Source organism: Pseudophryne corroboree, chromosome 3, assembly GCF_028390025.1.
Source record: "Pseudophryne corroboree isolate aPseCor3 chromosome 3, aPseCor3.hap2, whole genome shotgun sequence".
In the NCBI taxonomy this organism is placed as follows: domain Eukaryota; kingdom Metazoa; phylum Chordata; class Amphibia; order Anura; family Myobatrachidae; genus Pseudophryne; species Pseudophryne corroboree.
In genome coordinates, this window is record NC_086446.1 from 672,286,468 (window position 1) to 672,863,183 (window position 576,716).

General features: G+C 45.7%; 1 protein-coding gene and 1 pseudogene across 5 annotated transcripts; both read right to left on the reverse strand.

Moving 5' to 3' along the window:
* Positions 1-48,140: 48,140 nt before the first annotated feature.
* Positions 48,141-459,017, reverse strand: BTRC (beta-transducin repeat containing E3 ubiquitin protein ligase). Of its 5 annotated transcripts, none has more exons than XM_063961897.1 (15): positions 458,921-458,992; positions 439,310-439,368; positions 316,914-316,991; positions 226,139-226,228; positions 137,545-137,776; positions 125,792-125,978; positions 101,284-101,380; positions 100,689-100,826; positions 96,041-96,159; positions 85,349-85,598; positions 84,297-84,415; positions 66,895-67,005; positions 55,270-55,348; positions 49,543-49,736; positions 48,141-48,853 (listed from the first exon to the last, which is right to left on the reverse strand). In XM_063961897.1, exons 4-14 carry the CDS (start codon positions 226,163-226,165, stop codon positions 49,575-49,577), a joined length of 1,521 nt encoding a protein of 506 aa, XP_063817967.1. In that variant the 5' UTR covers positions 226,166-226,228; positions 316,914-316,991; positions 439,310-439,368; positions 458,921-458,992; the 3' UTR covers positions 48,141-48,853; positions 49,543-49,574. The 5 variants fall into 5 exon arrangements, with proteins under 5 accessions (XP_063817967.1, XP_063817968.1, XP_063817966.1 ...); XM_063961898.1 differs by lacking the exon at positions 458,921-458,992 and adding an exon at positions 458,785-458,850; XM_063961896.1 differs by lacking the exon at positions 439,310-439,368 and having other exon boundaries at positions 458,921-459,017.
* On the reverse strand, positions 207,460-208,008 carry LOC135056152 (uncharacterized membrane protein C3orf80 homolog; annotated as a pseudogene).
* Positions 459,018-576,716: the final 117,699 nt, after the last annotated feature.

The following is a 576,716-nucleotide window of genomic DNA, read 5'->3' on the forward strand; positions in this document are numbered from 1 at the left end:
TCTGCAGCACCGAATGAGAGAACTCCAGGTCCTCCTCAGCCAGGGTATCAAATTCGTAGAATTTTGCAAACGTGTTTGCCCCTGACCAAGTAGCTGCTCGGCAAAGTTGTAAAGCCGAGACCCCTCGGGCAGCCGCCCAAGATGAGCCCACCGTCCTTGTGGAATGGGCTTTTATTGATTTAGGCTGCGGTAATCCTACCGCAGAATGCGCCAGCTGAATAGTGCTACAAATCCAGCGCGCAATAGACTGCTTAGAAGCAGGAGCACCCAGCTTGTTGGGTGCCATCAGGATAAACAGCGAGTCAGTTTTCCTGACTCCAGCCGTCCTGGAAAAATAACATTTTCAGGGCCCTGACTACGTCCAGCAACTTGGAATCCTCCAAGTCCCCAGTAGCCGCAGGCACCACAATAGGTTGGTTCAAGTGAAAACCTGAGACCACCTTCGGGAGAAACTGAGGACGAGTCCTCAACTCTGCCCTATCCATATAGAAAATCAGATAAGGCCTTTTACATGACAAAGCCGCCAATTCTGACACACGCCTGGCCAAGGCCAACAGCATGACCACTTTCCACGCGAGATACTTTAGCTCCATGGTTTTAAGTGGCTCAACCAATGCGACTTTAGGAAATCCAACACCACGTTGAGATCCAAAAAGTGCCACAGGAGGCACAAAAGGAGGCTGAATATGTAGTACTCCTTTAACCAAAGTCTGAACTTCAGGCAGTGAAGCCAGTTCTTTCTGGAAGAAAATCGACAGAGCCGAAATCTGGACCTTGATGGACCCCAATTTGAGGCCCAAACGTCACCCCTGCTTGCAGGAAGTGCAGGAATCGACATAGTTGAAATTCCTCCGTCGGGGCCTTCATGGCCTCCCACCAAGCAACAAATTTTCGCCAAACGCGGCGATAATGTCTTGCGGTGACATCCTTCCTGGCTATGATCAGGGTAGGGATGACTTCCTTCGGAATACCCTTTTCCTTTAGGATCCGGTGTTCTACCGCCATACCGTCAAACGCAGCCGCGGTAAGTCTTGGAACAGACAGGGTCCCTGCTGCAGCAGGTCTTGTCTGAGCGGCAGAGGCCAAGGGTCCTCTGCCAGCATCTCTTGAAGTTCCGGGTACCAAGCTCTTCATGGCCAATCCGGAACCCCGAGTATGATTTTCACTCCTCGCCTTCTTATTATTCTCAGTACCTTGGGTATGAGAGGTAGAGGAGGAGACACATAAACCGACTGGTACACCCACGGTGTCACTAGAGCGTCCCCAGCGATCGCCTGAGGGTCCCTTGACCTGGCGCAATATCTTTTCAACTTCTTGTTGAGGCGGGACGCCATCATGTCCACCCGTGGTCATTCCCAACGGTTTACCCGCATTAGGAAAACTTCTGGATGAAGTCCCCATTCTCCTGGGTGTAGGTCGCCCATCGGAGATTCCTTGTGGCTTCTGTCATCGCCATCCTGCTTCTTGTGCCGCCCTGTCTGTTTACATGGGCGACCGCCGTGATGTCGTCTGATTGGATCAGTACCGGCTGGTTCTGAAGCAGGGGCCTTGCTTGGCTTAGGGCATTGTAAATGGCCCTTAGCTGCAGAATATTTATGTGAAGCGAAATCTCCTTGGAAATTTCTTCCCTGTGTGACTGCACCCCAGCCCCGAAGGCTGGCATCCGTGGTCACCAGGACCCAGTCCTGTATTCCGAATCTGCGGCCCTCTAGTAGATGAGCCCTCTGCAGCCACCACAGCAGCGACACCCTGTTTCTTGCTGACAGGGTTATCCGCTGTTGTATCTGTAGATGGGACCCGGACCATTAGTCCCACAGGTCCCACTGGAACGTCCTTGCGTGGAGTTTTCCGAATGGAATTATGCTTCGTACGAAGCTACCATTTTTCCCAGGACTCGTGTGCATTGATGTACCGACACCTGTCCTGGTTTTAGGATGTCTCTGACTAGAGATGACAACTCCTCGGCTTTTTCCACTGGAAGAAACACTCTTTTCTGGTCTGCGTTCAGAAACATTCCCAGGAACAGAAGACGTGTCGTCGGGACCAGCTGTGACTTTGGAATATTGAGAATCCAGTCGTGCTGTTGTAGCACTTCCCGAGAGAGTGCTACCCCCACTACCAACTGTTCTTTGTACCTCGCCTTTATCAGGAGATCGTCCAAGTACGGGATAATAAAAACTTCCTTCTTGCGAATGAGTATCATCACTTCGGCCATTACCTAGGTAAAGACCTTCGGTGCCGTGGACAACTCCAACGGCCGCGTCTGGAACTGATAGTGACAGTCCTGTACCACATATCTGAGGTACTCCTGGTGAGGGGGGTAAATGGGGACATGCAGGTACGCATCCTTGATGTCCAGGGAGACCCTGTAATCCCCCTCGTCCAGGCTCGTAATAACCGCCCTGAGCGATTCCATCTTGAACTTGAATCTTCTGATATAAAAGTTCAAGTATTTTAATTTCAAGATGGGTCTCACCGAACCGTTGCGGTACCACAACCACTGTGGAATAGTAACCCCTTCCTTGCTGAAGGAGGGGCACCTTGACAATCACTTGTTGTGATTATAGTGTTGAATATCCACCAACACCGTCTCCCTGGCAGAGGTAGGTGCCGGTAAGGCAGATTTTAGGAAACGGCGGGGGGAAGAACGTCTCGAACTCCAGCCTGTACCCCTGAGATACTACTTGAAGGACCCAGGGATCCATGTGAGAGAGCCCACTGTCCGCTGAAATATCTGAGACGGGCCCCCACCGTACCCGGGTCCGCCTGAGCAGCCCCAGCACCATGCTGTGGACCTACCGGACGCAGGGAGGACTTCTGCTCTTGGGAACTAGCTGTGTGTTGCAGCTTTTTCCTCTACCTTTGCCTCTCGGCAGAAAGGATGAGCCTCTAGCCCTCTTGCTTTTCTGGGGCCGAAAGGACTGTACTTGATGATACGGTGCTTTCTTTTGTTGTGGGGTAGCCTGTGGCAAAAAATTCAATTTCCCAGCAGTAGCTGTGGAAACGAGGTCTGAAAAACTATCCCCAAACAGTTTTACCCCCTTATAGGGCAACTTCCATGTGCCGATTCGAGTCGGCATCGCCTGACCAATGCCAAGTCCATAACCCCCGTCTGGCGGCAATGGACCTAGCGCTTATTTTTGATGCCAGCCGGCAAATATCCCTCTGTGCAGCACGCATGTATAAGACCACGTCTTTTATATGCTCTATTTTCAGCAAAATATTGTCCCTATCCATAGTTATTTTCCGACAGGGAATCTGACCACGCAGCGGGAGCACTGCACATCCATGCCGAAGCAACGGCTGGTCGCAATATAATGCCCTAGTGTGTGACCATATCTTATAGGGTAACCTCCTGCTTTCTATCAGCAGGTTCCTTCAGGGCGGCCGTACCCGGAGACGGTAGTGCCACCTTTTCTGATAAGCGTGTAAGCGCTGTATCTACCCTATGGGGTGTTTCCCCGCGTGACCTATCCTCTGGCGGGAAAGGGTACGCTGCCAATAACCGTTGTAGAAATTATCAATTTCTTACCGGGGGAAGACCACTCTTCCTCACACACCTCATTTAATTTCTCAGATGCAGGAAAAACTACTAATAGTTTTCTCTCACCAAACACAATACCCTTTTTATGTGGTACCTGGGGTATAATCATAAATGTGTAATACAGGATTGAGGCAATGAAAAATGTAACGGGTGGACCTATTTGGAGGGTACACCAGTCTCATCGATGTCGACACTGGAGTCAGTATCCGTGTCGACATCTGTGTCTGTTATCTGAGGTAGCGGGCGATTTTAGAGCCCCCATGACATTTGAGAAGCTGGAACAGGCACAAGCTGAGTAGCCGGCTGTTCCGTGTCGTCGACCTTTTATGTAAGGAGTTGACACTTTCACGTAATCCTTCATAAGTTCAACCACACCGGTGTCGACCCCGCAGGGGGTGACAACATATTTACAGGCATTCGCTCCGCCTCCACCTCATTATCCTCCACATACCTGTCGACACAGCCGTACCGACACACAGCACACACACAGGGAATGCTCTGATAGAGGACAGGACCCCACAAAGCCCTTTGGGGAGACAGAGGGAGAGTATGCCAGCACACACCAGGGCGCTATATATATCACAGGGATAGCACCTATAAAAAAGTGTTTTCCCTTATAGCTGCATATATATTGTATACTGCGCCTAAATTGTGCCCCCCCTCTCTTTTTAACCCTTTCTGTAGTGTATTAACTGCAGGGGAGAGCCAGGGAGCTTCCCTCCAACGGAGCTGTGAGGGAAAAATGGCGCCAGTGTGCTGAAGGAGATAGCCCCGCCCCTTTTTCGCGGACTTTTCTCCCGCATTTTTATGGATTCTCGCAGGGGTTAATGTACATCCATATAGCCCTGGGGGTTATATGTGATGTATTTTTGCCAGCCAAGGTGTTAATATTGCTGCTCAGGGTGCCCCCCCCCCCCCCCCCCCAGCGCCCTGCACCCATCAGTGACCGCAGTGTGAGGTGTGCATGAGGAGCAATGGCGCACAGCTGCAGTGCTGTGCGCTACCTTGATGAAGACTGATGTCTTCTGCCGCCGATTTTCCGGACCTCTTCTTGCTTCTGGCTCTGTAAGGGGGCCGGCGGCGCGGCTCTGGGACCGGACTCCGAGGCTGGGCCTGTGTTCGATCCCTCTGGAGCTAATGGTGTCCAGTAGCCTAAGAAGCCCAAGCTGGCTGCAAGCAGGCAGGTTCGCTTCTTCTCCCCTTAGTCCCTCGATGCAGTGAGCCTGTTGCCAGCAGGTCTCACTGAAAATAAAAAACCTAAAACTAACTTTTATCTAAGAAGCTCAGGAGAGCCCCCTAGATTGCACCCTGCTCGGTCGGGCACAAAAATCTAACTGAGGCTTGGAGGAGGGTCATAGGGGGAGGAGCCAGTGCACGCCAGATAGTCCTAAAGCTTTCTTTAGATGTCCCCAGTCTCCTGCGGAGCCGCTATTCCCCATGGTCCTTACGGAGTTCCCAGCATCCACTAGGACGTCAGAGAAATAACCGTTATTGTTGGAGCTGATTGGATAGTAGTTCATATCTCTCTAAAGGGCAGTACACACGGGCAGAGATGTGTGCTGAGCGATCTAACACAGACCGCTCAGCACACATCTCTCACTGCACTCAGCGCGATGTGTGCTAAGCGAGGGGGGGGGGCGCTCATTTCCAGCAGGTGAAATGAGCGACGTGCTAGCGGCGATAGCATTGTGCGGTGCCGCGCATCGCTGTCGCTGTGGGGCATTCACACGAGAGATCCGTGCTTAATTTCTAAGCAACCTAGTCAGGTTGCTTAGATTTTAAGAACGGATCTCTCCGTGTGTACCCCCTATAAGGCTTAGAACATATCCCCCTAGGCGTTTATTTTGTTAAAAGTTACCGATTTCCTGCCACACTATACTGAATTTGCATATGTATGTATGCCCACAAGAAGAATGACTTGACGGAAAAATGTGGGAAATATGGTCAAATTATCCACTAGAGATGAGCGGGTTCGGTTTCTCTGAAACCGAACCCGCACGAACTTCATGTTTTTTTCACGGGTCCGAGCAGACTCGGATCCTCCCGCCTTGCTCGGTTAACCCGAGCGCGCCCGAACGTCATCATGACGCTGTCGGATTCTCGCGAGACTCGGATTCTATATAAGGAGCCGCGCGTCGCCGCCATTTTCACACGTGCATTGAGATTGATAGGGAGAGGACGTGGCTGGCGTCCTCTCCATTAGAAATTAGATTAGAAGAGAGAGAGAGATTGTGCAGAGTCAGACAGAGTTTACCACAGTGACCAGTGCAGTTGTTGTTAGTTAACTTTTATTTATTTTAATATAATATATCCGTTCTCTGCTATATCCGTTCTCTGCCTGAAAAAAAACGATACACAGCAGCAGCCAGTCACACAGTGTGACTCAGTCTGTGTGCACTCAGCTCAGCCCAGTGTGCTGCACATCAATGTATAAAAGGCAAAGCTTATAATAATTGTGGGGGAGACTGGGGAGCACTGCAGGTTGTTATAGCAGGAGCCCCCAGGAGTACATAATATTATATTAATTTAAAATTAAACAGTGCACACTTTTGCTGCAGGAGTGCCACTGCCAGTGTGACTAGTGGTGACCAGTGCCTGACCACCAGTATAGTAGTATATTGTTGTATGTATTGTATACTATCTCTTTATCAACCAGTCTATATTAGCAGCAGACACAGTACAGTGCGGTAGTTCACGGCTGTGGCTACCTCTGTGTCGGCAGTCGTAACTCGGCAGGCAGTCCGTCCATCCATAATTGTATTACAATATATACCACCTAACCGTGGTATTTTTTTTTCTTTCTTTATACCGTCGTCATAGTGTCATACTAGTTGTTACGAGTATACTACTATCTCTTTATCAACCAGTGTACAGTGCGGTAGTTCACGCCTGTGGCTACCTCTGTGTCGGCAGTCGGCAGGCAGTCCGTCCATCCATAATTGTATTATTATTATAATATATACCACCTAACCGTGGTTTTTTTTTCATTCTTTATACCGTCATAGTGTCATACTAGTTGTTACGAGTATACTACTATCTCTTTATCAACCAGTGTACAGTGCGGTAGTTCACGGCTGTGGCTACCTCTGTGTCGGCAGTCGGCAGGCAGTCCGTCCATCCATAATTGTATTATTATTATAATATATACCACCTAACCGTGGTTTTTTTTTCATTCTTTATACCGTCGTCATAGTGTCATACTAGTTGTTACGAGTATACTACTATCTCTTTATCAACCAGTGTACAGTGCGGTAGTTCACGGCTGTGGCTACCTCTGTGTCGGCAGTCGGCAGGCAGTCCGTCCATCCATAATTGTATTATTATTATAATATATACCACCTAACCGTGGTTTTTTTTTCATTCTTTATACCGTCGTCATAGTGTCATACTAGTTGTTACGAGTATACTACTATCTCTTTATCAACCAGTGTACAGTGCGGTAGTTCACGGCTGTGGCTACCTCTGTGTCGGCAGTCGGCAGGCAGTCCGTCCATCCATAATTGTATTATTATTATAATATATACCACCTAACCGTGGTTTTTTTTTCATTCTTTATACCGTCGTCATAGTGTCATACTAGTTGTTACGAGAATACTACTATCTCTTTATCAACCAGTGTACAGTGCGGTAGTTCACGGCTGTGGCTACCTCTGTGTCGGCAGTCGGCAGGCAGTCCGTCCATCCATAATTGTATTATTATTATAATATATACCACCTAACCGTGGTATTTTTTTTTCTTTCTTTATACCGTCGTCATAGTGTCATACTAGTTGTTACGAGTATACTACTATCTCTTTATCAACCAGTGTACAGTGCGGTAGTTCACGGCTGTGGCTACCTCTGTGTCGGCAGTCGGCAGGCAGTCCGTCCATCCATAATTGTATTATTATTATAATATATACCACCTAACCGTGGTTTTTTTTTCATTCTTTATACCGTCGTCATAGTGTCATACTAGTTGTTACGAGTATACTACTATCTCTTTATCAACCAGTGTACAGTGCGGTAGTTCACGGCTGTGGCTACCTCTGTGTCGGCAGTCGGCAGGCAGTCCGTCCATCCATAATTGTATTATTATTATAATATATACCACCTAACTGTGGTATTTTTTTTTCTTTCTTTATACCGTCGTCATAGTGTCATACTAGTTGTTACGAGTATACTACTATCTCTTTATCAACCAGTGTACAGTGCGGTAGTTCACGGCTGTGGCTACCTCTGTGTCGGCAGTCGGCAGGCAGTCCGTCCATCCATAATTGTATTATTATTATAATATATACCACCTAACCGTGGTTTTTTTATACCACCTAACCGTGGCAGTCCGTCCATAATTGTATACTAGTATCCAATCCATCCATCTCCATTGTTTACCTGAGGTGCCTTTTAGTTCTGCCTATAAAATATGGAGAACAAAAAAGTTGAGGTTCCAAAATTAGGGAAAGATCAAGATCCACTTCCACCTCGTGCTGAAGCTGCTGCCACTAGTCATGGCCGAGACGATGAAATGCCAGCAACGTCGTCTGCCAAGGCCGATGCCCAATGTCATAGTACAGAGCATGTCAAATCCAAAACACCAAATATCAGAAAAAAAAGGACTCCAAAACCTAAAATAAAATTGTCGGAGGAGAAGCGTAAACTTGCCAATATGCCATTTACCACACGGAGTGGCAAGGAACGGCTGAGGCCCTGGCCTATGTTCATGGCTAGTGGTTCAGCTTCACATGAGGATGGAAGCACTCAGCCTCTCGCTAGAAAACTGAAAAGACTCAAGCTGGCAAAAGCACCGCAAAGAACTGTGCGTTCTTTGAAATCCCAAATCCACAAGGAGAGTCCAATTGTGTCGTTTGCGATGCCTGACCTTCCCAACACTGGACGTGAAGAGCATGCGCCTTCCACTATTTGCATGCCCCCTGCAAGTGCTGGAAGGAGCACCCGCAGTCCAGTTCCTGATAGTCAGATTGAAGATGTCAGTGTTGAAGTACACCAGGATGAGGAGGATATGGGTGTTGCTGGCGCTGGGGAGGAAATTGACCAGGAGGATTCTGATGGTGAGGTGGTTTGTTTAAGTCAGGCACCCGGGGAGACACCTGTTGTCCGTGGGAGGAATATGGCCGTTGACATGCCAGGTGAAAATACCAAAAAAATCAGCTCTTCGGTGTGGAGGTATTTCACCAGAAATGCGGACAACAGGTGTCAAGCCGTGTGTTCCCTTTGTCAAGCTGTAATAAGTAGGGGTAAGGACGTTAACCACCTCGGAACATCCTCCCTTATACGTCACCTGCAGCGCATTCATAATAAGTCAGTGACAAGTTCAAAAACTTTGGGTGACAGCGGAAGCAGTCCACTGACCAGTAAATCCCTTCCTCTTGTAACCAAGCTCACGCAAACCACCCCACCAACTCCCTCAGTGTCAATTTCCTCCTTCCCCAGGAATGCCAATAGTCCTGCAGGCCATGTCACTGGCAAGTCTGACGAGTCCTCTCCTGCCTGGGATTCCTCCGATGCATCCTTGCGTGTAACGCCTACTGCTGCTGGCGCTGCTGTTGTTGCCGCTGGGAGTCGATGGTCATCCCAGAGGGGAAGTCTTAAGCCCACTTGTACTACTTCCAGTAAGCAATTGACTGTTCAACAGTCCTTTGCGAGGAAGATGAAATATCACAGCAGTCATCCTACTGCAAAGCGGATAACTGAGTCCTTGACAACTATGTTGGTGTTAGACGTGCGTCCGGTATCCGCCGTTAGTTCACAGGGAACTAGACAATTTATTGAGGCAGTGTGCCCCCGTTACCAAATACCATCTAGGTTCCACTTCTCTAGGCAGGCGATACCGAGAATGTACACGGACGTCAGAAAAAGACTCACCAGTGTCCTAAAAAATGCAGTTGTACCCAATGTCCACTTAACCACGGACATGTGGACAAGTGGAGCAGGGCAGGGTCAGGACTATATGACTGTGACAGCCCACTGGGTAGATGTATGGACTCCCGCCGCAAGAACAGCAGCGGCGGCACCAGTAGCAGCATCTCGCAAACGCCAACTCTTTCCTAGGCAGGCTACGCTTTGTATCACCGCTTTCCAGAATACGCACACAGCTGAAAACCTCTTACGGCAACTGAGGAAGATCATCGCGGAATGGCTTACCCCAATTGGACTCTCCTGTGGATTTGTGGCATCGGACAACGCCAGCAATATTGTGTGTGCATTAAATATGGGCAAATTCCAGCACGTCCCATGTTTTGCACATACCTTGAATTTGGTGGTGCAGAATTTTTTAAAAAACGACAGGGGCGTGCAAGAGATGCTGTCGGTGGCCAGAAAAATTGCGGGACACTTTCGGCGTACAGGCACCACGTACAGAAGACTGGAGCACCACCAAAAACTACTGAACCTGCCCTGCCATCATCTGAAGCAAGAAGTGGTAACGAGGTGGAATTCAACCCTCTATATGCTTCAGAGGTTGGAGGAGCAGCAAAAGGCCATTCAAGCCTATACAATTGAGCACGATATAGGAGATGGAATGCACCTGTCTCAAGTGCAGTGGAGAATGATTTCAACGTTGTGCAAGGTTCTGATGCCCTTTGAACTTGCCACACGTGAAGTCAGTTCAGACACTGCCAGCCTGAGTCAGGTCATTCCCCTCATCAGGCTTTTGCAGAAGAAGCTGGAGGCATTGAAGAAGGAGCTAACACGGAGCGATTCCGCTAGGCATGTGGGACTTGTGGATGCAGCCCTTAATTCGCTTAACAAGGATTCACGGGTGGTCAATCTGTTGAAATCAGAGCACTACATTTTGGCCACCGTGCTCGATCCTAGATTTAAAGCCTACCTTGGATCTCTCTTTCCGGCAGACACAGGTCTGCTGGGGTTGAAAGACCTGCTGGTGACAAAATTGTCAAGTCAAGCGGAACGCGACCTGTCAACATCTCCTCCTTCACATTCTCCCGCAACTGGGGGTGCGAGGAAAAGGCTCAGAATTCCGAGCCCACCCGCTGGCGGTGATGCAGGGCAGTCTGGAGCGACTGCTGATGCTGACATCTGGTCCGGACTGAAGGACCTGACAACGATTACGGACATGTCGTCTACTGTCACTGCATATGATTCTCTCAACATTGATAGAATGGTGGAGGATTATATGAGTGACCGCATCCAAGTAGGCACGTCACACAGTCCGTACTTATACTGGCAGGAAAAAGAGGCAATTTGGAGGCCCTTGCACAAACTGGCTTTATTCTACCTAAGTTGCCCTCCCACAAGTGTGTACTCCGAAAGAGTGTTTAGTGCCGCCGCTCACCTTGTCAGCAATCGGCGTACGAGGTTACATCCAGAAAATGTGGAGAAGATGATGTTCATTAAAATGAATTATAATCAATTCCTCCGCGGAGACATTGACCAGCAGCAATTGCCTCCACAAAGTACACAGGGAGCTGAGATGGTGGATTCCAGTGGGGACGAATTGATAATCTGTGAGGAGGGGGATGTACACGGTGATATATCGGAGGGTGAAGATGAGGTGGACATCTTGCCTCTGTAGAGCCAGTTTGTGCAAGGAGAGATTAATTGCTTCTTTTTTGGGGGGGGTCCAAACCAACCCGTCATATCAGTCACAGTCGTGTGGCAGACCCTGTCACTGAAATGATGGGTTGGTTAAAGTGTGCATGTCCTGTTTTGTTTATACAACATAAGGGTGGGTGGGAGGGCCCAAGGATAATTCCATCTTGCACCTCTTTTTTCTTTTCTTTTTCTTTGCATCATGTGCTGATTGGGGAGGGTTTTTTGGAAGGGACATCCTGCGTGACACTGCAGTGCCACTCCTAGATGTGCCCGGTGTTTGTGTCGGCCACTAGGGTCGCTAATCTTACTCACACAGTCAGCTACCTCATTGCGCCTCTTTTTTTCTTTGCGTCATGTGCTGTTTGGGGAGGGTTTTTTGGAAGGGCCATCCTGCGTGACACTGCAGTGCCACTCCTAGATGGGCCCGGTGTTTGTGTCGGCCACTAGGGTCGCTAATCTTACTCACACAGCTACCTCATTGCGCCTCTTTTTTTCTTTGCGTCATGTGCTGTTTGGGGAGGGTTTTTTGGAAGGGACATCCTGCGTGACACTGCAGTGCCACTCCTAGATGGGCCCGGTGTTTGTGTCGGCCACTAGGGTCGCTTATCTTTCTCACACAGCTACCTCATTGCGCCTCTTTTTTTCTTTGCGTCATGTGCTGTTTGGGGAGGGTTTTTTGGAAGGGACATCCTGCGTGACACTGCAGTGCCACTCCTAGATGGGCCCGGTGTTTGTGTCGGCCACTAGGGTCGCTTATCTTTCTCACACAGTCAGCTACCTCATTGCGCCTCTTTTTTTCTTTGCGTCATGTGCTGTTTGGGGAGGGTTTTTTGGAAGGGACATCCTGCGTGACACTGCAGTGCCACTCCTAGATGGGCCCGGTGTTTGTGTCGGCCACTAGGGTCGCTTATCTTACTCACACAGCGACCTCGGTGCAAATTTTAGGACTAAAAATAATATTGTGAGGTGTGATGTGTTCAGAATAGGCTGAAAATGAGTGTAAATTATGTTTTTTGAGGTTAATAATACTTTGGGATCAAAATTACCCCCAAATTCTATGATTTAAGCTGTTTTTTAGGGTTTTTTGAAAAAAACACCCGAATCCAAAACACACCCGAATCCGACAAAAATAATTCGGTGAGGTTTTGCCAAAACGCGTTCGAACCCAAAACACGGCCGCGGAACCGAACCCAAAACCAAAACACAAAACCCGAAAAATTTCAGGCGCTCATCTCTATTATCCACACACTGCACAATATCAGGAGACTGAAGCCAAACTCCTGTCATGTCAGACAAGTCAGATAATCCAAGGAGCGTGTTTGTGGCCATGATTTCTCCAATTTATCAGCGAAACACCAAAACCATCATTCATAAAACTACACAATAAAACAGGCCAAGCACCCGATTATTGGCAAATTGCTCCGATAATTGTATAGTGTTTATCTAGTTTACAGCTCTATAGGAAATAATGATGGCTATATATAGATGATAACTGACCTTCCGTTCTATAGGTTTATAATTCAAAAGATACAGTACTATTAGATATGATATTATAATTTTTATTTATTATGACCATGTGTACCAGTTATCTAATATTTATCTGTATGGAATACACCTGATCAGTATGATATCCCCGCTGTCAAGATCCTGACGGTCAGGGGACCGATGCCGGGATCCCGACAGCTGGAATACTGGCGGCGAGCATGTGTCCCCTCGTGGGCTTGCTGCGCTCGACACGCTTCGGGCACGGTTATATTCCCCCTCGTTGGTGGTGTGGCCAGAGCCGGCCCTAACCAATATGATGCCCTAGGCAAGATTTTGGCTGGTGCCCCCTAGCACCACCGCTGGTTCTGCCTCTGACCTTGCACATCTTTCCCAGCACCATTACCCCTCACCCATAGCAGTCCTTGTACCCCCTATATTTTAAATAGGAACAGTTCGCACATTTGACGCACAGCCCAAAAAGGGGCATCTTCTTGCTGGGAAGGGACATGGCCACACAATAGTAACCCCAATTCCAATTACGCCACACAGTACTGCAACTTTATTCACATTTTATCTTGCGATAGTGTCCATAATTCATATTACATCCCACAGTAGTATCACTTTACCTTATAAACGTTACTCCTCACAGTAGAGCCCCTTATTCACATTACATCACACTGAATTGCTCCTTATTCACATTACACCACACCTTATTGCTCTTTATTCACATTAGACGACACAGTAGTGCCCTTTCTATTTGCAACGCCACATAGTAGAGCACCTTATACACATAATGCCACACATTAGTAATGCATTTATACACAATTCCACACAGTAATGCCCCTTACACATATGAGACACATTAATGTCCTTATAAACATAATGCACCTTACACATTATGACAACCTTTATTAATGCCCTTTTACACATAATGTCCCTTACACAAATGCTGCACATTATTAATGCCCTTATACACATAATGACACACATAGTGCCCCCTACACATTTGCTGCACATTATTAGTGCCCCTATACACATAATGACACACATACATTAGTACCCTGTTACACATAAGCCGCACATTATTAATGCCCTTATACACTTAATGACACACACAGTGGCCCTTTACACACATGTTGCACATTATTAATGCATTTTTACATGACACACATAATGCTCCTTACACATATTCTGAACACTACTGCACAGCCAACCCTCTCACATGCACACAGCACTCACACTTCCACTAACACTGTGACCTCTGCCTCTGCTTGGATACAGATGTGTCCTCACAAATCTTGCATCAATGCTAACGTCGGGCACTTTTTTTTTTGAAAATGCAGCTTATTTGCATTACTATGTGGCTAGGATGCACAAGCAGCTTCTGCTGATTAAACTGATATGCAGCATGCCAATATACTGTGTGAGACTGTGGCTGTATCTGCATATGAAATGCTACATACAGAATATAGGCATGTCGCATATCATTTTAATCAGCAGAAGCTGATGATGCCCCTAGGCATATCAAATGCCCTAGGCAATTGCCTAGTTTACCTATGCCTATGGCCGGCTCTGGGTGTGGCCCACCACCCGAGTGGGGATTTCGCCCGGTGGTTTCATTGCTCTAACCACAAGACTTAAAACGCCAATTTTTTTTGAAAGGCAAGACTAAGTGTGTTGGTAAAAATTTTTTATTTCTCTCTAAAGATTGCAGCTAAATTGCAAAATTCTTGCCACTTTCTGTAAGCCGAAAGAGAGGAAAGTATTCCTATATTAGGATACTCACAGACTATCTTTTATATTAAGGACAATAAGGCGGTATTCAATTAACTCCAACAATTTCAAAGCTATCTAATTCACCCCCCTGCGTATTCAATTGCAGGCCATTTTCACCCGTTTTTAAGGCATTTTCACCAATGCCTTTTCAATCTCTCCATTTTTTTGTTTTTTTTTAGTGAAAAGACATTGGCGAAAAATGTTAATGTTTTCTCTGGCACAGGTGCGAAAACACATGTATTAGCCGATCCACGTGTTTTTTGCTCCTGACAGATTTTTTCACCTAGGCGAAAAAACGGCCCTGTTATTAAATAGTGCTAATCCCCATTCACACTGAAATATAGTGAAAAGTGCAAACATGTACGGTAGTGACTTCTGTAAACCCCAAATTACCGTCCCCCTTTTTATCCAGTGCTGAGACTTTACCCTGTTTCTGGAGGTTATTGCCGACTGTATCCGGCCGGATGTGTCGGCATCTGATACACCCGCCGAACGTCCAACATTAAAGAAACCAGTCCAACTCTCCCTGGACTTGTCTACAAAACTGTTGTTTATGGATTCTGGATACAAGTCCACAACTGCTACGCAACCTAAGTCTTGCCCAAGACAATGTGGGAAGCAACCAAAACTTGTTGCTGTAGTTTATGGTTTAGTGAAAGCTGCCAGGCCGGCAGAAGGTGAACTATTTTTTTTGTTCGAGAAATTTATTGTATAGAGCAGGGATTGTTCAAGGGCAAAATACTGATCAACTATTGATACCACGGGTTCATGTTCCTTTAGTTCTATAAGCTGCACACACACCTTTTGTAGGGGTCAGTTTGGAGAGAAAAAGACCCTTGCAAGGCTGTTACTAAGATTTTATTGGCCAGGAATACGTATGACCATGGCCGGATTAACAATGGAGCAGCTCCAAGCCCCCATTGAAAATAGGCCCACAGAGTTCCCTGCTGTGCAGGCAGCCAGTGCTGACAGGAAAAAAATATATTTCCTTTCATCACACACAGCAGCTCACTCACCTCCAGCTGTCCATTATCCCAGGACTAAACCTACCTTTCCTTTCCTGTATCGATCTGAGGCTCCGCCCCCGGTGCCGTCCGAAGCTCCGCCCCATACAACCAGTGGCTCCGACCTCATGCCAATCGAAAATACATGCTTATGCCTACCATCGTCGCTGCAGCTTCCCAACAAGAAAATGCCTCATGAAAGAGGGGAAGGGTCTGAGAAGGGGCTGCTGTCTTTTAGGAGAGCTGTCTTTTCTGTGAGTCGCAGCCCACACCAGGCCCTGAGGTCTCCTGCTCTGTAAGTGGTGTCTGTGTTTGTTGTGTGTGTGTGCGAGTGTCATTAAGTAGTGTCTGCCAGTGGTGTCTGTGTCAGTGAGTAGTGTCTGCCAGTGGTGTCTGTGTCAGTGAGTAGTGTCTGCCAGTGGTGTCTGTGTCAGTGAGTAATGTCTGCCAGTGGTGTCTGTTTTCAGTGAGTAATGTCTGTAAGTTGTGTCTCTGTGTCGGTAAGTATTTTATCTGTGTGTGTCAGTAAGTATTGTCTGTGTCAGTAAGTTTATCTGTGTTGTGCGTGTGTGTCAGTAAGTAATGTCTATCAGTAAGTGGTGACTGTGTCAGTAAGTTTGTGTTGTGTGTGTCAGTTAGTAGTGTCTGTCAGGAAGTGGTGTTTGAGGCAGTTTATCTGTGTCATGTGTGTCAGTAAGGGGTATCTGTATCAGTAAGTTGTGTCTGTGACCGTAAAGGATGTGTGTTAGTAAGTATGTATGTGCCAATAAGTGGTATCTGTCAGTAAGTAGTGTCTGTGTCAGTAAGGGGTGTCTCAGTAAGTGCATCTGTGTCAGTAAGTGGTGTCTCAGTAAGTGGTATATGTCAGTAAGTTATGTCTGTCATTAAGTTTGTGTTCCAATAAGTGGCATCTGTGTCAGTAAGGGTTGTCTGTGTTAGTAAGTGGTATCTGTCAGTAAATGTGTTTGTATCAGTAGAGAGTGTCTGTATATGTAAGTGTGTGTATCAGTAAAGGTGTGTCAGTAAGTGTATATCAGTGTGTCTGTCAGTAAGGGGTATCTATGTCTGTAAGTGTGTCAGTAAGAGGCGTCTGTGTCCATAAGGGCTATAATCTGTGTAGGCAAGTGGTGTCTGTGTCAGTAAGGGGTGTCCAGGGCCGCAATCAGGGGTGGAGGGGACTGACAGACAGGAGTACCTGGCCATGATAGAAAGGGGACTACCTTAGGCTCCTACAGTAGGGGATGACACTGCACTTAAGATCTGGCCTGGCAGTGCAGAGCTCATCTTCCAGCTCAGATGTGGCCCGGTAACCACTCTCTTTTGTGCTCCCAGCCAGCCTGGCAGCATACCATTTGTAAACTGTGATATCTGTCAGTAAGCAGTATCCGTGTCAGTAAGAGGTGTCTGTGTAGGTGTCCGTAAGTGGTAAGTATGAGTAAGTCTTGTCAGTAGGTGGTGTGTGTTTCTATAAGTGTGTCAGTAAGGTGTCTGCAAGTGTGCCTGTGCCAATAAGAGATGTCTGTGTAGGTAAGTGGTGTCTGTGTCAATAAGTATCTGTATCAGTAACTGTATCCCATGAGCCCTCATTTCCATGTTTGCTTTGTTTAGCCCAGGGATGGGGAACCTTTGGCCCGCCAGCTGTTGTTGAACTACACATACCAGCATGCCTTGCTACAGTTTTGCTATTTGGCCATGCTAAAACTGTTGCAGGGCATGCTGGGATGTGTAGTTCAACAACAGCTGGAGGGCCGAAGGTTCCCCATCCCTGGTTTAGCCCCTCTATCTGCTCCCCTTTCCCTATCTCATCTGTATTGCCCCATCTTTTCTAATCTTTCCACACCTGCACTGTTTTGCCCCATCGTTTCTCCCCTTTCCACCTTCTTTGCATGTTGATACCACTCTCTGGCGTCTATTTACTAAGCTTTGGATGGAGATAAAGTGGACGGAGATAAAGTACCAGCCAATCAGCTCCTAAATGCCATGTCACAGGCTGGGTTTGAAAAATGACAATTAGGAGCTGATTGGCTGGTATCTCCGTCCACTTTATCTCCATCCAGGGCTTAGTAAATAGACATCTCTGTATCATATGGTGGTCACTGTGATGCTCTCTGTATTAAATGCTGGTCACTGAGATGCTCTCGGTATCATATGGTGGCCACTGATGCTTTGTATTATATGGTGGTTACTGCAATGCTCCCTATATTAAATGCTGGTCACTGAGATGCTCTCAGTATTATATGGTGGTCACTGATTCTCTGTATTATATGGTGGTCTCTAACTTTTTCTTGTTATAGTGCCACTATTAAGTGGTTGAAGGTAGGCACTAGCTTTGACCTCCATCGAGATAGCCACACCTGTAGCACAAGCCACCCCCCTATTTAGGCCACACCCACACCACACTGATCACACGCCTACATCACTAATCACACCACCGCAGAACTTGTCACACCTCCTGCCGAGGCACACAATAGGCCCTTCCTAAATTTTTAGCTCCAGGCCCTTGTGGACCTTAATCTGGCACTGCGTATGGCAGTGAAAAAATACTGTTTTGTCTCTGTCTCTTGTGAGAGAGATTAATGCCTTCTCTGGGAGACTGCAGTCTTATGGTGACGACAGGGTTGTCTCCACATAGCTCTACACACACAGGTGCATCATATGGTGAGTAATTACAGGGCAGTGCTTGGGGAGGAGATTAAATAGATCTGTTTGGGTTAGGGTGAATGAAGTTGGACCAGCTGCCCGGTGACTATCTAGGCAACCAGTATATAGAAAAAGTGCAATAAATAAAGCCAAATGGCTTATCTTTAGGTTTCTTAATCTTCAGACCATGTAGAGGCCCATACTGGTTGAATAAGGCAAGGATGAAAAAGAGAAACTCAATCATAACATGGTACGTATTTCTCAGAAACCTGTATTTTGCTTCAAATCACATAATATACTGGTATCAATAAGGGAACCAATAAAATTAATAAAAATAATAAATTGGCATAATGACTCTTCCTGTGATTTCAATGGCATATAAAAAAAGAATAAGCAACTCTATATTTAAAAAAAAAAAAAAGCTAATATACAGTGGTATATCAATATTAAATACCGTCTACAAAACCTAGTCCAGTGGTTCCCAAACTGTGTATATATCGTACTTGCCAACATTTTCAGTTTCCTCTCCGAGAGAAGAAACTGATGTTCCAATTGTAAAGCGCAACGGAATTTGCTACACTATATAAGAAACTCTTAATAAATAAATAATGTACTGCTTGAATGCTGGACCTGGATTGTATCCTTCCTTCCAGGTGTCACATGTTCAGCTGCGGTAATTTTTTACGTAAAAAACACTGGATTTTTTTTTTTAAAGATTTTTGCCTGATGGTCATTATTGGGCAATCCAATTATGGCTCATTATCTCCACGAGAAGCCTTACCCTTTTTCACATGAAAATGCTTAAGATCCTCAAATAGTTGCAGATTTATGTGTTTTCGTGGCCGTGATGGCTGAAACAAATGCACCCAAATCTGGGATTTAGATTTGCCTGCCTGAGGAAGGTGAAACCCCCCACCTCCCTCCAATAAGTGCCAGCATTTGGGGTTTATAGGACAGCCATGGGCGAGTCAATTAGATGCCACAAATTACCACTGCTAATTGGATATCACCCTTTGTTCTGATTAACCTCATGTTGCCACACCTTGGCAACATAAAATATAGCTAGTAGACTTATAAATGTGTGCTCTATGTTATAACAAGACCGCAGAGTGGACACATTGTCGATGCAAGTCATACTCATGGTATAGTTTATAAACATTATACATTATATCTCCCCGCCCCCCTAAAATGATAATGGTTGGAATGCCTGTCTTATGTATGTTCCTGATGATAATGGGAGCCGGGAATGAGCACCTTATAGTGATAAAGCCAGCAGATAGGGGAGGGGAAGGGAAGAGGAAGCGTGGTCATTTTGAATTTAGATAATTATAATGTAAAGATTTTGATACAATTGTTGGAATGTTATACATACACAAAACTTAGAAGGGATCCCAAATATTGTTAAATTTGACTTGTTATTGAATTTGTAATTTAATTTCTCAAGAAATACTTACTGGTACAGAATGTACATATATTACAATTGGGAAACCACCTTACCTGTGCTGTATGTGATGTCAAAAATACATAGAAACATTGATAAACCTCCAGCGCACCCTATGGTGGCAGGAATTAATTCTATCACCTCTAACCTGTCGCACTTTCTAGATTACCAACGTCATGACAAAGGAAATCTGTCTCCGAAATGTGTTGATGCTGAGGCCGGTTTGATTCTGATAGAAGCCGACTCCCCCAGGGAGACGTTAACATCCGAGTCCGCAGATCGTGGGTTCCTGGGACAAACACAGTAATTGTACTGATATCCACACACCCATTTAAACTCTGGTACAATGTACCTTTGCTTGTGATTTTATTTGTATGTTGTATACATTTTATGTGTTATTATCCAGTTGTCAGGTCATGTTTTAGCACCTTATTTATTTATTTGTTTATTTATTAATTAACAGTTTCTTATATAGTGCTTTACTTTTTCTTTTTAGAAATTATTGCTATACAAACGGTGATATAAGAGTTGTAATCAGGTTTGAGAGAACTGCAAAAGTCGGCTGATAGGGGATTGTCATTCTCATTTTAAACATTTAAAGAATGTTTTTTTTTTTGTTTTTTTAACATATCGCCTGAGAGATTGAAGGTATATTGGGCCTAATTCTGAGTTGATCGTAGCAGGAACTTTGGGGGGTCATTCCAAGTTGTTCGCTCGTTATTTTTTTCTCGCAACGGAGCGATTAGTCGCTAATGCGCATGCCCAATGTCCGCAGTGCGACTGCGCCAAGTAAATTTGCTATGCAGTTAGGTTTTTTACTCACGGCATTACGAGGTTTTTTCTTCGTTCTGGTGATCGTAATGTGATTGACAGGAAGTGGGTGTTTCTGGGCGGAAACTGGCCGTTTTATGGGTGTGTGCGAAAAAACGCTACCGTTTCTGGGAAAAACACGGGAGTGGCTGGAGAAACGGAGGAGTGTCTGGGCGAACGCTGGGTGTGTTTGTGACGTCAAACCAGGAACGACAAGCACTGAACTGATCGCAGATGCCGAGTAAGTTTGGAGCTACTCAGAAACTGCTAAGAAGTGTCTATTCGCAATTCTGCTAATCTTTCGTTCGCAATTTTGATAAGCTAAGATTCACTCCCAGTAGGCGGCGGCTTAGCGTGTGCAAAGCTGCTAAAAGCAGCTTGCGAGCGAACAACTCGGAATGACCCCCTTTGTTAGCAGTTGGTCAAAACCATGTGCACTGCAGGGAGGCAGGTATAATATGTGCAGGGAGAGTTAGATTTGGGTGGGGTGTATTCAATCTGCAATCTAAATTGCAGTGTAAAAATAAAGCAGCCAGTATTTACCCTGCACAGAAACAAAATAACCCACCCAAGTCTAACTCTCTCTGCAAATGTTATATCTGCCCCCCCCTGCAGTGCACATGGTTTTGGCCAATTGCTAACAAATTTGCTGCTGCGATCAACTCAGAATTACCCCCATTGACTCACACCCCCATCAGGAGACATGGGGCTGGATGTCGCCTGAGTTTGGTGGGCGTGCGCGATCGATGCCGGCCAAACTCAGACTTTTTTAAAAAGGCAATCACTTACAAGGCAAAACCATGCCTTGTAAGTGATTGCCCCTCTAAAAAAAAAATTGTCCGAACTCGGTGCGCCATTACATCCTGCCCTTGGAGAGACATTGAAGTGAGAAAACTGTATTGAGCTCAGAGCTCCCAAGTTCACATTTCTTTTTGTTTAAATATTGGTTGTGAGGAGTGGTGCTCCTTTTTTTCGTGGATGCAGCAGCATGTAAGGGATGTAGTTATGTGATCGGCGGTCGGGAGACGTCCCCCTACATCCCAAACCCTTGGCATGCCGACTAACAGGGACTATTCCCACTCGTGGGTGTCCACGACACCCATAGAGTGGGAATAGAACCGGTGCCAAATTTAGGGGTCCGACCGCTCCTAGGCACATTATTGGCCACCGCCCCCCCCCCCCCCCTCCTTCATTTTGGGTGCCAGTCCAGATGCCCTTAAGACCACCAAAGCAGCTCCAACCTCACCCTACTACCAACTTCTGGACCCCAATTTGCTGCCCCCATCATTTTCCAAATGAAATATATAAATATATTTATATATAAAAGTTGTAATGACAAAAAAAAAAAAAAGAATCATCTAACCCTTATTAGCCAGGTGTGCCGCCCCCAGGCACATACCTCGCTGGAAATCCGCTACTGAATAGAACCCGTGCGCAGGTTGCCACCGAGCCAGCCCGCAAAGGGCTTGTTGCACATACCCCCCCCTCCCCCCACTAGCATTCCGCTGCCTGGATGTCAGTGTCGGTATGCTGACCAGCGGTTTCGCAATACACATCCCCATGTTTTACTCCAAAGCACAGCGTTCTGATTATTTTGTATATATCTCCAACAAACTACTTTGCTTTTAACCACTTAACTGATGATTCCCCCCCCCCCCCAAAAAAAAAATGCTTCAAAATAGTTTTTTTCCCTTTTTGTTAATGAGTGAATTAGATGAACAACATGAATTTAACCTTATCCAAAATGATTTTAGTAAAAAAAATTTTTTTCTCAGACATTGGACATCGGTTGGGAAGATCAGGCCATGGGGACCTTCCGGTCCTCTGACTGCAGCAGCAGAGGGAAGTTTCTTTTCACTGCTGCTGCCAACACTGTCTGACTGGTCGCATCCTGTGCGTCCAGGTCAGATAAAACACTTGCTGGTGTGGTCACATCTGATGCGACCATGCCAGGCAAAAACAAACTCTGCTGTGTGTAATCCAAAATTATTTAATCCAAATTAAAAATTAAACATTTATTTGAAATACAGTCTACTGACACACTTCAAAGGTCAGTAGCGCACGCAGTGGGTGGGTTGGTTGGATGGGTTGTGAGTACCCAAAACCCCACCACCACCACCCTGACGGACCAAATTCTTTATTTTTCAGAGATGGAAACAGTCATGTCTCCGTCTCTGCAACAGCCACGAGCCCCCAGCTGTGATCAGAGCTGCCCAGCATTCCACTGCCGGATCAGCTGTCAGCGCTTCTGCGTCAGATGGCTTTCATATACCTGATGCGGAGCGCTGACAGCTGAACTGACAGTGGGAGGGTGGGCAGCGCGCCGCAATCACAGACAAGAACATGGGAGGATCTGTGCTGTCTAGCTGCCGGGAGGGTTACGAAAGACACACATCTTTTCTACAGGGGCTTCAGACCTAAGTATGCTGTGGCCCCTGCGTTTGTAAGTGTAATAACTATACTATGTGTGTATGTATGTACTGTATGTTCTGTGAATGTATGCCATGTGTGTGTGTATGCCCTGTGGATGTTTGTAAGTATGCTGTGTATGTGCCATGTATGTGTCTGTCTGTGTGTGTGTATGTATGTTATGTGCATTAATGCAAGTATGCAGTGTGTACTATATGTATTTGTTTAAAAAAATAAAATAAAAATATTCTATGTCGCTTGGCACTCCCATCCATTCAATGATATCTATTGCCGGGTGCCCTCCATAATAAAATTGATGCACACGTTCCAAACTGGCCGCACTCACAGACCACAAAAGAATCACAGATAGGTGCTTTGCTTCTATGTTTCGGTTTATTCAACAGTCATCAGGAATACAGATATAATACATTGTTTAATACAAAGTAACTAATAGCACAGATATAAAACATTTGTAGAAGCAAAGCAGCTATCTGTGTTTGTTTTGTGGTCCGTGAGAGCCGCCACTTCGGAATGGGATACGGTTATGTGACCAGCGGTCAGGAGACTGACGGTCACAATGCCAACATATACCGACCGATGTATAGAATTTCCCCCCCGAAAATCCTGCGTTTGACCCTGAAGGTAACAAATATAACGCAACTTTTTTCATTTTAAACAAAAGCGTTGTCTGAATACAAACAGTTTTGGAATTTGCTGCGTCAGAATTGTACACAAGGGACTAGAATCTGAAACCATACAAATAATTAAAAATAACAAAGACTAAAAATAATTAGTGAGAGATGCGTGTGTAATATATGAGTCTGACTGGTGCATACTGTATATCCATCAGCCATCGGCATACTCTTTGCTAAAGTAAAGGGTAATTGTAATAGGGTGCGAGAAGGCGCAGGAGTTTGTGGGAGAATGGCCATATTTTTAAAGAGGCAAAACCAACCTGGATTTGCCTTGTAAATGATTGCCGCTTTAAAAATAAGGACATTCTCGCACAAACTCCCGCACCTCTGGCTTCTTGCACCCTATTACATTTATCCCTAAATATCAGTATTAGTGGGATATTAATCAAGGCTTGGAGAGGGATAAAAATACTAACAAATCAGCTTCTAACTGTAGCTTTACAGGCTGTTTGGTTAGTACTTTAGCTTTCTCCACTGTAATTGTTGCAAAGCTTTAATAAATACCCTCCCTTAGTATTTCTGATATATATATATATATATATATATGTCATTCTGCTACTTCCTCACACATGCTGCTGAATTCACCAGGATTTACTTGTGGAATTTATTGAGGAAGCTCCAGTACATTCACCTATCTGATTGTCAAACCAGCCTGACAAAATGTTGTGATTTATATTTTATTTGTGCCAGTACCTGATCTAGAACAACTGGTTGCAGTAATATTTTATTCAGATAGTTTGTCAAAATGTAGGCATCTGATTGCCAACATCCCTAATGAGAAACTATACCTACAGCTCTTATAAGGAGCCACATAAGAGATGAATTTATTCTCTCTCTAAGGTTATGATCCTCTGTATACAAAGCTTCCAGTATCAAATAAGCTTGGTTTTTATATTGTTACCCCTGATGAAGTCTTTCTAGACGAAACACTTTGGGTCTGTCAGTCAAAAACTATCTACCCAGTTTGTGAAGATACTCCCCTCCTGAGCTCACACCTTGTAAAAGGTCCCCTGATATAAGTATTTTCCAGGTTACAATCCACAACCACGTGGTTATTGTTGGAAGAATCATCGTAAATCACGTTCCACTCAGCGCGATTGGGAATTGTGTTTTTATTATACACACACACACACACACACACACACACACACACACACACACACACACACAGTTGTGCTCATAAGTTTACATACCCTAGCAGAATTTGTGATTTTTCTGGCCATTTGTCAGAGAATATGAATGATAACTCACAAACTTTTCTTTTACTCATGGTTAGTGGTTGGGTGAAGCCATTTATTGTCAAACAACTGTGCTTACTCTTTTTAAATCATAATGACAACAGAAACTACCCAAATGACCCTGATCAAAAGTTTACATACCCAGGAGATTTTGGCCTAATAACATGCACACAAGTTGACACAAACGGGTTTGAATGGCTACTAAAGGTAACCATCCTCACCTGTGATCTGTTTGCTTGTAATCAGTGTGTGTGTATAAAAGGTCAGTGAGTTTCTGCACTCCTGAAAGACCCTTGCATCTTTCATCCAGTGCTGCACTAACGTGTCTGGATTCTGAGTCATGGGGAAAGCAAAAGAATTGTCAAAAGATCTGCGGGAAAAGGTAATTGAACTGTATAAAACCGGAAAAGGGTATAAAAAGATATCCAAGCAATTGAGAATGCCAATCAGCAGTGTTCAAACTCTAATTAAGAAGTGGAAAATGAGGGATTCTGTGGAAACCAAATCACGGTCAGGTAGACCAACAAAAATTTCAGCCACAACTGCTAGGAAAATTTGTACGGGATGCAAATAAAAATCCACAAATAACTTCAGCTGAAGTACAGGACTCTCTGAAAAAAAGTGGTGTGGTTGTTTCAAGATGCACAATAAGGAGGCATCCTGCTTACAATACTCCAAACAGCACAGAGACGAGGCTCAAAACTTCTGGAACAAAGTCATTTGGAGTGATGAGACCAAAATTTAACTTTTTGGCCACAACCATAAACGTTACATTTTGAGAGGAGTCAACAAGGCCTACGATGAAAGGTACACCATTCCTACTGTGAAACACGGAGGTGGATCGATGATGTTTTGGGGATGTGTGAGCTACAAAGGCACTGGAAACTTGGTCAAAATTGATGGCAAGATGAATGCAGCATGTTATCAGAAAATACTGGAGGAAAATTTGCACTCATCAGCCCGGAAGCTGTGCATGGGACAAACTTGGACGTTCCAACATAACAATGATCCAAAACACAAGACCAAGTCGACCTGTCATTGGCTACAGCAGAATAAAGTGAAGGTTCTGGATTGGCCATCTCAGTCTCCTGACCTCAATATCATTGAGCCACTCTGGGGAGATCTCAAACGTGCAGTTCATGCAAGACAGCCCAAGAATTTACAGGAACTGGAGGCTTTTTGCCAAGAAGAATGGGCAGCTTTACTATCTGGGAAAATAAAGAGCCTCATCCACAACTACCACAAAAGACTTCAAGCTGTCATTGATGTTAAAGGGGGCAATACACGGTATTAAGAACTGGGGTATGTAAACTTTTGATCAGGATCATTTGGGTCGCTTCTGTTGCCATGATTTAAAAAAAAAAAATTACAGTTTGACAATAAATTGCTTCACCCAACCACTAACCATGAGTGAAAGAAGAGTTTGTGAGCTATCATTCATATTCTCTGACAAATGGCCAGAAAATCACAAATTCTGCTAGGGTATGTAAACTTATGAGCACAACTGTGTGTGTGTATATGTATGTATATATATATATAATATAGTGAGCAGTTATGTACTGGGAAGGCAGCAGTGCAGTGGGTTGAGTACAAGCGCCTGGATTTTATCTGGAATTAATCAAGTAGTAGTCTGCATTCTATATGCATAGTATACTGTGAAAGAGGCTGTATAGCAAAGGTTACCACATGATAAAGTGGAGAAAAATGGTATACTGCTGTGAGTTTTGTGAATAGCTAGAATAGTCGTAGCTACCATAGGTGCAGGGAGTGCAGCTGCTATGGGGCCCAGAGCTGAGAGGGGCCCATCTTCCATGTCACAGTTACATGCCTTTTCAAACTCTTCCGGCCTACAATATTTCTAGTTATCTCCCTGGACCTGCTCATTGTAATATGGTATAAAATGAACTGGGGGTGGTGATGGGGGCATTACAATATTATATAATATGAACTAGGGCACTGTATTGCGAAACAATATAAACTGGGGGTATTATAATGAAGCATAACATGAACTGGGGACACTGTAATGCGAAACAATATGAGTATTATAATGTAGCATAACATGAACTGGGGACACTGTAGGTGATAATATAAATTGGGGAGTAGTGTGTGGCATAATGTGCACCGGCAGCCTTACAAATTACAATGTGACATAATGTGAACTAAGGCACTACTAGGGTTGATAAAATAAACTAGGGCACTACTATGGCCCATAACTAGAGTTACCATATTATCCCTTTTACCTGGGACGCTCATGAATTACACAGGTTCTGTGGCTGATTAAAACCAACTGAAATGTAAGCTTCAAGTCAGCCAGCCACAGAACCTGTGTAATTCATGAGCGTCCCAGGTAAAAAGAATAATATGGTCACTTTACCATAACATTAACTAAGGCATGACTATGGTTCAGAAAATTAACTAAATCACTATCATGGGGCGTACAATTAACAAAAGCTGCAGAGAGGAGTCTCTCTAGAAAAGGCATTTCCAGCCTCTGTCCTCAAGGCACACTAATGCTTGGCATACACTATACCAGGGGTGGCCAACCAGTCAGAGACAAAGAGTCTTGTTAGGTACGTCAAAGAGCCGACATCAAGCCGGAGGCGCGTGTGCAAAAATGGGGTGTGACCTTGTGCCTGCTAGGCCACACCCCAGGTATAAAAGACAATGAAAATGCCAGATCTACATAAAATACATTTTAAAGGCAGAATCAACATAAAATACATTGAAAAAGACACTTCCACATAAAATAATTAAAAAATCCAGATCCACATCAAATATATTGAAAAAGCCATATTCACATAATACACTTCAGCTCCTCCAGGTGTCACTCCAGCCAGCACCCTCCTGTGTCACTCCAGGCAGCTCCCCCATGTGTCAATGTGTCACTCCAGTCAGCTCCCCATTGTGTCTCTCCTGCCAGCTCCCCATTGTGTCACTTCAGCTCACCCTCATATGTCACCACAGCCCAGTATCTGGCTCCCTCAGTTTTCAGTCAGCGTAGTGCTGCTGTGTGTCTGGTTGGAGTGCACCAGTTTCCAGGATCTGTTGTGGTCAGGTGACTGAGTGTCCGGAGCCACATTTGAATAAATAAAGAGCCGCATGTGGCTCAAGAGCCACAGGTTGGCCACGGATGCACTTTACAATTATCTGGCAGATAATCTGCCAGATCTGGCTGGTTGGAATTAAAATCTGGTAATGGATGAGTGCAATTGACAATTCATTATTTGCTCCCAAACACTGGAAAATGAACAAAACCTGTAATTCAGACAAATTGGTTAAATCACAGATTTAACCAATTTGTATGAACTACAGGTTATTTCCATTTTCCAGTGTTTGGAAGAAAATCGTTGATTGTCGTTTGCTCTCATCCATTTCCAGATTTTCATTCCAACCAGCCAGATCTGGGAGATTATCTGCCAGATAATAGTATAGTGTATACCCAGCATAACAGTCCAGGTTTTAGTGCTATCCATGCTTGCGCACAGTTGCCTTAATTAGTACCCCAGTTATTTTGGCTTAACCATCTGCGTAGAAGCCTGGATTTGACTAAAATCTGCACTGTGAGTATGCCTTGAGGACCGAGATTGGGAATGCCTGCTCTCAGGGGTGTATCTTCCTATTGGCCAAAATGGCACTCGCCAGGGGCGCCAGCTGAGAAGGGGCGCCGTCCAGAGGTGCCATCCACGGACAGAAGGTAGATTCACTTTTAGAGGCAGCAGCTATCCCCCCACCCCCGTGTAGTTCCTCACCGCAGGAATGCCCAGTAACGATCACAGTATGCAGCAGCGGCTGCTGGGGCGTGTAGTTTATGTAGAATTTCTTGTCTGTATTGTGGTGCGGTGCTGGACCCCGGCGCCAATTGCAGTGGCTGCTGCAGCTGCATTCTTTGATCATTAATGGGCATCCCTGCTGTTGAGGAACTACACAGGGGTGGGGGGATAGCTGTCACTTCTTAAAGTGAACCTACCTAAAAGTGCTGCCTTTAATAGTAAAATAATCATGGGGACATATGTGTGTCTGGCACAGTGGGGGCATACGTGTATCTGGAACGGTGGGGGCATATGTGTATCTGACACTGTGGGGGCATACATGTATCTGGCACTGTGGGGGCATTTCAGTGTCCGGCACTGTGAGAGCATTTCAGTGTCCGGCACTATAGGGTCCTACGAGTGTCTGGCACTGTAGGGGTATACGAGTGTCTGGCTCGGTGGGGGCATATGTGTATCTGGCACTGTGGGGGCATATGTGTATCTGGCACTATACTCTGAGGCATTATGTGTATCTGGCACTGCACTACTGGGGTCATTATGTATAACTGGCACTATGATGGGGGACATTATGTGCATCTCACACTATACTGGGGACATTATGTGTAAGGAGAACTACTGTGGGTATTGTGTGTAAGGCTGCTAATTGTGTGTGTGCACATGTGTAGGGGGTGTGATTATATGCTTATAGTTTGATATCATAATATATAATTGAGGCCACGCCCACTTTCCCAGGAGCGTGCACACCTTCCTATATATATATATATATATATATATATATATAGGCACTGCTGTGTGGCATAATGTGTATAAGGGGTACTACTGTGTAGCATAGCGTGAATAATGTACATTAATGTGCTGTGTAATTTGAGTAAGGCACACTAATGTGGTGTAATTTGAATTGGGGTACTATTCAGTGGCCACGCCCCTTTTTTGGCACACGTGCCTTCTCTATTTCAAATATGGGGGGGGGGCACCAGTCTTTTACTTTGCCAGGGGCGCTCGGACCCCTAAATACACCCCTGCCTGCTCTAGAAGCATTTGGACACGGGCCCCTTCAAAATGTTGCTATGGGCCCCACAAAGTTCTGCTACGCCCTGACGGGAGGCATGGTATAATACATGTTATCATATGCTCTTACATTTACAGTACACTAACTTAAGCCTGCCTTTGCTAAAGGGCCCTACACACATGCCGATATCACTGCACGATATGAACAATCTCGTTCATTAATGAACGAGATAACGTTCATATCGTGCAGTGTGGAGGCTCCAGCGATGAACGATGCGCGGCCCCGAGCTCGTTCATCGCTGGGGCCATGTCGGCTGTGCATGCAGGCCAATATGGACGAGATCGTCCATATTGGCCTGCAAATCTACGGAGCCGGGTGACGGGAGGAGTGAAGAAACTTCACTCCCATCACTGCCCCCCCGCCGCCGGGTCGCCCGTATCGGCGGTCGGGCAGCTCGGCGGCACATCGCCGAGTGTGTAGGGCCTATAAGATTCACTGCTTTAAACAAGACCTACTGTTACCGTCATATGTCACAAACACCTATAAATACTGTACTAAAGCAATTGCAAGACTACTCAAGATCACAAAGAATGTTATCATCAGAGTGACGAGAGTTACACTTCATGACAACCTACCTGTATTTATAGAGTAAAAGACTAGTGAGAGACATCTGTGCAGAGTCAGGAAGTCATATGGTTCTTACAGTAAATGAAGAATAAAGGGAAAAGCTGTATTTGGGATGCATATAGCAGACTTGAAGAGTTGGATGGGGAGCAGTATCAGGTAATTACACAACATACAAGCATGTCATGGCTCTGCTGCAATTACTGGATATGCTGCTTAAAGGCAGTTCATCAGGGATTCATTGAGGATTCAGAGTTAAGTACATGTAGTTCATTTGTTTTTATTTCCAGCACTGGAAAACAATGTGCACACATCTTTTTATTGGTTTATATTGCCATATAAAGAGCAAGTTAGCTAAATAGGATGCCACAGCGACATTCCAGCCTGCTAAACGTAACCCGTCATAACAGCATACCCTTCTAGTATAGAATAAATAACATACAGTATATGCATAGATGTAGTCATAATGTGGACACCAGTGATAACAGTTATGATAGATACTTGCCTACTCTATAAGACTCGGACGGGAGTAGCCCAGAGAGGAGATACTGTTGGCCACCTCAGGTGCTGGGCTCTCAGGTCATTAGGCCCCGCCCACCCCTGTTGCCTTAAAATGCAGTGATTCATGGATAGTGAGGAAGGGGCAGTGATAAATTATGCAATTTTGCATATTTTATCCCCACTCCCTACTTATGGCACCACGATTCCCAGTATTACTTCCCCATGCTGCCTGCGTCACTATGAAGGGGGCGGGATGTGGGAGATCTACTCGCTCTTCTGGGGGATGCTGGGGAAAATTGGGAGTCTCCACAACTTATTGGAGAGTAGGTAAGTATGTGTTGATATAGTCATAATGTTGGCATCCATAGAATGTCAACATGTGAATGTTGACATTCTTCATGGACCAGTAGCATAGGGTTAGGCAACAGGACGTGAGGTTAGGCACTACAGCAGAGGTTCTCAAACGCGATCCTCAAGGTACCCCAACGGTCCTGGTTTTAAATGTATCCATGCTTGGCCACAGGTGACTTAGTTAGCACCTTAGTCAATTTGATTTAACCATCCGTGCTGAGCCATGGATATACCTAAAACCTGGACTGTTGGGGTGCCTTGAAGACTGCATTTGGGAACCTCTGACTACAGGGAGAGTTAGGGGGTTAGTCATGCTCACTGGCAGAAGCAGCACAGGATCTGCAAGTGGTGATGTTAGGATTCATCCTGATGTCACTGTCAGACCCAGAATACACAGCTGGAGCAGGTAAGTCACTACTAGACCAGCAGGGACATTGTCGACATTCTAATTATGTCAACATGGTCTACATGTACGTGCAGCATGTTGACATTACGGCCATGTCAATATTATCATGTAATCAAAACGTACTACGCCCTACATGGAGGACAATGAATTAACCATTCAATAGCTGTAAGTGGCCCTGTAATGTGCATAAGGGGGAACATTTATATACCTACAGTATGATGTACCTGGGGAGGGGGGAGTAAAACAATACTGATATAGACTAATAGACCCTGACATATCCTAATATCAGCAGTTACCTCTCTGCATGTGCCAGATACTACATTTGGATTTGAAGTTCTGCTATGAAATCTTCCCTGAATGAAAATGTTCCTGCAGATGTGTTGTACAGATCACTGTACCTGGAAATGAACCTGGTAAAATGCTTTATCATTTTAGAGCCAATTACAGAATTTTTTTTGTATTGATATTATCAAATTAAAAGCAGTTATTAACCGATTATGAGCTACATAAAGAATGCACCATGACCCAAGTATGCTTACTCTATCCGCTTTATTTCAAGATTTCCCCTATAATGAAGGTGAATGGTGTAGCTTACAGTGGCTTCAAGGCTTCTATTCATCCTTGTATTATGGGGGATGGGGCGGATGACATCCACAAGTCTCGGCCTCAGATTCAGATCGTCCCCAGTCTCTTGTAGCACTAACCCCATTCTACTGGTTGGCAACACTAAACTGGCAGGCTGCAGCACCCCCATCTGTGATGGATGGATGGATTAGGGCACCATGCAGTATGATGTGGAGAAGGGAGGAACTAGTCGCACATAGGATCAAATGTTACTGCAACCTGGTTGAGCTGGATAATGTTAGAAGACTGATGCTTTTTCATCTCTACACTGACGTTCTGATGCACATTGGCTATATCGGAGGAATTCTGTAATGAGGCTTAGGAGATATTTCTCATAGCTGTAAAAAATCATTAATTTAGCAGTTTATTTTATTACTTTCTTCAACAGGGGCTCCTGTCCCCTTAGGTCAGTCTGCCTTCAGTTGTTATTATTATTATTATAGTAATATATAACTACCTGTATTTACTGGGTGTGGATCATTAGATCGACACTGTCTAGGTCGACAATACTTAGGTCGACCACTATAGGTCGACAGGGTTGGAAGGTCGACAGGTCAAAAGGTCGACATAATTTTTGTGTGTGTTGTTTTCTTCGTAGAGTGACCAGGAACCCCAATTAGTGCACCGCTTCGCTCGCCATGCTTCGGGCAAGGTGCCTAGCTCTGCTACCGCTTCGCTCGGCACAGATTACCGTTCCTAATCGTAGTCCACATGGATCGTTAAGTATGAAAAAGTAAAAAAAAATTAAAATATAAAACTCATGTCGACCTAGACAGTGTCGATCTTCAGACCGAATCCCGTATTTACTATGCTAAAATGGACAATCAGATTTCTTGTCTCAGTCAGTGGTGAATTTCCCATTAGGCTTGTGAGGCAGGTGCCTAGGGGCGGCATTTGGATGCTGGTGTTGGTACTGTCAGCACAGAAAGTACCAGTAACTGCAAAATATTTCCACTGTACTGTACTATATGCCATTTTGAATGGAGTTTAAATGGGTAGGACAAAAACATACTGCCCCTGTAAGCTCTCCTACTTAGTAAATATGTATACATAATAAAAAAAATTCATAGTGGCTATTTCTTTCTTATTCTATTAAATTGGATATAATCAAATGAGGACTTATAACCAATCTATAATAATAATAAAATTAGGCAGGCGGGGGGGGCAACCATTACTGTTGTACCTAGGTGTGCCCTCACCCCTAAATTCGCCCCTGGTCTCAGTGGGTATTTTAATGCTTTATTAAAATATATATATATACATATACATACACACACATATATATATATATATATATATTAGATATATTTATTTATTTGGGACCTGATACCACTGATTTTTGCCAAATTGATGGCCAGATAATCGGTCCGAATGGTCAGAAATTGTCATCTCTAGTGCACTGTAGGTGGTGTTTCGCTGCATCTGCGATGTACATAAGATGTAAAATTTAAAAATAAAAATTGGAAGAAAGTGATGGTAAGCTGCACCTCTCGGAGTGGCTCATTCATGCAGGGTGCCTTGTACATCAATATATATAAATGCGAAAGCCATCACTCACTGACTGTGTGGATACCCTGTGGACCCTGCAGGAGAAAACTTCATTACCGATGCGTGGCTTGTGTTGCATGAACGATAATGCCCAAATGGACAATCGGATCAAAATTTGGACTGCATGTCCAGTGTGTAGAATTTAATAAACTACAAAAATAGTCCTGTCACTTTTTACCATGTCTGCTACGGGTGCTCCTCAGGTAATGCCAAGAACAATGGATTAATATTTACTTACAGTAAGTCTCAAAATTACATCTCCTATAGATTTACCAAGTTTTTAACACTCATATTTACAACCATGAAAATCAAACTCCAGTGCGAAGAACGGGTAGAACAGCTAGTATAAAAAATAATTGCATGAGCACAAAACAAAACTTAATGGAAAGCTCTCAACAGGTATTCGTACAGGTATTACAATTTGCCAATACCATACGTAAACGTAATGTACTAAACTGCAAGCAACCACTGATTAAAATGAACATTTATTCACAAAAAAACAACTATTACAAATACATTCATTAGTTTTAGTCCACGTATGTGAAAGGAAAGATCATGACTATTTTATTTGTCCATATTTGTCTTGGATGGCATCATATTATAAATGTAGGAAGCATGTGAGTGGTTTTCATCCTCAGACGACACCTTAAGTAGAAATATGAAAAACACTTGAATAATGAAAACACCATTAAATTAGTTCAATTTATTATCATATTTAAATTTCCAGATGAACAGTGGATAACACACCATGACCTGATCACAAGTGAACAGCGCTTACAACACGTCACACGAACAATCACAGTTTTCAATCATTTGTTTCCAAATATTCAGGGAATGGAGAGAGTATAATCTGCCTATGACCTTTTCTTCTGCTTTATTTTTTTTGTAAAATGTTAAAGACGACCAGAAAGGCTTTTATGAATAAGGCAACGACTGTTAACAGTGCTGTGGGCTAACAAAATCCTTTAGAAAAACAGACATTGTATTGTACTGAATGCGGATATATTATAGTCAGCAGTGTTTAAAGAGGTTTGTTTAATTATCAATTTCTTTTTAAATCACACTAGCAGTAAAGAGTTCACTTCCCTTACTTTTACATTAGCAAGGTTATAATACAAAATGTCCTCTGCCGTCTAATTCTAGTGTGGCTGGTTTTCAAAATGTGTATAGTCATCTGCACACATCAAACAGTGAAGCATAAATGAAGGCGAAAGTAACATGCATTTGAAAAGATGAATAATGGGGAGTTTTATCAAGCCTTCTAAAGAGGAGACTTTGAGATGTTAGCAACTATAAGAATTCTAGCTATCACTTCTCAGAGCTGGCCAAACCAGTCCTCAAGATCGACCAACAGTTCACATTTTCCAGATCACCTAGCTATTGCACAGGTGTAGTCATTACTAATTAAGATGTGCTGCATTCATTCCTGACAATTCTACAGATCTCCAGGAGGCCTGGAAAACATGAACTGTTGGTAGATCTCGAGGACCAGTTTGGCCAGCACTGATTTATCTGGTACATTCTCTAAAATGATACTAGGATTCTAATTGGTTGCTTTAGGCTACGCCTCCAAGTGTCCTTTTTAGAAGGCTTGATACTGTAGATCTCCCTCCAAAAGCATAAAAATAGACCTTTTATTCCTTATAACAGAGGAAAACCATTTAACACTTTTACTGCTTAAGGTATAATTATTATAACTGTAATATACAAAATAAACCATGAGTATCAGATTTAAAGGGAAAAAGTAAACCTTGACAGAGGACATGTAACATGTGTATGTGGTACCCTTCACAACTAGCTTACATTAACTTTGTATAAGCCCTCAGTCACTAGTCTACAAGAAATATATACAGTTACTAATAAATGGTATTTAAAAAAACCAGTGCTGAGCCCTTGGAGAAAAAATTGGTATAGAAACACATGACAAAGTCATCACATCCAATATTCAACACACACATTTGCGAATACAACTCTTCGGCATTATAGTGCAGATTTTAGCATGACAAATCCTATTCAATGTGCTTGCACACATACAGGTTTATCCTATCAACACCACATTCAGTAGGGTTATTCAGGCTACCCATGCATTGGAACAAGGCATACTTCACAGAAACATACATAGTTATTATTTTTGTTGTCTGCCATTGGACAAATATTTTATTTTATAGATTTCTCTTTACGAAGCACTTATATTTTAGGAAACATTGTATGGACCAAATCGAAATGCAAAACTTTTTAAAGGTTAAAAAAAAATAAAAAATAATAAAAAAATAATAGACTTTTCTGTATTTAAGCAATTTCACTGATGTAGCTTCGCTTAAAGCATAATTATAACTTGTTGCATCTAGTTGTACAAAAAAATAATTTGGTATCTTTTATTTCCCCACCACCCCATAAAAGAAAATAAAAAAAAATTTAACTGATTTAATGATTTCACTAATACTACAGAACATGCCGTAATAGAAGAACAAAGTGCATTGTTTCACATTGTCACAGCAGAATCACATAGTCCCCATGGTAAATCATTCATTCACACCAAACACTTTCAACTAAATGCGTTTTGTAGGTCATGACAATAGCCCAGAGAACATGCATCCGCCGGTGTGAAACCAATATGATTCAGCAAAGTTATTACTAAACAGCTTGTTTAAGGAAGACAATTATACTATTCTGTGTCATTCCCTCCTCTTTCTATGCTTCTAAATGTGATACTTAATGCGCATTACTTTGGCAGTAAAAATGATCAGGTGATAATCAAATCTCCTTTTGGTTAAAACTTTAGGCAACACCCTGTATCATAATCTAAGCAAATGCAACCCCACATATTTATAGAGATGTTATAAGGCAATAATGCAGTCACATGATATACTGTAACATTTTTTTTCTCTACCGCAGGATATGTGAAAGCAGATCAAATTCTGTTCTAAAATGACTAATTTTTATTTTCCAAATGTATTTTTTTGTGCATTTTTAAAGACTGACAGAATGAAAACACAATTAGACTAAAAAGAATGAAAATAAACAAAAAGAAAAATGTATGGCTAATTAAACTCTATTAGGAGAGAGAAAATAAAGGATATATGATGTTAACACAAAACCATAGAATCGTGGATGCTCATCTTTCATTTTTATTACTAGGATAAGAGGTGAGATTGAAGATTATAAAGGCTATCACCGCTTTTACCCAACACTGGTGATGTATGCTTCCACTGAATTCGCTATAATTAAAGCATGCCTGGGGTCAAATAACATTCTTACAAATGAAACTCTACGTTTCACTGTTTAGTAGTAGAAAATGTTTGGAGAAACTAGGGAATAGAAAAAAGATCAAGAACAGTATAAAAACACTGAAGGAAATAATTTCCAACTTTCCCAATTCATCTTCCTTCTCGTCAGTATGCTGCCTCCTCGAGATGGGTCGAAGTATAATTTGAGAGCTCGATTTTTCCTACTTCAGCCCTGCAGTTGTCAGAAAATAATAGCCAAAACTGATAAACTTCTTCAAGATTAGTTAGAACCACAAAAGTAATGCGATGTACCGTGTATGCTATTCCTGTTAAGTTTATTTCAGATGCCAATAAAAATCTTAGAATTCATATTTCTGAACAAAGAATTGGTTTTAATTGTCTGTAGTTTTAAAATGTAATACCTCATTTATATGGTCCCACGAGGCACTGTCTAAAATGTTCAAAAGTAAATTTAAAGTCCTCAATATCATATGTATATTTATTATCTATATGCTGGCATGTGCACTTTGTCTTAGGAGAGATAGATAGAGAGTAGAAAGTAGAGAGGGGGGGTGATATAGAAGGGAATGAGAAAGAAAGAGGAAGAAGAAGGAAATAGTGAGTAGAAAGTAGAGCGGGGAGAGAGTGAGTGGGGGAAAGATAAAGGGGGAGATATAAAGGGGAATGAGAAAAAGAGGAAATAGAAAAAGCAGAGAGCGAGAAAGAAATGAGACAAAGATGAAAGAAAGAGAAAAATAGTGGCAAAGAGGAAAGAAGGATATAGGAGGGATAGAGAGGGAAATGGAGGAAACAGAAAATGTAGAGAGAAAGAGAAAAGAAAGAAAGGAGAGAAAGAAAGAAAGAAAGAAGAGACAGTACTATGAAGTAAAATCATATATGATAAACAGACTTTTGCCTTTCACTGATATTTCATGAGTCTCTGGCTTAATGAAATGACAAAAAAAAAAACCACACACATTTTTATATATCATGGAATCATATCATGGAACCATTACACAAGTCACGTATGATGAATGCATATACACTGCTCAAAAAAATAAAGGGAACACTAAAATAACACATCCTAGATCTGAATGAATGAAATATTCTTATTAAATACTTTGTTCTTTACATAGTTGAATGTGCTGACAACAAAATCACACAAAAATTATCAATGGAAATCAAATTTATCAACCCATGGAGGTCTGGATTTGGAGTCACACTCAAAATTAAAGTGGAAAAACACACTAAAACATGTCAAAATGAGGCTCAGTAGTGTGAGTGGCCTCCACGTGCCTGTATGACCTCCCTACAACCCACACAAGTGGCTCAGGTAGTGCAGCTCATCCAGGATGGCTCATCAATGCGAGCTGTGGCAAGAAGGTTTGCCGTGTCTGTCAGCGTAGTGTCCAGAGCATGGAGGCGCTACCAGGAGACAGGCCAGTACATCAGGAGATGTGGAGGAGGCCGTAGGAGGGCAACAACCCAGCAGCAGGACCGCTAACTCCGCCTTTGTGCAAGGAGGAACAGGAGGAGCACTGCCAGAGTCCTGCAAAATGACCTCCAGCAAGCCACAAATGTGCATGTGTCTACTCAAATGATCAGAAACAGACTCCATGAGGGTGGTATGAGGGCCCGACGTCCACAGGTTGGGGTTGTGCTTACAGCCCAACACCATGCAGGACGTTTGGCATTTGCCAGAGAACACCAAGATTGGCAAATTCGCCACTGGCGCCCTGCAACATCCTCCAGCATGACCGGTTTGGCAGTGGGTCAGTAATGGTGTGGGGTGGCATTTCTTTGGGGGGCCGCACAGCCCTCCATGTGCTTGCCAGAGGTAGCCTGACTGCCATTAGGTACTGAGATGAGATCCTCAGACTCCTTGTGAGACCATATGCTGGTGCGGATAGCCCTGGGTTCCTCCTAATACAAGACAATGCTAGACCTCATGTGGCTGTAGTGTGTCAACAGTTCCTGCAAGACGAAGGCATTGATGCTATGGACTGGCCCGCCCGTTCCCCAGACCTGAATCAAATTGAGCACATCTGGGACATCATGTCTCGCTCCATCCACCAACGCCACGTTGCACCACAGACTGTCCAGGAGTTGGCGGATGCTTTAGTCCAGGTCTGGGAGGAGATCCCTCAGGAGACCATCCGCCACCTCATCAGGAGCATGCCCAGGCGTTGTAGGGAGGTCATACAGGCACGTGGAGGCCACACTCACTACTGAGCCTCATTTTGACTTGTTTTAAGGACATTACATCAAAGTTGGATCAGCCTGTAATGTGTTTTTCCACTTTAATTTTGAGTGTGACTCCAAATCCAGACCTCCATGGGTTAATAAATTTGATTTCCATTGATAATTTTTGTGTGATTTTATTGTCAGCACATTCAACTATGTAAAGAACAAAGTATTTAATAAGAATATTTCATTCATTCTGATCTAGGATGTGTTATTTTAGTGTTCCCTTTATTGTTTTGAGCAGTGTATATATATTTTTTGTTACTTTAAGATTGTGCAAGTGCTATTTTTGTGTGGCAATTATTTAGTTGCATTGTGTCTTCTTCATTCAACATTTTTGAAATATGTAAGGCTTGAAATAGCTAAGTAAGCATTGTATTATTAAAATTTTGGTAATGCATACTCTTATCCAGATTTCCAAATGCTTGATTGTAGAATACTTTATTTAAAAAAAATATTTTGCCTCTGTTACTTTATGTGACAGAAATGACTGTCGACTATACCAAGCCAGACACCCCACGTAACGGCTGCAAGGCTAAGGACAGGAAAAAAAGAACTCGTATCTGTAGCAGCAGGTAGTGAATGATGTTCTCATACAACATGGGCCCTCATTCCGAGTTGTTCGCTCGGTATTTTTCATCGCATCGCAATGAAAATCCGCTTAGTACGCATGCGCAATGTTCGCACTGCGACTGCGCCAAGTAACTTTGCTATGAAGAAAGTATTTTTACTCACGGCTTTTTCATCGCTCCGGCGAACGTAATGTGATTGACAGGAAATGGGTGTTACTGGGCGGAAACACAGCGTTTCAGGGGCGTGTGGCTGAAAACGCTACCGTTTCCGGAAAAAACGCAGGAGTGGCTGGAGAAACGGTGGGAGTGCCTGGGCGAACGCTGGGTGTGTTTGTGACGTCAACCAGGAACGACAAGCACTGAAATGATCGCACAGGCAGAGTAAGTCTGAAGCTACTCTGAAACTGCTAAGTAGTTAGTAATCGCAATATTGCGAATACATCGGTCGCAATTTTAAGAAGCTAAGATTCACTCCCAGTAGGCGGCGGCTTAGCGTGTGTAACTCTGCTAAATTCGCCTTGCGACCGATCAACTCGGAATGAGGGCCATGGTTTTTTAATATTAAAGTATACCTTTCAAAGCATAATTTCTAATTGTTAAATTAAAATTAAACAGAATTACATTTTGCCTTTTTGTTCTAAACAAAGCATTGATTATTCTTATCCTTTTTCTAGAATGCTCCTAGTTAGAACACAACACAAAACGGAAGGTTAATATATTTATGAGCTGCCGGAAAAAAAGCATAGCTGTATAAACAGTGGTTTCTGACAAACCCGTATGTTCATGATCACCAGGAATACGTGTGTATTATAAGGAATAATTCATACATATATACTGCAAATGTTTGGCCAAATCTCTTCATGGGCAGCTAGTGACACTGGCATTTGTGAGGTAAAATACCGTATACAGTAAGGGGTAGGAGGACTATTAAAATAGAAAACGCAAATCTGTATTATTCCTGACAAAACAATTACTTTAATATTACACATCATGCTGTATTAACTTATCCTGAGAGTCTTTCTGAGATCGTGGCTTAGCTTTCAATCTTCCATCATGTAAAATAGTATGTTAATTTTTACTACCAAATGATTACATTTAAAAGCTTATATAGTAATAGAACACTTAAATTGTGGAGATAAATTACAAATAGGTCGAACCGCGCAATTAATTGGATAAAAGATGTACACCCTTTGTTTCGTACAGATGTGTCCTTAATACACCTAGCCTCAATACGCCGGTTGGTGCAATATGCCTAGTGCGAGCTAGGCACCAGGTCCTGTGCAACCGTTCTAGCGTTGGGTGACATTTTTGCAGAAAACTCATCTTATCCACAATACGATGCGCCAGGAGAATCCTTTGATTAATTTGTTATAAGACACTTGTATATCTGAACCTGTATACAAAGCTGCGCCCTCCAAACACAATTAATCAGCGCAGTCTCCTGGTGAGTCTTATTCACATCGCATTGAGTATAAGGTATGTTTTCAGCAATAAAGACTGATGCTACCAGTCAGCTAGGACCTGATGCGCTGAGGTTTTTTTGTCGTGACTGCAGCAATGATGTGTGAGGACACACCTGTGTGCACATGTACATTAAGACATTTTAATACCCCTTTACCACAGACTTCAAAATCCCAGGTTTTTGCACGTGAATGCGCAAAATCTGGGATTTTTGTCAGTGTAAACACAAACCCCCGATCCTGCTCCCAACCATGGTCATGGAACCTGGGAATTTGCCTGGTTGATAAGCCCAGCAATTTCCCGGGTCGTAGTGGAAAAGGGGTGCTAGTTGTACAGTACTGTGTAAATTGCAACTGAACAATTATTTTTATGCATTTGTCAAGAAGCATCGTACGTAAATTTAGTCAGTTGCATGTTCCACTGTTGCCAATAAAGAAATGTAAATTTGTAGATTTCATCAGTTTAACTGAATTGACCAAAACTGTACTGTGTGTGAGCGTAAATGCAATGGCTATGAACAATCAAAGTTATGTAGTTGGTTGCATATATTGGAGAAACAAGACGAATGAGGTCTATTGGAAATGTTTGGTAGCTCTGTTTGTGGTCTGAATCATGGGGCAGATGTGTTAAGCCTGGAAAAGAAATGAAGCAGTGATGACTGGCTGTTGCGTTATCACCTTACACTTATCACTGCTTTATCACTTCTCCAGGCTTAATACATCTGCCCCAATGCGATCAAAGGAATTCTTCCATCTAAACACATGGCCAAACTACACACTTGACTGGGTGTTTACCTGCTCTGTGAAACAGCTGGACTGCAAAATGCGCGGCTGTTGCAAGACTGTGCTTAAAAATAGGATTTTAATTACCTACTGGTAAATCCTTTTCTCGTAGTTCATAGAGGATGCTGGGGTCCACATTAGTACCATGGGGTATAGACAGGTCCCTTGGGAGCCATGGGCACTTTAAGAGTTTAATAGTGTGGGCTGGCTCCTCCCTCTATGCCCTTCCTACCAGACTCAGTCTAGAAACTGTGCCAGAGGAGTCGCACATACTTCGAGAGAAGGAAATACACAGATAGTGGTGAGATTCACACCAGCTCACACATCACAACAGAAAACCAAGCTAACCAGCTTGAATTAAGTCAGCAACGGCTGAACAACATTACTTAACGAAGTAACAATGCAGTACATAACCAAGTAACAAGGCAGTACTGAACCAAGTAACAACTGCAGGAAAACGAAGCGGTGGGCAGGTGCCCAGAAAAGGACTACGAGAAAAGGATTTACCGGTAGGTAATTAAAATCCTATTTTCTCTTACGTCCTAGAGGATGCTGGGGTCCACATTAGTACCATGGGGATGTACCAAAGCTCCCAGGACGGGAGGGAGAGCGCGGAGGCTTCTGCAGAATTGACCAAACTTAAGGTCCTCAGAGGCCATAATATCGAACCTGTAGAACTTAGCCGCTCGGCAAAGCTGTAAAGCCGAGACACCCCGGGCAGCCGCCCAGGAAGAACCCACCTTACGAGTAGAGTGGGCCTTAACAGATTTTGGACACGGCAATCCTGCCGTAGAAAAAGCATGCTGGATAGTGAACCTGATCCAGCGAGAAATCGTCTGCTTAGAAGCAGGATACCCAATTTTGTTGGGATCATAAAGGACAAACAGAGAGTACGACTTTATGTGACGAGAAGTTATCTTCACATAAATCTTCAAAGCCCTCACAACAGCCAAGGACTTTGAGGTTATTGAGGAGTCAGTAGCCACTGGCACCACAATAGGTTGGTTGATATGAAAAGCCAACACAACCTTCGGATGAAACTGCTGACGCGTCCTGTGCTCAGCTCTATCTTCACGAAAAATTAAGTAGGGGCTCTTGCAGGACAATGCCCCCAGTGCTAACACACGTCTAGCAGATGCTAATGCCAACAGTGTGACCGCCTTCCAAGTAAGAAACTTGACCTCAACCTCCTGTAAAGGCTCAAACCAATTTGATTGCTGGAACTGCAACACCACATTAAGATCCCAAGGTGCCGTAGGAGGCACAAAGGGAGGTTGGATGTGCAGAACACCTTTCAAGAAAGTCTGAACCTCAGGGAGGGAAGCCAATTGTTTCTAGAAAAAAAATGGACAAGGCCGAAATCTGGACTTTAATGGAACCCAAACGCAGGCCCACATCCACACCCGCTTGCAGGAAGAGGAGAAACTGCCCACGTTGAATCTCCACCGTAGGAAATCTGGCGTTAAACCTCCATGCTGTCAAACGTAGCCGTGGTAAGTCTTGATAAGCGAACGGTCCCTGTTGCAGAAGGTCCTCTCGAAGAGGAAGAGGCCTCGGATCTTCCAGCAGTAACTCCAGAAGATCCGCATACCAAGCCCTTCTTGGCCAGTCTGGAGCAATGAGGATCGCCTGAACTCTTGATCTTTTTATAAGTTTGAGAATCCTTGGGATGAGTGGAAGTGGAGGGAACACATACACTGACTTGAACAACCACGGAGTCACCAGTGCATCCACCGCCACTGCCTGTGGGTCTCTCGACCTGGAACAGTACCTCCGAAGCTTCTTGTTGAGGCAGGATGCCATCATGTCTATGTGAGGTACACCTCAAAGACTTGTTACCTCTGTGAACACCTCTGGATAGAGGCCTCACTCCCCTGGATGGAGATCGTGTCTGCTGGGGAAGTCTGCTTCCCAGTCGTCCACTCCCGGAAAGAAGATTGCTGACAGCGCCGTTGTGTGCTTTGCTGCCCAGAGTAGGATCTTTGTCACCTCTGCCATTACAGATCTGCTCTTCGTTCCACCTTGTCGGTTTATGTATGCCGTCATTACATTGTCTGACTGCACCTGAATGACCTGATCTTGCAGAAGATGGGCCGCTTGTAGAAGACCGTTGTACACGGCTCTTAGTTCCAGAATGTTTATCGGAAGGATGGATTCCAGACTTGACCACCGTCCTTGGAAGTTTTTCCCTTGGGTGACCCAACCTCTGAGACTTGCATCCGTGGTTAGAAGGATCCAGATCTGAATCCCGAACCTGCGGCCCTCGAGAAGGTGAGGCATTGTTGCCACCACAGGAGGGAAATCCTGGCTTTCGGCGACAGACGTATCCTCTGGTGCATGTGCAGGTGAGATCCCGACCACTTGTCCAGGAGATCCAGTTGGAAGGACCTGCATGAAATCTTCCGTACTGTAGAGCCTCGTAGGAGGCAACCATCTTCCCCAGCAGACGAATGCACTGATGAACCGATACCCGGGCAGGCTTCAAGACATCCCGGACCATTGATTGTAGAGATGAACGGGTTCGGTGTTACTCGGATTTACCCGAATCTCCTTATTGGCTATCGGACGTCACGTGTTTTAGTTAGCCACTAAGAAAAATCCAGAAAATAAGAAATGGCGATAATTCTGGCGTAAAGAACCCAGTAAAACCGAACCCGCTCATCTCTAATTGATTGTATCACCAAAGCCTTTTCCAACGGTAGAAACACCCTCTGCACTTCCGTGTCGAGGATCATCCCCAGGAAAGACAATCTCCTTGTCGGCTCCAAATGTGACTTTGGAAGAGTCAGGATCCATCCATGATCCCTAAGTAGTCGAGTTGTGAGAGCAATGTTCTGCAACAACTTTTCCCTGGAAGATGCTTTTATCAGCAGATTGTCCAGATATGGAATTATGTTCACTCCCTGCTTGCGGAGGAGTAGCATCATCTCTGCCATTACCTTAGTGAACACCCTCAGTGCCGTGGATAGACCAAATGGCAGTGCCTGGAACTGATAGTGACAGTCCAACAGCGCAAATCTGAGATAAGCCTGGTGAGGCAGCCAAGTTGGAATGTGGAGGTATGCATCTTTGATATCCAGGGATACCAGAAATTCCCCCTCCTCCAGACCTGAGACCACCGCTCTCAGAGACTCCATCTTGAACTTGAATTCCCTCAAATAGGGGTTTAAAGATTTCAGGTTCAATATCGGTCTGACCAAACCATCTGGTTTCGGTACCACAAAGAGGTTTGAGTAGTAACCCTTGGTTTCCATATGAGGTGGAACTGGAACAATGACATTTGCATTTTCCAATATTTGAATGGCTTCCTGTAGGATAGCCCTTTCTGTCAGCAAAGCTGGTAAGCCTGATTTGAAAAATCTGTGAGATGGGAGTTCTTGAAACTCCAGTCTGTACCCCTGGGACACAATATCTTGTACCCAGGGGTCCAGGCTTGATGATGCCCACTGAAATTTTTTGTACCCAGGGGTCCAGGCTTGATGATGCTGACTGAAATTTCTTAGACGTGCTCCCACCTGCCCGATCTCCAGGCTGGGAGGTCCTCCATTATGCTGAGGATTCTGAGGAAACAGAATCAGCCTTCTGTTCCTGGGAACATGTTGGTGCAGGTTTTCTGGATTTTCCCCAACCACCTCTGAAGAAAGTGGAAGGGGGCTTGGACTTTTTAACCTTTGCAGTCCGAAAGGACTGCATTGTAGACGTAGGAAAGATTTTCTCGTTGGCGGAGTGGCTGAAGGAAGAAAGGTTGACTTACCCGCGGTTGCCGTGGAAATCCACGCATCCAATGCTTCCCCCAAACAGAGCCTGACCTGTGAAGGGTAGGTTCTCCACACTCTTCTTGGATTCCGCATCCGCAGACCATTGGCACAGCCAGAATCCCATGCGTACGAGACAGCCATGGAAGACGTCCGTGCATTTAGATGACCAAGGTCCTTCATGGCCTCCACCATGAAATCTGTAGAATCCTGTATGTGACGTAAAAACATTTCAATGTCACATCTATCCATAGAGTCTAAATCCTCTAGTAATGTGCCTGACCACTTTACTATGGCTTTAGAAATCCATGTACAAGCAATGGTGGGCCTTAGTGCCATGCCTGAAGCAGTGTATATCGACTTGAGCGTACTCTCAATCTTGCGGTCTGCCGGCTCTTTCAAAGCGGTAGACCCAGGGACAGGTAAAACCACCTTTTTAGACAATCTAGATACAGAAGCGTCTACTATAGGGGGGTTTTCCAACTTTTTCCTATCCTCTTCAGGGAAAGGAAAAGCAACGAGAACCCTCTTTGGGATCTGGAATTTTTTCTCTGGGTTTTCCCAGGATTTTTCAAACAATGCGTTTAATTCCTTAGATGCAGGGAATGTAAGAGAAGCTTTCTTATGGTCTGCAAAGTAAGCCTCCTCGACCTGTTCAGGTACCTTGTCTGTAATGTGTAAAACGTCTCTAATGGCCTCAATCATGAGTTGCACCCCCTTAGCAAGGGATGCCTCCCCCCCCAGTATATCCCTATCACCCGTATCAGAGTCGGTATTCGTGTCGACCTGCATAATCTGGGCAAGGGCACGCTTTTTTGGGCATATACCAGTGGATTTTGATGAGGTAGTGGGAGCAGAAAACGACAAAACCTCTACAGATTTTTTTAAAACCTGTGTTTCCATCTCATTATGAGCTATCCTAGATGAAATCTGGGATATCATTCAATAGAAGCCACCTATTGGGGTTCGGATTCAGAAGGCTGAGACAGTATATTGCATTCCTGAGTACAAGGAATAGACTCTTCTGAAGAAGATACACACTCTGCAGCACAAGATACAAAGTCCCTAGACATGGTAATGTGAGATATATTACATACACACACACAGGAAAATGTCAGACAGTTTCCCCCAAGTACCTTCAGAGAGACACAGAGTTAAGGAGCCAGCACACACAGAGCGCCAGTAGGCAGTTATATAATAAAAGCCTGGCGCTGACTGAGTAACCTTAATAGACTACACAGTACTATAATGTGAATAAACACACTCCCCCCCCTTCTATAACCCCCTGGTACCGCACAGGATAGCTGGAGTTATGTGGAGGGTCAGCGCTCTCTGTCAGCGTCTCTGATCTGTGATCTGCAGGGAGAAAATGGCGCTGGTGAGTGCTGGATCCGCTCTGAGGAGGAGCTCCGCCCCCTGTAGTGGCGCGTCTTCCCGCACTTCTGGAGATTATACTGGCCTGAGGTAATGGTGGCTAGTAGCAGTACAGAGTCCCTGATAGCAATAGTGACCAGTGTTTAGGGTACTGCGCTGGCCCAGGGCTCCCCTCACAGCGCCGTACACTGTACCTCTGAGCCCGTCGGAGTGCAGCCTTATAGCGCTGCGCTCCCACCCTTGTGCCGCCATTCTCGCCGGTGACCCGCTTATCGGGGACACCGGCGTCCTTCTCACCACCTCGATCTTCTGACTCTGTTAGGCGGTAGCGGCATGCTGCGGGAGTGAGCGGTCGCCTTGGGGGCTAACTCAGTGGCCTGTCAGCGGAGATAGGGGCCATTAACCTCTAGGGTTGGATCCTACTCCCCCCCTAAGTCCCACGAAGCAGGGAGGCTGTTGCCAGTAGTCTCCCTGTACCTACAGTAACTCTTTAAAAAAATAAAACTAAAACTAAAAGAACTCCTAGGAGCTCCCCTAGCTATGACCGGCTCCACCGGGCACATTTTCTAAACTGAGTCTGGTAGGAGGGGTATAGAGGGAGGAGCCAGCCAACACTATTCAACTCTTAAAGTGCCCATGGCTCCCAAGGGACCCGTCTATACAACATGGTACTAATGTGGTCCCCAGCATCCTCTAGGACGTAAGAGAAAACTCTTTACACATGGAGTAACAAAACATCAGAACACAATAAATGTGATGCAATAATTGCATGTGTGTGTATTTCCATATTGTACTCTATTCATTTACATCTCCGCTGAAAAAGTCTTTTGAGGGGCTAAAAATGTAGGAAATTCAAGAACTGAATCTTCCCATGGATTAATTATTCCTTGCATACTTACTTACTCTCCCGAAACCTGCAGGAGACTCACGATTGTTTGGCCAGTCCCTCACACCCCCAGAGGAGTGGGCATCCCTCCCGCATCCTTACCAATTCCTAGTGAAGTGGGCAGAATGGGGAGAGTAATACCAGGGCTTCTCTAGAGAGGAAACTGCCGAAGTAAGCAAGTATGTATGTCAGAAGTATGAGATGTGATTCCTGTTTTGTGGTGGTCTACAAAAAAAATTAAATAAAAGAACAGCCTACATACTACATAATACAAATCGGGAAATAAAATCTTAAATAATCCTTTTCTAACATCGCAAATGAAAATTATGAGGAGTTTTACAAGTGTTTGTCTTCTTATGAGATAATGAGATTTCTAATCCATTTCTTTTTACTCTAAAAACTTTTAATGGTCCATATAGATCTATAGAAGATGCTACAGCACTTGAAAGCAACAAAAAAAAATATACAAGCAAACAATGAAGAATGAAAAAGAAAAAAAAAAAATAGAAAAACAATAATTTAAAAAAAGAAAATCTCCCATGCTTACTAGGGTAAAAAAAGGTTATTATATTTCACTATGCGCGTCTTAATTATTCTTAATAAAGAAAATAACCCTATATCCGCTCAGCACTTCACGAATACTTGCAAAAGTTCAGCGAGTTTCCAAACTTAACCACATCTGAAGGCAGTGTGAGTACGGGACATCAAAGGAATTGTTCTTCTGCTTACAGCAAAGCAACAGACACTCTGGCAAGACATTTAAATATACTGTATTTAAAGGATCTGTGATTGGTTAAGTCTTTGCTTCTTACATTGCAGCAGTTTGTTAAACGTTATCTCAGTCACTGACACAGGAGTGTGCAAGCTTCCAGCTACGTAATAAGCAGCATCCCCTGTAGCAACGAAGGAGTTCAAGAAAATAAATAAAGTAAAAGAAAATGATCTTCAGATTTCAGCACTCCAGTCATCCGCTGTGCAGATAGGGCCGGGCTGCTTCCAGTTGTCTGACCACGTTATTCCAGGGTGTGCCAGCAGCTCTTTCTTCTTCCTCAAATACTGGTCAAGTTAATAGTTTATTTTCCCGACATTCACAGATGATTCAGTTACTAGATTTTCCATATAAATCCTGCATTAGAGCAAAGAAGAACATTATCAGACTACATAATCCAGCAATCAAGTCAAACAAAGTATATAAAAACAAATTTGAAATTCATTATTTTTAACCCACACTTTGGCTCTGCCTATTTAAATCCCAGATTACTGCATACCTCCCCCAACTGTCCGGATTTGATGGGACAGTCCTGTTTTTCAGACACTGTCCTGCCGTCCCACCTGTGGGCTGCGGTAACCCGCGGTGGGGAAGGGGTTTGGGAGGAACCTGTCACTTGCTGCTCTGCTTAGCATAAATGAATAGATGCTTTGTGCATGTAATCATTTCACAGGAGAGAGACTGGGGGCTCGTTCAGCAGGAGTTGGTGTCAATATACTAGCGCCCGTCATCCCGGTGGTCAGAATTCTGACCGAGGGATGCCGGCAGCGGGGCGAGCGCAAAAGAGCCCCTTGCGGGCATGCTGCGCTAGCCACACTGCGGGAATGGTGGGCTATTGATTCTCCTTCCAGGGGTGTCATGGACACCCCAAGATGGGGCATTGGTGTCGGTATCCCGGCGCTGGTATGCTGAGCGCCGAGATCCTGACAGCCGGGATATTGAATGCATCCCGTCCAGCAGCTCCCAGAGTACAAGGCATAACCCCACAGCGACAGAAAATGGTGGTGTGGCTCATGGATGGCATACAGCAAGCAAGCCAGTCTTACCTTTGTAATTGTGAGGTACTATAAAGTGTGGTTTATCTTGAGATGTATGTGTATGTTCTAGAAGGAGAACGATTGGACTCCGCAAGTGCTTCTGGGTCATTTAGAAAGTCCCAGATGAGGATAGTGTCATCATGAGAGCTGCTGACTATCTGGAACTCATCAAACTGTAGGCGAAAAACTCTTCCTGAATGTTCCTGATAAAAAGACAGACAAGGTTATAAAATCATATACAGATAAAATAGTACAACATATCACTTGTAACAGGGTGGGTGTTTTGAATAAAATAAAAAATGTAGCTAAAATATTAAAAATGTTTTCCCTTTCTTTTGGCCTTTTTTTTTCTTTCCGTATTGATATCCTGTTAGGTGGCTCTTTCTCTTTCTGCTAAGATGTCTCATTGTTCTGTTATATTGCTGACAATGTGGTTTTTTTTTCGCAATCAGATTTTATTGAAACACGACAGCAAAACATACAAACAGTTTAGATAAAGCAACTGTGATATAACATCAGAAATCATAAATATCGAGGAGATAGGACATAAGTATATCCCAAAATACAATATGATAATACATATTTAAAATATCACAGAGGCAAGCCATTCCATTGTGCCGCCCATATACAACATCAAAATAAGTCACTATCAATATAAAAGTAGAAGAGAAAGGCAAGAAGAATAGGAAAGACAAGAAAGTCAAAAGAAAATAAGAAAGAATAGAAACCTGTGTCATCTAAGAGGTCATAACAGGATGGGGAGGGATGACAGCAGTATAAAAAGTGTAATCAGGGGTCTCTGTAAAGCGTAACCATGGGTACCAGGTGGTAGTAAAAGCAGAGGAGGACAACTTTGATTAGGATGTAAGGTCTTTCATTAGCATGTATCGGTCTAATCTCCAGAAACACGGCACGGTTGCCCTTGCAGCATTCATCAAGTGTCTGAGTAATGAATTTTTGAACTGTGACATGGGCATCTCCATGAGATTGAGTAACCAAAACTCTGGAGTATCTGGCAATGAGAGACCAGGGATTATCATTGATAACCTTCTGATTGTCTGCCAGTAGTCTGTCAGTTCCGAGCATGACCACCAGATATGGAGTGGAGAACCCCGCTCCTGGTTACATCGCCATCAGAGATCCGATAATGTCAGAAACATCCGATGAATATGCACTGGGCACCGATACCATCTGGATAGGATCTTATATTGGGGCTCCAGAACCTGGATGGAGGCTGACAATGTATTTGTTAGATGTTACTTTGATGTCTTTATAGGCCATAACCTGTTTTTGTTTCCCCTCCTAATTTTCTTTTTTGTATCGCCTACGCTTTTATTGTTGTTGGAAATTCCAGAAAAATTTATATAAAAAATAAAACAATATCCCTTTTATAACTTGCTATTTATTCTATAGAACAGTGGTTCTCGAAATTGGTCCTCAGAACCCCAAGCAGTTTACAGATCACCTGTGGATCTTTAAATAGTGACAGTTGGTAGCACACCTGTGCTCAGCTACAGATGTAGCCACGCTCATCGTTCCCGCGATGTAGCAAAGACGCAGCAAGAGTGCCCGCTTGCGTGTGCGTATGCACGTGTTCACATAAAAGTCTATGGAGCGAATGCTGGTTGCGACCAGTCGCAGCCAGGCCTCTTTGCACTATGCCGCGATGTGCATGCCCATGCGTACGCATTGTGGCATAGATGAGAGTGGCTACATCTGTATATACAGTATTAACTATGTGTCTCTCTTCCCCAGTCCTCAGGATCCCCAACTGTTTCCAAAGCACCTGGCTGGCCACAGGTGTGTTATCAACTGTCACAATTTAAACATCCCCAGGTGACCGTTAAACTGTTTGGTGTCCTGAGGGCAGAGTTTGAGAACCATTGCTATAGGGTGACATGAGGGCTTAGCAGTTAAGATTGCAGAACCTTGGAGGATTTAAATCTAATTAGGGTGCTGCTCGGTCCTAGTGCACGTTTGTGTGGCTGTGGTAGATAGTAAACTCCCCTGGAAATACACAATCCCTTTGTACTGCACTGAGTGATATGTTGGCGCTACATAAAGAAGAAGAATGTAAAAAGATGCGTTAAAGCCCTCACACTTGTTACATGAGCTCAGTACAAACAGTTGAATAACAGAAGTGTAAAATAAGAAGATTCATTAGTAACTTTTATCATGGTAAGACCAGACCACGTTGTATCCAAAGAGTCCTTATCTTATACGCCTCTAACTGCTGCTGTCTTTAAAAGCTAAAAGCTCATTGATCACAAGATTTTATGAGCAGTTTTTTTTATAGCTGATAAATATTAGGGCATTTAGCTCGTATACGGTATAATACCCCTCAATGCCCCCCCCCCCAAAAAAAAACAGTTTCTAAAAAAGAAATGTTTCCATTATAATGAAGCAATTTTTGACCTGTGTTTCTGTATTAGCAAAATGTGTGTCATGAACCACATTACAATTGCTACATGTTTTAAAATCGCTAACTACAGTAACATCAAGTAATTATTTTGTAACAAGGACGTTGGTTCTCTAAATAAATAAATGTGAAAACATATTTCAAACTTAAAAATTGCTGCTTGTGCGTCTATTCACATTACTTTGTGTCTAAGATGCATTTCCACTGGAAAAAACACAAAAAAAGGATGCTTGGTGCTACTGGGTCACACGGCACTCACATGTTATGTGTAACGCAACCTGTAGTGCACGGAGCAAAGACATAAGAGGACACATCTGTATGTCATCGTTACCCAGTCCCTTGTTATACTGCTTCCTACGTGGGCATGGCATAAGAAGAAATCTGTAGCACAGTACAGAGAATATAACAGACTGTTCTATTGATTTTTTCACATTTCTTTTTGGGAGAATTTTTTTTGTTAATAAATTGTAATAAAAAATAACTGTGTTGGTCCAATTTTATTAGTATTTAAAATAAAATAGTAGTGGCAGACCTGCTCTATGATATTGCGACCCAAAATCCTCTTTATACCTTTCACGTCACTATAATCTGCAGTCTTGTACATTATATGCTGTGAAACAAAGTCCTAGCATTATCGCATTGATTCAGGCAGACATCGTAATGTCTTACAGACTTCAAAGCCAAGATAAATGAGTCTGCAATCAACAGCCTTGAACTATGAACCTTCTCCTACTGCTTGCAATTTGAAGAGAAGCTATAGGAGGCTATTGCATTTCTGGTACTAAGCCAAGATTAATTTTGGACGGCCATAATGGTAGCTCTCTAAATTCTGATCTCCCGTGGTCACAACCATACACAAACCACAGCTCCGAACCTTTTAAGTGTGCTTCTATTTAACAGGCCGCAGTGAAATTTTGCCAAGAGGGAAAATAATGGTGTCTGGATGAGGCAGCAATTACACAGATCTTGTTTCACATCAACTTCAGAAACAAATTAAGAGGACTATGCTTCATGCCAGTTACTAAACATGCAGAAATGAAGCTTTGTAGCGGCCCCTTCCTTGCGCTAAGTATCATAGTCTCTTTTGCAGTACAAGCTAAACGGCAAATCAAAAATATATACATGGCTGTAGGAAATCCTTTTAGGACAGGATACTGACATTATGCTTTTCAGTACTTTTTATAGGACATTTTATTACATACAGCAAGAAGGTACTGATTATAATGGAAAACTAGATTAATCTTTGTGTATAACTGCATAATACACAGGTGAGGCCTAAATATAACCTATTTTTATTCATAACATACATCCCAAATTTTTTGGGGTGTCCTCTGGCTCCTAGGAGAGTGGCTGGTCCTTCCCACATCCCACGCACTGCCTAGTGAAGTGGGAAGGATTGGGGGAATAATACAGTAAATTGCAGAACTGTGGTGATGGGAAGGGGTGGAGGGCAATATAAAATGCGATTCTGTGATGTCAGTTTGGCCACACCCCCCGTTCATACAGTTTCAATTAGCTGCATTATACCACAAGGGGACGGGGTCTAATGACAGAAATTATGCTATTAGCTGCCACCTGTCTCTTCTATGGGCTTCTCACAAAGAACAGATTATTGCAGTTGGCAAACATGAATTATAATCCATAGAAAAAGATAATGCCCACAGACTTTCTTGTAATATTTGTAGAAGTTATTATACAGATGTGTCCACTTACATCTAGCCTCACAGCATGTTAAACAGCCCTTTTAGTCAGGTCATGACATGACTTGGTAGCGCTGAGTGTCTTTTTCTTTATGTGACTTTTTCCATAAAAATGCATCTTATTCACAAAATGAAGCGAATATGACGCACAAGCAGCTTTTGTTGATTAAAATGATATGCTGCATGCCTATATTCTGTGTGCGGCTGTATCTGCATACGAAATGCTACGCTACAGTGTTTTCCTAGAAAAAGATATAACATGAGAGATTCGATTTGGGAGGGGTGCGTTCAAACTGAAATCTAAATAGCAGTGTAAAAATAAAGCCGCCAGTATTTACCCTGCACAGAAATAATATAACCCACCCAAATCTAACTCTGTCTGCACAAGTTATATCTGCACATGTTACATCTGCCCCAACTGCAGTGCAACATGGCTTTTCCCAGTTGTGTGCTCTTTTGGTTTGCTAATAAACCTGCATCAGGCCACAAGAACCTAATTTATTGTATGAATTTATAAAAATCTATATTACCGTGGTGTTTAAAAGATATTTAAGTATGGTCTCAATCAGTGGTTCCCAAACTATTTTGAGCCACGGCGCCCTTAAGTATCACATTTTTTTTCATGGCACTCCTTATTAAGAAATTCAGTCAATTTCTGTCACTCTGTTAAACTAAATACAGGGGGCACATTATTGTATAATACATTTTTTTAAATGCATAATAGAATTTATAATCTGTACGTTATATAATTGTTGTACTATTCCCACTGCATTGTATTACTATTTTCCCCAGTAGTGAATTTAGCTAAAAGCAGTGATACTGTACAATTACTGGAGATGTACTTATGGCAAAATTAGAACAGAAAACTTTGTTTTGTAAAGCGTTCATAAAGTAGACCAAGAGGAAGAGAGAACTAAATATTGTTCTGTAATTATTTTACCTGCACAATTCCTTCAACCTTTCTGGGTCTCAGTGAAGACGTTAGTGAATTGGCCGGCTGAAGGGTCACTAATATTGACAGACTATGGAGGAGATTTATCACAGCTTGGAGAGAGATAAAGTACCAATCAGCTCCTAAGTGTAATTTTTTTCAAATACAGCCTGTAAAATGAAAGAAACCGATTTGCCGGTACTTTATCTCTTGCCACGCTTAAGATAAATCTAGTCCAATATTATAAATACTGGCTCATTACTTATACAATAGGATTGCCTCTGCAAACTGAAAACACATTTTCAGCTTGCAGTCTATGAATAATAACTATTACCAATAACTGTTTCAAATCAGAACAGTTTAAAAATCAAATTACTATTATTCTATTACACAGTGAAGTAACTGTAGGATTCAATACAAGCTCCATTAAAACAATATGAAATCATACTATTAATGTAAATATTATGGAAATGTGTTAAACATCTACACAAGTGTGTACAGTACATTTGTTTTCTTTAACTGTTGTTGTAATCCGCATGCAACTACTGTGCAGAACGTGTTGCCTGCTAAACAATCAAACTACTCCTGTGTTATTAAATAAGCAAACTATTTCTCTGCGATTCCAGCATGTTGTAATGCCTAAATGTTTTTGAGGAACAAAACACAACAAATCTCTGTATAGTTACCACAAGTGTCCGCAGACAAAGTGTCCCAGCGGGAGCGCGAGGATCTAAAGCAGCCACAAGGTCCCACACTTTAATTTTCCTGCAAGCCAAAGAGTAAGTTATAGATTGCTAGCAATAGTAAGAGACAGTACAATAAAAAGAGCACAGTTCTCAACAAATTAAATGTTGAAATACAGAATATCACTCTGTAAGTATATAGAACAATACATGAAGGCTAATGGGCATTTTTTTTATAATGCCTTTCATATCACTGAATTAAGAGCTGTTGCAGTGATTACCTGCAGGCCAGATTCAGAAATGTACACCAATGCTGACGCAGCTGCAATTTAGTACACAGCGGCTGTGCAAAAATATGTAATTGGCGCAGCTGCCAGGATTTGTACTGAGACAATTACTGGAGGCATCTCACATCCTCTGCTCGAGTGTGAAGACATTGAGGAGTATTCAATTCTTTGAAAAGTCAGTTGGGTGTCTGTTTTTTCCTATCTAATAGACAGGAAAATACGGACACCCAACCGACTTTTCAAACCATTGAATTCCACCCATTGAATGCACACCGGTCACTTACTCTGCAAAAACTTACCTCTCTGAAACCGCACCAATGTGCAAAACTACGACATTAAGTCCATCTCTGAATCAGGCTCTGTATCATCTTTTACTTATGGGGTCTATTTATTCAATTAATCCAACAAGTCGGAAAAACAGCAATTTTCCAACTTTTTTAGGTTGAATCTGGATTCAACCTATTCAAGCCTGTTGCCATTTTTCTGACTTGTTGGAAATTCAGTCTTGTTGGTAAACACGAGGATCGACGAATTAGCCGCAGATTCATGTATTTTATCGAATTTGCGGGCGTTTCTGACAGGTTTTTAGCCCCATTAACTTAAAAAAAAGTTGGATTGGCATTGTCGAAAAAGGGCTAAAACCTGTCGGAAATGCCTGCAAAATGAATACTGAAGTGTCGGATCCTCTCCGTCAGAGAGGATCCAACACTAATTAAATACTGCCGATATCAAATTACAGATGAAGAATCAACTGGATAAAAGTGCAAATCAGAGAGCTTTTACAATTATCATTATTTATAGTTTTTGGGACCTAAACTAGCAGATGTTAAATGTTCCAAGGCTCAAGCTAACACCTTTCCCTATAAAATTATATTTTTGTGACCTTTACAGGGGTCTTCTAACTTTATACAAAAGGTACTAGTAAATAAAGAATTTAAGCCATAACCCCCACCTATACTGGTTTGAGAAAGTATGTCCCGCTCAGGGCAGAGCAGTGGTGCAAGAGCCACGATGGATGAAACAATCACATGATTGCTTATGGGAGGAATACAGGATGGGGACCGGCTAGGATGCTGGAAGTGCTGAGCAATCCCCCGTGACTTAACTGAAAATACGGGAGGTATAATGAATCTATAAAATGCATTAAGACTGAAAAAGCGATTTTTTTTTTGCATAATGTATGTTTTACTTCACAATCAAAATGTTGATAGCTGAATATTATGTTAGTATTTGCCACTATTATCCGATCATGGATTAATATTAAATAACATGGAAGCTGTAACAAATCCATTTAATTTATATTGCTTTAAGTGTTAGAAATGAAGTTATTCTATAAAACAAATTCTTCTCTCTCTGTATTGTGGACTGTGGTAGGATTGATACTATAGGCCAAATATATTTAGCCAATAGATGCTTAACACGGGTTAAATATGGGGGTTAACTTTAGGTGCAATGAAACTGACCTTTTTTAGTGGACATCAATGAGTGACAATCACCTTTTTACCGCAAGGATATTTTCCACTTGTTCATTTTGTTTATGGCAGATCCACACAGAAAAAAAGAAAATACAGGTGCACACTCTATAGTCCTAAGCAATACTAATCGGAATAATTATAATAAACGCTGCAATCTAACATAGAGAAAATGTGAGTTGCTTAGCACAGTTTTTGGCCAAAAATAAGTGGACCCACCAACCGTGACCAGGTGACCTCATCTGGTGTGTTCCTAACACTAAGGTTCAAGTCCATTGCACGGGAACCCCCTCCCCCAAGACATCACAGGACAACTGCCCCAAGCATCACACTAGTGAGAGGTTAAAGTGTTAGTAAGTGTTACATAAATAAGAAGCAAGATGAAATGGCTTCCACACAGGTATGCCTCATACGTTAATTAAGCCAATAACATCCTGGCATGGTCAGAGTCATGTATAAGAAGCTGGGATGTCCTGAGTGGGCAGCACAGCTGTAAGGTAAGGGATTATTTGGCAGGAGCATCAGTGATGAGAATGACTGAATATACTGAAGTCAACAAAGGGCAACAGTGGGCACATAAGCCATACCTCACACATACTGCGCATACTTCATCAATTGTGATCTCCATTTAGTATGTATTATTATGTGCAAGGTAAAAGGACCAAGCAAGTGCAGGTCAATTGATTACTACTATAGTTCTAGTCTGTGGGGCAAGCATTTGCAGCATTTCTTCCCTAAGGGGAAGGGTGCTAATGAAAGTGACAATGCCCAAATCTGCACAGCACATGTGGGAACTCAGTGGCTACATGACCATGACCCTGTATGTCCTTCTCCAACATCAGTTATAAACCAACCCATACAGTTACGAGATATTCTGGAACGATGCCTGTAACATAATTTTCCACCACCATATATCAGGTGTCAGAGGAGCGGCATCTTTGTGGCTCTGCACCATCTCAGCATTAGTTTACTAAAGATCACACAGGCATGTGGTTGCCAACACCTTATTAGGACATCTTATAGCAGTGTTCACATTTTTTTTTATCCACTAACTTTTAGATACCATGCTTTCACTTTATAACATGATAGGACCTCGCTGTCACTATACAACGGGAATCCCGGCGTCGGAAAACCGACCACCAACATCCCTAAGTAAGTATTGGGTCACAGTTAGTGGTGTTAGGATTAGGCATTCTGGGGGTGGGGGGGTTATCTGTAGCCACCACCTCCCGGAGTCTTAGCCCTAGCTTCACCCCTGGTGCCTTAGCCCTAGCAGACACCCCAGGCGAGTTAGGGGATAGGTCAAATAATTACCCCATCCCCTGTCGGCATTCTCAATTTAGGATGCCGGTGTCTGTCATGTGACCGCCAGCATCCCATACTTAACCCGAATAAAACACAGGAAGGCCTATCTATATGCCTCTGTACGTATACCAGTGATGCCACAAAGCCTAGTAGCCACTGCCATCCTTCCCTAACTGCAGCTAGGTCCTGAACAATGCCTTATTCCTGAGCCTGCCACAAGGAGAGGTGTGATACAGGAGATAGACAGTCATTAGGTCGACAGTAAAAGGTTGACAGTGTCAAAAGGTCGACAAACAAAGAAAATGTGGGGTGTTGCTTTGCGTCTTAGTACATTTTTCCCCCCAATTTGTTAAAATGCGTCCCCTGGCAGGCTCACTTCGCTCGCCACGCTTCGGGCAAAGTTACTGAAGGTAATAGTTTGTGACATGGATAGTAAATGCAGCAAAAGTTGTAAAAATGTAGAAAACTGTAAAAAAATAATAATAGGATTTTAATACCTACAGGTAAATCCTTTTCTCTTAGTCCGTAGAGGATGCTGGGGATGCTTCAAGAACCATGGGGTATAGACGGGATTCGCAGGAGACATGGGCACTTTAAGACTTTAAATGGGTGTGAACTGGCTCCTCCCTCTATGCCCCTCCTCCAGACTCCAGTTATAGGAACTGTGCCCAGGGAGACGGACATTTAGAGGAAAAGGATTTATTTAACGTTTTTAAACTAAGGTGAGATACATATCAGCTCACACCTCAAAACACGCCGTACAACATGGCATTCAACAACAACGCATGCAACGGCATGAATAACATCAGCCACAGACTGACTGAACTTAACTCAACATGAGCGTAACTACAACCAAACTGCAGATACAGCCCGCACTGGGACGGGCGCCCAGCATCCTCTACGGACTACGAGAAAAGGATTTACCGGTAGGTATTAAAATCCTATTTTCTCATACGTCCTAGAGGATGCTGGGGATGCTTCAAGAACCATGGGGTTTATACCAAAGCTCTAGAACGCGCGAGAGAATGCGGATGACTCTGCAGCACCGATTGACCAAACAAGAGGTCCTCCTCAGCCAGGGTATCAAACTTGTAAAACTTCGCAAAGGTGTTTGATCCCGACCAAGTAGCCGCTCGGCAAAGTTGTAATGCCGAGACCCCTCGGGCAGCCGCCCAGGATGAGCCCATCTTTCTGGTAGAATGGGCCTTCACAGATTTTGGTAACGGCAATCCTGCCGTAGAGTGAGCTTGCTGAATCGTAGTACAGATCCAACGTGCAATAGTCTGCTTGGAAGCAGAAGCCCCAATCTTGTTGGGAGCCCACAGGACAAACAGAGCCTCTGTTTTCCTAATTTGAGCAGTTCTGGCGACATATATTTTCAAAGCTCTGACCACATCGAGAGACTTCGATTCCGCCAAAGCGTCTGTAGCCACAGGCACCACAATAGGCTGGTTTACGTGAAACGATGAAACCACCTTTGGCAAAAATTGCTGACGAGTTCTCAACTCCGCCCTATCAGCATGGAAGATTAAATAGGGGCTTTTGTGAGACAAAGCCGCCAATTCAGATACCCAGCTTGCAGAAGTCAAGGCCAACAACATGACTACTTTCCAAGTAAGGAACTTTAACTCAACCTTACGCAAAGGTTCAAACCAATGAGATTGCAGGAACTGCAACAACACATTCAGATCCCAATGCACCACTGGGGGCACAAAGGGAGGTTGGATGTGTAGTACGCCTTTCACGAAGGTCTGAACTTCTGGAAGGGAGGCCAATTCTTTCTGAAAGAAAATCGAAAAGGCCGAAATTTGCACTTTAATTGAGCCCAACTTTAGGCCCACATCCACGCCAGCTTGCAAAAAATGGAGCAAACGCCCCAGCTGAAATTCCTCCGTAGGGGCCTTCTTGGATTCACACCAAGACACATATTTCCTCCAAATACGGTGGTAATGCTTTGCCGTTACTTCTTTTTTTTTAGCCTGAAGAAGTGTGGGAATGACTTCATTGGGAATACCCTTCCGGGCTAGGATTTGGCGCTCAACCGCCATGCCGTCAAACGCAGCCGCGGTAAGTCTTGATACACGCACAGTCCTTGTTGCAACAGGTCCTCTCGTAGAGGAAGAGGCCAGGGATCTTCTATGAGTAATTTCTGAAGATCGGGATACCAAGCCCTCTTGGCCAGTTTGGAACAATGAGTATCGCCTGAACCCTTGTTCTTCTTATCATCTTTATCACCTTTGGAATGAGTGGAAGTGGAGGTAACACATATACCGACGGAAACACCCACGGTGTCACTAGGGCGTCCACCGTCATCGCTTGAGGGTCCCTTGAACTGGAACAATATCTCTGAAGTTTCTTGTTGAGGCGGGACGCCATCATGTCTATTTGAGGAATTCCCCAACGACTTGTCACTTCTGCAAAGACCTCTTGATGAAGACCCCACTCTCCTGGATGGAGATCGTGTCTGCTGAGAAAGTCTGCTTCCCAGTTGTCCACTCCTGGAATGAAGACCGCTGACAGAGCGCTTGCATGTTTCTCTACGCCCAGCGAAGAATTCTCGTGGCCTCGTCCATTGCCGCTCTGCTTCTTGTTCCGCCCTGGCGGTTTATGTACGCCACTGCTGTTATGTTGTCTGACTGAATCAAAACGGGCAGACCGCGAAGAAGATGATCCGCTTGCAGAATGCCGTTGTAAATGGCCATTAATTCCAGAATGTTCATGTGCAGACAAGCTTCCTGGCTTGACCATTTTCCCTGAAAATATCTCCTCTGTGTGACTGATCCCCAGCCTCAGAGACTTGCATCTGTGGTCACCAGGATCCAATCCTGAATCCCGAACCTGCGGCCCTCCAGAAGGTGAGAACTGTGCAGCCACCACAGAAGGGAGATCCTGGTCCTGGAAGATAGGAATATTTTCCAGTTCATGTCCAGGTGAGACCCAGACCACTTGTCCAGCAGGTCCCACTGAAACACCCTGGCATGGAACCTGCCATACTGATTGGCCTCGTAGGCCGCCACCATCTTCCCCAGCAACCGAGTGCATTGAAGAATCGACACTCTTGCCGGTTTCAGAATCTTTTTTACCATGTTCTGTATTTCCAGAGCCTTTTCCACTGGAAGAAAAAAACTCTGTAATTCTGTATCCAGAATCATACCCAGGAACGACAACCGTGTCGTCGGAACCAACTGTGATTTTGGCAAGTTTAGGAGCCAACCATGTTGTTGCAGAATCGTCAGAGAGAGTGCAATGTTTTTCAGAAATTGCTCCTTGGATCTCGCCTTTATCAGGAGATCGTCCAAGTACGGGATAATTGTGACTCCCTGCTTGCGCAGGAGAACCATCATTTCCGCCATAACCTTGGTGAAAATCCTCGGAGCCGTGGACAGACCAAACGGCAACGTCTGGAATTGGTAATGACAATCCTGAACAGCAAACCTCAGGTATGCCTGATGTGGAAGATATATGGGAACGTGTAAGTAGGCATCCTTTATGTCGACCGACACCATAAAATCGCCCTCCTCCAGACTGGAGATCACTGCTCGGAGAGATTCCATCTTGAATTTGAATTTTTTTTAGAAAGAAGTTGAGAGATTTTAGGTTCAGAATCGGTCTGACCGAGCCATCTGGCTTTGGTACCACGAACAGACTCAAATAAAAACCCTCCCCCTGTTGTGATGGGGGTACCGTGACAATGACTTGATTTTGACACAGCTTTAGTATCGCAGCGCATACAACCTCTCTTTCTGGAAGAGAAACTGGCAAGGCCGATTTTAAAAATCGGTGAGGGGGCACGTCCTGAAACTCTAATTTGTACCCTTGGTCTACTATTTCTAATATCCAAGGATCCAGGTCCGAGTGCACCCAGACCTGACTGAAGAGCCTCAGACGTGCCCCCACTGGTGCGAACTCCCGCAGAGGAGCCCCAGCATCATGCGGTGGATTTGGTAGAAGCCGGAGAGGACTTCTGCTCTTGGGAACGTGCCACAGCCGGTGACCTTTTTCCCCTTCCTCTCGCAGGAAGGAAGGAGGACCCTCGTCCTTTCTTGTATTTATTGGGCCGAAAGGACTGCATCTGATAGTGGGGCATTTTCTTCTGTTGTGCAGGAACATAAGGTAAAAATGACGACTTACCCGCGGTAGCCGTAGATACCAGGTCAGTGAGGCCGTCACCAAACAAGACTCTACTGTTAAATGGTAACGACTCCATCGCCTTCTTAGAGTCAGCATCAGCATTCCATTGATGAATCCAGAATGCTCTCCTTGCTGAGACTGCCATGGCATTGGCCCTTGATCCCAAAAGGCCAATATCCCTTACAGCTTCTTTTAAATATGCTGCAGCATCCCTGATATGACCCAGAGTCAAAAGCACATTATCCCTGTCTAGGGTATCTACCTCAGATGACAAGTTATCTGCCCACTTTTCAATAACGCTACTCACCCATGCCGAAGCAACGACAGGCCTGAGTAGCGAACCCGTAGTGACATAAATGGATTTTAGTGTATTTTCCTGCTTACGATCCACAGGATCCTTTAGGGCTACCGTGTCAGGAGACGGAAGCGCCACCTTTTTGGATAGACGCGATAAAGCTTTGTCTACCGTGGGGGTTGACTCCCACTTTTCCCTGTCCCCAAAAGGAAACGGATATGCCACTGGAATTCTTTAGGGAAACTGTATCTTCTTGTCAGGATTTTCCCAAGCCTTTTCAAAAAGAGCGTATAGTTCATGAGGGAGGAAACGTTACCTCAGATTTCTTTCCTTTATACATACAGACCCTAGTATCAGGAACAGCAGGGTCCTCTGTTATATGCAACACTTCTTTTATTGCCACAATCATATACTGAATGCTCTTAGCCAGGTTTGGATTCATTCTGGCATCACTATAGTCGACACTGGAATCAGTCTGTATCTGCTATCTGGGTAAAAGCACGTTTCTGTGACCTCGAAGGGGTCTGAGCTTGTGACAATGCATCCTCCATGGATTTTCTCCATGTCCGGTTCTTAGACTCAGATTTATCAAACCTCTTAGACAACCGAGTCACATTTGCATCATGTACTGAATGCTCTTACCCAGTTTAGGATTCAATCTGGCATCACTATAGTCGACCCTGGAATCAGAGTCAGTGTCGGTATCTGTATCTGCTATCTGGGTAAATGCACGTTTCTGTGACCCCGAAGGGGTCTGAGCTTGCGACAATGCATCCTCCATGGATTTCCTCCATGTCCGGTTCTTAGACTCAGATTTATGTAATTTCTTAGTCAACCGAGTCACATTTGCATTCAAAACACTCAACATATTTAACCAATCATCCGTTGGCGGTGCCGACACGGGCACTTTCACAGTCTTTTCTGTCCCCACTCCAGCCTCCTCCTGGGAAGAGCACTCAGCCTCAGACATGTCGACACACACGTACCGACACCCACAACCACACTGGGGCTATAGGAGACAGACCCACAGCAAAGCCTGTTAGAGAGACACAGAGGGAGTTCTGCCAGCTCACAACCCAGCGCCTATCCCGGTACTGAAGCGAGTAAAAAGACTGCCCCAGACCGGTTAGCGATATATATATATATATATATATATATATCAATTAGCACAAAATCACTTGTGCCCCCCCCCCCCCCCCCCCCGTTTTGCACCCTGTTACTTGCACAGCAGTGTGGATGTCAGAGCCAGCGTTTCTGCAGCTTCTGTGAAGAGAAAATGGCGCTGGTCAGAGCTGTGTGTGCTAAGCCCCGCCCACTACATGGCACACTTCAGTCCTGCTTAAATTTATATTTATACTTGCGGGGGTCCCTTAACTAGTGCCTAGGCACTGTTTTATCTTATGCCAGTGCTGTTTGAGGTTTTCATGCTGCCCAGGGCACCCCTCCTGCGCCCTGCAGTGCCGTGTTATGTGTGGGAGCATGGCGCGCAGCGCGGTACCTCAAACGCGTCTTCTGCCGTCACTGAAGTCTTCTGATCTACTCATACTCACCCGGCTTCTGGCTCTGTGAGGGGGGTGACGGCGCGGCTCCGGGAACAAGCAGCTAGGCGGACCAAGTGATCGAACCCTCTGGAGCTAATGGTGTCCAGTAGCCTAAGAAGCAGAGCCTTTGAACTCAGAGAAGTAGGTCTGCTTCTCTCCCCTCAGTCCCACGATGCAGGGAGCCTGTAGCCAGCAGGTCTCCCTGAAAATAAACCTAACAACAGTCTTTTTCCGAGAAACTCAGGAGAGCTCCTCAGTGTGTGACCAGTCTCTCTGGGCACAGAATCTAACTGGAGTCTGGAGGAGGGGCATAGAGGGAGGAGCCAGTTCACACCCATTTAAAGTCTTAAAGTGCCCATGTCTCCTGCGGATCCCGTCTATACCCCATGGTTCTTAAAGCATCCCCAGCATCCTCTAGGACGTATGAGAAAAAACGCGTCGACCATACATCGATCTTATGACCCTGTCAACCTACTGCATGTCTACCACTGACTGTAGACCTTTTTAGTGTAGCTCTATAGACCGGATACCCACAAGGAGCACCCTTCTACACTAATCTGCAAAAGAGTGTACAGTAAAAGGTACATATTCTAAAATAGATTTTTGTGTGCAAGTACACACTCAGTCTTCACTGGACTACACCTCCCTACGTGGCTCATATATTAGGTAAGCAAATAACATCCCACCATGGGCAAGTATAAAATAATAAGCTGCCCTGGAAGACTATGGCAGAATAACTGTAAAGGTGCATACACACAGTGAAATTTTCTGTCTTCGATTTTAAATATGCAATATGTTCTATGCGATATTGACTGTGTGTGTGATTTTGACTAAGTGCCAATTTTGACTATACTTTAGTACTAGATAGCCAAAACTGACTTGCCTGCACAGTCTATCTAGCCTTGCGATACCGACCCCGCGGGAGCGCGCATCTAGATTGCATCGGTAACGCACGGTGGCTAACACCATGCGATTTGCACCATCTTTCCTTGTGATTTTACATAGTCAAAATCGCAAGGATAAATCTCACCGTGTGAATGCACCTTTAGAGAAATTACTTTGAAAGATCAATGATTGTTAGGGAATGTTTGGCAGACACTTCAGTTACCTAACAATTCACCCGATATAATCAGCCCTGGATCCTGCCATATATACTTATATAACACTTTCCTAGCAAAATGAGTGGAAATAAAGTTTAATCCTCCAGTTACACTGCTGGGAGCAGACGCCGCACATAATGAAGACTAGAAATGTCATGCTGATGACCTGTAAATAAATAGCTCACTTCCTGGGCTTTATCTTGCTCTATCTTCTAGCCTGTCCTCAGTGTACGTACCATAGCAGAACTGTGTAACACTTATAAGTGTGTTGTAAGCGGTGTTTAGTGAGAGTCATGTGATGAAACATGAGTGAGGGCTGCGGTCAGATAACTGATGCTAATTAGAGCAAGGCCTTTAATAATGAGGCCCCGCGGTGAGCAGATCAGGAATAGATTTTGATAAATGCTCCGACTAATGAAAGATACTGCAGCTTCGTTACAACCGAACGAAAAATAAGAATATTTTTACCACGCTTTTCTAAAATTAACCAAGACAAATGGCATGAGTACAGGTGATGGTAATTAATGGAGCATTTAATGGCATCTGATACAGAAGCAACACATCCTTTGTATTCTAATTCCTAGGAAACAAAACCTGAAACCATCAGTGTTTCTTAGCATAACAAAAGCTAATTTAATTTTTACTCAAAACATATCACAAGATAAATAATTTAACCGGGCCAGCAGTCTTAAGCCTAAAGCTACATTTGTAGTTATGTTGGGTACACAACTATACCGTCAGGCTGATCAACCAGACAATTGTATTGGTGTGTACCCAGGATATACAGATTAAACTGCCCCAGCGCCTGTCAGATCTCATAGAAGAATGTACACACTGAGCTATTTCTAGATCAGTGTGTATGGGTGTCACAGGGGGTGAAGCTGGGTACACACTACACGGCTGATCGGGAGCATTTAATATGATCAGCCAAGTGATTGGTATTATGTGTGGTATTTAGAGTTCGCAGGGGGGCACCGAACACCCTAGCACCGGCCCTGACTATGTGTAACCAGTTTTAGGCACATAAGGAACAAGGAACATGCCTATATGTACTGTACCTGCTACATAAGGGCCCCACAGCCATGTTTATACCCTTCTACCCATTAGACTTACTTGAAGAATTGAAAACATATAGTTCACCAATGAGCACAATACTATACTGGAGCAATACAGCCACAATGCTCTGTACACTGGGACACCCTGGATAATCTTTTTGAACCCTGACAAGCTTATATGAATACTCTATAAAGAAGTCCAAATAGTTCTGCTTCAACTTTATCTTCACATGACTAGCACTTTGGCTGGCTGGCTAGCCCGCTACGTCACACAAGTCCTGCGCCATTCAGGAAAATATATTCTGAAAGAGTGGATCTGACTTAATGGACTGCTGCAGCCTTCCCATAAGTCCAACTTTTAAACCAATACCTAATGGACTGAATAGGGCCCTGGCAAAATTCCATATTTCGAACTTTAGAGAAATCCACAGTAGAAATTTACCCATCATACGCTCCACTGACGATCCTCTTGTTGTCGAAGCGAATGCATCGTACCAATTCTTCATGTCCTTCTAGAACCCGCAAACAAGCCCCACATTCAATGTCCCACAACCTGAAAAGAAGACACTTGATTAACATAAACATGATGACGACATCTGAATTTCAGCACTTTATTTAAATCAGATTTAAAGCTGCACCAACGGCCTATGCAATTACTTTAGATGCTTAAAAGGCGGAGGCAAATGTATTGTGTTTCTGAATTTTTAGCTATTCCACTGTGATATGATTTTTATTTTTGAACCAAAAGACTTGCACATTGAAGTTTTCAATTACAGTACTCCAAACTCAATCTTGATTGTAGTGCCAATACGGTAATAAACTGTAATTAAAATTCCAGTAGTCATATGCTTGAATTTAAAGTACAGTATCTCTCAAAGAGGAAAAATATACGTTATGGTAAGAACTTACCGTTGACAACGATATTTTGGATTTCCCAAAGCAATTTAGTGGTGGGGACGCTCCTGATTAGACAGGAGAATCCTTCGCCCAAATTCAGCGTCATGAGAGGCAACAAGGCATAATGTCTAATGAATGTGTTAATGGAAGACCATGTGGCTGCCTTACATATCTGCTCTGCTGAAGCACCACGTTGTGCTGCCCATGATGGACCTACCTTACAAGTAGAGTGAGCAGAGACATTAGCCGGAACAGGGAGATCAGCTTGAGAACATGCTTCGGAAATCGTCATCCGAAGCCATCTTGCCAGTGTCTGCTTATCAGCAGGCCATCCTCTCTTGTGAAATCCGTAGAGAATGAAGAGAGAATCTGTCTTTCTGATGGCACTGGTATGAGCCACGTAGATCCTTAATGCACGGACCACGTCCAGCAATGCATCTCCCGCATAAAGGCCCGGTACCTGGAAAGCCGGGACTACAATTTCTTCTTTAAGGTGGAATTTAGACACCACCTTTTGGAAGATACCCAGATCTAGTTCTTAGAAATGCTTTATCTGGATAAAAAAAAAATCAGAAATGGGGAACGATAAAACCCCTAATTCTGATACCCTTCTAGCTGACGCCATAGTCAGTAGAAAGAGAACTTTAGCTGTCAACCATTTAAGATCTACTTTATTAAGTGGTTCAAATGGGGCAACTTGAAGGGCTTTCAGGAGTGGACTTAAGTCCCAAGGAGCTATAGGAGGAACAAAAGCATTCCCTGGAAAAAAGTACACACATCCTGTAAGTTGGCAATTTTCTTTTGGAACCATACAGTCAATGGCGACACTTGTACTCTCACGGAAGCCACCTTCAAACCTTTATCCATTCCTGCCTGAAGGAATGCTAAGACCCTGGAAAGTCTGAAAGATTTAGGGTCCATTTTCCGTTCACTGCACCAATGAACATAGGTTTGCCATATTCGGTGATAAATGTGAGCTGAGGAAGGTTTCCTTGCTCTAAGCATTGTTTGAATTACCTGTTGTGAGAATCCTCGACATCAGGATAGAGGTTTCAAGAGCCACACCGTCAAAGACAGTTGATCCAGATGTCTGTGATAACAAGGACCCTGCATCAGTAGATCTGGACGTTGAGGGAGCAGAAGTGGAGCATCCATCGACATTCTCTGCAGATCTGTGTACCAATGCCTTCTGGGCCAGGCCGAAGCTATTAGTATCACGGCACCTTTCCCTTGCTTTATCTTCCTCACCACCCTTGGTAATAGGGTGATTGGAGGAAACGCATAAGCCAGATGAAAGTTCCATCTCACCTACAGGGCATCCACAAAGATCGCTCTGGGATCCTTTGTTCTTGACCCATATGCGAGCACTTTGTTGTTCAGACAGGATGCCATGAGATCCATCTCTGGCAACCCCCACTTGTCTACTAGAGTCTGAAAGACCTCTGGGTGTAGAGCCTATTCGCTTGCCTGAATGGCATGTCGACTGAGAAAGTCCGCTTCCCAGTTTAGGATTCCCGGAACGAATACTGTGGATATGGCTGGTAGATGAAGTTCTGCCCACTTTACTATGTGACTTGCCTCCTTCATCGCATTTCGGCTGCGAGTTCCTCCCTGATGGTTGATGTACACTATTGCCGTCGCATTGCCCGAGCGGATCTGGACTGGTTTTCCCAGAAGAATGTACTTTGCCTGAATCAGTGCCATGTATATGGCCCGAAGTTCCAATATATTTATTGGCAGGCAACCTTCTTCCTTGGTCCATTGCCCCTGGAAACACAACCTTCCTGACACTGCTCCCCAGCCCAATTTATGAACCAGCCGTGTTTCTGCAGACACATTATTGTCTGTTGCAGATGACATAGGAGCAATTCCTGTGACTGTGCCAGGATTAAAAGATCATCGAGGTATAAAAAAAATTCTTATCCCCTGCTGTAGGAGATAAGCTGCCATTACCACCATAATCTTGGTAAATACTCTGGGGTGTGTGGCTAACCCAAAAGGTAGGGCCTGGAATTGAAAATGCTGTTGGAGGATAGCGAACCTGAGATAGCACTGATGGGACAGTGCTATAGGAACATGTAGGTAAGCATTATTATTATTATCCTTTATTTATATGGCGCCACAAGGGTTCCGTATCGCCCAATTACAGAGTACATGAATAATCAAACAGGAAAACAGCAACTTACAGTTGATGACAGTATAGGACAAGTACAGGGTAAATAAACATAGTTACATCAGCAGATGACACTGGAATAAGTATCAGGTGGTAGAAGACTGCTGGAGTTGATGCAGTTGAAGATTATTAAAGTAAGAAAGGATAAGCACATGAGGGAAGAGGGCCCTGCTCGTGAGAGCTTACATTCTAAAGGGGAGGGGTAGACAGACAGGGGTGACACAGATGGGGTACATGGAGAGTGTAGAACAGAGGGTTAGGATGAGATTTGTCTGGGTTTGGTGAAGAAGTGGGTCTTGAGAGCCCGTTTGAAGTTTTGTAGAAAGGTGGAGAGTCTGGTGGGGAGAGGTAGGGAATTCCAGAGAAGTGGTGCAGCACGTGAAAAATCTTGGAGGTAGGAGTGGGAGGAGGTGATCCATAGGCAGGAAAGTCGTCGTGCATTAGCAGAGCGAAGAGGACGTGTGGGAATGTAAAGGGAGATAAGATCAGAGATGTAGATGGGAGAGGAGTGGGTGAGGGCTTTGTAAGCGAGTGTGAGAAGCTTGAAATGGATTCTGAAAGGGAAGGGGAGCCAGTGAAGGTCTAGTAAGAGAGGAGAGGTAGACGTAGTGCGTTTGGTGAGGAAAATGAGCCGGGCAGCAGCATTGAGGATAGATTGGAGTGGAGAGAGGTGTTTGTCAGGAATGCCAGTCAGGAGGAGATTACAGTAGTCCAGTCTGGAGATGACCAGTGAGTGGATAAGAGTCTTAGTAGCATCCTGGGTCAGAAAGGGTCTGATCCTGGAAATATTTTTTAGATGAAAACGGCAGGTTTGTGAGAGGTGCTGAATGTGTGGTTTGAAGGAGAGGGAGGAGTCAAGGATTACTCCAAGACAGCGCACTTGGTGGCTAGAGGAGATAGTAGTGCCATCAATAGATAATGAGATTGTAGGAGGTGAGGTTATGCGGGAGGGAGGAAAGATGATCAGTTCGGTCTTAGACATGTTAAGTTTAAGAAAGCGCTGGGACATCCAGGAAGAGGTAGCAGAGAGACAGTTGGAGATACGAGTGAGGAGAGCAGGGGAGAGGTCTGGAGAGGAAAGATAGATTTGGGTGTCATCAGCATAGAGATGATATTGGAAACCAAAAGAACTAATGAGCTTACCTAGTGAGGACGTATAGAGAGAGAAGAGGAGAGGACCAAGGACAGAACCTTGGGGTACACCTACAGTTAGTGGAAGTGAGGGGGAGGTGGAGTCATGAGAAGAGACAGAGAATGAACGGTCAGAGAGGTAGGAAGACAGCCAAGAGAGGGCAGTGTCGCGCAGACCAATGGAGTGAAGGATTTGCAGTAGGAGAGGATGGTCCACAGTGTCAAAAGCAGCAGAGAGATCAAGTAGAATAAGTAGAGAGTAGTGTCCCTTAGATTTAGCAGCATGGAGGTCATTGCATACTTTTGTAAGGGCAGTTTCAGTGGAGTGGAGAGGACGGAAGCCAGACTGGAATGGGTCAAGTAGTGAGTGTGAGGAAAGAAAGGCAGTAAGGCGGTTGTAGACAATACGCTCAAGGAGTTTGGAGGCAAAAGGGAGGAGAGAGATGGGTCAGTAGTTGGAGAGTGTGTTTGGATCAAGGGTAGGTTTTTTAAGAATAGGAGAGATGAGTGCATGCTTGAAGGCAGAGGGGACAGTGCCTGATGAAAGGGAGAGATTGAGAAGGTGGGAAAGGTGGGAACAAGCAGAAGGAGAGAGGTAGCGGAGGAGGCGGGAGGGGATAGGGTCAAGTGGGGAGGTGGTGAGGGGACAGGAACGAATGAGGGCCATGACTTCCTCTCCAGTTGCATGGGAGAAAGAGGTCAGAGTAGGTGGGAGGGTTGGGGAGGGGTGGTAAGGGATGGGGGAAAGCTGGCTACTGATGGTCTGGTGTGATGTGATGTCCTTACGTATGGAGTCAATTTTGGATGTGAAGTAAGTGGCAAAGTCAAGAGCAGAGAGTGAGGAAGGGAGACAAGGTGGAGGTGGGCAGAGGAGTGAGTTGAGAGTGGCAAAGAGGCGCCGGGGGTTGGAAGACTGGGAGGAGATGAGGTTCTTGAAGTATGACTGTTTAGCAAGAGAAAGGGCAGCACTGAAGGATGAGAGCATAAGTTTGAAATGGAGGAAGTCTGCCTTAGAGCGTGATTTCCTCCAGTGTCGCTCAGCAGTACGTGAGCATTTTTGCAGATATCTGGTGCATTTGGTGTGCCAGGGTTGAGGTGTTAATTTGCGAGGGTGAATAGTGGTTGGTGGAGCAACAGAGTCAAGAGCAGAAGTAAGGGATGCATTGTATATGGAAGTGGCTTGTTCAGGGCATGAGAGAGAGAGAATAGGAGAGAGAAGTGAGTCAAACAGGGAGGAAAGGAATGTGGTGTCAAGCTTAGTGATGGTAGCCTTGGGAGGTAGAGATGGGGAAGTCGAGAGAGATAGGTTAAAGGAGAGCAGGTGGTGGTCAGAGAGGGGAAATGGGGAATTGGAAAAATCAGAAATATCACAGCGGTGAGTGAAGACCAGATCCAGTGAGCTCCCATTCACATGGGAGGGTGAGAAGGTCCACTGGGAGAGACCAAGTGAAGAGGTGAGGTTAAGGAGTTCAGAGGCAGGGGATTGTGTGGGGATGTCAATAGGGATGTTGAAATCGCCTAGGATAATGGAAGGAATGTCAGAAGAGAGGAAGCATCCGATATATCCAGGGATACCATATAATCCCCTGGCTCCATGGCCAAAATGATGGAATGTAAGGTCTCCATGTGAAACCAAGGTACCCAAATGTGTTTGTCCAGCAGTTTGAGAATGGGCCAAAATGACCCATATGGCTTCTGAACTAAAAACAGGTTGGAGTAAAAACCATGTCCTCGTTGTGCAGGAGGAACTGGAATGACTACTCCTGACTGAAGCAATTTCTGAACTGCCTCTTACAAAGCCCTGGCCTTCGTCTCTACTCGAGATGGGCTGGTACAAAAAAAAAAACCTTTGAGGAGGGCACTTCTTGAAGGCAAAAGCATAACCTAGAGATACCGTTTCCTGCACCCAGGCATCTGTTGTAGACTGCTGCCATATCTGTGCAAACTGAAGAAGTTGGTCTCCCGGGTGGAGGCCAGCACCATCAGGCTGATGGCTTATTATCTGTTTTACCAACCGGCCCTCTGGTAGCCCAATGCTTTTTAGTCTTACCAGACTTGTTGTATTGGGACTCCCTGCTATCACTTTTGCCTTTAGCTTTTCCTTGAGACCGAAAGGACGGAACTTTAGGTTTGAAATTGTATGTGGAAGGAAACCTGACCTTCTTGGAGTCTGCCTCTGATTCCAAAATATCTGTCAATTCTTTACCAAAAAGAATATCTCCAGAAAAGGGCAAAGATTCCAAAACCTTCTTAGATTCTGAATCAGCATTCCATGTACGTAGCCAAACTGCTCTGCAAGCAGCTATTGTTGAAGCTGATGCCCTGGAGGCAATAGTACCCATATCCAATGCTGCTTCTTCCAAAAACATTGCAGCCTGTTTTATATGTGCTATATGGGATTTTTGCTCTCTAGAAGCTATTGAAAAATCCCCCTCCAATGCATCAGCCCAGGCAGCAACTGCCTTTGCCATCCAAGCTGAAGCCATGGCTGGCCTTATATGACTGCCCCAGACAGGGAAAAAATGGTTTTTAGAAAACCATCCACTCTCCTATCCGTGACATCATTTAATGATGTTGAAGGCAAAGGTAATGTAGATTTTTGCACTAGTCGAATCACATGCGTATCTACTTTAGAAGCCAACTACCTTTTTAAACAATCCCCAGCTGGAAGAGGATAATTGGAATTCCATTTCTTAGGAATTCTAAACTTCTCATTAGGCGAAGCCCAAGCCTATTCCATGCTATTCAGCTGATCTGACCCTGGAAACTCAGTCTTAACTGTTTTGGGATGTTTAAACACAGGTGCCTTAATTTTTAATACACTCTGCTGAATCCTCTAAGGATAGAATGGCTTTCATTGCTTTAATTAACTCAGCTATATCCACTGAGCTGAGACCTTCCTCCTCCTCTTCGTATGCTGAAGTAGAATTAATTGAGCTTTCATCCTCCGATGAATCCTCCTCTGAACCATGTGTAGCCTGCGAGGATGAAGATTTACTTACCACCGGCTTATCAGCCCGTTTCTTTTGAGAGGCTGCTGCTGGAAGTGATACACCACAAGTGGGAAGCTGCATGTAAGGGTTAATCGTGTAACCTATCCACGGTACAGGAGTTGGAGGAATTATCCATTCAGCTATACTGGATAAAGTCTGTGCAAACATAGCCCAAGGTGGATGAACCTGCACCTGAAACTGCCTTGTATTTTTCATGAACCCCTGGTGAAAGCTAAAACAATTTGCACACAAAACATCCTGAACCAGATCCTGAGACGATAACACAGCTTTGCAAGACAAAAATGATATGAGTGTTGGTGTGAGTGTAATTTCTTCACCTTTGCCGCTCTTAGACATGATAAATAATCAACACTTCCACAGTGTACTAAAAAATTTGTGACTGTAATCACTTTAAGTTTTTTTAAAGTGACATACAATCTGACCCTACCCATGCGCCAGCATTGAGGATCGGAATAAAACAAAAGTGACAGAATATAGTAAAGTCAGCAATCACACTAGCAGTCAGGCACGTTATACATTAGTATAATAAGCAATATGAGCACATCATCAACTACAACTACATTTCAAGTATGTAGGAGAACATATTACTGAATCATGTTTAAACAGATCTACCGTATTCAGACGCATTGCGAAAGAAACAACAGTATATGTATGCAATAGGCATTTATCTAACTATTCATACTCAAAAGGTAGATAGAGACTTAGTGCTGTATTACCCGTACTCAGTAGAGTGGGATACAGGGAGACTCACCTCGCTTCCAGGACCGATCAATACGTTAGCAAACTCTGAGTGGATCCAGGTGCTACTAGTGTACATTGTCGCTCTATGAACCTATAGTGAACACAGATGCTCGGTGAACACAGATGCACCAATCACACAGCCGCCTATGCTGCGACTGGGTCCCCTCGTGTACAGCGTCTGAGACGGAAGCGGGAAACAGTTAATGGTGGGAGACTCAGAGGAAACTGGTCATGAACCGGGGGGAGGGGCGACCAGGAGAGCATCAGACTCCCCACTGCTGACATCAACCCTAGGGATCTCGGCCTCATACTATTCCTGGAGCCTATGATCCGTAAGGCCTAGCGCTGGTGCACCCGAGGTGCCAGCCGCGTCAGCAACTGTTCGGTAGTCTCCTCCCAAAACAGTGCGGCTGTGTCCATATTCTCCTTCTAAGCGGAACCGATGTCTTACCTTCTCCCTGTGCTCCGGCCACAGACTGGTAACGTCTGCTGGACCTGCTAGTATATCTGACACATACACCCGCCGAAACAGCACTGTACTCGTGGGTTAGCGTTGTCATGACCCGACTCTAAAGGTATGTATAAGACGCTGTTTAGAAAGATTGCTCAGAAAAAATAGTAAGACTATAAAAATAAAATAAGAAAGCTTAGGGCTGCTAAAACCAGCAGCCCTCTGACCATGGTCCGGCTCCTGCCGCACCAAACAAAAAACTGTTTTGCCTGAGCCAGGAGGCGGGGATATATGGACGGGCCTGTTGCATGCTGGGAGGCCAGAAAGCTTTGACCGATTGGTGCAAATCCGCTGTCGCTTCATCATATCCCATTGTTATCCTGTGGATAACCTGTAGACCCTGCCGGTGAAATGGAATATTCCAGCACAGGACAGGTCATGTAGGTATAACTACTATATTGACAATGGAGGTACATCCCAGAGAAGCACAGAAGATAATTTAGCTTTTAACAGCGTAGCTTTTTTTTTGTCCTGTCTGGTTCGTTGGTGCTAATCAATCACCGAGCTGTAGGGGTGTACTTAATATATTTTATGGGAAATCCCACCGTACACAGTCGATTTCAGAAAATAACTGCAAAAATGAAGTTCCCCCAAACGTTACCTGCTGAGGTCCCCCATTTCATTTCTAAGGGGGCTCCTAAAATATGAATTGCCCCAAGCTTTAGGAAGCATTGCTTTCCAAAGCGTGGATAAAATATTGTAGGTAATGCCATTGTAGCCTATGGGCTAAATTTCATAACAGCACAACCAAACCTGCACCACTTTCGCAATCAACAGCATTGGAACCAGTGTTCCAGCAACTATTCCCCAATTCAATCCCATGAAAAAGAATCATATTGCTGCTGTAAGGAATCTTAATTTTCAGGGGGCGTTTGGTCAGGTTAAAGCCCAACCATTATTTTAGGAGACATTTGCCCAAGGTAAAAAAAATAAAAATATACACCTGGCGCCATCACTTAATTAAGTCAGAGCAGCTAATCCCGGGGAATTGATCCCAATGACCCCAAGTTCACAGAATACACAAAAAATGCCATAGTGCTCACAGACACCCACAAACCACTGAGGAAGCTGCCGACATCCATTAGTAGGCGGATAAACGCGTTTGGGAGAGGAAGAGATCACTACTGCAGACACTGCAGCAATTATCTGCACATGTTAAAGAACGTTGGAGCCGTCCGGCTAAAGTTATCTCCAATGGACCCCTTTGCATAGGGGAAGGAGCCAGTGAGTATACCACTGAGCAGACCAGCCCAGGAGAAAGAAGCAGTTTGCTATTGGGAGAGGTATCTTCTAGGATTGTACTGCATTGTGCTCTCTACAGTCTCTGCTGGCATCTGTCCGTTTCTGCTGGTTACTTATATGCATGTGCTATTGCATGAACTTTGAAGCTTAATACTAATCAGTGTGAGAGCACTAACACATCTGCAACAGTGTTGTTGTTACATCTAAAAATTCAATGTATGGTGCTATATTTGCTGGCAATTGTTCATTTTCATTGAAACTGATGCATGTGATCGCTGCATGAAATGTGAGTGTATAAAAACCGCTTACCAATACACTGGAGAAAGTTGTGTGGGCACAGTACAAGTGTGCATAAAGCTTTAAAGGGGACTACAGCTCTATATTATATTACGGTTAAGCCTCCATTAGGACTGAGGATTATTCAATATTATAAGGAAGACAGTTCGGTCCTTAATATGGATTTGTAGATTTATGTTTTTATTGTTGTAGCAAGTGCTTTATATTATATATTTTTTAGCAGGTACTGGCCGGTATCTATGTATTGTATTTTGTGATAAAATATAATTATAATTAAGTCAGTGGCGCAGTTTCATTCTTTTTTGTGTATTTGCCCAAGGTAATCGCCAAATGGAACTGCATTACTGACACGTGTTGAGAGTGTGGCTGGAGGGATCTGCCCATTCAGTTAAGAAAAGCCAAGTGTGACCACACCCAAGGGCTGCAGTGGAGTGTCAGTGTGAAAGATGCTGCAGAGAGGAGAGTCAGTGTGGTAGCCAGTCTGAGCTCAGTATGCGGGGAAGCTTCTAAAGGTCAGGAGGCCTGTGTCTAACCCTGGAGTAGACATGGAAGGTCATCAAGCTCTGGGACAGAGTCACCTGCAAGGAAGCAGGCCAGATTGTGATGCTGTATATGTGAGCAGCTGTAATGTACCATTTTGTATGCAGTTATAGCTACACAGAGAATATAGGCATGCCACATATTATTTTAATCAGCCGAGACTGCTTGTGCGTCCCATATGCATAGAAATGCAAATAATACGCATTGTCTGCAAAAAAACAGCAACGCCAGATGCGATCAAAGTTGTACGGGACCTGTCAGCACACTCACACCAGGCATGTCACGCTACGTGGCGTATTGAGGCAAGATGTATGAGCACACATCTGTAACTCAGACACCGAGCTTGATGGTCTCCCATGTCTCCTCCAAGGTCGGACACAGGCCTCCTAACCTTCAGCAGCTCCCCCGCATACTGAGCTCTGACTGGCTTCCACACTGACACTCCACTGCAGCCCTTAGGTGTGGTCACACCTGGCTTTTCTTCACTGAATGGGTGGATCCTTCCAGCCACACTCTCAACACGTGTCAGTAATGCAGCTTACCCTCACACTGCCATACATACATACAGGTTGGGATTGCGTGATACACACATACATATATCCAAATACCTCTTATAATTCATCCTAGGTCATTTGGATTCTGACAGCATAGATTAAGTAGTGTATATACAGTATGTGTGTATGCTAGATACCTTAGACCAGGCATGTCCAAACTGCGGCCCTCCAGCTGTTGTGAAACTACATATCCCAGCATGCCCTGACACAGTTTTGCTGTCAGAGAATGCTAAAGCTGTGTCAGGGCATGCTGGGATAATAGGATTTTGGTACTTACCAGGTAAATCCTTTTCTTTGAATCCATAGGGGGCACTGGAGTACTCTTGGGATATGGACGGCTTCCACCGGAAGAAGGCACTGAATAAATTAATTTTTGAGACTACTCCTCCCCTCCATATCCTCGAGCACTTCAGTGTTTTTTACTGAGCCGAACAGGATCGATAGAGAGATTGACCAAAGGAGAATTACATATAATCTCACGGACAACAATAAAGTTGACACAAAACGTAACAGACAACTAAACAGTTGACACCATAACTGATTAACCCTTGTTAAATTTAAACCAGTCGTGAAAGTGTGTTACCATAAGAACCACTGAACTTCCTAAAACAGGTAAACTGCTCTGGGTGGGCGTCCAGTGCCCCCTATGGATTCAAAGAAAAGGATTTACCTGGTAAGTACCAAAATCCTATTTTCTTTATCATCCACTAGGGGTCACTGGAGTACTCTTGGGATGTACCAAAGTTTCCTCCGTGGTGGGAGAGCTGTTTGGCACTTGTAACACTAAACGGCCAAAGCTAGATGCTGATGCCGCGAAAGTATCAAACTTGTAAAAGCGCACAAACGTGTGCACTGAAGACCAACTAGCCGCACGGCAAAGCTGTGTCGTAGAAGCCCCACGACTCGCTGCCCATGACGTTCCCACAGAACGTGTGGAATGAGCTGTTACTGAAGTAGGTGGCTGTAACCTAGCATAAAGGTAAGCCTGACGTATGGTCAGTATGATCCATCTGGATAAGGTTTGCTTATAGGCTGGCCAACCCCTCTTAGCCGCATCATAGAGAACAAACAACGTATCCGTTTTACGCACAGTAGACGTTCGGGATACATAGATGCGCAATGCGCGAACCTCATCCAACGTTCCAGAATCTCCTGTTAACACAGGAACTACTATTGGTTGATTGATGTGAAAAGACGACACTACCTTTGGTAGAAAAGCGGGATTCGTCCGAAGTTCCGCTCTGTCATCATGAAAAACTAAATACGGTGACTTGCACGACAAGGCACCCAGATCTGAAACACGCCTAGCCGAAGCTAAGGCTAAAAGAAAAATCGTTTTCCAAGTGAGAAATTTAATATCCACTTGTCGTAAAGGTTCAAAGTAATCGGACTGTAAGAAATCTAAAACCAGATTCAAGTCCCATGGTGCTGTAGGTGGAATGAAAGGAGGCTGTATCCTCTTTACACCCTGTAAAAACGTATGTATTGACGGCAACGAGGCCAATTTCCTTTGAAAGAAAATTGACAACGCAGATACCTGCACCTTTAGTGTGGAAAGACGTAGTCCTCCATCTAACCCCATCTGTAAAAATAACAAAAGACGGGATAAATTAAAAGATGATGTCGGAAATTTCACGAGAGGCGGCCAGCTCTGATTGTAAACCAACTAATACATCTGCAAGTAAAGCCCATGGAGGGTCCAGAGATGGTGGTTTTACTTCTGAAATCGTATTTATGGCTGTATTAACAACACATGCTGTACATGTGGTGGATCCATCAGGCAACACACTCTTACAGACATGACATGAAAAATGTTTCTTAGATTTTGCTGGTGTCTTACTCATTATAAAAGACAGACAATACAAACTACACACAGACAGACTGCACGACTCAGTAATAACACCAAAGTTCCTGGTATATATCAGGCAAGTGCAGTGCCTGCCAGCAATAAGAAAACTGACCCCAAAATTCCCCTAGTACCACTCTTAGCCGAGATGTAATAAAGGAAACCTGGAACAGACAGGAGAACATTAACATATTAAGCATGCCAAATACTGCCAATGTCTCCCCCCCCCCACTCCCACGACCTCCGTGTACAGCACCGGGTCGGGGCCTGTGGAAGTCTGCATAGGGCCGTGTGAGCGGCCTGTACCTGTAGGCCCAGGCAGCGGGAACTCCTCGGCTGCTGCGGGCGGATAGCGGAAGCAGCGAGCGTGCTGCATAGAGCCCTGGAGCGGCCTATGCACACGCGCTCCCGCCCGCCACACACATTTTGCGGAGTGTCTGTGTAGCCAGGCAGCGCTGCTGCGGCGCCGGGGAGCAGCGGTCTGGTATTTAAGATGCTGGGAGCGGAGAGTGAGAGCGCGCCGCATGGAGCCGTGACGCGGCCCATGCACACGCGCTCCGGGCAGCGGTGAGTACCCAATACAATCCCCAACAGTGGAGCGGCAGCAAGAGCTGACCGCCCCTAACATACCTGGACCGTGACCAAAGTCTATGACGGGGCTTCTCATCCAAGCTCCGTCCAGCTTTTTGCAGGCAGCCTGCAGGTGGAGTGAGGGAGCTCTTTACAGAGAGGTCCGACACTCACGGCTGTTCTCAGCCGCTTCCACTGTCCCTGACCCACGCCTGTTAGAAGGGGGGAAAGGACGTGGAAATCCTTGAAAAGAAGAAAAACTTAGGAACTAAAAAAAAAATTCCAATACTTCGTGGACGAGCTCCACTATGCCTTCTAACTGTGTCGAGCACAGAAAAAACACTGGAGTGCTCGAGGATATGGAGGGGAGGAGTAGTCTCAAAAATTAATTTATTCAGTGCCTTCTTCCGGTGGAAGCCGTCCATATCCCAAGAGTACTCCAGTGACCCCTAGTGGATGATAAAGAAATGTAGTTTCTCAACAGTTGGAGGGCCGCAGTTTGGACATGCCTGCCTTAGACTGTAAGCGCCAATGGGTCAGCAATAAAAATGAATGACATTCTCAGTACAGCGCTGCGTACATTAGTCGCACCTTATAAATAAACAATGATAATATTCTCACACGGCTAGGTCTGGTGGCTGTGTTTATACTGTGAGAATGTATATTCTGCATGCAGTGTACCAGTATCCAAGCATCCACTTATTTATCCTTACTCCGCTCTTCCTACAGCTAATCACTTCCCTGTACTCATCAGTATATGCTTAAGAACACAGCTGCCATCCTGCCTGTGTACGGACATTCTCCTTACCATCACTCTGCAGCAGAATCTGATCATCGTATGCTCCTCCTAGGAACGCCGAGAGTAAACCAGTGGTGCTCCAAGCAGAAATACATGCTTACATAAAACTCACTGTTTATTTGAAGCTATTACAAAGTTGTTTATTCCTATACTGTTATTTAGCAGCGGATATCCATGCAGAATATCACATTCATTATCCAGCACAGTCAACTGCCTGTTCATTATTGACTGTGTAGTTTCTCTTCGCTTAGATATTGAGTATGAAATAACAGCTCCCTCAAGAAACGCATTGGCTGCTTCCCAGTAAACAGTCTAACTTTTCTCCTGCTGTGTTATTAATAATTGGATATAACTCCCACGGTTGACAAAAGTAGGATATAAAATCTTTATTCTTCAGCAACATGGGACTAAATAACCCCAGAAAGAATCAGTGTGCTGGAGAGAGTACTAGGAGAGCATATGCAAAATATTCTAAGGGGTACATTTACTAATGTGTGGGTAAATAAAAGTGGAGGAGTTGTCCATAGCAACCAAACTCTAGCCATCATTTTCTAGCTTGTACCAGATAAAGCAGTGACCAGCAACCAGATTCTCCTTTGGAGCCGCCCCGGGCAGCCTCAAACTTTCAAAATTGCAGCACATTGCTCTTTATCTCAATGGCAATTGAAATTAAAACATTTGATCAATGAAAGAGACACAAATCTACAACAAGGTATCAACAGTCCTTTTCTAGAAGTATTACAAGCTATGATAAACAAATATGACAATAAGCTGGGGATGCAAGCGAGGGCTCGGATGGCCGCATGCAGCCCTTCACTGAGATAAATGATAGCCAGAATCTGATTGGTTGGTACAGGCAACACCTCCAGTTTTGTAAATCCACACTTTAGTAAGTTTACCTCTAACTACTGCTGCCTCACAGAGCAGGGAGCGTTCTACAATGAGAATGTACTACCTGTGCTCATGAGGGTTCCTCCAAGTGCCCATTTCTAATCACAGGCCAAACACTGACAACGGTTATTGTGTTTTCTTAATTTAATCTAAAGTTAATTTGTATTTCACTTGTATAAAATGATGGCATATGATCAAATGAAGGAGGAACGGATGTCAATGAGCATACACTGATCGTACAGTGTTGCATAATATATTCATATTACAGAAGCATGAGCATGTGAAGTGAATAAAGATGTATGTGTACAGAATAAAGGACTGGGATGATGGGTAGGTGCACAGAATAAAGGACTAGGACGATGGGTAGGTGCACAGAACAAAGGACTGGGACGATGGATAGGTGCACAGAACAAAGGACTGGGATGATGGATAGGTGCACAGAACAAAGGACTGGGACGATGGATAGGTGCACAGAACAAAGGACTGGGACGATGGATAGGTGCACAGAACAAAGGACTGGGACGATGGGTAGGTGCACAGAACAAAGGACTGGGATGATGGGTAGGTGCACAGAATAAAGGACTGGGACAACGGGTACATGAACAGATTACAGGGCTGGGAGGATTATCTAGGTGAACGGAATAAAGGACTGGGACGATGGGTAGGTGCACAGAATAAAGGACTAGGACGATGGGTAGGTGCACAGAACAAAGGACTGGGACGATGGATAGGTGCACAGAACAAAGGACTGGGATGATGGATAGGTGCACAGAACAAAGGACTGGGACGATGGATAGGTGCACAGAACAAAGGACTGGGATGATGGATAGGTGCACAGAACAAAGGACTGGGACGATGGGTAGGTACACAGAATAAAGGACTGGGACGATGGGTAGGTGCACAGAATAAAGGACTGGGGTAATGGGTACATGAACAGATTACAGGACTGGGGCGATTATCTAAGTGAACAGAATAAAGGACTTGGATGATGGGTAGGTGCACAGAATAAAGGACTTGGACAATGGGTAGGTGCACAAAATAAAGGACTTGGACAATGGGTAGGTGAACAGACTAAAGAACTGGGGCGAAGGGTACATGTGAAAAATAAAAGACTTGGCTGACAGGTACATGAAAAGAATAAAGGAGTGGGATAATGGATAGTTGAACAAAATAAAGGACTTGAGCAATGGGTACATGAAAAGAATAAAGGAGTGGGCACTGGATAGTTGATCAGAATAAAGGACTGGGATGATGGGTAGGTGGACAGAATAAAGGACTGGGGCAATGGATAGTTGAGCAGAATAAAGGACTGGGGCAACCAGCATTTGAAGTGTATATTGGACTTGGGGTTAGACAGGTATGTGGACTGAATAAAGGATGAGGAACCAAGAATTCAGTACATGCCTGGGGACACCAATATGAAAACACACCTCAGAGAGGAGGAACATGGTTGGGGGATGCAGGTAAATAATTGAACATAAAGATTTAAAAAAACCATGGGGACTATGTGTAAAACAGGTTTGAAACTGCAATCCGTGAAAGAAAATTAAAATAATTAACCAAATGACGGAAGGATGGGGGGAAACGGGTAACTGAATCCTTTAAGGACATTGATACAGTATATGAACTAAAACAGTTACTAGGTGTACACTGAATAAGGACTGGGCAAAAGAAATGTATCAAATGAAAGATTAATCTTACAGGTAAATGTAAGCAAGGGCGTAGACAGAACTTTGTTGACTCCATAGCAACACTTTGAGCAGGCACTAGATATACTGCAGGCCCATACTGTATGTAAAGGTTTGTAAGGGTCCCTCTGTAACACCCAAGGGTGAAAATGTATACATGTAACTGTGACAAGGAAGGTGGACCCCTCTCAGCTGCACTCCCTGCACCTATGGAAGCTGCGCCCCTGCATGCAAGGGGTGAGTAAATTAATAACTGACTAGATACACAAGCAGGCAAATAGGAGAGAGGAAAACAAGAATATGAAAGAAAGAGGAGTGACAAAGAAATATACATATTAATGATAAGGAACAGGGTGAAAAAGATAAGCTGATCCAATGAAGAAACTGTGGACATTAACCAAACATGGCCTAGAAAGTAGGATTCTCAGACTGGAGATAAGTTGAATAATGGGGTACATAAACATGGCCACTCCCAGACCCGTAGGACACAGCTTTCCTAATCTTGGTATTAAAAAGATAGTTATGATAGACTTTGTGGTTCTGGATAGTGTAAACCATTGAAGGTTGTACTACAAAAATGTAGCATCTTGAGAGGTTACATGAGTGCACAATTCTGCTCCTTCTGATGAAAAAGATCTGTGCAGACCGAAGCTATTCTGGCAGAATGTCTGTGAAAAAAGTTACAGATCACAGAGTTAAATATGTTAGATCGTCCAAGGGATGAAATGGACCATCCAGTGATAAGCATAGGGCATACATACGATAGAGTCACTGAGTAAATCATATAAGTACAGGAAACATTACTCTGGCAAGGGTGGGGCAACATTCGCACCTTGGGGAAACACTTCTCCATAGGTGGTGGCCTTCCCTACATTAACTAAGAGATGGTGGTCCCTGGAAAGGAAGTCTCTTACATGTAAGCCAGTATTCAAGAAATTTGAAAAGATTACCTGATAGTATTATCAGAAGAGCCGCTCACCACCAGCCTATCCCGGTACTGCAGGCAAGCAATCCCACGTTTGTGACCGTTTAATGTACGGACAAATTCACATGTACTTGTGTTCCACACCTGGAGAAATACAAAAAACATGTGAGTAAATGAATCAACTGCAGTGGTTAGCATTCTTGCCTAACATCCCTGAGGTCTTGAGGTCAAGGAACATATTGGTAAATTAATTGACTTCTGACAAAAAAATGAACCCCATTGTGTACATTTGATAAGGAATAACAGCCTCACTGGGGACTGATGACCGAATTATTCTCCAGACAGCGCTGCATAAAATGTATGCACTATATAAATAAACACCCATAAAATTGCAACAACCCCAACATATTTTTAATTTTTGCCACATTGGCATACTGGGAAAATCTATGTTGTCTGAATGTGCCAAGGCTAGGGGTAAAGACATGTTTTCACAGTTGCCTTTCTGTTAACAGTGGCTGTCACTAAACATGCATTTACCTTTTAAAACTTTTGTGCTTATTAAACCACGGAAGAGTCTGCAAAGTATCCAAAAGCTGTTAAGAGAGGGACCCACTTTTCTAACAGCACAATACAATCTAGCTGAGTGCCAGATTTTACTGCGCATGTGCAAGTCTCCAGGACCATGGCGTCCATACCACGTTCCCAGTGACTTCTCTATTGTGCATGCGCAGATCACTGGGAAAATGGCCATCGTGCCATATTCCCAGTGATTTTCTGCTGCTCTGAGGCGATGGCCAACGTGGAACTCCAGAGAGGTAAGTATAATTATGTGTGCAGGGAGTGCGGTGTGGCTGGCCTGTGTGCACCACATACCCTGTACTCATTACAGATATGCTAATGAAAGTATCCCCAAACTACAAAATGGAACCATAAACCAGAGTGTTAGTGAAGCAGTTGTACAGTCAGGTCTTCGGCACCATCTCTCAGCTGTGTAACCTTCCCCTCAGTTTGTGTGCAATACTTTTTTGGTATACAAAGTATTTTTGAAGATAAAAATAACAAGCGATAGGCCCCTACTTTTATAGTCCTGTCCCCAGAGGCGGAGACGATGTACTTGTCATCGAAGTCCACCACATTCACTGCTGCCCTATGGCCAACCAGGACCCTCCGTAGTGTGATGTCGGTAGCAGAAGCCATGTCCCACACGGCAATGGAGCGATCTTTGGAGCAGGTGACCATCATGCCATTGTTGAAGCGTAAATGTAGCACAGCCTCACAGTGGTGGATCAGTGTATTTAGCATCTCTCCCGAGTTCACCTCCCAGACCCTGCGATCACAAGAGACGGAAGATGATACAGAGAGCACGCCAAATGTCTCGGTGTGACTGCAGCTTTCAGACCTCTTACATATTTCATCTTCTGAAGTACAGTAGGAGACAGCACCGATGGAAGGTTTATCAAGTGAGGGCTGAACTAATCCACAGTGTAACTCTGGTACATAGAGCTGTATGAATGTTTGCTGTGCCACATCATAAAATGCGCCAGATAGAATTTATTATGGGAAAAGTATTTGAATCTGTGACACTTCTTAAAAGAAGAAGTCACGTGCATTTTTCATTTTATTGCTTTTGTGTCACTTATTTTAAATCTACTAAAAATGCACAATATTCCATCCAAGAACAAAGCAGATGATTTCTATGTGACCTAATGCGTACTACGATAACTAGTCATTTTTCATAACTCAGAATGTATTTCATCAAAACAAATGCTGATATATTATATAACGGATTTCCCATGATAAACCAGAGTAGAAAAAATACTATTTCTCCTTGTGCATTAAAGTGCAGGAGGCATAATGGTAACACTTGGTTGGTACAAGAAGAAACACCACTGTACTGTCTGCACACGGACCACTGTCTGCAGTTCAGCTGAAAGATAAATACCACAATCCGCGAAAAGGTCTTGTAGAAAAGTTACTACAAAGCAAATTATTATCGGTTCCAAAGATCTCTCAGAGGATCGAACTCTATCATAAAGTTCTATACGTGTGACTAAAATAGGATTTTAATACCTACCGGTAAATCCTTTTCTCTTAGTCCGTAGAGGATGCTGGGGATGCTTCAAGAACCATGGGGTATAGACGGGATCTGCAGGAGACATGGGCACTTTAAGACTTTAAAAGGGATGTGAATTGGCTCCTCCCTCTATGCCCCTCCTCCAGACTCCAGTTATAGGAACTGTGCCCAGGGAGACTGATATTTAGAGGAAAAGGATTTATTTAATTTTTAAACTAAGGTGAGATACATACCAGCTCACACCTCAAACACGCCGTACAACATGGCATTCAACAACAACGCATGCAACGGCATGAATAACATCAGCCACAGACTGACTGAACTCAACACAACATGTGTGTAACCATAACCCATAACTGCAGATACAGCCCGCACTGGGACGGGCGCCCAGTATCCTCTACGGACTAAGAGAAAAGGATTTACCGGTAGGTATTAAAATCCTATTTTCTCATACGTCCTAGAGGATGCTGGGGATGCTTCAAGAAACATGGGGTTTATACCAAAGCTCTAGAACAGGCGGGAGAGTGCGGATGACTCTGCAGCACCGATTGACCAAACAAGTGGTCCTCCTCAGCCAGGGTATCAAACTTGTAAAACTTCGCAAAGGTGTTTGATCCCGACCAAGTAGCAGCCCGGCAAGCTGTAATGCCGAGACCCCTCAGGCAGCCGCCCAGGATGAGCCCACCTTTCTGGTAGAATGGGCTTTTACTGATTTCGGTAACGGCAATCCTGCCGTAGAATGAGCCTGCTGAATCGTATTACAGATCCAGCGCACAATAGTCTGCTTGGAAGCAGGAGCCCCAATCTTGTTGGAAGCCCACAGGACAAACAGAGCCTCTGTTTTCCTAATCTGCGCCTTTCTGGCGACATAGATTTTCAAAGCTCTGACCACATCGAGAGACTTCGATTCCGCCAAGGCAACAGTAGCCACTGGCACCACAATAGGCTGGTTTACGTGACATGATGAAACCACTTTTGGTAGAAATTGCTGACGAGTTCTCACCTCCGCTCTATCAGCATGGAAGATTAAATAGGGGCTTTTGTGAGACAAAGCCGCCAACTCAGATACCCGCCTTGCGGATGGCAAGGCCAACAACATGACTACTTTCCAAGTAAGGACTTTTAACTCAACCTTTCGTAAAGGTTCAAACCAATGAGATTGCAGGAACTGCAATACCACATTAAGATCCCACGGTGCCACAGGGGGCACAAATGGAGGGTGGATGTGTAGCACGCCTTTCACGAAGGTCTGAACTTCTGGAAGGGAGGCCAATTCTTTCTGAAAGAAGATTGATAAGGCCGAAATTTGTACTTTAACAGAGCCTAACTTTAGGACCGCATCCACACCTGCTTGCAAAAAAAATGGAGCAAACGCCCCAGCTGAAATTCTTCCGTAGGAGCCTTCTTGGATTCACACCAAGACATAGATTTCCTCCAAATACGGTGGTAATGCTTTGCAGTTACTTCTTTTCTAGCCTGAAGAAGTGTGGTAATGACTTCACTAGGAATACCCTCCCAGGCTAGGATTTGGCATTCAACCGCCATGCCGTCAAACGCAGCCGCGGTAAGTCTTGATACACGCACGGTCCTTGTTGTAACAGGTCCTCCCGTAGAGGAAGAGGCCAGGGATCTTCTATGAGCAACTCCTGAAGATCTGGATACCAGGCCCTCTTTGGCCAATCTGGAACAATGAGTATCGCCTGAACCCTTGTTCTTCTTATAATCTTTATCACCTTTGGAATGAGTGGAAGTGGAGGGAACACATAGACCGACGGAAACACCCACGGTGTCACTAGGGCATCCTCCGCTATTGCTTGAGGGTCCCTCGACCTGGAACAATATCTCTGAAGTTTCTTGTTGAGGCCATCATGTCTATTTGAGGAATTCCCCAACGACTTGTCACTTCTGCAAAGACCTCTTGATGAAGACCCTACTCTCCTGGATGGAGATCGTGTCTGCTGAGGAAGTCTGCATCCCAGTTGTCTACTCCAGGAATGAAGACTGCTGACAGAGCGCTTGCATGTCTCTCCGCCCAGCGAAGAACTTTCGTGGCTTCGGCCATTGCCGCTCTGCTCTTTGTTCCGCCCTGGCGGTTTAAGTACGCCACTGCTGTTGACTGAATCAAGACGGGCAAACCGCGAAGATGTTCCGCTTGCAGAATGCAGTTGTAAATGGCCATTAATTCCAGAATGTTTACGTGCAGACAAGCTTCCTGGCTTGACCATTTTCCTTGAAAATTTCTCCCCTGTGTGACTGCTCCCCAGCCTCGGAGACTTGCATCTGTGGTCACCAGGATCCAATCCTGAATCCTGAACCTGCGTCCCTCCAGAAGGTGAGAACTGTGCAGCCACCACAGGAGGGAGATCCTGGTCCTGGAAGATAAGATTATTTTCCGGTGCATGGTCAGGTGAGACCCTGACCACTTGTCCAACAGGTCCCACTGAAAACCCTGGCATGGAACCTGCCATACTGAATGGCCTCCTAGGCCACCACCATCTTCCCCAGTAACCGAGTGCATTGAAGAATCGACACTCTTGCCGGTTTCAGAATCTGTTTTACCATGTTCTGTATTTCCAGAGCCTTTTCCACTGGAAGAAAAACTCTCTGTAATTCTGTATCCAGAATCATACCCAGGAACGACAGCCGTGTCGTCGGAACCAACTGTGATTTTGGCAAGTTTAGGAGCCAACCATGATGTTGCAGAATAGTCAGTGAGAACGCAACGTTTTTCAGCAATTGCTCATTGGATCTCGCCTTTATGAGAAGATCGTCCAAGTACGGGATATTTGTGATTCCCTGCTTGCGCAGGAGAACCATCATTTCCGCCATAACCTTGGTGAAAATCCTCAGAGCCGTGGACAGACCAAACGGCAACGTCTGAAATTGGTAATGACAATCCTGAACAGCAAACCTCAGGTAAGCCTGATGTGGAGGATATATGGGGACGTGTAAGTATGCATCCTTATGTCGACGGACACCATAAAATCCCCCTACTCCAGACTGGAGATCACTGCTTGGAGAGATTCCATCTTGAATTTTTTTAGAAAGAAATTGAGGGATTTGAGGTTCAGGATCGGTCTGACTGAGCCGTCTGGCTTCGGGACCACGAACAGACTCGAATAAAAGCCCTCCCCCTGTTGTGACGGGGGGTACAGTGACAACGACTTGATTTTGACACAGCTTTAGTATTGCAGCGCATACTACCTCCCTTTCTGGAAGAGAAGCTGTCAAGGCTCCCAATAGCAACCCTAAATGGCTGTCTAGCTGAACTACAGGAGTGGATGAGCGCCAGTTGGCTGCGACTGAACCCGGATAAAACAGAGGTCCTTATGATACGACCGCAACATCAAAGGACAAGACTGCAGCATAGCCAACCAACTGGACTTGCACTCGGGGATTCAGAATTACAGACCAGTGATCATGTGCAGAATCTTGGCGTTGTCCTGGATGGTGGCTTGACACTTAAACATCAGATATCAGCCACAATCAAATCCTCATTCTTTCACCTGAGGAACATAGCCAGAATCAAGCACTTAATTCCCTCAGGTGATATGCCAAAAGTCATACATGCATTTGTATCATCTCGTTTAGACTACTGTAATGCCCTCTACCTTGGTCTACCAGCAAAAGAATTGCAACGCTTACAGCTGGTGCAAAACACAGCTGCCAGGCTATTAACCAACCAGCCCCGTTCTAGCCACATAACACCCATCCTCTACTCCCTTCACTGGCTGCCTGTAAGATGGCGAATCATCTTCAAGATTGGCTTACTGAGTTTCAAAGCATTACATGACCAAGGCCCAAGGTACCTGAAACAGCTTCTGACCCAATACTGCCCCACTCGATTACTGCGATCTGTAGATGAAGGACTTTTAGCAGTACCTAGAACCTACCGTAATTCATCTGGGGGTCGAGCTTTTAGTCATGCGGCTCCGACTCTATGGAACTCACTTCCCCGCACAGTGCGAGGCCCCAACTATAGAATCCTTCAAAAGTAGACTCAAGACTTTTCTGTTTACTCAAGCATTTCCATAATGTCCCTTTTAGTATCTTCATGCTTCTGTATTTTATGAAATTGTACTTTATTATTTTCTGTACTATTTTATGCTATGTATCTGTTAAGCGCCTTGAGTCCTATTGGAGAAAGAGCGCTATATAAATAAAATTATTATTATTATTATTATTATAAGGCCGATTTCAAAAATCGGTGAGGGGGCACGTCTTGAAACTCTAATTTGTACCCTTAGGTTACTATTTCTAATATCCAAGGATCCAGGGCCGAGTGAACCCAAACCTGACTGAAGAGTTTGAGACGTGCCCCCACCGGTGCGGACTCCCGCAGAGGAGCCCCAGCGTCATGCGGTGGATTTGGTAGAAGCTGGAGAGGACTTCTGTTCTTGGGAACTTGCCACAGCCTGTGACCTTTTTCCCTTTCCTCTTCCTCTCGCAGCAAGGAAGGAGGACCCTCGTCCTTGTTTGAATTTATTGGGCCGAAAGGACTGCATCTGATAGTGGGGCGTTTTCTTTTGTTGTGCAGGAACATAAGGTAACAATGACGACTTACCCGCGGTAGCCGTAGATACCAGGTCAGTCAGGCAGTCACCAAACAAAACACTACCGTTAAACGGTAGAGACTCCATAGTCTTCTTAGAGTCAGCATCAGCATTCCATTGATGAATCCACAATGCCCTCCTAGCAGAGACCGCCATGGCATTGGCCCTTGATCTCAAAAGGCCAATATCCCTTGCAGCTTCTTTTAAATATGCTGCAGCGTCCCTGATATGACCCAGAGTCAAAAGCACGCTATCCCTGTCCAGGGTATCTATCTCAGATGACATAAATGGATTTTAGTGTATTTTCCTGCTTACGATCCGCAGGATCCTTTAGGGCTGCCGTGTCAGGAGGGGGATGACTCCCACTTTTCCCTGTCCCCAGAGGGGAATGGATATGGCACTGGAATTCTTTTGGGAACCTGTACCTTCTTGTCAGGATTTTCCCAAGCCTTTTCAAAAAGAGCGTTCAGTTCATGAGAGGGAGGAAACGTTACCTCAGGTTTCTTTCGTTTAAACATACAGACCCTTGTATCAGGAACAGCAGGGTCCTCGTGATATGTAATACGTCTTTTATCGCCACAATCATGTACTGAATGCTCTTAGCCAGTTTAGGATCACTATAGTCGACACTGGAATCAGAGTCCGTGTCGGTATCTGTATCTGCTATCTGGGTAAATGCACGTTTCTGTGACCCCGAAGGGGTCTGAGCTTGCGACAATGCATCCTCCATGGATTTCCTCCATGTCCGGTTCTTAGACTCAGATTTATCTAATTTCTTAGTCAACTGAGCCACATTTGCATTCAAAACACTCAACATATTTACCCAATCAGCCGTCGGCGGTGCCGACGCGGTCAATTCCACAGCCTTTTCTGTCCCCACTCCAGCCTCCTCCTGGGAAGAGCACTTAGCCTCAGACATGTCGACACATGCGTACCGACACCCACAACCACACTGGGGCTATAGGAGACAGACCCACAGCAAAGCCTGTTAGAGAAACACAGAGGGAGTTCTGCCAGCTCACAACCCAGTGCCTATCCCGGTTCTGAAGCGAGTAATATACTGCACAGACCTGTTAGTGCTTTTAAATTCCATAAAATAGCACCAAATCACTTGTGTCCCCCCCCCCGTTTTGCACCCTGTTACTTGTACAGTAGTGTGGGAGGCCAGGCTCAGCGTCTCTGCAGCTGTGAAGAGAAAATGGCGCTGGGCAGAACTGTGAGGGCTAAGCCACGGCCCCTTAATGGCGCACTTCAGTCCCGCTTACTTTTACATATTTATACTAGCGGGGGTCTGTATTTAGTGCCCAGGCACTGTATACACTTGTGCCAGTCGCTATTTGAGGTTTTATGCTGCCCAGGGCACCCCCCCCCCCTGCGCCCTGCAGTGCCGTTTTGTATGTGGGAGCTTGGCGCGCAGCGCGGTACCTCAAAAGCCGTCACTGAAATCTTCTACCGTCACTGAAGTCTTCTGATCTTCTTCTACTCACCCGGCTTCTGACTTCTGGCTCTGCAAGGGGGTTGACGGCGCGGCTCCGGGAACGAGCTTCTAGGCGTACCTAGCGATCAGACCCTCTGGAGCTAATGGTGTCCAGTAGCCTAAGACGCAGAGCCTTGAAACTCACAGAAGTAGGTCTGCTTCTCTCCCCTCAGTCCCACGATGCAGGGAGCCTGGTGCCAACAGGCCTCCCTGAAAATAATAAACCTAACAAAAAGTATTTTTTCTGAGAAACTCTGGAGAGCTGCTCAGTGTGCATCCAGTCTCACTGGGCACAGAAACTAACTGGAGCCTGCGGATCCCGTCTATACCCCATGGTTCTTGAAGCATCCCCAGCATCCTCTAGGACGTATGAGAAATAGAAATTATATAATCTTCGGACTTGTTCACGGAGCTCACTGGAAGACACTCCAGTGATCTCAACGTGTTCAGTTTGCAGTAAACGCAAAATAATTGAGCAGGCAACATCCGAAACTTGATGTCACTCTACTAACAGAACGCTGTCAACCGCAGGTACTGGACAAAAGGTGAATGGTCGTAGCGACATTGGAAACACTGACTTTGAATGTCAGTACAATTTACAAGTGTGCCTTTTTATTACTGTAGTGCCAAATTGTGGTACAATGTGAGTGGCTGTTCCCTGCATTTGCGATGCAACTAAGACTCGGACCGGCAAAGTCAGGCCTCACGCCACATGATGAACAGACAACCAATAAGTGAGGACACATCTGTACATGTATTACACCGTACTTTGAAACCTGTGAATACAAAGCCTAACCTGTACTCCATTTACTAGGGGACTGTAGATGAGTGTTTGAAAGAATACCCAAAGTGCACCAAACAAAAGTTTTAGGAGATAAATAAAATTCCAGTGCACAATGTTCTAGTATTCACCTGTAACTTATATATGGTAACATTTGAAGGTAGAATAAATGTCAACCACAAATAAATAAAAACAATTTATCTTTTCCTCGTGGCCTTTCGTGAACTGCAAAATGAGACGGACAATTCCAAAACATCTAGCCTTTTGCGCCTTAAGAAACATTACAATGAAACAAATAAGCAGTGGCACAAACCGGACGCTTCAAATAAATCAATTGAAACGAGGACCAGTCAACCTTGAAAGAGTTTTTTCCTTTATGTAGTAAAAGATATCATGGCAAAAGGTTCATTAGAAAAACTGTATTGTTCAATAAGACCTGAATGATAACACTGCATACGATTTAAAAGCATGCTTGCAGACAGGACGGAGAGATGCTTAGGCAAATGGCGAGACTACAAAACAGCATATTTTCTGTTCAGAGCTGTCTAATATGTATGTGCTACATAAGTAACTGAGGGGAGAGAAGAAACGGTTTTGGTCTGTGTTTTATGCTATGGTTATACAGAGGGAGCACTAGAAATTGACTATTTTTTAAAGCATTTAACATACAGTATGATAGATAAGGATGTCTGTTGTGTACTGCATAACTCACGACAGAATATGAGAATACTCCAGGCTCTGTGACAGAAATATATATTTGATAAATAAATAAAATGATATAAGATCTAATTTTCTTTACATTTTAAATTCAAAGTGCTTGGGTAGGAGAATCGCTGTTTCAGCGCTACTCCTGACGTTAGATGTATGTACTTTACATGGGATGGTCAGGGGCTTGCAGTTTGAAGGCTGCACACTACCTACAACAGTGGTTCTCAACTCCAATCTTCAAGTACCTCCAGGAGGTCATATTTTAGGGTTCTTTAATCATGCACAGATGAGTTGATGTATTTTGCTGGGTCAGTAATTATCACATATTCACAAATCGAAATCCTGAAAACATGACCTGTTGGAGGAACTTGGGGACTGGAGTTGAGAGCTAAACCATGCACCCTTAACAAAGCCAAGAGGAGGAGCATTGACAGCTAACATTAACCCATTTTCCATAAGACAGGCATGGTGTCCGTAGGAATAAATGAGCAGTCATTAAATATTGGAATCCAGAAGGCCTAGAACAGTTTTCAGTAACATTATAAACAAAACACAGGACAAACAGTAAAAATACATAATGGTTGAATTGGAAAATGTTAATATTTGGGTGCAGGAACCCTTTGGAGGGGATGGGAATTCAATTAGCTGCGGTAATTTACCGCAGGCTCGAAAAGAATGCGCATTAAATACCCTTTTTTCGGGTGCCATGGCCATGTTAACCCATAGGTCCAGGAACTTCTCCCAGTTTCTACAGGCCAGTGCCTGTAAACATGGTAATTTACCGGGAAGAAAAAGGAGCTCTAAAAGAGCCCTGGGTCTAAAAAAATCCCAAAACTACCCCAGCTAACTGAACTCCCCCCTTTCAGTGCAAATTAATATGACCCTCTAATTTTTCAAGATTACTTTCCCTTTAAAATATCTGTAAGACAACTACAGAAAAAAGACTTGCCTTTATACGTTTATTGTAGCCATTAACATTAAAAGTCTCACGCTGCATCTTCAGCAAACCAACAGCTACAAACTACAGGGAGACTACAGAGCCTCTTCCACATTACTGCTTTTTATTACAAGGGCTCTCATCTCCTTAAACTGATTGTAAAAGGCTAAGGAGAGAAACGTAAAAGACTAATTACTGAAAAGGCCCCACGCTGCCCAAGCGAAGGACAGACATCACTGCAAACACAAATCAATGATTCCAAGCCGAATGTTCAGATTCCATAAGAGAATCCTCCGGAACAAACGGACTTCAAATTAACCGTTCGTTGGTGACCAAACAAAAAACAATCCCGTGGCTTAGCATCAGCTCTGCCTATGTAAGGGCAGCTTGAGAAAGAACATATAATGCGGAACTATCCTTTCACTCAGGGATAATTACTTAGCTTGTTTCTTCCAGTCATAAGGATTATTCATTTACGGTCAATTATTAATCACTTCATTTCTTGAGACTTAATCTAATACCAACGTCAATTCCTCTATTCTATTCTGCACCTTTAATTCAAATAAGCTAAATGTGGATTTGCGGCACTCCGTAGGGCTCTGTTTTTTATCTAAACAGAAACGGAGGCACCCCAAGGGCACGAAGACCAATCAACTTCCCCGCCATACTAACACCAGATGCACAATAAAACCAAACATGCTGCAATGAGATGCATCTTCAGACTTCAGAATACCTATTAAACTCTACTTTTTACTTATCAACAGTTTTTTACTTTTTAACAATCCTGCAGTGGAATGCCAGCCCAGGGTAGCGCGCAACAATCTATTTATATGTCAAGACTCCACTAAGAACATTCGAATCTGGTGATCTTTCGAATGTTAGCAGATAAATTACAGAGACTTGATAAAGCTACAAAAGCAGACTAAGGAGTAAATGTAATAGATGTGAGAAGCCAGAGGTGCAGGCGTTTGTGCAAGAATGTCTATTTTTAAAGCGGCAATAATTAACAAGGCAAATCCAGGTTGGTTTTACTTTGCAAATTATTGCTGCTTTAAAGATACAGGCAGACTCGCACAAACTCCAGCACCCGATTACATTTACGCCTATAGCTGCAATGCTTACATATGGGTTACTGCATCGCAAGCACATTATTTATAGCACAACCTGGATAGGGAGAGAATGGTTGTTGTTTCTTGTATTCGCTTATGCAGCGATGAACACTCAGTAATAGCTAGATACCTGACTGTGGAGTCCGAGGAGCCAGTAATGATTACTCGCTCATCATACTGTAGGCATAGAACGGACCCAGTGTGACCTGTCAGTACTCGTTTACACTCCAATGTATTTTTATCCCAGATCTAAAATGGGAGAAAAGGGTAAATATTGAGAGAATACAACACCACAATAACACAACTAGATGCAATGTAAACAATTTTCCGAGCTGCTCCTAAACCCCCACTTTTATATCACTAGCCTTTCATTTACGAGCATTGTAATCATTTCGTTTTGGGGAAATTTTTGGAAGTATTTGTTGACAGACTGACTTTATACTCACCGTAAAAAAACAAAACAAAAAACAGAAAAAGTACTGTATAGACAATAAAACTATCAAGGTATTCTTAAAGGGTCTTCTATAATAATAACAAAAATCAGTGTCCCAGTCCAATACAATTCCCTTAGTATAGTAACAATAGGTTCTAGAATAGGATCATGGCTATGAATTTCTGTAATTTGTTCTAGAGCAGTTGCTCACATATGGTGCCTGATTCAGAGGTGGATGCAATCTTTGATATTTTCACAGATGTGCCACAATGGTCTTGTGACAGCGGAGGTAAGAGGGGAGTGGCTAATAAAACACAGGTGAGTCACGACCGTTTTGGGGGCATGTTGCATCCTGCAGCTGCAAATTTGGACTAAGTATCACTGGCCCAGACGTCTTAATTGCGATGGAAATGGAAAGGTCCGATGGTGAGACTAATTTTCGTTCATGCTGTATCTTTGTATGTAAGTGGCGGATCTGAGAATCCATCAGTGGGATGTCTGTAAAATGGACAGCGCCTGTAATATTTGTATATCTTCTCAGATCCGTTGCCTATGAAGACTCAGCAGCATCGTGATTAACCTACACCTGTGAATCAGGTCCACTTTGAGCTGGGCTTCCAGAATGAAGCCTGGCTTCTTCAGATGGAAGAGAGTCCAACAGGAAAAAGCACAGAAAACAAGATGTTAAAAACAAAGATATATGAAACTAGATGCATATACATTGTTTATATATCTACAGTATTTTACATAAGGACCTAATTTGCTTTTAAAGGACGTTCACGGATTAAACATACAGCTAGATCCTAAGTAGAACTTCACACGAACGCAACTTTGGCAGCCTGTTGCTAACCGAAAGCAAACAGTACGCTAATGTACCTAAACATCCGTATTCAGAGTGGTAGGCATCTTTGGAAACGCACTGCTCCGGTCACAAGAGCAGCCATCATCACCGGCACTTACACTTTTCCCATACTACGTGCCCTTTATGGTAGATTTATAGACTATTTGTTTTTCATTTGGGATGGGGATTTATTGTCAGCACAGGAATTTGTAGGCAGTTTGAATAATAATCAATTTGGATTGTGTTTTACTTCCAATATTCAAAACACGTGTATTAATATCCTGGATATTGCGCGGTGCGTCAAACAAGGCCAATTAACCACACAAACATTTATAAAACCGGTTGATCAAAACCGTTATTTGAATTTTATCAGTTCACACAAAGATTCTTGGAAAATAAACATCCCAAAGGGACAATTCACAAGAATAAAGAGAAATTGTGGTACAGATAGTAGCTTTAAAGAACAGGTGGAGAAAATCTACCAGCCCTTTTTAGAACAAGGTTATCCAGAAATTATCTTGCAAAAAGCTCTGGAAGAGGTCAATCAATTAGATAGAGAGAGGTTATTACAGACAACCAAAACATCTAGGAACAAACGTAATACAGACAAGTCTGCTTTTTTTACTACATAGTATAATAACTGTGCTCATAAAATTAGGTCCATCATTAAGAAGAACTCATCCTTGCTCAAACTAGATGGTGTACTGCGTGAAAATGTGGACTTGGGAGGTACAGTTATCTTTAGGAAATCTACTAACCTACAATCGCTATTAGTAAAGAGCCATTACCAACAAGAAAAGGTTCCCAACAAAACTTGGATTCCAGAGAGACCAAAAGGCTTTCATGCATGTGGTAAACCTACATGTGCCACATGTATACATGCCTTAAGAAAAGCCACAGATTTCACTTCTAACACTAGTGGGAAAGTGTTTCCAATTAAAGATTTTATGAATTGCAGGTCCACATATATAATTTATGTAATTCAATGCGGCCATGGGAAACAGTATGTTGGGAGGACAACACGCACGTTACACATTAGTTTTATGGAACACTGGCGTAATATAAATAAAGGCATTAAGACACATCCCCGCTCAAGCCATGTATCCCAATGTATAAAATCGGATTCTTTATGTAGAATTAATGTTAGAGCGATTGAGTCAATTAAATTTACGAAAAGGGGGGGGGGGTGATAGATTCAATATGCTTTGTAGAAGGGAGGCATATTGGATCTACAGACTTGAATCCCTAGTTCCTTATGGGCTTAATGACACTATCAAGTTGAAAAACATTTAATGCTTATAAATGTCTATCTGGGCCTGTGAAAGGAAAAAGGGAGGGGATATTTTATTTTTGTGTGTTTATATTTTATGATATATATACCTATGTATATGTTCTCTATGCGTTTGTGCATATGTGCCATATTCTATTCTTCTCTGTACCAATTAGGATAGTTCTTTTTGTGTATATATCTTATGATATAAATACCTATGTATATGATCTTTATGTTTTCGTGCATATAGGCCATAGTCCATTATTTTCTATACTTACCTTGTAGATTGGATTTAAATTGTAAAAGGAATCCACAATACGCTGAAACTTAATAGAAGGAAAAAATGACCTCTATATAATAATGGTTTATTTAATAATTTATAATTGTATATAATTGTTTATTTATTTATTTTTTTGTCTATTTGGTGCTGTGGAATGGATAGGTGACCATTTCTTCTCTGCCAACTGTAGAAAATTGATATTATATACACGTAAATGCTAACATTGTGTTAATATAGTAAAACTATGCTTTGTGCTATATATGTTGCACTAAGCAATTTTTATTTGCAACATTGTAACTTTAAGGAAATGCCTCTTCACATGGATTGGAGGCTTGTAATATACATCAAGTACACCTGTGCACGGGCGCACAATGCGTTTAAACACACTCCTGTGTGCAGATCAGCTCTATCACGTTCTGAGGAAGCTGTCGACTTGACCGTAAGGCGGGGAAACGCGTTAACCACTTGTATAATACCAGCCGGCTTTTATTGATTCCCCCACACTAAGGAGCAGAACGGGACAATTGCACCTTGTACCTGTTACGGTACTTGTAGTGGGAGCGGTGCTTCCGGCACAGACGGCCAGCGTGCAGCCCGACACTAAGAGCAGGAGAGTGCTCACCGTCCTACTTGTTCTACACCTGAGACGGTGTCTCAAGGCGGGAGCAACGCTCCTTAACACAGACCGCCAGTGAGTAGCCCGGGACTGTGGAGAGGAGAGTGTTCTTTACTCTGTATGCCTGCTGTGATGCGCTGAACAGTAGCGGAACGCTAATGAAAATCATCGGTGATTCACTGCAACTTTAATACAAATTATAGCAAGGCACTCCTTACTGTTCCTCTGGATATGTCCGCATCTAAAGGATTAACTACCAGCGGCCTGGAGCACTTTTTATATTTCTAAAACTGTGCTCGGGCATTAAGGATTCCATCTAGGGTGACACCAACCTTCTGCTTTTGGACATTCTAAGTTCCAAAAGTAACACTTATATTTTAGATTCATTGTGAATTCCCTGATGTGCTTTTTAAATGGGGTTAATTCTATTTACCGGCCGGTAATCTATTTTATCATAAAAATATTGATTGTTTCTATATTCATGTACTATGCTTTGTAATCATTAAATCCAATAGTATTGTGGAGAATTTTTGTTTCTTGTTCTACGTTAAGTGGGAAGAGTATACCCACTAAAGAAGCAGCAGGTATTTAAATTATCAGCTGGCGCTGGGTAATTTATATATATATATTTATTCCAGAATGAAGCCTGGCTTCTTCAGAAGGAAGAGAGTCCAACAGGAAAAAGCACAGAAAACAAGATGTTAAAAACAAAGATATATGAAACTAGATGCATATACATCGTTTATATATGTACAGTATTTTACATAGGGACCTAATTTGCTTTTAAGGACGTTCACGGATGAAACATACAGCTAGATCCTAAGTAGAACTTCACGCGAATGCAACTTTGGTAGCCTGTTGCTAACCGAAAGCATACAGTACGCTAATGTACCTAAACATCCGTATTCAGAGTGGTAGGCATCTTTGCAAACGCACTGCTCCGGTCACAAGAGCAGCCATCATCACCGGCACTTACACTTTTCCCATACTACGTGCAGGAGATCCGTCTGAGCATGGCGTCCACTGAAAATATGTATGGCTCAGAATATGAAGAGTCTCCGGCAGCACACCCACAGATGAGATCACCTGCATGCGTTCGCACTGTTGCTGCCCCATTAACACCCAGAAGCGCCCATTCAGCATGTGCAGGGAAATTACTGAATTGCATATCGCTTATGCGACTGTTTGCAAAGATGCGTATGCAGCCAAGAACACATGTGCAATATGCACAAATGACTGCCCCTTTAAACCATCAGGCAAACTCATCGGTAACATGCTTGCATTGCTCCAGCTAGTACATTTACCCCCAAACCTCTGAACATTTCCAGCAAAATTCACCTTGATGGTATTATCTCTGAGGCCGCTCACTATCTTCTGGTCGTCATACTGTAAACAGTAGACTCCTTTGCTTGTTTCGCTCCGACAATGAATCTTTTGTAAGCTGTGCCGCCCACAGCGCCAGTTGGACTCTATCGTCTGGGATAGGCGGAAGAAGACAGATAGCAAAATTAAAAAAAGATTATCAAAATAACCAAAGAGAACATATTGTGAGAACATCCTAAGGGAACATTTAAACAAAGTAGCTAAAACGTAACAAAATCTTCGACATCTACTTATATTTTCAATGGAAACTTGCACATCTACTTGTTAATTATTTGGTAATTATTGATTAATAACTTTGTTAATTAGATTTATATTGTTTTGGAAGGTTAGTCTTGCACGTTAACAAACAATGTAATTGTTATGGCATTCCTGTTACCTTATAAGTTTCAATCAACTCATTTCCTTGTATGAGCAATCCTGATATTCCATGGCATCAGTTAATAACTTTGCTTTTTGGGGGGCGAGAAATCAACTAAGAGCTGGGATGAATGAAGGTCTTCTGAGTAACTGTTCTTTAACTGCAACATAGCATTGTGTTAGCCGTGCTTACCTCGATGTCTTGGATAATTTTGGGATAAAGTGTTCTGTAGAAGGAATTGGGTGGTGTCTTTCCATCCGGTGGCTTGTTTTTAAACAGATACTGACCCCTAAAATGGCAAAAGAAATCAGGAATCACATTCATGCTGTGTGTACATGTAATGGGAACGTTGAATGTAAATTAACGTTTCTCCCCCCCCCCCCCCACCCCCCATCAGCACCTCCTTGCCACTTAGGAGGATGTTTTGCAGAGGATGCTGAGCTTCCACTGCAAACAAGGTGACTCAGCCGACATACTTAGCAGGTGCCAAACTCTACTGAGCTCCCAATGTAAAGAAAAGCGTCTCCGTTTGGCGATGCAGAAAACAACAAAACCCGGCTTTAATCCATCATGTTAATGAACAACTAAGTCTGCCCAGGGGGCCCTTTTCCTTTACAGACCTTGGCACTTTCTGAATATCCATCTTACCAGTAAAATGACTGCAGGAGAGATATACTGTAGCTGCTGCAAAATATAACTGCAATTGTCAGAACAAAGTTTCTGTAAGAAGTTTGAGTGGATTTCCCCAAACATGAGATCAGAAATCAGGGCTCACAAAGGTCACAGGTGCAAACCCCTCTTATAGGACTATCCAAATCTTCCAATAAATAATGAGGAGATATAACAAATTTAGACTCTGTTATCCATTAAAAGACTGGAAGATGATGTATTGCGAGACTATGCAACTGTTTTACTCCTTTACTGTGGGCCTGATTCAGAGATGTATGATAATGCCGCCGCAGCTGGGAACGTGTATGCAGCAAGTGTGTGAGGATATGCAAACGCCCCAGGCACCTGGATTTGTACCGAGACGCCCAATGGCAGCCCTGCCAGTTCCAGCAACTCAGTACACAGACACAGCATCAGTTGTAGATCAGTAACTTTCTGAGCACACAAACCTATAGCTTGGGTCACAAGTAGGAGTGGAGGTGCGGCCCGGTCCAGAGATTATCAAAACTATGAGGCAAATGTATCAACTGGCGACAACCCCTTTTTTCACCCTTAAAAAAAGTTATTACTGCTTCTCCAGAATGTACTAAAGGCAGTCTGTAGAAAATCAGATTTCTCCATATGCATCTTTGGTTTCCGTTTAATAATGATGCTGCCATAAGTGATGAGAAGCTGAGCTTTTCATTGCTTGTCTTATGACACACAGCACCACCTGAGGATGGAGCTATGGTCCCACCACTGCCTCTGGACGTCCTTGCGATTGTATGGTTCATTCTAAATGTTCTCGTTTTTATCCAACAATCTTGTGCAAGAACAATATGGCCGCCCAGGAGCACTAGTCTGATGTGATAGAGACGGGACAGATATCGCCAGAGGGGTGAGTTATCATAACACCTCTCCAATGACTCTCTTTTTAATACATTTCAGAGCTAAGACATACTGCATCGCTGCAGTATGTCCCTTAGCACAGAGATAACTGAGCTGTTAATACATCTCACTGCCTATGACAGGAAACAGGCAACGTGGTAGCAGTACATGCATCTATTTCTCAAATGCAGAAAAGCCAAATCACTGACCAAGATGGCTGTTTGCTAGACATAGAGTTTTTTTCTTAAATCCTATTTGTCAAGTGATCAATACCAGAAATAGAACTGCTATCGCCAGAGGTAACACGCGCCAGCGATAAGATTTCCCAGGACTTCCGGCTTCAGCTTCCTTATGAAAAGCACATGGAAGCCTATTTTAAAAGGACTGTGGTGATATAGGTTTTCTGTTACACCACTGCCTTCAGAAAATATTATTGATAAATTAAGGAAAAGGTGGTTTCATATCTTTGCAATACACAATGATGGAAAACCTGCCCTACTGTCATGTCTTCGTAAATCGACACCTTCTAAATGTGTTCATAGCCTTCACAGAGTAAGAACATCAAGTGTTTCGCTTACACATGGTCCGAGACAAAGCACAACAAAACTGGGACATTTTTTGAGGTTTAATTTCTGAAACTTTTTGTGAATACATTGCTTTTTCCCCCTAGCTTTAACTTTCCAGAAACTTTTTGTATGCCCAGCCTGTTACTTCCCTGCAATCCTTCCAGGCTTGTGTTGCAACACTTTGTTTTATGTGACAGCGGATGACAAGCACCAGAAGACTTACAACACCATACACACAGGAATATGCATTCTCTCGAGGAGTTAAGAAAAAAAATATGCATACCCTCCCGCCCCAAAAAACAAAAAAATGTGTTTGTAAAACAGAACTGTGATTTGTTCCCAAACGCAAACTAATTACAAATGCCATCGCAACCGATACTCCGCTCCAGTTTTTAATTTACTTCAGCAAAAGTATTAGAAACGCAACTTTGTAACCTGAGATATTGGATGGAATATACATTTAAGAAATGCCTCTGTTGATATAGTAAACTCATTTTACATAATCTCTTTACTAGTATTAAAACAACTAAATCTGTGCCTTGCCAGCTGAACCTTGCGAGACCCAAAGCCCTGATGATTAATTGTGTGTATATGTATTAACTTCGTCCATATCTTTGCAAGTATAAAATAAAAATACAATATTCATTAGAAAGTGTGAGCGTTTACATGTATTACTATGCGTTATTTACTGCTAGTAAACCTGTATCCAGAGTCTAAATTCAAGAATGTCGTCTAGGGCAAAGCAACTTTCCAGCTGTGAAAATTAAAATATCTTGCTGCAAGAGAGCGCAACTGTCTGTGCCTCATGTGAGGGGCACAGGACATGTGAGGGGCACAGGACACACGTTCCAACCATAGAACAGTAAAGTGTGAAAGTGAGACTAAGCAGATCATTACGTGCATCTAGCAGCAGGAGTGGCTGAAATCTAAGCGGATATAAAAGCACATACATGATACTAGTAAAATGAACAGTGGTATCCCTACAAACAGTCAGTGCCAGCGTTTGCCAGAACTGTTCGCTCACGTGGTAAACTTTGATTAGGTGTAACACAGCTTTGTACTGCTTTATTTAAACTGTGTTTTAAATTGCTAGACTAATTATATTTAAATGTGAATATATGCACAAAACAATTGACGTGGCATAGCTTAATGTAATCTTGGATTCTAATTTATATAATGTATATTAATATAGTGTACTTAGTAAAACTTATCACCTCTGGGCTGTAAGTTAAAGCAGTGGTTCCCAAACTTGGTACTCAAGGAACACATAATAGTCCAGGTTTTAAAGATATGCATGGCTCAACACAGATGGTGAAATCATTTTGACTGAGGTACTAATTCAATCACCTGTGGCCAAGCATGGATATACTTAAAAACTAGACCGTAAAAAGCTAGATACACACTATACAATTATCTGTCAGAGAATCTGCCAGATTTGGCTGGTTGGAATGAAAATCTGGTAATGGATGAGAGCAAATGACAATCGACCATTTGCTCCCAAAACACTGGAAAACAGACACAAACCGTCATTCATACAAATTGGTTAAATCACACACAGGTTTTGACCATTTTGAAGTGTTTGGGAGCAAATGGTCGATTGTCATTTGCTCTCATCCATTACCAGATTTTCATTCCAACCAACCAGATCTGGCAGATTATCTGGCAAATAATTGTATAGTATATGCCCAGCTTACTGCTCCTTGAGGACGGAGTTTGGGAACCACTGTGTTAAAGTACATGCAGCAAGGTCAGCCATTGAGACGTCATAGGTGAATGGGATGAGGTGCTTCCAGTCAGGACTGTAAATGGACTATACAGCCATCAGGCATTTAAAACCAAAACAGGGCAGCTCCTGTTGCCATTGTTCCAGTTGTCATTGCAACAAAAATGTGACGGTGAAGGGAGTGAAACCAATTAAACTTTTGAAACTTTACGAAAGTGCAGTACCATAGCAAGGAGACAAAAGACCCATGGCCCAGCACATGCCCCCCAAATAATGTCATGACATCACAGAAGCCAGGAACTTGGGAAGGAGATGGGTTTTGAGCATGTACTAAGGATGCACCCTGCAGCTTTCTACATAGCACCCCAAAAGGTGGTAAAGATCACCGTCCGTGCAGAGGCTGTGCTGCACCATTGTCCTTGCTCTCTGTGCAGGGGAACCAGTTACACACCTCTTCTTTGCAGCTGTGGGAAGGGCACGCAGTTAAATTCCTGGCAGCCGGGATCCCGGCGGTCGAAATACTGACGCCGAAGTCCCGACACCCATTGAAATGTCGGCATTCAGAATCCCGACCGCTGTCCAGAAACCCCACTTGGATGGTGGTCCATGCCACCACCAGAGAGGGAATAAATTAGTGTAAAGGTCGCCACCGGGCCTGAAGCGTGGCAAACGTAGTGAGCCCGCAAGGGGACACGGTGCGCTTGAGGTCGGGATTTCGGCGTCTGTATTTTGACTGCCGGAACCCCGACACTCAGGATTTCATACTGAACTCGTGGGAAAGTTACAGCACAGTCATATTTTAAGGGATTCAGAAGAATTCACAAATGTCACAAAAAATGTCTATTTCCTTTTTAAGGAGACGTCACTCCATCACTCCGTCACATTGCAAGACTGGATATAAAAGTAGCTGCATTACAGTGGAGTATGTCTGACATTTCACGTTCCTGAAGTGGCTCTTGCTTGAAAAATAGGAAAGATTATTGTGTTAGAGCTCTACAAAGAGATGGCTCGATGCAAATGTTCTCATTCATATTTACAGAGGCTATTCTAAAAAGCTGACTGCTTTGTAGTTCCAGGAGACAGGTAATAGGGCTCGATGGGCTCATAAGACAGAGAAGAAACAGTTTAACACTGGCAGATTCAAGAACACTTATCCTCCATTCTAAAATAACATGTTAATACTCCTGAAGGACATTAAGATTCTTGCACCAGGCAATGCATTTATTAAGCTGACATATAGCATACCGTAACTGGCAACACAAACAAGACCAAAAGGACACACAGAATACATTATAACATCATATATCGATGCCTAGCATGTAGATAACTTCATATTCAAGCCACACTTGTTACATCTGATTTACCACCAGTAGTTTGTTTTACAGACTGCTCCACTCAAAACCGGAAACTCAGGTATAAGAAGAAAACCTGGAAAAAATAAGAATTTACTTACCGATAATTCTATTTCTCATAGTCCGTAGTGGATGCTGGGGACTCCGTAAGTACCATGGGGAATAGCGGCTCCGCAGGAGACTGGGCACATCTAAAGAAAGCTTTAGGACTAACTGGTGTGCACTGGCTCCTCCCCCTATGACCCTCCTCCAAGCCTCAGTTAGGATACTGTGCCCGGACGAGCGTACACAATAAGGAAGGATTTTGAATCCCGGGTAAGACTCATACCAGCCACACCAATCACACCGTATAACTTGTGATCTGAACCCAGTTAACAGTATGATAACAGAGGAGCCTCTGAAAAGATGGCTCCCAACAATAATAACCCGATTTTTGTAACAATAACTATGTACAAGTATTGCAGACAATCCGCACTTGGGATGGGCGCCCAGCATCCACTACGGACTATGAGAAATAGAATTATCGGTAAGTAAATTCTTATTTTCTCTAACGTCCTAAGTGGATGCTGGGGACTCCGTAAGGACCATGGGGATTATACCAAAGCTCCCAAACGGGCGGGAGAGTGCGGATGACTCTGCAGCACCGAATGAGAGAACTCCAGGTCCTCCTCAGCCAGGGTATCAAATTTGTAGAATTTAGCAAACGTGTTTGCCCCTGACCAAGTAGCTGCTCGGCAAAGTTGTAAAGCCGAGACCCCTCGGGCAGCCGCCCAAGATGAGCCCACTTTCCTTGTGGAACGGGCTTTTACAGATTTTAGCTGTGGCAGGCCTGCCACAGAATGTGCAAGCTGAATTGTACTACAAATCCAACGAGCAATAGTCTGCTTAGAAGCAGGAGCACCCAGCTTGTTGGGTGCATACAGGATAAACAGCGAGTCAGATTTCCTGACTCCAGCCGTCCTGGAAATATTTTCAGGGCCCTGACAACATCCAGCAACTTGGATTCCTCCAAGTCCCTAGTAGCCGCAGGCACCACAATAGGTTGGTTCAGGTGAAAACGCTGGAACCACCTTAGGGAGAAACTGAGGACGAGTCCTCAATTCCGCCCTGTCCGAATGGAAAATCAGATAAGGGCTTTTACAGGATAAAGCCGCCAATTCTGACACGCGCCTGGCCCAGGCCAGGGCCAACAGCATGACCACTTTCCATGTGAGATATTTTAACTCCACAGATTTAAGTGGTTCAAACCAATGTGACTTTTGGAACCCAAACTACATTGAGATCCCAAATTGCCACTGGAGGCACAAAAGGAGGCTGTATATGCAGTACCCCTTTTACAAACGTCTAAACTTCAGGGACTGAAGCTAGTTCTTTTTTGGAAGAAAATTGACAGGGCCGAAATCTGAACCTTAATGGACCCCAATTTCAGGCCCATAGACACTCCTGTTTGCAGGAAATGTAGGAATCGACCCAGTTGAATTTCCTCCGTCGGGCCTTACTGGCCTCGCACTACGCAACATATTTTCGCCAATTGCGGTGATAATGTTTTTGCGGTTACATCCTTCCTGGCTTTAGATCAGGATATGGATGACTTCATCCGGAATGCCTTTTTTCCTTCAGGATCCGGTGTTCAACCGGCATGCCGTCAAACGCAGTCGCGGTAAGTCTTGGAACAGACAGGGTCCTTGCTGGAGCAGGTCCCTTCTTAGAGGTAGAGGCCACGGATCCTCCGTGAGCATCTCTTGAAGTTCCGGTTACCAAGTCCTTCTTGGCCAATCCGGAGCCACGAATATAGTGCTTTCTCCTCTCCATCTTATCAATCTCAGTACCTTGGGTATGAGAGGCAGAGGAGGGAACACATACACTGACTGGTACACCCACGGTGTTACCAGAGCGTCTACAAATATTGCCTGAGGGTCTCTTGACCTGGCGCAATACCTGTCGAGTTTTTTAATCATGTGGACGACTTCTGGGTGAAGTCCCCACTCTCCCGGGTGGAGGTCGTGCTGAGGAAGTCTGCTTCCCAGTTGTCCACTCCCGGAATGAATACTGTTGACAGTGCTATCACATGATTTTCCGCCCAGCGAAGAATCCCTGCAGCTTCTGCCATTGCCCTCCTGCTTCTTGTGCCACCCTGTCTGTTTACGTGGGTGACTGCCATGATGTTGTCCGACTGGATCAACACCGGCTGACCTTGAAGCAGAGGTCTTGCTAAGCTTAGAGCATTGTAAATGGCCCTTAGCTTCAGGATATTTATGTGAAGTGATGTATCCAGGCTTGACCCTAAGCCCTGGATATTCCTTCCCTGTGTGACTGCTCCCCAGCCTCGCAGGCTGGCATCCGTGGTCACCAGGACCCAGTCCTGAATGCCGAATCTGCGGCCCTCTAGAAGATGAGCACTCTGCAACCACCACAGGATGGATACCCTTGTCCTTGGTGACAGGGTTATCCGCTGATGCATCTGAAAATGCGACCCGGACCATTTGTGCAGTAGGTTCCACTGGAAAGTTCTTGCGTGGAATCTAACGAATGGGATTGCTTCGTAGGAAGCCACCATTTTTACCCAGAACCCTTGTGCATTGATGCACTGAGACTTGGTTCGGTTTTAGGAGGTTCCTGACTAGCTCGGATAACTCCCTGGCTTTCTCTTCCGGGAGAAACACCTTTTTTCTGGACTGTGTCCAGGAACATCCCTAGGAAACAGAAGACAAGTCGTCGGAACCAGCTGCGATTTTGGAATATTGAGAATCCAATCGTGCTGCCGCAACACTACCTGAGATAGTGCTACACCGACTTCCAACTGTTCCCTGGATCTTACCCTTATCAGGGAATCGTCCAAGTAAGGGATAACTAAAATTCCCTTCCTTCGAAGGGATATCATTTCGGCCATTACCTTGGTAAAGACCCGGGGTGCTGTGGACCATCCCTACGGCAGCGTCTGAACTGATCGTGACAGTTCTGTACCATAACCTGAGGTACCCTTGGTGAGAAGGGTAAATTTTGACATGAAGGTAAGCATCCTTGATGTCCCGAGACATCATGTAGTCCCCTTCTTCCAGGTTCGCAATCACTGCTCTGAGTGACTCAATCTTGAATTTGAACCTCTGTATGTAAGTGTTCAAAGATTTTAGATTTAGAATCGGTCTCACCGAGCCGTCTGGCTTCGGTACCACAATAGTGTGGAATAATACCCCGTTCCCTGTTGCAGGAGGGGTACCTTGATTATCACCTGCTGGGAATACAGCTTGTGAATGGCTTCCAAAACTGCCTCCCTGTCAGAGGGAGACGTCGGTAAAGCCGACTTTTGGAAACGGCGAGGGGGAGACGTCTCGAATTCCAATATGTACCCTTGAGATATTACCTGAAGGATCCAGGGGTCTACTTGCGAGTGAGCCCACTGCGCACTGAAATTCATTGAGAACGGGCCCCCACCGTGCCTGAGCTTGTAAGGCCCTAGCGTCATACTGAGGGCTTGGCAGAGGCGGGAAAGGGTTTCTGTTCCTGGGAACTGGCTAATCTCTTCAGCCTTTTTCCTCTCCCTCTGTCACGAGCAGAAAAGAGGAACCTTTTGTCCGCTTGCCAACAAAAGACTGCGCCTGATAATACGGCGTCTTATTTTGAGAGGCGACCTGGGGTACAAACGTGGACTTCCCAGTTGTTGCCGTGGCCACCAGGTCTAAAAGACCGACCCCAAATGTCCCTTTTCAAAGGCAATACTTCCAAATGCCGTTTGGAATCCGCATCACCTGACCATTTTACTGGTAGAATTGGACAACGCACTTATACTTGATGCCAGTCGGCAAATATTCCGCTGTGCATCATGCATATATAGAAATGCATCTTTTAAATGCTCTATAGGCAATAATATACTATCCTTATCTAGGATATCAATATTTCCAGTCAGGGAATCCGACCATGCCAACCCAGCACTGCACCTCCAGGCTGAGGCGATTGCTGGTCGCAGTATAACACCAGTATGTGTGTGAATACATTTTTGGATACCCTCCTGCTTTCTATCAGCAGGATCCTTAAGGGCGGCCATCTCATGAGAGGGTAGAGCCCTTGTTCTTACAAGCGTGTGAGCGCCTTATCCCCCCTAGGGGGTGTTTCCCAACGCACCCTAACCTCTGGCGGGAAAGGGTATACACCAATACTTTTTAAGAAATTATCAATTGTTATCGGGGGGAAACCCACGCATCATCACACACCTCATTTTATTTCTCAGATTCAGGAAAACTATAGGTAGTTTTTCCCTCACCGAACATAATACCCCTTTTTGGTGGTACTCGTATTATCAGAAATGTATAAAACATTTTCCATTGTCTCGATCATGTAACGTGTGGCCCTACTGGAAATCACGGTTGTCTCTTCACCGTCGACACAGGAGTCAGTATCCGTGTCGGCGTCTGTATCTGCCATCTGAGGTAACGGGCGCTTTAGAGCCCCTGACGGCCTATGAGACGTCTGGACAGGCACAAGCTGAGTAGCCGGCTGTCTCATGTCAACCACTGTTTTTTTTATACAGAGCTGACACTGTCACGTAATTTTCAACAGTACATCCACTCAGGTGTCGACCCCCTAGGTGGTGACATCACTGTTACAGACACTCTGCTCCGTCTCCACATCATTTTTCTCCTCATACATGTCGACACAAACGTACCGACACACAGCACACACACAGGGAATGCTCTGATAGAGGACAGGACCCCACTAGCCCTTTGGGGAGACAGAGGGAGAGTATGCCAGCACACAGCAGAGCGCTATAAATATATACAGGGATAACCTTATATAAGTGTTTTTCCCCTTATAGCTGCTGTATGTTTTAATACTGCGCCTAATTAGTGCCCCCCTCTCTTTTTTTAACCCTTTCTGTAGTGTAGTGACTGCAGGGAAGAGCCAGGGAGCTTCCCTCCAACTGAGCTGTGAGGGAAAATGGCGCCAGTGTGCGGAGGAGATAGGCTCCGCCCCCTTTTCGGCGGCCTTATCTCCCGTTTTTCTGTATATTCTGGCAGGGGTTAAATGCATCCATATAGCCCAGGAGCTATATGTGATGTATTTTTTGCCATGTAAGGTATTTTTATCATGTTTTATTGCGTCTCAGGGCGCCCCCCCCAGCGCCCTGCACCCTCAGTGACCGGAGTATGAAGTGTGCTGAGAGCAATGGCGCACAGCTGCAGTGCTGTGCACTACCTTATTGAAGACAGGAACATCTTCTGCCGCCGATTTTTCCGGACCTCTTCGCTCTTCTGGCTCTGTAAGGGGGCCGGCGGCGCGGCTCCGGGACCCATCCAGGCTGGGCCTGTGATCGTCCCTCTGGAGCTAATGTCCAGTAGCCAAGAAGCCCAATCCACTCTGCACGCAGGTGAGTTCGCTTCTTCTCCCCTTAGTCCCTCGATGCAGTGAGCCTGTTGCCAGCAGGTCTCACTGAAAATAACAAACCTAAACTAAAACTTTCACTAAGAAGCTCAGGAGAGCCCCTACTGTGCACCCTTCTCGTCGGGCACAGAAATCTAACTGAGGCTTGGAGGAGGGTCATAGGGGGAGGAGCCAGTGCACACCAGTTAGTCCAAAAGCTTTCTTTAGATGTGCCCAGTCTCCTGCGGAGCCGCTATTCCCCATGGTCCTTACGGAGTCCCCAGCATCCACTTAGGACGTTAGAGAAAAGATATATTAAATTGTACTCCCCCAGGACTGGGGTAAGTAACGGGGTAAGTAATGGGTGCCCAAATGCATCTAGCAGCTGGAGTACGAAGTAGGAATACAATACACAGGGGAAAGGGGCCGACACCAGAGAAAACCTGAGGATATTCAGCTTGGAATATTGGACACATCAGCCTACCCACTGACTCCCGGAAACCACTGAGCATGGATAGGCAACATTTTATATTTTATTTAGTTTTCCGGATTCTATTCAAAAATACATTTTTAGTTTTATGTGGAATTATCCTTTCAATTGAAGAGGGGAGTGGCTGAAGGTATTATGTAACAATTTTCTGAAAAATTATTATTTTTAATGGAAGAAGGTGGCATGACCTAGGGATCATTGTAACATATTTCCAAATGTAGCCAGTGTAGTGTAAAGGGTCCCATACACTACAACGATATGTCTGAGGCTGAAGTCGGAGGTGATTTCCCTTGAACTCTCCTGGGAGCTTCCCGGGAGTGGTTCCATACGATTTGGTACGTGTGTGGCTTTATTTACATGCGATATGTCACGCGCGACATAGCGCCTGCGATTTATCGCAATGCATTCACATGTTGGTTAAAATGGGGGTTAAAATAACTTTGGGGCCAGATAAAATAAGATTTTTAAACCTACCGGTAAATCTATTTCTCCTAGTCCGTAGAGGATGCTGGGGACTCCGTATAGACGGGCTCCGCAGGAGATAGGGCACCTAAAAAGAACTTTGACTATGGGTGTACACTGGCTCCTCCCTCTATGCCCCTCCTCCAGACCTCAGTTAGAGAACTGTGCCTAGAGGAGATGGACAATACAAGGCAGGATTTAGAAATCCAAGGGCAAGATTCATACCAGCCCACACCAATCATACCATGTAACCTGGATCATACATAACCAGTTAACCGTATGAACAACAACAGTAACGGTCCAAGACCGATTTCAACTGTAACATAACCCTTATGTAAGCAACAACTATATACAAGTTTCCGCACTGGGACGGGCGCCCAGCATCCTCTACGGACTAGGAGAAATAGATTTACAGGTAGGTTTAAAATCTTATTTTCTCTTACGTCCTAGAGGATGCTGGGGACTCCGTAAGGACCATGGGGTTTATACCAAAGCATCCAATCGGGCGGGAGAGTGCGTATGACTCTGCAGCACCGACTAAGCAAACGCTAGGTCCTCATCAGCCAGGGTATCAAACTTGTAGAATTTAGCAAAAGTGTTTGACCCCGACCAAGTCGCCGCTCGGCAAAGTTGTAATACCGAGACGCCTCGGGCAGCCGCCCAAGAAGAGCCCACCTTCCTAGTGGAATGGGCCTTAACCGAATTTGGTACCGGCAATCCAGCCGTAGAGTGAGCCTGCTGAATCGTATTACAGATCCAGCGAGCAATAGTCTGCTTCGAAGCAGGTGCGCCAATCTTATTGGCCGCATACAGGACAAACAGAGCCTCTGTTTTCCTAATTCTAGCCGTCCTGGCTACATAAATCTTTAAGGCCCTGACTACGTCCAGGGATCTGGAATCCTCCAGGTCACTTGTAGCCACATGCACCACAATAGGTTGATTCACATGGAATGAAGAAACCACCTTAGGCAAAAACTGCGGACGTGTCCTCAATTCAGCTCGATCCACATGAAAAATCAAGTAGGGGCTTTTGTGTGACAAAGCCGCCAATTCTGATACTCGCCTTGCTGATGCCAAGGCCAACAACATGACCACCATCCAAGTAAGAAATTTCAACTCAACCTTGTTAAGCGGTTCAAACCAGTGTGATTTTAGGAACTGCAACACCACGTTGAGGTGCCACTGGAGGCACAAAAGGAGGCTGGATGTGTAGCACTCCCTTTACAAACGTCTGTACTTCTGGAAGAGAAGCCAATTCCTTCTGAAAGAAAATCGAGAGGGCCGAAATCTGAACCTTAACAGAGCCTAATTTCATATCCACTCCTGTCTGTAGGAAGTGGAGAAAACGACCCAGATGAAAATCTTCCGTAGGTGCATTCTTGGTCTCACACCAAGACACATACTTTCGCCAGATACGGTGATAATGCTTAACCGTCACCTCCTTCCTAGCCTTTATTAAAGTAGGGATGACCTCTTCCGGAATCCCCTTTTTCGCTAGGATTCGGCGTTCAACCGCCATGCCGTCAAACGTAACCGCGGTAAGTCCTGAAATACTCAGGGCCCCTGTTGCAACAGTTCTTCCCTCAGAGGAAGAGGCCAGGGATCTACTGTGAGCATCTCTTGTAGATCTGAGTACCAGGCCCTTCGAGGCCAGTCTGGGACAACGAGTATCGTCTGTACTCTTCTTTGCCTTATGATCCTCAACACTTTTGTGATGAGAGGAAGAGGAGGAAACACGTAGACCGATTTGAACACCCACGGTGTTATCAGAGTGTCTACTGCCACTGCCTGAGGGTCCCGAGACCTGGCACAATACCTCCGAAGCTTTTTGTTGAGGCGTGACGCCATCATGTCTATTTGAGGAGTTCCCCAAAGACGTGTTATGTCTGTAAAGACTTCTTGATGAAGTCCCCACTCTCCTGGATGGAGATCGTGTCTGCTGAGGAAGTCTGCTTCCCAGTTGTCCACTCCCGGAATGAAGACAGCCGACAGAGCGCTTACATGATTTTCCGCCCAGCGAAGAATCCTGGTGGCTTCCGCCATCGTGACTCTGCTTCTTGTCCCGCCTTGGCGGTTCACATGAGCCACTGCTGTGACATTGTCTGATTGAATCAGAACCGGTAGGTTTCGAAGAAGACTCTTCGTTTGTCGAAGGCCGTTGTAAATGACCCTGAGTTCCAACACATTGATGTGTAGACAGGACTCCTGGTCTGACCAAAGTCCCTGAAAATTTTTTCCCTGTGTGACCGCTCCCCATCCTCGGAGGCTCGCGTCCGTGGTAACCAGGATCCAGTCCTGAATTCCGAACCGGCGACCCTCCAGCAGGTGAGCACTTTGCAACCACCACAGGAGAGAGACTCTGGCCCCTGGGGACAGAGTTATTTTCCGATGTAAGTGCAGATGGGACCCGGACCACTTGTCCAGAAGGTCCCATTGAAAAGTCCTTGCATGGAACCTTCCGAAGGGAATGGCCTCGTAGGCCGCCACCATTTTTCCCAGAACTCGAGTGCATTGGTGAACTGACACCCTTTTCGGTTTTAGCAGGTCTCTGACCATGTTCTGGATGTCCTGGGCTTTCTTTATTGGGAGGAAGACCTTCATTTGTTCCGTATCCAGTATCATACCTAGGAACGGCAGTCGAGTTGTCGGAATCAACTGTGACTTCGGTAGATTTAAAATCCAACCGTGTTGCTGGAGCACTCTCAGAGAGAGCGCCACACTGCTCAGCAATTTCTCCCTTGGTCTGGCTTTTATCAGGAGATCGTCCAAGTATGGGATAATTGTGACTCCATGCTTGCGCAGGACCACCATCATTTCCACCATTATCTTGGTGAAAATCCTCGGGCCGTGGAAAGTCCAAACGGCAACGTCTGAAATTGGTAATGACAATCCTGTACAGCGAATCTCAGCTATTCCTGATGGGGGGCATATATGGGGACATGGGGCAGCTGGGGAGGACTTCTGGTCCTGGGCACCTGCCGAAGCAGGTGCTCTTTTGCCTCTGCCCTTACCTCTGGCGAGGAAAGAGGATACCCGACCTCTTCTGGACTTGTGCGACCGAAAGGACTGCATCTGATAGGGTGTTACTTTCTTTTGCTGTTGGGGAATATATGGTAAAATTTTTTATTTACCTGCTGTAGCTGTGGAAACCAGGTCCGTCAGCCCATCCCCAAACAATACCTCACCCTTATAGGGTAGTACTTCCATATGTTTTTTAGAATCCGCATCACCCGTCCATTGGCGAGTCCATAAGGATCTTCTCGCCGAGATAGACATGGCATTGGCCCTAGAAGCTAGCAATCCAATGTCCCTTTGAGCATCCCTCATAAATAAGACTGCGTCTTTAATATGGGCTAGAGTTAAGAATATATTATCCTTATCCATATTATCAAATTGATCTGTCAGCTCATCTGTTCAAACTGCAATTGCGCTACACACCCATGCCGACGCAATTGTCGGTCTTAGCACAGCACCCGTATGAGAATAAATACACTTTAAGGTAGTTTCTTGCCTGCGATCTGCAGGGTCCTTAAGGGCCGCTGTGTCAGGAGACGGTAGCGCCACTTTCTTGGACAAGCGCGTCAGGGCCTTGTCCACAGTGGGGGGTGATTCCCAAATCTCCCTGTCCTGCATAGGGAAGGGGTATGCCATATAAATTCTTTTGGGGATCTGCGGTCTCTTTTCCGGAGTCTCCCAAGCTTTTCCAAAGAAATCATTTAATTAACGAGATGTGGGAATATTAATAATCTGTTTCTTTTCCTTAAACATGTGTACCCTTGTGTCGGGGACAGGGGGTTCATCCTCAATATGCAACACATCCCTTATTGCCACAATCATACACTGAATGGTTTTAGTCACCCTAGGGTGCAATTTTACTTCATCATAGTCGACACTGGAATCAGAATCCGTGTCGGTAGTAGTGTCTTGTGTTAAGGGACGCTTTTGAGACCCCGACGGGCCCTGTGAGTCGGTCCAATCCGAGGATTGACCCCCTGATGTCCCCCCTAATTCAGCCTTATCAAGCCTTTTATGTAAAGATGCCACACTTGCATTCAACATATGCCACATGTCCATCCATTCCGGAGTCGGCACAACCGACGGGGACACACCACTCATTTGCTCCACCTCCTCCTTGGAGAAGCCTTCCGCTTCAGACATGTCGACACCACGTACCGACACCCCACACACACAGGGATTAACCTACAAGGGGACAAAACCCCAACCAGGCCCTTAGGAGAGACAGAGAAAGAGTATGCCAACACACACCCAGCGCTTAATAACACTGTGGAAAAATATGACCAGATAGCGCTTTTTTATATAATAATATTCCAATTCCCACTCACTGCGTCGCCAATGTGCCCCCCTCCTCTTTTTTCCAGCCTGTGAAGTTCAGCAGGGGAGAGACCAGGGAGCCAGCGTTCAGCATGCAGCCTCTGTGGAGAAAATGGCACTGGTTAGTGCTGAGGATCAAGCCCCGCATACCCGACGGCGGGCTTCGGTCCCAGTGCTTTTTTTATTAAAATGGCGGGGGATTCTTGGATTAACTGCCTCCGCAGCCTAATCCATGTTAACATGCCCAGAAGTGAGGAATATTGCTGCCCAGGGCGCCCCCCCCCCAGCGCCCTGCACCCTTCAGTGCTGCTCTGTGTGTGTATAGTGGGAGCAATGGCGCGCAGCTTACCGCTGCGCGCCTTACCTCATGAAGATCTGATGTCTTCTGCCGCCTGATGTCTTCTGCCTTCTCATCTATCTTCGGCATCTGTGAGGAGGACGGCGGCGCGGCTCCGGGACGAACCCCAGGTGAGACCTGTGTTCCGACACCCTCTGGAGCTAATGGTGTCCAGTAGCCTAGAAACAGAGCCCAACCGTAAAGCCAGCCCTGCTTCGCTCTCCTCAGTCCTACGATGCAGGGAGCCTGTTGCCAACAGGACTCCCTGAAAATAAAAAACCTAACAAAATTCTTTTAAAACAGAAAACTCTGGAGAGCTCTCTGCAGTGTACCCTTTCTCCTCTGGGCACAGAATCTAACTGAGTTCTGGAGGAGGGGCAAAGAGGGAGGAGCCAGTGCACACCCATAGTCAAAGTTCTTTTTAGGTGCCCTATCTCCTGCGGAGCCCGTCTATACCCCATGGTCCTTACGGAGTCCCCAGCATCCTCTAGGATGTAAGAGAAACACAAGGTTCAGTATTGGGGTACAGTGGCTGTGAAAACACATGATAATTTTGGGGTTAAAATGACTTTGGGGCCAGAGAAACACAAGGTGCAGCATTGGGGTACAGTGGCGGTGAAAACACATGCCATTTAGGGGTTAAAATGACTTTGGGGCCAGAGAAACACAAGGTGCAGCATTGGGGTACAGTGGCAGTGAAAACACACGGCCATTAGGGGGATTTAAAATGGCTTTGGGCCCACAAAAAATAAGATTTTAAACCTATCGGTAAATCTTTTTCTCCTAGTCCGTAGAGGATGCTGGGGACTCCGTAAGGACCATGGGGTATAGACGGGCTCCGCAGGAGATATGGGCACTATAAATAACTTTTAGTATGGGTGTGCACTGGCTCCTCCCTCTATGCCCCTCCTCCAGACCTCAGTTAGAGAAACTGTGCCCAGAGGAGATGGACAATATGAGGAAAGGATTTTGTTAATCTAAGGGCAAGATTCATACCAGCCCACACCAACCACACCGTATAACCTGGACTATACGCAACCAGTTAACAGTATGAACAAAAAAAAACAGTATCAGCCAAAAACCGATCTCAACTGTAACATAACCCTTATGTAAGCAACAACTATATACAAGTCTTGCAGATTTCAGTCCGCACTGGGACGGGCGCCCAGCATCCTCTACGGACTAGGAGAAAAAGATTTACCGGTAGGTTTAAAATCTTATTTTCTCTGACGTCCTAGAGGATACTGGAGACTCCGTAAGGACCATGGGGTTTATACCAAAGCTCCAAACCGGGCGGGAGAGTGCGGATGACTCTGCAGCACCGATTGAGCAAACGCGAGGTCCTCATCAGCCAGGGTATCAAACTTGTAGAATTTTGCAAAAGTGTTTGAACCCGACCAAGTAGCCGCTCGGCAAAGCTGTAATGCCGATAACGCCTCGGGCAGCCGCCCAAGAAGAGCCCACCTTCCTAGCGGAATGAGCCTTTACCGAATTTGGTAACGGCAATCCAGCCGTAGAATGAGCCTGCTGAATCGTGTTACAGATCCAGCGAGCAATAGCCTGCTTAGAAGCAGGAGCGCCAACCTTGTTGGCTGCATACAGGACAAACAGAGCCTCTGTTTTCCTAACCCTAGCCGTTCTGGCTACATAAATTTTTAAGGCCCTGACTACATCCAGGGACTTGGAGTCCTCCAAGTCACCCGTAGCCACAGGCACCACAATAGGTTGGTTCATATGAAATGAAGAAACCACCTTAGGCAAAAATTGAGGCCGCGTCCTCAACTCTGCTCTATCTTCATGGAAAATCAAATAGGGGCTCTTGTGAGACAAGGCCGCCAATTCGGACACCCGCCTTGCAGATGCCAAGGCCAATAACATGACCACCTTCCAAGTGAGAAATTTCAATTCAACCGTTTGAAGAGGTTCAAACCAATGAGATTTCAGGAAACTTAATACCACATTAAGGTCCGATGGTGCCACTGGGGGCACAAAAGGAGGCTGGATGTGCAGCACTCCCTTCACAAAAGTCTGGACTTCTGGGAGAGAAGCCAATTCCTTCTGAAATAATATAGATAGGCTCCATTAAGGTACAGATTTTGGCCCTAACTTCAGGCCCATATCCACTCCTGTCTGTAGAAAGTGGAGAAAACGGCCCAGATGGAAATCTTCCGTAGGAGCATTCTTGGCTTCACACCAAGATACATACTTCCTCCAGATACGGTGATAATGTTTCGCCGTCACCTCCTTCCTAGCCTTTATCAGAGTGGGGATGACTTTTTCCGGAATACCTTTTCCAGCTAGGATTCGGTGTTCAACCGTCATGCCGTCAAACGTAACCGCGGTAATTATTGGAACACGCAGGGCCCCTGCTGCAACAGGTCCTCCCTGAGAGGGAGAGGCCACGGATCTTCTGTGAGCATTTCCTGAAGATCTGAATACCAGGCCCTTCGAGGCCAATCTGGAACAATGAGTATTGTCTGCACTCTTTTTCTTCTTATGATTCTCAAAATTTTTGAGATGAGAGGAAGAGGAGGGAACACGTAGACAGACTGAAACAACCACGGTGTCACCAGGGCATCTACTGCTACTGCCTGAGGGTCCCTTGACCTGGCACAATACCTCCGAAGTTTCTTGTTGAGGCGTGACGCCATCATGTCTATTTGAGGAAGTCCCCAATGACTTGTTATCTCTGCAAAAACTTCTTGATGAAGTCCCCACTCTCCTGGATGGAGATCTGCTGAGGAAGTCTGCTTCCCAGTTGTCCACTCCCGGGATGAAGACCGCTGACAACGCTTCCGTGATTTTCTGCCCAGCGCAGAATCCTGGTGGCTTCCGCCATTGCCGCTCTGCTCCTTGTCCCGCCTTGGCGGTTTACATGAGCTACGGCTGTGACGTTGTCTGATTGAATCAGCACCGGTAGGTCGCGAAGAAGATTCTCCGCTTGTCGTAGGCCGTTGTATATGGCCCTCAATTCCAGTACGTTGATGTGTAGACAAGCCTCCTGGCTTGACCAGTCCCTGAAAATTTCTTCCTTGTGTGACTGCTCCCCATCCTCCGAGGCTCGCGTCTGTGGTCACCAGAATCCAGTCTTGAATGCCGAACCTGCGACCATCTAGAAGGTGAGCACTTTGCAGCAACCACAGGAGAGACACCCTGGCCCTGGGGGACAGGCTTATCTTTTGATGTATTTGCAGATGGGACCCTGACCACTTGTCCAGAAGGTCCCACTGAAAAGTCCTCACATGGAACCTACCGAAGGGGATAGCCACGTAAGCTGCCACCATTTCCCCCAGAACCCGAGTGCATTGATGAACCGACACTCTTTTTGGTTTTAGCAGGTCTCTGACCATGTTCTGGAGGTCCTAGGCTTTTTCCATTGGGAGAAAAACCCTCTTCTGTTCCGTGTCCAGAATCATGCCTAGGAATGATAGTCGAGTCGTTGGAATCAATTGTGACTTTGGCAGATTGAGAATCCAACCGTGCTGTTGTAGCACTCTCAGGGAGAGCGACACGCTCTGCAGCAAATGCTCTCTCGATCTCGCCTTTATCAGGAGATCGTCCAAGTATGGGATAATTGTGACTCCCTGCCTGCGCAGGAGCACCATCATCTCCGCCATCACCTTGGTGAAAATCCTCGTAGCCGTGGAAAGCCCAAACGGCAACGTCTGAAACTGGTAATGACAGTCCTGTACAGCGAATCTCAGATACTCCTGATGAGGAGGATATATGGGGACATGAAGGTATGCATCCTTTACGTCCAGTGTCACCATAAAATCCCCCCCTTCCAGACTGGATATTACTGCCTGGAGTGATTCCATCTTGAATTTGAACTTTTTCAAGTACAGGTTTAGGGATTTTAGATTTAAAATGGGTCTGACCGAACCATCCAGCTTCGGGACCACGAACAGGGTTGAATAGTACCCTTTTCCCTGTTGGGCCAGGGGAACCCTGATAATCACTTGCTGTTGACACAGCTTTTTGAATTGCAGCTAACACTACTTCCCTCTCCGGGGGAGAAGCTGGCAAGGCCGACTTGAAAAATCGGCAAGGGGGCACCTCTTCGAATTCCAGTTTGTAGCCTTGGGAAACAATTTCCATCGCCCAAGGATCCATGTCTGACAGAACCCAGACCTGGCTGAAGAGTCGAAGACGTGCCCCCACCGGTGTGGACTCCCTCAGTGGAGCCCCAGCATCATGCAGTGGATTTAGTAGAATCCGGGGAGGACTTCTGCTCCTGGGAACTAGCGTAGCAGGCGTTCTTTTTCCTATACTCCTAACCTCTGGCAAGGAAGGAAGAGCCCCGACCTCTTCTGTACTTATGCGATCGAAAAGACTGCATCTGATATTGTGGAGTTTTCTTTTGCTGTGGGGGAACATAATGCAAAAAAGTAGATTTACCCGCAGTAGCAGTGGAAACTAGGTCCTCGAGACCTTCCGCAAATAAAACCTCACCCTTGTAAGGTAAAACTTCCATATGCTTCTTTGAGTCGGCATCACCCGTCCATTGGCGGGTCCACAGAGCCCGCCTAGCTAAGATCGCCATGGCGTTGGCCCTTGAACCTAGTAGTCAGACGTCTCTGAGCGTCTCTCATATATAAGACTGCGTCCTTGATGTGACCCAAGGTCAACAAAATGGTATCCCTATCTAGGGTATCAAGATCAGCTGACAAGGTATCTGTCCAAGCTGCTACCGCGCTACAGACCCAAGCCGATGCTATAGCCGGTCTGAGTAAAGCACCAGTATGTGTATAAATAGATTTCAAAGTTGTTTCCTGTCTACGATCAGCAGGATCTTTGAGAGCTGCCGTGTCAGGGGACGGTAGCGCCACCTTCTTGGATAAGCGCATCAACGCCTTGTCTACCCTGGGCGAGGATTCCCACCGTACTCTGTCCTGCGCAGGGAAAGGATACGCCATTAGAATTCTCTTGGGAATCTGCAGTTTTTTGTCTGGAGTTTCCCAAGCTTTTTCATATACAGCGTTCAGCTCATAAGATGGTGGAAATGTTACCTCAGGTTTCTTTTCCTTAAACATGTGTACCCTCGTGTCAGGGACAGAGGGGTCATCAGTGATATGCAAAACATCTTTTATTGCAATAATCATATAATGAATACTTTTGGCCACCCTTGGGTGTAACCTAGCCTCATCATAATCGACACTGGAGTCAGAATCCGTGTCGGTATCAGTGTTAACTATTTGGGATAGGGGACGCTTTTGAGACCCTGAAGGGCCCTGTCCTCTGGACTCTGCATTGTCCAATCTCTGATGTAACAAGGTCACATTCGCATTTAAAACATTCCACATGTCCAACCAATCCGGTGTCGGCGTTGCCGACTGAGACCCCCCAATCATCTGCTCCACCTCCTCTCTAGAAGAGCATTCCATTTCAGACATGCCGACACGCGTACCGACACCCCCACACACACAGGGATTGTATATATTGATATGGAGACAATTCCCCCAATAAAGTCCTTTGGAGAGGCAGAGAGAGAGAGTATGCCAGCACACACCCAGCGCCAATAACCCTGGAAACCAAATTCCCAGACAAGTAGCGCTTTTATATATTTATATAGATAAATCTATACACTCATTGCGCCTTACAAGAGCCCCCCCTCCCCCCCAAAAAGGGTCTTTTTGGCCCTCTGTCACCGTGTTCAGCAGGGGAGAGTCCGGGGAGCCAGTTCTGCAGTGTGCTGTGGAGAAAATGGCGCTGGTTAGTGCTGGGAGCTCAAGCCCCGCCCCCTCAGCGTCGGGCTTCAGTCCCGCTCAAATTTTATTTATACTGGCTGGGGTTAAAATATATACTGCCACTGTAGCCTATATTCGTAATTGCGCCAATCCTAGAGGTTTATTGCTGCCAAGGGCGCCCCCCCCTGCGCCCTACACCCATCAGTGCTTCAGTGTGTGTGTAGTGTGGGAGCAATGGCGCACAGCGTTACCTCATAGAAGATCTGAAGTCTTCTGCCGCCTTTGAAGTCTTCTTTCTTCTTATACTCACCCGGCTTCTATCTTCCGGCTCTGTGAGGAGGACGGCGGCGCGGCTCCGGGACGAGCGGCGGGGGTGAGACCTGCGTTCCGACTCCCTCTGGAGCTAATGGTGTCCAGTAGCCTAAGAAGCAGAGCTCATCATTTAAGTAGGTCTGCTTCTCTCTCATCAGTCCCACGATGCAGGGAGCCTGTTGCCAGCAGTGCTCCCTGAAAATAAAAAAAACTAACAAAATTCTTTATTCAGAGAAACTCAGTAGAGCTCCCCTGTAGTGCACCCAGTCTCCTCTGGGCACAGAATCTAACTGAGGACTGGAGGAGGGGCATAGAGGGAGGAGCCAGTGCACACCCATACTAAAAGTTCTTTATAGTGCCCATGTCTCCTGCGGAGCCCATCTATACCCCATGGTCCTTACGGAGTCCCCAGCATCCTCTAGGACGTAAGAGAAATGAATAAAATGTGAACAAATAGAAAACATAGGTGGTCAGTGTGATTACATTGGTGGACAGTGATTGGTGGTCAGTGTGGATTAAATACATACTTGGGGCAATGCGAAATCCAATCAAATCGGATATATCTGTAGCTCTCCTTCTGCTGCGTCGCTGCTGCTGATGGGAGTGTCCTGAGAATGCCAGTCAAACTTCCTACGATATATTGCAGGCACAAAAAAAACACACCTTTTTCCATACGATTCCATGCGATTACGATATATCACGAGTTGCAGCACTAACTACCTAGGGGATCCGACCTGACACTTACAGGAATGTGCATCGTATCGGATCAGATGGAAAACACATACGATGTGACACTTTTCATAAAATATATATCGGTCCGCAAGGTCGAAATCGCAGGAAATCACCCATTATCGTTCTAGTGTATGGGGCCCTTAAGATTCATGTAAATATAAAAAGTGAAAATTAGTGTAAGGAATCATTTATCTTTAACTGTAAATATCTCAGGGGCAGATGTATTAACCTGGAGAAGGCATAAGGAAGTGATAAACCAGTGATATGTGCAAGGTGATAAAGGCACCAGCCAATCAGTTCCAATATGTAAATTAACAGTTAGGATCTGATTGGCTGCTGCCTTTATCACCTTGCAGATATCACTGGTTTATCACTTCCTTATGCCTTCTCCAGATTAATACATCTGCCCCCCAGTTTCTTCTTAACATAACACCTTCACCCACTGGGTGAAGGTGTTTAATGCCTCCTTCCTCCTGTTCTCATTACCTACTTCTCTCACACACCATCTACACTCTGCACCGCCCCCTTGGGCTCTCTGCTCCTGGACTCCATCCCTTCATAGTTTTTATTTCTTCAGATGACCTAGACCCATCATCTGCACAAACACCGATAGGCCCGGTTTCAGCTTACTCTGAATATTTCCATTACACCCTTTGCATCAGTGGTTGTGTTGAGAGTTGTAGTGCTATTTGTTACTTGTCTATGTAATGTACTGTTCTCTGTACTGTCTTATTCTTTTGTGGCAACCTATAAATAAATATTAATAGTAAAGTATACAGCAGAACAACAGTGGCTTCACTATAGATGCGCAGACCGCCATCATTGGAGGGGTTGACACCCAAATGCAGACAGTAACAGGAGCCGGGTGTTGCAGTGTGACATTATCATGCAGCGCCTGGCTGATGTCACAGAGGAAGAGACGTCAGTGCTGGCAGACAAGTATCCGGCAGCAGCCCAGCATCTCCAGGAATGCTGGGCATGCACCCGGAGTGACGCAAACGAGGGCTCCCTGCAAAGTCATGCCCCCTTCCACCGAGGTCAAGCCCCCAGATGATGGAACCTGCATTTCCTGTGAGGTCATGCCCCATTTATGCTAGGCTACTCCCCCTTCTCGGGCGCACGGTGGGCTGTATTATCTGCACTGCGTGTCACCAGATCCAGTGACGCCACTGCAGAGGAAGCAGCATTTACTGCAGTGTATGGCATGGAATGTACAGATTTTACCTTATATCCCAAGCTATGCACAGTTCACCTAAATCAGACTTCTGTCACAAGACGCCACTTATTCTCAACGCAACCCTTAGCCATGGTGCACCATTACCTGTGATAAACTCTGCTCACACTGTACAATAAAAATACCACAAGGTTTAAATAAAATACAGATTAAGGAAGGATCAAACGCTGCATCCAACCTATTCCAACAATATTAACTCAAAAGTGAAAAATGACAGACATTTAAAGGATTAGACCAGTGGTTCCCAAACTTTTTTGAATCACAGCTCCCTGGAGTATCAGAATACTTTTCACAGCACCCCAACACCAAAGGTTTTTATTGAGAAATTCAGAAAAAATAATTAAGTTAAGTAAACTGTGTTTATAAGTCATCCTTAGGCTCAGTTATGTGGTGAGGGACAGGATTCACTTCGGTTTGTCCACATATTTTATTATTGGAAGCCACCCTTAATACTTTGAATTGGTCCTGGACCACCAACCCAAGGCACCCCTGCAAATGCCCAAAGGCACCCCAGGGTGCTGGGGCACAGTTTGGGAACCACTGGATTAAGTTGTGAGATGCAGTGACAGAGACTACGCTTACCATCCTCTCCTTTCTGCCAGTCCTCTCCACAAAGAGTCTGTTCTCACCATTCTCTCTATAAGTTTCTTCCACAGCATTCCATCAGATGTCACTCGGTACCACTCCTTGCACACCAGCTCCGCAGAGCACAGCGATCTGGAATCCAGGTAGGACAGGATATTTTCTGCTATGTGATCCAATCCACGGGCTAAGAGAGAAGCAAACAGAGTCATAAATGAATGAACATGCGGCACAAGTAAGGACAATAGTGTTGGCTCCCGATACCCCAACCTGCAGTAATAGATGCGACTGCACAAAGTCGTATGAACTATGACACAGCTCATTTTAGTTCAAAAACGTTGTTGCTGTTTTAGAGAGGATTTAGGAGTTTTATGATGCCTTTATGAAGGCATTTGTTGGAAGCAAGTCAAACGTAACTATGTAACACTTCTCTGGCGTAAACCAGGCGCATAAATTACTACTGCCCACTGCAGCTTCTTGGCATATAGTAGTAATGTTATAATAGGAAACACTACAGGATTATCATGCGCTTTCTAAAGATTTACAGAATCCTCTCAGACATTCTCAGAAGAAAAATATTAAGTCTTACTTGCCAACATTTAAAAACTCCTCTCTGGGGGAGAATCCCGGAGAGGAGAAGCAGCTGGGCACTTCCGGGGTCAGGACCAATTTCCACGGCATTAGGCCCATCACGGTATATCCCATGAAACTAGGGTTCTCAAGAGAGGGGCGGGGCTACAATGATGGCGATTTGCGTAATTCTAGCCCCGCTCCCTATGTATTGACCTGGGATTCCTGCATGCTCTCCCTACCCTGCCCGCTTCCTTAGGAAGCAGGCGTGATGCGGGAGGAGTGCCCACTCTTCCGGGGGTGCGGGGGAATACCCATAAAATCGAGAGTCTTCCACAACTTCTGGGAGAGTAGGTAAATGTGACTTAAGTATGTAACACTAGTAATGAAATGGATCAGCAGCAATACAGTATGTGACATTATTAAACAGCAACTAAATCACCCCATGATATGGAAATATTTATTTTGAAGGATGTACCCTACTGGATCCGAGAAGTGGTAAAAATGTTAAGTGCAGGGTTCAGGGAGGATGGCATAATGCCAAACTTGGGTCATTTCATCCACCTCTACAGCAGATAGCTATGCTATAGGGAGGGTAATTGTCAGTAAACAGGCAGACTGGTGGCTCTACAAAACGTTAGCTACTCTATCAACTTAGTAATACTTCCCAGGTGCATGAAAGGGAGGGGTTATTCTAAACAAGAAAATGAGATGAGATCTTGTTTGCATATATTTGCAAAGATAGGAATAAGCAGCCAGGCCCCGTCATGACGTTTCTAAGACTGGTGGTCCCTAAGGCTACATGATAATAGCACCCACTCTGGGTCATATAATTGCTTGCTGATGGCTTTGTGGACTTGCTATTCAGATATGCATTGTGTGGATTTAGTGGCTTCATAGACAAGGGCATGATCTTCAATATCACATACTTGCCTAACATGCGAGCCACTCTCCTGGAGTTGAGTCATCATGACCACACTGTGTGATGGTGCATATCATGGCATTCGGCAGTGGAAGGCAGGGTCTTAATAATGCAACTTGCATTGTTAGGCCCCTTCTGCCCCGCACTTGCCCTCTTGTCCAAGGTAGCCTAGTGGATATCCCAGTAACTCAGACGATTGTATTTAGCAGTTCTTTCACTCATATGAGATCTCATTATGACACTATTCTACAGCTGTAGTAATGGAGTTGGGAGATAATTTATCAAAATGGCATTACAATGTTAATGTAATGCTAAAAAATGTATTTTAAGCTCATGGTTCATACCTGAAAATGTATATTTTTAGGCCTCAGTGGTTCTTTAAGGAGGGAAGAGAGAATATGTTTTTCCTAAACGAAAATATGTCCAGGAGATAATACCTTATCAAAAGCTAAAGTATTATAGGCTAGTAAGATTCTTGCAAATCCTTTTGCCTAGACCAGAGGTTCCCAAACTGTGTGCTGTGGCACCCTGGGGTGCCTCGGGACACTTGCAGGGGTGCCCTGGGTTGGTGGTTCAGGACCAATTCAAATTATTCATGGTCAATATAATAGGCAAAACCAGAGCTGGTGGCTGCCAGTCATAAAATATGTGGACAAACAGAAGCAAATCTTGTCCCTCACCACACAACTGACCCTATGGATGACATATAAACGCGATAATATTTATTTCTAAATTTCTCAATAAGAAATTTTTGGCCTAGGGGTGCTGAGAAAAAAATTCTGATATTCTAGGGCGCCGTGATTCAAAAAAGTTTGGAAACCACTGGCCTAGACCCTTATGAGCATCCAGGGGAGATCTGGATAGGAGGTTCAAGATGGCAGCAGTGACCCCGAGCAGTGATTTCAGTCAGAATGCAGCAGGGGGAATGAAAGATAGGAGTCAGGGGAAGGGACACCTCCGTTTGCGGTGAGGGCTGAAAACCACAAAGCTGGGAAAACAACAGTGTCTAATATTTATTTATTATCAGTTATTTATATAGCGCACACATATTCCGCAGCGCTTTACAAAGAATATTTGGCCATTCACATCAGTCCCTGCCCCAGTGGAGCTTACAATCTATATTCCCTACCACATGTACACTAGGGCTAACTTTCTGTCGGGAGCCAATTAACCTACCAGTATATTTTTGGAGTGTGAGAGGAAACCAGTGTACACGGAGGAAACCCACGCAAGCACGGGGAGAATGTACAAACTCCACACAGTAAGGTGGTGGGAATTGAACCCAAGACCTCAGTGCTGTGAGGCAGTAATGCTAACAATTACACCATTCATGCTGCCCAAGGGGTAGAAGGGGTAGGGTTATAGGGAAATATTCCTGGCAGTAATATCCTCTTTAATTGAGAAGACAAATGTCTTATTATTAAGTAATTTGCTGCTGGTACAACCAGGTCTGTTTTGTGAAACAATATAAAGCATTTCTAATTTAAACTTTGCAACAAATGGGATCTTTCATTCTCCCGTTCATAAAGTATTTCCTGAAGCTGCCACTTTATCAGAGAGACTTTAATAGAGGAAAGTGACACATACTCTGATGAAGATGAGCCAAGTATCATCTCCTTGTGACCTTGGAGCCTCATTGTCTCCCTGTCTGGTAGACTCAAATTTCGGGGAGCTCACCCAGACAAGTTGACCGGCCTCCTGGATCCTACCTACATCAGCAGTGTTCTAGGGTTTTATGATGTGTTTGGAGTAAGTCATGTCATTATGCCCCCTCACTTCACCTCACCCCCCAACCTTCACAACAGCCCTCCTGGGATCGCTCAGTGGGGAACTTAAAAAATATATATATATCAGCACGATTAATGCACTGCAAAACATATTGTAAGCCTAGATGGGTAGGGTAGAGTACTGCGCAGAGGACAGATCAAGACAACCGTATGCACTTATTAGGAGAAACAAAACAATTAAACCTATACAATTTTTATTGATATATCATCCATTTGTTTCAGATAAACTGAACGGCATTGTAGTTTAGTTTAAAGATGCATTCTTACACATTTTTGTTCACCGCTTTAAAAGGGTTGCAAATGGGGGAGAGTGGGGTAATCAATAACAAACTGCAGAGTCTGTGATGGCAGCTTCTCATTGGTCCTTACGTTCACATACCAGCTAAAAAAACATTACACAGTCCATGGGCTGTGAGGCTAGTAGGTTATGGTTTAATAGGGTTTAATAGATCAACAGTAAAAAGGTCGAGTGTCTATTTTCGACACCAAATGACATGGTCAAAAGGTCGACATGGAAATGGTCAGCACATGAAAACTTGGATGTGAAATTTTCTCATGTTGTTTTTGTGTCAAATAATACCTTGCAGCACATGGAACGCCAATTAGTGTACCACTTTGCTTCTGGCAAGGTGCCTCACTGCACTACCGCTGCTCTCAGCACAGGTTATCGTTCCCAACTGTAGTCCACGTGGATGGTAAAGTATGGGAAAAAAAAAATGGACCCCCCCCCCCAAAACCCCCCCCCCCCCCACCAAACTCATGTGTTGACTATTGTCATGTCGACCATTTCAACCTGTCAATCTTTTGACCATGTCAACAATTTGGTGTCGACATATAATCCAGATACCAGGCTAGCCAGAGAGTGCAAAGGGAAAGCAACCGCACAGAGAAACCCACCCGGCTGGAATGTTTACAAATAACAAAGCCAGATTTACATTGCCAATAGGGAATTTTCTAATCCAAAAGGCACTAGGACTCTGTGACCCTGTAGTAAATGCATCAGCACTAATCCCTGCCCTGCATTCACGTGAAAATAAATGTATTTTAATTCTATTAACAGACAAAAAATGTACTGAAAAGCAGACTGAGCAGCCTAAGAGCCAGATTAATGGCATGCTGTTCCTATTAGCAGATTCACATTTGCATACAGTAAGGGGGGTTTACACAACGTTTAGAAAAGATGGGCATGGCTGTTAAAATCCTGAACCACCCACTCAAGCCTAATCTGCACCCAAGTCTCACTGGAATGAGGGCCTATAAAACAATACAGTTGTATTCACAACCTCAGCAGGCATCAGCTCAGTGGCGAGGGAGTAAATAAAGGAAATAAATAAAACAGTCAGGAGGTTATTTCTGTACATGTCACACTTCAGCAGTATGATCAGTATATTACCAGTTTCCTCAGAAGGGAGGAAGAAGCAGATACTATAAAACTTTCTTTCTTCCGATTACAAGTGTTTTTGTTTTTTGTTTTGTTTTTTTAACTATTGCGGTACACCACATGTTAGCACTAAGTCACATGCAACGACGGGCAGACGTTATCAGCTGATTCTCATTGAGGTCTGTGACATCCCACCCAAGATTTTGACATAAATCAATTTAAGTCATGAAATTGGTAACTCACGCATAGAAATTATTTCCTTACAGACGAAGACTTCATAAAGTTCCTATTCACTATATAGGTTAGTAAGCAACTCACATGACTTTCAGGCCGATAGCGAGGGAGTACAGTGGACGCGCTTATACAACGCCATGCAGGTTTGTGCGATTCGGACACTTCCGTCTACTGCATAGGAGTGACAGACATGTTGCATAGTTAACAGTAGTTTGCGTAAATGTTAAACATGCCACAGAGACGCATGCCCATATTGTTTGTGGGTGGCCAGTGCATATACCGGAAGATGAATTATGCCAGCACTAGCCCCACTGGCTGGTGATTTCCTTGTCACTTTGACATGCATTATGCTTTTGTGGCCGTGTTCAAGAAAAACTTGAAAGCACGTATCTTCTTATATTTACTGCTTTATGTATGGTAGCAGCTATAACATTGTTTTTCGTCAGTCTGAAATTTGGTGCCCAACTGCGCCAACTAGGCCATTTACCTCTTAGGCCATACATGTATGGATGTTCCTTTAAGTATCTTAGAAACTATTTAACTGAATGTAGTTATGTGACCGGCGGTCACATAACCTCCCCCTACATTCCGCACCCACACAATCCCGACGGTTGGCATGTCGACCGACAGGGACTATTACCACTCATGGGTGTCCACAACACCCATAGAGTGGGGAATAGAACACGTGGCGACCACAGAACGCCACCGAGCCTGCAAGGGGCTTGTTACGCTCGCCCACCCTGCCGACATTCCGCTCCAGCATCCTAGCGGAGGTATGCTGACCGGTCATGCATACCAAATCCTATATAACATGCTTTAACAATACTAAATATAATACACACTTCCCCTCAACCATTTTCATTGCTTCACATCAATTTCACGATTATACGTTGTTCAATATGGTAGCCTCTAGCTTTTACACCTGGGGTAATTCAATTATAGCCATTATTTCTCAACCCGCAAATTATGCTATCAGGCGCTAACACAGAATCCGGGTTACGTTCCTGAATCTATTTGTTAACATGGTTCAAGGGATTACATACGTCTTACCGACGGATGGGATGCCGGGTGTCAATATGTCAACATCCTGACAGCGGCATTCCGGACGGAAAAGTACTGGCAGAGGGGTGAGTGCTAATAGTCCTCTATTCCCACACTATGGGTGTCGTTGACACCCACAGTGCGCCGAATTTCCAGCTGTCAGTATTGTAGACTGTCAGGATTTCGACTTTGGTATCCTGACAGCCGGCATTTTATCTGCAACCTGGTTCTGGCACTGGACAACAGGGTATTTATCAGGGATCTCTTTTCAGGTCTGCTAATACCCAAAACGACATCCCTGCAGCCTGCATTCAGGGCTAACTGAATAGTTCTGGGGGAAGTAGCCTGCGGTTAATTGCATTCCCCCCATAATCTCAAATACGAGAAGAAAGTAAAAATGGGGGGAGAAAACCACTCTATTGGCTAGATAAATAAACTGAAGAATAATAATTTCTACATATTTAAGAGTAAAAAAAATAAAAATGGCGCTACAGTACTAGCACACAGATCACCATATTATATCATATTATATAGGACTATTCCTCCTGCGCTGTCTTCCTATAATCAGACACAAGGCAGGAGCGTACAAGGGGCCTAATTCTGAGTTGATCGCAGCAGGAACTTTGTTAGCAGTTGGGCAAAACCATGTGCACTGCAGGGGGAGCAGATGTAACATGTGCAGAGAGAGTTAGATTTGGGTGGGGTGTGTTCAAACTGAAATCTAAATTGCAGTGTAAAAATAAATCAGCCAGTATTTACCCTGCACAGAAACAAAATAACCCACCCAAATCTAACTCTCTCTGCAAACGTTATATCTGCCCCCCCCTGCAGTGCACATGGTTTTGCCCAACTGCTAAAAAACTTAGTGCTGCGATCAACTCAGAATTACCCCCAATGTACACTTTGCTATTAGTAGACATTGGTAAAAGTAACACTGACAAATATTTACATTTAGGCGCAATTTATACACAATAACAGCAGCAAATCATAAAAATGTAACTTGATTTGCACCTACTGTAAATAACAGCAAGGAAATAACAGCCATGACAAATGCAGCTGCTTTTAGTTTCAAACTGGAATAATGAACCACTTGAGGAGAAAACAAAATGAAACAATGGGGCGTCCCATTACATGTATAAAGCAATCCTTATCATGGGGTACTTCCAATACAGGGCATAGGACTCTATAATGGCTTCCAAAATCCTTTTATTATATGTGGCTCCCTATAAAATATGTATGACTGAAGTATAATATAATATAGAGTGATGTTTATAATATGATGAGAATGTTTATAACAATAAAATAATTTTATGGTGTCCACCAGCTAGAATAGTAGCCCCAGGTCGGCGTTGGTTGTCTAACATTTGCTCTCAAGTAACTCATGGCTATAGTCATCTGGGGCATTTCAGGGGAGAATCTCCACAGTTCCACGAGGATGAATTAAGAGCACATTGAGTCTCCAATGGATGAACCCAGTACCACGGCCATCTTTTCTGTGTTCTCAAATGCCATCTTCTATCCATATCCAAATTCAGAGCAGCCAATTAAAAAAATAATGCAATCCTGCCTCACCAATCTCTGCACAGCTCATCAACCAACTACTTACTGGTACTCACTGTGCCACACGCTGGGTTTTGGTGGACATATTATTTTTATCAGGATGTACGAGCCTTTCTTTGTATACCTACAATGTTGCAGCAAAGACTTGAGACACCTTATTGAATGTGAATTAAATTAATTGTAAATGCTTATTAAATGCTCTCCAACAAGGAGATTTCAGTACGCTTTAAATCCATTTCTTTGCCTTATAACCCTTTAATTCATGAGTCATGTTAGACATACTGTGGCTGCTAGGGCAGATTATTATGACATGTATGTCTGTATAACAATAATTAGCATGATACAACCGTATGAGCCACAAAAGCAAAAAAAATGAACCCCCAGAGTCAGACCGTGTATAAAGTAAACATTATTAGCTGTAGTAGAGCCTCTCCAATAACAAAGCTTGCTCATCTATGTAATCAACTGCACCATAAAGCATAGGATTGACATGTCTGTATCCCAAGAGGTTCTGAGCAGCTGAAAGCTTTATTGCATCTGCTTTTGTGGTGGACAAGTGGCCTTCCCCGGGGGACTTTAATCATTAAAATATCACAAGCCCAGAGGGACAACTGGCCCCTAGCCACCCAACCCAGCTGACATCTAACTGGGCATGTACACTCCATTAAAACTTAATATCTTACGTCTGTCGGTGGCGGATTGCTTTGGTTTAACCATCTGCTGCCCAGTATTCAAAGCAACTGATTTCAACACTTGGTTTAAAAAACAAAACAAAAAAAAACAACACATACATCTCCCCCCCACACTAATATAATTGATCAGTGTTCAGAACATGTTTGAGGTGATCTTCAATTTTTAGGGTGACAGAGTATATTTGGTACTGGAAAAATTCTCTACAGTTTACTATTAAAAGGATGATATAGGATTCAGAATAACATGGACTAATGTAAGAAAGAGTGCAGTTTTCTGAAAGCGCACCTACAGTATAGGCTTTACACAAAGGAGTCGCCATGTTGTGTGCTGAAGCATTCTGTGCTTTATTAATGATGATTGTTGCCGTGACCAATTTCTAGCGAATTAACAGGCTGCATCTATGGCAAAGTGGCTGTTTCACTAGGAGTAGCAAATGAAAATACCTAAATTTGCGTCAGCTTGACGTAACTGAAAGTGTCATTATACAGTAAGTACTAAGGAACCATGTTAATGCTTATCCCATGTGACAACACATCTTGTGCTCTCATGACATGTCTGGTTTAATTCAATACTTTACTTTGTAGTGGGTGATACCGCTATGAATATGCTAAGGCCTAGTTTTATCAAGCCTTGGAGAATGCTGAATTGCACAGTGATAAAGTACCAACCAATCAGCTCCAAACTGTCATTTTTTCAAGCACAGCCTGTAACATGGCAGTTAGGAGCCTTGGTGAGTGCAATTTATCACTCACCAAGGCTTGATAAATCTGGGCCTATGTGTCATGTAATTAAATTGTTTTGTGGAGGCCTCCCTTTGGCATCCAGTCATATATCAAATGTACACATATTATAAAAAAGAGAAGATATTTCAATATTGAGCCAGAACTCAGGCACAGCCAGGATAGAGAATAAGTGGTCTGTTTAACAAATGCATGGAAATCCTCTATCCCTGCAGTTTACCATTAAACCTAACGTTGCTGGCGTAGCAGCAGTATGGCTAAACTTACTGTCTCATAAGACCAGTGCTGAGGCAAACATGACTCAGCTTGCCGGCTGGTTCACGCACAGATTGGATTGGAAGCCTGGATTTGCTAATAATAAAAAGGTAATTTTGCTTATAATACAAAAAGGACAAATAATAATCTATTAGTAATTATATTCAGAAAGAATGGACAAATTAAATTAAATAAAGCCTTTTCCCACTGCCTGCCCATGCTGGTGACGGCATCCAGATGACAGGTCGACCCTAATTAGGTCAACACGTTGACCCCGTATGGTCAACACGGTTAAACAGTCGACAGGTACAAATAGTCAACAGTTCTGATTTTCCCAACCTTTTATACTCTACCATCTACGTGGACTGATTCGCAATTACAACCTATGCCAAGCGCAGCAGTTGTGGAGTGAGACACCTTACCGAAGTATAGTGAGGGAACGTGGTATACCAACTGGGTTTAAATGTGGCTTTTCAATGGTAAACAGCACATAAAAGAAAAAAAAAAGGTGTCTACCTTTATGGTATCGACCTTTTGCTTGTGTCAACCTTTTCACCTACCTTTTCCATGTTGACCCATGCCATGTCGACCACTTGGGGTCGACTTAATTAGCGTCAATCTAATAATCTATACCCTCTGGTGACAGAGTTAAAATGATTGTGGCTGTAATCCCACGGTATATACTCTTAAACAGGCTCCCCCCCGCAAGGCATAGCTATAGCCGGGCTGTTTCTTAAACAGAGAAAAGCCATATGCTTAAATTTTTCTCCCTATAAATAAATAGGACCCGATGGACTATCTATTACTGTATAATTTGCTTGCCAACAATGGTAATTAACGTACTGTACTGATACAGTTGTATTACAACTTCAGTTTATCAAAGATCACCTACCTTCCTATGTTCATCAAAAAAGCCTCCTCAACTCTAATTTTATATAGCCTTTACCAGTAGTGTATTGCTCCAGTCAATGGCTCCAATGTATGGTGAATTCAGTATTGTGTAGATGGAGAATCCATACAGGCCTAGCAAACTCCTCTACTCAAGGCTGCACATGCAGATAAGGCCAGGCATGCACATAACATGGGTAACCTTTCCTGTACTGCGTATGCGAGAGATGTGTGCACGAAGGGTCTGGATGTCTTCCGTGCACGTAAATATCCTGAGCCGGAGTTATGTTTTCTCCTCAAACTGAAAAAAAATGCAGTACTTCTCAGTCCCCATAGGCAGATATGGGGACTGCGGCAGAATCCGCTATAAAAAGGGACTGCAGGTGAAATATCCGATCTCTCCACAGTACACCTCTTATTGAATAGGACGAAGAATGGATGCTGGAAAAGAGTGATCACTGATCGATAAATAGGCCTGAAGAGATTTGGAGACATACCAGGGAAGAGCTCAGTGGGTAAACGCTGGAATGCCAAAAGGCTACTGGCAATAATAGGAGTATTCAATGAAAGAATGGGGAGTTGTAAGATTCTATGGAGTGCAACGGACTCCCAAAATGTTATAATAAGAAAAGGGCTAATGTAACAGATATGGTAACACTGGCACTTTGCTACATATATTCTGTGCGTGACCGGTGTTGATTAAAACTATGGAATGATGTGTTTAGATTTGTCTCCAAAGTTCTTAATCTTCCATTAAACACCCCATCCACTGTTGGCTCTATTTCACCTAAACCCAACAACATATTTACATAGTTACATTATGTGTCATATCATGATGGCAGCTACATCATCCATAGCTCGTCACTGGCGTACAACTGTCATCCCCACCGTTGACATGACTGAAATTCAAGTTCAGTCCCATTATGAGTTTGAGGTAGCTGGCTGCTTATACTCGGCAGTGTCGTCCAACCCCCATATCCGCTGTTTTGGCTGGTGCGACTATTGGACGTCTAAAACCCATAAAACTGATAACTGAACCCTCTTATCTGTCGCTCCCACCTAGGAGACCCTGTGTTGACTGAATATTGGTCCCCCCTACCTCCCCTTGGCGAGACTGCTCCCATTAGGCCTCATTCAAGCTTGGGATGCCACCACCTACTGCATCTCACTCTTTGTCGAGCCTCCTATTCCCTGTGGTATGTTATTATGGTTCTCCTTTGACATTGTTTGTATATTTTGGCATACACTGTTTTGTTGCACTTTTCATTTGTATACCCTTCTATTCCCCATGCCCTCCCCTTTTCTTTTTTTTCTCTGTTTCTCCACCCTAAATATATCGAAAATTCTTTAATAAAGATTTAATATTGAAAAAAAAAATAATAATAATAAGTTCACCCATTATTTTGGGTACTTCATGAAGCAGTGAAAAGAGTGTAGAAATGAGCCAATGGAGAAGTTACCCATCAGCAATACTTTAATTTTATAGAATGCACTTGATAAATGTTACATCAATGCTGATTGGTTGCCATGGGCAACTTCTCCACTAGCTCACTTTTCCACACTTTTTACCATTTCATGAATATACTCCTTAGTCAAAAGTGTGTGATATTAAAGTTTGTTTTGAGTTTTTTTTAGCACCAGTCAGAACAGAAAACTTTATTTCAGCAGACACAACACATTACCTGGAAGTGCAGTGATAAAATCCCTCTGTAACATTGGCTTTAGGTACGTGTTTATATGTCCATGTTGGTAGTGGCACATTCGAGAGATTAGATGCTCGACAAACTCCACTTGATCACACTCTGACCACTGCTCAAAGTACTTGACGCAGAGATCTTTTTCCTTCTCGTAGTTTGCGGACAGCTTCCTCTGCTTGGGCACAATCATGCTAGAAATGCCATTGGCAAGTTTAGTCTGTGGGAAGAGGAAAAAAAAAAACAAACACAAAAATAAATAAAAGGAAAAGCAATAGTACATGACACACAGCTCGAGCACACATAAATTTAGGAAATACATCTGTTACACAACAGGGGAAAAAAAGATTCAGACATATAAATTGGCTGACAGGGAGTATCCATTTGCTACTGTCAGCCAGCAAACAGCCCCATATCCTTGCAAGGAACTCAGAGAGGACATTACCACCCAGGCTGGAAGTGCACATAAAATACCAGAGACTGTTAAATGGGAAATCAGAGTGACACTTTAAAGTACTGAAATGAATTTCATGTTCTTCCACAGCGAGGCTTGCAAACGATTTAGTACAGGGCTATGAATACGATTCGGTGGGAGGGCTGGTACGTGCAAACACAAAAAGGTCAGGGCCGAGGAAAAATCAGGAAACTTGGTTGCTAAACCAGCGCTAATTTCATAGCAATACCTGCAAAAGCTAGCCCATGAGCTCGGTTCCAAACCACAGCCTTGCAATACGCAAACCACAAAGTAACACTAACCCAGGGAGTCATATGAGCAGTTTTTGGATATCATGCGTTAGCATGCCCTCTCGGTATGGATGTGCTGGCTATTTTGCTTTGAAATGGCTATTAAACCTAAAGTTCATGGTATGATAAAGAAACTTGTAAACTAATGTACACCTAGATTTTTCAGCCAATTAAGTTGTTTTAGAGCTCACTGAAGATAAACTGCAGCATGTCTGGATCCACAAGAAGGGATGTTGATTTAAAAATAAATAAAACTATATATATATATATATATATATATATCTCTCCTATATACAGTATTTGCCTTGGTCTGTGACTCTGTGCCCGTAATGCTGGGCGGAGTCACAGGCACAGATCTGGCCGGCAGGACAGTCCCCTCCCTCTGGGACCGCTGCCCGTCTCCCCCCCAGCCGCCCCCGCACTATGCCCGCCCCGCTCCTCCTGCTCCGCTCCGTGCTGCTCCGGCCTCTGGGCAGTAGAGCGGCCGCGTCCGGCAGCTCAGGAAGGGGGCTCGCTGGGCCGGGTCCCGCCTCTCCATCCTGCTTCAGCGGCTTTGGGACTGGCTGACATCCGAGGAGTTCCGGCAATCTGTGCTGAGCTGCGTGCTGTGCGTGATGCGCCTGGCCCGAAAGGTGGGTGCTCTGATCCGGGACACTGCTGGGGATTTGGGAGACAGGAATCCACCCCACCCAACCACGGCACACGGCCTGCGGCATCCCGCACCCTCCCACCTGCGGCATCCACCCAACCCGCGGCACTCCCGCCCCCTCCCCCACCCGCGACACGCACCCCTCCCCCACCCGCGACACGCACCCCTCCCCCACCCGCGGCACGCACCCCTCCCCCACCCAACCACGGCCCGCGGCATCCCGCACCCTCCCACCCGCGGCACTCCCGCCCCCTCCCCCACCCGCGGCACGCACCCCTCCCCCACCCGCGGCACACACCCCTCCCCAACCCGCTACACGCACCCCTCCCCCACCCGCGGCACGCACCCCTCCCCCACCCGCGGCAGCACCCCTCCCCCACCCCCCTCCCCCATCCGCGCCATTCCCGCCCCCTCCCCCACCCGAGGCACTCCGACCCCCTCCCCCAACCCGCGGCACTCCCACTCCCGCCCCCTCCCCCACCCGTGACACCCACACCCCGCAAAAACCCCATGCCCCTCCCCCACCCCCACCCCTATACCAACCTCTCCCCCCGCTACACCCTCCCCCCCACCCACCCCTCCCCCACCCGCAGCACCCCCCCACCTCCCCCCCCCCGCACCCTCCACCCCACCCACAGCATCCACCACATCCGCACCCCCGCCCCTCCCCCACCCACAGCACCCACCTCATTCGCCCCCCACCCGCGGCACACACCCCTCCCCCACCCACGGCACTCCCGCCGCCTCCCGTAACACCCACAACCAGCAAAAGCCACCGGCCCAACCCCAAAAACCCAGCACCACCCCCATACCCACCTCTCCCCCCTGCAACCCACCACCCTCCCCGTGGCATCCACCACATACGCCCCCCACCCGTGCCACACGCCCCTCCCTCACCTAAACACCCACAGCATCCTTCACATCCGCCCCCCTCCCGCGGCACACGTCCCTCCCCCACCCCCGGCACTCCTGCCCCTTCCCCCACCCATAGCACCCACACCCTCACCTCCACCACCCGCAGCACTCCCTTCCCCAACCGCAACACCCCTTCCCCACCCGTGGTACCCACAGCACCCACCGGTATTTTGTTTTGTAACACCTTGCCTCTCTTTATCCTCTCCCTACCACCCTGCCTCTCCCTATCCTTTACCCATCGCACAGCGTTTCTGTACATTCCCTCCCCCTCCTAAAGGGTTTATTAATTAAGCACTGGGCTTCTGAGCGTGTTTATACCAGGTATTTAGAAGGGCAAAACTTTTACTAGCAAGATACAGCTAACAAAAGCATTGCCTTTTTAAATATCAGGCATAAACACGCTTAGAAGCATAGAATTTCTTAGTAAATAGAACCCTAATCTCCAATCATAATGTGTGCCTGAACTGTACATTGATAGAATTGTACAAAAATTACTGTGCCGACACAATATTTAAGTATTGCTAAACTATACATGTGTAGTAAGCTGTATAGACAAGAAGTCTGGTCTCACATTACCACTATGGGGTATATTCAATTGAAGTCGAAAACTGACGTCTGTCGAAAAGACGGCAGTTTTCGACTTCTTTAGGTCGAATCCTGATTTGACCTATTCAATATATCCCTAAATTTTTCGACAAGTCGATGAATTTGACTTGTCGAAAAGCACGTGGATCGGCAGAATAGCTGCCGATCCACGTGCTTACCATCTCAGTCCGACATCAAACATGTCAGACTGAGATGCGGACCCAGAGGAGGAGGGGGGGAGAGCTGCAGGGAGACGGGGGGACAGCCGGCGGGCATACAGGGGAGATCAGCGCTACAGTAGCACTGCAGCAGGATGTCACTCAGCCGCCCGACCTCACGGCAGCTTCCACACGGCTCCAGCACGCTTGCTGGAGCCGGGTACACACTGCTGTGAGGTCGGGCGGCTGGGTGGCATCCTGCTGCAGTGCTACTGTAGCGCTGATCTCCCCTGTATGCCCGCCAGCTGTCCCCCGCTAGTCTCCCCGCGGCTCGCCCCCCTTCTCCTCCTCTGCGTCCCATCTCAATTCGACTTGAAAAAGTCGAATTAAGATGAGATTGAATAAGAGTTGTCGGATCCATTCCGACAAATACATGTCGGAATGGATCAGACTTTAATTGAATATACCCCTATGAATTCATAGGCTGCGCTATTAGTATTATGATCATAAAAGTGTCTGAAACAATTTACATAGCATATGTAAAATAGGATTTTACTTACCGGTAAATCTATTTCTCGTAGTCCGTAGAGGATGCTGGGGACTCCGTAAGGACCATGGGGAATAGACGGGCTCCGCAGGAGATAGGGCACTTTAAGAAAGCTTTGGATTCTGGGTATGCACTGGCTCCTCCCTCTATGTCCCTCCTCCAGACCTCAGTTAGAGAAACTGTGCCCAGAGGATATGAACAGTACGAGGAAAGGATTTATGTAACCTAAGGGCGAGATTCATACCAGCCAAACCAATCACACCGTATAACCTGTGATAAACTACCCAGTTAACAGTATGAACAAGTAACATAGCCTCGGTTCAAGACCGACCAACTATAACATAACCCTTATGTAAGCAATAACTATATACAAGTCTTGCAGAAGAAGTCCGCACTTGGGACGGGCGCCCAGCATCCTCTACGGACTACGAGAAATAGATTTACCGGTAAGTAAAATCCTATTTTCTCTAACGTCCTAGAGGATGCTGGGTACTCCGTAAGGACCATGGGGATTATGCCAAAGCTCCCAAACGGGCGGGAGAGTGCAGATGACTCTGCAGCACCGATTGAGCAAACAGGAGGTCCTCCTCAGCCAGGGTATCAAACTTATAGAACTTTGCAAAGGTGTTTGACCCCGACCAAGTAGCAGCTCGGCACAGTTGTAGTGCCGAGACACCTCGGGCAGCCGCCCAAGAAGAGCCCACCTTCCTAGTGGAATGGGCCTTAACCGATTTAGGCAATGGCAATCCTGCCATAGAATGCGCCTGCTGAATCGTGTTACAGATCCAGTGAGCAATTGTCTGCTTTGAAACAGGAGCGCCAACCTTGTTGGCCGCATACAGAACAAACAGAGCTTCAGTCTTCCTGATCCTAGCTATTCTGGTCACGTAAATCTTCAAAGCCCTGACCACATCCAGGGACTCGGAGTCCTCCAAGTCCTGTGTAGCCACAGGCACGACAATAGGTTGGTTCATATGAAAAGATGAGACCACCTTGGGCAGAAATAGAGGACGAGTCCTCAACTCTGCCCTATCCACATGAAAAATCAGGTATGGGCTTTTATATGATAAAGCCGCTAATTCCGAAACACGCCTTGCAGAAGCTAAGGCCAACAACATGACCACTTTCCAAGTGAGGTATTTCAACTCCACTGTTTTGAGTGGTTCAAACCAAGGTGACTTGAGGAAACTTAATACCACGTTAAGATCCCAAGGCGCCACTGGAGGTACAAAGGGAGGCTGAATATGCAGCACTCCCTTCACAAAAGTCTGTACTTCAGGAAGAGCAGCCAATTCTCTTTGAAAGAAAATGGATAAGGCCGAAATTTGGACCTTTATGGACCCTAATTTTAGGCCCAAATTCACTCCCGTTTGAAGGAAGTGAAGCAGATGGCCCAAATGGAACTCCTCCGTAGGAGCAGCTCTGGCCTCACACCAAGAAACATATTTCCGCCATATACGGTGATAATGTTTCGATGTCACATCCTTCCTACCCTTGATCAGGGTAGGAATGATCTCCTCCAGAATCCCTTTTTCAGCTAGGATCCGGCGTTCAACCGCCATGCCGTCAAACGCATGGCGGTAAGTCTTGGTACAGACAGGGCCCCTGCTGCAGCAGGTCCTGCCTTAGAGGAAGAGGCCACGGATCTTCTGTGAGCAACTCTTGCAGATCCGGATACCAAGTCCTCCTTGGCCAATCTGGAACAATGAGAATTGTTCTGACCCTTCTTAGTCTTATTAATCTCAACACCTTGGGTATGAGAGGCAGAGGAGGAAACACATAGACCGATCTGAACACCCATGGTGTCACCAGAGCGTCTACCGCTACCGCCTGAGGGTCTCTTGACCTGGCGCAATACCTCTTTAGCTTTTTGTTGAGACGGGACGCCATCATGTCTATTTGAGGCAGTCCCCACCGATCCACGATCCGTGTGAAGACTTCTTGATGAAGTCCCCACTCTCCCAGGTGCAGGTCGTGCCTGCTGAGGAAGTCCGCCTCCCAGTTGTCCACCCCCGGGATGAACACTGCTGATAGTGCGCTTACATGGCCTTCCGCCCAGCGCAGAATCCTGGTTGCTTCTGCCATGGCCACTCTGCTCCTTGTGCCGCCTTGGCGGTTTACATGAGCCACTGCCGTGATATTGTCCGACTGTATCAGAACCGGTTTGTTCTGAAGCCACTCCTCCGCCTGGCGTAGGGCGTTGTAAATGGGCGTTGTTATGGCGTTGTTAACTCCAGGACATTGATGTGGAGACAAGTCTCTAGGCTTGACCAGAGACCTTGGAAATTTCTTCCCAGTGCGACAGCCCCCCAACCTCGGAGGCTCGCGTTCGTGGTCACCAGGATCCAGTCCTGAATGCCGAACCTGCGACCCTCTAGAAGGTGAGCACTGTGCAGCCACCACAGGAGAGATACCCTGGCCCTGGGAGACAGGGTGATCCGTTTCTGCATATGTAGATGGGACCCGGACCATTTGTCCAATAGGTCCCATTGGAAAGTCCTCGCATGGAACCTGCCGAAGAGGATGGCCTCATATGAAGCCACCATCTTCCCCAGAACCTTTGTGCAATGATGCACCGAAACCTTTTTTGGCTTTAAAAGGTTCCTGACCAGGGCTATGAGCTCCTGAGCCTTCTCCACCGGAAGAAAAAGTATTTTTTGGTCTGTGTCTAGAATCAGGCCCAAAAAGGTCAGACGCGTTGCAGGTACTAGCTGGGATTTCGGTAAATTGAGAATCCAGCCGTGCATCTGCAACGTCTTCACAGACAGAGACACGCTGTCCAGCAACTTCTCCCGAGATCTCGCCTTTATAAGGAGATCGTCCAAGTACGGGATAATTGTGACTCCCTGCTTGCACAGGAGCACCATTATTTCCGCCATTAACTTGGTGAAAATTCTCGGGGCCGTGGAAAGCCCAAACGGCAACGTCTGAAATTGGTAGTGACAATCCTGTACTGCAAATCTCAGAAACGCCTGGTGAGGGGGGAAAATCGGAACATGAAGGTACGCATCCTTTATGTCCAGGGACACCATCCAATCCCCTCCCTCCAGGCTGGCGATGACCATTCTGAGCGATTCCATTTTGAACTTGAACCTCTTCAAGTACAGGTTAAGGGATTTTAGATTTAGAATGGGTCTGACCGAACCGTCCGGTTTCGGTACCACAAACAGGGATGAATAATAACCCTCTCCTTGCTGGAGATGAGGAACCTTGATTATCACCTGTTGAATGTACAATTTGTGAATTGCCGCTAACACTAGCTCCCTCTCTGACAGGGAAGCTGGCAGAGCCGATTTGAAAAACCGGCGAGGGGGCATGTCTTCGAATTCCAGTTTGTATCCCTGGGAAACAATCTCTATTGCCCAGGGATCCACCTGTGATTGAACCCAGACGTGGCTGAAAAGACGAAGACGTGCCCCCACTTGATCTGATCCCCCCCGGAAAGCCCCAGCGTCATGCTGTGGACTTTGCGGAAGTAGGGGAGGACTTCTGCTCCTGGGAACTAGCTGAGTGCAGCTTTTTTCCCTTGCCTTTACCTCTGGCAACGAAGGACGATCCTCGTACCTTCTTGTTTTTATTGGAACGAAAGGACTGCATTTGATAATGTGGTACCTTCTTAGAATGCTGCGGGGGAACATAAGGTAAAAAATTCGATTTACCAGCCGTAGCAGTAGAGACTAGGTCCGAGAGGCCTTCTCCAAACAACTCCTCCCCCTTGTAAGGCAATGACTCCATATGCCGCTTTGAGTCGGCGTCTCCCGTCCACTGTCGGGTCCACAAGAGCCTCCTAGCAGAAATAGACATAGCGTTTATTCTAGAGCTTAGTAAACAAATGTCTCTCTGAGCATCCCTCATATACAAGGCAGCATCTCTGATATGCTCCATGGTCATTAGAATGGTATCCCTATCTAAGGTGTCCATCTCCGTAGATAAGGAGTCTGCCCATGCCACGACAGCACTACAAACCCAGGCCGACGCCATGGCCGGCCTAACTACAGTTCCTGAATGTGTGTAAATGTGCTTCATGGTAATTTCCTGCTTGCGATCAGCAGGATCCTTGAGGGAAGCAGTATCCGGAGAAGGCAGTGCCACCTTCTTGGATAAGCGTGTCAGCACCTTGTCTACTTTAGGCGCAGATTCCCATCGTATCCGATCCTTCTGTGGAAAAGGATACGCCATGAGAATCCTTTTGGGAACATGGAGTCTCCTATCCGGAGATTCCCAAGCCTTTTCGCATAATTTGCTTAGCTCAAATGAGGACGGAAACGTGACCTCAGGCTTTTTCCCTTTATACATGTGAACCTTCGTGTCAGGGACAGGGGGTTCCTCCGTGATATGCAAAACCTCTTTTATGGCAATAATCATGTAATAATACCTTTTGCCACCTTCGGCTGTAATTTTGCATCCTCATAGTCGACACTAGAGTCAGTATCTGTGTCAGTATCTGTGTCAGCGACCTGGGATATGGGGCGCTTTTGAGACCCTGAAGGTCCTGGCACCACAGGGACAGGCACGGACTGGCTACCTGACTGATCCCTAGCTTCAGCCTTGTCTAATCTTTTATGCAGGAGATTTACATTTGCATTCAAGACATTCAGCATATCCACCCAGTCCGGTGTCGGCGTTGCCGACGGCGACCTGACATTCAAGCACTCACTCCCCCTCCACATTAAGCGAGCCTTCCTCATCAAACATGTCGACACACACGTACCGACACACTGCACACACCCAGGGAAACTTTTTCTGAAGACAGTATCCCCTGAAAGGCCCTTTGGAGAGACAGAGAGAGAGTATGCCAGCACACACCCCAGCGCAACAATCTGGAGACCAACACAGAATGCTTTTCCCCAGCAGCGCTGTATTATACTTTATCCGCCAATTATGTGCCCCCCTCTCTTTTTAAACTCCCTTCACCGTGTGTAAGCAGGGGAGAGTCCGGGGAGCTTCCTCTCAGCGTTCTGTGGAGAGAGAAATGGCGCTGGTGAGTGCTGAGGTAGAAGCCCCGCCCCCTCGGCAGCGGACTTCTGTCCCGCTCAAAATCGTGTAAAATGGCGGGGGCTCAATTATATACATGTACAGTGCTCGGCTGTACATGTATATACCTATTTGCCATCTAAGAGGTGTTATTATTGCTGCCCAGGGCGCCCCCCCCTGCGCCCTGCACCCATACAGTGACCGGAGTGTGTGAGGTGATGTGGAGCAATGACGCACAGCTGCAGTGCTGTGCGTTACCTCTGTGAAGCTGAAGGCTTCTGCCGCCTGAGACGTCTTCTTGCTTCTGTTCTTCTGGCTCTGTGAGGAGAACGGCGGCGTGGCTCCGGGGGTGGACGCCCAGGACGAACCTGTGTTCACCCCCTCTGAAGCTAATGGTGTCCAGTAGCCGAGGAAGCAGATCCTATCAGTTAAGTAGGTCTGCCCCTCTCTCCTCAGTCCCTCGATGCAGGGAGCCTGTTGCCAGCAGTGCTCCCTGTGAAAGAGTAAAAATCCAAACAAAAATGCTTTCTGTAGCAAAGAACTCGAGAGCTCCCTGCAGTGCGCCCTTCATCCTCTGGGCAGTGTAAAACTGAGGTCTGGAGGAGGGACATAGAGGGAGGAGCTAGTGCATACCCAGAATCCAAAGCTTCCTTAAAGTGCCCTATCTCCTGTGGAGCCCGGCTATTCCCCATGGTCCTTACGGAGTCCCCAGCATCCTCTAGGACTTTAGAGAAAATAACATAGCATATGTAAAATACACCACAGCATCCTCTAGGACTTTAGAGAAAATAACATAGCATATGTAAAATACACCACAGTAATTACATACCAAAGTGCAGACAATAAAATACAGACAGAACAAACTGAGCAACAGGAGCAGGGCTTAGGCATCTCGCTGCAGCCTGAAATGGCAAGAAGAGGTGAGCCACAGGAAGCGGAACAGCAATTCCACACTCAGTGAGTCAGTACCCAAAGTATAGAGAGAGAGAGAGAGAGAGAGACCACAGTATCAGAGACAGATTACTGGCGGCATGGATCATGCTAGTGGCAGAGGACACTGCATGCGAGAGCCTACATAATGAGATTATCAATATTGGTTCAGCCCACAAAACGGCAAGGGTCGGCACATTTTTAATGATAGAAACACAAAACTATAAATGTACAGACAGTGGTAGTTCCACAGTGCTGGTGGTAGCTGACGAGACAATTTACCTTTACCGACCAAGCTTACAGGTAAACTGATCGCTTTAGGCTAATTGGTATTGGGTTTATTTTTTATCTGTAACTCGATAAATAACTTCATTATAAAATATTGTTGCCTAAATTTAATTTGGAACTTACTAGCTGGTAAACCCTCCGAATCGTCTGTGGGCCACTGACTGTCCTTCTGCCCTGGGGATCACCAGCTCTAGTATAATATCATGAAGGCAGGAGGCCTATTTAAGAGGAGTTTTTAAGTATTAAAGGGAATTCTCTACTATGTACGGTGCTACAGATCTCCTGTGGAACCATATAAATAAAATATATTAACAGAGCATAAACCCCCCACTTACAAAATAAAATTAATAAAAATAGGATTTTGGTACCTACCGGTAAATCCTTTTCTCGTAGACCGTAGAGGATGCTGGGGTCCCCATTAGTACCATGGGGTATAGACGGGTCCACCAGGAGCCACTGGCACTTTAAGAGTTTGAGAGTGTGGGCTAGCTCCTCCCTCTATGCCCCTCCTACCAGCGTCAGTCTAGAAACTGTGCCAGAGGAGACGACCTACTTCGAGAGAAGGATTATACACAGATAGTGGTGAGATTCACAGCAGCTCACACATACAAGGCACGTCAAGCCAACTAGCTTGAACTACTCAGCAACAGCTGAAACATTGCTAACCAAGTAACAATGCAGTACTCAACTAAAACGAAGTTGTACGGACCCAAATAACATTTGCAGGAAAAAGAAGCGCTGGGCGGGCGCCCAACATCCTCTGCGGACTACGAGAAAAGGATTTACCGGTAGGTACCAAAATCCTATTTTCTCTTACGTCCTAGAGGATGCTGGGGTCCACATTAGTACCATGGAGATGTACCAAGGCTTCCAGAACGAGAGAGAGAGCGCGGAGGCTCCTGCAGAACTGTCTGACTGAACTTCAGATCATCAGAGGCCAAAGTATCGAACTTGTAAAACTCTGCAAACGTGTTCGACCCAGACCAAGTTGCAGCTCGGCAAAGCTGCACTGCCGAGGCACCCTGGGCACCCGCCCAGGAAGACCTCACTTTACAAGTAGAGTGGGCCTTAACAGACTTAGGACACGGCAGTCCTGCCGTAAAATAAGCATGCTGGATAGTGAACCTAATCCAGCGAGAAATGGGTCTGCTTAGAAGCAGGACAGCCAATTTTCTTGGGATCATAGAGGACAAACTGAGAGCCCGACTTTCTGTGACGAGAAGTTCTATTCACATATATCCTTAGAGTCCTTACAACATCCAAGGACTTTTATGTAAATGAGGAGTCAGTAGCCACTGGCACCACAATAGGTTGGTTGATATGAAATGCAGACACAATCTTCGGAAGAAACTGCTGACGTGTCAATAGCTCAGCTTGATCTTCGTGGAAGATCAAGTAAGGGCTTTTACAGTATAAAGCCCCCAGCTCGGACACACGTTTAGCAGACGCTAAGGCCAACAAAGTGACCGCCTTCCATGTAAGAAATTTGACCTCTACCTCCCGTAGAAGTTCAAACCAATCCGACTGGAGAAACTGCAACACCACGTTAAGGTCCCAAGGCGCCGTAGGCGGTACAAAGGGAGGTTGGATAGGCGGTACAAAGGGAGGTTGGATATGCACAACTCCCTCCAAAAAGGTCTGAACCTCAGGGAGGGCAGCAAATTGTTTCTGAAAGAAAATGGATAGGGCCGAAATCTGGACCTTCACAGATCCTACATATATAGTTTGGCAGATGCTCAATTAGCTTAGTGATATCATTCAGGTGCTTGAAAGGGAGGGCTATTTCTAAGCAAGAAAAAAAGGCATTTTGTTTCCCCCAGCACACTGAATGATAACAGTAACTAGATGTAAATCCCACATAATAATAGAATTCAGAGATCTTCATTACATATATTTGCGCAAATGTATGGTTAAGCCCCAAAGCCGCATCAAGGCGTCTCTGTATATTTGGGGTCCCTAGCGCTATATCTAGGTGCTGGGTGTGGCACCCCAAAACACCAGCATAATCCAGAAAGCCCATAGTAGCATACCAGTGAAAAAACTATAGTGTTAATAAATTAATGTTAGGAAGCCGAAGCTATGAAGAAGGTGATACAAAAATGAGATGTAATTAAAATGGAGAAAAAGTGTTAAAGAAATTAGTGTGTGAAAAGTGTTAATAGAATGTAAAAGGTATGCCACACTTAAGCCATCCAGCTCAGCCAGTCCAGAGGCACCACACCTCACACCTCCACAGATCCTAACCTCATGCCCATATCCACTCCTGCTTGCAGGAAGAGGAGGAAACGTCCCAGTTGAAACTCCACCATAGGAAACTTCTTAAACTCACACCAAGAGACATATTTCTTCCAAATACTATGGTAATGTTTAGACGTTACCCCTTTCCTAGCCTGTATGAGGGTAGGTATAACCTTCTTCAGAATGCCCTTCTGAGCAAGTATTAGGCGCTCAACTTCCATGCCGTCAAACGTAGCCACGGTAAGTCTTGATAGGCGAACGGCCCCTACTGCAGCAGGTCCTCCCGAAGAGGAAAAGGCCTCGGTTCTTCTTGCAGTAGGTCCGCGTACCAAGCCCTTCTTGGCCAGCCTGGGGCAATGAGTATCGCTTGAACCCTTGTTCTCCTTATGAGCTTTAGGATTCTTGGGATGAGTGGGAGTGATGGAAACACGTACACTGACTGGAACACCCACAGAGACACCAGGGCGTCCACTGCCACTGCCTGTGGGTCCCTCAACCTGGAACAATAACGCCAAAGCTTCTTGTTGAGACCAGAGGCCATCATGTCTATTTGGGGTAAGCCCCAAAGATCTGTTATTTCCATGAGCACCTCTGGATGGAGTCCCACTCTCCTGGATGGAGATCGTGTCTGCTGAGGAAGTCTGCTTCCCAGCTGTCTACTCCAGGAATGAAGATGGCTGACAGTGCTAACATGTGTTTTTCTGTCCAGAGGAGTATTCTTGTCACCTCTGACATTGTCGTTCTGCTCTTCGTTCTGCCTTGTCGGTTTATGTAAGCCACTGTTGTTACATTGTCCGACTGCACTTGAATGGCCAGATTTCTCAATAGAGGGGCCGCCTGAAGACAACTGTTGTAGACGGCTCTTAGTTCCAGGATGTTGATGGGCAGGCCGGCTTCCAGGCTTGACCACCGTTCTTGGAAGGTTACTCCTTGAGTGACTGCTCCCCAGCCCCGGAGGCTCGCATCCGTTGTTAGAAGGACCCAGTCCTGAATCCCGAACCTGCGGCCTTTCAGGAGGTGAGGAAACTGGAGCCACCAGAGGAGTGAAATCTTCACCTTTGGCGACAGACGAATTCTCTGGTGCATGTGGAGGTGAGATCCCGACTACTTTTCCAGGTGATCTAGTTGGAAGGTCCGAGCGTGGAACCTCCCGTACTGGAGAGCCTCGTAAGAGGCCACCATCTTTCCCAATAGGCGAATGTATTGATGAACCGACAACCGGGGTGGCTTCAGGACATCCCGGACCATAGCTTGCATTACCAAAGCCTTCTCCTGCGGAAGAAATATCCGCTGCACTTCCGTATCCAGGATCATTCCCAGAAATGACAACCTCTGGGTTGGTTCCAAATGTGACTTTGGAAGGTTCAGAATCCAACCGTGACTCTGGAGCAGTCGTGTTGTGAGAACAATGGACTGCAGTAGCTTCTCCTTGGATGATGCTTTTATCAGCAGATCGTCTAAATACGGAATGATGTTCACACCCTGCTTGCGGAGTAGAATCATCATTTCCGCCATCACCTTGGTAAACACCCTCGGCGCTGTGGAGAGGCCGAATGGCAGGGCCTGGAACTGGTAATGACAGTCCAGCAATGCGAAGTGGAGATAAGCCTGATGGGGCAGCCAGAGCGGAATGTGGAGGTATGCATCCTTGATATCCAGTGATACCAGGAATTCCCCTTCTTCCAGATCTGATATCACCGCCCTGAGAGACTCCATCTTGAACTTGAACTCCTTTAGAAAGGGGTTCAAAGATTTTAGGTTCAGAATGGGCCTGACCGAACCATCAGGTTTTGGTACCACGAAAAGGTTTGAATAGTAACTTTTGGTCAGCATGTGAGGTGGTACCGGCACAATGACCTGTGCCTCCACCAGCTTTTGGACAGCGTCTTGTAGTACAGTGCTGTCCTCCAACAGAGCTGGTAAGCCCGACTTGAAAAAGCGATGAGGAGGGAGACTTTGAAATTCCAGCCTGTATCCCTGAGACACAATGTCTATCAACCAGGGATCCAGGCCGGACGATACCCAGACATGACTGAAGTGTCTGAGTCTCGCTCCCACTTGCCCCACCACCAGGGCGTGCAGTCTACCGTCATGCGGAGGACTTTGGCGTACCCCAAAGCAGGTTTTTGCTCCTGGGAACCTGCAGCGGCAGGTTTCTTGGACTTAACCCGACCTCCCCTAAAGAAGGTATTGGATGTTCTGGACTTTCTAGGCTTGTTAGGCCGAAAGGACTGCGTTGCAGCTGAAGAGAAAGATTTCTTCGGAGCAGGTGCTGCTGAGGGAAGAAACGGAGACTTACCCACTACAGCGGTGGATATCCACGCATCTAGAGCTTCCCCAAAGAGAGCCTGGCCTGTATAGGGTAGGGACTCCACACTTCTTTTGGATTCCGCGTCGGCCAAACACTGGCGCAGCCACAGTCCCCGACGAGCTGAAAGACATGGAAGATATTCCCGCACCCATGGAACCCAGGTCTTTCATGGATTCTACCATAAAACCTGCAGAATCATGTATGTTGCGTAAATACAATGCAACGTATCCAAATCCTCAAGTAAGGTAGCTGACCACTTCACTATTGCCTTTGCAATCCATGCACTAGCAATAGTGGGACGTAATATGGCCCCAGAAGCAGTGTACATTGATTTAAGCGTGTTATCAATTTTCCTATCTGCCGGCTCCTTTAAGGCAGTAGATCCTGGAACAGGCAAAACCACCTTCTTTGAGAGTCTGGACACAGATGCGTCAACAATCGGAGGGTTTTCCCATTTTTTTCTATCCTCCTCAGGGAAAGGAAAAGACACCTGGACCCTTTTAGGGATCTGGAATTTTTTCTCGGTGTTTTCCCATGCTTTTTCAAATATAGCATTCAATTCCTTTGACGCAGGGAAGGTTAGCGAGGCTTTCTTATTTTCAGTGAAAAAAGCCTCCTCAACCTGCTCAGGTGTGGTATCATTAACATTTAACACATCCCTGATAGCCTCTATCAACAACTGCACCCCCTTTGCAAGAGATGCGGACCCCCGCGACACATCCCCATCACTGTATGTGGTGTCAGAATTGGTGTCCATGTCATCTTGTGTGACATGCACAAGCGCACGTTTGTGGGGGTATATAGCGGGGCGTCCTGAGGTACCAGAATCCGGCCATACTGCCATAGAACTCTGTAATACCTAGGTTGCAGATTCATTACTTGCAACCCTGTCAGAAATCTGAGAAATCCAAGATTTGATAGAGGAAAACCACTCTGGTTCCCTTGCTGGTATCTGTGCTAAACCAGTGCTATCCTGATTACATGGAATGGGATCATCATGGGAGGATAAATCCTCTGCAGCATATGACACAGTGTCCCTGGATATAGCTAAAGGAGACCACCACACCACACCACACACACACACACACACACACACACGTGGGGGCAGACAGAGTTTCTCCCCCAAGAATGGCAAGAGAGACACAGAGATGGAGCCAACCCATAGTACAGCGCTTTCAGTAAAGGGAGATCCCTTACCAGCGCAGACTGTGTCCCTTAATAGGAGACACAGTCGTTTTACAGCCTCCCCTCCCTTCTACAACACCCTGGTACTGTGTACTGACAGTTGGAGCTACTGTGGAGGGACCTGTTCTTCCATCCAGCGTTGTGCAGTCAGGAAAATGGCTCTGGAACGCTGCTGGGTCCGCTCTGAGAAGCTCCGCCCCCTTAATGGCGCCGTCTTCCCGCTCTTCATAGATTATACTGGCCTGAGGAGAAACTTGCTGGCTGAGATCCGAGGACCCAGACAGACTTGCTGACCAGTGTGGGGGTAAGCGCTGGCCCAGGGCGCCCCTCACAGCGCCGCACTATGTGCCTCTGAACCTTCACAGGAGCGCAGTTAGTATTGCGCTCCCTCCACGTTGCCGCCATCTTCACACCGGCCTCTCGCTTGCTAGGGGGGTCGGTGTCTCACTCACCACTCTTCAGTTTCTGTAAGGGGTTGGCGGCATGCTGCTGGGGCGAGCGGTCCCCTGAGGCAGAGAACGATCCGACCCCTCTGGAGCTCAGTGTCCAGCCAGCGGAGTCAGTGGCTCAGACCCCACAGGGCAGACAATGCTCTCCCCCCCCCCCCCCCCCCTTAGTCCCACGCTGCAGGCAGGATGTTGCCAACAGCCTCCTGTAAAAAAATAAATTCTAAAGACAAAACTTTACTAGAAAAGCTCAGGAGAGCTCCCCTAGCTGTGACCTGCTCCTCCGGGCACATTTTCTAAACCGAGTCTGGTAGGAGGGGCATAGAGGGAGAAGCCAGCCCACACTCTCAAACTCTTAAAGTGCCAATGGCTCCTGGTGGACCCATCTATACCCCATGGTACTAATGTGAACCCCAGCATCCTCTAGGACGCAAGAGAAAAACTGCATAGATCATTACATTAAGTAGGAAAACGGAAAAGAGTGAACTCTGGCGCAATGGGATTGGTCAGCCCAATCACATCCCTATACCTGCCCACAACACAGGTAAAAATACAAATGAGAGAAAAAGGGGTGAGGGAATGTGATCAAAGGCGCCCAAAATTTAGGAGGAAAGTTTGGTAAAGATGTAAGTCATAAACAATAAACAATAAATGTTACATAAAATGGAAATGGTGGATGCAACAATACTTGTGAATTCTTCTAGATGTTCTCAATCAGCTGTCCGTCTATGATTTAAATCCTCAGACAATCCTCAGTTGATATGTGAAAACAAAAATATAGAACAAAAACCAATGTGTAGTATAATTGTTGAAATGTCTTAATAAAGGTGTCCAGAAAATGAAACTCTGGTGAATGAGGGGCTTGATAGTAGAAAGGATAGATTCTCGCCACCACCAATATTCTCAGGGTTCAAGACGTACCGAAACTCACATAATGTATAGTAGGAATAAACATATAACGGTATCTTTGTATGATTTTAGGTACAGCGTACCTCACTCACATGTCCAGCAGGTGTTCTCCACATATAAAGGTATCTTTAGCGGTCTTTAATAATGGTCCAAAGCGGTGAATTTTTGTAAAAGAAAAAGTTTTTATTTGACATAAGTCAAAAAGAGTAAAAAAGTACAGGTAATTACAATTTGACCTTATTCGTCGGGCAGAAGAATGGGGGTATCGGGAGATAAGATTGAAAGAAATCTCCAAATACTAGAAGGTGGTCCGGAATCCCCTCTGTATGCAAAGACCCCCAAAAAAATACCTTAAGATGGTCAAAAAACCTGTTTAAAAATGTGAATCCACGCTCAGCATGCACCAACGACGTTTCAACCGTGTCGGTCTTGAAAAAGACCGACACGGTTGAAACGTCGTTGGTGCATGCTGAGCGTGGATTCACATTTTTAAACAGGTTTTTTGACCATCTTAAGGTATTTTTTTGGGGGTCTTTGCATACAGAGGGGATTCCGGACCACCTTCTAGTATTTGGAGATTTCTTTCAATCTTATCTCCCGATACCCCCATTCTTCTGCCCGACGAATAAGGTCAAATTGTAATTACCTGTACTTTTTTACTCTTTTTGACTTATGTCAAATAAAAACTTTTTCTTTTACAAAAATTCACCGCTTTGGACCATTATTAAAGACCGCTAAAGATACCTTTATATGTGGAGAACACCTGCTGGACATGTGAGTGAGGTACGCTGTACCTAAAATCATACAAAGATACCGTTATATGTTTATTCCTACTATACATTATGTGAGTTTCGGTACGTCTTGAACCCTGAGAATATTGGTGGTGGCGAGAATCTATCCTTTCTACTATCAAGCCCCTCATTCACCAGAGTTTCATTTTCTGGACACCTTTATTAAGACATTTCAACAATTATACTACACATTGGTTTTTGTTCTATATTTTTGTTTTCACATATCAACTGAGGATTGTCTGAGGATTTAAATCATAGACGGACAGCTGATTGAGAACATCTAGAAGAATTCACAAGTATTGTTGCATCCACCATTTCCATTTTATGTAACATTTATTGTTTATGACTTACATCTTTACCAAACTTTCCTCCTAAATTTTGGGCGCCTTTGATCACATTCCCTCACCCCTTTTTCTCTCATTACATTAAGTAGTTTATCAATACAGTTATTTTCTGTGCCAGCAGTGTACTTATATGACAGGTGGAACGTAGCTGCAATGTATCAATGTTTCAGTGAAAGGAGTAGGCACCATTTAGCTGGTAAAGCAGGTCAGTGAGTTCTATGGCTGTGGGAAATGCTTCAGAGAGTTTTAGTGATGATACCAATCTAGGATGTTAATGACAGTAGTGTTAGAGAATAGATTTTACGATCTAACTTTCAATTACAGATACAGTAGCTGGTGCAGCAAATTAAAGCTTACAGTAGACACACACTCACTGTGTAGACACTAATCACAATATGAGTAATAGGGTTTCGGTGATTGCTGGAAGAACACCTTGGAATGATTTTGTTTTATCCTCTCGGATCTTTGATACGTTTCATATAACAAAGCTACCTAAGAAGCGGTGTGTCCAAAGGACACAATAAGTCCTCATATGTAAATCAGGCATCCAACCTGAAGACTAAAGCCTATTATGTGAGCTTTACCTATGAGAGTTCAATATTTAACACCCTGGATGGACCTGCTGCACATTTTATGACAAGCGTTAGCTTTGTGCCCATTTCAGTGTTACCTGCAGCCTTCATGAGCGTTAAGGCGTATTACCGTATAATGGAGTCCTAAAGCAATACTTATTAAGTATATAGCCAGTGTACTATGCCGCAAGGAAGCTTTGAACCCAATGAACACAACGATAAACTAAAAGGTTTTGTCTAATTTTTCAACAACTGTTTATACAAGCTGCAAAAATACATCATCCACCTTATTTAGGGAACTGTGACGCATGATCATAAGGCTAAGGGAGCTTATTTATCATATATTGCTGCAGACAGTGATACATGATCTTTGACATCTTTCATTTATATGGCGCCACCAAGTGTCCAAAGCACAAAACATGGAGCATTACAACAGAATAAACAAACAATATAATATGAAAAAAAGGGCTCAAACAGACAGTACAGTTGCAAAAAATTAAACAGTAAGAATTATACAATAGGCTGAGACATTTATTAACAACCGCATTTGTAGACCTTATGTACAGTGAAAGGCAGAAAGAAGGGATAAGAAACGTTGACTGATAGGAAGCACACTTGAGGCAAGGAGAGTGCAGGGTGCGAACCTAGATTTGGGAGGGCCCTGCTCATGTGAGCTTATAGTCTAAAAGATTCAGGAGTAAAACTGGGAAGTGAACCGTGAAATGTGAGAACAGCACTAGTTAAGAGCATGATGAAGGCTGGTAGGCTTTAATGAACACGTGTGTTTTCAGGGCCATTTAAAAACATCATAAAACACCACTGCAATTTACTATACTGGTGAGCTTCACCGAGACCCCTGTTTGAAAACACCATTGTTTAACAGCTTTATCTAGACCGAGAAAGGAAGTACTAATATTCATGTGCGGCTGATGTTTTAGCATCATTATTTAACCAGGCAGTTATACAGTGTACCCTCTCTGGCCTCACTGCTTACCATCGCTGGGTATAAGGAATGCCATCTCAGGATGGTGTTACTGACATTCTTGCCTCTAGTTAAACTAAGTATGGCTACACACCAGGATGATTTGGCCTCCATTCCCCCGATTTCGACGCAACGTACGATCGATTTTATGGGAAAAGTGCAGAATCGTACCTGTTCGGACGATTCCAGTCCGATGCGCGCCCCCGCCGCTTGTATGTCAGATTGGAGATTTTACCTCCTGCAGTAAAGATTCGTCAATCTGATCTTTGATTTGGTGCAGATCGTGTGTGTGTTTGCATCTCCAATCATTGTGTGACTCGCACTTTGAGTGGCATTTCCTGGACACTCCCACCCGCCACCATCTTCTCCAGTATCGTGCAGGCTTCAAGTGACCTTCTTTTTGGATCCGGTCCCAATACAATTGCATCCTGTTATGTGTACTCCTGCTCTCCTATGCTCTTGCTGCCCACTGATGCCACTGAAAAAGTGATATATGGCCGCACTGGCCACCAATGTTATGTGGCCACTGTTTGCTATTTTTATGGGGACCCAGGTCCCTGATTGCATTATATATGGCCGCACTGGCCACCAATGTTATGTGACAGACATTTCTGTGAGTTTGCTTTAATAAAAAATTAACAACTACAATGTGGATAAAAAACATTAAACGTATTAAATGTATGTAATAAGATTTGATTAAAACCTTAAAATTTTAGAATATACCAACACACTATAACTACATGAACAGAACTAACTAAACTAAAATTTACTGACCAAACTATATAAAACTCAACATTAAAATCTTGTTTTTTGGAAATTCACAAATATTAAATGATTGTTTTCCTTTTTCTCTGACGTCCTAGTGGATGCTGGGTACTCCGTAAGGACCATGGGGAATAGACGGGCTCCGCAGGAGACTGGGCACTCTTAAAAGAAAGATTAGGTACTACATCTGGTGTGCACTGACTCCTCCCTCTATGCCCCTCCTCCAGACCTCAGTTAGAATCTGTGCCCGGCCAGAGCTGGATGCACCTAGTGGGCTCTCCTGAGTTCACTAGAAAAGAAAGTATTTGTTAGGTTTTTTATTTTCAGTGAAATCTGCTGGCAACAGACTCACTGCTACGAGGGACTGAGGGGAGAGAAGCAAACCTACCTGCTTGCAGCTAGCTTGTGCTTCTAAGGCTACTGGACACCATTAGCTCCAGAGGGATCGAACACAGGGCCCGACCTCGATCGTCCGTTCCCGGAGCCGCGCCGCCGTCCCCATTGCAGAGCCAGAAGACGGAAGATAAAGATGAAAAACAGCGGCAGAAGACTCCTGTCTTCATTAAGGTAGCGCACAGCACTGCAGCTGTGCGCCATTGCTCCCATAGCACACCACACACTCCGGTCACTGTTGGGTGCAGGGCGCTGGGGGGGGGGGGGGGCGCCCTGGGCAGCAATTAGTTTACCTTTTGGCATAAATTAGCACATAATACAGTGTATAACACTGTATATGTGCAAAAACCCCCGCCATTAACATTGTAAAAAGCGGGAGAAGCCCGCCGCTGAGGGGGCGGGGCTATTTTCCTCAGCACAGCCAGCGCCATTTTCTCTTCACAGCTCCGCTGGAAGGAAGCTCCCCAGGCTCTCCCCTCCAGTATCCAGTACGACAAGGGTAAAAAAGAGAGGGGGGGCACATAAATTTAGGCGCAATTTGTGTATTAGCAGCTATTGGGAAAAATCACTCAGTATAGTGGAAATCCCTGTGTTATATAGCGCTGTGGTGTGTGCTGGCATACTCTCTCTCTGTCTCCCCAAAGTACTTTGTGGGGTCCTGTCCTCAGTCAGAGCATTCCCTGTGTGTGTGCGGTGTGTCAGTACGGCTGTGTCGACATGTTTGATGAGGAGGGCTACGTGGAGGCGGAGCAGGAGCCGATAAGTGTGATGTCGCCCCCTACGGGGCCGACACCAGAGTGGATGGATATGTGGAAGGTATTAACCGACCGTGTCAACTCTTTACATAAAAGGTTCGATGACGTAACAGCCTTGGGACAGCCGGCATCTCAGCCCGCGCCTGCCCAGGCGTCTCAGAGGCCATCAGTGGCTCAAAAACGCCCGCTAGCTCAGATGGCAGACACAGATGTCGACACGGAGTCCGACTCCAGTGTAGACGAGGATGAGACAAATGTACAGTCCACAAGGGCCATCCGATGCATGATTACGGCAATGAAAAATGTGTTGCACATTTCTGACATTAACCCAGTTACCACTAAAAAGGGTATTATGTTTGGGGAGAAAAAGCAGCCAGTGACTTTTCCCCCATCTGATGAATTAAATGAATTGTGTGAGGAAGCGTGGTGTTCCCCTGATTAGAAACTAGTGGTTTCTAAGAGGTTACTGATGGCGTATCCTTTCCCGCCAACGGATAGGTTACGCTGGGAGACATCCCCTAGGGTGGACAAGGCGCTCACACGATTATCTAAAAGGGTGGCACTGCCGTCTCAGGATACGGCCGCCCTAAAGGAGCCTGCAGATAGGAAGCAGGAGGCTATCCTGAAGTCTGTTTATACACACTCAGGTACTATACGGAGACCTGCTATTGCTTCAGCATGGATGTGTAGTGCTGCAGCAGCATGGTCTGATACCCTGTCAGACAACATTGATACCCTCGACAGGGATGCTATTTTGCTAACCATAGAGCATATAAAGGACGTCGTCTTGTATATGAGGGATGCACAGAGGGACATTTGCCGGCTGGCATCTAGAATTAATGCAATGTCCATTTCTGCCAGGAGAGAATTATGAACTCGGCAGTGGACAGGTGATGCTGATTCTAAAAGGCACATGGAGGTTTTGCCTTATAAGGGTGAGGAATTGTTTGGGGACGGTCTCTCGGACCTCGTATCCACAGCAACAGCTGGGAAGTCGACTTTTTTTACCTCAGGTTCCCTCACAGCCTAAGAAAGTACCGTATTATCAAGTACAGTCCTTTCGACCTCAGAAAGGCAAGCGAGTCAGAGGCGCATCCTTTCTGCCCAGAGGCAGGGGTAGAGGAAAAAAGCTGCACCAGACAGCCAGTTCCCAGGAACAAAAATCCTCCCCTGCTTCCACTAAGTCCACCGCATGACGCTGGGGCTCCACAGGTGGAGCCGGGTGCGGTGGGGGCGCATCTCCGGAACTTCAGCGACCAGTGGGTTCGCTCACAGGTGGATCTCTGGGTTCTACAAGTGGTATCTCAGGGATACAAGCTGGAGTTCGAGGCGACTCCACCTCGCAGTTACCTCAAATCAGCATTGCCAGCGGCTCCCAGGGAAAGGGAGGTAATGCTGGCGGCTATTCACAAGCTGTACCTTCAGCAGGTGATTATCAAGGTTCCCCTCCTTCAACAGGGATGGGGTTACTATTCCACAATGTTTGTGGTACCGAAACCAAAAGGTTCGGTGAGACCCATTCTAAATTTAAAATCCTTGAACACTTATGTAAGGAAGTTCAAGTTCAAAATGGAATCGCTCAGGGCGGTTATTGCAAGCCTGGAAGAGGGGGATTTTATGGTGTCGCTGGACATCAAGGACGCTTATCTGCATGTCCCCATTTACCCACCTCACCAGGAGTACCTCAGGTTTGTGGTACAGGACTGTCATTACCAATTCCAGACGTTGCCGTTTGGTCTGTCCACGGCACCGAGGGTATTTACCAAGGTAATGGCCGAAATGATGATACTCCTTCGGAAGAAGGGAGTTATAATTATCCCGTACTTGGACGATCTTCTTATAAAGGCGAGGTCCAGAGAGCAGTTGTTAGTCAGCGTAGCACTTTCTCGGGAAGTGTTGCAACAGCACGGCTGGATTCTGAATATCCCAAAGTCGCAGCTGATTCCTGCGACGCGTCTGCTCTTCCTGGGCATGATTCTGGACACAGAACAGAAGAAGGTGTTTCTCCCGGTGGAGAAGGCCCAGGAATTGTCATCGCTGGTCAGGGACCTCCTGAAACCAAAACAGGTGTCGGTGCATCACTGCACGCGAGTCCTGGGAAAGATGGTGGCTTCTTACGAAGCAATTCTCTTCGGCAGGTTCCATGCAAGGATCTTTCAGTGGGATCTGTTAGACAAATGGTCCGGATCGCATCTTCAGATGCATCGGTTGATCACCCTGTCCCCAAGGGCCAGGGTGTCTCTGCTGTGGTGGCTGCAGAGTGCTCATCTTCTCGAGGGCCGCAGATTCGGCATACAGGACTGGATCCTGGTGACCACGGACGCAAGCCTCCGTGGATGGGGGGCAGTCACTCAGGGAAGGAACTTCCAGGGACAGTGGTCAAGTCAGGAGACTTCACTACACATAAATATACTGGAACTAAGGGCCATTTACAACGCCCTGAGTCAAGCAGAGCCCCTGCTTCAAAACCAACCAGTGCTGATTCAATCAGACAACATCACGGCGGTCGTCCATGTAAATCGCCAGGGCGGCACAAGAAGCAGGATGGCGATGGCAGAAGCCACAAGGATTCTCCGATGGGCGGAAAATTACGTGCTAGCACTGTCAGCAGTGTTCATTCCGGGAGTGGACAACTGGGAAGCAGACTTCCTCAGCAGGCACGACCTCCACCCGGGAGAGTGGGGACTTCATCCAGAAGTCTTCACGCAGATTGTAAACCGTTGGGAACGGCCACAGGTGGACATGATGGCGTCCCGCCTCAATAAAAAGCTAAAAAAATAAATAAAAAAATATTGCGCCAGGTCAAGAGACCCTCAGGCGATAGCTGTGGATGCACTAGTGACACCGTGGGTGTACCAGTCGGTTTATGTGTTCCCTCCTCTTCCTCTCATACCCAAGGTACTGAGGATAGTAAGAAAGAGAGGAGTAAGAACTATACTCATCGTTCCGGATTGGCCAAGAAGAACTTGGTACCCAGAACTACAAGAAATGATCTCAGAGGAACCATGGCCTCTGCCTCTCAGACAGGACCTGTTACAGCAGGGGCCCCGTCTGTTCCAAGACTTACCGCGGCTGCGTTTGACGGCATGGCGGTTGAACGACGGATCCTAACAGGAAAGGGCATTCCAGATGAAGTGATTCCTACGCTGATAAAGGCTAGGAAAGATGTGACAGCACAACATTATCACCGTATATGGCGAAAATATGTTGCTTGGTGTGAGGCCATGAAGGCCCCTACAGAGGAATTCCAGCTGGGTCGATTCCTGCACTTCCTACAGTCAGGAGTGACTATGGGCCTAAAATTAGGATCCATAAAGGTCCAGATTTCGGCCCTATCTATTTTCTTTCAAAAAGAACTGGCTTCACTGCCTGAGGTTCAGATGTTTGTTAAGGGAGTGCTGCATATTCAGCCCCCTTTTGTGCCACCAGTGGCACCTTGGGATCTTAACGTTGTGTTGGATTTCCTGAAATCCCACTGGTTTGAGCCACTTAAGACCATGGAACTAAAATATCTCACGTGGAAAGTGGTCATGCTATTGGCCTTAGCTTCGGCTAGACGTGTGTCAGAATTGGCAGCTTTGTCGTATAAAAGCCCTTATCTGATCTTCCATATGGACAGGGTAGAATTGAGGACTCGTCCCCAATTTCTCCCTAAGGTGGTATCAGCGTTTCATTTGAACCAACCTATTGTGGTGCCTGCGGCTACTCGGGACTTGGAGGATTCCAAGTTACTAGATGTAGTCAGGGCTTTGAAAATCTATGTAGCCAGGACGGCTGGAGTCAGGAAGACTGACTCGCTGTTAAGCCTGCATGCGCCCAACAAGCTGGGTGCTCCTGCTTCAAAGCAAACTATTGCGCGCTGGATCTGTAACACGATTCAGCAAGCTCATTCTGCGGCAGGATTGCCGCATCCTAAATCAGTAAAAGCCCATTCCACGAGGAAGGTGGGCTCTTCTTGGGCGGCTGCCCGAGGGGTCTCGGCTTTACAACTTGCCGAGCTGCTACTTGGTCGGGTTCAAACACATTTGCTAAATTCTACAAGTTTGATACCCTGGCTGAGGAGGACCTTGCCTTTGCTCATTCGGTGCTGCAGAGTCGTCCGCACTCTCCCGCCCGTTTGGGAGCTTTGGTATAATCCCCATGGTCCTTACGGAGTACCCAGCATCCACTAGGACGTCAGAGAAAATAAGAATTTACTCACCGGTAATTCTATTTCTCGTAGTCCGTAGTGGATGCTGGGAGCCCGTCACAAAGTGCGGACTCTCTGCAATACATGTATATAGTTATTGCTTACCTAAAGGGTTATTGTTTTGAGCCATCTGTTGACTGAGGCTCAGTTGTTGTTCATACTGTTAACTGGGTATGGTTATCACAAGTTGTACAGTGTGATTGGTGTGGCTGGTATGAGTCTTACCCTGGATTCCAAATCCTTTCCTAGTAATGTCAGCTCTTCCGGGCACAGTTTCCTTAACTGAGGTCTGGAGGAGGGGCATAGAGGGAGGAGCCAGTGCACACCAGATGTAGTACCTAATCTTTCTTTTAAGAGTGCCCAGTCTTCCACTGTTTCTGGGACTGTGGGAAAATAAAACGTTTCTGGAATAAGGTTACTGTATATATAAACTATTTATTCTCCACTCATGTTCTTCCTGACCCTCTAGCCTACCTATGTGCGAACTTTAAAAATTGGCTCCCCAACAAAGAACTCTCTCCTCATATCCCATTGCTGGTTACCATTGTGACACTTGCAAGGAAAGTAATCCTTATCCATTGGATTTCCTCCTCCTCTCCTTCCTTACAAGAATTGAAATTGAAGCTCTTACAGCTCCTTTATTTTGATAGGAATAATACTTTTCCAGACTTGGATAGGCACGTTGATCGGTTTTATGCCAAATGGTCCCCGTTCATTGTTTCTCTAGACTCATCTACTCAAGATAGAATTATGAAAGTATTTGAAAATACAGACTGGCACCACCTCCGGGTCATCGCTAACTCCTAATCTCACTCAACACTAGCTTTCTAATTAATCCTGACTAGATTTTTGTAGAAAGATTGGACCATTGTCTTTTATTTTATTTTTTAATAACAGTGATCAGTTCCCCCTCCCCCCCTCTATTATCTTTTACGATTCTCTATGTTTTTCTTTTCTCTTACCTTTCCTCTTATCCTCTTCTTTTATTCTCCTTTTTACTACCTCTCTATTTTCATCATAGTTTCAAGTAGATAAATTCTACAGAATCCTCAATTTGAATTCCAAATTGCAATATTTTAGCTGAGGTTATTGTTCATATTAACAAGCTGCTTTTTGGATTAGTTACTCACATCATATTTTCTGTATCAACAGTCTACTGTATTTTAAGTATTTGATGATCTACTTTTTCTGCACTTTCATGTATGCCTTTAAATAATAAAAATTGTATTTAAAAAAAAAAAAAAAAAGAGTGCCCAGTCTCCTGCGGAGCCCGTCTATTCCCCATGGTCCTTACGGAGTACCCAGCATCCACTACGGACTACGAGAAATAGAATTACCGGTGAGTAAATTCTTATTTTTCTCAATAGAAATGTCTCTGGCACTGGCAAAGGAGCACAAGTTTGTCGAAGGATTTATCAATAAATATTGTGAGTTGAATGTGTCTGGCGCACAAAATGGCAAAGATTACAGTAGTAAAGTGAAAAGGGCCAAAGCCATTAAAGATTTGGCAGAACATAGCCGGGCATTTCATCTGGATGCCAACCTGGATTGGCTTCGTAAATAAATTCAAAATTTACGCACAGTCCTCCTAAAGGAACATAAGACGACTGAGGGGTATATGCAATTAGCGGCGAATCGCGGCAATTTTTCGGCCGTTTTTTAATTCGACACAATTCGACCATCTAATTTCGGCAAGTGGGTGCCGAAATTGACCATATTCAATAAAAAACGGATTCGACAGTCCCGCTGACGAAAAACGGCCGATTTGACGGATTTTGTTCCGATTTTTAAAAAACGGGAAAAAAACCCGTAAAAAAATTGCGCGAGGTCCCCCCTCCAAAGCATAACCAGCCTCGGGCTCTTCGAGCTGGTCCTGGTTCTAAAAATCCGGGGAAAAAATGGACAGGGGATCCCCCGTATTCTTAAAACCAGCACCGGCTCTGCGCTCCACTAACTGGACAGATAATGCCACAGCCGGGGGTCACTTTTATACAGCGCCCTGCGGCCGTGGCATTAAATATCCAACTAGTCACCCCTGGCCGGGGTACCCTGGGGGAGTGGGGACCCCTTCAATCAAGGGGTCCCACCCAGCCACCCAAGGGCCAGGGGTGAAGCCCGAGGCTGTCCCCCCCCATCCAAGGGCTGCGGATGGGGGGCTGATAGCCTTGAGAAAATGACAAGAATATTGGTTTTTCCTGTAGTACTACAAGTCCCAGCAAGCCTCCCCCGCAAGCTGGTACTTGGAGAACCACAAGTACCAGCATGCGGGAGAAAAACGGGCCCGCTGGTACCTGTAGTACTACTGGAAAAAAATACCAAAATAAAAACAGGAGACACACACCGAGAGTAAAACTTTATTTCACACCTGCCGACACACACATACTTACCTATGTTGACCCGCCGACTGCCACGTCTCCTGATCCGACGATCCGGGGTACCTGTGAATAAAATTATACTCACCTCAATCCAGTGTCCAGATATAAATCCTCGTACTTGGCAAAAAAAATAAACGAACACCAGACCAAGCCGGACTGAAAGGGGTCCCATGTTTACACATGGGACCCCTTTCCCCGAATGCCGGGACCCCATGTGACTCCTGTCACAGAGGTCCCTTCAGCCAATCAGGAAGCGCTACTTCGTTGCACTCACCTGATTGGCTGTATGCGCGTGTGACCTCAGACAGCGCATCGCACAGCTCCCTCCATTACTTTCAATGGTGGGAACTTTGCCGTCAGCGGTGGGGTTACCCGCGCGCGGGTGACCTCACCGCTAACCGCAAAAGTTCCCACCATTGAGTATAATGGAGAGGCTTTGCGATGCGCTGTCTGACAGCTCAGACCTGCAGCCAATCAGCAGAGTGCCAGGACGTTGCGCTCGCTGATTGGCTTAAGAGACCTTTCTGTGACAGCAGTCACGGGGGGGGGGGGTCTCTGCATTCGGGGAAAGGGGTCCCATGTGTAAACATGGGACCCCTTTCAGTCCGGCTTGGTCGGGTGTTCGTTTATTTTTTTAAAGACCCCCCCCGACCGATGATGCATTTGCAACCTATTTGGCAGATAATTTACGCCAGATGGCTCCAAACCAGCAAATGGTATTTGAGCAACTAAGCAGCGAGCTCTTGTTTCAAGGGATTTAGGGTGCCTTAAAATTGACAGCCAAATAGGTGGCCTTGGTCCTTTACCTGAAACAGCAGAGCCTACTCCTCCACCCTCCTGTCTGAGTGCCTCCTCCACATTCCAAGCGTGTTAAACAACAATTAAAAAAAAAATTAAGAGTTTAAGTATTAATAAAACAGTTTTTGTATTTACAACAAGTGTGTGGTGTATTTTTCCTTACCTTGCAATACTGGTACTGCAGCACCTTCACGATGGCTTTGCAGGGCTCCGGGATGATGAGGCCCAAAGCTTGCGGGGAGATGAAGGAATCAAACTTTAAGTCAGCCAGAAACTTCAGGGTCACCTCCAGCCGGGCCACAGCAGGGATAACCATCCGATACTTGGTATCTTGCTTCTCTATGTAGGGGGTCACCAGACGCAGCAATTCCTGGAAGGTGGCGTCATCCATTCGCAGGAAGTTGCGGTAGTAGTTAGGATTGTTCTCCCTTACCTCCATGAGCAGTGGCATGTGAGAATGAGCTCTCCTACGCTGGGCCCTCTCACGCCTCAGCACAGCATAGTACAGCAGATAATGTTGCTAGTAACGATTCACTACAGAATGCATAATGGACACAGGAAAAGCACCCAGGCAAAAAAAAAGCAGAGCAAAATAGCTATGTACAGCGTTCAGCAGGTATACACCAAGCCACACTAGTCACAAAGCACAAATGCACTGATCTAAAATCGCTGCTGCTATTTATATCCCTTCAGCTAGTCCTGCCCATTATTTAAATTTCAAAGGCCAATCTGCAAGACGGTTGCATGGTGTACTGTGCAACACATGATGCACCTGATCCGACCGTCTAACAACCATCGGAATCGGAACGCGATCGTTTGACACAAATGCACCGTTTTTAGCAAATCATGAGCCTGGGACTGCCAGGGAGCTCCTGGGAAGTTCAAGGGAAATCGTTTCACGATCATCGCATGATCATAGTCGATCTGGTGTGTAGCCACCCTAAGTTAAGTTGCCTCCATAGAGGTCTATGAGGATGGATGTAAGCAGCAGTGAGCCTTAGGACTATAATATTAGAAATGATGAAAAATGATGTATGGCCCTAGCTATTTCAGTAGAGGGGGAGGGGCTCCCGTGAGCAGCACCCATGCAGGCTCCCCCATTCGCATGTGCTAACAAGACTGACATTTTCCCAGTGATTTCTCTACTGCGCACATACTGTATCTGGGGTAATGGCGCCATTTTCCTGGTGATTTCTGCACGGCACACTATTCACCCATAATAATACAATAAACCAGCGTGTATAGCTAATATTTATCTAGTGTGGCTACAAAGTCACAAAATAGACATAAAATGATACACAACTAAATTGCATACATTTGGATTCTCTTCAAGAGTTCCTGGATTGCTCGTCTCCTTTCAAGGCAGCAAACAGCACAAACTGGCCAGATTAAACTCCCTAAGTGGTTAGGGCGCTGGTCCTTAACCCTTTATACTAAATTGTTATGTTAAAATAAGTGGAGTAAATGGAGGGTTTTTTTTTAGAATTCAGCGAAGCAAAATAATTAGTATCTTGCAATGTATCTACTATCTATTGTTACAGAGTGAAACCATTCTATAGTCTATCAAATCTCCAAATTATGGTTCACCCAGATTTCTTCAGTTCTCTCAAATTCTGTTTCACAATTATATAAAAGAACCTTTCATTTCAAGGTTAGAGTGTCCCTAAAATTCCCTCAAGCTAAGAGCCCCTGTTGTTTTGCGAGTGATTATACTATATGATCAATAAATGGTGAAGTAACTGCCACCTAACCGTGCAATGAAACAAAGCAACTCAACATACGGAAACCTGGGATCAATGTTCAATATTTACACAGGAGTTCCCAAGGTAAGAAACTGTCCTCCAAAAGGTTATTGACTCTAGGGCTCTGCTTGTTTATTTATACGGATAATGTATTACACCATGAAATAACCATTAGCAGCGGGGGATAACTGCATTGCTTTCAAAGCCTCTGAATGCCAGGGAGACTTCTATACAGCAGTTAATTCACAGTTTTCTGTAGAAATATACCCAGTGGTAAGTGAAGGTGGTATACAGATGAAGCACTGCTGTATCACATACTGTGGTCATATACAGCATATTGGGTAGTGCATATTGCATTAGGCACATTGGTGTGGGTACCACACATTTCCTTTGGGTATGGAACCTAGAGAGGAACACTAAGAACAGAGGGATGCATCTAGCACCACCAAGGGGAGTGTCTAGAAGTATTTTTATGTAATCACTCCCCTCTTATTAGGTCTCCCCATAATCTTCCTCCCAATCCCCAGGGCCAGATTCAGGCTTCCTCTGGTGTATCCGGGAAGTAGAGTTGTTTCAGCAGAGGGGACGGGGTCTGGGATAGTCTAGTATTTCAGAAGTGATAGACATGGTCCCAAATATGACGCAGCAATGAATACCGTGAGGAAATGAGGTCTGTGAGAGGTAATATAGCTATGCCTCATTTTCCATGTCAAAGATGTACTTTTTATACCAATATTCGTATACATTCAATAAGTCTGTTTGTTCATTCTCCATAACATGTCCATTGTTGCTCACCCAATATTGTGTTTAATATTGTTAATAGATGCATTTGTGTTATGTTATCTGTTAACCTTTAGAGAATGTAATCAGGTTAGACCTAGTTTTCTATTGTTTACTAACAGCACAGTGGACACTCAAAGGGTGAGTCATATAAGGTACCATTGTCCCTTTTTGTTTACTCCCTATTGTCCAACAGTGAGCTGACCAGACATCACATTGATTAGAATATGCATTGTATTCCAATTCTGTAAGATCCTTGGGCAAAGAAGTCACACACACCCCTGCAATATGAAGCTTCTGGGGGTATAAGTAGAGCTAACCAGAGAGCTGAGAGATTCTATGCTACTTGATAAGAAGTAATGTTCTGTCAGGAGTTTGTGGTGGGAATTGTCATATGGAATTGGATTACAGAGGTGTGCTGAGCTGTTTATAACCCATTCTGTTCAATACACCACTGTTGGTTTTTCATCTGCCACTGTGCCTGAGTGATTTGGAACCTGGAATCTTCACACATACCCCTTGCAGGGTCACCATTTTTTAAATGTAGGGATCTGAACTGCAGGTGAATTGCTGTATGGTGCTGTGCCCTTTAATTCAGGTCTTCAAAAATAAAGCTCATTCTAGCATTGCAATGCTGGAGTGCACTTGGCAAGCTCTGTATGTGTCTTTTAGTCATCATATAGCAAGGACTGGCATATCACATAGCGGACTATTGTAAGTGTCATCATGCAGCACATTTGATAAATTACTGAGAGGATGGAAGCTGTCAGATAAAAGAACAGACAGACTGATTAGACATGTAAAAGTGGCCATTGCCATTACTGGTAAAAGAAAACTACAACTGGAACCCGCCATTTATTCATCTCCCATACAATGGTTACACTTTTTAAGAGTTTATATATGGTACAAGGTATCAGGTTACTGAGACATAATTTATGAACAAGCATACAATTTAGGTATCTTCCCCTGGCCAGCAACGGAATCCGGTCTCTAGGTCAACAGTAACTAGGTCGACAGGTCAAAAGGTTGACATAAGTCTTTCACGTTTTTTCTTTTTTTGAACCTTTTCATACACGTGGACTATGACTGGAACGGTAATCTAACCTTGCCCGAAGCATGGCGAGCGAAGCGAGCTATGCGAGTGGACACGGTGCACTAATTGGGATTCCCGGTCACTCCACGAAGAAAACGACACCCAAAATACATTAAAACAAACAACCAATTAATCTGCATAGGAGGAACCCCTTTGCAAATAAAAAGGGGCGCTGACTGCACCAATCAATGGAGACCACACAATTATATCAATCATAAAATTACATAAAATTTATTTTTAAAAAACTTGATTTTCACATACATGTGCTGCAGCACACAAAAATATATATACAATCAAACAACCATGATTAATTATGCATCAAACCAATTTATAGCTCATAAAATTCTCAGGTCAAAACACCATAGCTGCTAAAACAGCAGCAATCAATCAATTGACATTCAATTAGTAGATGTTTCAATTAATGTCCACTGAATCGTGAAATGTGAGGTATGGGCTGATCTTCAAACACTATGTGTTCAAGTGTCCCCAAAAGAAGCATAAAATTGTGTGTACACACTAGTTGATATATTGAATTATAGCTATAATTGTTATATCACCTCCAACTGGTTTCAAACTGTATGTTGATCCATGATTCTACTCCCTCTGCTGGTACTCATTCCGTTCAATTGCAGACTGACTGGAGTAAATCTTTTTGCAGACAGCTACAGTGCTCCGGCTCCCTCTGCTGGTGGTTAGCCGTAATAGCGGGTACACTGGTAGTTGTGCCGTGGATCTTAAACTGGATTCCAAATAGTGAACTGAGGAAGCCGCTGAGGAGCTAGAAGGCGGAGAAACGCGTTTTCGAGTGGACTGTGTCAGGTTGTATCACCTCCATTCACTATTTGGAATCCAGCTTAAGATCCACGGCACAACTACCAGTGTACCCGCTATTACGGCTAACCACCAGCAGAGGGAGCCGGAGCACTGTAGCTGTCTGCAAAAAGATTTACTCCAGTCAGTCTGCAATTGAACGGAATGAGTACCAGCAGAGGGAGTAGAATCATGGATCAACATACAGTTTGAAACCAGTTGGAGGTGATATAACAATTATAGCTATAATTCAATATATCAACTAGTGTGTACACACAATTTTATGCTTCTTTTGGGGACACTTGAACACATAGTGTTTGAAGATCAGCCCATACCTCACATTTCACGATTCAGTGGACATTAATTGAAACATCTACTAATTGAATGTCAATTGATTGATTGCTGCTGTTTTAGCAGCTATGGTGTTTTGACCTGAGAATTATATGAGCTATAAATTGGTTTGATGCATAATTAATCATGGTTGTTTGATTGTATATATATTTTTGTGTGCTGCAGCACATGTATGTGAAAATCAAGTTTTTTAAAAATAAATTTTATGTAATTTCATGATTGATATAATTGTGTGGTCTCCATTGATTGGTGCAGTCAGCGCCCCTTTTTATTTGCAAAGGGGTTCCTCCTATGCAGATAAATTGGTTGTCTGTTTAATATAAGGAATACAATTATCCTTATAATTGGGGCAGCAGCCTGCACCATCATTAAACTTCCATTTCTTGATCAATATCAGCGCTGGGGAGTGTGCACACTTGTTCACGCATTAGGTGTGGACATTGGTGCACACATTTGGTGTTTTATTTGTGTACATTAAAACAAACTCATGTCGACTTTTTGACCTGTCGACCTAGACCGCATCGACCAAAAGTGGTCGACCTAGTTACTTTCTACCTTCCATTCCAGGAACATGAAAATTAAAGGGGGTAACCCTACATTAAAGACAACCCATTCTATCTGGTAAAAAAAAAAAAAACCTTCTTAAATATATATATTTTTCCACTGCAGCAACCTAGTTGTACTTAAATGGTTAACAGTCTACCCATCATTTAAATCTGCATAAATAACTGAAGTAGAAAGGTATGGGATGTTCAGGAGCAAAACATTTGGTCTTGGGTGTAAGGGGTCATGTCGGAGGGTCTTCAGGCATATATTCATTATATGGAAAAGGTTAGGTATTTCATATAACTAATTTTATGTGCACGCTATACTGTATGTCAAAGTCCATTACTCTGACCCATAATAAGCTATGCCATGATCAAACAGAGCCATGACCAATCCACTAAAACCACACTTTATTTTATGCATGATTCCTAACACCAGCGTAATTTCCAGACAACTTCACAAGCAATTTCTGTCATCTTGGTCCACCCATTGTACCTTCCCCTCTGGTTTCTCCCAGAGGGGGTGTTTAAAGACAGTTGGCAAATTTCATTTAAAGAGATCCCACAACAAATTTGTAAGCCCCACTAAACATCATGAAACTTCTGCAAAAATCAGAATGTTTGGCTAGGACAAGTGTCCAAGGACACTTCAAAGAGTTTTTCACAGACAAGAATGGATGTTTTCCACCTCATTTTCCCTAATCAAGATAAGCAGAGACAATATCTCACCTGATAAGCCTGTGTGCTGAGCAGGGCAATACCTACATGCCCTGGTATAGATTACTGACACCACCGTTGGCTTCTGGGCATGTCCGGTGAGAGGGAGGGGCAAGTTGACTATATGTTATACATCTTGGATTGCTTGTTACAGCACTTTTTTTTTTTTTTATTACAACTTGTGTGGATACACTCGTATATAATGTACAATATGCAATAGAATTTGCTGTGTTGCATGGATGATCACCACATAATACTTAAATCTTCATGTTTTACAGTGTACCATTTGCCTCTGTTGCTCATACTAAGTAATTAGCAAAGATTTCCATTTTTGTCCATTTGTACAAGCAAGATCATTTGAATGCTAAATAGGAAATGTGCATGAAACTAATGTCAGCAAATAGTATTAAGCTGTATTCTAGTTTTGTGTTGATGGAGCACAAATTATTATTAGTACAGATGTACTGAATGCTTTAACAGATATGCCAGATTCAATTAGACTTGTGCTCATGAAAAAGTAAGAAAAGAAAAAAGAAAAGAAATGCGCTGATTTATATATACATTTTATGAAGGATAACCTCAAATCTTCTATATTTATTTTTGAAGAACAAAACAGTTCTCTACAGTCTGCCCTACTGGCGTAACAATGTTTGGTAATATCTGGGGAAACAAACAGAAATCTATTTATGCAAGTTGCATTTTACATCTTTGGACAGTTTAATTAGCATTGATTGCAAATCAAAGTGCAAATTAAACTATAAATAAGATAAATTTACGGTTTTAAAAAAGGGATTTCAGAGACATCGGTTTGCCAAGAAAATTACACTTCTACTGACTATAGGGAATTGGGTTTGTTGGCATGATTAAAAAACCATATAGGATCCAGCTGGCTTTTTTTGGTACCTCCGAGAATTGTTTTTTTTTTTTTTTTTAATGCGGCCCTTCTCATCCGACGCTAGTACAACAGTCATAAGCTGACTGGTGATGAATAAAGCAGCCATTGGTAGGTCTCTCAACACAGTATCAGAATAGGAGAACACGGGAGTGTACCTGCTTTTTGCAGGAGTCTCACAAACCACTCCATGATGCCTAGCTCTTAAGTCTAAGCCATCATGAGAACTTCATTTGAGAGTGCCGACAGCAGTAAAAAGTATTATATGGGATTGTAATTTTTTTTGTTTAGCTTTCTACTTGTATATGCATGGGTGTGGTGTAGAAGATCAGAATAAAGATGCCGGGATCTCAACATGTATGGCAATGCCGGCGCCGGGATCCCGATTGAAGGTCTGCCGGGACTTCTGAGTGGTAAACTGCAGGGTTAGATTTAGGCTGCGAAAAGAGGATTAGGGTTAGACTGCAGGAAGGGAGGGTTAGACTGCGGGAAGGGAGGGTTAGGCTGCAGGGGGAGGGAGAGAGATTTTTAACTACCAGGGAGGGTTAGGTTTAGGTTGGGGGGAGGGGGTTAGGGTCAGGCTGCGGAGAAGGAGGGTTATGGCTTGGGAGATTAGGTGTAGCATACTCAACTAGTATGTGTCGGCATCCTGAGCGTTGGGATGCCACTGTCCGTATTTTGACTGCCAACATCCCAAGGGCCGGGATCCTGATACCATCCCATTCATGGGGTCACTAGCCAGTGCGCCCACCATATTTCCTAGAGACCTCCTGTATCTGTTCAGCCTTATGCCACCCGTTTCTCTTTAATGTTTGCTCTCCCTCCATCTCTCTGACATCCGTCGCCCTCCCCACATCTTCCTCTCCCTCTAATCTCTGTGGGTGGGGCCAAGGGGATGCTGCAGTTGGGTGAGGGCAGTATCATGTGTAGGGATCTGTGTCTGTATGTGGGGGTGTGGTTCTAAGCTCTCTCTTTCATATGTTCCCCTCCTCCCCATTGCAGATGCAAGTGTGTGTGTGCGTGTGTGTGTGTGTGAACGGGGGGGGGGGGGGGATTACAGTGGTTCTGCGAATATATGAATGTCCTCTTCAGGCACTGACTGGGGGAGAGGAGAGGCTGTGACTGTTTCTAGCAGACAGCCAGTGAGAGCTGTGAGGGGAAGGGGTGTATGGGGTCTCTCTGCAGCTCAGCTGGTAGACACACCTTACAGCATAATAGATTGACATATTACAATCTCCTTGGTAACAACAACAACAAAAAAGAAACAACATTTCTATGCATTCAAAAACCTATATTCCATTGCTGCATCCCTGCAACGATAAAGGTTGTGATTGACACCATACTATGAAAAAAGTTAATCATCAGAGTGTTTAATTCTAGGAAATGTACGATGAGTGGCACAGTCATCAGCCGGGTACCCCTGCACTGCAGTGTGCTCTAAACTTGTTACCGTTAATGGTTTAAAATTTCACTGTGCTAATCATTTCAGGACATAAGCCTTTCTTGATAACCTAATGAATTATTCTAACATCCTTCAGCATAAAAAAAACGCCTCCATGACAGCACTAATTACAAGACGTTTTCCCAGTGGTTATGTAAAATATGACAGAGCAGCAGTACCGGGAATTGCAGAAAACGGTTTCTAATTTCCACAGAGAAACTGACAAACACCTCTCTTTCATCTCTCCGAGCTCTCAAGTAAGATTTAACTTTCTCATTTAGTTAATTACCGTATGAGGCTCATCATTCCCAGGATCAGAGCGGCACGGAGCCTTTATCGTGTTAACTTGTGAACTTGATAGATGGCTGCTGCTAAAACTTAATAACTTCACCCCCTGGCAAATTGTAAGATAAATATAATAGAAGAAACTGACAGTAAAAACCTGCCAGAAATCAGCACTGTGTTTATGTTTCTTTGTAGGCAGCAAAAAACAACGGAGAGCTGATTACTGGCCGTGTGTCACCTAGATTTAAAAGACTCTAGGCACTTGGCTTCCAGCAGGCTCCCAAAACTTTCTTTCTTGGCTTAAGTTTCTAAGTAGTAACAAAAGCGCTTAAAGTGGATATGTCATATACACATTGGTGCCTTTAAATCATAAGGGAAGGATTTATCTATATTTGTTAAAAACACTGAACAAACTTGTAATTAGCACCAATACAATAGGTGCTGCAGTTGCTATGTGGCTACAGCACCTAGCAGATTGCTCCAGTCAAAAAACCCTTAAAAATGTAATCGACAGGGTCCAGGTTTCTATTTTAACCATTATGGGGGGAATTAAATTACCAGTAAAGGGCGCGAATTGCGGATGCTGCAGCGCTTAAATGTTGGCAATGGCAGCCTTTCTCGCACCTTTCACCCAGAAAATTTGTACACAGATTAGCTCCAAAGTGTTCACTACCCTGTGTGGTAGCGAACACTTTTGAGTGAGCTCTTGCTGCCGTAAAGTGCGGTGGGTGAGGCACAGATTCATCCTGGTGATGGGTTCACCTGGCAACTGAATTCCCCCCTATGTCTCACTTAAGTGCCATCAATGCTCTTGCCACCAACATTCAAAGATGGAATGGCTAAAATTATAAAGTGCGCAAGGATTATCTTGGTGCCCCTCAGAACTGGGGTTTGGGGCTTGATTACTGACCAAGGCACAATGTGTGTGGAGTTTATATGTTCTCATGCTAGCATGGGTTTTCTCCAGGTACTCACGTTTCCTCCCTTACTACAGAAATGAGTTGGGTACGAAATGTCGACACTCATCATGTAATCATAAGAAAGTAGACATTGACCATGTTGACATTCTTCATTGAGACAGTGTTGAAATATCAACATATTAGAATGTTAGGTCATCCAGGAGCCCAGTGATAACTTACCTTTTCTAGGAAAAGCCAGCAGCATCCTCCGGGTCCAGGCGGTCACATGCTAGGCACTTCCTGAGGTCCCCCAGCGCTCTGGTAAGTACTGTATATTTCCGCCATACCTAACCCTAAGCCCTATCGCTCACTTTAATGTCTAACCCTAACTCCCCCTTGGAGTCATAATCATAACTTTTGACATTGTGGTAGAAAAAAAACATACTAGAAAGCTAATTGGCTTCTGTGGCAGGGAATATAGATTCCCATTGTATATAGATTATAGAGTTTTCCAATTGTAAAGCACAATGGAATATGCTGCCCTATATAAGAAACTGTTAATAATAATAATAATAATATAGATTGTAAGCTCCGTTGGGGCAGGGACTGACTAAATGTTCTCTGTAGAACCCTGTACACATATGACTGCTGGGATCCAAATACATCCCTCTCTTAGATATTAAACATTATATACATTATTTTAGTCGCTTTACTTACTCTTTAATAAAGTGCACTATACAACATGTGACTCAAAACAGACCCTTAATGAATTTATTGGTTTGCCACAAGGCACCACACCAGCTTACAGGTAACAATGAAATATTTTCAATAGACTATATAACAATCTTAAAATAAAATCAAAAACAGCGAGCTCCCTCTGTTAGCGTCAGTTATAATCCTCAAAAGTCCTCAAACCAGGGACAACCATTTCTTTTCCAGGGAATCATACACGTGTGTGTAGGGGGAAAGGGATGTTGGAACAGCAATAGCTACTATTATATGAGACCGAATGTGTGCCAAGAATAAATATTCCAATAAACATTACACCACCAACACCCATTGACACATGGCAAGATATGTTTTTGTATTTAAGTAATTAAGCCAAATCCTGACCATGCCATCTGCAGGTCACAGCAGAAATTTAGGTTTTGTGAGAGTAGTAGTTTTTCTAAGCTTCAGTTGTCACGTTTTGGTTTCCTGTTCTTCGTTGTCAGAACTGTAACTGTGGTCTTCCCTGCTGTAACCCACCCATTTTAAGGTTACACCACTAGCTTGAAACATCAGCAACGGCTGAACAAGATTACTTACCAAGTAACAAAACAGTACTGAACCCAGAACTAAGCAGTACTGAACTAAATAACCACTGCAGAATAACGATGCGCTGGGCGGGCACCCAGCATCCTCTACGGACTACGAGAAAAGGATTTACCGGTAGGTATCTAAAATCCTATTTTCTCTTACGTCCTAGAGGATGCTGGGGTCCACATTAGTACCATGGGGATGTACCAAAGCTCCCAGAACGGGAGGGAGAGCGCAGAGGCTCCTACAGAACCAATTGACTAAACTTAAGGTCCTCAGAGGCCAAAGTATCGAACTTGTAGAACTTTGCGAACGTGTTCGACCCCAACCAAGTAGCAGCTCGGCAGAGTTGTAAGGCCGAGACACCCCAGGCAGCCGCCCAGGAAGAACCCACCTTACGAGTAGAGTGGGCCTTAACAGACGTAGGACACGGCAAGCCTGCCGTAGAATACGCATGCTGGATAGTGAACCTGATCCAGCGAGAGATCGTCTGCTTAGAAGAAGGACACCCAATTTTCTTGGGATCATACAGGACAAACAGAGTCCGATTTTCTGTGACGAGCAATCCTCCTCACATAGATTTTTAGAGCCCTTACAACATCTAAGGACTTAGATGAAACTGAGGAGTCAGTAGCCACTGGCACCACAATAGGTTGGTTGATATGAAATGCCGACACAACCTTCGGAAGAAACTGCTGACGTGTCCGAAGCTCAGCTCTGTCTTCACGGAAGATCAAGTATGGGCTTTTACATGACAAAGCCCCAACTCCGACTCACATCTAGCAGAAGCTAAGGCCAACAAAGTGTCAGCCTTCCACGTGAGAAACTTGACCTCAAACTCCTGTAGAGGTTCAAACCAGCCCAACTGGAGGAACTGCAACACCATGTTAAGATCCTTAGGCGCCGTAGGCGGTACAAAGGGAGGCTGGATGTACAGAACTCCCTTCAAAAAAGTCTGAACCTCAGGGAGGGCAGCCAACTGTTTCTGGAAGAAAATGGATAGGGCCGAGATCTAGACCTTTATGGATCCTAACCTCAGGCCCATATCCACACCTGCTTGCAGGAAGAGGAGAAAACATCCCAGTTGAAACTCCACCACAGGAAACTTCTTGGACTCGCACCAAGAGACATATTTTTTCCAAATACGATGGTAATGTTTTGACATTACTCCTTTCCTAGCCTGTATCAGGGTAGGAATAACCTTGTTCGGAATGCCCTTCCGAGCTAGTATCTGGCGTCCAACCTCCATGCCGTCAAACGTAGTTGCGGTAAGTCTTGATAGGCGAATGGCCCCTGCTGCAGCAAGTCCTCCCGAAGAGGCAGAGGCCTCGGCACTTCTAGCAGTAGATCCAGAAGATCCGCGTACCAAGCCCTTCTCGGCTAGTCCGGAGCGATGAGGATTGCCTGAACTCTTGTTCTCCTTATAAGTTTGAGAACTCTTGGAATGAGTGGGAGTGGAGGAAACACGTACACCAACTGCCCTCCAGAAGGTGAGGTAATTAAAGCCACCAGAGGAGTGAAATCCTGGCCTTCGGCGACAGACATTCTCTAGTGCATGTGTAGATGGGATCCCGACCACTTGTCCAGCAGATTCAGTTGGAAGGACCGAGCATGAAACCTCCCATACTGCAGAGCCTCGTAAGAGGCCACCATCTTTCCCAGAAGGCGAATGCACTGATGAACCGACACCCGGGCTGGCTTCAGGACATTCCGGACCATTGTTTGTATCACCAACGCTTTTTCCTCTGGAATAAACACCCTCTGCACTTCCGTGTCGAGGATCATTCCCAGAAAGGACAACCTCCTGATTGGTTCCAAATGTGATTTTGGGAGATTCAGGATCCAACCATGTTCCCTGAAAACCTAGGTTGTGAGAGATATGGACCGTAACAGCTTCTCCTTGGACGATACCTTTATCAGCAGATCATCCAGATACGGAATTATATTCACCCCCTGCCTGTGGAGAACCATAATTTCCACCATCACCTTGGTGAATACCCTTGGTGCTGTTGATAGGCCGAATGGCAGGGCCTGGAACTGAAAATGACAGTCCAACAGTGCGAATCGGAGATAAGCTTGATGCGGCAGCCAAATCGGAATGTGGAGGTACGCATCCTTGATATCCAGTGATACCAGAAATTCCCCCTCTTCCAGACCTGATATCACTGCCCTTAGAGACTCTATTTTGAACTTGAACTCCCTCAGGAATGGGTTTAGAGATTTTAAGTTCAATATGGGCCTGACTGAAACATCCGGTTTCGGTACCACGAAAAGGTTCGAATAGTAACCTGTGTTTTGCATCTGGGGAGGAACTGGTACAATAACCTGCGTCTCCACCAACTTCTGGATGGCCCCCTGTAGGGTAGCCCTGTCTGCCGTCAAGCCCGATTTGAAGAACCGGTGAGGAGGGAGATTTTTAAATTTCAGTCGGTACCCCTGGGACACAATATCTTATACCCAGGGATCCAGGCCAGACGACATCCAGACGTGACTGAAATGTCTGAGTCTCGCCCCCACCAGCCATACCTCCAGGCCGCGCGATCCACTGTCATGCTGAAGACTTTGACGTAACGGGAGCAGGTTTCTATTCCTGGGAAACCGCAGCAGCAGGTTTCTTGGGTTTTGGTCGGCCACCGCTAAAGAAGGTGTTGGACGGTTTGGCCTTTCTTGGTTTAGTAACCCGAAAGGACTGTGATGTAGGTAAAGAAAAAGGTTTCTTCATAGCCGGAGCTGCTGAGGTAAAGGAAAGGTGACTTACCCGCTGCAGCCGTGGAGATCCACGCATCCAACGCTTCCCCAAAGAGAGCCTGACCTGTGTAGGGTAGGGTCTCCACACCTCTCCTGGATTCCGCGTCGGCAGATCACTGGTGCAGCCACAGTCCTCGACGAGCTGAGACAGACATGGAAGAAATTCCTGCAGCCATTGAACCCAGGTCTTTCATGGATTCCACCATAAAACCTGCAGAATCCTGAATGTTATGTAAAAACAATTCAACGTCACTCTTATCTAACGTATCCAAATCCTCAAGTAAGGTGCCTGACCACCTTACTATAGCTTTGGAAATCCATGCACAGGCAATAGTAGGACATAGTATTGTCCCTGAAGCCGTGTATATTGATTTGAGCGTAGTATCAATTTTGCGATCAGCCGGCTACTTTAAGGCGGTAGATCCTGGAACAGGCAAAACCACCTTTTTCGAGAGTCTGGATACAGACGCATCCACTATGGGTGGGTTTTCCCATTTCTTTCTATCCTCCTCAGGGAAGGGGAAAGCAACCAGAACCTTCCTAGGGACCTGGAATTTTTTCTCTGGGTTTTCCCATGCATTTTCTAAACAGCATTTAATTATTTGGACGCAGGAAAGGTTAGCGAGGCTAACTTATTGTCAGTGAAGTAAGCTTCCTCAACCTGTTCAGGTGTTGTATCAGTAATATTCAACACATCTCTAATAGCCTCTATCATCAACTTCACCCCTTTAGCAAGAGATGCGGCCCCCCTGAGCACGTACCCATCACAGTCTGCTGTGTCAGAGTCGGTATCCGTGTCGTCTTGCATGATCTGGGCAAGAGCACGTTTGTGGGAACCTACAGAGGGGGGTCCTGAGGTAAAAGAACCGGACCAAACTGCCATAGAATTCTGTAAAACCTGAGTTGCAGATTCATTCTGAGCAACCCTAGCAGAAATCTGAGAACTCAGTTTTGATAGAGGATAACCAATCAGGCTCCCTTGCTGGTATCTGCGCTACAACAGTGCAATCCTGATTACATGGAATGAGATCATCCTGAGAGGACATATCCTCAGCCGCATATGACACAGAGTCCCTGGTCATAGCTAACTGGAGACCCCAAACACTCCACACACACACAGGGTAGGCTAGACAGTTTCCCCCCTGAGCATGGCAAGAGACACACAGAGTCTGGAGCCAACCCACACACAGCGCTTGTTTTAGATAAAGGACACCCCTTACAAGCGCCCACTGTGTACTGTGATAGTTACACAGAACTAATTCACTGCCCCCCCCCCCCCCCCCCTTCTACAACTCCCTGGTACCGCACAGGATAGCTGGTGTTGCTTGGAGGGACAGCTCTGTCAGCGTCTGTGTACGGGAACTGCAGTCAGGAAAATGGCGCTGAACGCTGCCGAGTCCGCTCTCAGGAGAAGCTCCGCCCCTTGAAGATGGTGCGTCTTCCCACACAAATTCTTTATACTGGCCTGAGGACTCCATCGCTAGGTGGGGGATTCTGTCCCCTGTGAGCGTCTGAGTACGGAGGATTCTGACGCTAGCCTGGGGATTCAGTCTCCGGTTAGAGTCTGTGACCAGTGTAGGGTATTAAGACGCTGGCTCAGGACACCCCTCATAGCGCCAACACTGTGTGCCGCTGAGCCTTCCCGGAACACAGCCGCTCAGAGCTGCACTCCTACCCTTGTGCCGCCATATCTCGCCTCTTCTGTACTTCTGGCTCTGTAAGGGGGTGGCGGCATGCTGCCGGGGTGAGCGATCCACTTTGGCAGGGAGCGTTCGATCCCCTCAGGAGCTCAGTGTCCTGTCAGCGGAGAGAGTGGCTTAGACCCCGCAGGGTGGACACTACCCCCACCCCCCTCCCGTAGTCCCTCGCATCAGGGAGGCTATTGCCAGCAGCCTCCCTGTAAATTAAACTCTAAAATAAACTTTTACTAAAGTAGCTCTGTAGAGCTCCCCTAGCTGTGACCGGCTCCTCCGGGCACATTTTCTAAACTGGGTCTGGTGGGAGGGGCATAGAGGGAGTAGCCAGCCCACACTCTTAAACTCTTAAAGTACCAATGGCTCCTAGTGGACCCGTCTATACCCCATGGTACCAATGTGGACCCCAGCAGCCTCTAGTACGCAAGAGAAAATCACAGGAGATCGGCAGTTTCTGGCACCATCAATCATCCACAGTCACTTACAGATTTGTCCATATACCACTGCCGTATTTATAATGGGTGCAGTGCATGTTGAGTCCGGGGGGGCCCACAATGACATGTTGCAAGAGCACAAATCATCACTGGGAAAATTGCATGGCGGCCATTTTCCTGGTGTTTTCTGCATGCACACTACAAAAATTGCATGGTAGTGCTCTTGCAGCAAAAACGCCTGGAAAATGGCCGCTTAGAGAGGAGGGGGTCCAGACAGAGAAAGCTGCTCACGGGTGCCCTCCTCTCTTAAAGCGCCCCTGCCATACACCTAATGTATCCTCAAATGGCACAACATAGCCGCGTTTGACAAGCCACAGACTTTGCAACTTAGCCGCACCAAACAACAAAAAATATGCATCTTATTTGTGATGACAGTACAATGCACAGGTACCCTGAATGCTGATACCACATATCTTCTGTGTGTAACTCATTTGCTAATCTGGGTAAAAAGGCAACAAACAGCTCCAATTCAGAAAGAAGCAGAGGGGGTCAGAACAGGAGAGGGGGCGAGAACAGGAGAGGGGGCGGACAGAGTGGAGGGTGAGCAGAGCAACTTTCTTGCTCATAATGAGCATCTGATTTGCAAAAATGAAGCAAGTGGAAGTGAGTAAACTACTTTGTTAGATTACAATGATCAATTTCATCCGTGTGCAATTTATTCAGATTCTACATACTAAGTGCTGCGATGCAGCGGCTGCAGCTTTTTCTTACACCAGGTTCCTATGAGCATCATCATATGACCGTGCACATATTTAAAACAAATTCCTGTGCAGTTAAAGCAACAGCCCAACATCTCTAGTGCACTGTAATCAGTTTCCACTGCATCTGCAAGTAAGATGCAAAATATATGCAGGACACATCTGTACAAAGATATGATATTGTATTTATTTCATAAGGCATAACAGCGCTTAATAAAGACATATGGCTAAATGCAATAGCCTCTGTGTCTCGGAGGTACAGAAATTTTGTGCGAGTTTGCCAGTTTTTATTTTAAAGCAGCAATCATTTACAAAGCAAAACCAAGTTGTTTTTTGTCATATAAATTATTGCTGCTTTAAAAAAACAACAACGGGCAAACTCGCGCAAAATTCCCACACCTCCGGAATCATGAGCCTATTACATTACTATGCTAGTATTTTCACCTTGAATGGTGTTTCATAACATTAACATATAAAGTAGATATATGAGATCCATGTGTTGGAGAGAATATACTTGTAAACTTAAAGATATTGAAGCTGGATTACTAGTAATGAGTTCTATATAAAATACTGTTTAGTCAACTAATCCCCATCAGAAAAATCCACAAAATCTTTAGATATATAACCATACGTAAAACACATGCACACAATCCCAGAGAAGATAGAGAAAAATGAAGTAGATGCCTAGAAGAAGCCGGGCTGTCAAATCAGTATTGATTCCAGAGGTAGCAGTGCACTATGCCACATGTGTCATGCAAAGCACTGTGGGTAATTACTTTATGAAGCATTGGGTGATTGGCAGCTTTGTCTCTAATATGGGTCTTTGGCAGCTGTTTTCTGGTCTGTGCTAGCCCCTGGAGGGCCCTGCATGACGGCCTGTTCTCAGGCGTATTCAGCAGGCTGAAAGCTACATACAAAAGTGAGCAGGCTTGATCCGAGTCACGCCAAGCACAGCCATTTAGGAGTAAAAATCTCAGGAAAAAAAAAATTGTCCTTATAAAATCTCCAAAAATTAGACGATAATAAAACACAGCACCAGAGCAGAAAATGCTGCCAAAGAAAAAAAAAAATGTTGTTTTATATTTCTAAAAACATCATATTCTAATTGGGAAAGTATAAGGCAAATACACTAGAAATTATTATTTATTATTATTATTATTTTTTGGTGAAACCGAATCGTTACATTAGTTTTACGCTCACGGTAGGAAAGTTGGGACAGTCTCAGTAACTAATTTGATTTGCAACCTGGATGTTGAAATGTATCCATGAACATGAATCAGATGGCAAGGTACTGTACTTACCAAATGAAATCAATGTAATCTTTGCCATGGAGGTCTGTAACTTTCCCTGAGTTACCATAGGCCTCTTATAACTTGTGCGGGTGATTCATTTAATCTGATGAAGACCTGTTCTAGACGACCCCAAATTTGTGCCATATGCTTCATGACAGTGCTCTGAGGCATATTACTTCTTCCCGTGACTGATACTTTTCATAAACCGGTACTTATGGTGCCCACACATGTGCAATTCTCGCATGCGATTTGATCTTTTTAGTTCAAATAGCATCAGGTCTAGTTCAAATAGCACCGTGTGTATTGTCCCTTGCGAAGCGCGCTCCAATCTAGTCCATATCTCATGGCAATCTATGTGCAGGCAGCCATTTTTGTACTACTGCACAAATAGTACATTGTAGTGTATTCAAAATCGGATTTAGTTCAAATAGCATGCAGTTAGTCCAAATCACATAGCACACACTGTATAGGCTCAAATCGCACCTAGCGCAAATAGCACCGTGTGTGAGCACCATTAGATTTGCTTTGAAGGTTCTTTGATGAAGTTATGGCTTCAGTACGTGCATTTATTTTTATATGCATTTAATCGGGAATATTACACAGGATGACTTTAGTCAGTAAATAGGACTTCTGAATACAACCTATTACTTCATGGTTTATTGAGGGTTTAGGTATGTAGGATCAACATTCACAATACAGACAATGACAAGGTGGGCAACATTATGTGGAACCCGGCATGCTGACATGGTAGTTATATGCTGTACTGTAAAGCATTGGGATGGTATCGGCTTTAGAACTTTAAACATGATGGTAAAGTATCATGCGTTAAAGTTCTAGATCACTGTCATACTGCTCTACCCCACATTACTTCCACGTCGACACGCTGGGTTTGATTAATCGCTGTCCGCCAGGTCACTGTGGACATTGTGAATGTCAGTAACTTAACTACAACCCATTATTACAGTGCACCTTAGCAAATACCTATATAATCTACTATGGACCTTTTTTTTTTTTTGAGGTTTTATTTAATTTGACATTACATAGCATTTTGCATTGACCATGGATAAGGCTACACATAATAAATCAATTTTGATACAATACGAAAATAAAATGTCACATATGCGAAAAAAGAGTATTTTAATTACCTACCGGTAAATCCTTTTCTCATAGTCTGTAGAAGATACTGGAGTCCATTTAATACCATGGGGTATCGACGGGTTCACTATGAGCCATGGGCACTTTAAGAATTTTATAATGTGGGCTGGCTCCTCCCTCTATGCCCCTCCTACCAGACTAAGTCTAGGAAACGGTGCCCGTAGAGACGGACATACTTCGAGAGAAGGATAGATAAGATTAGTGGTGAGATTCCGAACCAGCACACACAACAAGAGGGAAGCCAAGCTAACCAAACTTGAAATCGCAACAGCTGAACAAACATTACTTAACCAAGTAACAGTGCAGGAAGAACGAAGCACTGGGCGAGCGCCCAGTATCCTCTACGGACTACAAGAAAAGGATTTACCGGTAGGTAATTAAAATCCTATTTTCTCTTACGTCCTAGAGGATACTGGGGTCCATTTAGTACCATGGGGATGTACCATGCCCAGAGGAAAATTCTTGACACCTCTGACATTGCTGCTCTGCTTTTCGTTCCGCCCTGTCAGTTTATGTACGTTACTGCCGTCACATTGTTCGACTGGACCTGAATTGCCCAATCTTGAAGAAGATGTGAGGCCAGCAGAAGGGCGTTTTATAAGGCCCTGAGTTCCAGAATGTTGATTGGAAGGATGACTTCCTGACTTGACCATCTTCCCTGCAACTGCACCCCCTGAGTGACTGCTCCCCAATCTCTGAGGTTTGCGTCCGTGGTTAACAGAATCCAGTTCTGAATTCCGTACTTCCGTCCCGCGACGAGGTGGGAAGACTGTAGCCACCACAGAAGGTAGATCCTGGCCTTTGGCGATAGACGGATCCTCTGGTACTTGTGAAGATGCGTTCCGGACCATTTGTCCAACAGATCGAGCTGGAAGGGTCTTGCGTGAAACCTTCCGTATTGAAGTGCCTCGTAAGAGGCCACCATTTTCCCCAGAAGGCGAATGCACAGATGCACTGAACCACAGGTTGGCTTCAGGACATCCCGAACCATCGACTGGATTACCAATGCCTTTTCCAATGGAAGGAATACCTTTTGTGACTCCGTGTCCAGTATCATTACCAGGAATGGAAGCCTCCGTGTTGGCTCTAGGTGAGATTTCTTGGAGGAGTTTGGTTGAGAGAGCAATGCTGTCCAGCAACCTTTCCCTGGACGGCGCTTTTATCAGGAGATCGTCCAGGTATGGAATTATGTTCACTCCCTGTTTGCGGAGTAGAAACATCATCTATGCCATCACCTTGGTGAACACCCTCGGTGCAGTGGAGAGACCAAATGGCAGGGCCTGGAACTGGTACTGACAGTCCTGTAGTGCAAATCGGAGATAAGCCTGATGAGGCAGCCAGATCGGAATATGAAGGTACGTATACTTGATATCCAGAAACACTAGGAATTCCCCCTCCTCCAGACATGAGATCACTGCTCTCTGAGATTCCATCTTGAATTTGAACACCCGTAAGTATGGGTTCAAAGATTTGAGGTTCAAAATAGTACCGAAGCCGGACGGTTCGGTAAGACCTATCAACAAGTTGGAAGAGTATACCTTGTTTAATAGTCTTGTGAAACTGGCAAGCCTGATTTGAAGAATCTATGAGGTTGGAGCTATTGGAACTCCAGTCTGTAACCCTGGGAAATAATATTTATGACCCAGGGATCCTGGCACCAATTTGACCAGATCTGAATGAAGAATTGTAGTAGGGCTCCCACCTGGCAGCCTTCCAGGCATTGCGGTTCACCGTCATGCTAAAATCTTTGAGGAAGCAGAGTCTGAGCTCTGTTCATGAGCACCTGCTGTTGCTGGTTTGCGTGGTTTACCTATTGCGCCACTGGAGGACGTAAAAGCACCTCCAGATTTGCCCTTGAACTTGGCTGTCCGAAAGGACTGTAACTTAGAAGCTGAATAAGTCTTCTTGGTTGGGGGGACTGCGGAAGGAAGATACGTCGACTTAACCGCAGTAGCTTTGGAGATCCATTTGTCTAATTTATCTCCAAACAAGGCCTCTCCAGTGAATGGTAGGCCTTCCATGCCTTTCCTGGAGTCCGCGTCAGCAGTCCACTGGCGTAGCCACAAGCCCCTGCGTGTCGACACAGCCATAGCAGTGGTGCGTGCGTTAAGCACTCCTATTTCTTTTATGGCTTCCACCATAAAGTTCACAAGAGTCCTGTATATGCTGCAGCAGTAAGACAGCATCCTCCCTAGATAAGGAATCTAACCCAATTAGGTTACCTGACCATTTAGCAATGGCTTAAGTGATCCACGCGCATGCAATAGTGGGTCTTTGGGCCACCCCAGCAGCTGTGTACAATGATTTGAGTGTAGTCTCAATTTTACGATCAGCCGTGTCTTTCAGGGAGGCTGCACCAGGAACAGACAATACAATTTTACGTGATAGCCTAGAGACTGATGTGTCCACTATCGGTGGATTTTCCCATTTTTTCCTATCCTCCAGAGGAAAAAGGAAAAGATGAAAGCAACCTTTTAGGGATCTGAAACTTCTTATCAGGATTAACCCATGGTTCTTCAATTCCTTTGACACAGGAAAAGTAACGGAGGACTTCTTATTTACATTAAAATAAGATTCCTCACACTCCTCTGACAGACTCTATAAGAGTCTCTATTCCTTGTGACAGAGCTGTATCCACCCCTTTGAGTCCACCTCCCCCTCCTCCATGTCTGACCTGTCAACGTCAGTCAGACTGCAGGATATAGGCCAGAGATCACTTTTGCGGACAAATGGGAGGGGATTGAGACACTGTTTTGGGGACTATGGGCTGTATTCAATAACTGTCGGAAGCTGCCGTCTTGTTGGAAAGACGGCAGCTTCCGACAGAAATAGGTCGGAAGGGGTTCCGACCTATTTAATAGGGGCTGATTTTTTGCGACAAGTCGGGAATTCCCGACTTGTCGGAAAACACGTGGATCGGCGTAATAGCTGCCGATCCACGTGCTTCTGTCGGAAACGGAGCCAAATCCAACAGGTTTTGGCCCTTTTTCCTACAAACTCAATCCGACTTGAAAACAAGTCGGATTGAGGTGAGAAGACAAGTGGGTGCTGCGGGCAGCGGGGAGAGCACAGATCGGCAGCCGCGGGAGGAGCTGGCTGCGGGGGGACATGTCTGTGGCGCCGGGGGGGAGGCGCTACAGGAAGAGAGGTGACTGGTCGTCTACCGACCAGGCACCTCTCTCCCTGCAGTGCCTCCCCCCTGCCGCCGCAGACATGTCCCACCGCAGCCAGCTCCTCCCGCTGGCTGCCGATCTGTGCTCTCCCAGCCGCCCGCAGGAACCTCTGTCCCTGCTGCCAGCACCTCCTGCCGTCGCCGATCTCTGCTCCCCTCAGTCGCCCAGCTTACCCTCGCCGCCATCCTGCTCTCACCCGCCGCCATCTGTGCACCTGGCCGCTGCTGTCAGCGCATCTGCAGCCGCTGACAGCAGCGGCAGGACTGGTCCTTGTGTACGGCCACATCCGAAAGTCGGATTTGGCCGTGCATTGAATAGGGGTTGCCGGATCCATTCCGACAGCTGAATGTCGGAATGGATCCGACTCTTATTGAATATACCGCTGAGTCTCTGTTCATAAACTCATCCACAGTCTGTTTTAAGTAATGCGTCTCTTTCTCATTGCAGGACAATTTTGTAGAAAGAGTTGAGATCATTCCCTTAAGAGAATTAACCCATTCCGGTTCAGCCCGCTAGTCTGTGAACCCTGAGTACCCAGTAGTGAGCCCCCAGGTGAAGAGGAACACTCTGCGGTACAAGAGACACACTCTTTGCCTGACACAATGTAAATGTGACAGCACACACACAGGAAAGGTTAAGCACAATTATGCCACAAAGAGCCCTTCAGGGAGACACAGAGTTGTTTGGAGCCAGCCCCCACCGCACCCTTATCGCTAATGCCAAGCTTAGCCGGGTCGCAGTCTAAGTACCCTGATAGGGGACTTAGTACACTAATAATCGCTCCCCCCCTGCTACGACTCCCTGGTACTGCTGAGGTAATCTGGAGTCACAGTGGAGGAGCTGCGCGTCCCTGTCTTGTCAGTGTCTGTCCACTGCAGAGGGAAAATGGCGCTGGTGAGCTGCTGGATCCTCTCATAGTGAAGCTCCGCCCCTTCAATGGCGCGCGGTCTTCCTGCTTTTTTTTATACTGGCTGAGGAATCTAGTGCTTAAAATGGAGAGAACCGTTATAAGACTGTTGTGCCAGTTTGGGTACTGTGTACAGTGTACTGGGACGCAGTTGTGTAGAAGCCGTGCGTCTCCGTACCCTCATGCCGCCATAATGGCAGGTGTCCCGCTAGCCGGGACGCCGGCTCAGTACTCACCACTTTTCATTCTTCTGGCTCTGTTAGGGGTGGCGGCGTTCTGCTGGAATGTACGCTAGCCGTGGTGGGGCTTGCGAGAAGTTCTCTCCGGAGCTCAGTGTCCTGTCAGTGGGGAACGGGACCATTAACCCTTCAAGAGGTTGGGCCGTTCCGCCGTTCCTCCCTCCCCCCCCCCCCCTAAGTCCCACGAAGCAGGCAGGCTGGTGCCTTTAAAAACACAGAGGGAGAAAATAATGCAGAAAACTCTTCAGGAGCTTCCTTCGGTGTGACCGGCTCCTCCGGGCACATTTTCTAAACGGAGTCTGGTAGGAGGGGCATACAGGGAGGAGCCAGCCCACATTATCAAATTCTTAAAGTGCCCATGGCTCCTTGTGGACCCGTCTATACCCCATGGTTCTAAATGGACCCCAGTATCCTCTAGGACGTAAGAGAAAGGGCAATAACTTTTATAGCCACACTCTATGATGGCTTCCTAATGCCGATGCTCAAGTAGTTGAGTAATTATTTGCATCTGTGCCTGTGTGAAAATTACGGTGCATCCTGTACAGGGACAGTGACTAGTAATGCACGGAAAAATTGTTCTGCTCAGTGGGCTTGTTAAGGGAGTGAAGTGGGTGTGTCATTGCAAGCAGCTGCGTTCACAGATGTACAGCCGAAGGCATAGGAGGCCAAGTCATTTGCATAACTTTGAAGACAGGAGATGGCCAATAGACGCAGCTGCGTGCACTATTGTGCGTGACTCGAAGTCCGGCTTGCACGGGGGGAGGGGCTTGATGACGGAGGAGAGAAGAAACAAAGTCGACAAGCACAGTTTTAATACATGGTGAACAAGCCATGAGGAACAAAAACAATTAAGTATCATATTGAAAAAAACTTTACATCCAGTACTCCACATAAGATCTGCTCTTTTTAGAAAGGAAAAAAGTTACCTAAAGACACAAAAAGAAACTCTAGTCCCTACGGTTTTACTCTGTTGTAAAAATTTATATGTATGAAAATTCAGAAGTGACATTAATTAGCCAGTGCTTTTATTGCTAATTATTGCGGCCTTACAAGAAAACATTAACAAACAGGTCTTCTAAGGAAGTTGCTGACTCATGCCATTAACAAGTAACATTTTGTTAAGTAATCATTAAATGCATTTTCCGAAATGTGATGTCCTTGAAAACAGATGTACTGTAAAGAAAATAAGCTGTTTCTGTACAATTGCTAGAGTACTGCTTGTAAGAAATTAAATAGGTTTGTCAAATGATTCCAATAGGAGCCATCTTTCACGCACTGAATGAAATAACCCAGAATATGAAACCATGCTGGGAGCACCCCCAGAGGAACGGGGATCACAGAACGGCTCAACATGGTTCTGTCAAGAATAAGGCTCAACCAAGATTTGATATAGGCACAGAATTGTTTCACAGTTTAGATGAATGATTGGTTTAATTAAATCATCAATTATGATGCTTTGCTTTTTTTTAATATTTGATCAAATCTAACCGGTTAAAATATAAAGATAAAAATAGCATTAACAACTGAGCGTTTAACGGATCAAAACGCAACAGGTTTATCAGAAATTAGAATACACATTTCAAAGAAGCTAATCAAAATCGTTATCAATTGTTTCTAATCATGTTTAACTCTATGATCACCCACACCATTAATTTTCAACTATTCGATTCAAAATGTCCGCATCTGAAGATTGCCATTTACCATGATTGCTGAGTGATTACTTAAAATGAAAATATCAGTGAGCATACTGGTGAGGCATTCTTAAAGAGCAGGCAATGGCTGCAGCCATTTTGTTTCCTCTGAAAAAGACAGGCTGAACATTGGTTCGGTCCACAATATTACTTCTTGCGCTGTGCTAGTGACCAGTGCTTTTCAAGAACGCATGGCATGTAGCCTGATTAGTTACTATGCATGGTACAAAAGTGTCATGGAACCCATTATGTGGTTAGCGTTCTGTCCCCAGTAGGGGTATTTTGGTTTATTCGTAGACATTTCTTTTTTCCCTTGCTGTCTTATCTATGAAGTTTCTTTTTCATTTCATTACATATAAATCAGATGAGGAAGAGACATTTTATAAATCATACTACAGATGCGTCCTCATACACCTAGCCTTAATACGCCATGCAGCGCGAGATGCCTGGTGTGAGTGACGCGCCAGGTCCTGTGCAACTCTGCTAAAGTCAGACGTCTTTTTGTTGTATACAGTGTGTGACTGAAGCTGTATACAGGAGCAAAACAGAACTTGTATTGGGAAAATGCTGCGGCTACTACATTGTAACACATCGGGTACAGATTCAGAGGCTCAGCTGCACACAATATACAAGTGTCATATCAAATGAATCAGCACATTTTTGGCAAAAAAGACGCCCAACGTGATATGGCGTGCCAAGAGGGACTGATTGGCGTGACTGCCGCAAAGATAAATTAGAACGAATCTGTACATAGACAAACTGAGCCGCAAAATAGGTTCCACCACTGGGTGTAGGTGTTTTCACCTGTTCCACTCATCTCAATATGTTGGAAGACATGTAATTCCATAGGTAGTCCTGAAGCTGAATGTCTGCATGGTGTCCTACAGTGGTGCATGTGGCTTCTTTCTCAGTTCTTCTCCCCTCACCATGACTATGCCCCTGTCTCAAGAACACTAATGTAATGCCTGAAACTCTGCTGTAAACGTTCAAGAGTATATATATACATACACACACACACACACACACACACACACACACACACATATATACATACAGTTTTATTCAGGGCTCGGCAGAGAATATTCAGACAGAACTGTCCTGTCCAATTGAGTGTACATGAGGCTACAACATAGGTGTGTGTATCAGAGACGAGTCAAGAGGGGTGCAGGCCCGTGCAGAGTCCGTTCGGGCCCCCTCCTCTCTAGCTGGCAGCACTATAGACTCTGGTAGGGATGGCCACCGACCAACGATAGATGCCAAACATCGATGGCTGACGGTTTTGCCATTGATGATAGAGAGCCAATGGTTCTCTGTCATCGATGGATGAGTGGAACCAAATAATACCACCCCACCCACATGGAGCTTAGCCCCACCTCTGGCTACTCGCTAAATACCCGCTAAGTGCAGCAGTGGTGTGTGTGTGATATAATGGGTGCAGGGTGTGCCCTTGGGTCAATGAAGAACCACACTGCCCATCCTGCCGGTGGGTGTGGTATGTTATGTCGCCAGTTCTCATGTCAATAGGCATAAGGTTGAAACTGTTGAAATATCGACTAGCAGCAAGTAGACATTCGGAGTATGTTGACAGTACCCATGTCGACATTCATGTCTACATGGATGACATAACATGGTAGAATGTTGACATAACATCCACTGTTCACTTACCCTGTTCTGCAGTCAGTGGAGTCTCAAATCTTCTTCTGGGTCGTGATGTTCATGTGAGCAACAGTGGGGTGAGTCAGCAGTATTCAGTTATTAAAGTCCCCTATCCCTAATACCTACCCCTAACCATGTCATTACAGATGTATCATTATACAAATAGCCTCAATATGCCATGTGATGCAAGGCACCTGGTGCCAGTGAGGCACCAAGTCCTGTGTGACTCTTCTAGTGCCAGATGACTTTATTACGTCTTTTTTCCCAAAACTGCATTTTGGTCGCAATACGAGTAGGACGTACCCGGAGACTGTGCTGATTAATTTGATATGCAACACTATATCTGTGAGCGACCAAGGTTCTATTTACTAAGCCTTAGAGAGATAAAGTACCAGCCAACCAGCTCCTGTTATTTTTCAAACACAGCCTGTAACATGGCAGTTAGAAGCTTATTGGGTGGCCCTTTATCTCCATTTACTTTATCTCTCTCCAAGGCTTAGTTAATAGACCCTTAAGTCTGTATACAGAGCACAACAGAACTTGGGGGAGGGGGGGGGAAGCTGTGGCCGCTGCATCGTAGCACGTCGTGTACAGATTCTCAGTCAGTCGCACACAAATATAAAAGTGTCGCATATCAAACGAATCCGCACAATCTCCTGGACCATCCTAGTCGCATCACACTGCAATGAGGATGCATTTTGGGGGTAAAAAGACACATAAAAGATGCTCAGAAATAGCACAAGACCTGGTGTCCCAGGAGGGGTCTGCAGCAATAATGTGTGAGAAAAAACTGTGCTCCACATGCTCCACAGCCATTGTTTTTGAGGGGGAAGGGGACCCACAAACATGTGCACAAGCGACTCCTCCAATCCTAAAATGCCCCTAAACTACAGTATGAACTATTTTCTGATGGTTACAGAGAGGCAAACTAACTTACTGCATGAATAGGTACAATGCAGCTGAGTTCTAGCTACTGCTCTAGGTACTACTGCTAGAGAGAATACATAGATTCGCATCATATGTACATATGCCTATAGATTGTAAGCTTGCGAGCAGGGCCTTCCTACCTCTATGACTGTTATCACCCAGTTTGTAATTGTTATTTCAAATTGTAAAGCGCAACGGAATTTGCTGCGCTATATAAGAAACTGTTAATAAATAAATAAATAAATAAATCAGCCCATCAACAAAGAGCCTCTGACACCTGCACACACGTACTCCCTTAAGGAGTCCATTTATGAAGCGGAGATCAGACCTTTCCCTGGCATTTTTGTAAATAACTTTTTCCCAGTACGGTATCCCGTCACCGCTCGGCCTCTATGGGATTGCGCTAGCTTTTCGGCAATAGGGAACAACAAAGCTGGAGAGACTATACTGGATCCTTATCAGTCCAATTAATCATGCACATGCAAGGATGCTAGTCGCACTTTAACCTTTTGCTGGTAGCATTAGGATGCCAGTGAACCAAGAAAACCATGCCCAGGATTTTCATCAGGCTCCCAGAGGAGACCTGGCATTTTATAGTATGGTGGTATTTCATTACGTATCGCTGAGATATGCAGAGATACATACAGTAATGACAGTTACAGTCATGTCTTGTACAATGGACCCAACTGTCTGGCATTTATTCCCTTTATCTTCTGCTACCATATAACAAGACAAGTTTTGTTTCAAAATATAATCATTTTACAATAAATTGAGCTTTCAGGTGTTTTTTTGCTCTACTTAGGGGTATATTCAATAAGTGTCAGAAGCTGCCATCTTGTCGGAAAGACTGCAGCTTCTGACAGACTTAGGTCGGAAGGGGTTCCGACCTATTCATTAGAGGCTGGAATTCCCGACTTGTCGGAAAACACGTGGATCGGCGGAATAGCCGCAGATCCACGTGCTTTTGTCGGAAACAAGGTCAAAGCCGACAGGATTTGGCCCCGTTTCCGACAACCTCAATCCAACTTTTCAAAAAGGCGGATTGAGGTGAGGACACGGGGGAGCGGCCGAGGTAGGGAGAGAGAGAGAGTGCTTACTGGTGGGGGCAGCTTGAGCCGTGGACGCTGGACATCACGGCTCCTCTCTGACGTCCCCCCGGCCAGGCATCTCTCTCCCGGCAGCGCTCCCCACCCGGTACTGAATGCGGCTGTGTGGCTGTCTCCAGCAGCTACCTGTGATCACACACACGGGGAGCTGCTGACAGCAGCAGCAAAGACGGGAGGGAACGGCCAAATCCGACAGTCGGATTTGGCCACCCTATTGAATAGGGCTTGTCAAATCCCATTCCGACAAATGCATGTCGGAATGGATCAGACTTTTATTGAATATACCCCTTAATGTAGAACAGCTTGTGAGAGTGTCATGCTTATGGCCACCACAGTACTCTGTTGGATGTTATGTCAGCCACACAGTGTACGCTTTCCAACTCATGTGACTTCACCATGTGATGATGGAGTTACACCGCACAGTGGCAGATTCCACTTTTATAGAATATACCCGGCACTTAGTCGTCACTTCAATTACAATGAGGGGAGGGGGGGGGGGGGGGGGCGCACAAATTTACAGTACATTGTAACACAGTGGAAATGCTGCCAGTGGTATCTGGATGATAGACCAACAATATATAGGTCGACACCATATGGTCAGCATGTAGAAAAGTTCAACAGATGAAAGTTCGACAGCAACAAAAGGTCGACATCAAAATTGTTGACACGTGTTTTTACACCGGCTTTATTTACTATCCATGTGAACATCTATTGGGAATAGTAACCTGGGGCCTGAAACATGGCAAGCGTAGGGAGACCACGAGGATAGAAGTTTCTCCTGATGCTGGTCAGATAACAGGAAAAATCCTAGACTTGCACCAAAATTCACCCCCACCCCCCCAAAAAAAACCAACAACTATTGCGTCGTCCATTGGTGTGTTGACCATGTTCATATTGACCGTTTCAATCTGTCAACCTTAAGCACTGTCGATCTTTCATGTGTCGACCTATTGTACTTGTTGGCCATATAGTGTCGACCTATTGACGGTCAACAAATGCACTGTAGATCTACTAATCTACACCCCTGCCAGTGTCCCCCCACAACTCACCCCACTTGTGACCCAGTCCTCGCTGCAAACTTGTGGATTTTTGTATGCAACCCTATGGGGCTTGAACAAAAATCAGCAAGTCCAGCGTTACTGTAGCTGCGGTATCTAGCTGCACTTATGGATGTGACTAAGTTGCATCTAACTAAACTGGCCCTTTAGGGCTTCATCATAACAGACATTGCAAAGTAGACTATATCCTTTTTCGTCATAGTCTGTGTGCCAAGCATTAATTTTATTGCCCACTTTGTTTTTTCACAATATCATGCATGCACTATATCAGGGGTGGCCAAACAGTCAATCGCGGACATGCGACCAGTCGATCGCGATCCGCCGCCCATCCACACGAGGCGAGGAGAGAGCAGCGCGCGCCTCTCCTGCTTGCCGTCCTGCCCCTCAGTCTGGTCTCCGGCAGTGACGGCGGAGTGTATAGCTCAAATCAGGTGCCGGTTCATTAGCCAATCAGAGCTCGCGGACCGGCGCCTGATTTGAGATATACACACTGCCGTCACCGCCGGAGACCAGACTGAGGGGCAGGGCGGCAGGCAGGAGAGGCACGCGCTGCGCTCTCCACACAGCAGCAAAATGGTGAGCAGCACTATGGGGGCATATCTGGCACTGTGGGGGCATATCTGTATCTGGCACTGTGGGGTCATATGTGGCACTGTGGGGGCATATCTAGCACTGTGGGCACATGGCACTGTGGGGTCACATCTGTATCTGGCACTGTGGGGGCATATCTAGCACTGTGGAGTCATATCTGTATCTGGCACTGTGGGGGCATATCTAGAACTGTGGTCACATGGCACTGTGGGGTCATATCTGTATCTGGCACTGTGGGGTCATATGTGGCACTGTGGGGGCATATCTAGCACTGTGGTCACATGGCACTGTGGGGTCATATCTGTATCTGGCACTGTGGGGTCATATGTGGCACTGTGGGGGCATATCTAGCACTGTGGTCACATGGCACTGTGGGGTCATATGTGGCACTGTGGGGGCATATCTAGAACTGTGGTCACATGGCACTGTGGGGTCATATCTGTATCTGGCACTGTGGGGTCATATGTGGCACTGTGGGGGCATATCTAGCACTGGGGTCACATGGCACTGTGGGGTCATATCTGTATCTGGCACTGTGGGGTCATATGTGGCACTGTGGGGGCATATCTAGCACTGTGGTCACATGGCACTGTGGGGTCATATCTGTATCTGGCACTGTTGGGTCATATGTGTATCTGGCACTGTGGGGGCATATGTGTTTGAGGTTTTTACCTGTGGGGGCCAATGTGTTATTTCGTGCGGTACAGTCATTACACCCTGTGCAGCAAGGCTACGTCCCTTTTTTTGTTATACCACGCCCACTTTTTGTTATGCCACGCCCCTTGTTTTGGGCACGCGCTGTTGTCCCTCCTAGGTAGATCACTAAAGCTTTTCAGCTTTCAAAGTAGATCACCGACTCCAAAAGTCTGCCCACCCCTGCACTATATATTCTGAATGCATGTGTTTTTGCTGATGAAATATTTCAGTGGGGCCCAGTTGGTGCCGTAAACTGTGGGTCACACATGCTTCAAGATCATCAAGATCATACTCCTCTGACTTTACGATAGTTCCAGTTGACACTGGACTGATCTCAAATCAGATATTGATCAGACCTTCTAATATTTATAGATCCACAGATTTTGCGATTTAAAGTGTCAATTTTCTGTTTAAACGATGCAATTTTACCAAACTTCAATTTGAATTTGATACTTCTACAAAGCATAAAAAAACACACAAATAAATAAAACAAAGACTAATATTATTGCATGGTAGGAACCTGAATAAGTTACATAACGTGCTATACTGTTATTAAGGGAGGGAAAAAAACAAACTGTACTACCACTATAAAAAACAATAACTCTGTGCTACATTTGCAGCACTTTCACAGTGTTCTGTCTGAAGCAACCTTTTTAATAAGCCAATTTTTATTCATCTATTAAAATGCTAATGCACTAAAACACTCTGCCAGCATTTTTAAAGTGAAGGGAGCATTTTTGCACAAAGGCGACCAGCTGGGTGAAAGCTGTTTATTTGGGAGGGATCTCTCTTTGATCATTTGCTTCATAAATACTAGAAAAACAAATAAATATATCGCCCCTCTGCCGTATCAGAATGGGTGCTGTATTAACGTCTTGGGGATAAAGATATCAGCCAGTGACGGGGAGATGCGAGGCGAGCCGACTCATTAGCATGAGCAATGCTTTGCTATTCAGTAGACATATGTAGTGTTTGCTATATCAGAAAACAGATTTAGGCAATGCTAGTAGACAAAGCATGTAATTTCCAAGCAATGGATCTTTATTTTTCCTGCTCTTCCTTTAGAGAAACATGAATGACAGTCGGCAGCTGTGGGTTGAGATTATTCCCTCCATCTCCTGTCTTGCTAATTAAAAGGTTGATCACAGAACAATACTGCCATCATTAATTTCAGCCTTCTGATTGGACAGGATCCTGCTGCCCCGCCTGATCCTTTCACACTGCCGAAGTTAATGTGACAGGAGTCGCAAGATGGATTGCGTGTTGCCATATTGCTCCTAGTCTCAAATCAAGAGCTATCTGTGTAAACGGATTGTTCTAATTTGCTCTCATTATTATTACAATATCAGGAGAAAATAATGTGCACAGCTCACTGTCAAAACCAGGAGAAACAGCCATTACTTACAGGGAGACAAAGGCAGCTTTAATGGGGGCGCGACTGCTTTCTAATGTGTTCACAGTAAACGACAGAAATATTCTCTCCACTGGTTTTTTTTTTCCTGCATGTGCGTACATTAAAATAGAATTTATTACAATTGTAATCGCAGTGACAGGGTCTCTCTGCAACAGTATTTAACATCAAAGGAATAGTATGCAATGCAGAAAAAAAATAACACACAAGCTGAAGGCTGTGGATTTACAGCCCTATACAGTTTACTATATAATAACAGAGGTTGCTGACAAACATCAGAGTGTAATTAACAGCCCCCCTTCCAGCAAACAAGAATACGTAAATGGCTGTCGGCTTAAGATAAACTGATAATCAGAGGTATATTTACTAAAGGTCGCTTTTCATTGTCTGTTTTTTTAACTTATTATAAATCGATGGAGATCTAAATCGATATTGCGTTTCAGAGCTATAACACATATGTACAAACAGAGATAGATATATATATATATATATATATATATATATTCATTTTTAAACATTAATATTTTTATGTGTTTTAGCGCCAGGAATGCAACATCGATTTTAGAGAGATAAAAATGGATCTTTAGTAAATATATCCCTTATACTTTAAAGATAACATGCCAATGCTATAGATTGTGTGTCCCCACGTGTACATTTTAATTCAATAACCTTGCCGTACAGGGTTCTAGTGCAGACCTAAGAAATAAACAAAACTGTATTTTACCCTGAGTAATAAGCACATCGATATATCTGGGTGTAGAATACCAAGGGTTTTCCAGTGAACACAAACAAAAAGTAATGTGTAAAGTGAGGTCAATTCACAAGCCCTGACGGAGGTCACTAGCTGTCTAAAATGTTAGTACACACAGCTTCACACTCTTTTCATTGAAGACCTGCAATTGTGCTACATTTTTCGCACACACGTGAAATAGCAACCAAGAATCCCAAAAAGCATCCATCACTATCAATTAGTAAGATCTGAAAGTAGCCAGTTAAACAGTCTGTAACACTTTTCACAATACTTTATACATCAAGCTTTGAGATGACGACCTTTACATGAAAACCTCTATCCTATTCCCAAAAGCACAGTTATATTGCATGCAAGTGCACTTTCATAAAATTGTCATAAAAAAATATTAACAAGGTTTGGCAATGCGCTAGTACACATGTAGCGATCCAACACAGGCAGAATATTTCTCAGAAGAGACGCCAGGAACTATAAAACTTTTTACAAGCCGAATTTCAGGTGATAAAACTAAAGACAGATAGAACAGACATTATGAATGTAAACTATAACCCTAAAACCTCCGGTGTGACCGGCGTTTGCCAAAATAGATATGGTCTGTCCTGTAAGACCGCGTTAGTGACCAGGGACAAGAGTGTACCGCCCCAGTGTATCCCTGGCAAGGAAAGAGTTTACAGGGTACTCTTTGACAAGCGGTTTAAAATCCCTGCACTAAAAGACTGCACCACACTGCACTACAAAATGTGCTGATGATGCCAATTACAAGCCCCCAGCCGAATACTCCAGCCCCCACCATTCGGGCAGATTTATGTGGGCTCTTGCCGACGTTATTACAAGTCAGAGTTTATTGGGAAATTGTTACATTATGCGGAGTGTCTAACAAATTGCTTATGCTGCTATAATTGGATTACAACAGCCGCTTGCTCCCACCGGTAAGATTAGGCAAGTAGGGCTCCTGCCGATCTCTGAGCGTTAGCAGTAATTTTATTTGCCTTGCCTCTCTCTTTCCTAACAACATGCCTCTCTCCCTGCCAGCTGTCTGCTGAAAAGGCAAAGGCTTGTTCCTTGGCCTTAACAATGCAATTACAGCCCCGCAGATCGCACTGTTTGTGCATTAAGTACAGTGCCAAAACGAGGCAAATTGATCGTTTGACTTTTGAGGAAGCCATGTGATCTTCTCTGTGCGGGTGATCCGACATGCACCAGCGGTCACCCCTGCTGTTCATTCAGCTTGGAGAACTCTATCCCAAATCATTTTTCTAATGAACACACTGGGTGAATAAAACATATCATAATAAAACATATATACACCTACAATTGAAGTATGTTCATTAATGGGACTTCGCAGACGTCTCACAATGAAATGATATGCTCTTAAGGGGATTGTATCAGAGTTTTGAAAAATATAGGTCTTTCCGTGGATTAAGCCGACATTCCGAGTGTGACGCACCGTATAAAGGTCTCAAAATATTTTAATATTGTTAGTTATTTTATTCACTATGGACAGCAAAAGCAAGTGTGACACCTGGAGGCGAAAAAAAAGCCCTGCATTCCATTAGGGGAAAAAGGCCACACACACACACTAAGGACAAAAATAAAATAAACTAATCACAATTCTGCAAATATATATACATTGATATACATACATTATACATCTATAGCACACCTACACTTACTTTCAGAAAACTATAAGGCAAATAGCTCTATGTGTAAGGTGTCTGACTGCAATGTGAGAGAACCTGAGTTTGAGTCCCGGGCATGACATTATTGAGAAATGTGTGTGTGTTAACTATAGTAGGATGTAACTGAAGGTGGACATGTGCTCCTGTACTTACAGAAGCCTTCCTGCCTGCCAGCCCTGCATCCCACACAGCACAAAACTGCCTCCTTCACAGGTGAGATCCCCCCAGAGACAAGACAATTGTGTTGAATGAAATCTAATATACATAACATTTAAAAATCACGTTTTGATTACATCATAGCTTTTAAAATATTAAATATTAGGTCATGGACAGGCGAGTAATTGCACGTAACACAGGGTGGTTACAGTATTAAAGGTCCCTAACCAAGAAGTTCAATATGCTTAGACGTATTTAAAAGATATTTAACTGCATCTGTCGTCTACAAACCATGAAGGCAGTAATTTAGAGTTAATATTCATGAGAATGTAAGCCCAACAATTCTCTAGGAACCAGGAAAATATCCGAGGCACCCTAGTAAGATCTTAAGTTCAGAAGGAATTTAGAAGTTGCATGGTATGTAGGGACAGAGAGTCAATTCAACCTCATTAGTTCAGCCTACAATATGGCTGCCACAATCAAGGGTAGCTGACCGAAGTCATGATCTTGTGAAGACACCGGAGAACAAAGGGCTATAGCCACACTTCAGAGAGTCCACATTCATATAATGTAGCGTGCCAAGCAAGCATAGTTGAGTTCCGGAATAATGAGAGTCCTCCTGGATCCAAGCAAAGGTAGTGACTGTATAGTAGAGCGGCCAAGAGATGATGAGCAAGTGTGACTTACCTGGCAGCCATACCTACTGCGCTAAGGTGCCTTTGGTACTATGGGTGAAATGTATCAAACCTCTTAAAGAGTGGAGAAGTTGTCCTATATAGTAGGACCTCTGTCATCTGCCTTTTTAACTAAATTTCATGCTTTTTCCTGAATTCTGCATCCTATTTTTCTAATAGTGCACTAACTACTTAGGATTAGCGTAGCACATTAACACACATATTATAAGAAAAAAGTCACATGGCACAGCTAAATCGTACCAAACTGGGTTACTTGGCCCAATTTGAGTATATGTGTATGTGGACATATCTGTATGTATGTATGTATGTATGTATGTATGTATGTATGTATGTATGTATGTATGTAAGTTACCCATAAATAATAGTCTAAGCGAATATGAATGAATGTATTTGGCATGTGTATGTGATTCATGTGTACATACCTTGGATATATGAACGTGGGTATCTGGGATATAGGTCGACATATAAAAGGTCGACAGGATCAAATGGTCCACACACATATGGTTGACACAGCTTTTATTTTTTTCATTTTTCTACCTTCTTGCATGCAAGGGTATGCGCTGCACTAACTGGGGTTCACTGTCCTCATACGGAGAAAAAATACTGTGTTGGCCTTGTGTGTTGACCTTTTCAAGTGCCGACCTTTTACATGTCGAACTTTTATCCATGTTGACCATTAGTGGTCGACCTAACTAGGGTCAACTCAGTGATCCATACCCATGCATGTGTATATTGGCTAGAATGTGCATGTGTAAGGTAGATATTGGTCAGTTGCATGTATGAGACACTGTGAATATTTTTCCACAGTCATTCCAGGGCGAGATCACCTGTTAGGTGACCTAAACCACCAGTTCCCAAAGACTCTGAGTGGAGGTGGTCATGGAATCGTGCATCTCACAGACATCAGACGCGTATCACAGCCCTATGAGCTTACTAACTGTTGTAAAAAGGCATCTTTAGCCACAAAACAAATTTGGCATTGCTGGTTCCACCTGCCAGAAGTAGACATGCCCCTTGTGAGGAGAAGCACACTAGTAGAAGCACGAATTAGGTGCAACTTGCAAAACAAAAATATTTTTCAAAAGTAGGTAAGCAAGCAAGTGCTCCTCAGTGGCTCAGAATCTGGTCACTTGTCCGATTTCTGTGTTGCTGTTACAGCGTTACTTTGCTTTATTTTACCAAAGCACCAATGTCAGATACACTAAATAATAAAATAACCCCCCAAAAAATTCAATATTCAGAATCACCCGTGTCCAGTTGACAAACATGTAGAACATTAAAAACAAACTTAAAAAAAATAATAGAAATTGTGTTTGGGTGCTGTGGTTTTAAAATTTCAGTTATGTTTTCATTTTTCTTTTCTTTTTCAACTGCACTGTTGGGGGCCCTTGCCAGTCTAACCATGAGCTAGGGAGCGCAGGAAAGCTGGAACACAGGAACTCTGTTCCACTTGCAGCCGGCACAGTCCATAGCGATAGCTGTCATCTTAAGAGATGAACAAGTTTTGTGTTGACTTCCGCAGGGAACCGCCGCCTGCTGTGCTGTGCTGTGGTGAGACAGGGGTAGGATAGAATGTTACGCCAAACATGGCGAAATATGCCAAATTTTGCGTCCAAATGGTAACAAGTCAAATATTTTGCTCATTATTACTGTCAGCATTTAATCATGTATGGCTAATTTTTTTATAATCAAATATGCTATTCTAGAGATGATGGTCTCATTAGCAAAATGAAACACTTAAGTGAGGAACTTCTATATGGTTTATGCCTTACCATTCAGAACATGCAGGTTACCCTGTAGCAGCCTCATACAGTGAGCAAATTGAAGAATGATGTGTACAAGGCCTCCCCACTCAGACACTTAAAATTCTGTTTGTCGGATCTACTCAATGATCCATGTATTCCATTGTGTTTTCCAATCCCCTCAATACAAGGAAAAAGTCTGTGTTCTGTCTCACAGAACATCTGCATAGACTCTGCAGAATTAAACACCAGCATACATCTGAAAAGCACACATGCCTAAAAGTATGGCTCGCAATACAACTGTCTACAATAGGTTTTTTTTGGTTTGTTTGTGCCTTAATTGCCAGTAATAGCTGGTAATGCAAAGTGGTACAAAAGTGAATTGGTTACACGGTTCATACTTGGTTGTAATTCTTGAGGAAAATGTTTCCTATCACTTATGAGAAAAGGACTCTGCGCTCATTAAACAGCATGGCTCTCTTCGTGCCACAATCACACTGTTTCAGCATAATCGAAACTGAAATATTTTCTCTCCTGTAGACATAATTCTCTAAACTAAACAACTGAGCTATTAAAATTCATTAAATAAATAGTGGAAGCTGAAACCGGGAAATGAATTTCGAAGTGCGGACTCTGTTTATATACGCACTGGCTTTCCATTTAGCAGGCTTTGTTTATTTACCACAAACAAACAAACAAACAAACAAACAAACAAGCCTTCAAGTCAAATAGAACATCCTGTTTAAGGCAAAAAAGAACTAGATCGGCTGCAGTTAAAGGATCACTGAACCTAAAAATTGAATTGTTCAGATATGAATGATGGAAGTAAAATATACTGTTCCGTATCATACACTGCAGCTCTGATAAAAAGTAAAGCATTACTTCCCCACTACACTGCAGAATGTGGACTCTGTTTCCCTATCTGTAGGACATTGTCCGAATGGGACATAATTCTGGGTAAAAAGAATGGATTCCATCGGTCTTTGAGTTACTATGACATTACTATTATTTTTTTATTTTTAAAGGTTCATACAAGAGAGTGATTGCTATGACCCTACTGTATGCCTATGGCTCTTCCCTGCTCTTTGGTGGGTTTATTGATCCCTATAGTAGATAGGTAGCCCATATGCAATTATTTATTACTCGTTATTTATATATCGCACACATATTCTGCAGCAAACATTTGCACAGTCACATCAGTCTCTGCTCCAGTGGAGCATACAATTCATATTCCTACCAGATGTACACACACACACGGATTGTTGGGAGCCAATTAAACTTAGCATCATATTTTTGATGTGTCGGAGGAAACCAGAGTACCCGGAGAAAATCTGCGCAAGAACGGGGAGAGCATACAAACTCAATTCAGTGAATCCTATTTCAGTACCATAGTGCACACACTGGGGTCAATTCAATTCGATGACTAGTTGCCAATTCCGCTAGTTTATTTAAGTTTTGTCGACAATTGGAATTCCCACTAATTCAATTCTCGCCAATGTGACTGTTTAGTCGGCGATGTATATACAATTCCCGACAATTTGTTCTCCCTATAGGTTATAATGGTCAGACCAATAAAATGAACTCGCGGGTGGGGAGAGAGTTCGAATTCCCGACAATTGTAGACTTAAACTCTCCATTTTTTTCTGTCATCCCCCAAGGGGTGAGAGTTTACAAATTTTTGTTTTGAATTTAATACTAAGCTATTAGAAATGCTGTAAATAGGTCTAATTTTTCAATTCAACATATTTATATTCCCACTGGCTAGTTTAGCAAGTGGTTTGTCCCTCTCCCTTCTTAGTTGTTTCAGCTTAACATATCTTGCTGCAATAGAGGATTTCATCTGAAGAAGGAGGACAGCATGCACCTGACTGGAGTTTGAAGAGGACGCCGACCAAACTTATCGTATAGTATATGATTACAAAACTAGGACAGCGATGTGTTTTGTGCCGCAGCGCAAACAACATTGCAGCGGGGCAGTTATGTCAGAGAATGCTGGTTCTCCCTACAAAACAGCAGGTTTAAGTTGCGAGAAGCGGCATTCTCTGCTTTACGGAGCACTAAATTGATTAGCTGCGAGAGCCCCCTACTGGCACTATACGATCTGTGGCTGAATTGAATTTACCCCTTAGAAAAACATTTTACTTAATATTATTTTCAGAATTTTTAAATAAAAAACTTTTGGACTTGCGGTGCCGTGGAAAAAATTCTGATACTCAGGTGGTGATACAAAAAAGTTTGGAAAACCACTGCACTACACAATAAAATTAAAAACACTTTACTAGTGCTGCTACTCTACACTGCTCACCCTGCACACACTACAGTACTGCTGCTAATCTCTACTCCCGTCCCCACCTACAGTACACTACAGCCCCATACACACACAGGGAGATTTCCCCAGAGATGTGTGCTGAGTGAGGAGGGGGTCGCTCATGTCACCCAGCGGTGAACTTAGTGATGTGCTAGATTGAGCCTGCATGCAGGCTCAGTCTAGCACCGGCGATAGTGAAGCGCGGGGCCGCGCATCGCTATCGCTGTGGGGGTACACATGGAGAGATCCGTGCTTAACTTCTAAGCAATCTATTCAGATTGCTTAGAATTTAAGCACTGATCTCTCCGTGTGTACCCCCCTTACCTCTCACCCAATACACTACTTCACTCCCTTCCCTGCATAATTCCGTCACTACCGTGCACTGCACCCCCCTCCCCGCACACACTATCTTGCACCCCCATCCCCACAAACACTATACTACAGTCACTACCCTGCACCCCACTCCCCACACCCAGTACACTAGGCCGGACAATCGGTTGATCGTTAGTTCATGCTACCATATTAGTAACCTACTCTTAGTGCACAGAGACTCCTGGGTATTTACTATATGAGAGCATAAGACATTTGCACAGGGGCAATTCCCATAGTGAAAAGGGCAAACACATATGCATGGACAAATGTACTACAGGTCAGTATTTTTGTAACTTTGGAAGTCATTTGGAGTTGGGCACATACCCATTTGCATAGTGAAATATCCACGTTTGACCTTTGCATGCCTACCTCTCAACCAACACTCGGGTGTGGAATGACTGTTAGAAGATGATTGGTTTCTATGGGCAACTGTATTTCTCTCGGTTTGATACAGTTTGCCCAAATAATGAAAAAACGGTGGAGTTACTAAACATCGAGACCTGCAGGCAGGCACCTTACATGCAACTCTGACCTGCCCATCAGCATTCCTGGCAAGCACCATCCTGATGAACCAGCAGCTATGACACTAGACACATTCAGATATGAGGGTGAAGTGCACAACGTTTAAGAAGTGCTTTTATCTCCCTAAGGTAACCTGTGGTTCTCATGTTAATACAACCCCAAAATTCCCCTTCCAGAAAGAGGCTGGCAGAGCAGGTTAAGAATTGTAATTATAAAGGAGCTAGAGAGAGACCCAAAGTATGCACCGTCCTGATACAGAGGTTACTATTATTTCAATTATTAGATAAGGGGACATTGACGGATAATGAGCAATGAGGCTCCAGAACAAGAAAAGGCAACAAAATACACATAAGATGGAGCAATGGGACTTAAAACTTTACAGTTGCTATATGAGTGATGGCAACAAGGGATCTGGATTGTTGTATGCAAGGTCATCGATGGTTCCAGTTTAATGTGTATAGGGAGTCAAGGTTGCTGTCCCTGCATTTCCTGCCTGGGCTGGGATCTGAGACACAGGCAGTATGACGTGCATTGACTCATTACAGGTGGGCAAGCACATGACCTCCTTGCTGGGCTGCTGAAGGAAAACCTGGGAGGAGATGAAGTGCTGCTCATGCTATGGGAAGGTGTTTCACAATGTATACTAAGGAGTCCTGGTAGCTGGTCGCATTTAGAATCCCAGTTCCGTTCTGCCCCTGCTGCTACTAGCGGGTGTACCTCCGAGGGCTGGGGGCAATCATGCACTGCAGAAAGTAGCCAGCGACAAAATAAACCAACAGTATGTGCAACGTGGAGAGCTTCCTAACACACCAGCTTACTGTAAGTGTGGAAAAGCAGCTGGACGGTATCAGACCTATGTGTGACTGACACTCCTGAAAACAGAGTACCCCACCCTTTCCTCACACACGAGGCTGCCGCAGCTACAGCCAGTCTGGGACTGCCGCAGCAGCTTAGCCACACCAGTGTGATTGCAGGCACCATGGAAGCAGTGCACCATTCTCAACACTGAGGAACTCTGTAGCTGGCTTGAACTTGTGAAGGTAACAAAGGGAAGGTGGAGACAGCTGGAGGACATCAAAGCAGGACTGAATCTGGGAAAAAACAGTCAGAACAAACTACCGGTACCCTTCTCGGTGATTCCATGGGGAGACACAGCAAGATTCTATTAGCTGCAACACGTCCTGTGGGACCCGCTCATTTTGTGCCTATCCACTTATAGCCCACAAGTGCGAACCCTGTAGATGGCTTGATTCTGAGTTACACGCAATTCTGAATGTAGCCGTATCTCATGACTTTCGGCAAACTACATGAGTCGCGGCCTACATATACAAATTACAGCATATATGCCCAATATATGCGGATGTCCACATAAACGTATCCAGTATAAATACAGCCATACTGAGTACACCATCCCCAGAAATGGCTGGCAAAGGATGTTGTACTCAGAACGACTACCTACTTTATTTTTTTTATATATATATATATATATATATATATATATATATATAAGCGAGAGAGAGAGAGATTTATGGTAAGAACTTACCTTTGTTAAATCTCTTTCTGCGAGTTACACTGGATTCCACTGGGAATTACATTAGGGTGTAGAGTTGGATCTTGATCCGATGCACCAACAGGCTAAAAGCTTTGACTGTTCCCAGGATGCATAGCGCCGCCTCCTCTATATCCCCGTCTCCAGGCACTGGAGCTCAGTTTTGTTAACCAGTCCAATGCAGTAGCAGGTAAGAGAGACGACAACAGTTAGTAGCCACATACAACTACATTCTCACGACAGGAGAAGGGACCAGCGGCTAAAGCCATACAAACCCAAAGAAGCTAACTGCGTCAAGGTGGGCGCCCTATGGACTCCAGTGTACCTCGCAGAAAGATTTAACAAAGGTAAGTTTTTACCACAAATCTCCTTTTCTGCAGCAGGGTACACTGGTATTCCACAGGGAATTACATCGGGATGTCCTAAAGCAGTTCTTCATGGGAGGGGACGCACTGTAGCGGGCACAAGAACCTGGCGTCCAAAGGAGGCATCCTGGGAGGCGGAAGTATCGAAGGCATAGAACATTATGAACATGTTTACCGAGGACCACGTAGCCGCCTTGCACAATTGTACAAGGGTCGCACCGCGGCGGGCAGCCCAAGAAGGTCCAACAGACCGAGTAGAATGGGCCTTGATGGTAGCTGGAAGTCTAGTCTGTACATAAGCATGTACAATCACCATTCTAATCCATCTGGCCAAGGTCTGCTCATTAGAAGGCCAGCCACGTTTGTGAAAACAAAAAAGAACAAAGAGAATCAGATCTCCTAAGCGAAGCTGTTCTCTTCACATAAATACGGAAAGCCCGTACCACATTCAAAGACCGCTCTTTGGAGGACAAACCAGGAGAGGTAAAGGCCGGAACCGCAATCACTTGGTTAAGGTGGAAAGATGACATCACCTTAGGCAGATAACCAGGGCGAGTTCTAAGAATCGCCCGGTCACGGTGAAAAATCAGAAAGGGTGACCGACAGGACAAGGCACCCAAGTCTGAAACCCATCTAGCAGAGGCAATAGTCAACAAAAACAAGACCTTAAGAGTAAGCCACTTAAGGTCCACAGACTCAAGAGGTTCAAGCAGAGACTCTTGTAGGGCATCCAGAACAACCGACAAATCCAAGGAGCCACAGGAGGAGCATAGGGAGGCTGAATCCATAAAACACCCTGAGTGAAAGTATGAACGTCGCAATTATTCTCTGAAACCACACCGACAAGGCCGAAATATGAACTTTGAGGGAGGCTAGACGAAGGCCTAAGTCCAGGCCCTGTTACAGAAAAGCCAAAAGTTTGGCAGTACTGAACTTGTACGCATCATAATTCTGAGCTGCACACCAGGTGAAGTAAGAATTCCAGACCTTATAATAAATCTGAGCCAAAGCCGGCTTATGGCTTTCAACATAGTTTGAATGACCGCCTCAGAAAATCCCTTGGCCTTTAGAACTGAAGCTTCAAGAGCCATGCAGTCGGGCCAGATCCTGGTAGACACAAGAGCCCTGAACAAGAAGGTCTGGGCGTTGCGGAAGTAGAAGAGAAGAGGACGCTCTATTGAGAGACCCTGCAGGTCTGAGAACCAATGCCGTCTGGGCCACGCTGGAGTGATTAGAAGTAGTAATCCTCCTTTCTGCTTGAACTTCCTTATAACCCTGGGCAGGAGTGACACTGGAGGGAACACGTATGGCAGCCGAAAGCTCCATGGAATTGCCAGGACGTCCACGAACGCTGCTTGAGGATCCCCTGTCCTTGCTCCGAAGACCGGAACCTTGTAATTGTGTCGAGACGCCATCAGGTCTGGTAGGCCCCACTTGTCCACTAGGAGTTGAAATACTTCTGGATGAAGGCTCCACTCTCCGACGTGTACATCCTGACGACTGAAGAAGTCCGCTTCCCAGTTGAAGACACCCGGAATGAACACTGCCGATATGGCTGGCAGATGGCGTTCCGCCCATAGAAGAATCTTTGACACTTCCATCATTGCCATGCGGCTTCGAGTGCCGCCTTGATGATTTATGTACGCCACCGTGGTGGCGTTGTCCGACTGTACTTGAGCAGGCCTGTTCTGTACTAGAGGCAGGGCCAGTATCAAAGCATTGAAAACTGCCCGCAACTCGAGAATGTTTATCGGGAGGAGAGATTCCTCCCTGGTCCATCGAACCCTAAGATTGTTGCTCGAACACCGCACCGCGACCCCGCAGACTGGCACCTGTCGTTAGAAGGACCCAGTTGGAGATCCAGAAGGGTCAGCCCCTGCTCAATTGCTGGTCCTGTAACCACCAGGTCAGTGACAGGCGAACCTCCGGAGTCAAGGAGATCATGCGAGTCCTGATCCGTTTGGAAAGGATTAACCTCTGCAGAGGGCGGGAATGAAATTGAGAGTGCTCCACCATGTCGAAAGCAGACACCTTGAGGCCTAGTTCTTACACTCGGCAATGCATCGGCACACATGGGCGAGATAGGAAGCATCTTATCTTGTCCTGAAGTTTCAGGACTTTCTCTGGAGACGAGAACAACCGTTGGTTGTGGGTGTCCAATAATGCCCCCAGGTGAACCATGCTCTGAGCAGGGACCAGTGAGGATTTCTTCCAGTTGATGAGCCACCCGTGGGCTTGCAGGAATTGGACCGTCAGTTCCAGATGACGGAGGAGAACCTCTGGAGAGTTCGCCAGGATCAATAAGTCGTCCAGATATGGCATGATCCTGATACCCTGACGGCGTAGCATAGCCGTCATGACCTTGGTGAAGATTCTCGGAGCCGTGGTCAGACCAAAAGGTAAGGCCTGGAACTGAAAATGTAGGTTGCTAATAGCAAACCGCAGGTATTGCTGATGCGACATGGCAATAGGTATATGCAGGTAAGCATCCTGTATGTCCAGGGATACCATATAGTCCATGGGCTCCAAGGCCAGAACAATAGAGCAAAGAGTTTCCATACGGAATTTGGAAACTTTCACAAATGTATTCAAAAATTTGAGGTTGAGAATGGGCCGGGAAGACCCATTCGGTTTCAGAACTAGGAACGTTGAATAGCACCCCCTGCCTCTCTGAGCCAGAGGCACCAGCACTATCACCCCTGTGTTCAGGAGGGATTGTACCACCAGATGGAGAGTTGTTGCTTTTACCGGATCCGAAGGGATGTTTGTTGAGCAAAACTGGCAAGGGGGACGTTTCCTGAAAGAGATGGCGTATCCGTGAGTGACGACTTCCTTTACCCAGGCGTCTGAAGTGGTCTGTAACCATACCTGAGCAAACCGCAGAAGTCGGCCTCCCACCCTGGGGTCCCCCAGGTGGAGGCCCGCCCAGTCATGCAGCAGGCTTGTCTGTTTTGGAAGCAGGCTGACGGGCAGCCCAGTAACGTTTAGGTTTGGGCTTAGTGGATTTGGAAGTGCGAGCATGTTTCGGGTACGCCTGACCCTTTGCTTTACTTGGAGGCTGAAAGGAGCGAAAGGAAATACTTTTAGCCTTCGGAGCCGAAGGATTAGTACTTGGCAGACAGGCAGCCTTAGCGGATGCTAAGTCAGCAACAATCTTGTTGAGATCTTCCCCAAAAAGGACATTTCCCTTAAAGGGGATAACCTCCAAGGTCTTTTTAGAGTCCAGATCTACAGACCAGGACAGCAACCAGAGAATCCGACAAGCCAGAATGGACGTAGTAGACGCTTTGGCTGCCAGGACACCAGCATCAGATGCCGCCTCCTGCCCCCTTCAGGGTACAGAATATAGGGATAGCAATATGTGTGAGATACACGGAATAGAGACCACAGAGCAGCTATTGGCACACACAGTCACATGTACAATGTAGAAATTATTACAAACAACAATAAAACTGCACTGGACTAGCAATACTAAGTAACTGGACTACTAAGTAAAGCTATGTGTATATACAGATATAACAATGCACAGTAAATACTGGATGTATATCACAGGGTATATAATGAGAGGCTGTAATAATATATGAGAAAGACACTGTCTAGCATTATCAGGAAAATCAGACGGTAAGCTCCCCTTCAACTTCCTGAACCCAGGCTTCAATAGCTTTTGCAGCCCAAGAAGCCACAATAGTGGGCCTATGCACAGCTCCTGCAAGAGTGTAAATAGACTTCAAGCAACCCTCCACACGCTTATCCGTTGGTTCCTTCAGAGAGGTGACGGTAGTCACAGGCAGAGCAGATGACACCACCAGACGCGCGACCTGCGAGTCCACCGGCGGCTGTGTATCCCAGTTTTTACTTAACTCTGCAGCGAGGGGATAATGAGCTAGCACAGTGATGGCTAACCTTGACACTCCAGCTGTTGTTGAACTACACATCCCAGCATGCCCTGCTACAGTTTTGCTATTTGGCTATGCTAAAACTGATGCAGGGCATGCTGGGATGTGTAGTTCAACAACAGCTGGAGTGTCAAGGTTAGCCATCACTGAGCTAGCATATTCTTAGATAGGGAGAAGTTTTTTCCTGGATACTCCCAGGATTCCTGACGTATGTCAACCAAATAGTCAGAATGGGGTAAAACTAAATTTAGTAACCTTCTGATGCTTGAATTTATCAGGTTTCTTAGAGGTATCCGGAGGTTCTGCATCATCCTCAATTTGAGAAGCTGAGAAACCATCCTCTTCCCGTGCATCAGCCCAGGCAGCCACTGCCTTTGCCATCCAGGCTGAAGCCATGGCTGGCCTAATGACTGCCCCAGACAGAGAAAATATGGTTTTCAGAAAACCATCCACTCTCCTATCCGTGACATCATTTAATGATGTTGACGGTAAAGGCAACATAGATTTTCGCACTAATCGAATTACATGCGTATCTACTTTAGGAGCCACCTCCCTTTTTAAACAGTCCCCTGCTGGAAAAGGATAATTGGAATCCCATTCTATATTCTATATTTTTTTATTGGCTCTAATTAATTCAGCTATATCCACTGAGCTGAGTCCCTCTTCCTCCTCTTCGTGTGCCTAAGTAGAGTAAATTGAATTTTCATCTTCCGATGAATCGTCTTGTGTAGCCTGTGAAGGTTCACATACGATCGGTTTATCAGCTTGTTTCACATGAGAAGCTGCTGGGGGAAATTATATACCGTAGGTAGGGAGCTGCATGTATGGGTTAATAGTGTACCCCATTCCTGGTAAAGAAGCTGTAGGAATTACCCGTTAAGCTATACTGGACAAGGTCTGTACAAACATAGCCCAAGGTGGATTAATATGTACCTGACGTTGCACAGGGATCTGCCTTGTATTTTGCTGAAAAGCAAAACAATTTGCACATAAACCATCCTGAGAGGATAATATAGTTTTGCAAGACAAACATGATATGAGTGTTGGTGTTACTGTAAGTGTACCTTTGTCACTTTTGCCGCTCTTAGACATGATAAATAATCAGCACTTTCACAGTGTACTACATAATTTGTGACTGTAATCACTTTAACCTTCTAAAGTGATATCAATCTGACCCTACCCACGCGCCGGCATTGAGGATCAGAAGAAACAACTGACACACACATTTTAAGATCAGCAATCACACTAGCAGTCAGTCACATGTTATATATTAGTCATATGAGCACATTATCAACTACAAACACATTTTAAAGTACCGTATATACTCGAGTATAAGTCGACCCGAATATAAGCCGAGGCACCTAATTCTACCACAAAAACCTGGGAAAACTTATTGACTCGAGTATAAGCCTAGGGTGGGAAATGCAGCTCTAGCCGTACACAGCCCTCAGTGCCAGATATGCCCTCATAGTGCCAGATATGCCCCCACAGTGCTGCCAGATATGCCCCCACAGTGCTGCCAGATATGCCCCCACAGTGCTGCCAGATATGCCCCCACAGTGCTGCCAGATATGCCCCCACAGTGCTGCCAGATATGCCCCCACAGTGCTGCCAGATATGCCCCCACAGTGCTGCCAGTTATGCCCCCACAGTGCTGCCAGATATGCCCCCACAGTGCTGCCAGATATGCCCCCACAGTGCTGCCAGATATGCCCCCACAGTGCTGCCAGATATGCCCCCACAGTGCTGCCAGATATGCCCCCACAGTGCTGCCAGTTATGCCCCCACAGTGCTGCCAGTTATGCCCCCACAGTGCTGCCAGATATGCCCCCACAGTGCTGCCAGATATGCCCCCACAGTGCTGCCAGATATGCCCCCACAGTGCTGCCAGATATGCCCCCACAGTGCTGCCAGATATGCCCCCACAGTGCTGCCAGTTATGCCCCCACAGTGCTGCCAGATATGCCCCCACAGTGCTGCCAGATATGCCCCCACAGTGCTGCCAGTTATGCCCCCACAGTGCTGCCAGATATGCCCCCACAGTGCTGCCAGATATGCCCCCACAGTGCTGCCAGTTATGCCCCCACAGTGCTGCCAGATATGCCCCCACAGTGCTGCCAGATATGCCCCCACAGTGCTGCCAGATACGTTCCCTCCCCAAGTGCCAGGTATGCCCCACAGTGCTGTTACTTACCCCTCCGTCGATCCCGCGCTGTCTTCTGGAGGGACACGAAGCACACAGCGTGCGCGGCTCTCCTGTGTCCCTCCTGCATCTTCGGCGGCCGCGGCGGGTCTATTATAGGAAGTGCCGGTTCGTGATCAGAGGTCACGAACGGGTATTTCCTGTAATAGAACCGCCGCTGCTGCCGCCGGAGATGCAGGAGGGACACAGGAGCGCCGCGCGCTGTGCGCTCCATGTCCCTCCTTCACACTGCTCTGCCTCTGCCTGCACTGACTCGAGTATAAGCCGAGGTGGCTTTTTCAGCACAAAAAAAAGTGCTGAAAAAGTCGGCTTATACTCGAGTATATACGGTATGTAGGAATACATATTACTGAATCCTGTTTTACACAGATCTAACATATTCAGACGCATTGCGAAGAAAACCACAGTAAATGTACACAGACTCATATGCAATAGGTACTTAACTATTCATACTGAACAAGTAGATAGAAATGTAGTGCTGTATAGCCCGTACTCAGTAGAGTGGGATACAGGGAGACTCACCTCGCTTCCAGGATCGATCAATACGTTAGCGAACGCTGAGTGGATCCAGACGCTACTAGTGTACACTGTCGCTCCGGGAACCTATAGTGAACACAGACGCTCAGTGAACACAGACGCACCGGTCACACAGCCCAATGCTGCAAACGGGTCTCCTCGCGGTAGCGCTTAGTGAACACAGACGCAGCGGCCTATGCTGCGACCGAGTCCCCTCGTGGTAGCGTCTGAGACGGAAGCGAGGAAACAGTTCATGGCGGGAGACTCGGCGGAAACTGGTCATGAACCGGGGAGGAGGGGCGACTAGGAGGGCGTCTAACTCCCCCTGCTGACATCAACCCTAGGGATCGCGGCCTCGTACTATTCCTGGTACCTAAGATCCCTAAGGCCTAGCGCTGGTGCACCCGCGGTGGCAGCCGCGTCAGCTACTGTTTGGTAGTCTCCTCCCAATACAGTGCGGCTGTGTCCGTATTCCATCTACTAAGCGGAATCGATGCCTTACCTTCTCTCCGTGCTCCGGCCAAAGCCTGGTAACGTCTGCTGGACCTGCTAGTATATCCGACACAGACGCCCGCCTTAACAGCACTGTACTCGTGGGTAAGCGTTGTTGCGGCCCGGTGGAGAGTTGTTGGAGCGACTCTTTCTAAGCGTATAAGACGAAAAGATCACTCAAAAAATTAGTAAGACTAAAAAATAACATAAGAAAGCTTAGGGCTGCTAAAAGGAACAGCAGCCCTCTGACCATGGTCCGGCTCATGCCGCACCAAACAAAAAACTGATTTGCCTGAGCCAGTGGGCGGGGATATATGGACGGGCCCGTTGCATCCTGGGAGGCCTGAAAGCTTTTGATCGTTTGGTGTCAATCAGCTGTCGCTCCAGCATATCCCATTGTTATCCTGTGGATAACCTGTGGACCCTGCCGCAGAAATGCACAGCGCTGATGAAGCAGGCGGCTTTACAGAGTAGACATTGCCCAGCAGTCCCAGGATCAGCTCAGCTTGTGTGTAATGGCGCCCAAACGCTGCCAGGGAGTGAGAGAGAGAGAGAGATGCAGCTTCAGGGCGGGAACATTTGCAGTAAATGGCGCCTGGGGCTGGGGGAGGGGCTACAGGTCAGAGCCTTATCTCCTTGCTGGACTTCACCACCGGGTACTGCGGTGCCTATTTGAAACGGATTTTAAGAAATCCGACCTGTGCCCCTTGCCCTGGTGGTCTAGTGGGGTCCCTGTACAGCCACAGTGTCCACGCCAGCGCGCGCGGTCTATCCTCGGAGACCGCGCCGGACCGCAATTTCAGCCTGGGGGACCCTCTGACCTCCTCCCGAAGATACAGCCACGCGATCCAGGAGAGCAGCGGCGGGTGTGTGCCTGAAGTGATCGGAGCCCTCCGCTGTAAGTATCCGGCAACCAGGGCATGGGAGTATACAGAGCGGCAGCACGATATGTCAGACTGATATATAGCACTTCTAAGTGCCTGTACTGCGGCCCTTGAAGTCTTCTTTCTTCAGAAAAGCTCTTTTCAGGGCTGCCTAGCGCAGCCCTCCCTGTTAGCTGCCTATATTATATATATATATATATATATATATATATATATATATATATATATATATATATATATACACACATATACACACACATACATACATACATACATATAATAAGAATTTACGCACCGGTAATTCTATTTCTCGTAGTCCGTAGTGGATGCTGGGGACTCCGTAAGGACCATGGGGAATAGCGGCACTGCAGGAGACTGGGCACAACTAAGAAAGATTTAGGACTACCTGGTGTGCACTGGCTCCTCCCTCTATGCCCCTCCTCCAGACCTCAGTTAGGAAACTGTGCCCGGAAGAGCTGACACAATAAGGAAAGGATTTGGAATCCCGGGTAAGACTCATACCAGCCACACCAATCACACCGTACAACTCGTGATACTATACCCAGTGAACAGTATGAATAACAACTGAGCCTCTCAAACAGATGGCTCCAAACAATAACCCTTTAGTTAGGCAATAACTATATACAAGTATTGCAGACAATCCGCACTTGGGATGGGCGCCCAGCATCCACTACGCACTACGGTGCAATATTTTAGGCAGCAAGCGAACACTCAGTTCTTGAAGTTGACGTGTTAGAAGCAGGAAAAAAGGTCCAGCACAAGGACGAGCGACTTTAACAAGGTCCAAATTGTGATGGCTAGACGACTGGTTCAGATCATCTCCAAAATGGCAGATCTTGTGTGGTGTCCCTGGTATGCAAAGGTTCGTACCTACCAAACATTGGGGCAGATGTATTAATCTGTAGAAGGCATAAGGAAGTGATAAACCAGCGATATGTGCAAGGTGATAAAGGCAGCAGCCAATCAGATCCTAACTGTTAATTTACATATTGGAGCAGATTGGCTGGTGCCTTTATCACCTTGCACATATCACTGGTTTATCACTTCCTTATGCATTCTCCAGGTTAATACATCTGCCCCACTGTCTGGTTAAGAACAGCTGATGAACCAGTGACAGATTCCTGGAATCCAAGGCTAGCCCACATGGTTCAATACCATAGAAGAGCTACTATAGCACATATTGCTAAAAAAAGTTAATGCTGGCTTTGGGCCTAATTCAGAGTTGATCGCAGCAGCAAATTTGTTAGCAGTTGGGCAAAACCATGTGCACCTCAGGGTCATCTCACAACATGTACAGAGAGAGTTAGATTTGATTGAGGTGGATCCTTTCGTTCGCACTTCTGCTAAGCTAAAATACACTCCCAGTGGGAGGCGGCATAGTGTTTGCACGGCTGCTAAAAACTGCTACCGAACAAACAACTCGGAATGACCACCCATGTGCACTGCAGGGGGGGGGGGGGGGCAGATATAACATGTGCAGAGAGAGCTAGATTTGGGTGTGGTGTGTTCAAACTGAAATCTAAATTCCAGTGTAAAAATAAGGCAGACAGTATTTACCCTGCACAGAAACAAAATAACCCACCCAAATCTAACTCTCTCTGCACATGTTATATCTGCCACACCTGCAGTGCACATGGTTTTGCCCAACTGCTAACAAATTTGCTGCTGCGATCAACTCTGAATTACCCCCTTTGATAGAAAGGTGTCAGAACATGCACTGCATAACTGCTTGAGGCGTATATGTGGCCGTGCAGCCGCAGACCAGTCACAGTAACCATGCTCACCCTTGTCAACTGCCGAAAGCGCAAACAAAAAGGCATCCAATTGTGGGATATGCTGGAAAAACAAGTCCAAGCCATGGAGGCCCTAGCTCATAACTTACAAGACTAAAGGATCTGCTGCTAACTTCTTGGTGTCAGATACCACAGGACACCCTCAGGTGTCTTGTGGAGTCCATGCCTTGATGGGCCAGAGCTGTTTTGGCAACACTAGAGAAGGGCTCGACAAACTCCAGGGGCCAGGTAGCCATGGCCCCTATATTTTGCTGCCTGGCTACCAGATTATGCAGGGAGGGAAGAAGCAGATCCTCTTCACCCCCCGCTGAGATTCATGGGCGTGCCTGTATTGCAGCAGCCATTTCATGCAGAGGACTGTATGTACCGAGTGTCCGTCCCAGCCTGTGCTGTCTGCTGTGCCTGTCTGTCCCGGCCTGCTGCGCTGTGCGCGGTCTTCAAACTCAAGCTGCATAGAGCTCTCCGATAAGAGGGTCTATGTGTGGCCAGGGATTGTGGCTACAGAGGGGGTTGTGATTTGGCCACAGGGTGGGGGGAAATTGTTTACCCGGTGGATTGCTGCGGAGGGATGGTTTGCCAGGGGGGCCTCCTTGGCTGTGTGGCCGGTTTGCCTGGGGGATGGGGGGAAACTGCTCAGCAATGTTACTGTGGGGAGGTTGGTTCACTTTTGTTTTTTTGTGGGGGTGGGCAGATGACAACAGTGGTCTGGCTCCTACACTTTTATCTTGGTTCCTAGATTTTAGAAAAATTGTCAAGCCCTGCACTAGAGGGCCTACCCAATATTAGGCAGGTGATTTTAATGTAATGGCCGATGGGTATAAATCGGACATATTGTTTCAGATACCACCTACCATATCGCTCAATGTTCTCCCCAGGATCATTTTAACATGACACATGGTACTATCCTGCCACAGGGGTCTGACAACCAAATATCAGAGTAATGTTACTGTGACAGTACAGTAACGGAGAACTCTCCCGTTTTTAAAAGGCAGGGTGCTGTTTGGATGGTGGGAACATTGTAGAATGTGCATCGCTGGCCAACATTAGTTCTGTGTTTAGCCAGCAAGTGAGCAATATCTGCAAGAGTCTTTAAAGTGTGTTTAATTTAAAACAGGACTCAACAAATCCCAGGGGATGGGTAGCTATGGCCCCTAGATTTTGCTGCCTGGCAACCAGATTATGCAGGGAGGGAAGAAGCAGATCCTCTATAGCAACAGCTGAGATTCATAGGCGTGCCTGTATTATGGCAGCCATTTCATGCACAGGAGTGCATGTGCTGAGTGTCCGTCCCAGCCTGTGCTGTCTGCTGCGCTGTCTTCAAACTCCGTCTGCATAGAACACTCAGATAAGAGGGTCTATGCGTGGCCATAGATTGCGGCTTCGGAGGGGGTTGTGATGTGGCCACAAGGTGGGGGGTAGATTGTTTGCCTGGGGGATTGCTGCGGAAGGCTGGTTTAGCTAGGAGCCCTTTATTTGTGTGGCCGTGGGGTTGGTTTGCCTGGGTGGGGTGGGAAGCTGCTCATGTGGCTGTGGGTGGATGACAACAGTGGTCTGGCTCCTACACTTTCATCCTTGCTTCTAAATTTTAGAAAATAAGAATTTACTCACCGGTAATTCTATTTCTCGTAGTCCGTAGTGGATGCTGGGGACTCCGTAAGGACCATGGGGAATAGCGGCTCCGCAGGAGACTGGGCACAACTAAGAAAGATTTAGGGCTACCTGGTGTGCACTGGCTCCTCCCTCTATGCCCCTCCTCCAGACCTCAGTTAGGAAACTGTGCCCGGAAGAGCTGACACAATAAGGAAAGGATTTGGAATCCCGGGTAAGACTCATACCAGCCACACCAATCACACCGTACAACTCGTGATACTATACCCAGTGAACAGTATGAACAACAACTGAGCCTCTCGAATAGATGGCTCCAAACAATAACGCTTTAGTTAGGCAATAACTATATAAAAGTATTGCAGACAATCCGCACTTGGGATGGGCGCCCAGCATCCACTACGGACTACGAGAAATAGAATTACCGGTGAGTAAATTCTTATTTTCTCTGACGTCCTAGTGGATGCTGGGGACTCCGTAAGGACCATGGGGATTATACCAAAGCTCCCAAACGGGCGGGAGAGTGCGGATGACTCTGCAGCACCGAATGAGCAAACTCAAGGTCCTCCTCAGCCAGGGTATCAAACTTGTAGAATTTAGCAAATGTGTTTGAACCCGACCAAGTAGCAGCTCGGCAAAGTTGTAAAGCCGAGACCCCTCGGGCAGCCGCCCAAGAAGAGCCCACTTTCCTCGTGGAATGGGCTTTTACAGATTTAGGATGCGGTAGTCCAGCCGCAGAATGTGCAAGTTGAATCGTACTACAGATCCAGCGAGCAATAGACTGCTTTGAAGCAGGAGCACCCAGCTTGTTGGGCGCATACAGGATAAATAGCGAGTCAGTTTTCCTGACTCCAGCCGTCCTGGAAACATAGATTTTCAGGGCACCGACTACGTCCAGCAACTTGGAATCCTCCAAGTCCTTAGTAGCCGCAGGCACCACAATAGGTTGGTTCAAATGAAAAGCTGATACCACCTTAGGAAGAAATTGGGGACGAGTCCTCAATTCCGCCCTATCCATATGGAGAATCAGATAAGGGCTTTTACATGACAAAGCCGCCAATTCTGACACACGCCTGGCCGAAGCCAAGGCCAACAGCATGACCACTTTCCACGTGAGATATTTTAGTTCCACGGTTTTAAGTGGCTCAAACCAATGTGACTTAAGGAAATCCAACACCACGTTGAGATCCCAAGGTGCCACTGGAGGCACAAAAGGGGGCTGAATATGCAGCACTCCTTTAACAAACGTCTGAACTTCAGGCAGTGAAGCCAGTTCTTTTTGGAAGAAAATCGACAGAGCCGAAATCTGGACCTTAATGGAACCTAATTTGAGGCCCATAGTCACCCCTGACTGTAGGAAGTGCAGAAATCGATCCAGCTGAAATTCCTCCATTGGGGCCCTTCTGGCCTCACACCACGCAACATATTTTCGCCATATGCGGTGATAATGGTTTGCGGTCACCTCCTTCCTAGCTTTAATCAGCGTAGGGATGACTTCCTCCGGAATGCTCTTTTCCTTCAGGATCCGGCGTTCAACCGCCATGCCGTCAAACGCAGTCGCGGTAAGTCTTGGAACAGACAGGGTCCCTGCTGCAGCAGGTCCTGTCTGAGCGGCAGAGGCCATGGTTCCTCTGATATCATTTCTTGAAGTTCTGGGTACCAAGCTCTTCTTGGTCAATCCGGAACAATGATTATAGTTCTTACTCTTCTCCTTCTTATTATCCTCAGTACCTTGGGTATGAGAGGAAGAGGAGGGAACACATAAACCGACTGGTACACCCACGGTGTCACTAAAGCGTCATCAGCTATCGCCTGAGGGTCCCTTGACCTGGCGCAATATCTTTTTAGCTTTTTGTTGAGGCGGGACGCCATCATGTCCACCTGTGGCCTTTCCCACAGGTGTACCACCATTTGGAAGACTTCTGGATGAAGTCCCCACTCTCCCGGGTGGAGGTCGTGTCTGCTGAGAAAGTCTGCTTCCCAGTTGTCCACTCCGGGAATGAACACTGCTGACAGTGCTAACACATGATTTTCCACCCATCGGAGAATCCTTGTGGCTTCTGCCATCCCCATCCTGCTTCTTGTGCCGCCCTGTCGGTTTACATGGGCGACCGCCGTGATGTTGTCTGACTGGATCAGCACCGGCTGGTGTTGAAGCAGGGGTCTTGCCTGACTTAGGGCATTGTAAATGGCCCTTAGTTCCAGAATATTTATGTGTAGGGAAGTCTCCTGACTCGACCATTGTCCCTGGAAGTTTCTTCCCTGTGTGACTGCCCCCCAACCTCGAAGGCTGGCATCCGTGGTCACCAGGATCCAGTCCTGTATGCCGAATCTGCGGCCCTCTAGAAGATGAGCACTCTGCAGCCACCACAGCAGCGACACCCTGGCCCTTGGAGACAGGGTTATCAGCCGATGCATCTGAAGATGCGATCCGGACCACTTGTCCAACAGATCCCACTGAAAGATCCTTGCATGGAACCTTCCGAATGGAATTGCTTCGTAAGAAGCCACCATCTTTCCCAGGACTCGCGTGCAGTGGTGCACCGACACCCGTTTTGGTTTTAGGAGGTCTCTGACTAGAGATGACAACTCCTTGGCCTTCTCCTCCGGGAGAAACACTTTTTTCTGTTCTGTGTCCAGAACCATCCCCAGGAACAGTAGACGCGTTGTAGGAACCAGCTGCGACTTTGTAGCACTTCCCGAGCTAGTGCTACTCCGATCAACAACTGTTCCCTGGACCTCGCCTTTATAAGGAGATCGTCCAAGTACGGGATAATTAAAACTCCCTTTTTCCGAAGGAGTATCATCATTTCGGCCATTACCTTGGTAAATACCCTCGGTGCCTTGGACAGACCAAACGGCAACGTCTGGAATTGGTAATGACAGTCCTGTACCACAAATCTGAGGTACTCCTGGTGAGGAGGGTAAATGGGGACATGCAGGTAAGCATCCTTGATGTCCAGTGATACCATGTAATCCCCCTCGTCCAGGCTTGCAATCACCGCCCTGAGCAATTCCATCTTGAACTTGAACCTTCTTATATAAGTGTTCAAGGATTTTAAATTTAAAATGGGTCTCACCGAACCGTCCGGTTTCGGTACCACAAACATTGTGGAATAGTAACCCCGTCCTTGTTGAAGGAGGGGTACCTTGATTATCACCTGCTGAGAATACAGCTTGTGAATCGCCTCCAGCACTGCCTCCCTGTCCGGGGGAGCTGTCGGCAAGGCAGATTTGAGGAAACGGCGAGGGGGAGACGTCTCGAATTCCAGCTTGTACCCCTGAGATACTACTTGTAGAATCCAGGGATCCACCCGTGAGCGAGCCCACTGGTCGCTGAAGTTCTTGAGACGGGCCCCCACCGTACCTGGCTCCGCCTGTGGAGCCCCAGCGTCATGCGGTGGACTTAGAGGAAGCGGGGGAGGACTTTTGTTCCTGGGAACTGGCTGTATGTTGCAGCTTTTTCCCTCTACCTCTGCCTCTGGGCAGAAAGGACGCGCCTCTAACCCGCTTGCCTTTCTGGGGCCGAAAGGACTGTACCTGATAATACGGTGCTTTCTTTGGCTGTGAGGGAACATGGGGTAAAAATGCTGACTTCCCAGCTGTCGCTGTGGAAACGAGGTCCGAGAGACCATCCCCAAACAACTCCTCACCCTTGTAAGGCAAAACTTCCATGTGCCTTTTAGAATCTGTATCTCCTGTCCACTGCCGAGTCCACAATCCTCTCCTGGCAGAAATGGACATTGCGTTTATTTTAGATGCCAGCCGGCAAATATCCCTCTGTGCATCTCTCATGTATAAGACAGCGTCTTTAATATGCTCTACGGTTAGCAATATAGTGTCCCTGTCTAGGGTATCAATGTTTTCCGACAGGGAATCTGACCACGCAGCTGCAGCACTGCACATCCATGCTGAAGCAATAGCCGGTCTCAGTATAATTCCTCTGTGTATATATATACAGACTTCAGGATAGCCTCCTGCTTTCTATCCGCAGTCTCCTTTAGGGCGGCCGTGTCCGGAGACGATAGTGCCACCTTTTTTGACAGACGTGTGAGCGCTTTATCCACCCTAGGGGATGTCTCCCAACGTGACCTGTCCTCTGGCGGGAAAGGGTACGCCATTAGTAACTTTTTAGAAATTACCAGTTTCTTATCGGGGGAAGCCCACGCTTCTTCACACACTTCATTTAATTCATCAGATGGGGGAAAAACCACTGGCAACTTTTTCTCCCCAAACATAATACCCTTTTATGTGGTACCTGGGGTAATATCAGAAATGTGCAACACATTTTTCATTGCCGTAATCATATAACGAGTGGCTCTATTGGAATGTACACTAGTCTCATCGTCGTCGACACTGGAGTCAGTATCCGTGTCGACATATGTGTCTGCCATCTGAGGTAGTGGGCGTTTTAGAGCCCCTGATGGCTTTTGAGACGCCTGGGCAGGCACGGGCTGAGAAGCCGGCTGTCCCACATCTGCTATGTCGTCAAACCTTTTATGTAAGGAGTTGACACTGTCGCGTAATTCCTTCCACATGTCCATCCATTCAGGTGTCGACCCCGCAGGGGGTGACATCACATTTATCGGCACCTGCTCCGCCTCCACATAAGCCTCCTCATCAAACATGTCGACACAGCCGTACCGACACACCGCACACACACAGGGAATGCTCTGACTGAGGACAGGACCCCACAAAGTCCTTTGGGGAGACAGAGAGAGAGTATGCCAGCACACACCAGAGCGCTATATAATGCAGGGATACACACTACACACAGTGATTTTTCCCCTATAGCTGCTATAATACACAGTTTGCGCCTAAATTTAGTGCCCCCCCTCTCTTTTTTACCCTATTGAGCCTGGAAACTGCAGGGGAGAGCCTTGGGAGCGTCCTTCCAGCGGAGCTGTGAGAGGAAATGGCGCCAGTGTGCTGAGGGAGATAGCCCCGCCCCCTTCTCGGCGGACTTCTCCCGCTTTTTTCAGGATATTTTTGGCAGGGGATTTTACACATATATAGTCTTACTGACTATATTATGTGTTTTTTTGCCAAGCTAAGGTACTCTTATTGCAGCCCAGGGCGCCCCCTCCCCAGCGCCCTGCACCCATCAGTGACCGGAGTGTGTGGTGTGCATGGGGAGCAATGGCACACAGCTGCAGTGCTGTGCGCTACCTTAATGAAGACCGGAGTCTTCAGCCGCCAATTTCCTGGACGTTCTTCTTGCTTCTGGCTCTGCAAGGGGGACGGCGGCACGGCTCCGGGACCAGACGACCGAGGCTGGGCCTGTGTTCGATCCCTCTGGAGCTAATGGTGTCCAGTAGCCTAAGAAGCCCAAGCTAGCTGCAAGCAGGTAGGTTCGCTTCTTCTCCCCTCAGTCCCTCGTAGCAGTGTGTCTGTTGCCAGCAGATCTCACTGAAAATAAAAAAACCTAAATATACTTTCTTTTCTTAGAGCTCAGGAGAGCCCATTGTGTGCAACCAGCTCGGCCGGGCACAAAATTCTAACTGAGGTCTGGAGGAGGGGCATAGAGGGAGGAGCCAGTGCACACCAGGTAGTCCTAAATCTTTCTTAGTTGTGCCCAGTCTCCTGCGGAGCCGCTATTCCCCATGGTCCTTACGGAGTCCCCAGCATCCACTAGGACGTCAGAGAAATATATATATATATATATATATATATATATATATATATATATATATATACACACGCACACATATATACATATACACACACACATATATATGTATATATACACACACACATATTATATATATACACATACAAGTATAAGTAAAATATGTTTACTTACTTTAACCACACAACTTTCCGTCTTCATGGCAGACCCAGATAAGCACACAGTTTCTTGGTTTAAACACAATCTGGCACAGCTGTTGTATGTCTGAAACGAAAAATGAATGCTGGGTCAGGTATTGTAATACAAGTACACAGGGTACAGCAACCAGCTGGACTGGCAGCCATAGAAGAAACTTCTCTACAATTACTGACCTACAGCTTTCCAACACCAGGGAAGTGATGTGGCAGTTACAACTTAATCACTTTGCTCTAATGGTAACTAACATCTTTGAATTGAGTAAATGAAAACAAAGTATTAATTTAACTGTAAACAGATGGAGCAAAACCTCACTGATTGCTAAACACACACTTACATGACATCTACTGTATAAGGCATGCATCTGTACAGCAGCGGGCGGACTAAGGGGGTGATTCAGAGATGGACACAGTGCACATTGTGGCCTCAAACTCCCTTCCACTACAGTGAACTGAAATGGATGAGGGTATTAGACATGTAGAAGTATCCTTTACATCTGGGAGGTAGTATATGTGGCAGTATGTCAAGGACCTAAAAGTGTTAATGCATTTGGTGCCATCTACCAGAGACAAGGGTGTGGTGGAGTTTAGCTCACCAGTGGTCTCCTCGCCAGAGAACCCCACAAGGAAGTTTGTACTTCACTGCACCTGGCATGTAGGTCGTGGTCCCCTGCTCTGGTTACTAGATAGATGTGGCAATCACTAAGTCAGGGTCTAGTAGACTTGAGGTCTCAAATGAGCCACAGAGATAAGTCAAAGACAATCAAAGAAGGAGGAGGAGTCTGTACATTGGACAGTCCCACATAAAATCACAGGGATTAGGCAAAGAGGAGTCATAAAAAAAAGCAAAGATAAGGTTGCAAAAAAAATACATACAGGTCACTGAGGTTATGGAGAGTGAACTCATGAACAAGTCTAGTCATAAGCAGGTTCAAACACATAGGAAGTATTATGCAGGCACTAGGTAGTGAGGCTAAAACTCTGGCAATCATCTGCAGCCAGAGCAGTGTTTAAATCGGTACAGCCCATCTCCAGTCATGGCTGACATCATGTAACTATAGTGATAAAGTCTAGGAAGCACGCACCTGTGCCTACAGTAGAAGGAAATGGTGACTGGCCTTAGCGTGAAGCATGTTGAAGCTGCATAAAGTGCTATCACATACTGATAGGCTCAAGTATTACGCCGAGAACAGTGTTTCATGACATCACCCATACTGTATAAGCTTGTTGAAGATCTCATTCTAAAAACATGGCCATTAATATTGAGATGGCACCCTCTTTGCTGGTATAATTGCCTCCATTCTTCTGGAAAGGCTTTTCATCTGATTTTTTTTTTTAACAAGATTTTTGTTGGATTCGCATCCCTTCAGCCACAAGAGCATTAAGGAGGTAGGGCCCTGATGTTGGGCAACTGCCCAGGTCACAGTCGGCATTCTTACTCACCCTCAAAGTGTTCAACGGAGCTAAGGTCAGTCAGCACTTTATTTACATCAGAAATGAAATGCCATATATTATCAATGGGGGCAGGGTCATGCTGAAACAGTAGGTACAACGTTGAAAGTACACAATTCCCTACAAGCCTAAGCCAAATCATGAAAAAACAACCCCAGACTATTCCCCTTTAATCAAACTTTACATTTGGAAGTAAGCATTTTAGAAGCAAGTGTTCTCCTGGCATCCACAGAACAATTCATCCATCAGACAGCCAGGTGGCAAAGAGCGAGTCAAATCTACAGATAATGAGTTTCCATTGCTCCAAAGTCCCATAACACTGTGTGTTACACCACTCTAGCTGACATGAGTTTTGGGTGCAGCCACTCGGAAACCAAGTCCCTGAAGCTCACGACAAAAACTTCACGTTTTCTTCCAGAAGCAGTTGCAAATGAGGACATATGATTTTTTACACTCTATGGGTTTCAACACATAGCAGAGCCATTCCGGGAGCTTTGTGGCTGAGCTGTTGTTTCTAGAAGGTCCCACCAGCAAGATACAAGCGGTGTGCAATACGTTTCCGGATATGCAGTGAACGTATAGGTAGAGTAGACACAATCTGACTGTCTGGTTGTGAACTGTAAGTCAGCATGTCCACTTATTTCATTAACTCATTATAGAGATCAACAGAAGCCACTGGCTAGTCATGCTCCCCTGTGCCTAGAAGAGTGGTTGGCAAAAGCACAGTCCCGAACCACTGTGTTTAAGTGGTTTGCAGAATTATGGCATGAAACACAGTCCCTGGAAGACCAGGAGCGCTGCGGACAACGTGTGTCCACCATCACCAAGAACAACATTGCTGCCATAGTTGAGGAGAATGCAAATGACGTGGCCTAGTTAGAGAAGAAGGAGATAAGCATCTCATCGGGATCCATCCACTTGATACTCTATGAAAAGCCTGGCCTGAGTAAGGATTCAGCATGCTGCGTGCCCCATTAGCTGACTCAAGAGTAGGAGGAGGCTTGGGTGACTTAATGCCAAAACATGCTGGCCAGGTTTGATAGCCGTCGCTCAAACTGTAGGGTAGATATACTACAGCGGCAAATATTGTTCTGATACAGCTCTTCCTGCTTCGCCTCTTTACCAAGGGAAAGCAGGCAGGTACATCGAAGAGATGTATTAACAGCAGGAGAGTGAAAACGTCCCCCTCCGACAATCCCCGCCAGAGCATACAGCACATCAGTTTAGTGCTGATGTGTGGTCTCTCTCTCTGCCGCCCCCCCCCCCCCAAACCCAGCACGTAGAAGACATACCTGCTTTGGACTGGTCCAGCTGCCTCACCAAGAGGTTTGAGCGCATGCAACTTTGCATAGACTCCTCTGGCGAATAAAATTTAATGTTCTCTTTGTTTGTATATACTTTTTGTGCATCCGGAAACTTATTGCACACCCCTCGTTTCTCATTACAGTATGCAAATGTAAAAAAAATTGAGAAATTTGATATCCAAAATACTACTGGTCCCAAGCATTTTGGATATGGGAGAATAAACCTGTACAAGGCATGTCCACATATCCATAACATCTCTCAATTAAAATACAGTACATTACCTACTGTATAACAAGGCGCAATAAATAGAAGCATTAAAAGAGTATACCAGTACAATCTACTGTACACAATATTGGTATCTTGCCAAGCAAAGCTCTAAACATAAAAACCTTTGGATGGGCCGACTACCTAGCCCTTTCAGTGTACCAAGGTTCATTATCTCAGGGGCCACTCAACAGACTATGGGCCTAATTTAGAGTTGTACGTAAACCCGATGTTTGGCGCATGAGCAGTGTGTGTCCAGCACACGTGGCGTTCTCACAGTGCCCCAAAGCCACAGCATGCCGTTGTTGGAGTGCTGAGACCAGGGTCTGTCTCTTTTGAACCTTGAAAAACCTGGCCATCCCGGTGTTAACTGAAGGTTACTCGGGTGGCCGATGTTCACACAAGTGATCCAATGGCTGCCTCTTCTGTCTCAGCTGTGCATCACAGAAGCTGTCCAAGAGGCGTCTATTAACGTAGTTTGCATCGCCGCTGCATCCAGAGACGCAGCCGCAATGCAAACTGCGTCCATCTTTGAATCATATAATCAGTGTGTGTGTGTGTTTGCACATTTCTACAATATCCATTAGTATGACTAGAAATGCATATTTAATAACACATTTGTGAGAAACCAAAGACATAACCAATAAAACAAGTAAATTAGAACATAAAAATGGTAATGCATGGGCAGCAACAACATTTTGTAGACAATGCAGTTATAGGGAATACCAGCCGCTTTCAGTAAACAAAGGCAAAAAAAAACACTTGAATATATGTGAATTAGTAAAAGTTAGGAATAATTATTTTAAGTTATAAACCCATTATAGTAGTCATGTCAGATTTAACTTATATCGGTGCCCAGAGCAAATAATACACCAACGCCCACTCTATACAAGATACCAGAATTTAGAAATAATCAATGATTTTTTTATATTTTTCCCCACAGATAATGGAACAAGGTGCAGCCTGCGATGCCACCACCCAAGTCTCTGGCTTACAGTATGTGGTTTGTCAACAAATCTGGCCCTTTGGAGGGGAGAGGGTAAAGCCACTAGTGCGATTGGCGGACTGCATTGCCTGTGACTACTGAGGCCCTGTGCCCATACCAACCGAGCGGCACATAAGTAAAAGCAATGTCTAACTTCCAAACACATGCAACGCACCACACAGTACAATTCATTTAATATTTCTTGCTGCGCTTGTATGTGTGTGTGATGGCAAAATGATAGTTTTTACAATCACAATTACATGGGCACAATTGCGAATTACTTCTGGGTGCAGGGTGTGTGGCTCAGGGCCCCCTCCCTTTGACCTAGGGGACCCATGTGCACTGCCCACCTTGTATCCATTACAGATAAACCATTGCATGTACTGTAAATCTACACATCAATGCCCAATTCAAAGTTGGACGCAAACCAGAAATTTTATGCAGTTGAGCGATTATCGGCCACTGGGCATGCCTCTAAGCTGCACTGCGCATGTTTAGCAATGGTCTTGCAACAAGGACTCAGATAGGGTTTATTTGCTAAGCGACTTAGTGACTGACAGTCAGGGAACATGAGGGAGTATGGAAGCAAAAACGCAGGTGTCATGACCAGTGGTGGCTGCAGAGGTGGGGCTGCAGTGCAATCCTAAATTCAAATAGGGGAGCCACACCTACTGCCAGTAACTCCCAGCTGGGGATTATTGGCAGTGTTTAGGGTGGCAGCTGCTGTGGCTCCCCTATTTGTACTTTGGACTGTGCTGCAGCCGCACCTTTGGAGCTGCCACTGGTCATTACCATTTTAAGGGTGTGTCTCAGCCTGCAACAGTGAACCCATACCCAGCTGTAACATCTCAGCGTCTTACTTCCTGCAGCCATGCTGCACACTGTAGGGCTACTTCGATCACTGACTGTCCTGTGACTGAGGCTTTGTCTATGTACGCAGCCTCTGGGACTTGCAAAGCTGCCGATTAGAGTTTCACCATAAATCCAGATGGCTGCAGCATCTGCATATTTTCACACAGTCACTGCGCAGACATTCGCAGTTGCATTAGAATATATTTCTGAATCAGGCCCATAAGTCTATATTTCCAGATTTTTCAGACATACTTCAGGCTGCATTTAAAGTTTTTTTTTTTTTATATGTGAAACCCAGTTTGTTGAACCTCTGAAATACAATACACCTTTCCAAGTACTTTTATCTAGCCAAACTTAGAAGAAAGTAGGTAAGGGTAGTTGGTAAGCCAGATTCATTAATTCAGGATAAGGATCAATAAAATCTTAATTATCTCAAGCAATTTTGTTTGGAAGATTAATTGCATTGGAAGCATACATTTGATATTATCATCACGTGGTTGTTGTTGGTCCTGACTCCTAACCAATAAGAGAGGCCTTTTATTTGCTCTGACAAACCAGAGTGAAGCCTCTAATTGTAAACAATGCCAACTTCAGAAGATCCGATTTGCACTGCGGCTTAAATGTTTACTTTTTTGTTTTTTTCTCACCAAGCAAGAACATGGACGCTTCTTGGGAAGAAGACATGCCTCCACTGGATCTGGGTAATAAATGTAAAAGAGAGGGAACGTGTCAGGAAGTACTTCAGTAAAATGCTTTTTTTTTTCCTCTTTTCTTTTTTTAAACACATTTAAATCTATTCTTACTACAGATGTGTTCTCATACATCTTACCTCAATATGCCATGCAGCAGGAGATGCCTGGCGTGAGTCAGCCGGCAGCTCGTATTTGCATTGCTCTTATTTGCATCGCTATGTGACTAGGATGCACATGCAGCTTATGCTGATTAAACTGATATGTGTCATGCCTGTATTCTGTGCGCGACTGCGGCTGTATCTGCATACAAAATGTTACTTAATAGTGATTTCCAGGAAAAAGTTGCACAAAAAGAACATAAAAGAATGGATTTGCCTCACTGAGTTGGCACATTCATTTTAGCTGTGAATTCAGCAAGCGTTTTTATTACTGCAAGCGTTTTTATTGATTTTTTTTGAGGGATAAATTCGATAATATATCGGTCATCCATTCTTTTATGTTCTTCCGACCTTGTTGATAATGAGCCCCTGATGAAGTCCAGTTGGACGAAACGCGTTGGTTTTGGTTCGGATACGAGAGCATCGGATATGTGTTAATTAAGAGAGCATCTTCGGATTAACAAACTGTCCGCATTATATTGTTTTATATCTGATGTCTGTATTTTAAATATGTCAGCCATTTGTTATTCAATGTGATTCACTGTTTAACACTTTTATACAAATAAATTTGAGTTTTTTAAGTGAACTGTGGTCAAATCCTGGAAGATAATACCTTGATTAAGCTCCCTTAAGACACCCCCTTTTCTTTTATCTGCACTTTTGTACTCCATATAACAGGGAGTACGCCTTGAGGTTGAGCTCCATACTTAGCGCTTTCATTAGGTCTACCCCAGTTTTTATATATATATATATATATATATATATATATATATATATATATATATGTATGTATCTACGTATGTCCTGCACTCTCATCAAACATAATCAATCAGGGGGGTGCTCCCAACAGATATCCACTAGACAAGTGGATCCACATGTATATTAACCAGTTCCATCTAAGGAGGGGCACTCTCCAAGCAACAATCCTTCACGAATAGTTCAATATTTTTTTATAAATAATAATGGTGGCTTCACAGATGTCAACGTTTCGATTCACACATAGCATCTTTTTCAAGACGAGCCTACTTCCATCAGCGAAGACAATGGTACTATATAAAAAAAAGAAAAAGAAAAAAAAAAGAAAAGAAAAAACACACAAGGACTGAGTCTCACGGGACTACAAGTAAACCATTGGTACACCGAAAGAGTGTATCCCACGGCCACAAAAAGAGCACTGTATTTGGTCATCTACACAACAGATATACACCACGTGCCATGATAGCCACAATCCACTCTATCATTAAGTGCCAAAATCCAATAGGTACTAAAGGGTTAAAAACCAAGGGTGAAAAAAATAGGATTTTAAATTACCTGCTGGTAAATCGTTTTCTCGTAGTCCGTAGAGGATGCTGGGGTCCACATTAGTACCATGGGGTATAGACGGGTTCCTTGGAAACCATGGGCACTTTAAGAGTTTAATAGTGTGGGCTGGCTCCTCCCTCTATGCCCCTCCTACCAGACGCAGTCTAGAAACTGTGCCCGAGGAGACGGACATACTTCAAGAAAAGGAAATACACAGATAGTGGTGAGATTCACACCAGGTCACACATAACAAGGCAAACCAAGCCAACTAGCTTGAACGAGTCAGCAACAGCTGAACAACAGTACTTAACCAAGTAACAATGCAGTACTTAACCAAGTAACAAGGTAGTACCGAACCAAGTAACAACTACAGGAGAACAAAGCGCTGGGCGGGCGCCCAGCATCCTCTACGGACTACGAGAAAAGGATTTACCGGTAGGTAATTAAAATCCTATTTTCTCTTATGTCCTAGAGCATGGGTCTTCAACCTGCGGCCCTCCAGCTGCTGTGGAACTACACATCCCAGCATGCCCTGCCTCAGTTTTACCATACCTTAATAGCAAAACTGTGGCAGGACATGCTGGGATGTGTAGTTTCACAGCAGCTGGAGGGCCACAGGTTGAAGACCCATGTCCTAGAGGATGCTGGGGTCCACATTAGTACCATGGGGATGTACCAAAGCTCCCAGTACCAGAGGGAGAGCGCAGAGGCTCCTGCAGAACAGATTGACCAAACTGAGGGTCCTCAAAGGCCAAGGTATCGAACTTGTAGAACTTAGCAAACGTGTTCGAACCTGACCAAGTAGATGCTCGGCAAAGCTGTAAAGCAGAGACACCCCGAGCAGCCCAGGAAGAACCCACTTTACGAGTATAGTGGACCTTAACAGATTTTGGACACGGCAAGCCTGCCGTAGAATAAGCATGCTGGATAGTAAACCTGATCCAGCGAGAAATTGTCTGCTTAGAAGACCTTGTTGGGATCATAAAAGGACAAACAGAGCATCCCACTTTCTGTGACGAGAAGTTCTCTTCACATAAATCTTCAAAGCCCTTACAACATCCAAGGATTTTAAAGTAATTGAGGAGTCAGTAGCCACTGTCACCACAATAGGTTGGTTGATATGAAAAGCCGACACAACCTTTGGAAGAAATTGCTGATGCGTCCTGAGTCCAGCTCTATCTTCATGGAAAATTAAGTAGGGGCTTTTGCAGGACAAAGCCCCCAATTCAGACCCACATCTAGCAGATGCTAATGCCAACAGTGTGACCGCCTTCCAAGTGAGAAACTTGACCTCAACCGCCTGTAAAGGCTCAAACGATTCCGATTGCAGGAACTGCAACACCACGTTAAGATCCCAAGGTGCCGTAGGAGGCACAAAGGGAGGCTGGATGTACAGGACCCCTTTCAAAAAAAGTCTGAACCTCAGGGAGGGAAGCCAATTGTTTCTGGAAGAAAATGGAAAAGGCCAAAATCTGGACCTTTATGGAGCCCAAACGTAGGCCCACATCCACACCTGCTTGCAGGAAGAGGAGAAACCGCCCAAGTTGAAACTCCACCGTAGGAAACTTCATGGATTCATACCAAGACACATACTTTTTCCAAATGCGATGGTAATGTTTAGACATTACTCCTTTCCTTGCCTGGATCAGGGTAGGAATAACCAACCTTGTTCGGAATGCCCTTGTTCAACCTCCATGCCGTCAAACGTAGCCGCGGTAAGTCTTGATAAGCAAACGGCCCCTGTTGCAGAAGTTCCTCTCGAAGAGGAAGAGGCCTCGGGTATTTCAGCAGTAATTCCAGAAGATCCGCGTACCAAGCTCTTCTTGGCCAGTCCCGAGCAATGAGGATCGCCTGAACTCTTGTTCTTTTTACAAGTTTGAGAATCCTTGGGATGAGTGGAAGTGGAGGAACACATACACCAATTAGAAGAACTACAGAGTCACCAGTGCGTCCACAGCCACTGCCTGTGGGTCTCTCGACCTGGAACAGTACCTGCGAAGCTTCTTGTTGAGGCAGGAGGCCATCATGACGATTTGCGGTACGCCCCAAAGACTTGTCACCTCTGCGAACACCTCGGGGTGGAGGACCCACTCTCCCAGATGTAGATCGTGTCTGCTGAGGAAGACTGCTTCCCAGTTGTCCACACCCGGACTGAAGATTGCCGACAGTGCCAGCGCGTGCCTTTCTGCCCAGAGGAGGATTTTTGTCACCTCTGACATTGCGCTCTTCGTTCCGCCTTGTCGGTTTATGTAGGCCACCGTCATTACATTGTCCTACTGCACCTGAATGGCCTGATCTTGTAGAAGATGTGCCGCCTGTCGAAGTCCGTTGTACACAGCTCTTAGTTCCAGAATGTTTGTCGGAAGGATGGATGGATTCCAGACCTGACCACTTTCCTTGGAAGTTTTCACCTTGGGTGACCGCGCCAAAACCTCCGAGACTTGCATCCATGGTTAGAAGGATCCAGTTCTGAATCCTGAACCTGCGACCTTCGAGAAGGTGAGGCATTTGTAGCCACCAAAGGAGTGAAATCCTGACTTTCGGCGGCAGACGTATCCTCTGGTGCATGTGTAGGTGAGATCCCGACCACTTGTCTAGGAGATCAAGTTGGAAGGAAATCATCCATACTGTAGAGCCTCGTAGGAGGCAACCATCTTTCCCAGAAGGCGAATGCACTGATGAACCGATATCCGGGCTGGCTTCAAGACATCCCGGACCATTGTTTGTATCACCAACGCTTTTTCCTCTGGAAGAAACACCCTCTGCACTTCCGTGTCGAGGACCATCCTTAGGAAAGAAAACCTCCTTGTCGGCTCCAAATGCAACTTTGGAAGATACAGGGTCCAGCCATGATCCCGGAGTAGTAGAATTGTGAGAGCAATGTTCTGCAACAACTTCTCCCTGGAAGATGCTTTTATCAGCAGATCGTCCAGATATGGAATTATGTTCACTCCCTGCTTGCGCAGTATTAGCATCATCGCTGCCATTTCCTTGGTGAACACCCTCGGTGACGTGGATAGGCCAAATGGCAGTGCCTGAAACTGATAGTGACAGTCCAACAGTGCAAATCTGAGATAAGCCTGGTGAGGCGGCCAAATCGGAATGTGGAGGTACGCATACTTGATATCCATAGATACCAGAAATTTCCCCTCCTCCAGACCTGATATCACCGCTCTCAGAGACTCCATCTTAAACTTGAAATCTCTCAAATAGGGGTTTAAAGATTTCAGGTTCAATATTGGTCTGACCGAAACGTCCAGATTGGGTACCACAAAGAGGTTTGAGTAGTAACCCTGGTTTTCCAGATGAGGTGGAACTGGAACAATCACATTTGCCTTTTCCAATTTTTGAATGGCTTCCTGTAGGATAGCCCTTTCTGTCAGTAAAGCTGGTAGCCTGATTTGAAAATCTGTGAGGTGGGAGTTCTTGAAACTCCAGTCTGTACCCATGGGACACAATATCTTGCACCCAGGGGGGTCCAGGCCTCATGACGCCCAGACCTGACTGAAATTTTTTAAACATGCTCCCACCTGCCCGATCTCCAGGCTGGGAGGTCCACCATCATGCTGAGGAATTTGAGGAAACAGAACCAGGCGTCTGTTCCTGCTAAACTGTTGGTGCAGGTTTCCTGGATTCTCCCCGACCACCTCTGAAGAAAGTGGAAGGGGGCTTGGACTTTTTAACCTTTGCGGTCCGAAAGGACTGCATTGTAGAAGTAGGATAAGATTTCCTCGTTGTCGGAGTGGCTGAGGAAAGAAAGGTCGACTTACCCGCGGTTGCCGTGAAAATCCACGCATCCAAAGCTTCCCCAAATAGAGCCTGACCTGTTAAGGGTAGGTTCTCCACACTCTTCTTGGGTTCCGCATCCGCAGACCATTGGCGCAGCCAGAGTCCCCTGCGTGCCGAGACAGCCATGGAAGATGTTCGTGCATTCAGATGACCAAGGTCCTTCATGAACTCCCCCATGAAACCTGCAGAATCCTGTATGTGACGTAAAAACATTTCAATGACACTTCTATCCATAGTATCTAAATCCTCTAGTAATGTGCCTGACCACTTTACTATGGCTTTAGAAATCTATGCACAAGCAATAGTGGACCGTAGCGCCATGCCTGAAGCAGTGTATATGGATTTGAGCGTAGTCTCAATATTGCGGTCTGCCGACTCTTAACGCGGTAGACCCAGGTACAGGTAAAACCACCTTTTTAGACAATCTAGATACAGAAGCGTCTACTATAGGGGGTTTTCCTACTTTTTCCTATCCTCTTCAGGGAAAGGAAAAGCAACAAGAACCCTTTGGGATCTGGAATTTTTTCTCCAGGATTTTTCAAATAATGCGTTTAATTCCTTAGACGCAGGGAAGGTAAGGGAGGCTTTCTTATTGTCTGTAAAGTAAGCCTCCTCAACCTGTTCAGGTACCTTGTCAGCAATGTGTAAAACATCCCGAATGGCCTCAATCATGAGTTGCACCCCTTAGCAAGGGATGCCTCCCCCCCAGTATATCCCCATCGCCGTCTCCCGTATCAGAGTCGGTATACATGTCGACTTGCATTATCTGAGCACGCTTATTGGGCATATTCCAGGGGATTTTTTTAGGAAGTAGTGGGAGCAGAATACGACAAAACCTCTACAGATTTTTTCAAAACCTGTGCTTCAGTCTCATAATGAGCAATCCTAGATGAAATCTGGGATATCATTCCCTTAATAGAAGCCACCCACTGGGGTTCGGATTCAGAAGGCTGAGACAGTATATTGCATTCCTGTGTACATGGAATAGACTCTTCTGGAGAAGATACATACTCTGCAGCACAAGATACAGAGTCCCTAGACATAGTAATAGGAGATATATAACATACACACACAGGAAAATGTCAGACACAGTTTTACCCAAGTACTTTCAGAGAGACACAGAGTTAAGGAGCCAGCACACACAGCGCCCAAGTAGGCAGTTATAGAATAAAATCCTGGCGCTGACCGAGTAGCCTTAATAGACTACACAGTACACTAATGTGATTAAACACTCTCCCCCCCCCCCCCCCCCTTCTATAACCTACTGGTACAGCACAGGATAGCTGAAGTTATGTGGAGGGTCAGCGCTCCCTGTCAGCGTCTCTGTGGTCTGAACTGCAGGGAGAAAATGGCGCTGGTGAGTGCTGGATCCGATCTGAGGAGAAGCTCCGCCCCCTAAAATGGCTCATCTTCCCGCAGTTCAAGAGATTATACTGGCCTGAGGTAATGGTTGCTAGCAGCAGTACAGTGTTCCTGATAGCTTCTGTAACCAGTTTAAGGGTATTTGAGCTGGCCCAGGGCGCCCCTCACAGCGCCGCACAATAGTACCTCTGAGCCCTCCGGAGTGCAGCATCAGCGCTGTGCTCCCACCCTGATGCCGCCATTCTTTCACCGGCTCCCCGCTTGTCGGGGCGCCGGCGTCCTACTCACCACCGACGTCTTCTGGCTCTGTTAGGGGGTGGCGGCAGTGCTGCGGGAGCAAGCGGTCGCCTTGGGGGCTTGCGATCATCACCCTCAGGAGCTCAGTGTCCTGTCAGTGGAGATAGGGACCATTAAGCTCAGAGGGTTGGATCCTACTCCCCCCCTAAGTACCACGAAGCAGGGAGACTGTTGCCAACAGCCTTCCTGTACCTAACTCTTTAATAAAATAATAAAACTGAAAGAACTCCTAGGAGCTCCCCTAGCTGTGACCGGGTCCACCGGGCACATTTTTAAAACTGAGCCTGGTAGGAGGGGCATAGAGGGAGGAGCCAGCCCACACTATTAAACTCTTAAAGTGCCCATGGCTCCCAAGGGACCCGTCTATATCCCATGGTACTAATGTGGACCCCAGCATCCTCTAGGACGCAAGAGAAATATCCACAAAAAGTATAATCAGCATCACAATATACACTTACTGAGTTAAAATGGGTGGTCAGGTGTGAGTTCACAACGTTATTGATCTGAAGTGCTCATATGTAAATGTTACATCTAAAGATAGAAGACCAATGTCAAAACAATCTAGTTCATGAAGTCCTAGATGGGTCAGTGTACCCGAGTATATATACTCACACTATTCACGGATTACACAAGAGCAACTGTAACACAAACCATACTGTCTACATCAATCAAGTGAACATATACAATGAATATATATATATATATATATGTATATATATATATATATATATATATATATATATATATATATATGTATATATATATATATATATATATACATATACATATACACATATACATATATACACACACATACACATATATATACAATGAGCCGGACAGGGATCACCTCTGTTCAAATGGTATTAGAAACGCGTCTAGGACTCCCCATCTAATACCATTTGAACAGAGGTGATCCCTGTCCGGCTCATTCAAAGCATCTACAGCTTCCTAAATTGCTGGCCGTGCAGGCAAAGTTGCTATTGTGCCAGTGCCGTGGTGGAGAGGTATTCCGGCTGGTCGGAGCGGCACACTCACTGCTTGGCTTTGTGGACGGGAGCCGCCTGGTAGACAATCCAGTTATTGAAGTCACCTGCCGCTTAGACAGAAGCTTCACATTACCTGGCCGCACAGATGGTAGCTGTCAGCCGCACTTAGGATACCGCTCCGGCCCGCAGGTAACAAGTAACATCTACCTAAGCGGTGTGTACCCAGGGACGCACGGGTTACATAGAAACTTCTCATACTTGCCAACAGGTCCCTCAATTGAGCACACATGAGACAGAGTGAGTTCAGCCATTCGTGGCCGGCCGACATTGATATATGCGGCTATTAGGATATTATACCAGTGACTTTTATAACTTTTAGCCGGGCAACATCAGGTTCACGGGAAACTCAGCTTTCTTACAGAATTTCTGGATCAACCTCTGTCAATTGGGACGATTCTTATTAAGTACATGTAACTACATACAGGAAAGTGAGCTACTGAAACATATTGAAAATAGATTCATTGTTTCACTTTTAATTCATTAACTTTGTTTCCATATCAATTGGTTATATATCAGAGGGTGTTGTTATTACACCTGGTTTTTCTTATTACATGCTAAATGATATGTTTATATGTCTATGTTTTTATCAATAAATATTTTTAATTGAGACCGGTGTAGATTTCATCTAATTGGTTCTATAGCGCAACCCCTCACAAATTTATTGTAATCTGTAACTAATGTGGGACACGTATGAAGAGGCGTAACTAATGTGGGACACGTATGCAGAGGCGTACCTAATGTGGGACACGTATGCAGAGGCGTACCTAATGTGGGACACTTATGCAGAGGCGTACCTAATGTGGGACACGTATGAAGAGGTGTAACTAATGTGGGACACGTATGCAGAGGTGTAACTAATGTGGGACACGTATGCAGAGGTGTAACTAATGTGGGACACGTATGCAGAGGTGTAACTAATGTGGGACACGTATGCAGAGGTGTAACTAATGTGGGACACGTATGCAGAGGTGTAACTAATGTGGGACACGTATGCAGAGGTCTTCTGATGGGAGATGGGGGCAGCCCTGTTACATATGCAGCTGTGTTCCACTGGTGATAGTGAGTTATGATAAGGTCATGAAGAAGCCCGTGTAATGTATATGCGGAAATATCCATAGTGACCAAGGTACCTGCAGCATGGCTGAGATAAGTTTGGAAAAGCAAAACTGCTTAATGCAGTCATTGCTTGGTTCTGCTATATAGGAGCATGCCGAGAAACCCTCAATCCTCACAGGTTGCACCAGAATTCCCCATGCAGACCACCCTGGCGTTCTCCTTTGCCACAGGTTCACGTGAACATGGCCTGAGCGAGCACAAGCATTGTCCATAGGACACCTGAGCAGCAGAGGACGCCAGAAACTCCTCGTCTGTGTGTGAATGAAAGGAGATGTAGCTAAATCTCTCTGGGCCTTCAACAGCTGCCCTGTATACACAGATGGGATACCGTCAATTTACATACAATCAAAATCCCGACAAGGTCAAAATCCCGACATTTAAAATACAGACAAGGTCAAAATACAGACGGTCAAAATCCTGACATTTAAATTACAGACAAGGTCAAAATACAGACAATTAAAATGTCGACAGGTCAAATAAGTTTTTCATTGAAACCAACTTGTTCATACTTTACTATCCCAGTGGACCTGGAGAGGAAATAGAATAGTGTGCCAAGAGCAGCGAGGCACCGTGCTCGAAGCATGGCGAGCGCAGTGAGCCATGCGAGGGGATGCAGTACACTTATACGGTGTCCGTGTTGACCTATGTCAACATACACATCAAAACAACCAATGAAAAACGTGTGTCGACTTTTTGACCTGTCGACATTTTAAATGTCGGTATTTTGACCTTGTCAGGATTTTAACCTGTCAATTGTTGTTGGGATTTTGACCGTCGGGATATTGATTGTAGGTATTTCATACTAAACCCTATACTTGTGTCAATTAGCAGTCTTTGTCCACGTAACCTATTCTCTGTGCCTTCTGATGTCTGATCTGTATAACAAGCTGGCAATGTGGCATTAGGATAATTTCCCTGTGATATCATACTAGTCACACTGAAAATATATGTAATACTTGCATCTATGGTGGTCATTCCGAGTTGATCGCTCGCTAGCAGTTTTTAGCAGCCGTGCAAACGCTATGCCACATCCCACTGGGAGTGTATTTTAGCTTAGCAGAAGTGCGAACGAAAGGATCGCAGAGCGGCTACAAAATAATTTTGTGCAGTTTTAGAGTAGCTTCAGACCTACTCAGCGCTTGTGATGACTTCAGACTATTCAGTTCCTGTTTTGACGTCACGAACACGCCCTGCGTTCGCCCAGCCACGCCTGCGTTTTTCCTGGCACGCCTGCGTTTTTCCAAACACTCCCTGAAAATGGTCAGTTGACACCCAGAAACGCCCACTTCATGTCAATCACTCTGTGGCCAGCAGTGCGACTGAAAAGTTTTGCTAGACCTTGTGTGAAACTACATCGTTCGTTGTAATAGTACAACGCACGTGCGCATTGCGCCGCATGCGCAGAAGTGTCGATTTTTTGCCTGATCGCTGCGCAGCGAACGAAAACAGCTAGCGATCAACTCGGAATAACCCCCTATATAGAGATATACAATAGGAAAACCTGGCTGCAGCTAAAAGTCATTACAGTGACCAAAGATACTCTCCACAAATGGAATTGCATTATCTGTGCCTCCATTTCATTAGCTATGTGCGCATAGGCATGTTCTCGTCTGATCCCTGCATTCTGAGGAAGGATACGGGTCACGTACAGTAGACACATGGTCATCCGAGAAGGAATTCTACTGCTTTCTGGCTGTAACTAACTATTGCTGTTATACCTGAATCATCAACCCTTGTGCTTCTTCCTATGTATCTCCAGTAAGGGACCTGCTGCTGGCAGGTAAATCATTGTCTATGGACATTACCATCCCCATGTTTAAGATGGAACTTGTGTCCAGGCCCAGTACTTCCCGTACAAGACCATGACTTGGATTTCCTCTGTGATAGACTGCAATGAAGGGAAGAAGTTTTCGGTTTCCCTAACACCAGTCTGATTATCTAATGTCATATCATACATGCCTATGTAACGTAGCTAGATATAAATTGTCATGATATATACAATAAAATTCTCGAATTATTGTTATCAGTAATGTCTATCATTTAAAGAACTGTTTTACCTTCATGGTTATGTAATAGGATAATACACGGAGGCGGGCATAGAAACGTAGAAATTGACGGTAGATAAGAACCACTTGGCCCATCTAATCTGCCCCTTTTCACCATATTTTTACCTCAAACCTTATTTTAACCTTATTTCTTTGTAAGGATATCCTTATGTCTATCCCATGCATGTTTAAATTGCTCTACTGTCTTAGCCTCTACCACCACTGATGGGATACTATTCCACTTGTCCACTACCCTTTCTGTGAAGTAATTTTTCCTCAAATTTCCCCTGAACTTAAGTACCTCCAGTCTCAGTGCATGTCCTCGTGTCCTATTACTTCTCTTGATTTCAAGAATGTTTCCCTCCTGGACTTTGTTAAAACCCTTGATATATTTGAAAGTTTCTATCATGTCCCCTCTTTCCCTTCTCTGCTCCAAACTATAAATATGGAGATTTATGGTAGACTTACCATAGTTAAAACTCTTTCTGCGAGGTACACTGGGTTCCACAGGGAATACATTGGGGTGTAGAGTTGGCTCTTGATCCAGAGGCACCAACAGGCTAAAGCTTTGACTGTTCCCAGGATGCATTGCATGGCCTCCTTTATAACCCCTCCTACTGACACTGGAGCTCAGTTTCGTTAACCAGTCCAATGCAGTAGCAGGTAAAAGAGAAGGCAGATGTTAGTCACATAGAACCACATTCTCACGACAGGAGAAGGGACCAGCGGCTAATGCCATACAAACCCAAAGAAGCTAAGGTGAGTCAGGGTGGGCGCCCTGTGGAAGCCTGTGAACCTCGCAGAAAGAGATTTAACTGTGGTGAATCTACCATAAATCTCCATATCTGCAGCGGGGTACACTGTGTTCCACAGGGAATACATCGGGGATGTCCTAAAGCAGTTCCTCATGGGAGGGGACGCACCGTAGCAGGCCCAAGAACCCAGCATGCAAAAGGAAGCATCCTGGGACGCGGAAGTATCAAAGGCATAGACCCTAATGTACGTGTTCACCGAGGACCACGTAGCCGCCTTGCACAATTGTTCAGCGGAGGTGCCTCGGCGGGCCCCCAAGAAGGTGCTACAGACAGGGTAGAATGGGATTTGATACCAGCAGGAGCTGGAAGGCCAGCTTGTGCATATGCTTGTGCAATCACCATTCTAATCAATCTGGCCAAGGTCTGCTTATTTGCAGGCCAGCCACGTTTGTGAAAACCAAAAAGTACAAAAAACGTCAGGAATAGACGTAATTTTTCTCTGAAACCACATCGAAAGGGCAGAAATATGAACCTTGAGAAAGGTCAAACGAAGGACTAAGTCCAGGCCTTGTTGCAGAAAAGCCAAAAGTCTGAAAGTTCTGAAATTGTATGCGTCATAATTCTTTGCAGTACGCCAGGTGAAGTAAGAATTACAGACCCTGTAATAAATACATGCAGAAGCCAGTTTGCGGGCCTTCAGCATAGTTTGGATAACCGCCTCGGAGAATCCTTTGGCTCTCAGGAGTGAAGCTTCAAGAGCCACGCCGTCAAAGACAGTCTGGCCAGGTCCGGATAGACACAAGGGCCCTGAACGAGGAGGTCTTGGTGTTGAGGAAGTAGAAGAGGACGCTCGATCGATAGACCCTGCAGGTCTGAGAACAAATGCCGTCTGGGCAACGCTGGAGCGACTAGAAGTAGTATTCCTCCTTCTTGCTTGAACGTCCGTAGTACCCTGGGCAGCAGTGACACTGGAGGAAACACATATGGCAGCTGAAAGTTCCATGGAATTGCCAGTGCATCCACGAACGCTGCTTGAGGATCCCTTGTCCTTCATCCGAAGACCGGAACCTTGTGATTGTGTCGAGACGCCATCAGGTCTACATCTGGTAGGCCCCACTTGTCCACTAGGAGTTGAAAGACTTCCATATGAAGACTCCACTCTCCTGACAACTGAGGAAATACGCTTCCCAGTTGAGGACTCCGGGAATGAACACTGTCGATATTGCTGGCAGATGGTGTTCCGCCCAACAAAAGATTTTTGACACTTCCATCATTGCCATGCGGCTTCTAGCGCCGCATTGATGATTTATGTATGCCGCCGTGGTTGCGTTGTCTGATTGTACTTGAACAGGCCTGTTCTGTACCAGAGGCAGGGCAAGATTGAAAGCATTGAACACTGCCCACAATTCCAGAATGTTTATCGAGAGGACAGATTCCTCCTTGGTCCACCGACCCCCAACCCAGTTGGGGATCCAGAAGGGTCGGCCCCTGCTCAACCGTTGGTCCTGTAGCCACCAGCTCAGTGACAGACGAACCTCCAGAGTCAAGGAGATCATTTGAGACCTCTTCCGATGAGGCAGGCCATCCCATTTGGAAAGGATTAACCTCTGCAGAGGGCGGGAATGAAATTGAGCGTACTCTACCATGTCGAAAGCTGACACCATGAGGCCTAGTGCTTGCATTGCCAAATGTATCGACACTCTTGGGCGAGAAAGGAAGCATCTGATCCTGTCCTGAAGTTTCAGGACTTTCTCCGGAGACAGAAACAGTCTTTGACTGTGTGCCTAGCAGTGCACCATGCTCCGAGCAGGGACAAGCAAGGACTTTTTCCAGCTGATAAGCCAGATGACTGGGGCTTGTAGGAATTGGATCGTCAGTTCCAGATGACTGAGGAGAACATCTTGGGAGTTCGCCAGGATCAACAAGTCGTCCAGATATGGCAGGATCCGGATTCCCGGACGGTGGAGAAGGGCCGTCATCATGGCCATGACTTTGGTTTAGATCCGAGGGGCCGTGGCCAGTCCAAATAGCAGAGCCTTGAATTGATAATGTAGATTGCCAATAGCAAACCGCAGATTTTGCTAATGCGATATGTCAATAAGTATATGCAGGTGAGCATCCTGTATGTCCAGGGATAACATATAGCCTTTGGGTTCCATGGCCAGTACAACAAAGTGCATAGTTTCCTATACGAAATTTGGACACTCTCACAAATTTGTTCAATTATTTGAGGTTGGCCGGAAAGACCCATTGGGTTTCGGAACTAGAAACAGGGTCGAATAGTATCCCCTGCCTCTCTGGGACAGAGGTACCGTCACTACCACTCCTGTGTCCAGGAGGGATCGCACAACCAATTGTAGAGCTTGCGCTTTCAACGGATCCGAGGGGATAACCGTCGAGCAGATTGGCCGGTGGGACGTCTCTTGAAAGAGATTGTGTACCTGTGAGAGACAGGCCCGCCCCGTAATGCAGCAGGCTCGTCTTGATGGAAGCAGGCTGACGTGCGGCCCAGGATTGTTTAGGTTTGGGCTTCGTGGTTTTGGAAGTACAAGCCTATCTTGGGTACGCCTGAACCTTTGCTTTCCCTGGAGGTCGAAAGGAACAAAAGGTGGTACTCTTTGCCTTCGGTGTAGAAAGATTAGTACTTGGGAGAAACGCAGTCTTAGCAGTTGGCAAGTCAGTCACAATCTTATTCAGATCCTCCCCAAATAGTATGTCTCCCTTAAAAGGGAGCACCTCCAAGTCTTTTTGGAGTCTAGGTCCACCTTCCAGGACCTCAACCACAGAATTCGGCGAGCAAGTATAAACGAAGTAGACGCCTTGGCCGCCATTACATCTGTCTCAGAGGACGCCTCCTGAATATAGTGGGAGGTGGTGGTAATGTGAGACAGATATTGTCTGGCAGTGTCAGAAATATCCTGAGGCAGCTCATACTTTAATGCCTGAACCCATGCTTCAATTCCTTTTGCAGCCCGGGAGGCTGCTATAGTGGGTCTATGTACAGCACCGGTTAGGGAGTAAATAGACTTCAGGCATCCCTCCACACGCTTATCCGTCAGTTCCTTCAGTGAGGTGACAATGGTGACAGGCAGAGTAGACGACACCACAAGACGCTCGACATGAGAGTCTACCGACGGTGGAGTTTCCCCACTTGTTACTCAACTCCGCAGGGATAGGATAACGAGCTAGCATCTTTTTAGACAGGGAAAATGTACTTCCTGGAGACGACCAGGATTCCTGACGTATGTCAATTAAATGGTCAGAATGTGGCAAGACTACTTTAGTAACCTTCTGACGTTTGAACTGATCAGGTTTCTTGGACGCAGTAGTGGGATCTACCTCATCATCAATTTGTAGAATCAGCTTAATAGCCTCCACTAGGCAGGAACATCAACCTGAGTTGTAGGTTCCTCGTCAGAAGCGACTGTATCAGTGTCTGACGGATCATTCCCCATCCTCATCAGAAGATTTTCCTGAAATATTAGTGGATTGTGAGGAGGAATCGGCCCGCTTAGATGACCCCTGGACCCCGGAGGGGCATGAGGTAGACTTTTGTGTAACCAAAGATTGATTTAATTGTTGAATCTGGGTAAACAGAGTGTCCGCCCAGGGCAGATTAACCACAGTGACAATATGTGGCTGCAATGGCACAGGAGGGCCCACAGGGGGCGTAAGACGTGTCACAAGCGTATTTAGCACACTTGAGAATGCTGCCCAAGGTGGCTCCTGGCTGGCCACAGGTGCTGCGGGCTGACTGGAGATGTATGGCACCCAGTACCTGAACCATCAGATAAAACTTCCCCTTCAGGTAAATCCCGCCCTGTGTGGCAGACATTATAGGGAATAATAAGAATTTACTTACCGATAATTCTATTTCTCTTAGTCCGTAGTGGATGCTGGGAACTCCGTAAGGACCATGGGGAATAGCGGCTCCGCAGGAGACTGGGCACAAAAGTAAAGCTTTAGGACTACCTGGTGTGCACTGGCTCCTCCCCCTATGACCCTCCTCCAAGCCTCAGTTAAGATACTGTGCCCGGACGAGCGTACACAATAAGGAAGGATTTTGAATCCCGGGTAAGACTCATACCAGCCACACCAATCACACCGTACAACCTGTGATCTGAACCCAGTTAACAGCATGATAACAGAGGAGCCTCTGAAAAGATGGCTCACAACAATAATAACCCGATTTTTGTAACAATAACTATGTACAAGTATTGCAGACAATCCGCACTTGGGATGGGCGCCCAGCATCCACTACGGACTACGAGAAATAGAATTATCGGTAAGTAAATTCTTATTTTCTCTGACGTCCTAGTGGATGCTGGGAACTCCGTAAGGACCATGGGGATTATACCAAAGCTCCCAAACGGGCGGGAGAGTGCGGATGACTCTGCAGCACGGAATGAGAGAACTCCAGGTCCTCCTCAGCCAGGGTATCAAATTTGTAGAATTTAGCAAACGTGTTTGCCCCTGACCAAGTAGCTGCTCGGCAAAGTTGGAAAGCCGAGACCCCTCGGGCAGCCGCCCAAGATGAGCCCACCTTCCTTGTGGAATGGGCTTTTACAGATTTTGGCTGTGGCAGGCCTGCCACAGAATGTGCAAGCTGAATTGTACTACAAATCCAACGAGCAATAGTCTGCTTAGAAGCAGGAGCACCCAGCTTGTTGGGTGCATACAGGATAAACAGCGAGTCAGATTTTCTGACTCCAGCCGTCCTGGAAACATATATTTTCAGGGCCCTGACTACGTCCAGCAACTGGAGTCCTCCAAGTCCCTAGTAGCCGCAGGTACCACAATAGGCTGGTTCAAGTGAAACGCTGAAACCACCTTAGGGAGAAATTGAGGACGAGTCCTCAATTCTGCCCTGTCCGTATGAAAAATTAGGTAAGGGCTTTTATAGGATAAAGCCGCCAATTCTGAGACACGCCTGGCTGAAGCCAGGGCCAACAGCATTACCACTTTCCATGTGAGATATTTTAAGTCCACAGTGGTGAGTGGTTCAAACCAATGTGATTTTAGGAACCCCAAAACTACATTGAGATCCCAAGGTGCCACTGGAGGCACAAAAGGAGGCTGTATATGCAGTACCCCCTTGACAAACGTCTGAACTTCCGGAACTGAAGCCAGTTCTTTCTGGAAGAAAATCGACAGGGCCGAAATTTTAACCTTAATGGACCCTAATTTTAGGCCCATAGACAGTCCTGTTTGCAGGAAATGCAGGAAACGACCCAGTTGAAATTCCTCTGTAGGGGCCTTCCTGGCCTCGCACCACGCAACATATTTACGCCAAATACGGTGATAATGCTGTACGGTTACATCCTTCCTGGCTTTGATCAGGGTAGGGATGACTTCATCCGGAATGCCTTTTTCCTTCAGGATCCGGCGTTCAACCGCCATGCCGTCAAACGCAGCCGCGGTAAGTCTTGGAACAGACAGGGTCCCTGCTGGAGCAGGTCCCTTCTTAGAGGTAGAGGCCACGGGTCCTCTGTGAGCATCTCTTGAAGTTCCGGGTACCAAGTCCTTCTTGGCCAATCCGGAGCCACGAGTATAGTCCTTACTCCTCTCCTTCTTATGATTCTCAGTACCTTGGGTATGAGAGGCAGAGGAGGGAACACATACACTGACTGGTACAGCCACGTTGTTACCAGAGCGTCCACAGCTATTGCCTGAGGGTCCCTTGACCTGGCGCAATACCTGTCTTGTTTTTTGTTGAGGCGGGACGCCATCATGTCCACCTTTGGTTTTTCCCAACGGTTCACAATCATGTGGAAGACTTCTGGGTGAAGTCCCCACTCTCCCGGGTGGAGGTCGTGTCTGCTGAGGAAGTCTGCTTCCCAGTTGTCCAATCCCGGAATGAACACTGCTGACAGTGCTATCACATGATTTTCCGCCCAGCGAAGAATCCTTGCAACTTCTGCCATTGCCCTCCTGCTTCTTGTGCCGCCCTGTCTGTTTACGTGGGCGACTGCCGTGATGTTGTCTGACTGGATCAGCACCGGCTGACCTTGAAGCAGAGGTCTTGCTAGGCTTAGAGCATTGTAGAAGGCCCTTAGCTCCAGGATATTTATGTGAAGTGATGTCTCCAGGCTTGACCACAAGCCCTGGAAATTTCTTCCCTGTGTGACTGCTCCCCAGCCTCTCAGGCTGGCATCCGTGGTCACCAGGACCCAGTCCTGAATGCCGAATCTGCGGCCCTCTAGAAGATGAGCACTCTGCAAACACCACAGGAGAGACACCCTTGTCCTTGGTGACAAGATTATCCGCTGATGCATCTGAAGATGCGACCCGGACCATTTCTTGCGTGGAATCTGCCGAATGGGATTGCTTCGTAAGAAGCCACCATCTTTCCCAGGACCCTTGTGCATTGATGCACTGAGACTTGGCCTGGTTTTAGGAGATTTCTGACTAGCTCGGATAACTCCCTGGCTTTCTCCTCCGGGAGAAACACCTTTTTCTGGACTGTGTCCAGGATCATCCCTAGGAATAGAAGTCGTGTCGTCGGGATCAGCTGCGATTTTGGAATATTGAGAATCCAACCGTGCTGGCGCAGCACTATCTGAGATAGTGCTACTCCGACTTCCAACTGTTCCCTGGATCTTGCCCTTATCAGGAGATCGTCCAAGTAAGGGATAACTAAAACTCCCTTCCTTCGAAGGAGTATCATCATTTCGGCCATTACCTTGGTAAAGACCCGGGGTGCCGTGGACAATCCAAACGGCAGCGTCTGAAACTGATAGTGACAGTTCTGTATCACAAACCTGAGGTACCCTTGGTGAGAAGGGTAAATTGGGACATGTAGGTAAGCATCTTTGATGTCCAGAGACACCATATAGTCCCCTTCTTCCAGGTTTGCAATCACTGCTCTGAGTGACTCCATCTTGAATTTGAACCTTTGTATGTAAGTGTTCAAGGATTTTAGGTTTAAAATTTGGTCTCACCGAGCCGTCCGGCTTCGGTACCACAAATAGTGTGGAATAGTACCCCTTTCCCTGTTGTAGGAGGGGTACCTTGATTATCACCTGCTGGGAATATAGCTTGTGAATGGCTTCCAATACTGCCTCCCTGTCTGAGGGAGACGTCGGTAAAGCAGACTTTAGAAAACGGCGAGGGGGAGACGTCTCGAATTCCAATTTGTACCCGAGATACCACCTGAAGGATCCAGGGGTCCACTTGCGAGTGGGCCCACTGCGCACTGAACTTCTTGAGACGGGCCCCCACCGTGCCTGAGTCCGCTTGTAAAGCCCCAGCGTCATGCTGAGGACTTTGCGGAGGCGGGAGAGGGCTTTTGTTCCTGGGAACTGGCTGTTTGTTGCAGCCTTTTTCCTCTCCCTCTGCCACGGGGCAGAAATGAGGCGCCTTTTGCCCGCTTGCCCTTATGGGGCCGAAAGGACTGCGCCTGATAATACGGCGTCTTCTTAGGTTGAGAAGCTACCTGGGGTAAAAAGGTGGATTTTCCAGCAGTTGCCGTGGCTACCAGGTCTGATAGACCTACCCCAAATAACTCCTCCCCCTTATAAGGCAATACTTCCATGTGCCTTTTAGAATCCGCATCACCTGACCACTGCCGCGTCCATAAACCTCTTCTTGCAGAAATGGACAGCGCGCTAACTCTTGATGCCAGTCGGCAAATACCCCTCTGTGCATCACGCATATATAGAAATGCATTCTTCAAATGCTCTATAGTCAGTAATATACTGTCCCTATCTAGGGTATCAATATTTTCAGTCAGGGAATCCGACCACGCCAGGCCCGCACTGCACATCCAGGCTGAGGCGATTGCTGGTCGCAGTATAACACCCGTGTGAGTGTATATACATTTTAGGATATTCTCCAGCTTTCTATCGGCAGGTTCCTTTAGGGCGGCCGTATCAGGAGAGGGTAGTGCTACCTGTTTAGACAAGCGTGTGAGCGCTTTATCCACCCTAGGGGGTGTTTCCCAATGTGCCCTATCCTCTGGCGGGAAAGGGTACGATGCCAATAACCTTTTAGGAATTATCAGTTTTTTATCGGGGGAAACCCACGCCTCATCACACACTTCATTTAATTCCTCGGATACAGGAAAAACTACAGGCAGTTTTTTCTCACCAAACATAATACCCTTTTTAGTGGTACTTGTATTATCAGAGATATGCAATACATTTTTCATTGCTTCAATCATGTAACGTGTGGCCCTAGTGGAAGTCACGTTTGTCTCCTCATCATCGACACTGGAGTCAGTATCCGTGTCTGTGTCTGCCATTTGAGGTAACTGGCGTTTTAAAGCCCCTGATGGCGTTTGAGATCCCTGGACAGGCACAAGCTGAGTAGTCGGCTGTCTCATGTCGTCAACTGTCTGTCGTAAAGAGCTGACACTGTCACGCAATTCCTTCCATAAGCTCAGCCACTCAGGTGTCGACTCCCTAGGGGGTGACAACTCTATAATAGGCAATTGCTCCGCCTCCATCTCATTTTCCTCCTCAAACATGTCGACACAATCGTACCGACACACCACACACACACACAGGGAATGCTCTGATAGAGGACAGGACCCCACTAGCCCTTTGGGGAGACAGAGGGAGAGTATGCCAGCACACACCAGAGCGCTATATATAGACAGGAATACCACTATAAAATGTGCTTTTCCCTTTATAGCTGCTGTTAGTATTAAAACTGCGCCAAATTAGTGCCCCCCTCTCTTTTTTACCCTTTTCTGTAGTGCAGGACTGCAGGGGAGAGTCAGGGAGACGTCCTTCCAGCGGAGCTGTGATGGAAAATGGCGCCCGTGTGCTGAGGAGATAGGCTCCGCCCCCTTCTCGGCGGCCTTTTCTCCCGCTTTTTGGTGAGTTCTGGCAGGGGTTAAAATACATCCATATAGCCCTGGGGGTTATATGTGGTGTATTTATGCCAGCCAAGGTGTGTACATTGCTGCTCAGGGCGCCCCCCCCTAGCGCCCTGCACCCTCAGTGACCGAAGTGTGAAGTGTGCCTGAGTAACAATGGCGCACAGCTGCAGTGCTGTGCGCTACCTTGTTGAAGACTGATGTCTTCTGCCGCCAATTTTTCCGGACCTCTTCTTGCTTCTGGCTCTGTAAGGGGGCCGGCGGCGCGGCTCTGGGACCGAGCTCCGAGGCTGGGCCTGTGTTCGGTCCCTCTGGAGCTAATGGTGTCCAGTAGCCTAAGAAGCCCAAGCTGGCTGCAAGCAGGCAGGTTCGCTTCTTCTCCCCTTAGTCCCTCGATGCAGTGAGCCTGTTGCCAGCAGGTCTCACTGAAAATAAAAAACCTAAAACTAAACTTTCACTAAGAAGCTCAGGAGAGCCCCTAGTGTGCACCCTTCTCGGCCGGGCACAAAAATCTAACTGAGGCTTGGAGGAGGGTCATAGGGGGAGGAGCCAGTGCACACCAGGTAGTCCTAAAGCTTTACTTTTGTGCCCAGTCTCCTGCGGAGCCGCTATTCCCCATGGTCCTTACGGAGTTCCCAGCATCCACTAGGACGTCAGAGAAATAGCCTTAGAGTGTAACAGTACAATACAGCCAGACAAAACCAATACCTGCAAATAACCCCCTGACTTATGTGACAGTAAATACAGGACACAAACAGAGAATTCAAGCAGTATGAGGTGACTGAAATACACAGTAAAAAACACAGAACAGTATATACTGTGTAGCACTAATATATATATATATATATCAGCGACGTGCGGTGAGCTAAATGGCTCAGGAGGCACTGGCTAACCCCAGAGCCAGATTTACATGCAATATATGAGCCAAAGGGTAAATCTGGGCATTATACACAGGTGCAGCAGTATAAACTACTGGAAATCTGGTGAGTTTTGATTAGAGATGTGTGGAAAGGATACACAGGTGAGGCACTGCCTCACCTGCCATAGACTTTTTACTCCAGAGTTTGGGCTATAAAAATTATTAGAATAATGCAAAGAAGATATTTCAAACAAATTATCAGTATTTTTCATATATTTTATTCAGTCAAAACTCTGGTTTAAACGTAAGTATGACAGGAATGGCTATGCCTCACCCCACCGCATGTCACTGATTTTATATATATAAATAACCAGAAAATGGAGCTCTCGCCAGAATTCGTTCACATAAAATGGTATAGAATTTTTTTTTTCCAAATAGCATATACTCAGCTTAAGTTCAGTTTAGAAGAATCCATCAGCTCAACCGTTTTTGGTCAAAAGCTGTCATCAGGAGACATCTATAAACAGCAGCTATCTCATCCCATTCCACCAGGTCAAGCAGTGTAACAGGCCAATGCCTCCCAGGCTCCTTATATATCCCAAATGATCAAACGTTGGCGCCAAAACAGAATGCCAGGCGCATCATGATGATGTCACCGCATTAACATAAATACACAAATAAATAGATCATCCACAGAGTCAGTAAAAACAAAACTACTCACAAACATGAACCAACTGTAGTCAGCATGCTCACCCACCTCATGTAATGCACACCGATTGAGCATGCTGCCGAACGGCCAGCAACTATACCATGCCCGCATCAGCAGCAGCCGATCAGTCCATGACTTCCGCGTTCGATGAACTGAAAATGTCACCTCCGCGCAACCTGGAACGCATCCCACGTGGCCGGAAGTGACGCTACGCACAACAACATCAGATCCACTAAGTACTAATCAAATACGGAGCAGGCAATAAATGACATCCTCTATATTATAAAACCAATGGCAGCTAAACTAAACTGTAGTCTCATAAATAGGAGTCAGGTACCAGGAGCCAGAGAGGCATTGGAAAATGACAGGATAAATACAGAGTTACATCCTACAAAACAAACCTACATAAACTTAAATCTAAATATAAATAATTAGTGAGTACATTGGTCCAAAAAAAAAAAAACAAAGCAAAAAAATACTCAACAAATTTGATTAATTGAGTCCATTAAGGGGCCAATGTGCCCAAGCGAAAAATCCATCTGGCTTCTAATTTCCTCAGGATCAGGGCCCGATCACCGTCCCTTAACGGGGCCGCCACCCAATCATTCAACACCTAAGAGTGGAGACTTGATGGCCCATCGTCAGAAAGCGTAGGGCAACCGGTTTGTCAGTGTCCTCCGTCATCAGTGCTTGATGTATCGAGCTTCTGTGGTTGGCCATTCTTTCTCGGAAGGTACAAGTCGTCATTCCGACGTAGGCCAACTCACAGAGACATAAAAGCATATACATTACGAAAGTCTACAATGCAGTTTGTAGCGAATTTGGATTTGTTTCCCAGTATGGGGATGTGGAAAAGCTGCCTGTTGTGAGTGCCCGACACGTAACACATCCGACACACTTAAAGTAGCCTGGTTTCTGAGAGTTTAACCAGGTTTTGTCACAAGCACCTGTCTGTCGAGTGGGATGCATCAGAATCTGTTTCAGGTTGCGTCCACGCCGATATGCCATTATAGGCGGATTCTCCACTATACCACAGAACCTCGATTCAGAACGTATTAGAGGCAAATGTCTCCTGATTGATTTCGATATTGTAGGTGCCATGTTATCATATTGGGTCACAAAGTTCATTCTGTCCTGCTTTTTGGTACGTTTAGAAACTAGTCTAGCTCGTGCCTTTTCCAAACAGTTCTCAATGACACACCTTCTATATCCTCTCTCAAGGAAACGTTACTTCATCTCAACAATCTGAGTCTCAGCTGTTATTGGATTAGTGTTGTTCCGAAGAACCCGCATGAATTGAGAAAGGGGGAGACTAGCTTTGAGAGTGGGTGGATGGTTACAGGACGCGTGTAAAAATGTGTTTCGATCAGTTTCCTTTCTATATAGGGTAGTCCCCAGTCTGGACCCATCACGGAAAACAGTAACTGTCACGATCCGGGTATCTGGACGCCATTTCTTACCCATCAGATGCCTCCTAAGGCTGGCTCAGCGCTCCAGGACCGGATCCCATCTGTTATCCTGATGTGTACATTCCTGTATCCTCTCCTGTCACTCTGGGACGCTGTCACAGTAAACGCCATATTACACCTGGCATGGCGTCTCCCGCGGCCTCCGCCGCCGTCCCTGAACTTCTGCATGCAGAGTGTCTGAGTGGCGATTACGTCAGCCGCGGCCTCCGCTGTGTCCGCGTGGTTGGATGTGCATCTGTCAGCCTGGCGCCTCCTGTCTCCGGTGGCCGGCGCTGCCATTACTGTTTTCATTACCACATGGATTACAAACCAAACTTCCCTCCAAGTGTCTGCATGGGCGCAGCCATCTTGGATTCTGTCAGCTGATCATTTCCACCAATCTGTTCTCAGTATTGATAATCTGCATAATTGCCTAGCCTATCCCTTCCTTGCTGCAGGTATAAATACACTGTGCCTGAGCAAGGAAGGCGTCAGTGCTTTGGTTGTCAAACCTAGTTCCTGTTTGTCTCTCTCCTGTGATTGTCTTCCAGGTTCCAGCTCCTGTCTCAAGACTTCCACCATAGAGACCCGCACCAGCATTCCACCTGCGGTGTAGCCTGACTCTCCAATCCATTGTGGATTCATCTGTTTCCAGCTACAACATTACCTGCTTCCAGCTCAGCTTCCAGCAGAGTACAGCTTCCCTTAAAGGGCCGGTGTCCTTTCTACACTTTACCACTCTCCACCGGTATTATTATTTCTCCGCTCTCAAGTTCTACATTTCAGTTCATATTTCATCGCTCCCAAGTTCATTTATTATTTAACTGGTTCCAGCCAGTATCCACTCCGTGCTAACAACAGTCTGGTTCCAGCCAGTATCCACAGCAGCTGTTTTATCTTCAGCAACCCAGCTTTTCCTGGAACACCAGCTGGCACAATCCTGGGTTATCTCCATTGCTACAGTCGGGCCTGGTAAGGACTTTCCATCTAGAAGATCATAAGAACTATCTCACACTACCAGTGCCCTGTGGCTCCTGCCATCCTGTAGTACCCAGGAACTGTATTTATTCTTTGCTGACTTTTACGTTTTCTTTTACTGCTGCTGTGTTGCGGAGTTGTCATAATAAACATCATTGACTTTTATCCAAGTTGTCGTGGTCACGCCTTCGGGCAGTTATTATTCATGTTACTTACATGTCCAGGGGTCTGATCCAACCTCCCAGGTTCCGGTACATCTCAGCCCCTACAACTGAGGCTGCCTCCCGTCAGCTCAGGCCCTCAGTTGTGACAGTAAGCACTGACCTAATGAATCCAGCCGGAGACCAGGATCAAGCGGCCAGGCCGATGCAAGAACTGGCAGCCCGACTAGAACATCAGGAGGCTGCACAGGGCCACATCATCCGCTGTCTCCAGGATCTCTCTACTCGGCTGGATGGGATTCAGACAACTCTCCGTGGATCAGGCGCGTCTGGTGCGTCAACCACAGTGACTCCAGCTATAACCCCACCCACCTTACCCATTTCTGCTCCACGTCTTCATCTTCCAACGCCAGCAAAATTTGACGGATCTCCAAGATTCTACAGGGGATTTCTCAACCAGTGTGAGATTCAGTTTGAGCTACAACCTGGCAATTTTCCCAGTGACCGTACAAAAATTGCCTACATTATTTCTCTTCTCAGTGGCTCAGCCCTTGATTGGGCATCACCGTTATGGGAGAGGTCCGACACCCTGCTATCTTCCTACACTGCCTTCGTGTCAACATTCAGGCGCATCTTCGACGAGCCAGGCCAGGTAACCTCAGCTTCATCCGAGATTCTCCGTTTACGCCAGGGGTCACGTACTGTAGGACAATATCTGATACAGTTCCAGATCCTGGCATCCGAACTGGCATGGAACGACGAGGCCCTGTATGCTGCATTCTGGCATGGCTTATCTGAGCGTATTAAAGATGAGTTAGCTACCAGAGACTTACCTTCTAAGTTAGATGAGCTAATCTCACTCTGCACGAAAGTTGATTTACGTTTCAGAGAGAGAGCAACTGAGCGTGGAAGATCATCTGCTCCAAAATCTTCTGCTTCTCCTCCTCGTCAACTGTCACCATCTAAAGATGAGCCCATGCAACTTGGCCGTTCCCGTTTAACTCCTGCTGAGCGCCGAAGACGTCTCTCCGAGTTTCTCTGTCTCTATTGTGCAGCTCCGTCTCACACCATTAATGCCTGTCCCAAACGTCCGGGAAACTCCAAATCCTAGCTCGCCAAGGAGAGGGCCGGCTAGGAGTAATGATCTCCTCTCCATCTCCTCAAGATTGTAATCTCCCAGTCTCGCTTCAAGTTGCTCAACATTATCGGAACGTCATTGCCCTCCTTGATTCCGGAGCAGCTGGGAACTTTATTACCGAAGCCTATGTTAAACGGTGGTCCCTACCCACCGAGAGACTTCCTTCGTCCATTTCTTTAACTGCCGTGGATGGTAGCAAAATTTTTGATGCAGTTATTTCTTTAAGGACTCTACCAGTTCGTCTGAGAGTGGGAGTTCTTCATTCCGAACTTATTTCTTTTTTAGTGATTCCAAGAGCCACACATCCTGTGGTCCTGGGCCTTCCATGGCTCCGTCTTCACAACCCTACAATTGATTGGACGACTACGCAAATCCTGGCATGGGGTTCCTCCTGTGCTGAGACATGTTTGTTTAAAGTATTGCCTGTCTGTTCTTCCTCCCCCAGGTCGTCTGATGTTCCACCTCCTCCATATCAAGATTTCACGGATGTGTTCAGTAAAGCTTCTGCTGATATCCTTCCTCCTTATAGAGAATGGGACTGTCCGATTGATCTCGTTCCAGGGAAGGTTCCACCTCGAGGCCGAACTTATCCGTTGTCTCTGCCTGAGACGCATTCTATGGAGGAATATATTAAAGAGAACATAGCAAAGGGGTTCATTCGACCTTCTTCTTCTCCAGCCGGCGCAGGCTTCTTTTTTGTAAAAAAGAAAGATGGTGGTCTGCGGCCGTGCATCGACTACAGAGGTTTGAACGACATTACCATCAAGAACCGTTATCCTTTACCCCTGATTACTGAGCTCTTTGACAGAGTTAGTGGAGCTACCATCTTTACAAAGCTGGACTTGTGAGGTGCATACAATCTCATCCGGATCCGTGAGGGTGACGAGTGGAAGACCGCCTTTAACACCCGTGACGGACATTATGAGTACCTCGTCATGCCCTTCGGATTGAGCAATGCTCCAGCTGTCTTCCAGCATTTTGTCAATGAGATCTTCAGAGACATTCTATACCGTCATGTCGTGGTCTATCTAGACGATATCCTCATTTTTGCCAACGATTTAGAGGAACATCGTTTTTGGGTTAAAGAGGTTCTGTCCCGTCTCCGTGTCAATCATCTCTATTGCAAATTAGAAAAATGCGTCTTTGAAGTCAAGTCCATTCCGTTTCTAGGGTACATTGTGTCCGGTTCCGGACTAGAGATGGATCCTGAGAAACTACAAGCAATCCAAAATTGGCCGGTACCCTTAACCCTCAAAGGGGTCCAGAGGTTCTTAGGGTTCGCCAACTATTACCGAAAGTTTATACGAGACTTTTCCACCATTGTGGCGCCTATTACTGCTTTCACTAAGAAGGGTGCTAACCCGTCCAAGTGGTCTGAAGAAGCCATGCAAGCATTTCATCTTTTAAAACAAAGGTTCATCTCTGCGCCTGTTCTGAAACAGCCCGACATCGACTCTCCTTTCATCTTAGAGGTGGATGCCTCCTCTGTTGGAGTAGGAGCGGTGTTATCTCAGAGGGCTAAAGATGGCCATTTACACCCTTGCAGTTTCTTCTCACGGAAGTTCTCCCCAGCTGAGCGCAACTATGCCATTGGCGACCAGGAGTTGCTAGCCATCAAGCTCGCTCTAGAAGAGTGGAGGTATCTGTTGGAGGGAGCTTCTCATTTAATCACCATACTTACAGACCACAAGAACCTTTTATACCTGAAGGGCGCACAATGTCTCAACCCTCGTCAGGCCAGATGGGCACTTTTCTTTTCCAGGTTCGACTTTAAACTCCAGTTCTGTCCGGGCTCTCAGAATCGCAAGGCCGATGCCCTTTCCCGCTCATGGGAGCAAGAAAATGAGTCAGAGTCTTCAGACAAGCATCCTATTATAAATCCGTTGGCATTCTCCACGGTAGGGATGGACTCTACGCCCCCATCAGGGAAAAGTTTTGTGAAGCCGATGCTAAGGAAGAAGCTCATGCATTGGGCCCATGCTTCCCGTTTTGCCGGACATACAGGTATCCAAAAAACCCTGGAGTTTATCTCTAGGTCCTATTGGTGGCCAACTCTGAAAAAGGACGTCTTGGAGTTTATTGCATCTTGCCCAAAGTGTGCCCAACATAAAGTATCCCGCCAGTCGCCTGCGGGGCAACTGGTTCCACTATCCGTTCCCCGTCGACCATGGACCCACTTGTCGATGGATTTCATTACAGACTTACCCATGTGCAACAAGTTCAATACCATCTGGGTGGTAGTTGACCGGTTCACCAAGATGGCACACTTCATTCCTCTCACCGGTCTTCCGTCAGCTTCCAAGTTGGCTCAAGTATTCATACAAGAGATCTTCCGACTCCACGGTCTTCCTGAAGAAATTATCTCAGATCGAGGAGTTCAATTCACAGCCAAATTCTGGCGAAGTTTATGTCAAGTCCTCCAAGTCAAGCTAAAGTTTTCCACGGCTTACCATCCTCAGACCAATGGTCAAACCGAGAGGGTGAATCAGGACTTGGAGGCCTTCCTCCGCATCTATGTGTCCTCCTCTCAAGATGACTGGGTTCAATTACTTCCCTGGGCCGAGTTCTGTCATAACAACCAGTATCATTCTTCATCTGCTTCAACACCATTCTTCACTAACTTTGGATTCCACCCTAAAGTCCCTGAGTTCCAACCGCTTCCAGCAACTTCTGTCCCCGCAGTGGATATCACCTTGCATCAGTTTGCCAATATCTGGAAGAGCGTACAATCAGCTCTGCTCAAGGCATCGTTCAGGTACAAGAAGTTTGCGGATAAGAAGCGTCGAGCAGTTCCTGCTCTCAAGGTGGGTGATCGGGTATGGTTATCCACGAAGAATTTGAGGTTAAGAGTTCCCAGTATGAAGTTTGCACCTCGCTATATCGGTCCTTTCAAGATTGAACAAGTCATCAATCCTGTTGCTTACAGACTCCAGTTGCCTCCCTTCTTAAAAATACCCAGGACATTCCATGTTTCCCTGTTGAAACCGCTGATCTTGAATCGGTTTCATTCCTCACTTCCTCCAACTCCGAAAGTCCAAACTCAACGAGGCGTTGAGTATGAAGTGGCCAAGATCCTGGACTCACGTCACCGTTACGGTCAACTACAATATCTTATTGACTGGAAGGGTTATGGTCCTGAGGAACGTTCATGGACCAATGCTTCTGATGTCCATGCTCCTGCCTTGGTCCGGAGATTCCATTCCAAGTTTCCTCAAAAGCCAAAGAAGTGTCCTGGGGCCACTCCTAAAGGGGGGGGTGCTGTCACGATCCGGGTATCTGGACGTCATTTCTTACCCATCAGATGCCTCCTAAGGCTGGCTCAGCGCTCCAGGACCGGATCCCATCTGTTATCCTGATGTGTACATTCCTGTATCCTCTCCTGTCACTCTGGGACGCTGTCACAGTAAACGCCATATTACACCTGGCATGGCGTCTCCCGCGGCCTCCGCCGCCGTCCCTGAACTTCTGCATGCAGAGTGTCTGAGTGGCGATTACGTCAGCCGCGGCCTCCGCTGTGTCCGCGTGGTTGGATGTGCATCTGTCAGCCTGGCGCCTCCTGTCTCCGGTGGCCGGCGCTGCCATTACTGTTTTCATTACCACATGGATTACAAACCAAACTTCCCTCCAAGTGTCTGCATGGGCGCAGCCATCTTGGATTCTGTCAGCTGATCATTTCCACCAATCTGTTCTCAGTATTGATAATCTGCATAATTGCCTAGCCAATCCCTTCCTTGCTGCAGGTATAAATACACTGTGCCTGAGCAAGGAAGGCGTCAGTGCTTTGGTTGTCAAACCTAGTTCCTGTTTGTCTCTCTCCTGTGATTGTCTTCCAGGTTCCAGCTCCTGTCTCAAGACTTCCACCATAGAGACCCGCACCAGCATTCCACCTGCGGTGTAGCCTGACTCTCCAATCCATTGTGGATTCATCTGTTTCCAGCTACAACATTACCTGCTTCCAGCTCAGCTTCCAGCAGAGTACAGCTTCCCTTAAAGGGCCGGTGTCCTTTCTACACTTTACCACTCTCCACCGGTATTATTATTTCTCCGCTCTCAAGTTCTACATTTCAGTTCATATTTCATCGCTCCCAAGTTCATTTATTATTTAACTGGTTCCAGCCAGTATCCACTCCGTGCTAACAACAGTCTGGTTCCAGCCAGTATCCACAGCAGCTGTTTTATCTTCAGCAACCCAGCTTTTCCTGGAACACCAGCTGGCACAATCCTGGGTTATCTCCATTGCTACAGTCGGGCCTGGTAAGGACTTTCCATCTAGAAGATCATAAGAACTATCTCACACTTCCAGTGCCCTGTGGCTCCTGCCATCCTGTAGTACCCAGGAACTGTATTTATTCTTTGCTGACTTTTACGTTTTCTTTTACTGCTGCTGTGTTGCGGAGTTGTCATAATAAACATCATTGACTTTTATCCAAGTTGTCGTGGTCACGCCTTCGGGCAGTTATTATTCATGTTACTTACATGTCCAGGGGTCTGATACAACCTCCCAGGTTCCGGTACATCTCAGCCCCTACAACTGAGGCTGCCTCCCGTCAGCTCAGGCCCTCAGTTGTGACAGTAACGTCCAGGAAATTAATGAACTCCTTACTGGAGTGCCCAGTAAACCGCACCATTGATTCAAATAAATTCAACTCAACAAGTATTAAACAAAATTCCCCCTCAGTGCCATTCCACAACATAAACATTTAATCAATATACCTCTTATAATAGGTGATCTTTGCACCATATCTCGGAATAATATTCTCCGACTCATAATCATGCATGAAAATTCCTGCAGACGCCGGGGCCACATTAGAGCCCATAGCGGTCCCCAAACACTGAATGTAATAATCACTTTGGTACATAAAGTGATTATTCACCAGGATCAATTCAAGCAGCTCAAGGATACATTCACTTGGGGGATATTGTCTACCTGACTGTCCCCATAACTTCTTGACTGCATTAATACCACTTGTGTGAGGTATAATTGTGTACAATGAGGAGACATCTAATATCGTAAAAAGATAATCTCCAGAAATCCTTCCCAAATCCATGATTTCAGTAAAGAAATCACTCGTATCCTTTAGATAGCTAGGAATCAGTGGAATCAAATCCTGCAAAAAACTATCTACAAAAAGAGCCAAAGGTTGCAATAGAGAACCCCTGGCAGAAATAATAGGTCTACTAGGGGGATCCACCAGGGTCTTATGGACCTTAGGCAAGGTATAGATCAATGGGCAGACTGGATTATCAACCTTTAAAAACAGTGCTACTTGTTCAGTTAACCAACCGCTTCCAACAGCTAAATCAATCACATAATCTACTTTTTTCTTAATCTTCAACATAGGGTTCACTGAGCATTTATTGTAAGTAGTTAAATCCGCCAATTGGCGTCGAATTTCCTTATCATAATCACTTACATTTTGTAAGACAATCGCCCCGCCTTTATCCGCAGGGCGAATTACTATCTTATCGTTTTCACGTAAAGATTTTAAAGCCTGTCTCTGGTCTGATGTCAGATTACCATAAGAGTTTTACACCCCGATGTATTTCCTGTAGAACAGTGTACCCCGCTGCAAAAAATAAGAATTTACTCACCGGTAATTCTATTTCTCGTAGTCCGTAGTGGATGCTGGGAACTCCGTAAGGACCATGGGGAATAGACGGGCTCCGCAGGAGACTGGGCACTCTAAAAGAAAGATTAGGTACTATCTGGTGTGCACTGGCTCCTCCCTCTATGCCCCTCCTCCAGACCTCAGTTAGGGAAACTGTGCCCGGAAGAGCTGACACAACAAGGAAAGGATTTGGAATCCAGGGTAAGACTCATACCAGCCACACCAATCACACTGTACAACTTGTGATAACCATACCCAGTTAACAGTATGAACAACAACTGAGCCTCCGTTTACGGATGGCTCATAACAATAACCCTTTAGTGAAGCAATAACTATATACATGTATTGCAGAGAGTCCGCACTTGGGACAGGCGCCCAGCATCCACTACGGACTACGAGAAATAGAATTACCGGTGAGTAAATTCTTATTTTCTCTGACGTCCTAGTGGATGCTGGGAACTCCGTAAGGACCATGGGGATTATACCAAAGCTCCCAAACGGGCGGGAGAGTGCGGATGACTCTGCAGCACCGAATGAGCAAACTCAAGGTCCTCCTCAGCCAGGGTATCAAACTTGTAGAATTTTGCAAATGTGTTTGAACCCGACAAAGTAGCAGCTCGGCAAAGCTGTAATGCCGAGACCCCTCGGGCAGCCGCCCAAGAAGAGCCCACCTTCCTTGTGGAATGGGCCTTCACAGATTTTGGATGCGGCAATCCAGCCGCAGAATGAGCCTGCTGAATCGTGCTACAGATCCAGCGAGCATTAGTTTGTTTTGAAGCAGGAGCACCCAGCTTGTTGGGTGCATGCAGGATAAATAGCGAGTCAGTTTTCCTGACTCCAGCCGTCCTGGAAACATAAATTTTCAAGGCCCGGACTACGTCCAACAACTTGGAATCCTCCAAGTCCCGAGTAGCCGCAGGCACCACAATAGGTTGGTTCAAATGAAACTCTGATACCACCTTTGGGAGAAATTGGGGACGAGTCCTCAATTCTGCCCTGTCCATATGGAAGATCAGATATGGGCTTTTACATGACAAAGCCGCCAATTCTGACACACGCCTAGCCGAAGCTAAGGCCAACAACATGACCACCTTCCACGTGAGATACTTTAGCTCCACGGTCTTAAGTGGCTCAAACCAGTGTGATTTTAGGAAATCCAACACAACGTTAAGATCCCAAGGTGCCACTGGAGGCACAAAAGGGGGCTGAATATGCAGCACTCCCTTAACAAACGTCTGAACTTCAGGCAGTGAAGCCAGTTCTTTTTGAAAGAAAATAGAAAGGGCCGAAATCTGGACCTTTATGGATCCTAATTTTAGGCCCATAGACACTCCTGACTGTAGGAAGTGCAGGAATCGACCCAGCTGGAATTCCTCTGTAGGGGCCTTCATGGCCTCACACCAAGCAACATATTTTCGCCATATTCGGTGATAATGTTTTGCGGTCACGTCTTTCCTAGCCTTTATCAGCGTAGGAATAACTTCATCTGGAATGCCCTTTTCCGCTAGGATCCGGCGTTCAACCGCCACGCCGTCAAACGCAGCCGCGGTAAGTCTTGGAACAGAAAGGGCCCCTGCTGTAACAGGTCCTGTCTGAGAGGCAGAGGCCATGGGTCCTCTGAGATCATTTCTTGTAGTTCTGGGTACCAAGTTCTTCTTGGCCAATCCGGAACGATGAGTATAGTTCTTACTCCTCTCTTTCTTACTATCCTCAGTACCTTGGGTATGAGAGGAAGAGGAGGGAACACAGAAACCGACTGGTACACCCACGGTGTCACTAGTGCGTCCACAGCTATCGCCTGAGGGTCCCTTGACCTGGCGCAATATTTTTTTAGCTTTTTGTTGAGGCGGGACGCCATCATGTCCACCTGTGGCAGTTCCCAGCAATTTACAATCTGTGTGAAGACTTCTTGATGAAGTCCCCACTCTCCCGGGTGGAGGTCGTGCCTGCTTCCCAGTTGTCCACTCCCGGGATGAACACTGCTGACAGTGTAGCACGTGATTCTCCGCCCATCAAAGAATCCTTGTGGCTTCTGCCATTGCCATCCTGCTTCTCGTGCCGCCCTGGCGGTTTACATGGGCGACCGCCGTGATGTTGTCTGACTGAATCAGTACAGGTTGGTTTTGAAGCAGGGGCTCTGCTTGACTCAGAGCGTTGTAAATGGCCCTTAGTTCCAGTATATTTATGTGTAGTGAAGTCTCCAGACTTGACCACAGTCCTTGGAAGTTTCTTCCCTAAATGATTGCCCCCCCATCCTCGGAGGCTTGCATCCGTGGTCACCAGGACCCAGTCCTGTATGCCGAACCTGCGTCCCTCGAGAAGATGAGCACTCTGCAGCCACCACAGCAGAGACACCCTGGCCCTTGAGGACAGGGTGATCAACCGATGCATATGAAGATGCGATCCGGACCATTTGTCTAACAGATCCCACTGAAAGATCCTTGCATGGAACCTGCCAAAGGGAATTGCTTCGTAAGCAGCCACCATCTTTCCCAGGACTCGCGTGCAGTGATGCACCGATACCTGTTTTGGTTTCAGGAGGACCCTGACCAGAGATGACAATTCCTGGGCCTTCTCCACCGGGAGAAACACCTTCTTCTGTTCTGTGTCCAGAATCATGCCCAGGAAAAGCAGACGCGTCGCAGGAATCAGCTGCGACTTTGGGATATTCAGAATCCAGCCGTGCTGTTGCAACACTTCCTGAGAGAGTGCTACGCTGACCAACAACTGCTCTCTGGACCTCGCCTTTATGAGGAGATCGTCCAAGTACGGGATAATTATAACTCCCTTCTTCCGAAGGAGTATCATCATTTCGGCCATTACCTTGGTAAATATTCTCGGTGCCGTGGAGAGACCAAATGGCAACGTCTGGAATTGGTAATGACAGTCTTGTACCACAAACCTGAGGTATTCCTGGTGGGGTGGGTAAATGGGGACATGCAAGTAAGCATCCTTGATGTCCAGCGACACCATAAAATCCCCCTCTTCCAGGCTTGCAATAACCGCCCTGAGCGATTCTATTTTGAACTTGAACTTCTTTATATAAGTGTTCAAGGATTTTAAATTCAGGATGGGTCTCACCGAACCGTCCGGTTTCGGTACCACAAACATTGTGGAATAGTAACCCCTGCCCTGTTGAAGGAGGGGGACCTTGATTATCACCTGCTGGAGGTACAGCTTGTGAATTGCCGCCAGTACTACCTCCCTTTCCCTGGGAGCAGCTGGCAAGGCTGATTTGAGGTAACGGCGAGGGGGAGTCGCCTCGAACTCCAGCTTGTATCCCTGAGATACAATTTGTACAGCCCATAGATCCACTTGTGAGCGAACCCACTGGTTGCTGAAGTTTCGGAGACGCGCCCCCACCGCACCTGGCTCCGCCTGTGGAGCCCCAACGTCATGCGGTGGACTTAGTGGAAGCAGGGGAGGATTTTTGTTCCTGGGAACTGGCTGCCTGGTGCAGTTTCTTTCCTCTACCCTTTCTTCTGGCCAGAAAGGATGCTCCTCTGACCCGCTTGCCTTTCTGAGGCCGAAAGGACTGCATTTGATAATACGGTGCTTTCTTAGGCTGTGAGGGAACCTGAGGTAAAAAAGTTGACTTCCCAACAGTTGCTGTGGATTCGAGGTCCGAGAGACCGTCCCCAAACAATTCCTCACCCTTATAAGGCAAAACCTCCATGTGTTTTTTAGAATCAGCATCACCTGTCCACTGCCGAGTCCATAATACTCTCCTGGCAGAAATGGACATTGCATTAATTCTAGATGCCAGCAGGCAAATGTCCCTCTGTGCATCCCGCATATATAAGACGACGTCTTTTATATGTTCTATGGTTAGCAAAATAGTATCCCTGTCGAGGGAATCAATGTTGTCTGACAGGGTATCAGTCCATGCTGCTGCAGCAATAGCAGGTCTCAGTAGAGTGCCAGAGTGTGTATACACAGACTTCAGGATAGCTTCCTGCTTTCTATCCGCAGAATCCTTTAGGGCGGCCGTATCCTGAGACGGCAGTGCCACCCTTTTAGATAAGCGTGTTAGCGCCTTGTCCACCCTAGGGGATGTTTCCCAACGTAACCTATCCGTTGGCGGGAAAGGGTACGCCATCAGTAACCTCTTAGAAATTACTAGTTTCTTATCAGGGGAACTCCACGCTTCTTCACACAACTCATTTAATTCATCAGATGGGGGAAAAGTCACTGGCTGCTTTTTCTCCCCAAACATAATACCCCTCTTGGTGGTAACCGGGTTAATATCAGAAATGTGCAATACATCTTTCATTGCAGTAATTCATGCATCGGATGGCTTTTGTAGACTGTACATTTGTCTCATCGTCATCTACACTGGAGTCAGACTCCATGTCAACATCTGTGTCTACCATCAGAGCTAGCGGGCGTTTATAAGCCCCTGACGGCTTCTGAGTCGCCTGGGCAGGCGCGGGCTGAGACCCCGGCTGTCCCAAGGCTGCTGCGTCATCGAACCTTTTATGTAAGGAGTTGACACTGTCGGTTAAGACCTTCCACATATCCATCCAATCAGGTGACGGCCCCGTCGGGGGCGACACCACACTTATCTGCCTCTGCCCCGCCTCCACGTAACCCTCCTCATCAAACATGTCGACACAGCCGTACCGACACACCGCACACACACAGGGAATGCTCAGACTGAGGACAGGACCCCACAAAGTCCTTTGGGGAGACAGAGAGAGAGTATGCCAGCACACACCACAGCGCTATATAACACAGGGATTTACACTGCTAATAAGTGATTTTCCCAATAGCTGCTTGTCTGTATCGATTTGCGCCTAAATTTATGTGCCCCCCCTCTCTTTTTAACCCATCTTGTACCTGGATATTGCAGGGGAGAGCCTGGGGAGCGTGCTTCCAGCGAAGCTGTGAAGGGAAAATGGCGCTGGTGTGCGGAGGAAGAAGGCCCCGCCCCCTCAGCGGCGGGCTTCTGTCCCGCGTTTTCTGTAAAGTAATGGCGGGGGTTTTTACACATATATAGTTATCTGACTGTATTATGTGTATTCTTTTGCCAAAAGGTATTAAAATTGCTGCCCAGGGCGCCCCTTCCCCCCCCCCCAGCGCCCTGCACCCTACAGTGACCGGAGTGTGTGGTGTGCTGTGGGAGCAATGGCGCACAGCTGCAGTGCTGTGCGCTACCTTAATGAAGACAGGAGTCTTCTGCCGCCGATTTCATCGTTTCTTCTGTCTTCTGGCTCTCCAAGGGGGACGGCGGCGCGGCTCCGGGAACGGACGATTGAGGTCAGGCCCTGTGTTCGAACCCTCTGGAGCTAATGGTGTCCAGTAGCCTTAGAAGCACAAGCTAGCTGCACGCAGGTAGGTTTGCTTCTCTCCCCTCAGTACCACGTAGCAGTGAGTCTGTTGCCAGCAGATCTCACTGAAAATAAAAAACCTAACAAATACTTTCTTTACTAGCAAGCTCAGGAGAGCCCACTAGGAGCACCCAGCTCTGGCCGGGCACAGATTCTAACTGAGGTCTGGAGGAGGGGCATAGAGGGAGGAGCCAGTGCACACCAGATAGTACCTAATCTTTCTTTTAGAGTGCCCAGTCTCCTGCGGAGCCCGTCTATTCCCCATGGTCCTTACGGAGTTCCCAGCATCCACTAGGACGTCAGAGAAATTGAGATTTTTTTTAGTCTTTCTGGGTATGTTTTGTGATGTAGGCCATGCACCATTTTAAGTTGCCCTTCTTTGTACAGTCTCTATTGTATTAATATCCTTCTGAAGATATGGCCTCCAGAACTGAACACAGTATTCTAGATGAGGCCGTACCCATGACCTGACCTATACAGTGGCATTATTACTTCTTTCTTTCTGCTGCTGATTCTTCTCCCTATGCAACCAAGCATCTGACTAGCCTTCCAGGCTAGCTATGTATTCTGTCCAGGCTGAGCCCATTCAACATCAATAGTTGCAGCTTAGACCCCAAAACCCTAGTCCTAACCCATACCCTGATACTCACCTTAGGGATGTCGGCTGTTGGGATTCCAGTGCCAGTCTCCTGAGTGGTGTCAGGATTCCGAGGTCGGTCACAACAGCCAGCATTCCAACTGCCAGGATATTGAACGCATACCCCCGGCAGCACCCTGCTCTCTGCATGGAGAGAACTTTATGCTGTGCCTATTTATTAGCGATACTCTCCACGTAGGTGACAGAGTGATAAATGTAACTAGATGAACTGGTGACAGATCCAATGGCCACCATGCCCGCCTGTCTGCTCTTTGCCTCAGAAAATGCCCTTATCCCTACTAGGACAGCACCTGCCCGGCTTACAGAGAGCCACAATTAGCAAGTTACAAAAGTAAACAAATTTAAAATCCAGCTCCCTGTTTGCAGCTGAATTACATCACTTTGCACAGACAGAGGAGGCTGTGAAGATATGCGGAGGGCTCGTGTAACAAAACATTTCTCAATGATGACAAACTCTCCTTGAAACTCCACCCTCCAAGACACCAATGGATCAGCTGATCAATAACAGGGGCAGTATAGTACACAAATGTGGAAAAATAACTCAGCCTCAGCAAACCCAACCTGCTTCTGTGGCAGAACTAGACGTAAAAGAGACAATTCAGCATGCAATTCCATCACCTGAGCTGCCACAATTCTTCCAGAGTCGGTAATGGCCTGAAGGAGTCTGTCCAAGTGAGCACAGAAAGTACAGTCACAGCAGGAAAATATCAACAACCAAATAAAAGTCCAGAGGGCAGCACTGTAGAGGAGACCAGAAAAAAAGGGAGCAGAGACAACAGCTGAGACAGGATCTTGTGTGGAAAGCAAAGCATTAGCAGGTGAAACGCAGCAGTAAAATTCCAGAGTAGCAATGAACATGAAGCAAAAGCTTAGAGGGTAGCACTGAACAGGAAAGTTGGTCTTCAGAAACAGAAAGGAGGGTAAGCAAGGCACCTTTTATCTCCCAATAGGTCCTGGAGGTTCCAACAGGGCCAGAAGCATGTAGATAAGGTAGAAGAAAGAGCAGTCCAAGTATCAGCAGCAGGAACTGTACAGGAGCAGAGACCAGCTCTCAGGATGGTCAGGGTGATTGGGATGTCCGTTCAGCAAGGCAACAACGCCCGAGACCAGGAGAAAAGCAGCCAGATACCCCAGGAGTCTCTACAGCAGGAAAGAGCCACTGATCACTGGGAGGAATCACAGTGCCAAATAGAGAAGCAGGAAATGAGCAGCAAGATGGTGACCTGGCACCCCAGGCAGCACAACTAGGTGGAGAGCCCAGCAAAAACAGCCCCAAACAGAAGAGAATACGATTTTAGTAGGAGCCAACAGAAATCCCCCAGTGGGGATATAGATATACAGGCTAGAGCTCCTCCATGCCTGTTCAGGCGGCCACGCCCCCTTACTTTTTCATTCTATTGAAATTTGTGATTGACTTCATTGTGTCCCAGGACCCCACCCATCTGTTAATTACACTATTACCATCATTATCTATAACCTGTGGGCTTATACAACAGAGACAGGGAAGTACCCTGTTTTTTTGCAAAAGCGCATGCGACTAAGCCTGTATATGCAACTTTGAGCATCTACAGGCGATTAGTCTCCAACTGAGACTAAATGGGTGCAACTTGATGGCAATAGGGCACTCGCGCATAGGATAAGTGTTGCAGAGGTCCCAGAGGCGAGTGTGGTCAGAGATATAACCGATTTGTGATTGATGTTTTGCAGCAAGGCTGGTCCAAACGTGCGCTGTTAGATGAAGGCTACAAATGTGGTTTTATAAGAGAGATGTGGCGACATGAATGAGGCAGACTCCGAATACAGGTCAGTCAACTGCATTTATTTCTGACCATGAAATGTGGCCGCCATGTGCAGCTCCGTATTTGGCCCCAGAGCTGGGAACTCAAATAGCTTTTTTTATCTGCAGTAGGAGTGGAAGTCAACCAGAGATAATGGAGGAGGAACCCCGGCAAACAAGGGACTTGGCAAGTAGCTTACAGACCCCAATTAACTGGCAAGGTGACTGCTATTGGACATTTAGGGGGGGAATTCAATTGGGAACGAGGTTTAGCGAGGTCAAAATCCTTGCGCCCACTTTTGGATTACCACGGGTATACGCGCTCCTGATACCCGCGGTTTTAAATGTACAAAAAATGGTTGCTGGCTTTTCAGCACTGAAAACCTGAGGCGCATGATTTTTTATTTAAAGATAAAAACAAAAAGATATGTATACATATAATCACATACACACACATTATATATATATATATATATATATATATATATATATATATATATATACACATACATACATACATACATACACACACATATATATATATATACACATACATACACACATATATATACATACATACATACATACATACATACACACACACTCACCGGTGCTCTCCACGGCTCCCAGTGGTCTCCCCTCCATCTTCTGACTGGGGAGGGGCCTGCTGCAAGGCTCCAAGGATGCTGGGAAATGTAATTCTCCCAGCGGCCGGCTCCGGGGGTTTACTCACAGACACTCATGCACACACACTCACAAAACGCTGCTGCAGTACATTTACTGGCAACCATGCTCATGGCTATCTGCTAACCAATTCTACAGCATTTGTGACAAATCATGTATAACAAAGCGGAAGCTCAGGATAACCAGGTCCCCAGTTACCCAGTACGTCTTCTGAGGGTACATAAAAATAGGCTGCAGTGAGGCCACTGGTATAAAGGTTAGCCTTTAGCTGGTTCATCAACAGGCAGCCTTGTACTAGCTGTAGATGTAAAACACATCTTTTTTGTTGCTGCAAGACGCATTTTGTATTACTTAAAGCAAGTTTCTATGCTCCTTTATTTCAGCAGTTCGACTGAGATGTAAATATGTCTCCATCGGTGGCCGGAAGTGGAACTAGAATGGGGGGAGGGGGGCAGTGGGTGTGCAAAGAACAAAAAGGATTTGTTGGGGGGGGGATAGGTAATGATGGAATACATCTAAACCAAAATGGTCACCGAAAGATTACACATAATCTCCTGGGGGGGGGTCTGAGTTATGAGTGTTCTGACCATGGTGTAACAGGCATGGTTATTGAAGGGGTCACCATTGATGCTTTGCGTCAATGGTATAAAACAATCAATGAGAAACCATACTGCTGTGGTCAAGAGGACAATTAGAGAAGAGGGGCCATTGATGGAAAACCACTTGCTCTTAAGAAAATTGCTGTTTTAAAACCAGACAGGAAAATCACCCCCAAAAAAGTGAGGCATGATAAATAATGCCCAGGGTTCAGCTTATCAAGGGGCTGTCAACACGCCATGAAACATATGGAATGCTCCAGGACCCCTGTGCTAGTCAGCTCCAGGCAGCCCAAGAGAGCTTAAGGAAGATTACTTGGCACAACAAAAAAGTATAATTCCATTGAAAGCAGGACACCGTGAGCCAGCACCAAGCTGACTCTAGGGAGAAACCTGTGATACTTTTAGCTAGCATACTAGCGCAAATTCGGGGAGGGGAGGGTAGGGGGGACTCCAGTTGGTGGGATAACTTGGTGGCCAAAGGTCATAGTAAGTATTTTGGGGCACAGGTTAGGGAATCTAGTGGTGTATAGGGAACTCACCTGGCAACATTTAAGAACAGTACAATAAGCTTTATGTTACCTATAGAAATGGTAATCTGCACTTGTCACATTCTACATTACAGGCAGAGAGAGAACAGACACAAATAGCAGCACTTACTCTAGTAGGAAGCACAACATGTGGGTTCACTCGGCATCGACGACTGTCAGTGGGTTGGAACTTGACCCCAAATCACACCTTTTAAACACAGGTTGTGAATGATCCCACACACCCATTAAAGATGGACTCACTTCATAGCTACAACTTCACAAGGAAGCTAGAATTAAGAAGCAATGCATTTAGACAAGGGGGTAAATTTACTAAGGTCCCGATTTTGACCGAGATGCCGTTTTTTCATCAAAGTGTCATCTCGGTAATTTACTAAGCAATAATCACGGCAGTGATGAGGGCATTCGTAATTTTTTGGAAGTCCAACAAAAAAAATACAAATGAATACACCATCGGTCAAAACGCGGCTGTTTAAGTATGAATCTCGGTAATTTACTAAGAAGTGCAAAGTATAAAACAAACAAACACTGCCGTGAAAAATTACAACTCGTAAAAAAGTGCTAAAAAAAAACAGACCTGCTTTTTTTTTCCGTGATTGGATAGGCATGCACGGATCCATGAGATCCGTGCATGTATATCAGTGGGAAGTGGTGGGAAAGTGATTATTTTCTCAATAAAAATTGCGTGGGGTCCCCCCTCCTAAGCATAACCAGCCTCGGGCTCTTTGAGCCGATCCTGGTTGCAGAAATATGGGGGAAAAAATGACAGGGGTTCCCCCATATTTAAGCAACCAGCATCGGGCTCTGCGCCTGGTCCAGGTTCCAAAAATACGGGGGACAAAGAGAGTAGGGGTCCCCCGTATTTTTAAAACCAGCACCGGGCTCCACTAGCTGGACAGATAATGCCACAGCCGGGGGTCACTTTTATATAGTGCCCTGCGGCCGTGGCATCAAATATCCAACTAGTCACCCCTGGCCGGGGTACCCTGGGGGAGTGGGGACCCCTTCAATCAAGGGGTCCCCCCCCCCCAGCCACCCAAGGGCCAGGGGTGAAGCCCGAGGCTGTCCCCCCCCCCATCCAATGGGCTGCGGATGGGGGGGCTGATAGCCTTTTGTGATAATGAAAAGATATTGTTTTTAGTAGCAGTACTACAAGGCCCAGCAAGCCTCCCCCGCATGCTGGTACTTGGAGAACCACAAGTACCAGCATGCGGCGGAAAAACGGGCCCGCTGGTACCTGTAGTACTATTACTAAAAAAATACCCAAAAAAACACAAGACACACACACCGTGAAAGTAAAGATTTATTACATACATGCACACAAACATACATACATACTTACCTTATGTTCACACGAGGGTCTGTCCTCTTCTCCAGTAGAATCCAAGGGGTACCTGTTGAATAAATTCTACTCACCAGATCCCGGGTCCCAGGGTCCTCGGGGCAACCATTTGTAATCCAGGTACTTGCATAAAATAAGAAAACGGAAAGCCGAGCCACGAACTGAAAGGGGCCCCATGTTTTCACATGGGACTCCTTTCCCCGAATGCCAGAAACCCACTCTGACTTCTGTCTAAGTGGGTTTCTTCAGCCAATCAGGGAGCGCTACATTGTAGCACCCTCCTGATCGGCTGTGTGCTCCTGTACTGTCTGACAGGCGGCACACGGCAGTGTTACAATGTAGCGCCTATGCGCTCCATTGTAACCAATGGTGGGAACTTTCTGCTCAGCGGTGACGTCACTTTAGGTCAACCGCAGGGCAGAAAGTTCCCACCATTGGTTACAATGGAGCGCATAGGCGCTACATTGTAACACTGCCGTGTGCCGCCTGTCAGACAGTACAGGAGCACACAGCCGTTCAGGAGGGTGCTACAACGTAGCGCTCCCTGATTGGCTGAAGAAACCCACTTAGACAGAAGTCAGAGTGGGTTTCTGGCATTCGGGGAAAGGAGTCCCATGTGAAAACATGGGGCCCCTTTCAGTTCGTGGCTCGGCTTTCCGTTTTCTTATTTTATGCAAGTACCTGGATTACAAATGGTTGCCCCGAGGACCCTGGGATCTGGTGAGTAGAATTTATTCAACAGGTACCCCTTGGATTCTACTGGAGAAGAGGACAGACCCTCGTGTGAACATAAGGTAAGTATGTATGTATGTTTGTGTGCATGTATGTAATAAATCTTTACTTTCACAGTGTGTGTGTCTTGTGTTTTTTTGGGTATTTTTTTTAGTAATAGTACTACAGGTACCAGCGGGCCCGTTTTTCCGCCGCATGCTGGTACTTGTGGTTCTCCAAGTACCAGCATGCGGGGGAGGCTTGCTGGGCCTTGTAGTACTGCTACTAAAAACAATATCTTTTCATTATCACAAAAGGCTATCAGCCCCCCCATCCGCAGCCCATTGGATGGGGGGGGGACAGCCTCGGGCTTCACCCCTGGCCCTTGGGTGGCTGGGGGGGGGGGGGACCCCTTGATTGAAGGGGTCCCCACTCCCCCAGGGTACCCCGGCCAGGGGTGACTAGTTGGATATTTGATGCCACGGCCGCAGGGCACTATATAAAAGTGACCCCCGGCTGTGGCATTATCTGTCCAGCTAGTGGAGCCCGGTGCTGGTTTTAAAAATACGGGGGACCCCTACTCTTTTTGTCCCCCGTATTTTTGGAACCAGGACCAGGCGCAGAGCCCGATGCTGGTTGCTTAAATATGGGGGAACCCCTGTAATTTTTTTCCCCATATTTCTGCAACCAGGATCGGCTCAAAGAGCCCGAGGCTGGTTATGCTAGGGAGAGGGGACCCCACGCAATTTTTTGGGGGGATTTTACAGTGTTTAATTTAAAAAAAAAAAAAAAAAAAATGAACCCCAGCACGGATCACACAGATCCGGCCGAGATTCATTGTAAAAAAGTCGGCAGTGTTTTGCTAATTACTGCCGTAAAAAAAAAAAAAAAAACACGAATGACATCGACATCGGAACAAAAGTAAAACCCGAATACGACAGCTTAGTAAATCCATCGTAACAAATTCAAAAAGTTGCAGTTTTACACTTTCGATGTCATTCGTGATTAAACTTTGACCTGAAACGGGAAAACACGAATCTTAGTAAATTTACCCTAAGGTGTCTAAAAGTCACTCAATTAAAAAAAAAAGTTACGTGAAGTGAAAACCCATACTTCCCTAATTTTGAAACTAATTTAAGAGAGATTACAGAATGCTCTGTGCACCATTGAGGTATGTGTTATACTCCACTCAAAGGGTGTGTCTAGCTCCACATAAGGGCGTGTTTATGCTTAAATGCTTGTTGCAAGATATTTTTATATAACTTTAGCAACAATATATTTTGGGATATTTTGCAAGTATTGATAATAACAGTGTTGCCTGCAATACTGGATTTCTTGTTTTAAACTATTCGTTAGGGTATGTCTTTTCTCACACAGCACAATATTCATGATAAATGTGATGCCTTTGCAATAAATTCCAAATGCAATCTGACCTTGTGTGAATTCATCCCTAAGCATTTAAGTATGTTTTTTGATGTATTAGTTGTTATTTTATTGTCAATATTGGACTGTCTGGTTCTTGTCTGTCGTCAAACTCTATGTTACTTATAGGACATACTTATATTTTTGGACGTGCCATTTTTTCGATACCATTGTAGCATCCTCCAAATCATTATGGACACCAGGCAGATACTAATTAAACAAATGTGTTTAACTAAAGATGACTAATAAAATAAGAATTCACTCACCGGTAATTCTATTTCTCGTAGTCCGTAGTGGATGCTGGGACTCCGTAAGGACCATGGGGATTAGCGGCTCCGCAGGAGACTGGGCACAACTATAAAGAAAGCTTTTAGACTACTGGTGTGCACTGGCTCCACCCACCAAGACCCTCCTCCAGACTTCAGTTAGGATACTGTGCCCGGAAGAGCTGACACAATAAGGAAGGATTTTGAATCCCGGGTAAGACTCATACCAGCCACACCAACCACACCGTATAACTCGTGATACAATACCCAGTTAACAGTATGACAACAACTGAGCCTCTCAACAGATGGCTCAACAATAACCCTTTAGTTAAGCAATAACTATATACAAGTATTGCAGACAATCCGCACTTGGGATGGGCGCCCAGCATCCACTACGGACTACAAGAAATAGAATTACCGGTGAGTAAATTCTTATTTTCTCTAACGTCCTAAGTGGATGCTGGGACTTCATAAGGACCATGGGGATTATACCAAAGCTCCCAAACGGGCGGGAGAGTGCGGATGACTCTGCAGCACCGAATGGGCAAATACTAGGTCCTCCTCAGCCAGGGTGTCAAACTTATAGAATTTAGCAAACGTGTTTGACCCCGACCAAGTAGCTGCTCGGCAAAGTTGAAGAGCCGAGACCCCTCGGGCAGCCGCCCAAGAAGAGCCCACCTTCCTCGTGGAATGGGCTTTTACTGATTTAGGATGCGGCAGTCCAGCCGCAGAATGTGCAAGCTGAATCGTACTACAGATCCAGCGAGCAATAGTCTGCTTTGAAGCAGGTGCACCCAACTTGTTGGGCGCATACAGGATAAAGAGCGAGTCAGTCTTTCTGACTCCAGCTGTCCTGGAAACATAGATTTTTAGGGCCCTGACTACATCCAACAACTTGGAATCCTCCAAGTCATTTGTAGTCGCAGGCACCACGATAGGTTGGTTCAGATGAAAAGCTGATACCACTTTGGGGAGAAACTGGGGACGAGTCCTCAATTCTGCCCTATCCATATGGAAAATCAGATAAGGGCTTTTACATGACAAAGCCTCCAATTCTGATACACGTCTGGCCGAAGCCAAGGCCAACAACATGACCACTTTCCACGTGAGATATTTCAAATCCACGGTTTTCAGTGGCTCAAACCAATGTGACTTTAGGAAATCCAACACCACGTTGAGATCCCAAGGTGTCACTGGAGGCACAAAAGGGGGCTGAATATGCAGCACTCCCTTAACAAAAGTCTGAACTTCAGGTAGTGAAGCCAGTTCTCTCTGGAAGAAAATCGATAGAGCAGAAATCTGGACCTTAATGGAACCCAATTTAAGGCCCATAGTCACCCCTGACTGTAGGAAGTGCAGGAAACGGCCCAGCTGAAATTCCTCCGTTGGGGCCTTCCTGGCCTCACACCACGCAACATATTTTCGCCATATGCGGTAATAATGGTTTGCGGTTATTTCTTTACTAGCTTTAATCAGCGTAGGAATGACTTCCTCCGGAATGCCCTTTTCCTTCAGGATCCGGTGTTCAACCGCCATGCCGTCAAACGCAGCCGCGGTAAGTCTTGGAACAGACAGGGCCCCTGCTGCAGCAGGTCTGGTCTGAGCGGTAGAGGCCATGGGTCCTCTGAGATCATTTCTTGAAGTTCCGGGTACCAAGCTCTTCTTGGCCAATCCGGAACAATGAGTATAGTTATTACTCCTCTGCTCCTTATTATCCTCAGTACCTTTGGTATGAGAGGAAGAGGAGGGAACACATAAACCGATCGGTACACCCACGGTGTTACTAGAGCGTCCACAGCTATCGCCTGCGGGTCTCTCGACCTGGCGCAATATTTTTCTAGCTTTTTGTTTAGGCGGAACGCCATCATGTCCACCTGTGGCTTTTTCCAACGGTTTACAATCATTTGAAAGACTTCTGGATGAAGTCCCCACTCTCCCGGGTGGAGGTCGTGCCTGCTGAGGAAGTCTGCTTCCCAGTTGTCCACTCCCGGAATGAACACTGCTGACAGTGCTAACACGTGATTTTCCGCCCATCGGAGAATCCTTGTGGCTTCTGCCATTGCCGTCCTGCTTCTCGTGCCGCCCTGTCGATTTACATGGGCGACCGCCGTGATGTTGTCTGACTGGATCAGTACCGGCTGGTTTTGAAGCAGGGGTTTTGCCTGACTTAGGGCATTGTAAATAGCCCTCAGTTCCAGAATATTTATGTGCAGGGAAGTCTCCTGACTTGACCATAGTCCTTGGAAGTTTCTTCCCTGTGTGACTGCTCCCCAGCCTCGAAGGCTGGCATCCGTGGTCACCAGGACCCAGTCCTGTATGCCGAATCTGCGGCCCTCTTGAAGATGAGCACTCTGCAGCCACCACAACAGAGACACCCTTGTCCTCGGAGACAGGGTTATCAGACGATGCATCTGAAGATGCGATCCGGACCACTTGTCCAACAGGTCCCACTGAAATGTTCTTGCATGAAACCTGCCGAATGGAATCGCTTCGTAGGAAGCTACCATTTTTCCCAGGATCTGCGTGCAGTGATGCACCGACACCTGTTTTGGTTTTAGGAGGCCTCTGACTAGAGATGACAGCTCCTTGGCCTTCTCCTCCGGGAGAAACACTTTTCTCTGTTCTGTGTCCAGAAGCATCCCTCGGAACAGCAGACGTGTCGTAGGGACCAGCTGTGACTTTGGAATGTTTAGAATCCAGCCGTGCTGTTGTAGCACTTCCCGAGATAGTGCTACCCCGACCAACAACTGCTCTCTGGACCTCGCCTTTATCAGGAGATCGTCCAAGTACGGGATAATTAAAACTCCCTTCTTTCGAAGGAGTATCATCATTTCGGCCATTACCTTGGTAAAGACCCTCGGAGCCGTGGATAGACCGAACGGCAACGTCTGGAATTGGTAATGACAATCCTGTACCACAAATCTGAGGTACTCCTGGTGAGGATGGTAAATGGGGACATGCAGGTAAGCATCCTTGATGTCCAGTGATACCATGTAATCCCCCTCGTCCAGGCTTGCAATAACCGCCCTGAGCGATTCCATCTTGAACTTGAATTTTTTTATATATGTGTTCAAGTATTTCAAATTTAAAATGGGTCTCACCGAACCGTCCGGTTTCGGTACCACAAACATTGTGGAATAGTAACCCCTTCCTTGTTGAAGTAGGGGCACCTTTACTATCACTTGTTGTGAATACAGCTTGTGAATTGCCTGTAACACTGCCTCCCTGCCTGAGGGAGTGGTTGGCAAGGCAGATTTGAGGAAACGGCGGGGGGTAGACGTCTCGAATTCCAGCTTGTACCCCTGAGATACTACTTGAAGGATCCAGGGATCCACCCATGAGCGAGCCCACTGATTGCTGAAATATTTGAGACGGGCCCCCACCGTACCTGGCTCCGCCTGTGAAGCCCCAGCGTCATGCTGTGGACTTAGAGGAAGCGGGGGAGGACTTTTGCTCCTGGGAACTGGCTGTATGCTGCAGCTTCTTTCCCCTACCTCTGCCTCTGGGCAGAAAGGACGCGCCTTTAACCCGCTTGCCCCTATTGGGCCGAAAGGACTGTACCTGATAATACGGTGCTTTCTTTGGTTGTGAGCGAACATGGGGTAAAAATGTAGACTTCCCAGCTGTTGCTGTGGAAACGAGGTCCGAGAGACCATCCCCGAACAACTCCTCACCCTTACAAGGCAGAACTTCCATGTGTCGTTTGGAATCTGCATCTCCTGTCCACTGCCGAGTCCATAACCCTGGCAGAAATGAACATTGCACTAATTTTGGATGCCAGCCGGCAAATATCCCTCTGTGCATCCCTCATGTATAAAAGTGCGTCTTTTATATGCTCTACGTTTAGCAATATAGTGTCCCTGTCTAGGGTATCTATATTTTCTGACAGGGAATCTGACCACGCAGCAGCAGCACTGCACATCCAGGCTGAAGCAATAGCCGGTCTTAGTATAACACCTGTGTGTGTATATATAGATTTCAGGATAGCCTCCTGCTTTCTATCAGCAGATTCCTTCAGGGCGGCCGTATCCGGAGACGGTAGTGCCACCTTCTTTGACAAGCGTGTGAGCGCTTTATCCACCCTAGGGGATGTTTCCCAGCGTGCCCTATCCTCTGGCGGGAAAGCCATTAGTAACCTCTTAGAAATTACCAGCTTTTTATCAGGGGAAGCCCACGCTTCTTCACACACTTCATTTAACTCTTCAGATGGAGGAAAAGCTACTGGTAGTTTTTTCTCTCCAAACATAATACCTTTTTTTGTGGTACCGGGGGTAACATCAGAAATGTGCAACACATTTTTCATTGCCTCAATCATGTAACATGTGGCCCTACTGGAAGTTACATTAGTCTCATCGTCGTCGACACTGGAGTCAGTATCCGTGTCGACATCTGTGTCTGCCATCTGAGGTAGCGGGCGTTTTAGAGCCCCTGATGGCTTTTGAGACGCCTGGGCAGGCACAGGCTGAGAAGCCGGCTGTCCCACAATAGGTATGTCGTCAAACCTTTTATGCAAGGAGTCGACACTGTCGCGTAAGTCCTTCCACAGCACCATCCACTCAGGTGTCGACCCCGCAGGGGGTGACATCACGTTTACAGGCATTTGCTCCGCCTCCACATAAGCCTCCTCATCAAACATGTCGACACAGCCGTACCAACACACCGCAAACACACAGGGAATGCTCTGACAGAGGACAGGACCCCACAAAGCCCTTTGGGGAGACAGAGAGAGAGTATGCCAGCACACACCAGAGCGCTATATAACACAGGGATCCCACTATAAATGAGTGTTTTCCCTTATAGCTGCTTTTTTTATATATATCATATATATATTATCTATACTGCGCCTAAATTTAGTGCCCCCCCACCTCTCTTTTTTCCCCTTCTGTAGTGTTCAGACTGCAGGGGAGAGCCAGGGAGCTTCCTTCCAGCGGAACTGTGAGGGAAAAATGGTGCCAGTGTGCTGAGGGAGAAGCCCCGCCCCTTTTTCGGCGGACTTTCTCCCGCTTTTTCTGGAATACTGGCAGGGGTAATTTTACATCTATATAGCCTCTAGGACTATATATGATGTAGATTTGCCAGCCAAGGTGTCATATATTGCCCTCAGGGCGCCCCCCCCCAGCGCCCTGCACCCATCAGTGACCGGAGTGTGAGGTGTGCATGAGGAGCAATGGCGCACAGCTGCAGTGCTGTGCGCTACCTTGGTGAAGACCGAAGTCTTCTGCCGCCGATTTTCAGGACCTCTTCGTTGCTTCTGGCTCTGTAAGGGGGACGGCGGCGCGGCTCCGGGAACGAACACCAAGGTCGGGTCCTGCGGTCGATCCCTCTGGAGCTAATGGTGTCCAGTAGCTAAGAAGCCCAAACTACCACCTGTTAGGTAGGTTCGCTTCTTCTCCCCTTAGTCCCTCGCTGCAGTGAGTCTGTTGCCAGCAGATCTCACTGTAAAATAAAAAAATAAGATTTTACTTACCGATAAATCTATTTCTCGTAGTCCGTAGTGGATGCTGGGGACTCCGTCAGGACCATGGGGATTAGCGGCTCCGCAGGAGACAGGGCACAAAAATAAAGCTTTAGGATCAGGTGGTGTGCACTGGCTCCTCCCCCTATGACCCTCCTCCAAGCCTCAGTTAGGATACTGTGCCCGGACGAGCGTACACAATAAGGAAGGATTTTGAATCCCGGGTAAGACTCATACCAGCCACACCAATCACACCGTAAAACTTGTGATCTGAACCCAGTTAACAGTATGACAAGGTAGGAGCCTCTGAACAGACGGCTCACAACAAGAACAACCCGATTTTTTTGTAACAATAACTATGTACAAGTATTGCAGACAATCCGCACTTGGGATGGGCGCCCAGCATCCACTACGGACTACGAGAAATAGATTTATCGGTAAGTAAAATCTTATTTTCTCTAACGTCCTAGTGGATGCTGGGGACTCCGTCAGGACCATGGGGATTATACCAAAGCTCCCAAACGGGCGGGAGAGTGCGGATGACTCTGCAGCACCGAATGAGAGAACTCCAGGTCCTCTTTAGCCAGGGTATCAAATTTGTAGAATTTTACAAACGTGTTCTCCCCCGACCACGTAGCTGCTCGGCAGAGTTGTAATGCCGAGACCCCTCGGGCAGCCGCCCAGGATGAGCCCACCTTCCTTGTGGAATGGGCCTTGACAGATTTAGGCTGTGGCAGGCCTGCCACAGAATGTGCAAGTTGAATTGTGCTACAAATCCAACGAGCAATCGTCTGCTTAGAAGCAGGAGCACCCAGCTTGTTGGGTGCATACAGTATAAACAGCGAGTCAGATTTTCTGACTCCAGCCGTCCTTGAAATATATATTTTCAATGCCCTGACAACGTCCAGCAACTTGGAATCCTCCAAATCGCTAGTAGCCGCAGGCACCACAATAGGCTGGTTCAGGTGAAACGCTGACACCACCTTAGGCAGAAAATGAGGACGCGTCCGCAGTTCTGCCCTGTCCGAATGGAAAATCAGATATGGGCTTTTATACGATAAAGCCGCCAATTCTGACACTCTCCTGGCTGAAGCCAGGGCCAGTAGCATGGTTACTTTCCATGTAAGATATTTCAAATCCGCCGATTTGAGTGGCTCAAACCAATGGGATTTGAGAAAATCCAAAACTACATTAAGGTCCCACGGAGCCACTGGGGGCACAACCGGGGGCTGTATATGTAGTACTCCTTTTACAAAAGTCTGGACTTCAGGAACTGAAGCCAATTCTTTCTGGAAGAAAATCGACAGGGCCGAAATTTGAACCTTAATGGACCCCAACTTGAGGCCCATAGACAATCCTGTTTGCAGGAAATGTAGGAATCGACCCAATTGAAATTCCTCCGTGGGGGCCTTCCTGGCCTCGCACCACGCAACATATTTTCTCCAAATGCGGTGATAATGTTGTGCAGTCACCTCCTTCCTGGCTTTAACCAGTGTAGGAATGACCTCTTCCGGAATGCCTTTTTCCCTTAGAATTCGGCGTTCAACCGCAACGCCGTCAAACGCAGCCGCGGTAAGTCTTGGAATAGACACGGTCCCTGCTGAATCAGGTTCCGTCTTAGAGGTAGAGGCCACGGATTTTCCGTGAGCATCTCCTGAAGTTCCGGGTACCAAGTTCTTCTTGGCCAATCCGGAGCCACGAGTATCGTTCTTACTCCCCTTTGCCGTATAATTCTCAGTACTTTGGGTATGAGAGGCAGAGGAGGAAACACATACACTGACTGGAACACCCACGGTGTTACCAGAGCGTCCACAGCTATTGCCTGAGGGTCTCTTGACCTGGCGCAATACCTGTCCAGTTTTTTGTTGAGGCGAGACGCCATCATATCCACCTTTGGTTTTTCCCAACGGTTCACAATCATGTGGAAGACTTCTGGATGAAGTCCCCACTCTCCCGGGTGTAGATCGTGTCTGCTGAGAAAGTCTGCTTCCCAGTTGTCCACTCCCGGAATGAACACTGCTGACAGTGCTATCACATGATCTTCCGCCCAGCGAAGAATCCTTGCAGCTTCTGCCATTGCTCTCCTGCTTCTTGTGCCGCCCTGTCTGTTTACGTGGGCGACTGCCGTGATGTTGTCCGACTGGATCAACAACGGCTGACCCTGAAGCAGGGGTTTTGCCAGGCTTAGAGCATTGTAAATCGCTCTTAGCTCCAGTATATTTATGTGAAGAGACATCTCCAGGCTTGACCATACTCCCTGGAAGTTTCTTCCCTGTGTGACCGCTCCCCAGCCTCTCAGACTGGCATCCGTGGTCACCAGGACCCAGTCCTGTATGCCGAATCTGCGGCCTTCTAACAGATGAGCACTCCGCAACCACCACAGAAGAGACACCCTTGTCCGTGGCGATAAGGTTATCCGCTGATGCATCTGCAGATGCGATCCGGACCATTTGTCCAGCAGATCCCACTGAAAAGTTTGTGCGTGGAATCTGCCGAATGGGATTGCTTCGTAAGAAGCCACCATCTTTCCCAGGACTCTTGTGCATTGATGCACAGACACTTTTCCTGGTTTTAGGAGGTTCCTGACAAGTTCGGATAACTCCTTGGCTTTCTCCTCCGGAAGAAACACCTTTTTCTGAACCGTGTCCAGAATCATTCCCAGGAACAGCAGACGTGTTGTCGGGGTCAACTGAGATTTTGGGAAATTCAGAATCCACCCGTGTTGTTGCAGCACTACTTGGGTTAGTGCTACTCCGTCCTCCAGCTGTTCTCTGGACCTTGCCCTTATCAGGAGATTGTCCAAGTAAGGGATAATTAATACGCCTCTTCTTCGCAGAAGAATCATCATTTCGGCCATTACCTTGGTAAAGACCCGAGGTGCCGTGGACAATCCAAACGGCAGCGTCTGAAACTGATAATGACAGTTTTGCACCACGAACCTGAGGTACCCTTGATGTGAAGGGCAAATTGGGACATGCAGGTAAGCATCTTTTATGTCCAGGGACACCATAAAGTCCCCTTCTTCCAGATTCGCTATCACTGCTCTGAGTGATTCCATCTTGAACTTGAATTTTTGTATGTACAGGTTCAAAGATTTTAGATTTAGAATAGGTCTTACCGAGCCGTCCGGCTTCGGTACCACAAATAGCGTGGAGTAATACCCCTTTCCCTGTTGTAGGAGAGGTACCTTGACTATCACCTGCTGAGAAAACAGCTTGTGAATGGCTTCCAATACCGTCGCCCTGTCTGAGGGAGACATTGGCAAAGCAGACTTTAGGAACCGGCGAGGGGGAGACTTCTCGAATTCCAACCTGTAACCCTGAGATACTACCTGCAGGATCCAGGGGTCCACCTGTGAGCAAGCCCACTGCGCGCTGAAATTCTTGAGTCGACCCCCCACCGCTCCTGAGTCCGCTTGTAAAGCCCCAGCGTCATGCTGAGGGCTTTGCAGAACCCGCGGAGGGCTTCTGTTCCTGGGAAGGGGCTGCTTGCTGCCCTCTCTTACCCTTTCCTCTGCCTCGGGGCAGATATGACTGTCCTTTTGCCCGCTTGTTCTTATAGGACCGAAAGGACTGCGGCTGAAAAGACGGTGTCTTTTTCTGTTGGGAGGGGGTCTGAGGTAAAAAGGTGGATTTTCCGGCAGTTGCCGTGGCCACCAAATCCGATAGACCGACGCCAAATAATTCCTCCCCTTTATACGGCAATACTTCCATATGCCGTTTGGAATCCGCATCACCTGACCACTGTCGTGTCCATAAACTTCTTCTGGCAGATATGGACATCGCACTTACTCTCGATGCCAGAGTGCAAATATCCCTCTGAGCATCTCGCATATAAAGAAAAGCATCCTTTAATTGCTCTAAAGTCTGTAAAATACTGTCCCTATCCAGGGTATCAATATTTTCAGTCAGGGAATCCGACCAGACCACTCCAGCACTGCACATCCAGGCTGAGGCGATGGCTGGTCGCAGTATAACACCAGTATGTGTGTATATACTTTTTAGAGTAGTTTCCAGCCTCCTATCAGCTGGATCCTTGAGGGCGGCCGTATCAGGAGACGGTAACGCCACTTGTTTTGATAAGCGTGTGAGCGCCTTATCCACCTTAGGGGGTGTTTCCCAGCGCGCCCTAACCTCTGGCGGGAAAGGGTATAATGCCAATAACTTTTTAGAAATTAGCCCTTTTCTATCTGGGTTAACCCACGCTTCATCACATACATCATTCAATTCCTCTGATTCAGGAAAAACTACAGGTAGTTTTTTCACCCCCCACATAATACCCCTTTTTGTGGTACTTGTAGTATCAGAGATATGCAAAGTCTCCTTCATTGCCGTGATCATATAACGTGTGGCCCTACTGGAAAATACGTTTGTTTCTTCACCGTCGACACTAGATTCAGTGTCCGTGTCTGGGTCTGTATCGACCGACTGAGGTAAAGGGCGTTTTACAGCCCCTGACGGTGTCTGAGACGCCTGGGCAGGTACCAACTGGTTTGACGGCCGTCTCATGTCGTCAACTGATTTTTGTAATGTGCTGACATTATCACGTAATTCCATAAACAAAGCCATCCATTCCGGTGTCGACTCCCTAGGGGGTGACATCACCATTACCGGCAATTGCTCTGCCTCCACACCAACATCGTCCTCATACATGTCGACACACACGTACCGACACACAGCAGACACACAGGGAATGCTCTATTGAAGACAGGACCCCACTAGCCCTTTGGGGAGACAGAGGGAGAGTTTGCCAGCACACACCCAAGCGCTATAATATATATGGGAACAACCCTATATAAGTGTTGTATCCTTATAGCAGCTTAAATATATTAATATCGCCAAAAAAAAGTGCCCCCCCTCTCTGTTTTACCCTGTTTCTGTAGTGCAGTGCAGGGGAGAGTCCTGGGAGCCTTCCTCACAGCGGAGCTGAGCAGGAAAATGGCGCTGTGTGCTGAGGAGAATAAGCCCCGCCCCCTATTTCGGCGGGCTCTTCTCCGGAATCTGTGAGATCTGGCAGGGGTTAAATACATCCATATAGCCTCAAAGGGCTATATGTGATGTATTTTTAGCCATAAAAAGGTATTATACATTGCTGCCCAGGGCGCCCCCCCAACGCCCTGCACCCTCCGTGACCGCTGTGTGAAGTGTGCTGACAACAATGGCGCACAGCTGCAGTGCTGTGCGCTACCTCAGGAAGACTGAAAAGTCTTCTGCCGCCTGCTTCTGGACCTCTTCCATCTTCGGCATCTGCAAGGGGGGTCGGCGGCGCGGCTCCGGGACGAACCCCAGGGTGAGACCTGTGTTCCGACTCCCTCTGGAGCTAATGGTGTCCAGTAGCCTAAGAAGCCAATCCATCCTGCACGCAGGTGAGTTCACTTCTCTCCCCTAAGTCCCTCGATGCAGTGAGCCTGTTGCCAGCAGGACTCACTGAAAATAAAAAACCTAAAAACTTTTTCTAAGCAGCTCTTTAGGAGAGCCACCTAGATTGCACCCTGCTCGGACGGGCACAAAAACCTAACTGAGGCTTGGAGGAGGGTCATAGGGGGAGGAGCCAGTGCACACCACCTGATCCTAAAGCTTTATTTTTGTGCCCTGTCTCCTGCGGAGCCACTAATCCCCATGGTCCTGACGGAGTCCCCAGCATCCACTAGGACGTTAGAGAAACCTAAATATACTTTCTTTCTAGGTGCTCAGCAGAGCCCCTAGTGTGCATCCAGCTCAGCCGGGCACAAGAATCTAACTGAAGTCTGGAGGAGGGTCTTGGTGGGAGGAGCCAGTGCACACCAGTAGTCTAAAAGCTTTCTTTATAGTTGTGCCCAGTCTCCTGCGGAGCCGCTAATCCCCATGGTCCTTACGGAGTCCCAGCATCCACTTAGGACGTTAGAGAAAAATTCTTACCCTCAGTCACAGCTCAATAGCACGGAGAAAAAAGGAACAAACCATGGGAGAGCATTCCACATAGTGGTTGCAGCCCGAAAAAAAAAAAAAAGTTCAGTAACTGTGAATGGAAGAAACACTTCTAGCACTGATTAGGGACAGGGAGTAGTTCTTTTTTTTTTTTTTAACTGAAAAAATGTGTGCTGTGTAGTCCGGGATGCAGAGAACCATTCAGAACACAGCAAGAAGATGAACAACCTGAGCAACTATGGCAAACATTGGGGAGTCTGAGGAGAGCTGGGAAACTGCCATGTAAAACTGAAACAAAAATCAACACATGGGGCCGGATGTAATGACGCCCAAGTTTGGCGGCCGTGCGCGATGCTGGCCGAACTCAGACTTTTAAAAGGAGCCATCACTTACAATGCATGGTTTTGCCTTGTAAGTGATTACTTCTTTAAAAAAACATTAAAGTTCGGCCGGCATCCCGCACAGCCGCCGACCTCTGGCGTCATTACATACGGTCCATAACCATCTATGGTAGGAAGATATTAAGTTTCCATCGATAGGAAAATATATATATATTTTTTTAAAGCAACCTCCATTAAACATCAAACTCAGACCATCAGTAGTTGAAAACAGTCCACGTTCAATATACATATTTAACAAGGAGTCCACCTTAATCATGCCTTTTAAGACGGATTCCAAACACTGGTAGCTCAAGAATAAATGATCGATATACAAGAATCATGGGTTATTTTGATGCTCGCTGGTATCACAGCTATAAAACATTCTTACAAGACAAGAGGTAACAGGAAAATGAAAAATGGTCTGGTCTGCATCTGTGAGTTATTCTGAGCATTGAGTTAGGGTGTCATGGAATGCTGGCCAGCGGCCCATTTGGATTATAGTCCTCACTTGCCAGCATGAGATGTCTTGTTATAATTATACAGAGCAGATTCAGGGCACCATGGGTCTGATATACGGATTAAGCTGTGATGCCTGATAAGTAAACAGAAAGTCACGTATTACTTCATAGCTACTGTGGAGGCACCAACGTTATTTACTAACAGATTTTATTCCCTTATCTCCTCCCAGATTGTTTTTGCTAATGTTCATGCAGAAAGTGTCGGACATACAAAGGGGTATTTTTGGTATTCCTATAACCGGGATAAGGGGCCAACAAACTGGGGAGTAATTAAAAGGGTCTGCACGGTTTCTGAGGAAGTAATCTGAAAGAGAAAAGTATATTTTGATGTGTCCTCGAAACAGTGAACCACTAGGGAGTTTACTGGGCTATATTCAAAATTGCCATAAGAACACTCAACATTTTAATAAATTTGTTCCAACACATTACAGGTTGAGTATCCCATATCCAAATATTCCAAAATACAGCATTTTTTGAGTGAGACTGAGATAGTGAAACGTTTGTTTTCTGATGGCTCAATGTACACAAACTTTGTTTAATACACAAAGTTATTAAAAATATTATATTAAATGACCTTCCGTCTGTGTGTATAAGGTTTATATGAAACATAAAAGAATTGTTTTTTTTGTACACAAAAACTTTGTTTAATGCACAAAGTTATTAAAAATATTGGCTAAAATGACCTTCAGGCTGTGTGTATAAGGTGTATATGAAACATAAATGCATTCTGTGCTTAGATTTGGGTCTCATCGCCATGATCTCTCATTATGGTCTGCAATTATTCCAAATTACGGAAAAATCAGATATCCAACATACTTCTGGCCCCAAGCACTTTAGATATGGGATACTCAACCTGTATAAGATCTCCTTCATATCCATGTAGACCTACGTACGTGTGCGTGTGTGTACATATATATTTATACACACATTATATATATATATATATGTAGTATGGTTTGCCGCCGGTCGGGGTCCCGGCGACCAGCATACCGGCGCCGGAATCCTGACCGCCAGCTGGCCGAGCTCAAATGAGCCCCTTGCGGGCTCGCTGTGCTCGCCACGCTGCAGGCATGGCTATCTAATCTCCCTCCAGGGGGGTCGTAGACCCCCAAGAGGGAGAAAAGATGACGGTATGCCGGCAGTCGGGATTCTGGCGCCGGTATGGTGGTCGCCGGCAACCTGAAGACCACTATATATATATATATATATATATATATATATACATACACACACACACACACACACATACATACATACACACACACACAATCTCTTCAGTATAGCAAGCTTTGTTTTTGTACACAATTCAGCACAGAAATACAGAAAACTTGACGCATAAAGCCCATGTACCACATAAACTAAGTTAAAGGAAGGGAACATTTTGTCCTCTATAAGTCAATAGCTTTTCCTCATTGGACACGGTTACATGGTTTCCCAATCAAGAAGACTGAGTAGTTTTATAAACAGGAACTAAACAATCTTATAGCTGTAACTGGTCAGTTATCAATCACTTAACACAAAAACAAAACACAGAATTCAGTAGCCAACTGCACTACTTTACCCTAGAAGAAAGGTGGTTATTGAGATTTAAACACTAGTTACCCTAGAGCACAGGTTCTCAAACTCGGTCCTCAGGACTCCACACGGTTCATGTTTTGCAGGTCACCTCTAGAGTTTTAAAATGTGAGTTGGTGATACACAGTGCAGCTGCTGGGTGACATGGAAAACGTGAACCGTGTGGGGTCCTGAGGACCGAGTTTGAGAACCACTGCCCTAGAGCTTAAAAGATTTTAATAATAATAATAATACATCTGTACATCTGAAACTTCGGCTTGTTTGAATTCCACCAACAACTCATCAATTTGGATGGGATCAATATGAGATCCCGGCGAATGGTATCCCGGCATTCGAAACACCGACGCAGGGATACAGAAGTTGAAAGTACTGAAGGGGTTAGTAAAAGGGTGTTCTACCCTCCCCCTACCCCCAGCTTGCCAGCTTAACCCTAACCCCCCCCCCCCCCCCCCCCCGAGGTTCCTAAACCTAAGCCTCTATCCCCGCTGCCTAAACCTAACCCTTCCGCCCCGTAGCCTGACCCTAACCCCCCTCCCCGCAGCCTAACCCTAACCTCCTGGGACGCAGCCTAAGCCTAACCTCCCCCCCCCCCCACCCACCCCCCGGGACGAGGCCTAAACCAAACCTCCCCTCTCGGCTTAGCTCTGCAGCTCCGCTGTGTTTTCTCATTGGGGATCCCAGATGTTGGGATTCTGGCGCAGGGATGTTGCTCCCTTTCTGGAAGCCGGTGTCGGCATGCAGACTAGTGTCAGGATCTTGGTGTCGGTATTCTGACTGTCGGGTTCCCAACAGCCGGGATCCTGACTGCTTTCCATTGGGATAGTGGGCTGCTATAAGCAGCACTATGGTGATCGTAATGGGCCCTACACATTGGCCGATCCGCCGCCGAGCTGCCCGACGGCGAATACGGCCGACGGGCGACCTGGCGGCGGAGGGTCAGTGACGGGGGGAGTGAAGTTTCTTCACTCCCCCCGTCACCCGGCTGCATTGAGGTGCAGGCAAATATGGACGAGATCGTCCATATTGGCCTGCATGTACAGCCGACGGGGGACCAGCGATGAACGAGCGCGGGGCCACGCATAGTTCATCGCTGGAGCCTCCACACTCAAATATATGAACGGTATCTCGTTCATTTATGAACAAGATCGTTCATATCTTTGACTGATGTCGGCCAGTGTGTAGGGCCTATAAGTGTAATCTGTTTATTTGGTCCAACCAATGCCATGAACTAAAAGAGATGGCACAGGACTCCTCCTTTGGCAATTAAACATGTGTGGGAGATATGCGATTATATATTATTATATATTATTAATGACCACTTGTCTTTGAGAGGATGCCATGCAATTATATTTATATCTTATTACAATTATAATTAAATAAATAAAGCTGGCAAAATTCTTCACAGGAATACAGTATTCCCGTCCACCATAACTTAGCATACTGTGTACAGAGCCCATCTTTTGCAAACAAATACAGATTTCTTGTAATGACTTGGGCATAGCTGCCTATAATTCTGAATGTGTTTTCAATTTGTGCAGTGCTGCTGGGGTAAAAACATTACTAACCTTTATTTATTTATTTTTCCCTTTTACAATTCGTTCAATGACACAAGATTATCAAACACAGTAATGGCTAATCAATAGAGGGTTTACTTGTCAAGAGAAACATATAACACACTAAAAGCAATTGATCACGTAAGTCTCCCTCATTTACTTGTGGCGAGAGGAAAAAAAAAATAAAGATACAAAAAAGATACTATAGCAAACAACACTTGCCACACATCCTGATCAATCACATTCTACCTGTTACACGATCACTTGGCCAGTTTGCTATACATACAGAGATCACAGAAATAAATACCGTATATGACACAAGTGTGCTGCCGTCAGTTCATGTCGCACATAGCAAGTACATAATAAAACAAATACAAATTGTTTTTAAAAGCACTCCCGTAAACGCTAAACTTCTGCCTTTGTTAACAGACTGAACTTAAATGACATCTAGGGGGGTATTCAATTGATTTTAGGCACCTACGCGGGCGATAGTCAATTGCAATAACAACTGAAAATCACCGTCGGGCACCTCACGAAGTGTCCAAAAACAATTGAATGTCGTCGCCCCCCTAAAATCTGCGCCATATATGCCCATATTGGTTATGCTGCCCATACTCCTTGAGATAAAACTCATCATCAGAAAGACCAGTTATATGCAATTACCATGTACTGTCCGATAAGTGGTCATATGGTAATTGTATCCGCTGTAGGATCAGAGCAGCAATTAAAGCATCTGTCAGGAATGCCGAAATATTTTTCTTGACAGACCTAGGTTTTGGCCCCACCGGGGAGGGTAAGGGTTAGGCTTAGGCTGCGGGAACAGAGGGCTAGGGTTAGGGAAGCATTGGAGAAAGGCAAATATACTTACTTTGTCCCTGTCAGGATTCTCACCATCGGGACGCTGCGGTAGGTATATATATATATATATATATATATATATATATATATATGTTTACAAGGTAAACAAAATTGCACTATCACAGTTGATACAGTGCAGCTTGTACATATAGTATCAGTATGCAACATAGCCATGTAATATCTTAAAGACAACACTACACAAGATCATTGAGACAGAAAGGCAACATGCAGTACTGCGGCTTCACAAATAAAGCATGTAGTGGTGCGATTATCGGTGGATGAGGAATGTAAATGTATGCTGTTTTGAAGGGTGGTCACACCAAATATTGATTTGACTTATTTCTCTTCTGTTCATTCACTTTGCATTTTGTTAATTGATAAAAATAAACTATAAACAATTCTATTTTTGAAAGTATTCTTGCTGTGCCGCATTTTTTCCACACCTGACTAAAATATCCAAAATGCTTGGGATTTTGGAATAATTGCATACCATAATGAGATATCCTAGCGATGGGACCCAAGTCTAAGCACAGGATGCATTTATGCTTCATTTACACCTTATACACACAGCCTACAGGTCATTTAATACATTGGGGCAGATGTATTAACCTGAAGGCGGCATAAGGAAGTGATAAACCAGTGATATCAGCAACGTGATAAACGCACCAGCCAATCAGCTCCAATATGTAAATGATCAGTTAGGAGCTGATTGGCTGGTGCATTTATCACCTTGCACTTATCACTGGTGTATCACTTCTTTATGCCTTCTCCAGGTTAATACATCTTCCCGAATATTTTTAATAACTTTGGGGCTAATTCAGGTTGGATAGCAAATCGCAATCCAACCGAATGGGGGGCGGAGGTGGACAAACGGGGCATGATAATGGCAACTGCGTTACATCACACACAGCCGCTGTGATCGAGAAGATGATGGCGGGCCTCCTGCGAGCACAGCTAAGCTGTGCCTGCAGGAGGCTTCGCTTATTTCTACAATGAAGCAGAAATTGCAAGGTGCTCGCAATTTCTGCTTCATCAAGGGGGAGGAGGCGGCGGTCAGCATGCTGGGCGGCCTTGCCCTGCGACGGGCGGCCCCCAGCATGCTAGAAAAAGGATAGCAAATTCTGCTAATTACCAGAATTTGCTATCCTTACTGAATTAGGCCCTTTGTGTATTAAACAAAGTTTGTGTACATACACACAATTCATTTATGTTTCATATACACCTTATACACACAGCCTACAGGTCATTTGATACAATATTTTTAATAACTGTGTATTAAACAAAGTTTATGTACATCACAAAACAAAGGTTTCACTATCTCAGTCTCACTCAAACAATTCCGTATTTTGGAATATTTGGATATGGGATACTGAACCTGTACAAGAAAATTGGAGTTTGATATTCCATGTAGAACAAAGCGACACTAAGAGCAAACCTCAAATATCAAAATATGGAATATAGAAAAATAGAAAAATATGGAATATCAAAAAATGTAAAGAAAATGTAATATAAAACTTGATTTTTTTTTAGTTACCCCATATAAGGGGAAATTCAATTGTTTGAATAATCGGTTGGGTGCCTCTTTTTCCTGTCTATTAGATAGGGGGGGGGGAAACAGACACCCAACTGACTTTTTCAAATATTTGAATATCCCCCATAGAGTACTGTATATGCTGTGACATTTTTATCAGGTCCTCCACCAGAGATATAGGGGGTCATTCCGACCCGTTTGAACGCAGCGGTACTTCACTGCGGCGCGAACGGGTCAGAAATGTGCACGCGTGGCGGACGCATTGCACACGCGCGACGTTGCCTGGCGACACCGCCAGCGAGAAAAGCGATCGCAAGAAGACGGACAGGCGGGAGGCGTTCCGGGGCGGATACTCACGGGTTTCCAGGCGTGGTGAGTCCAACGCAGGCGGATCCAGGTGTTTGGAGGGCGGATGTCTGACGTCACAGCCGGGGACCTTCATCGCTGGATCCGTCGCACTGGGTAAGTAGCTGCAGGGATAGTCTTGTTTTACTTGAAACTTTTTTAGCATAGCAGGGCTGCACAAGCGATCGTAGCCCTGCTATGCTAAAATACACTCCCCCATAGGCGGCGTCAGGTTGATCGCACGAGCAGCAAAAAGTTGCTACGTGCGATCAACTTGGAATGACCCCCCTTAGCGGTTAATTTAGGTGAAAAATGGAAAAACTAGCAATTTCAAAGTGCTCTAATAAAAAAAAGTAGACCAGATAGATAACTTAAAATTTGTTTGGAAAATCGTGGAGTATATAACTATTCCCCCATTCCAACTATTCTTGGAGTATAGAACTATTCCCCTATTCCAGCTTTGAAATTATATTCCTGCCCATTGAAAATCCAAACAGACTTCTTTTAAAATCGAGAATTAACTTTGGCCTTAAATTTCTGTCATAAGGAAGTGAGGTAGGGAAACAGTTATGTAACAAAAAATGTAGCTTGAAATGTGCTGAAAGTAATAGGGTTTTTTTTTATCCCAGCTATTTATGACTTTTCTGAGTAGAGATATTGCATTTACCCAAAATATCCACGACAGTGAAAAAAAGGTCACAGGCCATAATACAAAAATAGGTGCCATCTTCATATGAAGGTAAAAAAAAAAAAATCAAGTAATGGTGGTTTTCTGACTACTAACTGACTAGCTACAATTAACCAATTTAAGCAGCCAATTGATATTTAATCCTGGACCATTTGATTATATACAATATATATATATATATATATATATATATATATATATATATATATATATATATATATATAAAATATACATATACAGTGGTCGAAGTGGGGCGGTATACCGCGGTATGGTATACCGCCACTTCTTCCAATGACCCGGAAGTTTTTTATTTTATTAAATGAAAAAGTGTGCAGCAGGAGGCAAGAGAAGTGGCAAACCTGCTGCACATGGTGCTCCCGTCCCTGCTCGGCGGCTGCCCACCCGCTCACAGCGCCCGCAACAAATGGCGATCAGAGGGACCTCTCCGCACCAAAAGCCTCCTTATCACCGCCGCTGCCCATGGGTGCCTCCGCCCACCACAGTCAGGTAATGTTCCCCTGCTGTCACCCTCTCTCCCTGTCCTTACTGTCCCTCTCCCTGCTGTCACTCTCTCTCTCTCCCTGTCCCTGCTGTCACTCTCTCTCTCCCTGTCCCTGCTGTCACTCTGGCTGTGGATCATACCATGTGCTATAATGTGAATTTCGGCTCATTCAGTGTGCTATAATGTGAATTTCGGCTCATTCAGTGTGCTATAATGTGAATTTCGGCTCATTCAGTGTGCTATAATGTGAATTTCGGCTCGTACCGTGTGCTATAATGTGAATTTCGTCTCGTACCGTGTGCTATAATGTGAATTTCGGCTCGTACCGTGTGCTATAATGTGAATTTCGTCTCGTACCGTGTGCTATAATGTGAATTTTGGCTCGTACCATGTGCTATAAGGGAAAGGGGCACCAGTACTAGATAGTATAAGGGGTTCTACTACACTGGACACGCCCCCTTCTGGGTGACCACTCCCCACTTTCTGAAGCATAATTGCATCCTTGACTTTTCCATACCCCTACTTCAAAATTTCCACTTCGACCACTATATATATATATATATATATATATATATATCCATCCATGGAGAAAATCCGGTACTCCAAACGTGAATAGTCGTGGTGGCTCAGGTGCCTTCCTTAAGGGGTCAGGGCCCCTGCACATGCAGCAAATGACAGGAAGCGGCACTCAGAGACTTAGTAAATCGTGCAAAATAAAGCAGCAAAGCTTTAATAATATCAGCACATCAACGTTTCGGGGTTTTCCCTATATATATATATATATATATATATATATATATAGATAGATAGATAGATAGATAGATAGATAGATAGATAGATAGAGAGAGAGAGAGAGAGAGTTGACTTGCTCAGGTGCCTTCCCCTCAGAGTTGTCTCTGCTACATACAATCCATAAAGTGGGCGGCACTCAGAGACTCAAAAAAATCAAGTAGGTGAACAAGCCCCGCAGGGCAAACTTTAATGTGACGTTTCAGGGTACTCTCTGTGGCCTCACAGTGGTCTCCAAAAAAATGGTTGTTTTAAATGTTTGAATTGCACCACTTGCCGCTATTTAATTGGAGGCGACTCTTTTCTATCATCCATATAGTGGCAAAAAGTTTAGTATTCGACACAGGATGACTTGTACGATGAGATTCATTGTTTAATTACATGCCCGTGTGTTGAGCTATGTCGGTAAGACCGACAGGACTCTTAGAGAGCGTATGACAGCACATAGGTCTTCGATTAGAGCAGCGATTGAGACGGGACATAGTAACCAGCCGGTGGCAAGGCATTTTGCCACCGCTGGCCACAGTCTCGCCTCACTCAGATATGGTATCATTGACCACATCCCCCCTAATCCAAGAGGAGGGGATCGGTCGCTGAAATTGAAATGCGAGTCTAGATGAATATATAAATTGGAGACACTCACACCAAAGGGGTTAAATGTTTCTCTTGGCTTGCACTGCTTTATATAGATACTATCTTGCAGTATGATATTATTGGAGAGGTTACTGTGGAGTGCAACAAATGTATCCTTGTATTGTTAAAATGTAACGCTTCTTACTGTAATATGCTGCTGTTTAATGGTTTAATTGACTAATTTTCATCTGATTGTCTATGATAATATATGGTACTCAAGATATTTATTTAAGTTGGTTATTGATGTCAGAGTATGTACTGCCGCTTATCTATGTCATTTTTCATGTATGTTGTGTTTACTCTGTATTGTTGTAACCATGGAACGGGTGTGTTTAGGTCACTGATGTGCATCACTTACCTGCGTCCTGGGCGAGTCTTCTTGTGTTTGCATATGTTCTGATCATGTTCTAGCCCTTTTTGCGCCCCGGGCGGGAAATATGGGCGTGGCTTCATACAGGGGGCGTGGTCAGTTACGCCTCTTTTACAGTAGAGTAGCGCCACTGAAATGCTGTGCGGTGCGCAATGACGTCATCGCGCACCGCACAGTAAAGGTCCTCTCCACGAAGGGAAACTAATCACTACGCGTCTAGTTCCCTTCACAGCGGGCAGTGGGGGGTACAGCAGTAGCGGATCGTGCCATAGTGCGGCGCCCTCCGGATGGCGCCGGCCCCCCAGGGCAAAAGTCCTGCTTGCCCGTGGCAAGATCCGCTACTGGTTCTGATGACGGTGGAATAAAATACCACCGAAACGTTGATATACCTGATGACTGTGAGCTTTTTTGTTACCTGAGTGCCGCCGACAAAGATTTGCATATATATATATATATATATATATATATATACATACATACATACATACATACACACACACATACACACATATATACATTATGTATGGGCTTCCGCATTTTCTGCCTCCCCCCTGGTTGCTGGGCTACGGGACGCCGGGTCGCACTGATCACACAGAGGCGGGGTGAGGATCACATGGCGCCTAGTGTTCCGGGTCCGTAACCAGGTCTAGGAGGAGTGGCGGAGAACCCTCATTGGTGGTTGGGTGCACGGACGCTTACCCGCCTTCCTGTGTTGCCGGGTAACGAGAAGCCGGGCTGACGTGATGACGTGCGTGTGGACGCCGGCGGCGGCGAACGTCACCGGAAGACGCTGGGCATCCGGAGCCCGGCGGCATGGCGAGAAGGCGTGGATATCACTTTGGGTGAGTTATAAAACTGTTGATTTTGCTGTTGTATTTATCTGATCCTGATGACTATTTTGCAATAAAATCGAAACGTTGATCTACCTGATCTGTTCATTCCATTCATTAAGAAGACCCGTGAGTGCCACCTGCTTTGAGAGTGATTATATATATATATATATATATATATATATACATACATACATACATACACACACACAAATATACACACATATATATATATATATATATATAAAAAGTAAGATTTTAAACCTACCGGTAAATCTTTTTCTCGTAGTCCGTAGAGGATGCTACTATATATAGTGGTCGAAGTGGAAATTTTGAAGTGGGGGTATGGAAAAGTCAAGGATGCAATTATGCTTCAGAAAGTGGGGAGTGGTCACCCAAAAGGGGGCGTGTCCAGTGTAGTAGAACCCCTTATACTATCTACATCAAGTAACTCGGAATCCTCCAAGTCACGCGTAGCCACAGGCACCACAATAGGTTGGTTCATATGAAAAGATGAGACCACTTTTGGCAGGAATTGAGGACGGATCTGCAATTCCGCTCTATCCATATGGAAAACCAGATAGGGGCTTTTAAGTGACAAAGCCGCTAATTCCGACACTCGCCTAGCCGAAGCCAAGGCTAATAACATGACCACCTTCCACGTGAGATATTTCAACTCCACCGTTTTAAGTGGTTCAAACCAGTGTGACTTTAGGAAACTTAACACCACGTTAAGGTCCCAAGGTGCCACCGGAGGCACAAAAGGAGGCTGAATATGCAGCACTCCCTTTACAAAAGTCTGAACTTCTGGGAGAGAAGCCAATTCTTTTTGAAAGAAAATGGATAGGGCCGAAATCTGGACCTTAATGGAGCCTAATTTTAGGCCCAAATTCACTCCAGTTTGTAGGAAGTGAAGGAAACGGCCCAGATGGAATTCTTCCGTAGGAGCATTCCTGGCCTCACACCAAGAAACATACTTTCGCCATATACGGTGATAATGTTTTGACGTTACGTCCTTCCTAGCCTTTATCAGCGTAGGGATGACCTCAACCGGAATGCCTTTCTCTGCTAGGATCCGGCGTTCAACCGCCATGCCGTCAAATGCAGCCGCGGTAAGTCTTGGAACAGACAGGGCCCCTGCTGCAACAGGTCCTGTCTTAGAGGAAGAGGCCATGGGTCCTCTGTGAGCATTTCTTGCAGTTCCGGGTACCAAGACCTTCTTGGCCAATCCTGAACAATGAGTATTGTTCTCACTCCTCTTCTTCTTACGATTCTCAGCACCTTGGGAATGAGAGGAAGAGGAGGAAACACATAGACCGACTGGAACACCCACGGTGTTACCAGGGCGTCCACAGCTATCGCCTGACCTGGCGCAATACCGTTGTAGCTTTTTGTTGAGACGGGACGCCATCATGTCTACCTGTGGCAGTTCCCATCGATTTGTAATCTGAATGAAGACTTCGTGATGAAGTCCCCACTCTCCCGGGTGAAGGTCGTGCCTGCTGAGGAAGTCTGCTTCCCAGTTGTCCACCCCCGGAATGAACACTGCTGACAGTGCTTGCACGTGATTCTCCGCCCACCGAAGAATCCTGGTGGCTTCCGCCAATCTGGAACAATGAGGATTGTTCTCACTCCTCTTTTTCTTATTATCCTCAACACCTTGTGTATGAGAGGAAGAGGAGGAAATACATAAACCGACTGGAACACCCACGGTGTCACTAGGGCGTCTACAGCTACTGCATGAGGGTCTCTTGACCTTGTGCAATACCTCTGTAGCTTTTTGTTGAGGCGGGACGCCATCATGTCTATCTGTGGCAGTTCCCACCGACATGTAATCTGTGCGAAGACTTCCTGATGAAGTCCCCACTCTCCCGGATGTAGGTCATGTCTGCTGAGGAAGTCTGCTTCCCAGTTGTCCACTCCCGGAATGAACACTGCTGACAGTGCGCTTACGTGATTCTCCGCCCAGCGAAGAATTCTGGTGGCTTCTGCCATCGCCACACTGCTCCTTGTGCCGCCTTGTCGGTTTACATGAGCCACTGCAGTGACGTTGTCTGACTGGATCAGAACCGGTTGGTCGCGAAGAAAGGTCTCCGCTTGACGTAGGGCGTTGTATATGGCCCTTAGTTCCAGGACGTTGATGTGAAGACAAGACTCTTGACTTGACCAAAGACCTTGGAAATTTCTTCCCTGTGTGACTGCTCCCCAACCTCGGAGGCTTGCGTCTGTGGTCACCAGGATCCAGTCCTGAATGCCGAATCAGCGGCCCTCGAGAAGGTGAGCACTCTGCAGCCACCACAGGAGTGATACCCTGGCCCTGGGGGACAGGGTGATCAATCGATGAATCTGTAAATGTGATCCGGACCACTTGTCCAGTAGGTCCCATTGGAAAGTCCTCGCATGGAACCTGCCGAAGGGAATGGCCTCGTATGATGCCACCATCTTTCCCAGGACTCGAGTGCAGTGATGCACTGACACCTGTTTTGGTTTCAATAGGTTCCTGACAAGAGTCATGAGTTCCTGGGCCTTTTCTATCGGAAGATAAACCCTCTTCTGGTCCGTGTCCAGAATCATGCCCAAGAAAGACAGACGAGTCGTAGGAACCAACTGCGACTTCGGGATATTGAGAATCCAGCCGTGTTGCTGTAACACTTTCAGTGAAAGTGATACGCTGTTCAGCAACTGCTCTCTTGCTCTCGCTTTTATGAGGAGATCGTCCAAGTACGGGATAATTGTGGCACCTTGCTTGCGCAGGAGCACCATCATTTCCACCATTACCTTGGTGAAAATTCTCGGGGCCGTGGAGAGACCAAACGGCAACGTCTGAAATTGGTAATGACAATCCTGTACCGCAAATCTGAAGTACGCCTGATGAGGTGGATAAATGGGGACATGAAGGTATGCATCCTTTATGTCCAGAGACACCATAAAATCCCCCCCTTCCAGGATTGCGATGACCGCTCTTAGCGATTCCATCTTGAACTTGAACCTTTTCAAGTATAGGTTCAGAGATTTTAAATTTAAAATGGGTCCGACCGAACCGTCCGGTTTCGGGACTACAACCATTGTCGAGTAATATCCCCTTCCCTGTTGAAGGAGGGGATCCTTGACCACCACCTGTTGAAGATACAATCTTTGTATTGCATTTAACACTATTTCCCTTTCTTGGGGAGAAGCTGGTAGGGCCGATTTGAAAAATCGGCGACGAGGCACCTCTTCGAATTCCAGCTTGTGACCCTGAGAAACAATTTCTATTGCCCAGGGATCCACCTGGGAGTGAACCCAGATGTGGCTGAAAATCCGAAGACGTGCCCCCCCCTGGGCCGGACTCCGCCAGTGGAGCCCCAGCGTCATGCGGTGGATTTTGTAGAGGCCGGGGAGGACTTCTGTTCCTGGGAACTAGATGTGTTGTGCAGCTTCTTTCCTCTGCCCCTACCTCTGGCAAGAAAGGACGCACCTCGCACTTTCTTGTTTCTTTGTGATCGAAAGGACTGCATTTGATAATGCGGCGCTCTCTTAGGCTGTGAGGGAATATAAGGCAAAAAATTTGATTTTCCAGCTGTAGCTGTGGAGACTAAGTCCGAGAGACCTTCCCCAAACAATCCCTCACCCCTGTAAGGTAAAAACTCCATATGCCGTTTTGAGTCGGCATCACCTGTCCATTGCCGTGTCCATAGGACTTTTCTGGCAGAAATCGACATAGCGTTTATTCTAGAATCCAGTAGACTAATGTCTCTTTGAGCATCTCTCATATATAGGACAGCATCTTTTATATGCCCCAGGGTCAATAAAATAGTACCCTTATCTAGGGTATCAATCTCTTCAGATAAGGTATCCGTTCATGCTGCTACAGCACTACACACCCAGGCCGACGCAATTGCCGGTCTGAGTAGTGTAGCAGAATGTGTGTAAATGGACTTCATAGTACTTTTACTGCATGCTATCTGCAGGATCCCTGAGGATAGCTGTTAAGTCAGCTCTACCTTTTGGGTAAACGTGTCAATCCACCCTAGGGGAAGATTCCCATTGTATCCTGGCCCTCTTTGTGGGAATCTGCAGTTTCTTGTCTGGAGATTCCCGCTCTTTTTCTTCATGAGAGGAGGGAAATTTACCTCAGCTTTCTTCCCCTTAAACAGGTGTACCCTCGTGTCAGGGACAGATGAGTCATCAGTGAAATGCAAAACATCTTTTATTACAATAATCATATATTGAATACTTTGCTGCCAGTTTTGGCTGTACTTTGCATTATCGTAGTCGACACTGGAGTCAGACTCCGTGTCGATATCAGTGTCTATTATTTTGGATAGTGAGCGTTGTGAGACTCTGAAGGTCTCTGCGACATAGGGACAGACATGGGTAGATTCCCTGTCTGTTCTCTAATCTTTTGTGCAATAAATTTACTTTAGCACTTAATTTCACATATCCATTCAGGTGTCGGCGTTGTCGACGGAGACACCACACACACACACACATTTGCTCCATCTCCTCCTTAGGAGAGCCTTTTACCTCAGACATGTCGACACACACGTACCGACACACCACACTCAGGGAATGCTCTTTCTGAAGACAGTCCTCCCACAAGGCCCTTTGGAGAGACAGAGAGAGAGTATGCCAGCACACACCCCAGCGCTATATGACCCAGGAAAAAACACAGCAATTTAATGTTTACCCCTTAGCGCTGTTATTACTATCTGCGCCAAATTATGTGCCCGCCCTCTTCTTTAAAACCCTTTCATCTACCGTGGTATAAGCAGGGGAGAGTCCGGGGAGCTTCCTCTCAGCGGTGCTGTGGAGAAAAACATGGCGCTGGTGAGTGCTGAGGGAGAAGCCCCGCCCCTTCGGCGGCGGGCTTCAGTCCCGCTAAAAGTGTAAAATTGGCGGGGGCTCATGCATATATACAGTGTACAGCTGTATATATGCTCCCTTTTGCCAAATAAGAGGTTTATATTGCTGCCCAGGGCGCCCCCCCCCTGCGCCCTGCACCCTTACAGTGACCGGAGTATGTGAGGTGTATGGGAGCAATGGCGCACAGCTGCAGTGCTGTGCGTTACCTCAGTGAAGATCATGAAGTCTTCTGCCGCCTCTGAAGTCTTCTTTTCCTCTCATACTCACCCGGCTTCTATCTTCCGGCTCTGCGAGGGGGACGGCGGCGCGGCTCGGGGACGGACGGCTAGGGTGAGATCCTGCGTACCAATCCCTCTGGAGCTAATGGTGTCCAGTAGCCTAAGAAGCAGGACCTTGCACTCAGAGAGTAGGGCTGCTTCTCTCCCCTCAGTCCCTCGATGCAGGGAGTCTGTTGCCAGCAGTGCTCCCTGAACATAAAAAACCTAACAAAATACTTTGTCAGAAAGCTCAGGAGAGCTCCTGAAAAGCACCCAGTCTCCACTGGGCACAGTATCAAACTGAGGTCTGGAGGAGGGGCATAGAGGGAGGAGCCAGTGCACACCCAGAACTAAAGTCTTTCTTAAAGTGCCCATTTCTCCTGCGGAGCCAGTCTATCCCCATGGTCCTTACGGAGTCCTCAGCATCCTCTAGGACGTTAGAGAAATATATAAATATATATATATATATATATATATACACACATAATATATATATATATATATATATATATATATATATACACACACATACATACATATACAAACACACACACATACATACATACATATATATATATATATATATATATATATATATGTAAGTATCTATATGTACACACACACACACACACATACACATACACAAGTATACAGTAATCTGGATCTTTGAATTTCAAAAATGTACTGTCGTAGAGGTAAAAAGATATTTTCCAGCTATGCAGTTTCAAGTGAAGAATGATGAAATTATAATTTCCCTGCGGCAAAAACATAAGTTCTAATTCCACATATTCAACAGTTGCAGCTATATAAAGTTAAAGTGCTGTGGTGAACACAAATCACCACTAGAGGGGGTGCTGTCAACACAATACCGTTACCAGTAAACAGACTTATTGAAAATACAATTTCTAACAGTAAAAGTGGAACTCTAAGAACATAATTAGACAACCTAATAAAAAAAGAGAGAGAGAGATGGAGCACATTAACTGCATACTAAATTAGTCTAGGTTTTAAGTACAAATGTATAATTAAATAAAATAATAGGTTCTATGAATTATGGGAAGCCAGCCCTGGGTTATATTGGATATTGGGGTAGATCAAGGAAACAGAGCTAAAAGGTTCACACACAACTCTGTGAAAAAGGGGACAAAAACACACACACAGCTTTAGTGCCAAAGTCAAAAGGTCAGCAGTAAAAGGTATAAGGAAGATAATCTAGCAAAGTCATTCTCTATTTAATAACCCATGACATTACTCCAGCCGTTCACAAGGTGCTGAAAACATGGCAGCTGTTAGCTACCAGGGGCACATTCGGCTTTTGACACATCTGACAGTTGAAGTCAATGGGCCAGCACCAAAGTATCAATGTAGAGTTGAGTTACGGCTTGCAACACAAACCAGAGCACCCCACTTCTCCAGCTTCACCGCAGGTGAAAGTCCCTACAATGGAAATACAAAGCAGTGGATAATGGCTTCCCCCCACCAGATGGTTTTCATTAGGATTACTGAATAAAGAGTAAGTCTAACAAGAAGATAGACACCATTACTTGCCCTCAGCTTCTCTCGTGCCTTCAGATCCCACCCCGGGGGTTCCAGCCAGGCAGGAATGACAGCAGAAGAACCTAAGTACTTCAAGAAATATAACTAGGGGGTTGGGGGCCACATTGCCTTCACAGCCTCCTCAATGCTTTTATTACAGAAGCCTGCATTGTTAGGATGGCAAGTGGACACACACATAAAAGCAGTAGCAGCAGACACAAAGCTGGCCATTTATACTGTTACAAATGAGGCCCATCTAAAAAGCTGACAGACCCTATTAGTAAAGAACTCTGTAATAGCATAAAAACCTTTCCTCCGCAAAATAAATTCACATTACTTTATTGCTTTTTTTTTTTTTTTTAGCTTTCTAGAAAAAAAGGTTTCCATCCTTAACGTACACTTGCCGATCAGTCATTATTATTATTATTGGAAGAATGAAAGGGAACTCTAACAAGTTGAAATAAGGTTACTTGCTACAAATGTTTAATCCGCCTTAAAAATCGGACACCTAAAACATAAAATGGATCCAGCGTTAATATACAGATTTACAAAAAAACAACAACACATCCACAGAATTTTAAAGATTACATATCTGTTCCACGGTGCGTAATCTTTAGAATGGCTATATCACTCGAGTGTAAGCTTTTGGGAATAGGGCCGTCTCAGTCCCTGTGGCACATAACACTCCCATTTCTCTTAATGGATGTTCTAATTTATTTAGCCACTTGAACAGTGCTGCAAAATAAGTGGTTTCCTTATTAATAAAAGATACTATTTATAAAAATAACTGATCTAACAAGTTGTTGTTGTTGTTTTTTTTTACATAAGTGCAGCACAAACATTTCTGTAGTCAGTCAGAGGCTGGCTGGAATAAAAAGTTTTTGGGTGCTATCACATTTGCATCGTGCCCTTCGGTTTACTATATATAACTTTATCTGCAAGAGCACTGCTTAAAAAAATATTTTTCACAGTCCAAGTGACGTGTTGCAACTGCAATGCCGTCTTATGCGGTTAGGACTATAAGCTGCTTGCACACCTAAATAAAAATAAAAAAAAAGATAAAATATTTAACAAGAAAAAAAAATTAGAGATTTTTTTTTAACCTATATAAAAAAACAACACAAAACACACTGGGCAATAAAAAAGCTATATAAATCTCCCTAGCTATTAAAAAAAGGGGGTAAAAAGCTACACTGGAAGGAAAAGAAAAAAAAGAAAAAAACAGGCAGCAAATGGGACCTCATAATCATCTATCAATAATAGCAGGGGGTGTTTACACATCCTACACTGCCGTTGCCTTTTCTTAAACCATTAGGGTAATCACGAGGGGGCAACATGAACAGCCGCCCCCTGAGTTGCTCCCTATGGCCGATAATATTCAGGGCTTCCACAAAGACAGAGAGAGGTCAGAGACAGAGGGGGTGGCCACCACAAAACCTTTACAAAACCCTGTGCTAATTCCTATTAGAAAGCAGAAAAAACAGATGGTGGAGCAATACATTTACAGACCTGTATTGCAGACTTCAATATTTAGCAGTTAAAGGCCCTAGGACCCCCTTGGAGGCCCTTCACTTTTCAAAGGTCATTAGGATCTTAAGTATATCCAAAGGTTTTATTTAGTGGTTTGATTGGGAGAGAATTACAACTAATTATGTGGCCACACAAAATGATCAGTTTAGGATACACTCTAGCTATACATATATAAAACCATTACATCATATTTCAATCCAACTAAAATAAAAACAATCAGTCTTTTGCAAGAACCATTTAAAAGCATAAAAGAAAAATAAATCCTGTTCGATAGGAAAGAAAAAAAAAAAACATCTTGCATGTAGTGTATTTTCAAAACGAGCAATGATCCAAAAACCCAATCACTTATTTTCCAAATGAATCCAATTAGTCCCACGTGTGACCTGCTAGCCCATCTGTATAAGCAGGACTTAATGTGCGCTGCTCTCTCGCACTTCACTTTGAAGTATGAGGCAGATAAATTTAGTTTAATTTCCAGCAGATCTGACTATCCATTTTCCAAATGAACCATCTGGATCAGCCTATTAAAATTAATTTATAACCTTACACACACACACAGAAAAAAAACCCAACATGTTTGTTACTCTCAAACTTGCCAAAACTTATAATTGTCTTTGAGTACTGTGATCAAATGGGAGAGATTTTGGGACTGACAGATAATAACACATAGTGATACACTGAGAGTGAGTGCCCTGGTGTGCGAGCCATGAATCTGCATTGATTCTCAATGGACTAACAGACAGCTACTGAGCATTCACTATTATAGTATGTTCACGTGTCTATAATATTTCACTTGACAGCTACACATTTTGAAACTGCATGTTTTTCTGTTTGTTTTTTTAAGCTTTATAGCAGCTTGACATGCAAATGAGAGAATTATGTTTGATGATTGACTTTTTAGTCACATTTTTATTTTATTTTTTTAGAAAACAAAAACACTTTAAATTGGACTTCACCACGGCAACCCTTGTCAAGGGGCAGGGTATGTTATCCTGACGGGATCAGTACGAAATCCCGCTGGACGGGATCCCGGCGGTCGGAATACCGACACCGGAATCCCGACCAGCACAATCCCGACAGGGGGGCGAGCGCAGCGCAGCCCCTTGCAGGCTCGCTGCGCTTGCCACGCTACGCTCGGCACACTCATTTATTCTCCCTCTGTGGGTGTCGCGGACAACCATGGAGGGATAATATGTCGGGATTGTGCCGGTCGGGATTCCGGTGTCGGTATTTCGACCGCCAGGATTCCGTCCTGCGGGATGTTGACCGCATCCCATCCTGACACCAGACATGGTAAGAAGGTATTCTACCCCTCCCCCGGCCCCAACCCTAACCCTCTGGGGTGGCGGCTACAGCCCTTTGTCAGGGCATGCTGAATTGACTTTCCTGGTGGGGAAAGGAACTGGCAAGGAGTGGATGGCAGGGGCAGCACTGGGAAAAGTGTCAGCAAAAGTTAAAAGCTTCAAGTGACATCTGATTTAAGAGCTACAGTATCTATTTCAAATATGTTGACATTTTCTATTGTACTTCTTACTACTGTAATGGGCCCTACACACTGAAAGATTTCAGTTAGCGATGTGAACGTTCTCGTTCATTAATGAATGAGAACTCGTTTATATCGTTCAGCGTGTAGGCACCAACGATGAACGGCCCCGCGCTCATTCATCGTTGGTGCCAGGTCGCTTTCGCATGCAGGCCAATCTCTTCTATATTAGCATGCACTGCTATGGAGCCGGGTGACGGGGGAGTGTGAAGAAACTTCACTCCCCCTGTCACCTCTTCCCCTGCGCCGGAAAACCTAGGGGTTCAGATTTTCAGCAATGGAGTAATTTAGTATGCCATGGATGTGTGTTACTGGCCTTTTAACATTAGAGTGAATACGGGTTGTATTGTGTTTCCAACATGTGCAGTTGAGATGAGTTGTGTTAGGTGTTGAGCACAATGGGCTGTGCAGCACAGACGTGGAAAGTAAAATGGGCTGTGTAGTAAGTCTGCATGTATACCAAGCCAATTGGGTTGTATTGCACATGTGGGCCAGAGGTGTAGCAATAAGGACGGCTGTGGCTGTATTAGCAACCACCACTCGGTCCATCCTTACAGCCATAGTTCATATTACCAGCAGCCACTTTCTGCACCTAGTGATTCCTCATCAGCAGCACCAAGATAAGGGCGACACTGCAACACAAGTGAGATGTGCTGTACACTGCAGGCACAAAGGACTTGTATACTAGTGGAATCGAGCAGTGATAGAAACTTTCACATGTATTACGGCTTTTAGAACGGTACAGGAGGGAATCATTTTGCAAAGGAAGAGAAGTATTAGAACATGAGGACATTTGGTTGACAAATACAGCAAATACAGAAATAGCGCACAAGCATCTCCACTTCTGCCAAGAGAAATTGGTCACATTACTTCACTAATGTACAAATAGTTAAGTAATGTGCAATCCTCAAGTCTGTGCCCCTCACCCTTAGTGTCCACCTACTGTATAGACACCTCTAGAAAGTAAGCTCTTATCCTCCCTACGTAATTATGTGATCAATGCAATTGGGTCATGTATATAAAAGGCAAGTTCTCATCTTTACAGAAGGTAGTGAATTTGTCAACAGTCAGAATGTCAACCAAAGAATGCCAACATGGTAGAAATGTTTATTTCAAGCATTTTAACCGTGTCAGCATTATAACTTTAAAAATAATGCTTTACAATGATATTTAAAAGTTATAAAGACAATAAAAATGCTTGAAATAGCATTTCTGCCGAGATGGCATTCTCCAGTAGTCAACGGTTATTACAAGACCCGCTTGTACCACTTTGTGCTTATGCACTGTGCTGTATGTTTTACCTGTTTGCATGGCGCTGCACAGTCTGTGTGGTACCATATAATAGACAATAATAAAAATAATAAGAATTTACTCACCGGTAATTCTATTTCTCGTAGTCCGTAGTGGATGCTGGGAACTCCGAAAGGACCATGGGGAATAGCGGGCTCCGAAGGAGGCTGGGCACTCTAGAAAGATTTAGGACTACCTGGTGTGCACTGGCTCCTCCCACTATGACCCTCCTCCAAGCCTCAGTTAGGACACTGTGCCCGGACGAGCGTACACAATAAGGAAGGATTTTGAATCCCGGGTAAGACTCATACCAGCCACACCAATCACACCGTACAACTCGTGATATGAATCCCAGTTAACAGTATGAAACAACTGAGCCTCTCAACAGATGGCTCAACAATAACCCGATTTAGTTAACAATAACTATGTACAAGTATTGCAGATAAACCGCACTTGGGATGGGCGCCCAGCATCCACTACGGACTACGAGAAATAGAATTACCGGTGAGTAAATTCTTATTTTCTCTAACGTCCTAGTGGATGCTGGGAACTCCGAAAGGACCATGGGGATTATACCAAAGCTCCCAAACGGGCGGGAGAGTGTGGATGACTCTGCAGCACCGAATGAGAGAACTCCAGGTCCTCCTCAGCCAGGGTATCAAATTTGTAGAATTTTGCAAACGTGTTTGCCCCTGACCAAGTAGCTGCTCGGCAAAGTTGGAAAGCCGAGACCCCTCGGGCAGCCGCCCAAGATGAGCCCACCTTCCTAGTGGAATGGGCATTTACAGATTTTGGCTGTGGCAGGCCTGCCACAGAATGAGCAAGCTGAATTGTACTACAAATCCAGCGAGCAATAGTCTGCTTAGAAGCAGGAGCACCCAGCTTGTTCGGTGCATACAGGATAAACAGCGAGTCAGATTTTCTGACTCCAGCCGTCCTGGAAACATATATTTTCAGGGCCCTGACAACGTCTAGCAACTTGGAGTCCTCCAAGTCCCTAGTAGCCGCAGGCACCACAATAGGCTGGTTCAGGTGAAACGCTGACACCACCTTTGGGAGAAATTGGGGACGAGTCCTCAATTCTGCCCTATCCATATGGAAAATCAGATAAGGGCTTTTACATGATAAAGCCGAAAATTCTGACACACGCCTGGCTGAAGCCAAAGCCAATAACATGACCACTTTCCACGTGAGATATTTCAGATCCACGGTTTTTAGTGGCTCAAACCAATGTGATTTTAAGAAACTCAACATCACGTTGAGATCCCAAGGTGCCACAGGAGGCACAAATGGGGGCTGAATATGCAGCACTCCTTTCACAAATGTCTGAACTTCAGGTACTGAAGCTAGTTCTTTTTGAAAGAAAAATCGACAGAGCCGAGATCTGTACTTTAATGGAGCCTAGTTTTAGGCCCATATTAACTCCTGCTTGCAGGAAATGCAGAAATCGACCTAGTTGAAATTCCTCTGTTGGGGCCTTTTCGGCCTCACACCATGCAACATACTTCCGCCATATGCGGTGATAATGATTTGCTGTAACCTCTTTCCTAGCTTTAATAAGCGTAGGAATGACTTCCTCCGGAATGCCCTTTTCCTTCAGGATCCGGCGTTCAACCGCCATGCCGTCAAACACAGCCGCGGTAAGTCTTGGAACAGACAGTGCCCCTGCTGTAGCAGGTCTTGTCTGAGCGGCAGAGACCACGGGTCCTCTGAGATCATCTCTTGAAGTTCCGGGTACCACGCTCTTCTTGGCCAATCCGGAACCACGAGAATTGTGTTTACACCTCGCTTTCTTATTATTCTCAATACCTTTGGTATGAGAGGTAGAGGAGGGAACACATAAACTGACTGGTATACCCACGGTGTCACTAGAGCGTCCACAGCTATCGCCTGAGGGTCTCTTGACCTGGCGCAATACCTCTCTAGTTTTTTGTTTATGCGGGACGCCATCATGTCCACCTGTGGACGACCCCACTGATTTACAATCATTTGGAAGACTTCTGGATGAAGTCCCCACTCTCCCGGGTGGAGGTCGTGCCTGCTGAGAAAGTCTGCTTCCCAGTTGTCCACTCCCGGGATGAACACTGCTGACAGTGCTAGTACATGATTTTCCGCCCATCGGAGAATCCTTGTGGCTTCTGCCATTGCCATCCTGCTTCTTGTGCCGCCCTGTCGATTCACATGGGCGACTGCCGTGATGTTGTCTGACTGGATCAGCACCGGCTGGTGTAGGAGCAGGGATTTTGCTTGACTTAGGGCATTGTAAATGGCCCTTAGTTCCAGAATATTTATGTGAAGGGAAGTCTCCTGACTTGACCATAGTCCTTGGAAGTTTCTTCCCTTTGTGACTGCCCCCCAGCCTCGTAGGCTGGCATCCGTGGTCACCAGGACCCAGTCCTATATGCCGAATCTGCGGCCCTCCAAAAGATGAGCACTCTGCAGCCACCACAGAAGAGACACCCTGGATCTTGGGGACAGGGTTATCAAGCGATGCATCTGAAGATGCGATCCGGACCACTTGTCCAACAGGTCCCACTGAAAAATTCTGGCATGGAACCTGCCGAATGGAATTGCTTCGTAAGAAGCTACCATTTTTCCCAGGACCCGCGTGCAGTGATGCACCAATACCTGTTTTGGTTTTAGGAGGTCTCTGACTAGAGAAGACGACAACTCCCTGGCTTTCTCCTCCGGGAGAAACACTTTTTTCTGGACTGTGTCCAGAATCATTCCCAGGAACATTAGACGTGTCGTCGGGACCAGCTGTGACTTTGGGATATTCAGAATCCAGCCGTGCTGGCGCAGCACTTCCTGAGATAGTGCTACTCCCACTAACAACTGTTCCTTGGATCATGCCTTTATTAGGAGATCGTCCAAGTATGGGATAATTAAAACTCCCTTTTTTCGAAGGAGTATCATCATTTCCGCCATAACCTTGGTAAATACCCTCGGTGCCGTGGACAGTCCAAACGGCAGCGTCTGGAATTGGTAATGGCAACCCTGTACCACAAATCTGAGGTACTCCTGGTGAGGATGGTAAATGGGGACATGCAGGTAAGCATCCTTGATGTCCAGGGATACCATGTAATCCCCCTCCTCCAGGCTTGCAATAACCGCCCTGAGCGATTCCATCTTGAACTTGAATTTTTTTATGTATGTGTTCAAGGATTTCAAATTTAAAATGGGTCTCACCGAACCGTCCGGTTTCGGCACCACAAATAGTGTGGAATAGTAACCCCGGCCTTGTTGAAGTAGGGGTACCTTGATTATCACCTGCTGGGAATACAGCTTGTGAATCGCTGCTAGCACCGCCTCCCTGTCTGAGGGAGCAATCGGCAAGGCAGATTTTAGGAACCGGTGGGGTGGAGCCGCCTCGAATTCCAGCTTGTACCCCTGAGATACTATTTGAAGGATCCAGGGATCCACCTGTGAGCGAGCCCACTGATCGCTGAATTTCATGAGGCGGGCCCCCACCGTACCTGGCTCCGCCTGTGGAGCCCCACCGTCATGCGGCGGACTTGGAAGAGGAAGCGGGGGAGGACTTTTGCTCCTGGGAACCTGCTGTTTGTTGCAGCCTTTTTCCCCTACCTCTGCCTCTAGAGAGAAAAGACCCTCCTTTTCCCTGCTTGTTTTTCTGGGTCCGAAAGGACTGAACCTGATAAAATGGCGCCTTCTTAGGCTGTGAGGGGACATGGGGTAAAAATGCTGACTTCCCAGACGTTGCTGTGGAAACTAGGTCGGAGAGACCATCCCCAAATAATTCCTCCCCCTTATAAGGCAAAACTTCCATGTGCCTTTTGGAATCTGCATCTCCAGTCCACTGGCGAGTCCATAAGCATCTCCTTGCAGAGATGGACAATGCACTTATTTTAGATGCCAGCCGGCAGACTTCCCTCTGTGCATCTCTCATATATAAGACTGAGTCTTTGATATGGTCAATTGTTAGCAGAATCGTGTCTCTGTCTAGTGTGTCAATATTTTCTGACAGTTTATCCGACCACGCAGCGGCAGCACTGCACATCCATGCTGACGCAATAGCTGGTCTAAGTATAATGCCTGAGTGTGTATATACAGACTTCAGGATCGCCTCCTGCTTTCTATCAGCAGGTTCCTTAAGGGTGGCCGTAACCTGAGACGGTAGTGCCACCTTTTTAGACAAACGTGTGAGCGCTTTATCCACTCTAGGAGGTGTTTCCCAACGTAACCTATCCTCTGGCGGGAAAGGGAACGCCATTAGTTCCTTCTTAGGAATTACCAATTTCTTATCAGGGGAAGCCCACGCTTCTTCACACACTTCATTTAATTCATCTGACGGGGGAAAAACTACAGGTAGTTTTTTCTGCCCAAACATAATACCCTTTTTTGTGGTACCTGGATGTAAATCAGAGATATTTAACACCTCTTTCATTGCCTCAATCATGCAGTGAATGGCCTTCATGGGCATTAAATTTGACTCCTCGTCGTCGACACTGGTGTCAGTATCCGTGTCGACATCTACTTGTGCCATCTGAGATAGCGGGCGTTTCAGAGCCCCTGATGACTTTTGAGACGCCTGGACAGGCACGAGCTGAGAACTCGGCTGTCCCGCAGTCGGCATGTCGTCAAATTTCTTATGTAATGAGTCTATACGTGCACTCATTTCTTTCCATAAACACATCCACTCAGGTGTCTGCCCCCCAGGGGGTGACATCCCTTCTAAAGGCATCTGCTCCGCCTCCACCTCATTATCCTCATCAAACATGTCGACACAGCCGTACCGACACACTCCACACACACAGGAAATGCTCAATATAGAGGACAGGACCCACAAAAGCCCTTTGGGGGGACAGAGTGAGAGTATGACAGCACACACCAGAGCGCTATATAAGGCAGGGACTAACTGAGTTATGTCCCTTATAGCTGCTTTTTAATATAACTATATACTGCGCCAAATTAAATGCCCCCCCTCTCTCTTTTTTACCCTTTTCTGTAGAGTTGTCTGCAGGGGAGATCCAGGGAGCTTCCTTCCAGCGGAACTGTGAGGGAAAAATGGCGCCCAGTGTGCTGAGGGAGATAGCTCCGCCCCTTTTCCGCGGCCTATTCTCCCGCTTTTTTCTGGATTCTGGCAGGGGTATTTACCTCATATATAGCCCCTGGGGCTATATTTTGAGGTATTTTTGCCAGCCAAGGTGTTTTTATTGCTGCCTCAGGGCGCCCCCCCCAGCGCCCTGCACCCTCAGTGACCGGAGTGTGAAGTGTGAGAGGAGCAATGGCGCACAGCTGCAGTGCTGTGCGCTACCTTGGTGAAGACTGATGTCTTCATGCCGCCGATTTTCCGGACCATCTTCTTGCTTCTGGCTCTGTAAGGGGGACGGCGGCGCGGCTCCGGGACCGAACATCAAGGCTGGGCCTGCGGTCGATCCCTCTGGAGCTAATGGTGTCCAGTAGCCTAAGAAGCCCAATCCGGCTGCAAGCAGGCGAGTTCGCTTCTTCTCCCCTTAGTCCCTCGCTGCAGTGAGCCTGTTGCCAGCAGGTCTCACTGAAAATAATAAACCTAAGACTATCTTTCTTCTAAGAGCTCAGGAGAGCCCCTAGTGTGCATCCAACCTCGGCCGGGCACAAAATCTAACTGAGGCTTGGAGGAGGGTCATAGTGGGAGGAGCCAGTGCACACCAGGTAGTCCTAAATCTTTCTAGAGTGCCCAGCCTCCTTCGGAGCCCGCTATTCCCCATGGTCCTTTCGGAGTTCCCAGCATCCACTAGGACGTTAGAGAAAATAAGAATTATAATGGTAAGATTTACATATAAAACAAATCCACAGTAAAGACACACACAAATACAATCTGACTGCTCTAGAAATAGCAAGTTTCTAACGCAGGTTCCCTCATCCCCATCTGCAGGTTTTAAGTTGGGAATCTAGAACACTGTAGCCTTTTAGCCCCCATAAACAATTTCTAGATTTACACACAGATACATCATGCTGCAATGAAAGGTTGCACGCGTGTCACTTACAATCCTTCTAACATTACATATTAAAATGTACGCAATTTGAAAAAAACATCACCTTATACAAGACACCCATGGAAAGCATCTATGTGGGACATACATCTACAGGCCGGATTCCCTATTCTGCCAATCAGATGATCAGCGATCTGATTCGCCAGAATTCGATGATCCTTGACCGTTGGTGGATCATGGAAAAAACAGCATGTAAAAAAAAAAAAAAATCACTGGCTTAACCATCCCGACCATATTTAAAGGGCCCCATATACTACAACGATATGTCTGAGGCTAAAGTCGGATGTCATTTCCCTTGAACTCCCGCGGGACCTTCCCGGGAGTGATTCCATAAGATTTGGTACTTTTGTGCTATTTTTGCATAAGATATATCGCATGCGATTGATGATACATCGCATGCAATATATATCGCAAGGCATACAATTGTACCATGAGATATATCTGATGGGCTGGATAGAGGGCTACGGGGGCTGGGAGTGTCCTGAGAATGCCAGTCACACTTCCCTGTGATACATCGCATGCGATATATCACATGCACAAAAAACACACTTTTTCCATTCGATTCCATCCAATTCCGATATATATTACAGGTTGAGTATCCCATATCCAAATATTCCAAAATACAGAATTTTTTGAGTGAGGTAGTGAAACATTTGTTTTCTGATGGCTCAGTGTACACAAACTTTGTTTAATACACAAAGTTATTACAAATACTGTATTAAATTACCTTTAGGCTGTGTGTATAAGGTGTATATGAAACAAATGAATTGTGTGAATGTACACATACTTTGTTTAATGCACAAAGTTACTAAAAATATTGGCTAAAATTACCTTCAGGCTGTGTGTATAAGGTGATATATGAAACATAAATGCATTCTGTGCTTAGACTTGGGTCCCATCGCCATGATATCTCATTATGGTATGCAATTATTCCAAAACACGGAAAAATCAGATATCCAAAATACGTCCGGTCCCAAGCATTTTGGATAAGGGATACTCAACCTATATTAGTGCAGCACCAACGACCTAGGGGATCCTATCCGACAGCCACGGGGACGGGTATCAGATTGGATACAATCTAAAACACATACGATTGTACACAATTTCATACAATATATCAGACGGATATATCGGAATTGTATGAAATTGTGTAAAATCGTACTAGTGTATGGGGCCCTTTAGTCAGAAATCGGCAAGTTTGGAAAATCCAACATTTTCGATTTCTCCAATCCCCCAACACCGGCAGAAAGGGGAACTGCCCCGATTTCTGTCTGATGTATGGACATCATAAGACTATTGAAGATCTTTTTCTCCTCCTTAGAAAGCTGGAATAAAACACATCAAATACCTGTCTAAGGGTATTCTTCTCTGGAATAATCTTTCTAGGGGGTTCATCCCGATGACAATCTTCTCTCTCTGAAGCGGTCTGTGAAAGGAAAAGAAGGCTTAATGTTTATTTCAATATTACCTATTATACAATACATCCTGGCTGGACAAAGGCTGAAGCCTTCAATATGGCTGGAGTTACGGAGCACAGACGCTGGCTTGTAAAATGGCCAGAGGTAAAACAATATGGATGCTGTTACAAGATCGTTTCGTTCACTTTCAGGTCAACACTGGATGTTTATTTTACGCTATAACAAAGAAAGCTGACACACTACGAGGTAGGGGTAGTTATTTTCTTGCTCAGCTTGAAGAAAACAGATAAAATGTACCAACAACAGAGACAATGGTTCTGCTATTACACATTCTCCGGATCACGCCCCACTGTTAGCAATTGTTTTAAGCCGGCTATGGATGGGACAGCGGGAAGATACAATTGCTTTTATCATGGACCCAATGTTTCTTGAAGGAGAGCGAAAAGTAAAAAAAAAAAAAAAAAAAAGTCTTAATTACATGCAACAGAAATAGGCCCATATCTGAGCAGAAACACTCTTGGTGTCTACGGCCTATGGGCCACCTGTGATCATAAAGCAGTAATACGCTTCATGTGTGCATGGTAGTTAACCCATTAAAGACCACAATGCTCTGTGGTGAACTATTTTTTTTTCTATAGTGTTTATGATGATATTTTGTGTTGGTGTTTATGCTGTAAAACCTGAGGGAATGTGCATATTGTATTTTGATGAAAAATAGCAACATCTACATATTATATTATGTTACACATTTGTGATGCTACACCATGATTAACAACATTATTTTGCAGTTTAAATTTTTTCACAACCCAATTTATATGTCACAAGATCACTAACTACAGCAAAGGGTCAGAATGTACTAAGCGGCGGGTCCTACCTACATCACGGTGGTTTTGCTATCTGCAGCTTTACGAAGGCCAAATCTACCACAAAACTGCAGAGAAAGCACACTTAATAGAATATGAAAGCACCATCAATGTTTTAGACCATAAAAAAATAGAAACCACTGATTTATCAAGAAACTGCCACAAAACCCCCTCAAACAATACATCAGCCTGTGGCAGGCAAGTTTGGGATAAGTACTGCACAGATTACTATGCATGCTTCCTTCTATTTAAAACTGTAGAAATAGTTAAAAATTAAGAAGGAAAAAAAAAAATAAGAATTTACTTACCGATAATTCTATTTCTCGTAGTCCGTAGTGGATGCTGGGGACTCCGTCAGGACCATGGGGATTAGCGGGCTCCGCAGGAGACAGGGCACATCTAAAAAGCTTTTTAGGTCACATGGTGTGTACTGGCTCCTCCCCCTATGACCCTCCTCCAAGCCTCAGTTAGGTACTGTGCCCGGACGAGCGTACACAATAAGGAAGGATCTTGAATCCCGGGTAAGACTCATACCAGCCACACCAATCACACCGTACAACTTGTGATCTGAACCCAGTTAACAGTATGATAACAAAACGAAGTAGCCTCTGAAAAAATGGCTCACAACAATAGTAATAACCCGATTTTTGTAACAATAACTATGTACAAGCATTGCAGACAATCCGCACTTGGGATGGGCGCCCAGCATCCACTACGGACTACGAGAAATAGAATTATCGGTAAGTAAATTCTTATTTTCTCTAACGTCCTAGTGGATGCTGGGGACTCCGTCAGGACCATGGGGATTATACCAAAGCTCCCAAACGGGCGGGAGAGTGCGGATGACTCTGCAGCACCGAATGAGAGAACTCCAGGTCCTCTTTAGCCAGAGTATCAAATTTGTAAAATTTTACAAACGTGTTCTCCCCTGACCACGTAGCTGCTCGGCAAAGTTATAATGCCGAGACTCCTCGGGCAGCCGCCCAGGATGAGGCCACCTTCCTTGTGGAATGGGCATCTACATATTTCGGCTGTGGCAGGCCTGCCACAGAATGTGCAAGCTGAATTGTACTACAAATCTAGCGTGCAATAGATTGCTTAGAAGCAGGAGCACCCAGCTTGTTGGGTGCATACAATATAAACAGCAAGTCAGACTTTCTGACTCCAGCCGTCCTAACTATATATATATATATATATATATATATATATATATATATATATATTTTTAGGGCCCTGACAACGTCTAGTAACTTGGAGTCCTCCAAGTCCCCAGTAGCCGCAGGCACCACAATAGGTTGTTTCAGGTGACAACGCTGACACCCCTTTAGGAAGAAACTGGAGACGAGTCCCAGTTCTGCCCTGTTCAAATGGAAAATTCTAATATGGGCTTTTGTAAAACAAAACCGCCCATTCTTTTTGACAATCGCCTGGCCGAGGCCAGGACTAACAACATGGTCACTTTCCATGTGAGATATTGGTCAACAGCATGGTCACTTTCCATGTGAGATATTTCAAATCCACAGATTTGAGCGGTTCAAACCAATATGATTTTAAGGAATCCCAACACTATGTTGAGATCTCACGGTGCCCCTAGAGGCACAAAAGAACTGTATATGGAATACACCCTTTACAATCTGGACTTCAGGAACTGAAGTCAATTTTTTCTGGAAGAAAATCTACAGGGCCGAAATTTAAATCTTAATGAACCCCAATTTTAGGCTCAAAACACTCCTGTTTTCAGGAAGTGCAGAATCGACCTAGTTGAATTTCCTTCGTGGAGCCTTCCTGGCCTTACCCACGCAACATATTTTCACCACATGTGGTGATGACGTTGTGCGGTCACCTCCTTCCTGGCTTTGACCAAGGTAGGTATGACCTCTTATGGAATGCCTTTTTCCCTTCAGAATCCGGTATTCAACCGCCATGCCGTCAAACGCAGCCGCGGTAATTCTTGGAAAAGACATGGTACTTGCTGAAGCAAGTCCCTTCTTAGCTCCCCAGGCCCTTAGTCCTCTGTGAGCATCTCTTGAAGCTCCGGGTACCAAGTCCCTCTTGGCCCATCCGGAGCCACTAGTATAGTTCATACTCCTCTATGTCTTATAATTCTCAATACCTTGGTTATGAGAAACAGAGGAGGGAACCCATACACTGACTGGTACACCCACGGTGTTACCAGAACATCCACAGCTATCGCCTGAAGGTCTCATGACCTGGCGGAATACCTGTCCCGTTTTTCGGGCGGGACGCTATCATGTCCACCTTTGGTCTTTGCCAACGGTCCACAATCATGCTGAAAAACTTCCCTATGAAGTTTCCACTCTCCCGGGTGGAGGTCATGCCTGCTGAGGAAGTCTGCTTCCCAGTCGTCCACTCCCGGAAAGAACACTGCTGACAGTGCTATCACATGATTTTCCGCCTAGCGAAAAATCCTTGCAGTTTTGTCACTGCCCTCCTGCTTCTTGTGCCGCCCTTTCTGTTTACGTGGGCGACTGCCGTGATGTTATCCCACTGGATCAATACCGGCTGACCTTTAAGCAGAGGTCTTGCTAAGTTTAGAGCCTTATAAATTTGCTCTAAGCTTATTTATACAGAGAGAATTCTCCAGACTTAATCACACTTCCCTGGAAATTTTTTCCCTGTGTGACTGTTCTCCAGCCTCTCAGGCTGGCCTCCGTGGTCACCGGCATCCAATCCTGAATGCCAAATCTGCGGCCCTCTAGAAGATGAGCACTCTGTAATCACCACAGGAGAGACACCCTTGTCCTTGGATATAGGGTTATCCGCTGATGCATCTGAGGATGCGATCCGGACCATTTGTCCAGCAGATCCCACCGAAGAGTTCTTGCGGGAAATCTGCCGAATGGAATTGCTTCGTAATAAGCCACCATTTTTACCAGGACTCTTGTGCAATGATGCACTGACACTTTTCCTGGTTTTAGGAGGATCCCGATTAGCTCGGATAACTCCCTGGCTTTCTCCACTGGGAGAAACACGTTTTTCTGGACTGTGTCCAGAATCATCCCTATGAACAGTAGACGTGTCATCGGAAAAAGCTGCGATTTTGGAATATTTAGAATCCACTCGTGCTGACGTAGAACTACTTAAGATAGTGCTACTCCGACCTCCAACTGTTCTCTGGACCTTGCCCTTATCAGGAAAGCGTCCATGTTTCCTTTTAAGAAAAATCATCATTCCGGCCATTACCTTGGTAAAGACCCGGGGCGCCGTGGACAACCCAAACGGCAGCGTCTGAACTGATAGTGACAGTTCTGTACCAGGAACCTGAAGTACCCTTGGTGAGAAGGGCAAATTTGGACCTGTAGGTAAGCGTCCCTGATATCCAGTGACACCATATCGTCCCCTTCTTCCTGGTTCGCTATCACTGCTCTGAGTGACTCCATCTTGATTTGAACGCTTGTATGTAAGTGTTCAAATATTTCAGATCTCACCGAGCCGGTTGGCTTCAGTACCACAATATAGTGTGGAATACTACCCCCTTCCATGTTGTAAGAGGGGTACTTTGATTATCACCTGCTGGGAATACAGCCTGTGAATTGTGTGAGGGGGAGATGTCTCGAATTTCCAATGTACACCTGGGATACTACATGTAGGATCCCGGAGTTCCCTTGCGAGTGAGCCCCCTGCGTACTGAAACTCTTGAGATGACCCCCTACCGCACCTGAGTCCGCTTGTACGGCCCCAGCGTTATGCTGCGGACTTGGCAGAAGCTGTGAGGGGCTTCTGTTCCTGGGAATGGGCTGCTTGCTGCAGTCTTCTTCCCTTTCCTCTACCCCTGGGCAGATATGACTGGCCTTTGCCCGCCTGCCCCTATGGGGACGAAAGGACTGAGACTGAAAAGACTGTGTCCTTTTTTGCCGATATGTGATTCGGGGTAACAAAAAGTGGATTTTTCAGCTGTTGCCATGGCCACCAGGTCCGATGGACCGCCCCTTTATACGGCAATACTTCCACATGCCGTCTGGAATCTGCCTCACCTGACCACTGTCGTGTCTTCGTCTGGCAGATATGTAAATCACATTTACTCTTGATGCCAGAATGCAAATATCCCTCTGCGCATCACGCATATATAGAAATGCATCCTTAAAATGCTCTATAGTCAATAAAATCTTGTCCCTGTCAAGGGTATCAAAATTTTCAGTCAGGAAATCCGACCAAGCCCCCTCAGCGCTGCACATCCAGGCTGAGGCGATTGCTGGTCGTAGTATAACACCAGTATGTGTGTATATACTGTCATGATATTTTTCAGCTTCCTATCAGCTGGCTTCTTGAGGGCGGCCGTATCTAGAGACGGTAACGCCATGTTTTTATAAGCGTGTGAGCGCCTTATCCACCCTAAGGTGTGTTTCCCAACTCGCCCTTACTTCTGGCGGGAAAGGGTATACCGCCCATAACTTTCTATCGGAGGAACCCCACGTATCATCACACACTTCATTTAATTTATCTGATTCAGGCAAAACTACAAGTAGTTTATTCACACCCTACAAAATACCCTTATTTGTGGTACTTGTAGTATCAGAAATATGTAACAGCTCCTTCATTGCCCTTAACATGTAACTCGTGGCCCTAAAGGAAAATTACGTATGTTTCTTCACCGTCGACACTGGGGTCAGTGTCCATGTCTGTGTCTGTCGACCGACTGAGGTAAATGGGCGTTTTTACAAGCCCCTGACGGTGTCTGAGACGCCTGGACCGGTACTAATTTGTCCGCCGGCCATCTCATGTCGTCAACCGTCTTGCAGCGTGTTGACATTATCACGTATTTCCATAAGTAGACCATCCATTCCGGTGTCGACTCCCTAGAGAGTGACATCAACATTACAGGCAATTTGCTCCGCCTCCTCACCAACATTTTCCTCATACATGTCGACACACACGTACCGACATACAGCACACACACAGGGAATGCTCTGATAGAGGACAGGACCCACTAGCCCTTTGGGGAGACAGAGGGAGAGTTTGCCAGCACACACCAAAAGCGCTATAATGTATATAACAACCCTAGAAGGTGTTGTTTCTATATATGCGCTCTTAATATATCATTATATCGCCAATTTATGCCCCCCTTCTCTTTTAACCCTGTTTCTGTAGTGCAGTGCAGGGGAGAGTGGGAGCCTTCCTCACCAGCGGAGCTGATCAGGAAAATGGCGCTGAGTGCTGAGGAGAATAAGCTCCGCCCCCTTTTCGGCGGGCTTTTCCTCCCGGTTTTTTAATAACTGGCCTGGGTTAAAATACATACATATAGCCTTAATGGCTATATGTGATGTATTTATTTGCCAAATAGGTATTTATATTGCTGCCCAGGGCGCCCCCAGCAGCGCCCTGCACCCTCCGTGACCGTGTCAGTGAGCCGTGTGACAACAATGGCGCACAGCTGCAGTGCTGTGCGCTACCTCTCTGAAGACTGTGAAGTCTTCTGCCGCCTGTTTCCGGACCTCCGTTCCGCCGTCTTTCTTCAGCGTCTGTAAGGGGGATCGGCGGCGCGGCTCCGGGACGAACCCCAGGCTGACCTGTGTTCCGACTCCCTCTGGAGCTCAGTGTCCAGTAGCCTAAGACTTCAATCCTCCTGCACGCAGGTGAGTTGCCAGTCTCTCCCCTAAGTCCCTCGTTGCAGTGATCCTGTCGCCAGCAGGAATCACTGATTAGAAACCTAAAAAAAAACTTTACTAAATAGCTCCTTAAGAGAGCCATCCAGTTTGCACCCTTCTCGGACGGGCACAAAAACCTAACTGAGGCTTGGAGGAGGGTCATAGGGGGAGGAGCCAGTACACACCATGTGACCTAAAAAGCTTTTTAGATGTGCCCTGTCTCCTGCGGAGCCCGCTAATCCCCATGGTCCTGACGGAGTCCCCAGCATCCACTAGGACGTTAGAGAAAAGTGTGTGTGGGGTACCTGCCAAATCCATAATCAGCTCTGGACCTCTGATCCTGGCCTGGGACAGGAAAACAGGGAAAAAAAAACCACAGTGTGAGGCTTTCCCTATTTTTCTATAACCAGCAACGGGCTGAAGCAGTCGGGGGTCTTACGTTATAGCATGGAGACACACAGCATGAGGTCCCCTTGCCATAACGTCAACCAGCCTCAAACCGGTCAGCCCAGAGCTGGTATCCCTCAAAAAGTCAGGATCCCACAAAACATGGGGTCCCTCCTCCCAAGGGACAACCAGCCATGTGCTATTCCCAGCACCCCAGGCCAGTGTGGTACGGGTTTTAAGGTGCATAAAAAGAGTTCATATAGATTTTTACAGGCTGCCACAACTGCCAGCATGCCGGACATTAGGGTTTGCTGGCACTTATGGTCCACCTGTTTAAAAAAAAGAAAAAATGTTCCAATAAAGGCAGGACATACTGTAGACACAGAATGTTTTAGTAATTTATTTGGGGGGGGGGGGGAGGGGGAAATCCAAAACACAGCCCTCGTTCTCCACTTACAATACTTGAAAGAAAAAAAAAAAAAAAAAAACAAGAATCATATCCATTTCATTCCAAGTAGGTATCCAGGACTTCTTTGTAACGATTAAAAAACCCAAACCTATACGACACGACAAAATGGTAAGTCATTCAGCACTTCCCCATTTTTTTGGTGGGTCCCGACAACCTACCTAGATCAGACTGAATTTGTCAAGATGACACAATAAACAATGTAATAACACTTAAAGTGGTCATTATAACAAAACCGTCCACCCAATTTCTAGAAGTGTCTAGATCAGGGCTGGCCAAACCAGTCCTCGAGATCTACCAACAGTACACATTTTCCAGATCACCTAGCTGTTGCACAGGTGTAGTCATTACTAATTAAGATGTGCTGCATTCATTCCTAACTGACAATTCTACAGGTCTCCAGGAGGCCTGGAAAACATGAACTGTTGATAGATCTCGAGGACCGGTTTGGCCAGCCCTGGTCTAGATTGTGTAGTGGTGCAATGTAAATGTCCCCAAGACAGCACATTTCCCATTTAAACATGCTGCATTACCATAAGCATTTCTAGTAAATGGATCAGTATATGAAAGTTGTATAATACAAAGCCACTAACTAATTGGGACTGGTCTGTGTTAGAGGTGGCCACAGACAATCGATGGCTAGCAACAATCAATGGTCTAATGGGGTAGTGAGTGGTTTCACCATCGATGGGAGGCCACAATGGTAAAACATTGGTGGCTGATCCTTGATAGCGACTGCAGTCCCTACTTCTTAATGGTTAGGTGTATTGTTAAACCATCGATAATTAATTGCTGATGGTGAAAACTACAAAACATTGATAAGGTCAACACTAGTCTGCCCTCTTCAACTAGTTGTTCACTAAATAACTGCAATATGCTCTAGATCACAGGTTCTCAAACTCGGCCCTCAGGACCCCACACGGTGCATGTTTTGCAGGTCTCCTCACAGAATCGCAAGTGAAATAATTAGTTCCACCTGTGGACCTTTTAAAATGTGCCAGTGAGTAATTAATTCACCTGTGCACCTGCAAAACATGCACAGTGTGGGGTCCTGAGGACCGAGTTTGAGAACCTATGCTCTAGATTAAAACAATCATTAGAGGCATAACTTTAGGAGAGTATGTATGTTTTCCAAAAGTACAAAGTGGTCTGCTGTAATGCCCTGACATTTATTATATAAATGAGGATATAAACATGGGTACATGCTCAAGTCTAAATTATTGTCTTCTCCAGTCATTACGGCTTGCTGGCTGTAAGCTGGTCCACACCCTAATTGAGCATCCATCTGTTTTTTTTTTTTTCTTTTTTCATCTGCCACAAATTGTATTCCAAGTGCCACATTAAACTCTGTAAATGTTTCTTTAATGTGGCATAATCTGCTAATTACATTTCTATTAAACTGTCTCTCTTTAGACACACAGTATATAAGGAGTCTCTTCACTATATACATCTGCTGACACTTAAACATGGCAGTCCCACTTGAAACCCTTTCTCCTTACTACATGGATGGGATCATGCTACAAAAACAACTAAAGAAAAAATGTCAATTTTAAAATGTTAAAAAAATTAAATAAGCATTTAATTGTAAAAAATGTGTGCAATCCTTAATTTACTGCACCGTAAAAAAAAAAAAAAAAAAAAAACCCGGAGAATTTGTTATTTTTACCTCCATTTATACAGCAACATTTAAAAAAAATTTAAGAAGCCAAGGAACTGGGTTTTATGACAGCGAGTTTATTTGCATGTATCAGAATCCTTAATCCTATTTGGAATTGTCAGCCAGGCAGAATGCAAGCCTTGGATAGGAGAATCCCAATCTGGCTGGCAGATGGATAGGTTGGTTATAGCTACAAAAGTATATTTTGCCTGAAGGCACAATTCAGTACACTGTTAAAATGATATTAAGCCTCTGTCAAGCTGAATCATTTGGATCTACTGTATAGAAATGGAGGGAGGTGAAGGGAATATATACATGTATACATCACTAAAGAAATACTAAATTATACATATATATATATGTATATATATATAAAAAAAAAAAAAGAGGGTCTATATATATATATACACACGCACACATGTATGTATATATATAAAAAAACACACACAGATAAACACACACACACACACACACACACACACAGTGTAATAAACATCCAAGAGCATCTCTGGTAGAGGGTCTTTTATACATAGGATCTGTGCTGCTGTAGCGCACTCTGAATGCTAATATAATCATTCTCTCTCATGAGACATTAGCAAATAATCAAATGAAGAACAGGATCATAATTTACGGAGATTCGGGCAACTCTCTATGCAAATTCGACTTGTTATTGCTGCTGCCTCGTTAATCTATCTGAATGCCTTTGACAAACTCTTTTGATTTATTAAGTCATGACACGTCCAATGTGTGTATATTTTGTTAGATTGACATTATCATTAAGAGTGGGTGGACTGAGAGTACATGAATGGCTGATATTATACGCTGGTGTCTGCTGCACAACAGCTGAGCTTATCCTTCGCACGAAGGCCCTGAGCGGCAGGCTCTTCCTATCTCACCAGCCATTCATCATCTCGATGTTAATTGGCCCAGGCTTTAAGCAAATTTTCAACACGATTTAAAGGTCTGATGACACTGATTACTGACCCTCTGCCATACGGTGCCTATTGATTAACCTGACAGAGTTGAGAAGCTCCAGGGAAACAAGGTATTCTCACTCAAAATAAAAAGTCTGGTTAATAAATAAATGAAATATCTATATATGTATACACACACACACACACACACACACACACACACACAGTGTCCTGCAGTGGAGGGGGATAGTTGGGAGGCCCCCTCTCACTTGCTGCTCTACTTAGCAGAGCAGCGGTGAATAGACACTGCACATGCGCCTATTCACCGGGAGCGAGAGACTGCGTGCATGGCCATCAGCACAGAGGGCGCTAGGTGTACCCCCACAGTGACAAAAATGGTAGTGTGGCCCGCAATCACGGCACGTCCCGTGAGGCCACGGCCCCTCATGAGGCCACATCCCCTAATTTTGGCTGCGCACACCTGTCCATCCTTCAGCCCGGAAAAAATTTGGAGGTACGAGATAGATAGATAGATAGATAGAATAATTACGTCTTTTTTAAGTTTTGTTTTTCAGTTTTTATTTCTAGGTTATTAAGAAAAAGTCCCAAAATTACACGCACACACACACATATATATACATATATATATATATATATATATATAGCAAGTGTGGACCAGCACTCCTCCTTGTGGCTGAACGTGACCCTGGTGCCTCCTGGTAACGATCATGCAATGTCCCAAAATAGATGACAGCGGCACTCAAGGATTTGAAAAAATGGAAAACTGTATTCAAAAGTGAATGAACAAGCCTTGTTCATTCACTTTTTTTCAAATCCTTGAGTGCCGCTGTCATCTATTTTGGGACATATATATATATATATATACCCACAAACGAAAAAATTCTGCGGCACTCGAGGTCTTGTAAGAATAACAATTGTATTTAAAACATCAAAAAGGTGTCCATCGACGTTTCGGGGACTTCAACCCCTTTGTCAAGATGTGTGCAAGTGACAAAGGGGTTGAAGTCCCCGAAACGTCGATGGACACCTTTTTGATGTTTTAAATACAATTGTTATTCTTACAAGACCTCGAGTGCCGCAGAATTTTTTCGTTTGTGGTTGGATTTCATACTGAGGGCACCAGGGCATTTTTGAACATACAGTGGAGTGCCGGGCTGCTTCCATTTTTGTATGTATATGTATATATATATATATATATATATATATATATATATATATATATATATATATATATATATATATATACACATACATACATACATACATACATACACACATACACACATACATACATATACATATATATATATACATACATATATATATATATACACACATATATACACACACATACATACATATATATATACATATATATATATATATATATATATATATACACACACACACATATATACACACACATATATATATATATATACACACACACACACATACATACATACATACATACATACATACATACATACATACACACACACTAAAGAGTATAAAAATATTACAACCAAAACTGTTTCACTCAATCTAGAATGCCTTTGCCTGGAAAATGGTACGTATCAGCTGCAACAGGAAAACTGGTGCTGGTCTTCTACTGGGTCCTGCCAAAGAACTAGTTCAAGGTACTATTGAGGCAGTGACGTGCATTCAGGATAGGTAGGGGAGGCAGAGCCTCACCTGTTATACTCAACTACACTGCAGTGTTTTGATTATAAAAAGGATAAAGAATAATATAAAAGAAGTTTATTTATAACTAATAAATATCAGCTTTGTATTAATCATATCTTCTTTGTATTGTTTTAATCATTTTTATAGTCAAAACTCACAACCAAATCGCATATGTGTGAGTAAATCTGGCTCTGATACTAGCCAGTGACTCCCCAGCCATTCACCTCACCACACTTCACTGTATTCAGAGGTGTTATTCAGACAATAATATAAGCAGAGTTTTTCTCCTTTCAACCGCGGCTCGTAGCCCACTGCTCAAGATCTGACTTATGCACTGCCTTCTTTTAAAGGAAAGAATGAGACTTGCATGGGAGAAACTGGCTACCCATCCAATCAGAGGTGACAGCGAGTCTCACCACATGCTCTCCTCCATTTCTCTGCTTGTCCTCTAAACAGAAGTGATGCGGGACATACATCTACAGCCGGGATTCCACATTCTGCCAATCCGATGATCATTGATGATTGGCAATCGCCAAAAAACTATGTTAAAAATCCCTGACTCATAGATCTTGATGATTGTTTGGTCGCAATCATCGAATCGAGGATTTCCAACATGTTGTGTTCTCCAATTCTCAAACATATGCATCGGGAGAATGGGGAATTGCCACAATTCTCCCCTAATGGGCACCTTAACGCAAAGGAACAAATCAGATTTTAGCTATCGTTGTAAAGAATGTCCTAGAAGCTAATTTGTGGCTTTGAACAATTTCTCCAATTGTTCTCTTTATAAATTGATATATCTCTCCCTTAGGGGAGATGTATCAAACCTTCTAGAAGGATAAAGTGGAAAAACTGCATATAGAAGCCAAACAGCTTCCATGCGTCATTTTACAGCGTGTGCTAGATGATAGCTAGAATCTGATTGTTGCTATGGGTAACCTTGACTTTATCTCTCTAAGGTTTGATGCATTTCCCCTTTAGTGTATTGGAGATATTCAGGGAATGCTTTGAGTAGCAGGATGTGGAAAGTAGACTAATATATGGGCATGTGGTTAGTTACAGTGAGTCAGGGAGGCATGTGGGGAGGTACGAGTGGCTTACTGAGGCATGTGGGGAGGTCCGAGTGAGATAATAAGAATTTACTTACCGATAATTCTATTTCTCGGAGTCCGTAGTGGATGCTGGGGTTCCTGAAAGGACCATGGGGAATAGCGGCTCCGCAGGAGACAGGGCACAAAAGTAAAGCTTTCCGATCAGGTGGTGTGCACTGGCTCCTCCCCCTATGACCCTCCTCCAAGCCAGTTAGGTACTGTGCCCGGACGAGCGTACACAATAAGGGAGGAATTTTGAATCCCGGGTAAGACTCATACCAGCCACACCAATCACACCGTACAACTTGTGATCAAAACCAGTTAACAGTATGATAACAGAGGAGCCTCTGAAAGATGGCTTCTTAACAATAACCCGAATTAGTTAACAATAACTATGTACAATTATTGCAGATAATCCGCACTTGGGATGGGCGCCCAGCATCCACTACGGACTCCGAGAAATAGAATTATCGGTAAGTAAATTCTTATTTTCTCTATCGTCCTAGTGGATGCTGGGGTTCCTGAAAGGACCATGGGGATTATACCAAAGCTCCCAAACGGGCGGGAGAGTGCGGATGACTCTGCAGCACCGAATGAGAGAACTCCAGGTCCTCCTTAGCCAGAGTATCAAATTTGTAAAATTTTACAAACGTGTTCTCCCCCGACCACGTAGCTGCTCGGCAAAGTTGTAATGCCGAGACCCCTCGGGCAGCCGCCCAAGATGAGCCCACCTTCCTTGTGGAGTGGGCCTTTACAGATTTAGGCTGTGGCAGGCCTGCCACAGAATGTGCAAGTTGGATTGTGCTACAGATCCAACGAGCAATCGTCTGCTTAGACGCAGGAGCACCCATCTTGTTGGGTGCATACAATATAAACAACGAGTCAGATTTTCTGACTCCAGCTGTCCTTGCAATATATATTTTTAATGCTCTGACAACGTCCAGTAACTTGGAGTCCTCCAAGTCACTTGTAGCCGCAGGCACTACAATAGGCTGGTTCAGATGAAATGCTGACACCACCTTAGGGAGAAAATGCGGACGAGTCCGCAGTTCTGCCCTGTCCGAATGGAAAATCAGATATGGGCTTTTGTAAGATAAAGCTGCCAGTTCTGACACTCTCCTGGCCGAAGCCAGGGCTAGTAACATGGTCACTTTCCATGTGAGATATTTTAAATCCACCTTTTTTAGTGGTTCAAACCAATGAGATTTTAGAAATTCCAAAACCACATTGAGATCCCACGGTGCCACTGGAGGCACCACAGGAGGCTGTATATGCAGCACTCCCTTAACAAAAGTCTGGACTTCAGGAACTGAAGCCAATTCTTTTTGAAAGAAAATCGACAGGGCCGAAATTTGAACCTTAATAGATCCCAATTTGAGACCCATAGACAATCCTGATTGCAGGAAATGTAGGAATCGACCCAGTTGAAATTCCTCCGTCGGAGCACTCCGATCCTCGCACCACGCAACATATCTTCGCCAAATGCGGTGATAGTGTTGCACGGTTACTTCCTTCCTTGCTTTAATCAAAGTAGGAATGACTTCTTCCGGCATGCCTTTTTCCTTTAGGATCCGGCGTTCAACCGCCATGCCGTCAAACGCAGCCGCGGTAAGTCTTGAAACAGACAGGGACCCTGCTGAAGCAAGTCCCTCCTTAGAGGTAGAGGCCACGGATCTTCCGTGATCATCTCTTGAAGTTCCGGGTACCAAGTCCTTCTTGGCCAATCCGGAACCACTAGTATCGTTCTTACGCCTCTTTGCCGTATAATTCTCAATACTTTTGGTATGAGAGGCAGAGGAGGAAACACATACACCGACTGGTACACCCAAGGCGTTACCAGCGCGTCCACAGCTATTGCCTGCGGATCTCTTGACCTGGCGCAATACCTGTCCAGTTTTTTGTTGAGGCGAGACGCCATCATGTCCACCATTGGTCTTTCCCAACGGGTTACCAGCATGTGGAAGACTTCCGGATGAAGTCCCCACTCTCCCGGGTGAAGGTCGTGTCTGCTGAGGAAGTCTGCTTCCCAGTTGTCCACTCCCGGGATGAACACTGCTGACAGTGCTATCACATGATTCTCTGCCCAGCGAAGAATCCTTGCAGCTTCTGCCATTGCACTCCTGCTTCTTGTGCCGCCCTGTCTGTTCACAAGGGCGACTGCCGTGATGTTGTCCGACTGGATCAACACCGGTTTTCCTTGAAGCAGAGGTTCTGCCTGGCTTAGAGCATTGTAGATTGCTCTTAGTTCCAGAATGTTTATGTGAAGAGACGTTTCCAGGCTCGTCCACACTCCCTGGAAGTTTCTTCCTTGTGTGACTGCTCCCCAGCCTCTCAGGCTGGCGTCCGTGGTCACCAGGATCCAATCCTGTATGCCGAATCTGCGGCCCTCCAATAGATGAGCACTCTGCAACCACCACAGAAGAGATACCCTTGTCCTTGGAGACAGGGTTATCCGCTGGTGCATCTGAAGATGCGACCCTGACCATTTGTCTAACAGATCCCTCTGGAAAATTCGTGCATGGAATCTGCCGAATGGAATTGCTTCGTAAAAAGCCACCATTTTTCCCAGGACTCTTGTGCATTGATGTACAGACACCTTTCCTGGTTTTAGGAGGTTCCTGACAAGCTCGGACAACTCCTTGGCTTTTTCCTCCGGGAGAAAAACCTTTTTCTGAACCGTGTCCAGAATCATCCCTAGGAACAGCAGACGAGTTGTCGGCATTAACTGGGATTTTGGAATATTCAGAATCCAGCCGTGTTGTTTTAGCACTTCTTGAGACAGTGCTAATCCCCTCTCTAGCTGTTCTCTGGACCTTGCCCTTATTAGGAGATCGTCCAAGTATGGGATAATTAATACGCCTTTTCTTCGAAGAAGAATCATCATCTCGGCCATTACCTTTGTAAAGACCCGAGGTGCCGTGGACAATCCGAACGGCAGCGTCTGAAACTGATAGTGACAGTTTTGTACAACGAACCTGAGGTACCCCTGGTGTGAGGGGTAAATTGGAACGTGGAGGTACGCATCCTTGATGTCCAAGGACACCATAAAGTCCCCTTCTTCCAGGTTCGCTATCACTGCTCTGAGTGACTCCATTTTGAACTTGAACTTCTTTATGTACAGGTTCAAGGACTTCAGATTTAGAATAGGTCTTACCGAGCCGTCCGGCTTCGGTACCACAAATAGAGTGGAATAATACCCCTTTCCCTGTTGTAGAAGAGGTACCTTGACTATCACCTGCTGAGAGTACAGCTTGTGAATGGCTTCCAAAACCGTCTCCCTTTCGGAGGGGGACGTTGGTAAAGCAGACTTCAGGAAACGGCGAGGCGGATCTGTCTCTAGTTCCAACCTGTACCCCTGAGATATTATCTGCAGGATCCAGGGATCTACCTGCGAGTGAGCCCACTGCGCGCTGAAATGCTTGAGACGACCGCCCACCGCCCCCGAGTCCGCTTGAGAAGCCCCAGCGTCATGCTGAGGCTTTTGTAGAAGCGGGGGAGGGCTTCTGTTCCTGGGAAGGAGCTGCCTGTTGGTGTCTCTTCCCCCTTCCTCTGCCTCGTGGCAGATATGAATATCCCTTTGCTCTCTTGTTTTTAAAGGAACGAAAGGACTGCGGTTGAAAAGTCGGTGTCTTTTTCTGTTGGGGAGTAGCTTGAGGTAAAAAGGTGGATTTCCCGGCTGTAGCCGTGGCCACCAAATCTGATAGACCGACTCCAAATAACTCCTCCCCTTTATACGGCAAAACTTCCATATGCCGTTTTGAGTCCGCATCGCCTGACCACTGTCGCGTCCATAAACTTCTTCTGGCCGAAATGGACATAGCACTTACCCGTGATGCCAGTGTGCAGATATCCCTCTGTGCATCACGCATATAAAGAAATGCATCCTTTATTTGCTCTAAAGACAGTAAAACATTGTCCCTATCCAGGGTATCAATATTTTCAATCAGGGACTCTGACCAAACTACTCCAGCACTGCACATCCAGGCTGACGCTATAGCTGGTCGTAGTATAACACCTGTATGTGTGTATATACTTTTTTGGATATTTTCCATCCTCCTATCTGTTGGATCTTTAAGTGCGGCCGTCTCAGGAGAGGGTAACGCCACTTGTTTAGATAAGCGTGTGAGCGCCTTATCCACCCTAGGAGGTGTTTCCCAGCGCGCCCTAACCTCTGACGGGAAAGGGTATAAAGCTAATAACTTCTTTGAAATTAGCATCTTTTTATCGGGGGCAACCCACGCTTCATCACATACATCATTTAGTTCTTCTGATTCAGGAAAAACTATAGGTAGTTTTTTCACACCCCACATAATACCCTGTTTAGTGGTACCAGTAGTATCAGCTAAATGTAACGCCTCCTTCATTGCCAAAATCATATAACGTGTGGCCCTACTGGAAAATACGGTTGATTCGTCACCGTCGCCACTGGAATCAGTGCCTGTGTCTGGGTCTGTGTCGACCGACTGAGGCAAAGGGCGTTTTACAGCCCCTGACGGTGTTTGAGGCGCCTGGACAGGCACTAACTGATTGTCCGGCCGTCTCATGTCGACAAACGACTGCTTTAGCGTGTTGACACTATCTCCATAAATAAAGGCATCCATTCTGGTGTCGACCCCCTAGGAGGTGACATCCCCATATTTGGCAATTGCTCCGCCTCCACACCAATATCGTCCTCATACATGTCGACACACACGTACCGACACACAGCAGACACACAGGGAATGCTCTTAACGAAGACAGGACCCCACTAGCCCTTTGGGGAGACAGAGGGAGAGTTTGCCAGCACACACCAAAAGCGCTATATATGACAGGGATAGCCTTATAATAAGTGCTCCCTGTATAGCTGCTTTTATAATATAATTTTTTTGCCACTATTTTGCCCCCCCTCTCTTGTTTTACCCTGTTTCTGTAGTGCAGTGCAGGGGAGAGACCTGGGAGCCGTCCTGACCAGCGGAGCTGTGTAAGGAAAATGGCGCTGTGTGCTGAGGAGATAGGCCCCGCCCCTTTTCCGGCGGGCTCGTCTCCCGCTCTTTAGTGTATTCTGGCAGGGGTTAAATATCTCCATATAGCCCCGGAGGCTATATGTGAGGTATTTTTTAGCCAAATAGGTTTTCATTTGCCTCCCAGGGCGCTCCCCTCCCAGCGCCCTGCACCCTCAGTGACTGCCGTGTGAAGTGTGCTGAGAGGAAAATGGCGCACAGCTGCAGTGCTGTGCGCTACCTTTAGAAGACTGAGGAGTCTTCTGCCGCCGATTCTGGACCTCTTCATGTTTCAGCATCTGCAAGGGGGCCGGCGGCGAGGCTCCGGTGACCATCCAGGCTGTACCTGTGATCGTCCCTCTGGAGCTGATGTCCAGTAGCCAAGAAGCCAATCCATCCTGCACGCAGGTGAGTTCACTTCTTCTCCCCTAAGTCCCTCGTTGCAGTGATCCTGTTGCCAGCAGGACTCACTGTAAAATAAAAAACCTAAGCTAAACTTTCTCTAAGCAGCTCTTTAGGAGAGCCACCTAGATTGCACCCTTCTCGGCCGGGCACAAAAATCTAACTGGCTTGGAGGAGGGTCATAGGGGGAGGAGCCAGTGCACACCACCTGATCGGAAAGCTTTACTTTTGTGCCCTGTCTCCTGCGGAGCCGCTATTCCCCATGGTCCTTTCAGGAACCCCAGCATCCACTAGGACGATAGAGAAATTTATAGGTCTAAGTGACATGTGGGGGGAGTGTTGGCGTACACATGGGATTTGAGGGTTTGTGGCCTCAAAAAGAACATTAGGTCATTATATGGCTAGTGGGTCTACATGTGATGGGAATTTGTGGGAAGTGGAGATCTGAGGGCATCAGGGTAGACTTTGGAAGGAATGGAAGGTCTTAATACACCTGGTGGCGTTTTATATCAAATCAAAATTACGTTTAAGCTTTGGGAACCATGAAGTATAAATGTTCTCATTACGGTTTTCGAAAATGAAATAAACGTGGTTGCTAGGGGTAAAAAAAATAAAAATAGCTTGTGCACCCGATATAATAAATGTCTCCTACTGGATCTAACCTTAAGGGCAGAAGTAAAAAAAAAAAAAAAAAGGGGTTTAACCAAGGCTGCATCTGCAGATTTGTTTTGAATTATAGAGACAAGTTTAGTCGACAGGAGATTCTAATTACACTTATTTCATCGAAGTCTGTTATAGAACATTTAAATGAGATTGTAAAAATATTCTACATCCATTATTTATCTTATTACAATGACTAATAATTGTCACAGAAGTTGTAATACACAAGCACAGTAGCTATGCAAAAAAATGCAATTAATAAGACATTATTTAAATTACTCCAGAAATACTGATCCAATGTAAAACAACAATTTTAATCTTCACTATTTAATATTTAAACATGCTTTAGTGTGTTAGAAACAATAATTTATTAGCTGTGCTAGTTGGGGGCTATTTACATTTATAACAAGATAAAAATAAACCATTATAAACCGTACACAAAAAAAAAAAATACTCCATATTAAAAAAGTGTCATATAATTCCCTGGTCTGGAATCTATAAAAATCTATCCAAATTTAACGCTGGAAGGTGCCGTAGCTATGTTATAATATAAGGTTACATTTTACGCTCATAAAAAAAAAAAAAAAAGAGGCAAACAAACAAATAATTTCAAAAACACAAAGTTACATTCACATTTTAACTCAATTACCTCCACAGCTTCAGGTTTGACACGAGCCTGACAGAGCAGTAGGTTCATACCCTGGCCAATAGCGGCCATCTTCTATAACAATTTAACAGTCAAGTTGAGGGCAGATGATTTGCCATACTGTGCCAACAGATGGATATTGGCCGTAGTACAGAATATGCTGGGCCAGTTTAAGGAAACCAACAGTATTTGCTGAAGCAGTCAATAAATGCTCATACACAGGCTAATAGCGGTCATCTCCTATATACATTAGGAGTTTAATAGTTGACTGTGACCTTGACGACATTTATCATATCCACTCAGATGATATGTCGACATGAAGAACTGCTGACAAACAGTCCCTGGTGGTATAATGGTCTCTTACCTTCTCCCAGAGATAATAAATAGGATTTTAATACCTACCGGTAAATCCTTTTCTCCTACTCCGTAGAGGATGCTGGGGACCCCAACAGGACCATGGGGTATAGACGGGATCCACAGGAGACATGGGCCCACTATAAGACTTTTTACTGGGTGTGAACTGGCTCCTCCCTCTATGCCCCTCCTCCAGACCTCAATTATAGGAACTGTACCCAGGGGAGACGGACATTTTGAGGAAAAGGATTTTTGTTAAATTAAGGGTGAGATACATACCAGCTCACACCACAAAAAACACCATACAACTGGAATAGCAGGAATACCAGATAACAGTATGAACGAAAAAACAGCAACAATCTGAACATAACCGGCACACAACCATCGTGTAACCGAAACAAGAACCAACAATACAACTGCGAGTAACAGTAAGCACTGGGATGGGCGCCCAGCATCCTCTACGGACTAGGAGAAAAGGATTTACCGGTAGGTATTAAAATCCTATTTTCTCTTACGTCCTAGAGGATGCTGGGGACTCCAACAGGACCATGGGGTCTATACCAAAGCTCCAGATCGGGTGGGAGAGTGCGGACGACTCTGAAGCACCGATTGAGGAAACATGAGGTCCTCCTCAGCCAGGGTATCAAACTTGTAGAACTTAGCAAAAGTGTTTGAACCCAACCACGTAGCTGCTCGGCAAAGTTGAAGTGCCGAGTCCCCTCGGGCAGCCGCCCAAGATGAGCCCACCTTCCTGGTAGAATGGGCTTTTACTGACTTCGGCAACGGCAACCCAGCCGAAGAATGAGCGTGCTGAATCGTATTACAAATCCAGCATGCAATAGTCTGCTTGGAAGCAGGATTCCCAATCTTGTTGGAAGCATACAGGACAGACAGAGCCTCCGTTTCCCTAACAGGAGCCGTTCTGGCGACATAAATCTTTAAAGCTCTTACAACATCAAGAGATTTCGGGACTGCCAAAGCATCCGTAGCCACAGGTACCACAATAGTTTGATTTATGTGAAACGAAGAAACCACCTTCGGCATAAATTGTTGACGAGTCCTCAATTCCGCTCTATCCACATGAAAAATCAAATATGGGCTCTTGTGAGACAAAGCTGCCAATTCTGACACTCGTCTGGCAGACGCCAAGGCCAAAAGCATAACCACTTTCCAAGTGAGAAACTTTAACTCAACCTTTCACAAAGGTTCAAACAAGTGAGACATAAGAAACTGTAACACCACTTCAAGATCCCACGGTGCCACGGGTGGCACAAACGGAGGATGGATATGCAGCACTCCCTTCACGAAAGTCTGAACCTCAGGAAGGGCGGCCAATTCTTTTTGAAACAAAATAGATAAAGCCGAAATCTGCACTTTGATGGAACCCAATTTGAGGCCTGCATCCACGCCTGCCTGCAAAAAATGGAGAAAACAACCCAAGTGAAACTCCTCTGCCGGAGCGGTTTTGGTTTCACACCACGACACATATTTTCTCCAAATACTGTGATAATGTTTCGCCGTGACCTCCTTTCTAGCCTTAAGGAGAGTGGGGATGACTTCCCCGGGAATACCTTTACGAGCTAGGATTTGGCGTTCAACCTCCACGCCGTCAAACGCAGCCGCGGTAAGTCCGGAAACACGCATGGCCCCTGCAGTAACAGGTCCTCTCTTAGAGGAAGTGGCCAAGGATCTTCTATGAGCAGTTCCTGAAGATCCGGATACCAGGCCCTTCTTGGCCAATCTGGAACGACGAGTATTGCCTGAACCCTTGTTCACCTTATGATCCTCAACACTCTTGGAATGAGAGGAAGTGGTGGAAATACATACACCGACTGAAACATCCACAGAGTTACCAGGGCGTCCACTGCACTGGCTTGGGGGTCCCTTGAACTGGAACAATACCTCGGAAGCTTCTTGTTGAGGCGAGATGCCATCATGTCTATTTGCGGAATTCCCCAATTTCTTGTCACTTCTGCAAACAACTCTTGATGAAGGGCCCACTATCCTGGATGGAGATCGTGTCTGCTGAGGAAGTCTGCTTCCCAGTTGTCCACGCCCGGAAGGAAGACTGCTGACAGAGCGCTCACGTGCTGTTCCGCCCAGTGGAGAACTCTTGTGGCCTCCACTATTGCCACCCTGCTCTTTGTTCCGCCCTGGTGGTTTACGTACGCCACCGCTGTTATGTTGTCCGACTGAATCAGGACAGGTAGACCTTGAAGAAGGTTTTTCGCTTGCAGAAGGCCGTTGTAAATAGCTCTCAACTCCAGAACATTTATGTGGAGACAAGATTCCTGACTTGACCATTTTCCCTGAAAACTTCTTCCTTGTGTGACTACACCCCAGCCTCGGAGACCTGCATCTGTGGTCAGCAGGGCCCAATCCTGGATTCCGAACATGCGTCCTTCTAGAAGGTGAGAACTCTGCAGCCACCACAGGAGAGAAATTCTGGTCCTGGAAGAGAGACTTATTTTCCAGTGCATGTGCAGGTGAGACCTGGACCATTTGTTCAGCAGATCCCACTGAAGCACCCGGGCATGAAACCTGCCAAACGGAATGGCTTCGTAAGCCGCAACCATCTTCCCTAGCACTCGAGTGCATTGATGAATCGACACTCTTGCCGGTTTCAGAATCTCCTTGACCATGGTCTGTATTTCCAGAGCTTTTTCTGCCGGAAGAAACACTCTCTGTAATTCCGTGTCTAGGATCATGCCCAAGAAGGGCAGCCGAGGTGCTGGGATCAACTGAGACTTTGGCAAATTTAGAATCCAACCATGATGTTGCAGAACCGTCAGGGAGAGTTCCACATTTCTTAGCAACTGCTCTTTTGATCTCGCCTTTATCAGGAGATCATCCAAGTACGGGATAATTGTGAAATACTGCTTGCATAGGAGTACCATCATTTCCGCCATCACCTTGGTGAAGACCCTCGGGGCCGTGGAAAGCCCAACCGGCAACGTCTGAAATTGGTAATGACAATCCTGCACCGCAAATCTCAGGAAGGCCTGATGAGGAGGATATATCGGGACGTGTAAGTAGGCATCCTTTATGTCGACTGATGCCATAAAATCCCCCCCTTCTAGGCTGGAGATCACAGCTCGAAGAGATTCCATCTTGAACTTGAAAGTTTTCAAGTACGGATTGAGGGATTTTAGGTTCAGAATCGGTCTGACCGAGCCGTCCGGCTTCGGCACGACAAAGAGGCTCGAATAGAACCCTTCCCCCCGTTGGGACGGGGGAACCGGGACAATAACCCTCTGTTGACACAGCTTTTGTATCGCAGCATTTACTACTTCTCTTTCTGGAAGAGAAACTGGCAAGGCTGATTTGAAAATGCGGCGGGGGGGCATCTCCTGAAACTCCAGTTTGTACCCCTGGGACACTATGGGGTACATTTTTCTACGGTGGGAGATTTTTAGAACTGGTGATGTTGCCCATGGCAACCAATCAGATTCTACTTACCATTTATCTAGCTGCTTCTAGCAGATAATAGATATAATCTGATTGGTTGCTATGGGCAACATCACCAGTTCTAAAAATTTCCCACCTTAGTAAATTTACCCCTATGTCTAAGATCCAAGGATCCAGGCCCGATTGAAACCAGTCCTGACTGAAGATTCGGAGACGGCCCCCCACCGGCACGGACTCCCACAGGGGAGCCCCAGCGTCATGCTGTGGACTTGGCAGAGGCGGGGGAGGACTTTTGGTCCTGGGCGCTAGACACAGCAGGCGACCTTTTTCCCCTTCCTCTACCCTTTGAAGCGAGGAAGGATGAGCCCTTTCCTTTTTTGTATTTATTAGGCCGAAAGGACTGCATCTGATAATGGGGCGCCTTTTTCTGTTGTGTGGGAACATAAGGAAGAAAAGATGACTTACCTACAGTAGCGGTGGACACCTGGTCAGCAAGGCCGTCACCAAACAAGACACTACCTTTAAAATGGAGAGCTTCCATAACTTTCTTGGAGTCGACATCAGCATTCCATTGATGAATCCACAGCGCCCTCCTGGCCGAGACCGCCATGGCATTGGCCCTTGATCCCAAGAGGCCAATATCCCTCGCCGCATCCTGCAGCGTCCCTGATATAACCAAGAGACAAAAGAATGTTATCCCTATCAAGGGTATCCATGTCAGAAGCTAAATTATCAGCCCACTTAGCAATAGCACTACTCACCCACGCCGACGCCACAGCAGGCCTGAGGAGTGCACAAGTAGTAACGAAAATGGCCTTCAATGTCGTCTCCTGCTTGCGATCCGCCGGATCCTTGAGGGCTAAAACACACTACACGGTTGTTGCCGGCCGGGAAAAAGCCGGACGGCTTTTACCCGTGCCGGCATTGTAGTTAACAGTGTGAGGGGTAGGGTCCCTTCACACTGCACGGCCCCGGCCCGGCTGCCGGGTTGCAGCCGGGTCTCACCACTGGAAGGTCCGGCGGCCGGGCGGCCGCCGGGCCGTCCTTGCAGCCAGTAAACCGTGTGTGTGAAGGGGAGCTTTCACACACAATGGTTTTTTCTGAAGCCGTGTCTGATGCTGCGCATGCGCACAGCATCACACACGGCTCAAAGCCGTCCTGTGTGACAGACACTGCCGGTTTCTCCCGGATGGCAAAAAGCCGGACAAAGTTTGTCCGGCTTTTTGCTATCCGGGAGAAACCGGAGTGTGTGTTACAGCCCTGAGGGCAGCCGTGTCAGGAGACGGAAGCGCCACCTTTTTGGACAGTCGGGACAGAGCCTTGTCCACATTGGGAGACGACTCCCATTTCTCCCTGTCAGAGGGGGAAGGATATGCCATAAAAATTCTCTTGGGAATCTGCCACCTTTTTTCAAGCGACTCCCAAGCGTTTTCACAAAGAGCGTTCAGTTCATGAGAGGGGGGAAACTTCACCTCAGGCTTTTTCCCTTTAAATAAACAAACCCTTGTATCTGGAACAGCAGGTTCCTCAGAGATATGTAAGACATCTTTAATAGCCACAATCATGTACTGAATACTCTAAACCACTTACGGATGTAAACTGGCCTCATTGAACTCGACACTGGAATCCGAGTCTGTGTTGGTATCCGTAGCTGCCATCTGGGTAAATTAACGTTTTTGTGACCCTGAGGGGGCCTGTACCTGAGACAAAGCGTCCTCCATGGATTTTCTCCATGTTTGTGTCTGAGAATCAGATTTATCTAGCCTCTTAGACAATAATGCCACATTTGCATTCAATGTACTCAACATATTCACCCAATCAGCAGTCGGCTGTGCCGACAGAGTCATTCCCAAATCCTTCTCCGCGCCCCCAGTAACTTCCTCCGGGGAGGAACACTCAGCCTCAGACATGTCGACACGCAGTACCGACACACCCACACTCAGACTGGCCAAAAGGGGACAGACCCACAGGGAAGCCTGTAGAGAGAACACAGAGGGAGTATGCCAGCTCACACCCCAGCGCCCATATACTACTAAATAAATAATATATGATGGCTGCGCTTTAAATATATATACATATATAGCACCAAATTGCGTGTGCCCCCCCCCCCCCCCCCCCCCCTTCCCGTTTTGCTCCCTTTACTTGTAAGGAGAGTGGAGGTCCGGGCCAGCGTCTCTGCATGCAATGTGAAGAGATAAAATGGTGCTGGTAAGCTGTGCGGCTAAGCCCCACCCCTTCCCGGCGCGCTGTAGTGCCGCTTAAATTTGAAATTTTTTTATACTGGCGGGGGTCTCGTACACAGTGCACAAGCACCGAATATGCATTTTTTGCCATAAAAATAACCTCAGTAACTTGCTGCCCAGGGCGCTCCCCCCCTTCCCCAGCGCCCTGCACCCCGTGAGTGCCGTTGGTGTGTGTGTGGGAGCATGGAGCGCAGCGCGACCGCTGCGCTGTACCTCCGTTACTGAAGTCATCTGCCGTCACTGAAGTCTTCTGCCTTCTGCATACTCACCCGGCTTCTTTCTTCTGGCTTCTGTGAGAGGAGTGACGGCGCGGCTCCGGGAACAAGCAGCTAGGCGCACTAAGTGATCGAACCCTCTGGAGCTAATGGTGTCCAGTAGCCTAAGAAGCAGAGCTCTTAACTCAGAAGAAGTAGGTCTGACTTCTCTCCCCTCAGTCCCACGAACCAGGGAGCCTGCAGCCAGCAGGTCTCCCTGAAAATAAAAAAGCCTAACAAAGTCTTTCCAGAGAAACTCAGTAGAGCTCCCCTAGGCTCCCCAGTCTCTCCTGGGCACAGAATCTAACTGAGCTCTGGAGGAGGGGCATAGAGGGAGGAGCCATTTCACACCGAGTAAAAGTCTTATAGTGTGCCCATGTCTCCTGCGGATCCCGTCTATACCCCATGGTCCTGTTGGAGTCCACAGCATCCTCTAGGACGTAAGAGAAATAATAATAATAATAATTTTATTTATATAGCGCTCTTTCTCCAATAGGACTCAAGGCGCTTAACAGATACATAGCATAATAGAGTACAGAAAATAATGAAGTACATTTTCATAAAATACAGAAGCATGAAGATAATAAAAGGGACATTATGGAAATGCTTGAGTAAACAGGAAAGTCTTGAGTCTACTTTTGAAGGATTCTATAGCTGGGGCCTCTCGCACTGTGCGGGGAAGTGAGTTCCATAGAATCAGAGCCGCATGACTAAAAGCTCGACCCCGAGATGAATTACGGGAGATTCTAGGTACTACTAAAAGTCCTTCATCTACAGATCGCAGTAATCGAGTGGGGCAGTATGGGGTCAGAAGCTGCTGCAGGTACCTTGGGCCCTGGTCATGTAATGCTTTGAAACTCAGTAAGCCAATCTTGAAGATGATTCGCCATCTTACAGGCAGCCAGTGAAGGGAGTAGAGGATGGGTGTTATGTGGCTAGAACGGGGCTGGTTGGTTAACAGCCTGGCAGCTGTGTTTTGCACCAGCTGTAAGCGGTGCAATTCTTTTGCTGGGAGACCAAGGTAGAGGGTATTACAGTAGTCTAATCGAGAGGATACAAATGCATGTTTGACTTTTGACAGATCATCTAAGGGAATTAAGTGCTTGATTCTGGCTATGTTCCTCAGGTGAAAGAATGAGGATTTGATTGTGGCTGGTATCTGATGTTTAAGTGTCAAGCCACGATCCAGGACAACACCAAGATTCCGCACACGATCACTGGTCTGTAATTTTGAATCCCCGAGTGTAAGTCCAGTTGGTTGGCTATGCTGCGGTCTTGTACTTTGATGTTGCGGTCGTATCATAAGGACCTCTGTTTTATCCGGGTTCAGTCGCAGCCAACTGGCACTCATCCACTCCTGTAGCTCAGCTAGACAGCCATTTAGGGTTGCTATTGGGTCATCAGTGCCGGAGCAAACGATAAGTACAGTTGTATATCATCTGCATAGCAGTGGTAGACCAGGCCATGGCGCCTGATTATTTCGCCCAATGGAAGCATGTATACTGCAAAAAGCATGGGGATAGTATAGAACCTTGTGGGACACCACATGGCAATGGCACTGGGGGTGATTAGTATAATCCAGACGATACTCTCTGTGACCTGCCTGTGAGAAACGATTTGAACCAGCTTAGGACTGTGCCATCCAGGCCACAGAAATGTATCAGTCGCTCAATCAGAAGCTTATGGTCTATTCAAATGCTGTCCCCTGAGTCCTGGCGGTCATATAAGGATAAGTTCCGATGCAGGCAACGGAGTATCAGTGTTCCGGTGAATAGTTTTCCCTCTATTCCTAACCTGAACACTGCCCCTAGTGCCTAACCCTAAAACCCCTGCCCCATCGCCCACATCCTAACTCTAACCCTCCAAGCAGCACCTAACATTAACCATTGAGAATCTCCAGACTGTTGACATTTCACATGGCAACACTGTGAAGCGGTCGACAGTTTGAGGATGCCAACCTGGTGCATGTCAAAAATTTGAACCATGTTCTTTTGATGACATTGTAGTGTCAGCCTTGTAAAGGCTGACGTAGTTACGGACAACCATTCAACTAGATGCCATATTGATAAAGCCTCCTAGGACTCTCCACTGCTCATAGTAGTTAGGGTATCCAGACTATAGATCTACACTAAAAAGGTCTCATTTATTTCAACTTTTCATACTTTACCATCCATGTAGACTACAATTGGGAATAGTAACCTGTGTCGTGCGGAGTGAGGCACCTTGCCCGAAGCATGGAGAGCGAAGTGAGCCATGCGAGGTACGCAGTACAGTAATGGAGCTTGTTTATTGCACAAAAGTGACAAAACACCCAAAAACAGGGGGGGGGGGGGAATGGTCTACCTTTTCTGTGTCTACCATTTCCATGTCGACCTTTTGACTGTCGACCTTTCCTACTGTCTACCTATTTTATGTCGACCTTTTGACCCTGTCGACCTAATGCATGTCTACCATTAGTGGTAGACCTATTGACTGTCGATCTAATAATCCACACCCGTTGTTAGTACTCAAATGGAAAATGCTTGTGGCATTTCCAATATTGCGCTCTGTGGATATATACCATCTTGATCTGATCCAAGAAAAATAAAACATTTAGATAAAGGCCACCTGTAATAGGTAACAGATTATTCAAAGCGCCGAGATATCGGCAAGTTGGCAGTCAGATTTAAAACTGCAATTATTACGGAGGCAAAACCAACTGGCTTTGATTCCATATACATTGATGCTTTAAATCTGACTGGACAATTTAAAAAACTTGCTACCTATAACATTTGGTACAAAATGTGCATAAATCATTGTTTTTCACACTATGAGAGAGCAGTCATACTACTTGCTATGCTAACGTAAACTGAATTATCCCCTATAGACTAATACCATTTTCACACCAACACACCCAGGTCCAACCTGTGTTATTGTACAAGGGGCCTAATTCAAAGTTGATCGCAGCAGCAAATTTGTTCGCAGTTGGGCAAAACCATGTGCACTGCAGGGGGGAGCAGATATAATGTGTAGAGAGAGTTAGATTTGGGTGGGGTGTGTTCAAACTGAAATCTAAACTGCAGTGTAAAAATAAAGCAGCCAGTATTTACCCTGCACAGAAACAAAATAATCCACCCAAATCTAACTCTGCACATGTTATATCTCCCCCCCCCCCCCCCCCCTCCCCGCAGTGCACATGGTTTTGCCCAACTGCTAACAAATTTGCTGCTGCGATTAACTCTGAATTACCCCCATGGTTTCAGCGGTTTGAGACCCTGTTCACACCACAGGCTAGACCCAGGTCATTGCTGGGTCTTTCCTCGCCCAGCGCTTAGATATGATCTGGATCCTTTAGGGCAGGCATTCCCAACCACGGCCCTCAAGGCACACTAACAAAGCAGGTTTTAGTGATATCCAGGCTGCAGCACAGGTGACTTACGGTAATTAGTAGCTCAGTTATTGTGATTTAACCATCTGTGCTGCAGCCTGAATATCACTAAAACCTGCACTGTTGGTGTGCCTTGAGGACCGTGGTTGGGAATGCCTGCTTTAGGGGATGAGATGAGAGATCCAGCATTTCTTTTCTCTGTGATATTTATGTTAGTTTTTAATATATCTCTACTACACTAAGGACATGATCTCCAAGTGCCAATGACCCAGCTCTCTGTAGGCTTATAGCGTGACCTGGACAGGCTAACTTAGGTCAGTGCTGGGGCTCGGCACGAACCTGGTAGCTACAAGATTAGGACTCCTGGGTAGACACTTTCATACCAAACTTGGATCCGGGTTGATCCGTCAATAACCTGTGTTATAAGGGGAAAACAAAAGAACACCCCTGGTGGCAAAATTATCATGACAATGAGAGAATTTTTATTTGTTAAGCAGTAATAAAACATTTGTAATGATACATTTAGTGTTCTATTAAGTGTTGTCTCTTTCACTACCTTGTGAGCCATTATGTATTAGGTCTGGGCACAGGCAAGGAAGCCATTTTGTTGTGTATAGTATTAACACTGAACTGTACAGGTTGTTTAAACCTGCATATACAAATAATAGTATTGATAGATAGCTCATGCCTTTATAGTGGAATAACCCTCCCAACCAGTGGCAGCTCCATAGGTAGGGCTGCAGTGCAGTCCAAATTTCAAATAGGGGAGCCACACTAACCGCCAGTGAGTCAGTTTGGGATGAAAGTTTGTGACAGTTGATGTGGCTCCCCTTTTGAAATTTGGACTGTGCTGCAGCCACCACTGCATCCAACACATGTGGTACCATCTAAAGGTAGGTTATCATAAGGTATAAGAGCCTGGAAAGCACCATATAATCACATATACAGAATAAAAAATGCATAAATAAAATAAAAAAAAAAATGACAAATCACCAACTGCCAGATATACCACTATTGAAAGCTTAAAATAAGAATTTACTTACCGATAATTCTATTTCTCGTAGTCCGTAGTGGATGCTGGGAACTCCGTAAGGACCATGGGGAATAGCGGCTCCGCAGGAGTCTGGGCACAAAAGTAAAGCTTTAGGACTACCTGGTGTGCACTGGCTCCTCCCCCTATGACCCTCCTCCAAGCCTCAGTTAGGATACTGTGCCCGGACGAGCGTACACAATAAGGAAGGATTTTGAATCCCGGGTAAGACTCAAACCAGCCACACCAATCACACCGTATAACTTGTGATCTAAACCCAGTTAACAGCATGATAACAGAGGATCTCTAGAAAAGATGGCTCACTACAGCAATAACCCGATTTTTGGTAACAATAACTATGTACCAGTATTGCAGACAATCCGCACTTGGGATGGGCGCCCAGCATCCACTACGGACTACGAGAAATAGAATTATCGGTAAGTAAATTCTTATTTTCTCTGACGTCCTAGTGGATGCTGGGGACTCCGTAAGGACCATGGGGATTATACCAAAGCTCCCAAACGGGCGGGAGAGTGCGGATGACTCTGCAGCACCAAATGAGAGAACTCCAGGTCCTCCTCAGCCAGGGTATCAAATTTGTAGAATTTTACAAACGTATTTGCTCCTGACCAAGTAGCTGCTCGGCAAAGTTGTAAAGCCGAGACCCCTCGGGCAGCCGCCCAAGATGAGCCCACCTCCCTTGTGGAGTGGGCATTTACAGATTTTTGGCTGTGGCAGGCCTGCCACAGAATGTGCAAGCTGAATTGTACTACAAATCCAACGAGCAATAGTCTGCTTAGAAGCAGGAGCACCCAGCTTGTTGGGTGCATACAGGATAAACAGCGAGTCAGATTTTCTGACTCCAGCCGTCCTGGAAACATATATTTTCAGGGCCCTGACAACGTCTAGCAACTTGGAGTCCTCCAAGTCCCTAGTAGCCGCAGGCACCACCATAGGTTGGTTCAGGTGAAACGCTGAAACCACCTTAGGGAGAAACTGAGGACGAGTCCTCAATTCCGCCCTGTCCGAATGGAAAATCAGATAAGGGCTTTTACAGGATAAAGCCGCCAATTCTGACACGCGCCTGGCCCAGGCCAGGGCCAACAGCATGACCACCTTCCATGTGAGATATTTTAACTCCACAGATTTAAGTGGTTCAAACCAATGTGACTTTTGGAACCCAAAAACTACATTGAGATCCCAAGGTGCCACTGGAGGCACCAAAGGAGGCTGTATATACAGTACCCCTTTTACAAACGTCTGAACTTCAGGGACTGAAGCTAGTTCTTTTTGGAAGAAAATTGACAGGGCCGAAATTTGAACCTTAATGGACCCCAATTTCAGTCCCATAGACACTCCTGTTTGCAGGAAATGTAGGAATCGACCCAGTTGAAATTCCTCCGTCGGGCCTTACTGGCCTCGCACCACGCAACATATTTTCGCCAAATGCGGTGATAATGTTTTGCGGTTACATCCTTCCTGGCTTTGATCAGGATAGGGATGACTTCATCCGGAATGCCTTTTTCCTTCAGGATCCGGCGTTCAACCGCCATGCCGTCAAACGCAGCCGCGGTAAGTCTTGGAACAGACAGGGTCCTTGCTGGAGCAGGTCCCTTCTTAGAGGTAGAGGCCACGGATCCTCCGTGAGCATCTCTTGAAGTTCCGGTTACCAAGTCCTTCTTGGCCAATCCGGAGCCACGAATATAGTGCTTACTCCTCTCCATCTTATAATTCTCAGTACCTTGTGTATGAGAGGCAGGGGATGGAACACATACACTGACCGGTACACCCACGGTGTTACCAGAGCGTCTGCTGAGGAAGTATGCTTCCCAGTTGTCCATTCTCGGAATGAACACTGCTGACAGTGCTATCACATGATTTTCCGCCCAGCGAAGAATCCTTGCAGCTTCTGCCATTGCCCTCCTGCTTCTTGTGCCACCCTGTCTGTTTACGTGGGTGACTGCCGTGATGTTGTCCGACTGGATCAACACCGGCTGACCTTGAAGCAGAGGTCTTGCTAAGCTTAGAGCATTGCAAATGGCCCTTAGCTTCAGGATATTTATGTAAAGTGATGTCTCCAGGCTTGACCATAAGCCCTGGAAATTCCTTCCCTGTGTGACTGCTCCCCAGCCTCGCAGGCTGGCATCCGTGGTCACCAGGACCCAGTCCTGAATGCCGAATCTGCGGCCCTCTAGAAGATGAGCACTCTGCAACCACCACAGGAGGGACACCCTTGTCCTTGGTGACAGGGTTATCCGCTGATGCATCTGAAGATGCGACCCGGACCATTTGTCCAGCAGGTCCCACTGGAAAGTTCTTGCGTGGACTCTGCCGAATGGGATTGCTTCGTAGGAAGCCACCATTTTTCCCAGAACCCTTGTGCATTGATGCACTGAGACTTGGCTCGGTTTTAGGAGGTTCCTGACTAGCTCGGATAACTCCCTGGCTTTCTCCTCCGGGAGAAACACCTTTTTTCTGGACTGTGTCCAGGATCATCCCTAGGAACAGAAGACGAGTCGTCGGAACCAGCTGCGATTTTGGAATATTGAGAATCCAACCGTGCTGCCGCAACACTACCTGAGATAGTGCTACACCGACCTCCAACTGTTCTCTGGATCTTACCCTTATCAGGAGATCGTCCAAGTAAGGGATAACTAAAACTCCCTTCCTTCGAAGGAGTATCATCATTTCGGCCGTTATCTTGGTAAAGACCCGGGGTGCCGTGGACCATCCAAACGGCAGCGTCTGAAACTGATAGTGACAGTTCTATACCACAAACCTGAGGTACCCTTGGTGAGAAGGGTAAATTGGGACATGAAGGTAAGCATCCTTGATGTCCCGAGACATCATGTAGTCCCCTTCTTCCAGGTTCGCAATCACTGCTCTGAGTGACTCCATCTTGAATTTGAACCTCCGTATGTAAGTGTTCAAAGATTTTAGATTTAGAATCGGTCTCACCGAGCCGTCCGGCTTCGGTACCACAACAGTGTGGAATAATACCCCGTTCCCTGTTGCAGGAGGGGTACCTTGATTATCACCTGCTGGGAATACAGCTTGTGAATGGCTTCCAAAACTGCCTCCCTGTCAGAGGGAGACGTCGGTAAAGCCGACTTTAGGAAAACGGCGAGGGGGAGACGTCTCGAATTCCAATTTGTACCCCTGAGATATCACCTGAAGGATCCAGGGGTCTACTTGCGAGTGAGCCCACTGCGCGCTGAAATTCATTGAGACGGCCCCCCACCGTGCCTGAGTCTGCTTGTAAAGCCCCAGCGTCATGCTGAGGGCTTGGCAGAGGCGGGAGAGGGCTTCTGTTCCTGGGTACTGGCTGATTTCTGCAGCCTTTTTCCTCTCCCTCTGTCACGGGGCAGAAATGAGGAACCTTTTGCCCGCTTGCCCTTCTGGGAACGAAAGGACTGCGCCTGATAATACGGCGTCTTCTTATGTTGACAGGCGACCTGGGGTACAAACGTGGATTTCCCAGCTGTTGCCGTGGCCACCAGGTCTGAAAGACCGACCCCAAATAACTCCTCCCCTTTATAAGGCAATACTTCCAAATGCCGTTTGGAATCCGCATCACCTGACCACTGTCGTGTCCATAACCCTCTGCTGGCAGAAATGGACAACGCACTTACACTTGATGCCAGTCGGCAAATATTCCGCTGTGCATCACGCATATATAGAAATGCATCTTTTAAATGCTCTATAGGCAATAATATACTGTCCTTATCTAGGGTATCAATATTTTCAGTCAGGGAATCCGACCACGCCAACCCAGCACTGCACATCCAGGCTGAGGCGATTGCTGGTCGCAGTATAACACCAGTATGTGTGTAAATACATTTTAGGATACCCTCCTGCTTTCTATCAGCAGGATCCTTAAGGGCGGCCATCTCAGGAGAGGGTAGAGCCCTTGTTCTTACAAGCGTGTGAGCGCTTTACCCACCCTAGGGGGTGTTTCCCAACGCACCCTAACCTCTGGCGGGAAAGGATATAATGCCAATAACATTTTAGAAATTATCAGTTGTTATCGGGGGAAACCCACGCATCATCACACACCTCATTTAATTTCTCAGATTCAGGAAAACTACAGGTAGTTTTTCCTCACCGAACATAATACCCCTTTTTGGTGGTACTCGTATTATCAGAAATGTGTAAAACATTTTTCATTGCCTCAATCATGTAACGTGTGGCCCTACTGGAAGTCACATTTGTCTCTTCACCGTCGACACTGGAGTCAGTATCCGTGTCGGCGTCTATCTGCCATCTGAGGTAACGGGCGCTTTAGAGCCCCTGACGGCCTATGAGACGTCTGGACAGGCACAAGCTGAGTAGCCGGCTGTCTCATGTCAACCACTGTCTTTTATACAGAGCTGACACTGTCACGTAATTCCTTCCAACAGTTCATCCACTCAGGTGTCGACCCCCTAGGGGGTGACATCACTATTTCAGGCAATTTGCTCCGTCTCCACATCATTTTCCTCCTCATACATGTCGACACAAACGTACCGACACACAGCACACACACAGGGAATGCTCTGATAGAGGACAGGACCCCACTAGCCCTTTGGGGAGACAGAGGGAGAGTTTGCCAGCACACACCAGAGTGCTATATATATACAGGGATAACCTTATATAAGTGTTTTTCCCCTTATAGCTGCTGTATTTTTAATACTGCGCCTAATTAGTGCCCCCCTCTCTTTTTTAACCCTTTCTGTAGTGTAGTGACTGCAGGGGAGAGCCAGGGAGCTTCCCTCTAACGGAGCTGTGAGGGAAAATGGCGCCAGTGTGCTGAGGAGATAGGCTCCGCCCCCTTCTCGGCGGCCTTATCTCCCGTTTTTCTGTGTATTCTGGCAGGGGTTAAAATTCATCCATATAGCCCTGGGGGCTATATGTGATGTATTTTCGCCAGCCAAGGTGTTTTTATTGCTGCTCAGGGCGCCCCCCCCCCCCCTAGCGCCCTGCACCCTCAGTGACCGAAGTGTGAAGTGTGCTGAGGAGCAATGGCGCACAGCTGCAGTGCTGTGCGCTACCTTGGTAAAGACAGGATGTCTTCTGCCGCCGATTTTCCGGACCTCTTCTTGCTTCTGGCTCTGTAAGGGGGCCGGCGGCGCGGCTCTGGGACCGGACTCCATGGCTGGGCCTGTGTTCGATCCCTCTGGAGCTAATGGTGTCCAGTAGCCTAAGAAGCCCAATCCACTCTGCACGCAGGTGAGTTCGCTTCTTCTCCCCTTAGTCCCTCGATGCAGTGAGCCTGTTGCCAGCAGGTCTCACTGAAAATAAAAAACCTAAAACTAAACTTTTCACTAAGCAGCTCAGGAGAGCCACCTAGTGTGCACCCTTCTCGTTCGGGCACAAAAATCGAACTGAGGCTTGGAGGAGGGTCATAGGGGGAGGAGCCAGTGCACACCAGGTAGTCCTAAAGCTTTACTTTTGTGCCCAGACTCCTGCGGAGCCGCTATTCCCCATGGTCCTTATGGAGTCCCCAGCATCCACTAGGACGTCAGAGAAAATAAGAATTTACTTACCGATAATTCTATTTCTCGGAGTCCGTAGTGGATGCTGGGGTTCCTGAAAGGACCATGGGGAATAGCGGCTCCGCAGGAGACAGGGCACAGAAGTAAAGCTTTCCGATCAGGTGGTGTGCACTGGCTCCTCCCCCTATGACCCTCCTCCAAGCCAGTTAGGTACTGTGCCCGGACGAGCGTACACAATAAGGGAGGAATTTTGAATCCCGGGTAAGACTCATACCAGCCACACCAATCACACCGTACAACTTGTGATCAAAACCAGTTAACAGTATGATAACAGAGGAGCCTCTGAAAGATGGCTTCTTAACAATAACCCGAATTAGTTAACAATAACTATGTACAATTATTGCAGATAATCCGCACTTGGGATGGGCGCCCAGCATCCACTACGGACTCCGAGAAATAGAATTATCGGTAAGTAAATTCTTATTTTCTCTATCGTCCTAGTGGATGCTGGGGTTCCTGAAAGGACCATGGGGATTATACCAAAGCTCCCAAACGGGCGGGAGAGTGCGGATGACTCTGCAGCACCGAATGAGAGAACTCCAGGTCCTCCTTAGCCAGAGTATCAAATTTGTAAAATTTTACAAACGTGTTCTCCCCCGACCACGTAGCTGCTCGGCAAAGTTGTAATGCCGAGACCCCTCGGGCAGCCGCCCAAGATGAGCCCACCTTCCTTGTGGAGTGGGCCTTTACAGATTTAGGCTGTGGCAGGCCTGCCACAGAATGTGCAAGTTGGATTGTGCTACAGATCCAACGAGCAATCGTCTGCTTAGACGCAGGAGCACCCATCTTGTTGGGTGCATACAATATAAACAACGAGTCAGATTTTCTGACTCCAGCTGTCCTTGCAATATATATTTTTAATGCTCTGACAACGTCCAGTAACTTGGAGTCCTCCAAGTCACTTGTAGCCGCAGGCACTACAATAGGCTGGTTCAGATGAAATGCTGACACCACCTTAGGGAGAAAATGCGGACGAGTCCGCAGTTCTGCCCTGTCCGAATGGAAAATCAGATATGGGCTTTTGTAAGATAAAGCTGCCAGTTCTGACACTCTCCTGGCCGAAGCCAGGGCTAGTAACATGGTCACTTTCCATGTGAGATATTTTAAATCCACCTTTTTTAGTGGTTCAAACCAATGAGATTTTAGAAATTCCAAAACCACATTGAGATCCCACGGTGCCACTGGAGGCACCACAGGAGGCTGTATATGCAGCACTCCCTTAACAAAAGTCTGGACTTCAGGAACTGAAGCCAATTCTTTTTGAAAGAAAATCGACAGGGCCGAAATTTGAACCTTAATAGATCCCAATTTGAGACCCATAGACAATCCTGATTGCAGGAAATGTAGGAATCGACCCAGTTGAAATTCCTCCGTCGGAGCACTCCGATCCTCGCACCACGCAACATATCTTCGCCAAATGCGGTGATAGTGTTGCACGGTTACTTCCTTCCTTGCTTTAATCAAAGTAGGAATGACTTCTTCCGGCATGCCTTTTTCCTTTAGGATCCGGCGTTCAACCGCCATGCCGTCAAACGCAGCCGCGGTAAGTCTTGAAACAGACAGGGACCCTGCTGAAGCAAGTCCCTCCTTAGAGGTAGAGGCCACGGATCTTCCGTGATCATCTCTTGAAGTTCCGGGTACCAAGTCCTTCTTGGCCAATCCGGAACCACTAGTATCGTTCTTACGCCTCTTTGCCGTATAATTCTCAATACTTTTGGTATGAGAGGCAGAGGAGGAAACACATACACCGACTGGTACACCCAAGGCGTTACCAGCGCGTCCACAGCTATTGCCTGCGGATCTCTTGACCTGGCGCAATACCTGTCCAGTTTTTTGTTGAGGCGAGACGCCATCATGTCCACCATTGGTCTTTCCCAACGGGTTACCAGCATGTGGAAGACTTCCGGATGAAGTCCCCACTCTCCCGGGTGAAGGTCGTGTCTGCTGAGGAAGTCTGCTTCCCAGTTGTCCACTCCCGGGATGAACACTGCTGACAGTGCTATCACATGATTCTCTGCCCAGCGAAGAATCCTTGCAGCTTCTGCCATTGCACTCCTGCTTCTTGTGCCGCCCTGTCTGTTCACATGGGCGACTGCCGTGATGTTGTCCGACTGGATCAACACCGGTTTTCCTTGAAGCAGAGGTTCTGCCTGGCTTAGAGCATTGTAGATTGCTCTTAGTTCCAGAATGTTTATGTGAAGAGACGTTTCCAGGCTCGTCCACACTCCCTGGAAGTTTCTTCCTTGTGTGACTGCTCCCCAGCCTCTCAGGCTGGCGTCCGTGGTCACCAGGATCCAATCCTGTATGCCGAATCTGCGGCCCTCCAATAGATGAGCACTCTGCAACCACCACAGAAGAGATACCCTTGTCCTTGGAGACAGGGTTATCCGCTGGTGCATCTGAAGATGCGACCCTGACCATTTGTCTAACAGATCCCTCTGGAAAATTCGTGCATGGAATCTGCCGAATGGAATTGCTTCGTAAGAAGCCACCATTTTTCCCAGGACTCTTGTGCATTGATGTACAGACACCTTTCCTGGTTTTAGGAGGTTCCTGACAAGCTCGGACAACTCCTTGGCTTTTTCCTCCGGGAGAAAAACCTTTTTCTGAACCGTGTCCAGAATCATCCCTAGGAACAGCAGACGAGTTGTCGGCATTAACTGGGATTTTGGAATATTCAGAATCCAGCCGTGTTGTTTTAGCACTTCTTGAGACAGTGCTAATCCCCTCTCTAGCTGTTCTCTGGACCTTGCCCTTATTAGGAGATCGTCCAAGTATGGGATAATTAATACGCCTTTTCTTCGAAGAAGAATCATCATCTCGGCCATTACCTTTGTAAAGACCCGAGGTGCCGTGGACAATCCGAACGGCAGCGTCTGAAACTGATAGTGACAGTTTTGTACAACGAACCTGAGGTACCCCTGGTGTGAGGGGTAAATTGGAACGTGGAGGTACGCATCCTTGATGTCCAAGGACACCATAAAGTCCCCTTCTTCCAGGTTCGCTATCACTGCTCTGAGTGACTCCATTTTGAACTTGAACTTCTTTATGTACAGGTTCAAGGACTTCAGATTTAGAATAGGTCTTACCGAGCCGTCCGGCTTCGGTACCACAAATAGAGTGGAATAATACCCCTTTCCCTGTTGTAGAAGAGGTACCTTGACTATCACCTGCTGAGAGTACAGCTTGTGAATGGCTTCCAAAACCGTCTCCCTTTCGGAGGGGGACGTTGGTAAAGCAGACTTCAGGAAACGGCGAGGCGGATCTGTCTCTAGTTCCAACCTGTACCCCTGAGATATTATCTGCAGGATCCAGGGATCTACCTGCGAGTGAGCCCACTGCGCGCTGAAATGCTTGAGACGACCGCCCACCGCCCCCGAGTCCGCTTGAGAAGCCCCAGCGTCATGCTGAGGCTTTTGTAGAAGCGGGGGAGGGCTTCTGTTCCTGGGAAGGAGCTGCCTGTTGGTGTCTCTTCCCCCTTCCTCTGCCTCGTGGCAGATATGAATATCCCTTTGCTCTCTTGTTTTTAAAGGAACGAAAGGACTGCGGTTGAAAAGTCGGTGTCTTTTTCTGTTGGGGAGTAGCTTGAGGTAAAAAGGTGGATTTCCCGGCTGTAGCCGTGGCCACCAAATCTGATAGACCGACTCCAAATAACTCCTCCCCTTTATACGGCAAAACTTCCATATGCCGTTTTGAGTCCGCATCGCCTGACCACTGTCGCGTCCATAAACTTCTTCTGGCCGAAATGGACATAGCACTTACCCGTGATGCCAGTGTGCAGATATCCCTCTGTGCATCACGCATATAAAGAAATGCATCCTTTATTTGCTCTAAAGACAGTAAAACATTGTCCCTATCCAGGGTATCAATATTTTCAATCAGGGACTCTGACCAAACTACTCCAGCACTGCACATCCAGGCTGACGCTATAGCTGGTCGTAGTATAACACCTGTATGTGTGTATATACTTTTTTGGATATTTTCCATCCTCCTATCTGTTGGATCTTTAAGTGCGGCCGTCTCAGGAGAGGGTAACGCCACTTGTTTAGATAAGCGTGTGAGCGCCTTATCCACCCTAGGAGGTGTTTCCCAGCGCGCCCTAACCTCTGACGGGAAAGGGTATAAAGCTAATAACTTCTTTGAAATTAGCATCTTTTTATCGGGGGCAACCCACGCTTCATCACATACATCATTTAGTTCTTCTGATTCAGGAAAAACTATAGGTAGTTTTTTCACACCCCACATAATACCCTGTTTAGTGGTACCAGTAGTATCAGCTAAATGTAACGCCTCCTTCATTGCCAAAATCATATAACGTGTGGCCCTACTGGAAAATACGGTTGATTCGTCACCGTCGCCACTGGAATCAGTGCCTGTGTCTGGGTCTGTGTCGACCGACTGAGGCAAAGGGCGTTTTACAGCCCCTGACGGTGTTTGAGGCGCCTGGACAGGCACTAACTGATTGTCCGGCCGTCTCATGTCGACAAACGACTGCTTTAGCGTGTTGACACTATCTCCATAAATAAAGGCATCCATTCTGGTGTCGACCCCCTAGGAGGCGACATCCCCATATTTGGCAATTGCTCCGCCTCCACACCAATATCGTCCTCATACATGTCGACACACACGTACCGACACACAGCAGACCCACAGGGAATGCTCTTAACGAAGACAGGACCCCACTAGCCCTTTGGGGAGACAGAGGGAGAGTTTGCCAGCACACACCAAAAGCGCTATATATGACAGGGATAGCCTTATAATAAGTGCTCCCTGTATAGCTGCTTTTATAATATAATTTTTGCCACTATTTTGCCCCCCCTCTCTTGTTTTACCCTGTTTCTGTAGTGCAGTGCAGGGGAGAGACCTGGGAGCCGTCCTGACCAGCGGAGCTGTGTAAGGAAAATGGCGCTGTGTGCTGAGGAGATAGGCCCCGCCCCTTTTCCGGCGGGCTCGTCTCCCGCTCTTTAGTGTATTCTGGCAGGGGTTAAATATCTCCATATAGCCCCGGAGGCTATATGTGAGGTATTTTTTAGCCAAATAGGTTTTCATTTGCCTCCCAGGGCGCTCCCCTCCCAGCGCCCTGCACCCTCAGTGACTGCCGTGTGAAGTGTGCTGAGAGGAAAATGGCGCACAGCTGCAGTGCTGTGCGCTACCTTTAGAAGACTGAGGAGTCTTCTGCCGCCGATTCTGGACCTCTTCATGTTTCAGCATCTGCAAGGGGGCCGGCGGCGAGGCTCCGGTGACCATCCAGGCTGTACCTGTGATCGTCCCTCTGGAGCGGATGTCCAGTAGCCAAGAAGCCAATCCATCCTGCACGCAGGTGAGTTCACTTCTTCTCCCCTAAGTCCCTCGTTGCAGTGATCCTGTTGCCAGCAGGACTCACTGTAAAATAAAAAACCTAAGCTAAACTTTCTCTAAGCAGCTCTTTAGGAGAGCCACCTAGATTGCACCCTTCTCGGCCGGGCACAAAAATCTAACTGGCTTGGAGGAGGGTCATAGGGGGAGGAGCCAGTGCACACCACCTGATCGGAAAGCTTTACTTTTGTGCCCTGTCTCCTGCGGAGCCGCTATTCCCCATGGTCCTTTCAGGAACCCCAGCATCCACTAGGACGATAGAGAAATGTACATTTCCGCTCCAATTACTGTAGAAAGACGTTGTATGATCACTGGCCCTTTAGGGGACACAGTGTCCAAATCAGAGATCCATTTGGATTCCCAGCATTTAAGGGCCACTTCTTGGTCGCCACCTCTTTGAAGGGAGGCTGCCAATCTATAACCATACACCAGAGTGCTGCTGGTGAGTATACTTTCTCCAAGTGTTTAGCTACAGGTTTATTAGTGCAACCAATGGCAAAAACATGACGTACTGATGAGCAATGGCTGGCCATCCTATTATTGAAGTCCTAGTAGTAAGGCCTACATACTCCGAGGCCCATGGACATGACAACATGTATATAACAAAGTCACTGGTGCATATACATTAAAGGACACTTTTTTTTCTTTTGCACTTTATGGACAACGTGACTGCCCTCTTTTCTACATGATATTTAAGTGAGCCTTGAAGTTATCCCTGCTACACTGAGGATGGACCCCAGAACTAAGGATTTGACGCAGTGAATACACATTATATATACTGTACATCAGAGGTGGCCAAAAGGTAGATCGCGATCTACGGATTCTCTTCACAGTTCCCAGAAATACAGTGTGCGGGTGACGTCACGCGCGATGTGAGGAGCCTGGGCGCTAGTTGTATCCAGTTTGATCCAGCCGGTGACGGCGATGACAGGAGAAGCAGCCAGCGGGAGGCCATACAGAGTGAAAGTGGGAGCCGTGACTGCGGGGAGATGGAGGACTGAAGCTAGGCAGCGTGACAACTTCTCAGGTAAGTTATGCACAGGGGGGTGCATAGGGCGTGGTATCTCCACAAAGGGTTTTTCTTTGCACAAGGGGGGATCTGCAAAGGGTGGAGGATCTGCACAGAGGGGATTATTGTACAGGGGTTATTATGCAGGGAATTGGAAGAGGGGTATCTGCAAAGTGGGGTATTTGCACGGAGGAGGGTATTGTACAGGAGGCTATTAAGCAGGGGAGTAGAAGGGGGGGATCTGCACAAGTGGGGGATCTGCAAATGGGGGATTTGCACAGAAAGGGGTAATTTGATGTCATTCTTAATGCTATTTTTAAATGTGAGCATTATTATTGGAGTTATTTGATGCCGGTAGATCACCGGTAAGTTAGTGAACAAAAAGTAGATCCCAGGTCCCAATATTCTGGCCACACCTGCTGTACATATTCATTCCATAAACCTGCACGCTTTTATATGCAATGCAACCTTCAGTGAAATCCACAACATATAGATCCACTTTGAAACGGGATAAATAAAAGGGCATTCACCATCTTCTTACAGCAAAACAAGTTCCTTTAATATGTACATACAGTACCACCAGTAACAGATCTGTAACAAACATCAACGTTTTAGGCCCCATGTGGGACTTGCATCTAGAACACTAACTTTAAGGCATCATCGGGTTTATTTCAGCGATATTGTGCCATATTGTTACTGGAAGGAGTGGAAGATGTTATATTTCAATGTAAAGTCGCCCAATAGCTTACCTTAGTACAGAATTTCTCTCCCCTTGCCTGTATGACTACCAGGGCCGGCTCCAGACACGTTCGACTGGAGCGGCCGCGCAGGGCGCCGGCTATGTAAGGGCGGCTGCCCATTTCTAATATGGTGCCGGACGTCAGCCAATCAAAGCTTGCAAACCGGCAGTGGCGGCTCCTGATTGGCTGCCGGGACGCGAGCTTTGATTGGATCACGGACCAGCGGCATATTTGAGAGGACTAGCGGCCGGTAACGTGGGGAGAGCCGCGCCGCGGACCAGACATTATGATCACGGTGAGTGAACCCGGGGTTGAGGGCGGGACGGGTGTACGGCAGCTTGGGACGCTTGTCCCTGCTGCCGTAGCTCTCTGCCTGCATGTAGCTGAGGTGCCGAAAGCAAAGCTCCCAGACCTCAGCACATTAGGCACCGCCCATCCCCGCTGCACTGGGGGCATTTGTGTATCTGGCAGCAGTGTGTCTCTGGCAGCACTGTGGGGGCATTAGTGTATCTGGCAGCGCAGCACTGTGGGGGCATATAATGTGTATCTGACAGCGCAGCACTGTGGGAGCATTAGTGTATCTGGCAGCACTGTGGGGGTATTAGTGTATCTGGCAGCACTGTGGGGGGCATTAGTGTATCTGGCAGCACTATGGGGGCATATAATGTATATCTGGCAGCGCAGCACTGTGGGGGCATATAATGTGTATCTGGCAGCGCAGCACTGTGGGGGCATATAATGTGTATCTGGCAGCACTGTGGGGGTATATAATGTGCATCTGACAGTGCAGCACTGTGGGGGCATATAATGTGCATCTGACAGTGCAGCATTGTGGGGGAATATAATGTGCATCTGACAGTGCAGCATTGTGGGGGAATATAATGTGCATCTGACAGTGCAGCACTGTGGGGGCATATAATGTGTATCTGACAGTGCAGCACTGTGGGGGCATTTGTGTATCTGGCAGCACTGTGGGGGCATATAATGTGTATCTGGCAACACTGTGGGGGCATATAATGTGTATCTGGCAACACTGTGGGGGCATATAATGTGTATCTGGCAACACTGTGGGGGCATATAATGTGTATCTGGCAACACTGTGGGGGCATATAATGTGTATCTGGTATGGCACTGCTGGGGGCATATAATGTGTATCTGGTATGGCACTGCTGGGGGCATATAATGTGTATCTGGTATGGCACTGCTGGGGGCATATAATGTGTATCTGGTATGGCACTGCTGGGGGCATATAATGTGTATCTGGCATTGCACAGCTGGGGGCATATATGCATCTGGCACTGCACTACTGGGGGCTTATGTGTAGCATGTTACTGAAACGTTTTGTGTATCCGACACTATACTGGGGACATTGGGGCAGATATATTAACCTGGATAAGGCATAAGGAAGTGATAAACCAGTGATAAATGCAAGGTGATACACGCACCAGCCAATCAGCTCCAATATGTAAATTAACAGTTAGGAGCGGATTGGCTGGTGCGTGTATCACCTTGCATTTATCACTAGTTTATCACTTCCTTATGCCTTCTCCAGGTTAATACATTGCCCCATTATATGCAACGAACACTACTGTGGGCATTATGTGTAAGGCTGCTAATTGTGTGTGGAGGGGGTGTGAAAATAAATATATAGAGTTTGATAATATAAAGTTGCGAAGCCATGCCCACTGTCCCGGGAGCGCGCGCGCCGAAGGGATAGGGGGGGCGCTTCTAAATTTTTCGCTCAGGGTGCTAGTAGGTCTGGAGCCGGCCCTGATGACTACGCCTTCAATGCATGCATTTAAAGCATCCTGACAAAGAAGGAATAATGTAGCCATGTTTCACTGTTTAACAAAAAATAAAAATAAAATAAATACACTGCAAAAAGTGGCACACGTGAAAATGGAACATCATTGCGTTTACCTATAAAGATCTCCTAATCTCCTATTATAATGGATCTGAACACAGCAAAATAGAACAGCATGTATTGCGTGGGCCAGAGATTCAATTTATTGCAGTGCTGCTAAGTGGCACCCTATCTTTAAGCTAAAGCTCCTTGTTGCTGTCATCACAGCTGCAGTTGCCAAGAACAGTTAAAGTCAGGGCATCAAGTTGCACCAGACAATACTTCCTGGACATTGGCAGGAATCGCAGCATCACAGTCATTTCATTAAAATGTCAGTAATGGACCAGGGTATTTACTACCAGGACAACGTTGTTCTGTAATTGGAAAGTATCATGCCCTGAAAAATAACACCGCTATGATATATCTCCATACTTGTCAACATCTGAAAACAATTTCCAGGGACACTTTACTGGTGAATATGTACAAATTGTGTGCAGAACAATCCATAAAGACTGAGGGCATTAAACCAGCCCAGAAGAACATATAACTAGATATCATAATTATTTTATTATGTATGTTTATACATTGGGCCTTCTGTAGCAAATGGAGAGGGGGAAAACAGACACTATGAACATCATCGAGAAACCAAAGTAACTTGAACTGGTCAATTATTAAATCTGTAATGTAACTGAAATATTGAAGCTACATTATTGCTTAAAGTGAAATCTTTGAAATTCACCAATGGCTGCAGAGGGGGCGTGTCAGCAGAGGACCAATCAGAAGCAGCAATCTCCATGATGGTAGTTTCTGATTGCAGTCTGAGGGGTCTACTTACTAAGCCCTGGAGAGAGGAAAAGGGGACGGAGATAAAGAGTGTCAGCTTGTTTGCTGTTCACCCTGATAAGTTACAAAATATATATATATATATATATATATATATATATATATATATATATATATATATATATATATATATATATATACTCTGTGTCAGTCTAATTTGTCTAAGAGTGAACACAAGGCTCTTAGGGATCTTGAATCTTATACAGATGTTATAATTAGGCCCGCTGACAAGGACGGGGCCTTAGTGATTCAGGATTTGGATAAATATAGATCTGAAATTGCTAGGCTATTGGCGGACAGTGAGGTTTACATGAAACTTGGAAGTGACCCGACTATTATATATCAGAAGGAATTATTTGGAATCTTGGAGGAAGCACAGAGAGAGAGGGCAAACTTCCAGCTAAGGTAGTGAAAGCTATGCAGGTACAACATCCGGTGGTACCGGTTCTATATACGTTACCTAAGATCCACAAGAATCCGGTGGATCCGCCGGGCAGACCCATCATTTCTGCCCGTGATTCCATTCTTCAGCCGGTCTCTCAATTCCTGGATAGTATATTACAGCCCTTGCTGTGTAAACAAAGAACCTTTCTCAAAGACACTACATCATTTTTGAACAAACTTTTGGATCTAGGACCTATACCTCCAGGAACTTTGTTACGCTGCCTGGACGTTTGCAGTTTATATACGTCCATTCCCCATGAGGGTGGTATGGCTGCTATGAAAAGTTTTATAGAAATGAATCTTCCATCATCGATCATTGATCATGAGCTCTTTTTGACCTTATTGGAACTTACTCTGAGACGGAACTATTTTTTGTTTGACAGTTCTTTTTTTCTTCAACTAAGAGGGTGTGCCATGGGATCTCCTGTGGCACCCTCTTATGCAAACATTTATATGTTTCTACAGGAGACATATATGTTTTTTAGTGATCCTCTAATTTACCAACAGATTTTGTTGTTTACCCGTTATATAGATGATGTATTTCTTTTGTGGACTGGGGGTGAGGAGAGCTTTCTTCAATTGATGTCTGATATTAACGGTTTAGATTCTCCTATCAAATTTACTTTCAGTTGTAGCCCTAGTGGTGCTAATTTTTTGGATGTGAATTTGTCAGTTGTGGAGGGTAGAATTGAGACCAAGGTTTTTGTAAAAACTACAGATAGGAACACATTACTTAGGGCTTCTAGTCATCATCCTCCGGCCCTCAAAAAAGGTCTTCCTTTGTCCCAAATGATGCGAGTTGCTCGCATCACAAGTGACCCTTTACTTCTTCCTGAAGCATTAGATCTTCAAGTAGCTAAATTTTCTAGTCGTGGTTATAATTTAGCCACGTTACAGGAACAAAAACTTAAAGTTTTGGGAATGGGTAGATCTATATTACTTAACCCTGTTAGACGTAAAACTAAAAATATAATTCCATGAGTGAGTGAGTTTACGACGGCCAGCCCTATTATCCGTAGGGCCACTACTGCCCTTTGGCCCATTGTTAGTGCAGACAAAGACCTTCCTATGTTCAATAAAATTAAACCAATGGTAGCCTATAAACGTGGAAGTAATCTCCGGGATAGATTGGTACATGCGGACATCTCTGGGTTGGGTAAGCCCAAACCCACCAATACTTATGTCAAGCCCCCGGGTTGTTACAGGTGCAATAATTGCATTACCTGTAATTATATGGTTGCTTGTAAACAATTTAAGCATCCCCATTTGAATAAGCTATATGATATCAGATTTGTCTTAACATGTAACACCCCTTATGTTGTCTATGTGGTGGTATGCCCTTGTGGGCTTTATTATATTAGTCAAACAATTCGAAAATTTAAGGAAAGAATGAATGCCCACAGGTCGGCCATCAACATGACACTTAAGGGGAAGGATATCGATCAGCCGGTATCTCGACATTTCAAGGAAGCTGGACACCCCTTGGAATCCCTGAAATATTACATAATAGATCATGTACCTGAATCACTATGTAGGGGGGATCGGGCCAAAAAACTTATTAAAGAATCCGAGTGGATTATTAGGTTAGGGACCACTAAACCTGGAGGACTTAATGATAAAATTAATTGGAATAGTCTTATATAAAGTTTAGTTCCACTTAGTGTATGATTTAGAGATCTGTTCCATCATTCCTGCATTTTTTCTTTTTCTTCAATTGTTTTTAATTAGCATGTTTTTTATGTCTTATGTATTTCTTTTTCTGTTAGTCCCTCTCGGATTCCAGCAGCCTTTGGTGCCGGGTACGCGCTGGTTATCCCCAGCTGAACACAGGGGAGGAAGGAAGCCGGCCTGGTGGAACGCACACTGTGCATCTCTATGGTGACGGCGGCTCCGTTACCGGAAGTGCAGCTGGGGTGACTTCCGCAGGACGTGGCTCCGGAGGACGGCGTGGAGCAAGAGACGGACTTGGTGTCGGGTATTTTAGGTGGGCGAGTATGTTTTATCACTTGCTGTAGATTTGTGTATTGGCCTGAGGACGGGTCTTTGGCCTCGAAAACGTTTGCACATTTTCCAATACATTGAAAAAAAAATTCTACCTGGTGACAGTCTCTGAGTGCCTTCTATGCTGCGTTCATAATATATTTTATATATATATATATATATATATATATATATATATAGATATATAGAGAGAGAGAGAGAGAGAGAGAAAAAAATAAAGTCTGACATTTGCATACAAAAGTCTTGTGCTTCCTATGCTTAAACGGTTCACATGCTAAGGTGGCACAATGGTCAACGACACACTGGGCAAGTTTCAAATGTCCCCCCCCACCCTGCCTGCTGCTATTCAGATGTTGCTACAGACCCACGTGACAAGTTCATTTACCCCCCAGGGGTAGCGAGCTGAAATGCACGTAGGGAGCCGTTTGGGCGCCCAAACGGGTCTTTTCATGCTCGCGACTATTACTTTAGTAGGGTTTAGGTGCTTTGCGCGCCTAAACCAGAGTGTAATATAAGTGGGGGCATTTGAATATCGCCCTAGGATCTCCCATCACTTTAGACAGGAGATCAGAGGTGCGATAACATTTGAATTCCCGACACTGTATGTATATACCAACACATAAATGATTGATCCACTTCTAGATATAAACTATAGATTTCCATAGTATCCCTTTAATTCGGGACACCTATGATTTACATAGGACCGGTGGCTGATTAAAACCCAGGTGAAATGCAGGCTTACATCTTGCCAGCCACAGAACCCTCTGCAATCAGGGCCGGCGCCACCACTAGGCAGCTTTAGGCAACTGCCTATGGGCGCCGGCACTTGGAGAGCGGCGCTGAGTGAAGCAACAAAATCAATGATGTCACAGACTCACAGGATCTGCACTGCGCTCACCGCGAGGGATGTATGGCGCCTGCTCACCCAGTGTCATGTTTTTTTGTGTGGAGAAGCTGAAGCTGCTACAGTGAAAGCTTTCAACCACGGAGGATGGGAGGGGAGGGGAGGACATATCCTGGCCCCGCCTGCTCTGCCCAGGCTGGATCCCAATTCGCGGTTATTTAGGGGGCGGGGCCTAATGCCACGAAGTCCCACCCCCATCATAGACCTGTTCCCCTCTGGTCGGTATCCTCCTTTACAGCTGTGACTGTGAGTCTCTATTTATATATGTGCTGCAGCCTGGCCTGCAGTGTGATTACACCGTGTGTCCCACTGACTTATACTATATACAGGATGTATATATCACCCAGTGCACTATATGTGTGCATTATATCTTATATACTGTACTGTGTATATTATATACACAGCAGTGTGAATACGCTGTGTGTCCGCTGTGTTATATACTGTGTGTATTATATGTATAAGTAATATGAAGGGGTGCACTCTCCAGGCTCTCATTAGAATCCAAATCTTTTATTAAGATATAGATACAATCAGTATTGCTGACGTTTCGGTCCTCACTGTGATTTGGATTCTAATGAGAGCCTGGAGAGTGCACCCCTTCATATTACTTATGCACCTGGAATGAGGAGTTTATCTTCTGAACATGGTAAGAAGCACCCCAGCACATTGTTGGATTTACTGTGTGTGGACATTTCTCGGATAGGTATTATATACACACACACATATATATACATATATATATATATATATATATATATATATATATATATATATACTTAAACAAATGGCAGCGTCACTCCAGGGCTTTGAAAAATCTTAATAAATTTATTGAATCACAGGACCTGTGATTCAATAAATTTATTAAGATTTTTCAAAGCCCTGGAGTGACGCTGCCATTTGTTTAAGTGTTACCTGACCCAGAGCGGAGGGCACCCAGGCAACTGACGACAAGGATCAGGAGTGCCGGGCATTAGAAACTTTATATATATATATATATATATATATATATATATATATATATATATATATATATATATATATATATATATATATATATATATATATATATATATATATATATACACCAGAAAGTATCCCGCACTCGGGGACATTGCTATCAGTTGCAGGAGTGCCGGGCACCCATAGGAGCATAATTATCTTACCCAGCAAACTGTAAGTGTACATTATACTATATGTACTGTGTGTATTATGTGGTGTATACATATCACACACTGTACTATATATGGTATATGTGTGCCATATACTGTGTATACTGTACTGTGCAATACCATTGGCGGAAGCCCATCTGGTTCTCTGCCATAGATGGCAAAAATATTCAACATCAAGGATAAATCATCGATGATTCAGAATCGTCGATGGCCATCCCTACTGTGTTGTGCTGTACTCAGGTAGTGTACTGTATCTCCTGCTGGCTCTCCCTCTCTCTCTTGCTCCTCTCTGCCTGTTTTCTCTAGCTCCCTAACATTGTCTCACTGCCCCCACCCCCCCCACTTTCTCTCTCTTGCTCTCTTCCTGACACTGGGGGTCATTCCGAGTTGATCGCTCGCTAGCAGTTGTTGGCAGCCGTGCAAACGCTATGCTGCCGCCCACTGGGAGTGTATTTTAGCTTAGCAGAAGTGCGAACGAAAGGATCGCAGAGCGCCTGCAAAAAAATATTGTGCATTTTCTGAGTAGCTTCAGACCTACTCAGTGCTTGCGATCACTTCAGACCATTCAGTTCCGGATTTACCGTCACAAACACGCCCTGCTTTCTCCCAGCCACGCCTGTGTTTTTCCTGGCACGCCTGCGTTTTTCCGAACACTCCCTGAAAACGGTCAGTTGCCACCCAGAAACGCCCACTTCATGTCAGAAGTGCCGGTTTTTCACTTAATCGCTGCGCTACAAACATTTTTATCTGTGACACGGTCTCTCCCTCCCTGCCTGAAACTGTCACTCTCTCCCTGACACTGGCTCTCTCTCCCTGACACTGTCGCTGTCTCCCTGACTCTCTATGTCTGGGGCCCGTCTTTGCCTCCCCCTCATGGGGGGAGGGGGGGGGGCGCTGAAGATTAGCCTAGGGTGCTGAGAAACCTTGCACCGGCCCTGTCTGCAATTCACGCGTGTGCCGTATTAAAAGGTACATTATGGTAAGCCATAATTAAAACATTATAGAGCATACAATGTTAAAAAATTAGCAAGCGGATCACATTTCTCTTGCAGGTTAAAGGAAGAAAATGTCAATGTGTGACATAAAATACCTGAAGGAGCGATTCAAGCCCACAAAAATTAGTTACCACAAACCATTGATTAGTCCTTGAGTAACTGGTATAGATTAGAGCAAAATCAATCTGCTTTTAATGCAGCTGGATAATAAGAAACCATTACTGGGGTTGATCTCCTTCGTAGCTTATTAAAATTCACCACTCCAGAGATAGCCAAGCAAGAACTGCATGCAGATTTATAAAAAAGAGATACTGTATAATTTAGTTAACTTTCAAAACGGAGAGGGTGGCATTTATTTAAATGCTGATTTCTTTCCCCCCCTAAAGTGAATGAATTTCCCTCACTAACACATTCAGGGCAGTGACCCAGCAAATGCATTGAGAAAGTAATCTTCCATCTCAGTGCCACATCACAATTCCTGCTCAGAATTCTTGGTGAGATATTTCAATCAGCTATATGTGTAAGTGACAGCGCAGCCCATTGCTGGGTTAATTAAACACTTGACTTTAACACCCTCCCCATCATTAAGCAAATAAAAACAGATAATTCAGGCTGCTCCTCATCTGCAGGGTATACTACATACATGTCAAAATTAAGTGAGTCCAGGCCTCCCGGGGAGGTTGGCTGGGAGTTAATCAGTTTAAATCTTATCTGGTTTATCAATTATTCTATTGATTAAAGCAAGATGATTACACAGAAGTCAGTTTGCCACATGGGATGGATGTCAGCAATCAGAGGACAACAAATCAGAGACGGTCTCAAGTGATTGAAACATGTAATACGGTAATAACCTTTGCTAAGAGCATGCTGCTGGCTTACCCACAGTATATTTAACAGTTGTGATTAGCAAAAATGAACTTCGTAAAACAATTCAGAGAACAGGCTGCTGTAGCGAAACGATTTAAAGGGAAATGACGAAAAGGAATTACCTACACGGATGTCGGCATCTGCAGTTTTGCTTGTGCATGTGTAAAGTAAGCTACAGTACTAGAAAAATGTACTGTGTTGTTGGCAATTAGTAAAAAACCACAATGCACTTCCACGTTAGGGCTGAAACAGACGCACCGGCTTTTACCGGCCGGGAAAAAGCCGGACGGCTTTTTCCCGTGCCGGTATTGCAGTTATCAGTGTGAGGGGTAGGGGCCTTTCACACTGCACGGCCCCAGCCCGGCTGCCGGGTTGCAGCCGGAAATATCCACTGGAAGGTCCGGCTGCCGGGCCGGGGCCGTGCCGTCTTTGAAGGCAGAGAACCGTGTGTGTGTGTGAAGGGGAGCTTTCACACACAACGTTTTTTTTCCAAGCCGTGTCTGCTGCTGCGCATGTGCACAGCATCACACACTGCTTAAAGTTTGTCCGGCTTTTTGCCATCCGGGAGAAACCGCTGCGTGTGTTACAGCCCTGAGTGTTCTATCTCATCGGATAGTTTATTGATAGTCAAGTGTAGGGAAGAGGGGTAAGACCTCGACGTGGTTGGTACGCTTGACAAATTATTGCAATATTTTGAAAACTTAAGGGGGGGTACACACAGAGAGATCTGTTTTTAAAATCTAAGCAATCTGACCAGATTGCTTAGATTTTAAGCACGGATCTCTCGTGTTTATGTCCACCAGCAATAGCGATGCTCGGCCCCGCGCGTCACTATCGCCAGTACTAGATTGCAACCTCCCACCCCCCTCTCACTCAGCACACATCGCGTTGTGCTGAGTGGGGGGAGAGATGTGTGCTGAGCGGTCTGTTAGATGCTCAGCACACATCTCTCTAGTGTAGACTGGCCTTAACATTCCCTGATTTTAGATTTAAAAAATTTTTTGAAAGTAATTAGGGGTATGGGTCATTGGAAAGACACAACTTAGGTCGACAGTCATTAGGTCAACCATGGAAGGTCGACATGCATTAGGTCGACAGGGACAATAGGTCGACATGTTCTAGGTCGACATGGTTTTTTTTTACTGTTTTTGGCGTTTTCTTCGTAAAGCTTCGCTCGCCATGCTTCGGGCAAGGTCACCGTTCCAATCGTAGTCCAGGTGGATCGTTAAGTATGAAAAAATCCCGTAATTAGGCGAGTGCCGAGTATGTGTGAACATTTTATTTAAATTGTGTGGGCACATACCACTGGTACCGCAGTAGGTTGAGTGCTGTGGATTGCAGCCAAGGGTCCATTATTATTATATACATACACATTATATATATATATATATATATATATATATATATATATATATATATATATATATATATATATATATGTACGTACGTACATGCATACCCAGTGGACCGGCACTCTGCAAAATACAAAACAACTTCCGTCGGTGCATGTACACAAAAATAATGATACACAGTCCAATGGTGCAGCACTCAACAAAGTAGACACACAGACTTACGTTCTGTGTATATAAATTTCTTTGTCGAGTGCTGCACCATTGGACTGTGTGTTTATATATATATATATATATATATATATATATATATATATATATATATATATACATACATACATACATACACACACACGTATACATACACACACACACACACATACACACACATATTCAAATTAAATAGAATCATCCACAGCACATACATTTGGGTTAAGTGTCCTCTGACAAGACTGAACCCTAGTATGTATTTGCACACATGGTGGAGAATATAGACTGTAAGCTCCAATAGGATAGGGACCTATATGAATAATTGAATATTCTCTGTAAGATTCTGCACATCATAAAACAGCCGATAGAACATAGATTTTTATTATATATATATATATATATATATATATATATATATATATATATATATACACACGCACACACAAACATATATATACACATACATACACACACACACACAATGCAGGACGAGTACTTGGTATATACATTGCTGCATCGGTGGTTATAGGGGGTTATTCAGAGATATACGCAGCCAGATCTGCGTTCCTCTCTGCACATGCTGGGGGTCGCACAGCACAGGGCATGGCCACCCAGCATGTGTGAGGACGCCTCCCCATGCGTCCGCTGAGCATGCAGTTTTCCAAAATCGCCTACGGCCCTGCTCGGAAGAGCTTACATTCTACATAAACATACACACATAGAGCACATACTGTACCCTCCAATGTACCTGTCCCCGAACGGATAGAAATTATTCATGAGAAACAGATACATAAGTGTAAGTAGTAGGTAGGGTTTATAAAGTTACTGTACAGCAACAAGTTTAGGAACAGACTTCTGTGGCAGCCTCAAAACAGTTATAAATGCTTCTCACAGAGAGAACTTCAAAAATAAAACATTTTTTTTTAAAGTAGGACGAATAAATCTACTTATTCAGCTGCAATAACTTTATTTAAAAAGAACAACATAACAGTGGAACCATGAAGCATGCACAAAGGCCAGACTTGTTCTTAGAAAGACGAGCAGACCTTCATTAGCATTCCGTATTGTACTTTCAACACTAGAAACAATGAGGGTGTGCGTACTAATTGTATTCATTTTAAGAGGTTTGTTGTCTGCAGCTGTTTTCAGCTTGCAGTGTATTTTGTGTAATCAGCACATCATCATAAATACTTTGGCTGCATCCCTCAGGGTAGCTGTCAGTGTTTAATTTACAGAACAACCTGGCCAATGTGAATGTGAACACTACAGCAGTAGCACCAAGTTACCATTGCTGTCAGAAACAGGTATAGGGCTGAACAGAAAACTATACGACGGATCCTTCTTATGTGTACTTGTCGCCTGCGCAGTGGCTTTTCTACACTGTGCAATATCTGTAAGAATGGAACCTAAGCCTAGTGACCTCACCGGCACGAGGCACAACGTGAGGCCTCCACATAGGCAAAAGATACATTTTATGAATATATTTAAATACGCTCATCTTATACTGAAATATAAATTAAAATAATAATTAAAAAAAAAACACAAAAAAGCATTTGAAAAACATTGCAATTTTTGCGTGACAATAAAGCTGAAAAGCAAGTCACTGCTTGTGGTTATCCAGAACGATCTTCTGCTAATTGGGCTTCTCAGCCAAACTTGCTTATAATGTATCTGATGATTACATTAAATACATCTATAATGGATTGCTAGCTCTTATAGGCCCTACACACTAAAAGATTATCTGTCCAATCTGGCTGATTGGAAAGAAAATCTGGCAACGTCTGAGAGCAAATGACAATCAACCATTTGCTCACAAAATCCAGAAAATAGACAAAAACTGTTGTTCAGATAAATTGGTTTAATGAAAGAAACTTACCTAATTTGTCTAAAAGACCATTTTTGTCTGTTTTCCAGTATTTGAGAGCAAATGGTCAATTGTCATTTGCTCCCATACATTACCAGATTTTTGTTCCAACCAGAAAGATTGGACAGATAATCTTTAAGTGTGTAGGGCCCTTTACAGACTGCTCTCTAAGCAATAGTGGTCTTTCTTCAGTTATTACTGAAAGAACAGTTTTGGAACCAGGCTAACACTTCCATCGCAAGCAGGTGAAATATATTGCTGAATGCTTAAGTAGTACATGGACTAATGCACAAACTTCTGTAATATAAGGGAAAAACAAAACTAAATAAGAAGTTTTAGGCCCTTCAAATTACTGTAAATACACGGTGCAAAAAAAAAAAAAAAAGCCACAACCCTAAAAAAGCACAATTATAAGCAAGCATAACATACTAGTAATATTGCATGACTGTACATTTTCCCCTGAGAGCAGCAATACTGCTTAGAACCATTAGAGAGCAGCACAGTACACTTGATTGGTCAAGTATGCGAGCCAGTCTCCTCTACTCCCAAAGGTTTAAGCTTTTCTCATTTCAAATATACACAGATAAACACACGGTTGATTCAAATTCAATTAGTGTAGCCTGCAACCCCAGAAAAAGACTAATTTAATTAGTGCATTGTCAAACTCTTCAGCATCTTCAAGCAGATGTTCCCAGTATTTGGCCGTAGTTGAGAAGTACAGTACCTGAGACAGACCGTTAGATGTTGTGTCTCACTAAACCACCACTACTTACAGTACATAAGGCAAGTAAAAGGAAAGGGAATTACTCAGGTACCTTGTCATTTCTTACTTAATCAAAATCTATGATGAATACTTTGCAAATTATACAGAAGTTAATTCTCAATATTTTTTAACAAGTGTTAGAGATCAACTCATTTACACGATTCAATATAAAACTTTGTTTAGAACATATGAAGAAATAATACTGCATAAATTAAGCTAACCTTACACCCATCTGTTTTTTTTGGGGGGGGAATACAATTGTTACCACAGGCCAAATGATACCCCGGGGCTATCCAATTAGCCCCGTAGGCAGCACAACGCTGGCACTAATCGGGGATTGGTTTTTTTAGGATCTGCTGAGGTCCCGGAAAAAAAAAAACGATAAGTGCCCTGTTATCACGATCGTGAAAACACAGGAACTTATCCTGGATCCTATGCATTTTCTCCCAAAAATGGGACATTTTTCGTGAGAAAAAAAAAAAGGGGCAACAATTGAATTGGCAAAAAAAAAAATGGGGCAAAAAAAAATTGTGTTACAACCATTTTTTTTTTTCACTCGAAAAAATTTCGGGGCTAACTGAATTCCCCCTTTTATGTCAATAGAAGCACTTTCAAAATAAGTTTAAGGGGGTATTATCAAAATTTGGAGATACAAATGTGAGACAATGTACCAACCAGTGAAATCCTAAAGGTGGGTACACACTAGTAGATATATCTGCAGATCAATTGATCTGCAGATATATCTATGTACGGATCGGGCAGTGTGCGCTGTGCATACACACTGCCCGATCCGTCGGGGGACTGACGTCATGAACTGGGCGGGCGCCCGCCCAGTTCACCTGTCAATCACCGCCGGCCGCCGCAGCATGTGTACAGGCGGTCGGACGACCGCCCCGTACACACACAGCGACGCGCCAATATATCGTTAGATATATTTGCCGTCGGCTGTGCTGCGCAGCCGACGCGATACGTCTGTGAACGACGGAGTTCACAGACGTATCGCCCGTACACACTGGCCGACGGTCCCGCGATGTATCGGCCGTTCAAGGAGAACGGCCGATATATCGACCAGTGTGTACGGGCCTTAACTGTAATTTTTCAAACACAGCCTGTAAAATGTAAGGCAGAAGCAGATTGGCTAGTACTTTAACTCTCTCAATTTTTTTCTATCGCCAAGCTTTAAAAAAATACCCTCCTTAATATCTATACATGTATACACACAATATTATATTATATATACACACAAACTTTTTTTCTTTTATTTATTATTCTTTTTCAAATAACGTGCACAAAGGCATTAAACACAAAGTGGCCATTCTCTATGCATTTTTTCGCTTTGTTTATTGTTTGAACCTTATCATAGCAGTAACAAAGAAAGCATTTCAATGTAATGTCATAATTTTCTATAGAAGGAAAATTAAGAAAACACAAATAGAGAAAGAAGGGGAAAGAATTCTCTCATCTGGCACTTCATAAAAAGCAGTTGAAAAACTACATTTAAAAACTCATTCTAAATTGACAATACGCTTTACATGCAGTTGGGCCACAAATCTCATCACTCTTTTTAGCTTCAGGGAGATTTCCAATTATCCCTGATAATTTACCGGGGCTAACTGTCCCGCCAGGACTATCCTATTAGCCCCAATAAGCTAGCACGAGCGGTGGCTTATCGGGGGTTACCTGTTGCTGCACAGGGTGCCGGATGCTGACACTTTCCGCTGCAGGGTTATGTCTACAATCAAGTTGGAGAAAGGACCTCTGACGTCACCAGGGAGAGGAGCCGCATCACAGGGGGAGGAGCCATGCTCGAACAGGGTATCGGAATTGTACCCTTGTGGGTTCGCTTAGCTCGCCACGGTTCAGGCATGATGGCTGCTCCGCTCCGCTCACCACTGGGTTACTAAAGGGAGTAGTTGGTGGTGTGGATAGTGACAGAACTATCCCGCTGGCCAAGCTCCTCCCCCTGATGGCAGGGGTCATTTAGCCCACTTGATTCTAGCATCTATCCCCAGTGCAGAGCTGCTCCTCCGGCTCCCCCCCGGTCACATGGGCGCTCCCCCGTCATGTGAGCGCTGCAGTGGGCAAGGGGGATGCAGTCACGGCGCTGCTCTGGCTTCCCCGCCGGGGGTCACCACGCCAAGTGGCAGCTACCGGGCCGCGGCACCATGCCTGCAATCCCAGCCTGCTGGCTGCTGCAGCGGGCATGGGACGCTGCAGGTAGTCTGCGGTTATCAGGGATTTTGGCAGGTGAAACAAAATCCCCAGAAACACCAGAAAAAGTCCTGTTTTCGTGTGAAAATGGGTCTGTTTCTACCGAAAGCACAAGTTTCACTGAACCCGTGTATTTTTGGGAGGAAGGGCATTTTTTTTTTATTTTATTTTTTTACAGGTGATCAATCAGGATAGCCTGTAAAAAAAAAAAATAATAATAATAATAATCTGTGATACATCGGGCAAAATCGCGAAAAACGTACTTTTTTGCACCCAATGTTTTACCGAGGCGCATAGGATATCCCCCTCAGTCTCATACAACTATTCAAACAGTCGGACAAAACATGAACTAAGGGCGGGGTTAACAGTTTAGAATGCAACAGTGGGAATAAAACCATAAGGAACCATTCACAGGTGATCAATCAGGATAGCCTGTAAAAAAAAATATATATATATATATATATTATAATAATAATCATAATAATCTGTGAAACATCGGGCAAAATCGCGAAAAACTTACTTTTTCGCACCCAATGTTTTACCGAGGCGCATAGGATATCCCCCTCAGTCTCATACAACTATTCAAACAGTCGGAGAAAACATGCAATAAGGGCGGGGTTAACAGTTTAGAATGCAACAGTGGGAATAAACCCATAAGGAACCATTTACAGGTGATCAATCAGGATAGCCTGTAAAAAAAAAAATATATACATATATATATATATATATATATATATATATATATATATATATATATATATATATATATATATATATATATATTAATAATAAGTGAAACATCGGGCAAAATCGCGAAAAACTTACTTTTTCGCACCCAATGTTTTACCGAGGCGCATAGGATATCCCCCTCAGTCTCATACAACTATTCAAACAGTCGGACAAAACATGAAATAAGGGCGGGGTTAACAGTTTAGAATGCAACAGTGGGAATAAACCTATAAGGAACCATTTCTCCTATATCTGATGTGCTTTTTTTTTTTAGGCATGTATGGAGAGAACGTTAGCCCTCGGTGGAGTCCTTCATCGATGCTAAAATTGTATGCGGCAGTGTGCTATTTTCATTTCCATAAAAAACAAACATATGTATTTAGATTTGGATTAGTGTTTGTACTCAATGACATTTTGCGTTCAAAATGTGATCTTTACATTTAATAATGACACTCATGGTACTATTCTGTTGTGTGTGACACGCCAATTTTTTTTAAAAATATTGTGTACAAATAGGGTAATGTGTTATTTACTGTGAATACCACCAAGCCAGATCTCTACGCTGCTCTATGACATTATAGGAATTAAAGTTCAGGTACACCACCGATAATTTGGCAAAAGAGGGAGGAATATATGGATTTATTGGTGGGCGTGATGCCCGCTGTCCATATCCCGACAGCGGCATCCTGGCAGCCAGAATGCCGGCAGCAAGGTGATCGCTAAGAGTGCCCTGCGGGGTCGCTGCGTTCACCATGCACACATGGCTGCCCAATGTTTTGCTAACATGTCACGGAGGTCATGGCCTTCTCAGTAACCAGATATTAGCACAATAAAGCATACATGTTGGGATAGATCTGGTATTCCAATACAATCAGCCAAGCATCTTTTTGTCCGCTACATGCTTATAAAGTAAAGGAATCTCTTGATGTTTGTCTTGTGTTTAAAATGAATTTTAGACAAGGAACTCCCTAGTTAGGTAGCGACCACCCCATTTTATTCAAGAATCTAGTTCATCCGACTATACACCTGCAGCGCTAGGAACTATGGGTGATAATTAAACGCTCCACTTTCTATGTCATCAGCACGGGTGGACTAGCAACATCGTACAGGTAAAGAGTGGGAGCCACAGGTAGTCCCCAGTGAAGGGTTATTTTTGGCAGCAGGGTCATCTAACAAGGAGAGAGTATAAAGTTAAGACTTTGCAACTTGGGGGGGGGGCGGGGGGTATTAAATGAGTGCAAAAAACTGCACTTTTCACCCATTCGTAGGTTGAATTTACATGCGACCTATTCAATGCCCAACTGGACGTAAAATCTGCACAAGCGAAAACCACGTGGATCAGTGAATTCGCCGCTGATACATGTGTATTGTCAAATTTGCGGGCGTCTGACAATTTCTGGGTCCGTTTTCGCCCAAGCCAATAAGACAAAAAAAAAAAAATAGCATGGGCAAAAATGGGCGACTACGCCCGATATCGAATACACTGAGGTTGAATTAGTGCCGATTTTGCGACTGTCGGACAATTCGGCACTGATTGAATATACCCCTTAGGGGGTTATTCAGGTTTGTTAGCAAACCCAAAAAAGCACACTAATGGAAAAACCATGTTGCACTGCTGGTGGGGCAGATGTAACGTGCAGAGAGATTTAGATTTGGGAGGGTTATATTGTTTCTTTGCATTGTAAACACGGGCTGATTTTATTTTTACACTGCAATTTAAATTTCAGTTTGAACACACCCCACCCAAATCTAACTCTGTTACATCTGCCCCACCTGCAGTGCAACATGGTTTTGCCCATGAGTGTACTTTTTGGTTTGCTAACAAATCTGAATAAGGCCTGTAAGGTAGACATTTTAGGTGAAAGTTTCCTTTTAAATTCTATACTACTCATGGGACTGAACTGTATGTGTACAGTAGTGCTCATAGGACTACGCTGCATATGGTTTTTGGATCTGTATTACATAGTAGTCACTGTTTTGAGAATGATAGAGTACGGCACATACAGCATTACAGCTAGAATAACATTTCATCATTCAGCAAATGCCCAGATGCTCGTAGATCTGGCCTCAACCAACACAGAGCTCCACATTTTGGGCAGCCTGCCGCACTGATTATATGCCTGTGACAAAGCTGCTCGCAATGATTCTACCCAAGTCCCAAATCTAATACAGAATTCTGGGCTTCCCTGTCTAAGTGTTGACAATCCTCAAATGCATTTGTAATCCAGGTTTTACATAAAAGCATAGCAGGTGTTCATGCAATTAGAATAATTTAATATTTTAATCTGCGTAGAGGAATGGAGCACTTGCTTACTTTCAATCTGTGTGCAGCTTCTTCCCCCTTGGATGGAAGCATTTCGTACATCCACACTTTCAGGTTTTATCTGCAGTTTTATGAAGTCAGCGTTTTCATAAAAGATGGGAAGAAAGCTTCCAATGTAAATAAATTGTAGGTAATTGACTCCTACAGGAATTACATTTCCAAGGGAAATAACAGGAGAGCCAGGTAATACACAATTAGCACAGTTCTTGCACACACTTGTCAAACTACGCAACTTTTTTTTAATCAATTATCAAATTTAAAACCTACATAAACATTTAAAAAGTATTTAAAGCATTTTTACAATTTTTAAAACACTAATTTAAAAAATGCTGAATGTAAGAGAATATATCTTTACACATATAATGCTGCTGGTCTATGAAGATGGCTTCTGAATATATTAAATAGTTCTGACATAACATTAGTAGCTCTGTACACAGAGGACAGAAATAGTCATTTCTACAGACAATAATAACTCTTCCTTATGCCAGGAGATCTATTCACAATTTGCACCATACAAAGCTCACTAGCCTAGGTTTCCACCCTTTTAGACATAGATATCCTGTTTACTCCTAAACATTTCATTCTTTCCCTAAACGACCCATCTGCATTCCATCATCAAGATACACCAATTAACCATAACATTAAAACCATTGACAGGTGAAGTGGATAATATTGGTTATCTAATTAACATAGCACGTCAATGGGGTGCAATATTTTAGGCAGCAAGCGAACACTCAGTTCTTGAAGTTGACGTGTTAGAAGCAGGAAAAAAGGGCCAGCACAAGGACGAGCGACTTTAACAAGGACCAAATTGTGATGGCTAGACGACTTGTTCAGATCATCTCCAAAATGGCAGATCTTGTGTGGTGTCCCTGGTATGCAAAGGTTCGTACCTACCAAACATTGGGGCAGATGTATTAATCTGTAGAAGGCATAAGGAAGTTATAAACCAGTGATATGTGCAAGGTGATAAAGGCAGCAGCCAATCAGATCCTAACCGTTAATTTACATATTGGAGCTGATTGGCTGGTGCCTTTATCACCTTGCACATATCACTGGTTTATCACTTCCTTATGCCTTCTCCAGGTTAATACATCTGCCCTACTGTCTGGTTAAGAACAGCTGATGAACCAGTGACCGATTCCTGGAATCCAAGGCTAGCTCACATGGTTCAATACCATAGAAGAGCTACTATAGCACATATTGCTAAAAAAAAGTTAATGCTGGCTTTGGGCCTAATTCAGAGTTGATCGCAGCAGCAAATTTGGTAGCAGTTGGGCAAAACCATGTGCACCCCAGGGGGGGCAGATACAACATGTACAGAGAGAGTTAGATTTGAGTGAGGTGGATCCTTTCGTTCGCACTTCTGCTAAGCTAAAATACACTCCCAGTGGGAGGCGGCATAGTGTTTGCACGGCTGCTAAAAACTGCTAGCGAACAAACAACTCGGAATAACCACCCATGTGCACTGCAGGGGGGGGGGGGGGGGGGCAGATATAACATGTGCAGAGAGAGTTAGATTTGGGTGTAGTGTGTTCAAACTGAAATCTAAATTCCAGTGTAAAAACAAGGCAGACAGTATTTACCCTGCACAGAAACAAAATAGCCCACCCAAATCTAACTCTCTCTGCACATCAAATCTAACTCTCTCTGCACATGTTATATCTGCCACACCTGCAGTGCACATGGTTTTGCCCAACTGCTAACAAATTTGCTGCTGCGATCAACTCTGAATTACCCCCTTTGATAGAAAGGTGTCAGAACATGCACTGCATAACTGCTTGAGGCGTATATGTGGCCGTGCAGCCGCAGACCAGTCACAGTAACCATGCTCACCCTTGTCAACTGCCGAAAGCGCAAACAAAAAGGCATCCAATTGTGGGATATGCTGGAAAAACAAGTCCAAGCCATGGAGGCCCTAGCTCATAACTTACAAGACTAAAGGATCTGCTGCTAACTTCTTGGTGTCAGATACCACAGGACACCCTCAGGTGTCTTGTGGAGTCCATGCCTTGATGGGCCAGAGCTGTTTTGGCAACACTAGAGAAGGGCTCGACAAACTCCAGGGGCCAGGTAGCCATGGCCCCTATATTTTGCTGCCTGGCTACCAGATTATGCAGGGAGGGAAGAAGCAGATCCTCTTCACCCCCCGCTGAGATTCATGGGCGTGCCTGTATTGCAGCAGCCATTTCATGCAGAGGACTGCATGTACCGAGTGTCCGTCCAGCCTGTGCTGTCTGCTGTGCCTGTCTGTCCCGGCCTGCAAACTCAAGCTGCATAGAGCTCTCCGATAAGAGGGTCTATGTGTGGCCAGGGATTGTGGCTACAGAGGGGGTTGTGATTTGGCCACAGGGTGGGGGGAAATTGTTTACCCGGTGGATTGCTGCGGAGGGATGGTTTGCCAGGGGGGCCTCCTTGGCTGTGTGGCCGGTTTGCCTGGGGGATGGGGGGAAACTGCTCAGCAATGTTACTGTGGGGAGGTTGGTTCACTTTTGTTTTTTTGTGGGGGTGGGCAGATGACAACAGTGGTCTGGCTCCTACACTTTCATCTTGGCTCCTAGATTTTAGAAAAATTGTCAAGCCCTGCACTAGAAGGCCTACCCAATATTAGGCAGGTGATTTTAATGTAATGGCCGATGGGTATAAATCGGACATCTTGTTTCAGATACCACCTACCATATCGCTCAATGTTCTCCCCAGGATCATTTACATGACACATGGTACTATCCTGCCACAGGGGTCTGACAGCCAAATATCAGAGTAATGTTACTGTGACAGACACAGTAACAGAGAACTCAGGTGCTGTTTGGATGGTGGGAACACTGTAGAATGTGCATTGCTGGCCAACATTAGTTCTGTGTTTAGCCAGCAAGTGAGCAATATCTGCAAGAGTCTTTAAAGTGTTTAATTTAAAACAGGACTCAACAAATCCCAGGGGATGGGTAGCTATGGCCCCTAGATTTTGCTGCCTGGCAACCAGATTATGCAGGGAGGGAAGAAGCAGATCCTCTATAGCAACAGCTGAGATTCATAGGCGTGCCTGTATTATGGCAGCCATTTCATGCACAGGAGTGCATGTGCTGAGTGTCCGTCCCAGCCTGTGCTGTCTGCTGCGCTGTCTTCAAACTCCGTCTGCATAGAACACTCAGATAAGAGGGTCTATGCGTGGCCATAGATTGCGGCTTCGGAGGGGGTTGTGATGTGGCCACAAGGTGGGGGGTAGATTGTTTGCCTGGGGGATTGCTGCGGAAGGCTGGTTTAGCTGGGAGCCCTTTATTTGTGTGGCCGTGGGGTTGGTTTGCCTGGGTGGGGTGGGAAGCTGCTCATGTGGCTGTGGGTGGATGACAACAGTGGTCTGGCTCCTACACTTTCATCCTTGCTTCTAAATTTTAGAAAAATGTATAAAGCCCTTATTTAAAATTAGTCTCAAGTTCAAATCAATAGAAAGGATTTCAACATTTTCATATGATGAAGTATTACATGGCCCTCACCTCGCTACTACTTACTGCCGTCCAGCTGGCAAAAGTTTATGGGGAGAACTGTCCATTAAACATGTTCATGGATGGACTGCGATTTTGGAACAAACAACTTCTAAAATATTCCTAATGGCCCATACACACGGTGAGATTCGCACTATGCGACAGGGGCTAGGTCGGCACATAGTCAGTATCGCAAGCACATAATGAGTGTGCTTGAGATACTGACCATGGGGGTCATTCCGAGTTGAAAACTTAGACATGAGGGGGACGCCCAGCACAGGGCTAGTCCGCCCCGCATGTCAGTGCCGCCCCTCCTCCACCCTATCTGGTAGGTCCCATAATGCTTTTGTCCTTTGGAAATACCTGACCCTGACCAAGCCCCCCTCCCCCACTCCGTGAGATTACACACGTGAATGACAAGCACTTATTCGAACACATTAGGGCATGGTTCAGAGGAGGACACAGCGGCTGTGTGAAAAAATGCTTATGACACAGGAGAAGTTTTGTGTTAATAGACGCCCACTGTCGGCATCTCAGAATGCATGCTCCAAAGACACCGCATCGGATCACCATCGCGACCAGGTGTCATCTGAGTTACCTTCAAATTTCTCAGAATGACATCTCCGCTGCAGAGACTAGTAAATCTGAGTCACAAGACTCAGTCACTGGCCCCAGCACTCCCACAAAACGGAGATGACTCACCTACATTTTGGGAAATGGACCCAGTCTCCTCCCCCAAGAACAGTCAATCAATCAGGCTGCAGTGTGCAGAGAACTGCGGCCACAATGCATGTACAATCCCTGAAACATCTGCAAATTGGGACTGCGTGCAGGGCTGAATCAGCCCCTTAGTATAAACACATTAAGCACAGCAAAATACTACACAAATTGACTAATGATCAGTGGCATTATATGTCATGTTGAGGGCTGTAGTTCCTTAGATCAGGCTACAATGTACACTGCTCATGTGCATTAACCAAAAACATTTACAACCAACTGTTGAAAACTAGGAGGAGGATACGCTGGGTTTACTGGTGAGGATTATTGTATTAAGTGAACTCAACAACTATGGGAATTAAAGTCCTTTTAGAAATAATAAGTTAAATCAGTGGCTATGCCAAGTGTAGTCATGTTTAGCACATCACGCATTTTAAAAGCCATGGGGTATATTTACTATAGTGTAGGTTTTTAGAAGTGGAGATGTTGTCCATAGCAACCAGATTCTACTCATTATTTATCTAGCACCTTTAAAACATAATAGCTAGAATCTCATTGGTTGCTATGGGCAACATCTCCACTCCTGAAAAGCTGCATTTTAGTTAATATACCCCATAGTGTGCAGTAGAGCTGGACAAGGATATTCTTGTGGACGTCAGATCAAAATATGTCAAGAATGTACGTCCTGTGTTCATATGGTCACTAGTTCCAGTTCCTAATGAATGCAAGCTTGTGAATATCAGCCCAGCAACCAGTCTGTAAGGTAATAAATTCATTGTTGCCAAAACCTTCAAATCATTTCCAGGAGCACTTTTCTGCTCAGCAGAGCATCGAAGGCTGGGTAAACATTAGACTATACGTACCCTAGCCAACGGCATGACTGATAATGATATCTTGATCGGCTATACACCCTGAACGATATATCACGCGACCGCATTTAGGACGCATGCAGTCGTTGCCAGGATCGTCCCATTGGGCATGCAGCACATCAGACAGGATAACCGAGCAAACGACCTGAGGTAGCGCGCCATCGTCGGTATGCAATAAATGATATGGCCGATATATAATTTCAGCTTGCGTCGGAACAATATATCAGGCAATATATTGTCTAATGTGCACCCATACACACTTAAACAATATCATCCCGATTTGTAATTTCCAGACAAATTGGAGCGGCAAATCGCGCAGTGTGTATACCCCATTGCACTCTCCCACGGGTTGTATGTGATATCTTCTAGTTGGACGTGCTGTAGGGTAAACCAGAATATACTGTGTACAATACCATACTGCGGAATGCAGGGCACGGCATCCTACACCGCAACATCGTCCCTTGCATTGTGGCAGTGTATACGCAATTGCCGATGCGAGGTCCCATCACCCGGCAAATTGTTCAGAACGATGTGTACCCGGCCTTAGCCCATCACTAATAGTAGTGTCTGGAATCACTGCACAGATGAGTGGCATTTATTATCCAAGATACACTACTGGGCAAAAGTTTTAGAGCACTCCCATTTTTACAGCTTTTATAAAAATGTATGCATTTTAATGTCTCTATGTACTTTGAAATTAAGGCATAGAATAAAACAATTGCATATGTAAGTAAGAATACACTCATTTAACAAAATGTATTACAAGTTTTTGACTGAAAGCAGCCACCTTTTGCAGATATAACCTCCAAACACACTTGTGGCATTCCTTCTACAGTGGCAAATATATATTTTTCATAGTTACATCCCAACGCTGTTGCAGAAGTTCCCAAAATTGTGTTGCACTTGTTGACTACTTGGCTTCCCCCTTCTGTCCAGGTTATCCCAGACCAGCTCAATGGGATTTGTCTGGAGACTGTGCGCCCATCCCATTATTTAAAACTACTATGTTTCAACTTTGGTTAATTGATACATGAGACCTTCTTGTTTTCAATGGACCACTGGTGGGGCTTCATGATCCAGGCAAGTCTCTTTTCATGTGCCACCATACCAGTGGTTTTCTTACTGCCACTCAAACGGTCAAACCTGTAGCTCAAAGTATTTTCTTCACAATTAACACAGAGACTTGGGGGTCTTTTTACTAAGCCTTGGCTGGAGATAAAGTGGACAGAGAGAAAGTACCAGCTAATGAGCTTCTAACTGACATTTTTCAAACACATCGTGTAACATGGCAGTTAGGAGTTGGTTGGCTGGTACTTTATATCTGTCCACTTTATCTCCATCCAAGGCTTAGTAAATAGACCCCTTAATTGCATGAATATGCGGTACTGCGGAACCACCTACCATACACGCTATTGACTCTCAGAAACTTGTTTTCTGATTCTGTTCTGGCTTTGGGTCGGCAATTTCTATAAAAGTAAAGACCTACAATTTTAAGGGGCATAATGGTCTGTCTTCCTTTGTTAATCGCCTTCTACTCACCATGATGCTAGCAATATACTAAATCCTGCAGTGCAATGTTGTTCAAATATTGCTTCAGATGGTGTAATAACAGTCTGTTCCAACACTGCTTTTAAACAGACATCAAGTAATCAACAGAGGTTGTTAGTTGGGCAGCATGGATAGTGTAATGGTTAGCATTACTGCCCGACAGCACTGCAATCTTGGGTTCGATTCTCACTAAAGACCTCTCTGTATAAAATGTAAATATTCTCACCATACTTTTAGTGAGTATCCTCCATGCTCCAGTTTCCAACCACACTACAAAAATATACTGGTAGGTTAATTGATCCCTTGTGTGTGGTCATGTGGTCAAGAATATAGATTGTAAGCTCCACTGGAGCGGGGACGGATGTGAATGGCCATAAGTCTTCTGTAAAGTGTTGCAGAAAACGTGTGCACTACATAAATAACAAAGTTGGGGCTCCTGTATGAATAGTTTGCATCAACTTTCTATGCTAACTTACCGCCACTGCTGAAATTATGGAATCATCACTTGTTCCCAGATAAAAGCCTTTTATTATGACTTTTTTAGCCTCCAACAGGTTACCTAGTCACCATTTCAAGTCATTCATTGGATATGTAGGACCTAAATTTCAATAAAACCTGGAAAAATGTGGGTACTAATAAACGTCTGACCAGTAGTGCCTACGGATGTGTACGCTTACATCTTTGCTCTGATCGCTACAAGTCGCATTACACATAACGCGGGAGTTATCCATGAAAACACTGTAGCATAGTATTTCGGATGCAGAATATAAGCATGCTGCATATCATTTTAATCAGCAGAAGCTGCTTGTGCATGCCATTACATTACTTTGTGTCTAAGACACATTTTTGTGGGGGGGGGGGGGGGACCACCTCAAAAAAAAAAAAATACTTGGTGCTGCAGAGTCCAGTCACCGCATGGCGTGACTTCAAGGGCTGTTTAGCGTGACTGCAGCAAGGATGTAAGAGGACACATCTGTACACTAAGCTGCTGGTCAACTATGAAAAAAGGGAAATTTCCAAGAACTGGACTGTCCCTGAAAATAATGGACAGCAGCTTGCATCGAACAGCAAATGCTTACATGAAAAAACTTTCTTCAGGCAAAATTCTGCCTGGGCCTGTAAAAGGTCACGGCTGCTCATATTAATACCGCTAATAAAACATATCTAGCCTTCTCACATAACCAATACCCTGAACTCTCATTATTGATCATTCAGCTGTCTCCATCCTCTTTCAAGCTACATATCATATTTTATGGACTTGTGCCCAACTGTATTAACAGGGTCAGTCATTACTACACCACAGCCAGCGTAAACATTTTACAATCAAAAAGCATATACTCTCACAACAGTGGACTTTACTTAGGCATGCCTTGTCAGTTGGCAGGAAATATGTAAACACTTATTTTTTTATAAAGGAGTTTGCTACTTAAGTAACTATTCCTATCATCATTTCAAAGGATAGGAATTGTTTTATTGATAATAACAATCTAAAAGGGGAAAATAAATTGTGGCTGAGGATGACAGTGAAGAAGTAGAGATCAGTGTCCATGTGCTTTATACACGCCAATGCAATGATGGAGCGGATCATCTGATACTGGACAGATAATTGCAGAAAAGAGAGGTGTGTGGCTGCGAGTGAACTTTGGGGGGCACGGACTGAATCCTACCACAGCAGGTAAGCCGCAATCCATCATGCACCCTAACATCTCACTTACTGTTTGGCAGGCACAGTAAAGGGGGAGGCTGCCATGCGTGCCTCCAGTAGTAGGGTGGGCTGGGGCTGAGGTGGAGGGGACAGCTGGTTTCCTCCTTCTGGCAGGGACAGCTCCTAACAGCGAACTGTACTGTGACACCGCCAATAAGCTGCACCGACATGTCCGTTAGTGCGGTGTAACTTTTTGCCATATTACTGTGGGGCAGTAGGGATATTTTGACAGGGTGGCCCGCCAGAGAAATATATAGCGTGGGGAGGACACGGAGGTGTCTATACAGGAGTGTTAACCGATAAACTGCTTCAAGCGCTCCCACTGTGGACCTCCTGATCCCCTTGAAGAAAGTGTTTATTTGAATTGCAGCGTGATCTGCACAGTGTGGATGTGCAATACCCACTGTATTAGGCTCTCCACTGTAAAACGCAACTACAAAATATGCATGCCTTGTGGCTGCCGGTATCAGGTTTTCTGCAGTAGTCCTCTACTCTATTTACCAGTGGTTCCCAAACTTTTTTGAATCACGGCGCTCCCTACAGTATCAGAACTATTTTCATGGCACCCCAGGGCCAATGGTTTGTTATTAAGTCATTAGAAATAAATATTACATTAAATAAATTGTGTTTATAGGTTTTCCTTAGGCTCAATTGTGTGGTGAGACAAGATTTGCTTCTGTTTGTCCACATATTTCATGATTGATAGCCACCAGCACTGGTTTTACCTATTACATTGAGCAAAAACAATTTGAATTGGTCCTCAACCACCAATACAAGGAACCCCTGCAAGTGTCCTGAGGAACCCCAGGGTGCAACGGCACACAGTTTGAGAACCACTGCTATATACAATAAAACATGTACTGACCTTTTAACAGTATCCAAACCTCTCCAAGGCTGTAACCAAGAAAGTTAATCAGACAGTTATTAAGACAGTAGGAAACTAAAATAAAGATGGATTCATAATATTACATTGTGTTTCATTGATGATGAATATAGATAACCATAAAGGAATGCTTCACAGTAACAACTCTCCAGCTCACTGTGTAAGGACGAGGCCTCCTCTCGTGTTAACATGGGAAGTTTGTTTTTTACCGAGAGCAAGAAAATATGTGGTTACTGAATAATGCAAGTACAGAAGGGTGAATTCATTTTGGGGCCAGAATTTAAATCAAGGTTTAAGGGATTAAGGCAATATGTTTTTCTGGTCTCCTGAGCTGGGACACGGGGCCTGATTCAAAGGTGGACGCAAATGCAGCCACCGCTGAGTCTTTGTACACAGCGGATATGCGAAAATAGGCAAAAGCCGCAGAAAGTCTTGTGTAAAAAAATAAGATTTTACTTACCGATAAATCTAATTCTCGTAGTCCGTAGTGGATGCTGGGACTCCGTCAGGACCATGGGGATTAGCGGCTCCGCAGGAGACAGGGCACAAAAATAAAAGCTTTAGGACTAGGTGGTGTGCACTGGCTCCTCCCCCTATGACCCTCCTCCAAGCCTCAGTTAGGATACTGTGCCCGGACGAGCGTACACAATAAGGAAGGATTTTGAATCCCGGGTAAGACTCCTACCAGCCACACCGTACAACCTGTGATCTGAACCCAGTTAACAGTATGACAAACGTAGGAGCCTCTGAACAGACGGCTCACAACAATAACAACCCGATTTTTTTGTAACAATAACTATGTACAAGTATTGCAGACAATCCGCACTTGGGATGGGCGCCCAGCATCCACTACGGACTACGAGAAATAGATTTATCGGTAAGTAAAATCTTATTTTCTCTGACGTCCTAGTGGATGCTGGGACTCCGTCAGGACCATGGGGATTATACCAAAGCTCCCAAACGGGCGGGAGAGTGCGGATGACTCTGCAGCACCGAATGAGAGAACTCCAGGTCCTCTTTAGCCAGGGTATCAAATTTGTAGAATTTTACAAACGTGTTCTCCCCCGACCACGTAGCTGCTCGGCAGAGTTGTAATGCCGAGACCCCTCGGGCAGCCGCCCAAGATGAGCCCACCTTCCTTGTGGAATGGGCCTTTATAGATTTAGGCTGTGGCAGGCCTGCCACAGAATGTGCAAGTTGAATTGTGCTACAAATCCAACGAGCAATCGTCTGCTTAGAAGCAGGAGCACCCAGCTTGTTGGGTGCATACAGGATAAACAGCGAGTCAGATTTTCTGACTCCAGCCGTCCTTGAAATATATATTTTCAATGCCCTGACCACGTCCAGCAACTTGGAATCCTCCAAATCGCTAGTAGCCGCAGGCACCACAATAGGCTGGTTCAGGTGAAACGCTGAAACCACCTTAGGCAGAAACTGAGGACGCGTCCGCAGTTCTGCCCTGTCCGAATGGAAAATCAGATATGGGCTTTTATACGATAAAGCCGCCAATTCTGACACTCTCCTGGCTGAAGCCAGGGCCAGTAGCATGGTTACTTTCCATGTAAGATATTTCAAATCCACCGATTTGAGTGGCTCAAACCAATGGGATTTGAGAAAATCCAAAACTACATTAAGATCCCACGGAGCCACTGGGGGCACAACCGGGGGCTGTATATGTAGTACTCCTTTTACAAAAGTCTGGACTTCAGGAACTGAAGCCAATTCTTTCTGGAAGAAAATCGACAGGGCCGAAATTTGAACCTTAATGGACCCTAATTTGAGGCCCATAGACAATCCTGTTTGCAGGAAATGTAGGAATCGACCCAGTTGAAATTCCTCCGTCGGGGCCTTCCTGGCCTCACACCACGCAACATATTTTCTCCAAATGCGGTGATAATGTTGTGCAGTCACCTCCTTCCTGGCTTTTACCAGGGTAGGGATGACCTCTTCCGGAATGCCTTTTTCCCTTAGAATTCGGCGTTCAACCGCCATGCCGTCAAACGCAGCCGCGGTAAGTCTTGGAACATACAAGGTCCCTGCTGAAGCAGATCCCTTCTTAGAGGTAGAGGCCATGGATCCTCCGTGAGCATCTCTTGAAGTTCCGGATACCAAGTTCTTCTTGGCCAGTCCGGAGCCACCAGTATTGTTCTTACTCCTCTTTTCCGTATAATTCTCAGTACCTTTGGTATGAGAGGCAGAGGAGGGAACACATACACTGACTGGTACACCCACGGTGTTACCAGAGCGTCCACAGCTATTGCCTGAGGGTCTCTTGACCTGGCGCAATACCTGTCCAGTTTTTTGTTGAGGCGAGACGCCATCATATCCACCTTTGGTTTTTCCCAACGGTTCACAATCATGTGGAAGACTTCTGGATGAAGTCCCCACTCTCCCGGGTGTAGATCGTGTCTGCTGAGGAAGTCCGCTTCCCAGTTGTCCACTCCCGGAATGAACACTGCTGACAGTGCCATCACATGATCTTCCGCCCAGCGAAGAATCCTTGCAGCTTCTGCCATTGCCCTCCTGCTTCTTGTGCCGCCCTGTCTGTTTACGTGGGCGACTGCCGTGATGTTGTCCGACTGGATCAACACCGGCTGACCCTGAAGCAGGGGTTTTGCCAGGCTTAGAGCATTGTAAATCGCTCTTAGCTCCAGTATATTTATGTGAAGAGACATCTCCAGGCTTGACCACACTCCCTGGAAGTTTCTTCCCTGTGTGACCGCTCCCCAGCCTCTCAGACTGGCATCCGTGGTCACCAGGACCCAGTCCTGTATGCCGAATCTGCGGCCCTCTAACAGATGAGCACTCTGCAACCACCACAGAAGAGACACCCTTGTCCGTGGAGACAAAGTTATCCGCTGATGCATCTGCAGATGCGATCCGGACCATTTGTCGAGCAGATCCCACTGAAAAGTTCGTGCGTGGAATCTGCCGAATGGAATCGCTTCGTAAGAAGCCACCATTTTTCCCAGGACTCTTGTGCATTGATGCACAGACACTTTTCCTGGTTTTAGGAGGTTCCTGACAAGTTCGGATAACTCCCTGGCTTTCTCCTCCGGAAGAAACACCTTTTTCTGAACCGTGTCCAGAATCATTCCCAGGAACAGCAGACGTGTCGTCGGGGTCAATTGAGATTTTGGAAAATTCAGAATCCACCCGTGCTGTTGCAGCACTACTTGGGTTAGTGCTACTACGTCCTCCAGCTGTTCTCTGGACCTTGCCCTTATCAGGAGATCGTCCAAGTAAGGGATAATTAATACGCCTTTTCTTCGCAGAAGAAACATCATTTCGGCCATTACCTTGGTAAAGACCCGAGGTGCCGTGGACAATCCAAACGGCAGCGTCTGAAACTGATAATGACAGTTTTGCACCACGAACCTGAGGTACCCTTGATGTGAAGGGCAAATTGGGACATGCAGGTAAGCATCCTTGATGTCCAGGGACACCATAAAGTCCCCTTCTTCCAGATTCGCTATCACTGCTCTGAGTGACTCCATCTTGAACTTGAATTTTTGTATATACAGGTTCAAAGATTTCAGATTTAGAATAGGTCTTACCGAGCAGTCCGGCTTCGGTACCACAAATAGTGTGGAATAATACCCCTTTCCCTGTTGTAGGAGGGGTACCTTGACTATCACCTGCTGAGAATACAGCTTGTGAATGGCTTCCAATACCGTCGCCCTGTCTGAGGGAGACGTTGGCAGAGCAGACTTTAGGAACCGGCGAGGGGGAGACTTCTCGAATTCCAACCTGTAACCCTGAGATACTACCTGCAGGATCCAGGGGTCCACCTGTGAGTGAGCCCACTGTGCGCTGAAATTCTTGAGTCGACCCCCCACCGCCCCTGAGTCCGCTTGTAAAGCCCCAACGTCATGCTGAGGGCTTTGCAGAAGCCGGGGAGGGCTTCTGCTCCTGGGAGGGAGCTGCTTGGTGCACTCTCTTACCCTTTCCTTTGCCTCGGGGCAGATATGACTGTCCTTTTGCCCGCTTGTTCTTATAGGAACGAAAGGACTGCGGCTGAAAAGACGGTGTCTTTTTCTGTTGGGAGGGGACCTGAGGTAAAAAGGTGGATTTCCCGGCTGTTGCCGTGGCCACCAAATCCGATAGACCGACCCCAAATAATTCCTCCCCTTTATACGGCAATACTTCCATATGCCGTTTGGAATCTGCATCACCTGACCACTGTCGCGTCCATAAACTTCTTCTGGCAGATATGGACATCGCACTTACTCTCGATGCCAGAGTGCAAATATCCCTCTGAGCATCTCGCATATAAAGAAAAGCATCCTTTAATTGCTCTATAGTCAATAAAATACTGTCCCTATCCAGGGTATCAATATTTCCAGTCAGGGAATCCGACCAAACCACCCCAGCACTGCACATCCATGCTGAGGCGATGGCTGGTCGCAGTATAACACCAGTATGAGTGTATATACTTTTCAGGGTAGTTTCCAGCCTCCTATCAGCTGGATCCTTGAGGGCGGCCGTTTCAGGAGACGGTAACGCCACTTGTTTTGATAAGCGTGTGAGTGCCTTATCCACCCTAGGGGGTGTTTCCCAGCGCGCCCTAACCTCTGGCGGGAAAGGATATAATGCCAATAACTTCTTTGAAATTAGCAGTTTTCTATCGGGGTTAACCCACGCTTCATCACACACTTCATTCAATTCCTCTGATTCAGGAAAAACTACAGGTAGTTTTTTCAGACCCCACATAATACCCCTTTTTGTGGTACTTGCAGTATCAGAGATATGCAAAGCCTTCTTCATTGCCGTGATCATATAACGTGTGGCCCTACTGGAAAATACGTTTGTTTCTTCACCGTCGACACTAGATTCGGTGTCCGTGTCTGGGTCTGTGTCGACCGACTGAGGTAAAGAGCGTTTTACAGCCCCTGACGGTGTCTGAGACGCCTGGACAGGTACTAACTGGTTTGCCGGCCGTCTCATGTCGTCAACTGATTTTTGTAACGTGCTGACATTATCACGTAATTCCATAAACAAAGCCATCCATTCCGGTGTCGACTCCCTAGGGGGTGACATCACCATTACCGGCAATTGCTCCGCCTCCACACCAACATCGTCCTCATACATGTCGACACACACGTACCGACACACAGCAGACACACAGGGAATGCTCTTATCGAAGACAGGACCCCACTAGCCCTTTGGGGAGACAGAGGGAGAGTTTGCCAGCACACACCCAAGCGCTATAAATATATAGGAACAACCCTACAGAAGTGTTGTTTCCTTTATAGCAGCTTAATATATCAATATCGCCAAAAAAGTGCCCCCCCTCTCTGTTTTTTTACCCTGTTTCTGTAGTGCAGTGCAGGGGAGAGTCCTGGGAGCCTTCCTCGCAGCGGAGCTGTGCAGGAAAATGGCGCTGTGTGCTGAGGAGATAGGCCCCGCCCCCTATTTCGGCGGGCTCTTCTCCCGGTGTTTGTGAGACCTGGCAGGGGTTAAATACATCCATATAGCCCCAGGGGCTATATGTGATGTATTTTTAGCCAGAACAAGGTATTATCATTGCTGCCCAGGGCGCCCCCCCCCAGCGCCCTGCACCCTCAGTGACCGCTGGTGTGAAGTGTGCTGACAACAATGGCGCACAGCTGCAGTGCTGTGCGCTACCTCATGAAGACTGAAAAGTCTTCTGCCGCCGGTTTCTGGACCTCTTCACTTTTCGGCATCTGCAAGGGGGTCGGCGGCGCGGCTCCGGGACCGGACTCCATGGCTGGGCCTGTGTTCGATCCCTCTGGAGCTAATGGTGTCCAGTAGCCTAAGAAGCCAATCCATCCTGCACGCAGGTGAGTTCACTTCTTCTCCCCTAAGTCCCTCGTTGCAGTGAGCCTGTTGCCAGCAGGACTCACTGAAAATAAAAAACCTAATAACTTTTTCTAAGCAGCTCTTTAGGAGAGCCACCTAGATTGCACCCTGCTCGGACGGGCACAAAAACCTAACTGAGGCTTGGAGGAGGGTCATAGGGGGAGGAGCCAGTGCACACCACCTAGTCCTAAAGCTTTTATTTTTGTGCCCTGTCTCCTGCGGAGCCGCTAATCCCCATGGTCCTGACGGAGTCCCAGCATCCACTAGGACGTCAGAGAAATAAAATTAAAATAAAAAAGCCACTGCTGGCTTTACTGATCAAGATCGGATCAACAAAGGCTGTCCAGCAAAAACTGCGCTGGAAGGGCCAGTGAAATGGCATCCGAGGATGCAGCTATCAGCATGCCCAGAAAACATGGCTGACACGAAAAAAATCAGTCTTAATACTGCATATGAACAGTTCAACAGATCCACCAGAGTCTTCGATGCATTCAACTACTGTACATCTGTGCCCTATACTCCAACTATTCAATCCATTTCATACAGGTTGAGCAGATTTCAATGCCCCTAAGCTGTGAACTTTATATTTGCATGTCCCCTTCTATTCGGCATCCACTGGGCCGATTATAAACAAGTTGCGTGGTAGAAGTATGAAACAGAGCAGCATAATAAAGCATCATAGATACCAGCAGCTCCAGCAAACAGGACAAACCCTATAGTCTAGAAGTCTCCATTCATGCAACAGCATTTGGCAGCTTCACCACAGAGCAGTGTTTCCAAACCTCAGTCTACAAGGTACACTAACAGTCCAGGTTTTAAGGATAGTCATAACGGAGCACAGGTAACTTGAGTAGTACCTCCGTTATTTTGATTTATTCTGTGCTGAAGCATGAATATCCTTCAAACCTGGAGTGTCCCTTGAGGACCAAGGTTGGGAAATACTGCCATAGAGAGTATCAGTGACCAAACCAAACTAATACATTATAGCATAAGCACTTCAGAGAGTGTAAAGTTTTAAAAGAACAATACAAATCTTAAAAATAAATACATTTTAGTGCACAAAATTTTTGCGGGTTTTTTTTTTGTTGTTGTTGCTAAAACATGGAAAATGGGGGGGCGTGGCCTGGCTAGCAGAGTGAGAGGAAGCAAACATGTGCTGCTCCTGAGGGAACTAAATAATATATCTCCCTAAATATACCTGCTCCCTCCCTGAGAGCTCAAGAGAACCACTGGCACGTTATTGCACCCTCCTGCAGCCACTGAGGGGGACCAGCGGAATCGGGGAGCGCTTTTTAGCCCTCCTGCGGGTTGCGGCCTTCCCCTTGGTGTGAAGCCGGGGCCTAAATTTGAAGCTGTGGCTGAACGGGAGCTCCGGAACCACACAGTCGACTCCGTGAGACCTCTCTGGAACCCTGGAAGACGCCGAGCGACCAGACAGACGGCTCCCATATCCCCCCACTGGCCGTACCTGATCCGTGAGGCGCTGGATATATAACGGGTGGCGGGACCGGCCGGGACGAAGACGGAGCGGCGGCCATATTGCTTTCAGCAGCGACGCTCAAAGAGCAGCAAAACTCCGACCGGGTAAGCTGTTACCCCTCCCCCCCTCGACCGCTGCTTCCCTTTACCGCTGAGACGTGCGGTACTCCGTCCCCGCTGAGCGCCCCGTCGCGGATGGCCTAAGTAAACGGCACGGACCTGCAAGCTCCCCCCGCCTCCTAACCTGCGGCCCTCTCCCCAGACCGAAGCCGGGGCCTAGAGTAGAAGAGGATCCCGTTTTGAAGTCCCGGAGCCGCACACACGGATCCACCTCTCGCGGTCAGTGGGATCAGTGAGGGGGGATAGCGGGACCTTGCCTCGGCCCAGCAGCAGCCCTTACCAGCACCCGGCGCCCGGTGCTCCATACAGCCGTAGACAGTAGCAGCGCGAGTGCGGCCGCCACCTTACCACGGCCTGATCACGGGAGGAGGACGGAAGGTCCAGATCCCCGCCAGCGGCTCATCACACTATACCCGGCGCCTCCTCAATAGCGGCTGGGACTGCCGCTTGTCAGGATCTCTGCTGGCGGATCACAGGTGAGCTGAGAGAGGGGCTGACTGCTTATATCAGGCCCTGAGGAACTTTCATGTGCTGGCATTCATATTGCAGCACTCGGCCACAAAGTAACCCACCTTTATAATATAATACATCAGCGGCACCTGTCTCTCTCCCTACTCCTATTTACTGCAGTGGGGGCGCAGAAGGTAAAAAATACCCTCCCCTCGGCAGGGGGGTAACTTGGGAGAGACGTGACTGGTCCCTATAGTGGCCTGCTGACTGGCTCATTATCTTACAACTGCTGTTGTCACAGACCCCGGGGCACTGAAGGGCCTCACTCCTCCGCACAGTGCAGCTCAACTGACGTCGGCCCGAGCTCTCTAAAGCGCCCCATGGCGTCCATGATGTCGGCCCGACCCTAGCCTATCCGGCGGTCAGCTAGCGCATGAGGGTCAGCTAATGCTTTAGCCCAGGTCTTACATAATTACTTTTTACCAACATTGGAGCTCCCATCCGCGAATTGGATACCTTGAATACCTAATCTCCCGCCTCACTATGTCGCAAAAAAATCGTAAATCAAACGCTGCTAATAAACCCAGCATCCTGCGAGCATGGGAGAAAGCGGGAGCTACTTCTCGTAACTCATCAATTGCAGAACGCATGTCCGACTCGGAGGATGCTTCATCACCAAGAGCTTCCCTCACCACCCAAGATGTCGTCGCTATTGTGACTAAAACTATTCAAACCGAAATGAGATCGGCGCTGGCTGAATTCAGAAAAGATCTGACCGATTTGGGCACTCGTACGGATGCGTTGGAACGCAAGGTGGACGAAGTGTGCCAGTACCAGGCCGTGCTTGAACAGGAGATGCTTGACCTCCGCACTGATGTTGACGTGCATGAAGACCACCTAGAGGATTTAGACAATCGGAACAGGAGAAATAATATCAGAATCCGTAACATCCCTGAGAGCGTTGCATTGGACGCCCTCCCGGGTTTTTTGGAAGGCCTGTTTCTGAATCTACTCCCCGATACTCCGAAAGACCTGTTCCTTCTGGATAGAGCGCACAGAGCGCTCCGCCCCCGGCCTCCACCCTCCCAACCGCCCCGAGACGTCATCCTCCGATTCCACTATTATAAATCTAAGGAAAAAGTGATGTCGGCCGCGCGGGAACTCCAATCAGTGGATTATTTAGGCACCCAACTTCAAATTTATCAAGACCTGGCTCCTTCTACACTCAAGAAACGCCGAGACCTTGCGGAGATTACTAGAGCCCTTCGTTCTAACTCTATTAAATACAAGTGGGGATTCCCTTTCCAACTTCACGTGACCAAGGACGGGTCCCATCACTCCATTAGAACCCCTGCTCAGGGCTACGACCTCCTCAAGACTCTTGGCATTTTTGACTCTTTACCTAGCGATCTCAGAAATCAACTCGCTTCTACATCTTCACCTAGACCTGTGGCACCGACTCCAGAATGGTCTACGAAATAACGTGACACTTTGAGGATTGCAGACACGTAACTATAGTTCACTGATTGCGGGACACTTGCCCCTTCCCCCTCCCCTTTTTTTTTTACCTTTCTAACTGTACTCATATTACTCTACGGACTGTTAGATTTATCGGTCGTACGGGTGTTGGTCGTGCCTAAGCCCAGGGGAAATAAAAATGTGCTAACTGTGCCTTGAAGTGATAAGGCTAAGATTGATCTCAGTAACCCGGGCCTGGCACTGGCTACATACCCGTACCTATTATCACCCCCTAAGGTGCTTCCCGTTATCATCTAATACAGTTACTTACTAAATGTTATCATATGACCCTATTTGCTTCCCACTTTCTCCCTCCTTCCCTCCCCCCCCCCCCCCTCCCCGCAATTAGATGTTGCTGCTGTGGTCATTTAGTTATGTGTTTGCCTAGATAAGCTGTGAAGTCAATTTGCTCTCTTTTAGCTCATGACCTGTTTATTTTTACACCCTCGCGCTTGACCGCGGGAGGTCTTAGTTTGTGTTGTTCACGTTTTGGTTCTCTAATTATTTTTTCTTATAACGGTCATTGCCCCCCACATTGAAGGGGCTGCCTTTGTGGCACTACCCCTTCCTCTTGCAGGCCCAACCCGCTCATAAGACATGGGCCTGCACTTAGAGTTTCGTTCTGCTCTTCTTCTCATTCTTTCTTCACTGTCCCTTTCTTTGCTCTGCGGGTGGCCGCATCAGTGGTTGCTCACTATGTTCCGCATGGGTGATTACTACCCACCATGACACTGAAACTACTTTCTATGAATGTCAATGGCCTCAATTCTCCGACAAAGCGCTCCATGGCGTTTCACTTTTTTGCCAGGCACAAGCCAGATATAGTATTTCTCCAAGAGACACACTTCAAGTCCCCCCATCCTTCCTTAAACAGTAAAAAATACCCCCACACTTTTCATTCTACTATGTCAGCCAAACGCAGGGGAACTGCTATACTGCTCCACAAAGACCTTCCTATAGTCATACATGACTCTTATCACGACGATAAGGGTAGATTTGTAATTCTCTCAGGCACCCTCAATCAGCAATCTATTACCCTAGCGTCCATATATGCCCCGGGCATGCAGCATGGTTCCTTTTATGGGTCTTTCTCTGACCAGCTTGCTAAATTCCCGAACTCCAAAATTATAATTGCAGGGGATTGTAATGTAACCCTTGACCCCCGATTTGATAGGTCCCGCCCGGTGGTAGGGACATCATCACACATAAGATTGTCTAAGCCCCTGCGAAATTGTATCTCTTCTCACAACTTGTATGATAGCTGGAGGACCTTATATCCCTCTGCCAGAGGCTTCACACACTACTCACCTCCACACGATCTTTACACCCGCATAGATTACATCTTTGTAGACCGTGATTCCACTCAGAATCTCCACGGGGCACAAGTAATCCCCACTACTTGGTCAGACCACTACGCCCTTCTTTTGGACGTTACCGTCCCTTATATTTTATCGTCCCCTCGGACATGGCGTTTACAAGAGTCCCTTTTCCTTAAACCCTCTAACATTATTGACATCACCGCCATGATTCAGACTTACTGTGCTGAAAATAGCTCTCCGGATATATCTCCTGCAGTGTTATGGGAGGCTCATAAGGCTACGCTTCGTGGCCAACTTATCAATCTTGCTTCAACACATAAGAAGATAGAGACTAAACGTATCCATGACTTGGAAACGGAACTAACGTCTCTAACCCTTCTTCACCAGCGCTTTCCGAAAAAGCGTCTTTACACCAAAATTCTCTCACTTAAGGGACAGCTATCACAAATTCTCACGAAGAAAACGGTTAACTCTCTTCTATGGATCCGCCAGAAATTTTATGAAAAATCTGATAGAGCTGACACTCTACTGGCTCGCCGCCTCCGAGCTAAAAGGACGCAAAACCGCATACTTGCTTTGAAATGCTCTGACGGAACCGTGACCTGTGACCCCAAAATTATGGCCTCGCAATTTCATGATTATTATGAATCACTCTATAACTTACCCCCACCCACTCCCAATGATTCATCTCACATTTCCAACATCCAACATTACCTCACCACATGTCACTTGCCAAAACTTACGGCCTCAGACTTGGAGACGCTTAACGCCCCTATCTCCAACGAGGAAATACTGGTCACAATATCTCAATTGCGCCGTTCCTCGGCCCCAGGTCCCGATGGCTATACGGCCATCTATTACAAAAAATTTGCGCACTCACTCCTCCCGATGCTTCACTTATTATTCAACTCTTTATTAGAACTAGGCTCCCTGGACGCAGCAACCACCAGGGCTAACATTATAGTTATACCCAAACCTGACCGCGACCCGCTTGAAATGACAAATTATAGGCCCATCTCATTGTTAAATACAGACCTTAAACTATTCGCCAAAATTCTTGCGAACAGATTAGCCCCATTTCTACCGACTCTGATACATCCAGACCAAGTCGGCTTTATACCTAACCGACAGGCGGCGGACAATACTCGCCGGCTTATCAACCTTATACATCTCTCTCAACGAGAGTCCCTCCCGACCCTGGTGGTGGCTTTGGATGCAGAAAAAGCCTTTGATAGGGTGGCATGGCCCTTTATCCGTCAAACCTTAAAGAACATGGGCTTGCACGGAGCCTTTTATAATGCCGTTATCTCACTTTACTATAATCCCTCAGCCTCCATCCTCGTCAACGGCCTGGCTTCCCCATCACTCTCAATTAGAAATGGCACCCGGCAGGGCTGCCCACTTTCTCCATTGCTATTTGCTCTGGTGATGGAACCGTTGGCGGCCAAAATCAGATTGAATACCAACATCTCGGGCGTCAAGATGGGAACTCATGACTTCAAAATAGCATTGTATGCGGATGACGTTATTCTTACCTTAACTGACCCGCACGTGTCTCTGCAACACCTGTTTGAGGAGATTCAATCTTATAGCTCGCTATCTAATTACAAACTTAACGCTAGCAAAACAGAAATTTTAGATATACATGTGACTCCTCGGGACCTACGCCTCCTTCAATCCTCCTACCCATTTAAGTGGCAACACACCAAAATTAAGTATCTAGGAATCTATCTAACAAAGTCTCACACATCATTATACACGGCAAACTTTCCGCGTCTATTCGCTTCCATACGTACTGACCTGGGGGGCTGGAATAAATTTTTTATCTCTTGGCTTGGGCGTATAGCTGCTATTAAAATGAATATACTCCCACGCTTGCTATATCTTTGGCAGACCCTCCCTATCCATATCCCGACTAAAATATTGAAGAATCTGCAAAGAGATCTTTCAAATTTCATTTGGGCTGGAAAGAAACCCAGAGTTAAGATACGAATAATCCAGCAGCATAGAGACTCAGGGGGCCTAGGTATGCCGGACCTGATCAATTACTATCGCGCCACACATTTGGCCTCCTGTGCATTATGGCACTCACCCCCTGAACAGAGATTATGGACTCTCTTGGAAGCTCAAGTGATAAATGTATACTCTCCTTCAACCCTGCTATGGTGCAAGCCCCGCTGCCGCCCGGCTCCGTCTCTCCTGTTGCCGACAATGCGCTTTGCTCTATCGATCTGGGATCAATGCACCCGCTATTATCGCCTTCGTTCCTATAACCCGTTGCTGACCCCCCTATGGAACAATTCCAAGTTCCCCCCTGGCACCAACCACCTTGCTTTTAAGCACTGGACTTCTCACAATATCCTTTTCTTGATCGATCTGGCCCCCCTCTCTTCATTCCCCATGTTTGCGGACCTGCAATCGCGATTCGCTCTCCCCCTATCATCCTTCTACCAATTCCTACAAATTCGTCACCTTTACTCTACTTTAAGACACAATGCTCACCCTTCACCTAAAACGGCATTTGAATCTTTATGCTGTGGGCAACGTTCCACAAAAGGTTTGCTGTCTGCTATTTATCAAATCTTGCTATCACACAACTCCCCTGCCAAAGAGTCTCATGAAATAGCATGGGAAAGGGATATGGGAGAGGCATGGACATTAGAAGAGTGGGTTGATATCAGACAAGAAATCGCTAAGAGCTCCTTATCGGTTCGTATTAAAGAAAATTCTTATAAAATTTACTATCGATGGTACCTAGTGCCATCTAGACTCCAGGCCATAAACCCGTCTTGCTCTGACAGATGTTGGAGACATTGTGGACAGAGGGGAACCATGCTGCATGTCTGGTGGTCCTGTGGGATCGTCCGACGCTACTGGCGACAAATTCATAAACTAATACTAGAAATTACTGAAGTGGTTGTTCCAGCCTCCCCTTCTTACTCTCTACTTTCACGTCCAATCCCAGACACACCTAGCCATCTACTAAAACTAATCAAACACATCCTAAACACGGCCAAATGCCAAATTGCAGCGAATTGGAAGTCCATCTCACCACCTACTCTTCCCGCCACTGTTAATGCTATATGGACCACATATAAACTAGAACGCATTACAGCTGCCCTACATGACACTTCCGTCACTTTCATACGCACCTGGACGCCCTGGACAACGCACTTTGAAGCTGAATCGCCATTGACAACCATTTGAATCGCTCTAAATACGGATGATAGGAACCGATCTAGTGACCAGCCCTGTGCGGCCGACCTCCACCCCCCAACCCCCCCTACCCCTCTTTATCTTTTCTTACTCTTTTTCTTTCTTCTAACGCTTTGTTTTCTTTTCCGTAACTATATTGAAGTTTCCACTTATGCTCTTTGCTATTCGATAAATAGGATCACCACGCCCAATGCTGTTAGAAAGTGTGCATACCAATTTTTATCTTCTATATTGCTGCAAAATGTTACACATTCTGTAATGATCCAAAAAAATGTTGTCTAACGTTTATACCTTTGTGATTCTTTATGCATAAATCAATAAAACTTATTTCAAAAAAAAAAAAAAAAAACATGGAAAATGAAGGTCTGATTCTGAAACTGGACTTTTGTTTTCTTCTTTTTCCGTTCTTCTTATCAAGATGCCACGGGGAACAGCAATCAGATTGGAGATGTTCAGTGTGATAGAGGTCAGCACCACTGGTGGAACAGTGCATCGGAAACACGACCTGCTTTATTTATTTATTTTTCGCATTATTGTTTACCAGCTGCTTTGCTCATGTATCGTGTGCTTCTTAGCTAAAAGATGAAATTACGGCTGGAAATGGAGTGTTGAAGGCATACAACCAATTTGTGTTTCGATCTCAGAAAACAAAAGGCTTCTGAGCCCCTCAGGCTGCCATTCAAACTTGGAGAAGCTGACATTTTTAACAGCGAGAACCAGGGACTCTGGCAGGAGGAATGATCTAATGCATTTCTGACTTGTCAATCAAAGAGCTCACCTCTTTTGTCTTGTAACCATTTGGGGCCCAACCGACTGTGTTAATAAACCTGGAGAACACAAAGTCAAATAGGTTGCGGCCACCAACACGGCACATCTTCATCTTTTCCTTATTAAAGCGGAATAACTTTAGCATGACAAATATCACCCAATCTATAACACTGGAAGATCTTTCTGGATGGGCAAAATAAATTTCGTTTGAAGACTTATTAATCCAGAAATACCATGTTGAATAAACTTGCAGATAACATCAAATTGGTATATATATATATATATATATATATATATATATATATATATATATATATATATATATATATATATATATATATATATATATATATATATATATATATATATATATATAGTGTAACTTACACTTAAAAGTCCAGATTTATCAAGCCCTGGAGAGTGATAAATTGCACAGTGATAAAGTACCAACCAACCAGCTCCTAGCTTTCATGTTACAGGCTGTGTTTGAGAAATGAAAAGTTAGGAGCTCATTGGTTGGTACTTTACCACCATGCAATGTATTACTTTCTAAGGCCTGATAAATCTGTGCCATGGTATGGAATAATAAGATTTTAAACCTACCGGTAAATCTTTTTCTCCTAGTCCGTAGAGGATGCTGGGGACTCCGTGAGGACCATGGGGTATAGACGGGCTCCGCAGGAGACATGGGCACTCTAAAGACTTTAGATGGGTGTGCACTGGCTCCTCCCCCATCTATGCCCCTCCTCCAGACCTCAGTTAAAGAACTGTGCCCAGAGGAGAAGGACAGTACGAGGAAAGGAATTTTGTTAATCTAAGGGCAAGATTCATACCAGCCCACACCATCCACACCGTATAACATGGAATATACGCAACCAGTTAACAGTATGAACAAAACCGCATCAGCCAAAGACTGATCTTAACTGTAACATAACCCTTATGTAAGCAATAACTATATACAAGCCTTGCAGAAATAAGTCCGCACTGGGACGGGCGCCCAGCATCCTCTACGGACTAGGAGAAAAAGATTTACCGGTAGGTTTAAAATCTTATTTTCTCTTACGTCCTAGAGGATACTGGGGACTCCGTAAGGACCATGGGGATTATACCAAAGCTCCAGACAGGGCAGGAGAGTGCGGATGACTCTGCAGCACCGATTGAGCAAACACGAGGTCCTCATCAGCCAGGGTATCAAACTTTTAGAATTTTGCAAAAGTGTTTGAACCCGACCAAGTCACCGCTCGGCAAAGCTGTAATGCCGAGACGCCTCGGGCAGCCGCCCAAGAAGAGCCCACCTTCCTAGTGGAATCGGCCTTTATCGAATTTGGTAACGGCAATCCAGCCGTATAATGAGCCTGCTGAATCGTGTTACAGATCCAGCGAGCAATAGTCTGCTTAGAAGCAGGAGCGCCAACCTTGTTGGCTGCATACAGGACAAACAGTGCCTCTGTTTTCCTAACCCGAGCCGTCCTGGCTACATAAATTTTTAAGGCCCTGACTACATCAAGGGACTTGGAATCCTCCAAGTCACCCGTAGCCACAGGTACCACAATAGGTTGGTTCATATGAAACGATGAAACCACCTTAGGTAAAAATTGAGGACGAGTCCTCAACTCTGCTCTATCCACATGGAAAATCAGATAGGGGTTTTTGTGAGATAAAGCCGCCAATTCGGACACCCGCCTTGCAGATTGCCAAGGCCAACAACATGACCACCTTCCAAGTGAGAAATTTTAATTCCACCGTTTGTAGAGGTTCAAACCAGTGAGATTTTAGGAACTGTAACACCACGTTATGGTCCCATGGTGCCACTAGGGGCACAAAAGGAGGCTGGATGTGCAGCACTCCCTTTACAAAAAAAATCTGGACTTCTGGGAGAGAAGACAATTCCTTCTGAAAGAAAATTGATAGGGCCGAAATCTGTACCTTAATGGAGCCTAACTTTAGGCCCATATCCACTCCTGTCTGTAGAAAGTGGAGAAAACGGTCCAGATGGAAATCTTCCGTAGGAGCATTCTTGGCTTCACACCAAGATACATACTTCCTCCAGATACGGTGATAATGTTTCGCCGTCACCTCCTTCCTAGCCTTTATCAGAGTAGGGATGACTTCCTCCGGAATACCTTTCCCAGCTAGGATTTGGTGTTCAACCGCCATGCCGTCAAACGTAACTGCGGTAAGTCTTGGAACACGCAGGGCCCCTGCAGCAACAGGTCCTCCCTGAGAGGAAGAGGCCACAGATCTTCTGTGAGCATTTCCTGAAGATCTGAATACCAGGCCCTTCGAGGCCAATCTGGAACAATGAGTATTGTCTGCACTCTTTTTCGTCTTATGATTCTCAATATTTTTGAGATGAGCGGAAGAGGAGGGAACACATAGACCGACTGAAATACCCATGGTGTCACCAGGGCGTCCACCGCTACTGCCTGAGGGTCCCTTGACCTGGCACAATACCTCAGAAGCTTCTTGTGGAGGCGTGACGCCATCATGTCTATTTGAGGAAGTCCCCAATGACTTGTTATCTCTGCAAAAACTTCTTGATGAAGTCCCCACTCTCCTGGATGGAGATCGTGTCTGCTGAGGAAGTCTGCTTCCCAGTTGTCCACTCCCGGAATGAAGACAGCTGACAGAGTGCTTACGTGATTTTCCGCCCAGCAAAGAATCCTGGTGGCTTCCGCCATTGCCACTCTGCTCCGTGTTCCGCCTTGGCGGTTTACATGAGCCACGGCTGTGACGTTGTCTGATTGAATCAGAACCGGTAGGTCGCGAAGAAGATTCTCCGCTTGTCGTAGGCCGTTGTATATGGCCCTCAATTCCAGTACGTTGATGTGTAGACAAGCCTCCTGGCTTGACAATAGTCCCTGAAAATTTCTTCCTTGTAAGACTGCTTCCCATCCTCGGAGGCTCGCATTCGTGGTCACCAGAACCCAGTCTTGAATACCGAACCTGCGACCCTCGAGAAGGTGAACACTCTGCAGCAACCACAGGAGAGAGACACCCTGGCCCTGGGGGACAGGCTTATTTTCTGATGCATTTGTAGATGGGACCCCGACTACTTGTCCAGAAGGTCCCACTGAAATGTCCTCGCATGGAACCTTCCGAAGGGGATAGCCTCGTAGGTCGCCACCATTTTTCCCAGTACTCGAGTGCAGCGATGGACTGACACTCTCTTTGGTCTTAGCAGGTCTCTGACCATGTTCTGGAGTTCCTGGGCTTTTTCCACTGGGAGAAAAACCCTCTTCTGTTCCGTGTCCAGAATCATGCCTAAGAAAGATCGCAGAGTCGTTGGAATCAACTGTGACTTTGTTAGATTTAGAATCCAGCCGTGCTGCTGCAGCATTCTCAAGGAGAGCGACACGCTTTCCAGCAATTGATCTCTCGATCTCGCTTTTATCAGGAGATCGTCCAAGTACGGGATAATTGTGACCCCCTGCCTGCGCAGGAGCACCATCATTTTCGCCATTACCTTGGTGAAAATCCTCAGAGCCGTGGAAAGCCCAAACGGCAACGTCTGAAACTGGTAATGACAGTCCTGTACAGCGAATCTCAGGCACGCCTGATGAGGAGGATATATGGGGACATGAAGGTATGCATCCTTTATGTCTAGTGACACCATAAAATCCCCCCCCCCTCCAGGCTGGAGGTCACTGCCCGGAGTGATTCCATCTTGAATTTGAACTTTTTTAAGTGCAGGTTTAGGAATTTTAGATTCTGAATGGGTCTGACCGAGCCATCCGGTTTCGGGACCACAAACAGAGTTGAATAGTACCCTTTCCCCTGTTGGACTAGGGGAACCCTGATAATCACTTGCTGTTGGTACAGCTTTTGAATTGCAGCTAAAACTATTTCCCTCTCTGGGGGAAAAGCTGGCAAAGCCGACTTGAAAAATCGGCGAGGGGGCACCTCTTCGAATTCCAGTTTGTAGCCTTGGGATATAATTTCCATCACCCAAGGATCCACGTCTGACAGAACCCAGACCTGGCTGAAGAGTCGAAGACGTGCCCCCACCGGCGTGGACTCCCTCAGCGGAGCCCCAGCGTCATGCAGTGGATTTAGTAGAAGCCGGGGAGGACTTCTGCTCCTGGGAACTAGTCGTCGCAGGCATTCTTTTCCCTCTACCCTTACCTCTGGCGAGGAAGGAAGAGCCCCGACCTCTTCTGGACTTATGCGACCGAAAGGACTGCATCTGATATTGTGGTGTTTTCTTTTGCTGTGGGGGAACATAAGGCAAAAAAGAAGATTTACCCGCGGTAGCCGTGGAAACCAGGTCCTCTAGACCCTCCCCAAATAAGACCTCACCCTTGTAAGGTAAAACTTCCATATGTCTCTTTGAATCGGCATCACCCGTCCATTGGCGGTTCCACAGGGCTCGCCTAGCAGAAATAGCCATGGCGTTGGCTCTTGAACCTAACAGCCCAATGTCTCTCGGAGCGTCTCTCATATATAAGGCTGTGTCTTTAATGTGAACCAAGGTCAATAAAATGGTATCCCTATCTAGGGTGTCAATGTCAGATAACTAGATATCTGCCCACGCTGCTACTGCGCTACATACCCATGCCGACGCTACTGCCGGTCTGAGCAAGGCACCCGTATGTGTATAAATTGATTTTAAGGTAGTCTCCTGTCTGCGATCAGCAGGATCCTTGAGGGCTGCCGTGTCTGGAGATGGTAGCGCCACCTTTTTGGACAAGCGCGTTAAAAGCCTTGTCCACCATGGGCGAGGATTCCCACCGTATCCTGTCAGGCGCGGGGAAAGGGTACGCCATAAGAATTCTCTTGGGAATCTGCAGTTTCTTGTCTGGAGTCTCCCAAGCCTTTTCAAATAAAGCGTTCAGCTCATGAGACGGGGGAAAGGTTACCTCAGGTTTCTTTTCCTTAAACATGCATACCCTTGTGTCAGGGACAGAGGGGTCATCTGTGATATGTAAAACATCTTTTATAGCAATAATCATATAATGAATACTTTTGGCCACCCTAGGGTGTAACCTCACATCATCGTAGTCGACACTGGAGTCAGAATCCGTGTCGGTATCAGTGTCTGCTACGTGGGACAGTGGACGTTTCTGAGACCCTGAAGGGCCCTGTGACACAGCCAAAGCCATGGATTGACTCCCTGTTCCTTCCCTGGACTCTGCTTTGTCCAATCTCTTATGTAATAAAGACACATTTGCATTTGAAACATTCCACATATCCAAACAATCAGGTGTTGGCGTCACCGATGGAGACACCACAATCATCTGCTCTACCTCCTCCTTAGATGAGCCTTCCGCTTCAGACATGCCGACACACACGTACCGACACCCACACACACCCAGGGATATATATAGATATGGAGACAGTACCCCAATAAGGCCCTTTGGAGAGACAGAGAAAGAGTATGCCAGCACACACCCAGCGCCACCGGACACTGGAACATAAACCCAGTCAGTACCGCGTATATATATATATATATATATATATATATATATATATATATATATATATATATATATATATATATATATATATATATATATATATAATGTACTTTCTGGTGCCCGGCACTCCTGATCCTTAGAAGCACTTGCCTGGGTGCCCTCCGCTCTAGATCAGATACCGCTAAAACAAATTGCAGCGTCACTCCAGGGCTTATGAAAAAATCTTTGTGTCTTTATTCCATCACTGTTCCAACGTTTCGGGGTCCGTAACACCTTGACAAAGGGGTTACGGACCCCGAAACGTTGGAACAGTGATGGAATAAAGACACAAAGATTTTTTCATAAGCCCTGGAGTGACGCTGCAATTTGTTTTAGCGGTATATATATATATATATATATATATATATATATATATATTTTTTTTTTTTTTTTTTACACTCACTGCGCCAAATAAATGTGCCCCCCCCCCCCCTCTTTGTGCCCTCTGTACTTGTGTTCAGCAGGGGAGAGTCCGGGGAGCCAGCTTCTCTGCAGTGTGCTGTGGAGAAAATGGCGCTGGTTAGTGCTGGAGGATCAAGCTCCGCCCCCTCAACGGCGGGCTTCGGTCCCGCTCAAATCTTTATACTGGCGGGGGTTTGTATAGTATACTGCCTCCGCAGTATATATATCTATGCCAGTGTCCCTAGAGGTTAATTTTGCTGCCCAGGGCGCCCCCCCCTGCGCCCAGCACCCTTACAGTGCCGTCAGTGTGTGAACGTGTGAGAGCAATGGCGCGCAGCGTTACCGCTGCGTGGTACCTCAGTGAAGATCAGAAGTCTTCTGCCACCTTTGAAGTCTTCTTTCTTCTTATACTCACCCGGCTTCTATCTTCCGGCTCTGTGAGGAGGATGGCGGCGCGGCTCCGGGACGAACAACGAGGGTGAGACCTGTGTTCCGACCCTCTGGAGCTAATGGTGTCCAGTAGCCTAAGAAGCAGAGCCCATCATTTAAGTAGGTCTGCTTCTCTCCCCTCAGTCCCACGATGCAGGGAGCCTGTTGCCAGCAGTGCTCCCTGAAAATAAAAAACCTAACAAAAGTCTTTTTCAGAGAAACTCAGGAGAGCTCCCCTGCAGTGCATCCAGTCTCCTCTGGGCACAGGATCTAACTGAGGTCTGGAGGAGGGGCATAGAGGGAGGAGCCAGTGCACACCCATTCTAAAGTCTTTAGAGTGCCCATGTCTCCTGCAGACCCCGTCTATACCCCATGGTCCTTACGGAGTCCCCAGCATCCTCTAGGACGCAAGAGAAAAATAAAGCCGCTTATTTGAAAATCTTATGCTAAAACGTGGCACCGTGCTGAAGTTCTATGAGTGACAAACTATGGGATAGTCCAGTTGTTTCCAAACTTTTTTGAATCACAGCACCCTAGAGTATCAGTATTATTTTTCACGGCACCCCTAGGCCAAAAGTTTCTTAATTTAATATTTATTTCTAAATATCTCAATAAGTTAATTGTGTTTATATGTCATCCTTAGGTTCAATTGTGTGGTGAGGGACAAGATTTGCTTCTGTTTGTCCACATATTTTATGACTGGCAGCCACCAGCACTGGTTTTGCCTATTACATTGACGATAAATAATTTGAATTGGTGTTGGACCACCAACCCAGGGCACCCCTGCAAGTGTCCTGAGGCACCCCAGGGTGCCAAGGCACACAGTTTGAGAACCACTGGATTAGTCTGAATCAACAAACTGGACGTGATCCGGCCATTTGGCAGAGTGGTCAGATTACTTTTGGCCTAACTGCAGCTAATTTGTGAGGTTAAGAGATGCCCACACACAGACCCTGGAAGGTTCTTATTACATTTCGGAACATACCTTATAACCTGTAATAAATGTGATCAGCTTGTCAGGCAATATGGTCAATTTCAAACCTTATGCTGTTATGTAGTTCCAATTACTCTGTAATATCGCAAAAATAAGAATTTACTTACCGATAATTCTATTTCTCGGAGTCCGTAGTGGATGCTGGGGTTCCTGAAAGGACCATGGGGAATAGCGGCTCCGCAGGAGACAGGGCACAAAAGTAAAGCTTTCCGATCAGGTGGTCTGCACTGGCTCCTCCCCCTATGACCCTCCTCCAAGCCAGTTAGGTACTGTGCCCGGACGAGCGTACACAATAAGGGAGGAATTTTGAATCCCGGGTAAGACTCATACCAGCCACACCAATCACACCGTACAACTTGTGATCTAAACCCAGTTAACAGTATGATAACAGCGGAGCCTCTGAAAAGATGGCTCACAACAATAATAACCCGATTTTTGTAACTATGTACAAGTATTGCAGATAATCCGCACTTGGGATGGGCGCCCAGCATCCACTACGGACTCCGAGAAATAGAATTATCGGTAAGTAAATTCTTATTTTCTCTATCGTCCTAGTGGATGCTGGGGTTCCTGAAAGGACCATGGGGATTATACCAAAGCTCCCAAACGGGCGGGAGAGTGCGGATGACTCTGCAGCACCGAATGAGAGAACTCCAGGTCCTCCTTAGCCAGGGTATCAAATTTGTAGAATTTAGCAAACGTGTTTGCCCCTGACCAAGTAGCTGCTCGGCAAAGTTGTAAAGCCGAGACCCCTCGGGCAGCCGCCCAAGATGAGCCCACCTTCCTTGTGGAATGGGCATTTACATATTTTGGCTGTGGCAGGCCTGCCACAGAATGTGCAAGCTGAATTGTATTACACATCCAACTAGCAATAGTCTGCTTAGAAGCAAGAGCACCCAGTTTGTTGGGTGCATACAGGATAACAGCAAGTCAGTTTTCCTGACTCCAGCCGTCCTGGAACATATTTTCAGGGCCCTGACAACATCTAGCAACTTGGAGTCCTCCAAGTCCCTAGTAGGTGCAAGGCACCACAATAAGCTGGTTCAGGTGAAACACTGACACCACCTTTAGGGAGAGAACTGGGGACGAGTCCGCAGCTCTGCCCTGTCCGAATGGACAAACAGATATGGGCTTTTTTGAGAAAAAAACACCAATTTGACACTCGCCTGGTCCAGGCCAGGGCCAAGAGCATGGTCACTTTTCATGTGAGATGCTTCAAATCCACAGATTTGACTGGTTTTAAACCAATGTGATTTGAGGAATCCCAGAACTACGTTGAGATCCCACAGTGCCACTGGAGGCACAAAAGGGGGTTGTATATGCAATACTCCATTGACAAAACTTCTGGACTTCAGGAACTGAAGCCAATTCTTTCTGGAAGAAAATCGACAGGGCCGAAATTTGAACCTTAATGGACCCTAATTTGAGGCCCATAGACACTCCTGTTTGCAGGAAATGCAGGAAACGACCGAGTTGAAATTTCTTTGTGGGGCCTTCCTGGCCTCACACCACGTAACATATTTTCGCCACATGTGGTGATAATGTTGTGCGGTCACCTCCTTTCTGGCTTTGACCAGGGTAGGAATGACATCTTCCGGAATGCCTTTTTCCCTTAGGATCCGGCTTTCCACCGCCATGCCGACAAACGCAGCTGCGGTAAGTCTTGGAACAGACATGGTACTTGCTGAAGCAAGTCCCTTCTTAGCGGCAGAGGCCATAAGACCTCTGTAAGCATCTCTTGAAGTTCCGGGTACCAAGTCCTTCTTGGCCAATCCGGAGCCATGAGTATAGTTCTTACTCCTCTACGTCTTATAATTCTCAGCACCTTAGGTATGAGAAGCAGAGGAGGGAACCCATACACCGACTGGTACACCCACGGTGTTACCAGAACGTCCACAGCTATTGCCTGAGGGTCTCTTGACCTGGCGCAATACCTGTCCCGTTTTTTGTTCAGACGGGACGCCATCATGTCCACCTTTGGTATTTCCCAACGGTTTACAATCATGTGGAAAAAACTTCCCGATGAAGTTTCCACTCTCCCGGGTGGAGGTCGTGCCTGCTGAGGAAGTCTGCTTCCCAGTTTCCATTCCCGGGATGAAACACTGCTGACAGTGCTATCATATGATTTTCCGCCCAGCGAAAAGTCCTTGCAGTTTTTGCCATTGCCCTCCTGCTTCTTGTGTCGCCCTGTCTGTTTACGTGGGCGACTGCCGTGATGTTTTTCCCACTGGATCAATACCGGCTGACCTTGAAGCAGAGGTCTTGCTAAGCTTAGAGCATTATAAATTTACCCTTAGCTCCAGTATATTTATGTGGAGAAAAGTCTCCAGACTTGATCACACTCCCTGGAAATTTTTTCCTTGTGTGACTGCTCCCCAGCCTCTCGGGCTGGGCTCCGTGGTCACCAGCATCCAATCCTGAATGCCGAATCTGCGGCCCTCTAGAAGATGAGCACTCTGTAACCACCACAGGAGAGACATCCTTGTCCTTGGATATAGGGTTATCCGCTGATGCATCTGAAGATGCGATCCGGACCATTTGTCCAGCAGATCCCACTGAAAAGTTCTTGCGTGAAATCTGCCGAATTGAATTGCTTCGTAGGAAGCCACCATTTTTACCAGGACCCTTGTGCATTGATGCACTGTTTTTAGGAGGTTCCTGACTAGCTCGGATAACTCCCTGGCTTTCTCTTCCGGGAGAAACACCTTTTTCTGGACTGTGTCCAGAATCATCCCTAGGCACAGCAGACGTGTCGTCGGGATCAGCTGCGATTTTGGAATATTTAGAATCCACCCGTGCTGTTGTAGCAGTATCCGAGATAGTGCTACTCCGACCTCCAACTGTTCCCTGGACTATGCCCTTATCAGGAGATCGTCCAAGTAAGGGATAATTAAGACGCCTTTTCTTCGAAGAAGAATCATCATTTCGGCCAATACCTTGGTAAAGACCCGGGGTGCCGTGGACAATCCAAACGGCAGCGTCTGAAACTGATAGTGACAGTTCTGCACCACGAACCTGAGGTACCCTTAGTGAGAAGGGCAAATTTGGGACATAGAGGTAAGCATCCCTGATGTCCCGGGACACTATATAGTCCCCTTCTTCCTGGTTCGTTATCACTGCTCTGAGTGACTCCATCTTGATTTGAACCTTTGTAAGTGTTCAAAAGAATTTTTAGAATAAGTCTCACCTAGCCTTCTGGCTTCAGTACCACAATATAGTGTGGAATAATACCCCTTTTCTTGTAGTAGGAGGGGTAATTTAATTATCACCTGCTGGGAATACAGCTTGTGAATTTTTTCCCATACTGCCTCCTTGTCGGAGGGAGACCTTGGTAGAGCAGACTTCAGGAGCCTGCGAAGGGGAAACGTCTCGACATTCCAATCTGTACCCCTGGGATACTACTTGTAGGATCCAGGGGTCCTGTACGGTCTCAGCGCCATGCTGAGAACTTGTCAGAAGCGGTGGAACGCTTCTGTTCCTGGGAATGGGCTGCCTGCTGCAGTCTTCTTCCCTTTCCTCTATCCCTGGGCAGATATGATCTTATAGGGACGAAAGGACTGAGGCTGAAAAGACGGTGTCTTTTTCTGCAGAGATGTGACTTAGGGTAAAAACGGCGGATTTTCCAGCAGTTGCCGTGGCCACCAGGTCCGATGGACCGACCCCAAATAACTCCTCTTCCTTTATACGGCAATACACCTTTGTGCCGTTTGGAATCTGCATCACCTGACCACTGTCGTGTCCATAACATCTTCTGGCAGATATGGACATCGCATTTACTCTTGATGCCAGAGTGCAAATATCCCTCTGTGCATCTCGCATATATAGAAATGCATCCTTTAAATGCTCTATAGTCAATAAAATACTGTCCCTGTCAAGGGTATCAATATTTTTAGTCAGGGAATCCGACCAAGCCACCCCAGCTCTGCACATCCAGGCTGAGGCGATCGCTGGTCGCAGTATAACACCAGTATGTGTGTATATACTTTTTATGATATTTTCCAGCCTCCTGTCAGCTGGTCCTTGAGGACGGCCCTATCTATAGACGGTACCGCCACTTGTTTTGATAAGCGTGTGAGCGCCTTATCCACCCTAAGGGGTGTTTCCCAACGCGCCCTAACTTCTGGCGGGAAAGGGTATACCGCCCATAATTTTCTATCGGGGGGAACCCACGCATCATCACACACTTTATTTAATTTATCTGATTCAGGAAAAACTACGGTAGTTTTTTCACATCCCACATAATACCCTCTTTTGTGGTACTTGTAGTATCAGAAATATGAAAAACCTCCTTCATTGCCTTTAACGTGTGGCCCTAATAAGGAATACGTTTGTTTATTCACCGTCGACACTGGATTCAGTGTCCCTGTCTGTGTCTGTGTCGACCGACTAAAGTAAACGGGCGTTTTAAAACCCCTGACGGTGTTTTTGAGACGTCTGGACCGGTACTAATTGTTTGTCGGCCGTCTCATGTCGTCAACCGACCTTGCAGCGTGTTGACATTATCACGTAATTCCCTAAATAAGCCATCCATTCCGGTGTCGACTCCCTAGAGAGTGACATCACCATTACAGGCAATTGCTCCGCCTCCTCACCAACATCGTCCTCATACATGTCGACACACACGTACCGACACACAGCACACACACAGGGAATGCTCTGATAGAGGACAGGACCCACTAGCCCTTTGGAGAGACAGAGGGAGAGTTTACCAGCACACACCAAAAACGCTATAATTATATAGGGACAACCTTATATAAGTGTTTTCCCTTATAGCATCTTTTTTATATATTTCTAACACCAAATTAGTGCCCCCCCTCTCTGTTTTAACCCTGTTTCTGTAGTGCAGTGCAGGGGAGAGCCTGGGAGCCTTCCCTCCAGCCTTTCTGTGAGGGAAAATGGCGCTGTGTGCTGAGGAGATAGGCCCCGCCCCTTTTTCGGCGGCCTCGTCTCCCGCTCTTAACGGATTCTGGCAGGGGTTAAATATCTCCATATAGCCTCCGGAGGCTATATGTGAGGTATTTTTAGCCAAAATAGGTATTCATTTGCCTCCCAGGGCGCCCCCCTCCCAGCGCCCTGCACCCTCAGTGACTGCCGTGTGAAGTGTGCTGAGAGGAAAATGGCGCACAGCTGCAGTGCTGTGCGCTACCTTTAGAAGACTGAGGAGTCTTCTGCCGCCGATTCTGGACCTCTTCTTACTTCAGCATCTGCAAGGGGGCCGGCGGCAAGGCTCCGGTGACCATCCAGGCTGTACCTGTGATCGTCCCTCTGGAGCTGATGTCCAGTAGCCAAGAAGCCAATCCATCCTGCACGCAGGTGAGTTCACTTCTTCTCCCCTAAGTCCCTCGTTGCAGTGATCCTGTTGCCAGCAGGACTCACTGTAAAATAAAAAACCTAAGCTAAACTTTTCTAAGCAGCACTTTAGGAGAGCCACCTAGATTGCACCCTTCTCGGCCGGGCACAAAAATCTAACTGGCTTGGAGGAGGGTCATAGGGGGAGGAGCCAGTGCACACCACCTGATCGGAAAGCTTTACTTTTGTGCCCTGTCTCCTGCGGAGCTGCTATTCCCCATGGTCCTTTCAGGAACCCCAGCATCCACTAGGACGATAGAGAAAGGTGTGTCCAACATGAGAAATCTATTCATGCTGGGACTATGATAAATGAGTAATATCTACTCACATCAGTTCCACAAACTCTGCAGGAGTCTGACATGATTATCCTTTGTGGACAGTACTCCGATATATGAACACATTAATAGAAAATTATAATTTAGGATCATGTAAATTCTTGACCCAATTTTCACATTGAACTGCGCTGTTGGCAGCACTTACCCATCCAAGTTAGTCACTATGGGTGGGAGGCAACATTTCACAGAAATATGGTATTGGGCAATGAGCAACATCTTAAAGATTTTCTGACAAACAAGGTAAAGTAGGACAGCATTATTTATCCTTTTCTATAGCGGTTGTATGCACACACATCTGATTATATGAGGTCTGGACTGAATACTACTGTGACACGATCATGATGTGAGGAGGGGAAAGCAGGTAATAGGATAGTCCCAGAGTAAGTGGAAAGTATTGAACAGAGGCTGTGTTAAAACTCGTGAAAACAATGGTGTCAAACATTCCACTATATTAAACAAAGAACATACACACAACTTGTACAGCTGTTCAGTGTCAGCGATACCTGTGCACCCAAAATATGCGGTTTCCAATAGTATGTAATGCATATTGGGCAACCACAGAACCCCAAGATTAAATTAGGAGTTTGTGCGCACAAGTTGGACACTTCTATTCTATAGTGTAAACAAATATTTATTTATTTTTATTATGTTTCACTTTTAAGCAGACTACACTTGCTGCAACATTCAACTATGGGCCCATTGCGAAGAATTCAAACTGTTCTAATGGACGTGTATTACAGAATAGAAAAAGGTAGTTAGCAGAGGTCAGTAATCTTCTGCAAGAGAGAAAAGCTACAGTAACTTAGGACACCTCTTTAAATAGATAGATATATCTAAAGATGTATATATATCTGTTAGAGGGTTTCACGTACACAATTTAGTATATTCTCCACTAACTGATCAAATTTAAAAAGAGGTCGGATGCGGAGAGATTATTAGGTAAGCTAATATAGGGTATCTTGCTGTGCTCATGCCCAGAAAGGCGAGTGCAAGCTTACGTGCCCATGTAGACCTTGGTGAGTCAGCCACTTTTTCCTGCCTGCATCTGGATAGATGGGACGAGCATGTTCTGATGCAGACTGAATACAGTAGGAAGTGTGTGCGCAATTACAGACAGGCCAGGTATATGAAGCAATTATGCTTGAAAAAGCCGTATTACTGTGGATAGGACGGGGGCCAATAGGAACAGCAGATAATGAAGATGTTAGGTAGTGTTAGCGTGATTGGGCATAGAATACGCTTTTGTGTGTGCATTTAAGCAAATGTTTTATACTCCTCACAGAAGATGGGCAGTCTTCTGTTCTGTATTACAGGCACGTAAGTGTTTTTGTAGCAAGCTTGTATGCTATGGCTGCTGACCAAGGTATCTTAAGACAATTGCCACTTTGCATATGGTCACAATTTAGGTTATTTTAGTGAACGCAATGCTCACCTGTGAATTTTGGCCGCAATTACGGATAGATCAGCATTACGCCCAATGTGTCGGATTATTATATCTTGTACTAAATCTAATTTCTAAACGGTTCAATACCAATTTATGGGGTATTATTTACTATAGCGCGGGTTTTCAGAAGTGGAGATGTTGCCTATAGCAACCAATCAGATTCTACTTATTTACCTAGTACCTTCTAGAAGTTAAAAACTAGAATTTGAATCGTTGCTATGGGCAACAGCTCCACTTCTGAAAACCTTCACTTAAGTAAATATACCCCAATGACTCTAAACTACTACGTGCTGTATTTCCATATTTAAACATTTTAGGCCTTTTTTTTTTTTTTTTTTTTTTTTTTTTTTTTTAATAGGCTCACAGGGAGATTTTTACATCCAATTCCCACCCAAAGATGCGATTATTTTATGTTTTTAGATCACCACCGATGCACAAAAATGACCAGAAACTAAAGCGCAATGTAACCATATCAGGTTTAATCTATTCTCCTACTATACAGTGATAGATATGCTTACAGATGGCAAAACACTGAAACCAGAAGCAAAGAATGTTGATCATTTTGTCATAATACCCCTGGATAACTAGGTAAGAGGTAACTAAATATTGTACTCAACAGATTTTGAAAGGGATCCCAAAACACAAGTCAGGAATTCAACAGGGTGTAAGAAGGACCTGTGATAAGTGCTTTCTAAGCGCTTTGGAGTTGATAGTGTAACAACAAACATTTGGAGATAGAAGTTCCAGGTTTTACATGGTTGACCTTTAGGGTACAGGATAAAAATATCCTGTATCAACTCAGATGACACTCCAGGACTCCCAAAAATGATCAGCTTATTGAAAACTCCAATATTTCAGTTTGACATTTTTCCTGTAAATAAAAACACTGGGACTCTTGGAGCCTCAATTAGTTGATTGGGTTCAGGAATCTTAAGTGCTGCCCGATTTGGTACTTTTCTTTGTGGAATGTATCTGGGCACATAATAGGTTTTTGAGTTAGGAAAGCCAGTCCTTGGCAAAAAAAAAAATAATAATAATAATACAGTAATAATAATAATCATCATAATCATAAAAAAAAGCCACAAATAAAATCTATCAAGGCATGTGTTTAAAACAAAAAGAAAGAGAAAACGAAAAAGAAAACACAACATTTAGCTACAGTATTTTGAAGCAATAGTTTTCAGAATATATATCAGTCTTTACCATTTTTGCCCCACTCTTCCTTAAAAACATTCTTAAATTTATTAATGTTTGAGGCATTAGTTCATACATAGATCTCTATGGGGCACATTTCAATTAGCTGTGGGTTGAGTTATCCGATCAGCTCTCCTGGGTAAAGTGCCTGCAGCTACTAAATTACAGACCCGCAACCAACCTGTGAGAATTCCGAGGCAGCGGTTATTATTTTCTTCTCATACCCACCACCATAGCATTGATATACTATATATAGCAGTTTTCACCAAAGATGGAGATCTACAACAACAAACACCACCTCACATATATGCAGAGAACATCAGCAGTCTTCAGTATTATAGATAGGCAATTTTACACAACCAAGAATATATACTTTCACGAAGAAAGGGGTCATTTTCTCCTAACTACCCTGGCATAGCATACATGTTCTATTTATCTGACCAAATATAGTCACATGTTGACATTGGGCTATAGATCTCTGGTTAAGGTTATTGAGTTATCTAAACTTTAGAGAAATGTACTACAGGTTGAGTATCCCTTATCCAAAATGCTTGGGACCAGAGGTATTTTGGATATCGGATTTTTCCGTATTTTGGAATAATTGCATACCATAATGAGATATCATGGCAATGGAACCTAAATCTAAGCACAGAATGCATTTATGTTTTATATGCACCTTATACACACAGCCTGAAGGTAATTTTAGCCAATATTTTTTAGAACTTTGTGCATTAAACAAAGTGTGTCTACATTCACACAATTCATTTATGTTTCATATACACCTTATATACACAGTCTGAAGGTCATTTAATACAATATTTTTAATAACTGTGTGTATTAAACAAAGTTTGTGTACATTGAGCCATCAGAAAACAAAAGTTTCACTATCTCACTCTCGCTCAAAAAAGTCCGTATTTCGGAATATTCCGTATTTCGGATATTTGGATATGGGATACTCAACCTGTACTAGGCAAAGGCCTTCAAAGTTCTCCATTTTTAAATAACCTGTCACTGTAGAATCAGATTTTTCTTAATCAGATTGTATGCGGTTTGTTATATGCTATACCTGGGCTCCCGTTTTTCCCATAGGACTGTCAGAGTGAGTCACACATGGGATTTCCGCACGCCCCTGCTTGCAATACTTACTTTCCAGTTATCTGGTACAGATCCACCGTACTTTTACTTTGCTTCAAAGCTAATTTTACATAATGAATGTTTGCTTCATATGAGCTAATTTCACTCTTATGTGAATTTATTGGTATACTATGGGGGCGATTCAACTGTTTCGACCCCACCACCCCCCGCTACTAATTCAGTTGCTGCTCTGTTTAAGCTGGGTACATAGGGGGAAATGTGATAAATGTGGAGAAATGAGCCAGTGGGGAAGTTGGCCATGGCAACCATTCAGCTGCTCTGTATAATTTGAAAGTACGCAAATTATAAATGTTACTTCAATGCTGATTGGTTGCCATGCGCAACTTCTCCACTGGCTCACTTCTCCACTTTTTTCACTGATTAGTACATATCCCCCATACTGAGCAATGTGTCCCCAGACGATATGTTGGCACGACGGACCGACATATCAGATCCTGGGTACACATCAGAAAAATCTAATAAAGGATCGCTGTTCCATCCTTCAGTAGCATACATCATGTTGCTAGCATTATCGTCTAGTTGGCCATGCAGCAGGGCCTACCAGGCGACATCGCTAGCGACTGCAGGGAACCACATATTGAGCCTACACACTGAACTGATATGTTGTTGTAAACATATCGGACCAATGTCATCTCACTGTGTAACCAGCTTTAAATACCAGATAGCCTCCTGAGGTGCAAAAAGAAATGTGCGCAAGGTTTGTGGTTTAGGCGCCCAAGCAGACGTTTTGGCACCCTAACCGGGACTTTAGATGGGATTAGCTGCCATTCGTGGCTAAACCTCGTCTATTTGGGCACGTATAAAGCAGTGAGCACCAGATCAGAGCAAAATCCGTCAGTCTGCCAGACACTGAAGGAGAGTAGGAAAATGATGCATTAACTTACAATAAAGCGCTATGCAGAAACACCACAAGTACTACAACAACAACAACAACAAAAACACGACAGATTTAGGTATTTGCAGCCCACAAAATGTTGAGGTGGCAGAAACAATGTCAGTACAAAAATCCTCATCTATTACTATGAATTACCTTTGACAGGGTATATAATCATTTTAAAAACTTTACTGTAAATTGTGTATGTTCCATCTTGTTGTTCTTGTGTGTTTCCCGAGTAGCAAGGAAAGCCAATAGCCAGCTATAGAATAGGTGTCCTGGATGAATGTGGAAATATACAGGAAGGAAAATGTATAAGCTACATACATATAGTGCAAGGCAGGGGAGCAATATAGAGAACGCTGTCCAAGATCAGATCATGCAGCACATTGTAAAGCAAGACTCACAAGCCCAGTCAAGCTATTAGCAGACAGAGCATGCTACATGCCAGGTTCTGTCCCAGAGAGCAGGGGTACAGGGGGAAACCATATTTGTTTCACTGTATAGTGTATAAGGACTACATAATAAACATCTCAAACAGTCAGGCAACATGCTAGATTTAACTTAATCTAGCGTGGCGAGACTTCAGTGTTTCACAGTTTGAAAGAAAGGCCAAAAGCTATGTACAAGTACATTACCTACAGTATCACGTAGATGTTCATCACGATACTCCTTATCCACATCAATAATATAGAGCTACATGCTAGTTCCTTAGGTTACAGGTAAGATATCAATGTAGACTTATTCTGCACTTGTATAGGCTATCATGTCATAGCACTCACAATGCTACAACTAAATGGTTCCTAATGATGCAGCTGCAAGATTCACCCAAATGTTACATGGTTTCTAATGGCGCAGTTGCCAGATTCACCCAAATATCTGGCCTAATTCAGGTTGTATCGCACTGTGCGATCCAACTGTAAATTTTGAGATCGAGATGTGGGCGCATGCGCAGCGCCCGTCCTGTGCCCGCATTATCTGCAGGGGGGTGCAGAAAATGCAGGCGGGCAACGCTCCGTTTCCAGGGAATAGATGGAGCGTTGCTGTGGCGGTGCGGTGTGAACGGGGGTGGAGGTGGCCAAACGGGGGGATGTCGGCGGCGTGACGTCACACGCAGCCGCGTGACATCACACGCAGCCGCCGCAATCATGAAGATGGCAATAGGAGGCTTCCTTAGTTTCTGCTAACAGACAGAAATTGTGATGCGTTCGCGATTTCTGCTTGTTCAATGGGGGATGGGGGAGCTCCGGTTAGCTTGCTGGGCGGCATTGCCCAGCGATGGGCGACCCCCAGCATGCGATACAAGGGATTGCAAATTCTGCTGATTAGCAGAATTTGCAATCCTTACCGAATTCGGCCCATTAAGTGGTTTCTAATGGTGCAGCTGCAAGATTCCTCCAAATGTTACGCGGTTCCTAATGGCGCAGCTGCAAGTTTCACCCAAATAAAGAGATTACTATGTGCAGGTCTAATAATTGATCAATAAGACTTATAAATATAAGCCAGAACTCTACTTGATATAATAGTGCTTAAAAGATGGAAGCCTATATGAGGCTTTATTGGTTTACTGCAATGTATGTTTTACCTGCCTATTTCTTGTAACTTTTTTTTATGTATTCTTGATGCTTAATATAAAGTATTCTAGAAATAAAAAATAAAAAAACCATTGATGGTACTTTGATTTGCCTGTTCCAGACGTTCTTGTTTGGAAGAATTATGTAGACCTGACACTTAACACTGGGCACCTAATTGGAAAGGAGAGGCTGCACATTCCAGAACCATTCTTATAGCATACAAAAGGGGGGAATCCAATTACCCACAATGTATTAAAGGGTGAGAGTAAGTGCTGCTGTATACACTTACGATACCGCCAACTCATGGATTTTAGTGCGTGTCCGGCACTAGAAGGGGTTCAGGGGGGAAAGTTCGGGTGCAGACGTTTACACAATGCTGTAAGGGCAACCTGCACCCTTCATGGGGAATAGGTTCCAATAGTGCACGCGCGTTTCCACCCAATCCGCCGCACATATCTATGTAGTGTAGCAGCATGAACTGCAGACATCACTTGGTCTGATCTGACTTGGTTTTCGAGATTTCACATTTGCTAGAGATGAACAACTTTTTAAAGCCCAACCTTGTTAGTGTCAACCATATGTGTTGTACATCAGATTATGACATGAGCCACAATAAATCAATAGAAATGATATTTAGGCTGCACTAATAGCTGCTATTGACATTACAGTAATGTCCCCATCAGAGAAAAAGAAGCGCGAGAGGACTCAGAACACAGGTTAGGATAAAGAGCTGCAAAATCAAAAAGTTTTTATCCTTACCAGAGGTAACATGAGTGCAAGGGGAAAATGTATCATCCACGTCTCTATTCAATACAAAACACAAAGCTGAGAAGCCCATACACACTGCAAAACTAGTATTTCATGAGTATGGATGAAAGCCTTGTGATGTCTCGCAATGCATTTGATATGAAAGGTCAACTCTCTCTTATATTTCAGTCACACAGCCAATTGCTCACATGCAAGCTGTATTCTAGTCACCACATCCCTGAATGAACGGCCCATGGAACTACAATATATAGCGTAGACATCATTGAATTTAGATGTGGTACATTCAGTAAGACCATACATAGTATTAAAAAAAAGTTATACCTCCATGCTTTTAATAAAATACTCCTCCCCCACACCTGTAAACTGATCTCAAATAAGCATGAAGTAGTTTGGCTGTCAGTCTTGCTGCCACGGCGTGTGTTGAGAGCACTGATTGGCTAGCTGCCACACTCTACTTAGGAAGATGCGAGCTACAGTCACATTTACTAGAGGTGGATATCTCTAGCAGTCAGTAAGCAGAAAAGGCTGAACACAGCTGTTCTTTCTACAAACATTTCCAATTGTCCATCAAAAACAGATCTGTGTCATCAGAAGAAAAGTTTTATTGACACACAGGAATTTTCAAAATAACTTTTTGGTTTGTTATAAAACAAGACGTCAATGAACCTCTATACATTTCACCATTGTCAGCATGGAGAAACATTTTGCTATTTTGGCTTATGCTTTTTCAAAAACCATAAGGTTCCCAGCACCCATTCCCTATTTGCATAGTTGCCCAGAAATTGATAGAGAAACTCGTTACTTCTATCACACTAACAATAAAATAAAGGGAATACATTTGAAAATGTTTTCAAATACTGCACTGAACTTATACATTTGTTTAGATGCGCGTATAGTTTGATGCTCAAACAGGCTTTATTGTTGGTGCATTATAAACACACAAAAGGTAAGTAGAAGCATCTACAGTACAGCATCATCACACACCTTAACCGATCAATTAGCCTGAAAATATACATCTTTCAGCCTATGGACAATAGCCTGGCAAAAAAAAAAAAAAGAAAAGAAAAAAAAAAAGGGGGGGGGGTTTAATGAGGCATGTGGTTTTATATATGAATCGTTTCCATTTTAGCTTTTCCATAAAGAATCAGGTCTATTTAAATTGACTGTTATTTTCTTTTTAAAGTACACACACACCAAAATGTATCTCCTAAGTAAAATCTGCTACTGTGTTTAAGTGTAATTGATCTTGAATAGTTTTTTTTTCTTTTATTTTTTTTTTTCTTTGTACAACTAAATTCCATTTCTCTAATAGCACAAACGGTGTCAGATTCTCTTCCCTATTAAGCTCACAAGTTAGTATTTTTGCCAAACGGGAAAAAGTTAAACTTGTCCAATAAACAACAAAAAGGATTATGGCCTTCAGAAAAAGTCTCTGCACAAACAAATTTATGTCATCCTTCATCTTTTGTGGATTGATGGGACCTTAATGGGCCCTACACATTGGGCGATAATACTGAAAGATATGAACGATCTCATTCATTAATGAACGAGATACCGTTCATATCTTTCAGTGTGGAGGCACCAGCGATGAACAATGCGCGGCCCCGCGCTCGTTCATCGCTGGTGCCCCGTCGCTTGTGCATGCAGGCCAATATGGACAAGAATTTGAGTATACCATGTATACTCAAGCATGGATATCCTTAAAGCCTGGACTGTAATGGCAGAGTTTGGGAAACAATGCGCTATAGGATCCTGTAAGTCTAGCTGGTCTGAAGGATCCTTAGAGGCTCATTCTGTCGACAGGGTCCTGCACCTCCTATGATGTGCTACAGCGGTATAGAACTGCCCCTTGTATTGCTCTACAAAATGACACTGCTTCTCTACTATATGATGTTCTTACACAATCTGGCACAAGTGAGTGCAGGTAGGTTCCTTATAGATATTGCTAGCACTTTGCTCTCCATCGTACTTAGCTTTTAAGATCACTGTTGCTTTAACTCAATTTGAATCACTTAATATACAGTTCCTTTTGTACAGTCTCTTGTATGTATCAGTCGACACATTTAATTGGATTATAAATACAGTTTATATCATCAAACGTTCATGTTGATTTCGGTTTAGTTTCTTTAGCCTGGGTAGATTTTATTTGCTGATGCAGTTTCTGCGACGGGTGTTCATGCAACTCAGCGACTCAAATTTGTTTAACTGTCTTGTGCTTAATATTCTCTTATTAGGCTTACGCACACTTATTACAGCACATGTAATAAAATGCCGCGTGGCTGTTTCCATGTTATGTAATGTGCGTGTTCATTAATATATTATGTAATATATCTTTCCTGTGCTGTAATCTTACAAAAGTACAGAGTACAGGGTTGGCGCTATATAAATCAACACTCTCCGATGGAATGTCTACAGTCATTAGACAGCAGTGGAAAATTGTGAACCTCTAGGTATAAATTGATATGCAACCCTAAAATAAAATAAAAAAAAGGAATACAAGGAGAAGTCGTAAAACTGTCACTATTACCCCCAAGAGGAATATATTGACAGCTGAAGCTCTCGGACCACAATGCAGCTGTGCTTGCCATTAAAACCCTCATCCTGCCTTTATCTAAACTTGCACACTCTATATCACAAATATAGAATATATAAGTGACTATGCTGAACGAGATACCAGAGCCAGCTGCTGGCAGCTATTTCAGTCAATAGAACAACTCTTCGTTACCCTCTTTCATCAGGTCCAAATGGTCTAGTTCAGGTTGCATAGCATCACATTGGCTAGAAGTCTCTACTTTCCCTCGTTATTTAAACATGGGAGGAATTTTATTCATGCCTCGTATAAAACTAAACCGCTATAAGAACCATAAAAGGTTAATGACCGAGCAGATTAAGGCATCCAAATGAACGTCAATATTAACGTCAACTTGGAAGATCAGGAAACTGAACACTTTGACGCTGAGCCAAACGGGAGTATAAAGAATGATCTTTGTTAAGTGATGCATGGAGATAAGCCAAATCAGGGACTTAGAAGTAAAGTAACCACCAAATAGGACATGACCATTACGATTACTTTCATCGAGCATGCAAGAGTCGCTACTCAAAAGAAGAAATTGACACATTATTTTGAATCTGCACCACCCTGATTCTCATGTGCTAAAATTAACTTGAGTAACAAGGGGGGAATGAACGCACATGTAACGAATAGTCTTGATCATTCCACAACCCAGAGGCGCAATTCTTTGTAATAGGCACAATTTTATTTCCTATTTACTTATACAAAAAAAATAAAATGTACCATCCATAGGATCATCCTCAGCAGATCTGCAGGTATCATAGTACACTGAACTGCTGGATAGTAGGGAAGAACAGGACATACAAGGTAGACAAATAAATGCAGATATGAAAACAAAAGCGTAGGGAGGGCCTTGCTCAAGAGACAGGTTGCATTCTTATTGGCTGAGCGCAGAGCTGAAATATGAAATGGAGCATGGCGCAGAAGTGGAGATTGGGTGGAGAAGGGTGCTTTAGAGTATTATAGATGGGAGATGGGCAAGTTGTAATAAAGAGATGGTGTTTTAATAGAGTGGATAAAGATTTGTAGGCTGTGGGAGTTGATCGGCATGGTAGAGAATCCATAATAGGGTCGCAGCACAGGAGAAGTCTTGTAGGCGGGAGTGAGATGTGGTTGCCAAAGACAAGGCATGGTGCAGGTCAGAGATGGAACTAGGAAGGATAGTCCTACATGGAAGAGTGGCAGTGTCTCAGGTATTTGCAAGTAAATACATAACAATACGTAACTAAATTCTGCATACCGACTACGGAGGAGTAAAAGATACCTATTCTATCATTCTATTAGCATAAAAAGCTGCAGAACTAACGCAGCTGAGTGACTGAAGTAGCAAATTGTATTTTTCAGCAATGGGTAACATCACTACGATCATGTAGCCCAGGCAGTACAATTTCTCCAGGCATATATTGGACATATCAATAGGTCCAGTGGGGAACACTGCAGAACCCAGATCTGATTGGTAAATGGGCAGCACTATGCAGTGATGATACTTGGTAACTTTGTATTAAGAAAGCAGTCATGCACAGCATCCAGCAATTGTATAACTAATAGCAACTAGGACTAAAGTGGTATGCGGTACATACTCCAGGTACTGTATATTATTTACAGTGCAGTTGAGTATATGCAGCCTGGCAGTCAGAAAGCATTACTCATCTACCAGTCTGATTTATGCAGCATCTGTGCGCTACAAACAATTTTGGAGAGAAAACGAAGACTAGCTACAGCTCAGTGCCAGGTATCCAAAGCAACTAGCTTTATTTCACTGAAGGATACTGTAACTCATTAACAATACTTTTATTACATAGTTCAAATAAAATAAAAAAATATAAACAAAAACACACCTTCTCAAATACCCAATATACCAATGAGACTGCGATCTAGGATCATAATATATTGCTAAGGAACTTATGAGGTCTTAGAAAGTGAGCCAGCTGTTCAAGTCTTCCAGGTCAAGTCTTCCAGGTTCTCAGTTTCAAACAGATACATGATAGCAGGCACTCACCCCTGTCCACACCTCAGTATAGATATAGTAATAAAGGATATGAAAGAGCGGGATAACCCTACACTTAGGAGTTTGGATTCAGTAGCGACTTGGCACAAGGAATTATTGGATGTGAAGACACGGAAAAAAAAAATCTTTCAAACTGATCAGAAGCATAATCAAAGTTCAACTATGGCAGGATTGGTCAACCATCAGACAAATTTAAAGGATACTCCCACTAGATAAATTGAAGAGGTATTTTAAACATATAAAAGAGAGGAGTTACTTGGCAAAGGTTTGTACTTACTGTATTTGTCAACTTTTGAAATGCAAAAAGTTTGAGAACCACTGAAGTATTAGACCTGTGACACGAGCACCTTCATGCTGGAAACACTAACCTACTGGACCTGGTACCGAAACATCTTCATGCTGCAATCTCTGACCTATTGGACCAGGTACAGGAGCACCTTCATGCTGGAATCTCTGACCAAGTACAGGAGCACCTTTATGCTGGAAACATGAACCTATGAGACCTAGCATAGGAGTGGCTTCATGCTGGAAACTCCAACCTATTAGACCAGCTACAGGAGCGCCTTCATGCTGGAATCTGACCTATTGGACCAGGTACAGGAGCACCTTCATAATGGAAACTGACCTATTGGACCAGCTACAGGAGTGCCTTCATGCTGTAATCTCTTACCTATTGGACCAGGTAGAGGAGTGCGTTTATGAATGAAACATGAACTTATTGGACCAGGTACAGGAATGCCTTCATGCAGGAAACATGAACCTATGAGACCTAGCAGAGGAGTGGCTTCATGCTCGAAACTTCAACCTATTAGACCTGGTACAGGAGCGCCTTCATACTGGAAACTGACCTATTGGACCAGGTACAGGAGCGCCTTCATGCACAGAGCACACACACAAGAAACTCTGCCAGACAGAACAACCTAATACCAGAAGGCAATGTTGGATATATTTATCTAACATAACCATAGGGAAGGCATCATAAGCCTGCAGAAGAACAATGTATTGACCTTAGACATTTTCAGTGAAATACGTTTTACCATATATCACGCACTAGACCCTTCAATATATTAATGCTTATCTTGGTTAAACAGTAGCGTTGATTCATTTGCAGTTTATCCAGCTGAAATGAAACATCATGTATAATTAACACACATGCTTTGTTTAAATCTTTTGCATTTGACCGAGAAAGCAAACCAATTATATCGTCATCCAGTTGTACAACTAAATATACATTAATACAAATGTAAACCACTGCCCAGCAGGAGTATAATTAACCATCGTTGCAACAGGACCCTTCTGCACTTATAGGCACTTTGTTGCACATGTTGAGCAGTTTACGCACCAGGAACATATGAGATGCTGTGAACAACCAGGCAGGGTCACCTAACACGGGGGATGTGGCACTTACATGTCTAACATCATGTCTACTCAAATCCGTAACAGGTGCACTCTCCAAACACACAAGAGGGGGTGCTGGCATGAGCCCAAGTGGGCAGTAATGCAGATATTTAACAGGAACTTTTACAAACCAACAATCTTCTGAAGAAAACTGCTGTTCCGCTTTGTGAATGTCGTACTCGTAGAGCGTAGTATAAAAATATCACTATATATATTTCACTGACAGCAAACCGTAAAAATGACCAGTGCTTGGGGACACAACTTAAATATGTGCTGCAAGGTTGACAATTTCATACTAAGGAGCAGTTCCACCTCTTATTTTAGGCTGACTTTTTGCATAACTAAAAATAAAACATAAAGCCGAAAACAGTTATGTCCGGAACACATGGATAAATTTCCTAACAAACTTCACATGGGCTCTCAATGAGATTTTGTAGGGATCTGGGCGCTTGGAATGCTGGTGGTCGGAATACAGAAAGCGGCATCCCAACGTGCAGAAGCCAGACACCTGCTAGGTACGTTTTCTAACCCTTCCCCTCTACCCCCAACACTGCCTACGAACTGCCTAACCATCCACCCCCGCAGCCTAACCTTAACCCTCCCTCCCCGCAGCCTAACCCTAACCCTCCCTCTAGTGCCTAAACTTAACCCCCCCTCCCTGCACACTAACCCTTACAAACCCCGGAATACTTATGATCAGGATGCCAACAGTCGGTATTCCGGTGCCGGCATTGTCATCAATGTCAAGATCCTGGCATCGGTCTTCTGACCAGTGTTGGGATTCAGACGTCAGTATTCCAACTGCCATCATCCCAAATGCCGGTATGCTGACCGGATCCCCTCTCAAGACCCACTACTATATCAAAGTTTTCCAGCTCTCATCATAACCCACTGCTCCATAATCACTGTCTCTCCCCTTTGTGTCACCTCATCTGTCTCCCCTTTAAATTGTAAGCTCTCACCAGCAGGGCCCTTTTTTCCTCGTGCTTTTCCCTTCCCTCCCTCATACCACCATCTCCTCCCCACTGCCTACAGCAGCACCAAATCTTTGGGTTCCACCACCCTGCAGCTTATAAGAGCATTATGTCTGATGTTGCTGCAATGCTTACAAATCATGTACATGTCCTGCAATGTTCTGTACTGAAAGTCATTTTTTTCATACCATTTCTGTTTATGTACTGTGTAAGGTGCTGTGGACCCCTTGTGGCACCATATAAATAATATTAATAAATTGCCATGTGCTATACCACTTTGGTTAGTGCAGCCTGAACGGCTTTATACTGCAAAGGGCCTCTAAGCTCTATAACAGGAGAATACACCAGCGGACATTAAGGACACTAATACCTCTTTCAGACCGTGTAAGGCGGGTCGCACACGGGAGCTGCACACTGGTGATTCCTGGATGCGACCCGTCTGAGCCCCTACTTGCTGCTGTCCCTAACCCAGAATATTGCCAGGTTGGTGACTTCAGCAGTGACAGCGCTTGTAAATCACATGATCTCCAAGCGCCGCCTGTCCCTATAGTGTGAACGGAAAATGGGTCGCATTGACCCGGCTTTCCCGTTCACACAGCACAACAAGCCGGGTTGAACAACGCGTTCAGCCAGGCTCGCTACCAGAGTGGAAATATCAAGTCGCTCGACCCAGATTATTCCAACTGGCCCCTTTCAGACCGCACAGCAACACGGGTTATGCACGCTCATGTGCAATAACTCATGTTAAAAGCTGGCGGTCTGAAAGGGGTATTATAGAAGGACAAGGATTCGTGACAAGTGCGTGTTTCTCCAGGGTTCCCTGTTCTCAAACCCAGGCGCTTTGCCTTTCTGTACAAGCACGATGTGTAATACATTCATGCAGTACACTTCTCACTTTATACCCATGTAACTGCATTACGTTGCTGATTTACTAAAACCTCTAAAAAGAAAAGTGATAGTCTTGCCCAGCGGTGCAAGTAGAAATATTTTCTTATGGGTACTGAGTGACAAAAAATGGGGGTGGTCATGTGTTGTGATGGGGCGTGGCCACTTGCTGCTAGTGGGAGTGGCTACATGACACTAGCGGTGTGGCCACATGACACAGCCCCTTTTTTGGGGGGATTCTGGAGGCAAGGCTAAAAATATATAGTAATGCCTCCAGTATAATAGAAATATATAGTAATACCTCCTGTATAATAGAAATATATAGTAATGTCCCCAATTTAATAACAATATATAGTATATAGCAGGAAAATACAGCCACTGTCGCACTCCCAGTAACCCTGACAAAGTGGGAGGAGCCGTCATGCTGCCAAGCACAATGGTCTTGTTGCTTTGTGGCACATTATAACTGTGGTAATGGCAGAGTGTGTGGCAAGTGGTACTGCGTACCCGCTGCCAAATTCTTATGGGTACTCCGTACCCGCATACTTGCACCACTGGCCTTCCCACCGAAATCAAAACCAGATTCTAGAATGTCCTAGATCAGCAATATGCAACCAGATACACTGAAGCTGCCTCACTGTGCTGACTTACCCACAAAAGGGATGCATGTTACTCTTAATCTCAGTGATATGTGAAAATAATACATTACTTAAGAAAGAGACACCTATATGTAATGGCATTTTAGACATTTTAATAAAGTCTTACAAGCTATACCAAACAAACCTGACAGAGCATGAAGGAGCTGGGTGTCGCAGGTGAAGGCTCAGGAGATGCATGTGGCCCTAGGACCATCTGTTGCCAATGACTGTACCAGATAAATGATAGTTCGAATCCAACTGGCTGCTGTGGGCAACACCTCCACTTTTCCTTTTTAGAAGTTTTAGTAATTATACCACATGGGCGCTTTCTGTACATACATGTCTAACTCTGCAATTGGGGTAAACGCCAAGTTTCTGGCACATAAGCTCTATGAACGCCACGCACATACAGTCAGCAGCAGTGCACCAGGAACTCCAAGATCACAGCAATGCATACAGTGCCCATATTAACAAGTGTTAGTGACTCCAAGTCACAGCATGCCCTGCCAACCTCTGGCTCAATGCGCTTACCACTAGTAGAATACACTAGACAGCAGTATGTGGAAGTCCAGCTCACACTACTGCTTTGGATACAGAGCACAGGTTATCCTTCCAACTATACAGACACTGTGCAATGTCTGTGAATTATGTCAACCTGAAACTGTAACAAAATACGGAAAACACAGTCAGCAGTCATTTATCTTGTTCAACAAAATAAGTTTGTGAAGACACAGGGGTGGATGTAATAGAGCGTGAGTTGCAAGACTTCGGGTGTGAATGCCCGTATTTTTAAAGCAGCAATCATTTAAAAGGCAAAACCAGGTTGGTTTTGCATTGTAAAATGATTGCAGAGTTAAAAATACAGTTACAATGCCCGAAGTCCCACACCCTATTCAGTTACCCCATAGTTTACAGGGAATGGAGACATGGAAGACTTTGGAGCCAATAAACAGAACTCTGACAGCAACAGAACACAACAAAACAGTAGTTCGCTGCAAGATATTTTTACAAATCTATACAGTGGGAAAGTAAAGTAGAAGTATATCCATTATGTAGGGAGGGAATCAGAGAATTGTTCTTGCAGCAATGTGGCCTATATAGTCATGTTCTGTGTGTGCAGAGTGGTGAGAAGCGACGCAATCATTCTGCCTTTATTTTGGGGCCTTCAATAAAAGTGAACATCCAGATTCTGGCTAGATGGTATAGATGCCCATTGCAGCTTCATAAAATTTTCCCATCTTCGCCTAAACTTGCTGGCGTTGCGAACAGGTGAGAGGCACACCCCTTCATATTTGGTGGGAGTGCCCGGTATGGATAATCTTTTGGCGGAATGTTCATGAGGTAACGCATGATTTGACTAGCTTCTCCTTACCTTTCACACCTGAGTTTTGGCTGTTTAATTTGATGGATATCCCGCTGTCAATTTATAACAACTCACTACTTAGACGCCTAATGAATGCTGCCAGGGCAACTATACCGTGCTATTGGAAATCTCATACATGTCCGCCTATCTCTCGTTGGTTCCAGAGAGTGAATCATTATACGAGTATGGAAGAACATAACCAGTCTTTGAAACTTCCAAACCCTAAATTTACGTCCACATAGTTTAGCTGGCTAGCCTTTAAAGAATCAAAAAACTATACTACTCATGTGGACCAATCTACATCATAAATATTGAATTTCACGGAAAATCAACCTCAATCCCTTTCTTTCTTATCTACTTTTATATTCATTTTTTGTTTTTGTTGTTATATTGAGAATGACGGGAGTGTTTTTTATATGATAGACAATGTTTGAATACAACTTCTTCGTATAATTGTTGTACTTTCTCCCTGATTTTCATATATCATGCTCTAGAATATTGACTACATGTTTTCTGTAATGACGACATATTGCTGTACTGTCGTGCTGAAACTGTTTCAATAAAATAGATTGTATAAAATAAGAATTTACTTACCGATAATTCTATTTCTCGGAGTCCGTAGTGGATGCTGGGGTTCCTGAAAGGACCATGGGGAATAGCGGCTCCGCAGGAGACAGGGCACAAAAAGTAAAGCTCTAGGATCAGGTGGTGTGCACCGGCTCCTCCCCCCATGACCCTCCCCCAAGCCTCAGTTAGGTACCGTGCCCGGACGAGCGTACACAATAAGGAAGGATTTATGAATCCCGGGTAAGACTCATACCAGCCACACCAATCACACTGTACAACCTGTGATCTGAACCCAGTTAACAGTATGATAACAGCGGAGCCTCTGAAAAGATGGCTCACAACAATAATAACCCGATTTTTGTAACTATGTACAAGTAATGCAGATAATCCGCACTTGGGATGGGCGCCCAGCATCCACTACGGACTCCGAGAAATAGAATTATCGGTAAGTAAATTCTTATTTTCTCTATCGTCCTAGTGGATGCTGGGGTTCCTGAAAGGACCATGGGGATTATACCAAAGCTCCCAAACGGGCGGGAGAGTGCGGATGACTCTGCAGCACCGAATGAGAGAACTCCAGGTCCTCCTTAGCCAGGGTATCAAATTTGTAGGATTTTACAAACGTGTTTGCCCCTGATTAAATAGCCGCTCGGCAAAGTTGTAAAGCCGAGACCCCTCGGGCAGCCGCCCAAGATGAGCCCACCTTCCTTGTGGAATGGGCATTTACATATTTTGGCTGTGGCAGGCCTGCCACAGAATGTGCAAGCTGAATTGTATTACACATCCAACTAGCAAAAGTCTGCTTAAAAGCAAGAGCACCCAGTTTGTTGGGTGCATACAGGATAACAGCAAGTCAGTTCTCCTGACTTCAGCCGTCCTGGAACCTATATTTTCAGGGCCCTGACCACATCTAGCAACTTGGAGTCCTCCAAGTCCCTAGTAGGCGCAAGACACCACAATAAGCTGGTTCAGGTTAAACACTGACACCACCTTAGGGAGAGAACTGGGGACGAGTCCGCAGCTCTGCCCTGTCCGAATGGACAAACAGATATGGGCTTTTTTGAGAAAAAAACCACCAATTTGACACTCGCCTGGTCCAGGCCAGGTCCAAGAGCATGTTCACTTTTCATGTGAGATGCTTCAAATCCACAGATTTGACTGGTTTTAAACCAATGTGTTTTGAGGAATCCCAGAACTACGTTGAGATCCCACAGTGCCACTGGAGGCACAAAAGGGGGTTGTATATGCAATACTCCCTTGACAAACTTCTGGACTTCAGGAACTGAAGCCAATTCTTTCTGGAAGAAAAATCGACAGGGCCGAAATTTGAACCTTAATGGACCCCAATTTGAGGCCCATAGACACTCCCGTTTGCAAGAAATGCAGGAATCGACCGAGTTGAGATTTCTTCGTGGAGCCTTCCTGGCCTCACACCACGCAACATATTTTCGCCACATGTGGTGATAATGTTGTGCGGTCACCTCCTTTCTGGCTTTGACCAGGGTAGGAATGACCTCTTCCTGAATGCCTTTTCCCTTAGGATCCGGCGTTCCACCGCCATGCCGTCAAACGCAGCTGCGGTAAGTCTTGGAACAGACAAGGTACTTGCTGAAACAAGTCCCTTCTTAGCGGCAGAGGCCATAAGTCCTCTGTGAGCATCTCTTGAAGTTCCGGGTACCAAGTCCTTCTTGGCCAATCCGGAGCCATGAGTATAGTTCTTACTCCTCTACGTCTTATAATTCTCAGTACCTTAGGTATGAAAAGCAGAGGATGGAACACATACACCGACTGGTACACCCACGGTGTTACCAGAAAAGTCCACAGCTATTGCCTGAGGGTCTCTTAACCTGGCGCAATACCTGTCCCGTTTTTTGTTCAGACGGGACGCCATCATGTCCACCTTTGGTAATTCCCAACGGTTTACAATTATGTGGAAAACTTCCCCATGAAGTTCCCACTCTGCCGGGTGGAGGACGTGCCTACTGAGGAAGTCTGCTTCCCAGTTTCCATTCCCGGAATGAAAAACTGCTGACAGTGCTATCACATGATTTTCCGCCCAGCGAAAAGTCCTTGCAGTTTTTGCCACTGCCCTCCTGCTTCTTGTGCCGCCCTGTCTATTTACGTGGGCGACTGCCGTGATGTTCTATCCCACTGGATCAATACCGGCTGACCTTGAAGCAGAGGTCTTGCTAAGCTTAGAGCATTATAAATTTACCCTTAGCTATATTTATGTGGAGAAAAATCTCCAGACTTGATCACACTCCCTGGAAATTTTTTCCTTGTGTGACTGCTCCCCAGCCTCTCGGGCTGGCCTCCGTGGTCACCAACATCCAAAACTGAATGCCGAATCTGCGGCCCTCTAGAAGATGAGCACTCTGTAACCACCACAGGAGAGACACCCTTGTCCTTGGATACAGGGTTATCCGCTGATGCATCTGAAGATGCGATCCGGACCATTTGTCCAGCAGATCCCACTGAAAAGTTCTTGCGTGAAATCTGCCGACTGGAATTGCTTCGAAGGAAGTCACCATTTTTTTTACCATGGCCCTTGTGCAATGATGCACTGATTTTAGGAGGTTCCTGACTAGCTCGGATAACTCCCTGGCTTTCTCCTCCGGGAGAAACACCTTTTTCTGGACTGTGTCCAGAATCATCCCTAAGCACAGGAGACTTGTTGTCGGGATCAGCTGCGATTTTGGAATCTTTAGAATCCACCCCTGCTGTTGTAACAGTATCCGAGATAGTGCTACTCCGACCTCCAACTGTTCCCTGGACTTTGCCCTTATCAGGAGATCGTCCAAGTAAGGGATAATTAAGACGCCTTTTCTTCGAAGAAGAACCATCATTTCGGCCATTACCTTGGTAAAGACCCGGGGTGCCGTAGACAATCCAAACGGCAGCGTCTGAAACTGATAGTGACAGTTTTATACCACGAACCTGAGGTACCCTTAGTGATAAGGGCAAATTTGGGACATGGAGGTAAGCATCCCTGATGTCTCGGGACACCAGATAGTCCCCTTCTTCCCGGTTCGTTATCACTGCTCTGAGTGACTCCATCTTGATTTGAACCTTTGTAAGTGTTCAAATTTTTTTAGATTTAGAATAGGTCTCACCTAGCCTTCTGGCTTCAGTACCACAATATAGTGTGGAATAATACCCCTTTTCTTGTTGTAGGAGGGGTAATTTTAATTATCACCTGCTGGGAATACAGCTCGTGAATTTTTTCCCATACTGCCTCCTTGTCGGAGGGAGACCTTGGTAAAGCAGCCTTCAGGAGCCTGCGCAGGGGAAACGTCTCGACATTCCAAACTGTACCCCTGGAATACTACTTGTAGGATCCAGGGGTCCTATACGGTCTCAGCGTCATGCTGAGAGCTTGTCAGAAGCGGTGGAACGCTTCTGTTCCTGGGAATGGGCTGCCTGCTGCAGTCTTCTTCCCTTTCCTCTATCCCTGGGCAGATATGACTCTTATAGGGACGAAAGGACTGAAGCTGAAAAGACGGTGTCTTTTTCTGCAGAGATGTGACTTAGGGTAAAAACGGTGGATTTTCCAGCAGTTGCCGTGGCCACCAGGTCCGATGGACCGACCCCAAATAACTCCTCTTCCTTTATACGGCAATACACCTTTGTGCCGTTTGGAATCTGCATCACCTGACCACTGTCGTGTCCATAAACATCTTCTGGCAGATATGGACATCGCACTTACTCTTGATGCCAGAGTGCAAATATCCCTCTGTGCATCTCGCATATATAGAAATACATCCTTTAAATGCTCTATAGTCAATAAAATACTGTCCCTGTCAAGGGTATCAATATTTTTAGTCAGGGAATCCGACCAAGCCACCCCAGCTCTGCACATCCATGCTGAGGCGATCGCTGGTCGCAGTATAACACCAGTATGTGTGTATATACTTTTTATGATATTTTTCCAGCCTCCTGTCAGCTGGCTCCTTGAGGACGGCCCTATCTATAGACGGTACCGCCACTTGTTCTGATAAGCGTGTGAGCGCCTTATCCACCCTAAGGGGTGTTTCCCAACGCGCCCTAACTTCTGGCGGGAAAGGGTATACCGCCCATATTTTCTATCGGGGGGAACCCACGCATCATCACACACTTCATTTAATTTTTCTGATTCAGGAAAAACTACGGTAGTTTTTTCACATCCCACATAATACCCTCTTTTGTGGTACTTGTAGTATCAGAAATATGTAACATCTCCTTCATTGCCCTTAACGTGTGGCCCTAATAAGGAATACGTTTGTTTATTCACCGTCGACACTGGATTCAGTGTCCCTGTCTGTGTCTGTGTCGACCGACTAAAGTAAACGGGCGTTTTAAAACCCCCGACGGTGTTTTTGAGACGTCTGGACCGGTACTAATTGTTTGTCGGCCGTCTCATGTCGTCAACCGACCTTGGCTCGTGTTGACATTATCACGTAATTCCCTAAATAAGCCATCCATTCTGGTGTCGACTCCCTAGAGAGTGACATCACCATTACAGGCAATTGCTCCGCCTCCTCACCAACATCGTCCTCATACATGTCGACACACAGCACACACACAGGGAATGCTCTGATAGAGGACAGGACCCACTAGCCCTTTGGAGAGACAGAGGGAGAGTTTGCCAGCACACACCAAAAACGCTATAATTATATAGGGACAACCTTATATAAGTGTTTTCCCTTATAGCATCTTTTTTATAGATTTCTAACGCCAAATTAGTGCCCCCCCTCTCTGTTTTAACCCTGTTTCTGTAGTGCAGTGCAGGGGAGAGCCTGGGAGCCTTCCCTCCAGCCTTTCTGTGAGGGAAAATGGCGCTGTGTGCTGAGGAGATAGGCCCCGCCCCTTTTTCGGCGGCCTCGTCTCCCGCTCTTAACGGATTCTGGCAGGGGTTAAATATCTCCATATAGCCCCCGGAGGCTATATGTGAGGTATTTTTAGCCAAAAAAGGTTTTCATTTGCCTCCCAGGGCGCCCCCCTCCCAGCGCCCTGCACCCTCAGTGACTGCCGTGTGAAGTGTGCTGAGAGGAAAATGGCGCACAGCTGCAGTGCTGTGCGCTACCTTAAGAAGACTGAGGAGTCTTCTGCCGCCGATTCTGGACCTCTTCTCGTTTCAGCATCTGCAAGGGGGCCGGCGGCGAGGCTCCGGTGACCATCCAGGCTGTACCTGTGATCGTCCCTCTGGAGCTAATGTCCAGTAGCCAAGAAGCCAATCCATCCTGCACGCAGGTGAGTTCACTTCTTCTCCCCTAAGTCCCTCGTTGCAGTGATCCTGTTGCCAGCAGGACTCACTGTAAAATAAAAAACCTAAGCTAAACTTTTCTAAGCAGCTCTTTAGGAGAGCCACCTAGATTGCACCCTTCTCGGCCGGGCACAAAAATCTAACTGAGGCTTGGGGGAGGGTCATGGGGGGAGGAGCCGGTGCACACCACCTGATCCTAGAGCTTTACTTTTTGTGCCCCGTCTCCTGCGGAGCCGCTATTCCCCATGGTCCTTTCAGGAACCCCAGCATCCACTAGGACGATAGAGAAAAAAAAAATTTTTTAAAAGTGAACATCCACGAACACCCTAAACCTTTACGCAAACATCTCACCTAAGTGAATATCACCTTAAATAAGTCTTGCGATCACGTCATTATTGAAAAGTATACAAGTGTGACATGAGCACAGCTACATTATGTATAAGCGTGTGTTTGTGTGTGTGTGTGTGTGTGTGGGGGGGGGGTGATGTAGAATTAGGGGGAGGGAAAGGAATTGTTCTGCACTGCCTGGACCAATGCCATTGTGTGTGCCGATGGGGGCGAGTGCCGCAAGCTGAGGTGGCGAGCAGAAATCTGCAAAAAGTCGGACTTTGGTCGTCCAAAGCAGCGCGCCCAGTATTTGCATGAGTTTAGTCATTTTATGCCATAATTAACAGGGACCCGGCAACTTGCGAACGCTGGAACAAACAATTGAATATCTCCCTATCACTTTAGATGGGAGATCGGGCATGAGAGCACATGAAAACAATTCAATTCCCCCCGAGAAGTCAGGAAAACGCAGTGACACACCTGTTAAACTGCAATACAGGTGTCCTAAGGCAAGCTCAGGAAGCAGAAGCACTACACAATGTATGGAGGCCATCTCCAGTCACAACCTGAAGTTGGCCGAAAGAGGTTTGGGTGGATCGGACACCCCAACTGAACAATCCTGACAATTTCAGGCTGTGACCGTTCAGTACCATATCACTGAATGTCAGTCAAACCAGTCATTTAATTTGCTGGTTTGAACGATTATTGCACAGCTTATGTTCTGCTTTTCTTAAAATCACCAGAGCCTGGTTATAGGTAGACCCTGTTAACATTGAGCTTAAGATATGTTTTTTTTTTACCTTTAAAATATATAGCTAAACACATGCAAAGTGACACAGATCAAGGAAATGTCACACCAAGGTATTACGTAAGATCCCATAGGGCTGGCACACAACCTCAAGTGTCATAAATTACAACGCTTGTATTCTGTGCACAACCCTATCAGATGTCCTGGATGTAGAAGATATAAGATTGCAGTTTCTTTTGCTGTTTAAATATAGATCAATAGATGTCACAATAAAACTAAAATCAAACTGGAAACCTCACAACAACAAAAACAGCTCATGAAAATAACATAAGACCATAAGCTCCAATATTAAAAGCGCTGTTTCAACTTCCGATTTGAATGAAATAGGATATAAAATACTATGCAATATACATTCCATTCATTACTACATTAAATATGAATGTAAGAATGCACAAAACCCCCAACACAAGTAAGCACACTGAACAACTTTTTACATACTCCTGACTTTGAGAGATAATGAACCAATCTGTTATAAAGGTAGAATTTCACCTGATTAGAGCAGAGTCACTGAAGTCGTTCGTTTTGCAGAGTCAACAATAATCTCATACCTGCAGACATGAAATGAAAATTGATGTTGCAAACAGCAAAATTTGAAATTATCTTTCTAGTTCTAGTTAGAAATGCTATATCCGATTGGTTTCTATAGAAAATACCATCATTTTCCCCTTGCGCTCGTCTTTCTAAGGTCCATCACTATGCTTTCCTTCCTATACAGTACATGCAGTCAATAATAAGGATGTTTTTCAGAGAAAAAAGAAAAAGTCGGTCAAAATAATCAATGTTTACAAAAAAAAAATTTTTAGAAATTATTTTATAGCGATTCTTTGTTATCTTGAGTGGAAAGGCAATGACTGCAAAGGAATCCTTCAAAGAGTAAATTAAAATGAATGATTGATCTCGGACGATCACCCCCTACACAAATCTTGAGTTGGGAAATGCATGGAAACATTATACAAAAAAAATAATAAAAAAATAAAAATAAAAACACAGTATTAGCTACCTCCACAAGATACACAGAAAAAAAACATAGGAAAGACGACACTTCCAGATTGCGGAGGTCTGAATCCATTACTTGCCGTTGTAATGATAATGAAAACCGTATCAAGCGCTAACGTGATTAATATACGGTTTTAGCAACATTATAGACCAGGGGTGCTCAACTTGCGTCCCACCAGCTGTTGTAGAACTACAAATCTCACCATGTCGTGCCACAGTTTTAGCTTTCCCTAAAAGTGAAATTGTGGAAGGGAATGCTGGGATGTGTAATTCCACACCAGCTGGAGGGCCGCATGTTGAGCAAGCCTGTTACAGACCTCACTAAAGGCTCTCCAATACAACTGTGGTAAATTCAATTGTGCATGTAGCATTATGAAAAACATGCTGTAAAAATACATGCTATAAAATGCATGTAAAATACATTTGAAAAGGGGTGGGTAAGTACATGTACGCTGCATCAGCACCCAGTAACAGCTGGCAAAGCAGGTACCAAACTCTTTAGGCAAAGTCCCAGTGCCCAATACCCTATACTGGCAATATATTTAGCATTGAGTAAAATAACCAGGCATGTTTATATGGTGCGACAGGTTAGGAAGGCGATGAGTTCCAAATCACATGGAAAAAGGTCTTGAGGGTATTGTAAATAAAACATCCATCCATCTTCATGGCACATCATGTGCTTCTATCTACTTACTGCCCAATAACTGTATACAGTAATGGAGGCACCTTAAACGATTAAACACTTAGGGGCAGATGTATTAACCTGGAGAAGGCATAAGGAAGTGATAAACCAGTGATATGTGCAAGGTGATAAATGCACCAGCCAATCAGCTCCTAACTGTTGGTTTACATATTGGAGCTGATTGGCTGGTGCGTTATTACCTTACACTTATCACTGGTTTATCACTTTCTTATACCTTCTCCAGGTTAATACATCTGCCCCTTAGAGCCCCAAAATAGCAAAGTTCCATCTGATATGCAGCAACTAGTACATGTAAAATATTAACCAGGGCTTCTTATATCCAATAAAACAAACCTTTATATTGCAGGTGATAGGATACATCTTTGTGGGCAGAACCATAATCCCGTCTAGGAATTCATAAGAAAACAAATCATCACTGAAGTAAGAGGGTGGTCTTCAGTATGCCGAATGTCGGGATCCCGGCGCACAGTATACCGGCGCCGGAATCCCGACACCAGGCATACCGACAGCTATTCTCCCTCGTGGGGGTCCACGACCCCCCTGGAGGGAGAATAAAATAGTGTGGCCCGCAAGGGGCTCCTTTGCGCTCGCCCCGCTGTCGGTATGCCGGCGGTCGGGCTCCTGGCGCCGGTATGCTGGTCTCCGGAAGCCCAAGCGCCGGCACACTGTACTACACCCAAAGTAAGATACTTGTTGCCAGTGACAACTGGGTGCATAAGTAGTAGCAGCAGCAGCTTATAACAAACATCAGGATCCAGGTTTTCAAAGTGCTTAAAAATCTAGTTTTACTTTTCGTAGGTCAGTGCATCCCTACAATTCTCATTTCACATTTGTCTCAAAAGTGCATAAGTAATATAATGGACGGAAAAAAAATGCATTTATTAAGAGCACTGGAAGTAATACCCAAATTCAACATAAAACGAAAGCGTTATGCAGTACACAAAAAAGAGGAAGGCTGAAAATCAATATCAGCAATACTTTACATTCAGTAACTAAGCAATCACTAAACAACAAAAAAAGAAAAGAAAAAAGAACGCAGCCACAATGACTTTCACTGGGAACGCGTTATACTAATGTTAAGCTCATTCATTGCAAAGAATGCTGTAACCTAATTCCATGGTTAAAGGAAATGGGGTGCAGCTGTTCTCCCTAAAAATCAAATTCCAATGAGAAATGGATTAGACAATATGCAGCTTGCGCCTTGTGCCCACCCATTCACGCTCTGGCGACAGTTGTCCTGCCACTTGTAATAAACAAAAGACACTTGCTAGTTAACACCTACAAAAGGAGAGCTGCATCCACAAAACTGGAATTTAAATGCATGACTTTTCTTTGCATTACGTTTTTTTTTCCACATTTAAAGTTAATAATAATAGTAATAATATAATTTATTATTTATTATTATTATCCTCATCATCAAATGAAAGAAAAAAAAAACTCAACAGGCAACGCCATTGTAATAGAATAAAATTTTTGGATTAAAATAAAATAAACCAATAAAAAAAAAAAAAAACACTAAACAGGAGGTCCAGTTTCTAAGAAATTTTAAATAAAATATTACAGTATAATTTTGATGTGTCATATGCATTTTTGGTGGCCTTAGACATGATATAACAGATTGCAGTTGGCACATGGTGTCATGGGCATTCCTGGTATAATAGGGCATCTCAGCTTCCAGGGAGAGATATCAAACCCTCGAGATAGATAAAGTGGAGACGTTGTTCATAGCAACAAATCCGCTTCCAACTGTCATTTTATAGAACATGCTACTTAAAGGATTGCTATGGGCAACGTTACCACTTTTATCTCACTCAGGGGCAGATGTACTAAGCCTTGGAGAGAGATAAGGTGGAGAGCGATGTAGTAACAGCCAATCACCTCCGAACTGCCATGTTACAGGCTGTGGTTGAAAAAAAAAGGTAGTTAGTAGCTAACTGGCTGGGTAGTTTTTCTCTCTCCAAGGCTTAGTACATCTGCCCCTCAGTGGTCTGATACATCACCACTTGAGTCATACATGCACTAGCAGTAGAACACCATTGCACAGAGGCATGGCTGGCAATAATAAGCACTCCAGCTGCTGTAAAACTACACGTCCCAGAATGTGCCTCCACAGTTTTGCCTATTTTGCCATACTAAAACTGTTGAAGGGCATACTTGGATGTGCAGTTCAACAGCAGCTGGAGAGCCGCTTATTGGGCTTAATTCAGACCTGATCGTAGATGTGCTAAATTATTTAGCACATCTACGTTCAGTCACACAGACATGCGGGTGAACGCTCAGCACAGGGCTAGTCCGCCCCGCATGTCAGGCACGCCCCTCCCCCCCCCCCCCCTTCTCCCCACACAAGTACAAAAGCATTGGTCTTTTGTACTGGAAGAGTAGCTCCCTGCCAGCGCAGCTCCTGCGCACTGGCAGGAGCTACTCATCGCTGTGAGAGCCGTGGCACGCCCCCCCCCCCCCCCCCCCAATGGTCCGTACACGCCTGCGTTGCCCGGACCGCGCTCCCTAAACAGTGTCCAAACGCCGCCAGCCAGTCCCCTCCAGCCCAGCGACCGCCTCTGCCGGTAAATCGGGCAGCGGCGATCGCAGGGTTAAGACAGCCGCCGGCTGTCTAGCATGCGCCAGCGCACTGCGGCACCAGCACATGCGCAGTTCAGACCTGATCACACAGCAGCGATCAGGTCTGAATTAGGCCCATTGCCCACTCCTGCTAGCAGTGTAGAGTGACGTAGTGGAACCAGTGAAGTTGCCCCTAGCAACTAAACAGTTTAAAGGTAACATTTATCAATTACTTCTTATATATGATAGGCTGAAGCTGGTTCAATGGACACCTCTCTCCCCCCCATGGTTTTATGACACCGCAGGTGTAAAAGCCACACTGACAGTGTAGGTATTATTTACTGTCTGGGCCTATCATTAAAAATGTACCCATGTCTTATACGTAGGGGAGGCAGGAATTTTGAGAGCTTAAACAAATTTTTATTTTAAAGCAGTCTAGACATGCACTGGGAGCTACTGACCTCACGGAGGTATCAGGCATGGTGTTCCTCGTGCCTCAGACTAGTCCCTAGTGAGTATGAACAATATAACGGGTTCACTACGGCTGGCCGGCGGTCGGGCTCCCGGCGACCAGCATCCCGGCGCCGGGAGCCCGACCGCCGGCTTACCGACAGCTTGGCGAGCGCAAATGAGCCCCTTGCGGGCTCGCTACGCGCGCCACACTATTTTATTCTCCCTCTATGGGGGTCGTGGACCCCCACGAGGGAAAATAAGTGTCGGTATGCCGGCTGTCGGGCTCCCGGCGCCGGTATACTGAGCGCCGGGAGTCCGACCGCCGGCAAACAGAAGACCACCCCAATATAACTGCCTGTACATATGAATAGCTAAATGGCGGCTTCATGAGAATTTATAACATTACCCCAGAAGCATACTGCCAGGATATATTATGGGGTTTATCAAGCAGCGACATTAAATATATAATGTGCCAACCCAGCTCGCTTGGTTTTGCCTTTACTAAAACAATTTTTTTTATAATCTACAGGGGGGGAAATTGCTACATGATGAACAAGCCCTTATGATAGTGGTCATCAGCACTAGCAGACCATTTGTAAAAGCGCCACCGATGATAAAACGGGTCTGCACCATTACTTGTGCAGGTTTAGTATGACTTCCCGATGGACGGGATGTCGGCAAACAAAATTCCGACAGCAGCATCTGGTCCATTAGAATCCCGACAGCCGCTCAAAAGTGTCCTGAACCCTCCTCTGCCCCGTTCCCTAATCCTCTTGTGGATGCCTAAACCTAATCCTCCCCGCTTGATGCCCCATCTATGTGCCTAAACCTAACTCCCCCCTCCCGTACGGCGTTGGTATCTAGACGCTGGGATTGCGTCCTTATTCAGGAATCCGGCATCTGTATATATAGACCGCAAGGATCCCGTCCGTCGGGAAGCCAACTGCTTCCCACTTGGGCATATATTAACCATTTCTGTGTGTGTTTTACAAATATGTAGTAAAGATATTTGCAGCTGAACAAATACTTATAACATGGGCATCAATCTACTGTATGTAGCACAAATGCTGCCCAAACAGAGCCTTACACATATGTCAAGATGTGTATGAATCACTGTATGTACATAATGACACAGGAGTTTTGCGTAAACTAAACATTATATCACCAAATCTACATTAGGATCTTCATATCTGAAGCACCAAAGTAGTACAAGCAACGATAATAGGACAGAGGTAAGCTCATCAATGGAGCAAATCATCTGGTTTGCTCTACTCTCGTAAGACAGAGAAGAAAACAGCTTTGCCCTGTGGCCTCTCTGGATTATAGAAAAAACAGCAGTGGCCAGTGGATTGCACACAATGGGCTCGATTCAATTATAAGAGAGTTGAATAGCGCTGGTTATCAGCTCCCGATGCTATTCATTACAGGCACTGTGAGACCAGACGACTGGACTCCGAAGGGGTGCGAGCAGAAATCCAACAAAAGTGTTGGAGCGATGCTGATTTCTGCCTTTAGCGTGGCGGAAACAGCATTGCGCCGGGCAGTTAATTCGGAGAATGCAGGTTCTCCCGACAAAACACCCTGTTTAGTCTGGGAGAACGGGCATTCTCCGGCTTACCATTACGCTGTATTGAATAGCCTTGGGAAAAAATTCCCGGCGATACTGAACTCTTTACAATTGAATGCAATAAATTGTTATTTATTTATTTATTTATTTTGAGGGGGGGGTTATTCAGACTGCTATTAAGTTTTGATATTTCTGCAGATTTCCCCGTGTTATGTGACTACCATAGCAACAACACTCACATGGCACATGATGTAGAGAGCAGAGAAAATATGGTACACCCCTCTCACCTCTGTTGTCAATGTGACTCCATCCCCCTCTTTCTCCTCCCACTTCTATTACTTGATATTCTGAGACTCAGGGATATATTTACACAAGTGCGGGTTTATAGATGTGGAGATGTTACTCATAGCAACCAGATTCTAGCTATTATCTTTCAGAAGGTACTAGATAAATAAGTAAAATCTGATTGGTTCCTGTGGGCAACCGCCTCACTTCTATAAACCCAAACTCCATCATTATCTGTGTATCAGGAATATTATCATCATCATCATCCATTATTTATATGGCGCCACAAGGGTTCCACTGCGGCCAATTACAGAGTACATAAATAATCAAAACAGGAAAACCGCAACTTAAGGTGGGTACACACTGGCAGATATCTGCAGATCAATCTATCTGTAGATAGATCTGCTGATGATACACACTGACCAACCACCACTGCCATCTGCAGATATATCTGTTGTTGAGGAGAGTGGGCAATAAATCTTTCCTCCGTACACACTGGCAGATTGTGGTCATGAAATGTGCCAAATATTTCGGAAATTAACACAATGGGCTGGCCTTCTAAACAGCACACAGGAAAAGGAAATAGGCTTTTTTCCCTTTGGGGGGGGGGGGGGGGTGTCCCTCTCTCACCACTCCTCCCTCTGTCTCTCATTTGCTCCCTCCATCTCCCACTGTCTCTCGCTCCTTCCTTCTCCCTGTCTCTCTCTCACTCCTTCCTTCTCCCTTTATCTCTTGCTGATAATGTAACCCAACATTACAGTAAGTATCATCACTGCAGGGCAAGTGTCCTAGCATCTGGTATTGTCCTCACACGATAGGCATGGGGTTGGGGTCGAAATGCCGGCAGTCAGAATACCGGCCACAACATCTCAACAGGGGGAGGGTACATATACTTACCATCCCCCCATGGTTCCCTCACCCTAACTCTCACTTCCCACAGCCTAAACCTACCCCACACCCCCCGCAGCCTAAACGTAACGCACCCCCTTCCCAAAACTCACCCCCGGATGCAGATTACCTCTCCGGCGGCCCCGCAGATGAGGAGGAAATCCCGGCGCTAGTGTTGTGCACCTTGTCGGATTCCGGTAACGGCACTTTTTCCTGTACAATCAATACACTATCCTTGCGCAATGGCAGCCCTGGATGTACTGTCCTTGCACTATGGCGGTCCTAGCTTGTACATTGACCCTGCATGGTGAAGGTCCTAGCGGTGGCCTGAATGTCCCCCCCTGCAATCACATACCTGTACCGCCTCCCTCCCCCTGCAATCACATACCTGTACCGCCTCCCTCCCCCTGCAATCACATACCTGTACCGCAAGATGTATGAGGACACATTTGTATCCAAGCAAAGGCAGAGGTCACAGTGGTAGCGGCCATGTGAGTTCCGTGTACAGGTGAGTTGGTTGTGCAATAGTGCTTATGTGTAAGGGGCATTATGTGTATCATGTGTATAAATGCATTAATAATGTGTGGCATATGTGTAAGGGACACTGTGTGTGTCATTATGTGTATTAGTGCATTAATAACATGCGGCATATGTGTAAGGGACCTTATGTATGTCATTATGTGCATAGGGACATTATGTGTATAATGGCATTAATAAAGGTTGGAATAATGCGTAAGGCACATTATATTTATAAGGACATTAATAATGTGTCATGTGTAAGGGGAATTACTGTGAGGTATTATGTGTATAAAGGCATTACTAATGTGTGGCATTACGTGTGTAAAGTGCTCTACTGTGTGGCGTAACGTATAGAAAGGGCACTACTGTGTGGTCAAATGTGATTAAAGAGCATTATGGTGCGGTGTAATGTGAATAAGGAGCAATTCAGTGTGATGTAATGTGAATAAGGGGCACTACCGAGAGAAATAAGGTAAAGTGGTACTACTATACGATATAACGTAAGTAAGGGACACTATCACATGATATAATGTGAATAAAGTTGCACTAGTGTGGCGCGTAATTTGAATTGGGGGTACTATTGTGTGGCCATGCCCCTTTCCAGAAAAGGGCACACCTCTTTTTGGGCTGTGCGCCGAAAGTTCACACTGTTATATTTAAAATATAGGGGCAAGAGCACCAAAATGAGGACTGCTATGGGTGAGGGGTGATGGTGCTGGGAAAGGGGTTCAGGGTCAGAGGCAGAACTAGCGGTGGTGCCAGGGGGCACCAGACAAAATCTTGCCTAGGGTATCATATTTTTTAGCGCCGGCTCTGCTATTAGGGATGCCAGCATTTATGTCATTCTGAGAGAAGAGGTCTTATGTAGCCTTCTAGAGCAGTATCAGAGCTACAGTAAAAAGATAGACAGTCAATAGGTCGACCCCTAATGGTCAACATGCAACAGGTTGACAAGTAAAAGGTCGACAGGTTTAAAAGGTCGACACTAGTTATTATTTAAGCTTTTCATAATTTACCATCCACGTAGACTACGACTGGGAATAGTGAACTGTGCTGAGCATATAGGTAGCAGAGCAAGGCACCGTGCCCAAAGCGTGTGGAGCGAAATGAGCCCGCAAGAATACATGTTTCCACTAATTTGACTCAGATATGGTGAATTATAAGAAAAAAAGAAGGACACCAAAAAACTTGTGTCAACCATTTTCATGTTGACCGTTTCTACTGTCTTCCTTTTCCATGTCGACCTTTTGTCCCTCCTGGATCATAAGTGAGCCAAGAACAAAATTAGAGTATGAGAATATTCTCCAGCCTCCATAGTCAGCCATACCTGGATGGACTCAAGATGACCACATATATAAATGGCCAAAGATTCAGCCCCACAGGCCAATGTCCAACATCATGCCCAGCTTCACTGGGGCCCAACATAGTGTTCACACAATCACCACAAGCACTGTGGGTTCTTCCAAGTGCTTTATGAACATTATGATTGGGCACCTGGCTCATTAAGGCTGTCACTTGCCTAATATCTGCGGTATTACAATTAGAGATGAGCGGGTTCGGTTTCTTTGAATCCGAACCCGCACGAACTTCACTTTTTTTTTCACGGGTCCGAGCGACTCGGATCTTCCCGCCTTGCTCGGTTAACCCGAGCGCGCCCGAACGTCATCATGACGCTGTCGGATTCTCGCGAGACTCGGATTCTATATAAGGAGCCGCGCGTCGCCGCCATTTTCACACGTGCATTGAGATTGATAGGGAGAGGACGTGGCTGGCGTCCTCTCCATTTAGATTAGATTTAGAAGAGAGAGAGAGAGAGAGAGAGATTGCTGTGATACTGTAGATTAGAAGAGAGTGCAGAGTGCAGACAGAGTTTAGTGACTGACGACCACAGTGACCACCAGAGACAGTGCAGTTGTTTGTTTTATTTAATATATCCGTTCTCTGCCTGAAAAAAACGATACACAGTCACACAGTGACTCAGTCTGTGTGCACTGCTCAGCCCAGTGTGCTGCACATCAATGTATTGTATATAAAGCTTATAATTGTGGGGGAGACTGGGGAGCACTGCAGGTTGTTATAGCAGGAGCCAGGAGTACATGATAAATAATATTATATTAAAATTAAACAGTGCACACTTTTGCTGCAGGAGTGCCACTGCCAGTGTGACTAGTGGTGACCAGTGCCTGACCACCAGTATATTAGTAGTATTGTATACTATCTCTTTATCAACCAGTCTATATTAGCAGCAGACACAGTACAGTGCGGTAGTTCACGGCTGTGGCTACCTCTGTGTCGGCACTCGGCAGGCAGTCCGTCCATCCATAATTGTATTATAATATATACCACCTAACCGTGGTTTTTTTTTCGTTCTTTATACCGTCGTCATACTAGTTGTTACGAGTATACTACTATCTCTTTATCAACCAGTGTACAGTGCGGTAGTTCACGGCTGTGGCTACCTCTGTGTCGGAACTCGGCAGGCAGTCCGTCCATCCATAATTGTATTATAATATATACCACCTAACCGTGGTTTTTTTTTCGTTCTTTATACCGTCGTCATACTAGTTGCTACGAGTATACTACTATCTCTTTATCAACCAGTGTACAGTGCGGTAGTTCACGGCTGTGGCTACCTCTGTGTCGGCACTCGGCAGGCAGTCCGTCCAACCATAATTGTATTATATACCACCTAACCGTGGTTTTTTTTTCATTCTTTATACCGTCGTCATACTAGTTGTTACGAGTATACTACTATCTCTTTATCAACCAGTGTACAGTGCGGTAGTTCACGGCTGTGGCTACCTCTGTGTCGGCACTCGGCAGCCCGTCCATAATTGTATATACCAGTGACCTAACCGTGGTTTTTTTTTCTTTCTTTATACATACATACTAGTTACGAGTATACTATCTCTTTATCAACCAGTCTATATATTAGCAGCAGACACAGTACAGTGCGGTAGTTCACGGCTGTGGCTACCTCTGTGTCGGCACTCGGCAGCCCGTCCATAATTGTATATACCACCTAACCGTGGTTTTTTTTTCCCTTTCTTTATACATACATACTAGTTACGAGTATACTATCTCTTTATCAACCAGTCTATATATTAGCAGCAGACACAGTACAGTGCGGTAGTTCACGGCTGTGGCTACCTCTGTGTCGGCACTCGGCAGCCCGTCCATAATTGTATACTAGTATCCAATCCATCCATCTGCATTGTTTACCTGAGGTGCCTTTTAGTTGTGCCTATTAAAATATGGAGAACAAAAATGTTGAGGTTCCAAAATTAGGGAAAGATCAAGATCCACTTCCACCTCGTGCTGAAGCTGCTGCCACTAGTCATGGCCGAGACGATGAAATGCCAGCAACGTCGTCTGCCAAGGCCGATGCCCAATGGCATAGTACAGAGCATGTCAAAACCAAAACACCAAATATCAGTAAAAAAAGGACTCCAAAACCTAAAATAAAATTGTCGGAGGAGAAGCGTAAACTTGCCAATATGCCATTTACCACACGGAGTGGCAAGGAACGGCTGAGGCCCTGGCCTATGTTCATGGCTAGTGGTTCAGCTTCACATGAGGATGGAAGCACTCAGCCTCTCGCTAGAAAACTGAAAAGACTCAAGCTGGCAAAAGCACCGCAAAGAACTGTGCGTTCTTTGAAATCCCAAATCCACAAGGAGAGTCCAATTGTGTCGGTTGCGATGCCTGACCTTCCCAACACTGGACGTGAAGAGCATGCGCCTTCCACCATTTGCACGCCCCCTGCAAGTGCTGGAAGGAGCACCCGCAGTCCAGTTCCTGATAGTCAGATTGAAGATGTCAGTGTTGAAGTACACCAGGATGAGGAGGATATGGGTGTTGCTGGCGCTGGGGAGGAAATTGACCAGGAGGATTCTGATGGTGAGGTGGTTTGTTTAAGTCAGGCACCCGGGGAGACACCTGTTGTCCGTGGGAGGAATATGGCCGTTGACATGCCAGGTGAAAATACCAAAAAAATCAGCTCTTCGGTGTGGAGGTATTTCACCAGAAATGCGGACAACAGGTGTCAAGCCGTGTGTTCCCTTTGTCAAGCTGTAATAAGTAGGGGTAAGGACGTTAACCACCTCGGAACATCCTCCCTTATACGTCACCTGCAGCGCATTCATAATAAGTCAGTGACAAGTTCAAAAACTTTGGGTGACAGCGGAAGCAGTCCACTGACCAGTAAATCCCTTCCTCTTGTAACCAAGCTCACGCAAACCACCCCACCAACTCCCTCAGTGTCAATTTCCTCCTTCCCCAGGAATGCCAATAGTCCTGCAGGCCATGTCACTGGCAAGTCTGACGAGTCCTCTCCTGCCTGGGATTCCTCCGATGCATCCTTGCGTGTAACGCCTACTGCTGCTGGCGCTGCTGTTGTTGCCGCTGGGAGTCGATGGTCATCCCAGAGGGGAAGTCGTAAGCCCACTTGTACTACTTCCAGTAAGCAATTGACTGTTCAACAGTCCTTTGCGAGGAAGATGAAATATCACAGCAGTCATCCTACTGCAAAGCGGATAACTGAGTCCTTGACAACTATGTTGGTGTTAGACGTGCGTCCGGTATCCGCCGTTAGTTCACAGGGAACTAGACAATTTATTGAGGCAGTGTGCCCCCGTTACCAAATACCATCTAGGTTCCACTTCTCTAGGCAGGCGATACCGAGAATGTACACGGACGTCAGAAAAAGACTCACCAGTCTCCTAAAAAATGCAGTTGTACCCAATGTCCACTTAACCACGGACATGTGGACAAGTGGAGCAGGGCAGGGTCAGGACTATATGACTGTGACAGCCCACTGGGTAGATGTATGGACTCCCGCCGCAAGAACAGCAGCGGCGGCACCAGTAGCAGCATCTCGCAAACGCCAACTCTTTCCTAGGCAGGCTACGCTTTGTATCACCGCTTTCCAGAATACGCACACAGCTGAAAACCTCTTACGGCAACTGAGGAAGATCATCGCGGAATGGCTTACCCCAATTGGACTCTCCTGTGGATTTGTGGCATCGGACAACGCCAGCAATATTGTGTGTGCATTAAATATGGGCAAATTCCAGCACGTCCCATGTTTTGCACATACCTTGAATTTGGTGGTGCAGAATTTTTTAAAAAACGACAGGGGCGTGCAAGAGATGCTGTCGGTGGCCAGAAAAATTGCGGGACACTTTCGGCGTACAGGCACCACGTACAGAAGACTGGAGCACCACCAAAAACTACTGAACCTGCCCTGCCATCATCTGAAGCAAGAAGTGGTAACGAGGTGGAATTCAACCCTCTATATGCTTCAGAGGTTGGAGGAGCAGCAAAAGGCCATTCAAGCCTATACAATTGAGCACGATATAGGAGATGGAATGCACCTGTCTCAAGTGCAGTGGAGAATGATTTCAACGTTGTGCAAGGTTCTGATGCCCTTTGAACTTGCCACACGTGAAGTCAGTTCAGACACTGCCAGCCTGAGTCAGGCCATTCCCCTCATCAGGCTTTTGCAGAAGAAGCTGGAGGCATTGAAGAAGGAGCTAAAAGGGAGCGATTCCGCTAGGCATGTGGGACTTGTGGATGCAGCCCTTAATTCGCTTAACAAGGATTCACGGGTGGTCAATCTGTTGAAATCAGAGCACTACATTTTGGCCACCGTGCTCGATCCTAGATTTAAAGCCTACCTTGGATCTCTCTTTCCGGCAGACACAGGTCTGCTGGGGTTGAAAGACCTGCTGGTGACAAAATTGTCAAGTCAAGCGGAACGCGACCTGTCAACATCTCCTCCTTCACATTCTCCCGCAACTGGGGGTGCGAGGAAAAGGCTCAGAATTCCGAGCCCACCCGCTGGCGGTGATGCAGGGCAGTCTGGAGCGACTGCTGATGCTGACATCTGGTCCGGACTGAAGGACCTGACAACGATTACGGACAGGTCGTCTACTGTCACTGCATATGATTCTCTCAACATTGATAGAATGGTGGAGGATTATATGAGTGACCGCATCCAAGTAGGCACGTCACACAGTCCGTACTTATACTGGCAGGAAAAAGAGGCAATTTGGAGGCCCTTGCACAAACTGGCTTTATTCTACCTAAGTTGCCCTCCCACAAGTGTATACTCCGAAAGAGTGTTTAGTGCCGCCGCTCACCTTGTCAGCAATCGGCGTACGAGGTTACATCCAGAAAATGTGGAGAAGATGATGTTCATTAAAATGAATTATAATCAATTCCTCCGCGGAGACATTGACCAGCAGCAATTGCCTCCACAAAGTACACAGGGAGCTGAGATGGTGGATTCCAGTGGGGACGAATTGATAATCTGTGAGGAGGGGGATGTACACGGTGATATATCGGAGGGTGAAGATGAGGTGGACATCTTGCCTCTGTAGAGCCAGTTTGTGCAAGGAGAGATTAATTGCTTCTTTTTTGGGGGGGGTCCAAACCAACCCGTCATATCAGTCACAGTCGTGTGGCAGACCCTGTCACTGAAATGATGGGTTGGTTAAAGTGTGCATGTCCTGTTTTGTTTATACAACATAAGGGTGGGTGGGAGGGCCCAAGGATAATTCCATCTTGCACCTCTTTTTTCTTTTCTTTTTCTTTGCATCATGTGCTGATTGGGGAGGGTTTTTTGGAAGGGACATCCTGCGTGACACTGCAGTGCCACTCCTAAATGGTCCCGGTGTTTGTGTCGGCCACTAGGGTCGCTAATCTTACTCACACAGTCAGCTACCTCATTGCGCCTCTTTTTTTCTTTGCGTCATGTGCTGTTTGGGGAGGGTTTTTTGGAAGGGACATCCTGCGTGACACTGCAGTGCCACTCCTAGATGTGCCCGGTGTTTGTGTCGGCCACTAGGGTCGCTAATCTTACTCACACAGCTACCTCATTGCGCCTCTTTTTTTCTTTGCGTCATGTGCTGTTTGGGGAGGGTTTTTTGAAAGGGACATCCTGCGTGACACTGCAGTGCCACTCCTAGATGGGCCCGGTGTTTGTGTCGGCCACTAGGGTCGCTAATCTTACTCACACAGTCAGCTACCTCATTGCGCCTCTTTTTTTCTTTGCGTCATGTGCTGTTTGGGGAGGGTTTTTTGGAAGGGCCATCCTGCGTGACACTGCAGTGCCACTCCTAGATGGGCCCGGTGTTTGTGTCGGCCACTAGGGTCGCTAATCTTACTCACACAGTCAGCTACCTCATTGCGCCTCTTTTTTTCTTTGCGTCATGTGCTGTTTGGGGAGGGTTTTTTGGAAGGGCCATCCTGCGTGACACTGCAGTGCCACTCCTAGATGGGCCCGGTGTTTGTGTCGGCCACTAGGGTCGCTAATCTTACTCACACAGCTACCTCATTGCGCCTCTTTTTTTCTTTGCGTCATGTGCTGTTTGGGGAGGGTTTTTTGGAAGGGACATCCTGCGTGACACTGCAGTGCCACTCCTAGATGGGCCCGGTGTTTGTGTCGGCCACTAGGGTCGCTTATCTTACTCACACAGCGACCTCGGTGCAAATTTTAGGACTAAAAATAATATTGTGAGGTGTGAGGTATTCAGAATAGACTGAAAATGAGTGTAAATTATGGTTTTTGAGGTTAATAATACTTTGGGATCAAAATGACCCCCAAATTCTATGATTTAAGCTGTTTTTTAGTGTTTTTGGAAAAAAACACCCGAATCCAAAACACACCCGAATCCGACAAAAATAATTCGGTGAGGTTTTGCCAAAACGCGTTCGAACCCAAAACACGGCCGCGGAACCGAACCCAAAACCAAAACCCGAAAAATTTCAGGCGCTCATCTCTAATTACAATCTGGTTCACCAGCTTAACACTCTCTCGCTTCTTATTATCCAGGACCTTCAACTAAATGCAACTTGCTTTGCAGAGTCTAGGCACGTAATATAATGAGATGCAGATTTTGGTATAGGATGCAAATGTATTTAAAAGCAAATTTAAGAGTACACAAGAAGACCAAGCGAGAACAAGTCTAGATAATGACAGTAGGCCTTGCTTTGCCCTGCATGTCAGTTTGTGAGTCCACAATGATCGCAAACAAGAGGTGAACAACAACTGCAAACTTATTTGCCTGGACTACAAAAGAGATATATCTTGTGCTTTTGTAACAGACTATACCAAATCACATAAGTGACCCTATATGCACTGTCACTAAATGTTACAGCGGTCAACTTACAAAAGAATTAAACCAGAAAATGTGTTTTCTAAGAACAGATACAGGGGAATTGTTATCACCCCCCAATCTCCCATCTAAAGTGATGGATATCGCAGGGGGGATATTCAATTGATGTCCCCTATCGCGCCCATTAGTGTTAGGTTTAGTCATGTAAAGAAAATGGGAAAAGTGCAGTTTGGGCGGCCGAACAGGTCACTTTTCCCAATCGCGCTCTTTAGTTTAGCCGGGTTTTGCCGCTTTACGCAGCTAAACCCGACACTAATGGGTGCGATCAGCTAAATACGGGGCATCAATTGAATATCGCCCATGCGATCTCCCGTCACTTTAGACAGGAGATCCGGGGGCGATAACAATAGAATTCCCCCGATTGTAAAAGTCGAGGAAATTTAGATTTCCTAATTGCATAACATGTTTAAAACGGTCTACCAAAGTCTTGAACAACGTATTTTAAAACAAGCATAATATTATTTTAAAAAGGAAACTCACAAATTGAGTTAAGCTTGAAGCATACTGGTCCACCACCCAATCACTAGCACCTGCCAAACCTTAGAAGATAAGCAGCTATCTACTTGTTCAAATGAATAGAGCGTTAACTGAGCCAAGAGAAAAGATGTAGTTAGAATCATATAATGAACCAAAAGTGGAGAAGATCTGTGCACTTTGCCCAAGATCCATTTCCTAAGATGCCCCCGTATGCAGACTGTTTATCTAGTCCAGGTATTTATTATAGATCAGTTTTTAAAAACATACAATATGCGGTAGTTTTGAGGGCTGGATTACATGCTGCCCTCAATGCCGCTGATAATCAGTGGCTTTGATAAATCAATCTTTAGTAAATACAGTATACCCCTCTGATGCAATACTCAATTACTAACCCATTTATCAGGAGGGGGGGGGGGGGTAAATAAAAAGGGGTTAAGTCTTAAAACAAAACACAGCTATTATGAGATTGTCAAGAATAATATTCATATAGCACTTTTCTCCAAGAGGACTCAATGCGCTTTAAATTTCGACTAAGACACCATATTAAGAAGGAGACAACCATCTCTGGCGCACTATAATAGTTACCGTGGATGAAGACAACATACGAAATTGAAATACAGTATACCCACAGAAGTTATGCACTCAGGATGTTTACAATGTAGGCAGTCATAATGTCAACACGAGAACGTCAAATTTTACCATGTCAACACAGTTAAAATGTTGACATCTGTCTACTTGTCGACACCTGCACCATGTCTACACACGTAAAATGCCAACATAGGACATGAATACATATTCTTAATGTTGACAACACAAATCTTAGGGTTAGGAAATAGGTGTAAACTTTGTGAATGTTGACATGTTGCAAGTCGACAATGTACATGTTGACAAAACGAACATTTAAACCTGATGGATTCCGCAGTATGATTAAAAACATTATGAAGGTCGACAATACACACATAACCGCCACCAGAATCATCAGTTCTATAATTATTCATCCGATCCTACATACTTGTAGCAGTCAGGTAATCGTTATGTTTTGTATTGCAGCGACTGCATATCACATTTCCACAAATTGCTTCTTATTTGCTATATTTCCACCTTTATGCATCGTACAGCAATGTATTGCTTATATAGGTTGAGTATCCCTTATCCAAAATCACACATTTTTGGTTCCTCTACTGAGATAATGACACATCTATATGTATCAATCTAAATAGGTTTTGCAGCCGTGCGTACCTCTGGGATATGGTATATCAGTCAAATACAGAGTTACACAGTAGTAATCTCAAACCATAAAGTTCGTTTATTGGACCCAAGATCTTCAAGTGGTTTTCCTCCTCTCTGTGATGTGCTTTTAGGAGAGATTGGTACACACTCATCCACATAGAAGAGAACAAGAAGGGCATATATAATTGTGATAAAGTATTAAAACAACTTTTATTTCATCCACAATGTCCGTAAAATGACTGCAGCAATTCTGGAATGGGACGTCTCAATCCTTCACACTAGAAGACTGGTAGGTCAATGGTGGCCAGATTGATCTACCAGTCTTCTAGTGTGAAGGATTGAGATGTCCCATTCCAGAATTGCTGCAGTATCCTGATCCCGGGGAGGAACTGTGTTGTTTACCATCACGCTTTTCTGGGTGGGTATTTTGAACACCCCACACTATCCGGTATACACATTGGCACTTTATTAGTGGATTATATTCATATGAATTGAATTTTACGGACATTGTGGATGAAATAAAAGTTGTTTTAATACTTTATCACAATTATATATGCCCTTCTTGTTCTCTTCTATGTGGACGAGTGTGTACCAATCTCTCCTAAAAGCACATCACAGAGAGGAGGAAAACCACTTGAAGATCTTGGGTCCAATAAACGAACTTTATGGTTTGAGATTATCACTGTGTTACTCTGTATTTGACTGATATAACATATCCCAGAGGTGCGCACGGCTGCAAAACCTATTTAGATTGATTCTGTCTTTGGGGGTGAGGTGACCACCCTAGCGGCTGTTGCGGTACTATTGTTTTGAAGTGCAGTTTTCTGAGATATATATATATATATATATATAGATATAGATATATATATATAGATATAGATATAGATATAGATATAGATATATATATATATATATATATATATATATATATATATATCATTGTCTCAGTAGAGGACCCAGAAATGTGGGATTTTGAATTTTGGATAAGGGATACTCAACCTGTACCACCCACTGTAACCTATGCTGTACTCCCAATATGGCTGCCTTCCCTGGTACGCTGGTGGGTGGGATAAACGATTCCCGGATGTGAGGAATCTGTGGGTATTAGTTATTTATCGCCTCTCCTTCTGTATTCTGCAGTTCCTGTGTGTATCACATTTCCAGGTTCTGGGATTAGAGAAAATCTGATCATGTGTAAGGTCACTGTTAAACTGCAAATTGCGCAGTACCATCAGGTCTCTCCTCAGGTGCATCGCAACAAGCTCTATGGGACATCTTCCTTTTACCGATTATGACTTAGTTCTCCAAGAACGTGTTTCCAGTATTATAAATAAAAAACTGCTTATTGTGTTACAGTGTCTTTATCTGTTACTGCAGAGAATGTGTCGTCAGTACAGTTTCTACATTGTTTGTTAATTAAATTTCAATGTTATAGCTGCTCAAAAGTGGATTCTTGAAAAACAAAACGCTCAGTTAAAAGATAATAACACAGACCGTAAAAAGAGGCTTTTAACAAGTGATTACAGTTTAAACAAAGACGTCTCTTTGTAATTAAAAAGTTAATCGCAAAAACGTATGTATGTTTAATAACTGTTCTACCTACTGGCTTTTATTTCTGCTATTCAAATGTTCCGAAGTCAGCCTAATTTGGTTCTATAGCGTTTGACGAACTACATATCCCAACATGCAAGTCAACTGCATGCTGGGATTTGTAGTTTAGTTTAACAAGTACCTGCCTGTCACAGGTTGCCTAACCTGCACTGTGATAAATTCATCTGTCACAGCTGAAACATTGGGTAAGGACTTATTTTACCTACTAAATTGCCTTTTTAATTGACAATCTTCATAAAACCAAATTATATCCTACATACATCTGCATAAAAAATTAAATAGAGGATGAATTAATTAATATAAAGCCAATACCACTAGCCTACCGGCTAATATATACACAGCAGTGATCATCAGCAGTGAAACAACACAGTGTCACCCACTGAAAGCACAAAGGCACAATATAAATACTGCACAGTGATAGACTCATTCAGATCATATGGTACACAGTACAAGTGAGCAATATGAACATTAGCAGCCGGTCTCCATTGAGCCTTACCAGGGATGCAGACACAGGATACATCACCAGCTGTAATACTAGCACACCAGGGACAGGCTTAGGGCACTCAGACCCAACAGTGACCCCATAGGCAGCACTATGAGCGGGCGACACAGTATCACACTAACGGTATTACCTTCTTATAAGATGCCATCACCCCAATACACCGTATTCAGATAGACACTTCCTCATCTGATGACGTCACAGTCACATGGCTTTTCTTCACCGAGACGCTTACGGTGGCCGGAGATTGCCAAACATCCTAAATTAAGTTAGCCAGTGTAATTCTACGGGAGCAATATAGAGGATAGAAGATAATACATATGACGGTTTCAGCACATATTCTTCTAAATAGATTCCTATTATTTCTATTTAATTTATATTTTGCTTGCTTTTAAAACAAAGATAGATAGATTGATTGATTGATTGATTGATTGATTGATTGATTGATTGATAGATAGATCGATCGATCGATCCAGGGCCCAAATGTTAAAAAGTGATAACGTGGAGGCGGATAATGGACCTTATATTCAGTAAGAATTGCAAAATTTGTGATTCGCAATCCGCCTGATTATCGAATGACTGCGCATGTGCAGCGTTCGCATTGCGCACGCACGAGTAAAAATAGCGACAGAAAATGCGTGCACATCGTGATCGCAATGTAGCCACTGTTTGACAGGAAGCATTAGTTTCTGGTCAGACAACTGCAGTTTTCTGGGTGTGTCTACAAAAATGCAGTGCGCAGGTGTTTTTAAGGAGGGTGTCCAACGTCAGCGATGACCACTTCCAGCCTCTTGTGTCGCAAGAATTGTGGATGACCTTGCCTGGTGCAGATAGAGAAAATCTCCGATGTTCCAGTAATTGCATATGGTTTTGCGATCAGCCCGCATATTGTGATGCATTCATAATTTCTGCAATAGACGTTTTTTCTCTATTTCTGGGCGGCAACTATTTGTTGGCAGCAACTGCTTTTTAGCGGAAACTGCAATCCTTACTGAATAAGGTCCAAATGGGTAGATGTATTAACCTGGAGAAGGCATAAGGAAGTGATAAACCAGTGATAAATCCAAGGTGATAAACGCACCAGCCAATCAGCTCCAATATGTAAATAAACAGTTAGGAGCTGATTGGCTGGTGCCTTTATCACCTTGCATTTATAACTGGTTTATCACTTCCTTATGCCTTCTCCAGGTTAATACATCTGCCCCAAAAAGTGATAAAATACCAGCCAACCAGCTCCTAATTAACAGAGAAAAGAAGACTGCGCTAAATATTATATTTGTATAGTACAATATGAGAGAGCAAATAAATAGCTCTAATAAAACAATTTATTATACAATAACATTTTGTAAAAAACATTCATGGCACATTAAATAAAAAATTCCAGATTCATGCAGTGAATTGATAAATTGTTACTATCCATGTGCGTCTGCAACAAAGGATTTATGCTGGACTAGTCCGTTCCTATTAGCACCCCTGTAGCGAATAGTAAAGTCCAATGCAATAGTTACCCAGCTTGGGTGGGACTCCAGTGGAGGAGTACTGCGATTTTGACCGTTAGAGGTTGACTTGCTTCAAGTGTCCCTTAATGATGGGCTCCTCATGCAGTACGGTCTGAAGCCTCCTAATCCAAACTGTTACTGAGCTCCTCTTAAGATGCGATGGATAGTGATGTCCAGGGGTTGGTTCGGGTCCTTTCTCCAGCGCACTTGTAGCTTGGTAACACAGGCACCTGACCGGTTTCGTTGCACTCCAAATGGCAGCTTTATCAAAGGTGTAGATTGCTTGTAACACTGGGCTTTAAAAACCCGGTATTAGGGTACGGAGACGCACGGCTTCTACACGGGGCGGAATGAGTCTCCAGACTAAGGGGTCTATTTACTAAGCCTTGGATGGAGATAAAGTCGCTGGAGATAAAGTACCAGCCAATCGGCTCCTAACTGCCATGTCACAGACTGTGTTTGAAAAATGACAGTTAGGAGCCGATTGGCTGATACTTTATCTCCAGCGACTTTATCTCCATCCAAGGCTTAGTAAATAGACCCCTAAGGGCCTAATTCAGAGTTGATCGCAGCAGCAAATTTGTTAGCAGTTGGGCAAAACCATGGCCCTCATTCCGAGTCGTTCGCTCTGTAATTTTCTTCGCATCGCAGTGAAATTCCGCTTAGTACGCATGCGCAATAATCGCACTGCGACTGCGCCAAGTAATTTAACAATGAAGATAGTATTTTTACTCACGGCTTTTTCTTCGCTCCGGCGATCGTAATGTGATTGACAGGAAATGGGTGTTACTGGGCGGAAACACGGCGTTTTCGGGGCGTGTGGATAAAAACGCTACCGTTTCCGGAAAAAACGCAGGAGTGGCCGGAGAAACGGGGGAGTGTCTGGGCGAACGCTGGGTGTGTTTGTGACGTCAAACCAGGAACGACAAGCACTGAACTGATCGCAGATGCCGAGTAAGTCTGAAGCTACTCTGAAACTGCTAAGTAGTTTGTAATCGCAATATTGCGAATACATCGGTCGCAATTTTAAGAAGCTAAGATACACTCCCAGTAGGCGTAGGCTTAGCCTGAGCAACTCTGCTAAATTCGCCTTGCGAGCGATCAACTTGGAATGAGGGCCCATGTGCACTGCAGAGGGGGCAGATATAACATGTGCAGTGAGGGATTTAGGTGGGGTGTGTTCAAACTGAAATCTAAATTTCAGTGTAAAAATAAAGCAGCCAGTGTTTACCCTGCACAGAAACAATATAAACCACCCAAATCTAACTAATTCCGAGTTGATCGCTCGCTAGCTAGTTTTAGCAGCCGTGCAAACGCTATGCCGCCGCCCACTGGGAGTGTATTTTAGCATAGCAGAAGTGCGAACGGTTCTATCGCAGAGCGCCTGCAAAAAATTTCAGATTATTCAGTTCCGGTTTTGATGTCACAAACCCGCCTAGCGTTCGCCCAGCCACGCCTGCATTTTTCCTGGCACACCTGCGTTTTTCCACACACTCCCTGAAAACGGTCAGTTGCCACCCAGAAACGCCCACTTCATGTCAGTCACACTGCGGCAAGCAGTGCGACTGAAATGCATCGCTAGACCCTGTGCAAAACTACATCATTCGTTGTGCCCGTACGTCACACGTGCGCATTGCGCCGCATACGCAGAAATGCTGTTTTTTAGCCTAATCACTGCGTTGCGAACAAATTCAGCTAGTGATCAATTCGGAATGACCCCCTTAGTACACTGTGTACTGTACACAGAACCCAGACTGGCAATTCAGGCTTAATAGGGGGCTTACTTAATTTTATGCACTTAGACACTAAGCCAGTATAAAGAAGAGCGGGAAGACCGCGCGCCCTTGAAGGGGCAGGGCTTCACTATGAGCGGATCCAGCAGCTCGCAGGCACAATTTTCCCTAACTGTAGCAACACAGACGCTGACTGCAGGGACTCGCAGCTCCTCCGGAGAGCCTCCAGATTACCTCAGCAGTACCAGGGGGTCATTGCAGGGGGGAGCATTATCTTGTGTACTAAGTCCCAAATCTAGGTACTTAGTCTGCGACCCGGCTAAGATTGGCATTAACGATAAGAGTGCTGTGTGCTGGTTCTATCCTCTCTCTGTGTCTCTCGGGAAGGGCTCTTTGTGGGTTAATTGTGCTTTTAACCTTTTACTGTGTGTGTGATGTCACTGCTGCAGTATGTCAGGCAAAGACTGTGTTTCATGTAAGGCACAGTGTTCCTCTTCTCCAGGGGTTCACTAGTGTGTACTCAGTGTAGTATCCCTTCTCAGGCTAGTGGGACTAGGGGGTTGATTTCCACCATCTCTACTAAGTTATCTCGTAATGAGAAAGAGACGCATTTCTTAAGACAGTCTATGGCTGAGTTTGTGCAAAAGGGCTCAGTACTCAGATCAGCATCTCAACCATTGGGCTGCATAAACGTACTTTGGCCCATATCCTGCATTCTGACTCTGATAATGATGGGTCAGAAATGGAGAAAGGGGAGGTGGACATAGAGGTAGGGGAGGGTACTCTGTTGCAGGGTGTAGAGGCTCTCATAGATTCTATCAGAGAAGTCCGCAATATCCCTGATAAGGTGACAAAGGAGTGTGAGGAATCTTACTTTACTATAAAGAAAAAATCCTCAGCCACTTTTCCTGTGTCAAAGGAACTATGGCCCTCATTCCGAGTTGTTCGCTCGTTGCCGATTTTCTCTATATTGCGATTAGTCGCTTACTGTGCATGCGCAATGTTCGCAGAGCGCATGCGCTAAGTTATTTTACTCAACAGTTAGGTATTTTACTCACGGCATTACAAGGATTTTTCTTTGTTCTGGTGATCTGAGTGTGATTGACAGGAAGTGGGTGTTTCTGGGCGGAAACTGGCCGTTTTATGGGTGTGTGTGAAAAAACGCTGCCGTTTATGGGAAAAATGCGGGAGTGGCTGGAGAAACGGTGGAATGTCTGGGCGAACGCTGGGTGTGTTTGTGACGTCAAACCAGGAACGAAACTGACTGAACTGATCGCAGTGGCAGAGTAAGTGTCGAGCTACTCAGAAACTGCTAAGAAATTTCTATTCGCAATTTTGAGAATCTTTCGTTCGCAATTCTGCTAAGCTAAGATTCACTCCCAGTAGGCGGCGGCTTAGCGTGTGCAATGCTGCTAAAAGCAGCTAGCGAGCGAACAACTCGGAATGAGGGCCTAAATACCCTGTTTGAAGAACCGTGGGTTAATCCAGATAAGAAATGTAAAATTCCTAGGATATTATTATCATCTTTTCCTTTTCCATCTGAGGATAGGAAAAAATGGGAAAATCCACCGATAGTGGATACATCAGTACCCAGGCTCTCACGTAAAATAGTACTACCTGTGCCTGGTGCAGCTTCCCTAAATGATACAGCTGATCGTAAGATTGAGACTACACTCAAATCTTTGTATACAGCTGCAGGGGTGGCCCAGAGACCCACTATAGCATGTGGGTGGAATATTCGAGCCATTGCTAGATGGTCTGGTAATTTAATTGAGGGGATACACACCTTACCTCAAAAGGAGGTTGTTTAACTCTGGCAACATATGCGAACTTTATGGTTGGAGCCATTAAAGAGATAGGTTTGCTTAATGCACACAGTACAGCAATGGCAGTGTCGGCACGCAGGGGATTATGGCTGCATCAGTGGACTGCTGACGCAGACTCCAAGAAAGGTGTGGAAGGCCTGCTGTTCACAGGTGAGGCCTTATTTGGCGACAAACTCGACAAGTGAATTTCGCGAGCTACTGCGGGTAAATCCTCATATCTACCTTCTGCATCTCTGCCAGCTAGAAGGTCCTACTCAGGACGCAATTTACAGTCCTTTCAGATTGCAAAGTTTAGGGGCAAGACCAGAGGTTCTTCTACTACCGCCAGAGGTGCTAGAGGTAAACCACGCAAACCAACGGCTGCTGGTTCACAGGAACAGAGCTCTGGCTCTGCCTCCTCAAAGCCTTCTGCATGACGGTGGACTGCGATGCCTGGGAGACAGGCAGGTGGGAGCCCGGCTGAAATTCTTCAGTCACACCTGAACAAGATCTTGCCAGGAGGGCTACAAGCTGGGGTTCCAGGATCTCCCACCTCACAGATTCTTTAAATCAGGCTTACCAGTTTCACAGGAAGCAAGAATAACCTTACAAGAAGCCATTCAAAAACTGTTACAGACCCAGGTCATTGTTCCAGTTCCACCTCATCTACAAAACAAGGGATACTATTCCAGCTTGTTTGAGGTTCCGAAACCGGACGGTTCGGTAAGACAGATTCTGAATCTCAAGTCATTGAACCCATACTTACGAGCGATGAAGTTCAAGATGGAGTCTATGAGAGCAGTGATCTCAGGTCTGGATGTCAAGGATGCGTACCTTCACATTCCGATCTGGCTGCCTCATTAGGCTTAAATATGGTTTGCACTGCAGGACGGTCACTACCAGTTTCAGGCCCTGCCATTTGGTCTCTCCACGGCACCGAGGGTGTTCCCCAAAGTGATGGCAGAGATGATGATGCTACTCCGCAGACAGGGAGTGAACGTAATTCCTTACCTGTACAATCTTCTGATAAAGGCTGCATGCAAGGAGCAGTTGTTGGAGAACATTGGTCTCACAACCAGATTACTCCTGGTTCATAGGTGGATTCTGAACCTACCAAAATCTCACCTAGAACCAATGCAGAAGCTTCATTTCCTGGGAATGATACTGGATACAGAGTCTCAGAGAAAAGGCAATGGTTTTCCCTTGGAAAAGGCAATGGTGATCCAGTCGATGGTTCAGGCTGTCTTGAAGCCGACCCGAATCTCAGTACATCTGTGCCTTCTGGGGAAAATGGTGGCTTCTGACGATGTAATTCAGTATGGAAGGTTTCATGCGAGGACCTTCCAGCTGGATCTGTTGGACAAATGGTCCGGATCGCATCTTCACATGCATCAGAGGATTCATCTGTCTCCAAAAGCCAGGATCTCCCTCCTGTGGTGGCTACAAACTTCTCACCTAGTGGAGGGTCGAAGGTTCGGGATTAAGAATTGGAATCTTCTGACCACAGACACAAGCCTCAGAGGTTGGGGTGCAGTCACCCAGAGGTTGCAGTTTCAAGGACGATGGTCAAGTCAGGAAAGCGTTCTTCCAATAAACATCCTGGAACTCAGGGCTATCTACAATGCCCTTCTGCAGGCCTCATCTCTTCTTCAGAATCAGGCCATTCAAGTTCAGTCGGACAATGTGACAGCGGAGACTTACATCAACCGACAGGGCAGAACAAAAAGCAGAGCCGCAATGTCTGAGGTGTCAAGGATTATCCTCTGGGCGGAAAAACACGCCGTGGCGTTGTCGGCGATATTCATTCCGGGAGTAGACTACTGGGAAGCAGATTTACTCAGCATACATGATCTTCACCCGGGGGAATGGGGCCTCCACCCGGAGGTGTTCCAGTGGCTGACGCGTCGGTGGGGTTATCCACAAATCGATATGATGGCCTCTCGACTCAACAAGAAGCTCAAGCGGTATTGTTCGAGGTCGAGGGATCCACAAACTGTAGCGGTCGACGCCCTGACAACTCCGTGGGCCTACCGGCTAGTGTACTTCTTTCCTCCCATTCCTTGATCCCAAAAATTCTCAAAAGAATAAAAAGGGAAAGAGTTCAAGCAATTCTAATTGCTCCGGACCGGCCGTGAAGGGCCTGGTATGCGGATCTTCTCAAGATGCTAATCGAAGAGACATAGCCTCTGCCTCTTCGAGAGGATCTTCTGCAACAGGGCCCATTCATTTATCAAGACTTACTGCGGCTACGTTTGACGGCATGGAAGTTGAACGGCTAATTCTAGCCAGGAGAGGGATTCCTGACAAGGTCATCCCGACTATGATCCAAGCCAAGAAGGGGGTAAAGTCAAAACATTACCATCGTACCTAAAAGAAATATGTCTCTTGGTGTGAGAGCAGACAATATTCTACGGTGGAATTTCATCTGGGACATTTCCTGCTTTTTCTGCAGTTGGGAGTTGATGTGGGCCTACGCCTAGGCACCATAAAAGTTCAGATTTCGTCCTTGTCTATTTTCTTTCAGAAACAATTGGCTTTTCTCCCTGAGGTCCAGACGTTCTTGAAGGGTGTTCATCATATCCAACCTCCCTTTCTGCCTCCCATGGCACCTTGGGATCTTAATTTGGTTCTGAAATTCCTCCAATTGGACTGGTTTGAACCGTTACAGGAGGTATATGTGAAATATCTTATGTGGAAGACCATTATGCTGTTGGCCTTGGCAAGGCGCGGATCGGAGCTAGGGGCGTTGTCTCACAAGAGATCCTACTTGATTTTCCATGAGGACAGAGCTGAACTCAGGACTCGTCAGCAATTCCTTCCTAAGGTGGTGTCAGCGTTTCATATCAACCAGCCAATTGTGGTTCCGGTTGTTACTGACACCTCTGCTACTTCAAAGTCTTTGGATGTTGTAAGGGCTTTGAAGGCATATGTAAAGCTAACTACTCGCCACAGGAAATCGAACTCGCTGTTTGTTCTTTATGATGCCAATAAAATTGAGTGTCCTGTTCTAAGCAGTCAGTTGCACGTAGGATCAAGCTCACTATCCAGCATGCTTATTCCACAGCAGGCTTGACGATTCCAAAATCTGTACAGGCATAGCCAGATTAAGGGGTGGGTCACAGGGCATACAGTACCCCGGGCCCCCCTTTGTTAGGGGGCCCCCCAGACAGAGCACACCAACATCGCTAGCTTTCCCTCTCACGCAGTAGCAGAACCAGACAGCCAGAATGCGAGGAGGGCATTATGCATTGCAGGCAGAGTATCCGGTTTTATGAGCTACCGATTAAGCTTTCCGACCAGAGGAGAAATAGGAAGGTGGAGAGAGCTGTAAGTGACACAGGGATACCATCTTCTCCTCCCTGCCTGGGTGTCTGGGTCCTATGTAACCTGGCATTATTCAACTATTAGTTTAAATCTAATATACCCCATTGGATTAAATTTAATATACAAAATCCATACATCCTAACATGACCCAGTCCTGGAGGGATAATGTGCTATATTAAGTTATGATTGCAATCACCTGTGTTGAAACACCTTTCATATCTATGAAATAGTTCAACACAGGTGACAGCAATCATATATTAAGAAGGAAGTCCAGGTAAACAGCATTTTATCCCTCCTGGAATGGGTCATGTTGGGGAGTATGCACAATCTAAAATACACTCCCCCGCCTTCCACCGGGGCCCCTTGTCTTAAGTGCCCCGGGTACCCCCAAGGCTTATTCCAGCCCTGTGTACAGGCTCACTCTACTGGGTTGGTGGGTTTCTCTTGGGTGGCTGCCCGGGGTGTCTCGGCATTACAGCGGTTTTACAAGTTCGATACCTTGGCCTCTGAGAACCTTCAGTTTGGTCAATCTGTTCTGCAGGAACCTCAGCACTCTCCCACCCAGTTTGGGAGCTTTGGTACTTCCCCATGGTACTAAATGGATTCCCAGTATTCCCTAGGATGTAAGAGAAAATAGGATTTTAATTACCTACCGGTAAATCCTTTTCTGGTAGTTCGTAGGGGATACTGGGCACCCGCCCGGTGCTTCGTTCTTCCTGCACGGTTACTTGTTTAAGTACTGTTGTTTAGTTCAGCTGTTGCTGTTCCTGTTTCAAGTTTGGTTAGCATGGCTTTCCTCTCCTCTTGTTCTGGTTGTGCTGGTTTGAAATCTCACCACTTTCTTTATCTATTTCCTTTGTTTGAAGTATGTCCATCTCCTTGGGCACAGTTTCCTAGACTGAGTCTGGTAGGAGGGGCATAGAGGGAGGAGCCAGCACACGTTATCAAACTTCTATAGTGCTCATGGTTCCAAGTGGACCCGACTATGCCCCATGGTACTAAATGGATTCCCAGTATCCCCTACAGACTACGAGAAAAGGATTTACCGCTAGATAATTAAAATCCTATTTTATCCGTCTCCAATTTATCACTTTCTAAGGCTTAATACATTTGGTCCTAGAGGAGAGAGAGAATTTAAAAGATAAAAAATGGGCAATAGAATTGCCATGACAGCATTTGCATCAGTACTTTCCCACGCTGGGTATTCAGAACAATACCCAAGCTGGTGTTTAGTCAGACAAACTACCTAATACCCTTTTCACATTGCACAAATAACCCGGTATTGACCAGGTATATTGGGGGTAATTCCAAGTTGATCGCAGCAGGAAATTTTTTAGCAGTTGGGCAAAACCATGTGCACTGCAGGGGGCAGATATAACATTTGCAGAGAGAGTTAGATTTGGGTGGGTTATTTTGTTTCTGTGCAGGGTAAATACTGGCTGCTTTACTTTTACACTGCAATTTAGATTGCAAATTGAACACACCACACCCAAATCTAACTCTCTCTGCACATGTTATATCTGCCGTGGACATGGGGGGTCATTCCGAGTTGTTCACTCGCAAGCGGATTTTAGCAGATTTGCTCATGCTAAGCCGCCGCCTACTGGGAGTGAATCTTAGCATCTTAAAATTGCGAACGATGTATTCGCAATATTGCGATTACACACCTCGTAGCAGTTTCTGAGTAGCTTCAGACTTACTCGGCATCTGCGATCATTTCAGTGCTTGTCGTTCCTGGCACTGGGGGCATATACCTGGCACTATACTCACGGCTTTTTCTTCGCTCCGGCGATCGTAGTGTGATTGACAGGAAATGGGTGTTACTGGGCGGAAACACGGCGTTTTAAGGGCGTGTGGATAAAAACGCTACCGTTTCCGGAAAAAACGCAGGAGTGGCCGGAGAAACGGGAGAGTGTCTGGGCGAACGCTGGGTGTGTTTATGACGTCAAACCAGGAACGACAAGCACTGAACTGATCGCAGATACCGAGTAAGTCTGAAGCTACTCTGAAACTGCTAAGTAGTTTGTAATCGCAATATTGCGAATACATCGGTCGCAATTTTAAGAAGCTAAGATACACTCCCAGTAGGCGTAGGCTTAGCGTGAGCAACTCTGCTAAATTCGCCTTGCGAGCGATCAACTCGGAATGAGGGCCATGGTTTTGCCCATCTGCTAACAAAGTTGCTGCTACGATCAGGTCTAAGGTGGTCATTCCGAGTTGTTCGCTCGCTAGCAGCTTTTAGCAGTCGTGCAAATGCTAAGTTGCCGCCATCTGGGAGTGTATTTTAGCTTAGCAGAAGTGCGAACGAAAGGATCACAGAGCGGCTACAAAAAAAATTGGTGCAGTTTTAGAGTGGCTCCAGACCTACTCAGCGCTTTCGATCACTTCAGACTGTTAAGTTCCGGATTTGACGTCACAAACACGCCCTGCGTTCGGCCAGCCAAGCCTGCGTTTTTCCTGGCACGCCTGCGTTTTTTCGAGCACTCCCTGAAAACGCTCAGTTGACACCCAGAAACAACCACTTCATGTCAATCACTCTGCCATGCGACTGAAAAGCTTTGCTAGACCTTGTGTAAAAATACATCGGCCGTTGTGAAAGTACGTCACGCGTGCACACTGCGCCGCATGCGCAGAAGTACAATTTTTTTACTTAATCGCAGCGCAACGAACATTTTCAGCTAGCGATCAACTCAGAATGACCACCTAAATTAGGCCCACTGGGGGTCATTCCGAGTTGATCGTAGCTGTGCTAAATTTAGCACAGCTATGATCATGTACTCAGACATGTGGGGGGACGCCCAGCACAGGGCTAGTCCGCACCGCATGTCAGTGCCGCCCCCCCCATCCCCCTCGCAGAAATGCAAAAGCATCGCACAGCGGCGATGCTTTTGCATTTCAGGAGTAACTCCTGGCCAGCGCAGCTCCTGCGGCTGGCCGGGAGAACCCCCTCGCTGCCCGGGTCGCAGTGGCTGCGTGTGACGTCACCCAGCCGCCGCGGCCCACCCGCCCCCTAAACGGCGGCTTAACGCCGCCGTCCAGCCCCCTCCCGCCCAGCGACCTCCTCTGCCTGTCAATCAGGCAGAGGCGATCGCTACAATACAATGGCCTTCGGCCGTCCAGCATGCGCAAGCGCACTGCAGCACTGGTGCATGCGCAGATCCGACCCGATCGCTGCGTTGCGATAAACTGCAGCGAGCAATCGTGTCGGAATGACCCCATTATGCGGTGTGAAAGAGTTGTCTGACTCAGTAAATCAACCCGGGAATAAAGCAGTGTTATTCCCGGGTTGAATGCCGGGTCAGGGGCAGTGTGAACTGGTTGCCAGGTTGATGCGCCGTCCCCGATGCTGACTCAGTCCCTCACCGCTATGGCAACCCGACCGGCATATTGTCGGGCTAGGAAGCCAGTTGTTAGGGTCCAATGCCGGGTCCCACCTGGGAAGGACACGTTTCTAATTCCCGGGTAGGAACCGGCATTTGCGATGTGAAAGGGATACAAGTGTCATCAGTGCAGGGTGAGGTGTTTCTGCTCAGCATGTTATGATTCTGAGTTGTTTATAATGGAGACGCAGTTTCAGACAGCTACAGCAAAGTCATACACATCTGTGTGATCCCAAGAGAACTGTGGTCATCTATTGTAACAGCACTTACACCTATCCTATATCAGGTGTAGAAGATATGACTGAACATGGGGTGCACTGTTTATACACATGACTCAGAGTAGGTTGCACCTAGGGGCATATTAAAGCAGGAGAAGCCCTCCACTGGGCAGCGGGCTGTCGAAGTCAAAAATATTACATAGAGAGAACATCCAAACTCCACACATGATGAGTCTCTATGCTTGCGAATACGCGCAGCGAGCACAGCAATATATGGTAACATACGCATTTACACAGACATGCCACAAAGATATATTCAACACATATTTCATACAGCACATAAATTAAACATATCAAGCACTAGACATTATAAGGTTTTAAATTATATAATGGAGTATAACGTCATATATGTGTATTGTTGGAGCGGAGCAAGATGGACATGTCGTGCTTGGTGTCAAAATGATCGGAGGAATGTGTATGTTATAGGTATATGTGGGGGGAGTGTTATTGAAATTGTATATGTATGATTCCCTCAAACCCCTCGGGGTTCCAAGATTATTATTATTTTTTGCCCGCTTACTATTCCTTGCTGTCGACATTTACTAAGTTTCTGTCGACCATAACGTTCCTGGTAGATCCACATCTGGGGCATGTCAGTACATGGTCATACACATTCACAACACATTACTGTCACTAGGGACCTGACAGGTCTGGACAATCCACTTGCGTATAGGTTATATCTATATGTATATATATGTAGATATATGTTTATATATGCATGGTTAGGATATGTGTGTTTTGTGTATTACAGTATGTATATCCATGAATGCTGAAATAATGGTATTCTTATCATGTGCTGGTCGCAGGGGCGGAACTACTGGCGGGGCAGGCAGTGCATTGCACTGGGGCCCCGCCGCACTCAAGGGCCCACAGCCGCCGGCCGGCATTACATGAATGAGTCACAATGACTCATTGTATGTCATGCCGCAGCCGCACACCAGCGCTCCCGTGACCCGCCCGTCATAAGGAACGATTCTGGCCACCCGCACACGAAGGAGGGAGGAGGGTCCGTCCCTCCCTCCCTCATATACAAACAGGTCACAGTCTCTCAGTGAAGGAGAGAGCCGCAGCAGCGCTTTGTTACTGGTGGAGGCGCTGCTGCTGCTGCTCCTCTGCTTCACTATAGGCTGTCTCTGAGAACAGCCTATAGGGAAGCAGAGGGGCAGCAGCAGCAGCGCCTCCACCAGTAACACAGCGCTGCTGCGGCTCCCTCCTTCACCTCCCTCCTCCTTCTTCTCTACTGCCCGGGAAGCTGCACCGAGGAGCCTGAGCCAACAGAGAGGGTAAGTATAATTCTTCTTTCTTTCTTTCTTTCTTTCTTTCTTTCTTTCTTTCTTTCTTTCTTTCTTTCTTTCTTTCTTTCTTTCTTTCTCTTTCTTTTTTTATTTGTTGGGACTGCCTGCCGCAATGTGTAAAAAGGGGGGACTGCCTGCCGCTATGTATAAAAATGAGGAATCTGCCTGCCGCAATGTAAAAATGGGGAATCTGCCTGCCGCAATGTGTAAAAATGGGGAATCTGCCTGCCGCAATGTAAAAATGGGGAATCTGCCTGCCGCAATGTGTAAAAATGGGGAATCTGCCTGCCGCTATGTATAAAAATGGGGAATCTGCCTGCCGCTATGTATAAAAATGGGGAATCTGCCTGCCGCTATGTGTAAAAAGGTAGAATCTGCCTGCCGTAATGTGTAAAAAGGGCACGCTATCTGCCGTTATGTGTAAAAGTGTATGGTGTCTGCCGTAATGTGTAAAATGGGGACGCTGTCTGCCGTAATGTGTAAAATGGGGACGCTGTCTGCCGTAATGTGTAAAAAGTGCACGCTGTCTGCCGCTATGTGTAACGAGGGCACGCTGTCTGCCGCTATGTGTAACGAGGGCACGCTGTCTGCCATTGTGTAAAAAGTGTATGCTGTCTGCCGCTATGTGTAACGAGGGCACGCTGTCTGCCGTTATGTGTAAAAAGTGCACACTGTCTGCCGTTATGTGTAAAAAGGGGAATCTGTTCGCTGTAAGGAGTAAAAGGGTCTCTACCTGGTGTAGTGGTGCTACTGTGCGGCGTAATTTGAAGAATGGAGACTACTGTGCACCGTTTTATGAATTGGTATTATTTTGTGGACACACCCCTTCCCCACGAAGCCACGCCACTATGTATTTTTGCGCGCGCCTACGGCGCGCACTGCCCATGGGGTGGACTTGGATGGGATGGGGGGGGGGGCCAAAGCATTTTGTTGCACCTGGGCCCACCGCTTGCTTGTTCCGCCACTGGTTGGTCGCTCTGTTGATTAAGCTCTAGATTGGCCGTGACGAGTTGGTTTTCGATCCTATCAAGGAGTCCGAATATTATTCTCTTCCCGACGTGGAGAGAACATTATGGCAGTCAACTCCTGGTCGACGCAGAGCCCGGTCGCAAAGGATCATTCACAGGAAGCTAAGTGATATTTTATTTCTATACTTTGACCTTGTTTGCATGGCATGCACATGAGGGTGTGTTATATTCGGGTAGGCATCCGATAGTATTACCCTACCCAGAGTGGGTAACCTGCTTAGGTTGATTCTACTTTATAACATTGCATCAGGCTGCCCGTGACACCAGGAGGTGTGGCCGCGAAAATGCTGAGGATGTCTCCGTGAGATACTGGAGGGAGGTATACAGCTGTTTGGAGAGGCCTCTGTTCAGTCAATCTCGGTGGATACCACTAGTAAGTCTAACTTCGTGAGTTAGACTCCTTCACAACGGTTGGTGACGCATTCTTTTGTGGGATGCAGTACTTTTAACCGATTCGATGCCGTTCCTTTTTCCTTTTCTGTGCAGACAATGGAAGTTGAAAAGGTAAGAGTTCTGCAGCCTTGTTCGGTTCGCAGAAGTGGATGTCGTTTTCTGTTTCCACCACATCCACCAATTGTCGCTGAGTCTATCGGGCTGGTCCCCACTCCGGTGAGCTCTCCTCTACTAATTTTCGGTTGGTCCAGGAATAGACTAGGACCTGTGAGTTATTTATAGAACATTCTGAGTTATGGTTGTTTCCCCTTACTGTTTTTTTCTAATAGATCTTGCCGTTCCACTCTGGAATGGGTGGTAGTACGCGACGCCATACAGAGGTGTGTCAGGTTCAGGACATTGTCTGGTTGTCCCTGTATAAAGGTGCAAATTGTTGGTTCTCTCTGACTGTTCTTCGACACAGGGATCGGCTGTTGTTCCCAACGACACAGATGTCGGAGGCAGTGGCGGAACTAGCGAGCGGTGGGCCCAGATGCGGCAAAATGCTTTGGGCCCTCCCCCCATCCCATCCAAGTCTACCCCCTCACCCCTGGAGAGGATCTGGTGAGGGGGACCTGCTCAGGGCCAGAGAAATGGATACCTAGCAACAGTGCCGTAACTAGACATTTTAGCACTGTGTGCAAGAAACGGCATCGGAGCCCCACCCCTGCATGCAAAACAGGGGCAGTGCGCGCCGTAGGTGCACTCAAAAATACATAGTGGCGTGGCTTCGTGGGGAAGGGGTGTGGCCACAAAATAATACCAATTCATAAAACGGTGCACAGTAGTGTCCATTATCCAAATTACGCCGCACAGCAGCACCACTACACCAGGTAGAGACCCTTTTAACACCTTACAGCGGACAGATTCCTCTTTTTACACATTACGGCAGACAGCGTCCCCTTTTTACACATTACGGCAGACAGCGTCCCCCTTTTTACACATTACGGCAGACAGCGTGCACTTTTTACACATAACGGTAGACAGCGTCCCCTTTTTACACATAATGGCAGACAGCGTCCCCCTTTTTACTCAGGCAGACAGCGTGCACTTTTTACACATAACGGCAGACAGCGTCCCCTTTTTACACATAACGGCAGACAGCGTGCCCTTGTTACACATAGCGGCAGACAGCGTACACTTTTTACACATAACGGCAGACAGCGTGCCCTTGTTAAACATAGCGACAGACAGCGTACACTTTTTACACATAACGGCAGACAGCGTCCCCCTTTTTGCACATTACGGCAGACAGCGTCCCCTTTTTACACATTACGGCAGACAGCGTACACTTTTTACACATAACGGCAGACAGCGTCCCCTTTTTACACATTACGGCAGACAGCGTGCCCTTGTTACACATTACGGCAGACAGCGTCCCCCTTTTTACACATTACGGCAGGCAGATTCCCCCTTTTTATACATTGCGGCAGGCAGATTCCCCCTTTTTACACATTGCGGCAGGCAGATTCCCCATTTTTACACATAGCGGCAGGCAGATTCCCCATTTTTACACATTGCGGCAGGCAGATTCCCCCTTTTTACACATTGCGGCAGGCAGATTCCCCATTTTTACACATTGCGGCAGGCAGATTTCCCATTTTTACACATTGCGGCAGGCAGATTCCCCATTTTTACACATAGCGGCAGGCAGTCCCAACAAAGACAGAAAGAAAGACAGAAAGAAAGACAGAAAGAAAGAAAGAAAGAAAGAAAGAAAGAAAGAAAGAAAGAAAGAAAGAAAGAAAGAAAGAAAGAAAGAAAGAAAGAAAGAAAGAATTATACTTACCCTCTCCGCTGGCTCATGCTCCTCGGTGCAGCTTGACGATTCCCGGGCAGGAGAGAAGGAGGAGGAGGGAGGTGGAGGAGGGAGCCGCAGCAGCGCTTTGTTACTGGTGGAGGCGCTGCTGCTCCTGCCCCTCTGCTTCACTATAGGCTTTTCTCGGAAGACAGCCTATAGTGAAGCAGAGGGGCAGCAGCGCCTCCACCAGTAACAAAGCACTGCTGCGGCTCCCTCCTCCACCTCCCTCCTCCTCCTTACCCCCGTGCCTCTGCGCTCCTCTCCTCTCCAGGCGGCTGTGTGCTGCGGGCAGCGGTTGCCCGCAGCACGCAGCGGCATGTAATGAGTCAGTTTGACTCATTACATGCTTTGGGCCCCTGGACAGAGGCGGGCCCCAGTGCAATGCACTGGTTGCACTGGCGGTAGTTCCGCCTCTGGTCGGAGGTGGGTTTCTGAGTAGATACTGACCGGTTAAGGTTCGGTATTTTTCCTGTGGAAAGAGGTCTGAGGATCCAGAGTTGGATCAGTTTTGCTATGACACTTCATCAATATGTTCCATTACTAAAACAGTTGGGTGCGGCCTAAGAGGTTTTTTTTTGGTGAGCAGGTCTAATGCCAGAGTGGCTTTCAAGGGACCAGTTGGAAATGTGGTCCGGGTCTCACCTGCACATGCACCAGAATCTAATCCTAACGGCCAGGACGTCGCTCCTGTGGTGTCGGCTCGGTTCTCTCCTTCTAGAGGGATGAAGGTTCGGGATCCAGGTTTAGCTCCTGGTGTCCGTGCATACAGATCTCCGAGGCTGGGGAGCAGTCCTTGCAAGGGACGTATTCCCAGAGGATAAGATCAAGTTGGAAAGCTTGTCTGCAATAAGCTTTCTTGAATTAAGAGCTATTTTCGACGAACGTATTCTTCGTGTTCTGCCCGTGTTGGTTCTGCCAGACGACTTGTCAGCAGTGGCGTAAATAAGCCGCTATGGCGGAACAAGGAGCAAAGCGGCATTGGCAGAAGATGCAAAGTTTTGCCGTTGGGTGGAAAATCTGATAAACGCTATATTATAGCAGTCTTCGTTCCGGAGGTAAACGACGGAGAAGTAGATTTCCTCTGCTGACGCGATCTCCATCCGGGTGAAATTCAGTCATCATCGAGAAGTTTTCACAGACGTGACAAGTCTTTGAGGAGTGTCGCAATCGGACATATTGGCGTCTCGCCTCAACGAGAGGCCTCAGGGATATTGTTCCAGGTCAAGGGACACTCAAGCTATAGCAGTGGACACCCTTGTGACACCGTGGGTATTTTTAGTCGGTCTATGTGGCCTCTCCGCTTTCACTTTCTTTTTGAAGGTGATATTCGTAAGGTGAACAAAGGTTCAGGCGATCCTCTTGGATCCGGTCTAGACAAGGAGGGTTTGCTATCCAGTTTTTCATGATTTACTCATAGAAGATTCCTGCCCTCTTTCTCTACGTGAGGAACTGTTTCAACGAGATCAGGGCGTCTATCAAGACTTACCGTGGCTGCGTCTGACGGCGTGGCGGTTGAATGCCGTATCCTATGCCGAATAGGTGTTCCCCATTTGAAGTCATTTCCTCAATTCTTCAGGCTAGAAAATAAGTAACGGCAAAGTCTTACTACAGTAGTTGGCGTAACTATGTGTCTTGGTGTGTATCCAGGAAGGCTCCTATAGAAGACTTTCAGCTAGGTCATTCTTATCCATACTTTACAAGCCGGTGTAGATACAATGTCACAACTGAGGGCCTGAGCTGACGGAAGGCAGCCTCAGTTGTAGGGGCTGAGATGTAACGGAACCTGGGAGGTTGTATCAGACCCCTGGACATGTAAGTAACATGAAGAGAAACCGCCCGAAGGCGTGACCACGACAACTTGAGTAAAAGTCAATGATATTTATTTATGACAAACTCCATGCATCACAGTAGCAGTAAAAGGTAACATAAAAATCAGCAGAGAAATAATAATACAGTTCCTGGGTACTACAGGGTGGTAGGGGCCACAGAGCTCTGGTGGTATGAGACAGTTCTTATTATCTGCAAGTTGGAAAGTCCTTACCAGGCTCAACTGTAGCAATGAGGAAAGCCCAGGGTCGTACCAGCTGGTGTTCCAGGGAAAGCTGGACTGCTGTAGATAAAATGCTGCTGTGGGTACTGGTTAGAACCAGACAGGTGTTGGCACGGAGTGGATACTGGCTGGAACCAGTTAAATAATAAATAAAGCTTGAGAGCGATGCAATGTAGATGAAATGTAGAATTTGAGAGCGGAGAAATAATAATACCGGTGGAGAGTGGTAAACTGCAGAAAGGACACCGGCCCTTTAAGAGAAGCTGTACACTGCTGGAAGCTGAGCTGGAAGCAGGTGATGTTGTAGCTGGAAACAGGTGAGTCCAGTATGGATCGGAGAGTCAGGCTACACCGCAGATGGAATGCTGGTGCGGGTCTCTATAGCAGAAGTCTGGAGACAGGAGCTGGAACCTGGAAGACATTCACAGAAGAGAGACAAACTGGAACTAGGTTTGACAACCAAAGCACTGATGCCTTCCTTGCTCAGGCACAACCTATTTATACCTGCAGCAAGGAAGGCGTTGGCTAGGCAAATATGCAAATTAATAATACTGACAACGGATTGGTAGGAATGATCAGCTGACAGAATCCAAGATGGCTGCGCCCATGCAGACACTTGGAGGGAAGTTTGGATTGTAATCCATGTGGTCTGGAAAACAGTAATGGCGGCGCCGGCCACCGGAGACAGGAGACGCCAGGCTGACAGATGCACATCCGACCACGCGGACACAGCGGAGGCCGCGGCTGATGTAATCGCCACTCTGAATGCAGAAGCTCAGGGACGGCGGCGGAGGCCGCGGGAGACGCCATGCCAGATGTATAAGGCGTTACTGCGACTGTGTCCAGAGAGACAGGAGAGGATGCGGGAATGTGCACATCAGGATAACAGATGGGATCCGGTCCTGGAGCGCTGAGCCAGCCTTAGGAGGCATCTGATAGGTAAGAAATGGCGTCCAGATACCCGGATCGTGACAGCACCCCCCCCCTTTAGGAGTGGCCCCAGGATACTTCTTTGGCTTTTGAGGAAACTTGGAATGGAATCTCCGGACCAAGGCAGGAGCATGGACATCAGAAGACTTGGTCCATGAACGTTCCTCAGGGCCATAACCCTTCCAGTCAATAAGATACTGAAGTTGACCGTAACGGTGACGTGAGTCCAGGATCTTGGCTACTTCATACTCAACGCCTCGTTGAGTTTGGACTTTCGGAGTTGGAGGAAGTGAGGAATGAAACCGATTCAAGATTAACGGTTTCAACAGGGAAACATGGAATGTCCTGGGTATCTTTAAGAAGGGAGGCAACTGGAGTCTGTAAGCAACAGGATTGATGACTTGATCAATTTTAAAAGGACCGATGTAGCGAGGTGCAAACTTCATACTGGGAACTCTTAACCTCAAATTCTTCGTGGATAACCATACCCGATCACCCACCTTGAGAGCAGGAACTGCTCGACGCTTCTTATCCGCAAACTTCTTGTACCTGAACGATGCCTTGAGCAGAGCTGATCGTACGCTCTTCCAGATATTGGCAAACTGATGCAAGGTGATATCCACTGCGGGAACAGAAGTTGCTGGAAGCGGTTGGAACTCAGGGACTTTAGGGTGGAATCCAAAGTTGGTGAAGAATGGTGTTGAAGAAGATGAAGAATGATACTGGTTGTTATGACAGAACTCGGCCCAGGGAAGTAATTGAACCCAGTCATCTTGAGAGGAGGACACATAGATGCGGAGGAAGGACTCCAAGTCCTGATTCACCCTCTCAGTTTGACCATTGGTCTGAGGATGGTAAGCCGTGGAAAACTTTAGCTTGACTTGGAGGACTTGACATAAACTTCGCCAGAATTTGGCTGTGAATTGAACTCCTCGATCTGAGATAATTTCTTCTGGAAGACCGTGGAGTCGAAAGATCTCTTGTATGAATACTTGAGCCAACTTGGAAGCTGACGGAAGACCGGTGAGAGGAATGAAGTGTGCCATCTTGGTGAACCGGTCAACTACCACCCAGATGGTATTAAACTTGTTGCACATGGGCAAATCTGTAATAAAATCCATCGACGGGGAACAGATAGTGGAACCAGTTGCCCCGCAGGCGACTGGCGGGATACTTTATGTTGAGCACACTTTGGGCAAGATGCAATAAACTCCAAAACGTCCTTTTTCAGAGTTGGCCACCAATAGGACCTAGAGATAAACTCCAGGGTTTTTTGGATACCTGTATGTCCGGCAAAGCGGGAAGCATGGGCCCAATGCATGAGCTTCTTCCTTAGTGTCGGCTTCACAAAACTTTTCCCTGATGGGGGCGTAGAGTCCATCCCTACCGTGGAGAATGCCAACGGATTTATAATAGGATGCTTGTCTGAAGACTCTGACTCATTTTCTTGCTCCCATGAGCGGGAAAGGGCATCGGCCTTGCGATTCTGAGAGCCCGGACAGAACTGGAGTTTAAAGTCGAACCTGGAAAAGAAAAGTGCCCATCTGGCCTGACGAGGGTTGAGACATTGTGCGCCTTTCAGATATAGAAGGTTCTTGTGGTCTGTAAGGATGGTGATTGAATGAGAAGCTCCCTCCAACAGATATCTCCACTCCTCTAGAGCGAGCTTGATGGCTAGCAACTCCTGGTCGCCAATGGCATAGTTGCGCTCCGCTGGGGAGAACTTCCGTGAGAAGAAACTGCAAGGATGTAAATGGCCATCTTTAGCCCTCTGAGATAACACCGCTCCTACTCCAACGGAGGAGGCATCCACCTCTAAGATGAAAGGAGAGTCGATGTCAGGCTGTTTCAGGACAGGCGCAGAGATGAACCTCTGTTTTAAAAGATGAAAAGCTTGCATGGCTTCTTCAGACCACTTGGACGGGTTAGCACCCTTCTTGGTGAAAGCAGTAATAGGCGCCACAATGGTGGAAAAGTCTCGTATAAACTTTCGGTAATAATTGGCGAACCCTAAGAACCTCTGGACCCCTTTGAGGGTTAAGGGTACCGGCCAATTCTGGATTGCTTGTAGTTTCTCAGGATCCATCTCTAGTCCGGAACCGGACACAATGTACCCTAGAAACGGAATGGACTTGACTTCAAAGACGCATTTCTCTAATTTGCAATAGAGATGATTGACACGGAGACGGGACAGAACCTCCTTTACCCAAAAACGATGTTCCTCTAAATTGTTGGCAAAAATGAGGATATCATCTAGATAAACCACGACATGACGGTATAGAATGTCTCTGAAGATCTCATTGACGAAATGCTGGAAGACAGCTGGAGCATTGCTCAATCCGAAGGGCATGACGAGGTACTCATAATGTCCGTCACGGGTGTTAAATGCGGTCTTCCACTCGTCACCCTCACGGATCCGGATGAGATTGTATGCACCTCTCAAGTCCAGCTTTGTAAAGATGGTAGCACCGCTAACTCTGTCAAAGAGCTCAGTAATCAGGGGTAAAGGATAGCGGTTCTTGATGGTAATGTCGTTCAAACCTCTGTAGTCGATGCACGGCCGCAGACCACCATCCTTCTTTTTTACAAAAAAGAAGCCTGCGCCGGCTGGAGAAGAAGAAGGTCGAATGAACCCCTTTGCTAGGTTCTCTTTAATGTATTCCTCCATAGAATGCGTCTCGGGCAGAGACAACGGATAAGTTCGGCCTCGAGGTGGAACCTTCCCTGGAACGAGATCAATCGGGCAGTCCCATTCTCTATGAGGAGGAAGGATATCAGCAGAAGCTTTACTGAACACATCCGTGAAATCTTGATATGGAGGAGGTGGAACATCAGACGACCTGGGGGAGGAAGAACAGACAGGCAACACTTTAAACAAACATGTCTCAGCACAGGAGGAACCCCATGCCAGGATTTGCGTAGTCGTCCAATCAATTGTAGGATTGTGAAGACGGAGCCATGGAAGGCCCAGGACCACAGGATGTGTGGCTCTTGGAATCACTAAAAGTGAAATAAGTTCGGAATGAAGAACTCCCACTCTCAGACGAACTGGTAGAGTCCTTAGAGCAATAACTGTATCAAAAATTTTACTGCCATCCACGGCAGTTAAGGAAAAGGAGGAAGGAAGTCTCTCGGTGGGTAGGGACCACCGTTTAACATAGGCTTCAGTAATAAAGTTCCCAGCTGCTCCGGAATCCAGGAGGGCAATGACGTTCTGATAACGTTGAGCAACTTGAAGCGAGACTGGGAGATTACAATCTTGAGGAGATGGAGAGGAGATCATTACTCCTAGCCGGCCCTCTCCTTGGCGAGCTAGGATTTGGAGTTTTCCCGGACGTTTGGGACAGGCATTAATAGTGTGAGACGGAGCTACACAATACAGACAGAGAGACTCAGAGAGACGTCTTCGGCGCTCAGCAGGAGTTAAACGGGAACGGCCAATTTGCATGGGTTCATCTTTAGTTGGTGACAGTTGGCGAGGAGGAGGAGCAGAAGATTTTGGAGCAGATGATCTTCCACGCTCAATTGCTCTCTCTCTGAAACGTAAGTCAACTTTTGTACAAAGTGAGATTAGCTCATCTAACTTGGAGGGTAAGTCTCTGGTAGCTAACTCATCTTTAATACGCTCGGATAAACCATGCCAGAATGCAGCATACAGGGCCTCGTCGTTCCATGCCAGTTCAGATGCCAGGATCTGGAACTGTATAAGATATTGTCCTACAGTATGTGATCCCTGGCGTAAACGGAGAATCTCAGACGAAGCTGAAGTTACCCGGCCTGGCTCGTCGAAGATGCGCCTGAATGTTGACACGAATGCAGTGTAAGAAGATAGCAGGGTGTCGGACCTCTCCCATAACGGTGATGCCCAGTCAAGGGCTGAGCCACTGAGAAGAGAGATGATGTAGGCAATTTTTGTTCGGTCACTGGGAAAATTGCCAGGTTGTAGCTCAAACTGAATCTCACACTGGTTGAGAAATCCCCTGCAGAATCTTGGCGATCCGTCAAATTTTGCTGGCGTTGGAAGATGAAGACGTGGAGCAGAAACGGGTAAGGTGGGTGTGGTTATAGTTGGAGTCACTGTGGTTGACGCCCCAGATGCGCCTGATCCACGGAGAGTTGTCTGAATCCCATCCAGCCGAGTAGAGAGATCCTGGAGACAGCGGATGATGTGGCCCTGTGCAGCCTCCTGATGTTCAAGTCGGGCTGCCAGTTCTTGCATCGGCCTGGCCGCTTGATCCTGGTCTCCGGCTGGATTCATTTGGTCAGTGCTTACTGTCACAACTGAGGGCCTGAGCTGACGGAAGGCAGCCTCAGTTGTAGGGGCTGAGATGTACCGGAACCTGGGAGGTTGTATCAGACCCCTGGACATGTAAGTAACATGAAGAGAAACCGCCCGAAGGCGTGACCACGACAACTTGAGTAAAAGTCAATGATATTTATTTATGACAAACTCCATGCATCACAGTAGCAGTAAAAGGTAACATAAAAATCAGCAGAGAAATAATAATACAGTTCCTGGGTACTACAGGGTGGCAGGGGCCACAGAGCTCTGGTGGTATGAGACAGTTCTTATTAGCTGCAAGTTGGAAAGTCCTTACTAGGCTCAACTGTAGCAATGAGGAAAGCCCAGGGTCGTACCAGCTGGTGTTCCAGGGAAAGCTGGACTGCTGTAGATAAAATGCTGCTGTGGGTACTGGTTAGAACCAGACAGGTGTTGGCACGGAGTGGATACTGGCTGGAACCAGTTAAATAATAAATAAAGCTTGAGAGCGATGCAATGTAGATGAAATGTAGAATTTGAGAGCGGAGAAATAATAATACCGGTGGAGAGTGGTAAACTGCAGAAAGGACACCGGCCCTTTAAGAGAAGCTGTACACTGCTGGAAGCTGAGCTGGAAGCAGGTGATGTTGTAGCTGGAAACAGGTGAGTCCAGTATGGATCGGAGAGTCAGGCTACACCACAGATGGAATGCTGGTGCGGGTCTCTATAGCAGAAGTCTGGAGACAGGAGCTGGAACCTGGAAGACATTCACAGAAGAGAGACAAACTGGAACTAGGTTTGACAACCAAAGCACTGACGCCTTCCTTGCTCAGGCACAACCTATTTATACCTGCAGCAAGGAAGGCGTTGGCTAGGCAATTATGCAAATTAATAATACTGACAACGGATTGGTAGGAATGATCAGCTGACAGAATCCAAGATGGCTGCGCCCATGCAGACACTTGGAGGGAAGTTTGGATTGTAATCCATGTGGTCTGGAAAACAGTAATGGCGGCGCCGGCCACCGGAGACAGGAGACGCCAGGCTGACAGATGCACATCTGACCACGCGGACACAGCGGAGGCCGCGGCTGACGTAATCGCCACTCTGAATGCAGAAGCTCAGGGACGGCGGCGGAGGCCGCGGGAGACGCCATGCCAGATGTATAAGGCGTTACTGCGACTGTGTCCAGAGAGACAGGAGAGGATGCGGGAATGTGCACATCAGGATAACAGATGGGATCCGGTCCTGGAGCGCTGAGCCAGCCTTAGGAGGCATCTGATAGGTAAGAAATGGCGTCCAGATACCCGGATCGTGACATACAAGCCTAAAGTTAGGCTCCATTTCAGTGCAGTATGGCCTTATAAATTTCTTTAAAAAAAAAAAAAAAATTCTCTCTTGGAAAGTGGTCTTGCTATTGGCTTTGACGTTCCCCAAGGCGGGTGTCGGAAGTGGTGGTTTTGTCTCACAAGAGCCTTGTTTGATCTTTCATGTGGATAGAGAGGAATTGAGAACTCGGTTAGCAGTTCTGCCAAGAGTGGTTTCTGGGTTTCGCAGAAATCGGCCTATTTTGATGCCAGTGGTTACTTAGGCATTAGCTGATTCAAATTCTCTCGATGTAGCCAAGGATTTGAATATTTAGGTCGCCAATTTGTCTCAGTTTGGAGAAACAGAGGCTCTGTTTGTCCGGTATGTTCCCAGCGTGATTTGGGTGACCGCGTTATGCAGTCTGTTACACGCTGGATCTGTGATGCGATTTGGCATGTTAGTTCTACGGCTGGATTGCCGTCACGAGGTCGGTGGAGGCCCATTCTACTGGGAAGATGGGCTCTTCTTGGGCGGATGCCCGAGGAGTCTCAGCGGTTCAACTTTGCCGAGCGGATGCTTGGTCGGGTTCAAACATTTTTGCTATGCTCTACAAGTTTGATACCCTGGCTGTTGGGGACCTTTTGTTTGCTCAATCGGTGCTGTAGAGTCGTCCGCACTCTCCCACCCGTTCTGGAGCTTTGGTATAGACCCCATGGTCCTTTTGGAGTCCCCATCATCCTCTAGGACGTATGAGAAAATAGGATTTTAGTACCTACCGGTAAATCCTTTTCTCTTAGTCCGTAGAGGATGCTGGGCGCCCGTCCCAGTGCGTACTGGGTCTGCAGTTATTGGTTTTGGTTACACTCTGGTGGTGTTTCTTCTCTGTCAGACTGTTGTTGCCGTTGTTCATGCCATGGCATGCGGTGCCTTATTATTGGTTGTGTTGACACACAGGTTGTGTTACATATTCTCTCAGCATGTGGCTGTGTATTGTTCATACCGTTGGCTGGTATTCTATTGAATGCCACGTTCTGCGGTATGTTTGTGGTGTGAGCTGGTATGACACTCACCGTGTTTATATAAAAATAAATTCTTTCCTCGAAATGTCCATCTCTCCTGGGCACAGTTTTCTAACTGAGGTCTGGAGGAGGGGCATAGAGGGAGGAGCCAGTTCACACCCAGCTTAAGTCTTTATAGTGTGCCCAAGCTCCTGCGGATCCGTCTATACCCCATGGTCCTTTTGGAGTCCCCAGCATCCTCTACGGACTAAGAGAAAAGGATTTACCGGTAGGTACTAAAATCCTATTTGTACTTGTGTTATATTGTTTGCATACCCTTTTAATAACAAATATATACATCAATGAGCTTTGGAACTCATACAATGTGTGCGTGTACTTGTTTTCTCTTAAGGGATATAGTGTTTGCGACGTACAGCGCGCTTTTATCATATATGGTAATAAGATGCGCCTGGCGTCCGCTGCATATATTAACGCTGGCATTTTAGATAATTGTTAGAAATAGATCTGACTTTATCAGGGCCTCCCCCTCCCAAGCCCTGGATCTTATCTAGCCCCAGCAATTGAGTCCTTCATCTTCTGATTGAAGGTGGTGTATGCGCATAAAAGAGAAAAGGGTCTGACGTAGTGTCAGAGTCTATACTTTCACTCTGTGGCACCATCTTCCCAAAGATGCCTCCACAGAGGAGGAGGGATCTGTTTGCCAGCACAAGTATACACCGCACAGCACACCCTGCAGAAACATGCCTATCAGGGCTGTAACTAGGATTGTTCCACTGCAAATAGTGCTGTAGGGCAGGGAGCGCTGTTGGCGGCACTTGTCAATTATCTGTTTTAATTACTTTTACTTGCTGCTTCCCCCTTTTTTGAAGCCCAGCAACTCCTGTTTGCCACTGTCTCCTACCCAGGGACGTGCAGTCACGGTGTGCAGGGGAGGCAGTGCCTCCCCTGTCATAATGATTAAAATAATACAAAGAAGATATGTATAACACACAAATTCTGTGACATAGATATTGTCTTTCAATTATTCTGAGCATTTCCCTCTTGAAAATGCCTGTATTTGGGGATGGGAGGCAGCAGGAGAGGTGCCTCCCGCTGGCAATAGTAAAGTCAGGGTAGCGGAGGACGGAGGGCAAGCCATGGGCTGTACAAGCCCATTGAAAATTAACAGAAAAGCTGCACCAGCACATGTGCCTCAATGACAGGGGCATGCATTCAGCCCACATGAAAGCACGCCCCTGTCAGTCATATGTGATTTGACCAGCGGATCCCCTGGATCTGCTGGCCAGCAGGCAAATGTGGTGGCGCAACACGGTGGGGGTTGTGGCCATTCGTGGCGGCGAGACCCGGCGGAGAAGTGTGGCTGGCGGCAGACCTGGATCCAAGAGAATCCGGACCCTGCCAGCCATTCTGCAGAGTTTGGCAGCACAAAGCCGGATATCCATTTCAAAAATGGCTCCTCAGCGTAATTTTTTAAATTCAAGATGGTCACCATGAGCCAGTCACAACTCACCATGTCATCGCCCCGCCCCCACAACTGGCTTACATAAGCCAGCAGCGAGGCAGTGGCTGTCAGTCCGCCGGCGTGGAGGAAGCAAGCAAGATCTCCTGAAGATAGAAGACCCTGGAAACCCTGAAGAGGCGGCGGCCATGAAAAAGAGCTTAAAGGCCGCCGTCCTCAGGTAAAGATATAGGCCCTCATTCCGAGTTGATCGGTCGCAAGGTGATTTTAGCAGAGTTACACATGCTAAGCCGCCGCCTACTGGGAGTGAATCTTAGCTTCTTAAAAGTGCGAACGATGTATTCGCAATATTGCGATAACAAACTTCTTAGCAGTTTCAGAGTAGCTTCAGACTTACTCGGCATCTGCGATCAGTTCAGTGCTTGTCGTTCCTGGTTTGACGTCACAAACACACCCAGCGTTCGCCCAGACACTCCCCCGTTTCTCCGGCCACTCCTGCGTTTTTTCCGGAAACGGTAGCGTTTTCATCCACACGCCCCTAAAACGCCGTGTTTCCGCCCAGTAACACCCATTTCCTGTCAATCACACTACGATCGCCGGAGCGATGAAAAAGCCGTGAGTAAAAATACTATCTTCATTGTAAAATTACTTGGCGCAGTCGCAGTGCGAATATTGCGCATGCGTACTAAGCGAATTTTCACTGCGATGCGATGAAAAATACCGAGCGAACGACTCGGAATGAGGGCCCTAGTATAATAAACTATTAAACCATTAGGTGTTGTGTTTTTATTTTAATATTTTCCTTACAGGCGGACTACGGGTGCCAGCAGGCCCTTAGTGTCGGGCATGCTGGCATTTGTGGTTTTCCAAGTGTCAGCATGCTGGGGCAGGCTTGCTGGGACCTGTAGGCTGCCTATAAAGAAAAATATTGTCCTACCATGAACCCCACACCCACCGCCACCAGGGGTGTCGGGCATAGCACTGGGCTTTCAGCCTATTGCTGGTTGTTGCTCAGGAATGGGGACTCCATTTCCATTTTTGGGGTCCCCACTTTCTGAGGAATTCCAGCCCTGGGCTGAGTGGTTTGGTGGTGTTTAATGTTATGTCAGGGGGACTCCATACTGAGTGTCACCCCTGCTATGGCATTATCCCCCCTGGTTGGTTCAGCTTGGTGCTGGTTTCGCTTAAATAAGGGGAACCTTATGCCTTTATTTTTTATTATTATTATTATTATTATTATTATTTTTCGGGGGGGGGGGGGGGGGGGCAGGGGGGCGGCCATGATCAGCCAGTGCCTCATCAGTCACTGACCTCACCGCATGTCACTGCTCATTCTGTTGCTAATATCTATGCAACATACATTAACTTGATAGCTCGTTGTTATTCAGTCACATTGCCCTTTATTTACATTTCAAGATGTGACATGCCCAGGATTAGAACCTGTTGCTGTGGCATTGCAGTCAGACACTCTATTCATTGAGCTATCTGCCCTTGTACAGAAAGCTAGAGAATTCTAACAATTTGAGCTTACCTTGTACTTTGTGAAAAAATGGGTGTTTGATTGGACTAAAACAGGTTATAGGATTGAATCCTGGAAATGGCAGTATATTGATAAAGTGTTATTTATTAAAATGTATTGTAACTGAACAACAGGGAGTTCTCAAGTTAAGTGCTGCACACAGCTGCTCCACCTGTCCTGTACATATAATACAACACACCAGCCCCCCCCCCCACTATACATACTGTATAACATTACACATCTGACTCAAATGTACATATAATGCTACACAAAATCCTCCTTCCCCCGTACATATAAAATGACACACTCGGGTTAAAAATTCTCAAATACTTAAGTTATTAATGAATTGGATATAACGGTTAACATTTAAAAAAAAATATTTAGCAGCTCTTCCAAAACACCCATGAGGTGGCTGCCTAATGTCGTTTTTTTTTTTTTGGGGTGTCGCCAGTAGCCCTAAACCCCAGCTTTTTTCTGTTTAGTTATATGGGTTATATTTTTTCCTGTGCAGGGTAAATTCTAGCTGCTTTTGCATGTAATCAACAAATGTTAGACAGTTTTTTTTATATTTCAATGTAGATTTCAGTTTGAACACACCCCACCCAAATCTAACTCTGTTACATATTACATCTGCACCGCCTGCAATGCAACATGGTTTAGCCTAGATGTATGCTTTTTTACTCTACTTACAAACATGAATGAGGCCCTTTGTGTAGTCCTACGAAGGGCCTGCACAAAAAGTGCCGGCTGTAATGTTGCCAGTTCTGATGTGTGTGTCACCTCAGAGATGGGAGAGAGCAGTGACTGTAATATTGTACTGTATGTTCTGTAAGCCTAAATTTATGGATTTATTTAAAAAAATGTTTATCAATGATGTTCTTATTTATTGTTCAGAAAACAAACTATGGCCCTCATTCCGAGTTGATCGCTCGCAAGGCGAATTTAGCAGAGTTGCTCACGCTAAGCCTACGCCTACTGGGGGTGTATCTTAGCTTCTTAAAATTGCGACCGATGTATTCGCAATATTGCGATTACAAACTACTTAGCAGTTTCAGAGTAGCTTCAGACTTACTCTGCCTGTGCGATCAGTTCAGTGCTTGTCGTTCCTGGTTTGACGTCATAAACACACCCAGCGTTCGCCCAGACACTCCCCCGTTTCTCCGGCCACTCCTGCGTTTTTTCCGGAAACGGTAGCGTTTTTATCCACACGCCCATAAAACGCCGTGTTTCCGCCCAGTAACACCCATTTCCTGTCAATCACACTACGTTCGCCAGAGCGAAGAAAAAGCCGTGAGTAAAAATACTATCTTCATTGTAAAATTACTTGGCGCAGTCGCAGTGCGAATATTGCGCATGCGTACTAAGCGGAATTTCACTGCGATGCGAAGAAAATTACCGAGCGAACGACTCGGAATGAGGGCCTATGTTTGAAGCTGGATGATATATACATAAAGAAAAAAGTGATCTTAAAACTAAGGGAAAAAAGGAACAAGGTTACCACGATATACTTTTGATGTTTAGATTGGACCCACAGCTTCTGCTTCTGTTTGGTGCCCTTCAGATAAGGTAGGAAAAAATGTCCAGGTCAAAGCACATTGTGCGGCACACAGGACAAGCATTGTTCATCTGTAGCCATTGTGTCAGGCAAGGGACATGGAAGGTATGGTGGCAGGATGATATAGCTATTTCCATTCCAACTTCAATATCAGACATGCAGATGGTACAGTACTCTACGTCTTCTCCTTTTGCAACAGTGTGTCTGTAGTTGGGAAGAATGGGCCTCAGGATGTTCTCCAGCCTCAAGAGTGCTTCCCTCAGTGCAGCTGTCTGATTTTCACTGGCACTGGGCTCATTTCTTTCTCTTTCTGATGGTCGTCCAGCTCTTCTTCTTCCAGATGATGGTCCAGCACTTTCTCTTCCTGATGATGGTGCCATTCTTCCTCATGATGGGTCAGTCTTCCTCTGCCATATGATAGGCTAGCTGTTCCTCTTCCTGATGATGGTCCACCATTGGATGGTCTGCGGCTTCCTGACCTAAACCATGTATCACTGATGCTATGGTTTGTTCCTCCATTTCCAAGCAAAGGGGATAATTCCCTTTGGCTCACTGTAACTGATGACAGTACCTACACAAATTGAAAAAAAAAAAAAAAGGGGTAAAAAAAAAAACACAGATGTGATTGTGCACTGAGATCCGGTCACCGATGAATCGCTGGCAGCAAATATAAGTCAGCAAATGTGATCTCTCTTGGGAGGCTCCTTCTCATGCGTCAGCAACAGTTTCAACCCAAGAAATGCCAGTGTGTGCACTGGGGATTTATGCCATGGAGAATTCAAATGAGGCATGCGGGCGGCAGTTGGTGATGGACGTGCTTCACATCAGCAGCATCTTCCCACTGATATTACACTGTGATACATGTAGGAAATGACGTGTTAGTGTTGAGGAGTCACTACACCAAAACAGGGTGGTTTGGGGCATCTAGCGAAATCATCTAATTTCTGCTAATGGGCCCAGTGAGTTCAACTATCATTGCTGCTGCCATCCCTACTCCTCCATTGGCTATCTCTGTGGCCTCTATTGTGACAGCTGCCAACATTATAACATTTATGGGATATATATATATTTATTTTGAACACCCCACTCGCTGCTTATAAGCTGTATACACATGTTCAACTTTCCGATAACTGCACCAGTCAAGGCAACTAGCTCCATGCCTTCAGACCTCGTAATATCCATCATAACATCAGCCCTTATGGTGTCATTTATTGCCCTTTCCTCAGGACTACATATTGGAGGTAAACATGGTTATTTGTAATATATGGTCCTGACTCCTGGGGAAAGAACAAGTAAAAGCCTCCTTTACACTGTCCTTAACCTTGCATCAGGATTGTATCCAGAGATATGTCCCAATGATAACGTGCTGAATTGAACTGTGGGAATCAGATCGATCTATCTATCTATCTATCTATCTATCTATCTATCTATCTATCTATCTATCTATCTATCTATCTATCTATCTACTGTATATATGTATGTAATACATAAATATAAAAAATAAGTCTCTCTTTAAACAAGTTGCTGTTCCTAAGTCTGGAGGTGCCTGCCACTCAATAAGGTGTCACCTATAGTGTTGAAATTAGGCAAAATAGGCAAATAATGCTTATGTAGAAGCAACAGCGATGGTACTTATATGGTAATGCAGCAGGAGGCGTCACGACCCCGGTATCCATTACTGATCCGACCTGCATCCTAGGACGCAGTATCGGATTATCTATGACACTATCAGCTGGCTGCCTGACGCATGGGGTCATGCAAGACAGCCAACCACAGCTGCAACCTAGAGGCCAGGATATCTCCATCCTCTGATGGAGATCTTGGCCTCTTCCCTCCCCAGTGGTGACATGCCTAAGTTTGGAGAAAAGGGGGCCATCGCGGCCCCCTCCCTGCCCCTAAATGGCATCAGTCTGTCAATCACTGATAGGCTGATTCCGCTATGCGTCCGTCAATGCAGGACCCATTCACACATGCATATAATGGGTCTTGCACATGGTTAAAGCACTTCCAGACGGGCCTTTCCCAAAGTGATGCTGTCAAAAGGCTGGCACTGAGGAGAATAATCCACCTCCTTCTCTGCCCCATCCCTCCTCCGATGCTGCCCTGCTCAGTGCTGTAAATGCTGGGATGACAGGCCAAGCTCTGCCTGTATTTTAAATATGTAAGGTTTGCAGGGATAGGCTGACTCTTTTCCAAAGGGCCCTAGGTGTCCTTGCTTAGCTTCTCACTCTCCTTAGGGCTCCTCCTTAGAGGTAAAAAGATTTTCGAACAACACTTAAGGTCACGTACCCTTTACACAGCAGATAAGCAGTTGACGACTATCAAGCTTTCCTTTAATGCATGTAAGAGTCAAAATACGTATGTCTCCTTTCCAACAATTGCTCTCTTAGAGGTTCAGCAATGTTTAGTTCAAGTGACAGGTTAACCTCTGATAATTGAGACACTATCCTCTCTTGACTGGAAATAGGTTGGATAAGAACTTATATTTGAAATCTATATATTTAAAAGGAAAATACCACTGACTCACCACAAAATTTCCTGAACCATAAGGCTGCACTTCCTTGCCAGTGGAAGTTTTAGAGCAGTCCATTATTCAAATGGGGGAGCTACACTCACCGATGTTTGACAGTGTTTAGGGGTGGCAGTTAATGTGGCTTCCATATTTGAATAATGGAGTGCTCTGCAACTGCCACTGCAAGAAAGTCCAGGAACAGAGCATTGCTACCTTCCCTCTCCGCGACTTGGTATCGCTGGCACCATGCATTCTTTATAGCCCCGGATGGGTTAGCTGTCTTAACTCTCCTCTGTGAGGGGGCATTATCTCACCCCTTTTATCCCCTTTGTAAGTGGAATTTAAAAAAATCCCTTCTTAGTGGGGCTACTGTCCAAATTTCAAGTTCCTAGTCCTAGATTTTGTGATGAGCCAGTGGTATTTGCTATATATTTGCACTCACGGCAATAAGACAAGACTCCAGTAATGCTTATAGTCAACGTTTCAATCAGATTTGATTTTCATCAGGACATAAAAAATACAGTGCAAACATCTTACCTTATAAAACCTCTTTAGAATCGCTGCCCCTCTATCATTAAGGTATAGGATGATTGATCATGTGTGCTATAACACCAAGATGGCTGCATCACCTTTTGCATGCTCCTGATCATCTCCATAAAACAGCTGAAATTCACCACAACTGACCTATAAATCATCGTAAATATCCAAGGACTTACCTTTAACTTGTTCTACTCTACGCGGACATCTGATCAAAACCAACGGATTGCATTCCTGCGCTGAGATACACACTAGATTGAAACCTCTGCAACTCTCCACTTAGAAGTCCTTCAGTTTGGAATCTACTGTGCTCTGCATTGGACATCCCAGACAAGGTACTGTGAACTACAATCTATATTTGGCTCCATCCAGCCCCTCACTTAGACATCATTCACCTCTGTTCTCTGAGCAAAAAATAACTGACTTCTTGCATTAATCAACTAATATACAGCATATTCAGGCTCTGAATCACTGAAGGGTCACTGCTCACTTCAATTTGCAATAGCCATTCCAAAGGACACATGTTATCACTACCCCCACAAGAAATTTACATCAAAGGCCTCTCACACTGAGATCTTTCACACCTACACAACAGGAATTGGATTCTAACACCTCTCCACAAGTCTGCTTTTAAGGCTATAAATACAGAGGAGGATGCCGAGTCTCTTCAGAACGACTTAGTTAAATTAGAAGCATGGGCAGCCAAATGGAGAATGCGCTTCAACACAGACAAGTGTAAGGTAATGCACTGTGGTAACAAGAACAAAAATTACACCTACCTACTAAATGGGGTAAAATTAGGGGATTCTGTACTGGAAAAGGACTTAGGTGTCCTCATAGATAGCAAGCTAAGAAGTAGTATCCAAAGTAGGACTGCAGCAAAGAAGGCTAATAAGATATTAGCATGCATAAAACGGGTTATTGATGCTAGGGACGAGAGTATTATACTCCCGTTATATAAATCACTAGTGAGGCAACACCTTGAATACTGTGTACAGTTCTGGGCACCGTACTACAAAAAGGATATCCTGGAGCTTGAAAAGGTACAGAGGAGGGCGACCAAACTAATTAAGGGCATGGAGACGATGGAATACAAGGAAAGGCTTGAAAGACTAGGCATGTTTACATTGCAAAAGCGGAGACTAAGAGGGGATATGATCAACATCTACAAATATATAAGGGGACAATACACAGAGCTTGCGCGGGACCTGTTTTTGGTTAGATCAACACAGAGGACTCGTGGACACTCGCTCAGGTTAGAGGAGAGGAGATTCCGCACAATACGGCGTGAAGGCTTTTTCACGGTAAGGACAATACGTGTTTGGAATTCCCTGCCCGAGGGAGTTGTAATGGCGGAATCTGTCAACACCTTTAAGAATGGGTTAGATAAATTCCTATTGGAAAAGGATATCCAGGGGTATGGTGCATAGTCATGCATTATAGTTACTATAAATAGGGATAAAATGCAATGGCTGACAGCAGCATCAGTCAGAAATTTTAGTCAAATCATCATGCATAGGACACCACAAATAGGTTGAACTCGATGGACAATTGTCTTTTTTTCAACCTCAGATACTATGTTTAACAGAAAAAGAAGTTATTTTATTTACAGTATCACTTGTTTCAAATATACCCATTGTATTAAGGAGCAGCAATAGGTTACAGCAACAACGATTATAGCGATTACAATCTAAGATGGCGCCGCAGATGGCTGCCTCGGAGCTACGCAGCTCAGCCAAAATACCTGTTTCCCCTTGTTTTCCCTTGCCCTTGTCTACCCCACCGGTGACCAAATACAGCAGGGAAGCTCTCCTAAGTTAGAGCGCTCCCGAGGTGCTTACTACACATTCGGGCCCGTCGGCGGGCGGATCAGCGGCCCTTGCAGCTCTCGCTGCCCTTGCTGCCCTGTGTGGCAAGGATGCAGACGTTGTGGACACCAAAGTGGATGACCGAGCGGCCGCCCCCCCCCCGCAGCCCAGGTGGCGACTGGCGGATGGATCACCGGCCCCGGAAAGAGAATGACGGAGGCCCTCATGTCGGCCCTATTAGCAGGACCTGGACTCAGAGGAGAGGCTGTCGCGCAGGCGCCCTAGTGAGGTGGCGGCGGCGAGGGCACCGGTCTGCACTTCCCACGATCCTGCTTTCGAATGTGCGCTCACTGGCAAACAAGTTCGACGAATTGTCCCTCCTTCTGGGCAGCGCAGGGTCAGGCATTACAGGGTCATCCGTCCTCTGCTTTACGGAGACGTGGCTGGACGACCATATTGCAGACAACCCGATGTCTCTGCCGGGCTTCAGTCTCTTCAGGGCCGATCGCTCCAAGGTTCTCTCAGGAAAAACGAAGGGTGGTGGCATCTGCTTCTACATCAACGACGGATGGTGCACCAATGTCACGATCATAGGCAAATCATGCAGCCCTCACCTGGAGATGCTGAGTATCAACTGCAAGCCCTTCTATTCCCCCCGGGAATTTGCCTCAATTGTCCTTGTGGGAGTGTACATCCCCCCCTCGCCAGCGCAAACGAAGCCCTGCACCACCTGGCCATATGTATATCCGACATAGAACAAAAACACCCAGACTCTCTGCTTATAGTACTGGGTGACTTCAACAGAACTAACCTGAGCAAGGAGCTACCTAAGTACAAACAACAAGTCACGTGTCCCACTAGAGAAGGGCGCACCCTTGATCACTGCTACACTACCCTCAAGTCTGCCTTCCGGTCTATCCCGCGTGCTGCACTCGGCCTATCTGACCACTGCCTCGTCCACCTACTCCCTACCTATACACAGAAGCTGAGAGCAGTTAAGCCTGTCGTTAAGACTGTTAAGAAATGGACCAATGAGGCCAAGATGAAGCTCCAGGCCTGCTTTGACTGCACGGAATGGGGGGTCTTTGAAGCCTCGGCAACCGACCTGAATGACTTGACAGACACTGTCACATCCTACATCAGCTACTGTGAGGACATGTGTGTACCTACCAAGACTTACCGCATTTACAACAACAACAAGCCCTGGTTCAATGCCCAGCTCAGGCAACTTCGTCGAGCCAAAGAGGAGGCCTATAGCAGCGGTGACAGAGCACTATACAACCGTACTAGGAACTCTCTGACTAAAGGAATCAGGCTAGCAAAAAAGCGGTTCTCGGACAAGCTGACAAACGATCTCTCCACCAATGACCCCGTATCTGTATGGAAAGGAATGCAATCCATAACCAACTATAGGAAAACATCAAAGTCCACCGCCATGCACCAAGACCTTGCAGATGAACTGAACCACTTTTATTGCAGGTTCGCAAAAGAAGTCCCCTGCAACCCAAACAATCACCTCTACGATGCCCCGAACACCGACGGCCAACCCCAGGCACTGCAAGTCACCCAAGAAGAGGTGGAGGCATTGTTCAAAAGGGCCAAAACCAGGAAAGCTCCGGGTCCTGACGGAGTGTCACCATCTGCCCTAAGAGCATGTGCGGGTCAGCTCGCCCCCATATTCACCAAGATCTTCAATAAATCGCTGGAGCTACAGAAAGTCCCTTCCTGCCTCAAAAGGTCTACTATAGTCCCGGTCCCCAAGAAACCCACTATCACGAACCTGAATGACTACAGGCCGATAGCACTGACGTCTGTGGTCATGAAAAAGTTCGAGCGTCTGGTTTTGAATTACCTGAAAACTGTGACTGGCCCCCAACTGGACCCCCTGCAGTTCGCCTATCGCTCGAATCGGTGTGTCGAGGATGCAGTCAACCTGGGCCTGCACTACATTCTACAGCACCTAGACATTCCCGGTACCTACGCGAGGGTCCTGTTTGTTGATTTCAGCTCGGCCTTCAATACAATCGTCCCCAGCATCCTCCACCCCAAATTACTTCGCCTAGGGGTCCCAGAAGCTACCTGTTCCTGGATAATAGACTTCCTGACAGATAGGACACAGGTGGTGAAAGCGGAGGAATTCACCTCTCAAGCGCGGTCCATTAGTACAGGGGCCCCTCAGGGCTGTGTCCTCTCACCCCTGCTCTTCCCCCTGTACACAAATGACTGTACCCCAGAGGCGCAATCAGTAAGGATCATCAAATTCGCCGATGACACCACCATCATCGGCCTCATCAAGGATGGGGACGAATCGGCCTATAGACGGGAAGTAGACCGGCTGGCCCAGTGGTGCATCCACAACAACCTTGAGCTCAACCCCCTCAAAACTGTCGAGATGATAGTGGACTTCAGGAAGAAGTCATCTAGTGCACCTCCGCTAACGATTGCTGACAGTGTGGTATCGCTAGTGGACTCCTTCAAGTTTCTAGGGACCACAATCTCCAGGGACCTTAAATGGGGGTCCAACGCTGACGCCACTGTTGGGAAAGCGCAGCAGAGGTTGTTCTTCCTCAGGCAATTAAGGAAGTTCAACATCCCACAGAAGCTTCTGCTCCTCTTCTACTCCGCGATTGTGGAGTCGGTACTGTGCTCCTCGATACTCGTATGGTACAGCTCCGCCAGCGCGAGGGACAGATGCAGGCTCCAAAAGGTGGTCAGAACCGCAGAGAAGATCATCGGGGCCGACCTTCCCTCCGTCCAGGACCTGTACTTGTCCAGAGCTAAAAAGCGGGCAATGAAGATAGTAAAAGACCAGCTACACCCCGGCCACAGCATGTTTAACTTGCTTCCTTCAGGCAGGCGTTACAGGGCTGTCCCCGCCAGATCCACCAGAAGCCTCAAAAGTTTCTTTCCCCAAGCGGTCCGCCTGCTGAACTCCTGAACATTGACTGACTAGACGTACATGTAACTAACTTGTGTCCCTACGGTCAGTGGCGGTTCTTGCCACGGGCAAGCAGTACTTTTGCCCGGGGCGCCGCCTTCCGGAGGGCGCCGGCGCCATCCGGAGGGCGCCGCACCAGGGCAAGATCCGCCACTGTGCCCCCCGCAGTGCCCAGCTGTGCCCCCCGCTTTGAAGGGAACCAGACGCGTAGCGTCTAGTTTACCTTCATTGAGAGGACCTTAGTTGTGCGGTGCGCAATGACGTCATCGCGCACTGCACAGCAAAGGTCCTCTCCATGAAGGGAAACTAGACGCTACGGTCTAGTTTCCCTTCATGGAGAGGACCTTTGCTGTGCGGTGCGCGATGACCTCATCGCACACCGCACAGCATAGTGGCACAGACACTAGGGGTCATAATTGACCTCTAGTGTCTATGCTGTTCTATGGGAGAGACGTAATAACGTCTCTCCCATAGATCGAGGAAAGGAGAGAAGAAGAGCGGCGCCGGCGGAGGAGGTCTGCAGCGGTCTGGATCAGGAACGGGGATGGTAAGTATACTTTTTTTTATTTTATTTTTTCTTTCAGCGTCGCTACAGGGGCATAAATGGGGGCGTAACTGACCACGCCCCCATTTGAAGCCACGCCCCTATACTTTGCCCGGGGCGCCACAATCCCAAGAACCGGCCCTGCCTACGGTATACCTATCTGTGTAACTTTACTTGCCCCCCCCCACACACACACACACACACACACCTGCTTACCTGTTACCTACTTGGCTGTTGTATAGCAAACCGAAGACAAATTCCTAGTATACGCAAGTATACCTGGCCAATAAAGCTGATTCTGATTCTCATTCTGATTCTGATCATATACCCCTGTTAACATGGGGGGGTGATAGAGGGGCAGCGCTTCTAAAGAGAGAAGTGCCACACCGTTGATTGCCGTATGTATACTACTTTGTGGAGGCATCGGGCTTTTATACATTTGATATATGGTAGTGCCAGACCATCTGCTGTATATAGATAGATAGATAGATAGATAGATAGATAGATAGATAGATAGATAGATAGAATGGAGAATGAAGATAGTGCGCTCATAGTGCAGATCAATTTTTATTTAAAAACACAAATAAAATAAAAACATCAGGTAATTCTACAGGACTCGTACCCTGATTAACCCACACCGTGGGCAGGTTAGCAGATGGTATAATACATTCCACAGTGGCAAAACTGCATACCGTACCGGTCAGGACACCGCGTCACGAACTCAGGGAGCCTGTGCAGTGCAAGTGGAGAAGATCAAATGTCTGGCAAGACGGGTACGGTCTGGAAAATATTCAGCCGGCGCGGTGTAAGGTCCCGGGTCCATGTGTCAGCGGTATGTAGTTTTGTGTTTTTAAATAAAAATTGATCTGCACTAAGGCCCTCATTCCGAGTCGTTCGCTCGCAAGGCGATTTTAGCAGAGTTACTCACGCTAAGCCGCCGCCTACTGGGAGTGAATCTTAGCTTCTTAAAATTGCGAACGATGTATTCGCAATATTGCGATTACAAACTACTTAGCAGTTTCAGAGTAGCTTCAGACTTACTCGGCATCTGCGATCAGTTCACTGCTTGTCGTTCCTTGTTTGACGTCACAAACACACCCAGCGTTCGCCCAGACACTCCTCCGTTTCTCCAGCCACTCCCGCGTTTTTTCCGGAAACGGTAGCGTTTTTATCCACACGCCCATAAAACGCCGTGTTTCCGCCCAGTAACACCCATTTCCTGTCAATCACACTACGATCGCCGGAGCGAAGAAAAAGCCGTGAGTAAAAAAACTATCTTCTTAGCAAAATTACTTGGCGCAGTCGCAGTGCGAACATTGCGCATGCGTACTAAGCAGAAAAACGCTGCGATGCGAAGAAAATTACAGAGCGAACGACTCGGAATGAGGGCCTATGAGCGCACTCTCTTCATTCTCCATTCTAGCTATTTAATGCTCATAAGAGTCCTGAGCCTTCTAAGGAGAGTTGCTGCGGTGTTGATGTACACCTGTGCTACAGCCCAGAGTGGATTACCTGTGGACTGAGAACTATTACCTTTTAACCACCAGTGCACCTGTACACACTGCTTTTTGTATATATATATATATATATATATATATATATATACACACACACACACACACACATGCAGAGTATATAGAATACCCCAGGGTTAATACTGACGACAATGAAATATAATTGAAACGCCCCCATAGGCTCCGTGCATGTGACAATAAATTCACGTTTTTTTTTTAACCTGGGTTTAGCCCTGCCCGACTTTCCGATGTATTGCAGGGAGGTATCAATAAATATGCAGATGTGCAATTATGCTTTACCAATTTAGTTCTTGCCAAACCAAATCTTAATTGGATTTGATATTGCAGATCTTGCATTCTGGTTGGTTGATGACCACAATGGCCTACTTACAGGAGTTAATTAGCTGACCAGAATTAATAGACCCATCCGAGGTGTAATTTTGGTCTTCCTGCATGTAAGATAAAAAGAAAGGATTTCCCTCCACCCACCCATACAGTACCCCTTGAGCACAGGTTTCCTCTTATGTTTTTGTGTAGGTATGCCCAAAGTGGTTAACATCTGTTTGGTCAGAGACAGCATAATTGACTGATGGGAGTCATAACCCAACACATACCTGTAATAGTATCACAATAAGCTACAGTCATTCTTGAAAGTTTGTGAACACTTCAGAATTTTCTATATTTCTGCTGACATTTGGCCTAAAACTACCTCATATTTTCACACAAGTCCTAAAATAAGAATTTACTCACCGGTAATGCTATTTCTCGTAGTCCGTAGTGGATGCTGGGTACTCCGTAAGGACCATGGGGTATCGACGGACTCCGCAGGAGACTGGGCACTCTTAAAAGAAAGATTAGGTACTATATCTGGTGTGCACTGGCTCCTCCCTCTATGCCCCTCCTCCAGACCTCAGTTAGGGAAACTGTGCCCGGAAGAGCTGACATTACTAGGAAAGGATTTGGAATCCAGGGTAAGACTCATACCAGCCACACCAATCACACCGTACAACTCGTGATAACAATACCCAGTTAACAGTATGAACAATAACTGAGCCTCTCTCAACAGATGGCTCATACAATAACCCTTTAGTTAAGCAATAACTATATACATGTATTGCAGAGAGTCCGCACTTGGGACGGGCTCCCAGCATCCACTACGGACTACGAGAAATAGAATTACCGGTGAGTAAATTCTTATTTTCTCTGACGTCCTAGTGGATGCTGGGTACTCCGTAAGGACCATGGGGATTATACCAAAGCTCCCAAACGGGCGGGAGAGTGCGGATGACTCTGCAGCACCGAATGAGCAAACTCAAGGTCCTCCTCAGCCAGGGTATCAAACTTGTAGAATTTTGCAAAAGTGTTTGAACCCGACCAAGTAGCAGCTCTGCAAAGTTGTAAAGCCGAGACCCCTCGGGCAGCCGCCCAAGAAGAGCCCACCTTCCTCGTGGAATGGGCTTTTACTAATTTAGGATGCGGCAGTCCAGCCGCAGAATGTGCAAGCTGAATCGTGCTACAGATCCAGCGAGCAATAGTCTGCTTTGAAGCATGAGCACCCAGCTTGTTGGGTGCATGCAGGATAAATAGCGAGTCAGTTTTTCTGACTCTAGCCGTCCTGGAAACATAAAGTTTCAGGGCCCGGAATACGTCCAGCAACTTGGAATCCTCCAAGTCCCTAGTAGCCGCAGGCACCACAATAGGTTGGTTCAAATGAAACGATGATACCACCTTAGGGAGAAATTGGGGACGAGTCCTCCATTCTGCCCTTTCCATATGGAAGATCAGATATGGGCTTTTACATGACAAAGCCGCCAATTCTGACACACGCCTAGTCCAAGCTAAGGCCAAAAGCATGACCACTTTCCACGTAAGATATTTTAGCTCCACGGTCTTAAGTGGCTCAAACTAGTGGGATTTTAGGAATCCAACACACGTTAAGATCCCAAGGTGCCACTGGAGGCACAAAAGGGCCTGAATATGCAGCACCCCTGTAACAACGTCCGAACTTCAGGCAGTGAAGCCAGTTCTTTTTGAGAGAAAAAGGGATAGGGCCGAAATCTTGGCCTTAATGGATCCTAATTTTAGGCCCATAGTCACTCCTGACTGTAGGAAGTGCAGGAATCGACCCCCCTGGAATTCCTCTGTAGGGCCTTCCCGGCCACACACCAAGCAACCTATTTTCGCCATATACAGTGAAAAAGTCTTGCTGTCACGTCTTTCCTAGCCTTTATCAGCGTAGGAATAACTGCATCCGGAATGCCCTTTTCCGCTAGGATCTGGCGTTCAACCGCCATGCCGTCCAACGCAGCCGCGGTAAGTCTTGGATCAGACAGGGTCCCTGTTGCAACATGTCCTGACTGAGAGGCAGAGGCCATGTGTCCTCTGAGAGCATTTCTTGCAGTTCCGGGTACCGAATCCTTCTTGGCCAATCCGGAGCAAAGAATATTGTTCACACTCCTCCGTTTATTACAATTCTCAGCCCTTGGGTCTGAGAGGAAGAGGAGGGAATATATAGACCGACTGGAACACCCACGGTGTTACTAGTGCGACCACAGCTATCGCCTGAGAGTCCCTTGACCCAGCGTAAAACCTTTTTTATCTTTTTATTGAGGTGGGACGCCATGTAGTCCACCTGAGGCAGTTTCCATCAATATGCAAAACTGCGTGAAGACTTCCTGATGAAGTCACCACCTTCCCGGGTGGAGGTCGTGTCCACTCCCGGAATGAACACTGCTGACAGTGCGCTTACTTGATTCTCCGCCCAGTGAAGAATTCTGGTGGCTTCTACCCTCGCCACCGTGCTCCTTGTGCCGCCCTGGCGGTTTACATGAGCCCCTGCAGTCTGACTGGATCAGAACCGGTTGGTCGCGAAGCAGGAACTCCGCTTGACTTAGGGCGTTGTATATGGCCCTTAGTTCCAGGATATTGATGTGAAGGCAAGTCTGTTGGCTTGACCACAAACCTTGGAATTTTCTTCCCTGTGTAACTGCCCCCCACCCTCGGAGGCTTGCATCCGTGGTCACCAGGACCCAGTCCTGAATGCCGAATCTGCGGCCCTCGAGAAGGTGAGCACTCCGCAGCCACCACAGGAGAGACACCCTGGCCCTGGGGGATAGGGTGATTAACCGATGCATCTGAAGATGTGATCCGGACCACTTGTCCAGTAAGTTCCATTGTCCTTGCATGGAACCAGCCGAAGGGGATGGCCTCGTATGATGCCATCATCCTTCCCAGGACTCGAGTGCAGTGATGCACTGACACCTGTTTTGGTTTTCAATGGATTCCTGACCAGTGTCATGAGCTCCTGAACTCTCTCTATCGGGAGATAAACCCTCTTCTGGTCTGTGTCTAGGATCATGCCTAGGCGAGGCAGGTGAGCTGTAGGAACCAACTGCGACTTCGGAATATATAGAATCCAGTCGTGTTGCCGTTTCACTTCCAGAGAAGGTGATACGCTGTCCAGCAACTGCTCTCTTGATCTCGCTTTTATGAGGAGATCATCCAAGTATGTGATAATAGTGACACCTTGCTTCCGCAGGAGCACCATCTTATCCGCCATTACCTTGGTGAAATTGGTAATGACAATCCCGTACCGTAATTCTGAGGTACGCCTGATGAGGTGGATAAATGGGGACACGAAGGTATGCATCCCTTATGTCCCGATTCATTTCAGGCTTGCAATGACCGCTCTTAGCGATTCCATCTTTAACCTGAACCTTTTCAGGTATATGTTCAGGGATTTTAATACAATATGGGTCTAACCGAACCGTCTGGTTTCGGGATTATAACATGGTCGAATAATAACACCCTCTTGTTGAAGGAGGGGACCCTTGACCACCACCTGTTGAAGATACAATTTACGAATTGCAGTTAACACTGGCTCCCTCTCTTGGGGGGAAGCCCGCCGGGTCCTCGGTGAGGGGGCATCTTCTCACAGTCCAGCCTGTATCCCTGCGATACAATTTCTATTGCCCAGGGATCTAACAGGGAGTGAACCCACTTGTGGCTGAACTTACGAAGGCGTGTCCCCACCGGGCCTAGCTCCGCCTGTGGAGCCCCAGCGACATGCAGTGGATTTTTGTAGAGGCCGGGGAGGACTTCTGTTCCTGGGGACTAGCTGTGTTGTACAGCTTCTTTCCTCTGCCCCCGGCTCTGACAAGAAAGGACGCACCTCAGACTTTCTTGTTTCTTTATTCGAAAAGCTGCATTTAATAATGTCGTGCTTTCCTAGGCTGTGCAGGAATATAAGGCAAAATATCAGAATTACCAGCTATAGCTGTGGAGACCAGGCCCGAGAACCTTTCTCCACACAATCCTCAACCTTCCATATGCCTCTTAAGTCGGCATCATCTGTCCAATGTATATTCTACAGGACACGTCAAGCAGAAATCGACATATCTTTTGTCTCTAGGACCCAGTATACTCATGTCCCTTTGGGCATGCTTTATAATTATATATCTATCACTTAAGACAGCATCTTAAAATATTTATATGCATACTAGGGTCTCAATCTCTGCTGATAAGGTACCTGTCCACGCTGCCACAGCGCTATAAACCCATGCCGACACAATCGCCGGTCTGGGTAGTATACTAGAATGTGCACACTATCTGCAGGATCCCTGAGAATAGCTAGTGCAAACAGGACACCCAAGGGGAAGATTCTCAACACATCCTGGCCCTAGTGGGGAAAGGATACAGCCTGAGAATTCTCTTGTGGGAAGCTGCCGTCTCTTGTCTGGAGATTCCCGCTCTTTTTCCTCATGAGAGGAGGGAAATTTACCTCAGCATTCTTCCCCTTAACATGTGTACTCTCGTGTCAGGGACAGATGAGTCATCAGTGATATGCAAATCATCTTTTATTCCAATAATCATATATTGAATATCTTTTAGCCCTCTTGGCTGTAACTTTGCATTATCGTAGTCGACAGTGGAGTTAAACTCCGTGTCGATACTTTGTTATTTTGGATAGTGAACATAGAGAGACTCTGAAGGACTCTGTGACATAGGGACAGACCAGGGTAGATTTCCTTTCTGTTCCCTAACCTTTTGTGCAATAATTTTACCTAAGCACTTACACATATCCAAACAGGTGTCGGCGTTGTCGACGGAGACACCCTCCCACACACACATCCGCTCTACCACCTCCTTAGAGGAGCCTTTTACCTCAGACATGTCGACACACGCGTACCGACACACCACACACACACACAGGGGATGCTCTATTTGAAGACAGTTCCCCCACCAGGCCCTTTGGAGAGACAGAGAGTATGCCAGCACACACCACAGCGCTATATAATACAGGGATGTACACTATACTGAGTGATTTTTCCCCTATAGCAGCTTATATACACAGTTTTGCGCCTAAATTTATGTGTTCCCCCTCTCTTTTTTACCCTTTGTGTACCAGGATACTGCAGGGGAGAGCCTGGGGAGCTTCCTTCCAGCTGAGCTGTGAAGAGAAAATGGCGCCGGTGTGCTGAGGAAGAAGGCCCGGCCCCCTCAGCGGCGGGCTTCTGTCCTTTTATGTACTTTAATGGCGGGGGTTAATGCACATATACAGTTTATCAGACTGTATTATGTGCTTTTCGCCAAGTAAGGTAATCTAATTGCTGCCCAGGGCGCCCCCCCCCAGCGCCCTGCACCCATCAGTGACCAGGGTGTGGTGTGCTAAGGGAGCAATGGCGCACAGCTGCGGTGCTGTGCGCTACCTTAATGAAGACCGGAGTCTTCAGCCGCCGATTTTCAACTTCTCTTCGTTCTTCTGGCTCTGCAAGGAGGACGGCGGCGCGGCTCCGGGACCGGACGACCGAGGACTGGGCCTGTGTTCGATCCCTCTGGAGCTAATGGTGTCCAGTAGCCTTAGAAGCCCAAGCTAGCTGCAAGCAGGTAGGTTCGCTTCTCTCCCCTCAGTCCCACGTAGCAGTGAGTCTGTTGCCAGCAGATCTCACTGAAAATAAAAAACCTAACAAATACTTTCTTTTCTAGGAAGCTCAGGAGAGCCCCTAGGGTGCATCCAGCTCTGGCCGGGCACAGATACTAACTGAGGTCTGGAGGAGGGGCATAGAGGGAGGATCCAGTGCACACCAGATATAGTACCTAATCTTTCTTTTAAGAGTGCCCAGTCTCCTGCAGAGCCCGTCTATACCCCATGGTCCTTACGGAGTACCCAGCATCCACTAGGACGTCAGAGAAAAGTAGATAAAGAGAACCAGATCAAAGAAATAAGACAACAAAAATTAGAGATGCTCATTTTTTGTTGTTGAGGAAAACGATCCAATATCACATATCTGTGAGTGGCAAAAGTATGTGACACTTTGCTTTGAGTATCTGTTATGATCCCCCTGTGCAGCAATAACTGCATGGAAAGGAAACATTTCCAGTAATTGTTGATCAGTCCTGAACATCGGCTTTGAAGAACCTTACCCCATTTCTTCATACAAAACATCTTCAACTCTGTTATTTGGATTAAGGTTAGGACTTTGACTTGACCATTCCAAAACTTTAAATTTAGTCTTCTTTAACCATTCTTTCATGAGCTTTGAGTCGTTTTCTTGTTGCATGACCCACGTTCTCTTGAGATGCAGCTCATGGACAGATGTCCTGACATTTTCCTTCAGAATATTCTGATATAGGACCCTATTGAATTTGCAATCCTTTGACTCACATGCTGCAGGCCGCCCATCACAGGGCAAGGCCGCCCAGCATGCTAACCACCACCCCACATCTGTGACTACGCACTAATTACGACCACGCCATAATTAGTGCACAGTTGCAGAAATTAGAGAAGCCTCCTACCGGCACAGCCTGGCTGTGATGCAGAAGGCCCGCCACCATCTTTTTGATCGGAGCAGCTGCCGCCAGACCCCAGTTTTGAAGCCGCTGCCCCCACAACACTCCGTATCTGCCTTGTAAATGGAGCGCTGCCGCCCCGCAACCGCCTGTCAATCAGGCAGATGCATTCGCATTTACTGCGGGTCACCTGCAGTAAATTCGGGTGCAATCTCAGGACGGTCCATGCGCCGGCAGGGCGAGCGCAGAAATTCTGGTTGGATCGTGATTTGCTAACAACCTGAATTAGACCCATAATTCAGATTTCATTGTCCCATCAATGATGGCAAGTCATCCTGGCCACATGCAACAAAACAGGCCCGAAACCATGATATTACCACCACCATATTTGGTATGAGGTTTTTATGCTGGAATGTAGTGTTCTCATTTCTCCAAACATAACATTTCTCATTTATACCAAAAAGCTCTATTTTGAACTCATCTATCCACAAAACATTGTTCCAATAGCCTCCTGGCTTGTCCATGTATTCTTAAGCAAACTGCAGATGGGCAACAATGTTATTTTTGGAGCGCAGTGGCTTTCTCCTTACAATCCTGCATGCACACCATTGTTGTACAGTGTCCTCCGGATAGTGGAGTCATGAACATTAACATTAGCTAATGTGAGAAAGGCCTTCAGTTGCTTAAAGGTTACCTTGGGTTCCTTTGTTACCTTACAAACTCTTAGATACCTTGCTCTTTGCGTGATCTTTGTTGTTCGACCACTCCTGGGGAGGGTAATAATGGTCTGGAATTTCCGCCATTTGTACACAATCTGTCTGACTGTTGATTGGTGAAGTCCACCTTTACCAGCCTGATGAGCATCAACAACTCTTCTTGTGAGGTCCTCAGAAATCTCCTTTGTTCATGGCATGATACACTTCCACAAACGTGTTGTGAACATCAAACTTTGATAGATACCTGTTCTTTTAAAAAGACAGGTTGTCCGCTCACACCTGATTGTCATCCCACAAAATGAAAATACCTGTCTATAATTTCACTTCCAAAGAATCTACTAAGCCTAAAGGTTCACATACTTTTGCCTCTTACAGATATGTAATATTGGGTCATTTTCCTCAATAATAAAAAGAGCATGTCTGATTTTTTTTGTCTCATTTGTTTGATTTGGTTCTCTTTATCTTCTTTTAGGACTTGTGTGAAATTCTGAGGTGTCACAATCCGGGTAACTAGACGCCGGTTCCTACCTGTTAGGTGCCTCCTCAGATTGGCTCAGTGAGCCAGGGCCGGGCTATAGCTATGTTATGGTTATTGCCTGCAGTGCTGGTTTTAGCGGCTTCTCAGTGTATGCACTTATGGTGGTGCGGCGCTCTCAGCCCTGTCGTGGCAGTCACTGCCGCGCCTGTGGTCTTCTGCTGGATGTGCGTCCTCTGTGTACCCCGGCCGCCGCTTCCATCCCCGTGGCCGTTGTGCGCGTCTGGGCACGTGGAGTTTCTGCTGCTGTGGCCTCCGCCGCCATTGTTGTTTAACACATGGTTTCAGAGTGCTTCTTTCCCCTTCAATCTCCGTCAATGGGCGCAGCCATTTTGGACTTGGATCACATGTCACCATTCTCACCTATCCACAGTGCTGCTGGAGCCAGGGCATAACTATCAGCCAATCCCTGCCATCCAGCAGGTATAAATATCCTGTCCCAGCACCCAGAAGGTTGTCAGTGCTTCAATGGTCTTTCCAGCGTTTCCAGTGTGCTGTTCACTGTGGACTCTCCTGTGGATGTTTCCTGCAGCATAGCCCGACTCCCTGTAGATTTCCCTCTGCGGTGCAGTTCCAGCTTTCCCGTGCTAATGCTCTGTGGTGCAACCTGCCTCCTTTGTTCTCGCACCCAGCGCTAGCAGAGTGTATTACTCTGGCTTTCCAGCAGCCACTCTCCAGCAGTCCTCTGTTTATCTTCCTTCAGTTCTCACCATTACTGTGGAGTACAAATCCTGCGATCCCCAGCATCATTCACAGCTTACCTGCGAACCCCAGTTTCATTCACAACCTTATCTGCGAACCCCAGCTTCATTCACAGCTTTGCCTACAAACCCCAGCTTCACTCTGTTTCACCTGCGAACCCCAGCTTCATTTATAGCTTCCCCTGCGATCCCTAGCATCACCTTATACCTCACCTGGGTTCCCAAGTATTATACAGCACTTCCATTCATACTCCGGATTACTGGTTGTAACCAGTTGTGTTCTTAATATGCACTTGTGACATTTATTGTTTGGTTGCACATTATTTGACTCTTATGATTTAATAAAAACCCTCAAAGACATCTTCTGTTGTTGTGGTCACGCCTTCTGGCATCTGGTACTACTGCCTAGCGCATGTCTGGGAGTCCTCTCTCACCTCCTACATTCCGGTACCCGTCAGTCCCTACAACTGAGGCTTCCAGTTACCGACACCAGCCCTCAGTTGTGACATGAGGTAATTTTAGGCCAAAATGTAGCAGAAATATAGAAAATTCTGAAGGCTTCACAAACTTTCAAGCAACACTGTAATTGTGCGACTTGCTGGGAATGCAAAGGCTTAAAAGTAAAAACAATTTAATTTGAAAAAACAAAACAAAAAAAAAAACATTGTATGTGGTGATCCTGTTATATATCTTCGCTGATGTGTTATGAGGAGGCCTGGACTTAATACCACCGGCAGTGGGAGTTCAGGGACATATACTGTAGGGCAGGAGGGCCAATCCGAAGTCCCGCTGGGACAAGCCTCCTCTAATTAATGATTCAGTGCAGCTGAAACACTGCACATTCCTGCCACATGCCCACAACCCCCATGGCCACCCGGCATCCCTGTTGCCTGGGTGACCATTGAGGAAGCTAGATCTGAGCCGCCGGAGCTGCTCGAGACAGCTGACAGTTATCCTTTATATCATGGGACTGTTCAGAACTAGGCAGATCACAGGTATAGAACAATTTGTCTCGACTTTGCTACCTTAAATATTATTAAATAGCAGACAACTTTTTTCCATGCTTTAAATGTTGTATATTGACATACATGATATGCGATGATCTTGTCCCCTTCTTTTGGAAATGTACTGCTGTGATGATTTGTCTGCTGCCTTAATAAAAAACAGTTTAAATAAAAAAAATATTATTAAATATATTGGGAACAGATATAAACACAAAACAGTATATTTATTCCATTGATCTGCCTGTTTGTATGTTCTAAAAACAAGCAAAATAAAAATAAAGAATACATAAATGATATGTATATAATCACTCCAGAAATGGGTGGCACTCTGGGACTTGAAGAACCAGTAAAAGTACAAACTAATCAGTGACACACATTTTTTAAGTGATCAAGTAACTGTTTAAGGTACACACCCTGGCAGGTTTATTGTAATAAACGTTCCAGATCCAGTTTCAGATCCAGATCCAGTGTATAGATAGCTATCAGAAGTAAGATGGCGTAGCCTTGTTTAATGTATGCAGCATGGCAATTGCAAACTGTAACATGCCCCTGAAAGGGTTGCAACATGCCTGCGTTTGAGTCGCCATCTCCTGGTGGGTGTGGTTCATCAAATCGACAGTGTCTAGGTCGACAATGTTTAGGTCGACAGTCACTAGGTCAACATGGATGGAAGGTTGACAGGGTTTCTAGGTAGACATGTGCTAGGTCGACAAGTCTAAAGGTCGACATGAGGATTTTTTTTTTCGTGTCGTTTTCTTCGGAGAGTGACCGGGATCCCAAATTAGTGCACCGCATCCCCTCGCCATGCTTCGGGCATGGTGCCTTCGCTCCGCTACCGTTTCGCTCGGCACACTTTACCGTTCCAATCGTAGTCCACGTGGATCGTTAAGTATGAAAAAATTCAAAAAAAGAAAAAAAAAATTGAAAAACTCACGTCGACCTTTAGACCTGTCGACCTAGCACATGTCGACCTAGAAACCCTGTCGACCTTCCATCCATGTCAACCTAGTGACTGTCGACCTATAGTGGTCGACCTAAACATTGTCGACCTAGACACTGTCGATCTTCAGACCGGATCCCCTCCTGGTATCTCCCACAAATGCCCCTTGACTGTCACTCACTTTGTGAAGAAACCCTCACTGCAACTGCCACCGCGCAGTGCCACTTATATGTATGTATAGTTGGAAAAAAATCGCTCAGTAAGACAGCATTGAAATTGCTGACATTTCGAAATCAGGCCCATTGTCAGGTTAAGCTGTGTGAAATGTCAATGTTGGAGTGTTTTTTTCCTATCCAACTCCACATCCTCACGAGATTCATAGCTGAAATCCCAGCTCATTCTGAATCATAATTTAGAAGGCAGCACATTTCCCATCCAGGCATAATTCAGTCATGTGGGTCCATGCATAATTCACAGGAAATTATATTGGTCCTGCTGATCATTCAAACACAACCATATCAACATATAACTCGTTCGCTGTCAGAACCAGGCATTACTCACTCAACAAATGCCAGGTTAGGCTGGAATGAGGCACGTTATACACAAAACCTGCCAGAATTTGCTTTGATCCAAGTGCAATTTGCCCAAAACCATGCAAGAGCATTCCAAATGAAATATAATTCAATGGATTTTATCATTGTAAAATAAAAAGAATTTGCTCATCCTAGTTTCCTATTGAATATAAAGTTAATACATGGCTGGATAAATTGGGACATTTGCCTGTGGCTGCAAATGACGAATGGCCTATTACAGACGTTCCCAAACGCGATCCTCAAGGTACCCCAACGGTCCTGGTTTTAAATGTATCCATGCTTGGCCACAGGTGACTTAATTAGCACCTTAGTCAATTTGATTTAACCATCCGTGCTGAGCCATGGATATACCTAAAACCTGGACTGTTGGGGTGCCTTGAGGACCACGTTTGGGAACCTCTGACCTAATATGAGAAGTGGAGGAGGTCTGATTAGTGCTGTGTGGGAGTGGCCATTGCCACATGGGTGTGCACAACTCCTACACTATGGGGGTAATTCTGAGTTGATCGCAGCACTAAGTTTGTTAGCAATTGGGCAAAACCAAGTGCACTGCAGGTGTGACATATATAACATTTGCAGAGAGAGTTATATTTGGGTGGGTTATTTTGTTTCTGTGCAGGGTAAATACTGGCTGCTTTATGTTTACAATGCAATTTAGATTTCAGTTTGAATACACCCCACCCAAATCTAACTCTCTCTGCACATGTTACATCTGTCCTCCCTGCAGTGCACATGCTTTTGCCCAACTGCTAACAAATTTGCTGCTACGATCAACTCAGAATTAGGCCCTATCTCTCCTAATATCTCCATAAAAATGTAGAAGCAGAAAAATAGCATTATATTGGAAACAAATTTAATATGGTACATGGCAGTCTGTGCATAAACAGTGGCGACTTTCCCATCAGGCACATGAGGCACGTGCCTAGGGGAGGCACTTGTTTAAGGGTGGTACTTAGATGCTTGTGTTGGTACTGTCAGTCTGAAATGTAACAGAACTGCAAAATATTTATACTGTATCGTACCATGTGCTATCTTGATTGGAGTGTAAACCGGTAGGACATAAACATACTGCCCCTGTAAGCTGTCCTACTTAGTAAATATGTATACATACAATAATTAAAAATAAAAAACTTTCAGAGTGGCTTTTTTTTATTACTCTAATAAATTGGCTATCATCAAATGAGAGCTTATAACTATTTAATATAAATAACAAAATTTGGCAGGGGGGGGGGGGTTGGAGCATTACCGTTATGCTTAACGATGCCCCCACCCCTAAATACCCCCCTGGACATCAATACTTCTGTCCTGTCAGATAGACGCTGTCACGCATTTCCCTTAATCTCCCGTCAAAAATTGAGGGGAACAAGAGAGCAGGCGCACCATACAACTATTACAATAAATTATACATCATATGTGAGGTTCTTGGCATACATTGGCCAATATATGAGCCTGCCCACCAATCGTCATGGTGACCTCATCAGAAAGGTCTCTAACATTATAGGGGTTCGCCTCTAGGCCGCAGGGCACCCCCAAACCACCCCAGTCAAACCACTCCAGGGCATCACTCAAATAAAGGCCAGCAGTGAAAAATCCGAGAGTGTTAAGGTGTGTACACATGGTGAGATTCGGGCTTAGCCCGATTCTCACTATGCGACAGGGGCCGGGTCGGCACATAGTCAGTATCGCAAGCACATAATGAGTGTACTTGCGATACTGGCTATGTGCGATTTTGGCTAAGTGTCAATTTTGACTATCTCTTCTATAGAGATAGTCAAAATTGACTTGCCTGCACAGTCTATCTTTTCTTTCGATGCCGACCGCGCGGGACCGCGCATCGGCATCGAATCGGGATCGCAAGGTGACTGTCACCTTGCGATCTGCACTAACTTTTCTTCCGATTCTGACTATATAGTCAGAATCGGAAGAAAAAATCTCACCGTGTGTACACACCCTTAGGCAAGTGAAGATAGCTGCTGAGTATTAGAAAGAGGACAGAGTGTTAAAAGGTGAGATTAGCTGATCAATGTTGCAAGTGTAAAAGATGTGTGAAAAATGCTACATAAATAAAAAACAAACACAGGGTGATATAGGTGTAAGAAATAAATATGAGATGTTGATGCCCCAAAGTGGCTCACTAAACCCAGAATGTCAGCTGAATGAGATCTTGTTACCATCGAGCGCCAGTCTCCTTCCCCACAGCGGCAGCCGGAGGCAGGAGCGTCTTTCAGCTCTGGCAGTGTGCACTGTCGGAGAGACGTCATGGACTTCCGAGGAGTGGGCGGCCAGAAAGACGGCAGTAGTCGGATGCAGGAGCAGGGCTTAAGGTTAGTATTGTTTTTTTTGTGTGTGTAAGCAGCACTACTACAGGGGGCATAACTACAGGGGTGAGTTCCACCACCTCTTTAGGACCACTTTAAGCACTGGGAATCACCGGATTTTAGACCCCGATGCTTAGTAATTAAATCCCAGACAGAAGGTTCAAAATGTAACATTGCTCATATTTACTAGTGTGCAGCCCAGTTTCTTTTGTCTTTTCAAATCCTAAATTCTTAACCTGTGCACCATGAGGCTCATTCAGGTGCGATTATTCTTGCTGCTGCCGTTGCTATCTTTTGCCGCACTCAATTGCAATTATATGCTAATATGGGCAGAAGGTAACCCGGGCATTGGGACGCCCACTGCAGTCACATTATTTCCGTCTGATAGAGTGTCATGGGCTCACTCTTTCCTAACATAATTTGGCACCAGGAGCTGGATGCGGGTTAGGTGGACCCCAGATGCAACCCTATAGCAGGGCACAGCCTGCACCCACTGTAGTTACACCCCTACTCTACTGTGCTTTCTGCATATAACAAAGAGCACAATCATATACAAAGAGTAGCTTTGTGCCTTGCCAGTAGACAACTCTGTAATGTGCCATAAATACTAGAGATGTGCACTTGAAATTTTTCGGGTTTTGTGTTTTGGTTTTGGGTTCGGTTCCGCGGCCGTGTTTTGGGTTCGACCGCGTTTTGGCAAAACCTCACCGAATTTTTTTTGTCGGATTCGGGTGTGTTTTGGATTCGGGTGTTTTTTTCAAAAAACACTAAAAAACAGCTTAAATCATAGAATTTGGGGGTCATTTTGATCCCAAAGTATTATTAACCTCAAAAACCATAATTTCCACTCATTTTCAGTCTATTCTGAACACCTCACACCTCACAATATTATTTTTAGTCCTAAAATTTGCACCGAGGTCGCTGGATGACTAAGCTAAGCGACCCTAGTGGCCGACACAAACACCTGGCCCATCTAGGAGTGGCACTGCAGTGTCACGCAGGATGGCCCTTCCAAAAAACACTCCCCAAACAGCACATGACGCAAAGAAAAAAAGAGGCGCAATGAGGTAGCTGTGTGAGTAAGCTAAGCGACCCTAGTGGCCGACACAAACACCTGGCCCATCTAGGAGTGGCACTGCAGTGTCACGCAGGATGGCCCTTCCAAAAAACACTCCCCAAACAGCACATGACGCAAAGAAAAAAAGAGGCGCAATGAGGTAGCTGTGTGAGTAAGATAAGCGACCCTAGTGGCCGACACAAACACCTGGCCCATCTAGGAGTGGCACTGCAGTGTCACGCAGGATGGCCCTTCCAAAAAACACTCCCCAAACAGCACATGACGCAAAGAAAAAAAGAGGCGCAATGAGGTAGCTGTGTGAGTAAGATAAGCGACCCTAGTGGCCGACACAAACACCTGGCCCATCTAGGAGTGGCACTGCAGTGTCACGCAGGATGGCCCTTCAAAAAAATACTCCCCAAACAGCACATGACGCAAAGAAAAATGAAAGAAAAAAGAGGTGCAAGATGGAATTGTCCTTGGGCCCTCCCACCCACCCTTATGTTGTATAAACAGGACATGCACACTTTAACCAACCCATCATTTCAGTGACAGGGTCTGCCACACGACTGTGACTGAAATGACTGGTTGGTTTGGACCCCCACCAAAAAAGAAGCAATTAATCTCTCCTTGCACAAACTGGCTCTACAGAGGCAAGATGTCCACCTCATCATCATCCTCCGATATATCACCGTGTACATCCCCCTCCTCACAGATTATCAATTCGTCCCCACTGGAATCCACCATCTCAGCTCCCTGTGTACTTTGTGGAGGCAATTGCTGCTGGTCAATGTCTCCACGGAGGAATTGATTATAATTCATTTTAATGAACATCATCTTCTCCACATTTTCTGGAAGTAACCTCGTACGCCGATTGCTGACAAGGTGAGCGGCGGCACTAAACACTCTTTCGGAGTACACACTTGTGGGAGGGCAACTTAGGTAGAATAAAGCCAGTTTGTGCAAGGGCCTCCAAATTGCCTCTTTTTCCTGCCAGTATAAGTACGGACTGTCTGACGTGCCTACTTGGATGCGGTCACTCATATAATCCTCCACCATTCTTTCAATGGGGAGAGAATCATATGCAGTGCCAGTAGACGACATGTCCGTAATCGTTGGCAGGTCCTTCAGTCCGGACCAGATGTCAGCATCAGCAGTCACTCCAGACTGCCCTGCATCACCGCCAGCGGGTGGGCTCGGAATTCTGAGCCTTTTCCTCGCACCCCCAGTTGCGGGAGAATGTGAAGGAGGAGATGTTGACAGGTCGCGTTCCGCTTGACTTGACAATTTTCTCACCAGCAGGTCTTTGAACCCCAGCAGACTTGTGTGTGCCGGAAAGAGAGATCCAAGGTAGGTTTTAAATCTAGGATCGAGCACGGTGGCCAAAATGTAGTGCTCTGATTTCAACAGATTGACCACCCGTGAATCCTTGTTAAGCGAATTAAGGGCTCCATCCACAAGTCCCACATGCCTAGCGGAATCGCTCTGTGTTAGCTCCTCCTTCAATGTCTCCAGCTTCTTCTGCAAAAGCCTGATGAGGGGAATGACCTGACTCAGGCTGGCAGTGTCTGAACTGACATCACGTGTGGCAAGTTCAAAGGGCAGCAGAACCTTGCACAACGTTGAAATCATTCTCCACTGCGCTTGAGACAGGTGCATTCCACCTCCTATATCGTGCTCAATTGTATAGGCTTGAATGGCCTTTTGCTGCTCCTCCAACCTCTAAAGCATATATAGGGTTGAATTCCACCTCGTTACCACTTCTTGCTTCAGATGATGGCAGGGCAGGTTCAGGCATTTTTGGTGGTGCTCCAGTCTTCTGTACGTGGTGCCTGTACGCCGAAAGTGTCCCGCAATTCTTCTGGCCACCGACAGCATCTCTTGCACGCCCCTCTCGTTTTTTAAATAATTCTGCACCACCAAATTAAAGGTATGTGCAAAACATGGGACGTGCTGGAATTTGCCCATATTTAATGCACACACAATATTGCTGGCGTTGTCCGATGCCACAAATCCACAGGAGAGTCCAATTGGGGTAAGCCATTCCGCAATGATCTTCCTCAGTTGCCGTAAGAGGTTTTCAGCTGTGTGCGTATTCTGGAAACCGGTGATACAAAGCGTAGCCTGCCTAGGAAAGAGTTGGCGTTTGCGAGATGCTGCTACTGGTGCCGCCGCTGCTGTTCTTGCGGCGGGAGTCCATACATCTACCCAGTGGGCTGTCACAGTCATATAGTCCTGACCCTGCCCTGCTCCACTTGTCCACATGTCCATGGTTAAGTGGACATTGGGTACAACTGCATTTTTTAGGACACTGGTGAGTCTTTTTCTGACGTCCGTGTACATTCTCGGTATCGCCTGCCTAGAGAAGTGGAACCTAGATGGTATTTGGTAACGGGGGCACACTACCTCAAGAAATTGTCTAGTTCCCTGTGAACTAACGGCGGATACCGGACGCACGTCTAACACCAACATAGTTGTCAAGGCCTCAGTTATCCGCTTTGCAACAGGATGACTGCTGTGATATTTCATCTTCCTCGCAAAGGACTGTTGGACAGTCAATTGCTTGGTGGAAGTAGTAAAAGTGGGCTTACGACTTCCCCTCTGGGATGACCATCGACTCCCAGCAGCAACAACAGCAGCGCCAGCAGCAGTAGGCGTTACACGCAAGGATGCATCGGAGGAATCCCAGGCAGGAGAGGACTCGTCAGAATTGCCAGTGACATGGCCTGCAGGACTATTGGCATTCCTGGGGAAGGAGGAAATTGACACTGAGGGAGTTGGTGGGGTGGTTTGCGTGAGCTTGGTTACAAGAGGAAGGGATTTACTGGTCAGTGGACTGCTTCCGCTGTCGCCCAAAGTTTTTGAACTTGTCACTGACTTATTATGAATGCGCTGCAGGTGACGTATAAGGGAGGATGTTCCGAGGTGGTTAACGTCCTTACCCCTACTTATTACAGCTTGACAAAGGCAACACACGGCTTGACAAATGTTGTCCGCATTTCTGTTGAAATACTTCCACACCGAAGAGCTGATTTTTTTGGTATTTTCACCAGGCATGTCAATGGCCATATTCCTCCCACGGACAACAGGTGTCTCCCCGGGTGCCTGACTTAAACAAACCACCTCACCATCAGAATCCTCCTTGTCAATTTCCTCCCCAGCGCCAGCAACACCCATATCCTCCTCATCCTGGTGTACTTCAACACTGACATCTTCAATCTGACTATCAGGAACTGGACTGCGGGTGCTCCTTCCAGCACTTGCAGGGGGCGTGCAAATGGTGGAAGGCGCATGCTCTTCACGTCCAGTGTTGGGAAGGTCAGGCATCGCAACCGACACAATTGGACTCTCCTTGTGGATTTGGGATTTCGAAGAACGCACAGTTCTTTGCTGTGCTTTTGCCAGCTTGAGTCTTTTCATTTTTCTAGCGAGAGGCTGAGTGCTTCCATCCTCATGTGAAGCTGAACCACTAGCCATGAACATAGGCCAGGGCCTCAGCCGTTCCTTGCAACTCCGTGTGGTAAATGGCATATTGGCAAGTTTACGCTTCTCCTCCGACAATTTTATTTTAGATTTTTGAGTCCTTTTTTTACTGATATTTGGTGTTTTGGATTTTACATGCTCTGTACTATGACATTGGGCATCGGCCTTGGCAGACGACGTTGCTGGCATTTCATCGTCTCGGCCATGACTAGTGGCAGCAGCTTCAGCACGAGGTGGAAGTGGATCTTGATCTTTCCCTATTTTTGGAACCTCAACATTTTTGTTCTCCATATTTTAATAGGCACAACTAAAAGGCACCTCAGGTAAACAATGGAGATGGATGGATACTAGTATACTTATGGATGACGAGCGACTGCCGACACAGAGGTAGCTACAGCCGTGGACTACCGTACTGTGTCTGCTGCTAATATAGACTGGATGATAATGAGATAAAATTAAAATATATATATATATCACACTAGTACTGCAGCCGGACAGGTATATATTATGTAATGACGGACCTGCTGGACACTGTCTGTCAGACTCAGCACTGCAGACTCCTAAAGTAAGCTACTAGTATCAAGAAGATAGAAAAAAAAAAAAACCACGGGTAGGTGGTATACAATTATGGATGGACGAGCGACTGCCGACTCAGAGGTAGATACAGCCGTGGACTACCGTACTGTGTCTGCTGCTAATATAGACTGGATGATAATGAGATAAAATTAAAATATATATATATCACACTAGTACTGCAGCCGGACAGGTATATATTATGTAATGACGGACCTGCTGGACACTGTCTGTCAGCACTGCAGACTCCTAAAGTAAGCTACTAGTATCAAGAAGATAGAAAAAAAAAAACCACGGGTAGGTGGTATACAATTATGGATGGACGAGCGACTGCCGACACAGAGGTAGCTACAGCCGTGGACTACCGTACTGTGTCTGCTGCTAATATAGACTGGATGATAATGAGATAAAATTTCAATATATATATATATCACACTAGTACTGCAGCCGGACAGGTATATATTATGTAATGACGGACCTGCTGGACACTGTCTGTCAGACTCAGCACTGCAGACTCCTAAAGTAAGCTACTAGTATCAAGAAGATAGAAAAAAAAAAACCACGGGTAGGTGGTATACAATTATGGATGGACGAGCGACTGCCGACACAGAGGTAGCTACAGCCGTGGACTACCGTACTGTGTCTGCTGCTAATATAGACTGGATGATAATGAGATAAAATTAAAATATATATATATCACACTAGTACTGCAGCCGGACAGGTATATATTATGTAATGACGGACCTGCTGGACACTGTCTGCAGAATGCGTTTATAAAAACACCACACGACGAGTGTTTAACTTTTTCAGGCAGACAATCACAATATACTGGTGGTCAGCAGACAATCACAATACTGGTGGTCAGTGGTCAGTGGTCACTGGTCAGTCACACTGGCAGTGGCACTCTGGCAGCAAAAGTGTGCACTGTACTTAAAATATGTACTCCTGCTATAACTGCTCCCCAGTCTCCCCCACAATTAAGCTGTGTGAGCAGTGAGCACTCAGCACAGTCAGATAATGATATACAGTATTACATATGATGCAGCACACTGGGCTGAGCACAGATATGGTATGTGACTGTGTCACACTGTGTATCGTTTTTTTTTCAGGCAGAGAACGGATTAATTAAACTGGTGGTCACTGGTCACACTATCAGCAGCAAGTAGTACTCCTCCTAATAATATGCTCCCCAAAATTTGTGTCTCTCTCTAGTACTCTAGTCTAAACGGAGAGGACGCCAGCCACGTCCTCTCCCTATCAATCTCAATGCACGTGTGAAAATGGCGGCGACGCGCGGCTCCTTATATAGAATCCGAGTCTCGCGATAGAATACGAGCCTCGCGAGAATCCTGACAGCGGGATGATGACGTTCGGGCGCGCTCGGGTTAACCGAGCAAGGCGGGAAGATCCGAGTCGCTCGGCCCCGTGTAAAAAAACCTGAAGTTCGGGCGGGTTCGGATTCCGAGGAACCGAACCCGCTCATCTCTAATAAATACATGGCTGAAATGCACAGAAAGAAGTGAGAAAGAAAACAATGGGGGTCATTCCGAGTTGTTCGCTCATTATATTTTTCTCGCAACGGAGCGATTAGTCGCTAATGCGCATGCGCAATGTCCGCAGTGCGACTGCGCCAAGTAAATTTGCTATGCAGTTAGGTATTTTACTCACGGCATTACAAGGTTTTTTCTTCGTTCTGGTGATCGGAGTGTGATTGACAGGAAGTAGGTGTTTCTGGGCGGAAACTGGCCGTTTTATGGGTGTGTGTGAAAAAACGCTACCGTTTCTGGGAAAAACGCGGGAGTGGCTGGAGAAACGGAGGAGTGTCTGGGCGAACGCTGGGTGTGTTTGTGACGTCAAACCAGGAACGAAACTGACTGAACTGATCGCAGATGCCGAGTAAGTGTGGAGCTACTCAGAAACTGCTAAGAAGTGTCTATTCGCAATTCTGCTAATCTTTCGTTCGCAATTTTGATAAGCTAAGATTCACTCCCAGTAGGCGGCGGCTTAGCGTGTGCAATGCTGCTAAAAGCAGCTTGCGAGCGAACAACTCGGAATGACCCCCAATGTACAATAACATTTTCTGAATGGGTTGTGCAAGGTAATGAAATAAAGGTATATTTGTTGAATATGTGTGTACTATTGGCAGTGGTATAGGAGAGTATTGGCACACACCGGCAAATGCTCTGAGCAGAGCCAGCCCTAGGCATAGACATATTGGATAAATGCCTAGGGCATTTGGAATGCTGACGCCCATTAATTCCAAGACTGGGGCCATCTCAGAGTCAGCTTGACACAGTGGGCAGTGGTGGGAGGGGCAGACGGCACTGGCATCTGTGCATTTGCTGCCCTTCTGTGATCAGAGCTCTCAGCTAAGCTTCGATTGGGCAGCAGCATATACTGCTATGCCAGCAGCGCTGCAGCAGCGGGAGCATGAGCAGTGACTGGGGGCATTGGGCAGTAACAAAATGGCTGCTGAGGGTGGGTTGCTGTGCATGCCCAGCCGCTGAAGCTCCTCCTTCCAGGTTGCACCTGCACTGACAGCTTGCTAGCTACCCCCACAATTCAATAGTCAGGATTTAGCCAGAGCCAACTGCAGGGGTAGACAGACGCACAGTGCCAGCGTCCACTGGCAGACAGCTTTAAAAAGTATTATAAAAATGTTATAAAAGTATTATAAAAAAGACAGCTCAGAATGCATTGAGTGGTGCTGAGCTGAGTGCTGTGACTTCAGGGGTGCTGGTGCTGTGTGCTGGTCTGTGAGGGGTGGTTGGTAATGGATGATGTTGTGATCCGTGCTGGCGCTGCTCAGTGAGGGGTGCTTTACAGGGAGAGGGCAGAAGGGGTTCTGTATGAGGGGTGCTGTGCTGGGTGAGCGCTGCTGGATGGGCAGGGCCATAACTATAGTGGTGCAGCTGGTGCCCTGGCACAGAACACAGATGCTCTGTAGATGGAACCAGCTTCCCCCTAAATCTGTACTTGCCGGGTACCCACTGCAATGTAAATTAGTGTCAGTGTTCTTGGCTCCTTTTCTGCTTTTTTAAACTGAGCATAGAGAGAGGAGGGCAAGAATGGCGGCTTCAATATCTGCAGTCCAGGCGGTCTGAGGGTGAGGTCACCGTTTTATTGGCAGGATGAGTGCTGTGCCCTCTGCACAGCACTCACCCTGCCAATAAAACAGTGCAGGGGGTGTGTGTGTGGGTGGGGGTGGGGGGGGGGTGGAGGTTGGGGTGTAGTAATGTGTGGCATAATGTAGAAGAGGCATTACTGTGTGGCATTATGTGTATGAGGGCATTACTAATGTATGGCATAATATGTTAGGTGCATTAATGTGTGGCATTATGTGTATGAGGGCATTACTAATGTGTGGCATAATGTGTTAGGGGTATTACTGTGTGGCATTATGTGCATAATGGCATTAATAATGTGTGGCATAATGTGAAAGGGGCATTACTGTGTGGCATTATGTGCCTAAGGGCATTACTAATGTGTGGCATAATGTGTTAGTGGCATTATTGTGTGCCATCATGTGCATAAGGGGTGCTACTACTGTATGCGTTATGTGCACAAGGTGCACAACTGTGTGGTGTCATATAAATAAGGAGCAATACGGGGTGATGTAATATGAATAAGGAGCAAATATGGTGTGGTGTAATGTTAATAAGGAGCAATACGCTGTAGTGTAATATGAATAAGGAGCAATACGGTGTGACATAATGTCAATAAGGAGCAATATGTGGTGAGCAAATACTGTGTGGTATAATGTCGATAAGGAGCAATATGGGGTGGTGTAATATTAATAAGGAGCAATACGGGATGATGTAATGTGAATAAGGAGCAATACGGGGTAATGTAATGTGAATAAGGAGGAATACGGGGTGATGTAATGTAAATAAGGAACAATACGGTATGGTATAATGTCAATAAGGAACAATATGGGGTGGTGTAATATGAGTGAGGCGCAATATGGGGTGATGTGATGTGATGTGAATAAGGAGCAATATAGTGTGGCGTAACATGAATAGCAGACACTACTGTGTGGCGTAATGTGAATAAGGGACACTTGTGTGATGTAATGTGAATAAGGGACACTATTGTGTGATGTAATGTGAATAAGGTTGCACCACTGTGTGGCATAATTTGAATTGTGGGTACTATTGTGGGGCCACAACCTTTCCCAGCTATGTTGAAGGCACATGCTGTCCCTGTTTAAAATATAGGGGGTGGAGGCGCCACTGCTCTTGCTGGCAAAGGGCACCAAAATGTCTAGTAACGGCTCTGTGGATACAGATTGCTTTGGGTGAGGGGTGATGGGGTTTTCTGGCTTCTGCTGTTGGGTAATGGGTGCTGATATGGGAGAGGGGTGCTGGGTCAGAGGCGGAATTAGCACCGGTGCTAGGTGGCACCAGCCAATATCATGCCGTGGGCATGAAATTGGTTAGGGCCAGCTCTGGCTCTGAGTCTATGAACAGCCCGGTACTTTACCAGTGGGGTGATTTATTCAGCGTTAATGTTATTTGTACAGCGGTACACACAGTTATACATATATAGACTCTCAGTATGGAGCTGAGCTTGAGCAGAGCATACAAGTTACCAGTCATTGACTGTATGTGGGTAGTGGTGCAGGATGCAGGCGGTACCAGCAGTTATAGCAGGATGGACCAAGCGGTAAAAGCAGGGTTTCTCAGAAGCTAAGTGGAACATGTCCATGCCCCTCTGTGGCGCTCAAACATAGTAGCAAGATGGCGCCAGGCATGCATAGAAGTACCAACGGCCATCTTGTTTAGGGATTGAAGCCTCCCTGAAGAAGCCAATAGGGAGTGTGCACTCCACAATATTGTTGAAGCTCTCTCTGGCTTCAACAATATGAAGGTGGATAATCCCTTCAATAAATCATATACTTTCTCCATTGTTCTAAAAAGATGCAAAACACATTTTTCTGCAGAATCTTCTTCCATTCAAGAAATACTTGAATTTTTTTATGGATAAATCCTGGGAGCTTGCATACCAGTTAATACAATAACAATATATAACTAGTATTGCCAAGCATCAGGCACATTTCTGACTTATGGCTTGCTTCCTTGATAGAACGCCGGCAAGATAAGCCCTAAGTTCTGAAAGATGTTGACATAAAGCTCACTTACTCTATATGTACAATAAATTCCTGAATATGTACATCTATATATTCTTTTTAATATACAATGTTCATGTAAAACTGTTTTCCCAAACAGATCTAAACCCAACTGCTATTTGAATTAAAGGCATTACTTTTCATAAGTGTTAAATAAATTAAATATTAAGACGATATGTGCTTGATACGCGAGAGGAAAAAAAACACTTTAAATGCCTAAATGCTTTAAGGAATCTGGCGTCCAAGTGTTGAAAAAGATGGAAATATTTAGAAATAAATAAAACACACAGTCAAATGCCTGCAAAGCTTTCTTTTAAAAATACTCATGAATATTTAGCTCATCCTCATGTAAAATATATGGCTTTGTATAAGAATCAAGAAAATGAGGTGTATGATTTTTTTGTGATTTATAGAAGCTGATGTGGATTATTCATAACCGAGCAGCTGCGCTGAAAGATTCATTCTCTGTAAAATGTGATTGTACATCAGGCAGTGTGAGGGAGCACAACTATGACTAATGGCTGCTTTACATATAAATGAGAGGGTTTGTGCTGGGAACTGTAAAAAATACAATTCTTCAATTGACAGGCAATCTCTTAATCGTACACACATAGGCCAGAAATGGCCCTGTCTTTTTTTGGGATTGGGCGGATTTTGTTACAGAAACAAAAAGTCTTTGGAAATATCATTGCAGAACCTAATTCACTTGAAAAACGGATATTGTTCTGTACAAGCTATGAGATTTCTTGATGAGGACAGTAATCTCATTTACATACTCGCAGGTGCCATGAAAGTTCCCAAATTTTCCTATGATATAAGTTTTTGTGGGAAATGTTTGTTCGATAATTGTAACTTCTTTTCACTGCTATCTGCAGCAATAAGAAATGATGTACCGCCCAAAGGTATCAAAAATCACATCCGCATTAGTTGTACTTCCCTTTTATATTGGGACCCAGTTTCTTTACTGTGCACGCAAAGTCCACTAACCAGGCCTGGAGTAACCCTCTTCTGGTTGTTTTTACTGAATATAGCCCATAGTCCACCTGAAGATGGTGTTAGCTACGGGGGCCAAACTCTGTAAAGCTGAGAGCATTGCAGCCTCCATAAAAGCCTAAGGGGGCTGTGGCCGCTGTCAGAAATGGGAGGGCTGCACAGGGGCTCCGACTGGGCCTCCTTCTATCTAGCTGGCAGTGCTGTAGCTCTGGGCACTAGGGTCACTAGGCGGCTCTAGCGCTGTCCCAGAGACTAGTGCACATGTGCAGGTCTCTGGAAAAATGTCACAGCGGGCATTTTCCCAGTGATTTTCTTATTGTGCATGCGTGAAACACTGGGAAAATGGCACTGCACAATTTTCCTGGTGATTTCTGCAGCGCTGCTGCCGATGTGGGACCCCGGAGGGTAAGTATTGAAAAAAATGGATGCAGGGTGTGCGGGAGCCCGAGTGCACCACATTCACTGCACCCATTATAAATACGCCAGTGGGATTGCAGCAGATATTGGAAATTTCTGCAGCATGTGAAATTTAAGATAAATAGTAGAGATGAGCGGGTTCGGTTTCTCTGAATCCGAACCCGCCAGAACTTCATGTTTTTTTTCACGGGTCCGAGCGACTCGGATCTTCCCGCCTTGCTCGGTTAACCCGAGCGCGCCCGAACGTCATCATGACGCTGTCGGATTCTCGCGAGGCTCGGATTCTATCGCGAGACTCGGATTCTATATAAGGAGCCGCGCGTCGCCGCCATTTTCACACGTGCATTGAGATTGATAGGGAGAGGACGTGGCTGGCGTCCTCTCCGTTTAGAATAGATTAGAGAGACACTTGATTTACTAATTTTGGGGAGCATTAGGAGTACTCAGTACAGTGCAGAGTTTTGCTGATAGTGACCAGTGACCACCAGTTTTATTTATAATCCGTTCTCTGCCTGAAAAAAGCGATACACAGCACACAGTGACTCAGTCACATACCATATCTGTGTGCACTGCTCAGGCTCAGGCCAGTGTGCTGCATCATCTATTATCTATATATAAATAATATTATATATATCTGTCTGACTGCTCAGCTCACACAGCTTATAATTGTGGGGGAGACTGGGGAGCACTACTGCAGTGCCAGTTATAGGTTATAGCAGGAGCCAGGAGTACATAATATATTATATAGTGAGTGACCACCAGACACACAGTGCAGTTTATTTAATATATCCGTTCTCTGCCTGAAAAAAGCGATACACACAGTGACTCAGTCAGTCACATACCATATCTGTGTGCACTGCTCAGGCTCAGGCCAGTGTGCTGCATCATCTATATATATTATATATCTGTCTGACTGCTCAGCTCACACAGCTTATAATTGTGGGGGAGACTGGGGAGCACTACTGCAGTGCCAGTTATAGGTTATAGCAGGAGCCAGGAGTACATAATATTATATTAAAATTAAACAGTGCACACTTTTGCTGCAGGAGTGCCACTGCCAGTGTGACTAGTGACCAGTGACCTGACCACCAGTATATATAATATTAGTAGTATACTATCTCTTTATCAACCAGTCTATATTAGCAGCAGACACAGTACAGTGCGGTAGTTCACGGCTGTGGCTACCTCTGTGTCGGCACTCGGCAGCCCGTCCATAATTGTATATACCACCTAACCGTGGTTTTTTTTTCTTTCTTTATACATACATACTAGTTACGAGTATACTATCTCTTTATCAACCAGTCTATATATTAGCAGCAGACACAGTACAGTGCGGTAGTTCACGGCTGTGGCTACCTCTGTGTCGGCACTCGGCAGCCCGTCCATAATTGTATATACCACCTAACCGTGTTTTTTTTTTCTTTCTTTATACATACATACTAGTTACGAGTATACTATCTCTTTATCAACCAGTCTATATATTAGCAGCAGACACAGTACAGTGCGGTAGTTCACGGCTGTGGCTACCTCTGTGTCGGCACTCGGCAGCCCGTCCATAATTGTATATACCACCTAACCGTGGTTTTTTTTTCTTTCTTTATACATACATACTAGTTACGAGTATACTATCTCTTTATCAACCAGTCTATATATTAGCAGCAGACACAGTACAGTGCGGTAGTTCACGGCTGTGGCTACCTCTGTGTCGGCACTCGGCAGCCCGTCCATAATTGTATATACCACCTAACCGTGGTTTTTTTTTCTTTCTTTATACATACATACTAGTTACGAGTATACTATCTCTTTATCAACCAGTCTATATATTAGCAGCAGACACAGTACAGTGCGGTAGTTCACGGCTGTGGCTACCTCTGTGTCGGCACTCGGCAGCCCGTCCATAATTGTATATACCACCTAACCGTGGTTTTTTTTTCTTTCTTTATACATACATACTAGTTACGAGTATACTATCTCTTTATCAACCAGTCTATATTAGCAGCAGACACAGTACAGTGCGGTAGTTCACGGCTGTGGCTACCTCTGTGTCGGCACTCGGCAGCCCGTCCATAATTGTATATACCACCTAACCGTGGTTTTTTTTTCTTTCTTTATACATACATACTAGTTACGAGTATACTATCTCTTTATCAACCAGTCTATATATTAGCAGCAGACACAGTACAGTGCGGTAGTTCACGGCTGTGGCTACCTCTGTGTCGGCACTCGGCAGCCCGTCCATAATTGTATATACCACCTAACCGTGGTTTTTTTTTTCTTTCTTTATACATACATACTAGTTACGAGTATACTATCTCTTTATCAACCAGTCTATATTAGCAGCAGACACAGTACAGTGCGGTAGTTCACGGCTGTGGCTACCTCTGTGTCGGCACTCGGCAGCCCGTCCATAATTGTATATACCACCTAACCGTGGTTTTTTTTCCTTTCTTTATACATACATACTAGTTACGAGTATACTATCTCTTTATCAACCAGTCTATATATTAGCAGCAGACACAGTACAGTGCGGTAGTTCACGGCTGTGGCTACCTCTGTGTCGGCACTCGGCAGCCCGTCCATAATTGTATATACCACCTAACCGTGGTTTTTTTTTCTTTCTTTATACATACATACCAGTTACGAGTATACTATCTCTTTATCAACCAGTCTATATATTAGCAGCAGACACAGTACAGTGCGGTAGTTCACGGCTGTGGCTACCTCTGTGTCGGCACTCGGCAGCCCGTCCATAATTGTATATACCACCTAACCGTGGTTTTTTTTTCTTTCTTTATACATACATACTAGTTACGAGTATACTATCTCTTTATCAACCAGTCTATATATTAGCAGCAGACACAGTACAGTGCGGTAGTTCACGGCTGTGGCTACCTCTGTGTCGGCACTCGGCAGCCCGTCCATAATTGTATATACCACCTAACCGTGGTTTTTTTTTCTTTCTTTATACATACATACTAGTTACGAGTATACTATCTCTTTATCAACCAGTCTATATATTAGCAGCAGACACAGTACAGTGCGGTAGTTCACGGCTGTGGCTACCTCTGTGTCGGCACTCGGCAGCCCGTCCATAATTGTATATACCACCTAACCGTGGTTTTTTTTTCTTTCTTTATACATACATACTAGTTACGAGTATACTATCTCTTTATCAACCAGTCTATATATTAGCAGCAGACACAGTACAGTGCGGTAGTTCACGGCTGTGGCTACCTCTGTGTCGGCACTCGGCAGCCCGTCCATAATTGTATACTAGTATCCAATCCATCCATCTCCATTGTTTACCTGAGGTGCCTTTTAGTTGTGCCTATTAAAATATGGAGAACAAAAATGTTGAGGTTCCAAAATTAGGGAAAGATCAAGATCCACTTCCACCTCGTGCTGAAGCTGCTGCCACTAGTCATGGCCGAGACGATGAAATGCCAGCAACGTCGTCTGCCAAGGCCGATGCCCAATGTCATAGTACAGAGCATGTCAAATCCAAAACACCAAATATCAGTAAAAAAAGGACTCCAAAACCTAAAATAAAATTGTCGGAGGAGAAGCGTAAACTTGCCAATATGCCATTTACCACACGGAGTGGCAAGGAACGGCTGAGGCCCTGGCCTATGTTCATGGCTAGTGGTTCAGCTTCACATGAGGATGGAAGCACTCAGCCTCTCGCTAGAAAAATGAAAAGACTCAAGCTGGCAAAAGCAGCACAGCAAAGAACTGTGCATTCTTCGAAATCCCAAATCCACAAGGAGAGTCCAATTGTGTCGGTTGCGATGCCTGACCTTCCCAACACTGGACGTGAAGAGCATGCGCCTTCCACCATTTGCACGCCCCCTGCAAGTGCTGGAAGGAGCACCCGCAGTCCAGTTCCTGATAGTCAGATTGAAGATGTCAGTGTTGAAGTACACCAGGATGAGGAGGATATGGGTGTTGCTGGCGCTGGGGAGGAAATTGACCAGGAGGATTCTGATGGTGAGGTGGTTTGTTTAAGTCAGGCACCCGGGGAGACACCTGTTGTCCGTGGGAGGAATATGGCCGTTGACATGCCAGGTGAAAATACCAAAAAAATCAGCTCTTCGGTGTGGAGGTATTTCACCAGAAATGCGGACAACAGGTGTCAAGCCGTGTGTTCCCTTTGTCAAGCTGTAATAAGTAGGGGTAAGGACGTTAACCACCTCGGAACATCCTCCCTTATACGTCACCTGCAGCGCATTCATAATAAGTCAGTGACAAGTTCAAAAACTTTGGGTGACAGCGGAAGCAGTCCACTGACCAGTAAATCCCTTCCTCTTGTAACCAAGCTCACGCAAACCACCCCACCAACTCCCTCAGTGTCAATTTCCTCCTTCCCCAGGAATGCCAATAGTCCTGCAGGCCATGTCACTGGCAATTCTGACGAGTCCTCTCCTGCCTGGGATTCCTCCGATGCATCCTTGCGTGTAACGCCTACTGCTGCTGGCGCTGCTGTTGTTGCCGCTGGGAGTCGATGGTCATCCCAGAGAGGAAGTCGTAAGCCCACTTGTACTACTTCCAGTAAGCAATTGACTGTTCAACAGTCCTTTGCGAGGAAGATGAAATATCACAGCAGTCATCCTACTGCAAAGCGGATAACTGAGTCCTTGACAACTATGTTGGTGTTAGACGTGCGTCCGGTATCCGCCGTTAGTTCACAGGGAACTAGACAATTTATTGAGGCAGTGTGCCCCCGTTACCAAATACCATCTAGGTTCCACTTCTCTAGGCAGGCGATACCGAGAATGTACACGGACGTCAGAAAAAGACTCACCAGTGTCCTAAAAAATGCAGTTGTACCCAATGTCCACTTAACCACGGACATGTGGACAAGTGGAGCAGGGCAGGGTCAGGACTATATGACTGTGACAGCCCACTGGGTAGATGTATGGACTCCCGCCGCAAGAACAGCAGCGGCGGCACCAGTAGCAGCATCTCGCAAACGCCAACTCTTTCCTAGGCAGGCTACGCTTTGTATCACCGCTTTCCAGAATACGCACACAGCTGAAAACCTCTTACGGCAACTGAGGAAGATCATCGCGGAATGGCTTACCCCAATTGGACTCTCCTGTGGATTTGTGGCATCGGACAACGCCAGCAATATTGTGTGTGCATTAAATATGGGCAAATTCCAGCACGTTCCATGTTTTGCACATACCTTGAATTTGGTGGTGCAGAATTTTTTAAAAAACGACAGGGGCGTGCAAGAGATGCTGTCGGTGGCCAGAAAAATTGCGGGACACTTTCGGCGTACAGGCACCACGTACAGAAGACTGGAGCACCACCAAAAACTACTGAACCTGCCCTGCCATCATCTGAAGCAAGAAGTGGTAACGAGGTGGAATTCAACCCTCTATATGCTTCAGAGGTTGGAGGAGCAGCAAAAGGCCATTCAAGCCTATACAATTGAGCACGATATAGTAGGTGGAATGCACCTGTCTCAAGTGCAGTGGAGAATGATTTCAACGTTGTGCAAGGTTCTGATGCCCTTTGAACTTGCCACACGTGAAGTCAGTTCAGACACTGCCAGCCTGAGTCAGGTCATTCCCCTCATCAGGCTTTTGCAGAAGAAGCTGGAGGCATTGAAGAAGGAGCTAAAAGGGAGCGATTCCGCTAGGCATGTGGGACTTGTGGATGCAGCCCTTAATTCGCTTAACAAGGATTCACGGGTGGTCAATCTGTTGAAATCAGAGCACTACATTTTGGCCACCGTGCTCGATCCTAGATTTAAAGCCTACCTTGGATCTCTCTTTCCGGCAGACACAGGTCTGCTGGGGTTGAAAGACCTGCTGGTGACAAAATTGTCAAGTCAAGCGGAACGCGACCTGTCAACATCTCCTCCTTCACATTCTCCCGCAACTGGGGGTGCGAGGAAAAGGCTCAGAATTCCGAGCCCACCCGCTGGCGGTGATGCAGGGCAGTCTGGAGCGACTGCTGATGCTGACATCTGGTCCGGACTGAAGGACCTGACAACGATTACGGACATGTCGTCTACTGTCACTGCATATGATTCTCTCAACATTGATAGAATGGTGGAGGATTATATGAGTGACCGCATCCAAGTAGGCACGTCACACAGTCCGTACTTATACTGGCAGGAAAAAGAGGCAATTTGGAGGCCCTTGCACAAACTGGCTTTATTCTACCTAAGTTGCCCTCCCACAAGTGTGTACTCCGAAAGAGTGTTTAGTGCCGCCGCTCACCTTGTCAGCAATCGGCGTACGAGGTTGCATCCAGAAAATGTGGAGAAGATGATGTTCATTAAAATGAATTATAATCAATTCCTCCGCGGAGACATTGACCAGCAGCAATTGCCTCCACAAAGTACACAGGGAGCTGAGATGGTGTATTCCAGTGGGGACGAATTGATAATCTGTGAGGAGGGGGATGTACACGGTGATATATCGGAGGGTGAAGATGAGGTGGACATCTTGCCTCTGTAGAGCCAGTTTGTGCAAGGAGAGATTAATTGCTTCTTTTTTGGGGGGGGGGTCCAAACCAACCCGTCATATCAGTCACAGTCGTGTGGCAGACCCTGTCACTGAAATGATGGGTTGGTTAAAGTGTGCATGTCCTGTTTTGTTTATACAACATAAGGGTGGGTGGGAGGGCCCAAGGACAATTCCATCTTGCACCTCTTTTTTCTTTTCTTTTTCTTTGCATCATGTGCTGATTGGGGAGGGTTTTTTGGAAGGGACATCCTGCGTGACACTGCAGTGCCACTCCTAGATGGGCCCGGTGTTTGTGTCGGCCACTAGGGTCGCTAATCTTACTCACACAGTCAGCTACCTCATTGCGCCTCTTTTTTTCTTTGCGTCATGTGCTGTTTGGGGAGGGTTTTTTGGAAGGGACATCCTGCGTGACACTGCAGTGCCACTCCTAGATGGGCCCGGTGTTTGTGTCGGCCACTAGGGTCGCTAATCTTACTCACACAGCTACCTCATTGCGCCTCTTTTTTTCTTTGCGTCATGTGCTGTTTGGGGAGGGTTTTTTGGAAGGGACATCCTGCGTGACACTGCAGTGCCACTCCTAGATGGGCCCGGTGTTTGTGTCGGCCACTAGGGTCGCTAATCTTACTCACACAGCTACCTCATTGCGCCTCTTTTTTTCTTTGCGTCATGTGCTGTTTGGGGAGGGTTTTTTGGAAGGGCCATCCTGCGTGACACTGCAGTGCCACTCCTAGATGGGCCCGGTGTTTGTGTCGGCCACTAGGGTCGCTAATCTTACTCACACAGCTACCTCATTGCGCCTCTTTTTTTCTTTGCGTCATGTGCTGTTTGGGGAGGGTTTTTTGGAAGGGACATCCTGCGTGACACTGCAGTGCCACTCCTAGATGGGCTTGGTGTTTGTGTCGGCCACTAGGGTCGCTTATCTTACTCACACAGCGACCTCGGTGCAAATTTTAGGACTAAAAATAATATTGTGAGGTGTGAGGTATTCAGAATAGACTGAAAATGAGTGTAAATTATGGTTTTTGAGGTTAATAATACTTTGGGATCAAAATGACCCCCAAATTCTATGATTTAAGCTGTTTTTTAGTGTTTTTTGAAAAAAACACCCGAATCCAAAACACACCCGAATCCGACAAAAAAAATTCGGTGAGGTTTTGCCAAAACGCGTTCGAACCCAAAACACGGCCGCGGAACCGAACCCAAAACCAAAACACAAAACCCGAAAAATTTCAGGCGCTCATCTCTAATAAATAGGCCAATTTGACTTGATGAATATTTTTTACTAACTTTAATCAAGTAATCACCCCGTGATTAAAAAAAAAGTTAGAGGGAGCAGTGTAATACATTTAAATATTAATTATTTTCAAAGTACTTTAAATCTCTGTTGGGCTATATACTGTTCATATGTCTACTGACTATACTATAAAGTCTATGCAGAAAGAATATTACAATGCAAATCCAAAAATAATAATTATTTCTAACTTTTCTGATGAGTTTTGGTAGAAAACTAAACGCATCTTCTTTCTAACTTATATTCTTATGAGCCTACAGCCAATGTAGTTAAATTGTTTCAAAAGCTATTAACCTTCAAATCTCACACTCCTTTCCCTCTCCACTAGTAGATAAAGTAAACAACGTCGCTCATTTTGACCCTTCCTGAGCAACGTTGTTTACTATTTCGACTAGGGTGTAAGCTGTAAACGACGAGCGATGCACGACCCCGCAGGTCGTTAACAACCCCGCAGGTCGTTAACAACCCTCGGTCTCGGCTGTGCCTGTAGCTCAATTTTGACTCATCGTTCAAAGCTGCATGCTCCGGCTGGCAGCGGCATGATGTAACTGTGCGATCACGCACAATGCCTACCGTCACATCACCTAGTGGGGATGCGGTCAAGATCCCGCCGGATAGAATCCGGCGCTCGGAATACCGACACCGGAATCCTGACCAGCACAATCCCGACATTCTCCCTCTGTGGGTGTCCACAACACCCATAGAGGGAGGATAAATTAGTGTGCCGAGCGTAGCGAGGCACCGAGCCCACAAGGGGCTGCATTGCGCTCGCCATCCTGTCGGGATTGTGCCGGTCGGGATTCCGACCGCCAGGATCCCGTCCGGCGGGATTTCGTACTGATCCCACCTAGTCCACTTTCTCTCTTCCAAGGCTTAGTAAATAGACTGCTTAGTCCTCAAGGACCCCCAACAGTTCTTGTTTTCCAGGTCATGTAGCAGGTGAACAGGTGTATTTATTACTCCAGAGGTTCCCAAACTGCGCGCTGTGGCTCCACTTGCAGGGGTGCCCTGGGTTGGTGGTCCAGGACCAATTCAAATTATTCATGGTCAATATAATAGGCAAAACCAGTGCTGGTGGCTGCCAGTCATAAAATATGTGGCCAAACAGAAGCAAATCTTGTCCCTCACCACACAACTGACCCTAAGGATGACATATAAACGCGATCTACTTAATGTAATATTTCTTTCTAAATTTCTCAATAAGAAATTTTTGGCCTAGGGGTGCCGTGAAAAAAATTCTGATATTCTAGGGCGCCGTGATTCAAAAAAGTTTGGAAACCACTGCATTACTCAGTGACACATTTTAAAAGATCCATAGGTGGAGCTAATTATTTCACTTGTAATTCTGTGAGGAGACCTGGAAAACATGAACTGTTGGGGGTCCTTGAGCACCAAGTTTAGGAACCACAGGTTTAAAGGAACTCACATATTAAATGCATGTTTGCGTGTGGTGCATTACCGTATTTCATAAGGTCAACATAAATACATTCATACTTGCCTACTTTTGATAAAACATTTCAAGGAGATTGTGAAAGTAACACCTATAAGCACAGACATGGACTGCTACATGTAAATGAGCCCCAAAGCAGTTAATAACATCTACTGTATTTATTGATGAAAAGACAGTGGTATTTTTCTGGGCTTTTCAAGCGGTTCCATATATGTGACTGGCTACGAGAAACTATGTTTAAAAATGCATGTAGCCATAGGGTCCACTGTGCCTTAGTGTCCTGTGACTGCATCGGTCATCATCATTCCAGTCACAGTGGTATCTGGGGGGAGGGTGACAATTCCAGAGTGCTTTTGTGCTGCTCAGTAATAAATAATACTAGTACAGTGTCTCTCTTGTGCTGCATCTTGCTGCTGTAGGGTGCTGTGGTAGTAGTGTCCTGTGACTGTGTATCGTTCATCATCATTCCAGTCACAGTGGTATCTGGGGGTGATAATTCCAGAGTGCTTTTGTGCTGCTCACTAATACACAGTGTCTTGTGCTGCATCGTGCTACTCAGTGTCAGTTATCCTTAGTATCAGCAGTGCTCAGTATCATCAGTGCTCAGTATCAGCAGTGCTCAGTATCAGCAGTGTTCAGTATCACTGCTCATTGTCTTGTGGTGCTCAGTAATACTACATTAGTAATACTAGTACAGTGTCTTGTGCTAATAGTGCTACTCAGTGTCAGTTCTCCGTAGTATCATCAGTGCTCAGTATCATCAGTGCTCAGTATCACTGCTCATTGTCTTGTGGTGCTCAGTAATACTACATTACTAATACTACTACTACAGTGTCTTGTGCTAATCGTGCTGCTCAGAGTCAGTTGTCCGTAGTATCATCAGTGCTCAGTATCATCAGTGCTCAGTATCACTGCTCATTGTCTTGTGGTGCTCAGTAATACTACATTACTAATACTAGTACAGTGTCTTGTGCTAATCCTGCTGCTCAGTGTCAGTTCTCCATAGTATCATCAGTGCTCAGTATCATCAGTGCTCAGTATCACTGCTCATTGTCTTGTGGTGCTCAGTAATACTACATTAGTAATACTACTACAGTGTCTTATGCTAATTGTGCCGCTCAGTGTCAGTTCTCCGTAGTATCATCAGTGCTCAGTATCACTGCTCATTGTCTTGTGGTGCTCAGTAATACTACATTACTAATACTAGTACAGTGTCTTGTGCTAATCCTGCTGCTCAGTGTCAGTTCTCCATAGTATCATCAGTGCTCAGTATCACTGCTCATTGTCTTGTGGTGCTCAGTAATACTACATTACTAATACTAGTACAGTGTCTTGTGCTAATCGTGCTGCTCAGTGTAAGTTCTCCGTAGTATCATCAGTGCTCAGTATCATCAGTGCTCAGTATCACTGCTCATTGTCTTGTGGTGCTCAGTAATACTACATTACTAATACTAGTACAGTGTCTTGTGCTAATCGTGCTGCTCAGTGTAAGTTCTCCGTAGCATCATCAGTGCTCAGTATCATCAGTGCTCAGTATCACTGCTCATTGTCTTGTGGTGCTCAGTAATACTACATTACTAATACTAGTACAGTGTCTTGTGCTAATCGTGCTGCTCAGTGTCAGTTCTCCGCAGTATCATCAGTGCTCAGTATCAGCAGTGCTCAGTATCAGCAGTGCTCAGTATCACTGCTCATTGTCTTTTGGTGCTCAGTAATACTACATTACTAATACTAGTACAGTGTCTTGTGCTAATCATGCTGCTCAGTGTCAGTTCTCCGTAGTATCATCAGTGCTCAGTATTATCAGTGCTCAGTATCACTGTTCATTGTCTTGTGGTGCTCAGTAATACTACATTACTAATACTAGTACAGTGTCTTGTGCTGCATCTTGCTGCTGTAGGGTGCTGTGGTAGTGTCCTGTCACTGTGCATAGGTCATCATCATTCCAGTCACAGTGGTATCTGGTATCTATCTAGTGGTATCTAATTCCAGACATTACTGCTGTCTAATTCCAGATATATTACTGGCATATAATTCCACACATTAAAAAATGGAGAACAAAAATGTGGAGGGTAAAATAGTGAAAGATCAAGATCCACTTCCACCTAGTGCTGAAGCAGCTGCCACTAGTCATGGAAGAGATGATGAAATGCCATCAACATCGTCTGCCCAGGCCTATGCCCAATGTCATAGTAGCATGTAAAATCCAAAAAGCAAAAGTTCAGTAAAATGACCCAAAAATCTAAATTAAAATCGTCTGGGGGGGGGGGGGGGGCTGACTGGAGAAGCAGTAGGAAGCAAGAGAACGGAGCTCCTGCTTTCATATATAAACCCCATGTGTTTCCTGGCCATTGTGCCCAATTTCTGTGCCTCTGTGCGCTCGGGCACCCTGGTGTACGGTTGCGGAGCCGGGGGGCCAATCTATTGGCCTCTGCGGGTTGTGGCCTCCGCCAGGGCTGAAGCCGCGGCCTCGATTTCTGGGTCCCCCCTGCCGGGAGGCTCCGTATGCCGCGAGCCCCGCTGACTCCACTGAAGCTGACCTCCTGCTGTGCCTGACTTACCCCTCCTGGAGACCCCCCTGTGATTCGGCTGACGTCCCGCCAGTGCTTTGTTCGGGTCCCGGCGGCGGGGCTGGAGGTAGACGTCGGCTGCGCTTCCGGTGTGGAGCGGTCTCCCCGGCGTCGCACGCCAGCTACTAGCCGCCTGGTCCCTGCTCTCCCCAGCCTACTGAGTGCCGATCTCCGTGGCCGTCTGCGTCCAGTACCGCACGCTGTCTGCCAGCTGCCCAGGGGAGAGACGACCTCTGGAGACACACTGCAAGTGCTGACATCTGGTCCGGTCATAAGGACCTGCCAACGATTACTGACATGTCGTCTACTGTCACTGCATATGATTCTGTACCATTGAAAGAATAGTGGAGAATTATATGAGTGACAGCATCACTGTAGGCATGTCAGACAGTCCGTACGTATACTGGCAGGAAAAAGAGGCAATTTAGAGGCCCTTGCACAAATTTGCTTTATTTTACCTAAGTTGCCCCCCTTCCAGTGTGTACTCCGAAAGAGTGTTTAGTGCAGCCGGTCACCTTGTCAGCGATCGGCGTAGGAGGTTACTTCCAGAAAATGTGGAGAAGATGATGTTCATAAAAATTAATTATAATAAATTCCTCCGTGGAGACATTTACCAGCAATTGCCTCCAGAAAGTACACAGGGACCTGTGATGGTGGATTCCAATGGGGACAAATTAATACTCTGTGAGGAGGAGGATGTACACAGTGAAAGGGGTGAGGAATCAGAGGATGAGGATGAGGTGGACATCTTGCCTCTGTAGAGCCAGTTTGTGCAAGGAGAGATTGATTGCTTCTTTTTGGTGGGAGCCCAAACCAACCAGTCATTTCAGCCACAGTCGTGTGGCAGACCCTGTCGCTGAAATGATTGGTTTGTTAAAGTGTGCATGTCCTGTTTATACAACATAAGGGTGGGTGGGAGGGCCCAAGGACAATTCCATCTTGCACCTCTTTCTTTATTTATCTTTGCATCATGTGCTCTTTGGGGACTATTTTTTTAAGTGACATCCTGTCTGACACTGCAGTGCCACTCCTAGATGGGCCAGGTGTTTGTGCCGCCCACTTGTGTCGTTTAGCTTAGTCATCCAGTGACCTTGGTGCAAATTTTAGTACAAAAAATAATATTGTGAGGTGTGAGGTATTCAGAATAGACTGGAAATGAGTGAAAATTATAGTTATTGAGGTTAATAATACTATAGGATCAAAATTACCCCCAAATTCTATGATTTAAGCTGTTTTTGAGTTGTTGTTTTTAAAAAACACCCAAATCCAAAACGCATCCAAATCCAACAAAAATCCGAAAGGGTGGTTTTGCCAAAATGCTTCCGAATCCAAAACACGACCGTGGAACCGAATCCAAATCCAAAACACAAAACACAAAAAATGCCCGCTGCACATCTCTACTTATAACTAGCTTATCATTACCATCCCTTTAAACCAGCACACTCATGAGTTATACAGGTTCTATGGCTGGTTGAATTCAAGCCTGCATTTCATCTGGTTTTAATCAGCCACAGAATCTGTGTAATTCATGTGTGTTCCAGTTTAAAGTGATAAAATGGTAAGCCTAACGGGTGTAGTACGGTATGCCGGCGCTCGGGCTCCCGGCGATCCCGACATTCGGCATACTGAAGACCACCCAGCCTAACAATGCAGGGAAATGGGACTGATGATACCATTTCAATGTATATATCTCTATATCTTGGGCAGTACGGTGGTTAATGGTTAGCATTACTGCCTCACAGCACTGAGGTCATGGGTTTGGTTCCCACCATGGCTCTAATTGTGCAGAGTTTGTATATTCTCCCCTTACTTGCGTGGGTTTCCTCCGGGTACTCCGGTTTCCTCCCACAATCTAAAAAATATACTGGTAGGTTAATTGGCTCCCAACAAAATGAACACTATATGGGGGAAATTTACTAAGCTCCCGATTTTGACCGAGATGCCGTTTTTTCATCAAAGTGTCATCTCGGTAATTTACTAAACACTAATCACGGCAGAGATGAGGGCATTCGTAATTTTTTGCAAGTCCAAGTAAAAAATTACGAATGAATACACCATCGGTCAAAACGCGGCTGTTTAAGTATGAATCTCGGTCATTTACTAAGAAGTGCAAAGCAAAAAAAAAAAAAACACTGCCGTGAAAAATTACAACTCGTAAAAAAGTGCTAAAAAAAAACAGACCTTTTTTTTTTATTCGTGATTGGATAGGCATGCACGGATCCATGAGATCCGTGCATGTATATCAGTGGGAAGGGGTGGGAAAGTGCTTATTTTTTCAAAAAAAATTGCGTGGGGTCCCCCCTCCTAAGCATAACCAGCCTCGGGCTCTTTGAGCCGATCCTGGTTGCCGAAATATGGGAAAAAAAATGACAGGGGTTCCCCCATATTTAAGCAACCAGCATCGGGCTCTGCGCCTGGTCCTGGTCCCAAAAATACGGGGGACAAAAAGAGTAGGGGTCCCCCGTATTTTTAAAACCAGCACCGGGCTCCACTAGCTGGACAGATAATGCCACAGCCGGGGGTCACTTTTATATAGTGCCCTGCGGCCGTGGCATCAAAAATCCAACTAGTCACTCCTGGCCGGGGTACCCTGGGGGAGTGGGGACCCCTTCAATCAAGGGGTCCCCCCCCCCCAGCCACCCAAGGGCCAGGGGTGAAGCCCGAGGCTGCCCCCCCCCATCCAATGGGCTGCGGATGGGGAGGCTGATAGCCTTTGTTGTAAAAGAAAAGATATTGTTTTTAGTAGCAGTACTACAAGGCCCAGCAAGCCTCCCCCACATGCTGGTACTTGGAGAACCACAAGTACCAGCATGCGACGGAAAAACGGGCCCGCTGGTACCTGTAGTACTACTACTAAAAAAATACCCAAAAAAAGACAAGACACACACACCGTGAAAGTATAATTTTATTACATACATACATACACACATACATACATACATACTTACCTTAAGTTCCCACGCAGGTCGGTCCTCTTCTCCAGTAGAATCCAAGGGGTACCTGTTGAAGAAATTATACTCACGAGATCCAGGGGTCCAGGCTCCTCGGGAAATCCAGGGGTAATCCACGTACTTGAAAAAAATAACAAAACGGTGTCCCGACCACGAACTGAAAGGGGACCCATGTTTGCACATGGGTCACCTTTCCACGAATGCCAGAAACCCACTTTGACTTCTGTCTAAGTGGGTTTCTTCAGCCAATCAGGGAGCGCCACGTTGTAGCACTCTCCTGATCAGCTGTGTGCTCCTGTCCTCACTGACAGGCAGCACACGGCAGTGTTACAATGTAGCGCCTATGCGCTACATTGTAACCAATGATGGGAACTTTCTGCCCTGCGGTTGACCTAAAGTGACGTCACCGCTGAGCAAGAAAGTTCCCAGCATTGGTTACAATGGAGCGCATAGGCGCTACATTGTAACACTGCCGTGTGCTGCCTGTCAGTGAGGACAGGAGCACACAGCCGATCAGGAGAGTGCTAAAACGTGGCACTCCCTGATTGGCTGAAGAAACCCACTTAGACATCAGTCAGAGTGGGTTTCTGGCAGTCGGGAAAAGGGGATCCATGTGCAAACATGGGTCCCCTTTTAGTGCGTGGCTCGAGTGTCCGTTTTGTTATTTTTTTCAAGTACGTGGATTACACCTGGATTCCCCGAGGACCCTGGACCCCTGGATCTCGTGAGTATAATTTCTTCAACAGGTACCCCTTGGATTCTACTGGAGAAGAGGACCGACCTGCGTGGGAACATAAGGTAAGTATGTATGTATGTGTGTATGTATGTAATAAAATTATACTTTCACGGTGTGTGTGTCTTGTGTTTTTTTGGGTATTTTTTTAGTAGTAGTACTACAGGTACCAGCGGGCCCGTTTTTCCGCCGCATGCTGGTACTTGTGGTTCTCCAAGTACCAGCATGCGGGGGAGGCTTGCTGGGCCTTGTAGTACTGCTACTAAAAACAATATCTTTTCTTTTACAACAGAGGCTATCAGCCCCCCCATCCGCAGCCCATTGGATGGGGGGGGACAGCCTCGGGCTTCACCCCTGGCCCTTGGGTGGCTGGGGGGGGGGGACCCCTTGATTGAAGGGGTCCCCACTCCCCCAGGGTACCCCGGCCAGGGGTGACTAGTTGGATTTTTGATGCCACGGCCGCAGGGCACTATATAAAAGTGACCCCCGGCTGTGGCATTATCTGTCCAGCTAGTGGAGCCCGGTGCTGGTTTTAAAAATACGGGGGACCCCTACTCTTTTTGTCCCCCGTATTTTTGGGACCAGGACCAGGCGCAGAGCCCGATGCTGGTTGCTTAAATATGGGGGAACCCCTGTCATTTTTTTTCCCATATTTCGGCAACCAGGATCGGCTCAAAGAGCCCGAGGCTGGTTATGCTTAGGAGGGGGGACCCCACGCAATTTTTTTTTTAAATTTTACAGTGTTTAATTAAAAAAAAAAAAAAAATAGAACCCCAGCACGGATCACACAGATCCGGCCGAGATTAATTGTAAAAAAGTCGGCAGTGTTTTGCTAATCACTGCCGTAAAAAACACAAAAAAAACACGAATGACATCGACATCGGAAGAAAAGAAAAACCCGAATACGACAGCTTAGTAAATCCATCGTAACAAATTCAAAAAGTTGCAGTTTTACACTTTCGATGTCATTCGTGATTGAACTTTGACCTGAAACGGGAAAATACGAATCTTAGTAAATTTACCCCTATGTGTCTGTGTGTACATGTGATAGGGAATATAGATTGTAAGCCTCACTGGGGCAGAGACTGATGTGAATGGGCAAAAATATTCTCTGTAAAGCGCTGCGGAATATGTGTGTGCTATATTAATAACTGGTAATAAATAATATCTCTCTCTCTCTTTTTTTTTTTTTTGCCCTAGTATATAACAGCTACGTTATACAGGTTGAGTATCCCTTATCCAAAATGCTTGGGACCAGAGGTATTTTGGATATCGGATTTTTCTGTATTTTGGAATAATTGCATACCATAATGAGATATCATGGTGATGGGACCTAAATATAAGCACAGAATGCATTTATGTTACATATACACCGTATACACACAGCCTGAAAGTAATTTTAGACAATATTTTTAATAACTTTGTGTATTAAACAAAGTTTGTGTACATTGAGCCATCAAAAACAAAGATTTCACTATCTCAGTCTCACTCAAAAAAGTCCGTATTTCAGAATATTCCGTATTTCGGAATATTTGGATATGGGATACTCAACCTGTAGTGATAAGGTGCAATCATGGAGATTGATAGATTCTTCATGGAGACAGGGTATTTGCTACTATTTTAGGGAGTCTCCCTGACAATCAAGGACTCTTGGCAAGTACAAAATACTGGGTTCGATTTGATGGCGGTTGGAATGACGGTGGTCAGAATACTGACTGCGGCATCCCGATGTTCGGAATGCTGACAGGGGAAGGCAAGTATACTTACCTTCTCCCCCCCGGCATCCTAACCCTAACTCACCCTCCCGGGTGGTGCCTATACCTAACAGGCTGCCTGCAGCCTACACCTAATTCCCCCCCCCCCCCCCTGCTGTCAAACCCTACCCCCCCTTCCCTGGGGGTGCCTAACCCTAACCCCCAATCCCTGCAGCCTAAACCCAATACCCCCAGGGGTGCAGCCGAACCCTCCCCGCGCAGCCTAAACCCTCCCCCCCCCCATACGGCTTTCCTGTCCAGCAGGCCGGTGTCTTCTCGTTCTGCATCCCAGCTGTTGGGATTAGATAACATATTTGCAAATGTCATTAAAATATGTAATCATAGGCGTGCGCACGGAGGGTGCCTGTTGCACACAGGTAACCCCTAATGTCCGGCAACCCCGCAGGCCACCTCTGCAGCACAGTTATCACTGCACAATCCTTTGCCCCTCTCCTGCTGCACCTGCCGCGCGGTCATGTGACAGTCTCCATCGCAGCACTCAGAAACAATATTCAGACAGGGCAGGCATAATATATTTGATATAAAACCTGCCTTGTCTGAATATTGTTTCTGAGTGCCGCCGCGATGGAGCTATTTAGTGGACCCGTAGAGGTACCTAGGAAGGCACCAGCAAAGTAATCTTTTTATTAGGAGTGCTTAATATATATATATATATATATATATATATACATACACAGTACATACATACATACATACATACATACACTGCCATTGCGTTCTATATATAGGTTAGGCCCTTACAGAAGGCAACCGGGCAAATACAAGGAAGGCTCATAAACCAGGTGTGCCGGGCAAGTTGGATTTTATATATACAGTATGTATCTATATCTCTCTATATATATCTATATAAAATATATGTATATATATTATATATGTATATGTTCCCCAAGGCGGCACTCCTCATACGGATTAATTCAATCAATATGATCATTATTTAGGTGCCCTCCGCATGCAAATCCAAGCGACTGCAGCATACATGTTTCTCCGGCGGCACTCAATAAGAGTCTGCTTTAGGGACCAATGTTTCAATACTGTATTGTAAGCTTACAATACTGCATTGAAACATTGGTCACTAAAGCCGTCTTTTGTCCTTATTGAGTGCCGCTGGAGAAACATTTTTTATATATATATATATATATATATATATATAAGTTGTAACACTGTAAGGGTGCAAGGTGCCGTTTCCTGGGGTATATGGCAGCACGCAGCAGCTGAGGAACAACACAAGTCCAGTTTCTGGTACAACTGGCCCCAGCCAGTTTTATTGTACAGAAAATAAAACCAACACCAAAAGAAAATACCTTGCCTTTCCGGTACTAACTAAACGCAAGATGTTCCTAACTATCACTAAAACAAAAAACACAGAGTTCTCCAGCAAACACTGTATAGCTCACTTGTATCAGGAAGCGTGTTTCTCTCACAGAGATCCTGCAGTCTTCCCAGGCAGTCTGCACACCTTAATCAGGCCAGCAGCTCTATAACACTCTTACACAGCTGAAAGCCTGATTAGCCTTCTGTGAGGCCAAAGACCCGAACTGGGCCCAATGTCTGGAACTTGCCCCATCTCTCTTTCAGGGCCCTTACCCAGCTTTTCCAACAAACTGAAAAGGTTCTAACAAAACAAAACATATTCCTAGAAGTTTTCATTTTACTAATACATGTAAGACAAGAACCTGGGACAAACATACCTGCCCTCAAACACTATCCCAGTGTTCTTGTCACATATCCCCCTCCCCTGTTTTGACCTAGGGGCCGGAACACTTGTAGCCCCCAAACAGAAGATGTGGGACAATGCATCTGCGTTGGCCAATTGTGTACCCGGTCTATGTTCGACAGTAAACTTAAAATCCTGCAACTCTAGAAACCATCTAGTTACACGAGCATTCTTGCCTCTATTTACATACATCCATTTTAAAGGGGCATGATCCGTCACTAGTCTGAATTGTCTACCCAAGAGGTAATATCTCAAGGTATCTAGTGCCCACTTAATGGCCAAAGCCTCCTTTTCCACAATGGCATACCTTTTTTCATGCTCATTGAGTTTCCTACTCAAATAAATGATAAGGTGTTCGTCCCCATCTCTGGTTTGGGACAGCACAGCGACTATCCCTACCTCTGAGGCATCTGTCTGTACCACAAATTCTTTTTAAAAAAATCTGGTGTTATCAATACCGGGTGAACACAAAGCCACTTTTAACGCTTGGAAGGCTTTTTCTGCATCAGGGTTCCATTTCACCATATTTGACTGCTTCCCTTTGGTAAGGTCTGACAACGGCACCGCTGTGGTCGCAAAATTGGGAATAAACCGTCTATAGTACCCAGTTATTCCCAAAAAAGCCCTTACCTGTTTTTTATTCACTGGACGAGGCCAGTTTTGAATAGCATCAATTTTATTCAATTGGGGCCTAATTAGACCTCTGCCTATGGTGAAGCCCAAGTATTTGACCTCCTCCATTGCGAAGCAGCACTTCTTTGGGTTAGCAGTTAACCCTGCCTCTCTGATTGAGTCCAGTACTGCTTGTACTTTAACCAAATGGGACCCCCAGTCTGTACTGTGAATTACCACATCATCCAAATAGGCAGCTGCATATTTTCTATGGGGCCTCAAAATTTTATCCATCGCCCGTTGAAAGGTTGCTGGAGCCCCATGCAACCCAAAGGGTAACATCTTATATTGGTACAACCCCTCCGGAACCGAAAAGGCTGTTTTTTCTTTTGCGCTATCAGATAAAGGTATTTGCCAGTAACCTTTGGTCAGGTCCAACGTGGTGAGAAACCTGGCTGTTCCCAGCCTTTCTATAAGCTCATCCACATGGGGCATGGGGTACGCGTCAAACTTGGACACCTCATTTACCCACTTACGAAAGTCATTACAGAAGCGTATGCTACCGTCGGGCTTCGGGATGAGAACTATGGGACTGGACCACTCACTGTTAGATTCCTCTATGACTCCAAGTTCTAACATGGTTTTAACTTCTTTAGTAACAGCTTCTCGCTGAGCTTCAGGAATCCTATATGGCTTTAAATGAACCCTGACCCCTGGTTCTGTGACAATGTCATGTTTTATTATGGTCGTTCGGCCAGGCAGCTCTGAAAATTTCTCCCTATTTTGGACGAGAAATTCTTTAACCTGATTGTTCTGATCAGCTGATAATGTCTCTGACACCTTTACTGCGGGAAGCAACCGAGGTGAAGACACCGAAGGGCAAGGCTCCGCTGACAGAGACAACCTATCTTTCCAGGGTTTGATTAAGTTAACATGGTAGATTTGTTCGGGTTTTCTCTTTCCCGGCTGGTATACTTTGTAATTAACCTCATTCACTTTTTCCCTAATCTCAAATGGACCCTGCCATTTAGCTAGGAATTTGCTTTCCACAGTGGGTACCAAAACAAGAACTCTATCTCCTGGAGCAAATTCCCGTATCTTGGCACTCCGGTTATATACCCTCTGTTGAGCACTTTGGGCCTGTTCCATGTGCTCTCTGACAATAGATACCATGGCTGCAATCCTATCCTGCATTTGTGATACATGTTCAATAACGCTTCTATAAGGAGTGGGCTGTCCTTCCCACGTCTCTTTGGCAATGTCCAACAGCCCTCTGTGGTGTTTACCATACAACAAATCAAATGGAGAAAACCCCGTAGAGGACTGAGGAACTTCTCTGATGGCCATTAACAAGTAGGGCAACAAACAATCCCAGTTTTTCCCATCTCTCTCAACAACCTTTTTTAACATACTTTTTAATGTTTTATTAAACCTTTCCACCAACCCGTCTGTTTGGGGATGGTAGATGGACGTCCTGAGGTGAGTGACCTTAAATAATTTGCACAATTCCTTCATGATCCTTGACATAAATGAAGTACCTTGGTCAGTCAAAATTTCTTTTGGTATTCCCACTCTACTAAAAACCTGCACTAGCTCCCTAGCTATTGCCTTGGTTGTGATAGTGCGTAAAGGGACAGCCTCAGGATATCGAGTGGCATAGTCCATAATTACCAGGATATACTGATGGCCCCGAGCAGACTTTAACAAGGGCCCCACGAGATCCATGGCTATTCTGTCATACGGGACCTCTATAATAGGCATGGGAACTAGTGGGCTCCTGAAATGGGGTCTAGGGGCATGGGACAGGAAGAACAATATTCAGACACTTCTTTATAAACCCCTGGCCAAAAGAACCTTTGTAAAACTCTTTCAGTGGTTTTTTTCTGCCCCTAATGTCCTGCGGTAACGTGACTATAAGCTAAATCTAGTACCGTTCTTCAATAAGGCTGGGGAACTACCAGCTGTTCCACCACATCCTCACCCCTTTTGATAATGTGGTACAAGAGCTCATTACAGATGGCCATGTGGGGATACGTAACCCTGTCACCTGGTACCACAGGTTCCCCATTAACAACCTTAACATTCTCCCTAGCCTTTATTAAGGTAGGATCCTTTAACTGTTCAGACGCAAACAGATCCTTCTTTACCTCCAGGTCAGGCACGCTTTCAGTTCTAACTACTATGTCTCTGTTCCCAGCAAGAGGGTCCTCACTGGACTCCCCATCTGTCACTTCCCCAGCCAAACTAGCAAAAGGCAAAGGGTCAGAAAGTTCCGAAGACACACGTACATCCATAAAATCACCGGTATTATCAACTGGCTCTTTACTTCTCACATCTGTTGATAACCGTGATTTCCACAGTTTCCAAAAATAAGGAAAATCCCTCCCTATTATGGCCTTATGCACCAAGGTGGGGACCAGTCCTACTTTAACAATTGCTGACCCACAACAAGTTTCTATATTCACTTCAGCAGTGACATAATGTTGGGTATCCCCATGTATGCAAGTTACCCCAATAGGTATTTGCTGGACCTTTAAGGGGTTCACTAACCCAGCTTTCACGAGGGTAACTAAACTTCCTGAATCTAGCAAGGCCTCTACCCGGTTACCCTCTAAGAACACATCACACATTTGTTTTTCCAGCTCAGGTGAAGGTACCACAGTACAGACTAACATAGCAAAGAAAGACATTCTGCGACATTCAAAGGCAGCATCACATTGCATGGGTTCTTGCGTGACTGGGCAATTGGCAATAACATGACCTGGCATACCACACCTAAAACATTTAACCACACGATTATCAACCCGTTTGGGCAGCATAGACCGTTCTAGCCCCATTGGCCTGTCTCCAGGGCCAGTGTTTACAGTCTCTCCAGCCTTGCGTTCTCTCATCCGCCCAGCAACATTTTCCCAAGGAACAGTCTTACCAGTCTTTACTGAAGGGCGCTGTCGAGGATCTATGGGTTGCTGGGTGGTCATCAGTAGTTCCTCTGCTGCCAAATACCTCTCTACCATGTCCACTAATTGGTCAGCAGTACCCGGGTTTCCATGGCTCACCCACTTGCGCAGGACCATGGGCAAAGATCTCAAGTAGTGGTCCATGACGACTCTTTCAACCATCTGGGGACCAGTTAATGTCTCTGGCTGTAACCATTTTTTTGTTAGCTGAATAAGGTCGTGCATCTGGGAGCGAGGAGGCTTCTCCATGGCGTACACCCACCGGTGCACCCGTTATGCTCGTACTGACAGCGTGACTCCCAGACGGGTCAGGATCTCAGTCTTTAATTTATCATAGTCCCGAGCCTGAGCAGGGCTTAAATCAAAGTACGCTTTTTGGGGTTCACCTGACAGGAAAGGTGCCAGCAAACTGGCCCACTGTGCTTTCGGCCAGTTCTCACGCTCGGCAGTCCTTTCAAACGTGGTCAGGTAGGCCTCCACATCATCAGCCTCTGTCATTTTCTGCAGGAAGTGACTGGCCCGTATAGAACTAGAGCTGGTCAGAGCACTGATGGCCACATCTCCAATCCGGGCTGCAAGGCTCTGCACCACTTCTGTTAAGGCCTCTCTATCCTGACGCTGTTGCCTGTAAAGTTCGTCAACAGCTGCCTGCTGTTGTCTCCTATTTTCCTCCATTACCACCTGCTGCTGTCTGTTGGCCTCCTACTGAGCCGCTGTAGCTTGCAGCAAGGCTTTAAGCAGTTCCTCCATGTCGACAGATTTTTCAGGCGGCTTTGTAGCTGCTTTCACCCAGGACATATATCAAACCCTCAGGGGTGAGTCTCAGCAACTTCACACTGGGCTGTATCTGCATAAACCACCGTTTTCTGCAGGCCTCATAAAGCTGCTGCTTTCACTTATGCGCAGAACGGACTGCTCGCATTCTCCACCAAGTTGTAACACTGTAAGGGTGCAAGGTGCCGTTTCCTGGGGTATATGGCAGCACGCAGCAGCTGAGGAACAACACAAGTCCAGTTTCTGGTACAACTGGCCCCAGCCAGTTTTATTGTACAGAAAATAAAACCAACACCAAAAGAAAATACCTTGCCTGTCCGGCACTAACTAAACGCAAGATGTTCCTAACTATCACTAAAACAAAAAACACAGAGTTCTCCAGCAAACACTGTATAGCTCACTTGTATCAGGAAGCCTGTTTCTCTCACAGAGATCCTGCAGTCTTCCCAGGCAGTCTGCACACCCTAATCAGGCCAGCAGCTCTATAACACTTTTACACAGCTGAAAGCCTGATTAGCCTTCTGTGAGGCCAAAGACCCGAACTGGGCCCAATGTCTGGAACTTGCCCCATCTCTCTTTCAGGGCCCTTACCCAGCTTTTCCAACAAACTGAAAAGGTTCTAACAAAACAAAACATATTCCTAGAAGTTTTCATTTTACTAATACATGTAAGACAAGAACCTGGGACAAACATACCTGCCCTCAAACACTATCCCAGTGTTCTTGTCACAATATATATACTGTATATATATATATATATATATAAAAATAGGCTCGGTGGCGCGGCACTCGGTTCTTATGTATAAATAAATGATGAATGCGGACTGCAGTCTGCTATCAACGTTTCAATATAAAAAAATATTTAATTATATTGAAACGTTGATAGCAGACTGCAGTCCGCATCATTTATTTATACATAAGAACCGAGTGCCGCGCCACCGAGCCTATTTCTACATTTCATAGCGAAGGCACCGATACATATTATTGTTACTACGGAGTGCCAGACCCCCGAGACGACTATATATATATATATATATATATATATATATATATCTGTTTACTTATTACTTATATAATAAAGATGAGCACTACTGGGAGCATTACGGGTATTTGGCACCGCTGGAGGCATTACGTGTATCTGGCACTGCTGGGGGCATTACGTGTATCCGACACTGCTGGGGCCATTACATGTAACTGAATTTCAGTTCATACTGTGCGGTGTAATGCTCATTTTGACTCATTCTGGGTGGCGTACTGTGAATTTCGGCTCATACTGTGTGGTGTAATATGAATAAGGGGCACTACTGTCAGTAGCTGGTGAGCATGGGGACATATGTGACAAATACAGTTGTCCTGCAGAGTTGGGGTCTGATGGCATAGAAAGAGGCAGATGTGGCTCTGATGGCACATGTGTAAAATTATAAACTTACTTGTGTTATATTAAAACTGAAATGTTTGTCCCCCTAAATCTCACATACTTTTCAGAGTGGCCCACTCAAAATCAGGGTGTAGTTCAGGGGGTGCAAGGGGTGTGGGTGAGTAGGGGAATGCATATGCACCTAGTCCTTGGCCCACCACTCTCTAGATCCACCACTGAATCAGGGATAGGTTGGGGAAGTGTAAGCAGCGATAGGGTGCAGCGTCAGCTAGGACTTAGGGATATGCCGTAGCCAGTGGTGCAAGTAGAAAAAATGTCTTACGGGTACTGTGTGCGCGCGCCGAAGGCGCGCGCGCCAAAAAATGGGTGTGGCCAAATGCCACATGGGGCGTGGCCAATGAAAATGGGGGCGTGATACACATATGGGGGAGGGGCAGATACACGTATGACCCCAATAGTGCCAGATACACGTTGCCCCACAGTGCCAGATATACATTGCCCCACAGTGCCAGATACACATTGACTAACAGTGCCAGATACACATTGCCCCACAGTGACAGATATACATTGTCCCACAGTGCCAGATACACATTGACTAACAGTGCCAGATACACATTGCCCCACAGTGCCAGATACAGAAATGCCCCCAGAGTGCCAGATATACATTGCCTCGCAGTGTCAGATACACGTTGCCCCACAGTGCCAGATATACATTGCCCCACAGTGCCAGATACACATTGCCCCACAGTGCCAGATACACAAATGCCCCCACTGTGTCAGATATACATTGCCCCCCGTGCCAGATACAGAAATGCCCCTACAGTGCCAGATATGCCCCCAGTGCCAGATATCCCCCAGTGCCAGGTATACATGCCCCCCCAGTGCCAGATATCCCCCAGTGCCAGGTATATATGCCTCCCAGTGCCAGATATCCCCCAGTGCCAGGTATATATGCCCCCCAGTGCCAGATATCCCCCAGTGCCAGATAGAAATGCCCCCCAGTGCCAGATATCCCCCAGTGCCAGATAGAAATGCCCCCCCAGTGCCAGATATCCCCCAGTGCCAGGTATATATGCCCCCCAGTGCCAGATATCCCCCAGTGCCAGGTATATATGCCCCCCAGTGCCAGATATCCCCCAGTGCCAGATAGAAATGCCCCCCCAGTGCCAGATATCCCCCAGTGCCAGATATCCCCCAGTGCCAGGTATAACATGCCCCCCCTTCCCCCCCCCTTCCCTGCTCACCGCTGCCGCTGGCCGCTGCCGTCCTGTGTGAGGGAAGGAGAGCGCAGCCTGTGCCTCTCCTTCCCCTCAGTCTCCGGCGGGTGTCTCACAGTTTAATTCAGCGCCGATCCGTGAGCCAATCAGAGCTCGCACCGCTCTGATTGGCTCACGGATCGGCGCTGAATTAAACTGTGAGACACCCGCCGGAGACTGAGGGGAAGGAGAGGCACAGGCTGCGCTCTCCTTCCCTCACATCAGCGGCGGTGCGAGGAGCGGCGGCCCGTCGGTGTGGGTACGGCGTACCCACGGCTAAATTCTTACGGGTACGCCGTACCCACCCGTACCCGCCCACTTGCACCACTGGCCGTAGCGGACAGTCAGTATCGGCCGGTGGTCGCACCATTATGTTTCATGTTATTTCTCTTGGGTGTCCACATTAGAGATGAGCGGGTTCAGTTCTCAGAGAACCAAACCCCCCCGAACTTCACCACCCGAGCCCGGATCTGAGCCAGGCTCGGGTTTTTCCGCCTGACTCGGAAACCAGAACGAGACAAAACATCATCATCCTGCTGTCGGATTCTCACTGGGTTTGGATTCCATATAAGGAGCCGTGCATCGCTGCAATTTTCACTCCGGCATTGGAGAGTGTAGAGAGAGGACGTGTCTCTGTCCTCAGTGTCCCGCATCAGTTCAGTGCTAGTGTCTTGTGCTGCATCAGTCCAGTCACATTGGTTGTGTCCTCTGCTGCTATATGTCCAGTGCTGCTGTGTAAGTCCAGTCCAGTGTTGCTGTGTTGTGCTGCATTAGTCCAGTGGTGGTGTCTTGTGCTGCATCAGTCCAGTCACAGTGGTTGTGTCCTCTGCTGCTATATGTCCAGTGCTGCTGTGTAAGTCCAGTCCAGTGGTGCTGTGTTGTGTTGCATTAGTCCAGTGGTGGTGTCTTGTGCTGCATCAGTCCAGTCACAGTGGTGGTGTCCTCTGCTACCATATGTCCAGTGCTGCTGTGTAAGTCCAGTCCAGTGGCGCTGTGTTGTGCTGCATCAGTTCAGTGGTGGTGTCCCAGTGCTGCCATATATGTCCATTGATACTGCCGTCTATGTCCATTGATACTGCCGTCTATGTCCATTGATACTGCCGTATAATTCCAGTGATCCTGACGTATAATTCCAGTGATCCTGCCGTATAATTCCAATGATCCTGCCGTATAATTCCAGTGATCCTGAAGTATAAATCCAGTTGTACTGCTGTATAATTACAGTGATCCTGCCGTATAATTCCAGTGGTACTGGCGTATAAATCCAATCCACTGATACTGCCGTAGATGTCCAGTGGTACTGTCGTATAAATCCAGTGGTACTGCCATATAATTCCAGTGATCCTGCTGTATAATTCCAGTGAGACTGGTGTATAAATCCAGTACAGTGGTACTGGCGTATAAATCCAGTCCAGTGATACTACCATATAAATCCAGTGATCCTGCTGTATAATTCCAGTGGTACTGGCGTATAAGTCCAGTGAGCCTGCCGTATTATTTCAGTGATCCTGCCGTATTATTCCAGTGATCCTGTTGTATAATTCCAGTGATCCTGCCCTATAATTCCTGTGATCCTGCTGTATAAATCCAGTGGTACTGCCGTATAATTCCAGTGATACTGGCGTATAAATCCAGTCCAGTGATACTGCCATATATGTCCAGTGGTACTGCCATATAAGTCCAGTGGTACTGCTGTATAATTCCAGTGATTCTGCTGTATAATTCCAGTGTTACTGTCGTATAATTCCAGTGGTACTGCCGTATAATTTCAGTGATCCTGCCGTATAATTCCAGTGATTTTGCCGTATAATTCCAGTGGTATTGGCATATAAATCCAGTGATCCTGCCGTATAATTCCAGTGATCCTGCTGTATAATTCCAATGAGACTGGCATATATGGTACTGGCATATAAATCCAGTCCAGTGATACTGCCGTATATGTCCAGTGGTACTGCCATATAAATCCAGAGGTACTGCCGTATAATTCCAGTGGTACTGGCGTGTAAATCCAGTGATGCTGCCGTATAAATCCAGTGATCCTGCCGTATAATTCTAGTGATCCTGCCCAGAGCCGGCCATAGGCATAGGCAAACTATGCAATTGCCTAGGGCATTTGATATGCCTAGGGGCATCAGGAGCTTCTGCTGATTAAAATGATATGCGGCATGCCTATAATCTGTGTGTAACATTTCATATGCAGATACAGCCACAGTCTCACACAGTATATAGGCATGCTGCATATCATTTTAATCAGCAGAAGCTGCTTGTGCATCCTAGCCACATAGCAATGCAAATAAGATACATTTTCATTAAAAAAAGGTGCCCAACAGTAGCATTGAGGCAAGATTTATGTGGACACATCTGTATCCAAGCAGAGGCAGAGGTCACAGTGTTAGTGGCATTGTGAGTGCTGTGTGCATGTGAGTGGGTTGGTTGTGCAGTAGTGTTCGGAATATGTGTAAGGAGCATTATGTGTGTCATGTAAAAATGCATTACTAATGTGCAACATATGTGTAAGGGGTACTGTGTATAAGGGCATTAATAATGTGCAGCATATGTGTAACAGGGTACTACTGTATGTGTGTCATTATGCGTATAGGGGCACTAATAATGTGCGGCATATGTTTAAGGGACATTATGTGTAAAAGGACATTAATAAAGGTTGTCATAATGCGTAAGGTGCATTATGTTTATAAGGACATTAATAAAGTGTCTCATATGTGTAAGGGGCATTTCTCTGTCATTATGTGTATAAGGTGCTCTACTATGTGTTGTTGCATATAGAAAGGGCATTACTGTGTTGTCTAATGTGAATAAAGAGCAATAGGGTGTGGTGTAATGTGAATAAGGAGCAATTTAGTGTGATGTATTGTGAATAAGGGGCTCTACTGTGAGGAGTAACGTTTATAAGGTAAAGTGATACTACTGTGGGATGTAATATGAATTATGGACACTATCGCATGATCAAATGTGAATAAAGTTGCACTACTGTGTGGCGTAATTGGAATTGGGTTTACTATTGTGTGGCCATGCCCCTTGCCAGCAAAAACACATCCCTTTTTGGGCTGTGTGCCAAATGTGCGAACTGTTCCTATTTAAAATATAGGGGGTACAAACCCCAAAATAAGGACTGCTATGGGTGAGGGGTGATGGTGCTGGGAAAGAGGTGCAAGGTCAGAGGCGGAACCAGCGGTGGTGCTAGGGGGGCACCAGCCAAAATCTTGCCTAGGGCATCATATTGGTTAGGGCTGGCTCTGATCCTGCCGTATAATTCCAGTGATCCTGCTGTATAAATCCAGTGGTACTGCCATATAATTCCAGTGATCCTGCTGTATAATTCCAGTGGTACTGCCGTATAATTCCAGTGGTCCTGTTTTATAATTCCAGTGATCCTGCCGTATCATTCCAGTGGTACTGGCGTATAAATCCAGTCCAGTGATACTGCCGTATATGTCCAGTGGTACTGCCATATAAATCCAGTGGTACTTCCGTATAATTCCAGTGATCCTGCTGCATAATTCCAGTGGTGCTAGCATATAATTCCAGTGGTCCTGCCGTATAATTCCAGTGGTACTGGCGTATAAACCCAGTCCAGTAATACTGCTGTATATTTCCAGTGGTACTGCCATATAAATCCAGTGGTCCTGCCGTATAATTCCAGTGGTCCTGCTGTATAAACCCAGTGGTACTGCCGTATAATTCCAGTGATACTGGCGTATAAATCCAGTCCAGTGATACTGCCATATATGTCCAGTGGTACTGCCATATAAATCCAGTGGTACTGCCGTATAATTCCAGTGATTCTGCTGTATAATTCCAGTGGTACAGCTGTATAATTCCAGTGATCCTGCCGTATAATTCCAGTGATCCTGCCGTATAATTCCAGTGGTATTGGCGTATAAATCCAGTGTTCCTGCCGTAAAATTCCAGTGATCCTGCTGTATAATTCCAATGAGACTGGCTTATAAATCCAGTCCAGTGGTACTGGCGTATAAGTCCAGTCCAGTGATACTGCCGTATATGTCCAGTGGTTCTGCCATATAAATCCAGTGGTACTACCGTATAATTCCAGTGGTACTGGCGTATAAGTCCAGTGATGCTGCCGTATAAATCCAGTGATCCTGCCGTATAATTCCAGTGATCCTGCCGTATAATTCCAGTGATCCTGCTGTATAAATACAGTGGTACTGCCGTATAATTCCAGTGATCCTGCTGTATAATTCCAGTGGTTCTGTCGTATAATTCCAGTGGTACTGCCGTATAATTCCAGTGGTACTGCCGTATAATTCCAGTGGTCCTGCCATATAATTCCAGTGGTACTGGCGTATAAATGCAGTCTAGTGATACTGCCGTATATGTCCAGTGGTAATGCCATATAAATCCAGTGGTACTGCCGTATAATTCCAGTGATCCTGCTGCATAATTCCAGTGGTACTAGCGTATAATTCCAGTGGTATGGCCGTATAATTCCAGTGGTACTACCGTATAATTCCAGTTGTCCTGCCGTATAATTCCAGTGGTACTGGCGTATAAATCCAGTCCAGTAATACTGCTGTATATGTCAAGTGGTACTGCCATATAAATCCAGTGGTACTGCCGTATAATTCCAGGGGTCCTGCCGTATAATTACAGTGGTACTGGCGTTTAAGTCCAGTGATCCTGTCGTATAATTCCAGTGATCCTGCTGTATATGTCTAGTGGTACTGTCATTTAATTCCAGCGATACTGCCATATATCTGTATACCCTGTTGCAAAGCGGATTACTGAGGCCATAACTATGCTGGTGTTGGACGTGCATCCGGTATCCGCCATTAGTGCAGTGGGACTGCAGTGCCAACTCTAGATGGGCCAGGTGTTTGTGCCGCACACTTGTGTCGCTTAGTTTAGTCATACAGCTATCTCATTGCCCTCTTTTACTTCTTGGCATGATGTGCTGTTTGGGTACTATTTTTTTTTAAATGCCATCCTGTCTGACACTGCAATGCCACTCCTAGATGGGCCAATTGTTTGTTTCGCTTATCTTAGTCATACAGCTACCTCATTGCACCTCTTTTACATCTTTGCATGATGGGCTGTTTGGGGCCATTTTTTATATCTGCCCTCCAGTCTGCCACTGCAGTACCACTCCTAGATGGGCCAGGTGTTTGTGCCGCACACTTGTGTTGCTTAGCTTAGTCATACAGCAACCTTGGTGCACCTCTTTTTCATCTTTGCATCATGTGGTGTTTGGGGCTTGGTTTTTTAAAGTGCCATCCTGTCTGACACTGCCGTATAAGTCCAGGGGTACTGCTGTATTAGTCCAGGGGTACTGCCGTATAAGTCCACCAATTGCAGAATTTTTAAAAAATGACAAGGGCGTGCAGGAGATGCTGTCAGTGGACTGAAAAATTTCGGGCCACTTTCGACGTTCAGCCACTGCATGCCACTACTAGATGGGCCAGGTGGTTGTGTCGCTTAACTTAGTCATACAGCAACCTTGGTGCACCTCTTTTTCTTCTTTCCATCATGTGCTGTTTGGGGACTAGTTTTTTAAAGTGCCATTTTGTCTGACACTGCAGTGCTACTCTTAGATGGGCCAGGTGTTTGTGCCACACACTTGTGTCGCTTAGCTTAGTCATACAGCAACCTCGGTGCACCTCTTTTTCTTCTTTGCATCATGTGCTGTTTGGGGCCCAGTTTTTTAAAGTGCCATCCTGTCTGACACTGCAGTGCCACTCCTAGATGGGCCAGGTGTTTGTGCCGCACACTTGTGTCGCTTTGCTTAGTCATACAGCAACCTCGGTGCACCTCTTTTTCTTCTTTACATCATGTGCTGTTTGGGGACTAGTTTTTTTTAAGTGCCATCCTGTCTGCAACTGCAGTGCCAGTCCTAGATGGGCCAGGTGTTTGGGCCGCACATTTGTGCCGCTTAGCTTAGTCATACAGCTACCTCGGTGCAACCTTTTGGCCTAAACAATATTGTGAGGTGTGAGGTGTTCAGATTTAACTGTAAATGAGTGGAAATGAATGTTATTGAGGTTAATAATACCGTAGGATCAAAATTACCCCCACATTCTGGGATTTTAGCCGTTTTTATGTTTTTTTCAAACTTCATCCAGACCCGAAACAAAAACAAAAACACGAGCGGGTAATTATAACCAAAACACAAAACATGGAAAGTGCCCACCGCACATCTCTAGTCCACATACATCTTTGCTATATCCAGCCATGTATGGCACAGTTTTGCATGCCATAAACTCAGATTTAGCTATGCCTTGTGCTCTTTCTTAATTTGCTTCTTTAATACTGTATGTTACTTTATATATATTCTATAAAATTTTTAAATCCATCCACTTGCTACTCATGAAAAACAGCTTACTGTAGCCGTGTTTTGCGTGTTGTGCCAAATTGAGTAAAAAAGCAAAGATGTTAGTGTACACATTAGAGATGAGCGGGTTCGGTTTCTCTGAATCCGAACCCGCACGAACTTCATGTTTTTTTTCACGGGTCCGAGCGACTCGGATCTTCCCGCCTTGCTCGGTTAACCCGAGCGCGCCCGAACGTCATCATGACGCTGTCGGATTCTCGCGAGACTCAGATTCTATATAAGGAGCCGCGCGTCGCCGCCATTTTCACACGTGCATTGAGATTGATAGGGAGAGGACGTGGCTGGCGTCCTCTCCATTTAGATTAGAAGAGAGAGAGAGAGAGATTGACCTGATTTACTGGAGCTTAGGAGTACTGTAGAAGTGTAGAGAGTGCAGAGTTTACTAGTGACTGACCACAGTGACCACCAGACAGTGCAGTTTTATTTAATATATCCGTTCTCTGCCTGAAAAAAACGATACACACAGTGACTCAGTCACATACCATATCTGTGTGCACTGCTCAGCCCAGTGTGCTGCATCATCTATGTATATATATCTGACTGTGCTCAGCTCACACAGCTTATAATTGTGGGGGAGACTGGGGAGCACTGCAGTGCCAGTTAATAGTTATAGGTTATAGCAGGAGCCAGGAGTACATATTATATTAAAATTAAACAGTGCACACTTTTGCTGCAGGAGTGCCACTGCCAGTGTGACTGACCAGTGACCTGACCACACTGACCACCAGTATAGTTAGTAGTATACTATATTGTGTGATTGCCTGAAAAAGTTAAACACTCGTCGTGTGACTTCACTTGTGTGGTGTTTTTTTTTTTATTCTATAAAAAACTCATTCTGCTGACAGACAGTGTCCAGCAGGTCCGTCATTATATAATATATACCTGTCCGGCTGCAGTAGTGATATATATATATTTTTTATATCATTATTTATCATCCAGTCGCAGCAGACACAGTACGGTAGTTCACGGCTGTAGCTACCTCTGTGTCGGCACTCGGCAGTCCGTCCATAATTGTATACCACCTACCCGAGGTTTTTTTTTCTTTCTTCTTTATACATACATACTACTACATCTCTTTATCAACCAGTCTATATTAGCAGCAGACACAGTACGGTAGTTCACGGCTGTAGCTACCTCTGTGTCGGCACTCGGCAGTCCGTCCATAATTGTATACCACCTACCCGTGGTTTTTTTTTCTTTCTTCTTTATACATACATACTACTACATCTCTTTATCAACCAGTCTATATTAGCAGCAGACACAGTACAGTACGGTAGTTCACGGCTGTAGCTACCTCTGTGTCGGCACTCGGCAGTCCGTCCATAATTGTATACCACCTACCCGTGGTTTTTTTTTCTTTCTTCTTTATACATACATACTACTACATCTCTTTATCAACCAGTCTATATTAGCAGCAGACACAGTACGGTAGTTCACGGCTGTAGCTACCTCTGTGTCGGCACTCGGCAGTCCGTCCATAATTGTATACCACCTACCCGTGGTTTTTTTTTCTTTCTTCTTTATACATACATACTACTACATCTCTTTATCAACCAGTCTATATTAGCAGCAGACACAGTACAGTACGATAGTTCACGGCTGTAGCTACCTCTGTGTCGGCACTCGGCAGTCCGTCCATAATTGTATACCACCTACCCGTGGTTTTTTTTTCTTTCTTCTTTATACATACATACTACTACATCTCTTTATCAACCAGTCTATATTAGCAGCAGACACAGTACGGTAGTTCACGGCTGTAGCTACCTCTGTGTCGGCACTCGGCAGTCCGTCCATAATTGTATACCACCTACCCGTGGTTTTTTTTTCTTTCTTCTTTATACATACATACTACTACATCTCTTTATCAACCTGTCTATATTAGCAGCAGACACAGTACAGTACTGTAGTTCACGGCTGTAGCTACCTCTGTGTCGGCACTCGGCAGTCCGTCCATAATTGTATACCACCTACCCGTGTTTTTTTTTTCTTTCTTCTTTATACATACATACTACTACATCTCTTTATCAACCAGTCTATATTAGCAGCAGACACAGTACAGTACGGTAGTTCACGGCTGTAGCTACCTCTGTGTCGGCACTCGGCAGTCCGTCCATAATTGTATACCACCTACCCGTGGTTTTTTTTTCTTTCTTCTTTATACATACATACTACTACATCTCTTTATCAACCAGTCTATATTAGCAGCAGACACAGTACGGTAGTTCACGGCTGTAGCTACCTCTGTGTCGGCACTCGGCAGTCCGTCCATAATTGTATACCACCTACCCGTGGTTTTTTTTCTTTCTTCTTTATACATACATACTACTACATCTCTTTATCAACCAGTCTATATTAGCAGCAGACACAGTACGGTAGTTCACGGCTGTAGCTACCTCTGTGTCGGCACTCGGCAGTCCGTCCATAATTGTATACCACCTACCCGTGGTTTTTTTTTTCTTTCTTCTTTATACATACATACTACTACATCTCTTTATCAACCAGTCTATATTAGCAGCAGACACAGTACAGTACGGTAGTCCACGGCTGTAGCTACCTCTGTGTCGGCACTCAGCAGTCCGTCCATAATTGTATACCACCTACCCGAGGTTTTTTTTTCTTTCTTCTTTATACATACATACTACTACATCTCTTTATCAACCAGTCTATATTAGCAGCAGACACAGTACAGTACGGTAGTTCACGGCTGTAGCTACCTCTGTGTCGGCACTCGGCAGTCCGTCCATAATTGTATACCACCTACCCGTGGTTTTTTTTTCTTTCTTCTTTATACATACATACTACTACATCTCTTTATCAACCAGTCTATATTAGCAGCAGACACAGTACAGTACGGTAGTTCACGGCTGTAGCTACCTCTGTGTCGGCACTCGGCAGTCCGTCCATAATTGTATACCACCTACCCGTGGTTTTTTTTTCTTTCTTCTTTATACATACATACTACTACATCTCTTTATCAACCAGTCTATATTAGCAGCAGACACAGTACAGTACGGTAGTTCACGGCTGTAGCTACCTCTGTGTCGGCACTCGGCAGTCCGTCCATAATTGTATACTAGTATCCATCCATCTCCATTGTTTACCTGAGGTGCCTTTTAGTTGTGCCTATTAAAATATGGAGAACAAAAATGTTGAGGTTCCAAAATTAGGGAAAGATCAAGATCCACTTCCACCTCGTGCTGAAGCTGCTGCCACTAGTCATGGCCGAGACGATGAAATGCCAGCAACGTCGTCTGCCAGGGCCGATGCCCAATGTCATAGTACAGAGCATGTCAAATCCAAAACACCAAATATCAGTAAAAAAAGGACTCCAAAACCTAAAATAAAATTGTCGGAGGAGAAGCGTAAACTTGCCAATATGCCATTTACCACACGGAGTGGCAAGGAACGGCTGAGGCCCTGGCCTATGTTCATGGCTAGTGGTTCAGCTTCACATGAGGATGGAGGCACTCAGCCTCTCGCTAGAAAAATGAAAAGACTCAAGCTGGCAAAAGCAGTAGCACCGCAAAGAACTGTGCGTTCTTCGAAATCCCAAATCCACAAGGAGAGTCCAATTGTGTCGGTTGCGATGCCTGACCTTCCCAACACTGGACGTGAAGAGCATGCGCCTTCCACCATTTGCACGCCCCCTGCAAGTGCTGGAAGGAGCACCCGCAGTCCAGTTCCTGATAGTCAGATTGAAGATGTCAGTGTTGAAGTACACCAGGATGAGGAGGATATGGGTGTTGCTGGCGCTGGGGAGGAAATTGACCAGGAGGATTCTGATGGTGAGGTGGTTTGTTTAAGTCAGGCACCCGGGGAGACACCTGTTGTCCGTGGGAGGAATATGGCCGTTGACATGCCTGGTGAAAATACCAAAAAAATCAGCTCTTCGGTGTGGAGGTATTTCAACAGAAATGCGGACAACAGGTGTCAAGCCGTGTGTTCCCTTTGTCAAGCTGTAATAAGTAGGGGTAAGGACGTTAACCACCTCGGAACATCCTCCCTTATACGTCACCTGCAGCGCATTCATAATAAGTCAGTGACAAGTTCAAAAACTTTGGGTGACAGCGGAAGCAGTCCACTGACCAGTAAATCCCTTCCTCTTGTAACCAAGCTCACGCAAACCACCCCACCAACTCCCTCAGTGTCAATTTCCTCCTTCCCCAGGAATGCCAATAGTCCTGCAGGCCATGTCACTGGCAATTCTGACGATTCCTCTCCTGCCTGGGATTCCTCCGATGCATCCTTGCGTTTAACGCCTACTGCTGCTGGCGCTGCTATTGTTGCTGCTGGGAGTCGATGGTCATCCCAGAGGGGAAGTTGTAAGACCACTTTTACTACTTCCACCAAGCAATTGACTGTCCAACAGTCCTTTGCGAGGAAGATGAAATATCACAGCAGTCATCCTACTGCAAAGCGGATAACTGAGGCCTTGGCATCCTGGGTGGTGAGAACCGTGGTTCCGGTATCCATCATTACTGCAGAGCCAACTAGAGACTTGTTGGAGGTACTGTGTTCCCGGTACCAAATACCATCTAGGTTCCATTTCTCTAGGCAGGCGATACCGAAAATTTACACAGACCTCAGAAAAAGAGTCACCAGTGTCCTAAAAAATGCTGCTGTACCCAATGTCCACTTAACCACGGACATGTGGACAAGTGGAGCAGGGCAGGGTCAGGACTATATGACTGTGACAGCCCACTGGGTAGATGTATGGACTCCCGCCGCAAGAACAGCAGCGGCGGCACCAGTAGCAGCATCTCGCAAACGCCAACTCTTTCCTAGGCAGGCTACGCTTTGTATCACCGGTTTCCAGAATACGCACACAGCTGAAAACCTCTTACGGCAACTGAGGAAGATTATCGCGGAATGGCTTACCCCAATTGGACTCTCCTGTGGATTTGTGGCATCGGACAACGCCAGCAATATTGTGTGTGCATTAAATATGGGCAAATTCCAGCACGTCCCATGTTTTGCACATACCTTGAATTTGGTGGTGCAGAATTATTTAAAAAACGACAGGGGCGTGCAAGAGATGCTGTCGGTGGCCAGAAGAATTGCGGGACACTTTCGGCGTACAGGCACCACGTACAGAAGACTGGAGCACCACCAAAAACTACTGAACCTGCCCTGCCATCATCTGAAGCAAGAAGTGGTAACGAGGTGGAATTCAACCCTCTATATGCTTCAGAGGTTGGAGGAGCAGCAAAAGGCCATTCAAGCCTATACAATTGAGCACGATATAGGAGGTGGAATGCACCTGTCTCAAGCGCAGTGGAGAATGATTTCAACGTTGTGCAAGGTTCTGCTGCCCTTTGAACTTGCCACACGTGAAGTCAGTTCAGACACTGCCAGCCTGAGTCAGGTCATTCCCCTCATCAGGCTTTTGCAGAAGAAGCTGGAGACATTGAAGGAGGAGCTAACACGGAGCGATTCCGCTAGGCATGTGGGACTTGTGGATGGAGCCCTTAATTCGCTTAACAAGGATTCACGGGTGGTCAATCTGTTGAAATCAGAGCACTACATTTTGGCCACCGTGCTCGATCCTAGATTTAAAGCCTACCTTGGATCTCTCTTTCCGGCAGACACAAGTCTGCTGGGGTTGAAAGACCTGCTGGTGAGAAAATTGTCAAGTCAAGCGGAACGCGACCTGTCAACATCTCCTCCTTCACATTCTCCCGCAACTGGGGGTGCGAGGAAAAGGCTCAGAATTCCGAGCCCACCCGCTGGCGGTGATGCAGGGCAGTCTGGAGCGACTGCTGATGCTGACATCTGGTCCGGACTGAAGGACCTGACAACGATTACGGACATGTCGTCTACTGTCACTGCATATGATTCTCTCACCATTGAAAGAATGGTGGAGGATTATATGAGTGACCGCATCCAAGTAGGCACGTCACACAGTCCATACTTATACTGGCAGGAAAAAGAGGCAATTTGGAGGCCATTGCACAAACTGGCTTTATTCTACCTAAGTTGCCCTCCCACAAGTGTGTACTCCGAAAGAGTGTTTAGTGCCGCCGCTCACCTTGTCAGCAATCGGCGTACGAGGTTACATCCAGAAAATGTGGAGAAGATGATGTTCATTAAAATGAATTATAATCAATTCCTCCGCGGAGACATTGACCAGCAGCAATTACCTCCACAAAGTACACAGGGAGCTGAGATGGTGGATTCCAGTGGGGACGAATTGATAATCTGTGAGGAGGGGGATGTACACGGTGATATATCGGAGGATGATGATGAGGTGGACATCTTGCCTCTGTAGAGCCAGTTTGTGCAAGGAGAGATTAATTGCTTCTTTTTTGGGGGGGGTCCAAACCAACCCGTCATATTAGTCACAGTCGTGTGGCAGACCCTGTCACTGAAATGATGGGTTGGTTAAAGTGTGCATGTCCTGTTTTGTTTATACAACATAAGGGTGGGTGGGAGGGCCCAAGGACAATTCCATCTTGCACCTCTTTTTTCTTTTCTTTTTCTTTGCGTCATGTGCTGTTTGGGGAGGGTTTTTTGGAAGGGACATCCTGCGTGACACTGCAGTGCCACTCCTAAATGGGCCCGGTGTTTGTGTCGGCCACTAGGGTCGCTTATCTTACTCACACAGTCAGCTACCTCATTGCGCCTCTTTTTTTCTTTGCGTCATGTGCTGTTTGGGGAGTGTTTTTTGGAAGGGCCATCCTGCGTGACACTGCAGTGCCACTCCTAGATGGGCCCGGTGTTTGTGTCGGCCACTAGGGTCGCTAATCTTACTCACACAGCTACCTCATTGCGCCTCTTTTTTTCTTTGCGTCATGTGCTGTTTGGGGAGTGTTTTTTGGAAGGGCCATCCTGCGTGACACTGCAGTGCCACTCCTAGATGGGCCCGGTGTTTGTGTCGGCCACTAGGGTCGCTAATCTTACTCACACAGCTACCTCATTGCGCCTCTTTTTTTCTTTGCGTCATGTGCTGTTTGGGGAGTGTTTGTTGGTGTTGGCCACTAGGGTCGCTAATCTTACTCACACAGCTACCTCATTGCGCCTCTTTTTTTCTTTGCGTCATGTGCTGTTTGGGGAGGGTTTTTTGGAAGGGACATCCTGCGTGACACTGCAGTGCCACTCCTAAATGGGCCCGGTGTTTGTGTCGGCCACTAGGGTCGCTAATCTTACTCACACAGCTACCTCATTGCGCCTCTTATTTTCTTTGCGTCATGTGCTGTTTGGGGAGGGTTTTTTGGAAGGGACATCCTGCTTGACACTGCAGTGCCACTCCTAAATGGGCCCGGTGTTTGTGTCGGCCACTAGGGTCGCTAATCTTACTCACACAGCTACCTCATTGCGCCTCTTATTTTCTTTGCATCATGTGCTGTTTGGGGAGGGTTTTTTGGAAGGGACATCCTGCGTGACACTGCAGTGACACTCCTAAATGGGCCCGGTGTTTGTGTCGGCCACTAGGGTCGCTAATCTTACTCACACAGCTACCTCATTGCGCCTCTTATTTTCTTTGCGTCATGTGCTGTTTGGGGAGGGTTTTTTGGAAGGGACATCCTGCGTGACACTCCTAAATGGGCCCGGTGTTTGTGTCGGCCACTAGGGTCGCTAATCTTACTCACACAGCTACCTCATTGCGCCTCTTTTTTTCTTTGCGTCATGTGCTGTTTGGGGAGTGTTTTTTGGAAGGGACATCCTGCGTGACACTGCAGTGCCACTCCTAGATGGGCCCGGTGTTTGTGTCGGCCACTAGGGTCGCTAATCTTACTCACACAGCTACCTCATTGCGCCTCTTATTTTCTTTGCGTCATGTGCTGTTTGGGGAGGGTTTTTTGGAAGGGACATCCTGCGTGACACTGCAGTGACACTCCTAAATGGGCCCGGTGTTTGTGTCGGCCACTAGGGTCGCTTATCTTACTCACACAGTCAGCTACCTCATTGCGCCTCTTTTTTTCTTTGCGTCATGTGCTGTTTGGGGAGGGTTTTTTGGAAGGGCCATCCTGCGTGACACTGCAGTGCCACTCCTAGATGGGCCCGGTGTTTGTGTCGGCCACTAGGGTCGCTTATCTTACTCACACAGTCAGCTACCTCATTGCGCCTCTTTTTTTCTTTGCGTCATGTGCTGTTTGGGGAGGGTTTTTTGGAAGGGACATCCTGCGTGACACTGCAGTGCCACTCCTAGATGGGCCAGGTGTTTGTGTCGGCTACTAGGGTCGCTTAGCTTAGTCATCCAGCGACCTCGGTGCAAATTTTAGGACTAAAAATAATATTGTGAGGTGTGAGGTATTCAGAATAGACTGAAAATGAGTGGACAAATTGTAAAAGAATGTGGTGACTTGCGCCCTTCTAGCTGCTGCTTAGATCCACTCACAAGAGCACCAAACTCGTTGAAAACATATATACAAAACAATGGAGAGCGGTCCTTGAGCGCTGCTAGATGGTCCAGAAATGCATAAATGTAAAGAAAAACCCCCAGGTCGGCCAATAGTGGCCGGAACTAACTCCTGTTTATCTAACTTATCCTTGTACATTGATCACTCCCTACAACCTTATGTAAAATCCATCCCCTCCTATTTAAAAGATACAATTGATACCATTAATAAGATCAATGATATAGAGTGGGGAGAAAATTATTTTTTAGTTACAGCAGACGTGGCCTCTTTGTACACGATTATAAACCATGAGACAGGCTTGAAATCTGTAGAAATTTTTCTGAGAAGGAGTGAGATGGCAGAGGATAAAATTCAATTTATATTGGAAGGCATTTCCCTCATACTTGAGAATAATTTTTTTTGGTTCAGTGATGAATTCTATCTCCAACTTAGGGGTACGGCTATGGGCACCAGGCTGGCGCCAAGTTACGCTAACCTCTTTATGGCCTTTTGGGAGGAGCAGTTTGTTTGGAGTGGCCATGAACTTGGCGCCAGTCTGGTGGCCTGGAGCCGCTATATAGATGACATCTTGTTCGTATGGAAGGGTGATAGACAATCCCTGGAACAATTTTGCGGCCATTTGAATTCAAATGGCGATAATATTGTTCTCACCTTTAATATCAGTTCTACTCAAGTGGAGTTTTTGGATTTGAATATATATGTGGAGGATGGTAGAATTAAGACTAAGAATTTTATAAAACCCACTGATTGTAATTCATTCATTGATTATAGCAGTAACCATCATAGGAACTGGCTGAGTGGTATCCCCACAAGCCAATTTCAACGTATTAGAAGGAATTGCACGGACCTCAATGACTTTGAGGAACAAGCTGCTAACCTCGGCAATCAATTTATAGCCAAAGGCTATAATAAAGAAATGATTGATAAAGCAAGGGATGATGTACTTGGATTAAATAGAGACCATATGTTAAAAGGTGCAAAGAAGGAAAATAGATTCAAGAATAACACCAGCATTCCATTTATTACTGGATATAACAGCCAACATAAGCAAATAGAAGGTATTATCAAAAAACATTGGGGTATTTTGAGGAATGACCCCTTATTGCAACCTTATGTTACAGAACGTCCTCGCTTTGTGTACCGGAAGGCACGTAATCTAAAAGATAACATTGTTAAGAGTGTCCTATCCGTACCTAGGATGATGACTAGAAACAAGTCTAAGGGTTTCTTTAGATGTGGAATGTGTCAGATGTGTCGCGTATGTTCAAGTGAAACAAATAAGATCACAGAATATAGGTCTATACAAACAGGAAAAACGTACGCGATCAGAGACTTTATTACGTGCAATACGAAGGATGTAGTATATTTGTTGGAATGTGAATGTAAAAAACAATATATTGGTAGGACATCCCGTATGCTCAAGGTCAGATTAGCTGAACATGTGAGAAACATAAAAAAGGGATTGGAAACACATAATGTGTCATTGCACTTTAAGGATAAACATGAGTGTAATATCCGACATATGAAGAGCTTTTGTGGAATTAAGGCGGTGCAACCTAATTGGAGAACAAATAACAGGGAAGAATCCTTAGCCAAAGAGGAGATGAGGAGCATTTATGAAATTAGAACTTTGGCTCCTAAAGGTTTAAATGTTGAGTTTGAAACCAAGTGGTTTTTGTGAAGTTTATTTTTATGGCACTGTCTGACATCATGTGAATATATGCACTGATTATGCTGCTAATAGTGATATTTTAATATGTTGGTATATTATACCTGTATATATATTTTTTAATACATGGACTAATATGCATATATTTTTTTTTATCATGTTTCCCATGGTGAATATTGCACATATAATGAGGGCGTACATCCGTCAGAAAATGGGGACCCATAGAATCCTGGACAAAAAAGTGAAACGATCTCCTATCCACAAGTTGATATAGTATCTTCCGGTTTGCGGTTCATCACCAGGAAGTGACGTATCGTGGATAAGAAACAGCCGCGTTCACTCGGATTCATCCATCGCCAGGATGTGCCGCGTTGTTTGCGGGTCACGACCAGGAAGTGACGTGACGCGAACATCCGGAAGTACAACTACGGTTCATGAACATTTCCACTATAAAGAACTGTGAACGTGCGGTTGTTATAGCAACTGAGTCACCAATGATCTGATAGGATACCACTTAGGATTATGGGTATTAGGCTTTTTTAAAAATGTGGAGAAAGGATTAGAATGGGTTTGATTACAATGATATTAATGGAGAGACCAATGGAATTCATGATACTTAACTGGTTTTATATATAACCAATTTAGTTATTGGAGTGAACAAAAATGCAAATACATTGTTTGTTGTATTTATCCGTGTATAAAATCTGAATATTTATTATATGAGTTTGGTAAATATTGTAGATAGTGATGTACTATATAGGAATTATAGTGTTTATAAGGGATTAATTAGTAAATTGGCAGAAAGGATCATGTGACCTAGGTTACAGGGTATAAAAACCCCAGTGTTTTGTTTGACTTTACACCCTGAGGAAGGAAGACATTCCGAAACGCGTTGGTGTTCTGGAGATCCCCTGGTTGCTGGTGTCCATTCCAACTTACCCTATCGGCTGGAAGCTTTTTCCGCTAAACATCTAAGAGAGATCACCCCATCCTACTCGTGTCCTGGAAACGGTACGGTGAGGAGTGTTTCTCTTCTTAAAAAAGTCTTCCATATACCTTTGGGGTTTAGAGTGGAACAAAACACCTCCCAGCTTAATCAGGAGGAATTATTTTTACTTGTACATTTTTATGGATTATTCTTTTTTGGATGAATAAATTGTTTTTATGAACTTTCTGGTCACGTCTGCCTGCCTGAAAACAAGTGGATAAAAGAAACCTTTTCGTGCATATAGGGCTCTTACGCCCAGGTGAGTGTCGTTTCATGTGTGCTTATATGTGGCTATTGGTGGAGGATATATAACGACCAATCAAAGAAACCTTTACGTGAACGCATCTCACTGAGTTACGGTGAGTTCAAGGGTTCCCAAACAGTGATTACAATATTGTGTTCACTGGTTGATTGATCGTATTCTTCCACCTATATCAATAATATACAGGTCATCAGGAACTGTCTGGACCATCTAGCAGCGCTCAAGGACCGCTCTCCATTGTTTTGTATATATGAAAATGAGTGGAAATTATGGTTTTTGAGGTTAATAATAATATGGGATCAAAATGACCCCCAAATTCTATGATTTAAGCTGTTTTTTAGGGTTTTTTGAAAAAAACACCCGAATCCAAAACACACCCGAATCCGACAAAAAAAATTCGGTGAGGTTTTGCCAAAACGCGGTCGAACCCAAAACACGGCCGCGGAACCGAACCCAAAACCAAAACACAAAACCCGAAAAATTTCAGGCGCTCATCTCTAGTACACATCTGTATATCTACTTTATTATTATGAAAAACTAGGTAGAAATTCGATTAAACCATGTGATTTTACTGAGAGAATGTAAAATAGTGGTAAACATGTCCCTCGGCAGTGCTAGACACGCCCAAAAGGCGGTGGACAAGCCCAAAAGGCAGTGCTAGACACACCCCTCTGGCGGTGCACTCCCTAATAAAATTATCTGCGCACGCCTATGTATGTAATAGTGTGTAGCAGAAAACATGTGTGGATGCTCTCTGTGGGTGTCACTATTACCCAGACTACTGTACACCTGTGTGAGGGCTGCAGTTACTTCCCAGCGGAATTGCAGTATTGCCTGACTGGTTTATCTTTTCCCTTTTTTTACATTACACCCTCACTACTACACACTGATTGCCAAAACATACAATTATTTTCTGTACTTGTCATTAGCGCTCTTAACTATCTACAGTAGTTGTAGAAATAAAAAAGTAATTAATTTACCCTCCATTTATTGTGACCTCAACTGCTTTATTTCCTAAACCCACTGACTGGTGAATAAACATTAATTTAACACCATTACATACAGTAGGTGCAGATATACACTGACATCATTGTCAGTGTATCCAATTTGTTAAAATTCACTGGCTGGAGAATTTTTGTTTCAATAGTGCTATTGGCTATACATGATGTAGCCACGCTCATCCTACCTGCGGCACAGCCGCACGGCCCACGTGATGCGCCAAGCCGCGGGTACACCTTCGTACACTGAGCCGCTCATTCATTCCTATGGTCGTGCGCGTGCATAGGGTGCATGAGTTATAGTCGCAGGCACACTAGTCACGACTGCTTTCCCACAGATAAGACGCTTGGTGGCACAGCTAGGTGCAAATTCCTAGGGAATACACTGCTATTTATTTGTTTACATGCAATGACTGACATAGGTGTGTGCATGGAGTATACAGCGTCTCCACCCTGCACTTCAGCTGGCTCAAAGGAAAGAGGCAGCCTCTTTTCGGATCCAAGATGGCTGATGTGAATCTGCTGTATAGGAATACAAAACTTTTACCTCAGCCATTGTGGATTCAAAACAAAGCTGTCTCTTCTCTGGGAGCTAGCTGAGATGCTGGAAGAAGACAATAACAGTGGCCTCTGCCCAGCAGATATCCTCTGTCCAGATGCAGTAAGGCACAAATAGTCTATATAGTGTTATGTTCTCTGTACTTGGAAACCAGGAGATAGGGTGGCAGCAGAAGAGTTCCAAGTACAGATGCGTGAAGCTGCGACAGAACTGGGATACGCAGCAATACCTAACAGGAATCCTGACTCCGTTGTCTCTCCCAAGTGGTCGGTCAACGCTTGCGAGACTATGGTTTCTTGGGCCCACGGCAGCCGTGTTTGACGGTGGATTATGGGGGTCATTCCGACCCGTTCGCACGCAGCAGTTTTTCGCTGCTGTGCGAACGGGTGCGGAATGCGCATGCGCAGTGCACGACGTTGCCTGGCGACAGAGGTCGCCGGGTTACGTCGCGGCTACCGACGGCAGCGGACGCAGCGGCGACCGCTTAGAAGATTGACAGGAAGGAGGCGTGGATGGGCGGATCCGGACCGTTGGAGAGCGTTTTCGGGGAGTGGTGAGTATAATGCAGGCGTGTCCAGCAGAATGGAGGGCGGAGGAGTGACGTCAAAGCCGGGCCCATCATTGCTGGATCCATCGCACAGGGTAAGTAAATGCAGGGCTAGTCTAGTTTTGCTTGTTTTTTTTTAGTTTAGCAGGGCTGCACAAGCGATCGCAGCCCTACTAAGCTAAAATACACTCCCCCATAGACGTGGACAAGTTGATCGCAGCAGCAGCAAAAAGTTGCTGGTTGCGATCAACTCGGAATGACCACCTATGTCTGCCCGACTCCGATGCCCCCCGGTCTTAGTAGGTGACAAGGCGTTAACCGAGACAGAGAGAGAACAAGTGGAAAACTAACTAAGATAGACATTCAAGAAAATCGTGGGAAACCACTAAAAAACAATAAACTAGTATATGTGTGGCACGGCCGCCAACAAAACTGTAACCAAGGTAATGCTGCCTGAACACCAAACATGACACCATCGTAATTCGGCGAGGACAGCAATAGCAGAAACCTCCGCAGAGAAACACAAAAGCCAGAAAGAATAAATACGGCCACAGCCACAAGGTGCGGCAGAGCCGCTACTCATGACACTGGTAAGGGTGCACACGGAAGGAACAGGAACCCCAAGGCTACAGATACAGGATAACAGGACTGGAAGGCTGGATAAAAATTCCAATGATCAGGCTCCGGACACCAGGACTACGGATACAGGATTAACTGGCTGCACAGGAACAATCCAGGGGCAGGACACAGCTCCACAGGAAGCTGACAGCTTCTCACTGAAGGTAGGAACGCAGGTGGAGAGTAATGAACTCCGGATTCTGTCAGAACTGAGTACACAGGATTCCAGCTGGATATCACAAGGAATATAATAGCACCAATACAGGATTCCACTATCAGACAGGGCCTGGACACAGATGCAATAATGGACATGAAACTAACCAGGAACATACAGGTATAACAAACTTCTATCACCAGCACTGGACTGCAGGGCTAGCTGGGTAATAAAGGAAGCACGCCCCAATCAGGATGGCTTGAAGCCAGGCTCAAGTTAATGGCCAAAATACTGGCAGATGAGGTTACACAGACAAGAGCCAGACTGCAGTACACAGACTCACCACATAATGACCAAATATCTGACAGGTGAGGCTTAACACATAGAAAACAGGCTGCAGTTACACAGACTCACCACCTGCAGCCAAGAAGAGTCTTCTAAACAAGTACAAGAGAAATCCTGGCATGCAAACAAAACTATAACATAAAATTCATGAACAGAAAGCAAACAGGAATGAACCATTGCTTGTGGTTCATAACATATAGTCTATATCCCATGGGGCTGGGGATGTGGTGCGTAGCCTACAACCACGGGTGGCAGGATGCCTATGTCCATGGGGGTAGGAAAAGGGTTTTGAGGGATTGTTGCACACCTCTTTACCCAATCCTGCTCACGCATTTGCTGACTGGAGCAATATACAGTTCTTGTCTGTGATTGTCATTACTTCCATTACTCACATATAGAAATATGCAGGCCACTAACTCATTGCAATTTAAACTGTTGTTTTTGTCTGAATGCTACAAGTGGAAAATGGGTAAATGTTGTACCATATATGTAAGGCTATCAACATTGTATGTACATTGCCAAAAAATTACACTCTTCATTGTATGTTGAAAAAGATATTCTGGGGTATTTCCAAGGACCCAGAAATTGTATATATATCTAAAATTATTTATTTAAACCCTTTTCAGACAGTAAGGTCTGAAAATCCCGGATTTTACCCGACATTTGAATGCCAGTTTGTTTTGCCGGTCCCTGCCTGAGCCCCCTTTCACACAGATACGCAAGAATTTCTACCCGATAATTTGTGGATCAACACGGGTATTTCGTCTGTGTGAAAGAGGCATCCCGGGTTGAAATTCCCTGGTCTCCAACCCTGGTAAATTCCTGTGTCGAAGTCCTGAGAATTTAAACTCGGGTTGACCCTTTCACTCAGAAAAAGGACCTCTGTTGATCGCAACTTCCCGGGTAGAACTTCTACATCCGGTAATTTGGCTTTCTGTGTGAAAGGGGTATTATTTATACAGCACAAGCAATTTGTGCAGCAGTGTACAGAGAATATTTGTCAGCCATATCAGTCCCTGCCCCATTGAAGTTTACAGGTTATAGTCCCTAGTACCATACAAGTGCATACATACCCTACCATCAGTCCCTACCATACAAGTGCACACATACACTACCATCAGCCACCACCATACAAGTGCACACATATATTACCATCAGTCTCTACAATACAAGTCCAAACATATTCTACCATCAGTCCCTACCACACAAGTGCACACATACACTACCATCAGTCCCTACCATATAAGTGCACACATATATTACCATCAGTCTCTACAATACAAGTCCAAACATATGCTACCATCATGCACACATACACTACCATTAGTCCCTACAATACAAATGCACACATATGCTACCATCAGTCCCTACTACACAAGTGCACACATACACTACCATCAGTCCCTACCATACAAGTGCACACATATATTACCATCAGTCTCTACCATACAAGTGCACACACACACTACCATCAGTCCCTACCATACAAGTGCACACATACACTTACACTACCATCAGTCCCTACCATACAAGTGCACACATACACTACTATCAGTCCCTACCACACAAGTGCACACATACGCTAGAATACATTTTTAATGAGATTCAAATTAACTTGCCAGTATGTTTTTGGAATGTAGGTGGAAACCAGTATATTCATGCAAAGGATCACACCAATGGGATGATTCAATGATGGGAATGACAGATCAGGGGTAAACACTGTGCAATGTGTACGACATCGCTCAGATCTGTTTTACAATGATATTAAAGATATGTTGTATATTGTGTACTCAACTTAACTTTACAAAATGTGTTATTGAAATAACACTGGGTCTGATTCAGAGATGGACGCAATGTCGATGTTGTACACAGCGGAGCGATATTTTGTCACTGTCCCTGCACATAAGTTACACTGCGCATGTGATGGTCTATCAATGGCGGTCACAGTGAGGATTTATACACAAAGTAAGTGATAGGCAGGGAGCATTCATGGGAGGTAAAGGGGGCATGTTGGACCATTTCAGTGGGAGTGTCACAGTTTGTCACTGTGAACCTGTCGCAGTTACAATGGGTCTGATGTTTCACTTCCGACGGCCATGCTGCTCATACATAGAGATGCTTAGAAGACCACTTATCAACCAATGTACATATAATGTCTACATTTACATGCGGTGTGTCAGGAATCGGCGTTCAGCAGCATCTCACTTACCAGCACGCTGGTGTGCAGGCCTCCGGAGGTCACGGCTCCAGTCGCGGCTGCATGAATGCACTGTCCGCGAGCGTCATGTTCAGTGTCGCTAAGTACCCCTGAACCGCATCCAGTGTGTGACCCACTGTGTGCCGGTGTCTGTCCAGCATGGGCGCCGCCATGACACCTGCACTCAACTGATCCGGACATCCAATCCAGCACTGTGTTTGCACACAGAGCCCAGCAACCAATTACCGCAGAGCAAGGGGTATAAGTTCCAGTCCGTGGCTCAGTCTCATCACCTCGGACAATGAGTCACTTTCAGTGTACAAGTTCTCCTGGTTCCTGTTTCCAGTGGTTTCCTTGTTGTCATTCCGTCATTTCATCTTCAGTCTTCAGTTTGCTACGAACTTCAGCCACAGTCTGCCACAACAACTTGCAGTAAGAGACTTTCTCCAGGTGTTTTTTCATTACTCAGCCTGTGCACCTAATTACCAGCATCTAGCATTGTGCATTGCATTCAGCACTTAGCAACTTGCTGTGTTAGAACTGTCTCCTGCTTGGGCCTTGCTTGGCTTAAAGAACGTGTACTTCTACAGAGACTGTGTGCTTAAATTGCTATTCATTATATATCGGAGTTCCGTTTGCTTCATCTGATTTCATTATTGCCTTTACCGTTCATATCAAGTTTTAAGTTCATCTTCATTGCTCATTTGTTACCAGTGACTTTTGAAATACTAATTTCATCGGATTAAGTTATCATTCATTATTCCTGTCATCAGTTATACCAGTTACCCTTCATACATCATTTCTGTTGTTGCTGACTTCCAAGTCTATCATCAATTGTTTTCATTCATCTGTTTATCAGTTTGTTCAGTTGCTGTGTGATCCCTGTGTGATAATAAATATCAAGCGCACATACGCAGGACTTTTCTTCAGCCTTCTCGTTTCATCTATCACACCTACACTGACCCACTAGTGTCCCCTTCGGGGACAGACAAAACTACATACCTGACACGGTGGATCTGAGACGCCTCCAATAGGTGACACAGTACACACCCTGGGTCAGGCCCACTGTGCAGACAGCAAGTAAGAGTTAATATTTCTGTTCATTGGTACATCGATGTCACAGAATATTAATGTCACAGTTTATGAGCAACACAAAATACATATAAGCACTGTGGTTAATAAACTAAAATGGATTAGTGACTATATGTTATATGATTTGGCAAGATGTCTTATTTATTTGTCCCTAGATCAATCAGATGCTATCTAAAAGGCCATCTCATTATTAGAGCTTACGATGCTCCCACATATTCCACAATCACTGTACCCACGCCCAATTGATTTTTAATAGGCTGCATGGACAACAGCTAAGACAAGTTTAGGCAAGATTTGTGAATAAATTAAAAAAAGAAATAAGACTTGATATGTCCAGTATTGTCCATGGACATGGGCACAGAGAGGGTGGTGGGGCCAGTACATAGTCTCCAGACCTAGGCGTGTCTAGGGTCTGCAAGTACGGGGCAAAGTAATGCCCCACACTTTTCTCCAAATGTCGGCAGGGGAATGTCAACATTAGGGTTAGGCTTCGGGTGGGAGGGTTAGGCTGCAGGGGGCAGATAAGGGTTAGACTGCAGGGGGAGGGTTAGGAGTTATAGGGAAGGCTTGGGGTAGAGTTTAGAGTTAGGGATAGGGGTGAAATATTTACCCGAATGCTGAAGGTCTGACCCACAAGTCACAGTCATATGACTGACAAGACCAGAAAAGAGGCACTGCAATCATTGGGGTTAGGCAAGTCTTCACTGGGCCAATGGAGATGATATGTCAAGATTCTAAGATGTTGACATTTCATCATTAGTAAAATGAAAACATAAGATATTAGTTCATATTGTGATCAAATATTTAAGCTTGCAATCCTCATCAAGCTTACCGCATATAGATCTCCATGTAATTTGTCTGATGCAATTTGTCTACTAATTACTCATCACTACTAATTAGGTGATTTGAAAATGTCCAATTATTAGGTGAAAAGCATCATCCAAACTGTGTGGAGGGAGCTGGAACTGGAGTCGCATACAGTGGAAAGTGCTGCTAGAATGGATTTTAGTGATTACAGTCGAATCCGCTCATCACTAATTACAGTAAGACCTACATTCTTACCTTTACAGTAAGACCTACCTTTGAGGCAAGCCTTCATATACGGTAAATGCTTTTAACATCATGGACATCAGCAAATTGAAACATAAATGATCCCAGCATTAAAATACTTGAAACTACCATTGGTGCAGCAGGTGCATTGCACCAGGGCCCCTGAGGACTAATGGGCCCACTTCTGTCCAGACCAGCAATCAATTATTCCCAGTCGCAGACCGTTTTGAGCAATGTCAGATAAATGGCCCAGTGCAGAGAGTAGGGAGGGCCCCACTGCATGAGGGACCTCCCCCTTACCTTAAGTGGGCAGGTCTGACCTTATGTGTGCTAGACTGATAGACGAGCCCTGCCACCCAGCAGCGCTGATGATAACAGCCACATACTGCCTCTAATTAACAGACAGATGCGCATTCTTTCTGATACACTGCTGTCTGCGTTTTAAAGGCAGACACCACCAGTGTAACTGGCACTGTCAGAGTCTGTCAAGGACAGAACAGAAGCTGCCATGTTCCTGGCTCCACCAAGGTACCATTGTGCTTGTCCCCCTGTTAGCCACTGTCTATCCCTGTTACCCTCTGCCTTCTCCTGCCTTACGCTGTCACCCATTGCCGTGTGGCATATTTTGAACTTGGGTTGGGGTGTAGGATGGGGGCCCAAATTATATTTTTGCACCTGGGCCCACCACTCACAAGTTTCGCCACTGCTTAGGACTTAGTTCAAGGGGTTGGGTATGAAATCCTGGCAGTGGCATCCCGACGGTCAGAATCCCTACGGATCACGGTTAGTATTTTAACCCTATCCTAACACTAACCCCCCACTTATTCTTCATCCTATAACTAACAGCCCCACCACCACAGCTAACCCTAACCCTCCCCAAGGGTGGTAACTTACCTTGGTGACACCCATTGTGCCTCCATGTGCGATCCATAGGCCCACGCTGCTTAAAAGAGGATGTTGCTTTGTATAAAGGAAAGTAATCTTCACGGGAGGTGGGCGTGGCCTTGC

Coding starts and splice junctions, on each gene's coding strand:
- BTRC (XM_063961895.1), bottom strand. CDS start 458,808: ATGTATCCTGTGTCTGCATCCCTG. Junction 101,381..125,791: donor CTGGCAGAAAGGAGAGGATG/GTAAGCGTAGTC, acceptor TTGCCATTTTAG/GGGTCAGTATCTGTTTAAAA. Junction 67,006..84,296: donor TCTTCTGATAATACTATCAG/GTAATCTTTTCA, acceptor TCTTCTTTTCAG/GTTGTGGGACATTGAATGTG.